The 576,716-nt window shown below is 45.9% G+C and overlaps 6 protein-coding genes, 1 non-coding gene and 1 pseudogene across 11 annotated transcripts; 5 read left to right on the top strand and 3 right to left on the bottom strand.

The window, feature by feature from the left end:
- Nucleotides 1–29,559: 29,559 nt before the first annotated feature.
- Nucleotides 29,560–94,279, bottom strand: UBAP1 (ubiquitin associated protein 1). 3 transcript variants are annotated; one of them, XM_068424444.1, is made up of 9 exons: nucleotides 94,138–94,247; nucleotides 93,553–93,582; nucleotides 52,354–52,394; nucleotides 38,980–39,104; nucleotides 37,200–38,129; nucleotides 34,320–34,355; nucleotides 33,664–33,861; nucleotides 32,083–32,184; nucleotides 29,560–30,675 (listed from the first exon to the last, which is right to left on the bottom strand). In XM_068424444.1, exons 3-9 carry the CDS (start codon nucleotides 52,385–52,387, stop codon nucleotides 30,535–30,537), a joined length of 1,566 nt encoding a protein of 521 aa, XP_068280545.1. In that variant the 5' UTR covers nucleotides 52,388–52,394; nucleotides 93,553–93,582; nucleotides 94,138–94,247; the 3' UTR covers nucleotides 29,560–30,534. The 3 variants fall into 3 exon arrangements, with proteins under 3 accessions (XP_068280545.1, XP_068280546.1, XP_068280544.1); XM_068424445.1 differs by lacking the exons at nucleotides 93,553–93,582; nucleotides 94,138–94,247 and adding an exon at nucleotides 94,257–94,279; XM_068424443.1 differs by lacking the exon at nucleotides 93,553–93,582.
- A 1,918-nt stretch (nucleotides 94,280–96,197) lies between these two features.
- DCAF12 (DDB1 and CUL4 associated factor 12) lies at nucleotides 96,198–131,747 on the top strand. Its single transcript, XM_068424393.1, has 9 exons — nucleotides 96,198–96,437; nucleotides 97,203–97,457; nucleotides 108,415–108,621; nucleotides 109,842–109,902; nucleotides 114,118–114,311; nucleotides 116,230–116,295; nucleotides 117,006–117,168; nucleotides 121,117–121,301; nucleotides 122,088–131,747. The coding sequence occupies exons 1-9, from the start codon at nucleotides 96,354–96,356 to the stop codon at nucleotides 122,244–122,246; spliced, it is 1,374 nt and encodes a 457-aa protein (XP_068280494.1). The 5' UTR covers nucleotides 96,198–96,353; the 3' UTR covers nucleotides 122,247–131,747.
- Nucleotides 131,748–173,775: 42,028 nt separating this feature from the next.
- LOC137677186 (ubiquitin-associated protein 2-like) lies at nucleotides 173,776–302,175 on the top strand. Of its 3 annotated transcripts, none has more exons than XM_068424451.1 (29): nucleotides 173,776–173,793; nucleotides 181,582–181,653; nucleotides 204,666–204,805; nucleotides 214,009–214,086; nucleotides 219,240–219,350; nucleotides 223,954–224,107; nucleotides 225,107–225,184; nucleotides 236,421–236,475; nucleotides 237,686–237,789; nucleotides 248,191–248,243; nucleotides 253,796–253,863; nucleotides 260,458–260,647; nucleotides 261,373–261,586; nucleotides 262,998–263,272; nucleotides 263,994–264,172; nucleotides 265,281–265,491; nucleotides 266,679–266,718; nucleotides 271,290–271,473; nucleotides 273,955–274,021; nucleotides 276,385–276,580; nucleotides 279,038–279,129; nucleotides 280,023–280,070; nucleotides 292,808–292,886; nucleotides 294,353–294,567; nucleotides 297,226–297,325; nucleotides 297,409–297,516; nucleotides 298,986–299,053; nucleotides 299,654–299,845; nucleotides 301,976–302,175. In XM_068424451.1, the coding sequence occupies exons 3-29, from the start codon at nucleotides 204,707–204,709 to the stop codon at nucleotides 302,069–302,071; spliced, it is 3,354 nt and encodes a 1,117-aa protein (XP_068280552.1). In that variant the 5' UTR covers nucleotides 173,776–173,793; nucleotides 181,582–181,653; nucleotides 204,666–204,706; the 3' UTR covers nucleotides 302,072–302,175. The 3 variants fall into 3 exon arrangements, with proteins under 3 accessions (XP_068280552.1, XP_068280551.1, XP_068280553.1); XM_068424450.1 differs by having other exon boundaries at nucleotides 280,020–280,070; XM_068424452.1 differs by lacking the exon at nucleotides 297,409–297,516 and having other exon boundaries at nucleotides 280,020–280,070.
- Nucleotides 263,591–263,675, top strand: LOC137677205 (small nucleolar RNA SNORD121A). The gene has a single exon (XR_011050242.1). It is a non-coding gene; the product is annotated as a small nucleolar RNA SNORD121A (small nucleolar RNA).
- On the bottom strand, nucleotides 282,520–283,080 carry LOC137677188 (interferon-like). Its single transcript, XM_068424454.1, is given in 3 exon segments — nucleotides 282,520–282,588; nucleotides 282,590–283,011; nucleotides 283,014–283,080. Coding segments are annotated over 3 exon segments (558 nt in total).
- A 5,835-nt stretch (nucleotides 302,176–308,010) lies between the features above and the next one.
- LOC137677187 (ubiquitin-conjugating enzyme E2 R2) lies at nucleotides 308,011–412,852 on the bottom strand. Its single transcript, XM_068424453.1, has 5 exons — nucleotides 412,572–412,852; nucleotides 328,725–328,811; nucleotides 319,210–319,307; nucleotides 310,881–311,015; nucleotides 308,011–308,958 (listed from the first exon to the last, which is right to left on the bottom strand). Exons 1-5 carry the CDS (start codon nucleotides 412,746–412,748, stop codon nucleotides 308,739–308,741), a joined length of 717 nt encoding a protein of 238 aa, XP_068280554.1. The 5' UTR covers nucleotides 412,749–412,852; the 3' UTR covers nucleotides 308,011–308,738.
- A 101,091-nt stretch (nucleotides 412,853–513,943) lies between these two features.
- LOC137677140 (nucleolar protein 6-like) lies at nucleotides 513,944–575,152 on the top strand (annotated as a pseudogene).
- On the top strand, nucleotides 530,969–532,213 carry LOC137677195 (uncharacterized). Its single transcript, XM_068424463.1, has 2 exons — nucleotides 530,969–531,841; nucleotides 532,154–532,213. Exons 1-2 carry the CDS (start codon nucleotides 530,969–530,971, stop codon nucleotides 532,211–532,213), a joined length of 933 nt encoding a protein of 310 aa, XP_068280564.1.
- Nucleotides 575,153–576,716: the final 1,564 nt, after the last annotated feature.

Genomic DNA, 576,716 nt, shown 5'->3' with positions numbered 1-576,716 from the left:
TGAAAAGGCACCAGAGTCTCGTGTAACGAAATACAAAGCGCTGGCAGAAAAATGTAGAGAGGAAGCTGCTCGTAAAGGAGATTTTACCATGCTGACGGTGATGCCGGTAATCTATCGCCCAAATCATTCTCCTGAGTATCACTACCTTACTTATGAAATGATTAAGGAAGTACGGGCTGCGGCGAGAGACTATGGTTTGCACAGTAACTATACTTCAAATTTAGTAACAGTCATTGGGGAATCCTATACTATGACTCCACATGATTGGAAGTCACTTTTACGGATGATTTTAACACCTGCACAGTATTCAGTGTGGCTGGCAGAGTACCAGGAGGCTGCTTCTGCAGACACTTTGGAAAATAGACAAGAATATTTGGGAATTAATCAGTATGCGACACCAGAGGTACAGGCACGGCTACCTCAGCAGCGTTTACAACAGATCTCTGCATTGGCTTTAAAGTGCCTGAAACGCGTTCCGAAGGCAGGGAAACGCCAGCCCTCTTTTGCGGCAGTCAGGCAAGGAGCTCAAGAACCCTATGTTACATTTATTGATCGTTTACAAACTGCATTGAGCAGGCAGATTGATGATGAAAATGCAGTAGAAACGCTGTTATTACAATTGGCTTATGAAAATGCAAATGCAGATTGTCAAAAAATTTTGGGCCCTCTAAGAAACTCTTACAGAAGTATAGCAGAATTTGTTAAAGCCTGTCAGAACGTGGGTTCTGAAGAGCATAGGGCTACTTTACTTGCAAGTGCCTTGGCTCAGCAACTCGTTGTGGGACGAGCAGAAATGAAATGTTTTGAGTGTAATCAAATGGGGCATATTAGAAAGAACTGCCCAAAGCTGACAGTAAAGAAAAAAGATGAGCAGAAAGGATCAAAAAGACCCAGAACACCCAGAGGATTATGACCTAAGTGTGAAAAGGGCTATCATTGGAGCAATCAGTGTCGATCAAGGTTTGATAAGGATGGAAACCCCATGCAGGGAAACTGGAGGAGGGGCGCGAGGCCCAGTGCCCCCCAATACAACAGGGTCTGTTGTGCACATGCTCAGCCCGAGAATCCGATAAACGGACAGTCTCAGAACTCGTTGCCAGCACAGCCGGCAGTGCCAGGTTGGATCTGGCCTCAGCCACCGATACAGAATTGAATGATAAAAGGACTAAGATCATAGATACCAATGTATATGGGCCTCTCCCTTCGGGACTGGTAGGATTGATTTTTGGGCGTTCTTCTGTGGGAAAGCAAAATATATTTGTCATACCCGGAGTTATTGATTCAGATTATATGGGCCAAATTAAAATCATGTTGTGGACATCAGAACCACCTTGTTTTATACCTAAAGGTCAGTGTGTGGCGCAGTTGCTATTGATACCATATACTGTGCCGGCGGCGAATCCACATCCATGCAGCACAGGAGGATTTGGCAGTACTAATACACCACAGGTGTTGTGGAATCAAAAGGTAACTAATGATCGGCCTATGCTCACAATAAAAATTGATGGACGGTTATTCACAGGTCTGTTAGATACTGGAGCAGATGTGTCCATCATCAGCAAAAATGACTGGCCGTCAGATTGGCCTCTTAAACAAGTAGCTGCTGCTGTGAATGGAGTAGGAGGGTTGCAAATTCCATTGCAAAGTGCACGTACTCTGTGTGTGGTGGGCCCTGAAGGAAAAACAGCAACCTTAGTTCCTTTTGGTCTTTCTGTTCCTTTTACATTGTGGGGACGTGATCTTTTAGCTCAGTGGGGAATTGTATTGTCAGCTATGATGGCGCATTTAACCCAAGGGTCACTGATCTCTTACCCCGGCTCAAACTGACTTGGCTAACAACAAAACCGGTTTGGGTAAATCAGTGGCCCCTTAACGGGGAGAAACAAAAACGGGCAGAGGAATTAGTAAATGAACAATTAAGGGCTGGACATATCATACCCTCAACTAGTCCTTGGAATACCCCTATATTTGTGATACCAAAGAAATCTGGCAAATGGTGATTATTGCAGGATCTTAGAGCTGTCAATGCAGTAATGCAGCCTGTGGGAGCTTTACAGCCAGGTACACCCAGTCCAGCAATGATCCCTTCTGATTGGCAGTTATATATAATTGATTTGAAGGACTGCTTTTTTTACTATACCTCTCCATCCTGACGATCAGCCACATTTTGCTTTCTCTGTACCTTCCATTAATAATCAGGCACCTATGAAAAGGTACCAATGGACGGTTCTCCCACAGGGCATGATGAACAGTCCCACGATTTGTCAGTTAGTGGTCTCTGCTGCAATAGAGCCGACTCGAAGTATTTTTAAACAGTCTCTTATTTACCATTATATGGATGACATTCTCATTGCAGCTTTGACACAGACAGAACTGACGAAAACTGTAAATCATCTAAAAGACTCTTTACAACAATTTGGGCTTCATATTTCCCCAGAAAAAATACAAACAGAACCGCCCTGGAAGTATTTGGGATGGGTACTGTTTACCAGAACCTTACGGCCACAACAACTTCGTTTGGTAAACAATATATCTACATTAAATGATTTGCAGCAACTACTAGGGACAATTAATTGGATTCATCCTGTGCTGGGTATTTCTACTGAAGAGTTAAGTACCCTGTTTAACACCTTGAAGGGGGATTCAGATTTAACTTCACCTCGAATTCTTTCTGACAAAGCAAAACAGGAATTGGCATTGGTAATTCAAAAACTTACAACTTCCCAAGCAGGACGTATAATCTTACATTTGCCTCTTATTTTTTGTGATTCACACGAAATTCCAGCCTTATGGGCTATTTGCTCAATTGACAGAATCACAGCAATTAGTTACCCTGGAATGGATTTTCTTATCACACACCTTTACAAAAACAATTATGACCCCTTTGGAGATGGTCATTATGGTGATTCAGAAAGGACAGTTCAGGATACAGCAGCTGACAGGTCGAGACCCTGACATTATTTACCTACCCTTTCATAAGGAAACGCACATTACTCTGATGAGGGACAGCCTTGAATTTCAGGCTGCTCTGGCTGATTATTTGAATGATATCCGGTTTACTTTGCCACAGAATAAAATCTTGCAAGCCTTACCTTCCCTCTGTTTACAACCACAGAGAGTGATGGTGCCTCACCCTATACCAAATGCAAAAAAGGCTTTTACAGACGGCTCGGGTAAAACAAAGAAGGCCATAGTGGCCTGGAAAGAAGAGGCACAATGGCAACACACATCAGTTACTGTGGAAGCGTCCACTCAGATTGTTGAATTGTCTGCAATACATTTAGCTCTGACATTGTTTGCAAGCGAACCTATTAATATTGTATCAGATTCACTATATGCTGTTGGCGCAATTAACCACTTAGAAGCTGCATTTATCAAAGAAATTAGCAATCAAGAGCTGTATAAACTTTTCCTTGCTATTGCAACTCTGCTTCAGCAACGACAGCATCCTTGCTTTATTGGTCATATTCGGTCTCACACTTGCTTGCCAGGACCTCTGGTAGAAGGGAATGCAGTAGCTGATAAGTACACTGTTTTGCCCATAACATCATCCTCCCTTACTCAACGATTTCAACATGCACAATTATCATCTCACTCCTTTTTCCATCAAAATGCTCGCAGTTTACAGCAAGAATTTGCTCTGACAAAAACGCAGGCCCGTGATATTATTCGGGCATGTAACAATTGTCAACTATATAATACTGCAACTTATCATGATGGTGTAAATGTCAGGGGACTGAAGGCTAATGAAATTTGGCAAACAGATGTTACACATTATCCACCTTTTGGCAGGCAAAAGTATGTTCACGTTACTGTGGATACCTTTTCTGGTTATGTTGTTGCTTCTGCAGCTACAGGGGAACGGACTCAGGATGTTAAGAAACATTGGACAAGGTGCTTTGCACTTATGGGCCTCTGTCGGGTTCCGAATTTAAGGTCCGCCTCCAAAGCAAATTTAGAAATAAAATGCAGACAGCCTCCGTCCCGTCCCCCCTGCCCCCAGAGAGAGAGAGGGAGAGAGAGAGAGAGACCCGCCTAATTAGTAAAAAGGAGCAAATCTAGAAATAAAATGCAGACAATCTCCCTCCCAAGAGAGAGAGAGATCCGCCTAATTAGTAACTCCAGTGCAGCCCACGTGCGGCGTGCCTGGTTCAATGCAGACAGCTCGCGCGCGCAGCGAGCCCGCCAAAATATAAATAACTCTAGTGCAGCCCACGTGCGGCGTGCCTGGTTCAATGCAGACACCCCCCCGCGGGGTCCGCCAAATTATCATCCGGTATGCTTAACCTGCTTGCAGGTTAAGCACCCCCAAAAAATCCTGACCCGAAATAAAAACAGATTCGTGATCCTTGCCAGGCTGTCACCGGAGACACACATCCGGAGGCGAGTGGAGGGCGGGCGCCTAGCTTATTGCGTCATCGAGCGTTGCCGAGATCGGGCATTCCAGGCAGCCACCACAAGATGTCGCCCGAGCACGTGGTTTACGATTTCTGAGACAATGCTCAAAAGGAAGGGGACAGGTCCCCACAGCCTCCCTAAACAAATAAAAACAGACAATGGACCCGCTTATGTCTCTCAAGCAGCGGCCTTATTCCTACAACAGTGGGGTGTGTCTCACGTTACAGGTATCCTGCACACCCCCACCGGACAAGCCATAATTGAACGGACACATCAAAACTTGAAACACATGTTGCAAAAACAAAAAAGGGGGAGTGTAGCCACAACTCCTCAAGAACAACTAGATATGGCTGTGTTCACTTTAAATTTTCTAAATCGGTCATCTTCTCAATTAGATACCACGGCAGTGGAACGACATTTTTCAGGGTAAAGTTCCCTTTACACAAAATCCTAAGGTTTGGTATAAAGATCTGCCAGGCCCAACTGATTGGCGTGGACCAGTAGAATTGTTGACATGGGGGAGGGGATATGCTTGTGTTTTACTCCCAACAGGTCCTCTTTGGCTACCTGCGAGATGCGTGAAGCCATACCATGAGCTGGAGAAACCACAACCAGAACCCGGTATCAGAAATGCAGACGCTGAAAGTACAGGGACCACGCAAGCGATGTAGAACAGTCAACCCGACACCAGGCATTACTTGGGGAATGCTGAAATGACTGGATGAGCATGCAAGTAGCATGCTGCGAGGGGTCTTGGGTGGTCTCTGGTGGTTGTGGTCCCCCCATAGTTGTGCTGTCTGCTGTGAGACCTCGCTTCCACGCAAGCGTGGTTAAGGCCTTTCTGTTGACACATGCAGGTGGCTCTGAGGAGAAGATACTGTTTTGGTTCTCACAGCAGTTATCTCTTCTAGAGCATGTGAATCAAGTAAATTTGGACACTACAGGGATGTTGTTCACAGTCTTGTTTATCTTTGACCCTTCTTTGTAATTAGTGATGCTACAGCATTATTGTATAGATATCTATGTTTATTCCTTTTTCTATATGTATTTATTGTGTGCCTATGTATATTACTCTGCTCTACACCCCGCAAGCCAAATGTACACGTCCAGCTTTGCACTCCCCAGGAGAAGCGGTCTCTTGAGCGAGGGGGTGGAATATGGGAATATAGCATAAGATTGGTGAGGAGGATTGTAAACACGCTCAAGTGACTTGCACCTGGGGTGTCGAAAAACACATATATCATACTACTAACTGTTGTTTAGTCTTAGGTGCTGGACAAGTAGAGCATCTGCGTTCAGATAACATAGGCCTGTGATAAGACTCAGGGGCACCTAATTGTTTATGCCTGAGATTCCTGCCCTGCTGTGAGAAAGATCAAAGCACAGTGGAAAACTGCCGCCTGCAAGAAACCCCTAATATACAGGCGAAGGCAGCAGGCCCAGAATCTCTCTCACTCTCTCTCTAGCAGGAACTGAGCTTCCCAGTGCCTGCGTCCCTGCTTGTGTGCCTTTGCCCCAAGTGCTGCTTCAGAGATCTCTCGGTTTGCAAGTCCTTCACTTTACCTGGTCTGCAATCAGAGGACTCTGAAAAGCCGAAGCCCACATCATGACCACCCTTGTCATCGAATAAACAAAAAAGGGGGAAATGTGGAAGACCCTCAGCCTGCAAACAGCTGTGCTTTACTTGGGGAGCAGAGGATTTGCTTGGAAACACTGCATTGAGAATAGTTTTTGCTTGCTTCTAAGATAAAGGAGCCGAGACCAGTTCACAGGGCCTTTTGAGGCATGAAAGTGATAAGGGACATAACTCGTTTTCCTTTTTTTACTTACTATTTGATCTGGGTGTGAGCTGTCCTGGGGGTTGAGAAATTCTTTGCCTGTGAGCTGTCCTAGGGGTTGAGAAATTCTTTAATTCTTTATCTTATCAGCCTGATGTGTAAATTAACTGCCTAAGCATATCTCAATAGAACAAGTTGCAGAACATTAAGGTTATACGAAACCCAAGAACTGGTCTTGCGGTTTGAGCCAAGATGTTATCACACCTGTGCAAGAAGAAAAGGTGAGAAGTACACAGCGAGGAAGACATACGGCCTTCATCCCTGAGACCCTGGCCCACGACCACCAGGAGGAACTCATTATAATAAAGACTGCCTTCTCGGGGAAAGTCATGAATACGTATAGGCGTCCTTGAAACGATGAATATGTAATACTTTGGTACATAAATACAAGCTGAATTACCGCGAAGGTGCGCACGATTTTGGTGGGACTACCCCCCGTGCTGCCCAGCGCTGAATAAACATACCTACTTTACAACCCTGCCGGTTGTGGAGTCTGTTTTCCGCACATCAAAAGAAGTAAACATGTGTTGAAGGTCAGTTCTGAACACAGAGCTGAAAACAGGGAATGGTTGTTGATGTTTTGAGCCCAGGACACTGTGGCTCTTCCCAGAATGGGGGATGAGTGCTTAGCGTGTGAATGTTGATGTTATCTTGAACTGCCTAGTCCAGCTCCTGCATTGTAGCAGTTAAATAGGGTAGTAGAGTAACAATAAAAAGCCTTAGGCCTTTCAGCTTGTGGCCCTTGCATCCTCCATCTCAGAGTCTGTGCCTTCCTTGTCGCCCGCAGCATCAAGGAGCACTGGTGTGCACTTTCTGAATGCCAGGGACCACAGGACAGCAAGGCTTCCTCTGGGGTATTCCTCCTTCTTGAAGGTTTATTGAAGCCAACAGTAATTATAGGTAGCGCAGCAGGCTGTGTAACCAGTGGTATATTTTATGTTAATCAGACAGGATGTAATTCAGGCCCTTCGGCAGCACCACAGAAAGCAGCACACCCCTAAAGCATGACACTGGGATGTCGCAGTTGGTGGCGTAGTGCCACATTGCGCCTATCACACTGCAGATGTGCCAACACCTGGCCCCCACTCACTCCAGTGCTAACCACTGTGACTTGCACCCTCACAGGCTCTTGACTTTTGTCACTCAAGTGTTTCTTGGCTTATCCTTGTCTCGGATGACAGCAGTATAGGCTAGACCTAAAGACTGGCACCTGCATGGCCCCACTGCTAGCCAGGCAATCCCAGTTCTCAGTTTCTCCTGCATCCAGATAGATGCATGTCACAGCTGTGTGAGAAGTGTCATCTTTCACACAGATTATTAATATTTCCCAGTGAGAACCTCCTGCTTTCCCAGTTCCCTCATTTTATCAATAAAGCCAAGCTCCATTACTGCATTACATTATCAAACCATTTCAATTCCTCTCACAGTTCAGATCTGAGGTACAGCTACAGGGAATCTTGCCTCAGGGATTTCAGAATGGAGCCACCATGTGGCTTATTTGCTGTGATTTCCAGTTGCATGTGATGTGTTACCAGATAACATATAGTAGTTCACAAAGCAGCACAAGAGCCATAAACTGTATTAGTTTTGTAGCAGAGAATGCAGTGTTACAAAGCAAACTTTTATTTATTTATTTTTAAATCTTTTGAGATTGTTCTACCTAAGTCTGTTGGTCATTGGACACCAGCCCTCCCCCCATTTATTTGCCCCTTGCAGCAAGCAATCATTTTCTGGCTAGCAGAATTATGACAAGCTTGCCAGGCCTCCCAGCAGTGTGTGAATAACTTACATCCTGTAGTGTTATTTCACAGCATGACTTTTCTTTGGGTAATGAAATTCACTTGGACTTCCCATATCACTTTCTCTCCTTCCACTTTCAGATGGTTGCAACTTCTCCAGCCTTGAAACTTTGGCCGCAGAAGCGACTCCTGCCAAGACCGGCCACATACTGAACCAAGCAGTATTTAAAGTGCTTAAGAAAAATACGCCACGACAGCTGGGCTGGTCTTCATTACAGTCCTGATGTCCCTGCAAGACAAAGATACAGTGTGAAATGTATTCACCTGATTCGTGTCAATATAAAGCAATACAAGGGCCGCATGGTGAAATGTAACCTTTTTTGTATATGTAACCGTTCTGTCTCTTCCTTATATAACCGCAGGCCTAGGGGAAGCAGGATGGTATGTGTATAGTTCATGTTTCTTGCAAAAGCCACCTAAACAAACATTCTAGTATACCAGCTTAACTGGTTTTGTTGCTAACCGCATAGTGATAGACAAGAGAAGCCTGTAGGGCTCTTGCGCAAAATCTCGGGTCACCCTAAGGGCAAGCCGAGGAAGACCACTGACTTCATCCCTCGACCACCAGATGGGAGTCAAGAAGACCCTAAGAGGTGAAGAGTGCATGTGCTGAAGAAGATATGCCTATTCCTGGAATTTATTTACAAAGATCAACCTTTTCTTAGAACAGTTATGAATATGTATTAGTATAGGGAGCCAATGGGATATCACATGGCGGGAAAAAAGAGCCAATGGGATATCACATGGCGGGAAAAAGAGCCAATGGGAGAGGGAGGAAACTTTGAGAAAAATGTATAAAAGGAGGGAACTAAATATGGGGGGGTGTGTGTCTTGGTGGAGCAGAGACTCCCAGCGCACCCAGCGCTGTTTGCTTGCCTCTATTCGTTAATAAATTGTAACCTTTAATCCTATTTGGGACTTAGTCATTTATCACATACAGTATATGAGATAGCTGGAGTCCTGCCAAATAAGCTTTTGAATGATTGATTTTCATGCGGTAGCAGTTGAAGTCCCTAGCCCTGAGGATGCTGACACCTCCCAGCTTCTTAGACACTGACCTGTGAACAAAGGCACCAAACTCTGCTCTCAGCTGGAGAGCAGAGCAAGTCTGAGTGCTCCCTTATTAATAAAAGCCCTACTTTAAAATAACTGCCTCCATTTCAGTTTTAATCACAGTTTCATATCACTTTTTATCTGTGTGGCAGGTTGCTATGGAAGGTAGAGTTCCCCTCGGATGAGGCTATATACACTGCTGATATTTCTCACGTGAGATATAGCACACCTGTAGCCATGCAGGAGTTGTACTGGCCCTGTGACCTGATGTGAAATAGTCCCTTCTGTCTCCTAGGAACGGGCTATTATGTCTGATCAATGAGTGGCCCAACTCACCATTTATTTTCATGATTGCTAGATCCAACATGAGAGGTGTCAGGAATAGAGTTCAGTACATTGTAAAACTGAATGTCAGATGACCAGTCCCTATACCAAACCTTTGAAAAACTAACCAGTGCAGAAGGGTGATAACAGGTGCTTTATACACTTTTATTTTTAAACCATTGCATTAGCTGTAATTTCACCAACAGATAAAACTATCGGAGTAACTTAACCTCGGTATTTAGAGGCATTGACCTTTGTCTGTGAGGGTCAGGACATTAATAATGAAACACTGATTTAATCTACTACACTGCAGAATAGAAAACATGCTTTTATGTTCTGATGCAGTGCATAAAATATGCTGATTTTCTCCAATCTGCTGCTATTGTTTTCCCAAAACTTTCCTTTTGCCTTTCTCACCAAGATTTTTCAGAATTTCGTGACCAAGCTGGATGAAAGCTTGGTACTGAAGTCGAAGTGTATCCAAACAATGTGAGCCCAGTTTCAGCTCTATTTAGCCTCTCCTGGCACTGACATGTCCCTGCAAACACCTCCACCAGTTTAAACCTTCTTTACTTGCACATGCACAAGAACAGCTACGGAAACAGCCAGCTAGTGTTTCCCCACACTTGATGCTGCAGAGTGTGGGTGGGTAGGGGATAGCTTTTGGTTTGATGTTTGTGACTAGTGTGTATTTTAGATAAGGATGGAGAAAATTCTGAGTAAATGAGAGGTGACTACTTGGTACCACAAGCTTTGTATTTCATTAATACCAGTAAGTCACATTCTTAAGAATAACAATTCAGCAGCCTTTAAATATCTCACCAAGCAGCAGGCAGTCCTGTCATAGGAGGTTCTCACATGTTAAAGGCAGTTCTGTGTCACCAAGAAAATGAGGGGGAAAGAAAAAACACTTTGAAGCCAGACACAGGTCTGAACAGAAATACTCAAAAGATATCCAGAAAAGTGTTTGCAAACAGAAGCCAGGAAAGAGAGAGGAGCCACTATTTGTTAAGTACACTAATGTAACTAGACCATAAGTAAATGGAAGTCAAGGCAGGACAAGAAGTGCTGTCACTTTGAGAAGGAGGAAGGCTATTGTCGCATTTGTTCTTTGCTTGGGACTAACACTACAGAGCTCCCGAAAGAGGTAGCTTAAGTCATGGGCAATGAGTGGTTTAGTAGGGACTTTGTACCAAATGTTTATCTAGCATGTTAATAAGACTGTGGGTTTCATACTGCTGCCAACAGTGAGAGCTCAACAGCTTACCTGCTACAAACGATGTCTGATCTCTGCACTATGGCACAGCTATATAGTGCTCAATGTCCAGGTTGACAGAACTGATTTTTCACATCAAAAGAGGGTCTGGTTAGAGGCAGTGGGCTGTCAGAAGCTTCTAACAGTGCTGTTATGTGAAGCTGGTATTTGAATCAAGAACTACAGAATGATCAGATGGAGCCCTGCAAAAACTCTGGTGCTGCATGCATCACATCTGAACCACAAAACAAGTCCACTTCCTGAAGCCACAAATAACCTTGAAACATGCTCAGTTGACAACATGCTGTGCGAGTGCTCCCACTCCAAATTAAGGGCTGTTGCAGCACATTTGGCCATCTCAGTATCTCCTCAGTAATCACAGAAGCATAGAATGGTTTGGGTTGGAAGGGACATTAAAGATCATCTAGTTCTACCCTGCCTCCCCCACCGCTCCCCCCTCACCTCGCCCCCCCCCCCTTCCGCCACGGGCAGGGACACCTTTCCACTAGACCAGGTTGCTCAAAGCCCCATCCAATCTGGCCTTAAACACCACCAGGGAGGGGGCATCCACAACTTCTCTGGTGTCACGGTTTAAGGCTGGGCTGGCTATTAAACTGGTGGCAGACGCTCGCTATTAACCCTCCTCCCCCCCACCCAGAAGGGGAAGGGAAAGGGAAAAGGGAAAGAGACTTATGGGTTGGAAAGTTAAAACAGTTTTAATAAACTATAATAATGAAAAAGTGTATAATAATAACGGAAGTAATTAAATATATACAAAACCAAGATGGAGTTCCCCCAATGTTGGTCATGTCACCACTGGCACTGCAGGGCAAGCTCTGGGAAGGCCCAGACCAGGCCCAGCGATGGACAGGAACTGGATTCAGGGATGCCCATCTATATGTTGCATCTCTCCCTTGATGACCTGAAGTGTCATGAGCCCACCGAGCTAAAAATAGTTCACCTTTGTTCCCACTCCAGATCAATTTGGAACACTTTAGCAGCCTGGTCCGCTTGTTGGTTGTTTTGATGTTCCTCGCTGCCCGACTTTTAGGTACGTGGGCATCTATGTCACGTACCTTCACGACTAGTTTCTCTAGCTGAGCAGCAATATCTTGCCACAATTCAGCAGCCCAAACAGGTTTACCTTTGCGCTGCCAGTTGCTTCGCTTCCACTGCTTTAACCACCCCCACAAGGCATTTGCTACCATCCATGAGTCAGTATAAAGATACAGCCTTGGCCACTTTCCTCATTCAGCAATGTCTAAAGCCAGCTGGATGGCTTTTACCTCTGCGAATTGACTCGATTCACCTTGTCCTTCTGTGGCTTCTGTGACTCGTCGTATAGGACTCCATACAGCAGCTTTCCACTTCCGATGCTTTCCTACAAGACGGCAGGATCCATCGGTGAACAGGGCATACTGCTTCTCATCCTCTGGTAGTTCATTATACGGTGGGGCTTCTTCAGCACATGTCACCTCCTCTTCTGGTGGCATTCCGAAGTCTTGGCCTTCTGGCCAGTCCATGATCACTTCTAAGATTCCTGGGCGATTAGGGTTTCCTATTCAAGCCCTCTGTGTAATTAATGCAATCCATTTACTCCATGTAGCATCAGTTGCATGATGGGTAGTGGGAACCTTACCCTTGAACATCCAGCCTAGTACTGGTAATCGGGGTGCCAGGAGAAGTTGTGCTTCAGTACCAATTACTTCTGAAGCAGCTCTAACTCCTTCATATGCTGCCAGTATCTCTTTTTCAGTTGGAGTGTAATTGGCCTCCGAGCCTTTGTATCCTCGACTCCAAAATCCTAGCAGCCAACCTCGAGTCTCCCCTGGCACTTTCTGCCAGAGGCTCCAGGTAGGACCATTGTCCCCAGCTGAGGTGTAGAGCACATTTTTAACATCTTGTCCCGTACGGACTGGTCCAAGGGCTACTGCATGCACAATCTCTTGTTTAATCTGTTCAAAAGCCTGTTTTTGTTCAGGGCCCCACTGAAAATCATTTTTCTTGCTGGTCACTTGATAAAGAGAGCGTACAATCTGGCTGTAATCTGGAATATGCATTCTCCAGAAACCCACAACGCCTAAGAAGGCTTGTGTTTCCTTTTTGTTAGTTGGTGCGGACATAGCTGTTATTTTGTTGATCACCTCTGTCGGGATCTGGCAACACCCATCTTGCCATTTAATCCCTAAAAACTGGATCTCCCGGGCAGGTCCCTTGACCTTGCCTCTTTTTATGGCAAAACCAGCTTTCAGAAGAATTGGGATGATTTTCTCCCCTTTGTCAAAAACTTCTGCTGCTGTATCACCCCATACAATGATGTCATCAATGTATTGCAAGTGTTCTGGAGCTCCACCCTTTTCTAGTGCAGTCTGGATCAGTCCGTGGCAAATAGTAGGACTGTGTTTCTACCCCTGGGGCAGTCGATTCCAGGTGTACTGGACACCCCTCCAGGCAAAAGCAAATTGTGGCCTGCACTTTGGTGCCAAGGGAATAGAGAAAAACGCATTAGCAATGTCTATGGCGGCGTACCACTTGGCTGCCTTTGACTCCAGTTCGTATTGAAGTTCTAGCATGTCTGGCACAGCAGCACTCAGCGGTGGCGTAACTTCATTTAGGCCACGATAGTCCACAGTTAATCTCCATTCTCCATTAGACTTTCGCACTGGCCATACAGGACTATTAAAGGGTGAGCGAGTCTTGCTAATCACTCCTTGATTTTCTAATTGTCTAATCAGTTTGTGAATGGGAATTAGGGAGTCTCGGTTGGTGCGATATTGTCGTCGGTGCACCGTGGTAGTAGCAATTGGCACCTGTTGTTCTTCAACCTTCAGTAGCCCCACAACAGAAGGATCTTCTGAGAGGCCAGGCAAGGCAGACAGCTGTTTAATGTCCTTAGTCTCTACAGCTGCTATACCAAAGGCCCATCTGTACCCTTTCGGGTCCTTGAAATACCCTCTCCCGAGGTAGTCTATGCCAAGGATGCACAGAGCATGTGGGCCAGTCACAATGGGGTGCTTTTTACATTCATTTTTAGTTAGGTTCACTTCAGCCTCCAATACAGATAACTCTTGAGATCCCCGGGTTACTCCAGAAATACTGATAGATTCTGTCCCTGTATGATTCGACAGCATTAGGTCACACTGTGCGCCAGTGTTTACCAGGGCTCGATACCTTTGTGGTTTTAATGTGCCAGGCCATCGAATCCACACAGTCCAGTAAACTCGTTTGTCCCTCTCCAGCACCTGGCTGGAGTCAGGGCCCCTCTAATCAAGGAATGGATTCGCACTGCTGTCCTGGTTTCATTGGGATTTGGTTTCAGTTTGTGGCCAGCCATGGTGATCAAGGCCCTTAGCAGTTAAATCCAGGGCAGCTGACCCTGGCTGGCCCACAGGTGTGTTCTCTATCATATTCTATAAGACTAACTGTGGACTATTGTGGCCTGAATGAAGTCACACCACCACTGAGTGCTGCCATACCGGACATGTTAGAACTCCATTATGAACTGGAGTCAAAGGCAGCCAAGTGGTACGCCATGACTGATATTGCAAATGCATTTTTCTCCATTCCTTTGGCAGTGGAGTGTAGGCAACAGTTTGCCTTCATCTGGAGGGGCATCCAGTACATGTGGAATCGATTGACCCAGGGGCAGAAACATAGCCTCACCATTTGCCATGGACTGGTCCAGACTGCACTGGAGAAGGGTGGAGCTCCAGAACACCTGCAATATATTGATGACATCATTGTATGGGATGATACAGCAGGAGAAGTTTTTGAGAAAGAGGAAAAAGTAATTAGAATCCTTCTAGAAGCTGGTTTTGCCATCAAACATGCTAAGGTCAAGGGACCTGCAAAAGAGATCCAGTTTTTAGGAATCAAGTGGCAAGATGGCCGCTATCAGATCCCAATGGATGTGATCAACAAAATAACAGCCATGTCTCTGCCAACTAACAAAAAGGAGACACAAGCTTTCCTAGGCGTAGTAGGCTTCTGGAGGATGCACGTTCCCCATTACAGTCAGATTGTGAGCCCTCTCTATGAAGTAACTCAGAAGAAGAATGACTTTAAATGGGGCCCTGAGCAACAACAGGCTTTTGAGCAAATTAAACAAGACCTAGTCCATGCAGTGGCCCTTGGACCAGTCCAGATGGGACCAGATGTAAAGAATGTCCTCTATACCGCAGCTGGGGAGAATGGCCCTACCTGGAGCCTCTGGCAAAAGGCACCGGGGGAGACTCGAGGTCGACCCCTGTGGTTTTGGAGCTGGGGATACAGAGGATCAGAGGACCATTATATTCCAACAGAAAAATAGATACTGTCAGTCTATGAAGAAGTTGGAGCAGCCTCAGAATTAATTGGCACTGAGGCACAGCTCCTCCTGGCACCCTGATTGCCAGTGTTGAACTGGATGTTTAAAGGAAAGACCTCCTCTGCACATCATGCAACTGATGCTATGTGGAGTAAGTGGGTTGCATTGATTACTCAGTGGGCTCAAATAGGGAACCTCAATTTCCCAGGAATTCTGGAAGTAATCAGGGACTGGCCTGAAAGCAAAGATTTTGGAATGTTGCCAGAGGAGGTCATGCTCTCTGAAGAGGCCCCGCCATACAATAAACTATCAGAGAATGAGAAGCATCATGCCTTGTTCACTGATGGATCTTGCTGCATTGTAGGCAAGCAGAGAAGGTGGAAAGCTGCTGTGTGGAGTCCTACATGATGAGTGGCAGAAGCAGCTGAGGGAAAAGGTGAGTTGCGTCAGTTTGCAGAAGTAAAAGCCATCCAGCTGGCTCTAGATATTACTGAGTGAGAAAAATGGCCAGTATTTTATCTGTACACTGACTCATGGATGGTAGCAAATGCCCTGTGGGGATGGCTGTAGCAATGGAAGAAAACCAACTGTCAGCACAGAGGCAAACCCATCTGGGCAGCTGAATTGTGGCAGGATATTGCTGCCTGATTAGAGAAGCTGGTTGTGAAGGTACGTCACGTAGATGCTCACGTCCCCAAGAGCAGAGCCACTGAGGAACAACAAAACAACCAGCAGGTGGATCAAGCTGCTAAGATCAAAGTGGCTCAAGTAGATCTGGACTGGCAGCATAAAGGTGAATTATTCTTAGCTCGCTGGGCCCATAATACATCAGGCCATCAAGGCAGAGATGTGACATATAGATGGGCCCATGACTGAGGGGTGGATTTGACCATGGACACCATCGCACAGGTCATCCACGAATGTGAAACATGCACTGCAACTAAAGAAGCCAAACGGCTGAAACTCCTGTGTTATGGAGGACGATGGCTGAAACAGAAGTATGGAGAGGCCTGGCAGATTGATTACATCTCGCTTCCATGAACCTGACAAGACAAGTGCTATGTGCTCACAAGGGTGGAAGCAAGTACTGGCTGGTTGGAAACATACCCCCTGCCTCATGTCACTGCCTGTAACACTATTATGGGCCTTGAAAAGCAGATTTTGTGGTGACATGGCACTCCGGAAAGAACTGAGTCAGACAAGGGGACTCATTTCTGAAATAGCCTCATAGACACCTGGGCTAAAGAGCATGGTATTGAATGGATGTATCACATCCCCTACCATGCACCAGCTGCCGGGAAAGTGGAACAATGTAATGGACTGTTGAAGATGACACTGAAAGCAATGGGTGATAGGACTTTCAAAAACTGGGATGAACACTTAGCAAAGGCCACCTGGTTAGTTAATACCAGGGGATCTATCATCCAGGCTGGCCCTGCTCAATCTGAGCTGTTGTGTACTGTAGAGGGGGATAAAGTCCCTGTGGTTCATGCAAGGAATATGTTGGGGAAACAGTTTGGATTACTCCTGCCTTGAGCAAAGGCAAACCTATGCATGGAATTGCTTTTGCTCAAGGACCTGGGTGCACCTGGTGGATGATGCAGGTGGATGGGGAAGTTAGATGTGTACCCCAAGGAGATTTGATTCTGGGTGAGAATAGCCAATAACTGTATGATGCTAAGTGTCATTTCTTATAGTAAGAATCACTCCAGACCCTGAACATGGGCTGCAGCAGATACATGCACTGCGAGATCAAGATGCAATACACCATCCTGCTGTGCCCAGCTTCAACAGTCCATAACACCGTACTGAGTCCTGGTCCCGAGCTCCTAACTGATTGGACCCCACACCAATGTTTTTTCCTGCCCTGAGAAATATTCTGAGAATTGGAACCCATGAATTCGGACTGAATTGATTCAATGGACTTCTTAGAGAGATGGCCCATGGACTGGAGAGAATATCTGTGTGTGGATGTGTATTTATGTTGAGGGATGGGGAAAATAGTAGTGACTTGATGTAGATGATATAGAATAAGGGGTGGAATCCTGTCCTGGTTTCATTGGGATTTGGTTTCAGTTTGTGGCCAGCCAGGGTGATCAAGGCCCTCAGCAGTTAAATCCAGGGCAGCTGACCCAGGCTGACCCACAGGTGTGTTCTATAGCATTGACATCAAGCTCACTATAAAAGAGAGGTTTTGCTAGAAAAAGGTGGGGCTCTTTCCCTTTCTTCATTATGATTCTTGGAGTAACTTGCTAGTGATCTGTGGATATGTATACTTTTTGTTTGTTTTGGGTTGTCATTTATATTGATTTATTCGTTTCATTACATCTGGTTAACTTCAACTTACAAGTCTCCTTCCTTTTCCTAATTCCCTTCCTCATTTGGGGAAGGGACATTGAGTGAGAGAAAAACTGCTATTGTTTAGCCCTGGGTGCAGGCTAAATGAAGACAGCTGCTCATGTGGATTGGACCTTCATTCCCCTTATTCACATTTGGGAAATAGGGATCTGAGGCCCATCTACCCTGACTGGAGTACTGCTCACTGGTAACTGGAGCAGCCATCCTCCTAGGAAAACTCTTGCTAGTTTTTCTTCTACCTTGCAACTCTCATACTCATGCCTGTAGGGTACTGGTAGGTTGTCCATGCCATCTGCTCATGTCCTCCCCATAATCATGCAGGGCAAACCACAGGATACCTTGTGATGTGTCTGGTTTCCTTTGAGCTGGTCTTGTAGGAGGGTGTTTTCTCCTAATGGCTGTGATGTGGGCCTGTGCAGGTAGAGAGTCAAGTTTATTCTCTATTTTGGACAGTTTGTCCGACAGTATGTCTGACAATTTGTCTGACATTTTGTCCAACAGTTTTTCAAATAAGCTCTCATTTTTCTCAGTCAGTTGTTTAAATGAGTCTTTCTTTTTCTTAGTCAGTTCTTCCACAGCCAAGACTTGGGCCTGCAGTGGGGAAGAAATACTATCTTCATACTGTCGCATAAAGTTAGCTATTTTACCCACAGTAGATGGTGCTATATCGTCTTCTCCCCAGACCAATATTGACAATGTATGGTTATATGCCGGTAGAGCACTCTCCACAACCTTCTGGAACATGGATCAGTTGCATTCCACTTCATCAGGATTTACAGTTTCCTGTGGGTGTCTATAAATGATCTCTCGCACAGCCAGTTCTCTAAGGTAGTTAATACCTTTTTCCGTAGTGGTCCAATTTGCTTAGGTGACTCATAACATCATCTTTATAGGGATACCTGCTCTTTACAGCTGACAAGAGTCGCCTCCAGAGACTGATAGTGTCTGACTTTTTCGCAAGCACCTTATCAATACCACCGTCTCTGGACAGGGATCCCAACTGTCTGGCTTCTCTACCATCCAATTCCATGCTATCCGCCCCATTATCCCAGCATCGGAGCAACCAGGTAATAATTGGCTCACCTTCATAATGGCTGAAGTCTTTCCTTATATTTCACAGGTCCTTCAGGGATAGGGAGTGGTAGGTTACCTCTGTGTTTGAGTCTTCCCCCTGTGATGGTTCTGCTTTAGAAGGACCTTTCTTCTGTGATGGGTCTGCTTTAAGAAGAAAACCAAGGCGGCCCTCATCTGCATTAGGTCCTGGCTCTGCCTGAGAAGGACCCTCACCTGTGTCAGGTGATGGCTCTGCCTGAGAAGGCTCTGCATCATCATCCTTCACTTCAGGAGCTGGTTTCTTCTGGTATTTCTTCCTGATTACAGGGGGGATTGATATTGACACAGATTGGTCCTCGGGTCCTGAAGTAGGCATAGAGCACTTGCATCTGCACTGAGCACCCGTAGCAGATGGGGGTAGAATCACCGTGGCAGATGCCAGAGTTGGTGTAGCTGCAGTGCCCATCATCAAGGTTAAGTAACTACAGTGCCTGTTGTCGGAGTTGGAGTGACTGCAGGATTTGTTGTTGGAATTGGTGTGACTATGGTGCCCATTGTCAGGGGTAGAGTGGATGCAGTGGTTGTCACCGGGGCGGCTGCGGTGCCCGTTGTCAGAATTGGAGTAGCTGCAGTGCCTGTTGTCGGAGTTTGAGTAGATGCAGCTGCTGTCTTGAGGGTTGTGCAGTGGCTACTGTGGGAGTGCTGAGGCTCGCTGGGGTCTGAGTAGATGCAGTGGCCATCTTGGGGGCTGTAGTGGCTGCAGTACACGCTGCTGGGGTCTGAGTGGATGCAGTGGCCTTCTTGGGGGGAAGGTGCAGCAGCAGCAGTGTGTGCTGCCGGGGTTTGAGTAGATGCAGTGGCTGAGATGGCTACATAACACCTATACCTGCACCAATAATTAATTATATACCCCACCTGAAACACACTCAGAAAAAAAAAACAAAAATAGGAACATGCCATTTAGATAACCCCAACCACATCCAAAATTTTCAAAATCTAGTGGCATCAGTGTGGCAGAAAAGGGAAGAGTACCATTTCCCAAAATAAAATTAGAAGTGGTGTTATTAACAGAATCAGCTAAAGGACACCCAAAGTATGCAGATGAAGTCGCTGCTACTGATTCGCGGTTAAAACTGTGGATCATTGTGTCATAGAGATGAGATCAGAATAGTAACGGCCCAGTTTATCATGGCATAAATCAGTATCAAACCCCATAGCAAAATGATGCATTTTGACCAGCACCCACTGCTAAACCGCACATAAATATTAATAAGAAGCAAGCAGTAACACAGTGCATATGGCAGGTAAGGCAGCATTGCAATACTCAACTGTGAAAGAAACTCTATAAAGATAGGAGATAGCACTTTGTTAAAAAACGACATGATGTGAGCTATCTGTTTTAATTTCCAACCCCTCAAAATTCTCAAAGAAAGAAATCTGATACTCTCTCTCAGCTAAGCTCTCTGGGTCTCCTCCTGCTGGAGCTGGGATTCGACTTATCAGAGCAACCTGTCGGAACTTCTATCGTGCCCCACACTAGGCGCCAATAGATCTGTCACAGTTTAAGGCTGGGCTGGCTACTAAACTGGTGGCAGATGCTCGCTATTAACCCTCCTCCCCCCCCACCCAGAAGGGGAAGGGAAAGGGAAAAGGGAGAGAGACTTACGGGTTGGAAAGTTAAAACAGTTTTAATAAACTATAATAATGAAAGAGAACATAATAATAATGGAAATAATTAAATATATACAAACCCAAGATCCAGCTCCCCCGATGTCGGCCACGTCACCACCGGCACTGCAGGGCAGGCTCCGCCAGACCGGGCCCAGCGACGGTCGAGAACTGGATGCAGGGATGCACGGATGGGGATCGGGAGCAGCAGGAAAATAAAGAGAGTCCTCTTTGGACACTGGCCATAGCAGAAGGGGAAGGGACCCACGTGACCACACCCCCCCCCCACCCCCGCTTGATAGTGAGAATGACGTGTATGGGATGGAATACCTTCATTGGTCAATTTTGGGTGACCTGTCCTGTCCACTCCTCCCTGGAGGTGTGACCCTTCTACGGCTCTTCACTCGTAATTAGTGAGGAATTTAGCAGTGACCTTGGTTTCTCTAGGAATAAGTCTAAGGAAGAGCCTTTCTGCATGATATCCCTACCGGTGCCTCAGTGATAACTACAAACTTCGAGCACTATCAGTCCTAGAAGCAGACACTGTCTGCAAAACATGCAGTTAGTTTCAGAAAGTAAGACACATAGCTGAAAGGAAAAATCCCTAAAAGGAAAATTGGTTCTGTTTTAGGCCAAACCAAGACATCTGGGCAACCTGTTCCACTGTCTCACCACCCTCACAGTAAAGAATTTCTTCCTAATATCTAATCTCAATCTCCCCTCTTTCAGTTTAAAACCATTACCCCTCGTCCTGTCACTACACGCCCTTGTAAAAAGTCCCTCTCTAGCTTTCCTGTAGCCCCTTCAGGTACTGGAAGGCTGCTAGAAGGTCTCCCTGGAGCCTTCTCTTCTCCAGGCTGAACAGCCCCAACTCTCTCAGCCTCTCTTCATAGGAGAGGTGCTCCAGCCCTCTCATCATCTTTGTGGCCCTCCTCTGGACTCACTCCAACAGCTCCATGCCCTCCTTATGTTGGGGGCCCCAGAGCTGGACACAGTACTCCAGGTGGGGTCTCACGAGAGCGGAGTAGAGGGGCAGAATCACCTGCATCGACCTGCTGGCCATGCTGCTTTTGATGCAGCCCAGGATACGGTTGGCCTTCTGGGCTGCAAGCGCACATTGCCAGTTCATGTTGAGCTTCTCGTCAACCATCACCCCCAAGTCCTTCTCCTCAGGGCTGCTCTCAATCCATTCTCCGCCCAGCCTGTATTTGTGCTTGGGATTACCCCGACCCAAATGAAGGACCTTGCACTTGGCCTCGTTGAACTTTATGTGTTTGCACAGGCCCAGCTCTCAAGTCTGTCAAGGTCCCTCTCGATGGCATCCCTTCCCTCCAGCGTGTCAACCACACCGCACAGCTTGGTGTTGTCGGCAAACTTGCTGAGGGCGCACTCAATCCCACTGTCCATGTCGCCGACAAAGATGTTAAACAGGACCGGTCCCAATACCGACCCCTGAGGAACACCACTCGTCACTGGTCTCCACTTGGACATTGAGCCATTGACTGCAACTCTTTGAGTGCGACCATCCAGCCAATTCCTTATCCACCGAGTGGTCCATTCAGCAAGTCAACGTCTCTCCAAATTAGAGACAAGGATGTTGTGCCAGACAGTGTCAAATGCTTTGCACAAGTACAGGTAGACGACATCAGTCCCTCTTCCCCTATCCACCAGCACTGTAACCCCGACATAGAAGGCCACCAAATTTGTCAGGCACGACTTGCCCTTAGTGAAGCCATGTTGGCTGTCACCAATCACTTCCTTGATTTCCGTGTGCCTCAGTAGAGTTTCCAGGAGGATCTGCTCCATGATCTTGCCAGGCACAGAGGTGAGACTGGCCTGTAGTTCCCCGGGTCTTCCTTTTTTCCCTTCTTGAAGATGGGGGTTATGTTTCCCCTTTTCCAGTCAGTGGGGACTTCACCAGACTGCCACGACTTCTCAAATATGATGGATAGTGGCTTAGCAACTTCATCTGCCAATTCCCTCAGGACCCGTGGATGCACCTCATCAGGTCCCATGGACCTGTGCACCTTCAGGTTCCTTAGATGGTCTCGAACCTGATCTTCTCCTACAGTGGGTGGTTCTTCATCCTCCTGGTCCCTGCCTCTGCCTTCTGTGACTTGGGTGGTGAGGCTAGAGCACTTGCTGGTGAAGACAGAGGCAAAAAAGTCATTGAGTACCTCAGCCTTCTCCATATCCCGGGTAACCAGGTCTCCTGTTTCCTTCTGGAGAGGGCCCACATTTTCCCTAGTCTTCCTTTTATCACTGACATACCTATAGAAGCATTTCTTGTTGCCCTTGACATCCCTGGCCAGATTTAATTCTATCAGGGCTTTAGCTTTCCGAACGTGCTCCCTGGCTGCTCAGACAATTTCCCTCTATTCCTCCCAGGCTACCTGCCCTTGCTTCCACCCTCTGTAGGCTTCCTTCTTGTGCCTGAGTTTATCCAGGAGCTCCTTGTTCATCCATGCAGGCCTCCTGGCATTTTTGCCTGCCTTCCTCTTTGTTGGGATGCATCTCTCCTGAGCTTGGAGGAGGTGGTCCTTGAATACTAACCAGCTTTCTTGGGCCCCTGTAGTAGCTCAATCAAAGCCTGCTCTGTAGTCAGAAATGCCAGGGGTAAGTGAACACTGCTGTCTGACCAGCCGGGAATTTTACTGCCTGCTTCTACAGCTACCCCGAGGAGCCCAGGTTTGGCTGAGCAGCAACACAGTAATCACAGTGACACTCAGTTATCTGGGTTTCATATTTGGTGCAAACACTCCCAGGAATGTCACACAGCATAGCACTGGGGAACAGAAGTGCAAGGGGAGAACTCAGAAGTAGGAAGTCTTACATCAGTGCCCTGACTTCTTGGTTTGTTTTTTTTTTAGCACTGGTTCGTGTCCATCTTGCAATTGAGACTGGATTACTCTGTGGAGCAGAGTCTCTCCAGGCTCTGAGTTTATGGGTCTCAAGATGGTTCCTGTGTCCAGGTTATAGGCCAGTAGCAAGTCACACCTGAACCCAGCTCTCCCAGCCCCCTTGTCAGAAGCCTTCCTTGCCCAGAGAAATGAGGCTTCCAGAAGCAACTCTTAGCATCAGTGGTATTTTGGTATTTGTGCACAGCGCAGAGCAGTGGTGCTTGACAGCCACCAGAGAGCTATAAAGCAGTGGGACACCCAGTGTCTTGTTAAAACCATGGAGGGAAGAACAGGCATTAAACCGAGCTCCCCTTTAAAACAATCAACTCTTAGAAAGCCTCCCTCCACCTCCTGGGGCCAGGGAGAGCTTTCCTGTGCATAAGGTGAGGAGAACATGTGGCAGTTGGGTAGTCCTTGTACCTTCTGAAAGCATAAATGGATGCTAGCACTTACAGTAGTTTCCCCAGCACTTTCTCAGCAAACATACAGAAAACATGGCTATTGGGGAGCTGCTGAGGAGTTTAGCAACTTAGTTTGTAGCTGAGGAAAAGGTCGGACTGTAGGATGTGTGCACAGGTCACAGGAAAATGAGATGCCCAGCCAGTAACACAGTACTAGGGAGGAAAATTTTCCCTCCATGTACTCTGACATTTGGGAGATGAGTATTGGTTGATTGTACTTTCAGGTTTTTTAAAGAGCAGCTCAGCAAAGTACATTCACAGGCATTTTCAGTCTCTTACCCAAGCTGGCCATTTCTAAAGCAACACACAAGGAAGAACCATTTGTACAACCAATAGTGCCATGTCCTAACCTCAGTATTTTAGAGGTAGTTGTAACAAGACAGATGAATGACCAAAAATTTCCATGAGCAGAGGAGATGGGAGCTACCAAATTTGAGCCACCTGTGATTCCTGTCCAGTCTACTGTGAAAAAGGCAAGTCTGTCTGGCAGATCTGAGCCCCAGTGCAAGTTCCCAGAGCAGGAACTATCCGCCCCCTGGAGGAATGGCCAGGAACACTGAGAAACAAAGAAACCAAACCAAAGAAACAAAAAACCAAAAAAGCAGTTTTCCAAGGTCTGATAATCTTTTTTAAACTGGAGCCATACAGCCAATCCACAAGACTATACCTTGTTAAATGTGAGATTTTATTATCAGTCTGTTCTCAGAATTTTATTTTTCCCTACTGAATGTGAGACTTGACTAAAATAAAAATAAAAAAAAATAAAGCAGCCATGGCTGTGAAAATCCACCCATCCTTGGCAATCACAGAATCACAGAATGTTAGGGATTGGAAGGGACCTCGAAAGATCATCTAGTCCAATCCCCCTGCCGGAGCAGGATTGCCTAGACCATATCACACAGGAACGCGACCAGGCGGGTTTTGAATGTCTCCAGAGAAGGAGACTCCACAACCTCTCTGGGCAGCCTGTTCCAGTGTTCGGTCACCCTCACTGTAAAGAAGTTTTTCCTCATATTTATGTGGAACCTCCTGTGTTCCAGCTTGCACCCATTGCCCCTTGTCCTGTCAAGGGATGTCACTGAGAAGAGCCTGGCTCCATCCTCATGACACTTGCCCTTTACATATTTATAAACATTAATGAGGTCACCCCTCAGTCTCCTCTTCTCCAAGCTAAAGAGACCCAGCTCCCTCAGCCTCTCCTCATAAGGGAGATGTTCCACCCCCTTAATCATCTTCGTGGCTCTGCGCTGGACTCTCTCCAGCAGTTCCCTGTCCTTCTTGAACTGAGGGGCCCAGAACTGGACACAATATTCCAGATGCGGCCTCACCAGGGCAGAGTAGAGGGGGAGGAGAACCTCTCTTGACCTGCTAACCACACCCCTTCTAATACACCCCAGGATGCCATTGGCCTTCTTGGCCACAAGGGCACACTGCTGGCTCATGGTCATCCTGCTGTCCACTAGGACCCCCAGGTCCCTTTCCCCTACGCTGCTCTCCAACAGGTCTGCCCCCAACTTGTACTGGTACATGGGGTTGTTCTTGCCCAGATGCAGGACTCTACACTTGCCCTTGTTATATTTCATTAAATTTCTCCCCGCCCAACTCTCCAGCCTGTCCAGGTCTCTCTGAATGGCTGCGCAGCCTTCCGTTGTGTCAGCCACTCCTCCCAGTTTGGTGTCATCAGCGAACTTGCTGACAGTGCACTCTATTCCCTCATCCAAGTCATTCCCAGTACCGACCCTTGAGGGACTCCACTAGACACAGGCCTCCAACTGGACTCTGTCCCATTGACCACCACTCTCTGGCTTCTTTCCTTCAGCCAGTTCACAATCCACCTCACTACCCGATCATCCAGACCACACTTCCTCAGTTTAGCTGCGAGGATGCTGTGGGAGACCGTGTCAAACGCTTTACTGAAATCAAGATAGACCACATCCACAGCTTCACCATCATCTATCCACCGGGTTATGTCCTCATAAAAGGCTATCAAGTTGGTTAAGCATGACTTCCCCTTGGTGAAGCCATGTTGAGTGCCCCTAATGATCCCCCTATCCTTGATGTGCCTAGAGACAGCACCAAGGACAAGTTGTTCCATCACCTTTCCGGGGATGGAGGTGAGGCTGACCGGTCTATAGTTACCTGGGTCCTCCTTCTTGCCCTTTTTGAAGACTGGAGTGACATTCGCTTTCCTCCAGTCCTCAGGCACCTCTCCCGTTGCCCACGACTTAGTAAAGATGATTGAGAGTGGCCTAGCAATGACTTCCGCCAGCTCCCTCAGCACCCGCGGGTGCATCCCATCAGGGCCCATGGATTTATGGACGTCCAGGTTGCTTAATTGGTCCCTGACCCAGCCCTCATCTACCAAGACAGATTCCTCCTCTATCCTGACTTCCTCTGGGGCCTCAGGGGTCCGGGGCTCCTCAGGACAGCCTCCAGCAGTATAGACAGAGGCAATAAAAGGAGTATGGAAATGCTTGAAGTGCTGCATGCCCAAGAGATACTAAAACTGGGCTCCTAGTATGCAATGGAAACTACCAAAGCTGTTGTCAAAAACAGTAACATTTTTCTCTCCGGTCTTAAGGTTATTACCTAGATGCTGCTTTAATTCTTGTGTGAAAATGTGCTAAATAAGCATTTTAAAAGTGTCATCCCCTTCCTGCTGTTCGATATTGCACTGACACCTGATATGAATGGTTTTCATTTCAACTTGAGGAACGTATGTGAAATTGTCATTAGAGCAGTCTAAGAGATTAAGAGAACCTGGCCATATACAATCAAATAAATACAGAACTAAAATGGGTTCACTTTTGTATTCATGTGCAACAAAGACTATTAACGCTCATGGCAGATGCTTGATATTTTATTTGAATAATTGACTATTTAAAATAAAATTCAATTTACTAGAGAACTCTGGTAAAATTTGTTTTAAAGTAAATATGATCAAAACACCCGTAAAAATGTTTGATTGCAAAAGATTAACTGAGGCTGGGAATCAGTATGAGATCCCCTTCACACCTGGCCTGTTGACATAGCTGGTGTTTCAGAAGCTGTCCTCCAGCCATGCGTGGCTGAACTGAACAGCCTGCAGCAGCAGCAGAACAACCCTTGCACCAGGTTTTGCTACACCACCGGCAGAAGTCAGCAGGCTCCCCAGCACAGAGAGCTGCCCAGCCACATGCCGTGCAGAAAAGCTGCTGACAAAGGCTCTGGGCTCAGCAACCTGTGTTGCCCAGGGGTGCTCCAACAGAGCCAAGTTGCTACAGGAGCCACAAGGCCAGACGAAGAAAGCCTCGGGACATGCTGCAGCCCTGGGGCACAGGGGCATGTGCAGCTCCCACTGCCTGACAGACTGTAGGATCCCAGAAAGAAGTCACCCTCAGAACAAGGCAACAACCGCAGCAGCACCTCTCATCCCACCAGGTCTCCAGCCATCTGCAGGCAGAGCGGGAGGCCTCGGCTGCCATGTGGGTTACTGATGGTTCTTCAGTGTCAGAGTCCTTAGCAGGCTGCTGCTGTCCAGGAACCACCAGGAAGCAGCTCAGGGCGTCTCTGGCTCAAAGCACAACCACCAATTTTGGCTCTGCCTCTACACTTCTCCTCACAAGCCTTTCCACCAAAGCATCCAGACCTCGGTATCTGGCAGCAGCTAGCACAAGGCTGCAGAACAACCTCTGACAAAGTTAAAGCAGTGCCAAGTGCCAGGTACATAAATCAATCTGATCTGATAACCTAAGGAAAAGTCCCAAGGTCTCAAGTGTGACCAGGGATGCAGTCATCATCTCACCAGTTAGTGGCATGGCAGAGCCCAGCCTCGCACCAGCCATCAGCAGGACCTCCCCACATCTAGACTGAGCTTTGTTCGTAACTTGACAGGACAAAACGACATTACCATAGTAACTAGCAATGCATGGCCCTCAAAACATTCAAGACTCATCACATTGTGTCACTTGTTACATGTTTCTTCAGAAGTGCCTCTCCCCTAAGCCACCAGGTTAATCCCCTCCAAACCACTCTATCACTTCCCCTCCTCAACTGGACAGGGGAGAGAAAATACAACAAAAGGCTTGTGGATCGAGATAAGGACAAGGAGATCACTCAGCAGTTACCGTCACAGGCAAAACAGACTTGACTCTGGGAAATTAATTTAATTTATTACCAAACAAATCAGAGTAGGATAATGAGAAATAAAAACAAATCTTAAAACACCTTCCCCCCACCCTTCCCTTCTTCCCAGGCTCAGCTTCACTCCCAAATTCTCTACCTCCTCCCCCCAAGCAGCACAGGGGGATGGGGAATGGGGGTTGTGGTCAGTTCATCACACATTGTCTCTGCTGCTCTTTCCTCCTCACTCTCTTCCCCTGCTCCAGTGTGGGGTCCCACCCACGGGAGACAGTCCTCCATAAACTTCTCCAACATGGATCCTTCCCATGGGCTGCAGTTCTTCACAAACTGCTCCAGTATGGGTCCTTTCCACAAGGCCACAGGTCCTGCCAGGAGCCTGCTCCAGCACAGGCTCTCCACAGGGTCACAGCTTCCTTCAGGGCACATTCACCTGCTCCAACATGAGGTCCTCCACAGGCTGCAGGGTAGATATCTGCTCCACCGTGGACCTCCATGGGCTGCAGAGGGACAACCTGCTTCACCATGGTCTCTACGGGCTGCAGGGGAATCTCTGCTCCGGCGCCTGGAGCACCTCCTCCCCCTCCTTCACTGACCTTGGTGTCTGCAGAGTTGTTTCTCTCACATATTCTCAACTCCTCTCTTCTGGCTGCTGTTCCACAGCAGTTTTTTTACCCTTTCTTAAATATGCTATCACAGAGGTGCTACCACCATCACTGACTGGCTCAGCTTTGGCCAGCAGCGGGTCCGTCTTGGAGCCAGCTGGCACTGGCTCTATCGGACACGGGGGAAGCTTCTGGCATCTTCTCACAGAAGCCACTCCTGTAGCCCCTCTGCTACCAAAACTTGGCCATGCAAACTCAATACAGATGTAAATCCAGAAACCTCACTGATGAAGCAAGAGCAACACCACCAGGGGAGACACAGATGGGTACATCTCTTTGGAAGGAGGAGACTAGATTTACAGGTATCACTTCCCGTCTTCACCTCTCTGCTCTCACCTCTACAAGAGTCTCCATAAGCAGAGTGGTTACTGTAGTGGTGGGGACTGTGAAAAAACTTAAGACACATTAACACAACCAAAGAGCTGATTTTATTCAGAGGTTTGGTCTAAATAATTGTTTCTTTGCTGGCAAGACTTCTTGCCCCTTCAGAACTGTCTAGTACCAGACAGGGACTTGTTTGGATATTAATTCTGAGAAAACTGAAACAAGCAACACAACCGAATGCTCTCAGCAGTGAGAGTAAAGCAGTTTGAGTTTTGTTTTCCAGCTGACTAATCAGGAACCCTATTTCCTTGTTTCAAACTGTCACATTTCTCACATGGGAAGGAAAGCTGGGCAACTGCTTTACCTGCACCCACAGAGGCAGCAGCTGCTGCCCCACCAACTGCTGAATGTCCTTCTTAGATCAGTTTTAATTTCAGCCCCATCACTATAAGCTGGTGAAGCTCAATGCTACAGGATACGATGCAAGGCAATCTGCCCTAGTCCTACTCATCATCTGTCTCCATATCTCCTAGATACTTACCAGCTACATCTCTCCTCAGTATCATTTTGTTTTAAGTAAAGGTATGTAATTAACATAGTTGAGCACCTCACAGAGAATTCCAGGAGTTAACACTAAACCCAAATTAGATGTTTTCGTCATATAAAGTTAACAACATAATGGAGACAAATGCCATCTCCTTTGGGGTCCTGATGAGCTAAAACCTCCTACTGAAAAACCTAGACCGAGGCAATGAGCTGAGCTGTTTTCCCCTCCCGATGTCCAATGGTTCCAGCTCCATGCTCTAACAGGAGTTTGGATCCCTAGGCTTGGTTTTTGCAACAAAACAAAAATAAGCCACAGAAAAAAGCAGCACGGTCCACCACTGCAGCTGTCTGCCTGGAGATCTCTGGTTGTTCTGCCCAACACAGACAGCATTCATGCATGCCTACAGGAACATGCAGCACCTGGGTGGGCAGGATCCAGCAAGTTCATCATCTGCTGAAGCCAAAGAGCATGAGAGATGGGAATCATGACACTGGGAGTTACATTTGAGGGTTTTATTAGTTGTTCTTCTGCAGAATCAAAATATTTAGCAAATTACTTTAAAGATTCCTCAAGACTGCTGATATTTTATGCATTTAGAACTTGAACAATGTACAAAGTAATACTTTGAACTATCAAAAACAACCCAAAACCTGACTTCTAGTACTAGATGTTATTATGTAATTCTATAGCAGTGTGAGAAATGGAACTAATGCAGTGAGTATATTTGTTTTAAAGAAAGTACTTGAAAGAAACCTCCTGCATCACACTGTGTTATTTAAAACAAAAAGATAACTGATTTCATAGCAGGGCATTGTCTTAAATATCCTACAAACATGGGGGATTAAGAATACTGAGCCCCACCTCTCTGCCTTCAGGTTCAAGAACCAACACAAGTTGCAGGTCCAGGTAGAGTTCACAGCTTATCTGTTTCAAGAGAACTTGGACACCACTCAGTATTGGACGCTCATGTCTGGCAGAAGTGTTGGATGCATTGGTAAAAAAAAAAAACCAAACAAACAAACAAAAAAAAACAAACCAAAAACAAACAAACAAAAAACAACCACAAGAGAAACAGCTTCTCACTTTATGCATAGCAACAGTTTCTGAACCAGTGTTTTATTAAGTTACAGACTAACTTTTAACCAAAAACTAAAACTCCATTGCACTAAAGGTCAAATTTAACCAGTTAATCTGGACTGTGACACAGTCAAGTAATTCAGTACAAGCAGACACCATGAAAGCAGCTTCAAAGAACCAAAGCATCCTAGTTTCAGAACCAACTTAGTATTCTTCTGTCCAACTCCAGTGCAACAGTGAGGGGGAGAAAGCACTCCTGTCTCTATGTACAATTCCAGTAGAGGTTAGGCAGTCTAAACTCTGTGGCCAAGCTGAAAAAAGGAAACTTAGGAAAGGACACTTTAAAAGGTGGCGGGGCTGGTCCTGCTCAAGAATCCAGGAATATGTTTTCAGCTGGCTCCTGCACGGGCCATTAGATCTTCCAAAGCGTTGTGTTTGTCGTTGTTATGTAATAATAAGACCTCCTTAATGTCTTTTAGTTCAAAGCCCATTTCTTTAAATTGACTCATTAGTTGGAGAAGTTCTGTGATCTGAAAGACACAGACAGTCCATTATTTGCAAGAGAAAAGAGGATCAGTGCTTGGTGAAGGTTTAGCACAGAGCCAGCAACTGGGCACCCCATGGGGTGGATTCCTACTCCCCAAGTACAGCCTGTTCCAGCTCCGTTTGGAGAAAGTCCACTCACACGAGAGCTGATAGAGCTCCGGGTACAGTAGCCCATGGAGCCTCACTTTCAGTCCCCTGTGTTTGCAGTCCTGCATTTCCAAAATCCTCTTCAGCAAGGGCACCAAAGCTCAGTCTGTGGGGGAGTCTCTCCCAGTAAGAAATTTATCAGCCTGGCCTAATTCAGACTCTGATTAATGTCACCCTGTTCCCCCATCTAGCAGCTACTGCTGCATCTGAATTTTTTTAAAGTTACTTTGGGAACAGTACAGTAGCCCTTGCTATCAAATGGCTCTTCAGATCTAGGGCAAACTTGGGAGATTAGCACAAATTCTATTGGACACACTGTGTACGATACTACCAACATCGACCACGAATCCTCCCTGAGCTTTGAAAAAATAAAGTAACAAGAAGCAAATCAACTGATCAGACTTTTATGAACCCTCTGCCATTTACAGGGCCTCCACTCCACTCCAGGTGGAGGGGGGGGAACCAAAAAACAGGTTGAAGTGTACGATCAGGAGATTAGCCATTTCCAATTTTGGGGTTAAGCCAGTAGCAAATGTGTTTCCTGAACTCAGTCACTTCTCCCATCTTCACAGTATTGTTCCTCTGTTTGCAAGCTCATCACTAAGTCCAAGAAAGGCAGGAAGGCATATATATGTCTGGGGAGGTTGAGTTGCACCTCTAAAGATTTCATATTGGCACACAACAGGCTGGCAAACTTTAAAAGATCCTGCTGTCCTCTGCCCCGGCTACCTGCTCCTGCCTCTGTACTTTCGGTGCTGGTAAAGCAGCCAGACAATGAACCAGACCCCAAAAACCATATTTTCCAGCTTCTTTCAGAGAGAGCACTAACCCAATTTGCTGAGCAGCCAGGCAGATGCGTTTGTACAAGGGAGAAAATTCATGGCCAGGGCAGGCTGGCAGGGTTTGAAAGATAATTTGCTGCTTCTGAAATTAACTCTCTGTACCAAGCACCTCACCCACAAGAGAACTCTGGGTTCAAAACACCACAACCAGAATAAGCAGGGTCTTTAAAAAATCCTGTCCCCATAAAAATGCATGTAAGTGAGAGTGATAAAGCAATGCAGAAGAATTCTAATGCTTTAACACATATTCACTTTATCACCGCGAGGATGTCCTTCAGCAGTCAGTTTTGGAAACAAGGCAGCATTACCACGAAAGTCAGAATTACATCAGCCAGAGAAACTGCTGCTGGAATTCTCCATCACAGCGCATTCTCTCTATTCCTTAGCATGTTGCGCCCTCACCTTCTCCTCTGAACACTGGTGCATTTCCAAAGCTGCTTCAACAAGAAGTGGATCAAAGCCCTTCTCACAAAGCTGTCCACGTGCAAACAGGTAATCCAAAACCTATGGGGAATGAAGAAAAGAAACTAAGTTTGCAGAGGGGTATTTGCAGCGTGTGGTTGAATACCATCTCTGTACATGCGGATGGGCTGAGCACAACTCTACCCCAGGCTTCACCAGGGACTGAGATAAAGTCCTTCCTAGTAGAGTTGAGATGCTCTTTATGCAAGAGCTTGTTCAGAGAAAACAAACGAGCCCTTCTGTCCTCCTGTGCTCTCCCCACCAGCTCTGAACATCATCTTCCACTCTAGTCAAAACAGTCTCAGAAGCTTATCTTTAGCCTTCCGTGCCTGATCATTGAGCAGAAGGCAGAAGTTTAACTGTGCTTGCTACAAGTTTTTAAAATGAAACTGTAGGTCCAGCAGTTAAGAGGTGTCAGCTTTTATCTTCCTCTCAGACAGCTGCAAAAGTTGATGCAATCTGAAAGCAGTCAGCCTTTTAAGATCAACTTAGCATACTGGTAAGTGAGCTGCAAACCCCAGCTCACACGCCCAGAAATCGCTGCCAAATTTCTTATCCGTCCTCAACTTTGAAAGGTATGGGGAAAGGTCAGATAGGTAATGCTAGGAAGGCGAAAGAACGCAGCCTGCAAATACAGCAGGATTTAAAACCACCCTCTTAAGGGACATTTTTTCCATTTGATACTACAGTTCACTCCAGAGCACAGCTTAAACCAGTCTTGATGTGTAGGTAGTTGGCAAGCAGATCAGCTCCACAAGCAGAAGTCACTGGAATGACATTCCTCCTCAGGCGACAGGTGCAGTCTTGCCAGGTGATGCTCTGCGCAGCACACAGCCTGTCTAGGGTCATCACAGAAAGTTTGGCCACGCTCTCCCCGCTTTAAAATGTTTGTTTGAAGCAGATCCAAGACCCAGAATCACGCTTCACCCTGCAGCACTTTATGCTATGGTTTTAGCAAGCACTTGAGGCAACACGAGGCAGGAAGCACCACCAGAGCACACAAAAAGTTGGTCAGCAGTGCCTTGAGAGAGCCTTTCAGGGCTGTCATAAGCCTGCAGGGGCCCATCTCTCTACAAGGAGAGACGTCAGCATCGTAACCTGTGCTCAGAACAAGGGAAGTTGGCTGTTTTTTTGTTACACGGCACTAAATATGGCGTAGAACCACACTAAGCTTCCTTTGGATGGTTTTGTGGCTCCTGGGAAGACTCAGTACTTCTTCCAGCTTCATGTGGAGCTAAGTGCCCATCCCAAGCTCAGCACAGGTCTGACTCAGCACCTACAGGTGTGGCTGACTCAAGCAGTCTCTCATCAGAAACACACACAGACACTCTTTTCTTTGGTTTTTGGAGCCTTTACTGCCAGGTGACAACTTCTCTAGCGGTTAATATCGCAGCAGCTACAGGCTGCAACCCCTTGTTAGAATAAAAGTATTCCCCCCTATCCATTTTGCAAACCCAAGGTTGTTTCTCAGCAGAATCAGCATCCAATCACGGGTTTCTTCCCCATTGCACAAGCTCTTACCTGGTCTATGTTCTGTCCCTTCTTCTTCATGGCTTTCAGGACATTCTCAGGAGAGTACCCCATATTGACGACTGTCTCTACGCACTGCCTCTCACCAGCAGAGAGGACCTGCTGTAGTTCAGGAGCGAGGCCACCCGATCGCTTTGTGCAGCTGATGTTATTGGGCACTTTAGACACTGGGAAATTTTGGTGCGTTACCTAAAGGGGAAAAAACAGAGGCTGAGGCGATGATCATCTTCTGCATCCCCACATCCTGTTTCTGGCTAGTGCAGAACCAGTATATCCCATGTAATTAACCTGAGAGGCTTTCTAGACTGCCCTTGGGAAGTTACTGACTGTTACGATGAAACCAAGCAGTACACATAGTCTGACTCCCACCATACTCTTTTTACCCTCAAAACAACAATCAACAACCCAGATTCTTCACAGTATCCCCTCTCCTACTGGTGGACAAAAACCTTTCAACACCAAACCTTTGCAAGAGTGAAGGTCCTTATAATAGAGCCAAACCCTGTACCTCAGAGAAAGCATGGAGATTGCTTCCTTCACCCCAAGTTTACTCGTCACCTATGATTTTCTGTACTCAAAGGAACACTACTTCTGGAGACTTTCAGAAACACGATACAGTGCAAGCATGCAGGTATTCAGGAACTTACCACAGGGATTTCTGTTTCCTTGTCATTTTGGCATATCTGTTGGACAACACACAAATAAGATTATTATAAACATTATGCACCAGTTAGCAGAATTTGCTACAGCTGGGGGAGAAGGGTTTTATGGGAGAGATCTGGGAATAAGTCTACCATACTAGGGAGACTTGTGGTCTGATCATGCTTCCACATGTGAGATGCAGATGTTATGCAGTTGTGTGTAGTTATAGAATAGCCATCATAAGGATCGTTTCTTCTCTCAGCACTCTACAAAAACAGATTATACTCCAAGAAGGATGTGTCCCCCCTCATAATAATTTAAGCTTGTTTATTCTGTCACTGTGACTGCTACATGTTCATACAGCTCAGTGTAACATGCTGGCTCCTGTTCAGCTCTTGACCCAGTGCTATGCTGCCTGAATGACACTGACAATTTTAAAGTCATTGCCTAGAGACTTCCCTTGATTTTTTTGACCATGAGAAGGGGTAAGAGAAACATATACCCCTTTTCTACTCTCAAAGCACTGCATTTCATACACCATATATGAGCAATGTGGCACACTCGCTAAAAAGAGCATGTGATTTTTCTACCAACAGCCAACACTTGGTCCCATTCCCAGTACACCAACAAGGCTGGGTAACAGCCCTAGATCCAATTCACTGGTAAAGCATAAACTCCAGTGGTAACTCCAAATCCAAAATTACAATTTCCAGTCTTGTGAGAAAAAAATTTATATATAAAATCACAGTGGAATACACTGGGACACACAATTATCCTGAGGCTTTCTAAAAAGGACAGGCTTATTCTTGTGTAACCTTGAAGAAAAGGGACACATGACTCTTCTGCTCCTAGCCACAAGGATGACTGACTTCCTTCTAATATTTTCATACTCTGAGGATTTTTGTTACATTTACTTCAATTTCTTGAAGCTCAGGTGTCATTTTCCAGCCACTGGGACCATATTGTAGAAATATGAAACAAGTATATTCTGAAGTCTTGGAACTGAAACAGAAAGAACTAGTTCTGTCAGCATACCTATTTCTTGGTTTGCTACTTCAAAAGCAGAAATAGTTTCAAATTAAGATCTTTATTACTTCTCCTAGTAAGACTACTTTTTGTTTGTTTATCAGTTTGTATCTTCCCTTACAGCATTCTCAAGACCTTCCCTCTTGGTCTTTGTCCTGGGTTCAGCTGGGATAGAGTTAATTTTCACAAGAAGCTGGGAGGGGACACAGCCAGGATAGCTGACCTGAACTAGCCAAGGGGATATTTGATACCATATGACATCACGCTCAGTATATAAACTGGGGGAGCTGGCCAGGGGAGGAGGGATCACAGCTCAGGAACAGGCTAGGTATTGGGTTCTGGGTGGTGAGCAATTGTATTGTGCATCACTTGCTTCATATATTCTTTTACTAGTAGTATTATTATTCCTTCTCTCCTTGTGTTGTCCTATTAAACTGTCCTTATCTCAACCCACAAGTTTTACCTTTTTCTTCCAATTCTCCTCCCCATCCCATGGGGGGGGGAGTGAGTGAGTGGCTGCGTGGTGCTTAGTTGCTGGCTGGGCCTAAACCACGACAGTCTTTAAGAAGTTTTAATCCAGCATAGAGATATGAATAGAGTGAAAATTTGGCCATCTGAATGCCCATCTATCTAGTTGTAAGTGATCTTTCATGTTAATCCCTAGAGATGTGTCATACTTCAAGGTTTCACCTCTGAGCTCTCAAACCTGTGATCTGTAGCAGTGAGCAGTTGCTCACCACATTGCTGCTTCTGCCAAAGTTTATTGTATTAAATTTGTTCTAGTGATCAATAAACAGCTGTTCTGCTGTGCTCTGACAAATACACTAGTTGCCAGAATACCATATTTCACAATTAATAATGCATTTACCTAAGCCTGAAAAGAGAAGAAAACAGGAGAGAAGCAGTGTCACTTGTTTCAGAGCACATGGTGTCACACGAAAACCTATAGTATGCCAGTAAGGCCACAGAACCACTGAAGCACCGCTTATATTGGACAGAAGCAGCCAGATTATTTTAGAGCCAGCTAGAGGATTTGACTACACAGTTTCCACTAGGCTTCATGAGTATTGGTGTCCAGATCTTAGGTCCTTTGGAAAAAAAAAGTCACAAAGAGACAAAGACAACAGCTGGTGTGAAGTTAAGTGTCCCCAAAGTAATTTTAGAACTTGCTACAAGCTTGAGGAAATGATGTGTCAAACTCCTGTCTCAGAGCTGTACAGAAACCAACTGTAACATTAAGGATCTGAGATGATCCTCAAGACTGCTTTTGGTATCCACAAAGCAATCCTTCCACCCTCCTTTACAAGGAAGAGTGTAAACACCAGATTTCAGACCACCATCATTTTCATCCTTTTAAAGGTTAGATTTTAAAAGGATCTCAGAAAAAAAAGAAAAAAACAAAACCTGCATTTCCCATTATTTCCAGCAAATAAGCAAGCCGTGGAACAAGTCTAGCAGAAATTTAACTCAAAACCTAAGAGCAGTTCAGAATCTGATATATCTCAGTTGGATAAGACAGAATGCAGGACTGTACAAAGAAGATATCTTATACACTTAGCTCAAAGGTGTGCAACTATGAACAAGAGCTGAAAAGCTGAAAGAAAAGTCACTAGAATTGTTCTAAAAATATCAGATTTGGGGGAAACCTGCAGAGTAATAATCTGAGGTTCAGAACCGCCAGCATGAAGACCAGTTTGATTAATCAATTTGCTGCGTATATGAAGAGGAACTACCATATGTGATCTACACACCACTCCCATTAAATGAACCTAAAACCATAGGACATTTTAGAAGCAACATTTGCCTTCACACCTCCACATCTCCCCAGCAACCCCAATTCTAATCCACTCCATGTTTACCGTAGTTGCTGTGCTTTGAGGTGATTCTTCTTCTGTACAAACTGTCGACACAGCCAGGGAAGGCAGTCTGGATGAAGAGGATAATGTTGATGTCTTCATGCCACTGTCCTCATTTAGAGCAGAAAGACCAACCATATGGTGTCCATTCAGTTCACTAGCTTTACTCTGAGTGCAGGTCTGCAAAGAGCTGAGCAAAGTGCCATTGCGGAGACAGGTAGTGCTGTGGAAAGTGCTCGCGAGCTTTGATGATTTTTGATCACTCTCATCAGAGTCAAGCTTAGGAAAGGACAGGGATTTGATATTGCTCACTGAAGTGATAGGGGACAGAGACACTTTGGAAGACAAGGACATCTTTTCGCAGTTTCCCAACTGCGGTAAAGTGATAAAGCCATTGGGTTTGTGAAGGGGCTTGAAGTCCAACGTGGCCCTTTCTATAGATGCCAGAACTTCCTCATCTTGCAACACAGACTCAGACCCTCCTTTTGGCAAAGTACTATCTAACAGCTGGGCAACAATTGGCCCAGTAGTACCAACATGAATTTCAAGAATATTTTTTAATTCCTCCTTATCATCGATAGTTTTTAATTCCAGTTTGTCAAATGGGTCTTCTTCACATTCAAAATCAGCTAGGTTGAAGTCTGCTTTTGGACGGGGTGGACTGAGAACCTTTTGCTTCACAGTGCTGCTGTCAGCTGGCGTGGGAGTAAGAATATTATTGTGCTGCAGACTAGTGAGGATGGGGTTAATAGGAGGAGGCACGGCCTCAGGGCAAGGTTCCTTTGAGAAGCTCATTTTGTTGCTGACCTCTGGAGCTGCTTTTGAGTTCACTATCACTTCTTCTGCCTTGTGTTCAGCTTTTCTCTGGGCAGCTTCAATTTTTTTGATATCTTCAGCCCACTCAATTGTTTTCTTTTCCAGTGAGAAGTCATACTGACTCGGGGTGGAGGAAAAAAGAGAGGAAAAAAAAAAAAAGATAAATTATAAGGATCATAGCCACTAGGTTGGGGGGGGGGGGAGGGGGGGACATCTACAGCAATCTGTCACAGCTGAAGTGAAAACAATCATCAGTTTGGACTGACAAGGAAAATCATGGATCCAAATTAGAAAACACAGTTCAATTAGATTTCCTGTATCACAACTTGCATTTGGAGATTAGATTTTCAACAGTTACGCTAAAGCAACTGATTTAATACTACCAGGAGTTTATGGTAACAGAGACATGCTCCTCAAAGACCTGGAAATCATCTGTACCAACCTGTAACCTGTTTGCCCTACAGCTAGAAAAGAATTCCCACTCAGAACTGCACAGAAAACAAGAACTGGAAATTTATTTCTTCATCCCACTATTGTGAGAAACCATAAAATATGGTCATAGAAAGAGTTGTTACCCTCAAACAAGATTCTGCAAGTTTGCCATAGCATGGGTGTTATCATTTTTCCTCTTAAAAATGCTACTCAAATTTAGTCAGTGTAACATTTAGACCTATAAGTATTACACAAACACTGCGCTTTTTTGAAGTAGATACACTAAAATAAATGGTATTAGGCTTTTTAAAGCAATAATAAGAAGAAACTTTTTGCATGGCCTGTCATATTTAGCTTGCTATACATTCTAACAGATCTTCTGCAACTACTGCCTGGCATACAAAATGACACTACAGGACCGACAAGACTAACATTTGAACACGTGCAAACTCTGACTGCTTGCATTTTACAGCACCACATGTTGGGGGCCAGGAGCGAGGGGGAAGACAGCAGAAAGGCAAAACAAACCACTTACCTGGGCTTCTCTGACAAGTTGAGAAGAATCAGGCAGGCAGAAACCAATGGGTAATCCAACTTTCGCTGGGGTTTTGAATTTGTCTCCTATTTTAAATAGGACATCATCAAGATAACTGAAAGGCCCTAAGATCAAAAGCAGAAATCGTATCAAAAAATCTTAAAAGAGTTTAATGGATTCAATTAAGACTCACATTTCTGTATTTGGGAGCTATTTTATCTCTGCTGCCCCAACTACACCAGGTGACTCAATACAAAGGAAGTTGCTTGATCAGAAACACATTGAATCTGTTTGGACTTCGCTGCCTCAGTTTTGGTTTTGGTGGGTGTTTTTTTTTTTTTTTTAATATTCTAGCTCATAACTATTAAAAAAACAAACCAAACCAAACAACACAGCAATCCAACAATTGAAATTGAACAGATTTTGAAGTCAATATACCAAACATTTTAGCTTCCCTTGTGACAAGACTATGCCTACACAACTGGAAGCTGAAGCTCTCCTGAACACTGTATTCTGTTACATCTCTAGAAAAAAAAAAAAAAACCACCATCGTTTTTGTCATATTCAAAACAGGCTTTAAAATGACCCAGCTTTAGAGCATCTAAGACAAACTAAAATCCAGGTTTTGGCATACAAGTAGGAAGTAACATTTGTACAGAAGTGGTCACAAGGGCAAAGTGATCCAAAGTCTAGAAGCTCCACTTTAACCAAAACACAGTGAAATAGCTCAAGACTATTTAGCATAGCAATATCTGATTTTTGAAAAATGGCAATCTAACTTAATCAGCTGTCTGATTTGTGATCACTCCAATGAGAGGCCTCAGACTTATTTCATGGTCCTCCATCTGTCCTTTGTATCTATCACTTACATGTGGTATTTAAAAAGTGTTTTAGGACAAAACTTTCTTCAGGCATCCTGCAAACTCATGAGGCAGAATCACTTAGCGCTCAACCACCTCCAAGAAGCCAAACTATAGTTTTGTTTTCCTTGAGCTGCTGTGAAGAAGTATTAGAAAACCCATGATATAAATTGCACTCAGTTTCTCGATTAACTGAAAGGGGTTTCTTGGATCACTGGTCTAAGATTTTGCAATTACATGCAAGGTTTCTGGCTGTGTATAAGAGTCTGAAGTGTTTCTCTAGCACTCATTTGTAACTTTGCTTTCAGTGCTGCGGATCCAAAAAGACATTAGTGGCAACATTAAGATGGTGTTCAGTGACTAATCTCTTACTCAGTGAGCTGTGGCTTGCCATTTTTATCTGACCCATTTTCATACTCAGATGACAGTTTAAGTACTGTTTGTGTTCCTTCATAGAATCACAGAATCGTTTTGGTTGGAAAGGACCTTTAAGATCATCGAGTCCAACCATTAACCTAACACTGCCAAGTCAACCACTAAACCATGTCCCTAAGCGCCACATCTACTCGTCTCTTAAATACCTCCAGGGATGGAGACTCCACTTCCCTGGGTAGCCTGTTCCAATGTTTGATAACCCTTTTGGTGAAGAAATTTCTCCCAATATCCAATCTAAACTTCCCCTGCTGCAACTTGAGGCCGTTTCCTCTTGTCCTATCATTTCTTACCTGGGAGAAGAGACTAGCGCCCTCCTCGCTACAACCTCCTTTCAGGTACTTGTATACAGCAAAAAGGTCTCCCCTCAGCCTCCTTTTCTCCAGGCTAAACAACCCCAGGTCCCTCAGCCGCTCCTCATAAGACTTGTGCTCCAGACCCTTCACCAGCTTCGTTGCCCTTCTCTGGACTCGCTCCAGCACCTCCATGTCTTTCTTGTAGTGAGGGGCCCAAAACTGAACACAGGATTCGAGGTGCAACCTCACCAGTGCCAAGTACAGGGGGACAATCACTTCCCTAGTCCTCTGGCCACACTATTTCTGATATAAGCCAGGATGCTGTTGGCCACCTTGGCCACCTGGGCACACTGCTGGCTCATATTCAGCTGGCCATCAATCAACACCCCCAGGTCCTTTTCCACCAGGCAGCTTTCCAGCCACTCTTCCCCCAGCCTGTAGCGTTGCATGGGGTTGTTGTGCCCCAAGTGCAGGACCCGACACTTGGCCTTGTTGAACCTCATACAGTTGGCCTCAGCCCATCAATCCAACCTGTCCAGATCCCTCTGCAGAGCCTTCTTACCCTCAAGCAGATCAACACTCCTGCCCAGCTTGGTGTCATCTGCAAACTTCCTGAGAGTGCACTTTATCAATCATCTGGATGAGGGGATCAAGATATTGAACAGAACTGGCCCAACACTGAGCCCTGGAGAACACCACTTGTGACCGGACACCAACTGGATTTAACTCCATTCACCACAACTCTTTGGGCCCGGCCATCCAGACAGTTCTTTACCCAGAGAAGCGTACACCCGTCCAAGCCATGAGCAGTCAGTTTCTCCAGGAGAATGCTGTGGGAGACTGTGTCAAAGGCTTTACGAAAGTCCAGGTAGACAACACCCACAGCTTTTCTCTCATCCAGTAAGTGGGTCATCTTGTCATAGAAGGAGATCTGTTGACTCATCTACAGCAAGGCAGTTACAGGCTCCAAAAAGATGAGCAGCTTTCAAAACCAGAAACATCCTGTTAATTTAGAGTTAAATGATTATGTGCTGTCAGCACTTGAGCTCTTGTACGATGCATTGTGCTGGCTGGTCCCGGAGTCCTGTTAGGACACAGGTGGTATTCCAGCTTTGAATAACCTACATCCCACCTACACCACCAGGATGAAAAAGTGCTCCAGAGAGAATATAATAGTATTTTCACTGACCCTTACTGAGAAGCACACATTCAAGAGCACACATTCAAGCATTACATAGCACAGCATCCAGATGGCACCTCACTGGCCACTAACACCACTATTTGCAACACAGCATCCAAATAGTATTTGAGCTGGCAATTTGAGAACCTGGATATGCCAAAGTGTTTGCTTATGCAGAAATAACAAGTGTGGCAGCCTTTGCACTGAGAGTGGTAAAAAATGGCCAGGTCAAAGACAACCAGATCTCCTGACTGCTCAGAGGCTGGTATGACTGCTGCTAGTATGCCCTGATTAGTCCCACTGGCACAAGTCCTGCTCTAAGCAGGATGATCCAAGCGAAGCAGGATTACCTCTCTGCACCGATCTCACAGCCCAAATTGCTCAGTGTGCAAATACTTGTCTTATTAGACCTACTGACACAGTAAGTGGTAGACACCTCCCTTTGCACAGCCTTCTTGTTTTCCTGAAATAGATACTAGCCACAGAGGGTACAAGCACACATTGTGGTATTTACATAGCAACACTCTTTGTTTTGGTACAATAAAAAAACCTAAACATATCTAGACTAGATGGGCTGCACTGACAGCTACCAGTTTAGCCTCAACAGTTAGACTAAGGAATAAAAACCTTCTAGTTTCTTCCCAGTATACTGATTTTTTTAATAATAGCCACTGCTATAACCTCATCTCAAATACAACTCTGCTACAAAACCTGCAAGCACACGTTAAGAAACACACCAAGTGTTTTAGGACGTTTGATGGTAAAAAGTCTTACTGAAGCAAAATATTGATGCACATAGTATTCACTTTGTTCCAGCCCAATCAGAACAGTACTAGTCTAGCGAAGTTAAAATCTGATTCAGAAAGTCAAGAATCCTTTTCTTTTTGCAAATGGATGACCCTTCTGCCTGAACACACCGATGGGTAAGGGTGCAAATTGTTTTAAATGGCAAATTCTAAAGCAATAAGCAAAACCTACATATAGAAAGTATTACACAAGCCACTGTTTCAATAGTCACATGTTCGAGTGAAACAAAGGGTTTTTTGAACTGTTATTTAACATGGCTGTTAGCCACTTCATCCTTTTAGCAGTTAAAAGCATATTGAGGAAGTTCTGAGAATAGCCCTGACAAAACTGTACCTGTCAGTCTGATCTCTGATGCCATGCACTATATGATATTCCTGGCCCAAGGATCTACTAGAAGAGTAAGATTTCTCTCTGCTATAGCATAATGCAGAAATCACTGGCCAACTCATAGAAGTGTCCTCCAGTTTGGTAGCAAAATGGAAACATTTCAGATAAAACCAGTTACTGGTTATGAATGGGGAACAGTTTTGAAACCAAGTGGAACTTAGTTTTTGCGATCACACAAACCACACATGTAATTTTCAGAAATTTGAGTTAAAAGCTTTCAAGTTGTACAGTGACAGTGACAATACAACAGCAATATTAATGTACTGCACTTGGTATAAACCACGCCTTTTGCGCAACAGATGAGAGCTGCATTTCTAGATGCCACTAATTACTACAACTTAAGCTTGAACTTCCAATTATTCAAATGACAGGAGAGCACCTGAAGTTACATGCTTAGGCATAGTTATAGGTGTATGCTAAGACTACCCTTCAAGACAGGAAAAAGTTCCTTCCTCTCCATCCATACCTTATGTTCCCATCTCCATCTGAACATGGTCCTGAGCAACCTGCTCTAGGTGGCTCTGCTTGAGCATGGGGTTTGGATATGATGATCTCCAGAGGTCCCTTCCAACCTCAACCATTCTGTGATTCAACAACAGTCTAAGCTCCAATAAGCAGCTCAACAATAAATACAAGAGATACCTCAACTATGTTGACCAATTTCATCAGCCTGCCAGAGACACTGAGCCAAAGGTAGGTGTTGAGCTAGATGCTTTACAGTAAGCCAAAATTCACTTGGTGGGATTAATTCTTAACAACTCTGGAGAAAACTGAAAAAATTGCCCTGCTGATTTCTTAAGACATAATAAGCCAAGAAAGTTGCTCCACTACTCCTCAGAAACAGTACTGTGACAGTGTCACTGGTATCATTAGGAACAGAGAGTACACAAAAGGATAGAAAAGTTAACCAGCCAGCTTACAGCATCATTTGGTTTGATGTTGTTATTTTGAAGTCAGGAGCATGTTCCACCACACCGTACTGTTTTGAGGAATATCTAAGACAGAGTCACAGAATCACAGAATGTTAGGGATTGGAAGGGACCTCGAAAGATCATCTAGTCCAATCCCCCTGCCGGAGCAGGATTGCCTAGACCATATCACACAGGAACGCGTCCAGGCGGGTTTTGAATGTCTCCAGAGAACGACACTCCACAACCTCTCTGGGCAGCCTGTTCCAGTGTTTGGTTACCCTCACCGTAAAGAAGTTTTTCCTCATATTTATGTGGAACCTCCTGTGTTCCAGCTTGCACCCGTTGCCCCTTGTCCTGTCAAGGGATGTCACTGAGAAGAGCCTGGCTCCATCCTCATGACACTTGCCCTTTACATATTTATAAACATTAATGAGGTCACCCCTCAGTCTCCTCTTCTCCAAGCTAAAGAGACCCAGCTCCCTCAGCCTCTCCTCATAAGGGAGATGTTCCACCCCCTTAATCATCTTCGTGGCTCTGCGCTGGACTCTCTCCAGCAGTTCCCTGTCCTTCTTGAACTGAGGGGCCCAGAACTGGACACAATATTCCAGATGCGGCCTCACCAGGGCAGAGTAGAGGGGGAGGAGAACCTCTCTCGACCTGCTAACCACACCCCTTCTAATACACCCCAGGATGCCATTGGCCTTCTTGGCCACAAGGGCACACTGCTGGCTCATGGTCATCCTGCTGTCCACTAGGACCCCCAGGTCCCTTTCCCCTACGCTGGTCTCCAACAGGTCTGCCCCCAACTTGTACTGGTACATGGGGTTGTTCTTGCCCAGATGCAGGACTCTACACTTGCCCTTGTTATATTTCATTAAGTTTCTCCCTGCCCAACTCTCCAGGTTGAATTCTAGCTTCGAGCAGTGTCTTTGATAGTCTGGTTTAGGAAGCAGAAGAGAGAAATAAAAACAGACTCAAAAGACAATTAGTTCAGAGTGTTCACAGATACAAGAGCAATTGCTGAAGAGCTGGCAGCTATCTAATACAGAAATTAATTGTCTTGCAGCAGGATCACTGGGCCACAGCAAAGGAGACCATCTAAAAATAAATTTTTGATACGACATTTTTATTAATCCTTAACCATGTATTTAAGTGAGACATTTCTTATTCTGTACTTCAACTGTACACTTTCAAGACTGAATAAAAAGCTCAAGGAAAATGGAATTCCCCAGGACCCTCTTATCTGAAAGATTAACCAGGAAGATCAAGGCTGAGTTTCTAAAAGCAGAAGTTTCTATAGCATGAGAAATCATGTTAGAAATTTCACATGAACCTCCCAGTACTGCCTTGAATGATTACCGATTTGAAGAATCACAGAATCGTTTTGGTTGGAAAGGACCTTTAAGATCATCAAGTCCAACCATTAACCCAGCACTGCCAAGTCCACCACTAAACCATGTCCCTCAGCACCACATCTACTCGTCTTTTAAATACCTCCAGGGATGGTGACTCCACCACTTCCCTGGGCAGCCTGTTCCAATGTTTGATAACCCTTTTGGTGAAGAAATTTTTCCTCCTATCCAATCTAAACCTCCCCTGGTGCAACTTGAGGCCGTTTCCTCTCGTCCTATCATTTGTTACTTGGGAGAAGAGGCTGACACCCGCCTCGCTACAACCTCCCTTCAGGTAGTTGTAGAGAGCAAAAAGGTCTCCCCTCAGCCTCCTTTTCTCCAGACTAAACAACCCCAGGTCCCTCAGCCGCTCCTCATAAGACTTGTTCTCCAGACCCTTCACCAGCTTCGTTGCCCTCCTCTGGATTCGCTCCAGCACCTCCATGTCTTTCTTGTAGTGAGGGGCCCAAAACTGAACACAGGATTCGAGGTGCGGCCTCACCAGTGCTGAGTACAGGGGGACGATCACTTCCCTGGTCCTGCTGGCCACACTATTTCTGATACAAGCCAGGATGCTGTTGGCCTTCTTGGCCACCTGGGCCCACTGCTGGCTCATATTCAGCCGGCCATCGATCAACACCCCCAGGTCCTTTTCCACCAGGCAGCTTTCCAGCCACTCTTCCCCCAGCCTGTAGCGTTGCATGGGTGTAGAGGTTTGGATAAGTGAGAAGGGGCACGATCTTGTGCCACTGAGCAGTCTGAGCAACCCAGGCTTTGAGCTACGCAAGAGTTAAGTCCAGAGCTCCGAGTATGTAAATCCATAGACCAATCACAAGTGCGATCGGGGCGCGTGATTAGCATGTACTCAGGTTACCGCCTATATATTCGCGGCATGCTTTGCGAATAAACGAGAAGCTTCCATACTCACATTGAGATCGTGTAGTTTACTCCAGACCGTCGCCCAGCACCCGCGAGCGCGCCCCCCCATTTTTCCCCGTACTTCAACTGGTAGCAGAGGATGGTTCCCTTCGGCGTGCTCTCTCCGAGACTGTGGTAAGCAGCAAAAAGGAGGTGTTGGGAAAAAGACGGCTGGGAGAGGTGCTGTTCGGGTTCAATAAAGGGCAGAGCAGACACTGGAAGAGTTGGCCACTCAGCTCCCAGAGTTCAGGTGCCGTTCAGGTCCAAGAAAGGACAGAGCAGACACTGGTTGGTGCTGTTCGGGTCAAATAGGGCAGAGCAGACACTGGAAAAAGGGCAGCCATGGAGACAGAGGCTGCAGCCGCTTTACTTGCAGGTATTCTCTCTAAGAGAGGGAGCGAGACAGCGGAGAAACAGCTAATTAAGCTGATAAAGTTGGGCCAGCGCTGGGGACATTTTAAAGACACAGTGCTTGTATTTTCTGTGGAGGAATGGAGAGAAGTGGGAGACATTATGTGGGAAAAGACTGTTGAGAGGGACCCCGAGGAAAAAGAAATTAAGGAGGTGCGTGAACTCTGGCAAAACGTGATAGAGACTTTAAAAACTATGAGGGCAGCAAGAGAGGTCGCCCGCGCGGCTGCTGAGATGCGGCCGACGCCGCCGGAGCCCACCCCCCCGCTAAAACGGAAAAAACTCGGTTTCTGGCTCGTTTCTTCGGGTTACCGGCAGTTAAGGGCATGTCAGCAAACATAAAGCCATCCATGGCTGAGGTCCGTACGGCGGTAGAAGCGGCGAACTCCCGGGAGAAATGGCGCAGCAAGAATTTAGAGGAGGAGGTTGCGAACAAAGAACCACGTGGTGCTCCTAGGACCGCATGGCAAAGAGAGTGGAAACAGGAGGGGGAGGGGTGGTCAGCTCTTCCGGACGCTGCGCAGCTGGCCGGCGGAGAGGCGGGGGGCCTCATCCCCTCCGCGCCGCCGGAGTACCCGCCCCTTCCGCCCTCGCCCTGTCAATCAAGATCGACGGCATCTACACCACCTGACTGTGGGAACCCGGAGACGGATGTCACAAGTCTCCTGCAACAGGTTTTGTGGGAATTACAGGATTTAAAGGTACAGCGACCCGAATTAAGAGCATCCGCTCCTGGATTACAAAACAGAGACAACTCCAGGGATGCTCCGCTTCCACCTGCACCTAGGGCACCGAGGTGGAGTGGGGTGATTCGTGATGCCATATTAGGAGGACACTGGAGTGCAGCTGCAGATCTAGGAGGAGTAGGAGCTTTTCCAGTGCTACAACAGAATGGAGTAGCTACTTGGGAACCACGTGATTGGAAAATTCTTTAACAAACAAAAGCTGCAGTTACCCAGTATGGAGTAAAATCAGACGCTGTAGCAATACTAAATATACAGGTTTAGTACTTTTTTTTTGCCTGTTAGTGAATGTTTTACATGTGTAAGGTTTTGGTTGAGATGTTAAATGGTGGAGGAGTACTGTGGATGTGAATGTGGGAAGTAATTTTAATCATGTGTAATTGGTCACAGGGCCTAAGTTGCAGTAATTAACTTGTTGCTGATTTATTTAACAATGCCTTGTTGCTTTGTATGCATTAATGTTTGGGTGTAAAGATTGTGTGTATATCCAACAGGGAGCCACAGTATTTAAATTGACCAACCTAATGTTACAACTGCTTTGAGGTGGCCTATGACTGAAGAGTGAATGCAGATTACTAAGGGACTGGTGGAGGAACAGTTAAAAGCAGGACATATCAAACCCTCAGTTAGTCCTTGGAATACACCCATTTTTGTCATCCCTAAGAAAAGTGGAAAGTGGAGATTATTACATGATTTACGGAAAATTAATGAGCAAATGCAAGCAATGGGAGCATTGCAACCAGGTATTCCGTCACCTAACATGTTACCAGCAGGATGGCATATATTGATTGTAGACTTGAAGGACTGTTTTTTCACCATATCTTTACATCCTCAGGACACCATGAGGTTTGCCTTTTCTATTCCTGTTATCAACAAAGCGGAACCAGCTCAGAGGTATGAATGGGTAGTTCTACCGCAGGGCATGAAAAATTCACCTACTTATGTCAGCTTTATGTGGCATGGGCACTGAAACCATTGCGCCAGCTATGGCCACAGACTATCATCTATCATTATATGGACGATATTTTGTTATGTCAGGCCGATCCTTTTTCAGAAGAAAGTCTCCACAAACTAACAACAACGTTGGCGGAGAAAGGTCTCGTGATTGCACCAGAAAAGATTCAACGAACTGATCCCTGGAAATACTTAGGATGGACAATTTCAGATGCTCAAATCCAGCCTCAAAAGGTGGAGCTACATACAGATCTGAAGAACCTGAAGGATGTACAAACACTTCTCGGAGATATTCAGTGGGTCCGTAACTGTGTTGGTATCTCGAACACCGAGATTGCCCCCCTCACCGAACTGCTGCGACGATCACACCCTGCTGACACCATACAGCTGTCTGAGACTCAACAAAGCGCGTTGCGGTCAATCATCGCCAAATTACAAACTGCATGGTCCTTGCGACGCATTCGTGAACTACCTGTGTCTCTGCTTGTAATTAACAGTGAAAATATGGTTTGTGGTGTCATTTGTCAGTGGCAAAACAAAAAGGGGGAACTCCCCCAGGGCTACAACCAATGCCACGATAAAGATGAAGCTTTTTGGGTGTTGGAATGGGTATTCCTTAGTGTACAACCGAAGACAAGCATACAGACTAGACCAGAAGCCATAGGGGAACTAGTGAGAAAGGGTAGATCTCGGATTATAGAATTAACGGGACTGGATCCAGCGGATATTAGTATTCCTGTTAATGCTGTAGACCTAGAATGGTGGTTCCGTAATTCTCGACCCATTCAGGAGGCGTTTTTGGGGTACGAAGGAAGAGTCCATTCACAGCAACCGAAAGGCAAATTATGGCAGATATTACAGAAAAATCAATGGATAGAAAAATCTAAAGTACAGAAAACACCAATAGTGGAAGGGTTAACGGTCTATACAGATGCGGGAAAGAAACAGCACAAAGCGGTGTGTGTGTGGCAGGAAAAAGGGGATTGGGTACACCACATGCTGTATGGTCAGACCGATGATACCTTACAGACTCTGGAACTATCTGCCGTAGGCTGGGCCTTAACAAATTGGCTGGATGGGGCTATAAATATAGTCACAGATTCTATGTACATAGCAGGTGTCATCCCACGATTGGAGGAGGCATTGCTCCGAAACACACAAAATCCCCGCCTTGGGCAGTTATTCTTGCAATTACGGTCTATTATGCGACAACGCAGTGTGCCTTGTTGCATAATACATGTATGGAGTCATCAATGGGATCTTGGTTTGGGGAAGGGCAATCAGGTGGCAGACTCTCTGGTTAGTCCTGCTTGCCATATTCCTCCTTTAGACAAATTTCAACAAGCCAAAGTCATGAGCATTTCCATCAAAATGCAAAAGGAATACAGAGACAATTTGGAATAACAGAAAATGAGGCAAAATCTATTGTTCAAGCATGTCCGAGGTGTGGGGCTCAGGGACCAGGCATTGGTATTGGTGTAAACCCGAAGGGCTTGGCAGCACTTGAGCTATGGCAGATGGATGTAACACATATTCCGGAGTTTGGGAGACAAAGATATGTACATGTCACAGTAGATACTTTCTCGAGGTTAATCTGGGCATCTGCAATGTCCGGAGAAAAGGCGCAACAGGTTTGTAAACATTTGTTGGCATGTTTTGCCATTATGGGGGTGCCAGAACAGATCAAAACAGATAATGGGCCAGCATACACCAGCCAAAAGTTTCATGTATTTTTAACACGCTGGGGAGTGAAACATGTTACTGGTATACCACACTCCCCGACAGGTCAAGGGATCATCGAACGCACCCATAGAACCATAAAGGAATATTTAAGGAGACAGAAGGAGGTAGATACTGATCCAACATCGCGGTTGCATAAAGTGTTGTTTACTTTGAATTTTCTGTGTTTAACAGGGGACCGAGAAGAACCACTGGTTGTTGTACATCACCAGCAGTTGAAATTTAATAACAACACCATTATACCTCAGTTACAGGTGATTTATCGGGAACCTGCTACAGGGGAGTGGAAAGGACCGGTGCCAGTGATCCTTAGTGGCCGGGGATATATGTGCGTGGCCACCGACCAGGGACCACTTTGGGTGCCGAGCCGATCAGTAAAACCACACCTCCACGAGAAATCGGATGGGTGATGGAACTGGTAAAAATGGTTCTTACGAGAGTTTTTGTGATTGCAGTTATCTTGTTAATGTTACCATGTTCATTTTCTTCTTTGCAGAAAGTGTTAATGAAACTTGTAAATCAGGCCTGGCTTGCTCACAAACAAGAAGGGGGAATTGTAGAGGTTTGGATAAGCGAGAAGGGGCACGATCTTGTGCCACTGAGCAGTCTGAGCAACCCAGGCTTTGAGCTACGCAAGAGTTAAGTCCAGAGCTCCGAGTATGTAAATCCATAGACCAATCACAAGTGCGATCGGGGCGCGTGATTAGCATGTACTCAGGTTACCGCCTATATATTCGCGGCATGCTTTGCGAATAAACGAGAAGCTTCCATACTCACATTGAGATCGTGTAGTTTACTCCGGACCGTCGCCCAGCACCCACGAGCACGCCCCCCCGTTTTTCCCCTTACTTCACATGGGGTTGTTGTGCCCCACGTGCAGGACCCGACACTTGGCCTTGTTGAACCTCATACAGTTGGCCTCAGCCCATCAATCCAACCTGTCCAGATCCCTCTGCAGAGCCTTCCTGACCTCCAGGAGATCAACACTCCCACACAACTTGGTGTCATCTGCAAACATCCTGAGGGTGCACTCGATCCCCTCATCCAGATCATTGATAAAGATATTGAAGAGAACTGGCCCCAGCACTGAGCCCTGGGGAACACCACTTGTGACCGGACACCAACTGGATTTAACTCCATTCACCACAACTCTTTGGGCCCGGCCATCCAGCCAGTTCTTTACCCAGTGAAGCGTATGCCTGTCCAAGCCATGAGCAGTCAGTTTCTCCAGGAGAATGCTGTGGGAGACTGTGTCAAAGGCTTTACTAAAGTCCAGGTAAACAACACCCACAGCCTTTCCCTCATCCAGTAAGCGGGTCATCTTGTCATAGAAGGAGATCAGGTTAGTCAAGCAGGACCTGCCTTTCGTAAACCCATGCTGACCGGGCCTGATCGCCTGGTTGTCCTGTACGTGCCGCGTGATGGCACTCAAGATGATCTGCTCCATAACCTCCCCCGGCACCAAGGTCAGACTGACAGGCCTATAGTTTCCCAGATCCTCCTTCCGGCCCTTCTTGTAGATGGGCATCACATTTGCTAACTTCCAGTCCCCTGGGACCTCCCCGGTCAGCCAGGACTGCTAATAAATGATGGAAAGTGGCTTGATGAGCACTTCTGCCAGCTCCCTCAGTACCCTTGGGTGGAACCCATCCAGCCCCATAGACTTATACATGTCTAAGTGGCATAGCAGGTCTCTAACCATTTCCCCATGGAAGCTACATTACATACAACAAACTGAACTTTAATGTTCCACAAAAATATTAATCCTTCAAATTACACCCCATTTTCTAAAAGATAAGCACATATACAGGCAAATAATTTTTATTATACCAATCACCTGTATGATACTACACATCTCAAATGTAGAAGATATTCTCTTCTTCACTTGTCTGCTGAACCAGATTAGTCCAATTTAGGAAAAAAAAATCACTGCTGAGCAAAAGGCAAGCATAGCTCAATGATATATTAAAAGCTTTACTTTCAATCCAACTTCTCATGTGACTTCCATAGAAAGGAGCTACAGATCTAGCATCCACTTCAGCAAACATCATATTAGTATCACAACTGCAGTTCAGCTTTGATTTTGAAGGGGGAAGTGGGAGGTATTATTCTGCCATGAAGGAGTGGGGAACAGTCACAGGCTGAATTTCAGTTTAACCAGAGAACAGGCACAGCATCAGCAAGCAACTATGCAAGAAGTAAGCCAAGGCACTTCATTCCTAAGAAAAAACTACTCAGAGGCTAAACAGATTAGTCTCTATGGACTGTCTAGGCTGGGACATTAGTCAGCAGCAATAGCAGGATTCATCCTATTGAAGAGACAAGGATACCAAATTTCACTTACCATGAGAGTCAGATCCCAACTTCTTAGAAGCCATTTAGAACCTGAAAAACATTTTAAAACAGCTTTAACAACTTTATACATGTAGCACAGCATAAGCCTATGCAGTTCTACAGCATCTTATCTCTAGATTATGGGACATGTTGCAGACACTTATCCTGTTCCCAAGATAGATAAGCAAACTTATTTTATAGCTCTGAGAATTGACTGAGCAGACAAATAACTTAGCCCAGGGTCTGACAATCTAAATGGCAAAATGAAGAAAAAGAAAAATCAGAGCCGAGAACCAGCCAGGTTGATCAGGAAGGCAGAGAATTCCAGATTACAGTGCTCAGAGGCCACTCCGTCCCAGCTGCATGGAGCACACCCTGCCTCCCCTGGCATTAAGAATACCCTTCCTACTGGAAATACCACACTGATTCTCTTCAGTTTAATCCCTGTTGCTCTAAAAAGGGATACTATCATATTGGGTATGCAGTCAGTTAGCCAGCGTGGCACTTGTCTAGACACATTGGGTAACGCACAGATAACAATACAGGTATACAATAAATGGTACCATTAGGAAGATATTTTCGGATACACACAAGAAAACAATGCTAACAATAGTCCTCATCCACTGCCCACAGAATTTTACTAACAGCTTTTAAAATTTGGATACAAATCCTACATGGCCAAGATGTTAAACACAGAAGCGCCTAGCCAGTTTTTAACACAAAGCAGGCCTGTCCTAAGAAAAGAGCTGTCAGCTAAAACCCTGCTCCAGGATGCTTATGGTATGTTCAATAACATAACTGGTTCTTTTGCTAGCTTAGAAGTACATCACAAGATCTTTCTCAAGACACCACAGCATAATTCTTCAAATAACTGAATTTTTAAGTCCTCCTTTGACATTATACATGACAAAGAACCAGAGTTGCCCTTTGTTTCTGAAGTCCTCCAGCTCATAGACTGAAATGCCCAACAGCCATTCTTCAAAAACCTGGTACACCCCCACCAGCAGCAGACAGCGCTCAAAGCACAACTTGGAACAGATCCAACATTCACACCCATCATTCCCCAATCGAGATCTTACTCTTAGCCTCACTGTTTCCATTGCGAATTCGAACTGCAAACGTTACCTTTAAGGAATGGCATCATAAAGTGAAGATTACACAGACAGCTTAGCTATTCCTTCTGGCAGCTGCTGACATGTCTGGGGTCAGGAAGAGCTAGTTTCAAGTACTTTATGAAAGTATCTTTTGCTGTGCAAAGGTCCCTTTCAACATTACATTGAAATCAATAGGTGAACCAACCCTACTGGCTAATGGGAATTCAACACGTGGCTAAAGTCAAAGATGTACGAAGATTACCCGGGTGCAACCAGACTTCATGAAACACAGCAAGCAGACAGTAGGCTATGGGGAAGCAAGTCATACTGGGCAACTCTAGGTGTACCTTGTACATAGAAGTCGTGTGTTATTCTGCTCGATGTTTGTCAGGTTCTTCTCAGCATATGTCACCATCTCTCTCAACATTGGCATTACGTCCAAAACCACTCCACTAAGCTAGAGAACTGGTTTTGTCACTAGCTGGCAACTGCTTCTCAGAAGCGAACAAAACATTGCAGCTTCAAAGATGGAAGAAAAATGAGGTGAAACAGTGCCAAGCCTACCATCTCAGGAAGGCTGTCAAGGGCAAAGCCACAAGACCACCCATTACAGTTGCACGTCAACTACTAGAGCTGAATGAGCTTTATTAGTCCCAGTGCCGCAGAGAAGGAGACCAGACCGCAGGCTATAGCACATGAAATAGGCTGCACCTTTCAGACCCAATCACACTGTCAGACAAGCTGCAATTGATATCAAAAGCTTAAACTGTAATTTAAAATTTAAGAGAGTTAGTTACAATATTAATCATAAACTAAGCTAATCAACTTTTAGAAAGTATGGAGTCATGTAATGTATTGTTTTTTTAAGGCCAAGCAGAACCAATTCTAAGCAACAGAAACAAACACCAGTCATTTGGACAGAGACTAACCAAGCTGGTTGCTTGATTTGTGGGAACCCACCGAGCACCCAGGCTTGCACAAACCTGAAATAAATAAGCAATGTCTCTCCTGAGTGTGTGACAATTGACTCATTGCACACCAGGCCACAAATCCACTTTTCGGACAACAGTTTTCTGGCAACCCAGATGGGACAGCCGTGAAAGCCTTGCCCAGATCAACTTGCTGGCTACCGGTGGCGGAGAAGCTGCTCTTCGGATTCCAGCGCGCACCGACCTGTTTGTTCATGGACTCTGCGAGTACTCTCCCCGTGCAGAGCAGGTAAGCAACTCAAAGATGCAACGTGTGAAATAGAGACATTGCAAGGGGGGTATAATAGGTAGAAAATTGTATAAAGGATAAAAGGTACATTTGTGCATGCTTGACAATAACTGGAGTGCATGAAAGTGTGGGTAAGAACATTCTTTTTGGGTAACAATATGGGAGCAGGACAATGGGCAGGACAGTCCGCTGAATTTCCCCTTTGCGCTCCATTAGGATGCATCCTGAAATATTGGAATAAGTTTGGTACAGATCCACTGACAAAAAGAAAATTAAGGGAATACTACAGTCAATGGTGGCCAAAGTATAAATTGGAAGATGGGTAAAAATAGCCAGAAATGGGAACTTTGAATTATAATACTATTTTACAACTTATGTTATTCTGTAGAAGGCAAGATAAATGGGATGAGATCCCATACATAGATTTGTTCTTTTCCTTAATAAATGATCATGAAATGAGAAGGCAGTGTAAATTGTTGGTATCCGATTCAAATGTTTTAATGATGATGGAAGAGAAAGGGAAATTACCTTCTTGTTGTTCCGCTTGTAGTATTGGGAAATGCTGTATAAAAGTGGATGATGAGGAAGATGATATACAGTTGTGGGTTTCTTTTGGCAATAAACAGGATAACGGTTCTCAAAATGACAGTTCTCGGGGAAGGGGAAATGAAGGATTTAGCCCGATTGCGGGCAGAACTCGTGCTCAGCAAAATCCGGTCCTTCAGGCTCCCTTACAGGAGACAGACAGACCAGATAGAGTACAGCCAAATCCAGTTCTTCAGGCTCCCTTACAGGAGGCAGTGGGACCGGATGGAATGCCAGTACAAATAAAGGTACCATTTTCTACCTCAGACTGAATGAATTGGAAGGAATCTGCTGGGTCATATCGGGACAACTCCAAAAAAGTTTATTGAGCATTACAAATGACAACTGAGAATCATAATCCTGATTGAAAATATGTAGAGGGGTTTCTGGAGGAGAATGGTCATGTAATGAGCCAGAAGTATGAGAGTATGGAGTGAGGGCCTAGCTGCGTGACAAGAGTCATGTAGTTAGTGTCAACAAGCCGACCTTGGAGAGAAGAAATGAGGAAAAACAGCAGTTGAGCAAACAAGAATTGAGGGAGTAGCCAGTGGGAGCCAAACACGGAGGAGAAGAAACAGGAACTGATGGAGCCAATCAAAAAAGGACCAGTGGCAGAGCAGTAACCAATCAACACATCAAAGAAGAGTGTGCTTGAAGCGTGGACAGTAATATTAACCAATAGCAATGCACATGCATGCAGACAGGGAAAGTACAAATGTATAAAAGGGACAGCCTGTGCTTAATAAAGCGTCTTCACTTTGATCCACATTGGATTGTGTGGAGTCCTGTTTCTTCTCCTCAGAAAGATATACAAATGAATATACAAATGAACACCTTATTCATTCCTGAAGAAAAATGAATGGTATTAGAAAAAGCCCAGGAGGAAAATATGACATTAAATACAAGGGATGGGCCAGATCGTTTTATGCCCACGCAAGAACCCAATCGGAATCCGAATACAGAAGCGGGGCAATTAATGATTAAACAATGCCAACAGTTAATTCTACATGGAGTAAAACACGGGGTACCTAGACCTAAAAAAACCTTGCAAAATTATATCAAGTGGTGCTGGGCAAAAATGAGGACCCCTCTACCTTCTATGAAAGATTGTGCGAGACTGCTCAAAAATGGATAGATTTAGACCCAGAGGATGAGGCTAATAAAGTAACATTTCCAACACTCTTTGTAGGACAATCAGCACCAGATATAAGAAGAAAGTTACAGAAGGTAGATGCTATGTCTGGAATGACAATATCACAGCTAATTGAAATTGCTTATAAAGTTTACAATAATAGAGAGGAATGAGAAAAAAAAGGAAAAACAGAAAGAAAAACTGAAAGATCAGAAACAAAAAGCTGCAATTTCAGCAGCAGCATTTACTCAAGCACAAATATCCTCTAGGAGAAGAGGCTTCTCAAGAGGACGGGGATGTGGGAGAGGACAAGGAGCAGGAAGAAATATCGGAGACAGAACCCCTTTGGGGTTTGACCAATGTGCAATTTGTAAAGAAAAGGGACATTGGAAGAATGAGTGTCCAAAAAGAAAACCAACTCAGTCACCTCCCTCTGTTCCTGTTCCTGAGGCAGATACACTGATGATTGGCACAGAAGATTCTGATTGATGGGGACTGAAAAATTTAATTCCCCAGCCGAGCCCTTGATTCCTGTCAAGCTGGGGAATGAAATTGTTAATTTCTTAGTAGGCACAGGGGCAACTTAGTATTAAATAGTTGCAAAGGACCCATGAGTAAATTTTCTATGTCAGTGGTTGGTGCCACAGAAAAACAAGAGACTAAACCCTTTTTCCAGCCCATGATGTGCAAAATTGGAAATAGAATATTGACCCATGAGTTTTTATATATGCCAAAACACCCATTACCTCTAATGGAACAGGATTTACTGAATAAATTGGGAGCACAAATAACTTTTGATACAAATAAAATTCAAGTACATATTCCTCAAAATAATGCCAGGGAAGCACAAGTTTATATGTTACAGGAATCAAGGACATGAAGAACAACACTGAAACCCCCTCTGAAATTATGGATGCAGTAGTCCCCTTTGCGTGGGCAACAGAAAAGCCTGGAATAGCCAAATCTGCCAAACCAGTAAAAGTAGAACTAAAGCAGGGAGCAAAACCAATAAGATGAAAACAACATCCCATGAAGCTAGAAGCTCATATTGGATTAGAGCCTATAATTAATAACTTTTTGAAATATAGACTGTTACAAGAATGCCAATCTGAGTATAAAACTCCCCTTCTGCCTGTTAAAAGGCCACACTCTCAGGAATATTGCTGTCTTTGTTTTAGCCCACACCCAGGGCTAAACAATAAGCAGTTGTTCTATCACCCAATGACCCCTCCACCCCTCCCTAGCTGAGAAAGGGAATTGGGAAAAGGAGGGAGACTCGTGGGTTGAAACTGAAACAGATTTAATAAAATAAGAAAACCAATATCAATGCTAATACAAAAGACACAAAATTATACTTAGCCCACAGAGGGGTGACAAGTCCCTCCAGGAACAACAATCAGGAAAAAAGCCCCATGCCTCCCCAGCAAGCTTTCCCATTTATAGTGAACCTGACATTAATATTACAAGAACACACCTGTGGGCCAGCCTGGGTCAGCTGCCCTGGGTTTAACTGCTGAGGGCCTTGATCACCATACCACAGCTGGCCACAAACTGAAACAAAATGTGACAGAAAACTGATTCTATAAATTTCATCCTCACAAAACCAGGACAATCACCTAGTACAAGATTTAAGGGCTATTAATCAAATAGCGATTGATGTTCACCCTGTGGTGCCAAACCTGTATACTCTACTGACCACCATAGCCGATTCTAATGTTTATTTTACAATTTTGGATTTAAAGGATGCCTTTTTTTGTATTCCCCTGGAGGAACAGAATCAAAAGTTGTTTGCCTTCGAATGGGAAAGTCCTACAACGGGATGCAAAATGCAGCTATGCTGGACAGTGCTTCCCTAAGGATTTAAGAACAGTCCTACCATTTTTGGTAATGCATTAGCAAAAGAACTGAAACTATGGCAAAGAAGGTGCAATATCAAGCAATATTGCTGGAACAAGAGGACATAGTGATGAGAACATCCAGTACCTTAAGTCCAGCATTGTCACTACCCCTGCGGGAAACAGAGGAATTGGCACATGACTGCTTACAGACTATTGAACAAGTATATTCTAGCTGCCCAGATTTAAGAGACACCCCATTACAACATCCCGATTGGGAAATATTCACTGATGGGAGCAGCTTCATGATTAAAGGAGAACGAAAGGCTGGATACACTGTTGTAACCTTGGAAAAAGAAATAGAAGCAAAGCCACTGCCTGTGAATACATCAGCTCAGAAGGCTGAATTAATTGCTTTGACTCAGGCTTTAGAATTATCAGATGGAAAGCGAGCTAATGTATATACTGATCCAAAACACGCTTTTGGGGTAATGCATGCTCATGGTGCAATCTGGAAAGAAAGAGGATTGTTATCCTCACAAGGGAACCCCATAAAATATGGAAAAGAAATCATGAAACTGCTGGAGGCAGTTAATAAGCCTAGGAAGATAGCAGTTATTCATTGCAAAGCACATCAGTCTGGGCACACCAATGTGGTTAAAGGAAATAGAAAAGCCGACAAGACTGCAGAAAGGGTGGCTTTATTAGCGAACATGGCATCATTGATCCCAGAGAAAGCTTTAAAAATTGAAGTTCCTGTATACACTGGAAAAGAGAATAAGCTCACAGAGTTGTTAAAATGTAAGAAGACACTTGAAGGATGGTGGGTGACTCCAACAGGACAGTGTGTGGTGACTCCGCCTATAATGAAGGAATTAATGGAAAGGACACATAACGGTACCCATATGGGAACTGAGGCTTTACTTGAAATGATAAAATGATATGCTATAGGAATGAATATGTTTCTAATGGCTAAAAGCATTGTGCAGAAATGTGAAATTTGTTTGAGAAGCAATCCTAAAATTCAAAAAAGACCCCCTCCTGGAGAGGTAAAAAGAGGCATTACACCCGGACAAAACTGGCAAATTGATTTTTCTGAATTACCTAATTGTAATGGATATGGTAGTCAATGGGACAGAGTCCAGTTGGAGGCCTGTGTCTAGCGGAGTCCCTCAAGGGTCGGTACTGGGACCAGTTCTATTCAATATATTCATTAATGACTTGGATGAGGGAATAGAGTGCACTGTCAGCAAGTTCGCTGATGACACCAAACTGGGAGGAGTGGCTGACACAACGGAAGGCTGCGCAGCCATTCAGAGAGACCTGGACAGGCTGGAGAGTTGGGCGGGGAGAAATTTAATGAAATATAACAAGGGCAAGTGTAGAGTCCTGCATCTGGGCAAGAACAACCCCATGTACCGGTACAAGTTGGGGGCAGACCTGTTGGAGACCAGCGTAGGGGAAAGGGACCTGGGGGTCCTAGTGGACAGCAGGATGACCATGAGCCAGCAGTGTGCCCTTGTGGCCAAGAAGGCCAATGGCATCCTGGGGTGTATTAGAAGGGGTGTGGTTAGCAGGTCGAGAGAGGTTCTCCTCCCCCTCTACTCTGCCCTGGTGAGGCCGCATCTGGAATATTGTGTCCAGTTCTGGGCCCCTCAGTTCAAGAAGGACAGGGAACTGCTAGAGAGAGTCCAGCGCAGAGCCACAAAGATGATTAAGGGAGTGGAACATCTCCCTTATGAGGAGAGGCTGAGGGAGCTGGGTCTCTTTAGCTTGGAGAAGAGGAGACTGAGGGGTGACCTCATTAATGTTTATAAATATGTAAAGGGCAAGTGTCATGAGGATGGAGCCAGGCTCTTCTCAGTGACATCCCTTGACAGGACAAGGGGCAACGGGTGCAAGCTGGAACACAGGAGGTTCCACATAAATATGAGGAAAAACTTCTTTACGGTGAGGGTAACCAAACACTGGAACAGGCTGCCCAGAGAGGTTGTGGAGTCTCCTTCTCTGGAGACATTCAAAACCCGCCTGGACGCGTTCCTGTGTGATATGGTCTAGGCAATCCTGCTCTGGCAGGGGGATTGGACTAGATGATCTTTCGAGGTCCCTTCCAATCCCTAACATTCTGTGATTCTGTGATATAAATATTTGCTGGTAATTGTGGATACCTTTTCAGGATGGCCTGAAGCTATCTCGTGTCGCACCAATAAGGCTAGAGAAGTAATAAAGGTTCTGTTAAAAGAGATTATACTGAGATTTGGGGTACCAGAAGGGTTCTCTTCAGACAGGGGACCTCACTTTGTGGCAGAAATAGTCCAAGGAGTGTCTAAGTTTTTACAAATAAAATGGGACTTATACACTCCATGGAGACCTCGATCAAGTGGAAAGGTAGAGAGAATGAATCAGACTATGAAGAGACAAATTAGTAAATTGTGCCAAGAAATGCATATGAAGTGAATTGAGATTTTACCTTTGGCATTACTGAGAAGTAGAATAACTCCTAGAATTAGAGAAGGTGTTAGTCCTTTTGAAATTCTATATGGAAAACACTATAAACCTGACTGGCAAAGAGAACCAAAAGCATTTGAAAGGTAATCAAATACTTTGTGATTATCTCTTGTCTTTGACAAGAGTGCTCTCCTCTCTCCACAGGTACATCCAAATAAGAAACCCTGTGCCTTTGGATTCACCGCTACATTCATTCAAACCTGGAGAATGGGAGTACTTACAGACTTGGAAGGAAAAACCATTGACTGAAAGGTGGAAAGGACCTTACTTAGTATTATTGACTACTAATGCTGCTGTGAAGTTACAGGGAATTGACTCCTGGACTCATTACACCAGAGTGAAAAAGAATCCTCCTGAACTGTGGACATCTGTGCCAAAAGGACCATTACAGATAACCTTAAAGCGCAATTAATGAATGGTCCTTGGAATGCTGCTGAATCATTTGTACATCTAGATTGTATTCAAGGATTGTCTATTATTTGTATTTTTTATAATTTTACTTGGGATAATAGTTATAATCAAGTTAAATACCAAATTCAACCTTTGCCAAGTTGTTAAAAATGACTCAGATAAGAGAAGCTACTCTTGAAAATAGAGCAGCAATAGATTACCTACTACTTAGACATAATCATGGTTGTGAAGAATTCAGAGGAATGTGTTGTTTTAATCTTACTGACAATTCACAGTTAGTAGAAAAAAAGATTCAACAGTTGAAAGAATTGGCCTCTAAATTCTCAGAACAAGAAGGATTGGACCTCTCTTGGCTGACTTCATGGCTCCCTAATTTAAATTGGTTAAAACAAGTATTTTTGTTTGCTTTATTGTTTATAATTTTAATGACTTAGTGGCATATACTGAATTATACAACATGTAGAATAAGGACATGTAAAGGATTAATGTGAGACTTAAAATGTATATCATTGTAAGTCTCAAAGGGGGGAAATTGATATCAAAGGCTTAAATTGTAATTTAAAATTTGAGTTAGTTACAATATTAATCATAAACTAAGCTAATCAACTTTTAGAAAGTATGGAGTCATGTAATGTATTGGCTTTTTAAGGCCAAGCAGAACCAATTCTAAGCAACAGAAACAAACACCAGTCATTTGGACAGTGCTTACTTTGTTGCATGCTTGGTAACAAACAAATGAAATTGACTTTAAATAAGCTATTGTTAAAAAGAGGAAGGGTCAACATCCCCAAACGACCACCATGGACCCCCAGAGACCCTCCCGCATACGCAGTAAAAACTGACCTGTAATTAACCTAAATAGTTACATAACCTACTGAATAATTATTAGATATACCTACATATGTATTAGGGAGGCAGATATAATATAACATTATGTAATCAGAAGATATAAATATTGAAGAGACTGTAACCAAGCCGGTTGCTTGATTTGTGGGAACCCACCGAGCACCCAGGCTTGCACAAACCTGAAATAAATAAGCAATGTCTCTCCTGAGTGTGTGACAACTGACTCATTGCACACCAGGCCACAAATCCACTTTTCGGACAACACTATGTTGCCAGTTCCACTGTATGAGAGTAGCAATTCAGATGTCAACTTGATTTGTTATTATTGAAAAAGCCAGGCCACACGTTAAATCATACAGCCTTCGCATACCTCACCAGTCCTCTGTATGTCACCAGAGACTGAGGCACCACCTGCAAGCATGTACTATGGCTGCCCATCATCCACTACTATTACAATAGAGCTGAACTAGGGACAAGGCCTCTACATACTTCCTTTAATTTCTCAGAGTTAGTCTTTCTTCTAGTTACTACCTCAGACTGGAAAGTGAGTGCTTCTTTTCAAAAGGATTTCAAAACTTCTGATGAGAGGAAGTAACCTTCTCAGTTTGGCAACTCAACTGACAAGGAAGTTTTTTCAATGCAGTACCAGTTATCTATAGGCAATAGAGTTTATGCTGTCTACCTCATTTACCAGAAGCAGCTCACTCCAGACTGTACCTACATAAAGGACATTGAAAAGAAAATTCAGAGAGATCATTTTTAGAATGATAATTTATATCCCCTCTCCAGCAGGTCATTGCAAGGACATACTAAGTTTACCATCTCACACGCTCATCTTAGGTAACTGAACACTAAGTTACCATGACACTATCAATTTGCTCCAGGGACATTAGTAGCAATGCGTACGAATCCTGCAGAACCAAAGATGTGCACGTCTAGCATTCAGGGAGTTTTGCAGTAGTGTATCAATCTGGAGCTGCATAAAGCCTTGGATGTGTCCCCGGTGTCAAAATACCCTACATAAGCAGTAAGTATCTTGCTTTTGTTGGCAATCCTGTAGTAAAATCCTAGTGCAGACCAGGCACTTGCATTAACTTCAAGGTACAGTGGGAAAAATGATCCCTCTGCCATATGCAACACCTTATTTTAACTACAGAACTAGCTAAGGCAAAACACTAGCAAGCTAATCATGAAATGCACCATTTCCAGAGAGACAGTCACACTTCAGATTCAGGTAGCATTTGAGTTTATAGCACACTAGCTCTTCCTGATGCACTGTGAGCGTGCATTTATTAAGATACCAGCACTGCAGAAGGCACTGTCAGCAAATAGAACTGTTAAGCACTGCACACAGTAATGCTAGAACAGGCTGCCAGCCACATTTCGTCACCTCCTTTCCAAAGAGGGTTTAATTAAAATAGTGTCTTCTGACTAATCAGATTTGATAGGCTATTCAGGGACCACTGTATACAAGTATCTTGCTGTTGCTCTGTCCTGCTAGCTGAAAAAAAAATATTTGCAGCCAGTTAGAAGGTTACTGATGTTGCTACTATACTTCTGGGTCTGAACTGTATTTGCTTAGTCAAAGCCATTACACTGTGCAGTAAAGGCTTGCTTACTTTTGTTACTGCTCTTTTAGAAATTTAAAGGACTTGCTCCCAAAGCCTTACTCCAAACCAGCTAATGGACAGTTGCAACCCTATCACTGTTGCCTTTGATCTCCAGACTCCAGAACAGGATGCTGAAGGGCATCTGTGGGAATGGCGCATAGGGGCACAAATTTTCATCTGATGCTTTACTGCACATTTTAAATTGACAAAGAACATACTCTACTGCATGTAAACTTTTTCAACACCTTTCCTGGGCTAGGGAAACAAGTTAGTTGCATAGTACTACAAGGTTTTCTTATAGCCACCTACAAGCTCTCTTCTATAAATGTAGACCTCCTTAGCCCCATTCCCTCATTCTTGGTTCTGGCTAACCCTCTGAAGAGAAGATCAGGGCTACAAGTGCCTAAAAGTTATAAGCAACTTTAACATCAGCAGCCACTGAAGCAACCTGATGCAAGCTCTTCCCTTCCTGTCTGTATGTTCATTTTTCACTTAATAACACTGGGGCAATAGGGCAACATTCTTAAAACCAGTCAGCCAGAGGAATACAGTATAGCAGAGCCCAGGATGAGGGCAGAGGACCTCAGAGTGATGACAGAAGGGGATGGGGGGACAGGGAAACAACCACAACAACAACAAAAAAAAAAAACAACACAGAGATGCAGAAACAGAAGTGATGAGACAAAACTGATGACAGAAACAACTGGCACAGAGAGAGATAGATGACAAGCTGGAAAGGCTTGAAGGGACAGCATAGAGGTGACAAGACATCACCACTTAAACCTGAATGATTACTTAGCTGTGCTGCCAGACAACAAAGAGAATGCAGAGAAGCGTGACTTGGTGCAGTCAAGCAATACCAAAGGGACAGTCTCATCAACAGATGAGGAAAAAAAAAATTACTACCAAGAATGACTCATGAGGAGCTGCTGAGAAGTTGGGGTGTTTTTAAATTATTATTTTCATGTTCCTTCTATTGTTTTTTTTCCCTGAAGTTTATATCTACATTCCTTTTCTTCTGAAAGAGCTCTGATTGGTCAAGTTGGAATCATCCTATCACTAATGGTACCTGGAACAGCTTTCTCAGTGATTACTCAAACCAATTTAACTATTTGTCAAGAACTGGTCTCTTGTTGCTATATCCCTCATTTTGGGGTGCAAGTATGTCTAGATTCCAGACCACATGAATTCTCTGAAGTAACTCCCGCCTAAGATTCAGATAAATGAGAAATGTACTTATTATGGGTCAGAGGAAACCAAAATGCCTCAAGTTATCAACCATAATCAATTCAGCACATCTATGATTTTCAGAGAAGAGACCTGATCTTGCAACTTCCATTTTGCCTGCTAATATACATTGTGCAGTCTAAGTACATAGAACTGAGGATGCATCCATTCACTCTGAAAACTACAAAAATACAAAAACACTTTAAAAAGAAGAGATTTTATTTTTCTGCCTTTATTACATTAATGAACTACTACTGATTTTACACTGAGAAACAGTGAAAAGCAGTTTGATTCAAGTGATTTATTTCTAATGAGTCACAGGTATTCCAGATTTAGACAGTGGTTTAAGTTTTTACTATAGCTACTTGTTTCAGTGCAAGTGAAAGGCTATAACCAACATCAGGATTCTGTACATAGTCTCATACAACAAAAACAGAAGCAGACAGTGCCTGTTGCTAAGATAAAACAAAAGTTAAGATTCTCATATCAAAGCTTTCCCATCTATGTAAGCATTCAATTATTGCTATGCAATTGAGATCTCTTACATAGACTGACAGTAAAAAGCTGATCACAGAAGTTTACTACAGTACAAAACAGATTCCGTTTTCATTTACTGCAGTCTCTAAATAGATGACCCAGACAGAGCCTTCAAGAGAACATGCAGCTGTCCAGGTGCCGGACTGCAGGGAGTGCCTGAGTGTCAGGTCAGTACCTGACAGCAGCAGCAGTGAGCACACCTGTGGGAGATGTGCCCAGGTAAAAGAGCTGCTCAGCCTGGTGATGGAGCTTCGGGAGGAGGTGTCCAGGCTGAGGAGTATCAGGGAGTCAGAAAGGGAGATTGACTGGTGGAATCAAACTCTACCATCTCTGAGACAGATGCACGAGCCGACCACAGTGCAAGGGACAAAGGACCCCCTACCCCCTTGTCACCAGACAGAGGGAGGACACCCAGCAGACAGGGGAGAATGGAAAAAGGTTACTGCTTGGGGGGGGGGGGGCAGATGAATCCGCTCTCAGCCTGCCTCACCTTCCCAGGTGCCCTTACACAACAGATAGGAGGCCCTGGAATTGGTTGGGCAGATAACTGATGATTTGGATGTAGGTCCTTCTGGGGTGGAGGGGTCATCTAGGCAGCCTACCCCCCCCCATCACAACCACTCATGCTAAGAAAAAAAGAAGGGTACTTGTCATAGGTGACTCCCTTCTGAGGGGAACAGAGGGTCCCATATGCCGACCGGACCCAACCCACAGGGAAGTCTGCTGCCTCCCTGGGGCCTGGGTAAGAGATGTCACTAGAAAACTCCCTAGTCTGGTGAAGTCCTCGGACTATTACCCGCTATTGGTTCTCCATGTCGGCAGTGAGGAGGTAACGAAGAGAAGTCCTAAGGCAATCAAAAGTGACTTCAGAGCTTTGGGGAGGGTGATTAAAGGATCGGGTGCCCAGTGTTTTCCTCGATCCTTCCAGTAGGAGGGAAGAATATTGAACGGTTTAGGCAGACCCAGACGATCAACGCATGGCTCCGAGGTTGGTGTCATTGGTGGAACTTTGGGTTTTTCAATCATGGGATGGTCTATTCATCACCAGGTCTACAGACTTCCAATGGGATGCAACTTTCCCAGAAAGGGAAACGGGTATTTGCTCAGGAGCTAGCAGGGCTGATTGACAGGGCTTTAAACTAGATTGGAAGGGGGAAGGGGGCAACACCAGGCTAGTCAGTGACAAGACATGAGATGGCACGACACAGCTCGAAGAGCTGAGTGCTAGTGAAATTCTTCAAACTGCTCCAAGAGGTGATGGGCACAACGAACCGCATTTGAAGTGTTTCTACACAAATGCGCGCAGTATGAGGAACAAGCAAGAGGAGCTAGAAGCACTGGCCCAGTCCCAGGGATACGATATTATTGGCATAAGCGAAACCTGGTGGGATGAGTCCTGTGACTGGTGTGCCATGATGGATGGTTACAGACTCTTCAGGAGGGATAGGCAGGCAGGCGAGGTGGGGGGGTGGCACTGTATGTAGTGGAGGGGCTGGAATGCATGGAGCTTATAGTCGGCGTTGGCACAGTTGAGAGCCTCTGGGTAAGGATTAAAGGACAGACAAATAAAACGGATGTTGTTGTGGGAGTCTGCTACAGGCCACCCAGCCAGGATGATGATGGAGATGAGTTATTCTTTAAGGAAGTAAGGGAGGCATCTAAGTCATCTGCCCTTGTCCTTATTGTGGGGATCTGTTCCTCAATACGCCTTGCCCCCACCCCCTTTTTTTTTTGGCATTGTCTCAGAAACCGTCCTATCCCACGTGCTCAGACGCCATCTTCTGGGGTAAAGGACTACCTGACCTTGATGACATTTCCTGAGGCGCGAGGAGTTAGCTGCCGGCTAGGGGTGAGTGACGTCCCGGCCCTGCAGCCCTCCACCCCCTCTGGAGAGACCCATCCGGGATATCAGGCGACAGCCTGGCGATGGGCCAATCCTATGGCGCGGGAACTCGGGACTGTGAGTGGTGCGAACTGTGACTGGCAGCTCCGCGTCAGCATGACTCTGCAAAAATTCTCTATAAAAGAGGCCATTTTGCCCCACCATGTGCGTGCCCACCCCCGACTGCCGAGAATCAACAGAGGATCCACGGGACGCCGCGGGATCCAGGGTGGTGACTATCCTTTCCCTCTCAACTGATCTCTTTTCCTCTCTTCCTTTTACTTACCTCTCTGTCTCTCTCTATCCCTTCCTTGCTCACTAAGTTGCCTTGTTGTTGGACTTTATTAAGTCAAGGTTGACTTTATTGATACTGTGCCTCTGTTGTGCTTTGTCCAAACTCAAGGATCATGAATCTATTTTATTTTTGGTCAGGATTTTGGGGGTGCTTTACCTGCAGGCAGGTAAAGTGTAGAGGGGTTTTTGGAGGAGAATGGTCATGTAATGAGACAGAAGTATGAGAGTATGGAGTGAGGGCCTAGCTGCGTGACAAGAGTCATGTAGCTAGTGTCAACAAGCCAAGCTTCGAGAGATGAGGAAAAACAGTAGCTGAGCAAACAAGAATTGAGGGAGTAGCCGATGGGAACCGAACACGGAGGAGAAGAAACAAGAACTGATGGAGCCAATTAAGGAAGGACCAGTGGCAGAGCAGTGACCAATCAACACATCAAAGAAGAGTATGTTTAGTAATATTAACGAATAGCAATGCACGTGCTTACAGCCAGGGAAAGTACAAAATGTATAAAAGGGACAGCTTATGCTTAATAAAGCGTCTTCACTTTGATTCACATTGGATTGTGTGGAGGCGTGTTCCTTCTCCTCAGTAAAGCATACCCTGTGATTTATTAGGCGGGTCCCATGTGGGACTGACTGCATTGAAGTTACTAATAAGGCGGGTCCCTCTCAGGACTGACTGCATTTCATTTCTCGATTTATTGATAAGGCGGGTCCCCTGTGGGACTGACTGCATTTAATTTAGTTGGGGTTGCTGCCAAGGGCTGGGCAACTGCTGATGAGCTTAATCTGGAACCTGACACTTATGGGGGACTTCAATTTGCCAGATGTTAATTGGGAATACCACACAGCTGGTACAAACAGGTCCAGAAGATTTCTAAACCATCTGGACGATAACTTCTTGGTTCAGGTGCTAAGGGAAACGACCAGGAAAGGGGCCTTCCTCGATCTGTTGCTTGTTAACAGAGAGGGTCTTGTGGGTGAAGTGGCAATTGGAGGGCTGCCTTGGCCATAGCGACCACAAAGCCATCAAGTTTAAAATTTATGGAAACAGGAGGAAGGCTGCCAGCAAGACCTCTACTCTGGATATGAGGAGAGCAGACTTCAGGCTGCTCAGGGAACTACTTCATAAGGTTCCCTGGGAAAAAGCTTTTGAAGGAGCCGGGGTCCATCGGTGCTGGTCACTTTTTAAGTACCACCTCCTAAGAGCACAGGATCAAGCAATTCCAAAATGTCGAAAGTCAAGCAGGCGAGGCAGAAGGCCAGCCTGGATGAGCAGGGATCTTCTTGAACTAAGGCAAAAAGAGAAAGTGTACAACTGCTGGAAGCAGGGTCGGGCAACATGGGAGGATTACAGAGATGCTGTTCGCCACTGTAGGGAGGAAATTAGTGTGGCCAAAGCTCAATTAGAGCTGAAGCTGGCCAGTACTGTGAAGGACAATAAAAAGGGCTTTTTTAAATATATTGGTAGCAAAAGGCAGGCTAGAAATAACATTGGCCCATTACTCGACGAGCATGGTCACCTCACATACAGGGACATAGATAAAGCAGAGACATTTAATGCTTTCTTCGCCTTGGTTTTCAACACCAGTGATGGGCACTGGGACCCCCAGAGCCCTGTGCCTGAGATCCACGACTGTGAGAATGATACACTCCCAATCAACCCTGAACTTGTGCGGGATTTGCTGCTCCAGCTGGATCCCTACAAGTCAATGGGGCCCGAAGGGATTCATCCAAGGGTACTTCAAGAACTGTCTGACATCATAGCAAGACCTCTCTCAATGATTTTTCAACGCTCTTGGGAATCTGGAGAGGTCCCAGTTGACTGGAAGTTGGCAAATGTTGTCCCAATCTTCAAGAAGGGCAACAGGGATGACCCCGGTAACTACAGGCCTGTTAGTCTCACCTCGGTGCCTGGCAAAATTATGGAGAAAATTATTCTGGGAGTTATTGAAATACATCTCAAAGACAATGCAGTCATTGGTCCCAGCCAGCACAGGTTCATGAGGGGAAAGTCCTGTTTGACAAATTTGATTTCTTTCTATGACAAGGTTACCCACCTAGTTGACCAAGGGAAGCCAGTCGATGTAATCTTTTTGGATTTCAGTAAAGCTTTCGATACTGTCTCTCACAGTATCCTCCTGGGCAAAATGTCCAGCATACAGCTGGATAAACACATAATGCAATGGGTGAACAATTGGCTGACAGGGAGGGCTCAAAGAGTTATAGTAAACGGGGCTACATCAGGCTGGTGACCGGTCACTAGTGGGGTTCCTCAGGGATCCATCTTGGGGCCAGTGCTCTTCAATATCTTCATTAATGATTTGGACACAGGACTTGAAGGACTACTTTCCAAATTCGCTGATGACACTAAATTGGGAGGAGCTGTTGACACCCCTGAGGGCAGAGAGGCCCTGCAGAGAGACCTAGATAAATTAGAAAGGTGGGCGATCACCAACCGCATGAAGTTTAACAAGGGAAAGTGCCGTATTTTGCACCTGGGACACGGCAACCCTAGATGTACATACAGACCGGGGAACAAGAGGCTGGAGAGCGGCCCTGCAGAAAGGGATCACAGAATCACAGAATGTTAGGGATTGGAAGGGACCTCGAAAGATCATCTAGTCCAATCCCCCTGCCGGAGCAGGATTGCCTAGATCATGTCACACAGGAACGCGTCCAGGCGGGTTTTGAATGTCTCCAGAGAACGACACTCCACAACCTCTCTGGGCAGCCTGTTCCAGTGTTCAGTCACCCTCACCGTAAAGAAGTTTTTCCTCATATTTATGTGGAACCTCCTGTGTTCCAGCTTCCACCCGTTGCCCCTTGTCCTGTCAATGGATGTCACTGAGAAGAGCCTGGCTCCATCCTCATGACACTTGCCCTTTACATATTTATAAACATTAATGAGGTCACCCCTCAGTCTCCTCTTCTCCAAGCTAAAGAGACCCAGCTCCCTCAGCCTCTCCTCATAAGGGAGATGTTCCACTCCCTTAATCATCTTGGGGTTCTGGTCGACAGCAAGTTGAACGTGAGCCAACAGTGTGCCCTGGCAGCCAAGAGGGCCAACCGTGTCCTGGGGTGCATCAAGCATAGTATTGCTAGCCAGTAGAGGGAGGCGATTGTCCCGCTCCACTCTGCACTGGTGTGGCCTCACCTTGAGTACTGTGTATAGTTTTGGGTGCCACAGTATAAAAAGGATATGAAGATATGAGAGAGTGTCCAGAAGAGAGAGTGTCATTGCAGTCTATAGCTTCCTCACAAGGGGAAGTGGAGGAGTAGGCGTTAACCTCTTCACCCTGGCAACCAGTGACAGAACTCAAGGGAATGGCAGGAAGATATGCCAGGGGAGGTTTAGGTTGGATATTAGGAAAAGGTTCTTCACCCAGAGGGTGGTGGAGCACTGGAACCGGCTCCCAGGGAAGCAGTCATGGCACCAAGCCTGACAGCATTCAAGAAGCATTTGGACAATGCCCTCAGACACATGGTGTGAATTCTGGGGTTGTCCTACGCTGGGACAGGAGTTGGACTCGATGATCCTTGTGGGTCCCTTCCAACTCAGGACATTCTATGATTCTATGACATTACTCCAAAATCTGCAGCAACTGCTTCTGCTTTGTACCTCTAACAGTTCTGCAAGCAATGAGCAGTCAGCTGCGTGGAGGTACTCCCCTTTCATAAAGCACAATGATGTTGAGCCACTGATAACAGCTCTTTGGATAAAGTCGTAAAATGAGATTTGACATGTTGCAACTACATCCCCTGCTGGGGGAAAAAAAAAAAAAAAGCATTACTTTTGCTAGTCTTAACAGAAAAAAAAAGTTTTAAGTATATCTACAGTAATTCCTTTCAAGTGCTACTGCAATCCAGGAGATAAGATAAAATAGAACAGAAACCTTAATGTAAGATCAACAAGAACAAACCAGACCCTCCTTGAAGCAAACACTGGTATGGAGTTTCCATTCAATTTTCAATGGCCAATGGTTAAAACAAATCTAATGACATGCCTTCATCTCATGAGATATAAGTACAAGTGGTCACCCTACATTTAACCAAATGCAGAGTAGGGATTACACTGACAACAGGGGGTGGAGAGAGGAAGGGATGAGATATCTCAGCTGTATACACACCCCATGGATCAACAATCCAATCAACTGTGACGAGAAATATAAATTTTGAAGGACAGTCCATAACAAACTAATTCAGTTTGTTATTTCCAGTGCAATGATTGAGGGGCAGAGGGACAGTAACCAATAAAACGGCACTTTTAAAAACATTTACAGAATACGTGAGCAGGAAAGGCAGGTAGAAAAGAGCCCCTGAAGAGTAGGTCTGTGTGCAGATCACATTAACGGATTACAAGACAACACTCTAGCGATGGCAATAACATCCATTATAGGGCTTTACATGCAGATGTTGGATAGCATCTTCCTAACAGTGACAAACATTATGAGAAATTGATTCTTCAAATTGTGCCATTGCTTAACGTGACATAGTGGGCAATTAGACTTTCTGCTTCAGTACGCATCAATCAATGGGAAGTTAAAGTGGAAGACAGCTCTTCCACAGGCTCTCAGAGAAGCACGGCATCTCTTGCTCTGTTCCATATGGATTCATTACATTAGAAACCTGTAGTTACGCAGCTATCCTCATGTCATGTCCCACTTTGTTCATTAAAGACACTGCACTTGTTAAAAGCACGTACTATTTGAGCTGGTTAAGGATTTAAGGCTCTTAACTGATAACAGACAGCTCTATTCCTCCTTTAAGATCCTGACTGTGTATTTGGGACATAAGGTAATTTGCCATACAATTCACCCGGAAATAAGGGAAAAACTTACAAGGCTGAGGAAATGCAGTACACTAATGCACCAGTTCTTCAATCACTGAATCACTTACCAGCCATACAAGTTTCCAATGAAGTTGAGGCTTATACACCACACAAGCCTCTAGAACTACAAGTTTCACAGGCAAGAGCATAATAATCACAGAATCACAGAATGTTAGGGATTGGAAGGGACCTCGAAAGATCATCTAGTCCAATCCCCCTGCCAGAGCAGGATTGCCTAGACCATATCACACAGGAATGCGTCCAGGCGGGTTTTGAATGTCTCCAGAGAACGACACTCCACAACCTCTCTGGGCAGCCTGTTCCAGTGTTCGGTCACCCTCACCATAAAGAAGTTTTTCCTCATATTTATGTGGAACCTCCTGTGTTCCAGCTTGCACCCGTTGCCCCTTGTCCTGTCAAGGGATGTCACTGAGAAGAGCCTGGCTCCATCCTCATGACACTTGCCCTTTACATATTTATAAACATTAATGAGGTCACCCCTCAGTCTCCTCTTCTCCAAGCTAAAGAGACCCAGCTCCCTCAGCCTCTCCTCATAAGGGAGATGTTCCACCCCCTTAATCATCTTCGTGGCTCTGCGCTGGACTCTCTCCAGCAGTTCCCTGTCCTTCTTGAACTGAGGGGCCCAGAACTGGACACAATATTCCAGATGCGGCCTCACCAGGGCAGAGTAGAGGGGGAGGAGAACCTCTCTTGACCTGCTAACCACACCCCTTCTAATACACCCCAGGATGCCATTGGCCTTCTTGGCCACAAGGGCACGCTGCTGGCTCATGGTCATCCTGCTGTCCACTAGGACCCCCAGGTCCCTTTCCCCTCTGCTGCTCTCCAACAGGTCTGCCCCCAACTTGTACTGGTACATGGGGTTGTTCTTGCCCAGATGCAGGACTCTACACTTGCCCTTGTTATATTTCATTAAATTTCTCCCCGCCCAACTCTCCAGCCTGTCCAGGTCCCTCTGAATGGCTGCGCAGCCTTCCGGTGTGTCAGCCACTCCTCCCAGTTTTGTGTCATCAGCGAACTTGCTGACAGTGCACTCTAATCCCTCATCCAAGTCATTAATGAATATATTGAATAGTACTGGTCCCAGTACCGACCCTTGAGGGACTCCGCTAGACACAGGCCTCCAACTGGACTCTGTCCCATTGACCACCACTCTCTGGCTTCTTTCCTTCAGCCAGTTCACAATCTACCTCACTACCCGATCATCCAGACCACACTTCCTCAGTTTAGCTGCGAGGATGCTGTGGGAGACAGTGTCAAACGCTTTACTGAAATCGAGATAGACCACATCCACAGCTTTACCATCATCTATCCACCGGGTTACGTCCTCATAAAAGGCTATCAAGTTGGTTAAGCATGACTTCCCCTTGGTGAAGCCATGCTGAGTGCCCCTAATGATCCCCCTATCCTTGATGTGCCTAGAGACAGCACCAAGGACAAGTTGTTCCATCACCTTTCCGGGGATGGAGGTGAGGCTGACCGGTCTATAGTTACCCGGGTCCTCCTTCTTGCCCTTTTTGAAGAGTGGAGTGACATTCGCTTTCCTCCACTCCTCAGGCACCTCTCCCGTTGCCCACGACTTAGCAAAGATGATGGAGAGTGGCCTAGCAATAATAAAACTGAAAATTACTTATAGACAGCCCTGTGGTCAAGGCAGATCAGTGCAAGCTCTTCCTTTGGCCAGAGACTGGTGTGCCAAACAAGAGTATAGAAGATGCACCTACTCTAAATTCACATTTAACTGTTGCAGCAAATGGATGACCTTTATAAAATGGACTCTGATACGGGAAAACGGGTCAAGAGTTAAAAACATCTTGGGATGAGAAGGCAGGCAGGGAGACATAACAACAGGCCCAAAGTTCTGCTAACAAGCGAAAATGTATAGGTAAGAGGAACTGCTGGTACACAAACGGGTTAGAAATGATCTTGCGGTTTAGAAGCTCAGCCAACTCAGCATTCTAGGGCAAAGGTGGAGAGTACACAGTAAAGAAGACTACGAGCATTCATCCTGAAGACCCCCATAGACGACCACCAGATAACAGTGCGCAAGCGCCAGAAGGAGGAGACTTATGATAATGAGTTCCTGGAAATAATTACCATAGTCACACCTATTCCCAGAACTAATTGTAATAGCCCAGCCCATATTAATGAATATGCATATTTTGTGTAATAAATGGATGCTTACTTTGTGGTCCGGTGTGCAAGTTTGGAGGAGAGATCCCCCTTGCACCCAGCGCTGTAATAAACATACCTGCTTTATAACCCTTTAATGAGTTATAGAGTTTGATTCCGCGTTTCAACTCTTTCCAAAAAGAGAGTCCTGTCACAAGGAAAAAAAAAAAAAGCATCTGCAACTAACATCTAAGGCCAGCTTGACTTCTAAACTCAGCAAACAAGGGAATAGCCCAGGTTCTGCCAACTCCGAGAGCAGATGTGGGTTTTTAGAGTGTAGGTAACAGTCACTAGTAGGAACTAAGTTATTTAAAGGTCATCTAAACAGAAAAGCAAAAAAAAAAAAAAATATGAGTTTACATCTTTTTTTGCTTCTTGAGATCAGCTTCGCTAATCTAGAAGCTACATCACCAAGAAGAGTGGTAAACTTGAAATAGAAGGACCATCTCCCCCTCCTTGAGATACAACAGAAACAAGACAGAAATTTGCATGATAAACCATAGCAGAAAATATAAATATGCTGTGCAACTCCTACATTCTAGGAAAAAAGCGAGAAAAGATGATCCAGCACTCATACTACCAGTGAGGGCTATAATAATCTCACAATGCAGTAATGAAACAAGTCCTAAATTTGATGAGCAGAGCAACTGCTTTTAACTACTATTTTCCTAGATCTAAAGTCTTGGATAGCAAATACCTACCACTTCTGATAGCTTAAAATAGTCAGATGGAAAGCATCTAGTAATTATTAACAAATTTAGCTACTTCAGCTTAATTAGCACAAGACTTCATACTACTATGAATGAGTCAAATCTTTAACAGCAGTCTTAGCACTAGCCAGAGACAGGTATGTGCATTAACTTTTCTAGTTAATCCTAGCACTTTAGAAGAAAGCTAATATTTCAATGTAACCCTTCTCAAATGAGAGAGACTGCTAGCTAGAGAAAGTTGCTAGCTTCAACAACAAAATACCCCACTTATTCTGTTCTTTGGGTAAAGATGTATGAAAAACAGTGGAATATCCTGCACATTTAAAATGTATGTCTGGAACCCAGAGCAGCATAAGCCAACTAAAATGCTGCTCTATTTGTTGCAGTGATACTTCAATATGTAACAAGCTGACTCTGAAGTACTTGAATATTATTAATACTTCAAACTTGTCCCAGTTATGAATAAAGAGAGCTAGACAAACATTCTCAAAATGCTGCCAACATAACAGAGTAAAACAGCTTTTGCCATTAATCAGAACATCCCCTTTTTAATCCAAAAATAATCTGTGCAGTTTTAAGCTTTTTCTTCTTATGCTCTTTGACAGAGAGGTGTACAGGTAGCTGATCTTATATTATCTAGAAACAAGTTCAACTATGACAATACCATGACCTACTCCCAATACTGACACAAGAACTCAAATTATTTTATTGCAGAAAACAATTTGTATTCTTTTGATTAATGTTCATTATCTGGATTTTAATGCACTACAGCAATTAAATGACTCCACTTAAAAAAATCCATTCCAAAGAAAGCTATACAACTGCTACCTTTTCCTTGTTACAGCTCAGAAGAGAAATGGTACTATTTATTGATATTTATGTTTTCGGTTAGAAATTTGGTGAAATACAAATGCTTATGGAATTACTTTAACAAAGCAGACAACATCTAGCAAGAAATCAACTCAGACAAAAGTTTTAAAAAGGAAAAATAAAATCAGCTAGCAGGTCACACATCACTTGCCATTTCACATATTTGAACTCAGCCAAAATACATGTGTACTACACTGTCCAAGAATAATGGGACCAGTGTTAGACTACTATAGATTCATCAATTTGTCCACTTATACTACATTCACATGCGCTACTCACTCTCACCACACATTTAATATTTTCCCAGCAGAACTCAGTATGTTACTAACAGAAAATACAGCCTGTTAAATTAACCATTCCACCTACAAACAACTCTGCCTGCCCTGCAGGAAGCAGGCTAAAACCTTGAACTCAGCATGGGAGCCACTGCTTCAAATCCCGATTGCACCCTCAGTCCAAGCAGTTTAAATACACATAAGGCCACCAACAGCCTTCTCCCACTCCCTACAGTTTCTCTCCCATAATGTGGTTAAAACTGCTGAACTTTTCCAGCCATCTGACATCCCTGTTTTACACTAACATACCTCATTTCTCTCAACTAAAAGAGCCACATTCTGAGAATGCAAGTTCCCTTCAAATTCACTTAATTTAGAAGCCACCAATCATGGAATAGTTTGGGTTGGAAGGGACCTTCAAAGATCATCTAGTCCAACCCCCCCTGTCATGGGCAGGGACATCTTTCACTAGACCAGGTTGCTCAAAGCCCCATGCAACCTGACCTCGAACACTTCCAATGATGGGGCATCCACAACTTCTCTGGGCAACCTGTGCCAGTGTCTCACCACCCTCACTGTAAAAAAGATTTCTTCCTTATGTCCAATCTAAATCTACCCTCTTTCAGTTTCATCTCTCAGTGTTGCCTGTTTTCCAGGAAGCACCCCTATTCACCATAAGTTACTCTTTCACCAAATATACACTTTGAGATACATGAAAGCAGAAGTTCTAAAAACTTCCTACTACTGACGCACCTAAGAGCTGATCACAGCATACCTGGAAAAGTGTGCTCACCAAAACACTTTTCTGCAAAGTGACAACATAAAACTCAAGCCATCTCAAAGCTTCCTGATTTCCAAAACATACCTCATAAGCTTGGTTTACCTTTGTCTTGACAGTGCTAATGCAAGAAACATGAATTCCACCTTAGGTGCTACAGATGTGACATTCTTCACACACTCACTTGCCTTTTTTTGGGTTTTTATGTATCTTCTTCCACCCATCAACATGTCACTGATACAGTTTCAGCTTTCAATGCTAGCTCATTTTGTCCTTAATTCATGTATCACTCCTACTAAGCCAATAGGTATCTGTCTTCATCAAACCCTTCTTATCAAGGCTGAGACAAGAAAATAAGCATATACAGGAATACATGTCTGAAAAGATCCCAGGTTTTGCTGTACTGAAGGACAAAACTTACAGACAAGGAAAAAAACCCAAACAATAAACCAAACAAAAACACTCATCACCTTTCAAGGAGAACACTCACTTCAGCTATTTTCATACATTCACTGAGCTGCTGTCTCAGCATGGACACACTCCTTCCCAGACTAACTCAATAGAACAAAGGAATCAAACTGAAATATATAAAAAGTGAATCAAGCTAATAAAAATATGGTCCCATTGCAGTAATGCCTAAGTAAGAACCAATCTTGTTTCATCTCCAGATATAGTACCAGTTAAGCCTGCTTTCATGTTTTTCCACTCAGTCCAAACAAGACTGAATGACTGCATTAAAAAGATGACCTAGATGGTGTCCTGGTTTGGCCTAAACCAGAACCAATTTTCCTTTCAGTGATTTTTACTTTCAGCTCAGTCTCCTCTAAGTAACTGCACTTTCTGAAACTAACTGCATGTTTTGCAGACAGTGTCTGCTTCCAGGACTGATAACGCTCAAAGTTTGTAGTTATCGCTGAGGCACCGGTAGGGATGTTGTGCAGAAAGGCTCTTGCTGTACTTGTTCTTGAGAGAAACCAAGGTCACTGCTGAATTCCTCACTGCTTACAAGTGAAGAGCCGAAGGGGGGTCGCAGCTGCAGGGGGGAGCGGACAGGGCAGGTGACCCAAAATTGACCAACGAGGGTATTCCATCCCATACACGTCATTCTCAGTATAAAGCGGGGGGATCACGAGGGTCTCGCTCTCTTTCTGCTATGGCCGGTGTCCAAGGAGGACTCCGTCTGTTTTCCTGCTGCCCCCGATCCCGATCCGTGCATCCCTGAATCCAGCTCTCGACCGTCACTAGGCCCAGCCTGGGCCTTCCCGGAGCCTGCCCTGCAGTGCCGGTGGTGACGTGGCTGACTTCAGGGGAGCTCAATCTTGGTTTTGTATGTATTTGTATATATTTGATTATTTCTATTATTATTATTATACTCTTTTCCATTATTATAGTTTATTAAAACTGTTTTAACTTTCCAACCCGGAAGTCTCTCTCCCTTTTCCCTTTCCCTTTCGGGGGAGGGGTGGGGGTGGGGGGATAACAGAGAGCATCTGCCGCAGGTTTAATAGCCGGCCCAGCTTTAAACCGTGACAGATGGGAAATACTGTCAGTAGTCAACACTGAATTAAGTTCCACTACCAGAAGACATATTTTAAATGAGCGAGTTCCACTCATTTTTATTAAATGTGGAACTGGTGCATAACAGAGCATAAAGAGCAGGAAGCAGTTTTAAAGTGAATACTTACACCTTAATTATTTCTTGAAAAGGCTTGTTAACTTTAGAGAAGACCAGAGCTGGTAGCAAAGATTAAGTTCTGCTCTTTATTAACACATAGGAACAGAAGTATCATTACCAGCTATCAAAAAAAAAAAATACTCTTACATATGAAAACAGCAGCAGACACCTGAACAGGCTCAGCAAAGTGGTGGCACCCATACCGAGTACACTTATGGAATTGAATTCATTAGGAACACAGGAAGTTAAGTTGTCTTGAGCGAGCTTGTCTAGTGTAGAAAAGTATAAATTTATCTTTGTGCAGAGAAGTCAAACTGAGGTTGCCCTCAGCTATAGTGGATATATTACAAAAACAGAACGTGATAAGTAAATGAGCTGCTTGCTGTGTTGTATATTAGAAAACTTCAGTAGCCTACACCACCTGAAGGCAGCACACTCCAGTCCTGAGCAGAAACATCTTCCTTGCAATCTCTTGATTTTGGAGTTCTCAAACAGCAAAGGCCCCTCTATTTAGGACTGCTTAAATGGAAATATGGTTCAGCCTATAGTCCAACAATGGGTTGAAAAGTTCAGGAATGGAAGCCACAAGCAACAGAGAAAAAACAAAGAGTCAGTACACCTGTTAAACAAGGTTCATTCTATGTGTGCAACTGCCACAGCTGAGGTTACTAGCCGCAAAGATACACAAACACATAGACAATCCTCACCCTCTGAGAAGGAAAGCAGAGCAACTACCCAATCCCTGGAAAGTAACTGTCAAGGATGCTCCAGTTGCTACTCTCACCTTTACATACTGTTTCAGAAAGCCTTTCCATATCACAGGTGTCATCCCTCCCTTCCTGCTGTGCAGCGGTCACCAGCTACATTCAGACAAGAGACTCCGTAGATCCCTAAGCATCATAAAATAACCTCTACACACACCTACCTTAATTCCAATTGTTTTCATATAAAATGAGTGTCCTGGTTTGGCCTAAACCAGGCCGATTTTCCTTTCAGTGATTTTTACTTTCAGCTAAGTCTCCTCTAACTAACTGCATGTTTTTGCAGACAGTGTCTGCTTCCAGGACTGATAACGCTCGAAGTTTGTAGTTATCACTGAGGCACCGGTAGGGATGTTGTGCAGAAAGGCTCTTGCTGTACTTATTCTTGAGAGAAACCAAGGTCACTGCTGAATTCCTCATTGCTTACGAGTGAAGAGCCGAAGGGGGGTCGCAGCTGCAGTGGGAAGCAGACAGGGCAGGTGACCCAAAATTGACCAACGAGGGTATTCCATCCCATACACGTCATTCTCGGTATAAAGTGGGGGGATCACGAGGGTCTCGCTCTCTTTCTGCTATGGCCGGTGTCCAGGGAGGACTCCGTCTGTTTTCCTGCTGCCCCCGATCCCGATCCGTGCGTTCCTGAATCCAGCTCTCGACCGTCGCTAGGCCCAGGCTGGGCCTTCCCGGAGCCTGCCCTGCAGTGCCGGTGGTGACGTGGCTGACTTCAGGGGAGCTCAATCTTGGTTTTGTATATATATTTGTATATATTTGATTATTTCTATTATTATTATTATACTTTTTTTCATTATTATAGTTTATTAAAACTGTTTTAATTTTCCAACCCAGAAGTCTCTCTCCCTTTTCCCTTTCCCTTTCCCTCTGGGGGGAGGGGGGGGGGATAACAGAGGGCATCTGCCGCAGGTTTAATCGCCAGCCCAGCTTTAAACCGTGACAGATTTATTGGCGCCCAACGTGGGGCTCGAGAGAAGCTCCGACAGGTTGCTCTGATAAGTCGAATCCCAGCTCCCGTGGGAGGAGACCCGGAGAGCTCAGCCAAGAGAGTATCAGATTTCTTCCTTTGAGATTTACGAGGGGTTGGAAATTAAAACAGATAGCTAAGATGATAATGTTATTTGTGAGCCTTATGTTACCTCTTTTCTTTATAAAGCTTGTTTTAGAGTTATGTGTAATGATACCTTACTTGCCGTATGCGCTGTGTGTTAGTGCTTTCATGTGGTTTAACAGGGCGTGCTGGTCGAAATGTGTCTTTTTGGTATGGGTTTTGATACTGATTTATGTCATGATAAACCGGGCAGTTATTATTCCGATCTCTTATCTCTATGATACAATGATGGGCAGCTTTAATCGCGAATCCGTAGCTGCGCACACCGGGCGTCTTTTAACTGATTTTGATAGTATCTGCTCCTTTTTTGCCAAGCTGATTCCTGCAAAATTCGAACAGGGCATGTCGTTATTTTCGTGTGTCCTGAATGCATTACTGGTGTGCTATGTGATTAGATGTCGGTGCAGCAACAGCGGGAGGTATCATGCTGCCCCTGTAACCAGGAGAAAACACCGAAAGAAATCAACTAGTAAAGTGAAGGATGATGATTCAGAGGCTTCTAAGGCAGAGCCAGCACGGGACCCAGGTGAGGGCCCTTCTCAGTCAGAGTCAGGGCCTGACACAGAGGGGGGTTTCCTTGATTGTCTTTTTAAAGAAGGCCCATTACACAAGAAGGACAAGAAAGGTCCTTCTAAAGCAGAACAATCACAGGAGGACTCGGACTCGGAAGTAGAGATAACCTACCACTCCTTATCCCTGAAAGAACTGCGAAATATAAGAAAAGATTTTAGTCGTTATGACGGTGAGCCAATAATTACCTGGTTGCTCCGATGCTGGGATAATGGGGCAGATAGCATAGAATTGGATGGCAGAGAAGCCAGACAGTTGGGATCCCTGTCCAGAGATGGTGGTATTGATAAGATGCTTCCAAGAAGGTCGAACAGTATCAGTCTCTGGAGGCGACTCTTGTCAGCTGTAAAGAGCAGGTATCCCTATAAAGATGATGTTATGAGCCACCTAAGCAAATGGACCACTATAGAAAAAGGTATTAACTACCTTAGAGAACTAGCTGTGCAAGAGATCATTTATAAACACCCTCAGGACATTGTAGATCCTGTAAATCCTGATGAAGTGGAATGCAACCGATCCATGTTCCGGAAGGTTGTGAAGAGTGCTCCACCAACACATGCCCCTACATTGTCAATATTAGTCTGGGGAGAAGATGCTATGGCACGACCTAGTGTGGGCGAAATGGCTAACTATATGCGACAGTATGAAGATAGTATTTCTTCCCCACTGCAGGCCCGTGTCTCGGCTGTGGAAAAACTGACTAAGGAAAACAAAGACACATTGACACAACTGTCAGACAAACTGTCCAGGATCGAGAATAAACTTGACTCTCTACCTACACAGGCCCGCGTTGCAGCCTTTAGGAGGCAACGCCCTCCTACTGGACCGGCTCAAAGGAAACGGAACACGTCACGAGGTATCCTGTGGTTTACCCTGCGTGATTATGGGGAGGACATGAACAGATGGCATGGACAACCTACCAGTACCCTACAGGCACGAGTACGTGAGTTGCAAGCTAACAGAAATACCAGAGAGAATTTTTCTAGGAGGATGGCTGCTCCAGTTACCAATGAGCAGGACTCCAGTCAGGGTAGATGGGCCTCAAATCCTTTTTTTCCAAGAGTGAATAGAGGAAATGAAGGTCCAATCCCCGTGAGCAGCACGAATCCAATCTTTAATTAGAGGGGCCCTGCCTCTAGCCAGGAGGAGGAGAGGGATAACCGGATTTATTGGACTGTGTGGATTCGATGGCCTGGCACATTAAAACCACAAAGGTATCGAGCCCTGGTAGACACTGGTGCACAGTGCACCCTCATGCCATCGAATCATAAAGGGACAGAATCTGTCAGTATCTCGGGAATAACAGGGGGATCTCAAGAGTTATCTGTATTGGAGGCCGAAGTGAGCCTAACTGAAAATGAATGGAAAAAGCACCCCATTGTGACTGGTCCAGATGCTCCATGCATCCTTGGCATAGACTACCTTAAGAAAGGGTATTTTAAGGACCCAAAAGGATATAGATGGGCCTTTGGTGTAGCAGCTGTAGAGACTGAGGACATTAAACAGCTGTCTACCTTGCCTGGCCTCTCAGAGGATCCTTCTGTTGTGGGGTTGCTGAAAGTTGAAGAACAACAGGTGCCAATTGCTACTGCCACGGTGCACCGACGACAATATCGCACCAATCGAGACTCCCTGATCCCCATTCATAAACTGATTAGACAATTAGAAAATCAAGGAGTGATTAGCAAGACTCGCTCACCCTTTAATAGTCCTATATGGCCAGTGCAAAAGTCTAATGGAGAATGGAGATTAACTGTGGACTATCGTGGCCTAAATGAAGTTACACCACCTCTGAGTGCTGCTGTGCCAGACATGCTAGAACTTCAATACGAACTGGAGTCAAAGGCAGCCAAGTGGTACGCCACTATAGACATTGCTAATGCATTTTTCTCTATTCCCTTGGCACCAAAGTGCAGGCCACAGTTTGCTTTTACCTGGAGAGGTATCCAGTACACCTGGAATCGACTGCCCCAGGGGTGGAAACACAGTCCTACTATTTGCCACGGACTGATCCAGACTGCACTAGAAGAGGGTGGAGCTCCAGAACATTTGCAATATATTGATGACATCATTGTATGGGGTGATACAGCAGCAGAAGTTTTTGACAAAGGGGAGAAAATAATTCAAATTCTTCTGCAAGCTGGTTTTGCCATAAAAAGAGGCAAGGTCAAGGGGCCTGCCCGGGAGATCCAGTTTTTAGGGATTAAATGGCAAGATGGGCGTCGCCAGATCCCGATAGAGGTGATCAACAAAATAACAGCCATGTCCCCACCAACTAACAAAAAGGAAACACAAGCCTTCTTAGGCGTTGTGGGTTTCTGGAGAATGCATATTCCAGATTACAGCCAGATTGTACGCCCTCTTTATCAGGTGACCAGAAAGAAAAATGATTTTCAGTGGGGCCCTGAACAACAACAGGCTTTTGAACAGATTAAACAAGAAATTGTGCATGCAGTAGCCCTTGGACCAGTCCGTATGGGACAAGATGTTAAAAATGTGCTCTACACCGCAGCTGGGGACAATGGTCCTACCTGGAGCCTCTGGCAGAAAGTGCCAGGGGAGACTCGAGGTCGACCCCTAGGATTTTGGAGTCGAGGATACAAGGGCTCCGAGGCCAATTACACCCCAACTGAAAAAGAGATACTGGCAGCATATGAAGGAGTTAGAGCTGCCTCAGAGGTAATCGGTACTGAAGCACAGCTTCTCCTGGCACCCCGATTACCAGTACTAGGCTGGATGTTCAAGGGTAAGGTTCCTACTACTCATCATGCAACTGATGCTACATGGAGTAAATGGATTGCATTAATTACACAGAGGGCTCGAATAGGAAACCCTAATCGCCCAGGAATCTTAGAAGTGATCATGGACTGGCCAGAAGGCAAAGACTTCGGAATGCCACCAGAAAAGGAGGTGACACGTGCTGAAGAAGCCCCACCTTATAATGAACTACCAGAGGATGAGAAGCAGTATGCCCTGTTCACCGATGGATCCTGCCGTCTTGTAGGAAAGCATCGGACGTGGAAAGCTGCTGTATGGAGTCCCATACGACGAGTCACAGAAGCCACAGAAGGACAAGGTGAATCAAGTCAATTTGCAGAGGTAAAAGCCATCCAGCTGGCTTTAGACATTGCTGAACGAGAAAAGTGGCCAAGGCTGTATCTTTATACTGACTCATGGATGGTGGCAAATGCCTTGTGGGGGTGGTTAAAGCAGTGGAAGCGAAGCAACTGGCAGCGTAAAGGTAAACCTATTTGGGCTGTTGAACTGTGGCAAGATATTGCTGCTCGGCTAGAGAAACTAGTCGTGAAGGTACGTCATGTAGATGCTCACGTACCTAAAAGTCGGGCAACTGAGGAACATCGAAACAACCAACAAGCAGATCAGGCTGCTAAAGTGTTCCAAATAGATTTGGACTGGGAACATAAAGGTGAACTATTTTTAGCTCGGTGGGCTCATGACACTTCAGGTCATCAAGGGAGAGATGCAACATACAGATGGGCTCGTGACCGAGGGGTGGACTTAACTATGGACTCTATTGCACAGGTTATCCATGATTGTGAAACATGCGCCGCAATTAAGCAAGCCAAACGGTTAAAACCTCTGTGGTATGGGGGACGGTGGTTGAAATATAAATATGGGGAGGCCTGGCAAATTGACTACATCACACTCCCTCAGACCCGCCAGGGTAAACGTTATGTACTTACCATGGTGGAGGCGACCACCGGATGGCTGGAAACATACTCTGTGCCCCATGCCACTGCCCGGAACACTATCCTGGGCCTTGAAAAGCAAATCTTGTGGCGACACGGCACACCAGAGAGAATTGAGTCGGATAACGGTACTCATTTCAAAAACAGTCTCATAGATAACTGGGCCAAAGAGCATGGCATCGAATGGGTATATCACATCCCCTATCATGCACCAGCCTCTGGGAAAGTTGAACGGTATAATGGGCTGTTAAAAACTACCCTAAAAGCAATGGGGGGTGGAACCTTTAAAAACTGGGATAAGCATTTGGCACAAGCTACCTGGCTAGTCAACACCAGAGGATCTATCAACCGAGCTGGCCCTGCTCAGTCAGACCTTTTACATACAATAGAAGGGGATAAAGTCCCTGTGGTGCATGAAAGGAATCTGTTGGGAAAAACTGTCTGGGTTCTTCCTGCTACGGGCAAAGGTAAACCCATTCATGGGATTGCTTTTGCTCAAGGACCTGGATGTACTTGGTGGGTGATGCTGCAGGATGGTGGAGTCCGATGTGTCCCTGAAGGTGATCTGATCTTGGGTGAGAATACTTAATTCTGAACTGCATGATGTTAATTGCTGCATAATACTAACAGTGTTCATAAGTGTCTTTCAGGTTGAAGCAGTGGTGATGAGACCGGAGCTAGCTGCAAGTGGAGTCCAGTAACCTCCTCGAGACTGACATCTTTAACCTGCAACCCGTGGGCACGAACTGTGACAAAGCTCATATCATCTCTCCTACCCTGGGAGACTCCTAGCCAGATGGAAACCCACAATCCTGAACTAAATGAACTTGATGAACTTTTTTTTTTTTTTTTTTTTGTATAGAGATGAATCATAAACTAATGTTATCTGTATATATTTTAAAATGAAGAGTTAGTGGTGATCTGAGTATGACGTGAATGGTATGGAATAAGGGGTGGAATGTCCTGGTTTGGCCTAAACCAGGCCGATTTTCCTTTCAGTGATTTTTACTTTCAGCTAAGTCTCCTCTAACTAACTGCATGTTTTTGCAGACAGTGTCTGCTTCCAGGACTGATAACGCTCGAAGTTTGTAGTTATCACTGAGGCACCGGTAGGGATGTTGTGCAGAAAGGCTCTTGCTGTACTTATTCTTGAGAGAAACCAAGGTCACTGCTGAATTCCTCATTGCTTACGAGTGAAGAGCCGAAGGGGGGGTCGCAGCTGCAGTGGGAAGCAGACAGGGCAGGTGACCCAAAATTGACCAACGAGGGTATTCCATCCCATACACGTCATTCTCGGTATAAAGTGGGGGGATCACGAGGGTCTCGCTCTCTTTCTGCTATGGCCGGTGTCCAGGGAGGACTCCGTCTGTTTTCCTGCTGCCCCCGATCCCGATCCGTGCGTTCCTGAATCCAGCTCTCGACCGTCGCTAGGCCCAGGCTGGGCCTTCCCGGAGCCTGCCCTGCAGTGCCGGTGGTGACGTGGCTGACTTCAGGGGAGCTCAATCTTGGTTTTGTATATATATTTGTATATATTTGATTATTTCTATTATTATTATTATACTTTTTTTCATTATTATAGTTTATTAAAACTGTTTTAATTTTCCAACCCAGAAGTCTCTCTCCCTTTTCCCTTTCCCTTTCCCTCTGGGGGGAGGGGGGGGGGATAACAGAGGGCATCTGCCGCAGGTTTAATCGCCAGCCCAGCTTTAAACCGTGACAATGAGTTTCAAGATTTACATTTCCTCACTTAAAAAAAAAAAGTGAAAAGGTCTGCTTTCTCTCTGTGTAACATAGCAATTCAATGTGCCATCCCAGCACTGCAATCCTACACTTGTAGTTAATGTTTGGAGCAGATGAGTTTAAGGACTAGTGTAGACTGGAAGCCTGCACTTCACTACAAACACAGAATGATCTTTCTATCATGAATGTACAGAGCAAAATCCAGAAACTCGCAAGGTACTGGGAGTGACAGACACACGCACAATTACAAGCCTCCCAATGATAAGAGCGTATGAAGACTGAACTAGAGTTTCATGCTCAAGTGGAATGGAAAATGGAAAAGAAACCATAGCCACAGAAAGACACTTTTCAGACGAAATCTAGAAAGCTACAGGATATTCATACTGCCAGGAACTGAACACCCTTACACACATGCACACACTTTTCATTCATTACCTTTCCCGTGAGCAGAAAGTTTTGCCAAAATTCCCTTATACCCTCGGCTGCCTATTTCTTATGAGACTTCAAAATAGTTTTCAAGGCACTTAACCAGCAGTAAAACTATCCCTCTTTTGCAGATGGGGGGAACAGGGCACAAAGCTGAAGCAGTTTTCCCACAGTCATCCAGTTCAGTTAGGAGTAAAGCCAGAACAGAACTTGTATTTCCTGAATCCCATATCTACAGCTGCCCCAAGAAGCTCACTGCATTCTCTCAAGGTTGGACCAATATCTTTGTCCCCCCCAATTTTCCCTATCAAGTCACTCCTATTCAGCTTTTCATCTATAAAAGCCTTAAGGATGTTCTTCTGGATTGATAATACAAAATTGGATTTAGTCCAAACTTTATTTCTAAGTTATTACTTCAAATTAATTTAAATCTGCAATTTTCTTATACACTATATATCCAGTCTCACTCAGTGGTATAAACTTTTTTCCTGCATATTTCTTCAGCAGCTACAGTAATAAATGCAACCCCTGAAACACACAATGAATAATTAAACAGAAACAGCTCATTTTATGTGCAAAAGCAGCCTTCAGAGATGCATTAGCTTCATTTCCTCAGGACATTTTGACAGATCTGACTCAGCTTCAGCAATCTAGCCTTACTTCTACTTTATAACTAGACCAGACTAGGTTGCTGGATGAGATTCCCCCATGACCATCCAACAGTCATACCCACAGCTTTTACTCTCCAAACATCTAACAGACTGGCAACAACATGGGACTGCTAACAGTACAGAGATCTATCTTAATGGACCACCATTACTATGACAAAGCAGCAAAATTTATTTTTTCTTTTAAAAGGAGGAAAGTGGAAAGACTATGGATTGACCATTCCACAACTGAGATATCAGATTTTTCTCCTGTAACCTGAGAATCAGTCCCAACCTGCCTCTTTTATAACCCATGTGTCTGATTCAATCTAGCTTACTTTAGCAAATACATCCAGTGCTGCCTAATGACAGAACAGAAGCATCACATTTACATTCCTGCAGTAACATCAAATTATAGAACTACGCCTTGAAGAAGGCTTACAATAAAATGGTGTCCTGGTTTCGTGGGGATAAAATTTATACAATCAAGTTTCTGTTAGATTTTGTTTCAGTCTGTGGCCAGCTGTGGTATGGTGATCAAGGCCCTCAGCAGTTAAACCCAGGGCAGCTGACCCAGGCTGGCCCACAGGTGTGTTCTATAGCATTGACATCAAGCTCCCTATAAAAGGGAAAGCTGCTGGGAATGGATAGGGTTCTTCTTGATAATTGCTATCCCTGGAGGGACTTGCCAGCACTCTGTGGGCTAAGTATAATTTTATGTCTTTTGTATTAACATTGATATTGGTTTCCTTATTTTATTAAATCTGTTTCAGTTTCAACCCATCAGTCTCCCTCCTTTTCCCAGTTCCCTTTCTCAGCTAGGGAGGGGCTTTGAGTGATAGAACAACTGGTTATTGTTTAGCCCTGGGTACAGGCTAAACAGAGACAAATGGATACGCAACTTCTCTCCCCACTTGAAGGGAAAGAGAAAAGACCTTTACATTACTTGGTACAATCAATTTATCCAGAGTATAGCTAGATCCCTGCACTAAATACTGGTGTATTTTAAGTGTTCATCTCTTTGAGAGAGAGGAGAGAAGGCAGAACTTCATCAGTCTAATATCATAACACATCCCAAGAGACAGGCAGACCTTCAGAACTGTATACTACTTGCATATGCAATATGGAAGCTCAGGTATGCAAAGGATGACATTGTCACACAAACAGATGTGGTACAGCCATTCTGTCAAGCAAATGTGTATTTCTGGAGTCCATCAGCAGCTCAGACCACCTAGCCCTTCATGCCACATTCAACTTTTTCACCTTCGTCTACCTTTACTTATCTTGCACCTCATAATATGCTTGTGGATTCTTTAAGCTGTATTTATTAAGGCTTTTCCAGTTGAAGATCTTCATGTATATGAGATTGCAGAACATAACAGTATTACATTTATGTCCACACTTGAAGTTGCTAGCTTTCCCTTTGCATACAAATTAAGAAAAATTCAATAGTGTTAGTTAAAAGTAACAAGGTTTTTACTGTCTTTACTTACATTTTCTTTGCAAAGAAATTACATTACTAAGCACAGGTACTCAGTGGTCTAGGAATACATTATGAGCTTTTTACCAGCTAGCAAAAGATTTCCAGGTAAGTCAACAGAAATCATGTATTAAACTCCCTTCTACAGACAAGAAGGAAGCCTGTAACTGCAGATATTTTGGAAACTGCCCTCTGCTAAGACACTAATCAGATTCTAGCAATTGTTCTTCCACAGACAGTTCACTGGCTTCAAGGAATTGCATTTTGCATTTGTGCAAGCATGAGACGACTCCTCAGCTGTGGGAGTCCTGAAATGCATCTTCTCCCCAACTTAAAGTCTGACAGTTCTTCACATTAAAATGGTAACACAAATATCTAGCAGATTAAAACTTGATAAAGAATTTTCTTACCCAAACATTTTTCTTTAAATTATTCCTCAGAATAGTATCTAGATGATGATACTTCAAATAGTTATATGCTTAATTGTAAAAGTAATTGCAGGTAGAGCCCTGCCAGCCAATGACCACTGATAGAATTACAGCTTGATTAACAAATCAAGGTTTATAGGGAGCTCACAAAGCTCAGAGGCATGTAACATAGAAATCTGCCCCCCAAAGTTATTTTATACTACCATAATTTTTCCATCCATTTTTGTTTGCAAAACTCCAACTCACACCTGATTTAGGGGATACATTAACTTCCTCTCTTCCCAATAAAGAGCCTAAAGGTACTTTCTGAAAAGCACAATAAAACCCCTTCTTTTTATACTGTTACAAACACAGCAAGCAAAATGAAACTCAATCTTTCAGCATTTTTTCTACCAAGAAGTCAAATAGACTGGCAACAAACTGCTTGCAGTGACCTAATGCTTAATTAAAAGAACACTTTCTTTTCTTAGAAGGTATACAGCATAAAGTTTTTCTATCCTTTTTTTGCCACACACAATTTTATTCCAGATGATTAATGGTGATTTTATTCATATAAACTCCTTTCCCTACTACATGTACCTCCTATGTTTCTATTTCAAATTATTATACATTACTGTGCAAGGACACCACATGATGGTATTAGTCATTAGGGTGGAACCCGATGTGGCTTTGCTATATCAGAAAAACTTCTTTCCTTTGAGGGTGCCAGAGCACTGGCACAGGCTGCCCAGGGAGGTTGTGGAGTCCCCTTCTCTGGAGGTATCCAAAACCTGCCTGGATGTGACCCTGTGAAACATGCTCTGGGTGAACCTGCTTTGGCAGGGGGTTGGGACTGGATGATCTCCAGAGGTGTCTTCCAACCATTCTGTGATTCTGTGAAATACATATGCTTTAACAATTAATTTGCAGAGTGTTTATAAACTAGGAATCTAGTTTTATTTTAGAGTTCAGAATTGATGAAGCAAATCAAGTTGAACACATAAGCACATCTCTATGTCTAGATTAAGCACAGTCCTAACACTTGACATAGCACAACTGGTAATACGCATACTCTTAGAAATCCAACCTCAGGGAATAAATCTCAACAGTCATTTTAGTCACTGCTTCATCTGCTGCTAGCCTAGAGATGTCAAATGGTGCAAGCACAAACATATACATTAGGAAAGGGCTCAAATCCAATCTTTTCACATAGTTATCATGTAGATAGTTATCATGAATGCTGATCTCCAGCAACATAGACCAGATTAACTAGGACCTCACAATTCTTTACTCTATTACTAGTTTCCATGACACCAACTACCAATAGCTAAGTAGCTTAAGTATATTCACATTCAGACTATCTTCCAGCTGAAGAACTGACTACTACTTGGATAGGTGTGCTGGTTTTGGCTGGGACAGAGTTAATTTTCTTCATAGTAGCTAGCATAGGACTATGTTTTGGATTTGCAACCAAAACAGCGTTGATAAAGCAGGTATGTTTTCATTATTGCTGAGCAGTGCTTACACAAAGGCCTTTCCTGTTTCTCATACTGCCCCACCAGTGAGTAGGCTGGGGGTGCACAAGAAGTTGGGAGGGGACACAGCCAGGACAGCTGACCCCAACTGACCAAAGGGATATTCCATACCATATGGTGTCATGCTTAGCATATAAAGCTGGGGGAAGAAGAAAGAGGGGGGATGTTCAGAGTTATGGCATTTGTCTTCCCAAGTAACCATTACATATGATGAAGTCTTGTTTTCCTGGAGATGGCTGAACACCTGCCTGCCAATGGGAAATAGTGAATGAATTCCTTGTTTTGCTTTGCTTACACACGCAGCTTTTGCTTTACCTATTAAACTGTCTTTATCTCAACCCACAAGTTTTCTCACTTTTACTCTTGTGATTCTCTCCCCCATCCCACCAGGGGGGAGTGAGCGAGCAGCTGCGTGGTGCTTAGATGCCAGTTGGGGTTAAGCCACAACAATAAGACTCATGTTCTTCCGGTTTCCCCATTTAAAATGTTACTCTGGTGTGAGAGTTTCTGACACAAAATACAGCTGAGAAAATACAAGCTCAGAATTCCCATTTGAACTCAGTCAGTTAGCTAGAAACTGTAATACTACTAATGCAACATGGTATTTTGAACCAATCTGCTTTCCCTTCTAGAAAAGATTTGAACCTAAATCAGAGCAATGATATTCTGTTCCCCCTTTGATATATTTCTGTGTTTCAAGTACGTTGCAAGCTTAAAGGATTCTGAAAAGACCTTGTAGCCTTTCAAATAGGAAGAAAAAAAAAAAGAAACAAACCACAACCAAGTCTGGACATACAAGCTGTTCTTTCAAAATTTCCCAATCACAGGAAAGACAGTATTTCATAACATTTAAGAAAATGCCTTCCCCATGCAAGCAAGGATTTGGAATAAATCTGATAATTTAAGAGCAGGAAAAACCCCAATATTCAGTTTCTCTTAGGAGACCTCAATAAAAGACTACATTGACTGCAAAAGGTCATTAGGGACACAGAACATGAGCTTATTCAAACCAAGTCAGAGGGTCAAAGCATTAAGCAATGCACTTGCATACCAGAGAGGATTACCTACCTAGTTAGTTAACACAGAAAAACTGTGAACTCAGGCTTGTATTGATCAACTGCAATCCCAATGATCGATTGTATAGTGATACATGCTGTAAGATCAATAGCATTGCCTTCCTAGTTATCAGGGCAAGCAGACACAGTACAGGGAAGAGAAACCAAGCTTTGACACACCCTAGAAGGCCTAGTTTTTCAAACAAGAAAGCTATTTATAATTTGTAAACAACCCTTCTTTGCCTTTTCTTCAAACAACAGTTTTCAAAAACATTTTCCAGAACTTTTCAATTACAGCTCCACTAGACCTTCTTTACACTGACACTGATCTGAATTGCACTGATCAATTTTAAATAGATAGTAATACCTTTAGGTAGAGATCCTTGTAAAATGACAGCTGAAGCTCTGGAATTTATGACTGAAAAGACTGGGAGTGATTATGTTAGAAACAAAATGCCAGAGAAGGCTGGACAGATGTTCTGTCTAATAAATAAAACTATATTTCTCACAGATCAATTTATCAAAATATTCAACCCAGCACTAACTGTAAAATACAGGAACAGGCTGATATCAAAAACTTATGATATAGAGACTGGACACTGACAACAACATTGAATGTCCTGAATTATCAATCCCTAAAGTTTGTGGAAGCAACATGAAACCATAAGCTTATACAATTAAAAAGGAGGAGGATGAGTAAGGTGATGCCTTCTGTGGCATTATAGCACTTTTGCCACCAGCACCAATCAAAACAGCTCTGGCTGCCATTATCAGGAAGTTAGAAACTACAAAACTGAAGTATTCTTACACCAGTGTATACATCCATGGTATGTCTACATCTCAAATGCAGAGAAAGATAGGATCCTCTTCCCCGTTCAAAAGCAGAACGGCTAACTGGAAAAGATCCATAAGTAGGTAATAGTAATAAGCATAAACAGAGATGTAGAGGGCTATGACCCATGAAGTAAACAAGATTTTGACTCTTCAGCCTACAAGACACAACCAAAGAGTGAATACAGTAGAAATCTAAAGTCACAAGTGGCATAGGGAAGACGAGTACTATGGCTTTCACAACACAAGAGCCAGAAATTAACAAATTACCTGAAGGCAGGCTTGACAAAAACAACACACGCACACCACCACCCCCCCCCCCCCCCCCCCCCAAACAAAAGCAGATGTTTCGATTCTTCACAGAAGATTTAATTACCATGGGGAGGAACTTACTTCCAAATATCATAGACACTAACCCTTTACTCAGAGTTCATCAGCAATCAGCTCTTCGAAGGCAAATTCATCAAGGGTTATTAAGCAGAAAGGTATTCTCTTGACTCAGGCGGCCCCCGAAATTGCCGGGAAGCAGGAGAGGGCACGGGAAGGAGTGTCACCCCACCTGCCTGAGCTCCCTCTGTTCCCCAGGTCCAGCCCAGGACAGAATGCCAGGACTCCGCCCCTCTGAGCTGACCGTGCAGGTTCTCACCTCCATTAAACGGTACCTTCAAAAGCACTATCGAGACGCCATGAAGGCAGAGCAAAGCTACACGCTAACGCAGCGCCCACAGGCGCGCTCCCCTCCATGGCCAGGGTAGCGCCCCCCCCAACCTGCGAGCCCCCCCGGGAGGCCAGTGGCCCCACAGCCACCCCGCCGGCACTTCACATCTGATGAATCATGACGTGGGCGTGGAGGGTCCCTTGCCCCAGACGAGGAGAAGCGGCGACGAAGTTTGGCCCAGCGACGGGGCGGAGGGCCCAGGAAGCAGCCGGCTGCGCCCTCCTGCCCAGGGCCCGCTACAAGGGGAACCAGCACCCCCTACCCCTCCCGGCCCGCTCATTACCTGAGCGGCACCTGGCAGCTCCAGCTATCACCGCAGTCACTGCCCCTCACCCGCCCCTACGAAAACCACGCCGCGCCGCCACCTCCAGCCCCACACCCGGGCGACGCCATCTTGTCTACCTGCCCTCCGCCTCGCCTCTCCGGGGGCACGCTAGCGTCACACCGCGAGGTCACCTGCCCCCGCCGGCCCAATCGGGAGGTGCTTACGGTAAGAGGGGCGGGGCGAGGACAAGGAGAGCTCTGCCTCTTTCCGCGAGGGGCAGGGCAGAGTGGAAGTGGTGGGTGGTAGCGCCCGGGGCCGTCCCCGACTCCGACCCTCCCCGGGGGCTCCTCTAGCACCGCCTGCCCCTTTCCCAGCCGGGCACAGCGACAGGCTCCCCCGGGGGCTGGATAAAGGTGGCGAGCCGGGCCCAGAAGGGGCATTTCGCCCCATACGCCTCAGCCCCTTCCCTCAGCGGCCATGGCTGCCTCGACGCCTGCCTTTGTCCCCTCACAAGGGGCTACGTGCCCACCCAGTACGGCTGAGGGGGCACTCCCACCAGGATGCACCGGAACACAGTGCTTACCCCCAAGAGCAGCTTTGGCACTGGGTTTTCAGCCTTTTGAGAGGGCCTTGATCTGAAATGGAGGGGTTTTGTCCAAAATGCAGGTGGCAGCTGTGCGTTTGTGAGGGAGGATGTGGAGAGGGGGATTCTAGCCAAACTAGAATTATCCCTTGGGCTTTTTATCCTCAGGGGAAGCTAGAAAGCCTGTGAGGTTCTTTTATATTTTTTTTTTCAATTTGGCTTTTCACAGCGCCCTTGTCTTTGAGGTTTGCTAGATGAAAACACAAAAAAATGGCATAAAAGAAATGCCTTCTTTATCAGGAAAATAGTACGTTTACTGATTTCATGTGACTTGAGGCATCAGAGTATTTCAAGTGGTCAGGAGCTGGCTTCTTTTTGTATCTGCCTGCACATCACGTGTTTCTTCTCTTCCTTTTTCTTTTCTCTGCAATGTCACTTGCAAAATGGCGATCATTTGGTTTGAGTTACTCTAATTTTTGCCTCTATAAGCATAGGAAAAAGTGCATATGATCCATGTGGGCATAAGGAAAAGCACACATCCATCCACATCAGTTTTAAAGCAGCATAATTAAATACAAATATTCCGTATGCCTTTTAATTCCCCTGCAATAGGGGAGTTTCCTGGTGGAATAGAGCACCTCAAAGTTTGACTAAGCACCTCATTGTGCACCAAGCAATGCGCACCGGACCCTCGTATTCACTCGGAGAAGCCAGGTGATAAAGCCAAGTTGTCTGCTAGTTAAAAGGATCTCTCTAAGGGAAACCTAGGATGAAGTTTTGCAAAGTGAAGTCAGTGCCAGGCGTTAGCCTGGCTGGGCTGGCAGTGGAATGGGAGGAGATGTTTTATGCTTGTGGTCAGATTATCCCACAGGAGAGATGGAGAACTTCAGTATAAATTGTGTATGTTACAATCAACAGGAATGCTTTCACAGGCTTGCTCTCAGTGGATTATACCAAACCTGTGTGTTCTGCTGCTTCGAGCTGCCGGAGTACCCTTTCCATGACTCCCCAGTGCTGTGGTGTCAGCCCACTCCTCCTCACTCTCGGGACTGTGATATAGCTGCTTTTTGTCTCAAATGAGCAGCACAGGCATGGGGCTGCCAAAATAACGCCCATCCCTGCCCTCCAGGCATTGCCCAGCAAGCTTCGTTTGCTCAAAAATAAATGAAGAACGAAAACAGCTACCCTGTGCCTCTCCTATGCTTAAATTGACGGGGCCCAGGGAGGCCGCCAGCCAGCCCCGCCGATCCGTGCAGGGCAGCGGGCAACGGACACGGGGCGAGGCCGGGAAGCTTCACCTCGAGCCCCCCAGACCCTCCGCCGCCGCCAGGGGGCGCCACCCCGCCCCCGACGGGGCCACACCGCCTGGCAACCGCAAAGGGGGCGGGCCAGCTCGCCGCCCTGCCTCCTCCGGTTGCTAGGAAACGAGGCTCTCGGGCGGGGTGGGGGATCCGCCGCAAAGGCGCGACGAGACTGTCGTAAAAAAATCCCGGGGAAAATGCCGTGAAGCGCGGTCGGTGGGGCCTGTGACGGAGACGGTGACCGGGTCTGGTTTCCCGCGCTTATATGCCCCGTCCCCCAGCAGTTGTCTCCCCCTTCTTCTCCATGTGGGGCTCGGGCTGGGCCCTTGGCCTCTCCTCGTCCTTCTACTATGGCCCGGAAAACAGTTAGCAGGAAACGGAAAGTGGTGGTGGCGGCGGCGGCGGCTGCTGCCGAGGGGCTCCAGGGAGAGCAGGTAGGCCGGGGGGGGAAGCCCTTCTCCCCAGTAGGGGGGGTACGTGCCGGTGCCCGGGGGGAGGGGTGACCCTGAGTGGCGGTTGCCGTGTCCCGGTGCCGGTTGGGGCAGGGAAGGGTTCCGGTGCCTGGGGAAGGTGTCTTGGGGAGGGGGGTGAGGAGGAATAGTCTCGGCCCCGGTGGCGGGGGGTGTCTCAGTGCGATACAGCAGACAGCCCCCACTCCCTGTCCTGGTGGCGCCGGGGGCTCTCCTGGGTTCCTGCCGCTCCGCCCGGCGCTGCCCCCGTTGGGTTCAGCTGTTCAGCCCGTAACTGCCGGGTCCCCGCCGCCCCCAGGCTGAGTGATGCTGCGGGGAAACCCCAGGCCGGGCTGGAGGAGGCCGATGAACGGCGCGGTCGGTATCGGGCAGCACTCGCGGTGCCACCCCAAACCTGCCGAGCTCACGGTGGGGGCCTGTTGGGGCTGCCCTCTTCTCTTTAAAGTGCTTCTCGGTTTCCTCTTATTTCTATAAGCATCTGGTGTCGCAATGGCACCGAAACGGTGTGGACTGTTTTTAATATCATCGCAGTGTTAGTTCTTTAGCATATATTTATGTTTATGTTGCTGAAGGCTGTATCAGCATTTCCGAGTTAATATTCATGTACGGTATTCCATGGGTAGTTGGGAAGACTTCAGTATTTTGCTGAGAATATCTTTGAATTTAGAAGGGTCGTGTCTTAAGTTTGTTCTAGTTGCTTTATCTAATTTTCATGCTGCTTTTCCATAGTATGGGTGCAATCACTCAGTTCACAAAAGGATAAGACTCCCCCTGGTGAAAAGGTCTCTGGTGTACTACCTGAAAGGTAGAGAGGTCAGGATACAGAATGAGTCCAGCTATCACCGCTTGTTGCATGGATATGCAGCTCAGCAGCTTCCCAGCCTCCTGAAGGAGAGAGAATTTCAACTCGGAACCCTTAATAAAGTATTTGCTTCCCAGTGGTTGAACCACCGACAAGTGGTGTGTGGGACAAAATGCAACACAGTAAGTGCCACCTCTCTTTCTCTTCCCTCTGTTAATTATTCCACCCCCACCCCCAAATGATGCTTACCATAATTGAAGTATGTAGACTGCCAAGGAAAATATTAGGAAGTAATTGTGAGCGGAGTCAAAATCACGCACAATTAATTTTGAATGAAGGTAATGCTTAACGATCACCAGTTATCATCTGAAAATATGGCACTGTGCAGATGGCTGGAAACCTGAATGTAAGACCTGTACCTCGATGGAGTATCTGTGTAATCTGCACAGTGATTTACATCTGTTTGCAGGATGGAGAGCAACAATGGGGTTGGATCTTCTTGTCCTGCAAATGCAAAGTTAATGAATGGCGCTAGCTTTGCTAAATGGTAGCTAAGGTGCCTAGCAAAAGTTGCTAGTAAGACTCTTTTTCATTATGCTCAGTCTTATATGATTTGGTTTTATGTATGGTTCTGTGCTGCTGACTTTGAAAAGTTGCTACAAAACTAAAAACTGTGGTTAAACTCCAGATATTAGTCAGAGTAGCTAGAAATGTTACAAGCTTAAAAAATGAATTTCATATCTTAAGGATTATCCTTTGCTTTTTCACTTTGTGATTTTTTTTTTCACTCTAAATCTGTTTTCAGTGTTCAAATAACTTCCCTTGCTTATGTACTATTTATTTATTTATTTATGCTTTAGCAAAAATTGAAACCTCTTCAGACTCTTAACGTTTCAGATCCAAAGCATCACTTTATAGGGGAGTATTAAAATAATGTCCTATGCGATTAATAAATGGAGATCATACTTAGGTAATGTTCTCTCTACTGGAGTTAGTAGCTCAACTTCATTGGCTGAGGTTGCAATTTCATGTATGAAGTTCTGATTGAATTAGTGCAAAATCCCAAATTTGTTCTTTGCAAGTTGGTTAGTGCCACAGAAATGAATTGAGCGTTGTAAGGAATGTATAGATCAAGCAGCTCTTAAACCTCAAAGTATATCATAGAATCACATATCAGTTGGTGTGATTGTTTCTTTGCCTTAAGGTGTTTTTGCGCAGAAGCCATGCTCGGTGATCTGAATTGTAAGAGACAGTGGTATATTTTTTCATTTCAGATGTTCTGTTATTATTCATAGTTACACAGCAGGAGGCTTTCGTGTAGTAGCTCTTAAGAAGCAAGGCCTAGCTGTATAAACACAATGGTCTTTTAACAAGAATAAGCCTGAAATAGAATCTCTCTGCCTTCTTTCTCCACATGTGTTCATTGCCTCGGCTGGTCAGCAGCCAGCACTGTTCATGGAACAGCTTACAGGAGACAAACTCCTGCTGATACACAAGCTCTCAAAAATCTTGCTTACTCTAGCAAGATGACTGTGTGTTTTATAGAGGTGCAACGATTTTGCTATGTTCTGTAACTTCTGTAGTTCCAGCACTGCTACAGCGAAGATAAATGGGCATGTTGTTAATGCAACCTAGCAGAAAAATTGTTTGGGACCAAACAATTGCAGAACTGAAGAGGGATTCAACCATATTGTTGTTTCCACTGCGTGTGCTGCAACGAAGTGTTTGCTTCCACAGCTAGACTTAACGTTACAGATGGACTTTGTCTTTTATTAAGCAAAATATAACGATTACAAAAGAAGTCACTTCAGCATTGTTAAAGATTCTACATGAATTATGAATACTGTAATAGCTTTAGCTTGGTTGCTTTGTGTTCACATTTGAACAAGTAGAGTGTTAAACTCTACACTTTAATTATAAGATTCTTTTTCTCTCTCATCTCCTGAGTAAGTGACCTAATAAAGAAGAATTCCTTTGCCGATTCTCATACACTGAAGTTGTGGCATTTAAGGTGGGAGTAAATCTAAAGCAACTTGGTTGACTTTAATGGGGTTTGCTGCATTGGAGTTGCACGTAATTAAAGTTAATGCAACAAAAAAATATAAACCGTAGCAGTTATTTTAATCAAAGTTTGAATGTGGCACTGAGAGCTTTTAGCATTTAATTTATAAATTGCCCTTGGCTATGCTGTGCCAGAAGGATTCACTATTTTTAATAACAAAACAAAAATACACTCTTGTCATAGAGGAGTAGTTTTGCTTTTAGTCACTTGACAGTACTAGTCGCTATAAACACTGAAGAGAATATGGAGCTCTGTCAGTTGCTCATTTTTAATGAGGTTTATAACTTGTTTAATTATTTGGGGTAACTTTTTATCCTAAAAATATCCCTAGGTATGATTGTGTATATGAAATAACTTTATTGTTCTACAGTGGATCCTGGTGCTCACAGTTGGTCAGCTGTAAATCAAATATTTGGGTTTCTTAAAGGTGCATGCTTTTTTCTGATAGATTTAGAATTATGGAACCTATACAAGCATTCAAGTGTCTAAAAATTCAAACACAATCACCTGGGCTTTTCTGAGGCAGGATTAATGTTTGCAAGAATCTCCTTGATCTTGTATGCAATGGGCTGCTTAATGTTTTTCAAATTCAAATAAATGAGCAAGCAAACTTCTGAGAGGTGCAGACATTAAATTACTAAAGGCTGATACCATGAAGTCTCAGAAGAAGATACTGTCTGTAATCAGCGTCTTCTGTTCAGGCTTCCTAGAGAAACTTTGAGACTTATATAGGAGACAAGCCTATGACAAATGAAAACACTGAACATGAGATTGCTAAAGTTCTGTGGGGTGTGGTTTTTGTTGGTTTGTGTTTGTGTTTTTTTTTTTTGTTTGGGTTTTTTTTGTTTGGGTTTTTTTTGTTTGGGTTTTTTTTGTTTGGGTTTTTTTTGCTATTTCAGGAAAAGAAGAATAAAGCAGCTTCTAAAAAGAAGTTCCAATAATCATTTTGAAGCTTCTTTTGTTTCCTTAGTTCTGTGTATGTGTTCAGGACATAATTCTTTTGCTAATTGTGAAGTTATGGATGAAAAAATACAAGAGCTGTAAATCATTCCCTAAATACAAGCAGCTTATTAGTTTCCAGTTGCTTGGGAATATAATTGCCTGGAATCTAATATTTTTGTTTGCTCCCCCCCCCCCCCCCCCCCCCCACAGGCAGGCCTGACAGGTATATTTGTGTTTAAAATCTTCCTTACTGAATGCTCTCTTCTGGTTTCTCAGGTGGCTTTTCCAAGGCTTGAATGGGTTGCTTTCTAAATGCTAGCTGATACCTTTTCTGTCTTTGGTAGATTCATACGTTGCCTTGGATGCCTTGCTGTAATCACCAGCTCTTGTTTCTTCTTAGAGACTTCTAATTTGTTCAAGAGATCTCATGTCTGTTCTGTGCATCTCAGACAATTATAATCTAGTCTTGTAGTCCTGGGGTTGTAGTGGTGAGAATACAATGCACAGTTACTCTTCTGTCTGTGAATATGGACTCTCTATAGGGAAAATGATTTCCACTTGCTTTGCAAGTTAACATATCTTCTGGTTTTGCACATGTAATGAAGAATCAAGACGACTGCTAGTTTCTGATCCCAGGGAAAAAATGAGAAGTCATGCTCCTGCAGTTTGTAACCCTATTCAAAGTCCACTGAACAGTGACCAAAACTCAGTGTAAATAAACCTGTGATGCCTGTAATTGACACCTCCATTCACTGTTCTTTCAGGGGCTTGTGAGTAAATAGCTAGGTGATGTTTCTTGTGTCAAGAGTATTTGGTTTTCTGTCAACTGCATGTGATAACCATGTCTGTCTTCAGAGTGTGGTAGTTTCTGTGCCAGGTATGGTGTGGGTGGTAGAGATGCACTTTAGCAGGTGAAGTCTCTCACTTCTTCATCCTTTTGACATCTGTTAACTGTCTGCCAGCCTCCTGAAATTAAACACAGAGGGCAGGACACAAATGTGTCAAAAACTGACAAATGTGATTTTTGGTAGTGAACAAGTTCAGTGATGTCAAAGTGTGTGCCCATTAGCTAGTAGTGCTTCAGAGTTTCACAGCAAGGTGGAGTGCCTGATTGCGTGGTCTTGTCTCTGGAAATGTGAGTTCAGAATCAGTCAACTCACTGGCTTCTTTTACTGCTGCTCACTTCTCAGATGTTTCTTTATATCCTGTATTGTTTCTCTTTGGACCCTTTCAAGGAGGACGTGTGAGGCCGTTACCCACTTGTGTCTCCTGTACTGTACAACCTGTGAGTAGGTTTTGTGCTAAGATTAGTGCATGTTCTGATCTCCACTGGAAAGGAGACATACTGGTTTGATAGCTTAGTCTTTAAAGAGCCCATGTTTCTTTGGGGCTTGGCATATATTAGTAAATCTGTATTGCTGTAGAATGGAAGAACCTTATGCCAAGCGTTCTATGAACATAGAAAAGAGAGATGTTTACAATCTGAATAAAAGGCAAGACTGAGAACTGGGAAAAATCAAACAACAGTGCTACTCGGTGTGACCACCAATGGTATTGGTGTAATGACACTGTAAGCATTGTCTTGCTTTGTTGTTGGCAAAAAAACAAATTTGAAGGAGAACAATGATGTCATTTTCCAGCTTGGCTAAGGGTGAAATTTTTCTGACCAGCTTCAGCTGGTCTGGAGTTGTGCTGTTGCAGAAAGGGATGTTCCCACCTGCTCATTCTTGCTGGCACTGATATGAGTGTGGCTGGGGAGTCAGCTGGATCAGCTTGCTGCTTTGCGTTCAGACGAGTTTTCTTGTAGGGTTAGTTTTCACTGAAGGCAGAGATATGATCCAGCTGACCTCACAGCCTACCTGAGCACTAGTTGCTGTCACAAGGGTGGTGAGACTGTTTGGGTGAGGAAGAAGCACATGGATTCTCAAAGATTGGCTTAAGCCAATTGCGAAACTTAATTGCAATTGATTCTCTCTTAGTGGCTGTTTTTAGCAAGGCAATGTGTTTATCTTGGGTTTATTTTAAATGTTAGTATGAATGACAAGATGTGCCTGTGATTTCTGAGAGCAGTATGTGAAGAGCTGGGGTGCAGAGCGTATCATGAATACTTCTTGCATGAAGAATAAGCAGTCTTTCATGCATGTTCTCTGTGCCTTGTAAGTCTATGTCCATCCTGCTTGTGTAATAAAAACGTGCTGTAGCTCAGGGTGGCACACTTTGTTCCGATTGATTTGTATGATCAACTAAAAGATAGGGCTGCCTGTTCATCTGCTGTTCTGTGTGCAAGGTCAGCAGCAAGAGGACACGAGAGAGTCTACCTGCTGCCTTGAAATGGCGTTTCATAGGCTTTTTTTTTTTTTAATCTTGCTGTATAAAGTCAATGCTTTCAGTTAAAGATGCATGGGAAGGGTGCTTATATTTAATGAATTGGTAACTTTGGTTTTGTGTTTTTTGGGGTTTTTTTTGTGTTGTTTTTTTTTTTTCCCTAAACTGTTGTATCCAAAAGGCAGGTCAAAAAAATGGAAGTAGACTTGTTGGAAGAGCCTGGCAAACTGTTCTGCTCTCAGTATTGTATATAAGAGAAGGATGGATTTTGCAGTTCAGACTCTGGTCCTTAGATACTCTATTCCCTGCCAGAGTCTTTACTTTTGGCAAGTTGATTAATGAAGTACCTTAGTCAATGAAGTGGGGCAGTTTCTTGATTAACTTGATCATAAGCAGTTTGAAAAGGGGACAGCTGCATAGTAATTGTATGGGAGCCATTTGCCAAAATGACTTCTCACCACTTTTGCAAACCAAAACAAAAATAAGCATATGGCTGGTAATCTCATGGGGTGTGAAAAGTAGAGCCAGATCATGGCTATGACAACTGTAATACCTAGCCATGCCTGTCTGCCTTGATCCTTGAGTGACAGCACTGTTGCAAGCTGTACATCTGAATTGCTTTTTTTTTTAAAAAAAAAGGGGGGGGGGGATGGGATGGATTTCTCTCTGTCATGTCATCCAGCCCGTTTCCTTGTTAGAACAAGGTTGTCCTGTAGAGAACATGATAGCTGAGTCTGCTCCATTTCTCACAGATGAAGTGTGGTCCTTGGACTTCTGGCAGATGGCCAAAGCAGTCCTGGCTTAGTAAATCTTGGATGTCAAGTTATTTGGCACGCTAATGACTGACATGCATATGTTTTACTAGCTGGAAGAACAGAATTATGTGCAAAGCTTAAAATCAAGGGACAAATATGCACAGCTCACTGTTTGGAGGTCGATGGGGGTTTAATGCATTCAGGAAAAGTTTTTTGTGGATGGTTTTTAGTTTCTATATAATGAGTAGCTGGAAAAAAAATCTTATTCCTGCTTCAGATAAAGAAAAAAAATAAATGTATAGTTCAGCTATCAGGACTTTGTCAAGACTCTTAGAGGCCAGGCTGCTTTGGAGTTATTTGCAGATGGACTTATTTCAAGAGTAGTGAAGGTACCAGTTTGCTTGGAAGTAGTAGGCCAATTTCTGGTTTTTCTTCATATTTATGTCATTGTATGCTGTGGTTTTGGCTGCACTTTTTTAAAAACAGTCAGATATTTTGTACTTTTACTGTAGTGTCTTTAAAACTCTTAAAACAGTATTCAAATTTTCTGCATTCTTAGCTGGGTGCCTATCTTGTTTCTTAACATTTCTCCCTTTTTGGCTCTAGAAGTGTCTAACAACTGTTTGGCTTCGCTTGGCTTCTGTTTGCTGGATTTACAGGGAAGATATTTTGGCAATCAGTGGTGCAGCTTGCAAGTGTGAGCTTCTGGCTTCCTGTCCCACCCTAGGTGATGCAAGAGTCCTAGCATATGCAGACAGTGCTTGCTTATTTTATTCTAGGGTGGTGGTGGTTGTGGTTGTTTTTAAACTAACCACAGTGTCACAGAATGTTAGGGATTGGAAGGGACCTCGAAAGATCATCTAGTCCAATCCCCCTGCCGGAGCAGGATTGCCTAGACCATATCACACAGGAACGCGTCCAGGCGGGTTTTGAATGTCTCCAGAGAAGGAGACTCCACAACCTCTCTGGGCAGCCTGTTCCAGTGTTCGGTCACCCTCACCGTAAAGAAGTTTTTCCTCATATTTATGTGGAACCTCCTGTGTTCCAGCTTGCACCCATTGCCCCTTGTCCTGTCAAGGGATGTCACTGAGAAGAGCCTGGCTCCATCCTCATGACACTTGCCCTTTACATATTTATAAACATTAATGAGGTCACCCCTCAGTCTCCTCTTCTCCAAGCTAAAGAGACCCAGCTCCCTCAGCCTCTCCTCATAAGGGAGATGTTCCACCCCCTTAATCATCTTCGTGGCTCTGCGCTGGACTCTCTCTAGCAGTTCCCTGTCCTTCTTGAACTGAGGGGCCCAGAACTGGACACAATATTCCAGGTGCGGCCTCACCAGGGCAGAGTAGAGGGGGAGGAGAACCTCTCTTGACCTGCTAACCACACCCCTTCTAATACACCCCAGGATGCCATTGGCCTTCTTGGCCACAAGGGCACACTGCTGGCTCATGGTCATCCTGCTGTCCACTAGGACCCCCAGGTCCCTTTCCCCTCTGCTGCTCTCCAACAGGTCTGTCCCCAACTTGTACTGGTACATGGGGTTGTTCTTGCCCAGATGCAGGACTCTCCACTTGCCCTTGTTATATTTCATTAAGTTTCTCCCCGCCCAACTCTCCAGCCTGTCCAGGTCTCTCTGAATGGCTGCGCAGCCTTCCGTTGTGTCAGCCACTCCTCCCAGTTTTGTGTCATCAGCGAACTTGCTGACAGTGCACTCTATTCCCTCATCCAAGTCATTAATGAATATATTGAATAGTACTGGTCCCAGTACCGACCCTTGAGGGACTCTGCTAGACACAGGCCTCCAACTGGACTCTGTCCCATTGACCACCACTCTCTGGCTTCTTTCCTTCAGCCAGTTCACAGTCCACCTCACTACCCGATCATCCAGACCACACTTCCTCAGTTTAGCTGTGAGGATGCTGTGGGAGACCGTGTCAAACGCTTTACTGAAATCAAGATAGACCACATCCACAGCTTTACCATCATCTATCCACCGGGTTACGTCCTCATAAAAGGCTATCAAGTTGGTTAAGCATGACTTTCCCTTGGTGAAGCCATGCTGAGTGCCCCTAATGATCCCCCTATCCTTGATGTGCCTAGAGACAGCACCAAGGACAAGTTGTTCCATCACCTTTCCGGGGATGGAGGTGAGGCTGACTGGTCTATAGTTACCCGGGTCCTCCTTCTCGCCCTTTTTGAAGACTGGAGTGACATTCGCTTTCCTCCACTCCTCAGGCACCTCTCCCGTTGCCCACGACTTAGCAAAGATGATGGAGAGTGGCCTAGCAATGACTTCCGCCAGCTCCCTCAGCACCCGCGGGTGCATCCCATCAGGGCCCATGGATTTATGGACGTCCAGATTGCTTAATTGGTCCCGACCCAGCCCTCATCTACCACGACAGATTCCTCCTCTATCCTGACTTCTTCTGGGGCCTCAGGGGTCCAGGACTCCTCAGGACAGCCTCCAGCAGTATAGACAGAGGCAAAGAAGGCATTCAGTAACTCCGCCTTCTTTTTATCCTCTGTCTCCAGGGCCCCCACCTCATTCATCAGTGGGCCAAGTTCCTTACCAAGCAAGGGGAGAAGTTACTGCTTAAAACTTTACAGCTGAAACTATAAAGCCAGTCCCTTAACTGTGTGAAATTTCTTGCCCTAAGAGCAGTTGCTGTTCTGGTTAGAGTAATACTGTGCAACTGGAGGAGAAAAGTGAGGAAATGACAAAGCAGTTCAAGGGCTGATGATGGATTAGTGGGGTACAAGCAGATGAAAGCACTGCAAGAGATATGTCCTGTTGCTGCTTCTGAGGATATCTTCATTTGAAAACTTGTTATAGGAAAATGATGTTGAGGTTGAAGATCCAGGGCAGAAGTGTGAGGGTCTGATGCTTCAGCATTGTATGTTTCCAAGTTCTTTACCTTTTCAGCCCAATTAGTTTAGAGTTTAGCTAAAAGAATTTTGCATTAGAGTAAGTCTTTATTAACCTCGTATCAAACATGAATGTATGACAGTGGTGTCAGACTGGAGAATGTGAAGGGTTTTTAATTTCAGTCCTCATACCTGTTGAGATGCTCTTGAAAGTGTGAATCTCTTACGCAGTTTTCCTGAGTCCGTGGACATCCTGAGGTGTGGATGTGTTTTCCTAATTAGCACTTCTGGTGCCAGCTTTAGGACCTGCAGATGACACTTGCAAGCCTTAATCTTAGGTACTTAACTGTTGATTTTGTTGTGTGGTGGTTTGTTTTTGTTTTTTTTTTTTTTTTTCAGTAGTTGAAGGAGGATAGGGGAGGAAATTGGGCATTTCTGCTGGAAGGAAATACTGAGGAAGAAAAGAGGATATGCACTCATAGGGGAAGGACAAGGGAGGATGAGAGGAGAGGGAATTACTGGTCCTGATCCTACAGTGCATGTGTTAATTTTCAGGGATGTGGTTAGGGCAGAGGGGCTGCTGTGTGCATCATGTTTTTACCAGCTGTCTGAGGCAGTGAACTGCATTGTAAGACTTGGGAGAAGTGAGGAGTGCCTCCCTCCTACTCAGCTGCACTTCAGCTATTGCCTGACCCCACACCTGCATGCAAAATAAAGAACTAAACATGAAAATTCACTCCCTGTGGGAACAATCATCTGTGTAAGACTACCTACAGAGGAAGATCAGTTGCAGGTTGAAGATTGTGCATAATTCTAGACACAACACACAAATAACAATGAATAGTTTTCAGCTTTCTCTGCAGAATGAGTTTAACATACCATACTTTATCAGATTTTGATTTGACATTAATATTCTGCTAGTTCGGTACATCAAGATAATAAATATGCTGCTAAATTTTCTTAGGTTTTTGATGCTTATTAAAGAACAGATCTACGGTCTGTGAGAGTTCACCAAAAACAACTTGTATGTATAACTCTTCTCTGAGAACCGCTAGATTTCTCTTCTGTCCTTCTAGAAATGTCTGACAAAGGATTTCAGAACAATTTCCTTGAGGTGTGTATTTTTTAAATTGTATTGAGTTTTCTTGGGTTTTTTTGTTGTTGTCTTCTACATCTTCAGTTCATTTCCAGAGGCTTTGAGACAATGTTCTTTGGTTATAGAAGGAACAAACTTAACGAGGGGGGGGAGGATAGAATTTAATTATAATCCTGGGCTGTGATTCTACATCACTTTCCTTAGTGCCAAGTCAGCTTCAGATCCTCTATTTCCTTGCTTCACTTGTGTTCCCTCACAGGGCTTTGTGCCCTCTGTTATACCTATTTGACTGCTAGTGCAGCTGCTCTCTGAACAACATCTGTGAAATGATCCAGCACAAGAGCCTCCCAAATAAAAGTGCACCTTGGCAGGCAATGTAAACCTTTGTTCTGGTTTAGATTGTAACCATATGGTCATATATATTTGAACTGACAACTCTGGATATAATGATGTCTGAAGAGTTGTAAGGCTTTATAACTGAGTTTTCTGCCAAGGGGACGGTGACATAGAGCTCGAACTTCTAGTCTTTTTGCAGGCTGAGATATGTAGCTAGATATCTTTTTTAGATGTTTGCACTGGCAGTACTATATTTAGTTATTATTCTCTGTGTATCACCAGAAAATAAACTCCAATTATATAAATTTATAAAGTGTCAGTTTGTCAAAGCCAAAACTTCATGGTATCTGGGAGGCAGGAGACTTGTGCTAAGCCCCCTGGGGCTTACTGCCTGTTTTGAGGTGGGTCTCTTTCTCACTGCCATACAGGGAAGCTGGAAAATAATATTGTTTTGTCACAGTATTGAACAGGGAAAAGAATTTTAGATTCAAGGGTTTTGTTAAATGGGAAACTTCCCATGACAAATTTCTCTATCTTCCATTGCTGTGAAAACCAAATGGGATGATTAAAATAAAACCCACTGTAATTAAGTTAGTTTAGCTGTTTTAAGAAGGAATTTATGCATTTTTCAGTCATACTTGCAGCATTTGTGGATTCGAACTTTAAAAGAATATCAGTTCAAAATAGGGAGGATATTTGACCATCTTGTTTTTCTTATCTGCTTGATAATGACTTGCATCTCCTGCTTTTTTCCCCAGTTATTTGTAGTAGATGTCCAGACTGGTCAAATTACCAAGATTCCTGTTCTGAAAGATCGTGAACCCAGCATGGTGAACCAGCAGGGATGTGGCATTCATGCCATTGAGCTCAACCCCTTGAGGACCCTTCTGGCCACAGGTGGAGACAACCCCAACAGTCTTGCAATTTATCATCTGCCTACACTGGATCCTGTCTGTGTGGGAGATGTAAGTGGGAGTATTCAGGGAAAGTTTATTCTGTCGCAAGAATTACTACTTTTAAGTGCATAAGGTCAGAGCAAGGTTAAGATTTGGGAGTCTTGTAGTGGAGAGTAAATTTCTGAAAGCTTGAAAACATTCCTGATTACATTGTCAAAAATGACAACTTATCTTAAATATGAGTGAGTACACAAACATGTGAGATGATTCTCAGGCTTCTGAATCAGATTTCTTCTTCCTCACCCTCATTCAGGTCTACTTCAGATTACTTTTAAGCATTGAAAATGTAACAAAATCTTAACTGTTAAAGTCTAATTGTGGTGATGACCTCTGAAACTAGTTTTAGTGAAAAAGCTCTTTTGAGAAATTGAAAAGATGATACAAGTTGTTCAAATTTTCCCCTTCTCCAGTGCAGCTTATGTATGTATTATTCCAGAGGCAGAACTTGGCTTTGAGGATTAGCTCTAACCCAGTGGCTTATGGCAGTTTGATAGACTCTGGTACTGCTTATATTTCTGAAACATCATGAGGCCTTTTTAAAATAGCCAGTCTTAAAAAAAGGGGGGGGCTCAAATGAGTATAGTGGTGTCCTGTAAGCACTTCTCTCCCATTTTTCCTTTTTGATTCAGGACTTCACATAGATGTTAACTACACAAAGGCTTGACTCTGAAGATTTGTATGACTTGTTATTCATTTGTGTGCTGCTGTGACTCTGCAGCTTTTCAAACAGGAGTAGAACCTTATAGTCTTTTTTTTCCCCACAGGTTTCTCACCTGCTAAAGAAAAGATTCTTGAAGTAATAGTCTTGAAAAATTAATCTGTAGGTCATATATTGTGAAGATAATGTTTTGGTTACTTTTTATAGTAGGGATGTGCATTTGAGGAAATAAAAGTATGTAGCTACTTTACAGAAGTAAAGAATGCTGCTTTCAAAATGGAAAATCCAAGTCCTTAGAATTGAGATCAATTTGTCCTTGGTCAGAGACCTGTTTTTCCATCACCTAATTGCTCTCTATTAATTATACACTTCAAAAGCAAACAAAAAAAAAGTTTAAATTACTGTTAAGTACTTAAACAGCTCTAGCTTGATACTGGAATCTTATCTGTATGTTTTTTAATGTAGGCCTGTCCTTCTGAGTTTGTGCTAAAAAAATCAAAGTGAAGAATACTTGTCTGCTTTGAGACCACTCTAGAATATAATGGCACAGAAAATCTGTCTTTTCTTTTAGGATGGACATAAGGACTGGATATTTTCAATTGCATGGATCAGTGATACTATGGCTGTTTCTGGTAAAGTCAATTTTTTTTTTTTTTTTTAACCAGAATTTTATACTGATGTACAGCACTTGATAGATCTTAGGGAAGCACCTTTATCAAGGCATTTGAAACCACTTGGAACTACTTTGCCTATTTAAACCATTCTTGGTATTAGTACAGTGCTTTGCTTTTTTTTGTTTGTTGGGCCCTGGTCTAGATTTTATTTTTTTTTTTCTAGTATTACAGGGAATACTACTGTCTTTACAGTAGGTGTTGCCATGAGAGGATGTCTAAACACAGTGAGTTAAAGGGAAGGATTCCACACAAGAAGAATAATTTCAAGAGGGTATTGGTTATCAGTTAATAACTTGGGAATACAGCAGAGCAGTATTGGTTTCCTGAAATCCCATGAAAGACTGATTAATGAAAACTCAGTTTGTTTTATCAAGCCATCAGTAAAGTCGTGTGTGAGTGTATATATATGCACACATACTATGGCAGTTAATACAGAAGGCTGTAATAAAAAAGGTCAGTTACTGACTTTTTAGTAACTAGTTGGATAATAAGTGTAACTTCATAAAGTATTACTTAACTTGGGTAAAGGCAGCGATACTAATATATGCTGTTGCATTAATGTAGTAGTTTACGGTCTTTCTGTGCTGACAGGGTGTAGTATTCCGTATAGGGAGGTGTCAAACTGCAGGTGACAGAAAATCGTAACAGTCTCATATCAAAATCAAATACTTGAATTGTTAGTTCAGTAATATTTTTTCAAAAAAAAAAAGCTAATCCTGGAGTTTGATTTTGAATTTAATATAAAAATTGATCCTTGCAACTCTCCAACCCAAATATCTCCATTTAAAAAAAAAAAAAAGCCACATTGTATAGGGAAGAAACTGAGGTACATATCAAATCTGTCAGAGCTGACTTAGATGAAAGTGAGTTGCCTAAACACCAGAAGGGATGGGTATAGAACCTTGGATTAAGCCTGTGTTGATCTATAGAATCACAGAATCGTTTTGGTTGGAAAGGACCTTTAAGATCATCAAGTCCAACCGTTAACCCAACACTGCCAAGTTCACCACTGAACCATGTCCCTAAGCACCACATCTACTCATCTTTTAAATACCTCCAGGGTATTTAATACTGTCCAGATCCCTCTGCAGAGCCTTCCTACCCTCAAGCAGATCGACACTCCCACCCAACTTGGTGTCATCTGCAAACTTCCTGAGTGTGCACTCGATCCCCTCGTCCAGATCATTGATAAAGATATTGAAGAGAACTGGCCCCAACACTGAGCCCTGGGGAACACCACTTGTGACCGGACACCAACTGGATTTAACTCCATTCACCACAACTCTTTGGGCCCGGCCATCCAGCCAGTTCTTTACCCAGCGAAGCGTATGCCTGTCCAAGCCACGAGCAGTCAGTTTCTCCAGGAGAATGCTGTGGGAGACTGTGTCAAAGGCTTTACTGAAGTCCAGGTAAACAACACCCACAGCCTTTCCCTCATCCAGTAAGCGGGTCATCTTGTCATAGAAGGAGATCAGGTTAGTCAAGCAGGACCTGCCTTTCGTAAACCCATGCTGACTGGGCCTGATCGCCTGGTTGTCCTGTACGTGCCGTGTGATGGCACTCAAGATGATCTGGCACCAAGGTCAGACTGACAGGCCTGTAGTTCCCCGGATCCTCCTTCCAGCCCTTCTTGTAGATGGGCATCACATTTGCTAACTTCCAGTCCCCTGGGACCTCCCTGGTTAGCCAGGACTGCTGATAGATGATGGAAAGTGGCTTGGTGAGCACTTCTGCCAGCTCCCTCAGTACCCTTGGGTGGATCCCATCTGGTCCCAGAGACTTGTGTGTGTCTAAGTGGTGTAGCAGGTCTCTAACCATTTCCCCTTGGACTGTGGGGGCTTGGTTCTGCTCACTGCCCCTGTCTTCCAGCTCAGGGGGCTGGGTACCCGGAGAACAACTGGTCTTGCTACTAAAGACTGAGGCAAAGGTGGCATTAAGCACCTCAGCCTTTTCCTCAGCCTTTGTCACTATGTTTCCCCTCACATCCAATAAAGGATGGAGCTTCCCCTTGGCCCTCCTCTTGTTGCTAATGTGTTTATAGAAACATTTTTTTTATTGCCTTTTATGGCAGTAGCCAGATTAAGTTCTAGCTGGGCTTGGGCCCTTCTAATTTTCTCCCTGCACAGCCTCACAACATCTTTGTCGTCCTCCTGAGTCACCTGCCCCTTTTTCCGAAGGGCATAAACTCTCCTTTTTTTCCGGAGTTCCAGCCAAAGCTCTCCGTTCAGCCAGGCCGGTTTTCTTCCCCGCTGGCTCGTCTTCCTGCACATGGGGACAGCCTGCTCCTGCGCCTTTAAGATTCCCTTCTTGAAGAGTGTCCAGCCTTCCTGGACCCCTTTGTCCTTCATGACTGTCTGCCAAGGGACTCTGTCAACCAGGCTCCTAAACAGGCCAAAGTCTGCCCTCCGGAAGTCCAAGGTAACAGTTCTGCTGACCCCCCTCCTTACTTCTCCAAGAATCGAAAACTATCATTTCCTGATCACTATGCCCAAGACAGCCTCCAACCATCACATCACCCACAAGTCCTTCCCTGTTCACAAACAACAGGTCCAGCGGGGCACCTTCCCTAGTTGGCTCACTCACCAGCTGTGTCAGGAAGTTATCTATCTCCCACACACTCCAGGAACCTCCTAGACTGTTTCCTCTCTGCTGTACTGTATTTCCAGCAGACATCCTCTAAGTTTAAGTCCCCCACGAGAACAAGGGCTACTGATCGTGAGACTTCTCCCAGCTGCTTATATAATATTTCATCTGCCTCTTCATCCTGGTTGGGTGGTCTATAGCAGACTCCCACCATGACATCTGCCTTGTTGGCCATCCCCCTGATCCTTACCCATAAACACTTGACCCTTTCATCACCATCCTCAAGCTCTAGACAGTCAAAACACTCCCTAACCTACAGGGCCACCCCACCGCCTCTCCTTCCTTGCCTATCCCTTCTGAAGAGTTTATAACCATCCATTGCAGCACTCCAGTTGTGCAAGTCATCCCACCATGTTTCCGTGACAGCAACTATGTCATAGTTTTCCAGCTGCACAATGGCTTCCAGCTCCTCCTGTTTGTTGCCCATGCTGCATGCATTGGTGTAGATGCACTTCAGCTGGGCTATTGATCCCACCACCTTTGTGTGTGGGAGAAGCCCTAATTCCTGCATGACCATTCTCAGGCACTTCTGCAGTTTCTAACCCATCACTAACCCTTGCGTCTCTGCTGCTGCCTGGCTCTCCATCCCCTGCCTCCACTGAGACGGCAGACCAAAGGTCCTCACTTAGCACACCATCCCACAGACATGTGCATGCCCCCCCAGGCTTGTCTCTAGCAAGCCTGGTTTTATCCCCTTCCCGCTTCAATACTAGTTTAAAGCTCTTCTGATGAGCCCTGCTAACTCCTGGGCAAAGATCCTTTTCCCCCTTTGAGACAGGTGTACCCCATGAACCCTATGAACCAAAGTCAATTCAGCTTTCTTCATCCCATATTGTTACTCTTATTGATTCATATTTTGGATTAATATCTTCAAATTCAGTAGAAACATAAAATGAGTTCTTGCTTGTTCGGCCTCAGTTCCTATGTTACATTCTTTAATCAAGAGGTTGCGTGGGTTTAAAAAAATAATTTAAGAAATAGATTTGATACAAATTGTGGCTTGAAATACCTATTTCTGTTCAGTTCACAAATGTGTGTGTACATATCCATAAGCATACTGTCAGAAATTAAATGATCCAAAATTGGTGTAAACCCAACTGAGTTTTCTTTGGAGGTTTTTGTATTGACTTACCAAGGCTGACATTGACAGTCTGATAAGCAAGGCTGAACACGTAGGCTATTCAGTTGTCTCTGAGTTTATTCTGCATGTGAATCTCTAATGGTGATTTTTGTACAGGATTGTATTTTTTGATGCATCCTAATCAGTTTGAAAACAGATGAGATGATCTAGCTGCTTGGAAACCATGTAGACAAACCAGCTGACAATGAGTTAACAATGTTATGAACTTTATAGCTCAGTAAAATCATGTTTTTGTTAATAATATGTAGGCACCAACAGTGTGTTCAGTTAAATTAAATTAATAGTAATAGTATCCTTTCTTTCTTTCAGACCCTATTGTTTATTGCAGTTCTTTTTTTAAAAAGAGGAATTATGTATATGTGAAATGGTGTTATGGACTATTTATTCAGGTTCCCGGGATGGTTCGATGGGTCTCTGGGAAGTCACAGAGGATGTGTTGTCCAAAAGTGCTGCCAGGCATAATCTCTCTCAAGTTCCTGTCTATGCGCACATAACACACAGGGCTCTGAAGGATATCCCCAAGGAGAACGCTAATCCTGACAACTGCAAAGTCCGAGCATTGGCTTTCAACAATAAGAACAAGGTCAGTAAGATAAGCAAGGTAGTTGAGAAGTCCTAAATCTGTCCGTATGTATTAGAAAAAGAAAAAATTAATCTAAATCAAATATACTGGAGAAGCAACCTAATTTTTTTTTCCCTGATCCTTTTGTATCTTTATCGTATGAGATGGTTGTCTTTGCTGTGTCTGCTTTTGCCCCAAGTGCTTGGAGAAGTCCAGTAGGAAATAAAAAACATGTTTTCAGAAGGAATGGTTTTCCTGTGGGTTTGATTTTTAGACTCGCACCCTAAAGGGGGCAGACAGGGAATGTTTACAAGAAGCAGATAAAGCACCAAAACACCTCTTGCAGCTTGAATCCCACTCTTGAGTGCTCTTGCTGCTTTCCTTCACCTTTTGTGAAGATCAGCTAATGTTCAGTCAGTTGCTGTTTTGGTGGCTGAATTGTTACTGGGATGCTCAGCAAGTGAGGTGACTGACACATAGGGCAGGCACCAGTGCTTGCTTTGGTGTTATTTTTTTGGCATTTCACAATGTCCTGGTTTGGCCTAAACCAGAACCAATTTTCCTTTCAGTGATTTTTACTTTCAGCTCAGTCTCCTCTAAGTAACTGCACTTTCTGAAACTAACTGCATGTTTTGCAGACAGTGTCTGCTTCCAGGACTGATAACGCTCGAAGTTTGTAGTTATCGCTGAGGCACCGGTAGGGATGTTATGCAGAAAGGCTCTTGCTGTACCTATTCTTAGAGAAACCAAGGTCACTGCTGAATTCCTCACTGCTTACGAGTGAAGAGCCGAAGGGGGGTCGCAGCTGCAGGGGGGAACAGACAGGGCAGGTGACCCAAAATTGACCAACGAGGGTATTCCATCTCATACACGTCATTCTCGGTATAAAGCGGGGGGATCACGAGGGTCTCGGCCCTTCTGCTATGGCTGGTGTCCGAAGAGGACTCTGTCCATTTTCCTGCTGCCCCCGATCCCAATCCGTGCATTCCTGAATCCAGTTCCCGTCTGTCGCTGGGCCCGGTCTGGGCCTTCCCGGAGCCTGCCCTGCAGTGCCGGGGGTGACGTGACTGTTATTTTGGGAGCTTGATCTTGGTTTTGTATATATTTGTATATATTCAATTATTTCCATTATTATTATTATGTTCTCTTTCATTATTATAGTTCATTAAAACTGTTTTAACTTCCCAACCCATAAGTCTCTCTCCCTTTTCTCTTTCCCTTCCCCTTCTGGGTGGGGGGGAGGAGAGTTAATAGAGAGAGCATGTCTGCCACTGGTTTAATAGCCGTCCCAGCTTTAAACTGTGACAGACAAACAGTAAATGTTAACCTCCCTCATGCTGATCTCTTGTTATTACTAGAGATGAATTGTACTGGGGCAAGTGGGAATAGCAATTCATCCCCCGCTACTTTTCTTTCTGCCCTCAAAGAACGGAGAAGGTCTGAAGCAAAGGCGGGTGTGCTATCAGAAGCACAGTGCTCCTGGGGGGCTTTATTTTTCACTATAGCTGTTAATTACTCCTCTGTGATGGAGACTTCATGTAGCTTTTTCAGTAGAGTAGTGCCTGGAAAGAAATGTTTACTTCAGGGTCGGAATCAGTATGGGAGCTGCTGTAGAGAATTACAAACCCCATCTTGTACTGTCTAATAATTCATTATTTGATTATCTAACAAGTTCTATACTTCTGAAAGTTATTTTTGGTTATTTACTTTTTTTATTAATTCTTATTCTACCTGGCACCCTTGTGCTATATTGCATTCTGTCAAGATCAATATAAAATGAAAATTTATCTTGATAAGCATGTACAGAATTATGGATGAGTTCAATCTGGAGTATGCAGCCTGCCTAGTAGAGAGTGTGAGTTTGTAAGGACACCTATAATACAGAAACTAACTCTCTTACTCTTTTTTTTTTTTTTTTTTTTTTTTTTTTAAAAAATAGGAACTGGGAGCTGTGTCCTTAGACGGGTATTTTCATCTTTGGAAAGCAGAGCACACACTATCAAAGGTGCTTTTCTGTTTGTTGGTGTAAAATTTCAAAAATTGCCTAGCAGTTAAAGCCGTTCACTATGCTTCATCTCCTTTAAATACTTGAAGAAAGAGCAATAGTGTTTGTAAAACACTTAAAAGCTTTATGTGAAATGAAATATTCTAAAAATTAGAACTTGGGGAGAGAAACTCCACACTCCCCTTATTTTGGAGGATGGGAGGTGCTCTTAACTTTCTGCCAGTTCTGGATGAGCTGAAGTAAACAGTTCCATAGAGTATGATGGATACTTGATTACCAGTGTTCATAAAGGAAGTTGTACTTATTTAAGTGTAACTGCAGTTCAAACCCAGATGTATCTCTGCTAGTGTATGAGGTAAGCTTTTTCAGCTGAGAGCTGATGTCTGTGTATACCTGCTGAAGAAATAACAGCACCTTAGAAAGATGTAAAACAATTTACGAAAATGTCCGTTGTTCTTTGCATAATACTTGGCTTCAGCCTTTATAATCTTGGTTTGGTTCAGATAAGGCATCCAATCTCCTTCAGGTTTTTTTTCTCTGGGTCAGGTTGTTGCTTTTCTCTTAAAGTTCTGTTGTTGTGCCAAACTTATTTCTTTAGCTGCATTTTATTTTTTTCACTGCAACTTCCTTGAACATAACTTACAGCATTGTTCTATTAACATTTTGCTCTTTTCTCATAATGTGTTCATTTGTCTTTCCTCTGTTTCCAGTTACTTTCCACGAAGTTGCCATACTGCAGGGAGAATGTGTGTTTGGCTTATGGTCAGGAGTGGTCAGTGTATGCAGTAGGATCACAGGCACATGTCTCCTTCCTGGATCCCAGGCAGCCTTCTCACAATGTTAAATCCGTCTGTTCCAAAGAACGAGGCAGCGGTAAGAAACTTGTCAAAGGGTGCTTCAAATGGTTTGCTTGCAGAAGTAGCTATCAAGACTGCAGTAAAATAAGCTTTTAATAAATAGGAAGGATTTTTCATGTGATAGACTAAATCATTAATAGTATATATAGGTTTTGCTTTTATGACAGTATTCCTTGAGCAACCAACAAACCAAACTTTAAAAGCAACTCTGAAATCTAATGATAGACAACATTAGTGCTTTTATGATCAACTAAATTGTACACCATCCAAATATTACTGAACTTCTAAAAGTATGCATTTTACTTCTACTTATTTTTTACTGTTTCTTATTCTGTTTTACTTCATCTCAAAACAAATCCAGTCTTTGTACCACTATTAATACTGTCTATTCTTGCATTTTTCTCTGGGAATGGAAAAAAAGCATGTTGTCTGCTCTGTGGTCTCATATTGGGAGTCTGTGCTGTGAGTGAATGCTTGCTTAGTAATTTTAAAGCCATGAGTGCGACTCTTAATTTTCAATGTGTATTTATTTACTTTAAATATACAAAAGCTCACTGTCTAAAAAAAAAAAAAATTGCAAATTTGAGTGCTGTTTTCCTTTTCTGATGTGGATGCAGTATGTCCAATTGAACCTTACACCAGGGCCAAGCGTGAGGGCTTGCAGAGTGCATGGTCCCATAAGCTTCTTCCCATACCCTTTATTTTCAAGCATGAGAAGGCACTGTGCTGTGTGATGCCCATTTTAAACCATATTAATCCCAGACTAATAAATTGCAGTCCTTAATTAGCTTGGCTCTAGGCATCCATCTCTTCATTGGGCAAGTTATCAAAAGAGAATGCACGTAGGCAAGAATTAGGAAAGTTTTATTTATGTGGTTACTGGAGTTTGAACAGTGCTGTGTAAATAAATGTCAGGGTCTGCTTCTTTCAGATACGGGAGAAGTTTCTATAATATGAGAAAAGGTTGCTTCACCAGCTCGTGTTGTCACCTGAACATCTTATCAGCAACAGCCCTTGTCCTGTCCCACTGTCAGCGAGGGCTCTGTGGAGGTCCTGACATTGTCACCCTTCAGTATCATAGGGAAGAAATACCGACACACTGGAGTGTGGTGCCCAGTGGTGGCTGAAAGCTTCTGCCTTCAGTGTGTGATCATCCCTGCTGGGGGGATGATCTATGTGTAGGTAGTATCTCTGGGGCACTAGTTCATGTCTGGAGAGAGCCTTTGTTCAATGCTGTTTTCTGTTCTGCATAGTAGGTGGGTCTTTTTCTTTTGCATGGTGGTAGAGGCATATAAGTAATATTAATTTCCAAGATACCAAGTGTTTCAACTTTCTGGTGATCTCACTGGGACTTGGAGCAGTGCAGCACCTCCGGAAAGTAGGCTGTTTATTGATTTACAGACTAAAATCTGGGTTGACTTTTAAGTGCTTTGAAGTGTTACCTGAATGTGCTTTCAGCTTCCAAATGCACCTGCTGAATGTGGTAAGTCCACATTAACTTCAGTTTATTAGTGTTGTATACAAAAGCAGGTCAGAGAAAGGTTGTCACTTAGTAAGACTGGAACTGGGGCTGTTTTTTACCCAGTGTAGCCCTGTCTACTCTACATGAGAAGGTAGCTAATGCTTTTTAGTGCATCTTGTGTTGCTTTTCTTAGCAGCTGTACAGGGAAGTACAGGCTCTAGACTCTAGTTCTTGATCTGCGAGAGAAACTGCTTTCTGCTTGGCTGGCATGCAGTACAATGTCATGTGCCTTTGACTTTATATCCTGAAGGCAGCGATGTTAACGTAGTGGACAGAGCTTGCACAGCATAGACTCTGTGTCTCCTCTTTGTGTAGGACACGCTATTGCGTCTTCATTTCCTTCTGGGATATGTAGAGCCTCCCTGCCTCTCAGGAGTAAGACTCAATTTGCTGACCCAAATAGTCCAGGTCCACAGGTGGTAGAGTGCTGAGAATGTAGGAGAGCTTACTGTGATCAGTTCTAGGCACAGGTTGTGCTTTTAGTTTGATGGGAATGATTAATCTGAGGTACTTCAGCGCCTTAGGAGCCAATTTGAAGTGCTGTTCTTGAAAGCCTGTTCTAAACATCCTCTTAGTAGTGGGTACATCACTGATTCCTTCCATTATTTTTTATTTTTGATTAGAGAAAGATCCACAGTCGTTCTGCATTTTATAGGTTTCTATTAATAAATTGCATTGAAAAGTATATGCCATCTGCTTTCATACTCCATCACCTGTTTCTGTTAAGTAAGTGTTCTGCGGGGTTTCTTGTCAGGAACACTTCTGGAGCAAATATAAGAGGAGGTCCCCTCTTGTCTTTCTCCTCTTATCCAAGCAACTGCTCTTGCTGATTGCAGAGGGCTTAAAGCTTTCTGCATGTATTTGCCAGAGCCAGGCCCTTGTAATGGGGGGGGAGAGGGAAGATGTCTCCAACTTACTCAGATGCATTTGTAGTTCTCTGAATTGGAGATTCTTATACTTCAGCAGGTGTGAGACTTGCACGGTGGTTTCCCATTTATTAAGCCTGCAGCCAAGACTTCACCTCACATCTGGAGCATGACAATGTGGCCTTGCCTGTTCTAAATGTGTGTCACAGATGCTGGTGGCTGTGGATGTAACATCAGGTTGCAGAGGCGGAGGGATGAGGATGTGTTTCTAGTTAGGACTCTGTACAAAGGGGAGGGGGAAACTCCCTGACTGCATCTGCACCTCTCAGATGTCTGCTTTCATATGTACTGCTAGGTGTATTCCAGTATGTTAAAAGTTTTGTGACATTCAGTCCCACTTGGTATGGTGACAGCAGTTGGCATGTGGATGTAGCTGGCATAACTCACTCTTTCCTCTCCTCTTTGAATGCTTGTTTAGGCTGTAGTTCAGTGGTACTTTAAAGAGAGCTTAAAAAGCCCTAGAGTTTATAACCTGGCATCATGTTGTGCAGGAAGGAAAAGCATAGATGTGGCAGGGTTTAATCTGAATAGAAGAGTTGTTTAGGGTAGAGTGCTTACACAGAACAAACCTTTTGCACAATAAATAGAGATGAGATGACGGGACACTCTTCAAATTGCAAATTCCTACATACAGAATCTCCCCAAGACTATTTCTAAGGGATCCTTGTTTAGCTGGGGCTTCAGATTTAGATTTTGTGAAAACAAAATGTACTCCTTTTACTCAATCTAATGACATAACTGAATTGTGCTAGAATGTTTTGTTTGGACTGGAAACTTGTAGCTTCCTGTGTGCTGGTGTAATATGGTGGTGCTTGGGTTGTAGGATTCTTAGTCTGTTTTCATTGCTGGGTGAAGTGCTAAAAGTGCCAGCTACAAAGAATAAGATGTGCTTGTGTGAGAATATTTGAGCAGGGATAGCTTCAAAATTATTTAAGAGCCTGATCTATCTTAGCAGCAAAGTGACTAGTGATTATTATGGTTATACTTGCCTACAGCTAGCCTGTTGATTGGCAAAATGCACTTGGTGGCAGCTGGGACAGTAATTTTTCTCACATAGTCACTTATTGCAGCTTGGCAGATAGCTAGATAGAGTTGTGAGCTCATGGAGGAAACCAATGTGATGTTCTTTCCTCTGTCTGCTGCCATATACTCGCTCATGGTGTGCTCACTTAGAGGCTTGTGGCAGACAGAACAAAGCTGCTCTTGATCCTAAATGGCTTATGATCTTTGCTTATCTGGCAGAGCTGGGGCCTGCTGAGAATGAAGCTTCTTACTATGCACCATCAGTGTAGCTGATGGCCTCAGAGGAGAAGTAGTATATGTAATTGAAGCTGCTGTTTCAGTAGCATCAATGGGATTTATCTGCACTGTTCCATAGCAGTGGGGAAACTTGTGTTGTGGAGAATACTAGTAGGTAGTTACTCTTAAAGAAAATATTAGACATCAAGCAGCAGCACTGCAGAGCCAAAGCATCCATCTTCCTTACTGCATTTTATGTCCGTTCTCTGTTTGACAGGTATTCGATCAGTGAGCTTCTATGAGCACATCATCACAGTGGGAACGGGGCAAGGTTCCTTACTGTTTTACGATATCAGAGCCCAGAAGTTCCTAGATGAAAAGCCCCCATGTGCCTGCTATGGACAGAAGCAGAAGTTAGGAGGAAGTGAAATTTTGAAGTTGACTACTGGGAAAGGCTGGCTGGTGAGTAGCTTGTAGCTGTAGGAGACCCTTTACACAGGAGTGCCATAGGGCTCGAACTGTGGTGTAGGTTTTTTTTGTAGTAATGGGAGCTACTGTATGAAATGTGTTCCAGTAAAACAGTGATCATGTAACCAGTAACTGTAATCATGAAAAGCAAGAAGTGCTGCAGAATTGCTTTCTACAAAAGCTTTATGAAAGGGTACTGAATGGCTGGTTGCTTGAGTGTAAGGCGTACTGACTACTGTTCTTATGCACTGATTCATAGATGGACTAGATTTTATATCTTTATATTTTTGAATGTAATCTAACTTCTAATTTTCAGAACCTGAAACACAAAATACATGTATTCCTTGAACAACATGCTACTCTAACGTGGTACTCAAAGTAAGAGAGATTTAATTTAATTGTGTGCAATTTTAGAAACTGCGGCTTCCTGAGGTAATGCCATGGCAGGCACTTGAGTTCAATTTCCTGTATGTTATCATAAAGCGGTTAATGGCTTTAACTTTTCTCCATTAACTTTTGTATCATTGTGTTGTAACTTTAAAAACTAATGAAACTTTATCTTCCCTACCCTTCACCTTCCCCCCTCCAATGGTTGGCCCAAATGTCCTCAGAAAAAGCTTCAGGACAACTCTGGTATCTTCAAGTTGATCTGTCTGAAGCTTCAGGAAGTATTAACAGAAAAGATCCCTTTTTAGGCTCTGGAAGCTACCTTCTGCTTTTGTGAAACAAGGTTTTGGGTTTGTTCGGTAACAATAACAATCTTAAACTTTCCTTTAACAGCATCATGATGAAACCTGGAGGAATTATTTTTCTGACATAAATTTCTTCCCAAATGCTGTTTACACACACTGCTATGACTCATCTGGAACGAAACTCTTTGTGGCAGGAGGACCCCTTCCATCAGGACTTCATGGGAATTATGCTGGTCTCTGGAGCTAATGATAACTCTTTATAAATGCTGATCTTTACACAGATTGCCACTTTTATTTCCCTTTTTTTTAACAACAAAATTGTGTGATGCCATTGATTTCTGATTTAAATGCAAGTTATTTTTTGGCAGAGTTTTCTGTTGGTCTCCAACAGTCTTGTACATCTTTTTGAACCATTTTTTTTTGCTTTGACCTCCTTGATCCTTTATATGAAGGGTTTTTTAAATCCCTTTTTTTATTGTATTTACTCCAAATTACTATTCCCCCACATTTAGGCTATCTTGGCCATGTGCCCCCTCCCCTACTTTTCTGTGAGGTGGGATTCCTTTCTTATAGAATGGTTGCTCCTGGGCTTTCTGTGAAAGTCTAGGGGCTGCGTGTGTGCAGGTACTTTGTGTCAGTTACATTACCTGGAGTGAGGACTACTTGTAACTAAAAAATATTAAAAATATTTATAAGATATAAGCTACTGCTTTATCTGCAGAGCCTGGCCCTGGCCTGGGTTGATCTTATTTTTAAAAAATACAAGTCTAATGACACTGTGTATATGTAGAGGAATGCGGTAATTTTAAGCTGTACTCATTGGAGCCCAGGGACGGATTCCACAGGGTATTGCCCATCAAGCCCAAACTGCAGAAGTGCAGTTCTCAAAAGTGTGCTTGTATTTGAATTGTAGTTTTCATCAGTGCCAGGAGCAAAAATTGATCTGTTGTTCCTTCTCTGCCTGTCCCGGGTATCAGCTTGCGCAACTAGAGTTTACGTAGGCTGTTCTGCAGCATGGCTATTGCGGGGTGACATTACATTGAGGGCCTGCAGAGGTGCTGAGAGAAAATGGGGGCTAGGGATATGAGTGTTCTTGTCATTCAAAATGAACTAAATTTATCAATTTTCCAGATGAGCCAAGGTTCCTTAGTATGCTGCTGCGGTAGCTCATGGGTTCTTCATAAACTGCTAATGCAAGCTAGAAGCTTTCCATGTAGCAAGATAACTTGCTGTTAGCTCACGTTGTGCTAGCATCTGCTGTCATCCTGCTTGCTATAGGAGATGCTCAATCTTTCCCCAAATCCCCTGTTGCCTTCTGCATTCAAACTCCCTCAAACTTCATGTGGGACTGGGTGGGGAGAATAGGTCTAATGCCCTTCAGGTCCAGCTACAAAGTGTGTGCATTCCAGGGTGATGGTCTTACCTAATACTCAGCTAAAATGCAAGACTCCAGGGTGCTCCTCCTAGCCTTTTGGCAGACACCAAACTCTTGGCTTGTTACTGATGCCTCTGTCCTCTGCTGAGATGAATGCCTTTCCTCTGCCCCTGTTACTGGTGGAGCAGAGTGTGCCTGTACCTCACTGCTTTGGTGCCAAATGGACAGTTGGCTGAAGCTGAGAAGATAAACAAGGCGGGGACATGCTCTGTTCTCCCGTCTCTGCTGGAGATTACAGCCACCACTGTAGAGTAGCTCTAGTCCCTTACACTGTTCCTGCCAGACTGCCTAGAGCTAGTCTGCATGTGTCCTCGCGGTCCCTCTCATATTTGTACTCAGTATCTTTATCAGTAATGCCAAGCAGTGAGACTCAGGCTTAATTTCCAGTTGGTAGTGGAGACTTGGATGGAAATCCTGCAAGGAATGCAGTTCCTTCCCATCCGGGTGGAAATCCTGGCAAGAGAAGAGCTCTCCCAGATGTGCACCTGTCTCAGAAGTATAATTTACTCACACTGAGCACTGACACGGGTGTTTCACAAACAGATCTTCTTGTGGCGTTTCATAATTTTGCTTCCCTTGTGGGTTGGTTGCTTAAACTGAATCAGTTCATGGTGCTGCATGCATGGCTATTTAGGCTTTTCTCTGAAAAGGGGTAAATTATATACCATGGAGTAGCAAAGGAGCTCTCAAATTTTATTTAAAGTTGTTCATTGTTTTTTAAAGATGTTTTAATGGTGCCTGTGTTCTGTGATGGCAACATACTGCTTTGGTTATTTTAGGGGTTTTGAAATGTTGAAGTATATAGAGAAAAACAAATCTTGGTGAAGTATGGCAGGATGTATATTTCTAGGATTACTCCTCCAGCTACTGTGTAAGATCACTCTGTCACAAGGAACATGTTCTGGTTAGGTTTTTTTATTTGGGCTTGGTTTGAGGTATCTTCCCTCCCTTCTAAAGAAACTAGACACTTGAGTCTGAGTGTCCTCCAATTCTGCTGAAACAACAGTTACTAGTTAGGCACTTCGTGTTACCAGTGCCAAAGGAAAACTCCTGGTCTAGAAATCCTAGCCCTGATGTTGATCTATTAATTGAAGCCCCTCTGGGTGAGGGGGCAAAAAGGGTATTTGTATGGACTGAGCTTCAGCCTCTAAACACAGAGGCTGATATCTCTGCAGAGTCTCTAGGTTACTGAAGAGGTCACCTTGGCACCCCTGGAAAGTGTCCCTCTCTGCTGACTCTGATTTCCCTGAGTACCTCAATGTGTGGTCCTAAAGCCTGGTAATGTGAGTGCCCTTTTCCTCCCTTTTTTTTCTGCATAAGAAGCTTTGGACAATTCTCAGAAGAATCTGGACAATGATGTAAAACTCCAAGTCTCACATGTTTCTGTGTATTGTGCTTTCTTGCAAAGATAACTTCTCATGGGGAGGGAGCCACCCTTGTTGCTGTATGAAAAGCCCCCCAAAAAACTGGAAACAAACTAGATAGTGCTGCAAGTACACTGACAAATTGGGCCAGAGAGAACTTAATTCCTAGCCTGTTTCAGTGGTTTTAAATGCTTGTAGCGATACAGATGTTAAGTTTCAGAATATTTTGTGGTTAGTCATATGTCACTTTTGGTCCAGTCAGTGTTAAAAATTGAGGCAGAGAAAGGTGATGATATGTCAACTGTCCAAATATAAGTGATAGGAGAAATAGGAGAAAAAGACAGGTTTTCTTACTTGATTTGATTTTGTTGCCCTACTGGTTTATATATCAGAATTGAAATCCAGGATCATGGTGAGAAAAGCAGGGGTTTCCCATCGAAGTGCAGGAATGGCTGTAGAGCAGGGAATCTCTCAGCTCCGCATGGAAGTGAGGGGTGCACCCTGTTGTTCAAATAGCAGATACACCCCTGCGATGGATGGAATTCAGTCTGGTAACTGTGCTTCAGTAGCTTCTTGAATGACTCACTGTGCTCTGCTGAGACCCAGTGCCATTCGCATTTTTAGGCAGTCTTATCTTTTCCAATGTTTCTTAATTATTTCCCTCCCTTGCTCTTTCCTGCCCTCCTGAGTGGTCTGTTTGGGGTTGTCTCCTCCACCCCAAATCATCCCGGTCTTTACTGTAGCAATATTGCACTTGCAGAGGTGACATCTGTCGAGCAGAAATGGGCTTGCTGGCATTTTGTCAAGCCATGCTGGAGACCTTCAAGTTGCTTTATTTTAAACTGGGTAGACCTTTGAGGCTGGTTCAGACTGGAGAACTGGGCAGTTGCCCAGTACATGTTTCACTGATGGGAGGATTACACAGTAACAGTCTATTTCTGGGGAGGAACAGACTCTGGTTTATCTCACATTAGGCACTTGAAGGAGAGAAAAGAACTCTAATCATAACAGACCTTCAGACTTTTCTTCCTGCTATTGACTTTTCAGTCATGTGGGATCTTTTGTGCTGCTGGTGAGTGTAGGAAGCAGTTAATTTTACCGCTCAGCTCTTTTCAGTAGACTACTATGTTAATTTGGGTATCTTTGGGTATTACATTTTCGGTATTCATAATCACAGGTAATCAAAGTAGTGAATTAATTATGGGTTCGGTAATACCCAGCTTGTAAGTACTGGGTAGCAACCACTCAGTCACAATTAGGTGTTATATGATGGACATTCCTAAGGAAGCAGAATCTACTTTGCAGTGTTGGCTTGAGCATAGCAATGAGGGTGGTGCTCACCCTCTTCACCAAACACCTTATTCCTGGTAATTCCTCCAGCTTTCTTGTACAGTCAAGTCAGCCAGGGAGAACTGCTAGTGCTCTCCTCGGGTGCTTTCTGGGATTGCTGTAAAGAAGTGAGTCCATTTGTTTGGTTCCCTCATCAGTGCTGCTGGTGTTAGTCCAAGGGGAGTAAATTACCAAAGAATAGTTAACAGGTGTTTGTTCCTAGTCTCAGTTGTTCATTTCCACATAGATCCATTTTTAAGATTCATTGCAAGAGTGCCCAGTGATCTTACTGGACTTAGTCTGTCCACAAAGGTTACATTCACATTGTGGGTGACTCTTGAGACTCCCTTAATGAGGGGGACTCCTGAACTTCATTATGGGGATATATTTGCTGCCTCCATTTCAAGTCTTTGGCAGCGTTTTGTATGTTAAGGATTAAGATACTTATGTATCAGTTATTCTTCTCCAGAATTTCATCCTCTTCCTTCACCTGAGCATTTGCTTTGTATATAGCTTGCAGCTGCAGAGTTGACAGATTAAAGTTATGATCCAGCTATGTCAGTGGTGGTTTGGTGTCTTAATTTCTGCCCCTCAGAGAGGTGCTTACTGGCCTTGTGAACTAATGTCCCTCACCTGGTGCAGATGTGAAATAAAGCAGACTTGCCTGGACCCTTCATGGAGGTCATCTATTTTGTTTGTTTGCAAGAAACCAAGAACAGATGGGCTGTTGGTTACTGCATGTTGACAAAGCAGCAGCATCTTTCAGCAGTCAGTCAGGTGGGAGCTCTGAGATCTATTTGTGGTGGTCCAATACCCTTATTTTCCATAAACCTACTTTTCCAAGGTGTTTGAGAGGTTCTTAATTAGCTTCTGTCACAATTGCTGCTATGACTAAATTACTGAACTGTGGTACAGCTCGTTCCTAGGAATACTGTTGCAGAGCTGTGTGTGATACAGGCAGAGCTGATCCTCTGGCCAGCCCATGCTGAGCCCTGGACTCCTATGCTAGCCAGGTACATGCTCTCTAGCTTAAAGCCAAGTGAAAATCCCTGTGTGCACTACTGGCCACTCCACAGCCAGAGCCCATGGTGTGACCTCAACTTAAAATGCATTTCTGAGTGTTGCAGTGCCTTCAGTAACTTATTTTAAAGTCTCTGAAGCACAGACACCAGGAATTTAAGATCAAAAGTCTAGGAGTCAATATGTTGTTTTCTTAAGAACCGCTTTTCTAGATTCCCTTATTAAAAAGGAAAATTCAGGTGCTGAATCTTAAAAATCTCATTAAACTTGTACTTTTTATTTGCCCATTCACCTGGTCTCCTTTTCAAGGCCTCCCACAGTCTCAGGGTATATAAATCACTATGACTCATCCAAATAATACTGAAACAGACCAACCAGAGGTTAATGTGCCTTCCTCTTCTGGTACCTTGGTCTTTGTAAAGTTATCTCACAAACTCGTCACTGTCTTAGGGCTGGGTACATGCATTGTCTTTCAAACATGTACGTGTTGAAGTTGCAACAGGTTTGTACTGTTACTTGTGTCTTGTTCCATTTGTTTTAGGATGTGGTGTAGATACAAATCAATGCACTGGTTTGTCTTGAGATCAGTCTTACCTGTGACATCTCTGTGCTTGCTTGTATGTTAATGCGTACATAAATCCTGGATCTTCCCCATTGCCTATGATGTATGTGATGCACAAACTACAAAAAGTGTTTTAAAATGTGTGGTGATCACAACTTGTTGCCTGAGGGTAGGATGTCTTACAGTGAACTGTTTTTAATGTGGGGGTTTTTTTTTTTTTCCAAGTATATTTAATAAGATCCAAAGCCTTGGAAAAAAAAAAATCAGGACTTGCTGATACTTGCTGGCTCTCATTCTAAATCCAGGGTCTGATGTTTGTTAACAACTCTTGCAATTCCACCCATTTAACAGAGCCTTTGTCAGCTTGCTGTTTGTTTTGAGCTGTGTCAGAAACAGCACTGGATCCCGAACTATCACAGAAGCTGTCAAGTGAAGGAGTAACAGCTCTCTTCAAATGTTACAGTGCACATTTTTAACTGTAAGGTAAAACTGTTCAAAAATTATTAATGCAGCCTGCAAATGGAACAGTGGGAAATTACAGATAGTATGCGAAACCAGCCTGTCTGCATATGGGGCTCAGTGTTCGGAGTTACCTTGTAAATTGTTTCTCCTCTCTGAAAAGTGATTGGGTTTTTTTGGTTGTTTTGTTTTTTGGTTTGTTTTTTTTTTTTTTTAAATACAAAGACATTACATGTTTGGCTTTGTTTTCTGAATTGGCAAAGGATATCTTAAACTCAAACTGACATCTGGAATTTGGGCTGAGTTTCTGTCTCTTATGCAGATAGCAGAGGATGGTGTGATTGATACAAGATGTCCCTTCTTAGCTCTAAGGTTAATTTGATCATAAGAGCATGGAAACAGGAACACTTCTTCACTTGCTGTGGCCTTCAATGGGCATGCATATCTGTAATTAACTGAAGTACAGTACTGCATTCTGTTGATCCATGAGGCTACCTTTGTTTATAGAATCAGCATGATTAGTCATTGGTGTATTGACATTAATACATGGTCAAGGAGCTCTAATGTATGTGTATTTCCTGTGCTAACTGTATCTGTTCTTTCTGTACCCTAGTGCAGACTTAACCTGGAGTTCTCTTTTTAGTTCTTCTTAGTTAACTTCAGAGTTTCTTCAAATTCAGTAAGGTCCTGTTTTTATCACAGTCACTTTTCAGAGTAGAACAGATTGGTTTAACTTTTGTTTTGTAATCTCTAGCACCTTCCTCTTCTCCCATTTCTTCCTAGTTCACCTTTAACAATCAGTTCAAAGCTGCTTGCCTGGTCTGAAAAATATCGAGTCATAATAAAAAGAAAACCTGTAGCCCACTGTAGAAAGATCCCTCTGTGCTTTTACCATAAACTTCAGTGGCTGGCTGCCTCGGAAGTGGAGACTCCATTCCTGCGCAGTCTACAGAAGCTGAAAAACTCTCACATCTGTATTGTACAGTGGATGTCAGCAGATCAGGAAGTGGATGTGCCCTGTATCTGCACCTAGTGTGTTTGTTAAACTGATCAGTGGTGGTTTAGTCAACTGGAGAACTGGCATCTTTGGCTGCTACTCAATGTTATAACTAAAGATTACATTGAGGGAAAAAACAGGGGGGTGCATCAGTGACTTTCTGCTGACTTGATCCCATTTAAAGGCTTTCTCCACAGACTTTTTTTGTCTTTTGCATATTTGTTGGATTATGAAAAAACTGTGCTATAGTAGTGCTCTGAGCTAAACTCTAACCCTGTGCTCAAAAGGCAAAAGTTATTATAATGAGCTTTGGCCAGCAGTAATGCCAAAGGCTGGCTATGCTCAGAGATGAGCTGGTAATGGAGCATTTGAGCAATAGAAACCTTGAGGGTTTGTTCCGTCATGCCTTATGCTTATGCAACTGCAGATTAGTTGCTCTCAGAGCTTGTGAAACTGCTGGTTTCTTCAGATGAGATGTGAAGATGGCATGGGGAAGAACTAGTTTCCTCAGCGGTCACTCACTCTCCCCTTCATCACTCAAGGCTACCAGTGCACTTATCTCTGTTTTCATGATTGACTACAACTAGTGTGCTTTACAGCTGCCACTGGCCACCTCCATGTGCTTCCTGCTGGGATGATGGAGTGAAAGGGCCTTGTCTGCAGCTCCTTCCATCTGGTTGGTTGTTGAATCAGCACGAGCTGTATGTGCAGGGGTGTAACAGGCCAGCTGGGATTTACAGCTTCAGTTGGCTGCTCTGGGCTTCTCTCATAGTGCAGGTGTGATTGTGGGGCCATTACAAAAAGGTCTGGATAAGTAACTTCTAGTGGGCTCTGTCACTCTTGTTCAAAATGCTGTCTCTCCATTCTCATCCTCTTGTCCTGGCCTTGCTCTCATCTTGCCACCCTCTACCCCTCAGGACTCGAGCAAGTTCCCTTGGCCTCTGTTGGCTTACTAGTTCAGGTACCAGTTCTGCAAAGCCTGGGGGCACCTGTTTAAGCCCTACTGTGGTTTACTCAGGCAGTAGCTTGCTGAATTGGGGCCTTGCTCACAGTCTTCCTATTCACTTGACTCAGTCCTGGATATCCCTGGACTGGCATCCCCCTTTCAGTCTGAAAGGCTTTTCTCCAAACTCATTTCTGCTCCATAAAGGAGTTGATTCCTGTACTGCTGGCTATTTCAGTTTGGTGGCTTTTATTTTTCTTGTTGTTTATTCTGGGGTTCACTGCATATGTACAAAATCCTACTGACTTTCTCAACTCTCCTGAACATGGTACAGGGGCCCACCCTGTGAGGCATCAGAATTATTTGTCTACTTCCAAGGTCCACAGAAACAAGGATCTCTTACACAAGTTTTGGGGAGGAAAAGCAGCTGCATACACACAAGTGGAAAGGTATCTGGGTAGAATAGGTGAGGGAGCAGTTTAAGAATTTTAAATAGAAGAACAGTAACTGAGTTTTTTGGTTTCTTTTTTAAAAATTGCTTTAACAGGTTTGTCTGTGTTCTAATCCACAGAAAGTTGCAATGTAAACTGGGGTTTTCTGTTCATCAATGCAAAATGTGCCTCTCAACTATAATGCAAAAGTCAGTCTCTGTCTATCTCTGTTTGCAATGGAAGAAGTTTAACTGAAGACTGATTTAACTTGTTTCTTGCTCTTAAGTGTAATCATCCACACAACAGTCCTTGTATGGTGCTTAGGAAAGACCAGCAGCACTATCCCTATTTAAAAGCAAAATGGGGATTGCATTGAGCAGTGGAACCTGCTGAACTTCCTTGATTTGAGAGAGACATTGGAGAGAAGAGTCCAGGTTTGATGTGTTTTAAATACAACTTTAAACCAATGCAGCTACTCTCAGATCAGCACCACTTCCTACCTTTCCCTCCATTTAGATGGGAATTTAAAAGTAAACCCAGCAATACATGATCCAGTTGATGTGCTTGCAAGTGGAAGATGGGGTTCTTGAAATTTGAGGATTGAGATTTCTCTTGTGGAAGAGCTCCATGTGAGTGCAAGAGTTTGGATCTCGGATTACAGCTCTTCTGCCAGCTTGCTAAATGCAATCAAGTACTCTTCTGAAGATGACTGGTAGAAGAGCTGTGAAGGTGTAGGCTGGAACTGATCATTTTAGGTCATCTGTGTTGCTTGACTACATGGACAATGTAACAGTGATTTTTAGATTGCTTTCCATGTGTCAGTTGCAAATAACTCTTAATTTGCTGTTTGGAGGAAAACTGTTTATATGTTTCCAGATCAAATTAAGAGCCTAATTTTCCATCTTGCATTAACCAGGTTACTGTGTTCACATGCTAGAAAGATGTTGCTCTTTGAAAAAGCATGTTAGTGTATGTGGCAATGACCCATGCACTTTTAAATGCCTAGATCTGTACATTCTCACCTGAGTATCGTTAACCATGCTGTAGTCTGACAAATGGATCTTTTACTACTGCCCTGTTATATAGATAATTGTAATTAACCGCAGTTTGTTTTTTCCACTACTTGAAGTTGTGTAATCTGAAAATTGGTGAACAGTATTTGTGCATCTTACTATGAGTATCTCTAAATAAAATGTATTTGTATAGTGTGTTGGCTTGGCCGATGATTTCCTTTATTTGCTAATCATCCCACTGCAGGTAAATCCAGGGCAGTTTGAGAGCAAGTGGGCTTAGGTTTCTCCCTGTAACAGTCCAGCCTCTGTGGTGACATGACTGATTCAAAGGAAATAGTGAACTGTTTTCCTTCACCAGTGAGTGGATTGAAATCCCATGGGCAGTTTCTCATCTTATTCCTGTTTTTCATAGCTTAAACATTGGTCTTGTTCTCTGTACAGCTGCAGTAACACTCCTTGCTTCCATAGGAAATGTATCTAATGGCAGAGTTGGGACTGTTACACTCTTCAAAGCATCTTCTTCCTGTTCTCTTCTTCTGGTACCTCATTTGTTCTGAGGCAAGAGTTTCCTTTCAACCACTTTATTTTTCTAAGAAGAAAATACCTCTTAGAAGCATTGGACAGCACAATACCTAGAGGTAGACAGTTAGGTATAGGACTAAGGGTTTCAGGAAGACCTTATGTACCAAAACTGCATCTGTAGTGCTAGATCTTCCACCATAGTTTCAGCGCACAGGAGCGTGAGGCCTCTGTCCAGCTGCCTAGAATTGGGAGGGCTATTTTTTGGAGAAGAAGAGTGTCCTTAAGATATCTAAGCTTTATGTTGGAGGTTTAAAAAAAAATCAGCTCCTCCCTCCCCATCTTCACACTTGGCCTTACCCTGAGGTGCTAGTTTCCATGGTCATGGACAAACTGCAGCTTTGTATGCAAGCTAGGGGAGACCATGTCTCCAGCTGCACCATCTCTGCTCCCCCTAGTACTGTGTAGGCATTACTGATGCTTGTGGATGCTGGAAGAGGAGAGTCTAAAAAAGCATATGAATACTATACTGTCATCCTACTGAGCCTTATACCAAAACTGTTGGAGAGCTGAGAGATGCAAAAAAAAAAAAAATCCATGGCCCTGGAGACATGCAGGAGCTGATGGGTTAGATGGGTGGGGGGATGAGGCTAGAAGGCATTGGTAGCAGTACAACCTCTGGCTACCTCATTGCCTCCTGTCACAGCCATGGATTTGGGTGAGCTTGTGCCAACCCCTCACTGTGGAAGCTGGAGCTGAACTGCTCATGAGCTGTGCTCTATTCCTAGATGGTCATGTTTGCTGCTATTCCTCTTTAGAACAGAACAGGTCCCCTGCCAGGCTGATGCTTTTGTTTCTATCCCGAAGCCTCATAAGAAAGTGAGAGGAGGGTGAAGGAACAGTTACTCTAAACTATAGAAAGGGCTCTGGTAATGAGGGTTACTAACTCCCCAGCTGCATCAGATGCTCCATCGAGTACAGCATTCAGATGCTGTGGGACCTGTCAGCTGACTTGCAGGACCAAAAAGGATTGGGGATGGCTGAGGACCTCAGGAAGTACCAAGACAGTTGGTACTCATTGAGCTCCTCCTAGATGTGTGTTAAGCTTAAATCTCAGCAATAGAGTCCAAATCCTCCCCCAGCAGCTAATTCTAGCATTCACCTATTTTGTCCCATCAGCTGTCTTGCAGGTCCCTTTGCTTTCCCATTCACTGTGCAGATGAAGCAGTTTGTTCCCTTCTGTGGGGGCAGCTCATCTGTTTTTGTTGAAAGGGATTTTTAACTGTTCCATGGCCACAGTCTTCACTCCTTATACTGAACAGTCCAGGTTCCCTCAGCACTTTCTCACTGGCTGTGCTTGGCATATGTGCGTGTAGCCATCATCATTTCTGGCTGTGAAACCAAGATGAGATCCATTGCACTCCTTGGCCTGGAGCCTGCAGTAGGTCTATGCTGCTATCAACTGTGCTTTTACTGTATACTATGGTCTTTGTTTAGCCCGCACCCAGGGCTAAACAATAGCACTTTTTCTCTCACCCAATGTCCCTTCCCCAAATGAGGAAGGGAACTGGGAAAAAGAGAGGGAGACTTGTGGAATGAAGTTAACCAGATTTAATGAAATGAAGAAAATATGACAACACAAAACAGACAACAGTATACTTATCCACAGATCACTGGCAGGTTGCTCCAGGGATCACAGCAAGGAAGAGGGAGGAGAGGCAAGGAGAGCAGGGGGAAAAAAAAAAAAACAGCTCTTCCCAGCAAGCCCTCCCTTTTACAGTGAGCTTGATGTCAATGCTATAGAACACACCTGTGGGCCAGCCTGGGTCAGCTGCCCTGGGTTTAACTGCTGAGGGCCTTGATCACCATGGCTGGCCACAAACTGAAACCAAATCCCAATGAAACCAGGACAACTACAAACACCGTGGCAGTGCACATTATCCTTTTCAACATTCAATCTGCTGCCTGCCTCGAACTCCCAGCCCAGCTGCTGCAGGTTTGCTTGGATGTCATCACTTTCCTTCTTGGGTGTGTTTTGTTTCTGTTCTTTGTGACTTGGGATCTCAGCTCTTGCCAGCTGGTGGCACTGCCATTGCAGAACAAGGAAGCCAAACCAAGATAGCACTTTGGGAATAGTTTCATACTGGTTCTGTTAGTTTGTTAAGAAATAGAATCACAGAATCATTTTGGTTGGAAAGGACCTTTAAGATCATCAAGTCCAACCATTAACCTAACACTGCCAAGGCCACCACTAAACCGTATCCCCAAGCACCACATCTACTCGTCTCTTAAATCCCTCCAGGGATGGCGACTCCACCACTTCCCTGGGCAGCCTGTTCCAATGCTTGATAACCCTTTTGGTGAAGAAATTTTTCCTCCTATCCAATCTAAACCTCCCCTGGTGCAACTTGAGGCCGTTTCCTCTCGTCCTATCATTTGTTACTTGGGAGAAGAGGCTGACACCCGCCTCGCTACAACCTCCCTTCAGGTACTTGTAGAGAGCAATAAGGTCTCCCCTGAGCCTCCTTTTCTCCAGACTAAACAACCCCTGTTCCCTCAGCTGCTCCTCATAAGACTTGTGCTCCAGACCCTTCACCAGCTTCGTTGCCCTTCTCTGGACTCTCTCCAGCACCTCCATGTCTTTCTTGTAGTGAGGGGCCCAAAACTGAACACAGGATTTGAGGTGCGGCCTCACCAGTGCTGAGTACAGGGGGACGATCACTTCCCTGGTCCTGCTGGCCACACTATTTCTGATACAAGCCAGGATGCTGTTGGCCACCTTGGCCACCTGGGCCCACTGCTGGCTCATATTCAGCTGGCCATCAATCAACACCCCCAGGTCCTTTTCCACCAGGCAGCTTTCCAGCCACTCTTCCCCCAGCCTGTAGCGTTGCATGGGGTTGTTGTGCCCCAAGTGCAGGACCCGACACTTGGCCTTGTTGAACCTCATACACTTGGCCTCGGCCCATCGATCCAACCTGTCCAGATCCCTCTGCAGAGCCTTACTACCCTCCAGCAGATCGACACTTCCACCCAAATTGTTGTCGTCTGCGAACTTACTGAGGGTGCACTTGATCCCTTCATCCAGATCATTGATAAAGATATTGAAGAGAACTGGCCCCAGCACTGAGCCCTGGAGAACACCACTTGTGACCGGACACCAACTGGATTTAACTCCATTCACCACAGCTCTTTGGGCCCGGCCATCCAGCCAGTTCTTTACCCAGCGAAGCGTATGCCTGTCCAAGCCACGAGCAGTCAGTTTCTCCAGGAGAATGCTGTGGGAGACTGTGTCAAAGGCTTTACTAAGGTCTAGGTAGGTGTCACAGTTTAAAGCTGGGCTGGCTATTAAACCGGTGGCAGACGCTCTCTATTAACCCTCCTCCCCCCTAGAAGGGGAAGGGAAAGAGAAAAGGGAGAGAGACTTACGGGTCGGAAAGTTAAAACAGTTTTAATGAACTATAATAATGAAAAAGTGTATAATAATAATAATATTGGAATAATTAAGTATATACAAATATATACAAAACCAAGATCGAGCTCCCCCGATGTCGGCCACGTCCCCACCGGCACTGCAGGGCAGGCTCCGGGAAGGGCCAGACCAGGCCCAGCGACAGACGGGAACTGGATTCAGGAATGCACGGATCGGGATCAGGGGCAGCAGGAAAACGGACAGAGTCCTCTTCAGACACCGGCCATAGCAGAAGGGCCGAGACCCTCGTGATCCCCCCGCTTTATACTGAGAATGACGTGTATGGGATGGAATACCTTCGCTGGTCAATTTTGGGTCACCTGCCCTGTCCGCTCCTCCCTGCAGGTGCGACCCCCCTTCGGCTCTTCACTCGTAAGCAGTGAGGAATTCAGCAGTGACCTTGGTTTCTCTAAGAATAGGTACAAGCAAGTGAAAGATTGGACTGGGCTGCTGGCAGCCCTGACCGTGAAGGAATGGAGCTATGTCCTTGAAACGGTTAAACCTGAGAGTGAAGAGGAATTTAGCAAGAAAACAGGATGTGAGAATAACAAGATAGGGAGTGACATTCCAGCTGCCAACTATGGACTCATGGCCAGCGCATGATGGCCAATCAGCGGTTGTGGTCGGGCACGTGAACACGGATTGCAACCAACCATAAAGCTAGCCAGCTAGAGGGGGGAAGGTATAAAAAAAGGAGTAAAATAAACGCAGGCGCTCTTTTTGCTTTTGCTCTTGCTTTGCTGCCTGCTTGAAAATATCCTTCTGTCTCCTGTCTTTATTTGACCACCGCGACAAATATAACGACAAGCAAGAGCCTTTCTGCATACCATTCCCACTGTTGCCTCAGTAATAATTATAAACTTTGACCATTATCAGTCCTAGAAACAGAATCACAGAGTCAGTCAGGTTGGAAGAGACCTCAGGGATCATCGAGTCCAACCATTGCCCTGACACCACCCTGTCAACTAGATCATGGCACTAAGTGCCATGTCCAGTCTTTTCTTAAACACCTCCAGGGATGGTGACTCCACCACCTCCCTGGGCAGCCCCTTCCAATGTCTAATAGCCCTTTCTGAGAAGAAATGCTTCCTAATGTCCAACCTGAACCTCCCCTGGCGAAGCTTGAGGCTGTGTCCTCTTGTCCCACTCTGCTACAACCTCCCTTCAGGTAGGTGTAGACTGCAATAAGGTCACCTCTGAGCCTCCTCTTCTCCAGGCTAAACAACCCCAGCTCCCTCAGCCATTCCTCGTAGGTCAGACCCTCCAGACCCTTCACCAGCTTGGTCGCCCTCCTCTGGACTCGCTCCAACACCTCAGCATCTTTCTTGAAGTGCGGGGCCCAGAACTGGACACAGGATTCAAGGTGCGGCCTCACCAGTGCCGAGTACAGAGGGACAATCACTTCCCTAGTCCTGCTGGCCACACTATTCCTGACACAAGCCAGGATGCCATTGGCCTTCTTGGCCACCTGGGCACACTGCTGGCTCATGTTTAGCTGGCTGTCGATCAGCACCCCCAAGTCTCTTTCCGCCGTGCCGCTTTCTAACCACTCCTCCCCCAGCCTGTAGCGCTGCATGGGGTTGTTGTGGCTGAAGTGTAAGACCCGGCACTTGTTCTTGTTGAACCTCATGCCGTTGGTCTTGGCCCATCTATCTAACCTGTCCAGATCCCTCTGTAGGGCCTTCCTACCCTCCAGCAGATCGACACTCCCACCCAGCTTGGTGTCATCTGCAAATTTGCTGAGGGTGCACTCAATCCCTACGTCTAGATCATCTATAAAGATATTGAACAGCACCGGCCCCAGAACTGAGCCCCGGGGAACACCGCTAGTGACCGGCCGCCAGTTGGACTTTGCCCCATTCACCACCACTCTCTGGGCTCGGCCATCCAGCCAGTTTTTAACCCATTGAAGAGTCCACCCATCCAAGCCCCGGGCAGCCCATTTGTCCAGGAGGATGCTGTGGGAGACAGTGTCGAATGCCTTACTGAAGTCTAGATAGACTACATCCACAGCCCTGCCCTCATCTACTAAGCGGGTCACTTGGTCATAGAAGGAGACCAGGTTGGTCGAGCAGGACCTGCCTTTCATGAATCCATGTTGGCTGGCCCCGATGCCCCGATTGTCCTGCATGTGCCATGTCATGGCACTCAAGATGATCTGTTCCATCACCTTGCCTGGCACCGAGGTCAGGCTGACAGGCCTATAGTTCCCCGGATCATCCTTCCAGCCCTTCTTGTAGATGGGCATTACGTTTGCTAATTTCCAGTCAGCTGGAACTTCTCCAGTTAACCAGGACTGCCGGTAGATAATAGAGAGTGGTTTGGCAAGTTCATCTGCCAGTTCCTTCATTACTGTGGGGTGAATCCCATCCGGGCCCATAGACTTGTGGGTGTCCAACTGGCACAGCAGGTCACTAACCGTCTCCTCCTGGATTACGGGAGGTTCACACAGCCCCCCGTCCCTAACTTCAGGCTCTGAGGGCCGAGTCTCCTGAGGACAACCGGTCTTGACAGTAAAGACCGAGGCAAAGAAGGCATTGAGCACCTCTGCCTTTTCCTCATCTGAGGAGAAGAACCAGGACTCCACACAATCCAGTGTGAATCAAAGTGAAGACGCTTTATTAAGCACAGGCTGTCCCTTTTATACATTTGTACTTTCCCTGTCTGCAAGCATGTGCATTGCTATTGGTTAATATTACTGTCCACGCTTCAAGCACACTCTTCTTTGATGTGTTGATTGGTTACTGCTCTGCCACTGGTCCTTTTTTGATTGGCTCCATCAGTTCCTGTTTCTTCTCCTCCGTGTTCGGCTCCCCTCGGCTACTCCCTCAATTCTTGTTTGCTCAACTGCTGTTTTTCCTCATTTCTTCTCTCCAAGGTCGGCTTGTTGACACTAACTACATGACTCTTGTCACGCAGCTAGGCCCTCACTCCATACTCTCATACTTCTGGCTCATTACATGACCATTCTCCTCCAGAAACCCCTCTACACTCATCCCCTGACACTACACTACCCTCCTCATTCAGCAAGTGGTGGAGGCTCTCCTTGACCCTCCTTTTGCTGTTGATGTATTTGTAGAAGCTTTTTTTGTTATCTTTGACTGTAGCAGCCAAATCGAGCTCTAATTGAGCTTTGGCCCTTCTAATCTTCTCCCTACACGACCTGGCCACGTCCCTATAGACCTCCCAAGTTACTCGACCCTTCTTCCAGAGCAAATAGGCTCTCTTTTTTTCCTTAAGTTCTAGCCTAAGTTCTCTGTTTAACCAGGCCGGTCTTTTTCCCCGACGGCTTGTCTTCCTACAGACTGGGACAGCCTGCTCCTGAATATTTAGCAATTCCCTTTTGAAGCATGTCCAGCCTTCCTGGACTCCTTTGTCCTTCAGGACCAACTCCCAAGGGACTCGGTTCACCCACCTCCTAAACAGGCTAAAGTCTGCCCGCTGGAAATCTAAGGCAGAAGTTCTGCTCTTGCCCCTCCTTACTTCCCCCACTATCGAAAACTCTAACATTTCATGGTTGCTACTCCCAAGACGGCCACCGACCCTCACATCTCCCACTAGTCCTTCTCTGTTCACAAACAACAGGTCAAGCAGGGCCCCTCCTCTAGTGGGCTCATTTACCACTTGCATGAGGAAGTTGTCCTCCACACATTCGAGGAACCTCCTAGATTGCTTCCTCTCTGCCATGTTGTATTTCCAGCAGACATCCGGCAAGTTGAAGTCGCCCACGAGTACAAGGGCCGGCGACCGGGCGGCTTCTGACAGCCGCTTGTAAAACACCTCGTCCGCCTGCTCATCCTGGTTGGGTGGTCTACCACAGACTCCCACCGTAATGTCCGCCCTGCCGACCTTCCCCCGATCTTTACCCATAGACATTCAACCTTGTCATCCTCACCATCTTCCTCAATTTCGACACAGTCCAAGCACTCCCTAACATACAACACTACCCTACCGCCTCTCCTGCTTCGCCTGTCCCTCTTAAAGAGCTTATAGCCATCCATAGTTGCACTCCAGTCATGAGAGTCATCCCACCACGCTTCTGTGATGGCAACCACATCATAACATTCCTGCTGTACAGTGACTTCTAGCTCTTCCTGTTTGTTGCCCATACTGCGTGCATTGGTGTAAACGCACTTCAGCTGGGCTAGCGGCCTTGCCCCCAAAGCAGGCCTGTCGCCACTAGGTTCGTTTGCAGTTGCCCTGGTCTTATCCCCCTCCCCCATCGAACCTAGTTTAAAGACCTCTTAACCAGCCCTGCCAACTTCTGGGCCATAACCCTTTTCCCCTTCTGATTCAGCTGTTCCCCAGCCGACATAAGCAGGCCCGGTGCCATGAAAGCCACCCCGTGGTCAACGAACCCAAAATCCCACCTACGGCACCAGTCTCTTAGCCACGTATTAATCTGTTGTACTTTCACAGTCCTTTCCCTATTTTCACCTAACACCGAAGGAATTGCAGAGAATATCACCTGTGCACCTACCCCCTTTACCAAATGCCCCAGGGCCCTGAAGTCCCTTTTGATAGCCCTGGGACTTCTCCCTTCAATCTCATCCCTACCCACCTGGAATACTAATAGTGGGTAGTAGTCAGAGGGCCTCACCAGTTCAGGTGTTGCCTCCTGGCAACATCCCTTACCCGAGCCCCAGGGAGGCAGCAGACTTCCCTGTGAGTCGGGTCTGGCCTGCATATGGGGCCCTCCATTCCCCTTAGCAGGGAGTCACCTATAAAAATTACTTTTCTTTTCTCCTTTTTGGAGCTGGTTGCAACCCTCTTACTTGGTTGCTTCTGTTCACGTAGCCCCGTAGAAGGTCTTTCACCCAGATTCGTGTCTTCCTGATGCTCAGGAAGACGCTCAGGCTCCAGCACCTCATACCTATTCTTCAGGGGGATGTGGGGAGGGGAGGAAGGTCGTGATGGGATTCGCCTGCCACCCCGAGCAGGGACCTGCCTCCATTCCCCCCCATCCCCTAGGTCTCCTCCTGCTCCTTGTGGAGGAGGAAGAGGATCCTCCACTACCCGGGGAGCGTTAGGCCAGTCCATTTTCCCCTGGACAGGCAGGGAACAGCACTGCCCGCCAACCTCTTCCTGGGATGCTCTTGTACTCCTTAACCTTTCCACCTCCTCCTTGAGTTGGGCCACCAAGGAGATCAGGTCGTCGACCTGTTCACACCTCACACAGGTGAGGTCTCCGTTACCCTCGAGCACCAGGGCCAGGCTCTGGCACTCCCTGCAGCCTGCCACCTGCACCTCCACATGCTTCGGCGGCAGGTCCGTTTGGGTTGTCATGTCCTTTCTGGCACCCGCAGAGGACTTAGGGCCCCGCTGAGTGGAAACCATTCCTGGACTGTCCTCTTGCCCCGATGGGAGGGAGACCGCACCTGCCTGCCCGCCTACCCTGCTCGCCCTGCCTGCGCGAACTGCTGCGCAAACTGCCACACCCCTGTTCACCCTGCTCCGGGTCGCTCGCACTCCCCAGGGGCCCTTCAAATCTCCTGCCGTGCTTCCGGCTCTGCTCCCTCCTTGCCTGATTCGTTGCCGGGAACTTCCGGGTCCAGACGGGACTTGGGGCTGCTGCTCGGGTGGCCCTGAGTACGGAACCCGCCCGGTACAGCCCGATCTCACCCTCGCCCCACACTCACCTCAGTCGCTGTCGCCGCTGCCACTGCTGCTGCCTTGCCGACTCGACACTGTCTGCAAAACATGCAGTTAGTTTCAGAAAATGCAGTTACTTAGAAGAAGCTTAGCTGAAAGTAAAAATCACTGAAAGGAAAATTGGCCGGGTTTAGGCCAATCCAGGACAGTAGGCAACACCCACAGCCTTTCCCTCATCCAGTAAGCGGGTCATCTTGTCATAGAAGGAGATCAGGTTAGTCAAGCAGGACCTGCCTTTCGTAAACCCATGCTGACTGGGCCTGATCTCCTGGTTGTCCTGTACGTGCCGTGTGATGGCACTCAAGATGATCTGGCACCAAGGTCAGACTGACAGGCCTGTAGTTCCCCGGATCCTCCTTCCAGCCCTTCTTGTAGATGGGCATCACATTTGCTAACTTCCAGTCCCCTGGGACCTCCCTGGTTAGCCAGGACTGCTGATAGATGATGGAAAGTGGCTTGGTGAGCACTTCTGCCAGCTCCCTCAGTACCCTTGGGTGGATCCCATCTGGTCCCAGAGACTTGTGTGTGTCTAAGTGGTGTAGCAGGTCTCTAACCATTTCCCCTTGGACTGTGGGGGCTTGGTTCTGCTCACTGCCCCTGTCTTCCAGCTCAGGGGGCTGGGTACCCGGAGAACAACTGGTCTTGCTACTAAAGACTGAGGCAAAGGTGGCATTAAGCACCTCAGCCTTTTCCTCAGCCTTTGTCACTATGTTTCCCCTCACATCCAATAAAGGATGGAGCTTCCCCTTGGCCCTCCTCTTGTTGCTAATGTAGTTTTGTTGCTAATACTATTCGTTTAGCTTAAATCAGTAAGTTTTAAATAGAATGAATCACTCAGAGTCAATCATTTAGCATTAGGACGCAGGGGTTACAGCATAATTTTGTGCAATTTGGTATACTGTTTGTTTATTACTTAGCACGAGTAGCTAGATTTCCTGAAGTCTGGCCACAAGCTGTGAACTTTCACCTAGATATGCTTTCGGCTGGGATAGAGTTAATTTTCTTCCTAGTAGCTGGTACAGTGCTGTGTTTTGGATTTAGCATGAGAATAATGTTGATAGCACACTGATGTTTTAGTTGTTGCTAAATAGTGTTTATCTTAAGTCTAGGACTTTTCAGTTTTCCACGCTCTGCCAGCAAGCAAATGCACAAGAAGCGCAAACCAGAAGATAAGGAGGCTACAACCATCAGCAGAAGCTGGAACAAGATAAAAGAACAGTTAACAGCCTGCCTGGAGACACAGAAAGAATCCAATAAGGTGTTAGAAGACCCCAGACCAGAAATCACCATTGGACCAAAGAGGCAGGTGAAGAATGCGTGAAGAGCGCATGAGGGGCGGGTGCATAGATTGTAAAGGTATAATTGTCCAGGGGTTTCTTTGTCTGGGGTCCGTGTCTCTGGAGGCACGCAGCTCGAGCTGTTTTTCCGCTGTGCCATCTGAATACATTGTTTTTTTATATATAAGATTCGATACCTGAGATTCTGCTCCAGGAAACCTAGGGTCGATCCTGAAGGAAGAGGAAGCATCTGAGAGTGAGTGTGTGTGAGTGAGGAGTCGAAAGGGGCACCCCTTCAGCTCACTGGAGTTGCCTACTGTGAGGGAACTCTGGTCCTAGGAGTTAGTCTCGGGTGGTGTGTGTTCAACTCCTTGAATGGTGTGTGAATGCTCACGCAGCAACTTCTCCTTTAACAAGTTCTTCCTAGCCATAGCTGTACTCATCCTGTCTGTCTGCTTCTGAATGGAGGATCAGGATAGTCTTTACCAGTGCAAGGTGCTTTCGAGGTCCAGTATTAAATGAATTAATAAATGAAGAGATGCCAGGAACACAGTGCTTGAACTGTTCTTTAGGCAAGGGCAGCCCATTCTGTCAGAGATTGAAAGTGAGCAAGTTCACAGTGTGTTAGAAAACAGGTGCCTCCATGCTTTGTCTCCCAACTTCCTCAGTCCCCCCAACCCGAGCCTCCTCATCTGGAAGAACAAATGTCAGGATGGCTTCAGCCCCCTGCAAGGCTCAAGGAACCACATGGCCAACATGGCATTTGGAGGCTACTGATCAGCTGCTCCAAAGTACCGCCCTGCACGAAGGGTCTTACCTTTCCCTCTTCATTAAGGTGTACCACGAGCTGGGAGAGGTAAGAGAGAAGCCACAGGCCTTAAGTGCAGAACTGAGGTCAGAAGGTCAGCTTGACAGTTGCTTGGGCTGTTTGTGCCAAAGACATAAACAGAGCGTGGGTCATGTTCCAGGGATGCTGAAGTCTCAGCAGAAAGATTTGCAGCCCCTGTAATTGGTGCCTGTGTTTTTTTTCCTGTGTTGTCAAAAGTTTCCCTGTTCCAGGGATTTCCTCTCTCCACAGACCCACTGCAGTGCTTAGTGCGTGTTGAACATTGGGCACATGGACTCATCTACAATAGAAATTTCAGAGATTCTAGACACTGGAAAGTATGTGACTAGATTTAAGGTTGTCTTTGGGGAGACACAGACTGGCACTGTTGCTTTAAAACTCCTCCCCATATATCTGCTGTATTCTAGGTAAGTATTCACCAAGGGAGCAATGCTGGCTAATTTCTCCATGTATATGACCCCTAAAAGAGGTCTCGGAGCCAAGAGGGTGAGGAACAGTTGATCAGTACTAAGAAAAACACCTGAGAAAGCACGATCCATTTCCTCACTTGCTGTGGTGGCAGCCTGCTTCTCGCGGCTGAGGGCTGCTGGACACCATACAGCAACTGGGCCAGCGAGGATGCCAGTATAGAGCTATTAAGCTACAACGATTTCTGATCTTGCGCTCTGATGAAACCACTTAATAAGAGGCTTTTTTTCTCTTCCAGGAAATAAATTCTAGGAGTAATGATGACTTGCCATGTGTAGTTATAAGAGCATCTCTTTCCTGGTAACTGCAGAAAGCCAACTTTAGCTTTTTTACCTGTAAAAACAGGATTTGACTCCAAAAAAAAATATTTTCCCTGTTATCTTGGTGCATATACAGTAGGCTGCTGCTGTTGTACTTTGAGTACATTTGGTTTTGGGAAAAGCTTTTAGTCCTGCGCTCTGGGCTGCTCCACTTTACTTAGGGGAATGGAAACATCCAGAGCTTCAACGTTCTGCACAGAGCAATAGAAAGTGGCTACAGGGAAAAGTCTGGCTCATATGACATGGATTTCCCTATCATCTTTCTTTCTCAACTTACTAACACACTCTTGGAATAAGAAATAGTCAGAGAAGTCAAGTCATATCCCCGAATGCTGGGTTCCTGTACTCTCCAAATGATAGAATAGTTGAAGTTGAAAGGGACCTTTGGAGATCACCTAGTCCAACCCCCTGCTCAAAGCAGGCTCAACTAGGGCAAAGTGCCTGGGACCATGTCCAGTCAGGTTTTGAATATCTCAAAGGACAGAGACTCCACAACCTCTCTGGGCAACCTGTGCCAGTGTTTGACCACACTCACAGTAAAAAAAGTTTTATGTTCAAATGGAATTTTCTGGTTTTCAATTTGTGGGTCATCACTGGGCACCACTGAGAAGTCTGGCTTCATCTTCTTTAGTCACTGCCATGAGGTAAGGGACTGATAATATCCCCCTGAGCCTTTTCTTCTCCAGGCTAAACAATCTGTCTCCATTTAGCCCACACCCAGGGCTAAACAATAAGCAGTTGTTCTATCACCCAATGTCCCTTCCCTAGCTGAGAAAGGGAATTGGGAAAAGGAGGGAGACTGATGGGTTGAAATTTAAACAGATTTAATAAAATAAGGAAACCAATATTGATGCTAATACAAAACACACAAAATTATACTTAGCCCACAGAGGGGTGGCAAGTCACTCCAGGGATCACAACCATTGAAGAAGAAAAAAAAAAAAAAAAGAGGAGAAGCCAGCACAGGAAAAAGAGCCCCACCCATCCCCACCAAGCTTTCCCTTTTATAGTGAACCTGACAGCTGGCCACAAACTGAAACAAAACATAACAGAACCTTGATTCTATAAATTTTATCCCCACCAAACCAGGACAGCATTCCACTCCTTACTCTATATCTTTTGCATCACATCCAAGTCACTACTATTTTCCCTGTCTCTCGACATGTATATATACATGACGACACACAGATATCATGCTCTTAGTCTATGAGCTATCTCTCTAAGAAGTCCAAAACCATGGGTTCCATTTCTCATAATAGTCTCTCAGGGCAGGAAAAAGTGATGTGGAATTCACTCAGCCAGCAGATCAGGACCAGGCCTCAATATGATGTGATGGACTGGTGAAGTTGGGCACAGCAGGATGATGTGTTGCATGTGGAGCTTGCAGCTGGTGTATCTGCTGCAGCCCATGTTCACGGTCTGGGGTGATTCTTACTGTGATAAATAACTAGAGAAGTGACCAGAAATAACTAGAGCAGGACCAGCCCGATTGACAGATCCCCTGGTATTAACTAACCAGGTGGCCTTTGCTAAGTGTTCATCCCAGCTTTTGTAAGTCCCATCATCCATTGCTTTCAGGGTAGTCTTCAACAGTCCATTACATGGTTCCACTTTCCCAGCAGCTGGTGCATGGTAGGGGATGTGATATATCCCTTCAATACCATGCTCTTTAGCCCAGATGTCTATGAGGCTATTTCGGAAATGAGTCCCCTTGTCTGACTCGATTCTTTCCTGAGTGCCATGTTGCCACAAAAATCTGCTTTTCAAGGCCCACAATAGTGTTACAGGCAGTGGCATGAAGCACAGGATATGTTTCCAACCAGCCGGTACTTGCTTCCACCATTGTGAGCACATGGCGCTTGCCTTGGCGGGTTTGTGGAAGCGAGATGTAATCAATCTGCCAGGACTCTCCGTACTTATATTTCAGCCATCGTCCTCCATACCACAGGGGTTTCAGCCATTTGGCTTGTTTAATTGCAGCACAAGTTTCACATTCGTGGATGACCTGTGCGATGGTGTCCATGATCAAAGCGACCCCTCTTTCACAGGCCCATCTATATGTGGCATCTCTGCCTTGATGGCCTGATGTATTATGGGCCCACCGAGCTAATAATACTTCATTTTTATGCTGCCAGTCCAGGTCTACTTGGGACACTTTAATCTTATCAGCTTGATCCACCTGCTGGTTGTTTTGCTGTTCCTCAGGGGCTCCGCTCTTGGGTACGTGAGCATCTACATGACCTACCTTCACAACCAGCTTCTCTAATCAGGCAGCAATATCCTGCCACAATTCAGCTGCCCAGACAGGTTTGCCTCTGCTCTGCCAGTTGTTTTTCTTGACTCGACTCACCATCTCCCTCAGCTGCTTCTGCCACTCGTCGTGTGGGACTCCACAGAGCAGCTTTCCACCTTCGCTGTTTGCCTACAATACGACAAGATCCATCAGTGAACAAGGCATGATGCTTCTCATTCTCTGATAGTTTATTATATGGTGGGGCCTCTTCAGTACACATCTGTGGGGATCTGTCCCCTTCCTTTTGAGCATTGTCTCAGAAATCGTAAACCACGTGTTCAGGCGACATCTTATGGCGGCTGCCTGGAATGCCTGAGCCTGGCAATGCAAGATGACGCAATGAGCTAGGCGCCCGCCCTCCACCCGCCTCCGGATGTGTGTCTCCGGTGACAGCCTGGCAAGGGGCCAATCCTACGGCGCAGGAACCGGACATGTCCCGCCTTCGGACCTGTGATTGGTGCGAACTGTTGACTGACGGCTCCCAGTCACATGACTCTGCCAAAAAACTCTATAAAAGAGGCTGGATCGCTCGAACACGCGGGACCCCACCGCCATCTTCCAAGTAGGAAGGAAGCATTTCCCGCGGGACGCCGCTGGATCTCAGGGTGGTGAATATTTTTTTTTCTCTTTCAACTGTTTTCTCTGTTTCTTTCTTTCTTTTACCTCTCTCTCTCTCTTTTCCTTGAATATTGAGTTGCCTCATTGTTGGACCTAATAAAGTCAGAGCCAAGTTTGTTGATACCGTGCCTCGGTTGTGCTTTGTCCGAACTCAAGGATCACAAATCTTTAATATTTCGGGTCAGGATCTTTTGGGGGTGCTTTACCTACAGGCAGGTTAAGCATACCGGGTGTTCGCATTGAACCAGGCACGCCGCACGTGGGCTGCACTGGAATTATTTATATTTTTTGCGGGCCCTGCGCGCGGACTGTCTGCATTGAACCAGGCACGCCGCACGTGGGCTGCACTGGAATTACTAATTAGGCGGGTCTCTCTCTTGGAAGAGAGATTGTCTGCATTTTATTTCTAGATTTGCTCCTTTTTTACTAATTAGGCGGGTCTCTCTCTCTCCCTCTCTCTCTCTCGGGGGGGGGCAGGGGGGGCGGACGGGGACTGTCTGCATTTTATTTCTAGATTTACTTTGGAGGCGGACCTTAAATCCGGAACCCGACATTTATAAATTGGCGTAGTCGGCAGGATCCTTGAGTTTTCGGAAGGTATCAATAACTTAGAGAGAATGGGTGCAATTCTGAGTGCATTTGATGTAACGCAAGATCAGGAGTTGGAGGACTCGGCACAGACGCCGCAGACAAAAGAGCTTTTGGTGCGGTTGTTGCAAGATCGGTTGGCAACTTTAGAGGAAAGAAACTGTGAATTGGAGGAAAGGGTTAAAACTCTGCAGGATGAAGTAGAGAATGAGCGGGAGAACGTAAGGTGTTTGCAGGAGGCTTTTGTGGAGAACTTACGTGCTTGTGACTGCAGGGGGCGACGGAGTCGTGCACAGGCAGCTGATGCAGCCCCGTCCCCTGGTGATGATCACAAAGGGGATGGTTTGTACCGCAAGGGGGAACCAGAGGAAGCGAGGACACGATGTGATTTACCGCAGGGTCCTACGCAACCCCTTCGACCGCTGGTCAAGGTCGAATATGCTTATGAGGATAGTGAGGACAATAATCCTAAGATGGTTACTAAGGAGGTGCCGTACACAGCAACTGAATTGGCTAAGTTGAAAAGGGATTTTTCACGCAGTTCAAAGGAGTCTGAGAACGAGTATGTGTGGAGAGTGTCGTTAACTGGTGGTGATCAGATTCTGTTGAGTGAAAGAGAAGCTGAGGGATATTGGGGACCTGGAGTGTTTTTGACTACTGGTGATAATAGAGCCCCTTGGTCTCTCACTCAGCGAGCAGCTTATTGGGCTGGAGGTTTGAATCCCTTGGAGAGGGGAGATCCTCTTGCGCTTACAGGCTCGGTGGATCAGCTTGTGGAGAATGTGCACAAGGCGGCTTGTTTGCAAATGATGTATGATCGGGAATTGAAGCTTAGGCAGGAATCCCCAATGATGATATCGGTAGATCCTGAGAGGATGACTCCCCTGGTTAGAGGTTTGCCTGATTCATTGAAACCCTTAGGAATTCAATTGCAAGGCACTATCAGAAATACCCCTCAGAGTGCACGGGTGACAGCTGCTTTAACCAGAGCTGTAACCCCAGATCGCTATATCCCAGGACAAAAGGTGTGGACGTGGGGGGAAGTAGCTCAAGAATTGATTAACTATGGGCGGAAATATGGTCCAGTGAAATCAGGACCTAAAAATGTGAGGCGTATGGAGGCAAAGTGTCCTCTAGCGAGGCCCTCTCGCCCAAACCTGGTAAATTTAAAGAGAGATAGTACATCTCGAAGGAGAGTGTTGTGGATAATAGAATTATTTGTGGTAAGCTTAGCACTACTAGTGGCTGAGCACACCATTCATCAGCAACAAATCATTCTCAGAGGCCCCTTTAAGGAAATAGCAGGGACCCCTCCCCCTGACGGGGTGGCACAACGAGCTTCTGTGCAGAAATGGTATGCACAAATTGAACATTATTGTAGCATCTTTAACGTATCAGAAGGCACACCTAAAAAACTAGCTATACAGGAGGAATTCTCTCCAGATCATGAGAATAACCTCCCACCTCCTGTCATACAAGTAGTGCTTCCATTTTCCAAGCAATTACCAAATACCGGGTTCACTGATGCCTCAGCCAAACGTGAGGGAAAAGTGTGGAAGTATCGAGCCGCTGCTTTACAAGCCCAGACTGATGAGAAAATCATAACAGAAGGTGAAGGTAATGCACAAGTGGGTGAATTAATTGCTGTTTGGAGTGTTTTCCAACATGAGGCTCAATCTTCTTCTCCTGTCTACATCTACACTGACTCTCTCACTGTCTCCAAGGAGTGCACCGAGTGGCTTCCTTTCTGGGAGAAAAATGGGTGGGAAGTCAACCAGATACCGGTATGGCAAAAGGAAAAGTGGCAGGACATTTTAAGAATTGCCAAACGAGGGAATTTTGCCATAGCCTGGGTGGCCTCTCATCAGGGCGGTGATGGTCTGGCTGGTCGATGGAATGGTGGAGCAGGTGAATTGTCTTGTCCAGCTCCCTTACAAAAGGAACCAGTAATAGAAAATTGGGAGAGATTATTGGAGTGGCTGCATATCAGACGAGGACATATGGGAGCCAAGGATCTTTACTGTAAGGCTCGGGCTCGGGGCTGGCCTGTCACTGGGGAAAGCATAACCCAAGCCTTAAAAGAATGGTTTTGCTCACTCCCAAGACCCCAGCTTATTCCACCAGACAATGGTTAACCAAAACCTCACCCGGTCCTTTCACTAAGAGGACCGAGAAGTTTCTTTTTCTGTTCCTTTGCAGGTCGGAAGATAGAAGTTCAGAAAAGCAGAAGAAGAAAGCAACATTTAATGGAAGTTTTGATTGAATGTATAGTTTTAAATTGTATAGCCTTAATAATTTTTGCAATGTGCCTTTGTCACTATTGACAAATTGTTTTGGGCAGTTGTATGTTGTCTCGCCTATACTGTTCAAAGCCTACCCGGCGAGAACCTTGCTTCCTTGTTCTCAGGTTTAACATGGGAAAATGAGTTCTTGTTGTTGGGAAAATTGGTTACTCAAGCTTTTAAGCTTATTAATTGCTGGGTGTGTGGCAGACCATTTGGTCTGAAAGTTGATTGTGGATCTCCATTTCTCTTGCTCATGAGTGGATTGTGAAAAGAATCACCCTCATCTTGGCCTATGCAACACCCTGCTCCTGGTCACTATTGTATTAGTTACACCCAAAAGGGAGGGTGCTACAATCAGTCCCTGGTGGGAGAAGATTTTCTGGTCCCCCACTGATTACACTCACTTTGGGGAAATATTAGGTACAAATTGTGTTTGGAAACAATGAGCAGGAGCATGGTAATGCAAATGGGGATGGAATTAAATTAATTGCATTAACTGTGGTGTGACAGGGAACCCCTTTGGCCTGGGAACCATCTGAGTCAAAGGACTACCGCCCTGCCAGATCATGGCCAAGTCCTTTGCAAATGGGATGCAAACCCTGAAAGATCGTTATTGGTTTTGCGGGCACCATGCATTCAAAATACTACCAAAAAAATTGGACTGGGGTATGGTATATTGGGATGATATGCTTCATACTTCTCAAAATTGGCAGCTAAGAACTGGGAATCAAATTATATGATCCCCAACGAATTATTGAGTATTATGGACCCGCAACCTGAAACACCAATGAACCAATCAGCAGTGCTCGAGAGCCAATCAAGATTGGCTGGTTCTTGAGTACCTGCTAACAGAAGAAGGAGTTTGTGCCAAAGTTAAATGACTGTAATTGTTTCCTGAAAATTGATGATAATGGAAATGTGTTTACACTGTATAACTTTTTCTCATTTTGTTTACATGTTATAGTTGCACTATAACTTTATCAAAAGCTATTTATCATTATTGATGATATTGTTGTTGTTAGACTTCTGTAAAGAAGAAGAGGTGACTCATTCTGTTTATTAGAATGATACCAATCACAAGTCATTGGACTTATCTTTATTTCCTTGTATGCTTTACTCTTCCCTTGTCTTTCTTCAAAACCTATTATCTTTTTCTATCCTTACCTTTCTACATTTCCTTGTCTCTTCCCTTTTCCTTCTTTTAACCTGTTATCTTTTTCTGCCCTAACTCTTTGTCCTGGTTTGGCCCAAACCAGGCCAATTAGTCTTAGAGAAACCAAGGTCACTGCTAAATTCCTCACTGCTTACGAGTGAAGAGCCGAAGGGGGTTGTACCTGCAGGGAGGAGTGGATGGGGTAGGTGACCCAGGATTGACTGGCAAGGTATTCCATCCCATACATGTCATTCTCACTTTCCTGCTTATCACTAACCCACTGCCTCCTGGAGGTGGGGCCCAGGAGGGAGGGGCCCTCCTGTCTCCCACTGATTGGTACCAGCTTTGCCAATTCTCCAGTTAAAAGCCTGCAGGTGTGATGGCAGGGAAGCTATTGCATTTTCCCCTCTGCCCCTGCTGGGTGGAGCTACTGCATTTTCCCCTCTGCCTGTGCTGGGGGGAGGTACTGCATTTTCTCCTCTGCCTGTGCTGGGGGGAGCAACTCTGCCTGAGGAGGATTTCCAAGCTCTTGATCTTGGTTTTGTACATATTTGTATATATTTGGTTATTTCTATTATTATTGTTATTATACTCTTTTTCATTATTATAGTTTATTAAAACTGTTTTAACTTTCCAACCCATAAGCCTCTCTCCCTTTTCCCTTTCCCTTTCCCTTAGTGGGGGGGGAAGAGGGTTAACAGAGAGCATCTGCCACCTGGTTAATAGCTGGCCCAGCTTTAAACTGTGACAGATTTTATTGGTGCCCAAAGTGGGGCTCGAGAGAAGCTCCAACAGGTTGCTCTGATAAGTTGAATCCTGGCTCTGGTGGGAGGAGACACAGAGAGCTCAGCTGAGAGAGTATCAGATTTCTTCCTTTGAGATTTATGAGGGGTTGGAAATTAAAACAGATAGTGAAGATGGTGATGTCATTTTTGAATGCTGTGTTATCTCATCTTTTTATGGAGTTTCTTTCACAGTTGAGTATTGCAATGATGCCTTACCTGCCGTGGGCACTGTGTTATTGCTTGCTTCTTATGAATGTCTACATGCAGTTTAGTAGTGGGCGCTGGTCGAAATGTATTGTTTTGGTATGGGGTTTGATACTGATTTATGCTGTGATAAACTGGGCAGTTGCTATTCCGATCTCTTATCTCTATGACACAATGATGGGCAGCTTTAATTGCAAATCAGTAGCAGCGACTTCATCTGCACGCTCCAGGCGTCCTTTAGCTGATTCTGTTAATGATTACACTTCCAGTTTTACTTTGGGAAATAGTACCTTCTCCTTTTCTGCCAAGCTGATTCCACTAGATTTTGCGAAATTAGGATGGTGCTGTCTAGGCGGCATGTTTTTATTTTTGGTTGTCCTGAATGTGTTTCTGATGTGGGATAAGATTAAATATCGGTGCAGGGACAGACGTAGGTGTTATGCAGCCACCTCAGATCCTACAATGTGTACTGCCGCTACAGCCACTAAACCCACTGAAACCTCAGCAGCCTGTACCACAGCTGCTACACCCCCCAAGATGGCCACTGCAGCTACTCAGACTCTCAGCACTCCCACGACAGCCACTGCACCTACTCAGACTCCAGCATCTATCGAATCTGTACCAATTGCTCCTGTAACCAGGAAGAAATACCAAAAGAAATCAGCTCATGAAGAGAAGGATGATGACTCAGAGCCTTCTAAGGCAGAGGCATCATATGACCCAGGTGAGGGCCCTTCTCAGGCAGAGTTAGGGCCTGACACAGATGGGGGTTTCCTCGACTGTCCTTTTAAAACAGACCTATCACAGAAGAAAGGTCCTTCTAAAGCAGAACTATCACAAGAGGACTCGGACGTAGAGATCACCTACCACTCCTTATCCCTGAAGGACCTGAGAAACATAAGGAAAGACTTCAGCCGTTATGACAGTGAGCCTATTATTACCTGGCTGCTCCGATGCTGGGATAATGGGGCAGATAGCATGCAATTAGATGGCAGAGAAGCCAGACAGTTGGGATCCCTGTCCAGAGATGGTGGTATTGATAAGGCGCTCGCAAGAAAGTCAAACACTGTCAGTCTCTGGAGGCGACTCTTGTCAGCTGTAAAGAGCAGGTATCCCTATAAAGATGATGTTATGAGCCACCTAAGCAAATGGACCACTATAGAAAAAGGTATTAACTACCTTAGAGAACTAGCTGTGCAAGAGATCATTTATAGAGACCCACGGGACATTGTAGATCCTGTAGATCCTGATGAAGTGGAATGTAACCGATCCATGTTCCGGAAGGTTGTGAAGAATGCTCCACCGACATATACCCATACATTGTCAATACTAGTATGGGGAGAAGATGCTATGGCACGATCTAGTGTGGGCGAAATGGCTAACTGTATGCGACAGTATGAAGATAGTATTTCTTCCCCACTGCAGGCACGCATCTCGGCTGTGGAAAAACTGACTAAGGAGAACAAGGACTCATTTAAACAACTGTCAGACAAACTGTCCATGATCGAGAATAAACTTGACTCTCTACCTACACAGGCGCGTGTTGCAGCTGTTAAGAGAAAACGCTCTCCTACAGGACCAGCTCAAAGGAAACGGACCACATCACGAGGTATCCTGTGGTTTACCCTGCGTGATTATGGGGAGGACATGAGCAGATGGCATGGACAACCTACCAGTACCCTACAGGCACGAGTACGTGAGTTGCAAGCTAAAAGAAATACCAGAGAGAATTTTTCTAGGAGGATGGCTGCTCCAGTTACCAGTGAGCAGGACCCCAGTCAGGGTAGATGGGCCTCAAATCCCTTTTTCCCAAGTGTGAATAGGAGAAATGAAGGTCCAGTCCCTGTGAGCAGCATGAATCCATTTCTTAATTAGGGGGGGCCCTGCCTCCAGCCAGGTGGAGGAGAGGGACAACCGAGTTTATTGGACTGTGTGGATTCGATGGCCTGGCACATCAAAACCACAAAGGTATCGAGCCCTGGTAGACACTGGTGCACAGTGCACCCTAATGCCATCGGATCATAAAGGGGCAGAATCTATCAGTATTTCAGGAGTAACAGGAGGATCTCAAGTGTTATCTGTATTGGAGGCCGAAGTGAGCCTAACTAAAAATGAATGGAAAAAGCACCCCATTGTGACTGGCCCAGATGCTCCGTGCATCCTTGGCATAGACTACCTCAAGAGCGGGTATTTTAAGGACCCAAAAGGGTATAGATGGGCCTTTGGTATAGCAGCTGTAGAGACTGAGGACATTAAACAGCTGTCTACCTTGCCTGGCCTCTCAGAAGATCCTTCTGTTGTGGGGTTGCTGAAGGTTGAAGAACAACAGGTGCCAATTGCTACTACCACAGTGCACCGACGACAATATCGCACCAATCGAGACTCCCTGATCCCCATTCATAAACTGATTAGACAATTAGAAAATCAAGGAGTGATTGGCAAGACTCGCTCACCCTTTAATAGTCCTATATGGCCAGTGCGAAAGTCTGATGGAGAATGGAGATTAACTGTGGACTATCGTGGCCTAAATGAAGTTACACCACCGCTGAGTGCTGCTGTGCCAGACATGCTAGAACTTCAATACGAACTGGAGTCAAAGGCAGCCAAGTGGTACGCCACCATAGACATTGCTAATGCATTTTTCTCTATTCCTTTGGCACCAAAGTGCAGGCCACAGTTTGCTTTTACCTGGAGAGGTATCCAGTATACCTGGAATCGACTGCCCCAGGGGTGGAAACACAGTCCTACTATTTGCCATGGACTGATCCAGACTGCACTAGAAAAGGGTGGAGCTCCAGAACATTTGCAATATATTGATGACATCATTGTGTGGGGTGATACAGCAGCAGAAGTTTTTGACAAAGGGGAGAAAATAATCCAAATTCTTCTGAAAGCTGGTTTTGCCATAAAAAGAAGCAAGGTCAAGGGACCTGCCCGGGAGATCCAGTTTTTAGGGATTAAATGGCAAGATGGGCGTCGCCAGATCCCGATAGAGGTGATCAACAAAATAACAGCTATGTCCGCACCAACTAACAAAAAGGAAACACAAGCCTTCTTAGGCGTTGTGGGTTTCTGGAGAATGCATATTCCAGATTACAGCCAGATTGTACGCCCTCTTTATCAGGTGACCAGAAAGAAGAATGATTTTCAGTGGGGCCCTGAACAAAAACAGGCTTTTGAACAGATTAAACAAGAGATTGTGCATGCAGTAGCCCTTGGACCAGTCCGTACGGGACAAGATGTTAAAAATGTGCTCTACACCGCAGCTGGGGACAATGGTCCTACCTGGAGCCTCTGGCAGAAAGTGCCAGGGGAGACTCGAGGTCGACCCCTAGGATTTTGGAGTCGAGGATACAAGGGCTCCGAGGCCAATTACACCCCAACTGAAAAAGAGATACTGGCAGCATATGAAGGAGTTAGAGCTGCTTCAGAGGTAATTGGTACTGAAGCACAACTTCTCCTAGCACCTCGATTACCAGTACTAGGCTGGATGTTCAAGGGTAAGGTTCCCACTACCCATCATGCAACTGATGCGACGTGGAGTAAATGGATTGCATTAATTACACAGAGGGCTCGAATAGGAAACCCTAATCGCCCAGGAATCTTAGAAGTGATCATGGACTGGCCAGAAGGCAAAGACTTCGGAATGCCACGAGAAAAGGAGGTGACACGTGCTGAAGAAGCCCCACCATATAATGAACTACCAGAGGATGAGAAGCAGTATGCCCTGTTCACCGATGGATCCTGCCGTCTTGTAGGAAAGCATCGGAAGTGGAAAGCTGCTGTATGGAGTCCCATACGACGAGTCACAGAAGCCACAGAAGGACAAGGTGAATCAAGTCAATTTGCAGAGGTAAAAGCCATCCAGCTGGCTCTAGACATTGCTGAACGAGAAAAGTGGCCAAGGCTGTATCTTTATACTGACTCGTGGATGGTAGCAAATGCCTTGTGGGGGTGGTTAAAGCAGTGGAAGCGAAGCAACTGGCAGCACAAAGGGAAACCTATTTGGGCTGCTGAATTGTGGCAAGATATTGCTGCTCGGCTGGAGAAACTAGTCGTGAAGGCACGTCATGTAGATGCTCACGTACCTAAAAGTCGGGCAACTGAGGAACATCGAAACAACCAACAAGCGGATCAGGCTGCTAAAGTGTTCCAAATAGATTTGGACTGGGAACATAAAGGTGAACTATTTTTAGCTCGGTGGGCTCATGACACTTCAGGTCATCAAGGGAGAGATGCAACATACAGATGGGCTCGTGACCGAGGGGTGGACTTAACCATGGACTCTATTGCACAGGTTATCCATGATTGTGAAACATGCGCCGCAATTAAGCAAGCCAAACGGTTAAAACCTTTGTGGTATGGGGGGCGGTGGTTGAAATATAAATATGGGGAGGCCTGGCAAATTGACTATATCACACTCCCTCAAACCCGCCAGGGTAAACGCTATGTGCTTACCATGGTGGAGGCGACCACCGGATGGTTGGAAACATACGCTGTGCCCCATGCCACTGCCCGGAACACTATTCTGGGCCTTGAAAAGCAAATCTTGTGGCGACACGGCACGCCAGAGAGAATTGAGTCGGACAATGGGACTCATTTCAAAAACAGTCTCATAGATAACTGGGCCGAAGAGCATGGCATCGAATGGGTATATCACATCCCCTATCATGCACCAGCCTCTGGGAAAATTGAACGGTATAATGGGCTGTTAAAAACTACCCTGAAAGCAATGGGGGGTGGAACCTTTAAAAACTGGGATAAACATCTGGCACAAGCTACCTGGTTAGTTAACACCAGGGGATCTATCAATCGAGCTGGCCCTGCTCAGTCAGACCTTCTACATACAGTAGAAGGGGATAAAGTCCCGGTGGTGCATGAAAGGAATCTATTGGGAAAAACTGTCTGGATTCTTCCTGCTACGGGCAAAGGTAAACCCATTCGTGGGATTGCTTTTGCTCAGGGACCTGGATGTACTTGGTGGGTGATGTTGCAAGATGGTGAAGTCCGATGTGTCCCTGAAGGTGATCTGATTCTGGGTGAGACTACTTAATTCTGAACTGTATGTTGTTACTGCATAAGTGTCTTTCAGGTTAAGACAGTGGTGATGAGACCGGAGCTAGCTTCATCAAGTGGCGTCCAGTAACCTCCTCGAGTCTGACATCTTTAACCTGCAACCCGTGGGCACGAACCATGACAAAAGAGAGACTGCTAGCCAGAGAGACTGCTGAGAGACTGCTAGCCAGATGGAAACCCACAATCCTGAACCAAATGAACTTGATGGACTTTTTGCATAAAGATGAATCATAAACTAGTGATATGTATATCTATATTTGAAAATGAAAAGGTAGTGGTGATCTGAGTATGACGTGAATGGTATGGAATAAGGGGTGGAATGTCCTGGTTTGGCCCAAACCAGGCCAATTAGTCTTGGAGAAACCAAGGTCACTGCTAAATTTCTCACTGCTTATGAGTGAAGAGCCGAAGGGGGTTGTACCTGCAGGGAGGAGTGGATGGGGCAGGTGACCCAGGATTGACTGGCAAGGTATTCCATCCCATACATGTCATTCTCACTTTCCTGCTTATCACTAACCCACTGCCTCCTGGAGGTGGGGCCCAGGAGGGAGGGGCCCTCCTGTCTCCCACTGATTGGTACCAGCTTTGCCAATTCTCCAGTTAAAAGCCTGCAGGTGTGATGGCAGGGAAGCTATTGCATTTTCCCCTCTGCCCCTGCTGGGTGGAGCTACTGCATTTTCCCCTCTGCCTGTGCTGGGGGGAGGTACTGCATTTTCTCCTCTGCCTGTGCTGGGGGGAGCAACTCTGCCTGAGGAGGATTTCCAAGCTCTTGATCTTGGTTTTGTACATAATTGTATATATTTGGTTATTTCTATTATTATTGTTATTATATTCTTTTTCATTATTATAGTTTATTAAAACTGTTTTAACTTTCCAACCCATAAGCCTCTCTCCCTTTTCCCTTTCCCTTTCCCTTAGTGGGGGGGGGGAGAGGGTTAACAGAGAGCATCTGCCACCTGGTTAATAGCTGGCCCAGCTTTAAACCGTGACACTCTTCTACACCCCCTGGAATCGAACTACTGACTATATGTTGATGATTTCTGAGCCACGGGGTGGTGTGGGAATCTGTCCCCTTCCTTTTGAGCATTGTCTCAGAAATCGTAAACCACGTGTTCGGGCGACATCTTATGGCGGCTGCCTGGAATGCCTGAGCCTGGCAATGCAAGATGATGCAATGAGCTAGGCGCCCGCCCTCCACCCGCCTCCGGATGTGTGTCTCCGGTGACAGCCTGGCAAGGGGCCAATCCTACGGCGCAGGAACCAGACATGTCCCGCCTTCGGACCTGTGATTGGTGCGAACTGTTGACTGACGGCTCCCAGTCACATGACTCTGCCAAAAAACTCTATAAAAGAGGCTGGATCGCTCGAACACGCGGGACCCCACCGCCATCTTCCAAGTAGGAAGGAAGCATTTCCCGCGGGACGCCGCTGGATCTCAGGGTGGTGAATATTTTTTTTTCTCTTTCAACTGTTTTCTCTGTTTCTTTCTTTCTTTTACCTCTCTCTCTCTCTCTCTTTTCCTTGAATATTGAGTTGCCTCATTGTTGGACCTAATAAAGTCAGAGCCAAGTTTGTTGATACCGTGCCTCGGTTGTGCTTTGTCCGAACTCAAGGATCACGAATCTTTAATATTTCGGGTCAGGATCTTTTGGGGGTGCTTTACCTACAGGCAGGTTAAGCATACCAGGTGTTCGCATTGAACCAGGCACGCCGCACGTGGGCTGCACTGGAATTATTTATATTTTTTGCGGGCCCTGCGCGCGGGCTGTCTGCATTGAACCAGGCACGCCGCACGTGGGCTGCACTGGAATTACTAATTAGGCGGGTCTTTCTCTTGGAAGAGAGATTGTCTGCATTTTATTTCTAGATTTGCTCCTTTTTTACTAATTAGGCGGGTCTCTCTCTCTCTCTCTCTCTCGGGGGGGGGCAGGGGGGGCGGACGGGGACTGTCTGCATTTTATTTCTAAATTTGCTTTGGAGGCGGACATTAAATCCGGAACCCGACAACATCACCTTCTCCTCTGGTGAAATTCCAAAATCTTTCCCTTCTGGCCAGTCCCTGATTACTTCCAGAATTCCTGGGAAATTGGGGTGAGGAGAAGGAACACGCCTCCACAAAATCCAATGTGAATCAAAGTGAAGACATTTATTAAGCATAAGCTGTCCCTGTTATACATTTTGTACTTTCCCTGGCTGTAAGCATGTGCATTGCTATTCGTTAATATTACTAAACATACTCTTCTTTGATGTGTTGATTGGTCACTGCTCTGCCACTGGTCCTTTCTTAATTGGCTCCATCAGTTCTTGTTTCTTCTCCTCCGTGTTCGGCTCCCACCAGCTACTCCCTCAATTCTTGTTTGCTCAGCTGCTGTTTTTCCTCATCTCTCGAAGGTCGGCTTGTTGACACTAGCTACATGAATCTTCTCATGCAGCTAGGCCTTCACTCCATACTCTCATACTTCTGGCTCATTACATGACCATTCTCTTCCAAAAACCCCTCTACAATTCCCCCTTTCTTGTCTTGAGCCAGAAAGGCCGTGTTTATCGTCCGCTGCAGGGCCCTTTGCAAGCAGGAGAATAAACACGGTAATACAAGGATGATAATACAAATCACAAACAAACCCATCAATAGCATTTTAATCAATCCGACCAGCCACCCTCCAATTCCCAAATTACCCAACCAGTCATCCAGGAACCCATGCTGTTCCCGTATTTTCTGTGTGGCATCTATGAGCTCTTTGATCTGCTTATGAATTGACCTGGAATGATCGTTCAGATCCATGCAACACATCCCATCAAACTCCTGACATCCGTGACCGTGCACTAATAATAAAAAATCTATAGCAGCTCCATTTTGTAAGGTAGCATGTCGGATACTATCTACATCATTGGCTAATGTTCCTAAAATTCTAGAAGTTTGATCAGCTCTTTTTGCAACCCAGCAAGCTAAATTTCGCAATTGTGTTAGTCCTTGTGCAGCAGCCACACCCGGTGCAAAAATAGAAGAAAGAACTACTTTGGTCCTAGACCATAGTTCTACCTCATCTTTACATTCTTTCCCTAAGGTAGTGACACTTCTTTTAATCTTGTGTAGGTTAGTGTGGTTTAATATGACCTTTCGTGTAGGCATTAGTAAGCTTAATTTACCTATGGTACACGGACCTCCCAGTTTTTTACTGGGCAGCCCTGGCCAAGCCCTATCGCCACAAATTAGGAATAAACCTTCTGGTAATTTTCTAGGCATGGCCAAATCCGGTGCTGGCTCTGTTCGACTGCGCCCTACGTTTGCACACCAGATAGATTCATTTTGCCACAATGGATTACTGGGTGTGACATTTTGTAATCTCTTTATGTCGTTCTGATAAATGTTTGATCCCTCTGTGTAATTGAAAAACACACAGGATTCTGCCTCTAAAGTTCCTAGGATGTCAAGTTCTTGGGGCTCTAAGGGACTGACAGGCAAGCTATCGTCCCATAAATCCCAATGTTCACCACATTTCATTGCATTCTCACAGAGGCTCTGTTTCAGCACATTCAACCCTGCCACTATCTCCTTACTTTCAGATCTGTTTAAGGGGACCCCCACTAGAAATGTATGAAAGGGTTGTTCAGGCTGAGCTAAGGAGGCACAAAACTGCGTCTGGTTCAAGCTCCGCGTCAGAGTCACCCAAACGTTGTGACTCCCCTTCCACGGTGTCGGTGGAAGGACTATCGGTTGATGACCTTTTGTCAGGTCCAGGATCCAAAGCAGGCTTAACACAGAAAAAACAACCCCTTGCTTCATCATGACTGCGCCTTTTGCTCCCTTTTCTATACCTCCCACGCAAACCTTTTTTCACACTTCCCGCAGTCAGGGCACTGGATCTCTCGAGAGGTCAGTGTTCCGAGGCAGATCCTGAGTTGGCTCCTGTAGTTCAGGTTGTTTTTGTAGCCACGGCTTCACCCACTTAGCTGGTACCCATTTGGCTCCTGTATCTGTAACGACACATGCATACCCTCGACCCAACGTTATTAATTTCATTGGACCTTCCCACACACCAGTCACCCCATTTTTTACCATCACTTTGGCTTGTTCCTGTTCTTTCTGAAAAGCCTCCATACCTCCCTTTAACCCTGCACCATGTTTTACCGCTGGGGGTACAGAGTAGTCCTGTGGCAAGCGTAAAAAGTTTAGTACATAAAGCGCTTTACACAACCTGTCAGGAGGAGATAGCCCTGGCTCTCCCCCTTTTTGTTTTTGTAAAAGGTGTTTCAGAGTTTGATTCATGCGCTCCACAATAGCTTGTCCCGTTGGTGAATGTGGGACACCTGTTACATGTGTTATACCCCACAGTTGGAAAAAGTCCTGTGTGGCACGTGCCACATAGCCTGGGCCATTGTCCGTTTTAATCGTCTGTGGAATGCCCAGGGCTGCAATAGCAGAACGCATGTGTCGTTGAACGTGTTTGCTGGATTCGCCTGTTTGTGCTGTAGCCCAGGTAGCAAGGGAGAAACAGTCAACACTCACGTGGACATATTTCAGCCGTCCAAATTCGGGGATGTGTGTTACATCCATTTGCCATATCTCCAACGGTCCAGTACCGCGGGGGTTGACACCAGGTGCTAAACCACCCCCAAGATGTTGACAGTCTGGACAGGACTGGACTATCCCACGTGCATCTGCACTGCGTAGCCCAAACTGACGCCGCAGTACCTTAGCAGATTGATGGAAAAAGGCATGGGATCGTCGTGCTTGAGCGAAGCGATCAATTGAAGGCGCAGCCCAGGCAGGTGCGACAAGTTTGTCTGCCCGAGCATTGCCTTCAGCTAAGCCTTCCAGGAGTCCTGTGTGACTACGGATATGTGTGATGAAATATGGATGCAGTCGCTCTGTCAGCAAAAGCCATAATTCATGAAAAAGTTGGTATAGTTGTTCATTAGCTATCTCTTTGAGCAGAGCACGCTCCATCCTCTGGACAATCCCTACGACATATAAAGAGTCACATACCACATTAACAGGTGCTGTGTTCCATCGCCGGAAGACCTCCACCACAGCTCGCAATTCTAATTGTTGTGTAGACCCTTGAATGTCAGATAAAATTACATCATGCCACTTCCCATTGTCTAACCACGTTAGTGCTGCTTTTTGAGCTTTGCCTCCAGCATCTGTAAAAACGGTGACACCACTGACCGGACGTTCTGACCTTTTTGGTAATTCTTCCCATTGACCCAATTGCAGCACAGAGAAGTATTTATGAGGGGGTAGATGTACCTTCAACTCGCCCCTATAATCCAATAACGCAACTTGTAATGGTATGGAATTTTGTAATGCCCATTGTAGATACTCTGCAACCAGTGGAATAACCAAAAAAGCAGGTTCGACGCCTGCTGTCTCTACAACCCTCTGCCTTCCTTTCATTACAAGTTGTGCTATGGCCTCTACTTTCGTAGTGATGGTACGTTTTGGTTGCATAGGCAAAAAGATCCATTCCAGCACATGCAGAGGATCCTTGTCAGTCACCCACTGCATAATTAATGCCAGGGGGTGGCGATCGTGATTGATAACCAATACTCCAATACTGTAATCTGGGTCCCAACGGTGAGTGTATGCCATAGCTATTTTGGTACTCAGGTGTTTCAATGCCTGCTCAGCTTCCTGTGTCAATGTGCGGGGGGCATCTGCACCGCCTCCTCCCTTTAGCAATTGCATCAAAGGTGCCAATTCAGCATTGGTGAGACCACACAGGGTTCGCACCCAATTGAGGTCTCCCAACAGGTTTTGTACATCATTTAAAGTACTGATATTCACACGAATTTCTAGTTTTTGGGGTCTAACAGTTGTTTTGGTAATTTCCCACCCAAGGTACTTCTAATTTTCCTCCTGTTGTACCTTTTCTGGGGCTATTTGCAATCCACCTTTTGCTAGTTCAGTCTGCAGTGTATTAATCAATTGTTTTTTATCCAATTGTTTCCCTGCTATTAGAATGTCATCCATATAATGGTATATAATCAAATTTGGAAAATTCCTTCGCACAGGAGCAAGTGCCCAGGCCACATACATTTGACACATTGTCGGTGAATTTTTCATTCCCTGTGGTAACACAACCCAATGATAGCGTTTCATAGGTGCAGCTTTGTTCACTGATGGCACCGAAAAAGCAAATTTCTGATAGTCATCAGGGTGCAAAGGGATGGTGAAGAAACAATCTTTTAAGTCAATGATTAAAATGTCCCAGTCTTTAGGGATCATATTGGGGGATGGGAGCCCTGGTTGTAGGGTTCCCATATCATCCATGACCTCATTGATTTTTCGAAGGTCATGTAACAAACGCCATTTGCCACTTTTTTTCGGAATAGTAAATATTGGGGTGTTCCATGGGCTTGTTGTGGGCTCAATATGACCTTTTTCCAGTTGCCCCTGTACCAAGCTTTCAAGGTGGGCGATTTTTTCTGCAGACAGCGGCCATTGATCAACCCAAACTGGGGTTTCTGTTTTCCAGGTTAGTTTTAGGATTGGTCGCCCTTCATCAATGGCCGCCTCTAAAAACCCTCACTGTTAGTTACCAAATGTGCCCCTAATTGACTTAATGCATCTCTCCCCAGTAAACAAATGGGGACAGGCATCACATATGGTCTTACTGTACAGGTACTCCCATCCTGCAATTTGCAACAAATCACATTTGTACTGATTTTAGTTGTCTGTATTCCCCCGACCCCCAAAATGGGCGTGGGGGGATCTCCAATGGCCACGAATGAGGCCACGCTGCTTGACTGATTATTGTAACGTCTGCTCCAGTATCAATCAGCATAATTACCACGCAAGTTTTCCCACCAGGTTCTTTTAGTGTTACCCGTTCTGTTGGTTTTGCCTTGCTGATATCCATTGCCAGATAAATGTCAGCCTGGCCTGTTGATCCAAAACCCCCAACCCCTCTTATCTGATTCCCAGCTGTGGGCACAGCTGATTTAAAGGGGACCAGTTGTCCAATTTTTTCTCCTTTGGGTATATGAATTGGTGGCAGGGGGGTCCATACCATAGTAGATATGACCCCTGTAAAATCGGCATCGATTATACCGGGTAAAACGAAAAGACCTTTTCGGGTCGTAGAGGATCGCCCGATAAGTAAGGCACTCAACCCGTGACCCAGTGGGCCTTTCATATCGGTGGGTATACATTGTACTTGCGGGTCTATCAGAGTCACCTCTACTGCTGTGGCAATGTCCACCCCAGCACTCCCTCTTGTGGCGGCGGCGACGCCATCCAGGCAGCCCGGGTGGAAGACCTGTTTTGTGTCATCGCGCTGGGTCTCCTCGCGCTCGCCCCCCCGTTTCCCAGCCGAGTTCCCTGCTTAGTGAATCTAGATCGGCATTCATCTGCACGGTGACCGTATTTCCGGCAGCGATTGCAGGTCCCTGCAAACTCGTGACTTTTTACTCGGCATTGAGCCTTAAGGTGTCCCGGTTTGCCACAGTTGTAACATTTTGGTCCCTGATCGCCTCTCCCTGATCGTACTAGAGGTTTCACCGCAGCCGCAAAGGCTGACGCCATGTATCCTGCTGTTTCTTCCGTTGTTCCTACGCGCTCACACGCATCCATCATTTCTGCCAGGCTAGAATTTTTGGGTAATGTCTGTAAAATGCGCTTACAAGTAGGATTAGCATTGTCGACTGCCAACGACATTAGCAACGCCTCTCGAGCTACATCGGTCAGCGATGCCCTTTCCAATGCTTCATGCAATCTTTCTAAAAATGTCATATAAGGCTCAGATGGACCTTGCCTTATTTTTGTATAGGCAGGAATTACTTTCCCATCTTCTGGGAGGGTTTTAAAAGCCTCTCGGGCTAAGGTGGCAGTAAGTGCCAAGGCTTCTGGTCTAAGTCGTGCCTGTCGTTGTGGATCACTAAACTGCCCTTCTCCCACCAGTTGGTCAAATGTTATCCCTAAAAGAGGATCATTATCTCCCCTCCCCAGGTTTTCCACCGCTGCAGCCTGTGCTGCGTCATGCCACCTCGTCCGCCACAAGAGTTCCTGCATCGGGGTTAAAATCATCGCCATCAATTGCTTAAAATCAAAAGGTGTTAAAAGCGTAGACATAAAGATACTATTTATAAATGCTTGGGTATAAGGTGCATGCAACCCATTTTGTTGTACCGCTTTCCGTGCCTCCTTAACAATCTCCCACTGTAATCCTACCCAGCGCGGTGGTTCTCTCCAATTTCCCAAAATAACTGGGAAAGCTGTGGGCAGAATCTCCCCCTCCACTAGCGCATTCTGTATAACTCCTCGCCACCGTAATCGCGGATCGTCTCCTCCCCCGTCCCCCATGACAGAGTGCATACCAACATTCCCATCCATGCTTCTCATGCGGCTAGTCCCAGCCGCCTCAGCACCCCCCCCGGCCCCCCTGGCCCCCCCGCATAGGCATTCCCTTTCTTCTTCTCTCCTCTGCTCCTCCTTATGTTGTCGCTCAGTTAAGGTCGTCTGTCTTTCCAGGTCTTGTAATTTTGCTAACAATTTTTCCGCCCAAGCCACCGGATCCTTAAATTTCCCTGGACCGCCGGCAGGCGATGGGGGAGACGACGGGGGCAGAGGGGGATATTCGTATTCGGCGCGATTTGCGAGATTGGCAGCTCGCGGAGGCTTGAAGGGTGGGGGGGTGGGCTCGGGCTGATGCTCATCAACCTCCATTTCCTCCGGTTTAGGGGGCTCCCCTGTTGGTTTAGGGGGTATTTCAATTTTCTCCTGCTCTTCTGGTGGTGCGGAGGGGTTTGAAAAAACCGGTATTGGCGGCTGACCAAAAACACGAAGACCTCTCGCCCCAGGGTTAACCTCTGTTGGACGCAGAGCCGTAAAAGCCCCTGCTGCAACAGCCCTCTCTGCTTTCATTTCTTGAAGAGCAGTAAGAACAGCCCTCCATGCAGTTGCCAGTTCTATTGCCTCCTTTTCCCCACTGCTTATCGCGTCCCATAAACCCTTTCCAATATCTTCCCAAGTGTCCACCTTAAAAGCGCTCTGGGGGTCCGAAGGGAACCCATGCTCTCGACACCAAACTAACAGTCTCCGGAGCAAATGCTCATCATGTTTCACTCCTCTCTTAGAGAGGATATGTAGGAGAAGCCTTACTATCGCACTTTCTTCTTTAGAAATATTTTGGCCCATCTCCTTTTTCCCCCGGCTGCTCACCTCACTAAGTGTCCCGTTGCAACGTTCTTTTCTTTTCTTGCGAGTCGTCCTCCGGCTCGCCCCGGTCTTCAGACCTGCTGAGCCGTACTCCAGCTGGTGTACCTCCTTCTGGGCTATTCCACGAACTTGCCGTCGATCAGCGTCTCATCAGGGTCACCATCTGAGGAGAAGGAACACGCCTCCACAAAATCCAATGTGAATCAAAGTGAAGACATTTATTAAGCATAAGCTGTCCCTTTTATACATTTTGTACTTTCCCTGGCTGTAAGCATGTGCATTGCTATTCGTTAATATTACTAAACATACTCTTCTTTGATGTGTTGATTGGTCACTGCTCTGCCACTGGTCCTTCCTTAATTGGCTCCATCAGTTCTTGTTTCTTCTCCTCCGTGTTCGGCTCCCACCGGCTACTCCCTCAATTCTTGTTTGCTCAGCTGCTGTTTTTCCTCATCTCTCGAAGGTCGGCTTGTTGACACTAGCTACATGAATCTTCTCACGCAGCTAGGCCTTCACTCCATACTCTCATACTTCTGGCTCATTACATGACCATTCTGCTCCAAAAACCCCTCTACATTGGGGGTCCCTTTTCAAGCCCACTGAGTAATCAATGCAACCCACTTACTCCAAATAGCATCAGTTGCATGATGTGTGGGGGGGTCTGTCCTTTAAACATCCAGTCCAACACTGGCAATCTGGGTGCCAGGAGGAGCTGTGCCTCAGTGCCAATTACTTCTGAGGCAGCTCCAACTTCTTCATAGACTGACAGTATCTCTTTTTCTGTTGGAATATAATGGTCCTCTGATCCTCTGTATCCCCAGCTCCAAAACCCCAGGGGTCAACCTCGAGCCTCCCCCAGTGCCTTTTGCCAGAGGCTCCAGGTAGGGCCATTCTCCCCAGCTGCAGTATAGAGGACTACGGTTCAAGTAGCTCACGTAGATTTGATCCCCATTATTCACATCTGGTAAATAGGGATCTGAAGCCCAACTACGCTGTCTGGAGAGCTTCCCATTGGAACCTGGAGCAGCAAATCTCCTGGAAGAAGCCCCATTCGTAATCGGTTCACCTTGCAACTCACGTATGCGTGTCTGTAAAGCCGAGGTAGGTTTTCCATCCCATTTCCTCATGTCTTCTCCATGGCCTCGCAGGAAAAAATCACAGGGTGCCTTGTGATGTATACTGTCTCTCCTGAGCAGGTGTTGCAGGGGAACACTGTCTCCTGATGGCTGAGACATTCATTGTACAGGCGGGGAGTAGGGTTTGTTCTCCATCTGGGACAATTTTTCCAACACCTCAGTGAGCAGTTCTGTGAATTTGTCAGATGGTGTTTCCACATCTGAGACACTGGCCCGTGAGGAGGAAAAGTGATTGTCTGCATATTGCTGCATCCGATTATCTATGTCACCCACCATTGGTGCATCGGCATCTGCCCAGCTAAATAATGCTAATGTGTTGCCATACAACTGTGGCGCACTCAGTACCCACTTGCGCCACATGGGTCTGGTAACTCTGAGTGCATCTGGATCTAGTGGTGTCTGCGGATCATCCAGGTTTTCAAAAATCAGCTCCCGCACAGCTATTTCCCTCAGATTCTTAACCCCTCTCTCAATGGTTGTCCACTTGCCTGGGTGGTATATGACACCATCCCTAAAGGGATACCTGTTCCTTATGCTTTGCAGGAGTCTCCACGAGAGAGTGAGGGGCTCTGCACCTGTCACAAGACCCCTATCAATACCCACTTCTCTAGCCATTGGTCCCAGCTGCTTGGCTTCTTTACCCTCTAACTCAAAACCATCAGCTCCATTATCCCAGCAGCAGAGCAGCCAAGTAACAAGTTGCTCACCTTCATGACAGCTGTAATCTTTACGTATATCTCACAGCTCACTCAGGGATAGGGATCGAGTGGTTATCTCTGGCTCGTCCTCCTTTGATATATTGGTAGCCCATCACGACCTGCTCTTTTCGTGGTTTTCGTCTTCTGAACAGGGGCGACTGATATCAGCACTGGTTGAGTCCCTAGGGTAGCTGCATCACCCATCACTGGGAGCTGATTAGCTGCAGCCCTTGTTGCCAAAGTCTGGGTAATCACAGCAAGTGCTGCCTGGAGTTGAGCAATCGCAGTGCCCAGTGCAGAGATCTGAATAGCTTGGCAGTGCTGGGTTAACGGTTGGACTCGATGATCTTAAAGGTCCTTTCCAACCAAAACAATTCTATGATTCTAATATGTTTGGGAATGTCTTTCAATACTATTTGCTCTATCACCTTTGCAGGGACTGATGGGATGCTGACCAGCCTTTAGTTCCCCAAGGTCTCTCAAGCTCACTGGTTTGTTCCTGCCATTGCCAGTTGCTGCATCTACAAATGGCCCTTTTATAATTTAAAGCAGATGACTGACATTTAACCAGAGCTGGCAAATATCCTTGGATGTGCTATTGAAAACATTCTCCTAAAATATATCACAGGATAAAAAAGCTTGTAATTTATCCTAAGATGAAGTTTGGGGGAAAACAGCGAATGGTGCAACATCCAAACTTCCACTTTACAACACTATTAGTTTATTACCAATCAATTACAGGAACATTTACCTTATCTGGAGTAAGAGAGGGCTGAGATTCCATTAGGCCTGTTAAAATCCAGCTGATAAAGGCAGATGCTCTTTAAGCACTGGAAGAGGCACTGTGCAACATGGTACAAGGATGTTTAAAAGTCTCTAGCAGGGCATGAGGATGTTGATGTGGCCCAGTAACTGAATTAGCTTTGCATTTACGGGACTCTGAAGCTGAGCTAATCAGCCATCCCAGAATGAACTAGGTCTGCATATAAACAACTGGTGTCTCTGGCTGATAAACTTTGAGTTGCCTGTAACTTAAATTAGAAAAGGAACAGATAAAACAAATTCCTCTACATTTATTCTGGTATAAGCTGGTATAAGCTATACCAGCAAAAAGATTTTTTTGCTTCTAAGAACTTTCAACCTCTTAAAGAACAACTCCTAGCAATCGTATTGGCCCACTTGTAGACAGTTTCAAAAGCACTAACAGATGATTATAAAAGTAGAAGTGTTCCAAAAATACCTGCTCTTGTTCCACTAAGAAGCAGGATGCTCTAGTAGTGTCACAGTGGGACAGAAGAAATAGCTAGTTGTTAGCTTATAGACTGACTAGTGTGAAGTAACATTTGAGAGTCAGAAAGTTTTCTATCACCAGCCCTGAGGTGTCTACACCCAAGAGTTCATGGAAGCATAGAATGCTTTGGGGCAGAAGGGACCTGTGGGTTGGAAGGGACCTTTAACAATCATTTAGTCCAACCCCCCCCCAAGTTCTTTAAGAGCTGGCCAGGGAATCATCTGGCTTCATGGAAATAATTTTAATCTTTGGAAATTTTAAGAGGCTGGAAGCATGCCACTGTTTGAGCAGGGCACAGAGGGGTGACCAGATACCTGTGGACTACTTTCCTTGATGTCACAGGCAAAATAATGGAAAACTGATAAGGGACTTGATTAATAGAGAATTCAAGGCTAGATATACAGTTAATTCCAGGCAACAGGGTTTTGTGGAAAATAAGACTGTTTAACAAAAGCCAATTTAATTCTTAGAGATTGTTTGGCTGATAAAGGTAACAGGGAGCACATTACAGAATTAAGTCAGAGAGTATGACAGAACAAACTCAGCACTCACCATTAGCAGAGCACGCACTACACAGATTAACAACTGCCAACATCCTCCCTGAAACAGGTGTTTATAGCAAGGTTCTGCAGGATCAATATCAGGCTCAGATGTGTTGAACTGTCTCAGCAATCTGGAAATAAGTACAAAGTCACCGCAGATAAAATGTTTTGTGAAAAAGGCTGGAGGAATGGAAAATAACAATGGGGTTAAGGTGGTTGTACAGAGCAATTTCAGATTCTGGTTACATGAAAATGCATCACCTTTTTTATACAGCCAAATTGCAAGGTGAGAAAACTTGGACCAAGGGCTGCAGGGGGCACCTACAGAAGAGGGTCTGTCTCCAGGCACGCACCGACTCTAAAGGATGATCAAGCAGTCCAACATGAATTCCCAGGATGATGCTGAGACATGAGAGACTAATGCAACCCGTGGATGTTAGGAATTTTAATGGCTTGGGCTGTATGAAGGCGAGACACAATGATATCATTACCCTTCCTGCCTTCAATACCGTGAATCAATGAATGGCATCTATATCAGAAGGGCTTGCTTCCACAACTGAAATGGCAACCCTTTCAAGTACAAATGTTGCTGAAGCCTTGCTTCTGCATGCATATTAACACAATCTAAGGCATTGGATCCCATTTCAAGACAGTATCTTTACGAGTTTCACCCCAAGTCTAAATGCAGTAGCAATCCCTGGTACGCCCAAGGGTAACATCTCTTGAGACAACCCCACTTTGCATCCAAGATTTTCAATTGTTCAGTTGTTGTCAAGCTTGGTTCTTCGTGCAAAGCCTCTTCCTTACAGAGTCTGAGTACCACTGGATACGTTGTCTCTCTGAGGCTACTGGAGTGTGTTTTGGAGAAAAATAGTGTTGTTGATGCAGGCGTCATGGGTTAAGGCTGTAAGAACAGTTTGCAGAAAAGAGCAGTATTTTTATTAGACCAAGTGATGTAACTAGGGGAAAAAACAGGCACAAAGAAAACACAAACTTCAGACCAAATAGTGAAAAACTGCTCTGAACTTCAGCTCAGTTGGACTAATTGTCCAATGAGTATGAGGGGCAAGGGTTGGTAGTCTGGAAAGTAGAAGAGAGGGTTAGCAAGAGGAGAGGGTTAGCAAGAGGAGGGAAGATATACTGCAGCCCGAGCCTGTGAAGAACAGATGGTTTTCATTTCTTGTCTGTAACACAGAAGTAGAGCAGACTTCTGAACCAGTGTGATATTCTTAACACAAGTGGTTTCTCCCCACTCCCAAATGTGACTGGCAAGTAGAATGCCAAAGCACCAGAATAGTGGTTTCCAGCCTGTGGACTGCAGGCTATTTAAGAAATCTGCAGTAGGTGACTGAGAAAAGCAATCCTGAAGGAAGCTTAAACATACAGTCCGGCAGCATTTGCACCTGCACTGGATTATTCTTTAGTAGTTGGAAAACTGAAAAGGTTGCAAATTCTTGTAACAGCAGATAAAGTCCTGACACAGGGAGTAGGTAGAATTTGCTTGCCAGGCCTAGTCAAACCTTCGCTGTGTTTAGTGCAGGGTCTCCTCTCCAAGCCTGATGCACTGACTATTTGGAGCGAGGGTCTATGTCCCTGAGCCTCCATTAATTTATTCCTTTATCTCTCCTCTGGAAGCTTTGGCAGTGAAATATGCTATTTTCTCATTTATATTTACTCCATGTACAGCAGAGAGGAGTCTACAATGCTTTTGTCCTGGTATCCTTGTTTAATTTTCTCCTATTCCAAATGCTCCTGGGCTGGATTCTGTGTGATATTCGGCGACACACTCCAGCTGGCACCACACCATCTGACTACAGCATCCCAAGAGCTCTCGGCCTTTGTTGTTGCATGCTGCACATCAAATATCCATCTTGATTAGCAAAGGATTGCCAAGTCATGATGAAAGAATGCTAATAATACTGATTAAATCTGTACAGATTATGGAGCCGCAGACATGTTGGTCACAAAGCTTGTGAAACTTTGTTTAGAGCTATAATTAATTCCCTCCCCCTAATAGTAATAAAACAAAATATCAACAGCTGCCTCAAGAAAATCAACACTACCTGTGCACTGTTTGGTCTGAATTTCAATTTAGCTCTAAAGGACCCTCTATATTATTGGGAAAAGATGGGAATAGGGAGGTCTTGCTGCTTCTGAGCAGTAGGAACTGTCATAGCTCCTGCCCATCTATGTAATAAATATCAAGGTCAGTCCAGGATGCAGGCCACTTAAATCTGTCTAATCTATCTAAGCAGAAAAGGCAGAACCATGAACAACACTGATTAATTTTCAGATATTACTTAGGGTAAAATGAGATTTGATGCCCTCTCTACTTATGCAGAGAGTATGGGGTCAAGGGACAGAGGATGAGCAAACAGCAGTAAAGGAAATAAGACCACAGAAAAGGTCAAAACCCATGGGACATATCGCTGGAGGCACTGGGGCTGAACAAACAGTCTGCTATCTGGTTCCCCCATCACCTTCACCAACTCTGCCTGCTCAGCAGAGTGCCAAGCAGAGACCAATTTCCACATAGGCTAAGCAAGCTCTGTCTTAAAATGCCAGGCCTTACAAAGAAGGGATGCCAGAAGGGTACACCCACTACATTTTGGGCAACCAGAGGTGCTGTACAGAATGGGAAAAATGCACAGCAGAAAAAAGCCTAAAGGGAAAAAGTTATTTTTTTTTTCCTGGTTCACAACCTGAAACTCCTCTTCTTGGGGAGTCAAGCAACCTTCCTTTCTTGCCATCTGTCCTGTCACCGTTCAGTTTGGGTTGCCAGAAGCTGCACCAAGTGCTCTGACATACTTCTGCTGTGCCACCCCCTTGCTGTTCTCCATTAGTCCCTAGCATAGTCTCCTTGCCCTTTTCCTCCTATAGTGCAGCTATCCTTTGTCCTGGGATTCCTCCATGTCGATGGGGTGCCTCCCTCCCTGTGTCCAGCCTGGCAAAAGTGTAACACTTAAATTAATGTAAGCACAGAATTGGTTCCAATTTCCTGACCGCTCAGGCATTGGTCTCAGCAACTGTGGAGAAAGAACATGAAGAAGCCTTTTGATTCTCTAGTCATGCAGATTGTTTGGGATATCAAAGAGGTCTGGGATGAAGCCTCCAGGAGAACAATAACTAGAGAAGGAACAAGGGAGCTCTAGAAAGCCCAGAACCCACGTCAGCTCAGCTTGAACGTTGTTTGGGACTGAGGCACCAAATGTAATGAACATAACCTGGCAACCTGAGGCTTTAATCTGTGACATAAACCATTCATAATCAGTCCTGCCAAAACCCTGTTGGGCAGAAAATAAAAGCCACCTTAAAATAAGAAGGAAAACCTAAAAAAAACACAGTTCCTGGTTCAAACCGCTCCTTCGGCCAGTGACAGAGGAACCGAGCCATGATTCTGAACGTTCACCCTGTTCCTAAACCCATCCTGCCAGGGCCCAGGCTGCGCCCGCGGGCTCTGGGCCTCTGTCTCCCTGCGGCCTGACAAAGCGCTGAGGCGGGGCCGCCTATCCTCGCAGATACCCTTCCCGGTCGGGCTCCGCCTGCGCGTCAACCCTCCACGGAGCGACCCCAGGAGTGGCTGCAGCCTTCCCCCGGGGCCTCCCGCGGAGCAGCCAGCGGCAACGAGCCGGCGCTGACGCCCCCTGAGGGGGGGAGGCCCCGCAGCCCCTCACGGAGACGCCCCGCGCGTCACCTGCCCTCAGCACAGCCATAGGCGAGACCAACCGTCCCCTTCAGCTGCGCGCGGGGGGGGGGGAGCGCCCCGGTCATGTGAGGGGGAAGGGGCTGGCTTCCTCCGCTCTGCTCACGTGGTGCTGGGGTAGGTGGAAGAACCAGTGGATGAGCGCGTGCTGGCGGTGTGTGAGGGGCGAGGGGCGAGGCGCGCGGGGGGGGGGGGGCGGTAGGCGAGCACGTCACGCCACGTCACGTCGGAGCGGCCTCTCGCGCGCGTGGAGGAGGGGGGGGAGAAGCGAGCCAGCCAGGCGGTCACGTGACGGTGGTGGGCGCTTTGTGAGCACGTTGGGCAGGTACCACGCGGGAGGGTTGGGGGCGCGGGGCGCGTCCCTCTCCCTCACTGCCTGTGCCCGGCGCGCGCGTGGCGGTGGGGGAGTTGGTCCCGCGCGTGCGTGGCGGTGGGGGAGTTGGTCCCGCGCGTCACGGGGGAGGCCCGGCGCCCCTCCCCCGCCCGGCGGTCTGGGGGCGGCCGTTGCTCCCTCAGCGGCCTGAGGCCCCGGGACGGGCCCGCTTCCTCGTCCCGGTGGGAGTTCTTGTCTGGCGGCGGGTGTCTCCCAGGGTCGCCCCTCCCTGTCGGGCCTGCCGCCCTTTCCTGTCCTCGGAGGCTGGTGGGGGTGGCGGCGTGAGAGGAGGCGGCTCTCCCTTACTTTTCTTGGCGGCCGCCCGGGGGAAGCTTCGCCCTGCCCTAGATTGCCGCCGCCCTTCCCCCTTTCCCCTTAGGGGTGCGGGTAGGGGCTGCTGAGTAGGCCGCGGTTGCGGGCAGCTCCCGCCCTGCTCTAGCCTGGGCTCGTGTGAGGAGGGGGAACCAACTCGATCCCCGGTGGGTAGCAGAAGAGGTGGGTTAGCTTTTGCCCTCTTCCGTTCTGGGGAGGGAGTCCTGCATCCCATCCCCCTTGTTTTTCATCTCGTTACAGCTAGGGGTTTCTCTCCTGATGGGTTTGTGCTTCTCCTGGCTCTGTGGGCTTGGGGGTGTGAAGAAAGGGGGTGCAGCTAGACCCCTCAGAGAAGTGGGGCTGGTGTAAGGGGGCGTGCCTTTGGGCCCCTTTCTACTCTCGAGTCAGGCTAAAGGAGGGCTGGCAGCACGGGAAGGGAATAAATGGGTAGATAACTGTTGATTTGTGCCTTGTGTAGGGCTTCCATGTTGTCTTTCCCCATCTCCTTCCCAGGTGCTCCCTCGCTGGTGGGGTGGGGTAGGGCAGCTGTGTCATGGTCACAGCTATAGAATTCACTGACAATAACATCTCGGCAGCAACAGTAGGTTACTTGAGGACATGGCAACAAATGAACCATTTTCTCTGTTAATCTTCTCTACCTAGTCTTTTCTCACCCCCAATTATGTGTGCTTGCTGAGAATTGGAAGTCAGGGCAGGGCTTTGCTATTCGACTGGCTTATGTTGCATTTAAAAACAAAAAAGAAAGCTTTTCTGTGTTTGCTATTGTTGCTGAAGAAAATTACAGCAGGAAAGCGAACTGGTAGATAACCCTTCTGCAAGAAACTGGATGTAGAAAGGGACCTGGTGCACCTTTGAGCCTGAGGGTAAGGATCTGGACTCTGTGATGTGAAATAGATTTAAAAATATGTGCTGAAATGTCTGCAGTGCTGTTGAATGCCACCTGGGAGTCACTCAGGGTGAACCTGGTTTGAAGCTTCTCTTTTGTAGGTGTGTTAACATGAGGAGCATGGATGTGCAGAGCCCTCTTGGTTGTGTTCAAAGAAACACACAGTCTTGTGGAACAGAAACTTCAGGCTTGGTGTGGAGCTATGTAAGGGGAAGCTCACGAGGGCCAGCTTGCTTCATCTCTAGCTACCAAGCAGCAATTGGTCCCTAGTCATCTCAATTTGAGTAAATGCTGAATGCTTTTCATTTCAGCAGCAGATCAAGGCGATAGCCTCTGGGGTGGTGGTGGCTGGTGAAATGAAGGGGCTGTCCTGGCGTGAGAGCAGCTGTTTTTTTCAAGGAGAGAAATTGGAGCTGGATGTGTGTGAAGGGAGGGGGAGGATGTGCAGGCCTGGAGGAGCAGAGTATGCCATTGAAACGGAGCCCTAAACAACAAACGGTAGCAGCTCAGCCTTCTGAGGCTTTGCTTTTTTAATATTTACCAGGCCCTTTTAGCAATCCCTTTGGTTATCTTGTGTTCTCTAGTGGAATCTGGGTTTGGATTCCTACCTGGCTGACTCAGTATTTATACCTGGGCCTGATCTCTTTGTGGTGGTTTGACCTAACTTGTTTAAAGAATTTATTTTTAACCTTACACTAGGTAACTTGAAAGCAAGCGAGGCTAAATCACTTTGCAGCATTAATGATGTTTGGGACTCCTGGAGGGTTACATGGAGAAACTGAATTAACTGTGTAAACCAATTTTGATGCAGTCTGGAAAATGAGCCATAAACATGAGGTGTTTATAACCTCAACAATCTTGGTAACTTAAAAGAGGGAGGGAGGAGTGGGAATTGGGCAAGCTCTATTCTGCTTTGTTCTAGTTGCAGTTTTTATCAGCATATTGATTAAAAAGAGTGTTTATAGTAATAAGAAAATTTAGAAATTTAGACTGTTTCACTTGCATTGTTTTGGTCAGTCCTCAAAAAAGCTCCTGGTGTCATGAGTTGCAAAAGGTTTTGACCATTCAAGGGGACTTGGTGAGTTACAGGCTCACCACTAAAATGTAAGGAAGCTAAGGGAAAACTCAACAAAAAAATTTTGTCTGTTACTAGAAGCTTTTTTTTTTTTTTAATTCTTCCCATTTTTAAGCTACCCTTTTAGAACTTAGAAGCAGATTTTTGATGTTTTATATTTCTTCCAGGGACTTTTATGTGATGCTTTCCTCATAGAATGCCATTTTTTGGTGTGTTTTATATTTGTTGCTGGTGTCCCCCTTGTGATACTGATCATAGCAGAATAGCATGCTGATTAATAGTGCTTGAGAAATGTATGTATTAGACTATTAATACTCTATTAATCGTTAGTATTGATAGTATTGCTGTTAATAGTAATGCTTACTTGCAATTTCAGTAATGTTTAGTACCTGTATTTGGAATAGATTCTTCATGAAAGAATAGGAATACAAAATTATATCTTTTATTAATCTTTTTATTTATCTTTGTCTCTTATTTGGTTAAAGCACATCAGCAGGACTCTGAAGACCTGTGTTCTGCGCTCAGGTTTGCAACAGTCTCGTATGACCTTGGTAAAAGAGAAGCCAAGTGATTTGTCCCCTTTATACAATGACAGTTTAAAGAAACTCAGTGTTGTACTTGTATACTTCAAAACTATTGAATAGAAGGTGCTAGAGGAAATACAAGTAATATCCACTTCAGTGTTGTTATTCTGCTGGAGCTTTTTGATGACTTTTGTTTTTTTTTTTTTTCTGATACAATCTGCTCGTTTGTAGCCCATTGCATCCTTTTTGCTTTTCAGAGAAGACCTAGTTTGGACTTGTACTGTTTTTCGTATAACTTCCCTAAACAGGTTATGTTCATTAAAGTGAGAGCCAGGATGAAAGGTTGTGAAAGTAGCTTCTTTGCAGTTACTTAAGGTTCATATTTTACAAAAATCGTACAAAGGGTTTCTCCATTTTGCTCTAACATGAAAGTCCACGCTCTTTAATTTTGGCCATCTAAACTGGCAGTTTGTCAGAACCCCCTGCCCACCTGGGACTTCTGCAGTTGGTTTCACAGGTGTGGTACCTTCAGCCCTTTTCCCTCCACTACTTCTCAATGCTGCAGAGAGTAATCTATCTGACTAAAGACAGATAGATTAGAGGTGGTACAGTCTGATGCCTAAGATCTTATGGCTTGCTCAGCTTACTTTGACTACATCACAACTATTTTGCTGAGCATATTGTTTTATTTCTGTTTTCTCTAGATTGTAAAACTTGTAAGATAGGTTATTTGAACAACTTCGCGCAGTTCCTTTGACTGGAGTTGTTTCTACTCTCAGTTCTCTTGAAATTATCTTATGCACTGACTCTAAAGGATGATCAAGCAGTCCAACATGAATTCCCAGGATGATGCTGAGACATGAGACTAATGCAACCCGTGGATGTTAGGAATTTTAATGGCTTGGGCTGTATGAAGGCGAGACACAATGATATCATTACCCTTCCTGCCTTCAATACCGTGAATCAATGAATGGCATCTATATCAGAAGGGCTTGCTTCCACAACTGAAATGGCAACCCTTTCAAGAGAAAGTCTTTTTGCAGTTTTACTGTATGTGGTGTAGGTTTCATCTAGAACATTTCAGTTGTATTTCTTATGACTAAAATACTGTTCTTGGAAGGAGGATGATGCTTTAGAGACCATATTGAGATTGCTTTTGAGCAAAGAAATGAAATTTTTTTTCCTACTGTATTTGTTTTGTTAGTGTTTTGAGGATGGTGGATATAATAATATAGAATGAAGCATATGACTTCTGAAAGCTTTTTTGTTTCCTCTGTTTGGTTTTAAATGTTAACTGAATCATGGCTATTTTATGGGAAGCACTTCACCGATATCTCATATTATCATATTGTCCATGTTTCCCTATATTTGAAGGCTATTGCTGATTTATTTTTTTTCTTTCTGCATTTACAGTCTTCCTTGATTTTCAAACTTGCGTGTTGTCTTAGATACAGTTTCAGCAACATGAATCTGAAAGGAATCCTGGTGCCAAACCCTGCTCTGCTGTCGGGCTGTACATAATATATTGTATTCGAGAAATTCTGGTCTGTGCTTTTGATGGGTTTACCCAAAAGGACAGATGTCTTCTGTTACTGGGCTTTTATTTCAGCTTTCAGTCACATGTTCTTCAGATCACTGACTTGTGATCCATTTTGAGACTGACATAAGAGGGACCTAAGTTACTGATGTTAACTTTGGGAGGCTAAATGTGATGAGGGGGAGCAGTACTGCACTTTCCGGTCTTGTGCTTCACTTCCTCTTATTAGCCACTGAGTGAATTTCTGAGTGTTTTGAACATGGGGTAAGTGCCAAGGGGTAGCTGTCTGAAATTCAGTTTAGAGAAAGATTGAAATAGTGTTATGAGCTTGGTGAAGGCAACTTAATGAGTATGCAAAAGGTTTTTTTCAGTGTTTGAGAAAACCTTGTGACTTCTGATATGCGTCCTCAACCTGTTGGGTTTCTTTACTGCTTCTTGATGTCCAGATAGCAGCCACACCCAGGAACCTTTCTTTGTGTCTTAGGAAAAGACACTTATTACCTTTCTTGAATAGTTCTCTGTTATGACTGCAAGTATAAAACTCCTTGCAATGTTATACCTGTGCTCTGGTTTTCATTGTTTACCATTTTATCTGTTGATGTAGTAGTGTATGTTGCTGGATTTAAAGTCCCAGTGACTTTTGCCCTACCTGATTTAATTGAAGATAGACATTGACTTGATTTTCTTTATGTGACTGTCTGAGCAGAAATGCTAGAGCTTAAGAGTTGTCCCTAATGAAGCTTGTGGGGCATTTTTAATAACAGCTTTTCTGTTATAGGACTTCCTTCCCTTTTTACTTCACTTAAACACAGACTGGCTGAGGTTGGCAGGGACCTCTGGAGGTCATCTTGTCTCCCCCTGCTCAAGCAGAGCCACCTACAGCAGGTTGCCCAGGACAGTGGACAACCTGTGCCAGTGTTCAGTCACCCTCACAGTAAAAAAAAAAAAAGCATTTCCTGATGTTCAGATGGAGCCTCCTGTGTTCCAGTTCGTGCCCGTTACCTCTGCTTCTGTCACTGGGCACTGCTGAAAAGAGCCTGACTCTCTTTGCACCTTCCCTTCAGGTATTTATATGCATTGATGAGACACCCTCCCCAAAGCTTTCTTCTTTAGGTTAAACTACTTGACATAGTCAAATCTGTAGTCCTTAGGCAAACTCAAGGCCATATGTTCTTACATGCCTTTGAGAAGGAGGTGGATTAAGGACTGAATTTAGTGTAGGGATGGTGGTAAAAAGTAATTTATGGATCTTGATAGGTGGAGAGGTGGGTGGGTGCGTTTGGGATATGTGTTTAGATAAAGTGCTGTGAAAATGCAATAAGAGGCATATTTCAAATCCAAATAATTTCTGTGCTTGCAAATAAGGAGTAATTGGCTGTCTTGGCTCTAGCTGAACTGAAGACTAATTGAGCAGTTCTGTGACAGAAGAAACAGGTCAAACATTTATGCACAATGCACCATAATACCATCAAACTATAAAGGGACAGAATCAATTTGTACCTCTGGTGTGACAGGGGCTCCCAAGAGCTGACTGCCTTGGAAGCTGAAGTGAGTCTGACTGGGACTGAGTGGCAGATGCACCCTATTGTGACCGGCCCAGACGCCCCATGCATTATTGGTATAAATTACCTGAGGAGAGGGTATTTCAAGGACCTGAGGGGGTACCAGTGGGCATTTGGTGTAGTGCCTGTGGAGATGGAAGAAATTAGACAGCTGTCTACCCTGCTTGGTGTATCAGAGGACGCTTCAGGTCCTCAGCAGGGCTGCTGAGGGTGGAGGAGCAAAAGGTGCCTATTGCTACTACAATGGTCCACTGGTGACAATATCGTACTAACAGAGACTCCCTGATCCCCATCCATGAGCTGATCCATCAACTGGAGAACCAAGGAGTGATCAGCAAAACACGCTCCCCCTTCAACAGTCCCATATGGCCAGTGTGAAAGTCTAATGGGGAATGGAGACTAACTGTGGACTATTGTGGCCTGAATGAAGTCACACCACCACTGAGTGCTGCCGTACCGGACATGTTAGAACTCCATTATGAACTGGAGTCAAAGCCAGCCAAGTGGTATGCCATGATTGATATTGCAAATGTGTTTTTCTCCATTCCTTTGGCAGTGGAGTGTAGGCAACAGTTTGCTTTCACCTGGAGGGGCATCCAGTACACCTGAAATCGACTGCCCCAGGGGTGGAAACAGCCCCATCATTTGCCATGGACTGGTCCAGACTGCACTGGAGAAGGGTGGAGCTCTGGAACACCTGCAGTACATTGATGACATCATTGTATGGGGTGATACAGCAGGAGAAGTTTTTGAGAAAGGGGAAAAAGTAATTAGAATCCTTCTAGAAGCTGGTTTTGCCATCAAATGTGGAAAGGTCAAGGGACCTGCAAAAAAGATCCAGTTTTTAGGAATGAAGTGGCAAGATGGCCGTTGTCAGATCCCAATGGACGCGATGAACAAAATAACAGCCATGTCTCTGCCAACTAACAAAAAGGAGACACAGGCTTTCCTAGGCGTAGTAGGCTTCTGGAGGATGCACATTCCCCATTCCAGTCAGATTGTGAGCCCTCTCTATGAAGTGACTTGGAAGAAGAATGACTTGAAATGGGGCCCTGAGCAACAACAGGCTTTTGAGCAAATTAAACAAGAGATAGTCCATGCAGTGGCCCCTGGACCAGTCCGGATGGGACCAGATGTAAAGAATGTCCTCTATACCGCAGCTGGGGAGAATGGTCCTACCTGGAGCCTCTGGCAAAAGGCACCGGGGGAGGCTCGAGGTCGACCCCTGGGGTTTTGGAGCCGGGGATACAGAGGATCAGAGGACCGTTATACTCCAACAGAAAAAGAGATACTGGCAGCCTATGAAGGAGTTGGAGCTGCCTCAGAAGTAATTGGCACTGAGGCACAGCTCCTCCTGGCACCCTGATTGCCAGTGTTGAACTGGATGTTTAAAGGGCAGACCCCCTCCACACATCATGCAACTGATGCTATGTGGAGTAAGTGGGTTGCATTGATTACTCAGCGGGCCCAAACAGGGAAGCTTAATTGCCCAGGAATTCTGGAAGTAATCAGGGACTGGCCGGAAGGGAAAGATTTTGGCATGTCACCAGAGGAGGAGGTCATGCGTACTGAAGAGGCCCCGCCATACAATAAACTATCAGAGAATGAGAAGCATCATGCCTTGTTCACTGATGGATCTTCTCATATTATAGGCAAGCAGCGAAGGTGGAAAGCTGCTGTGTGGAGTCCTACATGATGAGTGGCAGAAGCAGCTGAGGGAGAAGGTGAGTCGAGTCAGTTTGCAGAGGTAAAAGCCATCCAGCTGGCTCTAGATATTGCTGACCGAGAAAAATGGCCAGTACTCTACCTGTATACTGACTCGTGGATGGTAGCAAATGCCCTGTGGGGATGGCTGAAGCACTGGAAGAAAAACAACTGGCAGTGCAGAGGCAAACTCATCTGGGCAGCCCAATTATGGCAGGATATTGCTGCCCAATTAGAGAAGCTGGTTGTGAAGGTATGTCACATAGGTGCTCACGTACCCAAGAGCAGAGCCCCTGAGGAACAACAAAACAACCAGCAAGTGGATCAGGCTGCTAAGGTTAAAGTGTCCCAAGTAGACCTGGACTGGCAGCATAAAGGTGAATTATTGTTAGGTTGGTGGGCCCGTAATACATCAGGCCATCAAGGCAGAGATGCCACATATAGATGGGCCTGTGACCGAGGGGTGGATTTGACCATGGACACCATCGCACAGGTCATCCATGAATGTGAAACTTGTGCTGCAATTAAACAAGCCAAATGACTAAAACCCCTGTGGCATGGAGGACGATGGCTGAAATATAAGTATGGAGAGGCCTGGCAAATTGATTACATCTCGCTTCCAGGAACCCGGCAAGGCAAGCGCTATGTGCTCACGATGGTGGAAGCAAGTACTGGCTGGTTGGAAACATACCCTGTGTCTCATGCCACTGCCTGTAACACTATTGTGGGCCTTGAAAAGCAGATTTTGTGGTGACATGGCACTCTGGAAAGAATAGAGTCAGACAAGGGGACTCATTTCCAAAATAGCCTCATAGACACCTGGGCTAAAGAGCATGGTATTGAAGGGATATATCACATCCCCTACCATGCACCAACTGCTGGGAAAGTGGAACCATGTAATGGGCTGTTGAAGACTACCCTGAAAGCAATGGGTGATGGGACTTTCAAAAACTGGGATGAACACTTAGCAAAGGCCACCTGGTTAGTTAATACCAGGGGATCTATCATCCAGGCTGGCCCTGCTCAATCTGAGCTGTTGTGCACTGTAGAGGGGGATAAAGTCCCTGTGGTTCATGCAAGGAATATGTTGGGGAAAACAGTTTGGATTACTCCTGCCTCAAGCAAAGGTAAACCCATGTGTGGGATTGCTTTTGCTCAAGGAACCGGGTGCACCTGGTGGATGATGCAGGTGGATGGGGAAGTTAGATGTGTACCCCAAGGAGATTTGATTCTGGGCGAGAATAGCCAATAACTTGAACTGTATGATGCTAATTGTCATTTATCACAGTAAGAATCATCCCAGACTGTGAACATGGGCTGCAGCAGATACACCAGCTGCAACCTCCAGATGCAACACATCATCCTGCTGTGCCCAACTTCACTAGTCCATGACACCATATTGAGGCCTGGTCCTGATCTGCTGGCTGAGTGAATCCCACAGCAATGTTTTTCCTGCCCTGAGAGACTATGATGAGAAATGGAACCCCGGTTTTGGACTAAATTAGTTCAGTGGACTTCATAGAGAGATGGCCCATAGACTAAAGAGAATGATATCTGTGTGTATGTATGGATATATATATGTTGAGAGACAGGGAAAATAGTAGTGTGTTGATGTAAAAGGTATAGAATAAGTGGTGGAATCCTGTCCTGGTTTCCTGGGGAATAAAATTTATAGAATCAAGTTTCTGTTTCAGTTTGTGGCCAGCCATGGTGATCAAGGCCATTAGCAGTTAAATCCAGGGCAGCTGACCCAGGCTGGCCCATAGGTGTGTTCTATAGCATTGGCATCAAGCTCAGTACAAAAGGCAAAGCTTGCTGGGGAGGAGGGGGGGCTGTTTTTGCTATCCTCTTTTCCTTCTTCCCAATGATTGCTATTCTTGGAGCAACTTGCTGCAACTTTGTAGCTAAGTATAATTTTGTGTGTTCTGTATTATCATCGATATTGGTTTCTTTATTAAATCTGTTTAAATTTCAACCTGTGAGTCTCCCTCCTTTTCCCAGTTCCCTTCCTCGCTTGGGGGACATTGGGTGAGAGAGCAAGTGTTATTGTTTAGCCCTGGGTGCAGGCTAAATGAAGACAAATGTACATACAGCATTTAGGAGAGGTGAGGATGAATTCTTCTTGTACTTCTGCATATTGAGCAGTTCATTTTATGAAGCTATGTGCATGAAAATTATTTTTAAAAGTATTTTTTAGTGAAATTAAAGCCAGAACTTTGCAGAATTATGTGAGTTCTGGTAAATTGCAAGTCAACTAGATCAGCCTATTTTTGCTATTCTTGCAAATCCAGCTCCCTTTCCCCAAATCTCCAGGACTCCCACAACTGTAGACAAAGGTTTAAATAAAGTTAGATGGTTAAAATTACTTCTTAGTTAAGGATATTGAGTCTGAGAGGTGCTGGGATGGCTCTTTTTGTACAGTCCTCTGAAATGAAACATCGGTGAGACAATTTCTGCTAGAAAACCTCCCTCAGATATTTATGACTTGTTTCCCTTGCTGATTCTATTGATGGCTAGGGAGTTCTTTTGAGTACTTCAGTCATGGGAGGGAGGGAAGTGAAAATGTGTAACTTTTATATTTCTTCTCAATAAACAAATTCATTAAAATAACCGATCAACAGAGGGCATCCTAAGTGATTTTCTAGTTATGAAATGACCTACATATTATAAAGTATGATAAAACATAGGGCAAGAAACTGCAGAACCATCCCTTTTCAGTTGTTTTTAATATCTAAGCAAAAATTGAGCACAAAAATGTATTGAGTGACACATCTTACCTTGCAGGCCAGAACAAGCAGGTTTTGAACATTTGAGTCAGACTGTGGTAACTAAAACCTTTTCTATTTAGCAAAAAAACAAGTATCTGTTTAGGATTGGAGCTGAATATACGAGAGAACAAATGAAAGAGTTTAGCAACTAGAGTCTGCATCGTTTTCCTCACCAGGACTTTGTTAAGGAGTGGTGGGTGGCCAGGAACTGGTTTTATGATTGTAGGTCCCCTTTATTGACAGACCCTGATTGAAAAGCTGATATGCAACTCTTCCCCCCCCTTCCAGTTGCTCCATGGTATTGGAGAAAAGTTAGGATCAGTTGTTAGCATATTCTTTTTATGGTACATTCTCTCCTTGACTCAACAGATGGGTCCTAATGCAGTATGTAGAGGGAGAAGGACAGAATGAGTTGCCTGTGGACAAGCAGGAGGAGGAGGATGTGGCTTGGAGGTAGTTACATGACAGGTTTGGGGTGGGGGGAAGAGTTTGGTATTCTTGATCACTGATATGATGGGTTGCTACTTTGATTTGTTTGTTCAAATTATCTGGAGTCTGGCTCATAGCAGCAGAAATCAAGTAATTAATGCTGGGGAGCCTTAGGTGTGTCTTTACAAACTAAATTCCTGCTTTGATGAACTGCACTGAAAGCAAGTGATGAAATAATGCTGGGAACAATGAGCCCTGGTGGAATACTTGAGGAGGAGGAAGGTGTGTCTGTTCTCCACATCCCTTTTGGCTATTAAATCTATGTGGTGAATTATTTGACACTGCGACTGTGTTTCAGTCTTTTGAACCGGTGTTGCTCTGTTAGTGTGTAGGGGCTGGGGCTTCAGTAATGTGAACTGGAAAGTTGCGAGATTGTTTTGCATCTTATTTCTACTGGTATTCCTATAAATGCATTTTTGTTCTGCATTTATGGGTATGTGTAGTGCAGCATTGATGAGTTGCCTTTTCCCCCAGAAGTTTATATATAAACAGACATGCTGTGAAATACTTTCATTTTTTTTTTTTTTTTTTAAGATAATCTCTTTGTTCTTTTTTAAGGGAGAAATGTTGAAGGGGAAGGGGATAAGCTGTCTCTTCTGGAACTCTAATGGTGGGGAAAGCTCTGTTTAGAGATTCACTTAATCCTTCTGTTGAATAAAATGAAACTGTTACCACCTTTCCTGAAAAATCTCAACTTCAGACTTCTCAGTTTCTCTTATGTGACCTCACATAAGCATAACTCAAACACTGTGCTAAACTTTGCTAAAATGTGTATGTAAACTCTACTTATAGTTAAGATCTAAAAGCATTTAGCTGAAGGCAACATGTAAGAGACTGAAAATAGAGCTTTACACTAGAATGGTTTATCCAAATGTGTGTTTGGGTATATTATGATTCTATTGTATTTTATACTAGTATGATATTTATGGCTCTGTGTGGAGCTCTGCTTTCTTGAAATCTTAAAGGCCAGCTTGGAAGAAGAGGTATGCTTAGCTCTTCCAGGACTTGTGAATTGACCTTCCAAGCAGTTCAGCTTCTGGGATGTATCAAAACTTGTTGAAATACTGATCTACAGTATTTAGCCTCCACCCCTCTTTTTCAGAAGTTGTATGTATTTTTAAAATGACCTGAATTTCTAATTACAGAATCACAGAATCACAGAATGTTAGGGATTGGAAGGGACCTCGAAAGATCATCTAGTCCAATCCCCCTGCCAGAGCAGGATTGCCTAGACCATATCACACAGGAACGCGTCCAGGCGGGTTTTGAATGTCTCCAGAGAAGGAGACTCCACAACCTCTCTGGGCAGCCTGTTCCAGTGTTCGGTCACCCTCACCGTAAAGAAGTTTTTCCTCATATTTATGCGGAACCTCCTGTGTTCCAGCTTGCACCCATTGCCCCTTGTCCTGTCAAGGGATGTCACTGAGAAGAGCCTGGCTCCATCCTCATGACACTTGCCCTTTACATATTTATAAACATTAATGAGGTCCCCCCTCAGTCTCCTCTTCTCCAAGCTAAAGAGACCCAGCTCCCTCAGCCTCTCCTCATAAGGGAGATGTTCCACTCCCTTAATCATCTTCGTGGCTCTGCGCTGGACTCTCTCTAGCAGTTCCCTGTCCTTCTTGAACTGAGGGGCCCAGAACTGGACACAATATTCCAGATGCGGCCTCAAAAAAAGCGGAAAGATGCCATCTTCCACTTAAGCATCTTCCATGCTTACTTTTCCAAAAACTGTATAAAATGAAGATTTTTCTTAAGCTTCAGACCAGTTTAAAAAAAAAAAACAAAAACAAAAACAACAAAACAACACCCACAAAAAAAACAAATGTCCCCAAAAACTCATCTTAAAGAAGATGCTGTGAATATTTTCCAATTGTATTTAAATCCAAAACATCACAGCTCCAAGAGTCTGAAGGTTAACCAAAACATTATCATATGTTTCTGGAACTTAGGCTTTCAAGTCTTTTACGGCAACTGGATATCTAACTAAAGCTCTGGAAGAGTTCAGCCAAAGAAATACTTGTTTACAGTGTAAGAATTTTAGATTGACATCAGTCTACTAACTCTTAAACAACAGCTTGCATTTCAGTCATGTTAAAATTTCTGCTGACGAGTTCCAGATAAACATTTATTTATTTTTAGTTGCCTCTGAAGTAAAATTGTAGCCTTTTGTGGATTCACATTAGTGTATAAAGTTGATTTTTTTTTTTTTTTTTTTTTTTTTTTGACTCACCAGGTTTAATCCTAGTTTTTCTTCTCACTTAATGTTATTGCATTCCTTGGGCTCTTTGTTTTATTCCTTTTTAAAATTTGATAGGAATTGTGATAATTCAGTTGAACAAAGGTTTTTGTTCTCAAATGTGCTTGCATATTAGAATATACATTAAAGTCTAACTGATCATCTCTGATATGGAAGGCCTTACTCTTGGTGCTTTGCGTTCTGGGAATTTTCTGGGTTTTATTCATTGTGTATAAAACATTTGAGAACTTAGAATGGTTTTAAGGGAAGCTAAATCTCTGGCTTTGGGAATGAGATAATCTATTTAAACATGCTTTTTCCTTCCCTTTCTTCTGGCAAAAAAAAATTCTGAAAAGAGCACAAAATATTTTTCTTGAATGTATTTGTAACTCTTCAAATGGACTTTCATGAATAAGCAGAAGTAAAAATTCTGCTCCTTAAAGTTGCTGTTCTCAGCAGTTGCATGTATACTTAGTGATGTTTAAATGCAGTATTGAGAACTGTTTCATCCCATTCTATCAGTCTCTTGCATTTGATCCTGCAAAGAAATTCCTGTGATGTGGCTGTGATCTCACAGTAACTTCCATGACAACAAATCTCAAAAACTCAGACTTCATGGCAAGGTTCTCTTGGGATATCAAAACTAAGGTCATGCTAACACCTTCTGCCTTAGAGTTTTAGAGCACAGCAACAGGGTTGATAAGTATTGTTTTTCAAATTTTAGACATGGGAAAATGGAGGGACCAAAAGGGCAGTACTAAATTAGACGAGACTTGTATGCTTTAAAAAAAATACCCCTAAACCCCTGCAGAACTGCAAGTTTCAGTGTCCTGAAGGTGAGACAGTGAGCAGCCTTTCAGCAGTTTACTTTATGCTGATTACAGCTTTGGGTGAATGCTGTTGTCTTAACCATGTATATGTCTTGGACTTTTTGCTCTTATCTGAGGAGGCATGTAGAATGACAAGTTGCTTTTTTCCTTTTATGATTTTTATTTTCACCTTATTCTAGTGAATCAGGTTCTTCTTACTAGTTTTCAAAAAAGCCATGTTTTTGGGCAGTGTACTCATTGAACTTGAAAAACAGTCTTTGTATGTTTAAATTGAGAACACATTGAAATCATCTCATACTGTTCTGTGTTTTAAACTTGCCTACTGTTGCTTTCTCAGTTTATTTACAGTGTCATCTTGACTTTTACAGCAAGTGTGTTTAACAGTCCCCTGTTGTGCTAGAATTTTTACATAACATCCTGTAAATGACTGAAAATTATTATTGTGATTAAAAAGGTGTTACTTAAGTTTGTAATGCAATTTTTAAAAATTGTAATATTTTATCTTAGTTATCCCTTGCTCAATTTCTGTGTAGATACAGCTTTTTGGTTTGCTAGGAGAAAATTGATGCTTACAACACATCTGCTGAAATGGTTTTAAAGATTGTTATTGCTAAAGCATTTGTTCAGTGAAGTTTTTATAGGTGCAGTATGATCTCTAAAGCTGATACCTGTAATATTTTAATACTGTTGCTAGAGTTGAACACCGTAGTTAGCAAAATGTGTATTCTAGACGCAATCTCAGAATTCACATGTGTACTGAGAGTGAGGTACTGCAATTAATATAAATAAACTGTTTCAGAAACTAAGACATGAAGAGTGCAAGTCTCTTTCAAAACTGAGTAACTTGATTTGCAGCAGAGTGCTTGGTCTTTTAGACTGATGGTAAAATAGACAGGTGACTAATATCTTTTTGGGATGTTTTAGAAAACAGGCTTTCTACTTAGGCATTTTAATGTTGCGCTGCACAGTATATAAAACCAGCATACATCTGTGGAATCAGGCTGTTAGTTTAGTACAGTGTAGTAATGAATGACCCTGCAGAATACAAAAATATATTTAAAAGGAAATGTAAGCTTTAAGAAAATGAGTGAATAAATTTCTGTGAAAAGGAATTTCTTAATGGTCTATCAATAGGAAGGAAGTTTTGAAGAAAAACTTCATTTGCTAATTCAGATTTTGCAGACTTTAAAAAATGATTCTTTGCACATTCTTCGATTTTATTATAAGCTAGTCTGGTTTGGAAAGAAATGGAGGAGGAGAGTGAGAACCTCCTACCAGAGACAGAAAATGCATGGCAGCCAAACAACATTTAAGTCAGTCCAGACTTGCAGAAAAAGGTAAAGATGGGGAGCTGGAACAGTGACTGTGGGTCTAGAAGAAGCCTAAGGGTGGTTCCCCCCACTTATGTTGGAGAGAAAATAAATACTGAATTAAGTGCAATAAAATTTGGACAGTTTGACATCATATGTGAGTAAACTTGTCTCTTTGGTATCTTCTTTAAAAAGATTAAGAAACTAACTAGGAAGTGGGAGATAAATTTCGTTTTGCCTTTTTAATGTTAAACACACAAGAACAGCCTGGATGACTTTGTGATGCATTGTGCGGAGAGCACTTTATTTACCCACTCTTTTCTAGTGTGTTTTATGTTTGAAGTTGTAAAGATTGTTAATCCTTCATCTCTTTGGATAGCTTGGTATCATTTTGGTGTAGATCAGATAGACCTGGTCTCATGTAAAATTCTAGATCAACGGAACAAGAATAAGTGAATTTACACCTGACACCAAGTTGAGAAGTTGTGATTGTGAGAAAAATAATGCTCAAAATAAAGTTGGAAAACCTGGGGTAAAATCAAGTTTTCTGACTGAAGCAGGTCAAGATGAGGATTAGTATCAAAGGAAACTAATAAACCCCGCTTTGTTTAAAGCTAGACAAAATGCTAACACTGGTTGTGACCATAGAAGGAGCAATCCAGAGTTGGCAGAGAAATAAAAATGATCTGTTATGGCTTTCAGTTCTCAGTACTGTTTCTGTGGCTGCTCGTCTCTGAGCACCTGACAAAAAGTTTGAAAAAGGACTCAGCTTCTCACAAGGTTTCACTTTGGAAAACTAAACTGAACCAAATGGCTGTGAGTTTTCATCAAGATTTTATGCACAGTGAAAGCATAAGATTGTGAAGGAAGGAAGCCTTTAATACTGCCGTAGAAACTATTGTTTCTTTTTCTCCATCTGGAACTTTATATTCAGTGTCGTATATGTCACTAAAAAAAATAGGTTTTTATTTTGGTAGATTCTCCTTTTGCCTAAGATGAACCTTGAAGAAAGATCATCTGGGGGAAAATTAGAGAACGATGTTCTAGAATATCTTGCTTTATTTAAAAGAGCTTTTTTCAGCAAGACTCCTTGTTTTCTTTGGTTTTCTGAATATGTGAGCATATTGCAAGCAGTGATGTGTACTGGAGGTCTTCCCTCAGGGGGCCTACAGGGAAGCTGGAGACGGGCTTTTTACAAGGGAAAGTAGTGACAGGATAAGGGGGAATGGTTTTAAACTGAAAGGGGATAGATTTAGATTAGATATTAGGAAGAAATTCTATGCTGTGAGGGTGGTGAGACCCTGGCCCAGGTTGCCCAGAGAAGCTGTGGCTGCCCCCTCCCTGGCAGTGTTCAAGGCCAGGTTGGATGGGGCTTGGAGCAACCTGGTCTTGTGGAAAGGTGTCGCTGCCCATGGCAGGGGGTTTGGAACTGGATGATCTTTAAGGTCCCTTCCAACCCAAACCGTTCTATGAAATGAGGTCCTTCCATCAAAGATGACAGGAACATGTATTTAATTTTTCCTTCAGGTCTTAGAATATGAAGACAGGCCAGAGCTTTTCTTAAAATATTCCTCAGCAGAGAAGCATACTTCAAGAATGAACTTGCTGTTGCCCCTTCCTTACAGGATCCCCATGATCACTGCTTCTCAAAGAGAATTCCTGTTTTCTCTATGTTATATTTCTATGTGGACCAGTGCGGCTTTTTTTTAGTTGATGGCAACAACTATGGTCTGCGTTATGGTCTAGTAAGATTCTCAATTTCTGATAGTTCGAAGTGGTCCTTAGACTAACTGCATTTTATTTTCTAACTGGGTCTCTGTTACTTAAAGTTTAATTACAGTCAATGGTAAGTGCTGGTAACTAGTGCATCTTGCAGGTCCTTGCAAACATGGGGCTTAGAATTAGGATAGGGAGTAGAACTTTATTCTTCTTGCATATGGAAGTCCAGCTGGTACTATCTAAAATGGTGCTCTTGCAGAAAGGCAGCAAAAGATGAGAATAATGACTTTGTAGATATTGATGTCTGAAACATAAGATCAAGTCATCTGAATATTCTAGGAGATTCACTGCCTTTTGATTGTTCAGAATCACTCAGGAGTGTTGTCTTCTGACAGCAGCAGAGCTGGGTGGATTTTGCTAACCACATTTTTAGCAGTCTGTAGATTGCCTTGGTTGTGTGAAAGAGAAAGCCTTAGGTGGAAATTGGTTAGGCTTCTCTGATTTTTGTGCGATTGTCTGTGTGGTGTTTTTTTTTTGTGTGTGTTTTTTTGTTTGTGTTTTTTTTTTTTTTAATACCAATGAAAGTTGAATTTGGGGAAATTTAGATTCCTCCTTCAGAAATTTCTGTATGAATAAGGGCACTTGTTGCCTCTGAAGTTTGAATATTTATAAAGAAATGATGAGGGCAAGTCCAATGGATGTTTATTGGGTGTAGCTGGCAGATTTTGATTAAAACTAGGGTAATCACCAGTATACACTGAAATGTGAAACATGTCTGTTAAGCAGAGACACTGGGTTAATAGCAAAGATAGTTATTGTGAGATTAGAAGATTTTTTTAAAATAATGTTAATGATATTACTTTCATGATTGAAACCTGCTCTACTAGTGGAAAACATGCACTGTTCAGTCCCACTTCCACATCATGCTTTTGAGAAGGGCTCTGGATATGTGACCAGCCTTTGCCTAACTCCATTTTTTTTTTTTTTTTTCTTAAGATGAGCACTTCTTTCTCTTCCAAAACAATGCTGTCTTCTCTTTTATTTGTAAGACCTATTTGTGTATTTCTTTGTCTTCCTTTGTATAACATTTTCTTAGGAATACTAATCCTTGAAATTAACTTTTTTTTTTTTGCTGGTAATGAGAAATTATTGATTTCTGTAGATTGGGCTGTGTTCTTAGCTAATTATAGATTGACTTGGCAGAATAATAATTTCAACTAACAACTCAGTGAGTTTTAAGAAAGGTGGGTAAGAGTATTCACTTTTTTTTTTCAGTACGCTTTGCTAACACAACTGGAAGTGTATATGTTAGTTTATATGTTTGTGCTGGTACTCTGGCCACTCCCAGCAATCCTCTTTTCTTGGTAAAACATGAGAGCATACAGATAGTACAATTTCTCTCTCCTGTGGTGTTCTGCCAGTGATGCAGGTCTACTCCTGGCCATCAATATTCTTCCTATTTACTGTAGAAGACCGTAAGAGGAGATGTGAATCCTCCTAGGATCCATAAGTTCAGGTTCAGTATTGTTGGCTTGGGGCAGTACGGACACTGAGTAATCAGCACTGTTCCTGAGGAACATTTGACTCTTGCAAACTCTCTTTCCCCTTTCAAGCAGTAATAAAGGTGGTGAGATTCTTTAGACAACAGCACTTGAGGGAAATGCATTGCATCGATGCTTTGCAGACAAGTTTTTTTTCCTCCACTCTTTATCCTCATACTCATGTCACGCTACTGCCATAGCAGTAAAATCTACACTCATTGTACATGTACAGTAGTCATGCCATCATGAGGCAGTGTCCTGCAGCCTTTTCCCAGCCCTATCATTGTGAGAAATCTTTGAATAGCTTTGAGTATAAAAAAGCAATCACACTTTTAAGGTGTTTACACAGATTTCTGCACAGTGTTCTTTATCACAGCTCCTTTTCCAGAGAGTCAAGAAAATAACTTTCTTGAGACTGCCTCAGGAAAATAATTGAAACTGCAAATGTTTTGTTCAGCTGATGGAAGTGAATATTTAACTTCAGAAGGATTCTTGAAAGTCAGGTGGTATTGCAGTGCGTAGTCTGTCCCTGGAAGTTCAGGAATAGATTTAATGTGTCTTGCGGGGCTTGCCACCCTGTCAAGTCAATTTGTATTCTGTGTATTCTGGACAAGTTCACCATGAGCCAGCAATGTGCCCTTGTGGCCAGGAAGGCCAATGGTATCCTGGGGTGCATTAGGAAGAGTGTGGCCAACAGGTCAAGGGAGGTTATCCTGCCCCTCTACACAGCCCTGGTGAGGCCACACCTGGAGTACTGTGTCCAGTTCTGGGCCCCCCAGTTCAAGAAAGATAAGGAACTACTGGAGAGAGTCCAGCGAAGAGCTACAAAGATGATCAAAGGACTGGAGCATCTCCCTTATGAGGAGAGGCTGAGAGAGCTGGGTCTGTTCAGCTTGAGAAGACTGAGAGGGGATCTTATCAATGCTTACAAATACCTTAGGGGTGGGTGTCAAGAGGATGGGGTCAGTCTCTTCTCAGTGGTGCCCAGCAACAGGACAAGGGGCAATGGGCACAAACTGAAACATGGGAAGTTCCATCTGAATATGAGCAAAAACTTCTTTACTTTGAGGGTGCCAGAGCCTGGGAACAGGCTGCCCAGGGAGGGTGGGGAGTCTCCTTCTCTGGAGATATTCAAAACCTGCCTGGACACGACCCTGTGCAACATGCTCTAGGGGAACCTGCTTTGGCAGGGGGTTGGACTGGATGATCTCCAGAGGTCCCTTCCAACCCTAACCAGTCTGTGATTCTGTATCTCTAGCTTTTCTGACTTCTTTGAGTCTAAAAGGACTAGATTTCTTGCCAAAGGAAAGTTGAACAAAAGATCAAAGAAAGCATTATGATACCTTTAAAAACCTGCTTTTTGTGTTGATATGCATTCAATTACTCTTTGATTCTTTGCCTTCCTCTTTTCCTTCTAAAATCCAAAGCAAAAACCCAAGTAAATGAGTTGAATAAGACTTACAGTATGGAGACTTTGGGAGTGGGTAGGATTTAGTCTCTTCAGGAATGTTGGATGTTGAGATAACAATACTTTGGTGCTGCTTTAGGAAACTAGAATAATTGTTGCCATTCCATCACCAGTCTGGTGACTGCTTATTAATACTTATGACTCAGTCGTGACAGCTCAGTTGCCGAGGTGAGCAGCTCTGGTGCCAGCAAGATCTGCAGCGGAGCGCTCTAGCAAGGTGCACAGGGGGGTTTCTCGAAATGTGAGAACCTCAGAGGGAGCCAAGAAAGCTGCCAGGAGCCCACAGCTCCTGCCACAGTGGCTGATGCGACCTGGGCGGGGCCAGGTGTAACAGCAGCCCAGCCCCCCCACGCTTATATAAAAGAAGCCCTTAGGGAGCGCTAGTGACCAGGGTGGGCAAACAGGGCGTGGCGCATCAGCCAGGGAGTGGTGCGGCAGTTCATGTGGAAGGGTGTGCAGGAAGGGCACTGAAGCTCTGTGAGCTTGACCAGGGAGCAATGGTATCCACCTAGCAGAGAGCCAAGGCCTCTCTAAGGTCTGCACCTGCCACAACTGGTGCAGCTTCCCAGACAGAGCTCCCGGGAGAACATGCTGCCACCCAGCTGTCAGGCAGCGGATGGCAGCAGTGAGCGCATCTGTGCAAGGTGCGCCCAGGCAGAGGAACTCCTCCACTTAGTGACAGAGCTACAGAAGGAGGTGAGCAGGTTGAGGAGTATCAAGGAGTGCGAGAGAAAGAAAGACTATGGGAATCGCACCCTACCTTCCTTGGGACAGGCCCGACAGACAGACAGGGCACATGATAAGGGGGGTTCCCTGCCTCCTCTCCACCTGGCTGAACAGAGGGACTTAAGTGATAAGGGGCAATGGCAACAAGTTCCTGCCTGGTGCAGCAGGTGCATCTCCTCTGTGACTGCCCCACCATCCCAGGTGCCCCTGCATAATAGGTATGAGGCCCTGCAAGGGGGCCTGAAAGGAGGTTTTAGCAGGGTGGGGGTTGGCCTCTTCTCCTGGGCAACTAGCAACAGGACTAGAGGACACAGCCTCAAGCTGCACCAGGGGAGGTTCAGGTTAGACATTAGGAAAAACTTCTTCACAGAAAGGGCTATTAGGCATTGGAATGGGCTGCCCAGGGAGGTGGAGGAGTCACCATCCCTGGAGGTATTTAAGAAAAGAATAGATGTGGCACTTAGTGCCATGGTCTAGTTGACACAGTGGTGTTAGGTCAAAGGTTGGACTCGATGATCCCAGAGGTCTCTTCCAACCTAGTTGATTCTGTGACCAGGACAGTAAGGAGGATGATGGTTCATCTAGCTCAGAGGTGTCACTGAGGCTAAGTCAACCTAATCACTGTGTCAAAACAGCATCCATAAAGAAAAAAAGACGAGTCACTGTCATAGGAGACTCCCTTCTGAAGGGAACAGAAGGCCCGATATGCCGACCAGACCCACTTCACAGGGAAGTCTGCTGCCTCCCTGGGGCCTGGGTTAAAGATGTGAAGAGAAAGCTTCCCACCCTAGTAAGGCCCTCAGATTATTATCCGTTATTGATTTTTCAGGTTGGCAGCAAGGAAATAGCTATGAGAAGTCAGAGGGCAACTAAGGGAGACTTTCAGGGCCTTGGGTCAACTGGTTAAGGGATCAGGAGCACCTGTAATGTTCTTCTGTCCCTCCAGTTGCAGGGAATGATGAAGGAAAAAAACAGGAAGAGCCAGGAGATCAATTCCTGGCTCCGAGACTGCTGTCACCAGCACAATTTTGTGTTTTTCAGTCATGGGTCGATCTACACAGCACCAGGCCTGCTGGCTGCAGATGTACACCTGTCTCAAAGGGGGAAAAGGATCTTTGCCCAGGAGTTAGCAGGGCTCATCAGAAGAGCTTTAAACTAGTATTGAAGCGGGAAGGGGATAAAACCAGGCTTGCTAGAGACAAGCCTGGGGGGGCATGCACATGTCTGTGGGATGGTGTGCTAAGTGAGGACCTTTGGTCTGCCGTCTCAGTGGAGGCAGGGGATGGAGAGCCAGGCAGCAGCAGAGACGCAAGGGTTAGTGATGGGTTAGAAACTGCAGAAGTGCCTGAGAATGGTCATGCAGGAATTAGGGCTTCTCCCACACACAAAGGTGGTGGGATCAATAGCCCAGCTGAAGTGCATCTACACCAATGCATGCAGCATGGGCAACAAACAGGAGGAGCTGGAAGCCATTGTGCAGCTGGAAAACTATGACATAGTTGCTGTCACGGAAACATGGTGGGATGACTTGCACAACTGGAGTGCTGCAATGGATGGTTATAAACTCTTCAGAAGGGATAGGCAAGGAAGGAGAGGCGGTGGGGTGGCCCTGTAGGTTAGGGAGTGTTTTGACTGTCTAGAGCTTGAGGATGGTGATGAAAGGGTCAAGTGTTTATGGGTAAGGATCAGGGGGATGGCCAACAAGGCAGATGTCATGGTGGGAGTCTGCTATAGACCACCCAACCAGGATGAAGAGGCAGATGAAATATTATATAAGCAGCTGGGAGAAGTCTCACGATCAGTAGCCCTTGTTCTCGTGGGGGACTTAAACTTAGAGGATGTCTGCTGGAAATACAGTACAGCAGAGAGGAAACAGTCTAGGAGGTTCCTGGAGTGTGTGGGAGATAGATAACTTCCTGACACAGCTGGTGAGTGAGCCAACTAGGGAAGGTGCCCCGCTGGACCTGTTGTTTGTGAACAGGGAAGGACTTGTGGGTGATGTGATGGTTGGAGGCTGTCTTGGGCATAGTGATCAGGAAATGATAGTTTTCGATTCTTGGAGAAGTAAGGAGGGGGGTCAGCAGAACTGTTACCTTGGACTTCCGGAGGGCAGACTTTGGCCTGTTTAGGAGCCTGGTTGACAGAGTCCCTTGGCAGACAGTCATGAAGGACAAAGGGGTCCAGGAAGGCTGGACACTCTTCAAGAAGGGAATCTTAAAGGCGCAGGAGCAGGCTGTCCCCATGTGCAGGAAGACGAGCCAGCGGGGAAGAAAACCGGCCTGGCTGAACGGAGAGCTTTGGCTGGAACTCCGGAAAAAAAGGAGAGTTTATGCCCTTCGGAAAAAGGGGCAGGTGACTCAGGAGGACGACAAAGATGTTGTGAGGCTGTGCAGGGAGAAAATTAGAAGGGCCCAAGCCCAGCTAGAACTTAATCTGGCTACTGCCATAAAAGGCAATAAAAAAAATGTTTCTATAAACACATTAGCAACAAGAGGAGGGCCAAGGGGAAGCTCCATCCTTTATTGGATGTGAGGGGAAACATAGTGACAAAGGCTGAGGAAAAGGCTGAGGTGCTTAATGCCACCTTTGCCTCAGTCTTTAGTAGCAAGACCAGTTGTTCTCCGGGTACCCAGCCCCCTGAGCTGGAAGACAGGGGCAGTGAGCAGAACCAAGCCCCCACAGTCCAAGGGGAAATGGTTAGAGACCTGCTACACCACTTAGACACACACAAGTCTCTGGGACCAGATGGGATCCACCCAAGGGTACTGAGGGAGCTGGCAGAAGTGCTCACCAAGCCACTTTCCATCATCTATCAGCAGTCCTGGCTAACCAGGGAGGTCCCAGGGGACTGGAAGTTAGCAAATGTGATGCCCATCTACAAGAAGGGCTGGAAGGAGGATCCGGGGAACTACAGGCCTGTCAGTCTGACCTTGGTTTGCAGATGACACCAAGTTGGGTGGGAGTGTCGATCTGCTTGAGGGCAGGAGGCTCTGCAGAGGGATCTGGACAGGTTGGATTGATGGGCTGAGGCCAACTGTATGAGGTTCAACAAGGCCAAGTGTCGGGTCCTGCACTTGGGGCACAACAACCCCATGCAACGCTACAGGCTGGGGAAGAGTGGCTGGAAAGCTGCCTGGTGGAAAAGGACCTGGGGGTGTTGATTGATGGCCAGCTGAATATGAGCCAGCAGTGTGGCCAAGGTGGCCAACAGCATCCTGGCTTGTATCAGAAATAGTGTGGCCAGCAGGACCAGGGAAGTGATCGTCCCCCTGTACTCAGCACTGGTGAGGCCGCACCTCGAATCCTGTGTTCAGTTTTGGGCCCCTCACTACAAGAAAGACATGGAGGTGCTGGAGCGAGTCCAGAGAAGGGCAACAAAGCTGGTGAAGGGTCTGGAGCACAAGTCTTATGAGGAGCAGCTGAGGGACCTGGGGGTTGTTTAGCCTGGAGAAAATGAGGCTGAGGGGAGACCTTATTGCTCTCTACAACTACCTGAAGGGAGGTTGTAGCGAGGCGGGTGTCAGCCTCTTCTCCCAGGCAACAAATGATAGGACGAGAGGAAACGGCCTCAAGTTGTGCCAGGGGAGGTTTAGATTGGATATTGGGAGAAATTTCTTCACCGAAAGGGTTATCAAGCATTGGAACAGGCTGCCCAGGGAAGTGGTGGAGTCACCATCCCTGGAGGGATTTAAGAGATGAGTAGATGTGGTGCTGAGGGACATGGTTTAGTGGTGGACTTGGCAGTGCTGGGTTAATGGTTGGACTTGATGATCTTAAAGGTTCTTTCCAACCAAAATGATTCTGTGATTATACAATCCTATATCTGCTGTTGTAGTGTAGGTCCTTGGGCTAAACTTGCTGTACAGACAGAAACACTAAAGCAAACAAAACTTAGATTTGGGATGATTTTCCTCTTAAATGCCTCTGTTGCTTTCCGTTTCTAAGTGTAGTTATTTGCTTTATGAGGAATTGCTGAAATTTGAATTCTTTAGTGCTGGAGAAGCTAAACGTACTTGAAGTGAACAATTTTCTTAACTACTGATCAAGGGTTTTTTTTGTTTTTAAAGTAGAAAACAGCCTTCCTCTGGAGGTACTAGATTACATCAGTGAAAAAAGTTTTACAGTAATATTGTCCTACTTTTTTTTATTGTCATGAAAGAAAGTATGACCACCATCTTTACACAGTAGTTTTGGGAAGTTCAGTCTCTAATGCTTTCTCCTCCTTTTCTGCTAGTGCTCTGAGGGTCTGTTTTGTTTAACATGTGTCTATTTCTTCAAAATACAGCTGTTTTGTCTGCTTACTAGAGCTGCAATGTGTCTACAAGGTCAAATATTAACTGGTGATGAGGGACTTTGGCACTGAGCCAGACCCTGACATGGAAACTGAAACATCTGCTTGTCTGAATATTTTTTTGATCTTTATTAAACAGATTTTAATTAAGACCTGTTTTCCTCCCAGTCTCAAATCTTCTTTCCTCATTTGATCTGCATTTAAAATTAATTTCATCAGTTTGTTATATCCTACTCACTGCTATGACAGCAGCCTGCCAAACAGACTTTAATATGAGGAATTGGAGAGAATAAGAAGCTGCTTTGCGAGCAAGGAAATGTTCTTGTTCAACCCCATCTTATTAATTAGTAATATCCCTCTTAATACTCAAAATTGCAGTCACTACGGTAATTCGAAGGCAGTGGCTAACTGCCTCCCTTCTGTCTGTTGCTTTGATACTCTAAAGAGTAGGTATGGTAGGGTGTGAAGCCTCAGCCCCGCTTGAAGAAGACATGCCTGCACCAGGGAGGTGCGATGTTTCCCTGGTTAGTGCACTGTTGGCAGTGTAGCGGGGCCCTTCAGCCGCTCCTTGTGCGTGCTGGGGCTGAGCTGGTTGCTGTGTCTGGACACTGCTTGTAGATAGTGGGAGCCAACTAAGGGGAAATAATAGCTTTATTTTTAAAGCTCCCTTTATATTAAGCTGCAAATTGTGCTTTTAAGACTGGATTGTGTCTGAAATGGATTATAACGTGTCCATGTTGGCTTGATAGGGAATGTCAAACTGAGGGTGTGTTTCCACACTTGTCTAAAGCAAGTGCAAGTCCATACTGCTGCCAGGAAGAGGCTCTCACTGCTGGTTTTTTGCTTCGGACCTGTTGCCAAATTGTGCTGCTCATGGGCTGTGCACAGTCAGCAAGATGAGGATCATCTTTAAAAGATCCCGTTATACTATTCAGGTGGTTTGGCTCTGTTCCCACCAGCAGGCTGATCTTGCTGTGCCACTTCATCCCCCAGGAGTGTTTCAAATGCATGTGTGCCAGCCTTTTTCTTTCAAGTATCCTTTCATCCTGAAAAACAAACATGGCTTAAACAGCTACGTCACAGAGCCACTGTAAAATATATGTTAGGAGAGAGAGAGAGAAAAGACACAATCCTCCTCAGGAACCATAGGTTGCCTGGCTATGAGAAGTGTAGGCTATAGTTCGGTGTGTGCTTTACAAACAAATGGAAAAGTCTTTGTTTTAACGTGTGTGTATCGTCGTCGTGTCCAAAACATGGATCACAATATTTTGAGTAGCTTTGGTGAAAATAGATAAAATAGCATTGAAATGTATGTCAGAATTTTTAGGTACCAGAGTCTGTGTAAGCATGACGTTAATTCAGAAATGATGAATAAATTGAGACCCAGTGGAGTTATAATTTCTCATAAATTTCTCATAGAATCATAATCATAAAATCATAGAATGGTTTGGGTTGGAAGGGACCTTAAAGATCATACAGTTCCAACCCCCCTGCCACGGGCAGGGACACCTTTCCACTAGATCAGGTTGCTCCAAGCCCCATCCAACCTGGCCTTGAACACTGCCAGGGAGGGGGGAGCCAGAGCTTCTCTGGGCAACCTGGGCCAGGGTCTCACCACCCTCACAGCATAGAATTTCTTCCTAATATCTAATCTAAATCTCCCCTCTTTCAGTTTAAAACTGTTACCCCTCGTCCTATCACTCCATGCCCTTGTAAAAAGTCCCTCTCCTGCTTTCCTGTAGCCCCTTCAGGTACTGGAAGGCTGCTATAAGGTCTCCCCAGAGCCTTCTCTTCTCCAGGCTGAACAGCCCCAACTCTCTCAGCCTCTCTTCATAGGAGAGGTGCTCCAGCCCTCTCATCATCTTTGTGGCCCTCCTCTGGACCTGCTCTAACAGCTCCATGTCCTTCTTATGTTGGGGGCCCCAGAGCTGGATGCAGTACTCCAGGTGGGGTCTCATGAGAGCAGAGTAGAGGGGCGGAATCACCTTCCTCGCCCTGCTGGCCATGCTGCTTTTGATGCAGCCCACAATGTGGTTGGCCTTCTGGGCTGCAAGTGCACATTGCCGGCTCATGTTGAGCTTCTCGTCAACCATCACCCCCAAGTCCTTCTCCTCAGGACTGCTCTCAATCCATTCTCCGCACAGCCTGTATCAATCCTACTGTCTATGTTGCTGACAAAGATGTTAAACAGTGCCAGTCCCAATACCGATGCTGTAACCCCATTGTAGAAGGCCACCAAATTTGTCAGGCATGATTTGCCCTTAGTGAAGCCATGTTGGCTGTCACCAATCACCTCCTTATTTTCCATGTGCCTTACCATAGTTTCCAGGAGGATCTGCTCCATGATCTTGCCAGGCACAGAGGTGAGACTGGCCTGTAGTTCCCTGGGTCTTCCTTTTTCCCCTTCTTGAAGATGGGGGTTATGTTTCCCCTTTTCCAGTCAGTGGGGACTTCACCAGACCACCAGACTGCCACGACTTCTCAAAAATGATGGATAGTGGCTTAGCAACTTCATCCACCTGTTCCCTCAGGACCTGTGGATGCACCTCATCAGGTCCCATGGACCTGTGCACCTTCAGGTTCCTTAGATGGTCTCGAACCTGATCTTCTCCTACAGTGGGTGGTTCTTCATCCTCCTGGTCCCTGCCTCTGCCTTCTGTGACTTGGGTGGTGAGGCTAGAGCACTTGCTGGTGAAGACAGAGGCAAAAAAGTCGTTGAGTACCTCAGCCTTCTCCATATCCCGGGTAACCAGATCTCCCGTTTCCTTCTGGAGAGGGCCCACATTTTCCCTAGTCTTTTATCACTGACATACCTATAGAAGCATTTCTTGTTGCCCTTGACATCCCTGGCCAGATTTAATTCTATCAGGGCTTTAGCTTTCCGAACGTGCTCCCTGGCTGCTCAGACAATTTCCCTCTATTCCTCCCAGGCTACCTGCCCTTGCTTCCACCCTCTGTAGGCTTCCTTCTTGTGCCTGAGCTTATCCAGGAGCTCCTTGTTCATCCATGCAGGCCTCCTGGCATTTTTGCCTGCCTTCCTCTTTGTCAGGATGCATCTCTCCTGAGCCTGGAGGAGGTGATCCTTGAATACTAACCAGCTTTCTTGGGCCCCTCTTCCCTCCAGGGCTTTGTCCCAAGGGGCTTTCCCAAGCAGGTCCCTGAAGAGGTCAAAGTCTGCTCTCCTGAAGTCCAGGGTGGTGACCTGGCTGCGCGCCCTCCTTGCTGCCCTATGGATCTTGAACTCCACCATTTCATGGTTGCTGCAGCCAAGGCTGCCCTTGAGCTTCACATTCCCCACCAGCCCCTCCTTAATATCTTATATCACAGTGGGCTAATTTCAGACTATCATATTTGAAACTATTAGCTTGTCTTTAAGAGAGGTTAGTGCTCTCTGTCATGTTCTCTGTTCAGGGTTTTTTTTCATTGCTTATTGTTCTAGCTTCAAATCATTATGAACTGACTGATTAAAAAAGAAAACCTAACAAAACAACAACCCAAAGGTCATTATTAGTGTATAGAAACTTAAGTTAGTTTTCAAACGTTGGCAGTCCAGTCAGCAAGGCTTATAATGCAGATTTTAACACAAAGGACAAAAGTAATTTCTACTGCAAACTCAACTGAAGACTGTCCATAACGTCTTTAAAATATCAGTGGACAACCATGACCAGATAGTTAGCGATAAGTGTTGAACTTGCTGTTCAGAGTGTCTCCACATCTACTTAATATTTTGCTTTCCAGAGAACATGTTGTTACGAGCTTGAATAACCTCTGTTCTGACTGTATCTGGCTTTTAGAGTGTCAAGCGCAGTGCGCTGAAGGCCTGGGTGTTCTGGGGCTCAGAAGATGACAAAGACTACTTTAGGAGACTGGCTTTGGTGAATATATTCATAAAGCTGGAGAAACAGAGTGTTCCAGTTCAGCTCATACTACAGTCAGTTCCTGGTAAAGGCAGGCCTTTTCTTGTTAAATATGTAAGAGTTTATGGAAATATACTTTTTCCTCAGACTTAATTGAATGCTTTAACTAGCACATAAAGAAATTCAGCATCAAGCTCGGTGCTAGCCAGCTTGCACCTAAGCTGCTGCCCTGACAAGTTGCATGCTGAGGCGCGTTCGTACATTGGGGCCGCAGTAAAAGCGCTTTGCTTATTTGGACACCTCCTTCTGCCCAGGTGCACCACTTGCAGATTGTCCTTGGTTCCCTAAATGTGCAGTTTCACTTCCCAGTGTCATGGGAACAGAAACCAGGCAGTTGACTGTGACTGTTCTGACCAGTTGAGAGATCTGTTTCCAGTTATTGTAGCTACTATAAACCATACTCATCAATTAACCTTGTGCTAGATACTGTACAAACACAGGGGGAATAATAAATTTCTTGTTTCAAAGTAATTTTAATGGTAGAGGATGAATGAGAATGAAAGCTGACTGCCACAAACGTATGTGTGGGGTTTGAGTTTTCTTTTGGGTTTCTTTGTTGCCATACAACAAAGGTATGTTTAAAGCAAGGTAAGAGGTAGTTTTGTAAATCATTTCTGTAAGTATGAGGGAGAACATAAAACAAAAATACTGGCTACAGAGGTTGTATTTAAAGGCAATGATCATAATTTGTCTTATAAATGAGAGGTGAGAAGTAGAGTGGGCGTTGGCCACAACCTCCATATATGTGCAGGAAAGCAGTTTAATGATAGGGAAGAAAGGAATGGCCTGGTTTGTGAATGTGATGTTAGTGTTCTTAGTCGGTATGAGAGTGGTTAAATTCCAGGCATCAAAACAAGACAGCAGGTATTACAGAAATTTAAGGAGTGATACAGCTGGAGCTGGAATTTCAGCAGAGTAGCAGATAGAAAAGTCTGTATGTTAAATAACTGGAAAAAGCTGTGAGATTTAGATGTTGTCTGGAAGTACAGATCTAGGCAGATTCCAATCAACTGACAAAAATGCTTTTTATCCACTGCATTTCCCCCTTTACTGTAAAGACTGTGATAAATCCAATAATAGTGTATTAAAGCTGCTTTCTAAGGAGTCTCTCTATAGAGTTTGTGGTAAAGGCAGGAAGAGTTCAAGCTCTACTGCATTTGTATATTATCTGGGTATAGAATCAGTACCCTGCTGTCTCTCTTTAGCCCACACCCAGGGCTAAATAATAACCAGTTGTTCTATCACCCAATGTCCCCTCCCCAACTGAGAAAGGGAATTGGGAAAAGGAGGGAGACTGATGGGTTGAAACTGAAACAGATTTAATAAAATAAGAAAACCAATATCAATGTTAATGCTAATACAAAAAAAATATAAGGTTATACTTAGCCCATATAGAGATGGCAAGACCCTCCAGGGATGGCAACCATCGAGAAGAGAGCAAAGAGCCGCAGTCATACCCAGCAAACTTTCCAATTTATAGTGAACATGACATTTATGGTATAGAACACACCTGTGGGCCAGCCTGGCTCAGCTGCCCTGGCTTTCACTCCTCCTAGCTTTAGCACCTGGCTAACTCAAAACTGCTAATGGCCTTGATCACCATGGAAACCTGCATACCATGGCTGGTCATGAACTAAACCAAAATGTAACAGAAAATTGACTGTATGATTCTGTCCCAGTGAAACCAGGACGCTTGCCTTAACTCATGCTCTTTTTTTTATTTTTTCCTTTCAGATTTTCTATTTTGTACATACATTGTTTTGTATATACTGTATATGATGACTTCGGTGGGCAGTGAACGTACCCGGGGCACTCGGGACAAAACGCAAATTTCAACCACACAGCCAACACAACCACAGAAACAAGTAGTACAGGTATGTCCTATTATATAATCTTATTTGGGTTGAAAGTGAGCATGTAATGATATGAATTTCTTCCCGAAGTCAGTTTTTACTGAGAAAAGACAGGGGGGAAATCATCATCTCTTTTGGAAGAGTATGTTTGATATTTTGCTATAATTGCTTATTAATCCAGCACAGCATTAAGTTGTTACTGTATTCTTGTCTCTAAAAGAGCTTTGTGTTCTTGATCAACATTTCCCATCAGTGAGGAATTATGCCTGCATCAGGATTTCTGTCCTGTGACCTGAGTGTCCTCATATATCAGCTTCCATGTGCCAGCCTCATGCTAGAAGATTTCTGGTCGATAGAGGAATTTGGGTGGGTGGGAAAAGCTTTGTTAGATGTATGCTGTGTTCTACAGCATGATTCAGCATATCTACAGGTCACAAAATCCTAAAATTCTTACGCAGTGACTTCACAAAGTGAATTTAGGATGGTCGTCCACCAGCAGACTAAAATTATTTTGAATATCTGCGAGCTTGAAATTAAGATCTTACCCCATTCTCTTGATTCTCAGCAGCAGAGTAGAATCATGGAATCGTTTTGGTTGGAAAGGACCTTTAAGATCACCAAGTCCAACCATTAACCCAGCACTGCCAAGGCCACCGCTAACCCATGTCCCTAAGCACCATGTCTACATGTCTCTTAAACACCTCCAGGGATGGTGACTCCACCACTTCCCTGGGCAGCCTGTTCCAATGCTTGATAACCCTTTTGGTGAAGAAATTTCTCCCAATATCCAATCTAAACCTCCCCTGGCACAACTTGAGGCCGTTTCCTCTCGTCCTATCATTTGTTACTTGGGAGAAGAGACCGACACCTGCCTTGCTACAACCTCCTTTCAGGGAGTTTTAGAGAGCAATAAGGTCTCCCCTCAGCCTCCTCTTCTCCAGGCTAAACAACCCCAGGTCCCTCAGCCGCTCCTCATAAGACTTGTTCTCCAGACCCTTCACCAGCTTCGTTGCCCTCCTCTGGACTCTCTCCAGCACCTCCATGTCTTTCTTGTAGTGAGGGGCCCAAAACTGAACACAGGATTCGAGGTGCGGCCTCACCAGTGCCGAGTACAGGGGGACGATCACTTCCCTGGTCCTGCTGGCCACACTATTTCTGATATAAGCCAGGATGCTGTTGGCCACCTGGGCCCACTGCTGGCTCATATTCAGCTGGCCATCAATCAACACCCCCAGGTCCTTTTCCACCAGGCAGCTTTCCAGCCACTCTTCCCCCAGCCTGTAGCGTTGCATGGGGTTGTTGTGCCCCAAGTGCAGGACCCGACACTTGGCCTTGTTGAACCTCATACAGTTGGCCTTGGCCTATCGATCCAGGACACTGGTTCAGGGAGTCCCATGGGAAATGGTTCTTGATAACAAAGGGGTCCAGGAAAGCTGGACATACTTTAAGAAAGAAATCTTAAAGGGACAGGAGCAGGCCATCCCCATGAGCCCAAAGACGAGCCGTGGGGGAAGAAGTCCGGCCTGGCTGAACAGGGAGCTATCGCAGGAACTTAGGGGAAAAAAAGAAGGTTTATGATCTTTGGAAAAAGGGACAGGCAACTCAGGAAGAGTACAAGGATGTCGTCAGGTCATGTAGAAAGAAAATTAGAAAGGCGAAAGCTCAACTAGAACTCAATCCGGCCACTGCAGTAAAAGGTAATAAAAAGTGTTTTTATAAATACACAAACAACAAAAGGAAATCAAGGGAATATCTCCATTCTTTATTAGATGCGGGGGGGAACATTGTGACCAGGGTTGAGGAAAAGGCTGAGGTGCTTAATACCTTTTTTGCCTCAGTCTTTCACAGTAAGACTGGTTATCCTCAGGGCAACTGCCCCCCTGAGCTGGTAGATAGGGACGGGGAGCAGAATAGACCCCCTATAATTCAGGAGGAAGTAGTTAGCGACCTGCTGTGCCACTTGGACACTCACAAGCCTATGGGACCGGACGTTATCCACCCAAGGGTACTGAGGGAGCTGGCGGAAGAGCTTGCTAAGCCGCTCTCCATTATTTATTATCAGTCCTGGCTAACCGGGGAGGTCCCAGATGGCTGGAGGCTGGCCAATGTAATGCCCATCCACAAGAAGGGCTGGAAGGAGGATCCCGGGAACTACAGGCCTATCAGCCTGACCTTGGTGCCTGGCAAGGTCATGGAACAGGTTATCTTGAGTGCAATTGGGAGCAGGTCATCTGGAGTGACATCACGCGGCACGTACAGGACAACCAGGCAATCAGGCCCAGTCAGCACGGGTTTACGAAAGGCAGGTCCTGCTTGACTGACCTGATCTCCTTCTATGACCAGGTGACCCGCCTAGTGGATGAGGGGAAGGCTGTGGATGTAGTATACTTGGGCTTCAGCAAAGCCTTTGATACTGTCTCCCACGGCATTCTCCTGGATAAGCTGGCAGCCCACGGCTTGGACAGGTGCACTCTTTGCTGGGTTAAGAACTGGCTGGATGTCCGGGCCCAGAGACTGGTGGTGAATGGTACCGCATCCAGTTGGCGTCCGGTCACTAGTGGTGTCCCCCAGGGCTCAGTACTGGGCCCAGTCCTGTTTAATAGCTTAATTGATGATCTGGGTGAGGGTATCGAGTGCACCCTCAGTAAATTCGCGGATGATGCTAAGTTGGGTGGCAGTGTCGATCTTCTGGAGGGTAGGAAGGCCCTACAGAGGGACCTGGACATGTTGGATCGATGGGCTGAGACCAGTGGTATGAAGTTCAACAAGGCCAAGTGCCGGGTCCTGTACTTTGGCCATAACAACCCCACATGGCGCTACAGGCTGTGGGAAGAGGGATTGGAAAGCGGCCTGGTGGAAAAGGACATGGGGGTATTGGTGGACAACCAGCTGAATATAAGCCAGCAGTGTGCCCAGGTGGCCAAGAAGGCCAACAGCATCCTGGCTTCTATCTGAAATAGTGTGACCAGCAGGACTAGGGAAGTGATCGTCCCCCTGTACTCAGCACTGGTGAGGCCGCACCTTGAATACTGTGTCCAGTTCTGGGCCCCTCACTTCAAGAAAGACATGGAGGTGCTGGAGCGAGTCCAGAGGAGGGTAACAAAGCTGGTGAAGGGTCTGGAGGGTCTGTCCTATGAGGAGCGGCTGAGGGACCTGGGGTTGTTTAGCCTGGAGAAGAGGAGGCTGAGGGGAGACCTTATTGTTCTACAACTAACTGAAAGGAGGTTGTAGTGAGGTGGGGGTTGGCCTCTTCTCCCAGGCAACTAGCAACAGGACTAGAGGACACAGCCTCAAGCTGCACCAGGGGAGGTTCAGGTTAGACATTAGGAAAAATTTCTTCACAGAAAGGGCTATTAGGCATTGGAATGGGCTGCCCAGGGAGGTGGTGGAGTCACCATCTCTGGAGGTGTTTAAGAAAAGACCGGACATGGCACTTAGTGCCATGGTCTAGTCGACACAGTGGTGTTAGGTCAAAAGTTGGACTTGATGATCCCTGAGGTCTCTTCCAGCCTAGTTGTTTCTGTGATTCTGTGATCCAACCTGTCCAGATCCCTCTGCAGAGCCTTCCTGACCTCCAGGAGATAACACTCCCGCCCAACTTGGTGTCGTCTGCGAACCTCTTGAGGGTGCACTTGATCCCATTGTCCAGATTATTGATAAAGATATTGAAGAGAACTGGCCCCAACACTGAGCCCTGGGGAACACCACTTGTGACCGGACACCAACTGGATTTAACTCCATTCACCACAACTCTTTGGGCCCGGCCATCCAGCCAGTTCTTTACCCAGTGAAGTGTATGCCTGTCCAAGCCATGAGCAGTCAGTTTCTCCAGGAGAATGCTGTGGGAGACTGTGTCAAAGGCTTTACTAAAGTCCAGGTAAACAACACCCACAGCCTTTCCCTCATCCAGTAAGCGGGTCATCTTGTCATAGAAGGAGATCAGGTTAGTCAAGCAGGACCTGCCTTTCGTAAACCCATGCTGACTGGGCCTGATCGCCTGGTTGTCTTTTACGTGCCGCGTGATGACACTCAAGATGATCTGCTCCATAACCTCCCCTGGCACTGAGGTCAGACTGACAGGCCTGTAGTTCCCTGGATCCTCCTTCCTGTAGATTCTTCCTTCTTGTAGATGGGCATCACATTTGCTAACTTCCAGTCCCCTGGGACCTCCCCGGTCAGCCAGGACTGCTGATAGATGATGGAAAGTGGCTTGGTGAGCACTTCTGCCAGCTCCCTCAGTACCCTTGGGTGGATCCCATCCACCCCAATAGACTTGTGTGTGTCTAAGTGGTGTAGCAGGTCACTAACCATTTCTCCTTGGATTGTGGGGGCTTCATTCTGCTCCCCATCCCTGTCTTCCAGCTCGGGGGGGGGGGGGGGCTGGGTACCCAGAGAACAACTGGTCTTAAAGTAGTTAAGTTGTGTGCTTGTCTGGGTTACAGAGAGTGCAAGATGTCTCTGCTCCTGGCAACTCATTATTTTCTTGTCAGGTAATTCTCAAAATTGGACTCAATTCAAGAATTGCCTCTGTTCTCTGCTGGTAGAGAGTGCATCAGTCTAGAGCTCCTCCCCAGGGAAATTGTGTCTTATTGTTTTGTTGACTGATCTTTAACATGGAGTGGCTTCTGTTCTGTACAGAATTAATTATGTGATCTCAAGGCCTTATCTTGCATTGCAGTGCTTTGCATAGTGGTGATTCATGCTAATGTGGATTTAGAAAGCAACTTTCAACAGAATTTTGAATTTTATTTTTATTATATAACAAGTAAGGCTGCAGGAATATAGTGAGCAGCTTGACGGAAGCTGTTTCCCCTTTTTTGACATTTGCAAGACAGCAGTGGAGTATTCTGCCCAGTTTAGGGTTCCCTGGCATAAGACAGACAATGGCAGATGGGAGCAAGTCCAGCAAAGAGCTGCCAAGATGGTTGAGAGGCTGGAACACAGGACAAATGAGTGGTGGCTGAGGGAACTGGATTTGTTCAGCCCTAAGAAGGCAAGGCAAGGGTTGTATCTTCTATTCAGATACATTATCAAAGGGTATAGAAAAGGTGAAGCCAGACTCTTCTCAGAAAGACAATGACACAAGTTGGAACACTGGAAATTCACAGAATCATAGAATGGTTTGGGTTGGAAGGGACCTTAAAGATCATCTAGTTCCAACCCCCTGCCACGGGCAGGGACACCTTCCACTAGACCAGGTTGCTCCAAGCCCCATCCAGCCTGGCCTTGAACACTGCCAGGGAGGGGGCAGCCAGAGCTTCTCTGGGCAACCTGGGCCAGTGTCTCACCACCCTCACAGCAAAGAATTTCTTCCTAAGATCTAATCTAAATCTCCCCTCTTTCAGTTTAAAACCGTTCCCCCTCGTCCTATCACTCCATGCCCTTGTAAAAATCCCCTCTCCAACTTTCCTGTAGGCCCCCTTCAGGTACTGGAAGGCTGTTAGAAGGTCTCCCTGGAGCCTTCTCTTCTCCAGGCTGAACAGCCCCAACTCTCTCAGCCTCTCTTCATAGGAGAGGTGCTCTAGCCCTCTCATCATCTTGGTGGCACTCCTCTGGACTCGCTCCAACAGCTCCATGTCCTTCTTATGTTGGGGGCCCCAGAGCTGGACGCAGCACTGCAGGTGGGGTCTCACGAGAGCAGAGTAGAGGGGCAGAATCACCTCCCTCGACCTGCTGGCCACGCTGCTTTTGATGCAGCCCAGGATATGGTTGGCCTTCTGGGCTGCAAGCGCACGTTGCTGGCTCATGTTGAGCTTCTTGTCACCCATCACCCCAAGTCCTTCTCCTCAGGGCTGCTCTCAATCCATTCTCCGCCCAGCCTGTATTTGTGCTTGGGATTGCCCCGACCCACATGCAGGACCTTGCACTTGGCCTTGTTGAACTCCACGCGGTTCGCACCAGCCCACTTTTCAAGCCTGTCGAGGTCCCTCTGGATGGCATCCCTTCCCTCCAGTGCGTTGACCGCACCTCACAGCTGTTAAAATTCTAGCTGTTAAAAGGAAAAAAATTGTTTGCCATTGTGTGAGCCGACACAGGCAGGACGCAGGAACAGCCACAAGACCACGGATAAAATGCAAAGAGCAAATTTATTCCCGTTACCTCGCAAAGCGGGGGACCTCCGAAGCAGCACCCGGGGCAAAGGCACGCAAGCGGGGACGCAGGCACCGCGGAGCTCGGTTCCTGCTAGAGAGAGAGCGCGAGATTCCGGGCCTGCTGCTTTCGCCTCTATATTAGGGGTTTCTTGCAGGCGGCAGTTTTCCACTGCGCTTTGATCTTTCTCACAGCAGGGCAGGAATCTCAGGCATGAACTATTAGGTGCCCCTGAGTCTTATCACAGGCCTGTGTTATCTGAATGCAGATGCTCTACTTGTCCAGCACACAAGACTAAACAACAGTTACTAGCATGATATATGTGGGTTTTTTTGACTCCCCAGGTGCAAGTCAGTTGAGCATGTTTACAATCCTCCTCGCCAATCTTCTGTTATATTCCCACAACCATGAACATGGTTATGGATTAGAGAGGTTGTAGGATCTCTGGCCCCAAGCAGCTCCTCTGATGGGACATGCTCTCAGTGGGAGGTTGCACTGAGTATCACTGGAGGACATTTCCAACCTATGTGGTTCATTGATTTTTAAGCATTAGGTCTTACTGACCTTTTTCTGCATTTTGTCCACTTATTCTGCTTCTTGCATAATAGATACTGGTTTGGTCAATTCAGTGGAAAAGATGGTTAGTTAATATACAGCAATTATGTTTTAGTGCACCATTTTTTTTTATTTTTTAGATATTAGATGAACCTTCCTCCTTAGTCAGGCTTTACAGATCAACAGAAACGTGTGGGATTTTACTGTTCAGTTACCACCAATTCATTTTTCTGAATGTAGAATAATGTTGCTTTCCCAAATGGATTGTTATTTAAGAAATTACATTGCAGTTCTTTTGCATTGCTTCTGGATAATAAATATACCATTTTATTATAATATCTGGGCCTGTTACTATCACTTAATTTTGTGTTTTGCACACTTCTGTTTTCTGGTAGTTCAAAGTTGTTAGTTAAAGATTTCATTCACTCTTATGCTGCAAATAGAATATATCTTGTAAGGTTGAGTAAAGTAGTTAGTATCTTAAGACAGCTAAAATTTTCTTAGTCGCAATTAAAACTTAATTATACTCTTTTATAGGATACTACAATGTTACTTGTAACAATAGTTCCTTAAAAATAAAGAAGAACCAGTTGTTGGGGAAAAAAAAACAAAACTTTTTGTGACAATGATTTGGTGTTTGTATAGTAAACACATCTTGTGGGTTTTTGTTGTTGTTGTTTTCTTCTGAATCTTTAGTTCCATCTGGGTGTAATCCACTGGTATAAATATTAGTGATATTGCACCTACTTGTGTTTCTAAGCTCTCTCCTTACACAGGAAAACTGAAGATACTGTCACACATTTGATATTGTTATAAAATCAGCATATTTTTGTCTTCTAACGTGGACTTGAAAAAAAGTTGGTGTACGGAAAAAATGAATCTTAATGGTTTCCTGTTTCTGGTCAAATATGCCATCATGTCTCTACAGAAATTACATTGTCTGAATGTTTTTACTCTGGATATCTTTAAAGGAAATCTCTTCACTAGCTTAAAAGTTGCAGTGTGCCTGAGGAGGCTGAAGTCAGAGCGAGAAGATGGATCAACAAGGCTTAATTCCTGAAACCAGCAGACCTTTTGTTTTTGCTCTCTGCTGAGCTCTCAGCAGATACCGAAATCGAGCTCTTTCGCACAGAGCACGCACTGACCGGGAGGCTTTTGTGGAGGGTGGCACCAGGGCTGGCATGGGGAATTCCAGAGCAGGCTCTCCTCTGTGTTACCGACTGATGTATGAAGCTGTCAGCATGACACTGAAAATGTGAAGTAGCACAGAGCACTTAACTCTGTTACAAACACTAATTGTCTTGGAACGTCATCTCTGAGCACAGCAAATGTCGCTTCCCTCAAGGAACTGGGACAGCTGCAGTAACTTCTCAGCAAATAAGCAGCTGGTGGTGTATGGTGGAGTAATTTTTAGTCTCTTCTCAGCATTTACACTTGGCAACCTCCTCTAGAGCTTGTATTTGTGGTAAACTCCAAAAGCGAAGGAGTTTGAGTCTGATTAAGTCTGAACTCATGAGGCACAGAATTTCATGTGAGTATCCTGTGAAGTGAGACTTCGAAAGGTGAGATTCAACCAGCTGCCCAGGATGAATCCTTTATGTCAAGAATTTCAGTGGATGAGGTGGTCCCCTTCTCAATGAAGTCTTCTGCAGCACATCAACTCGCATTTCAGCTCCTGGCTCTCTTCAGTATCAGCCTTCTCTAGCATGAGATGGAAGCCTCTTCTGTTTGAGCAGAAATCAAATTAGGTCCAGGATCACGTAGCATAAGAGTTATCCTTGGTATTTTCATGGGAGTGCAGCTCAAGTAGACTGCAAATGCCAGACTATGAAGAGCAGCCTGTATGTATGCGACATTAGTGTTCTTGAGTTGCTCTCTCTTTGGGGCAGCCATAGGCTATTTGGATTTATGGCACTTTACTGCATCCATTCATTTTAGTCTTTTAGCTTTTGGAGAAGTTGCCAGCATGGATTTGTGGTCCAGAAACATTACAGAAGCACCAAATATTTCATCAATAGCAAGATCCTTTAGCAGTTTTCAGAGGCCAGTATTTGCTCATAAAGAAAATAAGTGCAGCTGTTCACGGGCAAAATCTTGAGGCATGACTCAGTCTCTTTTTAAGTGTTCATAAAACTACAGAGTCAGGTTGTTGTTGGGAGAGTCATGGAAGGTCATGTGAGAAGAAATCATCAGAGATGTGGTTAATTTAGAAATACCGTTGCCAGTTTGTTACAATAAAACTCTAACTCTGGAGTGGTAGATACTAAATAAAAGTAATAATATCAAAGCGTAGGCTTCTGTGGTAAATTCTATTTTATTATATTGTTGTCTTGTCTATGTGGTGACCTTTAACTGTGGTTCAAACACATTAGAATGTGTTGAAATTGCTTCTGTCCCAGATAACTTTTTAACTATAAAATGGGCATAGAGATGTTAATCCCTTCCCCATAGGACCAGTGTGCTTGTTGTGTATGTTCTTTTTGAGAAACTGGAGAAAAAAATATATTGACACCAAGAGATACTTTCAAAAAATATATTGTTACCTTTTGTGTACTTTATTGGATGTTTGCGTTTTTCAGGCAACAGCAGAACAGATTCGCCTTGCTCAGATGATCTACGATAAGAACGACACAGATTTTGAAGATAAAGTCAAACAAGTATGTTTCTTATGGTACAGACTTTTTATGCCTTGCAATAAGGTGCTCCAAAGCTGGCTTACATTTTGGAGCTAGAGCATCTGTTTCTGATTTAGATAACACCTTTTCAGAAGGATGTAAGTTTAACTAGGAAAAGGTGCTCTTATTGCACTGTAAAGTCTGTTTACAAGAAACTGTGGTAATATAGCTCTGGCTGTATAGTTACACCGGTGTATTTTCCTTTGTAGACAAGACTTTAAGCCAAAATTCATCTGTGTTGATGTCTCTTCCAGACTGTATCTCTAGTATGGTCCTGATGCTTAATGATTGTCAGAATAAAGAGTGCATTCAGCTTATCCCCATGTACATGCACATGGGAAAAATGTCACCTGTGTAAACTGAGTTAGCTAATATCTTGGCTGTTTTTCAGGAAAAGTAAAAATCTAATCATAGCTTAAAGGTGAATTGAAGTGTTATTTGAAAAAAAAAAAAATCTGACTTCCCATATCCGTGTATGTATTGAAATGATAGAATTACACTGTGAAAATGAAATCTCACACCATTTCCTCTATCATGCTGAGTTTTGGGTGTAGATGATCAAGCTTCCATTACCGAATTATAGCTGAGACCATTAATTCAAGCAGTACTGAGAATCCGGGTCCCTGTTCTGCTGTGGGTATCAAGCTACCTCCTCCACAAGGAAGAAGAGAAGAGTTTTAGTGGTTGGAGACTCCTTCCTAAAGGGATCTGAGGGCCCAATATGCAGAGCTGACCCCCATCACAGGGAGGTCTGCAGCCTGCCTGGAGCCCGAATCAGGGATATCACCAGGAAACTCCCCAACCTGGTGAAGGCCACAGACTACTACCCCCTGCTGATCTTCCAGACAGGTGGGGAAGAAGCTGCATCCCGTAGTCTGAGGGGGATGAAGAAAGACTACAAGGCCCTAGGACGGTTGGTGAAAGAGTCTGAGGCACAAGTTGTTTTCTCCTCCCTCCTTCCATTTTCAGGTGATGATGTGGGATGGAATAGTAGGATTCTCTCTATAAATGCCTGGCTACGAGACTGGTGCTACAGGCAGGGCTTTGGGTTCTTTGATAATGGCTGGTTTTATAAGACACCAGGTGTGACGGTAATACATGGGAAAGGTTTATGTCGTAGGGGCAAAAGGGTTCTAGGACAGGAATTAGCAGGGCTCATTCGGAGAGCTTTAAACTAGATTCGAAGGGGGATGGGGTAGTAGCTGGGCTTGCACCACTGGGGCAACGCTCTAGTGTTGAGGTAGACCAGGAGGCCTCCCATCCCCCTGGGGTGAAATCGGTGTGCTCAGCTCGCTCCCTGAAATGCCTGTACACCAATGCACGCAGCATGGGGAATAAACAGGAGGAGTTAGAAATCCGTGTTCGGTCGGGGGGCTATGATCTAGTGGCAATTACAGAGACTTGGTGGGACGCCTCGCATGACTGGAATGTGGTCATGGATGGCTATGTCCTCTTCAGGAAAGACAGGCCACTAAGGAGAGGTGGTGGAGTTGCTCTTTATGTGAGTGAGCAGCTAGAATGTATTGAGTTCTATCCAGGGGCGGATCAGGAGCAAGTTGAGAGTTAGTGGGTGTGAATTAAGGGGCAGGCTGGCAGGGGTGATACTGTTGTGGGTGTCTATTACAGGCCACTGGCTCAGGATGAGGAGGGTGATGAGGCCTTCTACAGGCAGCTGAGAGCAGTCTCGCAATTACAGGGCCTGGTTGTCATAGGGGATTTCAACTACCCTGATATTTACTGGGAGGCCTACTCAGCCAGCCATCCTCAGTCCAGGAGGTTCTTCCAGTGCATTGATGATAACTTTCTGATGCAAATGGTGGATGAGCCAACTAGGAGAGGAGCGCTGCTGGATCTTATCCTCACTAACAAGGAGGGTCTGGTTGAAGCGGTGAAGGTTGAGGGCAGCCTTGGTTGTAGTGACCATGAGATGGTAGAGTTCAGGATCTCATGTGGCAGGAACAGAATAGCTAGCAGAATCACAACCCTGGACTTCAGGAGGGCCAACTTTGGCCTTTTCAAGCAATTGCTAGGGGAAATCCCATGGGACAGGGTACTAGAAGGTAAGGGGGCCCAAGATAGTTGGTTAGCATTCAAGGACTGCTTCTTCCGAGCTCAAGATCAGAGCATCCCAGCAGGCAGGAAGTCAAGGAAGGGTACCAGGAGACCTGCATGGTTAAACAGGGAACTGCTGGGCAAACTCAAGTGGAAGAAGAGAGTGTACAGATCATGGAAGGAGGGGCTGGCCACTTGGGAGGAATATAAGTCTGTTGTCAGAGGATGTGAGGGAGCTGGCGGAAGTCGTTGCTAGGCCACTCTCCATCATCTTTGCTAAGTCGTGGGCAACGGGAGAGGTGCCTGAGGACTGGAGGAAAGCGAATGTCACTCCAGTCTTCAAAAAGGGCAAGAAGGAGGACTCGGGTAACTATAGACCGGTCAGCCTCACCTCCATCCCCGGAAAGGTGATGGAACAACTTGTCCTTGGTGCTGTCTCTAGGTACATCAAGGATAGGGGGATCATTAGGGGCACTCAGCATGGCTTCACCAAGGGGAAGTCATGCTCAACCAACTTGATAGCCTTTTATGAGGACGTAACCCGGTGGATAGATGATGGTAAAGCTGTGGATGTGGTTTATCTCGATTTCAGTAAAGCGTTTGACACGGTCTCCCACAGCATCCTCGCAGCTAAACTGAGGAAGTGTGGTCTGGATGATCGGGTAGTGAGGTGGATTGTGAACTGGCTGAAGGAAAGAAGCCAGAGAGTGGTGTTCAATGGGACTGAGTCCAGTTGGAGGCCTGTGTCTAGCAGAGTCCCTCAAGGGTCGGTACTGGGACCAGTTCTATTCAATATATTCATTAATGAATTGGATGAGGGAATAGAGTGCACTGTCAGCAAGTTCGCTGATGACACAAAACTGGGAGGAGTGGCTGACACAACGGAAGGCTGCGCAGCCATTCAGAGAGTCCTGGACAGGCTGGAGAGTTGGGCGGGGAGAAACTTAATGAAATATAACAAGGGCAAGTGTAGAGTCCTGCATCTGGGCAAGAACAACCCCAGGTATGAGTACAAGTTGGGGGCAGACCTGTTGGAGACCAGTGTAGGGGAAAGGGACCTGGGGGTCCTAGTGGACAGCAGGATGACCATGAGCCAGCAGTGTGCCCTTGTGGCCAAGAAGGCCAATGGCATCCTGGGGTGTATTAGAAGGGGTGTGGTTAGCAGGTCAAGAGAGGTTCTCCTCCCCCTCTACTCTGCCCTGGTGAGGCCGCATCTGGAATATTGTGTCCAGTTCTGGGCCCCTCAGTTCAAGAAGGACAGGGAACTGCTAGAGAGAGTCCAGCGCAGAGCCACGAAGATGATTAAGGGGGTGGAACATCTCCCTTATGAGGAGAGGCTGAGGGAGCTGGGTCTCTTTAGCTTGGAGAAGAGGAGACTGAGGGGTGACCTCATTAATGTTTATAAATATGTAAAGGGCAAGTGTCATGAGGATGGAGCCAGGCTCTTCTCAGTGACATCCCTTGACAGGACAAGGGGCAATGGGTGCAAGCTGGAACACAGGAGGTTCCACATAAATATGAGGAAAAACTTCTTTACGGTGAGGGTGACCGTACACTGGAACAGGCTGCCCAGAGAGGTTGTGGAGTCTCCTTCTCTGGAGACATTCAAAACCCGCCTGGACGCGTTCCTGTGTGATATGGTCTAGGCAATCCTGCTCCGGCAGGGGGATTGGACTAGATGATCTTTTGAGGTCCCTTCCAATCCCTAACATTCTGTGATTCTGTGATCTGTGATTTTGTCCTAGTGAGCACATCACAACTCACAAAGAACCTAGGAGGACACCCAGAAGGAGAGAAGAATTAGCGTGAATGCATTAATGTAGCAGAGGAGCAGATTTCTTGATTTCTTTTCCTTTGTAAAACCTCCTCTGAAGCATTAAGTGCTTTTTCTTGTTATTGTTATAAATTTGTTCTGTTGCTGTGCTAGAAGTGAAGTTTTGTACTTTCTGAAGCCAAAGGACCCTCATCAATAGTGCCTGTAGCTCTACTGGTGAGAAGGATAAGTTCTGCATAGGAAATCTCCGATGTTTTACATTGTGTAAACATATATTTATAGCTCATGGAGTTTTTTTTCTTTGTGTGAAGTTCATAGAATCATAGAACGGTTTGGGTTGGAAGGGACCTTAAAGATCATCTAGTTCCAACCCCCCTGCCACAGGCAGGGACACCTTTCCACTAGACCAGGTGGCTCAAAGCCCCATCCAACCTGGCCTTGAACACTGCCAGGGAGGGGGCAGCCACAGCTTCTCTGGGCAACCTATTCCAGTGTCTCACCACCCTCACAGCATAGAATTTCTTCCTAATATCTAATCTAAATCTCCCCTCTTTCAGTTTAAAACCATTCCCCCTCGTCCGATCACTACATGCCCTTGTAAAAAGTCCCTCTCCAGCTTTCCTGTAGGCCCCCTTCAGGTACTGGAAGGCTGCTAGAAGGTCTCCCCGGAGCCTTCTCTTCTCCAGGCTGAACAACCCCAAGTTGCTGGATGTCCCATGACAAACTGTGATTATTTCCATCCCACATTCCTCAGGATGTGCACCACAGGTCCACAGAGCATAATTCAGTACTAGGTCTCCTCGTTGCTTATGCCTTTTGTGTGGCCTTATGCTGAAATGGATTGAGGGAGCTGATCTGGCTGAAAAATAACCTTTTTCTTAGTCTGGATGTTTTTTAAGATGGGTCTATTCTCTGCCATGGCTTACCTTATGTCTGTTCTCACACAGTGGGATAAAGAGGGGGATGTTTGGTGGGGAGGGAGAGAGGACGATACTGGAGCTATTTTGGTCTTTTACATCTTTACCCTCATATACTGTTGTTTCTAGGGTGACAGCATTTGCTGCTAGCATAAAGTTAAAGAATAAAAAAGTGCAAAAGAGTGCTTTCTTGATTACCATTTAATTTGTGTTTTATCCTGTCTCTTATTTGAATCCCAAGCAGATCTGTAAAATGCAGATACCTTTATTTAGGATTTTAGTTTGCTCTGATACAGTAACTATGTACTTTATTGGAATCTGTGGTGGTACTAACTCTTATTTTCTTATTATGATAATTTGGATATTTTAACACATTTGACTCTTACTGCCAGCTTATGGAAGTGACGGGGAAAACCCAGGATGAGTGCATAGTGGCACTACATGATTGTAATGGGGATGTGAACAGAGCAATCAACATACTGCTGGAAGGAAGTTCAGACACGGTAAGGTTTTACTTTCATATTAAACTGCTCTTTCTGTTTGCGCCTTTCTACTTCTAAGAAGTGATTGGGAAAGTCATATTTCAGAAGCTTTTGGTTTCCATGTCACCATTCAAATTCTTTTGAAGGAAGTGGAGACCAGGGCAGCTTCTCTACTGCATGCATACCTTAGAGTAGACTGAGCCTTGAAAATGTTGTGGGTGTTCAGCTGGTCTCTTGCAGAGTCCTCCAGCTTTCATTTACTTGCAGCAATTTTAACTCTGCAGCAGAACTCAGTGCTCTGTCAGACACGGGCCTGTTTTTTTCTGCAGTGTTTGTAGTTACTCTGTAACACCTCCACAACCCTGAGACCTGAGTGTGTTTGCTACAAAAGGCAATCTTTATAAACCTAAAGGGCAGGCAGATATTTTAAGTCATGCAACTTCAGTAGGTGTGCATTGCCAGTATTGAAGTTGGAGGAGGTTTCCACATCTGAAAGTTGCATTGACAATGCTACTAATGGCAGAAGAGGATACAGCAAGTAGTTGCTCCTTTCACTGTGTTGCTCATTTGCATGACTTTATTGAAAAACAGAAAGAGGAGACTAAACAATGTGTATATATCAACAAATAATGTTGCTTATAATGTTGCACAGAGCAATTTTTTTATCCCAAGAGATATCAGGAAAATATCTTGCTGTGGTTGAAGTTTTTGCCAGGGGGATTTCTTACAGTTTATGTGAGGCAGTAAACTAGATTCCATCTCATCTAAATTGGGAAAGAAACCTGGACTTCCTTTCTTAATGCTGAACATTCAGTATTTCCTGTGATTTGTCAGGATGTGTAGTCTGGCTTATTGTTAATGAAGAAACTCACCCCCCACACACCCTAAATCTAGGACACATACCGTTCTGACTGAGGGGACTTTCTTTTCTATCCCCTTTTCATTTATAAGAGTTGATGTAATCTAAAACACAGAAGTATATAATATTGAGCGAGCTGGTAAGTTGTGAGCAGGAGAGCATCTCACCTTGATTAAATCTGTCTTGGTAATGTGCTGGGTTTGTGTTTTCTTGTACTTCTCGTATTTGCCATTTTCTAGTTGAAAATAGTTTTCTGGTTGATAGAGAATGTTAAATGCTTTCTTACTTTAGCAGATTGTTATAAGTGATCATGACATGAAAGAAACTTTCTGAACTCATTTATCAATTAGAAGCAACATATCCATATGTTCTGCTCTTTTGACAAGTCCCTCTGAACCCACTGCTCTCTGTAGACAGAATGCAACTCAGAAACAAATACAGAGAACTTAAAGGGCTCAAGGAGGAAGGAGTATTAATTAGAATGGGTCCTCCTCAGAGCATGAAGAAATTTTTTATTCTTTATGGAAGCTTATGGGCCTCCAACTTGAAGGGTTTATTTTAAGGCCATTGTACTCCAGAACAGTTTAACCATGGATTTGATGTAAAGTTGGAAGCAGAGGTACTACTAGTTCTGAATGCAGATTCCCAAATCTCTTTTTCTACTTTCACTCTGCTTTGCACTAGAAGGTTTTTTTACCTCATTTGGAAGAAGATGTGTCTATCCAATTTGAGGAATTAAAAGAGCAAGGAGTGATAGCTAGAATGTCTATTTATAATTTCTTTGGTACTCTGCCAGTTTTGTCTTTTTTTTTTTTTTTTGAATGCTGTGATCTTTAAGGCTTTATGTTGTGTGACTGTTAGTCTTTATGAAGACTTTTCACTTGCAACAGTTGTGACAGTCTGGCTTTGGATAGACAGAGGCTTGTGGATGAGAGTAGATAAGGGCATGTTTCTTTGCCCAAGGCTTCTATTCATTTAACTTCCTATAGGTATAAGATCCATTTTATGCCTGACCATGTTTTACTTCCTAAACCTTTGAAGATAGAACAAAGGGGACCTTTCAGATTATTCTTCTTTCTATCTAAAATCAGGCCAGCAAGAAGGCTTCTGTTACATATTTTCAAAGGTCAGGCTCATAGCTGTCATTTGGGCTGCCTCAGGCATCCTCAGCTGAAATTGTAATCAGTTAGCTCCCTTACAAAAACAGGCAGCTTTGATAGTCTGTGATGGATTCCCATGCCCAGTTGTAGCACTATCCTCTGTCTTAAAGGACATGCCCAACTTCTCAAGGCTTTCCTCAAAATTATATTGTGGGAAAGCATGGATCTGATGCTTTCATAGTTGTCCTTTTACTGATCCTTCCCAAGTCATGTAAAAACCTTACTAAGGGAGAGGCTGCTTCCTCTTAAGCTTTGCAGGATCATCCAGATTTGGGTATTTCTTAAAATGGTCTAAGATCTTTTGGCACCATGCCCATCAGTGAAATAGCAGTGCATTCTGAACTATATAGACTTGGTACTTCAGTTGTCAGTGCAGTTATTTTTTTCTCCTGGGAAGTGTCTCTAGAGCTCTAGGAGTGTTTTAGTGTGTAATGCAGTTACACAGGCTACGGCAGGTGAAGCCATGTGATAGTTACTGGAGGAAACAGTTTTCTGTCACACAAATAACATGGTGTTGCTCAAACATGTAGTTTTGTACTTCTAATCCACGCTGTCTGTGCTTTCACCTAAGTTGGCTTATGGCGATGTAGTCTTCTGTACTGGAGATGAAATTGAAAAGTGATTTCAGCCTTCTTTCTCACCTATACCATGTCAAAAACTGAGAGAGTAACCATTCTTTTAGAACTTATTCTCTCAAAGGAGACACTGAAACATTGAGTTTATACTTGTAAACTTCTTTGTTACCTGCTTTCTCAATAGCATTAGTTTTCTCAATTCCAGGCAGCTTGGACTAGCTGGTCATTGCCTACCTCGTGAGGGCTTCTGAGTTGCTGTTGTCTGAATTGAGAAGAGATCACAGAATCAACTAGGTTGGAAGAGACCTCTGGGATCATCGAGTCCAACCTTTGACCTAACACCACTGTGTCAACTAGACCATGGCACTAAGTGCCATGTCCGGTCTTTTCTTAAACACCTCCAGGGATGGTGACTCCACCACCTCCCTGGGCAGCCCATTCCAATGCCTAATAGCCCTTTCTGTGAAGAAATTTTTCCTAATGTCCAACCTGAACCTCCCCTGGCACAGCTTGAGGCTATGTCCTCTTGTCCTATCGCTAGTTGCCTGGGAGAAGAGGCCAACCCCCACCCCGCTACAACCTCCCTTCAGGTAGTTGTAGAGAGTAATAAGGTCTCCCCTCAGCCTCCTTTTCTCCAGGCTAAACAATCCCAGTTTCCCCAGCCACTCCTCATAGGTCAGACCCTCCAGACCCTTCACCAGCTTTGTTGCCCTCCTCTGGACTCGCTCCAACACCTCAATGTCTTTCTTGAAGTGAGGGGCCCAGAACTGGACACAGTACTCGAGGTGTGGCCTCAACAGTGCTGAGTACAGGGGGATGATCACTTCTTTAGTTCTGCTTACCACACTATTTCTGATAGAAGCCAGGATGCTGTTGGCTGCCTTGGCCACCTGGGCACACTGCTGGCTCATGTTTAGCCGGCTGTTGATCAGCACCCCCAGGTCTCTTTCCACCGGGCCGCTCTCTAACCACTCTTCCCCCAGCCTGTAGAGCTGCATGGGGTTGTTGTGGCCGAAGTGTAAGACCCGGCACTTGTTCTTGTTGAACCTCATGCCGTTGGTCTCGGCCCATCTATCTAACCTGTCCAAATCCCTCTGTAGGGCCTTCCTACCCTCCAGCAGATCGACACTGCCACCCAACTTAGCATCATCCGCGAATTTACTGAGGGTGCACTCGATACCCTCACCCAGATCATCAATTAAGCTATTAAACAGGACTGGGCCCAGTACTGAGCCCTGGGGGACACCACTAGTGACCGGATGCCAACTGGATGCGGTACCGTTCACCACCACTCTCTGGGCTCGGCCATCCAGCCAGTTCTTAACCCAGCAAAGAGTGCACCTGGAGTTTAATATTACAGCTGAAGCCTGATGTTTGGACCTTGGTCCATTGTCTTGTTTAGACATAGTTTTTCCTGTATTTTGCTGTATGTGATGAGATATAGCTGTTAAGAGTGGATGGTCTGGCTTATCATGGCCTCAGTTTTCCAAAGTTGTTTTTCTGCCATTCTGTCTCTTGGTGCTTGAATTCTAGTACGTCTGGTTAATGGTTTTTCTTTTTTTTCCCCTTAGGCCACATACTTATTCTCAGCAGTCTCTTGTTCAATGATGCTTATAAGCATTTTTTCATTTCCTGGGGAGAAAAAGATAGCTCTCTGCATGCTTCCTTGCTAGATTTATGGGAGGTAGTTGAGAGGGAAACTGTTGCTTGCTTTGCAGATTTTCTGCGTTGTGGTCATATCTAGGTTTTCTTGAACTGGTAAAAGTCCATTATAGCCAGAAATATTTGGGATTTTCACATTCCATAAGAAAGTCCAACTTCTAAAACTTGTTTCTTTCTTATTTCTTCCCCCCAAAAAATACAGCCTGTGTTTCCATTTGTATCAGTGTAGTTTGCAAGGTATTACATATGTGATGTTATGCAAATACCTGTTTTTTTCCATGAACTGGAGGGGTATGAGGTGGAAGTATGCATTGAGAGCTGTCTCTTCCTTTGTGACTTTTGTATCTAATTCTGTTCTACCCAAATAGACTTCTTGGGAGACTGTAGGGGGAAAGAAGAAAAGCCTTGGAAAGGAAAGTTCAGAAAACAAAGAGAACAGAGAAAAACGAGGGGACAGAGAAGTGAGTCGTGGACGGGGAAGTTCCAACAGACGGGGAAGAGGAGGCAGCCGTGGCCGAGAGTGTATGTAGAGGGGTTCATTTTTAAAGATTCAGACACTTTTCTTACAACTGAAACTGGCTGAGTTGAGAGCAAATGCTTAATGGAGTAAAGTCTGTCCAAGCTATAGCTCAGCGCTGAAGGGATCATAACTTGTTTGTGTGACAGGTATACTTGATCTGTCTATGTGACTTGGTTTTGGGATGGTCTGTGCTTGTTCAGAGACACTTCATTTAATTTAAATTCCTGTCCCTTTTTTGATTAATTGATCTTGTACAAATTGCTGTTCTTTATGTAAGTTTTAGAATTGAGTCTTTGTAAGACTGCTGGAGAGCAAGTATGTCGCTGCACAGCTGATACACTTTTTTGTTTCTTTTAATGAAAAAATTATCCAGCTTTGACTCCATCTCCTTTTATGAGTGGGAGAAACTGAAGATGTTCTCATCTTCTCATAAGGGGAATGAAAAGACTGGAATCATTATTAATCTCTAGCATATATTACTCCCATAAGCCAACCAAAGGTGAGTTTCTACAATAGAGAAAATTCATTGTGAGTTGAAACATTTTAAAAAGTTTCCCTGGTTGTACAGGGATGTGGTATGGGCAGACAGGAGAAGAGTTAGTGTTCTTGGTTATCCCTTATTCTTTCACTGTTGCCACCCAGTGCATTATCAAGGAAGCATAGTATGAGGCAACTTTATTTCCTACCTTGTTAAAGAGGTGAGGCCGTAATTAATTTAATAGTGTAGGCTGCAAAACACTGCTGTTTTTTTGGAGGAAAAAAAAAGTGTATCTGCTGAGGGACACTTCCCTCTTATTAGATATTTTGCTTCCTAATTGTTCAGTGCAAAGTAAACATAACTTCCTTGTAGCTAGGCCCCCAAAGAAGAGGGGTGACTGAGATCTGTTGACCAGCCCACTTTAAAATCTTGCCTTTTCTTTTGGGGTTCAGGTTAAGCAGATGGCTGTATTGTCTCATGTATGAGTCTCTAAAGCTTCTTTTAAGCTGTCCTCTCTCCACAGTTAGAGCTGAAGAGAATGGAGTGGACAACAATCAAAGAGACAGGCCTTCCGACTGTGGGAAACGTGGCTGTGGGAGAGGTGAGATGGTGGCATTGGTGTGGGACTGGCACTGATTTCATGTCCTGAAATGGAACTCCCCCATTTATTTCTTTAAACACTTCTTTTTAAGCATTTGTTGGTTATCCTTTGATTCCATAAGCACTTCAGCCACCTTTAATTTAGGTACATCCCCCTCCCTTACCCTTTGTCATGCCTTGGTCTCAGAACAACTTAAAAGAATTGACGCAAATCACCTTTATGGTAATTTCCTGTGTAGCAGGCTGGTGTGCTCTGGCTGTGGAGAGCTGTTTTCCCAGATTGACTCATGCCAGCCTCCTGTGAGTGGGAGTGCACTGGGCTCCTCAGATGTACCTTGGCAGCAGGAGAGTACAAGATTCCATCTGTAGGGCTCTTGGGGAGGGATTTGATGTGTACTTGTGCCATTTCTTTGGGGTGGATCTGGTTGTCAGGCTTGCCTTCTGTTTTCAGTACCCAATCAGAGAAAGTACAAGACACCTTAAAGGCTTTTTGGTAAGAGAAGGAATTTGGTATGGAAGAGTTGATGAGGAGAACTGTGGAAAAAGAATACTGCAGAGTCTTAGGTACAATTCTGATCCTGTCGAAGAGATAAGAAAGATGTTGATAACGGATTTGATGTGGAATCAAGGGATGTGTAGTTGGTTTGGATTTTCATGGGTTGGAGTGGAAAGAAGCTTGTTTTTTCTTACAGCAGGAGGAAAGAAAATGAGTAACCCAGGTACAGTGCAGATTGCGTGGGGGAGTGGGTATTAAATGAGTTAAATTGATAAAGTGCATAGTAGTGATAATGTACTTAATAAGTAATGTCTGACTCGTGAAAAATTCTGCCTTCAGAGGACTCTCTTCTCTTTGGAATATCCAATATAGGTACAATTTATGTTTTAATCAGCCAGTATAGTAATGAGGCATTCAAAGACAGGCACATCCAACTTCATCGTCTCCAGATCTGCATCTTGAAGGAGTGGAAAGATGCAAAGACATGTAGCTTCCAGAGGGTTGCGAGAATGACCTGAGTTGTGCCTGTGAATCAGCAAATACCAAATGGTGCGTGCAGAGAGGTAGCTTTGCAGAGAAGGGTGTGGTACAGTTCACAGCTACAGTTTTTGGCATGTTAGCACTGTTAATAGATGGAATGTCAGTCTTTTGGTTATTTGTTTTATAAAATAATCCTTTATACTCAAATTATAAATATAAAGGTAGGATTTTTTTTAAATGTTGGGGGAAACTTAGAGGTTAATTTCAAATGCAGTCTATTTTTGCTTTGTAACCTTATGAACAATACACTGCTTTTGTTGTCAACACTGTAGCTCTCTAGATGAATATTGTATGTCTCAAGCCTTAATCATCAGATCAAACTGACATATCTGAAGAAATAGGAGCAACTTCAACCAATTTCTGTTCACTGGCTTAGTGTACATAGTATTACTGTCTCTAACAAATATTTTAGACTGTACATTCATGTGAGCAAAGTATCTTAATGAAGTGTTCTTGACTGTGATAAACCCGTTGAACGACTTCAGGGTCATTATATTACAAGTGTGTGTATTCTGTGGCAGGAAATACCTAATTTAATTTTATAATGCAAGCCCTTGAAATCTGCAGGGAGTTGTATAAATCTGTGTAATTCACTTCTCAGTATTTCAGGGATGCATGACCTTCTTTCTTTGGATATTAGTAGAAATAAAAAAAAATCTTCCTGCCATTTCATTCAGTAGTCTGTCTTTTCTGTTACACAGAATAGTCAAATATGGGATAAAGTACTTCAGTTGAAAGTAAATAGATGGCTGGTAATCACCACAGAACCCTTTTTTAGAAATGTTTCATGCAGAGTGTGTCTGTGTAACAGTCTAGGCATTGGATACAAAATTAGGGGTCAGCTAATATCTGAGCAACGCACTGTGTCTCTATTTTAAGCTACCTTCTCAGGCTGGAGTTATCTTACTGGCTGCTTTCTAGGGGAAGATTTGCTGGGCCATCGTATTACTGCTTCACTGTAGAACAACCTAATTTTAAGAAATGATATGCACTGAAAATAGCAGAAATGAGATTGACACTGTGGTGATAATGTGCTGTTTACTGAGGCGGAAAAACCCTGATATTGAGTATTTCAGCCTTGGTGCTGTAGGCACTAGCTTCATTGTGCAGTAGATCTTCCGTTAATGACTGCGTGACGTTCCTTGCAACTTTATAGGGTAGTAGATATACAGTGTACAAACACCACTGGTTGCTGGTATGCAGGAGATCAGGGATTTGAAGTAGATACCTGTTATTGACTGATTAATAGAAAGCAAAAATGCATCACAGGATGTGTTTCAGAACACATCCCAGCTGAAATTGCTCTGCCCTTAATCTTTGCTTGCTAAACTGAGGGTCTAAACTTTGTCTTGGAAAGGAGTCAAGGAATTTATTTTAAGATGGTCTTCACATCTGTCTTTTCAGAACTAAATTTCTTGAATGAGCTTAATTTAGATGTAAAAAGTACTATAATGGTGATGGATAGTAATTGCATCAAAGTGATTATGTGTCGCTATTGCAAGGATTTGTAACTGTCTGGAATGGAATCTCGTGAAGGAATTATGGAGGAAGATGTTTATGTCTTTAGGATTGTCAGCTCTAGAAATGTTTCCCCATGTTTTAATCAGCTGCAGTGTTATATACAAATTGACAAACTTTACAGGCACAATTTTTTTTATGCTGTTGTTTTGTACTGTTCTCAGATCTTCAGTTTTAAGTGCAGGTCTGGTTCTCCCACTGTCCTCCACCCCATGTTGAAAAGGATGCGGTAGAGCTAGAAAAGGCTTTTGAAGGTACTGGTAAGACTGCATTTATGGGGTGTGAGGAACAAGCAGATTAGGACTTCTCCACCTGCAAAAGAGAGGGCTGAGTTGGGTGTATGGTAGAGATCTGTAAAATTTCTGCAGAGAAGATTCTGTGAGGAAATCAATTGATCACCCCAAGTATGCAAATGAGGGAATATTAAATGAAATCAGTAGGTTACAGGTTCAAAATGCACTTACAGAGGTGGTTCTTCATACATGTAGTTAACCTGAGGAACTCCTTTCAATAAGATGTTGTGGTTGCTGAAAATTTACACACAGAGAGACTTGACAATTTCATCCTAAAAAAGAACCACAGCAAGAAAAGGAAAAAACACTGAGGGTTTTGATGTATGTAAATTATCTTTGGCTGAGGAAGTCTGAGCCACAAATGGTTGAAGACCAGGAGAGTGTCCAGAGAAACTGCACTGTGGTTTCAGTTCATGTACTCTTCCCTAGATATCTAATTGACCATAGCTGATAATGGGTTAACGGGTAGATGAACTTTTGGACTTAATTCAGCATAGAAATTGTTACAGATTCATGTGTAGCAATTCTCCTGGTTTGCAGAGTGAAAATGGATTTGTTGCTTTTACTTCTGTTCCGCGATTCCCTTCCTCTTCATTTTTCCAGAGCAATGTGAGCATGCCATAAATGTGGATGCTGACAGGGATTTTTTTTCTAGCAAAACAGAAATAAAAATTAAAAGGAAAAACATGTTTTAATTTTGAACTTAATCAGCATGACAAGGAGCCTTTCAAACTTTTGGGTTTTCTGCTGGCTGTATAAGAAAGCAAAGCAACTTACCCTTTTTGTAAATATCTGACTGTAGTCCAGCTTGTATTCTTGATTTTTTTTTTAAATGTTTTTTAGATAAGAAGTATGCTATCCTTGACAAAAATGAGCTTCTGTAACCGGAATTGCATGTCTAAACATTTTCTTGTTTTAAAAGCCTAGCACCGTTGGCACAGGATATATTTTAGATTTCCTTTGCCAGAACTAGTAAGGATTTTGGTTTTTCTAAAACATGAATGTAGAGCAGGCCTTCTGGAGGTCACAATCTGAAGTCCATTTAGTTTTGCTGTAGTTGGTTCTGCATTGGTTAGGAAGCTGTGTGTGTCATGTAAATTTTTTTTTTGAGATTAACCAAAATTTAGCTTTAACATAAGTTATTTATTTTCTTTTAAACATAACTTTAGAGTTGAAAGTTTTCTGCATGTGCTTCTAAAAATGGTTACTAGAGTACATGCAGTATATAAAACTAATCCAATGCTTCTGGCTTTTTATGATGACTGATAAGATAAGTGATTTGAATTATTAAATATAACTTCAGTGTTTGTTTTGGTAGTATAGAATACCTAGAATACAAACTTTCTATCCATAGCCTCCTTATCTCTTCATAAGGCTTAAGCCTCTGTCATCTCGGCATCTGCTGAGAAAGATGGCTGGCTCTGCATTTCCAGAGCAGAGACCATGGCTGTTCAGTTACTGTGTAGTTGGAGATAAGCACAAATATAGGGTGTTGCCTGCCCTTCCAGTCTGCATTTCCTTTTCCTTTCAGCTGTTCTTAGGCCTCTTTCTTAACCTTAAAGTGTCTTCATCTAATTTAAACCTGTGTCCTGGTTTCATTGGGATTTGGTTTCAGTTTGTGGCCAGCCATGGTGATCAAGGCCCTCAGCAGTTAAACCCAGGGCAGCTGACCCAGGCTGGCCCACAGGTGTGTTCTATAGCATTGACATCAAGCTCCCTGTAAAAGAGAGGGTTTGCTGGGAATAGGGGGGGGGCTTTTCCTGCTCTCTTCCCTTCTCCCTCTTTTCCAATGATTGTTATTCCTGGAGCAACTTGCCGGTGCTCTGTAGATAAGTATAGTTTTGTCTTTTTTGTGTTGTCATTTATATTGATTTCTTCATTTCATTAAATCTGGTTAACTTCAACCTACAAGTCTCCCTCTCTTTTTCCCAATTCCCTTCCTCATTTGGGGAAGGGACCTTGGGTGAGAGAAAAACTGTTTATTGTTTAGCCCCGGGTGCAGGCTAAATGAGGCCAACCTGTCAGTGTGAAAATCTGAGTTTTGAAATAAAGCACCTGTGTTGCAGTGGAAGGATTTAGGTCTGCAAGCTCAGCTAACTGGATTCTCTACAAAATAGGCTATTAAGTTAATGGGATCTGAGTTGTGGTACTACACACTTTTCTTATGCTCCCACATAATGTGTGTTTGTTTTGGGGGAAGAAACGTTGTGAATGACATGAATGATTCTTTCCATGCATGGACAGTACCAGAGTGAAGACTTGATTGTGTGATTATGAGTGTTTTGAACTCCCAATGGATTTTAGTGGAAACAGAAAATCTCGCTGCTTACCTGGGTATAAGTGTTGACTTATCTAGAATTCATTCCAGAAAAGAAAATGTAAATTGAATAAGTGATGGCTAATGTGAACCTAGTCAACTGAGGGAGATGTTCTGGAGAGCAGGGGAAAAAAGCCCCAATACACAGTTGAACAGAGTTACAATGTTAAAGGAAACAAAAACGTGTTTTAAATAGTTCATCATTTAAAATGATGTTGGATAAGGAGTAGTAGCAGGAATGTTGATCAGAATCAACTTTAAACATAGTTCCTCAGTCCTGGTTTCCTGGAACAGAAATGAGTAAGCAATGCTGCCTTGAAACTTTAGACTGTTGTTTGTAGATACAAACGTAAAGGAATGTGAAGAAATGTTATGAGGGTTTATATGAGGCAGGGCAGTAATTTTGTTCTTTGCCTGATGTATGTCATTTGCTTTTGTGCTCAATATGCTGATAACCATATATACACATCTTTTTAGAGTAGTGTTAAAGCTATATTTTTAACGTTACAAGCATAAACTGGCATTACTGCTGGGAGAAATTGGTCCTGTCTGTCTCCTGGTGCATTTGAACTTTATCAGAGGATTGATCTAAGTTTAAAACTAACCAAGCCAAAAAAAGAAAAAAGGGGTAGGCAGCATGGTAGCTGGGGACAACAGGTTTTTTTGGTGGCTTATCCTGGTGTAAAGGTGACTGGTTTTCTGGCATTTAGCAAGCAGGGAACTGGTTCGGAGAGCTGATCCAAATATGAACTAATAATTTTGTTTTCTGATGGTGGTTTTGTGTTCACTCACTGGTACGTGCAAAACTGTCAGTGCAGGAAAGAGAGCAGAGCTTGTGATCACTGGTGAGAAAGACCTCATTTGTAGTAGTTCTGGTTGATTTAAATGGGTTTAAGCTACTGTGGGATTGCATGCTCAGAGTTTGAGTCCCTGCTCTGAACTGTGGTGTGAAGCTGCATTTGCTCGCTGACCTTTTAGTCACTGTTAAAAAGCATCAAAAGTTTGCAAATACCTGATGAGCATTCATAGTTGCTTCATGATTAACTTCTCTGTGTTAGAAGACTGTACATTCTAATTGTTTTAAGGCCATTTTTTAATTTTGGCAGCTGAGAGAAGTAACTTTCTTAGCATGAGAATTTAAGAATATATTAGTGATCTGGTTGTGTCAAAAGAGAATATCAGCCCTTCCCACTGGCATCTTGCATTAATTACCATGATGTATGAGATTCCGTGTCCCAGTTAGAGTGGTCTTTCAGTGGTGAGTACTCATTGTCGCATATTTTGAATTAGTTCACAGAATCATGGAATCACAGACTGGTCAGGGTTGGAAGACACCTCTGGAGATCATCTAGTCCAACCCCCTGCCAAAGCAGGTTCCCCTAGAGCACATTGCACAGGGTCATGTCCAGGCAGGTTTTGAATATCTCCAGAGAAGGAGACTTCGCAACCTTCCTGGCAGCCTAGTTCTTTGTGTCTTTTCTAGCTTTGAATTTAATGCTTTCTGTAACACCACTGGTTTGGTACTTCCCTTTTGTCTTCATTAGAATGCTTTCTGTTGCATTTGTTGATTAAACTTAATTTAATTTCAGTTTTGACAGAAAGCATAGACACAGCTTTATGAAGTTAAGGGAATCCACTTGAAATTCAAGTTCAGGATTAACTTTCAAAGTGATCTGGTATAAAAACAGTCTTGCTGGCTAGTAGTCTAAGACTGTGCATGGAACTTCAGAAACAACATGATTCCTTTCTAGCAATTTCTAAAATTGTTAGAGGTTCTTATTGCTGTTTTTAGCCAGCAGTTTATTGTGCCTGTGCTGGTACAACATCTTACATATGCCTCGCTTGCTAAAACTTCACCTTCTGTTTAATATGCTATGTTTATTCTTTCAGACTTTTGCACTTGGGAGGTTGGGGAGACTTACCTCCTCTTCTAAAATCTATTTGTACTTTCATGCTAGCTATTCCAGCTAATTTCTCTGTACTTAATGTCCACCTCACTCAAAAATATTTCTGCCTGTTTCTGTGATTCACAACTCCCAATTGGTCTTGTAGCTGAGCTTATAAAAAAAAATGTTGATCTGTCTTCTGTGCATCATTAGTAAATGGTGTTTAATGCTGTATTGATAGCTGTAGGAAGTAAATTTATTACATAGATGGCCCCTACAGTGTCCCCAAGTAAACTTGTTTAGCTGGTTCTACTCTTAAAAAAAAAATTATTTACTGGGCAGAAAGATAATCTGGAGTGCACTGACTTCTGTGCATCTGAGAGCCATATCACAGAATCACAGAATCAACCAGGTTGGAAGAGACCTCAGGGATCATCGAGTCCAACCGTTGCCCTGACACCACCCTGTCAACTAGACCATGGCACTAAGTGCCATGTCCAGTCTTTTCTTAAACACATCCAGAGATGGTGACTCCACCACCTCCCTGGGCAGCCCATTCCAATGCCTAATAGCCCTTTCTGTGAAGAAATGCTTCCTAATGTCCAACCTGAACCTTCCCTGGCGAAGCTTGAGGCTGTGTCCTCTTGTCCTATCGCTAGTTGCCCGGGAGAAGAGGCCAACTCCCACTTCACTACAACCTCCCTTCAGGTAGGTGTAGACTGCAATAAGGACACCTCTGAGCCTCCTCTTCTCCAGGCTAAACAACCCCAGCTCCCTCAGCCGTTCCTCGTAGGTCAGACCCTCCAGACCCTTCACCAGCTTGGTCGCCCTCCTCTGGACTCGCTCCAACACCTTCAACGCCATGACCCCGTTATGCCATGGATCAACTTCCCAGATTGGGAATTTTAGGTGGGCAGAGAGAAGAGCAGTAGAATAGGTAGGATGAGCAAGGAGGTCCAGAGGTCGAGTTACAGTCAGTTGGGTACAGAGGGGCCTGGGGCGCTGTTGTTTATGGCAGAGCAAAGAGCACAGCTCCACACGTGGGCTCGGTGAAGAGGAACGGCGATTGCCAGGTTGCAGCTGTTGTGACCTCTTTCCTAACCTCTGTCTGTCTTCTCTCCAACCAATTGTGAAAAGAGCAAAGAGGGGAAAATGTAGAGATAGCAGGCCTGGTCTAGTGTCAGACTTCAGTTCTTCTGTGTTCTTGTTCTTCTGTTTTGCTGGATGGGAATCCTTTCTCTGCAGGTTTCTATGGTTCCTCTGTAGCTAGCAGTTGTTAAAGAAATTTCTTCGCCCTAGGTTTCCTGCAGCAGAGTCTCAGATACCAATTACCAGGAAAATAAATAATTTAATTGAATAATGTGGCCGTAAGGACAGCTCGAGCTGGGTGCCTCCGGGGAGGAAAATCCCTGGGCATTTATACCCCTACAACCTATGCACATGCTGTTCACGTGCCCTGCATGCCCTTCTTGGTCCAATGGTAATTAGCGGTCCAGGGTCCTTTTGTTTCTTATTGGGTTCTTGGTCTTCCAAGCGAGCTGTGAAACATCTTATCTGCAAGAGTTACAGCTTCTGCTGAGTTACAGCTTCTTTTGACAGCTGTAGCCTCCTTATCTTCCAGTTCACACTGGTCCCAGGGCCTTCCTTCACGTATTCAAGAAACAGTTCAAGATAGGTTCAAGAGTTCGCAACAGTTGGGGCCCGGGGCTTCAGCAACTTTAACTACCAATGCTAAACAAGACTATTCAGACAACAGAATACAGTTAAAAGATGCAGTTAAAAGAATTCAATTAACTAAAATTATTCTACAACAGCAGTCGTCATCTTGTATAGGATATGGGTAAACTCTTTCATCAAAACGTGGGTAAAGCTGTCCTGCTATTTTGATGCTTCTAAGAAGTCCTTGAAAATGTAGGTAGTAGACATTTTAGAGGTCCAGAAATGTCTTTTAAAGCTTGGACAGTGAATGGGGGCAAGGGGAAGAACCAGTGGTGAGGGGAGGGAAAGTAAAGTCATTAAAATAGGAACTTCCTAAGCTGGTTTTACCATGTCCTGGAGCTACTGCTCTTATTCAGTTTAGGTGGTCCCCTGAAAATAAGGGGTAATTTTGATCTGAATTCAGACAGCCTATCATGGGTAATTCTGATGTTTGGACAACCAGTGTATTGGTGACTTAGGATTATAACTTTTGTGGTCTGGTAAGCTTGTAGTTGATTGGTGACTTATAATTACCACATAATTTTTTTGTTAAAATAAACATCGCTTTGTTCTCAGTCTGCAGCTCTTGACCTCCTACTGTTCTTGTATTATTTTGTATAAATAATATTCATAGTCTTTGTCAAAAAAAAAAAACAAAACAAAACACCAAACTGGAAAAGCCTCAGATACTGAGGTCCTAAAAAAGGGGAAAAAAATAACAATCTATGTAGAAATATGCCGCATGTAAGAAATAGTTTCTAACAGCTTACGTAGATGTGTACTTTATGGATGGTTAAGTAATACAAAAATTTTCATGCCTTGTTGGCACTATGCAACATGAAAAAATAAAGCCATTCACTGTATCAGGAAGCTTGTAAACTGAGGCTGGTAACCAAAATTGGAGGCAACAAATATTTGTTGTTAAAATAGGAATGAATATTCTTGTGGGTGATAACACAGAAGTTGTTTGAGTAATTTGAATTGGGTAATTTTCACATCAGTAACTATGATTAATCATAGAATCATAGAATTGTTTTGGTTGGAAAGGACCTTTAAGATCACCAAGTCCAACCGTTAACCCAGCACTGCCAAGTCCACCACTAAACCATGTCCCTCAGCACCACATCTACTCGTCTCTCAAATACCTCCAGGGATGGTGACTCCACCACTTCCCTGGGCAGCCTGTTCCAATGTTTGATAACCCTTTTGGTGAAGAAATTTTTCCTGCTATCCAGTCTAAGCCTCCCCTGGTGCAACTTGAGGCCGTTTCCTCTCGTCCTATCGTTTATTACTTGGGAGAAGAGGCTGACACCCGCCTTGCTACAACCTCCCTTCAGGTAGTTGTATACAGCAATAAGGTCTCCCCTCAGCCTCATTTTCTCCAGGCTAAACAACCCCAGTTCCCTCAGCCGCTCCTCATAAGACTTGTGCTCCAGACCCTTCACCAGCTTCGTTGCCCTCCTCTGGACTCTCTCCAGCACCTCCATGTCTTTCTTGTAGTGAGGGGCCCAAAACTGAACACAGGATTCGAGGTGCGGCCTCACCAGTGCTGAGTACAGGGGGACGATCACTTCCCTGGTCCTGCTGGCCACGCTATTTCTGATACAAGCCAGGATGCTGTTGGCTGCCTTGGCCACCTGGGCACACTGCTGGCTCATATTCAGCTGGCCATCAATCAACACCCCCAGGTCCTTTTCCACCAGGCAGCTTTCCAGCCACTCTTCCCCCAGCCTGTAGCGTTGCATGGGGTTGTTGTGCCCCAAGTGCAGGACCCGACACTTGGCCTTGTTGAACCTCATACACTTGGCCTCGGCCCATCAATCCAACCTGTCCAGATCCCTCTGCAGAGCCTTCCTACCTTCAAGGAGACCAACACTCCCGCTCAACTTGGTGTTGTCTGCGAACTTCCTGAGTGTGCACTCGATCCCCTCATCCAGATCATTGATTAAGGGGGAAGCAGAAGGAATGTGTGGTCGCAGGTTGGTGAAAGCACAGGAGGGTAGGGGTGGACAGGTGGGCTGAATCAGAGAAGGAAACAAATGGAGTATTTAAACTTTCTCCTCACAGACCAGGAATGACAGGGAATTTCTTGTGATCAGGCTACATAGGGAGGCTGGGATTCCAAAGCATCTTAGGCAAGAGTGAGAAATTAGAGACAAAATTTTGAACAGTGTCTAATGATTTGGCAATAGCATCTCTGGGATGGGTCTTTTAGGTCAGTCCTTTTCTTGGCATTTGGAGCTACTTCACTAGATACAGAAAAGATAGCAAAGAATTGCAAGTCCTACTGAAACACAGTCTTACATGAACTCTGGCTTACTTGCATGTGTTAGGGAAACAAATTCTCCTGTGAGGAAATTTGGGAAGTAAATGATATTTAACTTTAACTATGGTAGTTTTCTTCTTCAACCATAGTATTTTCTAATGTGACAGACTAGTGATTTGGCAGCTCCTCTGCTGTTACTGTTAAATGATGTTTTCTCTTCTAGGGTTTGGACGTGGCAGAGGGAGAGGAGCAGGGAGGTTTTCAGCCCAAGGCATGGGGTAAGAAACATGCAGAGCACAGATTTTTGGCAGGGATCAAACTCGCTGGCAATATTAATTGACAATATTAGTATTTCCACTGTATGTATTAATATTGCTGTATGTTTGATAAACCAATATGGATGCAAAAATTCACAGATCTGTTAGATGATTAATGGTTTATTTTTGTCTTAAACCAGTATTTCTAACTAGACACACCTATAAAAACCTAATGTAAGTTCATTCAATGTTAATATCTCAAACTTGGAGAACCCCTTTGTACCTATCAGTAGCAGCCACGTAGTGCCTAGGAGGCTGAAAGTTCTGTGTGGTGCGTATAGTCCTAGGTCAATTTTAAAAAAAAAAAGATTTGTTTCAGTGTAATGTAGGATGTGCAAGTTCTATATAAAACCAGAAAGACTAGTGATGATAAACTTTCTCCTGTTTTTGAGTTTTCAAGCTTTAGCTGTTTGGACATACATTGACCCTAAAACAGAATCAAAAGAAGTTACTCAGCAGCTTTGAAGTTTGTTCTCAGTTTTGTTGGAATAACTTGCTTCAGAGAAGTGTAGTCTTCACTACTTTCACTCGGTGTTTGCCTTTAATGACATTACATGTAATATCAGTGATGTCATGATGAACAGAGGGCTCATTCTACTTCTCTAATAATCCTTCTTGTTCATACTTCTAGATGATAAACTGAAAAGAGGTTTTTCTTCAATAATCCTTTTTCACCTTTTAGCTGCATCTGTGTGTTTTGGCATTGGTGTCAGAAGTGCATTCTGAAATAATTTTACTGATATTCCGACTCCTGTCCTGTGCGGGTCTGGTGCTCTAAAATGATATGATACTGGTTTCTCATCAGTCAGCCACCTGCTGAGAAACTATCAGCTGAGAGGGACTTATTGTTGTGCATATAAACTAATGCTTTACAAGACTGGGAGGAGTAGGTATGCTGTTAACTGCTTTTTCAGGAATAGTTGTTTTGGTTCAGTTTCTCTACAGTAATTTTTTTTCAGTCTCCTCACTTTTTTCTCCTTTTCTCTTTTCTCCCTTTTTTATCTGTGTCTGCTTATAGAGGAAAAATTTCTTTTGAAACCAAAACTATCAAGATAAATTATGTGGAAATTGAGATGTTAAATCTAATACAACTTCATCTAAAAATGATGACACTTGTGTTCATTGAATGACCCATGTGTTCTCTTCCATTTCTTAACTTTTAAAACTCTAGGACATTTAACCCTGCAGACTATACGGAGTCTTCTGCCACTGATGGCTTTAGGACAAAATCAGAGATTTGGGAGACTGGTCAGAATGATGCAGATGATGGAACTGGTAAGATGCTTCAAGAAGTGGAAGGATTGGAATGAAGACCTGTAGCAAATTGCAGTTAAAATAACCATTCTGTTAGTGTTCAGTTAACTTCTGAAAATGTGAATACATCTCACACGACACAGATATTAGTTCATTTTTATAGCTTAACTGCTACTGATGTGCAGAGCACATGCTGTAACCTGGGTGACACTCTGGTTAGAATGAAGGGAAGGAAATTTGCAATTTTTTTGTTTTAGTACTAACAATCCCTTGAGAGACAAAGGGATTTGAAGAGTTATTGGAAGAACCTTGTATGTGAAGAACTGTTTAGATATCTTAAGTACTGCTTAAGAGCTCACCTAATGTAGTTAAGGAGTGTAAATCCTACTAAAAGCGATTGGTCCACAGGCATTGGACAGTAAGGTGTGAATATCTAAGTAGAAGAAAAAGAAAAGAAAAATCGTTTACAAATATGAATCCACTCAGTGACACTGGGATGGCTTTGGCAGTCCCACCTGTACAATGCAAGAATGTAAGGATGTGAGTCTCTGGGATGGAGGAGAGTTCCAAGATCTGCCGTCTCTGAAGAGAAGAATTATTAAATAAAGCACGAGTACACACTTGAACGGAAGCCAAAAGAGCATCTGCCTGTCTGAAGATAGAGATAGCTGTGTGTTTCTGTATGAAGTTTAAAGTGTGAAGTACTCACTCCCAGCTTAAAGGCAAGAGACATAGTTTGGAAAGGAACTGCTTAACAGTGGTCTCGTGGTGATTCAGAAATGAAGACTGTGACCTGCTTGTCTGTGACTGGGAAAACAGGATACCTTGCTGCTTCCCATATACTGTGACAGGAGATGAAGACAAAGGAAACCCTGTGTCAGGATTGGAGAAATTCATGTACGTTATTGTCCATACTTGGGAACCACCGAGTGATAGGAGAGATATTTTTTTTAACCCCAGAAAAGGGTAACTTTTCTGATCTCTTCATTGCTGAAGCCTACTCAGATGATTTTTCATCAACCCCTGTGTTAAGGGTGGAAGGAAAAGACTGATACTGGAGGCCAGAATGTGCTCTGTTGAGCTCTGCTGTGAGCCTCTTGAGATACAGCTTTCTAAACTTCATACAAGCCATTTTCCACTTAACCAGAGAAGACAATAACAGGCTCAGAGTTTAGAAGGGCTTATTAAGCAGCTGTCTTGTCATTCTGAGTGTCTTCTAGTCCAGTGTGGGAGAGTGGCCCTGAGTATATCGATGGTTATTGAAAGGGAGCTCTTTTGCCAAATACGGCATCTTTCCAAGGAATTACTTTTGAAATGACTTGGTGCTATAGCACAAACAGAAATGCACCTTTTACTTTCACTCATGTTAGTTTTTCAAATAAGTTCATCAGATAATGAGTTAGAAGGACACCTAATGACTTGAAAATTCCCCAGGAATACTGATACTGTTGTTTGCTATATGGTAGCAGAGGACAGGGTATGTTGTCACAAGTATTGCAGAAGCAATAAGGTTAACTAACTAAAGAAAGAAGACATACAAGAAAGGTATGAGGAGACTACACCAGAGGTAGAAAATTCACTGGTTAGTTATTAACGAATGCAACTGTAAGGCTGTGGCTTACAAATGACTTTGACTTGTGCTCCACTTGCCAAGTGAGCTCAAATGTTTTGTGACCCTCCCTGCTAACTCTGGGTAGCCTTCATGTGCCTCCCCCATGGCAACCTCTGTTCCTTCTTGTAGGCATCTCCAGTCTTCAGTAATGGAAGAATACTGCCTAGGAATAAGAGTAGCTTGGTGTGGCTAAACAGATCCCTGTAAGAGTATGAATGTGTCTACATGAGGGGTTTGCTGCTGAGCAAACAAATTGGTGGAAATTCAAAGTGTGCTAGTTGATGTATGGAACTTCTTTTTTGGATGCCAAGTGCATTTTTGCTGTTAGGCTGTGCACGTCACCAAGAACTGCACTGAACTTCAGTAATGCAACTTAAAGCATGTATGGAAAGTTGGGGAGCGTGGTATGGAAAAGAAGGTGTGAGAAGGTATTTGTGAATTTTCCCTGGCCTCATCAGATTAATGGTTCTTAGGGGTATGAATGAGTGAGTCTCAGTTTGGGGAGTTTCTGCAAAATCATTTGGTTGGTGGAAATTTAAAGTAAACTAGTTAAGTGTAAATGTTCTTTTTGGGTGCTAAGTACCTTTTTGCTGCTAATCTTAATTTACTTTCAGTGCAAATGGAAAAGGCACCATAACTGACAGAAATGTCTCTCTATATATGACTATAGGAAGAGTGTTTTATTTTACAGCATTTCTTCTTTAGACAAGCTGTAGGCATGTCAGAAATAAGTCCCTGAGCCAAAAAGATCTCTAAAAAGAGTAGGCTTTAAAATTGAATCATTTAGTTTTGTCCAAGTGGGAAGCACTTTCAACCTTGTGATGGAAAGCATCTTGAGGGTTATTAGAGGAGGCTGCAGCTGGGATAGTAGTTTTAAAGTAGAAGAGAGTGTGCTGGGAAGGAAGATGGAAGCGGGGGTAGGAGTGGCAGACAAAGTGTGGGGCTGGAAGCAGGTTGTACAAAGTTGAGCTGTTGATTTGGCTTGTTAATCACAAATATTAGCTTTCAATTTTTTTTTTCTCCTTAATTTACAGTGCTGTTATGTTAGTTACAAATCAACAGTCCCAGTAATAAATAAGTTACCAATGTAGAGTTACTAAAGATGTGAATGAGGGGGATGTATATGTATGGAAATCCATAAAGCCTGCAGTGGACTAGTGAAGGATGTCAGATAAGAGTATATAGAAGGGCAGGATGGAAATCCCTCTCTTTATTCCTCGTTACCCAGTGCCATTTCTTCTTTCATCTAAAAAAAAAAGAAAACAAAATTAGCTCATGCTAGCTACTTGGAAAATTAGTGTCTTTCATCTGTAGTTACATTAAAAAGGAGGTAACTGGGCAAGTACCTAGAGAAACAAAACCAGTTTTGCTTATCAAAATGTTTTCTGAAGATGTCATGCAAATATAAACTTTCTGTGGAGTTCTGAGTATTTACTAAGTATTTCCTCTTTAAGTCAGTGCTGGGAAAGGATCAACATTTTAAATTAAAAAGGAATACACTATTTGTTTTCAAAATGTAGTTGCCCCCATACGTGCTCTGAAAGCTCTCTAGAACCTCTTGTCCTGAATTGTTGCAGATGCCAGAGGAATCACAGTAGCCTGAATGAAAGGTGTTTCTAGATGCGCCATTGTGTAATCCTATAGGAAAGCCTAGCTGGTTCTGTGGAGGTAAAATTTAGTGGTGTTGGTTGAAATAAAAAAGAGAGTAAAGGGTGAATCTTTAATGGTTCATAACATTTAAGTGTAATTGTATTCCAAATAATTCAGCATCGGTTTTCCTGCATCCTAATTTTTATAGAAGTAATGTACAACTGAAAGGCAAAGAGAAGGGACAGGTGGGAGGAAACAAAATGACCAATCTTCATCCAAAAGGGAATAAACTTGAACAGCGTGATTGATATTTTCTTACAGGCATGCTGAGTGTTCAGTCTCTTACCTTTTTTGTAATGTACAAGTCTGTGGGAGATCCTGAACATCAAATCACAGCAGTTCTTATAAATAAATTATCTTGGAGATGGTCACTTCTCAAAGTAGGTTATAAAAATGGTATTATATTCTGGTAATTTACTGATACCTCTACTTTGATAGAGTTTCATAAATTTCACAGAAAAACTTCATTTGTTATTATCTTGGTGTCCTGGTTTCATTGGGATTTGGTTTCAGTTTGTGGCCAGCCATGGTGATCAGGGCCATTAGCAGTTAAACCCAGGGCAGCTGACCCAGGCTGGCCCACAGGTGTGTTCTATAGCATTGACATCAAGTTCACTATAAAAGGGAGGGCTTGCTAGGAAGAGGGGGGGCTGGTTTTGCTCTCTTCTCTTCTGGCCTCCTTTTTTCTCATTGCTAACGATTGGTATTCCTGGAACAACCTGCTGCAACTCTGTATACTTTTGTGTGTTTTGTGTTATTGTTGATATTGGTTTATTTCTTTTATTAAATCTGTTCAATTTTAACCCACAAGTCTCCCTCTTTTCCCCAATTTCCTTCCTTGGTTGGGGAAGGGACATTGGGTGAGAGAAAAACTGTTATTGTTTAGCCCCGGGTGTGGGCTGAACGGAGACACTTGGTTATGAGCAGCCTTAAATGACTCTGAAACTGAAGAACAATGAGACAGAAAAAATAAGTTATAGTGTAAGTGTCAAGGGGGAAGAAGGGAATTGTGTAGCTTGGAAGTTACAAGGAAGTTGTGTTTTTTGTGGGGTGTTTTTTTGTTTGTTTTTTTTTTGTGGTTTTTTTTTTTTAGAACTGCTGTATAAGTCAGAAGGAACATTTTAAAGAAACCTTCAGGTCATTCTAGAATGTGAATGTAATCCAGAAGGAAAGGATTAGTACATAAGTTTAGGATAGACCAAAATAAAATTATTTTGGGCCTAATATCTATCGCTGATTATTCAAAAAAGGAAAAAAATCAAAGAGTGTGACAGGAAGTGAGGAACTAGAGGAAAACAGCTGAAGACTTACCAAAAACATATAGTATACTTTTTATTGACTTTATAACTTTCTAAAACTGAACTTATTACAAAGGGAAACAGGAAAGAGTCACAGGTAGCCATCTAGGTTGAAGTTGCTATGACAAGGATCCTTGAAAACACAAAGCATAATTTCTGTGGAAAACAGAGAACTCTTAATTTGCAAGGCTTGGGGGTAAAAGTTGAGGAGAGGATATATGGAGTTGCAATAATGCCAAGGTGGATTTTGGACTAAAAGAAAATTGATACACTTGTGGCAAGATCAGACTTAGAATCCCATGAATAGGAGGAAGGCGTTAGCAAACTGGATTTAATGCAGAGAAGAGCAGTGAAATAACTGAGGCTAGAAGGATTGAGTTGGGAAGGTAGTGTTAATAAGCAACAATAATAAGCTTAGCTCGGGTAAACTAATAAAATGGTGAAGGGTTGTGTTCAGTATTTAAAAAGAGTAAATGCACAGAACCATGGTCATAAGTAGGAGCAACAGGTAAACGTTTAAATTGAATGTCAGGAAAATGTTCCAAGTATTATTCTAAATAGGTTCGGTCTCCCAAAGGTGATGGGGGATACTCAAGAGTTGGGCTTGATTTGTCTGAGCTCTTTTTGTGTTTGTATTAGCAGACTCTGAGCTCCGTTGTTAGAGTTCTGACACCAACACGAGATTTGTCTTCTACAGAGGCAGGCCTTGCTCTGACTGATGGGAGATAAATATAAGCAGGGCAAATACCAGGATGTATTTCTTTAAAGAAGAAATATCAGAGGAAGGGATTCTGTGCTGGTCAGGAGAAGGGAAAGAAAATCAACTGTTTGTCTAAAAGCTGCTGCTCATTGGGCTTTTCCTCCTTTCCAAAATTTCTGTGGAAATGTGTGGATTAGTCTAGAAATTTGAGGCATTGTAGTTATTTCTCAAGTGCCTTGATATTTTGCAGCATGTAGAAACCCCCTGGTTAAGGGCTGTTTGGTAAAATGTGAACACGAGATGTTTCAGGCAACTATATATTGCTCCACAGAGCAGATATTACCTTGCTCAGGACCTGCCAAAATTTTGGATTCCAAGGTATAAACCCCCTCTCTTTTCCCCACCTGTAGCTGGTGGGGTTCCCCAGGGGTCAGTACTGGGCCCGGTCCTGTTTAACTTATTTATCAATGACCTGGACGAAGGAACAGAGTGTACCCTCAGCAAGTTTGCTGATGACACAAAACTGGGAGGAGTGGCCGATACACCAGAAGGCTGTGCTGCCATTCAGTGAGACCTGGACAGGCTGGAGAGCTGGGCGGAGAGGAACCTCATGAAACTCAACAAAGGCAAGTGTAGGGTCCTGCAACTAGGGAGGAATAACCCCATGCACCAGTACAGGTTGGGGGTTGGCCTGCTGGAAAGCAGCTCTGCAGAGAAGGACCTGGGAGTTCTGGTGGACAAGAAGTTCACCATGAGCCAGCAATGTGCCCTTGTGGCCAGGAAGGCCAATGGTATCCTGGGGTGCATTAGGAAGAGTGTGGCCAGCAGGTCGAAGGAGGTTCTTCTCCCCTTCTACACAGCCCTGGTGAGGCCACACCTGGAGTACTGTGTCCAGTTCTGGGCGCCCCAGTTCAAGAAAGTCAAGGAACTACTGGAGAGAGTCCAGCGAAGAGCTACAAAGATGATTAGAGGACTGGAGTATATCTCTTACGAGGAAAGGCTGAGGGAGCTGGAGCCTGGAGAAGACTCAAAGGGGGATCTTATCAATGCTTACAAATACCTTAGGGGCAGGTGTCAAGAGGAGGGGACCAGACTCCTTCTCAGTGGTGCCCAGCGACAGGACAAGGGGCAATGGGCACAAGCTGAAACCTGGGAAGTTTCATTTGAATATGAGCAAAAACTTCTTTCCTTTGAGGGTGCCAGAGCCCTGGCACAGGCTGCCCAGGGAGGGTGGGGAGTCTCCTTCTCTGGAGATATTCAAAACCTGCCTGGACACAACCCTGCACAACCTGCTCTAGCTGAACCTGTTTTAGCAGAGGGGTTGGACTGGATGATCTCCAGAGGTCCCTTCCAACCCTAACCATTCTGTGATTCTGTGTGTATATCTTTGTGGTAGGCCTGTTCACCTCACTGAATTAATGCTATTCAACCGTCCTCTGCTTGACACACTGCTTTGTAAAGGTGTACAAAAGAATGCACTAATATAGTGATGGCATTACAGAATCACAGAATCAACCAGGTTGGAAGAGACCTCAGGGATCATCGAGTCCAACCATTGCCCTGACACCACCATGTCAACTAGACCATGGCACTAAGTGCCATGTCCAGTCTTTTCTTAAACACATCCAGAGATGGTGACTCCACCACCTCCCTGGGCAGCCCATTCCAATGTCTAATAACCCTTTCTGAAAAGAAATTCTTCCTAATGTCCAACCTGAACCTCCCCTGGCGAAGCTTGAGGCTATGTCCTCTTGTCCTATCGCTAGTTGCCCGGGAGAAGAGGCTGACTCCCACTCCACTACAACCTCCCTTCAGGTAGTTGTAGACTGCAATAAGGTCACCTCTGAGCCTCCTCTTCTCCAGGCTAAACAACCCCAGCTCCCTCAGCCGTTCCTCGTAGGTCAGACCCTCCAGACCCTTCACCAGCTTGGTCGCCCTCCTCTGGACTCGCTCCAACACCTCAACATCTTTCTTGAAGTGCGGGGCCCAGAACTGGACACGGTACTCAAGGTGCGGCCTCACCAGTGCCGAGTACAGAGGGACGATCACTTCCCTAGACCGGCTGGCTACACTATTCCTAATAGAGGCCAGGATGCCCTTGGCCTTCTTGGCCACCTGGGCACACTGCTGGCTCATGTTTAGCCGGCTGTCGATCAGCACCCCCAGGTCTCTTTCCGCCGGGCCGCTTTCTAACCACTCTCCCCCCAGCCTGTAGCGCTGCATGGGGTTGTTGTGGCCGAAGTGTAAGACCTGGCACTTGTTCTTGTTGAACCTCATGCCGTTGGTCTCAGCCCATCTATCTAACCTGTCCAGATCCCTCTGTAGGGCCTTTCTACCCTCCAGCAGATTGACACTGCCACCCAGCTTGGTGTCATCTGCAAATTTGCTGAGGGTGCACTCAATCCCTACGTCTAGATCATCTATAAAGATATTGAACAGCACCGGCCCCAGAACTGAGCCCTGGGGAACACCGCTAGTGACCGGCCGCCAGTTGGACTTTGCCCCATTCACCACCACTCTCTGGGCTCGGCCATCCCGCCAGTTTTTAACCCATTTAAGAGTCCACCCATCCAAGCCCCGGGCAGCCAGTTTGTCTAGGAGGATGCTGTGGGAGACAGTGTCGAATGCCTTACTGAAGTCTAGATAGACTACATCCACAGCCCTGCCCTCATCTACTAAGCAGGTCACTTGGTCATAGAAGGAGACCAGGTTGGTCAAGCAGGACCTGCCTTTCCTGAATCCATGTTGGCTGGCCCCGATGCCCCGATTGTCCTGCATGTGCCATGTAATGGCACTCAGGATGATCTGTTCCATCACCTTGCCTGGCACCGAGGTCAGGCTGACAGGCCTATAGTTCCCTGGATCATCCTTCCGGCCCTTCTTGTAGATGGGCGTTACGTTTGCTAATTTCCAGTCAGCTGGAACTTCTCCAGTTAACCAGGACTGCCGGTAGATAATAGAGAGTGGTTTGGCAAGTTCATCTGCCAGTTCCTTCATTACTCTGGGGTGAATCCCATCCGGGCCCATAGCCTTGTGGGTGTCCAACTGGCACAGCAGGTCACTAACCGTCTCCTCCTGGATTACGGGGGGTTCACACAGCCCCCCGTCCCTAACTTCAGGCTCTGGGGGCCGAGTCTCCTGAGGACAACCGGTCTTGACAGTAAAGACTGAGGCAAAGAAGGCTTTGAGCAACCTCTGCCTTTTCCTCATCCCCTGACACTACAGTACCCTCCTCATTCAGCAAGTGGTGGAGGCTCTCCTTGACCCTCCTTTTGCTGTTGATGTATTTGTAGAAGCTTTTTTTGTTATCTTTGACTGTAGCAGCCAAATCGAGCTCTAATTGAGCTTTGGCCCTTCTAATCTTCTCCCTACACAACCTGGCCACGTCCCTATAGACCTCCCAAGTTACTCGACCCTTCTTCCAGAGCAAATAGGCTCTCTTTTTTTCCTTAAGTTCTAGTCTAAGTTCTCTGTTTAACCAGGCCGGTCTTTTTCCCCGACGGCTTGTCTTCCTACAGACTGGGACAGCCTGCTCCTGAATATTTAGCAATTCCCTTTTGAAGCATGTCCAGCCTTCCTGGACTCCTTTGCCCTTCAGGATTGACTCCCAAGGGACTCGGTCCACCCACCTCCTAAACAGGCTAAAGTCTGCCTGACGGAAATCTAAGGCAGAAGTTCTGCTCTTGCCCCTCCTTACTTCCCCCACTATCGAAAACTCTAACATTTCATGGTTGCTACTCCCAAGACGGCCACCGACCCTCACATCTCCCACTAGTCCTTCTCTGTTCACAAACAACAGGTCAAGCAGGGCCCCTCCTCTAGTGGGCTCATTTACCACTTGCATGAGGAAGTTGTCCTCCACACATTCGAGGAATCTCCTGGATTGCTTCCTCTCTGCCATGTTGTATTTCCAGCAGACATCCGGCAAGTTGAAGTCGCCCACGAGTACAAGGGCCGGCGACCGGGCGGCTTCTGACAGCCGCTTGTAAAACGCCTCGTCCGCCTGCTCATCCTGGTTGGGTGGTCTACCACAGACTCCCACCGTAATGTCCGCCCTGCCGACCTTCCCCCTGATCTTTACCCATAGACATTCAACCTTGTCATCCTCACCATCTTCCTCAATTTTGACACAGTACAAACTGGATTTGATGCTTTCTTTAGGGGGCTTGTTTCTGGATGAATGTGTCTCAGAGGTTTCCTGGTTAAGTAAAAGGAGATGATTAAAGCAGTAGTTCTTTTGCTTTTGTACTTGATCAAAGGTGATGGTAGCAGAAACTTTGCTGCTGGTATTTTCTTTGCTTGTGGTTATGTAATGAAAGCTCTGGTTGTTGCTGGGATAACCTTCCCTATGCTTATGCTGGTGGGCAAGGCCTTCAGTCCATTTATTGCTCTTGCATGTCTGTGCCTGCTGTTTCCTGTGGAATGGATCAGGTTTTTGCATCCATAGGATCATTTCCTGTAGTTTTCCCATTGCTTCATGCTGTTGACTGCACGCTGTGCTCCAGTGTTCACTGAATAAACTCTGCTACAATTTACGGGAAGAAGTGTTTTGCAGCTACAGTGGAAAGCTTATTGACTCTTCTGCTGCCATTATATGAATTATATATGTTTTAAAATAAAATTGCTCTCTCAGAGGAAGGGATTGGGGTTGTTCTGCCCTGAGGAGAGAGTTAACAGGTTGGAAAGGAGCCTCCAGAGGCATAGCTTAGGTCTTGAATTTTGAGTATGTTGAAAGTAGGATTATGGATGTTGGAGCAGGTGTTGTGGTTGTGTTTTGTTCAGGCTCTGTATGAATTTGTGCATGAAACTGGGAAATCCCATGGGAGGGTTGAGTAACTCTTACTGTCATTGGGGACATAGGAGGAAGTTCTTCCAATCTTTGTGATTAATCACTGGTTGCAGACATGCATTCATGCAAATTACGTCTGGTACCGTAGTGGCTAAGAAATTCCTGAAATCAGAAATTGAAGAGGAAAAAAAACCCTCTCAACATTTTAAATCTGCAGACTAATTTTCTAGAGCTTCACAAGTTTCCAACCACCATCTCCTCGCTTTGTGTTCCACTAATAATGAAAACAGAGTTGCTTATAAAGCAGAAGGGTTGAAATACAACATTGTGCTTTTAGCTTGTAACTTTTCTTTCCTTCCCCAAATTACAATAGGAGCATGGAAAAACTCAATAGAAGAATGGACAGCAGAAGAATGGAATGAAGATGTAAGTTTACCTTGTTGGATAGACCAATTGATTATTTACCCTTTGCAGAGTTTCTGTGTTGTCTTCAAAAACTAAATGTTCAAAGTAATACTTTGCTGTATGCATGCAGTGATATTTCTTACTGTGTTTCTTGCTGTAATTCCTGTTTAAAATATATATATTTAGATAAGCTTATTTTTTAAATAAGATTGAGTCAATAAATATTAATTTATTTTGCTGGGTGGACAATACATAAGTAATAAAATTTTAAGTTTTATCCCAAATTAAGTTTTGTGAATTAGAGTTCTCTGCTGCTCAATGCTGATGGGTGTTAACCGCATACTTCCCCCTACTATTTTGTAGGGTTTTAAAGCCATATTATCACAAGACTTTTATGTAATTTAGTGCTGAAGCTTGCTATCAACTTTAGACTCCTCATTTGATGTTTTTTGTTTGAAATCTGCATAATTGTTCCATTTAGCCCACTTCCTGTTCATAATATTAAAAAAGGGGCTAGTAGTATGCTTAAGTTAGCACTTAATTGCTTCATTCCTGTTGTTTCATCGTGATGTGTTGTCTAAATTACTAAAACAATTTTGGTTCTCATTTTTTATCAGGCAAGAGATGTCTTCAAGTCTGCAAAATATTTGGCATTTATGATCATCACCTGTGTGAAAATTGCATTTGTGATTTTAAGTTTTTAGTTATTGTATTAAAGCTTAAGCAGTTCAGAAAACAAACTAGGTAGCAAGAAATATGGAAAGGAAAACTTAGCTCTTAAGAAGTTTTTCATCTTTTATAGGAACATCCATTATTTTATTTTCAGAAGAGTAAGAGATTGTCTCTGAAGTCATCCCTTTTGCCTCCTCCTGTAGGGTGGCATGTCAGTGTTATCCCTAGAAATGTGTGAATGTTTCATATAACAGATATGAAAGCTCTGTCCTTGCCTAATGAGACGGCTGTGTCTTTCAAGAAAATTAAAAGAAACTCTAAAATTCCTAGGTTTTCTGTATCAGTTACTGCCATCAAAAGCTGGCGTCTTTTTAAAAACTGTCCTCAATTTCTGCAGTATATGCTAGAGGTGGACTAAGGGCTAAGAATAGTGAAAATTTAGGGCCTTGTTCTCACACCTGTTTGATGTTGGTACAATACAGCATTTGTAACATGAGAGGGGTGTGGAGCAATGCTGACTAGGGATAGAATTTTTTTTTAATTAATTATTAAATCTGAGTAATTTGCACATGAATCTTGAAAGAGCAGCAGATGAAATCTCTAGCCTGTTGTTAATTTTTATTAATTTTAGAGTGCTGGAAAAATCCCTGTAACCCAGGAGAAAGTTGTTCATGTGCTGATGTTCAGAAAGAGTGAATGATATGGTGAGCTGCAGACAAATTAGCCCAAAACATCCCTGGCAAAAAAATAAAGGAAAAATTGATTAATCTGATTTAAAAAAAAAAAAAAAAAAAAAGTGTAAGAATACGGCTTGTGCCATTCAATGTAGTTTTATAGAAAATAGGTCCACTTCAAATAAACCTATATAATTCTGTGATTCTGTGTAAAACCTGGTCTTTAGTAAATTGCAAGTTAACTGTGAAGATAGAGTATGTCTTTGTAAGAGATTTGATCTACATATTTTGTTCTAAAAATAATTACGTGCTATCAAAAAACACATTAAGTGGATTAAAATCTGCCTTGCAAATTTCGGCCAATAAATCTTTTGCAGAAGGACCATTACTGAACGTGGGCATTTCCAGGAGGGCTATAAAGGAATCCAGTCCCAGGCCAGATGCCATCTAGTGTCTTTATCAATGATTTGGAAGTAAAAATAAAATCACTGCTGAATAAAATGTATGGGAAATCCAAAAATTATTGGAATGGCAATTAAAAGTAAGCCAGTCATGGAGAGAAATCTGGACCTCTGCTAGACTTAACCTGTTCAAATGAAAAATGCTTTAATGTAGACAAATGCCCATTTGTTTTATAGGAATAAAGGCACACCTTCAGAACAAGGGGCTGTTTTCTGGAAAGCAGCAACTGAAAAATTTTCAGGATTGTAGTGGATGATGAAAAAACAACAGCTCAGCATGATCCTCCTAAAGGGCTGATGCTGTGGCAAAAAAAAAAAAAGCTATTGTAGTCTTTTTGCCTGTAGGCACTCTTCCTTATCTCTTAATCATTCTTGATTTATATTTCTGTATGTGGACTCTCCTGAACTTGATTCTGAATTACTGTATCAAATTATTCATTGCTTTTACAAAACAAAAGTTGTGGAAAATAGCTGAAAATTATTTACTGATAGAATTGGTGCTTCAGAGAGAGAGATTTTTTTAGTTTACTGAATCTGAAAAGGTTTACTTTATTAGCATACAATGGGCTCTGGTTTTAGTCCAGCAGAAAAAGGCATAATATGAACCTGTGGCTGGAAAACAGAGCTGCGCATTTAAATGTATAATAAACAATTCTAGCAGCGTGATTAACGACTAAAGCAAGGAAGCTGATGTAGCTGTCAAGGAAGGTGTCTGCAGATAAAGAACAGGTGTTTCTCTGAAGAATATTTTTGTTTAAATGTGGTGTTCTCTAGTCAGATACAAGTTACAAGCAGATGAGTGAAATTTAATGTTGTTTGACCTGAGAAAGATTAGATTTTTGTGATCTAATAGTCCTGTCTGGTATTTATCTTTGGTAGTGAGTATTGAGCAAGTATAGTAGGTTGTCAGCATGCTCTTAAATAGAGTGGAAACTACTTGCAGTGAAAATAGGAGGTTGTATTTTGTTAAAGGGATATTCAGGGTGTGGACAATGAAGAACCAGGCAAATGTTGAGGTACTGTAGATGGCTCTGGGTTTTCCTGTTAAAATTGTGATCATATTCTCCTGGCTAAAGAAAATAAAGTTTAACTACAGAAACTGTCAGAAGGGGAGAAATAGAATATATACAAATTGCTGAAAAGTGGATGAAGGCAAACATTTTCTGTACAGTATTGGTAGTCTTAGTTTTTATTTGAAACAGCAGCAACACTTCAAAAAAAAAGTGTATTTTAGTGGAAACGTTTCATTTACCAGGAAGCAGTATGAGAACTTGTTTTAATTTCTTTAACTTCAGTACATCATATCAAAATAGTAATAAGGTTTTGTTACTTCCATTTTGTTGATATTGAGTTTTTATGAGGATGCTGGTGTATATTTTCCTGTTCTCCTCACCTGTCAACTGGCCATAGGAGCTGGTAGCTAGTTGTTAAATATATTGTCTGTTTGGTGATAGGAGAATGATTTTTATCATAGGAACAGGAGCTGAAAAGCACAGGCATTTCACTGCAGATGGAGGAAATACCCTTGTGAGGCTGATGCTTACAAATGGTTCACGACCGTTTATTCTGTTCTGGGAAAATGCCAGAGCCCTAGTAACATTTGCAAGTGTAGTGTTTACGGTGAGTGTAAATAACTTTGTTAGGAGCCGATAATACTACTTCAAAGAAATACTAAATACATCTGCGTAATAAAACTTTTCAGCTGCTGCTGCACGAAGTGTGCTTTGACAAATGCCATAATCCCAGCAGACTTCTGAATTAGGTGCTTGATTGGAACTTGTGGCAGTGAGTTTGCCACAGGGTGTAGTGTAAACTTAAAAGTAGCTGAGCTGGCAGATGGAGACTTTTGTTTTGCGTGCTGGTTCACTTGAAGAGAATGTTTCCTCTCATACATCAAGCATGCTTTTGCATTGTCACAAACATCCTCAGGCTCCTCGATTTGCTTAGTTTTCAGGATTCATCAGTGTTTTGGCCACAGTTAGTCTTATCCTGGGTTATGTGAGCATAAGAAACTGTTGACATTACGAAGAATTTAATATTTAACCAAGGGATTGCGGACCATAGGCTGCTGCTCGTGCCATTAGCTGACCTCCTTGTGCTATGTAATGCAGGAGTTAAAATAACATGTACAGTGGGGAAAGGGCCAAACAATAGAGAAACAGCCTTTTTAATTGCAAATATGCTTGAGCTGAATCTTCTTTCTTCGTTTTGGTCTGTACATAGAGTTGCGGACTGGCAGCATTATGCACAGGACAGAGTTGTGTTCAAGAAAGATGGGATTAAAATATGTTGTATTGGCAGCAAGGGAAGGGAAGGAAACGGAGGGAGGAACTGTGGTGGTATTCATTTTTTCATGACACACTGTGTTGCACATAAGTGGGTGCTAGGAGAGTACATGAAACATTTGAACTTTGCCTCTGAGTGGTAAGTGATTTGTTCCCGGTCAGCCCTTCTGTGTCCTGCTTAAATCAAGTGTTTCATAGGAGAATCCCGATCGGATGACCGCGTTCAGGGATATACGCGCTTTCAGTAAAGCTGCCTGTGGGATGGCAGGTGAAATTGGCTCATGTCCATGATGTCCTTTAAACTGGGCTGCTAGCAATGTATGCAATTAAAAATGCATAATTTCCTGGAAGAGCTGCATTCAAATGTCACGTTCTAAAGGGATTCTTTGTGAGTGTTTGAATTAGGTCAGTTATTCTTTAGTCTAAATACAAAGCTACACCAAAGTAGTTAAGGGTGATTTTGTGCAAATTTAATTTAAAATATAACCATTATATGTGCATATTTCTATCTTGTTAAGCCTAACCTGTACTGGCTTAAGACCTATTCTGGTTTGTAAGTATTCCTGTCAATATAAATGAATTAGCACTAGGAAGTTGTAGTTGTAGTTGTTTAACTACTATTTTTAAAAAATAAAAGCTATTTAAAAAAAAAAAAAAACACAAAAAACCACAAACAAACAACCCCCCTGCAAACCAAAATCACCCCTTTTCCCCAAAAAACCCCAACCAACCAGCTCCACTGCCCCAGTTACCTGTGCAAGTATCTATATTGTAACAGCATGGTGAAAGCAGTATACTTTTCTGCTGTGGATGTTCTGACTGGTTATACTAGTATAAGCAATTACATGATTCTCCCTTTATTATTATTTTCAAACTCATGCTTGCAGAGCAATCAGTTTAAGATGTTATTGCAGCCCCTAGCAGAAATGTCAAGAAGGAACCACGAATGCTAGTTCACTGTATGTACCTGAGTGCAAACCTGCCTCCGCTGCTGATGTGAGCTGAAATGTAAAACACCAGGGATACATGAAATGAGCGAGTGGGAATGGTGCAGTGTGTTAAAATTTTGCAACAAGGTTTATCAGAGCTGTTCTATGGAGTCCTAAATTATGTCTGCACAAGGTATATTTACACTGATGATATACCAGCTGTCATGTTAATTACTTTCTATTGGTATATTTTTCAGTTAAACTGTTGCCCAAACTGATGTAGTTACATTGGTATACCATTGTGTGTGTTCAGTAGATCAAATTTCCTAACACTTTAATTAAATTGGTACTTGATTCTGTGGAGAAGACTTTGCTGAAGTTTAACTACGTGTTTTTGTCTTTTTAAGCAGAGCTGCAGCATAACTGGTTGTAATAGTAGTTTGACTTGACTTTTATCTGAAAGTACATGACCGAGATGGAATTTCTGCAGATGTTGCAGCACTGAAGTGTGAGCATGTGTATGATTAAAATACCCCCCTGTCTCTTTTTCAGCTTTCTGAAACAAAAGTCTTCACTGCTTCCTCTGTTCCAGCTGAGAATCATGTAACTCCTGGGCAAAGGTAAGCTCTTCTTCCACAGTTTCCCTGTACATTAAAAACCTGCTTGGTGAAGCAATTTTAGCTTGCACATATAAAATGTTGAATAAAACACAGGGCAGCCCTGGTCAGAGATTGGTCAAGCTAATTTCAAAATTGCGAAAGCCTTGCTTGCAAATTTGTTGGTTTAACTGCCTGCCCCTGTAGATGCAGAAAGTGTTCAGAATGTAGTGCTTTGACAAATGTCAAAGATTAATATGTGGCTAAGAGACTGGTGCCGTAGGTGGGATTTTGGGTTCGTTGACCACGGGGCGGCTTTCATGGCACCGGGCCTGCTTATGCCGGATGGGGAACAGCTGAATCAGAAGGGGAAAAGGGTTATGGCCCAGAAGTTGGCAGGGCTGGTTAAGAGGTCTTTAAACTAGGTTCGATGGGGGAGGGGGATAAGACCAGGGCAGCCACAAATGAACCTAGAGGGGACAGGCCTGTGTCAGGGGCAAGGCCGCTAGCCCAGCTGAAGTGCGTTTACACCAATGCACGCAGTATGGGCAACAAACAGGAAGAGCTAGAAGCCACTGTACAGCAGGAAGGTTATGATGTGGTTGCCATCACAGAAGCGTGGTGGGATGACTCTCATGACTGGAGTGCAACTATGGACGGCTATAAGCTCTTTAAGAGGGACAGGCGAAGCAGGAGAGGCGGTGGGCTAGCGTTGTATGTTAGGGAGTGCTTGGACTGTGTCGAAATTGAGGAAGATGGTGAGGATGACAAGGTTGAATGTCTATGGGTGAAGATCAGGGGGAAGGGGTCGGCAGGGCGGACATTACGGTGGGAGTCTGTGGTAGACCACCCAACCAGGATGAGCAGGCGGACGAGGCGTTTTACAAGTGGCTGTCAGAAGCCGCCCGGTCGCCGGCCCTTGTACTCGTGGGCGACTTCAACTTGCCGGATGTCTGCTGGAAATTCAACATGGCAGAGAGGAAGCAATCTAGGAGGTTCCTCGAATGTGTGGAGGACAACTTCCTCATGCAAGTGGTAAATGAGCCCACTAGAGGAGGGGCCCTGCTTGACCTGTTGTTCGTGAACAGAGAAGGACTAGTGGGAGATGTGAGGGTCGGTGGCCATCTTGGGAGTAGCAACCATGAAATCTTAGAGTTTTCGATAGTGGGGGAAGTAAGGAGGGGCAAGAGCAGAACTTCTGCCTTAGATTTCCGTCAGGCAGACTTTAGCCTGTTTAGGAGGTGGGTGGACCGAGTCCCTTGGGAGTCAATCCTGAAGGGCAAAGGAGTCCAGGAAGGCTGGACATGCTTCAAAAGGGAATTGCTAAATATTCAGGAGCAGGCTGTCCCAGTCTGTAGGAAGACAAGCCGTCGGGGAAAAAGACCGGCCTGGTTAAACAGAGAACTTAGGCTAGAACTTAAGGAAAAAAAGAGAGCCTATTTGCTCTGGAAGAAGGGTCGGGTAACTTGGGAGGTCTATAGGGACGTGGCCAGGTTGTGTAGGGAGAAGATTAGAAGGGCCAAAGCTCAATTAGAGCTTGATTTGGCTGCTACAGTCAAAGATAACAAAAAAAGCTTCTACAAATACATCAACAGCAAAAGGAGGGTCAAGGAGAGCCTCCACCACTTGCTGAATGAGGAGGGTACTGTAGTGTCAGGGGATGAGGAAAAGGCAGAGGTGCTCAATACCTTCTTTGCCTCGGTCTTTACTGTCAAGATTGGTTGTCCTCAGGAGACTCGGCCCCCAGAGCCTGAAGTTAGGGACGGGGGGCTGTGTGAACCCCCCGTAATCCAGGAGGAGACGGTTAGTGACCTGCTGTGCCAGTTGGACACCCACAAGGCTATGGGCCCGGATGGGATTCACCCCAGAGTAATGAAGGAACTGGCAGATGAACTTGCCAAACCACTCTCTATTATCTACCGGCAGTCCTGGTTAACTGGAGAAGTTCCAGCTGACTGGAAATTAGCAAACGTAACGCCCATCTACAAGAAGGGCCGGAAGGATGATCCAGGGAACTATAGGCCTGTCAGCCTGACCTCGGTGCCAGGCAAGGTGATGGAACAGATCATCCTGAGTGCCATTACACGGCACATGCAGGACAATCGGGGCATCGGGGCCAGCCAACATGGATTCAGGAAAGGCAGGTCCTGCTTGACCAACCTGGTCTCCTTCTATGACCAAGTGACCTGCTTAGTAGATGAGGGCAGGGCTGTGGATGTAGTCTATCTAGACTTCAGTAAGGCATTCGACACTGTCTCCCACAGCATCCTCCTAGACAAACTGGCTGCCTGGGGCTTGGATGGGTGGACTCTTAAATGGGTTAAAAACTGGCGGGATGGCCGAGCCCAGAGAGTGGTGGTGAATGGGGCAAAGTCCAACTGGCGGCCGGTCACTAGCGGTGTTCCCCAGGGCTCAGTTCTGGGGCCGGTGCTGTTCAATATCTTTATAGATGATCTAGACGTAGGGATTGAGTGCACCCTCAGCAAATTTGCAGATGACACCAAGCTGGGTGGCAGTGTCAATCTGCTGGAGGGTAGAAAGGCCCTACAGAGGGATCTGGACAGGTTAGATAGATGGGCCGAGACCAACGGCATGAGGTTCAACAAGAACAAGTGCCGGGTCTTACACTTCGGCCACAACAACCCCATGCAGCGCTACAGGCTGGGGGAAGAGTGGTTAGAAAGCAGCCCGGTGGAAAGAGACCTGGGGGTGCTGATCGACAGCCGGCTAAACATGAGCCAGCAGTGTGCCCAGGTGGCCAAGAAGGCCAATGGCATCCTGGCCTCTATTAGGAATAGTGCAGCCAGCCGGTCTAGGGAAGTGATCGTCCCTCTCTACTCGGCACTGGTGAGGCCGCACCTTGAGTACTGTGTCCAGTTCTGGGCCCCGCACTTCAAGAAAGATGTTGAGGTGTTGGAGCGAGTCCAGAGGAGGGCGACCAAGCTGGTGAAGGCTCTGGAGGGTCTGACCTACGAGGAACGGCTGAGGGAGCTGGGGTTGTTTAGCCTGGAGAAGAGGAGGCTCAGAGGTGTCCTTATTGCAGTCTACAACTACCTGAAGGGAGGTTGTAGTGAAGTGGGAGTCAGCCTCTTCTCCCGGGCAACTAGCGATAGGACAAGAGGACATAGCCTCAAGCTTCGCCAGGGGAGGTTCAGGTTGGACATTAGGAAGAATTTCTTTTCAGAAAGTGTTATTAGACATTGGAATGGGCTGCCCAGGGAGGTGGTGGAGTCACCATCTCTGGATGTGTTTAAGAAAAGACTGGACATGGCACTTAGTGCCATGGTCTAGTTGACAGGGTGGTGTCAGGGCAACGGTTGGACTCGATGATCCCGGAGGTCTCTTCCAACCTGATTGATTCTGTGATTCTATGTATTAACAGAAAAGCTTGCGTTGGCAAGAAGGTGAATTTCCTGGTAAGCATCATAATTACTTGCCTTAACTGATGATACGGAGTTCAGATAGAGAACCAAAAATATGGCAGCTGCTGCCTTCCTTTGCTTTCCTTTGTCTTCACCAAATGCCTGGCTGATGATGATGTGGAATCAGTTGCCTGCATTAGCCTCAGGTCCCAGGAGAGCAGGTTAAAGTTGTGATATGAAGACTTTGGCAGCTGGATAGCATGAGATCTGAAAACTAGATGGCCTAATGGTCCCAAACATCCTCATACAGCTGTACTGCTATACTCTAGAGTGCAGCAAAATTTTCCTTATAATGTGGATGTGACCTGGAGGAGGCATGGTGTCAGTTGATCTACAGTTTATATTCCTTTCCTTCTTAAAGGTGATATACTCACATGTTCATTGTTCTAATGCAAATATTCTTCCAGGGGATGTCCCTCAAATTATATTAGAAAATATTTTAGTTAATCAACTCAAATTCTGGTGTTTTGGTTTTTTTTGTTTGTTTTTTTTTTTACTTGCCATAAGACAGGTTTAGGCATTAAGAAATCTATGTTAATGAAAGTGCTGGAAGCAGCTCTTCAGCCCAAGCCTGTGGTATATTTAGGATACACTTACATCAGAATTTTTGGAGTAGATTTCTTTTATTCATAGAATCATAGAATGGTTTGGGTTGGAAGGGACCTTAAAGATCATCCAGTTCCAACCCCCCTGCCACAGGCAGGGACACCTTCCACTAGGCCTGGTTGCTCAAAGCCCCATCCAACCTGGCCTTGAACACTGCCAGGGAGGGGGCAGCCACAGCTTCTCTGGGCAACCTGGGCCAGGGTCTCACCACCCTCACAGCAAAGAATTTCTTCCTAATATCTCATCTCAATCTCCCCTCTTTCAGTTTAAAACTGTTACTTCTCATTTATCACTCCATGCCCTTATAAAAAGACCCTCTCCCACTTTCCTGTAGGCCCCCTTCAGGTACTGGAAGGCTGCTAGAAGATCTCCCTGGAGCCTTCTCTTTTCCAGGCTGAACAGCCCCAACTCTCTCAGCCTCTCTTCATAGGAGAGGTGCTCCAGCCCTCTGATCATCTTCATGGCCCTTCTCTGGACTCTGTCCAACAGCTCCATGTCCTTCTTATGTTGGGGGCCCCAGAGCTGGATGCAGTACTCCAGGTGGGGTCTCCCGAGAGCAGAGCAGAGGGGCAGAATCACCTCCCTGGACCTGCTGGCCACTCTGCTTTTGATGCAGCCCACGATGCGGTTGGCCTTCTGGGCTGCAAGCACGCACATTGCTGGCTCATGTTGAGCTTCTCACCAACCGTCACCCCCAAGTCCTTCTCCTCAGGGCTGCTCTCAATCCATTCTCCACCCAGCCTGTATTTGTGCTTGGGATTGCCCTGACCCACATGCAGGACCTTGCACTTGGCCTTGCTGAACTTCATGTGGTTTGCACAGGCCCACCTCTCAAGCCTGTCAAGGTCCCTCTGGATGGCATCCCTTCCCTCCAGCGTGTCAACCGCACCACACAGCATGGTGTTGTCGGCAAACTTGCTGAGGGTGCACTCAATCCCACTGTCCCTGTCACCAACAAAGATGTTAAACAGGACCGGTCCCAATACCGACCCCTGAGGAACACCACTCGTCACTGGTCTCCACTTGGACATCGAGCCATTGACTGCAACTCTTTGAGTGTGACCATCCAGCCAATTCCTTATCCAGTGAGTGGTCCATCCATCAATCCATGTCTCTCCATTATTGTCTGAATGCTTTACTTTTCCTTGGATAAACCTGTGTTAAACATGTGGTAGGGGTTAGTAAGCCATGCTAAATATAAGAAAATTCATGTTTCTCATCCTGTTCTGGTATATGTGGTAGAGTAATTTTGGATATGTGCCTACTACCTGAGAAACTTAGCTTTTTTTTCTGCTGCGCTTGTGACTTCCATGTCATCACACATTCACTCAATTGTTGCATGTGTGACTTTATTCTTTACTGTTCTCATACCCACCCTATACAGAGGTAGGACTTTGATCTCTTGCTATTTTTAAAGGGATAGTGTGATATACAGAGAATGTGGATTATCAATATATATAATGGGCTTGAAGGCAGGATCCACTCAAACATAATGTGTCTTTTATGGCAAGTGTAGAGTCCTGCATCTGGGCAAGAACAACCCCATGTACCAGTACAAGTTGGGGACAGACCTGTTGGAGAGCAGCAGAGGGGAAAGGGACCTGGGGGTCCTAGTGGACAGCAGGATGACCATGAGCCAGCAGTGTGCCCTTGTGGCCAAGAAGGCCAATGGCATCCTGGGGTGTATTAGAAGGGGTGTGGTTAGCAGGTCAAGAGAGGTTCTCCTCCCCCTCTACTCTGCCCTGGTGAGGCCGCATCTGGAATATTGTGTCCAGTTCTGGGCCCCTCAGTTCAAGGAGGACAGGGAACTGCTGGAGAGAGTCCAGCGCAGAGCCACGAAGATGATTAAGGGGGTGGAACATCTCCCTTATGAGGAGAGGCTGAGGGAGCTGGGTCTCTTTAGCTTGGAGAAGAGGAGACTGAGGGGTGACCTCATTAATGTTTATAAATATGTAAAGGGCAAGTGTCATGAGGATGGAGCCAGGCTCTTCTCAGTGACATCCCTTGACAGGACAAGGGGCAATGGGTGCAAGCTGGAACACAGGAGGTTCCACTTAAATATGAGGAAAAACTTCTTTACGGTGAGGGTGACCGAACACTGGAACAGGCTGCCCAGAGAGGTTGTGGAGTCTCCTTCTCTGGAGACATTCAAAACCCGCCTGGACGCGTTCCTGTGTGATATGGTCTAGGCAATCCTGCTCCGGCAGGGGGATTGGACTAGATGATCTTTCGAGGTCCCTTCCAATCCCGAACATTCTGTGATTCTGTGACTTGTCTCCAGTTAATTGGTTATATTAATCATATAGGTTATTTATGTGATGCATGATATTATAAATTTGATAATATTTGAAAAGAGTGCAAAGATAATTTATATTCTAACTGTAGTGGAAGGTTTCAGCTAGCAGAATTTTACTTTCTGGCAAAAAACTTCTACCTCTTTTTGTACAGCAGACAAGCAATATTTGAAAAGACTTAATCAGTAATAATTCTGTTGCTGGTATAACAACTTTAGTATTGTTAGTGCTTTCTTCAGTTTCAATGCAGCCTAATCATCATGTTTATTCCAGCCAAACTTTGCTTTTTCTTACAGCATTGATTTGGTAACACTGCTTCAAAAGCCTGTGATTTCCACCCAGGAGACAAAAGGTAACTCATTTGAGGCTCCTCAGCAGCAGACCTTTGGCCAAGCCCTAGTCTTCACAAATTCTCAGCACAGCACCCAGATGGCATCAGGAACTGGCAGCTCCAGTGGTGTAAACTCTTATTCTCCTCAAATTCTGGTAAAATTATCTTATACTTTCTAAATATTCTTCATGAATAAATATTTCAGGTTAAACAACTTTTCCAGTACTGGTCATTTCATGAGATGTTTCAGTATTTGTAAAATTCAGGTTGCAAATGTTGAAGGAATGGAATTAAGAATTCATTCCTTCCATTCACACACACAAAATAAAAGGATTACTCTCTTCTGGTTTTGATAAGTAGTTGTTTCTCGGTTTACATGAAGTACTTCTATTAATTTTTGAGTAGAGAGCAGATGTGTTTACTGTATGCTGATTTAGGATGAAATAATTTGATTATAGTGAAGAGTTCTATGCAAGAAAACTACGATGTGTTATTTCCAAGCACATATTTGACTGCTTTTTGTGAAAACCTGATTATTTCCAAGTCAATTGTGAGGGCTTGCAATTGGGCACTTGTATTTATTCTCTGAAAATCAGTTTAACTATTAGTAAATACATGCTATTTTGAGATGCATAGATTCAAGTAAATCAGTATTGTTGCAATCAGTGGTGGAAGTTGTATCAGTGATAACCAGAGAGGATCTGGCCATATGCTACAACTGCTGAATTTTTTATTGATCATTTATTAGTAATCTAGGACTGAAGAAGTTTTGGTTGCTGCCAAATAGCAGCTGTAGGCATTGACCCTATGGTTATGTTCAAGTTATTTATTAAATACTTAACTCCACTCCTTCCCCTCTTCTTTTTTTGTCTTTTGGTAGTCTGCAGTTCTTTGTTCTGGCTTTGGAGAACTTGGATCCTCTAAATTGGCAAATTCTACTGGATCCCAAATCTTGGACCAATTGAAATCTCCAGGTTTGGGTCAGTTTACTTCTCAACAAAACAATACTAGCTCTACCACCACTACCACAACTACCACACCATCCTGGGATCTAAAACCGCACATTAATCAGTCCTCAGTCCTTAGTCAGTTTGGTAAGTGCTTTGACATAGTTTTTTCTCTCTTTTAGCCTGTAAGATTTCTTAATGCCAATGGCAGTTTAAAATGGCCTTAAACAAAAAGCTTTTTTTAAAAAATGTAATCCTAATAATACAATTGGTTATAACATTGTAAGAGTTACACTTACTAGCTGGTAATAGACATTACGAGTATATCACAAACTAAGTTTTGATAGGCTTAAGCCTATCTATAAATGCCATTGCATCTTTAGAAGTTGTTGAGCCTTCATGTAATGACGTCTTTGATTTAATGTGCTTGAATATCTAAGTGGAACTTTGATGTGACTTTGTTTCTCAACAAATCCTGGAAAATACTTATTTTCATTGTGCCTGTGCTGCTTCTAGCAGAGTTTAAGGTTGTACCATATTTTGTATTTTTTTCCCCAATTTTTTTCTCTTCTAACCATTACATGAATTTTGAATGAGTACTATATAATTTCTTCATAATGTGTATCACATCTCAGTGTTCTTTCCCTAGTGTGAAGTCTACGTGTGCTGAGAATGATGCGGGTTACCCATTTTGTCTATTCATAATTGTATGTTTTTTTTCATTTAATTGAGTAAAATTAGTAGAAACAGTGAAAATGACACAAACTTGTTTTTTGCAGTGTAGTTCCTAGTAGTATTCTCACTGTGAAGAGTGATAGCTCTTGTATCACTCTCGTGTGTATGTGTATATGTTTCCAGGTAGATAAGCAGCCAAATTGGTAGCACACAGCAATTCTGAAAAAATGTTTACGTACATTTTAAGTTGCTTTCTAATGTACTTTACCAACTGAATTAAAAACACCTTCACATTGCAAATGCTGTGGATCTCTTACGGTTGTTGATCAGTGCTCTGATCCACTGCCTGGCTTTCAGCATCTGAAAAATATGAAAGGGGAAGACTTGGGAAAAAACTGTTAGTGTTCAGTGTCTCTTGACTTTCAGCCAGATTGAGATGGTAGATGACTTCCTATTTGTGTTGAAAATCTCCTAAATTGCAACTCCAGACCCCTTGGAAGTAACCACAATTTATCGGCACGGTTAATTACAGTGAAACTTGCAGTGTTTGATTAAAATAATCTGTAACAGTTTTTGAGGCCTAATGTGTGATAATATTACGTGACTGTATAGATACATTTGTTTTCATATTTTTGAAGAAAGCTAATTAGTGCTTGCCTACAGCTGTTTGTTTAAAGCAGAGAATATCAAATGTTGGCCTTATTATTGCAGTGGTAATGTTCAATGTGAGACTTGTGTGATGTCTGAGAGAGACTTGCACACTCTATAAAATCATAGCTATCGAGTGTGTCAGGTTACTCAGATTCTTTCATAAAGAGTAGAAGCATGAAGAGCAGAGTTTAATGCTTTAATTTTTATATTTCTTTTTCCCAATGCTGACCAGACTTTAAATCCCAGCCTGGGCCATCCCTAGTTCTGAGCCAGCTGACTCAACGACAGCAACAACAAACACAGGCAGTCCCTGTTCCTCCTCCTGGGCTGGAGTCCTCCTCCTCCCAGGTAAAACTCTGCGAGCCATCGCCAGTAGACACCTCTACAGCTGTTAGAAAAATATTACAGCTCCCCACTATATCTACGGATAACCAGGCAGTCACTGCCCATCAAACCCAGCAGAAACAGATAAAACCACCAAAACGGAGGATAACTCCAGCATCCAAGGTGGGTAATTGAGTGGTGGCTTGTCTTTAGTAAACATATAAATATATAAAAGCTTGTATCAGAAATAGTGTGGCCAGCAGGACTAAGAGTCCCTGGAGGGATTTAAAAGACAAGTAGATGTGGTGCTTAGGGACATGGTTTAGTGGTGGACCTGGCAGTGTTAGGTTTATGGTTGGACTTGATGATCTTAAGGGTCTTTTCCAACCTAAATGGTTCTATGATTCTATTCTATGTATTAGTTGCTAGGGAGAAGGAGAGCAAAGCCATGGTCTATTTCTTGTTTATAAAGCAGGAAATTCTAAGCTGGATAGTTTTTAGGTCCAAAATACAGTGATGATGTCTTTTCCAATCATGTATCCGATTGCTCTATTTGGAAAATGACTGTTGCTGAGTGATTTTGAATTGACTTGGTAGCCTCAAGATAAATGTTGACTGAAGGGTGATGGACACGGATGACACGCTGATATTGCAGAATAGTATAGCTTACTCTTTCAGCTCCAGATCAGGGCACAGAATCAATGAATTAATTTCAGGTTACAAGAATGTAGTTAATTTATGTGTTGTAAACTGGGGATTTGTTGCAGATCTAGTTAGCAGCGAAGGCTGAGGGCAGTAACTGAAGAAGCCTGTAGTTAAGGGAGGAGAAGGGTGCCAATTACTGATATCTTTAATACAGATAGTGCATGCAAAGGAATTATGACTTTTTTTTCCCTCCCTTAAGATTCCTGCCTCTGCAGTGGAGATGCCTGGATCAACGGATGTGACAGGGTTAAATGTTCAGTTTGGAGCTCTGGAGTTTGGATCAGAGCCTGCACTCCCAGAGTTTGGATCAACTTCAAGCAGTGAGAATACCAGCCAGGCAACCAACAGTAGCTTGTACTCAAAATCTGTAAAGTACATGTGAGTTCTCCTTGTGCATTCTTACATGTCTTCTTTAAGGGGTCAAGTTTGTGCCAAAAACATCAAGGCACAGTTACCATGTAATGGGAGGGGGAAATATGATGACTTGTAAGGCTAAGTGTTTTCTGTGGATGGCATCTTAAAGGAGAAATTTATTTTCCGATGACAATCAAAATCTCCCTGGATGGGTCGATGTGAAGCTGGAGATGACATGAATGTAAATAACCTTATAATAAGCTACCCTTTATAGAATTGCTTTCTCATGTTTAATTGTCCTGATTTTCAAATTTGTTTGAGGGTTTGTTCCTCGCAACCCAAATTTTTCTGCTTTTGATCCAGGAGAGATGACCCTTGTACCATATATGTGTGTCAGTAGATTGGCACCAGATTACAGTTCTGATGCTCCTATGGGATGAGAAAAGAAACCAGGCTTTCAGTATGCAGAAGCTCTTAATGAAATGCTAAAATAGCCAGTGATAAATGCCAACGTACCAGTAACCCATTTTTTTCTTCCTTATTCATTCAAAAATTGACTTCAGTAAAAAGCTTCCTGAAGTTAATTCAGAAATACTAGTAAAAATGAACTTTCACATTCATTTCTAGTTCTATAAATTATTTAAGCTGTTTAGAAGTAAAACGCTCCTGCATGTTTTAAAGTAGTATTTCCTCTTTGCATAGTTCATTCTGTTAGACTACTACTGTAATGTTAGAATTCTATTGTAAAAAGAGACTGGGTGTTTCTCATCATATACCAGACTTTATGGATCTAGTTGTTTAAAAAAGAGAGATTATGATCATTAATTTATCCTTTGAGAAGGTGGAAATAACATGACTGAAAAGTACTTGCATGTAAACTCTTGTTTTGGTTGGGCTGGCAGGAGGAAGGTGAATGGTGCTTAGTGCAGCTGATGGTTTTGAAGCAGTGATTACTGGGGACTGAAGCAAATTATATATATTTTTTTTTAATGTTTAGATTTTCTAGTATAAATAATGTAGATTTGACTGCATGTTTAAGGTAGTTCTAGATAACTGTATAGGAGCTGATATTTTCATGAAGGTGTTTGAGATGTAATTTATCAAGATAATAAATAATTTTTAATTTTTCCAGTGATCCTTTGAATACCTCTTTGCAAATATCCAATACAGTACAGGAGTCCACCTACACAACCTCTGCCATCACCTCTTCCAGTCTGACCTGCTCATCCCAAAGCACTAGCGCAGTAACAACTACTTCCTCCTATGCCCAGACTTCTGTGCATAGTAGGATAGCGTACCAAAGCTCCATGGCTCCATCTGAATCAACCCCTGTTGCAGTTATGGTGAGTGAATTTCGGAAATAAGATCTTGAAAAAGGTGAAATATTCTTATCCGTGTTAGACTTGTATTACCCTGCTATGTTAATATTTTAACCAAGCCAGGTGGTATTTTTGATTCTCAAGTCCACCTTTTTGTTTGTTTTTTCATTTCCTATTGTGTAGCCATTTTTTGTACTTGGGATATGAGAGCCTCTGATTTTATGGGTTTTGACATCTTAAATTACTGTTTGACCTTTTTTCTTAGTAACACTTAACATTCTAGTTGAGTTTCCTTCCCCGAAACTTAGCTTTTAGAAAAGGAACTATCTCTGTGTGTAAATATTAGTCATGGTATTTTGCCATAACTTGACAGTTTCTATCCAAAGGTATATTATTTATTAAATTTATATGGCACCTAGCAAATGGATCCCAAACTGTTTGTGGCCCCTCCAACATTACTCTTTTGTTGGATTTAAACAGCAGTGAGAATTAGTTTCATATTTTATTTTAAAAAGCATAGGGAGAGGTCTAATCTAGGATAGAGAGGATCTCTCTCAGGAGATATTCAAAAGCACCTACTCTCTTTGTATATGGAATTTAGGTTTGCTTTAAGAGAACTTAATTTATTAAATGTTTAAGGAACTTGTGAGTTTGTAAGTTTATTTACTTCTGGCCTTTGTTATGTAATGGCTCAGTCACACTTGTCTTCTGCACTAGCTCGTATGTAATGGTGAGGATCAAGCATAGACTATCCACTTCTGTACTCCAGCGTTATCCAAAAAACAACTGGTGATTCTCAAGTCTTATCTTTCAATGGAAAAAAATTGACGCCTCTGTGTAACTTGGATAGTTAAAATTGTGAGTTGCATTAGAACAAAAGCACAACCATTTCCTATATGTTAATGCAATTCTTTCTTTTATATCGGTGTGAACCTGAAGTTTGTTATATACAATACATGGGAAGGTCTCCTGCTGATGGGTGTAGTATGAGCAGTGTATGGGATTCTGTATGTTCAGGACACTTTGCACTTGAGACAACTTTATTATGTGGTTTTGTTAAAGGCAGTAAAAAGTTAATTTTCTGCCTTTTTTGTCTTTCAATTGAGAATGAATATAGAATTTTGCATGAAGCATGTTCAATGTGTGATTCAGTCTGAAAATGTAATATACCTCCAAGATGATTTATTCATTCATTTCTCCTTTGTTTACAGAACGGGCACAGCGATGTTAGAACACAGGCAACTCTTAACAGTAAGTTTACAAAGCTTGGTTGTGCACAAGACTTTCTGATCTTTCCTTATTCCTTGCTGTCACGGTTTAAAGCTGGGCCGGCTATTAAACCTGCGGCAGATGCTCTCTGTTATCCCCCCCCTCCCCCCAGAGGGAAAGGGAAAGGGAAAAGGGAGAGAGACTTCTGGGTTGGAAAATTAAAACAGTTTTAATAAACTATAATAATGAGAAAGAGTATAATAACAATAATAGAAATAATCAAATATATACAAATATATATACAAAACCAAGACTGAGCTCCCCTGAAGTCAGCCACGTCACCACCGGCACTGCAGGGCAGGCTCCGGGAAGGCCCAGGCTGGGCCTAGCGACGGTCGAGAGCTGGATTCAGGGATGCACGGATCGGGATCGGGGGCAGCAGGAAAACAGACGGAGTCCTCCTTGGACACCGGCCATAGCAGAAAGAGAGCGAGACCCTCGTGATCCCCCCGCTTTATACTGAGAATGACGTGTATGGGATGGAATACCTTCGTTGGTCAATTTTGGGTCACCTGCCCTGTCCGCTCCCCCCTGCAGCTGCGACCCCCCTTCGGCTCTTCACTCGTAAGCAGTGAGGAATTCAGCAGTGACCTTGGTTTCTCTCAAGAATAAGTACAGCAAGAGCCTTTCTGCACAACATCCCTACCGGTGCCTCAGTGATAACTACAAACTTCGAGCGTTATCAGTCCTGGAAGCAGACACTGTCTGCAAAAACATGCAGTTAGTTTCAGAAAGTGCAGTTACTTAGAGGAGACTTAGCTGAAAGGAAAAATCACTGAAAGGAAAATCGGCCTGGTTTAGGCCAAACCAGGACACTTGCTGTGTGCGCAACCGTAGCAGTGACATCTGGTTTAAGGTTTTATATTGTTCTCACTGGCTAACTTTTGGCTGACCCATTTGAGTTTATTTTGTACTTGCATAGGATACACTGCTTGCTTCTTAACTAAAACTGAAGTATGAAAGCAGCTCTATTAAATCTACAAACCTAAGCAGTTTTAGAATTAGAGAAGCTGCTTTGCTGCTGCTTTTTCTTTTGAATTTATCTGCCAAAAATTAATATAAAATTAAAATAAAATATAAAATGAAAATTTAATATAAAATTTCTTAGCAATTCTTTCAATTCTCAGTTGGGAAGCTGCGAATAGCTTTAAGCTGTAATGAAATAAAGTCACATTGAATTCACCTCTCACTGAGTATAGTGCTACTTATGCCCTGTTACAAGCCTGTGGGGAATAAGGATGACTAACATGCTCCCTCTGCCAGGTAGCTTGCTACCTTGCAGTGGAGTAACAATAACACTACAGCTCTGTGTCAGGTATTACTGTTATCTTCATATTGGCCTGTTTCTAATGTGGTCTATCCTCCTCTTAAACATCTTTTCAGGTAGGTCATTAGTGAGGCAGCCTTTTTTTTAATACTTCTGAGTAGAAAGAAGTTGAGTATTCAGACCTGTAAACAGTGTTTTGTTAGTGCCAAGTTCAATTTAAATGAGCAGGAGTATATATGCCCAAAGAGTTATCACTTAAAAGATTGTTATATATCACAGAATCAATCAGGTTGGAAGAGCCCTCTGGGATCATCGACTCCAACCATTGCCCTGACACCACCATGTCAACTAGACCATGGCACTAAGTGCCATGTCCAGTCTTTTCTTAAACACATCCAGAGACGGTGATATAAAAGCAACTTTTCAAGTGGAAAACTTTCTTACTCTCGTGTACAGAATTAATAAACAATTTATGAAATTCACTACAGGACTTGCCTTTTTGCTATGGAAAACAAAGACCTGAGAATTGCTAATATTTTTGTAATTATTCTATAACGGCTTTATTAGTCCCTTTTTCTATGCCAGTTCTCTTTTGAGAACACTTTTGTTTTTCTCTGTATCTCCAGCACATACATGGAAGAAGACCGATTCCAGTTTATGTCATGCATCCAAACTATTTTGAAATTCTCTCTTAACATTTGAAAGTACTGACCTTTTCCTTTCTGTATGTGCTGATAATATTCTTAGTTGTTCATCTCTCATCTTTGCTGCTGTTGTCCTTTAATATCCAGATCTCATGCTTCCTAAACACTTAGTTCAAAGCATGGCTGGTGTGTTATAATTCTGACCATCCTCCTGGTTTTCTTTGTCTTGCACATTGTGTTCAGGCATCTTGTAAGGGATCTTAATGAAGATGGTGATTCTGTCCCTTGTATTGAGGACATCTACTTTTACTTCAAGAAGGGAACCCTACTCTAAATGTATTGAGAGTTGTAAATGTTATTTACTTATTTTTATATGTATCTTGCCAGGAGGTATCAGGTGATATAGTTGCCTTCTTCATAACTATATTTCTGTTTGTCACTTGAATTTCCTTCTCTGTTATCAGTTACCCTCATACTTATTGCTAAAGCCAAGACCTCTTGATTTCTGTTTGCATAGCACCCAATCCAGCAACCTGACTTGGGTCATTTAGTGAGGAAACCAAACCAATAACGTGAACAAACTGTGATGTGTAACTTCCAAGCGTATATCTGACTTTTGTTTGGTGACCATTCTGAGACTGTCTTCACATGCATTGCAAGTTAGTGGTAGTGGTCTCTGGTGTGGTATGGAAGCATGGCCCAGCAGAAGGCAGGGCTCGACTCTCTTTCTGAGTTTTATTGGTGGGTGAGTGCCTCTAATTCTGTGTATTATCTTTGGAGGACAAGAGATAAGTGTAGAAACAACTGGGAATTATGTTGGGCAGTAGAGTTGTTCAGTGTCTTATTACAGTATAGTAATCCTTTGTAAAGGCACATCTGTGGTAAACAAGTTCTACTCTGTATAGCCTAAAAGGTAATATTAATGCTAAATGCTTTTTGTTATGTAGGTCAAATAAAGACAATATTTGACAACTCTTTAGCCATTAAAAGTGCTTAATGCTGTGCTCAATTGTGGCCTTTTATTGTAGCTTTTTTTATTCTACTGCATTACACATTTGACTCAGTTCTACAAACTGGTAAGTTGTATGTGCCCTTGTACTCCAGTGATCTAAGTCTCAAACATCAAAGGTACCATGTAGGTTCACAGAATCACAGAATGTTCGGGATTGGAAGGGACCTCGAAAGATCATCTAGTCCAATCCCCCTGCCGGAGCAGGATTGCCTAGACCATATCACACAGGAACGCGTCCAGGCGGGTTTTGAATGTCTCCAGAGAAGGAGACTCCACAACCTCTCTGGGCAGCCTGTTCCAGTGTTCGGTCACCCTCACCGTAAAGAAGTTTTTCCTCATATTTAAGTGGAACCTCCTGTGTTCCAGCTTGCACCCATTGCCCCTTGTCCTGTCAAGGGATGTCACTGAGAAGAGCCTGGCTCCATCCTCATGACACTTGCCCTTTACATATTTATAAACATTAATGAGGTCACCCCTCAGTCTCCTCTTCTCTAAGCTAAAGAGACCCAGCTCCCTCAGCCTCTCCTCATAAGGGAGATGTTCCACCCCCTTAATCATCTTCGTGGCTCTGCGCTGGACTCTCTCGAGCAGTTCCCTGTCCTTCTTGAACTGAGGGGCCCAGAACTGGACACAATATTCCAGATGCGGCCTCACCAGGGCAGAGTAGAGGGGGAGGAGAACCTCTCTTGACCTGCTAACCACACCCCTTCTAATACACCCCAGGATGCCATTGGCCTTCTTGGCCACAAGGGCACGCTGCTGGCTCATGGTCATCCTGCTGTCCACTAGGACCCCCAGGTCCCTTTCCCCTACGCTGCTCTCCAACAGGTCTGCCCCCAACTTGTACTGGTACATGGGGTTGTTCTTGCCCAGATGCAGGACTCTACACTTGCCCTTGTTATATTTCATTAAGTTTCTCCCTGCCCAACTCTCCAGCCTGTCCAGGTCTCTCTGAATGGCTGCGCAGCCTTCCGTTGTGTCAGCCACTCCTCCCAGTTTTGTGTCATCAGCGAACTTGCTGACAGTGCACTCTATTCCCTCATCCAAGTCATTAATGAATATATTGAATAGTACTGGTCCCAGTACCGACCCTTGAGGGACTCCGCTAGACAGAGGCCTCCAACTGGACTCTGTCCCATTGACCACCACTCTCTGGCTTCTTTCCTTCAGCCAGTTCACAATCCACCTCACTACCCGATCATCCAGACCACACTTCCTCAGGTTAAAGGTTGGAAGAACTGTAGATAAAAGTGGATTTGTACACCTTGAAAAGCACAAATGACTTTTGTTTGAGGAACCAAATGCAAGGAATTTTAAAATGAGGATTGACTTGCAAGCAAAAGTTAGTCCCCAGATAGCAGGAGGTAAAGTGCAGAAGACTGTAGTTTACTACGTGTGTAGCAGTAAAAATTATAAATCTATTGTAGGTGAAAAGCTTAAAGGGAAAAAATGATAGTTCTGTTGCTGTTTGAATTTTCATTAATAGCCAGATTGCTTGATACTGTTACTGGTTCTTAATGGTCAGGTTTTTGTAAACCAAGGGGAGAGTACTGTTGTGTTCCTGGATCCAGGCTGGGATGTCAGGTATGCTGGAATTTGCCTTTGAATGACTCTTTTTAACTCATTGCAGCTACTTCATCAGTTCCAGCACCTAAGACAGAGCCTTCTCCTTTGCTACCTTCTGCTGGTTCTCTGCCTAGCGTGGTATCCACCACTGCTTCACTTCTGCCTTCAGCATCACAACACGTGGCAATGTTGCCCAGCTTGCCTCAGTCCAGTGATTTGGCCAGCAGCTCGCTTTCCCAGTTAAGCAGGTACAGTAGGAGTTGTGATAAACTGAAAGGGGTTCAATTTTGGGGAAAGGGCAAACGTAAGGGTGATTGTGTATGGGGCTGTCAAACACCAGGATCCCCTTTTCTGACATTAACTAGAATTAGGAGAGAGATTCAGAAGAGTTCAGGATGTTTCTGATTGCAAAGTATGAGCTCTGGGCTGCCTCTTAATGATAGAGCAGCTGCTGCCTTCAAGTTTTCATGGATATAAACAACTTTGTGTTTCAAGGGGCTCTTGCTTCAGTCATGCCAGCTAAATTGATTCCCCCACTTTGTTTTTCCTACTTTGTCCACAGTGCCTGATGTTTATTTAGTGTCATATGTTTGAAATCTTTCTTTAACAGTTTGCTTCCTGGCTAATTTTAAAATATTGTAGTTTCATTTATATTTGTGTTTCTTAAAATTAAAAAACAGAAATAATTCCACAGCGACAGTGTGTTTTTTCTTTTTCTAAGACATTTCCTTAAGACACTTTGAAATATCAGATTGGTGATCCTGGAAGTGCATTTAGCACAGCTTAGCTCATTTGCACTATGTCTGTTTTTTCAGTGCCTGTTACTTGAGCTTTGTCCTCAGGCAGGTGACATCTGAGGCTATACTGGTTGAGTTATATTTTAATACTCACCTTTGTGTACTGTATTTGTTAATATAAGAAACTAATTTGATAGGCTATCACAGGGTTTTTTCTGTTTCACAGCTAGGACATGGTTGATTCTCTTTAATACACTAGTGTTTTCTGTTGAATAAAATGGTAAATGTGTCAAATAACAAGAATTACTCCATTCACATTAGAAATATCTTCTCCCCACATTTGTTTGTTGAAAAGCTGTGTACGTTGGTAGAAAATTTAGTTGGAGGATTGATGCTGTCGTACAGATATAAAGTACCATGAAAAGATGATTCCTGAATTCCAAGCATGTCTGACTTGGTTGTGCTGGCAGCTATTGTCTGCGTCTCTACCGTAGGTCAGATGGTCAATTAAGGCTTATTAGAAGAGCCAGGGAGAGTGGGCAAGGGAGTGGTTTAAAACTGTATGTTGGACTGAACCATTTCTTTCCTTGCTGCCTGAAGTACTGTCATTGTAATTCCTGCAGACAGGGAACAGTTTTAAAGAGTCGAAGTAAAATTAATCTGTGAAACTGCCAAGATTTATTCTGGTCCCACACCTCCAAGAGCTGCCAGAAGTGTTTGCCCTTAAATTAGGGCTGTGCTTTCTTGTGGCTATTTCCATAGAGAATACTAAAATATTTGTTATGGTTAGGATCTCTCTTGCTTCTGATTTCACAGGAGGAGGGGCTTTTTGAGCACCAAACTATACATATTTTTTATGGCTTTGTTTTGTTTGCCTTTGTTCAGTGTTCATTTTGTTTATTCCATACTGTACTGTAAGTTATGTTCTTGACCTTGAATGTAAGGTATAACTTTTGTCAGCGCAAGTGTTTAAGAACCAGTTTCAGTCACCTTTCAGGGAGACATTTAAAAAGATCTTTGGGTTACAGATGAATGTCGGTGCTGCTGTTACTGCCAAAAGTTCACAGGCCTGGTCAGCTAGGGAAAAAATATGATGCTAAAGCAGAGTTGCTTCCTGAAGTGAAGTTATCTGCAGATGTTTTTCATCAGGGGATTCTTTATTTTCGTATTTTACAGTGTATGTATAAAACTGAACTGATAGTTCTGATTCATCTTTTCAAAGAGGAAATGGCTATTGGTGGGGTGTAGCGGTATGAACCAGCCTTGATTAAATTGCTGGATTCTGTAGTAGTATGGCTAATTTTGGGGCTTTCACAGATGCTCTTCATTTGCTATTTTTTTTTAGAGCCCTGCCTTTTGAGAGCGTGTTGGGGCTTTTGGCAGAGTTATGGGGCAAATACCCTGCAGTTCTAATTGGTTGAACTAATGTTATGCAGGTTATGTGAGAAATACCATAGTGAGTCAAACCAAAGCACTGTCTCACCTAATTAATACCTGTGCCCCGTGGCAGGCAGCAGCAGTTGCTCAGGGAAAGAATGTGAAACAAGCTGTGTGTTGTGTGAACCTTCTTCTGGGTTTGGACTTTACATGTCTTGGAGTCATTGCTACATAATTCATGAAGCAGCTATTGTTTTTCTAAAAATATAGTAAATTGATAAATACAAATGAATGGTGTTTTAGATGTTTCTTGTTAGTAATAGTTGTCTCTGTACTTCAATTTTTTTTCATTAAACGGTAGTAGGATATTAGTTAAAGGGAAAAAATGTCTGTAGGAGTGTGTGTTATATATACACACACTCCTACAGACAATTTTTTCTTTAATATCGTGCTGTGTGTGTATGTGTATACACATACCTACAATCTTTATTCTTTAACTAATATCCTACTACCTACTCTGTGTTTGTATAGATATGTGTGTATATATACATACATATATATTAAAAATGTTCTAGGAAAAATTAATTTTATTAATTCTTTGCAATTTCTTTCTAGCTCCCTTTCCAGTCATCAGAGCAGCCTCTCCCCTGCCTCAGTGTTGTCTTCAAGCACATCCAATGCAGTAAGTCCTATTTGCATTTCAACAGATGTTCGGCATATAGTCAGTTTATCTGATTAAGACCCTCTTTAAAAGTTCATTGTGTCCCAGTACACTAAGAACCGAAACAAGAGCCTTATCTCAGGGAAGAAGGACTGCCAACCCTCTAGTGGTAAAAAAGTCTTTACCACTTGTGATTTGTACTAGATCAGGAATAGCTATTACAGAGACTTGCCAGTCACACAACTATAGAGGAAATTTTCGTGCCAGCTTGGGGGATGGAATAAAGAAAGAATTTCTTGTAACAGTCTCCACTGGAGAGGTTAGCTGGCAAAATGCAGGTGATGGAATGATACATGTCATGACAAATGCCTCATGACAGATGATTTTAGAGTTTACCAGGTGGTATTGTTGTCACCTGTGTATTTAATGCATTTGAGATAACAAGGCAAATGGTATTGAACAGAGTGATCTAGATGAGGTTGCATAAAAGAAAGTCAGAGAGACACTGCCTGGTTCTGTGATGGGGTACTTCTTTACAGTCTCAGTTGGGGTGTGCAGATAGGTTGCTGCTTTTCTTTATGCCTGTATTTTGGTTTGTAATGCTCCATCCCTACTGAATATGTAACTTAAATTCACACTTATCCAAATGTCCTTCTTTTCTGTTGTCAGAGTTGTTTTGGCTTCTGTGTGTTGATGACACTGTTTTGCAAGTGTGATCAGCTTTACAGCTAAGGCACTATATTATACTGGATTCAAACCAGGAGCTCCTTTATCCTCACGTGTTCCTGTAATACATCTGGTCTGCATTTCAGTTTACCATATTGACTCTGTTGTGAGGCACTGCAGTTTTAATCTTTTAAATTCCACAAGTGCATTGAGGAAATCCTCGCAGCTAAACTGAGGAAGTGTGGTCTGGATGATCGGGTAGTGAGGTGGATTGTGAACTGGCTGAAGGAAAGAAGCCAGAGAGTGGTGGTCAATGGGACAGAGTCCAGTTGGAGGCCTGTGTCTAGCGGAGTCCCTCAAGGGTCGGTACTGGGACCAGTACTATTCAATATATTCATTAATGACTTGGATGAGGGATTAGAGTGCACTGTCAGCAAGTTCGCTGATGACACAAAACTGGGAGGAGTGGCTGACACAACGGAAGGCTGCGCAGCCATTCAGAGAGACCTGGACAGGCTGGAGAGTTGGGCAGGGAGAAACTTAATGAAATATAACAAGGGCAAGTGTAGAGTCCTGCATCTGGGCAAGAACAACCCCATGTACCAGTACAAGTTGGGGGCAGACCTGTTGGAGAGCAGCGTAGGGGAAAGGGGCCTGGGGGTCCTAGTGGACAGCAGGATGACCATGAGCCAGCAGCATGCCCTTGTGGCCAAGAAGGCCAATGGCATCCTGGGGTGTATTAGAAGGGGTGTGGTTAGCAGGTCAAGAGAGGTTCTCCTCCCCCTCTACTCTGCCCTGGTGAGGCCGCATCTGGAATATTGTGTCCAGTTCTGGGCCCCTCAGTTCAAGAAGGACAGGGAACTGCTAGAGAGAGTCCAGCGCAGAGCCACGAAGATGATTAAGGGAGTGGAACATCTCCCTTATGAGGAGAGGCTGAGGGAGCTGGGTCTCTTTAGCTTGGAGAAGAGGAGACTGAGGGGTGACCTCATTTAATGTTTATAAATATGTAAAGGGCAAGTGTCATGAGGATGGAGCCAGGCTCTTCTCAGTGACATCCCTTGACAGGACAAGGGGCAATGGGTGGAAGCTGGAACACAGGAGGTTCCACATAAATATGAGGAAAAACTTCTTTACAGTGAGGGTGACCGTACACTGGAACAGGCTGCCCAGAGAGGTTGTGGAGTCTCCTTCTCTGGAGACATTCAAAACCCGCCTGGACGCGTTCCTGTGTGATATGGTCTAGGCAATCCTGCTCCGGCAGGGGGATTGGACTAGATGATCTTTCGAGGTCCCTTCCAATCCCTAACATTCTGTGATTCTGTGAAATCATGATAGCAGTGTCCTGTATTTTGAAATCAAATACTGTCTTTTGGAAGAATATAAGAGTTTATTTAACATAACAAATACTAGCTTAAAGGAGTATACAAGCAAAGGGCAAGAAATAATGCAATGGAGTGACATTTGAGTTACTGTGGTGTAATTTTATGATGATATAGTGGTTTGAATTTAACTCTTGTAATAATTTTCTTTGAATACTTAAAAATCACAAGCATGCAACTTAGTTGCTTGCTTGGTACATAGATAATGCATATCTTTTTCTTTTGCATGTGCTGCTGTTACTTAAAAGATTGTTGGTTTTGGTTTGGTTCCCCCCTCCCAGCATCTTCCACTGTGGTTTATTTGCTCTGTGATCCTCATTCTTTTTGTCTTCTTTCTAGCACACTAGTGTTGAGAACACAACTTCGCTCCAGTCCTCAGCAACCTTTTCAACTGTTTCAACCTCAGCCACTAGCACCACCTCTTCGGTTGTCAGCATGGCAAGCAGTATGAACACTACAAACAGCCTTGGCCTGAGTGTTACCAGTGTGTCTATACCAGCTGCTACCACGCGGGCAGCTCCCTTAGTGTCTTCAGGTTCGCAATATTAACAGATCACATGGATAGACAGAGGACTTCAGTCAGCAGGGCTGTCAGTTGAGTAATAAGTCAGTAATAATTAACTGAATCCCACTTTGGGTGACGTATTCTTTGTGTTCCATCTCTCCACTTACCCAAAATCAGTATGCCACTCTAGACCTAAGCCAGCTACAACCTGAGTGAAAATAGAAGTTTGATTGAGTGGACATCATATTTTGTCTTCTTTCCCAGCCTGATAACTTCAAATCTAATTTTTGAGTGATTTATTTTAGAGCATCCAAAAATATTTTAACATGTTTAAAATATTTTAACAGGATGTTCCTCCATCCCTGGAAAAATGATGGAGCGGCTCATTCTGGAGGTCATCTCTAAGCACATGGAAGAGAAGAAGGTTATCAGGAGTAGTCAGCATGGATTTACCAAGGGGAAATCATGCTTGACTAACCTGATAGCATTCTATGATGTCGTGACTGAATGGGTAGATGCAGGGAGACCAGTGGATGTAGTCTACCTTGACCTTAGCAAGGCGTTTGACGCAGTTTCCCATAACATCCTCGTGAGCAAGCTCAGGAAGTGTGAGGTAGAAGAACAGACAGTGAGATGGATTAAGAACTGGCTACACAATAGAGCCCAAAGAGTGGTAATCAATGGTGCCAAGTCCAGCTGGAGACCTGTAACTAGTGGAGTCCCCCAAAGATCAGTGCTGGGTCCAGTCCTGTTCAACATCTTCATCAACGACCTTGATGAAGGGACAGAGTGTCTTCTCAGCAAGTTTGCTGATGATACGAAGCTGGGAGGTTTGGCTGATACACCTGAAGGCTGTGCAGCCATTCATCATGATTTGGACAGACTGGAGAGCTGGGCAAAGAGGAACCTAATGAGGTTCAACAAGAATAAGTGCAGAGTCCTGCGCCTGGGAAGGAGTAATAAAATGCACCAGTCCAGGTTAGGAGGCGATCTGCTAGAGAGCAGCTCCGTGGAGAAGGACCTTGGAGTCCTGGTGGACAACAAGCTATCCATGGGACAGCAATGTGCCCTTGTGGCCAAGAAGGCCAATGGTATCCTGGGGTGCATTAAGAAGAGTGTGTCCAGCAGATCGAGGGAGGTCCTCCTCCCCCTCTACTCTACCCTGGTGAGACCTCACCTGGAGTATTGCGTTCAGTTCTGGGCTCCCCAGTTCAAGAGGGACAGAGATCTACTGGAGAGAGTCCAACGGAGGGCTACGAGGATGATGAAGGGACTGGAACACCTGCCTTACGAGGAAAGGTTGAGAGACCTGGGGCTTTTTAGTCTGGAGAGGAGAAGACTGAGAGGGGATCTGATTAATGGGTATAAATATATGAGGGCTGGGTGTCAAGAGGAAAGGGGCAAACTCTTTTTACTTGTGCCCTGCGATAGGACAAGGGGCAATGGATGCAAGCTAGAGCACAGGAAGTTCAACCTCAACCTGAGGAAGAACTTCTTTACTGTAAGGGTTACAGAGCACTGGAACAGGCTCTCCAGAGAGGTTGTGGAGTCTCCTTCTCTGGAGACTCTCAAGACCTGTCTGTATGTGTTCCTGTGTAGCCTGCCCTAGATTGGTCCTGCTCTGGCAGGGGGGTTGGACTCAATGATCTCCAGAGGTCCCTTCCAACCCCTAACGTTCTATGATTCTATGATTGAGCATCTCGCCAGCCATAACTACGCTAAGAAATCCATACTAGCATTTTCAGCATTCTTTATTTGCTGGCTTATAAAATAAAGTTGTCTGGTTTTGTGTATTTGAAATATTTATTAGGGTGTTATGTGGCATTTATATAGCACATTCCATCCCGAAGAGCTTTATAAATAGACACCAGAGCAGTTCTGACTCTGGAAGTTTTGGGCTAGGAGATTTGCCCAGTTTGTATTCCAGGTTGTGATCAGCTCTTTGGCTGTGAATTAACATTAGCTTTAATTTCGGTCTTCTCTGTGACTTGAATTCATTTAGCAAGTGCATTTTTTTATTTTTTTTTTTTTACTCTTCTTCTTCCTAGCACTGCTTCATGGAGGCAACTGAAGTTGTTTCAATCTTCTTCTCTTTGCTATTCCCAGCTGCAATAAGTCACCCACAAAAAGTATGCTTGTAACACTTAGTGCTTTCCAGTCTATTGCTGGTGATAAGGGGGAATGTGTTTGACAGAGCAGAAAATGAGAGAATTTGCTCTCTTAGATTGAGAACAATGCCTAAATTTTGCCTTCAGGAGAGGACTGAGGAGAGAAGTTCCTATAATTCTTGTAATCCTCTTGGACAGAGTAAATGACAAATCAGACTGTTCTCTGATGGGACTTTTCAGTCTTAAGTAGCCTGTGCTTTCCCTTCATTGAGACATGGTTAAACTCTTCAGGCTATTTTGAGCATTTTCATCAACCAGCACAAAATTCTTCTGCATAGTTCTAAGGGCTTGTTAAAGTGTCTATATTTTGATTCTACAGGTAAAGCTCCCCCAAACCTGCCCCAAGGTGTACCACCCTTGTTGCATAACCAGTATATTGTGGGACCTGGAGGACTTCTGCCTGCCTATCCAGTAAGCAATTTAATTGTTCCTGTCCTTGATTGCTTAACCCTTGGTGCAAGTGGGCCCTCCAGACCTGCTGCTGTCTATATCAAGGCATTTCTGTTGGCACATGTTGCACCTGGAATTCTTGTTCCAAATCCTAAAGAATATGTGAAATGTATTCAGTGAGGGTTTACTGTTGATAGTAAACTGCAGAACTGTAGGTACAGACCTGATTTGGCTGCTGTTGAAGCTAAACATACATTGTTGCTATGGTTTTCAGTGGTATCGGGTTTCAAGCCCTTTGAGTAAAATTAGACTTGTTCAGGTTTGTGTTACTGGAATAGATTTACTTATAGTAATGGTTGAAATGTGCTATGTGTCTTGTCTGTCATACTTTGAAAGATTGCACATAGCTTTTTGATGTCTGACCAGGATCAATGTATTTTTGGTTGTTTGTTTTTTGAATCAGAAACTTTATTCTAATCATTTTTCTGTATCACACTGAATGCGAGGGGATACCATAGGTTACTTTGTGATCTAGTCATTAAATCTTAAACCCTGCTATTCTCAGAAGTAATGATTGAAGCAAAGGCGGCTGTTGATCTTACTCCCAAATCTGAATGCCCTGTAGATTTTTCACAAGTTGATGAATGATGCATCTGTGAAAACAGTATTGAAGATGGAACAGTCATACTCAGAGGACTTCTGTCACCAAGAAACATCATCAAAGTGACAAGCCGTTTTAAGCTTAGCTCTACTAGCCTTAAAATGCTAGTGTGCTATGATAGCACAATGCAACATATAGCTGTACACCTTTAAAATAGACTGGGCCTAGGTCAAACTCTGTTTAAAGCCCCAAATTGGTCAGTGTCAGAGAAAAGTGTTATAATGATGTTTTATTTTTATCTGTCTTTAAGCAGATTTATGGTTATGATGATCTCCAGATGCTTCAATCCAGGCTGCCAATGGTAAGTAAATGGCTTGGTTTATTTAATTTTAAACAAGTTATCTTCAGTTTTGATCATTTATGCAACACAAATTGGTTCATTTGATAGTGATTAAGAGCTTATCCTTATGTTCTATATTCTGTTTTTTTAAATATCTGCAAACAGTTTCTCTAGGTGGTGTAAATTAAAATAGAGCAACTGTTGCATCACAGAATCACAGAATGGTTTGGGTTGGAAGGGACCTTAAAGATCATCTAGTTCCAACCCCCCTGCCACGGGCAGGGACACCTTCCACTAGGCCTGGTTGCTCAAAGCCCCATCCAACCCGGCCTTGAACACTGCCAGGGAGGGGGCAGCCACAGCTTCTCTGGGCAACCTGGGCCAGTGTCTCACCACCCTCACAGTAAAGAATTTCTTCCTAATATCTAATCTAAATCTACCCCCTTTCAGTTTAAAACCATTCCCCCTCGTCCTATCACTCCATGCCCTTGTAAAAAGTCCCTCTCCCGCTTTCCTGTAGCCCCTTCAGGTACTGGAAGGCTGCTAGAAGGTCTCCCCAGAGCCTTCTCTTCTCCAGGCTGAACAGCCCCAACTCTCTCAGCCTGTCTTCATAGGAGAGTGCATGCATTCATCCATCTGCAAATTCTGTAAATAGAAGCAAGTGTGCTTTGTGCTTTTGAGTGGAGAAATTTTTAATTGTTGTAGCAACAGTATGACATCTTGTCAAGTCTAGTTGAAATCTGAGCGTGAATGTTTTCTTTTACCAAGAGGTAGGGTTGAACAGCAAGTACACAAATTAACAGCCAGTAGGTGCATCTGACAGGTTTTGGAGGTGCTCATAGGTGGAGATCTTTGCGTATGCATCATGGCAACAAATGCAGGTGAGCTGCAGGAGGGAGAGTATACGAAGTTTTCTTCTTTACCTGGATCCAGAATGTAAATGGCATGTGAGAAAAGATGAGAGTTAGATTCACAAAGAGCCTCAGCCTAGATTGCAGAAAGATAAAGAATTTTGTTTTCAGAAAACTAGGATAAGGAACTTGGAGAGAAAGTTTGGTAGTATGTAACTGAGAAAAGTCACAGGATTAACTGATGCAGTGTATCCGTAGAAGCAGAAATGGACCATTAAGCAGTGATCTGGAAAAGAAGTATCACTGGATGAATGCCATAGTTAAAGGTCCAAGTCAGTACCAGGTCTTCCATGTGGAGTCTGGGGACAGCCAGAGTCAGATAGTTAAAGGTGAGTACAGGGATGTCCCAGACAAAACCCTGTCCAACTGCACATCCTGAATTAAAAAATAAAGTTGAGCGCATTAATGAAGATTTTAACTACCCAAGGAAGGCATGATCCTTGGAAGAATTGTCGACTGAAATTAATGGGATTATTTTTGGAGCAGCAAAATGACAAAATATTTGCAGTTCTGGGGCCAGGAGAGACATGGTTACATTGGTAGGAGACAGAATGTTTTCTAGGAGTGCTGTTCAACTTTTATCAGCCTGCGCTTCCCATCTGTTCACTCAATTTTTTTGTTGCTCTCTGGGCAGGAGTGCTTTTTCCATGTAGTCGTACCACAGGGCCATGCAGGGGCTGGAGCAGAGCATGCGTCTTGGTGGGGAGGTTTGGTTCTGAGGGGCCAGGAGCTGAGAATTATTGATGTCATTTACATGTAGTGACAGCAAATGGAGAGAAAAAATGAATGGGTAATAATTAATCTAAAAAAAAATACAGTAAAGCACATGGAGAAAAAAATTTATTAACTTTGTCCATTCAGTCCAAGAATAAGGCTCAAGAAGAGAAAATGTAAGGATTCATACCTTGTCTGTGTTGCCCTTGAATAGTTCATGCTGCAAGGTGTTTTCTAGCAGCGCAACAAGAGAGTTGTCATGAAAAATGCCTGAAGTGGCGAGAGTAGCCGAACTCAACCTAATCAAAGTGATCTCTGCCGTGCCTCTCCTTCATCAGTCAGTCTAAACCAGGATGGAAGGTGGAAAATGTTGAGGAGATACAGGCCAAAGAGATGATTCCGATGATGGTGGCTAAACCCTGGCAGAGGTTTTCCAGAGAGATTGAGGAAAGTGCATCCTTAGGGAGGTGCCAAAGAGAAGAGTGGACATGGGATCTGCAGAGCCCTATTTAGAGCAGGGCTTAGAGTAAGTGTTCAGTGGAGGTCGCTTCCCCCACCCCAAAGGCTCTTTCCTGTGCTTCTAAGACAAGAGGCACTGGCAAGCTTTTTGCAATGGCTCTTTATTTTCTGGTGAATAAATAGGTAAAACCCCTTGTCAAAATAAATAGAATGAGTTAAGTAAATAGACAAGCAGTGAGTAGAGGCTCGGGGTCCAGGGCCATTCTTGCAGTGGCTCTTGCCATCGGTCAGGGAAGGTGGGAGGACAAAGGTGGGGATGGGGCAGTGGTCCAGAAGTGGTGGTGGTGGCATAGGTAGGGCTGTGCAGGTTGGTTGGGGTCGTTAGTCTAATTGCACATTGTGTGGGTGAGGTTGTGGAGGCGTTGGAAGCAGATGTGAGCTTCGAGGCAGACGTTGGTCCCAGGCACAGGGGCTGTGGTGGTTGGTGCGGAGGAAGTCCTGGATGCGCCTGAAGTGCTTGTTGATGCTGAGCAGCAAGTTGCAGGGCCCTTGGCCTTCGAAGAGCATGCCGTTGGCTGGCAGGCATTGCTCCAGGTGGTGGATGTAATGCTGGAGGTTGTTGAGGAGGTGGTGCTATGCCTGGGCGTCCCAGTGGTGGGGGGTGCTTGGGCTGCTGAGGGTGGCGAAAAGGTGCTGGAGGATGCGGAGGGCGGTGGCAGCGGCTTGCTGTGGGTGGGTGGTGTGTAGGAGGGTGTTGGGGAAGGAGAAGGGTGCGTGCTGGTGGTGGCAGGGCTGTGGTTGGCTGGGAGCCATGGCCTGGAGGAGCTGGAGGCTGTCCCAGGGGAAGGTGGCATTGTGGGGACGCAGGTCAGGGCAGTGGCGAGAGCCAGCAGGAGCACCGGGGCGCCGTGCTGCAGGTGGGGCTGTGGGGTTGTGGGTGCAGCCATGGTGGGTCTGTGGGTGCTGCGTGGGCGGTGCTGGGAAGGAGCCTGGTCAGGCATGGTGGTGGTGCTGGTGGGTGCTGTGCCTGAGGTGCTGCAGGGTGGTCAGCTTTATGTGCTGTCGCAGCTTTTCTTTCATCATCTAGACAAAATTTCCATTTTCAGTTTTGCTTTCCATTTGCTTTCTCCCGAGGGCTTTTGTTGTGCTTGTCAAAGTGTGAGCAGGAGGTGGCCATAGGGAAGGGGAGCTGGTTCTTTCCTAGGACTGCTGTCTGAGTGGAGGTAGAGCCCAGCTCCTATGCTGTTATGGTTCAGTGGGGGATGAAAGTGTGGCGGCAGAGGCTTTTGGAGCAGCTGTGCTGGGGATGCGTTTCAGGGTTTCCTTTTTGTCTCTTTTGTGAGTTGTCTTGCTTGGTTTTTATTTTCAAGTTTCTCTGCCTACCAACGTCTATTTTTCTTATTTCATGCTCTGATATGCATTAACTCATATATACAAATAATGTTTTCCTTTATTTATTATTGACAAATATTTTTAGTTTGTCAGTATTTTTTTTTTCTGCTTCCTATATAGCATCTGCAGCTTTGCTGGTAGAAGAGTTTTTCTTCTCTCTGCAAATATCTTGCAGAATATTTTTGGGGTCATCTGTCATTCCACCTGCCCCCTGAGTTATTTGTCCTCAGTGTGTTGATATTTATAAATAAATGCATAAATGTCACAAAGGATTTCTCATCAACTATTCATGCAATGATTGTGATTTCTAGATTTTGGTGTTTTTATTGTGTTTTGAATTTGTTGTAGAAATTAGGCAACATTAGGTGTATGGGAGGCAGGAGCTGGTGGGAATATTTGTCTTTGACGTGCTGGTTCGTTTACATCTAGAAAGTGCAAGTGGGCAGAGTCCCAAGTGCAAGTTGTCACTGCTTCCTGGGAAGCTTCCAGCAGTGAGAGGTACCGGTGTGTCACGGTTTAAAGCTGGGCCGGCTATTAAACCTGCGGCAGATGCTCTCTGTTATCCCCCCCCCTCCCCCCAGAGGGAAAGGGAAAAGGGAGAGAGACTTCTGGGTTGGAAAGTTAAAACAGTTTTAATAAACTATAATAATGAAAAAAAAAGTATAATAATAATAATAGAAATAATCAAATATATACAAATATATATACAAAACCAAGATTGAGCTCCCCTGAAGTCAGCCACGTCACCACCGGCACTGCAGGGCAGGCTCCGGGAAGGCCCAGGCTGGGCCTAGCGACGGTCGAGAGCTGGATTCAGGGATGCACGGATCGGGATCGGGGGCAGCAGGAAAACAGACGGAGTCCTCCTTGGACACCGGCCATAGCAGAAAGAGAGCGAGACCCTCGTGATCCCCCCGCTTTATACTGAGAATGACGTGTATGGGATGGAATACCTTCGTTGGTCAATTTTGGGTCACCTGCCCTGTCCGCTCCCCCCTGCAGCTGCGACCCCCCCTTCGGCTCTTCACTCGTAAGCAGTGAGGAATTCAGCAGTGACCTTGGTTTCTCTCAAGAACAAGTACAGCAAGAGCCTTTCTGCACAACATCCCTACCGGTGCCTCAGTGATAACTACAAACTTCGAGCGTTATCAGTCCTGGAAGCAGACACTGTCTGCAAAAACATGCAGTTAGTTTCAGAAAGTGCAGTTACTTAGAGGAGACTTAGCTGAAAGGAAAAATCACTGAAAGGAAAATCGGCCTGGTTTAGGCCAAACCAGGACACGGTGGCTGCTGATACAGTGAGAATGGGGATTTCCCCTGACATTTGGGGGGTGTGTCTTTTTAAATTTAACTCAATTTCTTAATGTCTATGTTGATGCTGTAAATTCTCACTGTGGTGTTTGCGTTTTTTTTTAATTTTTTGTGTGTATTACATTGGGATATGCTATCTTTTCTATTAGTCTGTTGCAGGCTGCCTGCATAGTAGAGATCTTACAAATGTCTTAGCTGGTGTGCATGGTACCCTAGCGAACTGCTTGGTGGAGCTTAAATCTGTTAGATCACTTATTTTTCATTCTTTTGAGTCTATTCCTGATATTTCATTTCTGACTTTAGGAACCTTCTACTGCGTGCCTTCTGTAGGTCAGGAAATACCTGTGTTGTTTGAAGAGCAGAGTATCTCTTCTGATGTTTTCTATGGGTGGGCATGAAGTGCACAGATAACTGTCTTGCACTCGTATTTTCTAATGTTTTTTGTTTTGAATGTGTGTATGTACAGATGTGTGGTTTTCCTCCACCTGAGGGGCAGTGGGAATAATTCCAATCCTTAGACCCTGTTCTCATGTGGATTTGGTTATATTTTGTCTGGTTTATATAGGGGAAAATGCTAGTATATCAGTTCCAGTTGATATCCACCGAGTCCTGTTCAGATCTCTTCTCCAAATCTGCTTTTTGTGTCATTTTCCTCAGAAGGAGACAGGAGCGCTGCTTTTGAGTAACCTGCAAAGACTTTTAATGTGAATTTGGTTGTGTTTTGTTAAGTGATTTATGCCAGAGTTGATGAGGTGGAATTACCTGGGAAGGAAAGGGTGATGAAATATGGCACTGTTTCAAGTTACAGAAAGCACCTTCGATACTAAATCTTTGCCAGATTACTTCATGTTCAGTGATGGAGGATTGGGTGTAAGAGATGGGGGTGAGGCACAGAAATGCAGCAAGGTGGAAGGTGCTGTCATGTTGCCGCTTGTCTGCGGCAAGCTCCGTTCAGTTGCTGGCTGGCCTGAGGCTATCCGCACCCCAGGGCCATTGAGCACTGACACCAATGTGAGGATGCAACAAATGGCGTTTATTGAACTGCGCAACAGCCTTATATAGTCATCTTGTCCCGTACGAACTCGCACGATACTTGCACTTCCTGCTCCTTTCGCCACGCCTACCTTCCGTTACAGCCCGAGATTTTCCGGTCGCCGTACCCTAATCTACCTACATTTCCCCCTCCCCATGCTTCAAGTCATGCGAAGTAAAGCGTATCGCTGATTCTGGAGCCTTGCGTCAAAGAGTAAGCGTAGCTGGCGGATACAACATCCCGAGCCCAGGTTCTCCAGTAAGATTCCCCTGCAACTCCTGAGATGCAAAGCAAAAGCAAGCTAATCATGAGCGCATTGTTCAAAGCTTTTGTTTCACTCAGCAACGGTCGCCATTCCTCATCGTTCTTGGCGCCCCGCCGCTTTACCAGACTCTCTGTACTGTCATGACTCCTCACGTCTGAAGGTCGAGGCTGGTGCTGTTTCGGCTTCCCCCACAGGTACTCCTGCAAAACAAAGCTCGGACAGTGTACATATTACTTCGGGTTAGGATTTTGTTTTAAATCAGGGCGCAAACAGCGTGTAGGGACCCACTGTATAACATCATCCCGTTTGATGGCGGCATACCCCCTCCCGTGATGTAGCAGCTCCCAACCTGTTTCCCACTCCGCTGTCCCAGGGAACCGAACCTTGACTGGGGGGCCCACTTCTGGCACCCCTGGACCCCAATGTCGCTCAATTGGGGCACGCTCTTGGTCTCCCCGGGCAAAATGATTTAAAGAATAAAGAGCGCGATGTAAAATGTGAGATTGGTAGTTGACAGGAATTACGTCTGGGAATCCTTCCCCCTCCCCAAGAATCTTAATTCTGTGTTTTAGCGTCTGATTAGCGCGCTCTACAATGGCCTGCCCGGTAGAATTATACGGAATGCCGTGTTTGAGCGTGATACCCCACCGCTGGCACCACTGACGTGTGGTATGAGCAATAAAACAGGGGCCATTATCAGTTTTGATCTCGACAGGTAGGCCTAGCCAAGCGATTGCAAGATTCCAATGTAGCTGAATGGAGCGTGCTGTTTGTTTCCGATGCGGGGTGGCCACAATCATCATACTGTAAGTGTCCACGTGCCTCTATATTAGTTCTGATTGGCTTATGCTAAAAAGCTATATCTTGCAGGTGCAGCATTCTTTCTTATTTTTCAACTTCCCCCATATCTTGTTGGTCTCATAGCCAAGGCCCTTGTTCTGTATTATGATTGGCTAGTTCATCACCACCCCATTACCACCCCCTGGACATGCCTGGACATAGCTCGTTCAGTAGCTCATTCCCACCATTGTCCCGTGGGAACCCCACAGTTTCCCCTTTTTGTTTTTGAACGAGCTATGTCCTATCTCGTCCTTTTTGTTTTGTTTCTTACTCAAACCCGGTTCCCTGTGTCTCGCAGAGCCCAGTCAGAGAATCCCAGCCTTGGTTACCCATAAATCCTGCTCTCTGTTGTTGTGCCACAAAGGTTGTATTGACCATTCGTTGCACAGTTTTCTGCAAACATGCAAACAAACAGGGTAACACAAGTAGGATAATGCCTATTATAAACATTCCCATAAGCAGACTCTATCTACAAAACATGCAGTTTACTTCAGAACATACTGTTATTCTCTGTTATTCTAGCTGAAAGGAAAATTACTGACAGGAAAGCTGATTCTGTTTAAAGGTAACACAGAGCAGGCCTTTTAGAGCCTACTCTGAGGCCTACCCTTGCTAAACCGTTGCTAAACCATCCGGTATCAATTTCCCCCTTTGGAAGTAGTTAGATTTATTATCTCACTACTTCCATATACTCTTCTCAATGATTGTCTTAACACAACCCACGCAGATCCCTATGATAACTATAATCACAACTACATAAACTATTCCCTCTAACAATGTGGCTAACCATCCTTTTAGAGACAATCCACCGTACTCCTGCACCTGTAGAGACAGAAGCATAAACCTCGACCCATTAGTAATAGTTCCCCTGGTCCCAACCATTCGTTAGTACCTGGTTCCCTATACCACACTTTGCCTTTGTTTTTCACATAGCTTGCTCCCTGTCAAACTGCCTCCCAATGTATTACAATTGGGGGTCTCTCCTTATCTCCTGCTAAAGTTAAATGGTTAAGTACATAAACAGCTTTTGCAAGTCTCTCAGAAGGTTCAGTCACCTCTCCCCCTTTTTGTTTTTGCAGAAGCTGTTTCAATGTATTATGAGCACGTTCCACAATCGCCTGACCCGTAGGCGAATGAGGAATCCCGGTGACATGTGTAATACCCCATAGCTGACAAAATTGACGAAAAATCTATGAACAGTATGCTGGTCCATTATCAGTCTTAAGTTGTTGTTTTAGGATGAAAAGGTGGAAAAACCCATTCTATGATTTGCTGTTTAATGTCCGGCACTTGCACAGTCATTGCAGTAGAATTTGTGGGGTCAGAAACCAAAGAGTCCACTCGAGCATTGCCTTCTGCAATAAACCCAGGCAAATTAGTATGCTTTCTTACATATAAAACATAAAACAATGCAGTTCGGATTTGAATTTCTTGCCACAGAGCTCGCAGCAATTCAAAAACACACTGATTACGTGTATGCTTTATAACAGATCTATCCAATTGCTTTATAATGCCAGCTACATATGCTGAATCAGTAACCAAATTAAAGGGAATGGGAAAATTCTGAAATACTTCTAATACAGCTCGTAATTCTACCACCTGAGGTGAACCCTTTTGTTGTACTACCATAGATTCCCACTTGCCATCAGAATACCAGACAAGGCCTGCCTTGCCTGTGTTCCCAGATCCATCCGTAAAAATGGTAATTCCATCCACAGGAGTGTCTGCGCACCACACTCCTGTGGCAATTGGAAGTTCCACACTCAATTTTATAACAGGATGGGAGGGCAAGTGGTAAACAACCTGTCCCGAGAAATTCTCCATAGCTGTTTGCAAAGCAAAGCTATTAGCCATACACCACTCAAAATATTGAGCTGCAAAATAGGAACGGTTAGTGATGCAGGGATCTCTGGCCACGAGCTCCCGACATCGCATCCGTCCTTTGATGAATAATCTGTGCCAATAGCTCTGTAACAAATCTGATCATTCTGAATTCCATTGACCAATTATTGCATACGGAATTTGCCTATCAAACAAAGTGATAATTTGTATTTCCTGATTCAAATCAATACGATGTACAAATTTGGAATGTAGCCTGCTTTCTATTTCTGTAATCAGTTGCTGTACCTCTGAAGTAGTGTGTCGGGGTGCTGTTAAAGTTGTGTCCCCTGCTAACAATTGGAATAGAGACTGCAATTGTGACGACGTAAGCCCCAAGTACGGCCGCAGCCATAACTTGAGCCTTATGTTCCACAGTACCCACTTTTGCACATGCCTTTGTTTTCCAGGTAAAGCTTCAATGATCTTTTGACAATCAGCATTAGCATTATCCCTGTTTGCCACAGGTCCAAGGCTTGGCAGCCGCGCAGGTTAACCCTGCGTGGAAACACCAGTCCTGCGCTCCCTGCGGTTCGGGCTGCGAGTTAACTGCTTAGGCCTGGAACTGGTTGGGAAGATTCATTTGTGTGAGCACACGGTTCCCCCCCCGTGTTCTTTCTCCAGTTTCCCTGCACTCTGCAGCTGGTTGTTATCAGCTGACCTTGAGCATTATACTGAGACCCGCACAGCTTCATAAAATGCCCCAGCTTCCCACAGCAATGACACATCAAAACAGAGTTATCTCTCCCACTCAGCTTCAACTTCTTAAGGCAGTTTTTCTTAAAGTGACCTTCCTGTTCGCATGTATAACAACGATGAACTACCTTAACTGCCGCCGCAAAAGTTTTTGCTAAATGCTCCATCTGAAATGTGGTGGTTCCTACTTTCTCACAAGCATCCATCAGCTCAGTTAAGGTGGGGTTACGATTTGCCATCTCTGCAACAACTCTCCTGCAGTCCTCACCTGTGTTGTCCTTTGCTAACTGTAGTGGCAATGCTGCTTTTACAATTTTCCAATCTAACAGTTGCCAAATATTTCTCCCCTCAGGACCCGCACCCACAATCACCGGATATGCTTGTGGAATTATAACTCCTTCTAATAACGCATCTCGAATGATCCCTTTCCATTTCACTCCTCCCTCACCTCCCCCCCTTCCCCTGTATACACGGGCGGACGCTGACTCTCTCCCTCACCTCCCACATTACCAGATGGACGCAAACCTCCCCCCCCGCCCTGATCTAAAGGTGGAGTAGGGAATTGCAAAGGAGGTTGAGGTAGCCCTAATACTTGTCCGGAACACAGAGGGGGGTTTTGGGGGAGACATAGTCACGTGTCCCGAGGCGTTGGCTGAACGATGCTGCTGCAATTCCGTCTTTAATTCTTCCAGCCGTCTACCAAGCTCTGTCATGTCAAGTTCGTGTCCATTTCGTGATGGTAACAGTCCTTTAAGTCCTTGTGACTCTGGTACTGCTGACTCCGTAAATGGCGAATCCGGTAAAGGTGGATACGAAGCATGTTTACCCTCCTTCTTGTCCTCCTGCTCAGCCTCATCCGTAGAGAGATCAATGAGAGGAGGAGGGGGTTCCGGAGGGGGTTTTGGCCAAGTGTCCTGTTCAGCGTCTGAATCAATTAGTCCAAATCGAGTTCGTGTTTTAGGGCGCACTACCGGTTCTGATGGATCTGTATCTATTTTTCTCGCTCCCCGCTCCTCGGCTTTTTTCGGAGCCGTCTGTACCGACGGCGATAAAGGAGCTGCCACCGGTACAGCCACCGGGGCCGTGGGAGGTGTTGGTCCCGCAAACAGTGAGGGGGTAGTAGACGTCTGCGGTCCTAAAGCCATAAAAGCTGTATGTGTGACTTCTCTCTCTGCTTTTCTTCCTTTTAACGCTTCGCTAACCAGCCTCCATGTAGCAGACAATTTAAAGGCTTCCTTATCACCACTTGACACCGCATTCCAGAGAGAGTCACCAATCTTCTCCCATAAAGGCACTTCAAAGACATCATTAAAGGTTGTAAAATGTCCTTTATCTTTTGCCCAGAACAGTAACTGCTTTAACGCAGCTTCATCGTATTTAATTCCTCTCTCAGAGAGTATATGTTGGAGAAGTTTCACCACTGCCACTTCTGTCTTGGTCAGGGTAGACCCCATGTAAACACGTCCGAGCCGCATCCCATGTCGCCCAGTCCTCCCGCACAGCCCGTAGCAGCCACAAGATAACTCCCCATGTTTTTAATTCTTTGGCAGAACCCGCTGCCATAGCTCGCTCAGCGAGCTTCATCGAGCACCGCTCCCAGGTATTCGGCTGTAAACAATCAGCCGGTCCTGCCACTGCCCCCCCTTTAACGAGACGGTCCACACACTGGGCTACGTCTTTCGATTTCACAGAAATCTTAAATTCCCCGCCCAGTAACGAAATCACCTTTATCAAGGTTTCCATGGTTCGCGAACCCACTCCGACCGCCTGCGGTCTGCCAGCCCAGCAATCACGTTGGGGTCACCATATGTTGCCGCTTGTCTGCGGCAAGCTCCGTTCGGTTGCTGGCTGGCCTGAGGCTATCCGCACCCCAGGGCCATTGAGCACTGACACCAATGTGAGGATGCAACAAATGGCGTTTATTTAACTGCGCAACAGCCTTATATAGTCGTCTTGTCCCATACGAACTCGCGCGATACTTGCACTTCCTGCTCCTTTCGCCACGCCTACCTTCCGTTACAGCCCGAGATTTTCCGGTCGCCGTACCCTAATCTACCTACACTGTCAACTCTGAGAAAGCATTTGAGATGCTGGGGAATTTGCAGAGGCAGGCGTGAAGAAAGAAGGATGCTTTTCCAGTGTTGAAGACTGTGTGGAAATGGATACATTAGTGGTTAAAGTATTAACTCTTGATGGGTTGGAGGTGGTGAGGAATAAACCATGAGAATTAGGAGAAAAAATGCTTAGTAGAGTACCAGCCCCACATGTGGAGTTCACCCAGAGAGGGAAGGGCAAACTTTTCTCTTTTTCTTCCAAACTGAAGACAAAATACTGCTTTGGTTTTGCTGGCATGTCCTGTCGTCTCGAAGTGTGAGCTTTCTAGGGTGAGGGCTGTCTTAAATTCCTGTAGAGGACCTAGAAGAATGATCTAAGGCAGTGGTCTCCACCTTTTTTAATCACACACCCCATCAATAAAAAATTTGTGAGCATTTGCTCCCAATATGTTTTATTTATAAATTATATATATACACTACTGTACTAATATGTATGTTATAAAACATACACAAAAATAAAAAATAAAAAAGGATGAGAGAAAGGTTAAACAAACACTGTTTTAATTTTTTAAAAATTTTATTTATTAATGGTACCAAAAACATTTTCTTCATGCACCCCAATGGATTGTCTTGCGTATCCCGCTTTGGAGACTACTGATCTGAGGTCTCCTGTAACATAGTTTAAATAAATTTTCCAGTCATCAGGTGGTAACTCTTTTTCTCCGTATTTTTTTTTAATGCTTGTGCTGTTTTCCTAGCTGACGTTTTTACTTTTAGAAAACAGGGCACAGTACAAGGGTAAAACCTTTAGACTACATCCATGTTGTGATTATGGTCCTGGCCTGACCCCAGGTCTTTGGCACCTGATGGTCTGCTGCTCTTCCAGGCGCAGTCTCACTAGAATATGACAGCTCAGAACTGAGGGTTTGGAGGGGAAAGCGTTTAGTCGTTGCCTTTAACTTACCATTAAGAGATTAAGTATTTGTATATGATATTAAAAATGTCTATTAAATAGGTTTATTTTGAAGTTGAGGATCCAGGTAAATCTTCAGCTCTGCTGTAAGCAATAAGGTCAGCTCCTGCCCAAGCTTCCTTTAGTTCTTGCTTTTTAAATATTCTTATGCGTTATAATACGGGGTTCATAAGAGCTGTCCAGCTCTGTTATGGTTTCAACTATTGAAAAAATGATGTTGTCTCTTTCTAAGGATTACTATGGAATTACATTCCCTGCTCCTGCAACCTTAACAGGCAGAGATGGGAGCCTTGCTAACAACCTGTACTCAGGTGAGTTCTATTTAAAGACGAGGATGGTAAGTGAGATGTGCTGGTTTCTAAATGCAGGTCATCCTGCCATTGCTGAAAGAGCAGTCGTTTTTCCCTTCTGTAAGCAGTTAAACCCATCAGTCCAAACTAGTCAAACAAAAGTGAGCATCTCCCTGTAAACCCTGACATTGATTTTTTTTTTTTTGTCTTCATGATTTTGGATAGTAATTCTTCTGGGAGTAAGTTGGATAGCCTTTGAGGATAAGTGCAAAATTGTTACGAATGTAAACAGCAGTGTCACCTAGTGCCCTTCCCAAGCACATACAGGTGCTTGAAAAATATTCCGTAGCTTAATCATTCTTCTCAAAATTCAACTGGCTTGCTTTCCTTTTTTGTCACTGGAATAGACCCCCCTCAGCAACTCCCCATAATTTGTTATTGCTATTTTAGCATTTGTATGTTCCCAGAAGGAGCTGCATCTAGCAGGCTCTCCCTCACCCTCCCCAAATCTAATGGACTTCATTCCCACAAGCATGTGGTCTAAGAAGCCCTTCCTTATTCCTGCTCTTGCTCTTCAGTTATCAGCGTGCAAAGATTACATTAATGCCATCCAGGATTTTCAGCCAGTGGTTTTCTTTCACTGCCATCTGATTACAGCTTAAAACTGTAGCCATAGGTGTTTATAATTCCCCTAATGCTGGTATTAAGTGTTATCATGCTTTTTGGTAACCAACATAAAGGAATACTAGTTGAGAATGAGATAGATGTGATTGATATATGTCACCTTCCTGAAAACACGTGAACATGATGCTCTGTAGGCTGCCAGAAAACGCAAGTGTTCAGGAGTTTTCTGCTTTGTAATCACTTCTCTCGGGAGGCTGCTTTTGGGTTAATAACCAAATTTCCCTTCCTACTTCTTCAATAAGGTGGCCTGCAATGTAAGCCTTGCTTTCCTGGCCTTCAGCTACTGTCTTCAGAACTTTGGTGGTGTGAGGAACTGGACATCTAGCTAGTCATGCTTGACAAATAAACAGACATTGACAAAAATATGCCCATCACTGCCTGTAAATCCTAACTTGTTTTCAGCCCATGAAGCTTAGCTAATCAGTTTAACCTCCAGGAGAGTCACACTTTAACCCAACAACCATTTGCTCTTTGGCTATTTACCATAGTTCTGCTTTTAGCATGTTTTATTGCAATGATCTGATAGTAATGAATCTGCTCAGACTGTGTGAGATAGGTAAGTATTGGTATCTCCATTTTATCAATGGATTTGCCATGGCATGGACTTCTGTGCCATGAACAGGCAATGTCCTTGTGGCCGTCAGGAACAGAGACCGGGAGAGTTCTTCCCATGAGCAACTGCAGCCTTTCAAGTGTGCTCTCTTCTATAGTTGTCTACTTGTATTCAGAGGGTTTGAATCCTTTGAATCTTCCACTTTTGGAGTGGCTTTGATAGCTTTTCTGATCAGTTCTTTCTTTTGCAGGTGATGTAACAAAATTTGGCCGTGGGGATTCTGCCTCCCCTGCTCCTGCTACCACGCTCGCCCAGCCGCAGCAGAACCAGACGCAGACTCACCATACAACTCAGCAGCCCTTCCTCAATCCGACCCTGCCTCCGGGGTACAGCTACACTGGGTTACCTTATTACGCTGGTGTGCCTGGCATACCCAGTGCATTCCAGTATGGGCCAACAATGTTTGTAAGTGCGACAGCCTAAACTGTAACCCTTCCTTCATGCTGCTCTGGTTTTGCTCTCTCCAGCCCAAACCTTCTACATCTTGGAATCACAGAATGGTTTGGGTTGGAAGGGATCTTTAAAGATCATCTAGTCCAACCCCCCTGTCATGGGCAGGGACATCTTTCACTAGACCAGGTTGCTCAAAGCCCCATGCAACCTGACCTCGAACACTTCCAATGATGGGGCATCCACAACTTCTCTGGGCAACCTGTGCCAGCGTCTCACCACCCTCACTGTAAAGAGTTTCTTCCTTATGTCCAATCTAAACCTACCCTCTTTCAGTTTAAAACCGTTGTCCCTTGTCCTGTCACTACAGGGTGTTGCATTTAGGAGGGCTAATTTGGCAGAAGCTAAACCCCCTTGCATTACAGTCTGTCCTCAGATATTAGAGGGGCTGGGGGCAGCTAAGCTTAGCCTCTGAGTGATGCCCGATTTGACACCTTGGATTCTGGCTGAAATAGGCCAAAATCGGCACTATCAGTCCGGCTGCGTTCAACAGCTAATATGCTGAACTAACATGGGTCCAGATGCACTCATAGTGCAGGGCCCAGTCACGGTCAATGAACTAACACGGTTCCAGATTATGCCATAAATCTGGGTGCGCCCACCGAAATAAAAGCCTCGCGACCAGTTTCCCAGTTAAGGTAATTTGTTTGAGCAATAGATACAGATTCTTTTAGAATGCTGGTGATGAATACACTGTCTGCAAAGCACACTTAGGTACCTATGAACATATATATGTTGCAGGATGACTATATAGTGCTACTAATATGATTACAAATACAAGCTTGATTTCTAAGTTTCCCTTGAAAGCACCTGGTATAGCCAAGTGTACGAATCTTACCCAAAGGTGTCCCTATGGGTGGGGAAGAGAGGTTCAGCCCATCGACTGCTCCCAGAAGTCTGTAGTGATGTCTCCCTGACTTCTCAGTGATGGTATCTCCCCCCACTTGCCTCTTTCTTAAGGGTTTTTTTATACTGTTTTCCTATGTTTTAGGTGGAGCTTGAGTGACTCTAGTCATACATACCTTTATTATTGATTGGTGCAAAATTCTCTCGCTTTGATTTTAAAGGCACAGGCTAAGAAAAATTCAGAGAGCATGCTCAGGGGTAGAGGGAGGCAGGTAGCTTTTGGGATGGAGGTGTGTTTTGGTATTATAATGAGCAAAGTTCATCCACAGGACACGATTTCACCACAATCGCTGGCTCAGTGACCAACATTCTGGGTGGAACGGGGTATTATCTCTCATTTGACAGTAGCTATGTGATTTATCTGCTACGAGGTACCATCGAGTTCCCATACCTGCCTCGTTAGCACAGAGCCTGGCCACTGTTATCTCCACACCGTTCCACCCTCCGTTCCCTCAGAGTTAGCACACCAAGCTCCTGTGGCGCTGAACATCTGAGAATGCAGGTCAGGTTGCCTGGGGTAACCATCACAGAGCAGATTCCTTACATGCCAACCACGTTCCATCCTAGATGCTTTCTTAGTTCTATAGGATGTGGATATAACTTTACTTACTTACTCTCAGTAAGTATGCCTCCAATAATTGGTTTCAATAAGTTGCCCCCAGTAGTCACTCCACACAGGGCCTGGTAAAAAGTTTGTCTCTGTCTTCCTTATAAGCCCCCTTCAGGTACTGGAAGGCTGCTATAAGGTCTCCCTGGAGCCTTCTCTTCTCCAGGCTGAACAGCCCCAACTCTCTCAGCCTGTCTTCATAGGAGAGGTGCTCCAGCCCTCTGATCATCTTCATGGCCCTCCTCTGGACCTGCTCTAACAGGTCCATGTCCTTCTTATGTTGGGGCCCCAGAACTGGATATGGTACTCCAGGTGGGGTCTCGTGACAGTGGAGTAGTCATCTTCCCCAGTCTGCAAGGGATCTCCAAAAATGTGCAAACATGAGAAAATAGCTGCAGTCTCTTCCCCAAGAAAACAGGAAATTTAAAAGGCCAGAACTCATGGACTCCTGCGCAGGTTACTGTAAATAGCAGACAGCTACAGTTCATGGACTCAGTGTTCCTGAAAGCCTGTAACAGCATCTGGAGAGTCAAAGGGAGTCCCAAAGCTGAGTCAGCGAGCCAAGAGTGCCTAGGAAATCCTTTCAAGGATGGAGGAGACCCCATTAAGTCAGAGAGCAGTGCTGGTAGTCTCAGGAGGGAGAATGTTATTTGGGAAGAGATGATGCTCCAGGCAGAAGGGTAGATGAGTCTATTTTAGGGCCCTGTAGGACTGTTTTATGAAACAGCCTCAGGCAGGAGTTGGTGTTTCATTTGATTCTGGAGGGAGAGCACTGTGGTTGCTCTTTCTTGAGTTTGTGGGTAAGAATTTGCTGTTTACAATCAGTGTATGAAAGAAATACACAGCCTGTTCTGAGACAGGGTTGCACTGCAATCAGAGGGGCAGCTCTAGCTGAAAACTTGGAGCTTGCACAAAGCCACTACAGCAAGTTACTTCTGGAAGCGAGAGTGCCATGTCCCATGCTATCCCAGTGCTCCCAACTCCAAATTAAATTTCCCATGTGAGGTGGAGGTGCCTTCCCCACTAGATGGCAGAGGGAGCTCATGTTTTGCGTGCCATTCCCCAGTTAACAGCGCCTTTTGTTCCCTTCCTTTGTCCAGGTACCTCCAGCATCTGCTAAACAGCATGGAGTCAACCTGAACACCGGGTCAACTCCTTTCCAGCAAGCGAGCAGCTATGGGCAGCATGGCTATGGAGCAGGTATGCTCACCACCGCGCTTTTCACATGAGCGTCTGCAGAGCTGCTTGCACACTGTAACACCTTGTCCTGTACACACCGGCAGGCTATGATGACTTAACGCAGGGAACGGCAGCTGGAGATTACAGCAAAGGAGGCTACAGTGGGTCATCTCAAGCACAAAACAAATCTGCTGGCACTGGACCTGGGAAAGGTAACACATGAGACTTGAGGTTGCTCTTGAGTGGGATTTAGTAGGGCAAACTCCCAGTGCTGTGCAGTCAACACAGCAGCCAGCTCTAAACAGGGTCACGATCCACGCTGTTTCTCCATCTCCAGTATACAAAATACTTTTGTAATGGCCCAAGTGTTCCTTCTAAACCTCATGGCTGAACTTTGCAGAAGGATTTGTGTGGCTGATGCGCAGCTTTGTCCACAGTTATACATGGGAGAAATGGTGAGCTGTTTCCTTTGCCAAAGTTTTCTTTGCTGAAGAATAGTGGTCCTGCAGCAGTGCCGTGTTTTTGAAGCCTAAGCGGTTGGATGCTGCTGCTGAAATGGTCCTCTGCCAAATGAAGACTAGATTTTGAGTTTCTTGGTAGGCACCTGAGATAGCCATGTGTTAGGAGTGAGCAGGGCAGCTCACACATCTCTGGGCTGTTGTTTCAGCTTCTGTCTGTACACCCTGTAACTCATCGCATTGTTTCGTGCCTGGAAATGTTTCCTTTGTGACTGTAAAGGCTGAAGAATTTATACAGCTTATATGAAAGCTTTATTCTGCACATGCTGCTTAAACCTGAGAAATGTATATTGAATTGCTTAGCACTAACTAGTTCATCCTTGGGCTTAAGCAAATACCAAGCATTTACTGTGCATTTAAAACACCAACTGGACTGTCTTCAGCCAAGAGCTGATCATGCTCTCTGTGGAGGAGCAATCCAAAAAAGAGCAATGTCCTAGGAAGGGTACAACCTTAGAGCAGTGCACACCCTCTGAGTCCAGTCCTCTGATTCACTGGCCAAAGGAACTGCTGGTTTTATCCAAGTGAAATGATTAGAGCCAGTCTTTATAAGACTGAATAAGTGGTTGGTTTGAGAGTCACCTTGCTGGTGAGTGTTTCTGAGCCTGTTGTGGCACCAGACAGTCCAGGTGGAAGCCAACCTGAATCAGTGATATTAATTCTCTCAGGGCAGAGGAGCATTTGCAGACCTCACCCTTCTGCAGGATGTAAAAGGACAAGGGCTCAAATGTGTAGCAGATGCTGAGTCTCATCGCTCAGTGCACTACTGGAAAGCTCTTGAATGCTGCAATACAGCCAAATGCATCCCTAATCCTAGGGGAAAGCTGGCTTTTCGTGAGCTTAAATGAGTGTTTGGTGCAGCCAGCTGCTGCCTGGTGAAGTGCATTTGAATTCAAGTGGTAACTGCTGGGTCATGGATGTGGGCTGGTTTGCTGCTTTGCAGTGGGAGTGAGGAACCAGGCCCTTTCATCTGTTCCCATGTGGGGTGCTGCGGGTCTGACAGCATGGAGAGCCCCACTGGGCTGGCTGGCAGAAGCAGCAGGGCATGTGGTGCAGTGGCTGTGGACAAGTGTGCATCCACTGAGGCTGATGGAGGTGCTGGGAGCAAAGCATGCTGGGTGGTGGTTGACTTTCTCATTGTCGGTGGCTTTTTTGTTTTCCAGGTGTTTCTGTGACCTCAAGTAACACAGGTGTACCTGATATCAGTGGCTCAGTCTATAACAAGACTCAGGTGAGCAATGCTGGACTCTCCTCCCCTGTGGCCTGAGGCCAGGCCAATGGCTGCCCCTGTGGAGTGCTGGTGGCTGGGGCTGTTCCCAGGCTGATTGGTCTCAGGGTCAGCAGGCTGTGGTATTTCTTATGCTGGCTGTTTGCTGTTGGAGAGGAGTCTTGCCCTCTGTCCCCCCGCTTCTGCCATGTCAGCTCCTGATGGCAGCTGCTGGCATAGGTGCAGCACTGCACGCTGCCCCGTGCGTGCTGTGTCCTGGGTGCAAATCAAGTGTGATGGCACTAATGTTTTTAGTCAAAATAGCCCCCAAAGCAGGTGAGTCAAGAGGCTGTTTGCTTTTCACCAGAGAGACCAGTCAGTAGTGCCCACTCCTAACACCCGAAGGTCCCTGTCCCACACTCTCCTGTGGCTGTTGCTCAGCCTACAGCTTCCCAGGGAAGAACAGGAGCTGAAACTCATCTGCTGAAGTGCTTGCAGGTGTGACTTGGCTTGCTCATGGGGTTGGTTCAGGTGATATGTGTTTGGGCCACTCTTGTTCTTGTCTGGTCACTGTGGTGCTCCTCACACCAGTCTCTGACACTGTCCCCCTCACCTCCTGTGCAGACGTTTGACAAGCAGGGATTCCATGCTGGCACGCCGCCTCCTTTCAGCCTGCCCTCTGCTCTAGGATCAACTGGGCCCCTGAACCCTGGTGCTGCCCCAGGTTATGCTCCAGCCCCGTTTCTCCATATCCTGCCTGCGCATCAGCAGCCTCATTCCCAGATGCTGCATCACCATCTCCAGCAAGATGGGCAGGTGAGTTGGCCCCTTACACATCTACAGTGTGCCTGAGGGGAGATTGCTCCCACCCACATCCCAGCAGGCTCTTGGGGGTTTTTGCTTCCTTCTGGTTTTTGCTTTGCTCATTGGGAAAGGGCCTTGACAATGATTGCAGACTGACAGACTCGATGCTGTTGACCAGCTTGGGGAGGGAACCTCATGAAGTTCAACAAGGGGAAGTGTGAAGTCCTGCCCCTGGGGAGAAACAACCCTATGCACCAGTATATGCTGGGGGCCAAAGCAGCTTGGCAGAAAAGGCCCTGGGCATCCTGGTGGACACCGTGTTGAACATGAGTCAACAATGTGCCCTTGCTGCACAGAAAGCCAACGGTATAGAATCATAGAATCATTTTGGTTGGAAAGGACCTTTAAGATCATTGAGTCCAACTGTTAACACTACCAAGTCCACCACTAAACCATGTCCCTAAGCACCACATCTACTAGTCTTTTAAATACCTTCAGGGATGGTGACTCCACCACTTCCCTGGGCAGCCTGTTCCAATGCTTGATAACCCTTTCAGTGAAGAAATTTTTCCTCCTATCCAATCTAAACCTCCCCTGGCACAACTTGAGGCTGTTTCCTCTCGTCCTATCAATTGTTACCTGGGAGAAGAGACTCAATCCCCTCATCCAGATCATTGATAAAGATATTGAAGAGAACTGGCCCCAACACTGAGCCCTGGGGAACACCACTTGTGACCGGCCGCCAACTGGATTTAACTCCATTCACCACAGCTCTTTGGGCCCGGCCATCCAGCCAGTTCTTTACCCAGCGAAGCGTATGCCTGTCCAAGCCACGAGCAGTCAGTTTCTCCAGGAGAATGCTGTGGGAGACTGTGTCAAAGGCTTTACTGAAGTCCAGGTAAACAACACCCACAGCCTTTCCCTCATCCAGTAAGCGGGTCATCTTGTCATAGAAGGAGATCAGGTTAGTCAAGCATCCTGGGCTGCATTGGGCAGAGTGTTGCCAGCAGGTCAAGGGAGGTGATCCTTCCCCTCTGCTCAGCACTGGTGAGGCCACACCTGGAGTCCTGTGTCCAGTTCTGGGCTCCCCAGTACAAGAGAGACAGATGTACTGGATAGTCCAATAAAGGGCCACAAGGATGATGAAGGGACTGGATCATCTCTCCTATGAGGAAAGGCTGAGAGAACTGTTGACTGTTCAGCCTGGAGAAGAGAAGGCTCAGGGGAGATCTTATCAATCTATAGAAATACCTGAAGGGAGAGTGTAAAGGGGATGGAGCCAGACTCTTGTCAGTGGTGCCCAGTGACAGGACCAGAGGCAATGGGCACAAACTGAAACACAGGAGGTTCCCTCTGAACATCAGGAAACACTTCTTTTTTTACTGAGATGATGACCAAGCACAGGTTGCCCAGGGAGATTGTGAACTCTCTATCCTTGGAGCTGTCTGGACATGGTCCTGGGCAACTACCTCTAGGTGACCCTGTTTGAGCAGAGGGATTGGACAAGGTACCTCTGGAGGTCCCTGCCAGCCTCTGATTCTGTGAAGAGGCCGTCCTGATGCGGGGTGTGGAGAGAGGGGCTGTGAGGTATGAAGCCAAGGCAGGCACTGCTGTCCCCTGGCTGTGGCAGGAGAGCAGGACATGAGTGCTTGTACTGTAGGGGAAAAATCAAGCATCCCCTTGCAGGTTGCATGTCAGCTCCGATTTATGATTTGGTTTCACCAGCCTGTGCATTTCCTTTCCTCACTATAAATGTTCCTTGAAAAAACAGTGTTCTGCCTTAGAATCCAGAAATAGGAAATGACTTCTTTCTCCGAATGTGTGACATCCTTGGCTGGTGCACCACTGCCGTTCACCTTGAGGGCTCCTTTGCTGTCCCCAGTCCTGCTCCTTTCCTTGTGCTTGAACCTGTTTTGGGTGAGGGGTGGTGGGATGGTGCGTTCCTGCGCTCCTGCTTGGTGTCTCTGTGGCTGTTAGTCCTGGATTGCCAGATGTGGAGATATTGCATCACTGCGTTGGCAGGTGTCAGGGCTGTCCCTGGGGGTGGCAGCTCTTCTCCTGATGTATGGACAGGCTTGTCTTCCTGGGAGTGCTGGTGCTATGGCAGGTGATGACCATGTCTCCTTCCTTTCCAATTTCTAGGGTGGATCTGGCCAACGCAACCAACCCAGCACCATGCAGCAAAAGTCTCAGGCTACCAAAACCGCCTATGGCACTTCTCCATACTGGACAAACTAAATCTGAAACCAGGGAGTGGGGAGAGAATGAAAGTAGGAGAAGAAAACAAAAGAAAAGAGAAAAAGAAAAAAAGTGAAGCCCATTCCTGGAATTAATAGGAGAAGTAGTAATTGCTCAGCCAAACGTCTGTGCAGGGAGAGCTGCAGCCAGCCATCCTCTGTGTGACTTGCCCGCTTCCTCTTTGAGTTGCTATTGTATGTAATATATTTATGTATGTATTTGTAAATGTAATAGAGCCTAAATGTGGTTTTCTGCATCTTGCAGCCTGTTTTATTTTCTTTGTAGGAAAACTAATTATTCTTTTTCCCATCTGCACCAGGGCATCCTTCCTTGTTTTTTTAAGCTTTATGACTCTGTCAAAGACAAACTGTGCCATTTTTTTTTGAGCTGGAGCCAATTTATTTAATGCAGTTCTAAATTCAGGCAAATAAGGAGGCCCCCTCCCCCCAAAATCAGGATGTCCCCTGTTGGTTTGATTTCTGCCCCCAATATAGCTGTTACTTTAAAGAGGGGAAAAAAAAAAAAAAAAAAAGGAAAGAAAAAATGTTTTGTGAGCCTTCCCCTTTTTTTTTTGTCTCTTCCTTCCCTCCTGCTGTGGAAGATGAACTCTCATGGGCAGTTTGGTCACTGTGGCACTGAGCCGCAGCCTCACCTTTTTATTTTTCAATTTTTGAATAATTAAAAAAAAAGGGATTTCTTTTGTTTGTTTGTGGGGTGTTGTTTTTTTTTTGTGTGTGTTTCTCTAGCAAGAGACTTCGGATGGCTCAGTGTGTCCTGGAACCTCCTTTGCATCATTAGAGGCAACAACTATGTAGTGATTTCTTAAATAAAAGTATAAGTTGTGTCTTGTACCTCTTCTTGCCCTGAGCCACCCTGCCCAGGAAAGCCAGAGCTATTGGATGGAAACTTCACCTGTCCCTCCCTACTATTTTAAAACAAAGACCCTGGAGGCAACTCCTGGGCCCTCTTTTCCTGCACCAGTGTGGTAAATGTTTTAGGAGTTTCATTTCTTTTTAGCCCTTCCTTCACCTAATAAAGATCTGAGCATATCACTGGTGTTTGTCTGCATTTTCAAAGGCTCGAGGAGTGGTTTTGCTTTTACAGCTTGTCCCTTTCCACCTGCTCTTGCAACAAAAGCTGAGCGGGGAGGGTAAGAGCAGCAGATGGGTCTGCAGGGGAAGCTGAATACAATGACAAAGGTGAGTGCTGAGAGCTCACAGGCACCTGCAGCAGGGATGGGATCGTGGGGAGCACCCTGACTCCTGCCATAAGCATCATGTCTCTGCCTTTGGTGTTCTCTGGCATCATGCTCTGAGTCCCTGTGGGGCAGCTGGGATAGGTAAGGAGGGAGCAAAGCTGCAGCACTGTCCTCCGTTGCTTTGCCCATGAGGGCCATGGCCTCCACCAGGAGGAAAGTCAGTGGTAAAGGCTCCTGAAGGATGGCTCCTGCCCCAGGCTCATCCTCCTGAGCACCTTGGCCCTCACAGCAGAGGAGTTAGGTAAATGTGAAGCAGGTGAGGGGCTTTTTTGCACTTCCTCCTTCTCTGTTAAGACCCACCAAAAAAAAAAAAAATCTGTTTCTACCATAAGAACCACTTTTCTTTGAGTCACACTTTCACCTGGGTCCTGGGGGAAGAAGTCAGTGTGTCACCCAGCCCTCCGCCTACCTCTGAGCAGCACAACATTAACTGTACTAGCATTCCTCAGCTCAAGTTTTGATGCTGGTCAAACATTCAGCAACTGCTGCAAGCCCTTGGCAGCTACTGTCCCACTGCCACCAGCTTTGGGGTCTGAATGTCAAGGAGGGCAAAAAATGTTTCTGCCAGCTTTTACAAGGGCTGCACCAGCAGCTGAGCCTGCAGGGCTTACAGCAGTGGCACCTCATTTACATGTGGTCAGAGCTGCTGTCTCACAGGAGTTACTCTCTGAAAAACAAACTTCCCCAAAGCCATCTTCACACAGTTTCTTGTTTATAGAAATCCACTGCTGCCCCTTGCTTGTGTATCAGGGTCCAGAGCAGGTGGAAGTGGCAAAAAGCAACACATAAGAGTTGGTGCCAGTGCACAGCAGCCCCCTGAGCCTTAGGTTTGTTGCAGAGCAGCTGTAAGGGAGACTCCCTTGCAAGGACTTTAGCCACTGCTTCTCTGCTGTCCCTAGCTGCACAACTTCCATCTTCAGCAGTGGCTATGGGCACATAAGGGCAGCACTTCCATGCCTAGCAGTGATGGGCCTGTGTTGCCCTCCAGCAACCTCCTCTTCCCCAGCACAAGGCAGCAAAGGCAACTCCAGCATCTTCCCATGTGCTCTGGGGTCCTGCTTGCAGGCAGCACTGTGCAGTCAGCTGCACACAGTCTCCCCTCCTCTCCAGGCAAGACTAAGAGATGTTTTTCCAATTTCCCTATGCTGTTGGTTCCAGCAGGGCTCTTTTGCAGCAATTTCCTCTCTAGTGCCTTGTTTCACAGCGTGATGATGGTAGAGCCAAGGTTGCTCAGCTGCACTTGGCTATCAAGGAGGAAAAAAAAAAAAAAAAAAAACACCACAACAACACAAACAACCCACCAAAAAAAACCAAACCACCACCACCAACCAAAAAAAAAAAAAAAACAAAACACACCACCAACAAAAAAACCCACTGCACAAGTGCAGAGCAGGCTGGAGAGTTTGTCCTGCCTTTGGTACCACACCTTCTGCTGGATGAAGAAGCTACTAGCAGCTCTGGGCAGCCCAGTGCTGTAGGAGCCAGGCAGGGAATACAAGCAAGCCTGATCCAAGTCAGAAGGCCCAGTATCAGGACTCCTCTGGGAATGTAGGTCTGAAATGCCATCACCATTCCTCCAGCACAGCTGTGAAGCCAAAGCACTCAGACCACAACCAAATTTGACACAGCAGTTACTGCACTGCAAATGCCACATGCAGCAACTGCAACTCTTGTACACTTGTCATGCTAATTTTAGCTTGACTTACAAGCCTTCTGCATGAGATCAACCTCCTCCCCCCCCTCCCCCACCTCCCAGCAAGCAAGCTCCCCCCACTGCCTTGTCTGACCATTTCAGGAGTGCTCTGCTCCTGTCCTGTCAGCAAACCAGCCATCAGGAGCATCCCAGACCCATGGCAGCAGCAGCTTTACCCCAAGTCCTGCATGCCTGCTGCAGTCATGAGAGCAAAACTCATCTTCCCACTGCTTTGCCCTTTGCTGACTTAGGAAGACTATAACAGCAAAGCCCATGGTCTTTTGCCAAAGTACTTCTCTAAAGCAGTTCATTCTTTAGTCCTGGGTTTAGGCAGGCAGCTGTTAACTAGCACCTTTATTATTTTCTTTTTTGGCCAATAACCAAAAAGATATTTATGGATAGGCATTGATACTGGAGCAGCACTGACCCTGTGCATAGCTGCTGTTAGGCAACGTTTTTAAATAAGCAAATAAACCAGCTCAATTAACAGTGTGAGAAGTGAAATGACTCGTGTCAGAATAAAGAGGAAAAAGTAGAGACTTCTTGGCAATGTATAAGTAAGTGGCCGCAAAATACTAAGCCACTGTGATGAGAAGAAACTAACACTTAAGGGTTAATAACAGGACCATCAGGACCATTGTTTAGCTTAAGCTATATATAATCTTAGCCCCTAGATAGGAACTAACTACTAACCACAGGAAAAACATAAGATAGAGTAGAATGTATAGGAGGAAGGGACTCATCAAGGAAATCACATAACTGCTGCCAAAAGAAAGCTGGTCTCAGCAGGTTGGGGTAAAAAGTGCACAGCGAGGAAGACATACGGCCTTCATCCCTGAGACCCCGGCCCACGACCACCAGAAGAAACTGCGCGTGCGCAACCAGGAGGAATTAAAGGTGGAGACTATGGAAATGATTTCTCGGGGCTCATTATAATAAAGACCACCTTTTTGGGGACAGTCATGAATATGTATAGGCGTCCTTGAAATTATGATGAATATGTAACACTTTACCACATAAATACAAAATGAATTACTGTGAAAGGCACGCACGATTTTGGTGGGATTACCCCCCGTGCTGCCCAGTGCTGTTTTGCCTTTGCTTTGCAATAAACCAAAATTATGATTGGCGTTTCAGACTGAGGCTCGTTTCTCACAACAGGGAAGTAACATACAGGGCTATTTTGATTTCACGGTTTTATTAGTAGACAGCTGTGCGGAAAAGACAAAATATAACTACTGAAGAGGAAGACAATACAAAAAAAGAAATGTATGCATCAGAATTCTTTCTGGTAAATTATACTGAAGAAAAAAAAAACACACATCTGGGATTTCAGCTAAGAAAACTACTAAGAAAGCTAGTGTACCCTGCTGATTTCAGAATGGTTGAAAACTTGCAGTTGAAGGAGCATGTAGTTGCAAATGTAAATGCTAATATTGGCTGAGCCAGGCGAAAAAGGTTTTAAACAACAACAACAAAAAAAAAAAAAAAAAAACACAAAAAAAACCAAACACCACCACAACACAAAAAAAAACAAAACAAACAAACAAAACCCCCCCACACCAGAATACACAGATAAGGTTTCAAGAAAACCCTCTCATATTTCAGTTTGTATCTTTAAAAAAAAAAAAGGAAGTCAGCAAGTCAACAAGCAATGACACTGCACAGGACAGTGGGGAAGAGAAATTAGTATGGTTAATGTAGAAGCTCTCAAAATAGGGTACTTTTTTGGTCTTTAAAAAAAAAAAAAAGGTAACAAAAGAGTCATGATAATGCATCTTACACCACCAAGCTTGAAAATACAAGTCACTGGAAAGTATACAGTGAAGACAGTCAAAATACAAGGGCAATCCTGAAAGATGCAGTATAATTTCAAAGTCATCAGCATAGCCAGTCCCCCCTCCAAGGTCTGCCATCCCCTCCTCTCCCTCCAGGCAGCACACTTTGAGCTTGCTCACTCTCATCCTGCTCCTCAACCCAGGACACAGCTCTGGAGCTGAGCTGATCACAGAATAGCATTTACTCCCCCCAAAGCACCCCTCGAGGGACCACAGCTGGTGACATACCATTGAAAACCCTGAGATACACAAAAGAGAGCCATAAACAAATGCCCAAGCCCACAGCTATTAGGGTAATCGCTTCTGTACCTGTGGGACCAGAGGGTCTTGCCCAAGCAGGCCCAGCACCTCCAATCTGCTCCTGGAGGTGCCAGGGCTCAGCGCAGGAGGGCAGGGCTGACTGCTGATCAAGGGATCATGCAAAAGGTGAACTCAGGCCACTGCACCACAGCCAAACAAAAAGAGCACACTGCAATGGGATGAGGGTGCTGAGGGACCAAGGAAGAGGGTTCTTCAGAGACAGGCATGCAGGAGTCTCCTGCGCACAAGGGCAGGCCCTAAGCTCCGCCAAAATCATGCAGGAGACAGAGCTCAGTGCACTGTCTGAAGCATGCTGCTAAATAGCCCATCAAACCCTGCTGCTGGCCTTCTCTTCCAGCCTGAAAGCACTGCAGCAACTGCTGTGCTGCACATGCTCACCCATGCCCCAACCAGACAGGCAGGGGCGAGCCCAGCATGCATCCCTCTGCCCCAGCCACAGCAGCCACTGCAGGGACAGCCTGGCCACCCCAGGCAGGCACCAAAGGCAGCTTTGACTTCTGCCAATCCCGCAGAGCTGCAGCAGGGCTGCATTTACCAATGTGTGACCTACACAAGCAACAGAAAGAAGGCTCAGACCAGCACTAGACTTGGGCTGCAGGAAGCAAGGGCTGCTAGCAAGCACTGGGGCAGGAGGCTCTTGGTCTCTCCCACTGCCAAAAACAACTTTGGGATGAACGCTGTCCCACTGAGTAGTGGGATGCACATCTGTTTTCCTCCCTCTGGAGAGAGGCAGCTGGCAGCAGGTCTCAGCAGCACAGCTAAACTGAACATTTTTTCAACCCCAACCTAGTCTGAAAAAAAAAAAGAAAAATAGCAACCCAGGGCTCAGTTGTACAGATGTGAAGTGTTAAGTGTTTATTTTAGGGTTCATATCACAAGCCTTTTTCAGAGACAAAGCTGACTGTGCCCTCTGGGGCTCCAGGGGCCAGCTATTTCCTAACTTGAGCAGGCTGAAAAGGAATACTCTACCTTTCAGTAACATCCCATCAAGCTCAACACACAATAGCTTTACACTCTCTGCCCCACACCTTATAAAGGAAAAGCCACCACCCACAAGGCTAAACAAATGTACACATGCTATTATTGTAAATAGAGCAGCTAAACGTCGGCAATTTGCTTTGTGTGGAATTTTTTTTCTTCCCAGTAAACACAGCATTTGAGCTCCTGAAAAACCTAGCTTCCAATGGGTTTCTTCCAGCTTTAAATACATTAAACATCTCACTGCAAGACTGTATTTAATTCAAGAATCTAAACGTGAGTAAACCTGTTTCACTGTGAGCATTTTGTAGAGAAGTGAAAAGGGGAGTTTCTTTTTTAAAAAGAAATCATAATACAGTGATGAAAGGGTTAAGAATGCAAGAATTCAGACATTCCATGGAGGGTCTCTAAGAGGTCCATAAAAAAGGAGCAAACAGATCCATACAACAGGAGACAGCAGGAGACAAAGTTTTTTTTTTTGATCCCCCCCTCACTTTTTTTGCTGGACTGCTGCTAGGTTATCGCTGCTCCCTTCTGGCCTGAGTTGGCAGGGCAGTACAGGGGCATAGAGGGAGCAGGTCACGACTCCTCGTTGCCAGAATCATCGTCATCATAACAGTCGGCATCCTCCTCCTCCTCATCTTCATCATCAATGTCATCATCATACAAGTCGTCATAAAGCAAATCTGAACTGTTGTCATTGGAAGGCACTTTAGTTTTGATGCAGTACTCTGCCAGCGTAGTGGGGACCTTCACGCCATCCTTCTCTGCCTCGGCTTTGGTAGCCAAAACCTGTTTCCTGCAGGGAGGACACAGCAACATGAGCAGGGCCGTATGCCAGCAGCAGCATGGCTCAACTCTTCACCTCCTAGCCAGCCCCAGCCCAGCCCTCCTGGCAGCTTGGAGTCAGGAGAGATGATGTTTGGCTGAAGCACCATAAGCAGCACTAGAAACAGATTTAGTTCCTGCAGCCCCAGGCTTAGGAGCACTCCAAGGGTGTTTGCAGCACACTCTCAGCAATATATGAAATCAGTTACTCTACAGGACTCCACATTAAAGACCTGCCCGAGCTCAGAGTAAATTTCATTAAATTTTTTACAGAAGGGATGTTCAGGGATTTCCTAAGATGACTTATTGAGGTTCAGAGATGCCATCCACAGTCACTCTCCACCACTGATGACTCTACCCCAGCATGCTCAAAACTGCAATTCCCACAAACATTTGGCAGCTCTGCGCTCCCACTGGAGAGTAAGAGCAGTCTGAGCACGTGGCTGCACCCTGAGATGCAGCAGCCATAATCCTGGCGCTGCCTGGGGATGTCAGAAAACAAGTGTTTCATTTCCCATTGCCCCAGGACAGGCTCTGGCTGCTGCCTCCCAGCAACACTCAGGCTGTGAACCATTGCTGGCCTGAGTTGCCTCCCAGCAGGGAGAGGAGCAGATGGCAGTCTGTCCCTTCGCTCCCACCAGCCTCCTCATCAGTCTGCCATACTCTGTTTATGGAGTACAACCAGCTCCACTGAAGCCAATGGAGCTGGAGGGGACCAAGATAATCTCCTGGCAAGGCCCTTTGCACTGCTGTCTTTGTTTAGCCCACACCCAGGGCTAAACAATAGCAGTTTTTCTCTCACACAAGGTCCCTTCCCCAAATGAGGAAGGGAATTGGGAAAAGGAGGGAGACTTGGAGGTTGAAGTTAACCAGATTTTAATGAAAAAATCAATATAAATGACAACACAAAACAGACAACAGTATACTTATCTACAGAGCACTGGCAAGTTGCTCCAGGAATCACAATAAGGAAGAAGGGAGAAAAAATGCAACGAAAGCAGAAAGAAACCCCACCTCTTTCCCCCATGCCCTCCCTTTTACAGTGAGCTTGATGTCAATGCTATAGAACACACCTGTGGGCCAGCCAGGGTCAGCTGCCCTGGGTTTAACTGCTGAGGGCCTTGATCACCATGGCTGGCCACAAACTGAAACCAAATCCCAATAAAACCAGGACAACTGCTCAGGCCAGCGACTGACTGCCCTGCGTAGCTCCAACCAGGAGTATATCCTGCACACCCAGCTAGCAGAGTCAATGCAGATGTGGTCTTGCCCCAGGCAAGCATGACAGTGGTCCCACTGTAGTATGGACTGCCCATCTGCCACTCCACAGCAATCCTGGCTGAAGTTTACATCATCTCCCTACAGCACCTGATGAACCATGAACTTCTCAGCAACGGACAGTCAAGAGTGAATAGTGCTTCCAGCTAATCAAACCCAGCTTTGCAAGCACTTGCCAAATCCTGCTGATATTCCTTTGAATTGGAGGGAGAAGATTATGATTCATGAGTGCATTAAGCATAGAATTAGTAGGATGCAGTCAGTTTGAATCACATCCCAAGCAATGCAAGCAGCACTCAAAGGCAAGCAGGGATTTTGACCGGTATTTACTAGCAGCCAATAGGTTTTGCAGAGCATCATGTCAGATTAGTCTAAAAAAGAACATTTCAAAGACAGATCAGCCTAGTCCTCCTGCTCCAGAATTTTGCACCACTTCTGTGTGCTGAAAATCCTAGAGGGACCAGAAGCATGGACTTGGAATAAAACTGTAAAAAATTCTTTTCCAAGGAAGCAACCACAGTAAGAAGCTGGTTTCAGCAAATTCTGCAAGCAACCTGTTTCATAGGATTCAAAGCAGGAGGCTGTTAGCACAGCATCACATATGGCAAAGCTTACCTTATGATTTCAGCATATTCCTTGTCTTTTCCTTTACTGTCCCTCCATTTCCTGAACATGACTGATGCATCCACATTGGCAGGAGAGAATGTGTTGGGCTCATTAAGCAAAGAGATTACACTCAGTAAGATAGTCCTGAAAAAGGTAACCACAACAGCAGAGTCAGAGCTAACACGTTCATGGATTCTGGATGCCGACGACTTCTTTAGGTGATGCATCAGAAACTTGTTTAAAGTCAAAACTTAAGTTAAGGATAATTAGATAGCTAAGGATAATCACAGAATGTTAGGGATTGGAAGGGACCTCGAAAGATCATCTAGTCCAATCCCCCTGCCAGAGCAGGATTACCTAGACCATATCACACAGGAACGCGTCCAGGCGGGTTTTGAATGTCTCCAGAGAAGGAGAATCCACAACCTCTCTGGGCAGCCTGTTCCAGTGTTCGGTTACCCTCACCGTAAAGAAGTTTTTCCTCATATTTATGCGGAACCTCCTGTGTTCCAGCTTGCACCCATTGCCCCTTGTCCTGTCAAGGGATGTCACTGAGAAGAGCCTGGCTCCATCCTCATGACACTTGCCCTTTACATATTTATAAACATTAATGAGGTCACCCCTCAGTCTCCTCTTCTCTAAGCTAAAGAGACCCAGCTCCCTCAGCCTCTCCTCATAAGGGAGATGTTCCACTCCCTTAATCATCTTCGTGGCTCTGCGCTGGACTCTCTCTAGCAGTTCCCTGTCCTTCTTGAACTGAGGGGCCCAGAACTGGACACAATATTCCAGATGCGGCCTCACCAGGGCAGAGTAGAGGGGGAGGAGAACCTCTCTTGACCTGCTGACCACACCCCTTCTAATACACCCCAGGATGCCATTGGCCTTCTTGGCCACAAGGGCACACTGCTGGCTCATGGTCATCCTGTTGTCCACTAGGATCCCCAGGTCCCTTTCCCCTACGCTGCTCTCCAACAGGTCTGTCCCCAACTTGTACTGGTACATGGGGTTGTTCTTGCCCAGATGCAGGACTCTACACTTGCCCTTGTTATATTTCATTAAATTTCTCCCCGCCCAACTCTCCAGCCTGTCCAGGTCTCTCTGAATGGCTGCGCAGCCTTCCGTTGTGTCAGCCACTCCTCCCAGTTTTGTGTCATCAGCGAACTTGCTGACAGTGCACTCTATTCCCTCATCCAAGTCATTAATGAATATATTGAATAGAACTGGTCCCAGTACTGACCCTTGAGGGACTCTGCTAGACACAGGCCTCCAACTGGACTCTGTCCCATTGACCACCACTCTCTGGCTTCTTTCCTTCAGCTAGTTCACAATCCACCTCACTACCCGATCATCCAGACCACACTTCCTCAGTTTAGCTACGAGGATGCTGTGGGAGACAGTGTCAAACGCTTTACTGAAATCAAGATAGACCACATCCACAGCTTTACCATCATCTATCCACCGGGTTATGTCCTCATAAAAGGCTATCAAGTTGGTTAAGCATGACTTCCCCTTGGTGAAGCCATGCTGAGTGCCCCTAATGATCCCCCTATCCTTGATGTGCCTAGAGACAGCACCAAGAACAAGTTGTTCCATCACCTTTCCGGGGATGGGGGTGAGGCTGACCGGTCTATAGTTACCCGGGTCCTCCTTCTTGCCCTTTTTGAAAACTGGAGTGACATTCTCTTTCCTCCACTCCTCAGGCACCTCTCCCGTTGCCCACGACTTAGCAAAGATGATGGAGAGTGGCCTAGCAATGACTTCCGCCAGCTCCCTCAGCACCCGCGGGTGCATCCCATCAGGGCCCATGGATTTATGGACGTCCAGATTGCTTAATTGGTCCCTGACCCAGCCCTCATCTACCAAGACAGACTCCTCCTCTATCCTGACTTCTTCTGGGGCCTCAGGGGTCCGGGGCTCCTCAGGACAGCCTCCAGCAGTATAGACAGAGGCAAAGAAGGCATTCAGTAACTCCGCCTTCTTTGTATCCTCTGTCTCCAGGGCCCCCACCTCATTCATCAGTGGGCCTACATTGCCTCTAGTGTTGGCTTTACCTGCAATGTATTTGAAGAAGCCCTTTCTGTTGTCCTTGACCTCTCTCGCAAGGTTTAATTCCAAGGAGGCCTTAGCTTTCCTAGTTGCCTCCCTACATCCTCTGACAACAGACTTATATTCCTCCCAAGTGGCCAGCCCCTCCTTCCATGATCTGTACACCCTCTTCTTCCACTTGAGTTTGCCCAGCAGATCCCTGTTTAACCATGCAGGTCTCCTGGTACCCTTCCTTGACTTCCTACCTGCTGGGATGCTCTGATCTTGAGCTTGGAAGAAGCAGTCCTTGAATGCTAACCAACTATCTTGGGCCCCCTTACCTTCTAGTACCCTGTCCCATGGGATTTCCCCTAGCAATTGCTTGAAAAGGCCAAAGTTGGCCCTCCTGAAGTCCAGGGTTGTGATTCTGCTAGCTATTCTGTTCCTGCCACATGAGATCCTGAACTCTACCATCTCATGGTCACTACAACCAAGGCTGCCCTCAACCTTCACCGCTTCAACCAGACCCTCCTTGTTAGTGAGGATAAGATCCAGCAGCGCTCCTCTCCTAGTTGGCTCATCCACCATTTGCATCAGAAAGTTATCATCAATGCACTGGAGGAACCTCCTGGACTGAGGATGGCTGGCTGAGTAGGCCTCCCAGCAAATATCAGGGTAGTTGAAATCCCCCACAACAACCAGGCCCTGTAATTGCGAGACTGCTCTCAGCTGCCTGTAGAAGGCCTCATCACCCTCCTCATCCTGAGCCAGTGGCCTGTAATAGACACCCACAACAGTATCACCCCTGCCAGCCTGCCCCTTAATTCGCACCCACAAACTCTCAACTCGCTCCTGATCCGCCCCTGGATAGAACTCAATACATTCTAGCTGCTCACTCACATAAAGAGCAACTCCACCACCTCTCCTTAGTGGCCTGTCTTTCCTGAACAGGACATAGCCATCCATGACCACATTCCAGTCATGCGAGGCATCCCACCAAGTCTCTGTGATTGCCACTAGATCATAGCCCCCCGACCGAACACGGATTTCCAACTCCTCCTGTTTATTCCCCATGCTGCGTGCATTGGTGTACAGGCATTTCAGGGAGCGAGCTGAGCACACCGATTTCACCCCAGGGGGATGGGAGGCCTCCTGGTCTACCTCAACACTAGAGCGTTGCCTCAGTGGTGCAAGCCCAGCTACTACCCCATCCCCCTTCGAATCTAGTTTAAAGCTCTCCGAATGAGCCCTGCTAATTCCTGATAATAGTTGAAATGAGAGCAGATATTTATGAACTTCAGACCCTGGCCATTGGCATAGGGAAGGTGACACAACACCTCAAGGACCTAATCTGACAACAGACTATCACATCTGTGCACATGCTTGTGATGGGGCAGCAGACAAAGCTTGCATTAGACCAGAATTCAGCTTATCCACACCACCCATGGATGGTGCAGGGTTGGAAACCTGCTTGGTGAGCCTGTTCCTCATGACGTTCGGCCTCCCAGCAGAAAGCCAGGCTCTTTGTCTACCCTGTGTAGGGAGGACCAGTATGACTCAAGGCCATAAGATGAAGCTTGCACTGCCTTCTCTGTCCCACAGCATGTTAAGAGGTTGGAGCTGTGGCCAGGTCTCTCCTCTCCTCAGCCCGTGCGCCACTAAGGCTGCTGTAGCAGCACTTGAGCACAGCAAGGGGAAGACAGTGCAGATGTTTTTCAATACCCAGGCAAGCCGCCAAGGGCCCAGCAGGATTCGGCTGCTGGTACTCAGCAAAGCCAGCATAAGCCAGTCATGTAACCCCTGGCAGACAGACAGCCTTCCTGGATTTCTAGCAGCAGCACAGAGCTGCTAGCTGCCCTGCTCTGCTGGCATTTACCAGGGGCAAACACCACCTCCCTCACCCAGACCCTTCTCCTGCATTTCCTACAACCCTTTGCACTTCAGAGATTCAGCCCTTCACTGCTCACACAGTGCCACAACCAGCACAAAACTCAACAGCAAGTCCCATCAGGCAGCTCTACACACCCGGCCACCTGGCTGTAGCTACCACCACAATAGCTTCATGTATCTGAGTTGGTCCTGCTGGCAACAGCTTTCGATTTAAATGGAAGGGAAGAACAAGAGACAAGGAATAAGTCTTGAAATACAGCAGTACATAGCAACTGCTTTGCAGAACTTGATTAAAGGAGACTACAGCGCCAGCTGTACTTGCATTGATTTAAGGGCATGTTCAGGGCAGCATGTGCTGAGCGCATCTACCAGATCATATATCTGGGATACAATTCCAGGAAATGCTTGGTCGTTTGGATGCCGAGTTTCTTGAAAGGTTTTGAAACTAAACACTTGTGTCTAGCCAGACTGTTCAGCACAGCTATCAGGAGAGTCTTATACAATTTACTTTCCAAATTATATAATTCAGCAGGAAAAAGAACAGCAGTTCTGGAAAAAACTGTCTGGTCAGACTGGAATGATGGGCAGAAGAGAGATCATCTTCTACTTCATCTCAAGAATTCCTTTAAAAGCCTTTGATTCTCAGCAAACAGGCTGTAAAGCCAGCATGTCTGTTCCAGCATCACTGCAGCAGCTTTACTGTAGAGCAAGCAAAGTCTAGGGAAGGCCAAGGATGGGAATTCATGTCTGGATTTAGCATCTGCTCTACCACACTTCCATCAACAAAGTGAGAAGCCAGTTTCCACTGTGGTGCCCCAGACTCCAAAGTCAGTGCAAAGCTACTTAAATACACCAAGGCAACTGTCTATCAGAGGCAAGGCTCTTTGCACTCTTCATTCCCGACCAGCACATTAGATCAGCTCCATCACTGCTAATACCTTAAGAGCTGGACAGTCTCCTCTGACTCAAACCCTGCTGCTGTGGGTAAGCAAGGTGAACACGGTACAGTAACAGGAAGGGATCCCAACACATGGGATCTGACAGGACCAAAACTGCAAAAAAAGTTCAGTCACATGTGACTGAAAACATCCTTGGCATCAAATATGAACTGCACCGGACTGGATACAGACTGACCCTCTCCAGTATTGTCATGGATCTGTTTCTCCCTCAAGCAAGGTTGTTCTAGCATGTTGTTTCATGCAAGTTGTTTGCATGAAGAGTGGGGATTTCAAGCCTGCCTTCTCCTTTCTTACATCCCACCACCCCATTCTGGGGAACAGCGTGCTCGTCAACTTCATTACGGTGCTGTTATCTTCAGAGTGAATCCCTCTACATGCCTTTATCAGCAGAGAGAAGGCAGTAGAGGCTCAAGGAATCAGACCTGTTAAGTGCCTTTTTCTCTCCACGTATCAACAGAAGGCTGACATGTATGAATTTAATCTAAATCAAAACAGACATCACGTAGAGTGCCTGGGGCTCCCAACCAGCACATCCTGTTATATATATGTTGAAAATTATTTTTTTTTGTTCCAGCTACTATCTACACTGTAGCTTCTCAGAGCCACTTTTAGAGGTACATATAGATTTGTCCTAGCACATTTTTACTCTCCAGTATAAAGTAAGAGGTTTTGGCTTAGGCTGTACTGACAGTAATGTTAGATCTGGACAGTTTCTGCAACCAGCTCAATGCATTAAAGCAGCCAAAAAAGCCAACAAAAGTTGGCATCCTCAAGGAAACAAAGCAATAGTAAGACAGGGCATCACCTATCTTCACAAGATACAGATGTACCAACATCTTGAATACCATGCTGAGTTCTGGTCTGTGCACCTTTGTCCTGGTTTCGTCGGGATAAAATTTATAGAATCAAGTTTCTGTTAGATTTTGTTTCAGTCTGTGGCCAGCTGTGGTATGGTGATCAAAGCCCTCAGCAGTTAAACCCAGGGCAGCTGACCCAGGCTGGCCCACAGGTGTGTTCTATAGCATTGACATCAAGCTCCCTATAAAAGGGAAAGCTGCTGGGAAGGAGTGGGGCTCTTTTTGCTCTGCCTTTTCCCTTCTTCTTTCTTTTTCTTTTTACCAATTGCTATCCCTGGAGGGACTTGCCACCCCTCTGTGGGCTAAGTATAATTTTGTGTGTTTTGTATCAGCATTGATATGGGTTTTCTTATTTTATTAAATCTGTTTAAATTTCAACCCATGAGTCTCCCTCCTTTTCCCAATTCCCTTTCTCAGTTGGGGAGGGGACATTGGGTGATAGAACAACTGCTTATTGTTTAGCCCTGGGTGTGGGCTAAATGAAGACAACCTCAAAGGACAGAGCGAGGCCAGGGGAAATATGGAGAAGGGCAACTGAAGTGATCAAAGAGCCTCAACCTGTAAGCCCTGCCACCACTTCCTCAGCTTTATGGGACACAAGAAGAAAAGCAGTATTCTCTGCCACACAGATCACAGCTGCATTCCTTCACATCTTGCTGAATGTTTGCCATATTTACTTATGCCTGCTTCATCTACCTCTGAGCTATGGGAAAGTCCATATTGACTGTGTTTAAAAAAATTAATGAGCATGCTTGACATTGTTAGAGATGGAAGCACAGGTGCTCTCAAAGTTGAAGAATGACATTCCCCCCTCCAGACATTCAACCAGTCATCTGTAGTAAATGGTCAATACTCAGCAGGATTTACAAAATTCAGCGGCTGAAGAGAAGCCCTAGGTTATGCATGCAGCTCATTACAACAAGCATGCTTCCCTCCCGCACCTTCAGCCCTGCTGCCTTGTCTGACACTCTGGAGCCTTGCAAAGCCAGGTGGGACCCCAGAAGGACACATTTCTATCAGCACTTAGCTCAACAGGTGATGGTGGCAGCAGGCTAAGAGTTAAGGACAAGTTTTATTTCCACTTGCTGATATAGCTGAGGAATGTTTTCTCCCCAAATGTCACCCTTAAGCCCAACATGTTCCAAGAGAGTAAGCACCAAAAACTGCACCATGTTAAAGAAGAGCAGAAATCAGAGAACTAGCACCATGAGAAGTTTCATGTCATTCTTTTGGGTTGTATATAATGAAATACTCAAAATGTGTGTGCGACATAAGTAATTAATGCCCAAAGCTGTTTCCTAACTATGAGTTGAAGCTTGTCACCTAGTCCTAACCATATCAGATGTATGAAGAAAACAGTTTAATAGCCATGTGAGTAGAGAGACAGGTGAACATAACTTAGCAATATACAGCTTAAAATAGTATTTAAGCTTTTTTTCCATTTTTTTAAAAATCTGAACTAGAACTTTATGAGAGGTTGCTTCATACTCACTTGTACTTGGTACAGATGGATTGGATAACATTTACCTCAAGCTCTGAAGGTCAGATTCACAACCCTTCATGGCTTTATGCAGCTAAGACACACCATTTCTCTTGAGCCTTTTTAACCTTGAAGTAGCGTGCTCCAGGAGGAACGTCAGTTGCTATAATTTGCTTACTGCTACAATTCCTAGTCTCCTGCCACATTAGCTCTAGTTCAGCACTTTGCAGAATGTGTGTGTGTTACAATCCTATTTGAAGGGTCAAGAATCCAATAAATCCCCCTTGCTAGATCTTTGCTTTGACAAAGGCTCTTTTCAAATGAATTTCATGAAGCGAACCAACATTTAATAAATCATTCTGAAAGCAAGCATAATTCTCATATGATATGCTAAAAATCTAGAAGCAATTATTTTAACCTTATTTGGATAATAAATCAGATTTAAAAGGTAGAACAAGTAGTATCTTACTTCAAGGTTTTTCTACTACATCACTTACTACTCCAGCTGCACAGGTCAGAGAGCTGCTACTGCTACTTGATATGAGTTTTATCAGTTCTTTATTGGCAGTGTCTTGTAATAGAACGAAATTCAGCTGGTGTTTCAAAAAAACAGACAGGTTAGCCTTGAATGCCTCTGGTATTTAGTGATCCTTCGTTTTTTTGGCAGGAAGAAAACTACCTGGCTAACTGCTCAAGATACCACGCTGCAGGACAGTAGACAGAGACAAAATACTGGAAGGCAAACAGTAGGTAGGATTATGCACAAAGTTACTCCTACTGGGCCCAAATACTCAAAAGTGTTCTTTTCCACTCGTGGTATCTTGGAGGAGTTTGAAAAACCTAAGTGTAGGATAACATGGACTGGGAAAGGCTAGAACATTTGAGATAATTTGCTTTAAGAGCATGAAACCCTATGAACAGGACAGAAGTCTCCACATTGTTAGCCCAGCATCAGGACACACAGCACTTCAGACAGCTTGATAAGTCTGGTTCCCACCCAATTCAAGACCTAAAGCCCCCAAAGTCTTAAATTCCCTTCCAAACCTTTCCCAACACAGGCCTTAGTCTTGGAGAGAGACAACAGGCCTTTGAGGTCACTGCTGTACATCATGGATTCACACTGTTACCTGACGTTTTGGGTAGGGTTCCACCTCTCGGATGGCAGCTCTCCACTTTGTGGGTCATCTACGGGTGGGTGAAGAATTGAAATACATACATCTCCATTCTGCAAGACAGAAATGAAAGCTGAGAATAGCCTGGCTTGAGGCAGAGGTCTGATAACTCCAACACTCTGAGCAGTTTAACCTTGTTGATATGGACACCCCAAGTACCAGTAAAAATACATGCAAGAACTGGAAACATTTCTCATTTCTTTCTGGGTCTACTGTATTTATAGGATCAAAAGTCTCCTTTGCTAAACAGGATTAGTCTGCAAATTGGTACAAAACGATCTCAAGCCAAGAGGTTTAAAGAATGTAGCAAAGCAAGCAAAAATAGAAATAAAGTCACATAAAACTAAATTGGTCTCCAGATAGCAAGTACTGTCAGAGTGATAGAAATAAGCTTTAGTCACAGGAGACCCAAAGTAAGGTTAAAAAAAAAATGCTGTTCCCAGTGGTAGTTGAGTTAGCTACAGGAATTTTTGAATTGAAGGGTTTAGCACTCTCTACCAGTTCAGGTATCAAAACAATGCTAGAAGCTTCCCCGGCTCCAAGTCAGACCCGCCTCTGGCCAAGGCTGAGCCAATCAGCGACCATGGTAGCACCTCTGTGATAACATTTAAGAAAGGAAAAAAGAAATGGCTAGACCTGCAGCAGAGAGAGGAGTGGGATGTGAGAGAAACACCTATGCAGACACCAAGGTCAGTGAAAAAGGAGGGGGAGGAGGTGCACTGGAGCAGAGATTCCCCTGCAGCCCATGAAGTGCCCCACGCCGGAGCAGATGGTTGCACCCAAAGAAGGCCATGACTCCGTGGGAAGCCCATACTAGAGCAGTCTGTCCCTGAAGGACTGCACCCCACAGGAGGGACCCAGGCTGGAGCAGTTCGTGAAGAACTGCAGCCTGTGGGAGGGACTCACGTTGGAGAAGTTTGTGGAGGACTGCCTCCTGTGGGAGGGACTCCACGCTGGAGCAGGGGAAGAATGGGAGGAGTCCTCCCCCTGAGGAGGAAGGAGCAGCAGAGAAAACGTGTGATGAACTGACCGCAACCCCCATTCCCCATCCCCCTGTGCTGCTTGGGGGGAGGAGGTAGAGAAATCGGCAGCAAAGTAATTTGAGCCCGGGAAGAAGGGAGGGGTAGGGGAAGGTGTTTTTACTAATGCTAGCACAATTAAATACGTGGGTTTCCCACTGGGAGCAAGGGGGAAATGGCACGAAGGCAATTATGAATTACTTGAAAACCTTGGGCTTTCGAGATCCCGACAAGACAAGGTCGCGCGGCGACTGTCAAACAGGGCTCTGTTCACCTCAGTGGACATTGTCCACATGTTTGCAGGAAAGGCGTGTGTTTTAATGTAAGTTATCTTGCACTTTTTATGTATTGCACCATTATTTATGTATTTATTGCATGCTTCACTGTTGCACTTTTGTTGTACATGTTCTAACTTATTAAATAGGACAAATTGGGAACTCGTGACGATTACAAATATCATGACGCTGTCACATTTACCTATTATGACGATGGGTGGACGGGCCACCTGTACTTAACCCGGAATAGGTGCATGTACCCTGTACACGTTCGATAAAAAGATCTGTTGTGTTTTTTTTTTTTTTCATTATCCTACTCTGATTTGATTGGTAACAAATTAAATTTATTTTTTCCCCAAGTAGAGTCTGTTTTGCCCGTGACCGTAATTGGTGAGTGATCCCTCCCTGTCCTTGTCTCAACCCATGAGCTTTTTGTTATATTTTCTCCTCCCCATCCCACGGGGAGAGGGAGGAGTAAGCGAGCAAGCAGCCGTGTGCTTAGTTGCCAGCTGGGCCTAAACCAGGACAGAGGTTGAACAGATGGTGCAGGACAGTCTTACACTGCTCCCCTAGGACACAGCTGTTTGAAATATCAGGTGGAAAAGCAGGAGATGCTTTCTGAAGGTTTCACTGAAAATCCCCTCCAGCATGCAAGAGAGGAAGAATATTTTGGCAGCATATGGAAACCATACAGCCACGTAATCCTCAATCTGTGTTCTACTCACCAGTGTTATAGCCTAAATATAGATTTAAAGCTCCATAATGCCTACCACTTATAAACACTTTAAGAAGCCTGTAAAACCAATACTCCATCAGCAACAGCACTTTGACATGATTACTTTGTAGGAGTGCTGTAGCAGTATTTACCACAGCTGATATTCTCCACTGAAGCCGACTCCAGGGACTCGTGGGGTCCCAATGCCTTACTGCAGGATGGGGTAAAGGTGCAGATGGGGCCTGAAGGCTCGCCAGCAGATGTTGGCCTCTCCAGGCCCTGCTGGCTTGCTGCCTCTTGCAGCCAGCTGCCGGGATGACTTACAAGTTGCCAGAGGCAGCCCCACACTTTCAGGTGGCACAGCCTCAGCTGATGGGCAGCACTCACACTGTCCCCTGTCACCCTGATCCAAGGTACATGTTGATGACAGAAACAAGAGAGAAGCTGCAGATCAGTTCTGTTCAAGACCACAGGCTGCCAGTTCCCCACGCACCTGGTCTCAGCTATGTCCTGAGGACCCTCCAACACTGCTCAATGCACAGGAGCCAGAGCACAAAGTAGCACTGCTCACAGCAATAGCATGATGCCTTTGAGCCTGAGCCAGTGATCACAGCTACAGATAGCAACAGCTCACCTGAAGGGCCTCACAAACATTTGAACTCTCCTTGACTAACAATGACGTTTTATAGCCAAACAAGATCCTGCTTCAACATTGGAGGCCTGTGATCAGTATCTAGATTTCAGCAGCTCACATACCTGACAGGTATGCTAATTTAGCAAGCCCTTCTCATTTTGAAGCATTTTTTTTGTCAAGAACACAACAGAAAACAGAAACGTAGTACCTGGAGCTGCTGAATACCCAAGCATGCACTTATGTTGCTGGAATAGTTTGCCATAACAAGGCAGTTTCCTTTTTAGGACTCCAACAGGCTTGTGCAATCTAGAAAATATTTTTTAATATAATTTTAAGGTGAAGTTAAACTTACTAATGTTAGATTATGTTCACAGCCTATTCTGGTTTTATTCATAATTTCCATGAGTTTACCCAGTTTCTCCTTCAACCACCTCCTGGGAGAATGCAGTGCTGGTGGCCAGGAGAAGCCATCGCTGCACTCAAGGGAAGTTCCTTATGTGATCAAGTAAGCAGCATGTGGACATGTAGATATTTGGCAATATGAAAATATAGAGGGAAGCAAGAATGTGAGAAGTTTCCCTCTTGCAACAATCAATGTTACATGTTTGGGAATTCAAGCAAGGCAGCACTGCATTACAGAGTTTGGAAGGGTAAAGGTGTCATGGGGCCTGATGAGCAGGCTCTCTGCAGTCTGAGGAGGAAAGACCCGCCGCATCAGGAGAGATGCTGGAGCCCAGTAAGGCAGCCCAGTGTGTTCCCCATATAACGACCAGTGCTACCAAGAAAAAGTGACGGGTGATAGTGGTAGGTGACTCTTCTGAGAGGCACAGAGGCACCCATCTGCTGACCTGATGCGCTCTCTAGAGAGGTGTGCTGCCTACTGGGGGCTCACATCAGGGATGTCACAGAGAGACTGCCGAGCCTAGTACAGCCCTCAGACTATTACCCACTGCTGCTGTTTCACGTGGGCACCAGTGATACAGCCAAGAGCAGTCCGAGATGTATCAAGGAGGACTACAGAGCCCTGGGAGCAGTGGCAAAGGACTCTGGGGCCCAGGTAATTTTCTCATCAATCCTTCTGGTCAAAGGGAAGGGGACTAAAAGGGACAGTCGAATTAGGCAAATCAACACATGGCTACAGGACTGGTGCCACAGCCAGGGGTTTGGCTACTTAGACCACGGGACTTGTTTTGAGAAGCCTGGTCTTCTGGCAGCCGACGGGGTCCATCTGTCAGAGAAGGGGAAGACCATCTTGGGTCATAGGCTTGCCAAGCTGGTAAAGAGGGCTTTAAACGAGATTTGCCGGGGGAGGGGAACCTCAGTCCATCCCAATTCAGCCAGTCCAATGCCAGGGCCAGCAATAGGTGCCCAGAGACTGGAGAAGGATGGCAGGTCAGCAGGAGAGCACCGGAAGAGCCACAGAAAGGAATTTCAGGCAGCAACGCAGCTTCGTTGGGGCCCAACTGAAATGCCTCTGTGCAAACTCTGGGAAGACAACACAGCTAGGCACCCACAGTCCAGGAGGTTCCTACAGAGCGTTGACGATAACTTTTTGACACAGGTGGTGGAGGAGCCAGCGCGGAGAAGTGCTCTGCTAGACCTTGTGTTAACAAATAACGAAGGTCTGGTTGGAGATGTGAAAGTTGGGGGTAGCCTGGGTTGCAGCGACCACGAGATGGTGGAGTTCAGGATCCTGCGTGGAGGAAGCAAGGCAATAAGTAGGACCACAACCCTGGACTTCAGGAGAGCTGTCTTTGGCCTCTTCAAGGACCTCCTTGGGGGTATCCCATGGGTTAGGGCTCTAGAGGGCAGGGGGGTCCATGAGAGCTGGTCAATATTCAAACATCACTTCCTCCAAGCTCAAGATCAGTGCATCCCTATGAGTAAGAAATCAAGCAAAGGGGGCAGGAGACCTGCATGGATGAACAAAGAGCTGCTGACAAAACTGAAATGGAAGAAGGAAGTCTATACAATGTAGAAAAAGGGACAGGCCACTTGGGAGGAATACAGGAAGGTTGTCAGAGTATGCAGGGAGGTGACAAGGAAGGCCAAGGCCCACTTGGAATTAAATCTGGCAAGGGACATCAAAGACAACAAGAAGGGCTTCTTCAAGTATAACAGCAGCAAAAGGAAGACTAGGGAAAACATGGGCCTGCTGCTGAATGAGGAGGGTGCCCTGGTGACGGAGGATGCAGAGAAGGCAGAGTTACTGAATGCTGCCTTTGCCACAGTCTTTACTGCTAAGGCCAGCCCTCAGGCATCCCAGACCCTGGAGGTTCAAGAGAAAGTCTGGAGAAAGGAAGACTTTCCCTTGGTTGAGGAGGATCAAGTTAGAAATCACTTAGACAAACTGGACACCCACAAATCTATGGGCCCCGATGGGATGCACCCATGAGTGTTGAGGGAACTGGCAGATGTTATTGCCCAGCCACTCTCTATCATCTTTGAAAGGTCATGGAGAACAGGAGAGGTTCCTGAGGACTGGAGGAAGGCCAATGTCACTCCAGTCTTTAAAAAGGGTAAGAAGGAGGACCCAGGCAACTACAGGCCAGGCAGCCTCACCTCCATCCCTGGAAAGGTGATGGAGCAGCTCATTCTGGATGCCATCTCTAAGCATGTGGAGAAGGTCATCAGAAGTAGTCAACATGGATTCACCAAGGGGAAATCATGCTTGACCAATCTGATAGCCTTCTATGATGACATGACTGGCTGGGTTGATGAGGGGAGAGCAGGGGATGTTGTCTACCTTGACTTCAGCAAGGCTTTTGACACTGTCTCCCATAACATTCTCATAGGAAAGCTCAGGAAGTGTGGGTTAGATGAGTGGACAGTGAGGTGGATTGAGAACTGGCTGAATGGCAGAGCTTAGAGGGCTGTGGTCAGCCGTGCTGAGTTTAGTTGGAGGCATGTAGCTAGTGGTGTTCCTCAGGGGTCAGTACTGGGTCCAGTCCTGTTCAACTTATTCATCAATGACCTGGATGAAGGAACAGAGTGTACACTCAGCAAATTTGCTGATGACACAAAACTGGGAGGGGTGGCCGATACACCAGAATGCTGTGCTGCCATTCAGTGAGACCTGGACAGGCTGGAGAGCTGGGCGGAGAGGAACCTCATGAAGTTCAACAAAAGCAAGTGTAGAGTCCTGCACCTTGGGAGGAATAACCCCATGCACCGGTACAGGTTGGGGGCTGATCTACTGGAGAGCAGCTCTGCAGAGAAGGACCTGGGTGTTCTGGTGGACAATAAGTTCACCATGAGCCAGCAATGTGCCCTTCTGGCCAGGAAGGCCAATGGTATCCTGGGGTGCATTAGGAAGAGTGTGGCCAACAGGTCAAGGGAGGTTATCCTGCCCCTCTACACAGCCCTGGTGAGGCCACATCTGGAGTACTGTGTGCAGTTCTGGGCCCCCCAGTTCAAGAAAGATAAGGAATTACTGGAGAGAGTCCAGCGAAGAGCTACAAAGATGGTCAAAGGACTGGAGCACCTTTCTTATGAGGAGAGGCTGAGAGAGCTGGGTCTGTTCAGCTTGAGAAGAGAAGACTGAGAGGGGATCTTATCAACACTTACAAATACCTTAGGGGTGGGTGTCAAGAGGATGGGGTCAGTCTCTTCACAGTGGTGCCTAGTGAGAGGACAAGGGGCAATGGGCACAAGCTGAAACATGGGAAGTTCCATCTGAGTATGAGGAGGAACTTCTTTACTTGGAGGGTGGCAGAGCACTGGAACAGGCTGCCCAGGGAGGTTGTGGAGTCTCCTTCTCTGGAGATATTCAAAACCCACCTGGACGCGACCCTGTGCAACATGCTCTAGGGGAACCTGCTTTGGCAGGGGGTTGGACTCTCCAGAGGTCCCTTCCAACCCTAACCAGTCTGTGATTCTGTGATTCTGTGAAACGCACGGAGCATGGGGAACAAACAAGAGGAGCTAGAGACGTGCACATACCTGCAAGGCTACGACCTTATTGGCATCGTGGAGATGTGGTGGGATGACTCTGATGACTGGAGTGTTGGAATGGAGGGATACAGGCTTTTTAGGAAGGACAGGCAGGGGAGATGAGGAGGGAGTGTTGCGCTCTATGTCAATGACCAGTTTGAGTGCATGGAGCTCTGCCTGGGGATGGAGGAGGAGCTGAGCGAGAGCTTATGGGTCAGGATTAAAGGGCAGGCAGGGACAGGAGACATTATAGTGGGGGTTTGCTACAGGCCACCTGACCAGGAAGACCGAGTGAGTGAGGCCCTCTACAGACAGATAGGTGTAGCCTCATGTTCACAGGCCCTGGTCCTCATGGGGGACTTCAACCACCCCGATATCTGTTGGAAGGACACCATAGCAGGGCACAAGCAATCCAGGAGGTTCCTGGAATGTGTGGATGACAACTTCCTTCTCCAAGTGATAGAGGAGCCAACTAGGAGAGGTGCCATGCTGGATCTTGTTCTCACCAACAAGGAGGGGCTGATGGGGGATGTGAAGCTCAAGGGCAGCCTTGGCTGCAGCGACCATGAAATGGTGGAGTTCAAGATCCATAGGGCAGCAAGGAGGGCGCGCAGCCAGGTCACCACCCTGGACTTCAGGAGAGCAGACTTTGACCTCTTCAGGGACCTGCTTGGGAAAGCCCCTTGGGACAAAGCCCTGGAGGGAAGAGGGGCCCAAGAAAGCTGGTTAGTATTCAAGGACCACCTCCTCCAGGCTCAGGAGAGATGCATCCCAACAAAGAGGAAGGCAGGCAAAAATGCCAGGAGGCCTGCATGGATGAACAAGGAGCTCCTGGACAAACTCAGGCACAAGAAGGAAGCCTACAGAGGGTGGAAGCAAGGACAGGTAGCCTGGGAAGAATAGAGGGAAATTGTCTGAGCATCCAGGGACCAGGTTAGGAAAGCTAAAGCCCTGATAGAATTAAATCTGGCCAGGAATGTCAAGGGCAACAAGAAAAGCTTCTATAGGTATGTCAGTGATAAAAGGAAGACTAGGGAAAATGTGGCCCTCTCCAGAAGGAAACGGGAGACCTGGTTACCCGGGATATGGAGAAGGCTGAGGTACTCAATGACTTTTTTGCCTCTGTCTTCACCGGCAAGAGCTCTAGCCTCACCACCCAAGTCACAGAAGGCAGAGTCAGGGACTGGAAGGATGAAAAACCGCCCACTGTAGGAGAAGATCAGGTTCGAGACCACCTAAGGAACCTGAAGGTGCACAAGTCCATGGGACCTGATGAGGTGCATCCACGGGTCCTGGTGGATGAAGTTGCTAAGCCACTATCCATCATATTTGAGAAGTCGTGGCAGTCTGGTGAAGTCCCCACTGACTGGAAAAGGGGAAACATAACCCCCATCTTCAAGAAGGGAAAAAAGGAAGACCCGGGGAACTACAGGCCAGTCTCACCTCTGTGCCTGGCAAGATCATGGAGCAGATCCTCCTGGAAACTCTACTGAGGCACACAGAAATCAAGGAGGTGATTTTTGACAGGCAACATGGCTTCACTAAGGGCAAATCATGCCTGACAAATTTGGTGGCCTTCTACGACGGTGTTACAGCACTGGTGGATAAGGGAAGAGCAACCGATATCATCTACCTGGACTTGTGCAAAGCGTTTGACACTGTCCCGCATGACATCCTTGTCTCTAAATTGGAGAGACATGGACTTGACGGATGGACCACTCAGTGGATAAAGAACTGGATGGATGGTTGCAGTCTAAGAGTTACGGTCAATGGCTCAATGTCCAAGTGGACACCAGTGACGAGTGGTGTTCCTCAGGGGTCTGTATTGGGACCGGTCCTGTTTAACATCTTTGTCGGCGACATGGACAGTGGGATTGAGTGCGCCCTTAGCAAGTTTGCCGACGACACCAAGCTGTGCGGTGTGGTCGACACGCTGGAGGGAAGGGATGCCATCCAGAGGGACCTTGACAGGCTTGAGAGCTGGGCCTGTGCAAACCGCATGAAATTCAACAAGGTCAAGTGCAAGGTCCTGCACGTGGGTCGGGGCAATCCCAAGCACAAATACAGGCTGTGCGGAGAATGGATTGAGAGCAGCCCTGAGGAGAAGGACTTGGGGGTGATGGTTGACGAGAAGCTCACCATGAGCTGGCAATGTGCACTTGCAGCCCAGAAGGCCAACCATGTCCTGGGTTGCATCAAAAGCAGCATGGCCAGCAGGTCCAGGGAGGTGATTCTGCCCCTTTACTCCACTCTCGTAAGATCCCACCTGGAGTACTGCATCCAGCTCTGGGGCCCCCAACATAAGAAGGACATGGAGCTGTTGGAACGAGTCCAGAGGAGGGCCACCAAGATGATCAGAGGGCTGGAGCACCTCTCCTATGAAGACAGGCTGAGAGAGTTGGGGCTGTTCAGCCTGGAGAAGAGAAGGCTCTGGGGAGACGTCATAGGAGCCTTCCAGTACCTAAAGGGTACAGGAAAGCGGGAGAGGGACTTTTTACAAGGGCATGTAGTGATAGGACGAGGGGGAATGGTTTTAAACTGAAAGAGGGGAGATTGAGATTAGATATTAGGAAGAAATTCTTTACTGTGAGGGTGGCGAGACACTGGCCCAGGTTGCCCAGAGAAGTTGTGGCTGCCCCCTCCCTGGCAGTGTTCAAGGCCAGGTTGGATGGGGCTGTGAGCAACCTGGTCTAGTGGAAAGGTGTCCCTGCCTGTGGCACGGGGTTGGAACTAGATGATCTTTAAGGTCCCTTCCAACCCAAATCATTCTATGATTCTGTGATTCTATGAGATCAGCACAAGGTTTTAGGGATCACTGTAGTCAATGGGATAGCCCTTCCCTACGTACATTTTTGCCTGAGAAAAAAAAAAAGTTAGTGTAAAAAACACCGTACCTCATAAATGTTGGGGTGCCACATTTTGGTCAGGAATCTGAAGGTAGGTGGTGAATATGGATAGTCGATAGGAAATTTAATGTGAGCCTGGAAAAAGCAAAATATTTTAGTCATTAAACAGATCGAAGAGAGATCAACAAGCAACCATTACAGTGAAAACTTGGAAAAAACCCATTTCCATTAAGTCCATTAAATAGTTCATTTTATATATCAGTGCCCATGTGGACCCACAGTATAACTCTACACAATTTCTTATGAGCAAAACACTAACTGGGCAAGAAAAATCTAAACACCAGGCCTTACCTGGGCTGGTAATGCTCAGAAAACAAGCCAAAAGGCATTTACCAAGTCCTAATTCAAGCAGCACTATCCAACAACTCTTGTTCAACAGGGTAAAATAGATTTGAAAAGCTAAAACTCAAGATATCATTGCTGTCTTGCTAGGTCAGATGCAGGCTAAAAACATTTGCTAGTGAAAAGACCTGTTTTACATTTGCCAGTGCAAAGATTTTTAATTATTCTTTCTGTGCAGAAAAAAAAAATTGTTAAATACTTGCTCTACTGAGATCCAAAGGTTTTTTTTTGTCTTTCTTGTGTGAGAATTAAACTGCTCCATCTACCTATGTTCCTAATACTACATTTCTTGTCACCACAAGCATTTCCCAAGTCTGAATACCATCTGTGTCTGTTTAATAAATCAGTGCAACTTGATGAACCAAATATTGATGGGCGATGACAGCAAACATTATCTTCCAGTGCCTCTAAGGTCAGCAGTCAGCTGTGGGGCAAGACTCTCAGAGCTGAGTCAGTTATGGGAAGACTGCAGAGATCCCAGCACTGAATATTAACTTCTCTATGCTGTCCTGCCATTCCCAGCAGTCAGAAAAGCCAGCCAGTAGGAAAGAGGGCTGAATCTGGACTGATTAAGTGCCAAACACTCCCCTCTGAAAGGAGGACTTGCATACCACTTTCTGCGCTGTAGAGCACAAAACAGAATCACAGAATCACAGAATCACAGAATGTTAGGGATTGGAAGGGACCTCGAAAGATCATCTAGTCCAATCCCCCTGCCAGAGCAGGATTGCCTAGACCATATCACACAGGAACGCGACCAGGCGGGTTTTGAATGTCTCCAGAGAAGGAGACTCCACAACCTCTCTGGGCAGCCTGTTCCAGTGTTCGGTCACCCTCACCGTAAAGAAGTTTTTCCTCATATTTATGCGGAACCTCCTGTGTTCCAGCTTGCACCCATTGCCCCTTGTCCTGTCAAGGGATGTCACTGAGAAGAGCCTGGCTCCATCCTCATGACACTTGCCCTTTACATATTTATAAACATTAGTGAGGTCACCCCTCAGTCTCCTCTTCTCCAAGCTAAAGAGACCCAGCTCCCTCAGCCTCTCCTCATAAGGGAGATGTTCCACCCCCTTAATCATCTTCGTGGCTCTGCGCTGGACTCTCTCCAGCAGTTCCCTGTCCTTCTTGAACTGAGGGGCCCAGAACTGGACACAATATTCCAGATGCGGCCTCACCAGGGCAGAGTAGAGGGGGAGGAGAACCTCTCTTGACCTGCTAACCACACCCCTTCTAATACACCCCAGGATGCCATTGGCCTTCTTGGCCACAAGGGCACACTGCTGGCTCATGGTCATCCTGCTGTCCACTAGGACCCCTAGGTCCCTTTCCCCTACGCTGGTCTCCAACAGGTCTGTCCCCAACTTGTACTGGTACATGGGGTTGTTCTTGCCCAGATGCAGGACTCTACACTTGCCCTTGTTATATTTCATTAAATTTCTCCCCGCCCAACTCTCCAGCCTGTCCAGGTCTCTCTGAATGGCTGCGCAGCCTTCCGTTGTGTCAGCCACTCCTCCCAGTTTTGTGTCATCAGCGAACTTGCTGACAGTGCACTCTATTCCCTCATCCAAGTCATTAATGAATATATTGAATAGTACTGGTCCTAGTACCGACCCTTGAGGGACTCCGCTAGACACAGGCCTCCAACTGGACTCTGTCCCATTGACCACCACTCTCTGGCTTCTTTCCTTCAGCCAGTTCACAATCCACCTCACTACCTGATCATCCAGACCACACTTCCTCAGTTTAGCTGCGAGGATGCTGTGGGAGACCGTGTCAAACGCTTTACTGAAATCGAGATAGACCACATCCACAGCTTTACCATCATCTATCCACCGGGTTACGTCCTCATAAAAGGCTATCAAGTTGGTTAAGCATGACTTCCCCTTGGTGAAGCCATGCTGAGTGCCCCTAATGATCCCCCTATCCTTGATGTGCCTAGAGACAGCACCAAGAACAAGTTGTTCCATCACCTTTCCGGGGATGGAGGTGAGGCTGACCGGTCTATAGTTACCCGGGTCCTCCTTCTCGCCCTTTTTGAAGACTGGAGTGACATTCTCTTTCCTCCAGTCCTCAGGCACCTCTCCCGTTGCCCACGACTTAGCAAAGATGATGGAGAGTGGCCTAGCAATGACTTCCGCCAGCTCCCTCAGCACCCGCGGGTGCATCCCATCAGGGCCCATGGATTTATGGACGTCCAGATTGCTTAATTGGTCCCTGACCCAGCCCTCATCTACCAAGACAGATTCCTCCTCTATCCTGACTTCTTCTGGGCCTCAGGGGTCCGGGGCTCCTCAGGACAGCCTCCAGCAGTATAGACAGAGGCAAAGAAGGCATTCAGTAACTCCGCCGCCTTTGTATCCTCTGTCTCCAGGGCCCCCACCTCATTCATCAGTGGGCCTACATTGCCTCTAGTGTTGGCTTTACCTGCAATGTATTTGAAGAAGCCCTTTCTGTTGTCCTTGACCTCTCTTGCAAGGTTTAATTCCAAGGAGGCCTTAGCTTTCCTAGTTGCCTCCCTACATCCTCTGACAACAGACTTATATTCCTCCCAAGTGGCCAGCCCCTCCTTCCATGATCTGTACACCCTCTTCTTCCACTTGAGTTTGCCCAGCAGATCCCTGTTTAACCATGCAGGTCTCCTGGTACCCTTCCTTGACTTCCTACCTGCTGGGATGCTCTGATCTTGAGCTCGGAAGAAGCAGTCCTTGAATGCTAACCAACTATCTTGGGCCCCCTTACCTTCTAGTACCCTGTCCCATGGGATTTCCCCTAGCAATTGCTTGAAAAGGCCAAAGTTGGCCCTCCTGAAGTCCAGGGTTGTGATTCTGCTAGCTATTCTGTTCCTGTCACATGAAATCCTGAACTCTACCATCTCATGGTCGCTACAACCAAGGCTGCCCTCAACCTTCACCTCTTCAACCAGACCCTCCTTGTTAGTAAGGATAAGATCCAGCAGCGCTCCTCTCCTAGTTGGCTCATCCACCATTTGCATCAGAAAGTTATCATCAATGCACTGGAGGAACCTCCTGGACTGAGGATGGCTGGCTGAGTAGGCCTCCCAGCAAATATCAGGGTAGTTGAAATCCCCCACAACAACCAGGCCCTGTAATTGCGAGACTGCTCTCAGCTGCCTGTAGAAGGCCTCATCACCCTCCTCATCCTGAGCCAGTGGCCTGTAATAGACACCCACAACAGTATCACCCCTGCCAGCCTGCCCCTTAATTCGCACCCACAAACTCTCAACTCGCTCCTGATCCGCCCCTGGATAGAACTCAATACATTCTAGCTGCTCACTCACATAAAGAGCAACTCCACCACCTCTCCTTAGTGGCCTGTCTTTCCTGAACAGGACATAGCCATCCATGACCACATTCCAGTCATGCGAGGCATCCCACCAAGTCTCTGTGATTGCCACTAGATCATAGCCCCCCGACCGAACACGGATTTCCAACTCCTCCTGTTTATTCCCCATGCTGCGTGCATTGGTGTACAGGCATTTCAGGGAGCGAGCTGAGCACACCGATTTCACCCCAGGGGGATGGGAGGCCTCCTGGTCTACCTCAACACTAGAGCGTTGCCTCAGTGGTGCAAGCCCAGCTACTACCCCATCCCCCTTCGAATCTAGTTTAAAGCTCTCCGAATGAGCCCTGCTAATTCCTGTCCCAGAACCCTTTTGCCCCTACGACATAAACCTTTCCCATGTATTACCGTCACGCCTGGTGTCTTATAAAACCAGCCATTATCAAAGAACCCAAAGCCCTGCCTGTAGCACCAGTCTCGTAGCCAGGCATTTATGGAGTGAATCCTACTATTCCATCCCACGTCATCACCTGAAAATGGAAGGAGGGAGGAGAAAACAACTTGTGCCCCTGACTCTTTCACCAACCGTCCTAGGGCCTTGTAGTCTTTCTTCATCCCCCTCAGACTACGGGATGCAGCTTCTTCCCCACCTGTCTGGAAGATCAGCAGGGGGTAGTAGTCTGTGGCCTTCACCAGGTTGGGGAGTTGCCTGGTGATATCCCTGATTCGGGCTCCAGGCAGGCTGCAGACCTCCCTGTGATGGGGGTCAGCTCTGCATATTGGGCCCTCAGATCCCTTTAGGAAGGAGTCTCCAACCACTAAAGCTCTTCTCTTCTTCCTTGTGGAGGAGGTAGCTATACGCCTGTGTCCTGGTTTGGCCTAAACCAGGCCGATTTTCCTTTCAGTGATTTTTACTTTCAGCTAAGTCTCCTCTAACTAACTGCATTTTCTGAAACTAACTGCATGTTTTTGCAGACAGTGTCTGCTTCCAGGACTGATAACGCTCGAAGTTTGTAGTTATCACTGAGGCACCGGTAGGGATGTTGTGCAGAAAGGCTCTTGCTGTACTTATTCTTGAGAGAAACCAAGGTCACTGCTAAATTCCTCATTGCTTACGAGTGAAGAGCCGAAGGGGGGTCGCAGCTGCAGTGGGGAGCAGACAGGGCAGGTGACCCAAAATTGACCAACGAGGGTATTCCATCCCATACACGTCATTCTCGGTATAAAGTGGGGGGATCACGAGGGTCTCGCTCTCTTTCTGCTATGGCCGGTGTCCAGGGAGGACTCCGTCTGTTTTCCTGCTGCCCCCGATCCCGATCCGTGCATTCCTGAATCCAGCTCTCGACCATCGCTAGGCCCAGGCTGGGCCTTCCCGGAGCCTGCCCTGCAGTGCCGGTGGTGACGTGGCTGACTTCAGGGGAGCTCAATCTTGGTTTTGTATATATATTTTTGTATATATTTGATTATTTTTATTATTATTATTATACTTTTTTTTTTTTTCATTATTATAGTTTATTAAAACTGTTTTAATTTTCCAACCCAGAAGTCTCTCTCCCTTTTCCCTTTCCCTTTCCCTCTGGGGGGAGGGGGGGGGATAACAGAGGGCATCTGCCGCAGGTTTAATCGCCAGCCCAGCTTTAAACCGTGACAGCCTGTCAGGTTTTTCTGACTGTGGTGGGACCTCTGATATAGGTTGCCTCTCCACCACATCCCCATTGGACCGGCTGTATTCCACTAGGGCTTCATATCTATTGCTCAGAGGCACCTGTGGAGGCAAAGTAGGCAAGGAGGGCACTTGCCTTTTGCCACGGCCATAGACTTGCCTCCACTCACTCCTCTCCTCTAAGTTATCGTTTTCCACCTGAGAGGGGCAGAGTACAGGGGTCCCTCGATCCTGGGAGCTCTCCGGCAGGTGCTCCCATTTTTGTTGCAGGGAGGGCAGAGCCTGGCTCCACCAGTCTATCTCCATTTCAGCCTCCCGAATGCTCCTAAGCCTTTCTACTTCAGCTTGAAGCCTTTCAACCTGGCTTTGCAGCTGTGCCGCTCGGCCGAGCAGATCATCTACCTGCTCACATCTACCTGCAACAACCTAGTGTGGCATCTCCAGAGAAGCATCTCCTGGCACCTGCACCACAGCCAGGCTCACATGCAACTGAGAATGCAAGAAAAGACCCCAAAAGCAGGTCACATACGGCAAGAGCAGAATCCTGGGTCACCCTCTTCTGCTTAAGCATCTAACCATGCCATTTGGATGCGGGGCACTGACCTTGTTCAACAGGACAAGATAGGGGAACTTTTATTCCCAGAAACATAAGCAGGCAACCAAATTGGATTACCAAGCCATTAAGTACCTGGCTATAGTTTTACTTAGACTGGCATATGCTTTTGCTTTGTAACCCAAATTTTATGAGGCCAGAGTGCCAGGTAGCCAGGAAAAGAAGGTTTTCTGTTCACCTTTATGAAACAAATTCAGCAGCTCACATGGCTTTACGTTCTGCACATGTCCTCTCATAACACTGACTGTATGTGGGGGATGTTACAGCAGCACCGAGTCCTCACCTCACGGTCATTTGCCACAGCACGCTCACAACCAAAAGACTTATGATCCGCTTAAACAATCCTAGCCCACAGTTTAAGGTCAGTTACATGAATGGCATTGCTCCAAGAAGAGCAAGCGAATGCCTCTTGTCACTACACCACCGCAGAAGAGAGTGGCTGCCGCAGCAAGGAAATGCCTGGTTCTACAACATGCCACCTTGCACTGGGAGCAGAGCAGAGATTTACCCAGGGCAGAGCAGATTCACTTCAGCTCAAGTGCTTGCATCATGTAGCTGCAGACTCCTCTGGAGCACTGGGGTTTTCCCAAAAAAGCCCATTCCTGTGCTTACATGGAGTTTTGTGAGATCTAAAACATAAAACACTCCAAGGACTGAGACTAAAAATGCAAGAGACAACAAAACTCAGGGTTGAGCTAGCAACAAGATTTCTTGGCAGAATCTATATGTCTTCTACACAGGTATAGTTTCTAGTTGACCAAAAAAAAAAAAAGCATACTACCAATAGCATACCAGCATTACCATGTTTATATCCCACATACATGACCAAGGAGCTGAGGGAGCAGGTCTCATTCCTCTCAGTAAAATCCCTCTGCTCTCAAATCGTCTAACCCTGAGGGTTTTGTCTCAAGACCACTGCAAAGGCTGAGCCTGCAGCACCAGATATGGTCTCTGTATGTGGTACAGACTCATGCAGAAGCTGGAAGACTCTTTCAAACTTCTAAATCCTGTTTTGCAGCTACAACTCTAACAGAAAAGGGCTATCTGCCTGCCTGCAATAACAATCATTACAGAATTAAATAAAGCTGGTGTTTTGCCATATGAAGGATGCCTCTTGAGCTCTGGTGCCAGAAAATGCAGCTGGAGAGAAATTAGAGAAACCTTTTCTTCTCATGTGGAGGCAGCTGAGACCCAAGCTTGCCTGTAACCAGTTGCATGTTTAGAGAAATCAGAGTCACATTACTTCTTGATTAGCCATTTCTAACTAGCCTGTAAGTATTTAGCACATTGAGATGCTGTAGTGGAGCATAAAGCAAGGGAAGCCTCTCTACAAACCTGATTTCAGAGCCAAAAGCCACCGAACTAGGAAACCCCATAATACAAGCAGGGATTTTTTTTCCAAACAAAAAAAAACCCAAAAAACAAAAGCAGCAAGCATCGCTTTCAGGTCCCTATGTTGAGATCATTTAGAATTTGAAAAGTGAAACCAAATGCTTTTCCAGGGCATTACAAACAGGTCCCAGAGAATTATTCTGCATCTCTTCTATAAAAGAAATCATGGGAAATCATGTAAACCCACTCGGCTCTCACTGAATGCTATTTGAGTTTGAGTGGGTTAAGCAAGCCAAGAATTTCCAAGACAAGCTGCAAGACTGCTTGCAAAGATGCAGCAGCCGCCATGATTACAGGTCAGTTTTTTCACTAAAAGCCCAATTCTAAACATGTTGAGACAAAAAGACCAAATTAGGCAATCAACTTATTTTTTAAATAAAGCAGTAGCTCACAGAAAGGTTTCCCCCCTACAATTTCACTAATGTAAGGCAAATCAGCTATCAGAGCTTATTTCTGGTAAGTTCAGCCAGGCACTGCTAGGTACTAGTGTGTGACAGAGTTTTAGGGCAGCTTGTTAGCTCAGTTACAGCCAAACTAATTTAGAAGAACTAAAGATGCAACTCAGTCCTTTACCTACAAGTACCCAACCGTTACTGCATTCACCATGTGTTTGACTCCTCTAGCTGAGCTTAAACTGAACAGAAATAATCCTATTTCAGTGTCCTGATTTTAGCCGCCTGCTCGCCATGGCTCTTTGACATCACTGAACATACTCAATAGCCAGGAAGGTAGAGACGACAGTCATCAACCCATTACCCCCTTCCCCAATTTATAACTAGTCATGCTTATAGTCCCTAGAAAAAGAATAAACTCCCCTGATGTTACACTCAATAGACCAGCCTAGCAGAAGATTCAGCCCTTTATAGGCATTTACAGCTACTGCACAAGAACTTCGATCTCTAAATTACACCACAACACATATTTTAAGAATATTGCTACCAGCATGGTCACTTTGTTTCCTATTTTACTGCCTTGCTCCCTGGCATCCTCATAAGTGACTGCACTTCAGGTTTGTTATTTTTCTTCTATTTGGATAGGGCAAAGCCGCAGTGAAATCTATGTATGCCAGAAAAATAGTGTCTTACTAGATACCATGTTATTTGACTGAAAATACAAACCTAATGTTTCTACCAACCGCTGAATTAAGTCCCCGATTCAGTTGCTACGAATAACTACTACAGTGACTTTGTTTCTGTAGATCTTACCATGCGCTTCACTTGACACTTACATATTAATATCATCTCCCTCTCAGTGGGGAGCACTAATGCAGGCAGGACTCCCTTCTAGCTTCAGCTGTCTAGAAATTCAGTATTTATTCCAGCCTAGTTGTATATGACACTTCTATAGTCTGACACTGATTTCTTCTACTCTTCTCAAGCTGACAAAACCTAGATCCCTGACTTTTAGGCAGCAAGGGTAGGAATGGTGAATCCATCCTATCTGCCCACTACAGAGAGGCTGTGGGGGGAAGAGCACACATTTCCTGGAAAGCCACCAGCATCACAACTGACCTGATTTGGGGAAATCAGGAGCACCAGCAGCTTTTACAGTGGCCAACAGAAGCTGCAGCTGCTCAGTGTTTCTGGAAGTGCCAGTTAAAGATAATTTTTATTTTAAAACATCACAAGCTTAATGCAAGCTCTATGAAAATGCAGCACCAGTGAAACTGAGCATCCTTTGAAAACTATATTTAAGTTCAGATATGAAGGAAGTGTTTGAGTTTTTAAACTATTTTGTGCTTTTTTGTAATTATCTGCTACAGCCAGCTCACAGACAAGCTCCTACTGACTCAGTGTGCAGGTACCACCAAGGTCTCCTACAGATCACCCACCCTGCCCTGGTTAAGAGTTACAGCACTTGCAGACAGCACAAGGCCTCCTCATTTTCCTTTGTAACAGGCATAACCAGGCTCATCGCTGTGCACATCATCACTTCCCATAGCTGCACACTTAATGAATGGCTCCTGCCAGCGTGCTGCTAACTATGCTGTACATTTAACATACAAGAAAGCCAACAAGAACAGGAACTACAGACCACTACTAGGTTAAGTATTAATATCTAATCACACAAAATGCCCTTTACTGCTTCTAGCGCATCAAGCATTTATACAATTCATCTAATGGATTCTCTTCTTCCACATTAAGTCTGGATTAGTACATGCAATATTAAATACTATGTGCCAGAAAACACGTTCAGTAGAGGTCAGCAGTAAGTACCAGCAGCCTGTTTTGCACATCAATGAGGTTTAAAGCACCTTGATATCGTCCAGCTTCAGAACCTGTAAAGCAGCATTAAAGCTAGCCACACTGCATTGTCAAATATTTGACAAGGTAAAAATGAATGTAGGACCAACATTGCTATTTCAGCTCCAGATGTCATGACTTAGGACCAAAGTCATTTCTTGTGACAGAGCTGGGCACTAGCCTGGTAATTTAGTCCCAGTTCTGGCTTCATTTCCCAGCAGCATCATAACAATATGTATTGACATTCATTGTGCTTTTAGAGAATTAGGACCACATAGAATCATAGAATCATTTTGGTTGAAAAGGACCTTTAAGATCATCTCTGACCCAAGTTAGAAGATGAGTGACCAGGTGAATTAAATCTTGAGAGTCCTGAAAACTCCCTTGCTGCTGCAGTGGCCATATGAACACTAACAGCAACAAACCCCTTATATTCTGTATTACCTGCACTGTTTCATAAGGAATTTAAATCACAAAGACCTGAATGTGAAGAGTGAACTAGATCTCATAAAAAGGATATGAAGCTTCTAAACAAGAAAGAAAATAGAGACACAAGTCAGTATGGCAAAGATGAGTCAAGAAGCGAAGTTAACTTACAAAATCAGAGACTAGTTTGACAAGCAGGAGTCCATTCTTGTTTCACAGTAAATCATATCTTGTATACACTTCCTAATTTAGTTATCTGGGGCATTACTAAAAGCTGGCATTTCCAGTGGAAGACTCCTCTGGTATAAACTAGGTTTCCTTTTACCAAAACTTCTTTTAACAGTAAATTGTTATTAAATATTTCTCTGTCCATATAGCTATGTTCATAAAACTGGGACTATTGTTAAGTCACCCAACCTGGACCAAAGCAGCAAGCCTGCGATTTGAAAGTCAAAGTTACAATTACACCTTTAAAGAAAGGGCTTTCACCCACATATTAGTCTTTTGCTCCTTAGATCTGAAATCATGACTAACAATAGACATGAAACCAGGTGTCTGGTTTGGACTAGGACAGACTTTTCAGTTAAGTCTCTTTTAAGTGACTGCACTTTCTGAAGTTGACTACATGCGCTTGTGGCCATGGAAACTAGGGTCCCTGTTGGGTCTCTTTGTTCCCTGAGTGAAAGGCCCTAAAAGTGTCGCACCTGCAGGGAGGAGCGGACAGGACAGGTGACCCAAAACTGACCAACCAGGTATTCCATTCCACCTACGTGATACTCAGTTTAAAGCTGAGAGACCATGAGGGTCACACTGTCTTCTTCCATGGCCGGCATCTGGGGAAGACTCTGACCACGCTTCTGCCTTCGCTCCTGAATCTGGTTCCCGCCTGCTGCCGTGTCTGGTTTGTGACTCCCCAGCACCTGCCCTGCAGCATCAGTGGTGACGTGATCCTCATCGGGGGGAGCTCAGTAGTGGTTTTCTATATAGTTCATTTTTTAATATACTTTTTTTCCCCCATTGTTATTGTTTATTAAAACTGTTTTAACTCTCCAACCCATAAGTCTCTCTCCCTTTTCTCTTTTCCTTTTCCCCTCTGGGGAAGGAAAGGGTTAATAGAGAGCGTCTCTCATCCGCTTAACAGCTGGCCCTTAAACAGTGACACCGGGGTTGAGCTGAATGATAAGGGGGGGATTCACTACAGCCCTGTTAAGCTGGTTTGCATCCAAGCTCCTGCCATCTCTTATATTCACATTCCTGTTGCCTGGGCCATCTCTCAAGGGATCAGAGTAAATAAAACTTCTCTGAACAATGACGTTAGAACAAACAGTGCTTGGAAATCAAACCTTTTTCTTCTAACATTACTCAAAAGAAACAAAAGGATTTATTTTTTTTTTTAGTATTGTCTCCCTTTGATAACCTAGAAGTTCAGTCTGGAGGTTCTAGCCTTCATGACAATAACTGCTCATAGCAGCTGCTACTCATCTAGAGACTGAGTTAGCCTGCACAAGTCAGATGTGTTTAGGATCTCAAGCAGTTCAGCAGTTAATGATATTTCTTTCTTGCAGTGGGCTTTACTGCAGGGACAGCCCATGGTATTGCCCAGTTAATTGGGCCATTCAGTCTGAACCATGCAACAACCACTTTGGCTCTGGCTAGAAACACTCATTGTCAGTGCTCTTGAGCCAGGGAGCATCCAGTTTCAGACAGGGCAACTGTTAACCCAGAATCACAGAATCACAGAATCACAGAATGTTAGGGATTGGAAGGGACCTCGAAAGATCATCTAGTCCAATCCCCCTGCCAGAGCAGGATTGCCTAGACCATATCACACAGGAACGCGACCAGGCGGGTTTTGAATGTCTCCAGAGAAGGAGACTCCACAACCTCTCTGGGCAGCCTGTTCCAGTGTTCGGTCACCCTCATCGTAAAGAAGTTTTTCCTCATATTTATGCGGAACCTCCTGTGTTCCAGCTTGCACCCATTGCCCCTTGTCCTGTCAAGGGATGTCACTGAGAAGAGCCTGGCTCCATCCTCATGACACTTGCCCTTTACATATTTATAAACATTAGTGAGGTCCCCCCTCAGTCTCCTCTTCTCTAAGCTAAAGAGACCCAGCTCCCTCAGCCTCTCCTCATAAGGGAGATGTTCCACCCCCTTAATCATCTTCGTGGCTCTGCGCTGGACTCTCTCGAGCAGTTCCCTGTCCTTCTTGAACTGAGGGGCCCAGAACTGGACACAATATTCCAGATGCGGCCTCACCAGGGCAGAGTAGAGGGGGAGGAGAACCTCTCTTGACCTGCTAACCACACCCCTTCTAATACACCCCAGGATGCCATTGGCCTTCTTGGCCACAAGGGCACGCTGCTGGCTCATGGTCATCCTGCTGTCCACTAGGACTCCCAGGTCCCTTTCCCCTACGCTGGTCTCCAACAGGTCTGTCCCCAACTTGTACTCATACCTGGGGTTGTTCTTGCCCAGATGCAGGACTCTACACTTGCCCTTGTTATATTTCATTAAGTTTCTCCCCGCCCAACTCTCCGGCCTGTCCAGGTCCCTCTGAATGGCTGCGCAGCCTTCCTGTGTGTCAGCCACTCCTCCCAGTTTTGTGTCATCAGCGAACTTGCTGACAGTGCACTCTATTCCCTCATCCAAGTCATTAATGAATATATTGAATAGAACTGGTCCCAGTACTGACCCTTGAGGGACTCCGCTAGACACAGGCCTCCAACTGGACTCTGTCCCATTGACCACCACTCTCTGGCTTCTTTCCTTCAGCCAGTTCACAATCCACCTCACTACCTGATCATCCAGACCACACTTCCTCAGTTTAGCTGCGAGGATGCTGTGGGAGACCGTGTCAAACGCTTTACTGAAATCGAGATAGACCACATCCACAGCTTTACCATCATCTATCCACCGGGTTACGTCCTCATAAAAGGCTATCAAGTTGGTTAAGCATGACTTCCCCTTGGTGAAGCCATGCTGAGTGCCCCTAATGATCCCCCTATCCTTGATGTGCCTAGAGACAGCACCAAGAACAAGTTGTTCCATCACCTTTCCGGGGATGGAGGTGAGGCTGACCGGTCTATAGTTACCCGGGTCCTCCTTCTCGCCCTTTTTGAAGACTGGAGTGACATTCTCTTTCCTCCAGTCCTCAGGCACCTCTCCCGTTGCCCACGACTTAGCAAAGATGATGGAGAGTGGCCTAGCAATGACTTCCGCCAGCTCCCTCAGCACCCGCGGGTGCATCCCATCAGGGCCCATGGATTTATGGACGTCCAGATTGCTTAATTGGTCCCTGACCCAGCCCTCATCTACCAAGACAGATTCCTCCTCTATCCTGACTTCTTCTGGGCCTCAGGGGTCCGGGGCTCCTCAGGACAGCCTCCAGCAGTATAGACAGAGGCAAAGAAGGCATTCAGTAACTCCGCCGCCTTTGTATCCTCTGTCTCCAGGGCCCCCACCTCATTCATCAGTGGGCCTACATTGCCTCTAGTGTTGGCTTTACCTGCAATGTATTTGAAGAAGCCCTTTCTGTTGTCCTTGACCTCTCTTGCAAGGTTTAATTCCAAGGAGGCCTTAGCTTTCCTAGTTGCCTCCCTACATCCTCTGACAACAGACTTATATTCCTCCCAAGTGGCCAGCCCCTCCTTCCATGATCTGTACACCCTCTTCTTCCACTTGAGTTTGCCCAGCAGATCCCTGTTTAACCATGCAGGTCTCCTGGTACCCTTCCTTGACTTCCTACCTGCTGGGATGCTCTGATCTTGAGCTCGGAAGAAGCAGTCCTTGAATGCTAACCAACTATCTTGGGCCCCCTTACCTTCTAGTACCCTGTCCCATGGGATTTCCCCTAGCAATTGCTTGAAAAGGCCAAAGTTGGCCCTCCTGAAGTCCAGGGTTGTGATTCTGCTAGCTATTCTGTTCCTGTCACATGAAATCCTGAACTCTACCATCTCATGGTCGCTACAACCAAGGCTGCCCTCAACCTTCACCTCTTCAACCAGACCCTCCTTGTTAGTAAGGATAAGATCCAGCAGCGCTCCTCTCCTAGTTGGCTCATCCACCATTTGCATCAGAAAGTTATCATCAATGCACTGGAGGAACCTCCTGGACTGAGGATGGCTGGCTGAGTAGGCCTCCCAGCAAATATCAGGGTAGTTGAAATCCCCCACAACAACCAGGCCCTGTAATTGAGAGACTGCTCTCAGCTGCCTGTAGAAGGCCTCATCACCCTCCTCATCCTGAGCCAGTGGCCTGTAATAGACACCCACAACAGTATCACCCCTGCCAGCCTGCCCCTTAATTCGCACCCACAAACTCTCAACTCGCTCCTGATCCGCCCCTGGATAGAACTCAATACATTCTAGCTGCTCACTCACATAAAGAGCAACTCCACCACCTCTCCTTAGTGGCCTGTCTTTCCTGAACAGGACATAGCCATCCATGACCACATTCCAGTCATGCGAGGCATCCCACCAAGTCTCTGTGATTGCCACTAGATCATAGCCCCCCGACCGAACACGGATTTCCAACTCCTCCTGTTTATTCCCCATGCTGCGTGCATTGGTGTACAGGCATTTCAGGGAGCGAGCTGAGCACACCGATTTCACCCCAGGGGGATGGGAGGCCTCCTGGTCTACCTCAACACTAGAGCGTTGCCTCAGTGGTGCAAGCCCAGCTACTACCCCATCCCCCTTCGAATCTAGTTTAAAGCTCTCCGAATGAGCCCTGCTAATTCCTGTCCCAGAACCCTTTTGCCCCTACGACATAAACCTTTCCCATGTATTACCGTCACGCCTGGTGTCTTATAAAACCAGCCATTATCAAAGAACCCAAAGCCCTGCCTGTAGCACCAGTCTCGTAGCCAGGCATTTATGGAGTGAATCCTACTATTCCATCCCACGTCATCACCTGAAAATGGAAGGAGGGAGGAGAAAACAACTTGTGCCCCTGACTCTTTCACCAACCGTCCTAGGGCCTTGTAGTCTTTCTTCATCCCCCTCAGACTACGGGATGCAGCTTCTTCCCCACCTGTCTGGAAGATCAGCAGGGGGTAGTAGTCTGTGGCCTTCACCAGGTTGGGGAGTTGCCTGGTGATATCCCTGATTCGGGCTCCAGGCAGGCTGCAGACCTCCCTGTGATGGGGGTCAGCTCTGCATATTGGGCCCTCAGATCCCTTTAGGAAGGAGTCTCCAACCACTAAAGCTCTTCTCTTCTTCCTTGTGGAGGAGGTAGCTATACGCCTGTGTCCTGGTTTGGCCTAAACCAGGCCGATTTTCCTTTCAGTGATTTTTACTTTCAGCTAAGTCTCCTCTAACTAACTGCATTTTCTGAAACTAACTGCATGTTTTTGCAGACAGTGTCTGCTTCCAGGACTGATAACGCTCGAAGTTTGTAGTTATCACTGAGGCACCGGTAGGGATGTTGTGCAGAAAGGCTCTTGCTGTACTTATTCTTGAGAGAAACCAAGGTCACTGCTAAATTCCTCATTGCTTACGAGTGAAGAGCCGAAGGGGGGTCGCAGCTGCAGTGGGGAGCAGACAGGGCAGGTGACCCAAAATTGACCAACGAGGGTATTCCATCCCATACACGTCATTCTCGGTATAAAGTGGGGGGATCACGAGGGTCTCGCTCTCTTTCTGCTATGGCCGGTGTCCAGGGAGGACTCCGTCTGTTTTCCTGCTGCCCCCGATCCCGATCCGTGCATTCCTGAATCCAGCTCTCGACCATCGCTAGGCCCAGGCTGGGCCTTCCCGGAGCCTGCCCTGCAGTGCCGGTGGTGACGTGGCTGACTTCAGGGGAGCTCAATCTTGGTTTTGTATATATATTTTTGTATATATTTGATTATTTTTATTATTATTATTATACTTTTTTTTTTTTTCATTATTATAGTTTATTAAAACTGTTTTAATTTTCCAACCCAGAAGTCTCTCTCCCTTTTCCCTTTCCCTTTCCCTCTGGGGGGAGGGGGGGGGATAACAGAGGGCATCTGCCGCAGGTTTAATCGCCAGCCCAGCTTTAAACCGTGACAGCCTGTCAGGTTTTTCTGACTGTGGTGGGACCTCTGATATAGGTTGCCTCTCCACCACATCCCCATTGGACCGGCTGTATTCCACTAGGGCTTCATATCTATTGCTCAGAGGCACCTGTGGAGGCAAAGTAGGCAAGGAGGGCACTTGCCTTTTGCCACGGCCATAGACTTGCCTCCACTCACTCCTCTCCTCTAAGTTATCGTTTTCCACCTGAGAGGGGCAGAGTACAGGGGTCCCTCGATCCTGGGAGCTCTCCGGCAGGTGCTCCCATTTTTGTTGCAGGGAGGGCAGAGCCTGGCTCCACCAGTCTATCTCCATTTCAGCCTCCCGAATGCTCCTAAGCCTTTCTACTTCAGCTTGAAGCCTTTCAACCTGGCTTTGCAGCTGTGCCGCTCGGCCGAGCAGATCATCTACCTGCTCACATCTACCTGCAACAACCTAGTGTGGCATCTCCAGAGAAGCATCTCCTGGCACCTGCACCACAGCCAGGCTCACATGCAACTGAGAATGCAAGAAAAGACCCCAAAAGCAGGTCACATACGGCAAGAGCAGAATCCTGGGTCACCCTCTTCTGCTTAAGCATCTAACCATGCCATTTGGATGCGGGGCACTGACCTTGTTCAACAGGACAAGATAGGGGAACTTTTATTCCCAGAAACATAAGCAGGCAACCAAATTGGATTACCAAGCCATTAAGTACCTGGCTATAGTTTTACTTAGACTGGCATATGCTTTTGCTTTGTAACCCAAATTTTATGAGGCCAGAGTGCCAGGTAGCCAGGAAAAGAAGGTTTTCTGTTCACCTTTATGAAACAAATTCAGCAGCTCACATGGCTTTACGTTCTGCACATGTCCTCTCATAACACTGACTGTATGTGGGGGATGTTACAGCAGCACCGAGTCCTCACCTCACGGTCATTTGCCACAGCACGCTCACAACCAAAAGACTTATGATCCGCTTAAACAATCCTAGCCCACAGTTTAAGGTCAGTTACATGAATGGCATTGCTCCAAGAAGAGCAAGCGAATGCCTCTTGTCACTACACCACCGCAGAAGAGAGTGGCTGCCGCAGCAAGGAAATGCCTGGTTCTACAACATGCCACCTTGCACTGGGAGCAGAGCAGAGATTTACCCAGGGCAGAGCAGATTCACTTCAGCTCAAGTGCTTGCATCATGTAGCTGCAGACTCCTCTGGAGCACTGGGGTTTTCCCAAAAAAGCCCATTCCTGTGCTTACATGGAGTTTTGTGAGATCTAAAACATAAAACACTCCAAGGACTGAGACTAAAAATGCAAGAGACAACAAAACTCAGGGTTGAGCTAGCAACAAGATTTCTTGGCAGAATCTATATGTCTTCTACACAGGTATAGTTTCTAGTTGACCAAAAAAAAAAAAAAGCATACTACCAATAGCATACCAGCATTACCATGTTTATATCCCACATACATGACCAAGGAGCTGAGGGAGCAGGTCTCATTCCTCTCAGTAAAATCCCTCTGCTCTCAAATCGTCTAACCCTGAGGGTTTTGTCTCAAGACCACTGCAAAGGCTGAGCCTGCAGCACCAGATATGGTCTCTGTATGTGGTACAGACTCATGCAGAAGCTGGAAGACTCTTTCAAACTTCTAAATCCTGTTTTGCAGCTACAACTCTAACAGAAAAGGGCTATCTGCCTGCCTGCAATAACAATCATTACAGAATTAAATAAAGCTGGTGTTTTGCCATATGAAGGATGCCTCTTGAGCTCTGGTGCCAGAAAATGCAGCTGGAGAGAAATTAGAGAAACCTTTTCTTCTCATGTGGAGGCAGCTGAGACCCAAGCTTGCCTGTAACCAGTTGCATGTTTAGAGAAATCAGAGTCACATTACTTCTTGATTAGCCATTTCTAACTAGCCTGTAAGTATTTAGCACATTGAGATGCTGTAGTGGAGCATAAAGCAAGGGAAGCCTCTCTACAAACCTGATTTCAGAGCCAAAAGCCACCGAACTAGGAAACCCCATAATACAAGCAGGGATTTTTTTTCCAAACAAAAAAAAACCCAAAAAACAAAAGCAGCAAGCATCGCTTTCAGGTCCCTATGTTGAGATCATTTAGAATTTGAAAAGTGAAACCAAATGCTTTTCCAGGGCATTACAAACAGGTCCCAGAGAATTATTCTGCATCTCTTCTATAAAAGAAATCATGGGAAATCATGTAAACCCACTCGGCTCTCACTGAATGCTATTTGAGTTTGAGTGGGTTAAGCAAGCCAAGAATTTCCAAGACAAGCTGCAAGACTGCTTGCAAAGATGCAGCAGCCGCCATGATTACAGGTCAGTTTTTTCACTAAAAGCCCAATTCTAAACATGTTGAGACAAAAAGACCAAATTAGGCAATCAACTTATTTTTTAAATAAAGCAGTAGCTCACAGAAAGGTTTCCCCCCTACAATTTCACTAATGTAAGGCAAATCAGCTATCAGAGCTTATTTCTGGTAAGTTCAGCCAGGCACTGCTAGGTACTAGTGTGTGACAGAGTTTTAGGGCAGCTTGTTAGCTCAGTTACAGCCAAACTAATTTAGAAGAACTAAAGATGCAACTCAGTCCTTTACCTACAAGTACCCAACCGTTACTGCATTCACCATGTGTTTGACTCCTCTAGCTGAGCTTAAACTGAACAGAAATAATCCTATTTCAGTGTCCTGATTTTAGCCGCCTGCTCGCCATGGCTCTTTGACATCACTGAACATACTCAATAGCCAGGAAGGTAGAGACGACAGTCATCAACCCATTACCCCCTTCCCCAATTTATAACTAGTCATGCTTATAGTCCCTAGAAAAAGAATAAACTCCCCTGATGTTACACTCAATAGACCAGCCTAGCAGAAGATTCAGCCCTTTATAGGCATTTACAGCTACTGCACAAGAACTTCGATCTCTAAATTACACCACAACACATATTTTAAGAATATTGCTACCAGCATGGTCACTTTGTTTCCTATTTTACTGCCTTGCTCCCTGGCATCCTCATAAGTGACTGCACTTCAGGTTTGTTATTTTTCTTCTATTTGGATAGGGCAAAGCCGCAGTGAAATCTATGTATGCCAGAAAAATAGTGTCTTACTAGATACCATGTTATTTGACTGAAAATACAAACCTAATGTTTCTACCAACCGCTGAATTAAGTCCCCGATTCAGTTGCTACGAATAACTACTACAGTGACTTTGTTTCTGTAGATCTTACCATGCGCTTCACTTGACACTTACATATTAATATCATCTCCCTCTCAGTGGGGAGCACTAATGCAGGCAGGACTCCCTTCTAGCTTCAGCTGTCTAGAAATTCAGTATTTATTCCAGCCTAGTTGTATATGACACTTCTATAGTCTGACACTGATTTCTTCTACTCTTCTCAAGCTGACAAAACCTAGATCCCTGACTTTTAGGCAGCAAGGGTAGGAATGGTGAATCCATCCTATCTGCCCACTACAGAGAGGCTGTGGGGGGAAGAGCACACATTTCCTGGAAAGCCACCAGCATCACAACTGACCTGATTTGGGGAAATCAGGAGCACCAGCAGCTTTTACAGTGGCCAACAGAAGCTGCAGCTGCTCAGTGTTTCTGGAAGTGCCAGTTAAAGATAATTTTTATTTTAAAACATCACAAGCTTAATGCAAGCTCTATGAAAATGCAGCACCAGTGAAACTGAGCATCCTTTGAAAACTATATTTAAGTTCAGATATGAAGGAAGTGTTTGAGTTTTTAAACTATTTTGTGCTTTTTTGTAATTATCTGCTACAGCCAGCTCACAGACAAGCTCCTACTGACTCAGTGTGCAGGTACCACCAAGGTCTCCTACAGATCACCCACCCTGCCCTGGTTAAGAGTTACAGCACTTGCAGACAGCACAAGGCCTCCTCATTTTCCTTTGTAACAGGCATAACCAGGCTCATCGCTGTGCACATCATCACTTCCCATAGCTGCACACTTAATGAATGGCTCCTGCCAGCGTGCTGCTAACTATGCTGTACATTTAACATACAAGAAAGCCAACAAGAACAGGAACTACAGACCACTACTAGGTTAAGTATTAATATCTAATCACACAAAATGCCCTTTACTGCTTCTAGCGCATCAAGCATTTATACAATTCATCTAATGGATTCTCTTCTTCCACATTAAGTCTGGATTAGTACATGCAATATTAAATACTATGTGCCAGAAAACACGTTCAGTAGAGGTCAGCAGTAAGTACCAGCAGCCTGTTTTGCACATCAATGAGGTTTAAAGCACCTTGATATCGTCCAGCTTCAGAACCTGTAAAGCAGCATTAAAGCTAGCCACACTGCATTGTCAAATATTTGACAAGGTAAAAATGAATGTAGGACCAACATTGCTATTTCAGCTCCAGATGTCATGACTTAGGACCAAAGTCATTTCTTGTGACAGAGCTGGGCACTAGCCTGGTAATTTAGTCCCAGTTCTGGCTTCATTTCCCAGCAGCATCATAACAATATGTATTGACATTCATTGTGCTTTTAGAGAATTAGGACCACATAGAATCATAGAATCATTTTGGTTGAAAAGGACCTTTAAGATCATCTCTGACCCAAGTTAGAAGATGAGTGACCAGGTGAATTAAATCTTGAGAGTCCTGAAAACTCCCTTGCTGCTGCAGTGGCCATATGAACACTAACAGCAACAAACCCCTTATATTCTGTATTACCTGCACTGTTTCATAAGGAATTTAAATCACAAAGACCTGAATGTGAAGAGTGAACTAGATCTCATAAAAAGGATATGAAGCTTCTAAACAAGAAAGAAAATAGAGACACAAGTCAGTATGGCAAAGATGAGTCAAGAAGCGAAGTTAACTTACAAAATCAGAGACTAGTTTGACAAGCAGGAGTCCATTCTTGTTTCACAGTAAATCATATCTTGTATACACTTCCTAATTTAGTTATCTGGGGCATTACTAAAAGCTGGCATTTCCAGTGGAAGACTCCTCTGGTATAAACTAGGTTTCCTTTTACCAAAACTTCTTTTAACAGTAAATTGTTATTAAATATTTCTCTGTCCATATAGCTATGTTCATAAAACTGGGACTATTGTTAAGTCACCCAACCTGGACCAAAGCAGCAAGCCTGCGATTTGAAAGTCAAAGTTACAATTACACCTTTAAAGAAAGGGCTTTCACCCACATATTAGTCTTTTGCTCCTTAGATCTGAAATCATGACTAACAATAGACATGAAACCAGGTGTCTGGTTTGGACTAGGACAGACTTTTCAGTTAAGTCTCTTTTAAGTGACTGCACTTTCTGAAGTTGACTACATGCGCTTGTGGCCATGGAAACTAGGGTCCCTGTTGGGTCTCTTTGTTCCCTGAGTGAAAGGCCCTAAAAGTGTCGCACCTGCAGGGAGGAGCGGACAGGACAGGTGACCCAAAACTGACCAACCAGGTATTCCATTCCACCTACGTGATACTCAGTTTAAAGCTGAGAGACCATGAGGGTCACACTGTCTTCTTCCATGGCCGGCATCTGGGGAAGACTCTGACCACGCTTCTGCCTTCGCTCCTGAATCTGGTTCCCGCCTGCTGCCGTGTCTGGTTTGTGACTCCCCAGCACCTGCCCTGCAGCATCAGTGGTGACGTGATCCTCATCGGGGGGAGCTCAGTAGTGGTTTTCTATATAGTTCATTTTTTAATATACTTTTTTTCCCCCATTGTTATTGTTTATTAAAACTGTTTTAACTCTCCAACCCATAAGTCTCTCTCCCTTTTCTCTTTTCCTTTTCCCCTCTGGGGAAGGAAAGGGTTAATAGAGAGCGTCTCTCATCCGCTTAACAGCTGGCCCTTAAACAGTGACACCGGGGTTGAGCTGAATGATAAGGGGGGGATTCACTACAGCCCTGTTAAGCTGGTTTGCATCCAAGCTCCTGCCATCTCTTATATTCACATTCCTGTTGCCTGGGCCATCTCTCAAGGGATCAGAGTAAATAAAACTTCTCTGAACAATGACGTTAGAACAAACAGTGCTTGGAAATCAAACCTTTTTCTTCTAACATTACTCAAAAGAAACAAAAGGATTTATTTTTTTTTTTTAGTATTGTCTCCCTTTGATAACCTAGAAGTTCAGTCTGGAGGTTCTAGCCTTCATGACAATAACTGCTCATAGCAGCTGCTACTCATCTAGAGACTGAGTTAGCCTGCACAAGTCAGATGTGTTTAGGATCTCAAGCAGTTCAGCAGTTAATGATATTTCTTTCTTGCAGTGGGCTTTACTGCAGGGACAGCCCATGGTATTGCCCAGTTAATTGGGCCATTCAGTCTGAACCATGCAACAACCACTTTGGCTCTGGCTAGAAACACTCATTGTCAGTGCTCTTGAGCCAGGGAGCATCCAGTTTCAGACAGGGCAACTGTTAACCCAGAATCACAGAATCACAGAATCACAGAATGTTAGGGATTGGAAGGGACCTCGAAAGATCATCTAGTCCAATCCCCCTGCCAGAGCAGGATTGCCTAGACCATATCACACAGGAACGCGACCAGGCGGGTTTTGAATGTCTCCAGAGAAGGAGACTCCACAACCTCTCTGGGCAGCCTGTTCCAGTGTTCGGTCACCCTCATCGTAAAGAAGTTTTTCCTCATATTTATGCGGAACCTCCTGTGTTCCAGCTTGCACCCATTGCCCCTTGTCCTGTCAAGGGATGTCACTGAGAAGAGCCTGGCTCCATCCTCATGACACTTGCCCTTTACATATTTATAAACATTAGTGAGGTCCCCCCTCAGTCTCCTCTTCTCTAAGCTAAAGAGACCCAGCTCCCTCAGCCTCTCCTCATAAGGGAGATGTTCCACCCCCTTAATCATCTTCGTGGCTCTGCGCTGGACTCTCTCGAGCAGTTCCCTGTCCTTCTTGAACTGAGGGGCCCAGAACTGGACACAATATTCCAGATGCGGCCTCACCAGGGCAGAGTAGAGGGGGAGGAGAACCTCTCTTGACCTGCTAACCACACCCCTTCTAATACACCCCAGGATGCCATTGGCCTTCTTGGCCACAAGGGCACGCTGCTGGCTCATGGTCATCCTGCTGTCCACTAGGACTCCCAGGTCCCTTTCCCCTACGCTGGTCTCCAACAGGTCTGTCCCCAACTTGTACTCATACCTGGGGTTGTTCTTGCCCAGATGCAGGACTCTACACTTGCCCTTGTTATATTTCATTAAGTTTCTCCCCGCCCAACTCTCCGGCCTGTCCAGGTCCCTCTGAATGGCTGCGCAGCCTTCCTGTGTGTCAGCCACTCCTCCCAGTTTTGTGTCATCAGCGAACTTGCTGACAGTGCACTCTATTCCCTCATCCAAGTCATTAATGAATATATTGAATAGAACTGGTCCCAGTACTGACCCTTGAGGGACTCCGCTAGACACAGGCCTCCAACTGGACTCTGTCCCATTGACCACCACTCTCTGGCTTCTTTCCTTCAGCCAGTTCACAATCCACCTCACTACCTGATCATCCAGACCACACTTCCTCAGTTTAGCTGCGAGGATGCTGTGGGAGACCGTGTCAAACGCTTTACTGAAATCAAGATAGACCACATCCACAGCTTTACCATCATCTATCCACCGGGTTATGTCCTCATAAAAGGCTATCAAGTTGGTTAAGCATGACTTCCCCTTGGTGAAGCCATGTTGAGTGCCCCTAATGATCCCCCTATCCTTGATGTGCCTAGAGACAGCACCAAGGACAAGTTGTTCCATCACCTTTCCGGGGATGGAGGTGAGGCTGACCGGTCTATAGTTACCCGGGTCCTCCTTCTTGCCCTTTTTGAAGACTAGAGTGACATTCGCTTTCCTCCAGTCCTCAGGCACCTCTCCCGTTGCCCACGACTTAGCAAAGATGATGGAGAGTGGCCTAGCAATGACTTCCGCCAGCTCCCTCAGCACCCGCAGGTGCATCCCATCAGGGCCCATGGATTTATGGACGTCCACGTTGCTTAATTGGTCCCTGACCCAGCCCTCATCAACCAAGACAGACTCCTCCTCTATCCTGACTTCTTCTGGGGCCTCAGGGGTCCGGGGCTCCTCAGGACAGCCTCCAGCAGTATAGACAGAGGCAAAGAAGGCATTCAGTAACTCCGCCTTCTTTGTATCCTCTGTCTCCAGGGCCCCCACCTCATTCATCAGTGGGCCTACATTGCCTCTAGTGTTGGCTTTACCTGCAATGTATTTGAAGAAGCCCTTTCTGTTGTCCTTGACCTCTCTTGCAAGGTTTAATTCCAAGGAGGCCTTAGCTTTCCTAGTTGCCTCCCTACATCCTCTGACAACAGACTTATATTCCTCCCAAGTGGCCAGCCCCTCCTTCCATGATCTGTACACCCTCTTCTTCCACTTGAGTTTGCCCAGCAGTTCCCTGTTTAACCATGCAGGTCTCCTGGTACCCTTCCTTGACTTCCTACCTGCTGGGATGCTCTGATCTTGAGCTCGGAAGAAGCAGTCCTTGAATGCTAACCAACTATCTTGGGCCCCCTTACCTTCTAGTACCCTGTCCCATGGGATTTCCCCTAGCAATTGCTTGAAAAGGCCAAAGTTGGCCCTCCTGAAGTCCAGGGTTGTGATTCTGCTAGCTATTCTGTTCCTGTCACATGAAATCCTGAACTCTACCATCTCATGGTCGCTACAACCAAGGCTGCCCTCAACCTTCACCGCTTCAACCAGACCCTCCTTGTTAGTGAGGATAAGATCCAGCAGCGCTCCTCTCCTAGTTGGCTCATCCACCATTTGCATCAGAAAGTTATCATCAATGCACTGGAGGAACCTCCTGGACTGAGGATGGCTGGCTGAGTAGGCCTCCCAGCAAATATCAGGGTAGTTGAAATCCCCCATGACAACCAGGCCCTGTAATTGAGAGACTGCTCTCAGCTGCCTGTAGAAGGCCTCATCACCCTCCTCATCCTGAGCCAGTGGCCTGTAATAGACACCCACAACAGTATCACCCCTGCCAGCCTGCCCCTTAATTCGCACCCACTAACTCTCAACTCGCTCCTGATCCGCCCCTGGACAGAACTCAATACATTCTAGCTGCTCACTCACATAAAGAGCAACTCCACCACCTCTCCTTAGTGGCCTGTCTTTCCTGAACAGGACATAGCCATCCATGACCACATTCCAGTCATGCGAGGCATCCCACCAAGTCTCTGTAATTGCCACTAGATCATAGCCCCCTGACCGAACACGGATTTCTAACTCCTCCTGTTTATTCCCCATGCTGCGTGCATTGGTGTACAGGCATTTCAGGGAGCGAGCTGAGCACACCGATTTCACCCCAGGGGGATGGGAGGCCTCCTGGTCTACCTCAACACTAGAGCGTTGCCTCAGTGGTGCAAGCCCAGCTACTACCCCATCCCCCTTCGAATCTAGTTTAAAGCTCTCCGAATGAGCCCTGCTAATTCCTGTCCCAGAACCCTTTTGCCCCTACGACATAAACCTTTCCCATGTATTACCGTCACGCCTGGTGTCTTATAAAACCAGCCATTATCAAAGAACCCAAAGCCCTGCCTGTAGCACCAGTCTTGTAGCCAGGCATTAATAGAGAGAATCCTACTATTCCATCCCACGTCATCACCTGAAAATGGAAGGAGGGAGGAGAAAACAACTTGTGCCCCAGACTCTTTCACCAACCGTCCTCGGGCCTTGTAGTCTTTCTTCATCCCCCTCAGACTACGGGATGCAGCTTCTTCCCCACCTGTCTGGAAGATCAGCAGGGGGTAGTAGTCTGTGGCCTTCACCAGGTTGGGGAGTTGCCTGGTGATATCCCTGATTCGGGCTCCAGGCAGGCTGCAGACCTCCCTGTGATGGGGGTCAGCTCTGCATATTGGGCCCTCAGATCCCTTTAGGAAGGAGTCTCCAACCACTAAAACTCTTCTCTTCTTCCTTGTGGAGGAGGTAGCTATACGCCTGTCAGGTTTTTCTGACTGTGGTGGGACCTCTGATATAGGTTGCCTCTCCACCACATCCCCATTGGACTGGCTGTATTCCACTAGGGCTTCATATCTATTTCTCAGAGGCACCTGTGGAGGCGAGGTAGGCAAGGAGGGCACTCGCCTTTTGCCACGGCCATAGACTTGCCTTCACTCATGTGTAGAGCTTGCTGGGGACAGGCTGGAAGCCAAATAATAAGTTTCCCTTGGCCAGAGGCTACCTGCACACTCTTGATGCTGTTCCCTTCCCCAGTTGGGCAACCGAGCACAGCCCCACCAGCACAGGGCCAGCAGGTGCCCATCTCCAGCTGTGCACAGGTCAGTACTGCAGCACACATGGTTTGACAGAGAGGTTTTTCCTGCCTCAGCTCTATGTTCCAGGCTGATAATGGCAAAGCAAGAGCATTTCCAGATAGGGCCAGACTTCTGAACTCCTTAGTATAAACCCCTAAGACACAGCTGTATTACTTTGACAATTTTTTCCCAAAACTGCAGGTCAGTGCCCTCAGAGATCAGGTGAATAAGCAGATTACAGGAGTACTCACCTACATTAGGCTAACAACTGCCAGGTTCACTTCCATTACTTTTACTGTCAGTTTGACTTCGCACAATGCTACAGAAAACACCTTCATTGCAGCAGCTGCAGGAGACATAGCATCCAGCAAGAGATATTGAGTTAGAAACAGTGACATCCTGAGACATCCAAGTACTACTTCTATAACCTGTCCATTTTCACTCAGGTTTTGCATTTCTCTGCCACCTCATCTCAGAAAAGGCAACTACCAGCAGCTATATAAGACCTAATACCAAACAGAACTACTTGGTCCTCTTCCATAGGGCAAGCTGCCGGCCCAACAGCTTTGCTGAGCTTTGACCACAGGAGCCAAGCACTAAAGCAATTTCAGATTCCCACGCAAGAAAGCTGACATCATATTGAGGTTTCTGTATTTTTCTGGGAATTCCCATGCTGAAATATTACTAGATTCTGCCCCCCATTCAACCTTCACTCTAGGATAAGGCTTGATTTTAAGAGAAAAAAATTACCTGAGTAAGCAATTTACTTTCTTGAAGCAGATTTATGTACAGGCACGTCTATGGAATAGTTGAGCATGAGACAGTATGATATACTTCTGACTTATCCTGGTCATTTCTCTACTTTAGTTTGCTCAAATTCAAGTAATCACAACCAAAGCATATCCCAGTTTCGCAGCATTTTGCATCAGGCTTGACAGAGTGAACTTACCTATTCATTCCTCCATTTGCATACTCACCAAAACACAGCAGATTGCTTTATTGTTCAGTAAAGCAAGCCATACTGTTTGCATCTGCTGAGTGGAAGAGATGTCCAAGCTAGCTCCATATATGAACACCCTTTCCTTCAGCCTGTTTTAACTATTTTTAGACAATTATTTAAACAAGCACCATTCATGAGTCAGTGAATGACTAATTGCCTTGTTTCTCTTCATATGCAAGCCAGGATGGATGCCAAGAGAAAAGCTCTCCTCAAGGGACAGCCAGTCACATGTTCTGCTAAAAACACAGGGCAGGTCTTGATACAATCACCTCTTTCATAAGCAGCAAGGGGAAAGGAGTATTTATAGCATCGTAAGTGTAAACCATAGCACTGTGCTGCAGTGTTACACAACTTTGCCTTTCTCAGCACGGCAGGCAGCAGTTCTTCTAACAAGACTTCTCAAGCTGGCATACTAGCCTTCATTTAAACAAGGGATATAGGTTTCTAGAAACTGAATAGCAACACCTAGGAACTGAAGTTGAAAACTTATCTATGCTGTCTGTGCTACACAAGCTAACTAAGCACTTATGCAGCCATGCTACTTATTTTTCAGCCACTGCATTACCGATCATGAACCCTCCTGTTTGGAGCTGGTCACAGGCAGTAAATCTAGGGAGACACAGGTAACGCTTACTGATACAACTGTATTATGCATAGCCCCAGTGTGCAACCCATCTGCAAAGTGTCTGTAATCCTGTATGAGCCAGTGAGGTCTGATACACCTATGCAAGCTGCTTCCCTACCCAGCATCCTCTAGTTCACTGCAGGAACCAGCACTATGTCAGAAGGTATTCACTAGTGAGAAGTCTACATTTGAGACACAAAAGCATATTTTCACATTATTGCATAATGATGCGCCTGTCAGCTCCATTATCATAGGCTGCTTCAAACAGATCAAGTTTAAGCTAAATAAGTGCATTAGCTGATACATACCCGTCTGTCCTGGTTTTGCTGGGACAGAATCATAGAATCAATTTTCTGTTCAGGAAAGCTGCACTATTGAGAAGACTACAGCACCCGATATGGTGGGAACAAAGTTGGTAAGACACTTTGTTTTAGTTCATGGCCAGCCATGGTATGCAGGTTTCCATAGTGATCAAGGCCATTAGCAGTTTTGAGTTAGCCAGGTACTTAAGCTAGGAGGAGCGAAAGCCAGGGCAGCTGACCCAGGCTGGCCAATGGCAGTATTCTATACCATAAACATCACGTTCACTATAAATTGGAAAGTTTGCCCTCTCTTCTCAATGGTTGCCATCCCTGGAGGGTCTTGCCCGTCATTCTGCTCCTGGGGCCTACTCTCCCGTTCGTTGTGACCCTCACACTTACTTTCACTGGAGCCGTGGTGCTCGCAGTGCTCGACATCTAGCATTCACTGCTGGGAGTGCACAGCTCGTGTCCACTATATGGGCTGTGTATAACTCTGTGTATTTTATATTAGCATTAGTATTGATATTGGTTTTCTTATTTTATTAAATCTGTTTCCATTTCAACCCACAAGTCTCCTTTCCTTTTCACAATTCCCTTTCTTGGCTGGGGAGGGATCATTGGGTGATAGAACAGCTGGTTATTGTTTAGCCCTGGGTGTGGGCTAAACAGAGACACCATCCTTGCTCCTCAGGCTATGGGGTTTGGGTGTTTTTTTTGCTAGTGAGGAGCCAAATTCAAGAGGCATTCAGCATTCTGTCATTCTCTACATCTTTTCACCCCTGCCTTGTGCTTTAAATTATTTGGAGCTCACAGCATTACAGTCAGTGTAGCTTTACTCATTAGCAGCAATGACTTGGTTGCCAGCAAACTGCACTGCAAGGGATGAGAATTAAAGAAAGATGAATCCTAGCTCAGATCTCAGATTTATTTTTTCTAAACAAGACAAAAACCCAAATTGCACAATATTATCGAACTGTTAGAGTCTCAATTAGAGCTTTGGCCTGCTAAGGAAAGGGAACCCAGTTCAAATGATATGTTTAATTCATTTAATGACTTCAAAACACAGACCCTCACCTTAAGTCAAAAATCAACACACACAGGCAGATCACTGAGGCCTGAAGAGTATTAAGCTGCTACTTCTCACACTACAAAGTACTCTTGCCTGGGCTGGAGAGCAAAAGTAGCAGCCACCAGCCCAAATCTGCCACAGTACCAGCTCCTGCAAATATATGTTTAACAGCTGCATTACACCAGGCAGGAGACTAGCTCTTACACTAAACATCTGCTTAAAAAAAAAAGTAGATCAGACAGTACTGCTGCTGTAGCCACAAGGACAAGATATTCAACTGCTTTGGCCTTCAGTGGCTCCAAAGTACTACTGTTGTTTGAACCACATCTCGGGTTGCCTTGTGTTAGGTACCATATAGACCTTATGCTCCCAATGTGGACCTAAGGAAACAGCTACCGAAGAACACATCCCTTCACATAGAGTCCTCATCTCTTGCGCATCACCAGGAAGTCACCTCCCTGCTATAACAACCATGCTCCATTTAAAAAGCTAATTACACATGGCTAGACAAGAACCATCTACAAAATGGTTGTTCTTGATCATCATTAATACGGATGCTTAAAAAGACATCTTTCAGACCAGATGGATGTACAAAAGAAAGTACAACACTGAAGTGAAAACTAGCATTGATATTTCTACCTATGTTCCAACTAGTTGCCATGTCAATGACTAATATGAAATCTAGATAAAGCCAGAATCCTGTTTGCTGAAATATCTTCTGAGAGAGCCAGCAAAAGGGTGCAAAGCAGGTTGATTCATCTGCAGTGCAGCACAGATGTTTAAGGTACCCTTTATACTTCTGATAAAAGCAGAACCAGTGCAATCAAGCTAAGCTCAGTACATGAACGAATATCCTTGAAATTCAAGCTTGTATCTAATTAATTGTAACTATTGACATTAAGTTTGAAGGCATACAGGGTAAGAGTAGCAGTCAGGAAGAACCATTTCAGACTACTGCAAGTCAAGATGATTTCAAGGTCAAGACAAATTTAATGAGACAGATGTAAGATTAGAATACAAGCAAGGGATCTGATCATTTGGACAGAGAAAGCTGGATCTTGTAGGAAAGTCAGAAGAAACTTGTACAATTGTGAGACTAAAAGCAACCCTTAAATAGCTCTAACACTATGCGGTATTGCCTACCAGTACCAAGAAAGGAACTGGGGGGGAATTAAAACTAATTTAAATTTTCTTCCTGTATTTTAAGCACGTCATAGACATTATTCTTGATTTGAAGTGGCAGATCTGACTTAACTTTAGAAGAAATTTGTGTGACAGATAAGCAACCACCCATAAGTGGCATATCAGGGAAGAGAAGACAAGATCTATGGTAGATCGGCAGTCTGCTTGATACCAGACGGTTTAGTAAAAGTAGGCCTCAGATCAGGCCCTAAAAGGCCTACTCTGTGTAACCTTTAGACAGAATCAACTTTCCTTTCAGTAATTTTCCTTTCAGCTAAAATAACTGCACTTTCTGAAGCTAACTGCATCTTTTGCAGACAGTGTCTGCTTCTAGGACTGATAACGCTTAAAGTTATATCTATCACTGACTCTTGCTTGCACTTATTCTTAGAGAATCCAAGGTCTCTGTTAAATTCCTCACTAATTACAAAGAAGGGCCAAAGATAAACAAGACTGTGAACAACATCTTTGTAGTGTCTAAAATGACTTGATTCATAGCTCTGATGCCAGGAGTAGAGATAAATCCTGTAAGAACCAGAACAGGATCTTCTACTCAGAGCCAACTGCACGTGTCAACAAAAAGGCCTCAACCACGCTTGCGCGGAAGCGGGGTCATACAGCAGACAGCATCACTATGGGGAGATTACGACCACCAGAGACCACCCAAGACCCCTTCCCCCATTTACTGTGCATGCACGAAGACATTACATAATGTATTAGCATATGCATAAGGTTTCTTGGAATAGGCGGGCTTTTCTTGGGAATTATATGAATATTCATTTTTCTATAATGTATATAACGAGTGTCCTTTTGTGCCTCGGTGGACATGTTAGGTGGAGCGATGCCCCATGTCCCTTGGCCGAGTAAAGTAACGCCTGCTCGTTAATGCTAAAACCCCACGTTAAGGAGTTTTATTCCCGATTTCAGTGACATGCTTTTAGTGAGAACTGGAATGTGGATGAAGATACCTCAAGAAAAAAAAAAGTAGAGAACTTCAAGACAGAGCAATTTTTCTACTGTGAGACATCACTTTCTACTTAGGCCCTTCTGGTATCTACCTTCTGGTGATTTTTGGATAACTTATTTTTCAGCTCCACCCTTCCTTTTTAAGGTCTTGAAGTTTAAGAACACTAACTGAATGCTAGAGAAACAGATAAAAAATAGGTCCAATAGGACCTCATGAGTATGCCAGTAGCCACACAGCACCTTCTTATTTTGAAGCCTCCACAGAAACAAGTCATGTTGCTTTCCTGCAAAGACTCATCTAAAAGCCCTCCACTTTCTAAATAATAGGATCATCACATGTAAGTATCTGTGACTACAGAGATCACTGATGCTTAATCTACAAAAATGGACACTGTATCTCTAATGGCTCCAGTACAGTGCTCCAGCATGCCGCCATGCTCAAAAACTGTAGTATCCACATGGTCAATTTGGGAACTGGATTATCTCTTAACTCCATTCAGAGAAAAATGACACCCACTGTCCTGGTTTGGCCTAAAACAGAACCAATTTTCCTTTCAGCTAAGCTTCTTCTAAGTAACTGCACTTTCTGAAACTAACTGCATGTTTTGCACAGTGTCTGTTTCTAGGAGTGATAATGCTCAAAGTTTATAGTTATTACTGAGGTACCGATAAGAACGGTATGCAGAAAGGCTCTTGCTTAGACTTATTCCTAGAGAAACCAAGGTCACTGCTAAAATTCCTCACTAACTACAAGTGAAGGGTCCCACCTCCAGGGAGGAGCAGACAGGACAGGTGACCCAAAATTGACCAACGAAGGTATCCCATCCCATACACGTCATTCTCAGTATAAAGCGGGGGGATCACGAGGGTTGCGCCCTCTTCTGCTATGGCCGGTGTCCCAAGAGGACTCTGTCCATTTTTCTCCTGCCCCCGATCCCAATCCATGCATTCCTGAATCCAGTTCCTATCTGTCGCTGAGTCCAGTCCGGGACCTCCCGGAGCCTGTGGTGAGGTGATCATCATCGGGGGAACTCGATCTTGGTTTTGTATATATTTGTATATATTTAATTATTTCTATTATCATTATTATACTCTTTTTCATTGTTATTGTTTATTAAAACTGTTTTAACTTTCCAACCCATAAGTCTCTCCCTTTTCTCTTTTCCTTCCCCTTCTGGGGGGAGGAAAGGGTTAATAGAGAGCATCTGCTATCCGTTTAATGGTTTAAAGCTGGGCTGGCTATGACACCCATACATCTGCAAAAACTTAAGACCTGAGCACAGGACTTGCTTGCTTATCTACGGAATAAGCTGAGGCTACCAAAACCCAGGAATGGCAGAGAACAGAAAATTCATCCTTATTTGTATGCTAGCCATGATCCCATGATGATATTCTTTCCTGTCTTATAAGATTAATTCTTGAAAACTTAATGTTGTTAGGCTGTTTGATCAGAGCCTGTACTCAGACACACTGCACCTGATGTAAGATGCCTACACCCTATCAAATTACAATGCAGTAATAATCAGTTTGCAGCAAAAGTTGACAGTGTTTTGAGAATACAAGCGTTAAGTACAGCCCTGTCATGGGAAACCTACCCCAGACATACATGGAAGTGTCTGAACCCTAAAATAATATGTGTTGGTAATTATAGCCTTATCTATGCTGGGATAAAATATGTTGATGTTAAAAGAAAATTATTTACCCACACATTACAAATATTTTCATGCTTGCTTTTTTCAGTTACTAGCAAGCAACACTACAAGCTTCTACTCAACATCACTTTAAAGTTCTTCAGTAGTTAATGATCAGTAACTATTTCAAATTGATGATTCAGGTTCAGTCATACCATCAAGAGGATGGCATTATTTTGATTAAAAAAATTAATTCATTGCTTGTTAAGACGTGTTATACTGACAAATTCAGACATCTGCATGCTACTTAAAGCATGAGCTGCTTCCTGACACAAACATATCCAAAGCATGACTTGGAGGAGCCTCTAGTGGTGATAAAGTAGATGTGATTGTGAATTAACAGATGCTCAAGTGTAAGCTAACAGTCTTGCTGGTATTCACACTAGCCTACCAGATGCATTACTTCCAGTCAGGTTACCAGCGATCAGCATCTGAAAGCCCCCCACACACACACACTTGGTACCAAGTAGTATGATTTAAATAGTGCTCTACCTACAAGTTTTACCTTGCCTTGATTCAAATAAGGGAACAAACCAGCTTGCTTCTTGTCCTCTTCAGCTTGTAGATAACATTTAGTACATAAACCAAAAAAAGAGTTCTGAAAGCTTCCTAGAACAGTGAGCAGTTTTTGTACCTGATTTATGCACCAAGTTACATGACACAAGTAGACCACTACTTTTAAATAAATTGTGTCTATGCACACAATTTTGCTGCTGGAAAAGGACTTTTCCAGAGCATGAACTTTGTTTGACAATATCAACTGGAAGCAGTTCTGTTTGCACTCCATTTGGCAAGCCTGAGAGCAGGTATCATTAACTATGCAGTTTCTCCAATCTTGCAACCTGTATATGAAGCAGCCACACTGATGTGGCACGTAAAAACTGGAAAGCTAGTTTCACTCTTTCAGGAAGCCCTGAAACATTATACTTTTTGATAAGCATTAATACTGATGTAACGCTTTCTTTAGCCTAGCACAAAAGAAAAGCAAAAATACCACATTTGGTGTTTTGCTTGCATCCACTCACATACCATTTAAGTTCCAGTTAGAGCCCTTAAAGAACTGGAGGACTTAAAGGCTCATCTGGCATCAGGTACTGAACAAAACAGCCAACTTTTGTTGGTAGTTAAAAGGTTCAGGCACTGAAAAAGTTAATGCCCTTTCAGCGCTTTGCAACTATAATTGCAGACTAGACACTGTCAAAGTACTTCAGAGGTTTGGTTTTTAGCAGCTGAAAGATTTGTCTGACAACTATAGGTCTCTATCTTCCTTATGACTCCATCTGATATGCAGAGTAAAATTTCCCCAAAATCAAATAATTAACAGAATTGATGTTGAATTTTTTTCAAATAATACCAAAAATTATACAGCTGTTCACAGACTAACTTAACAGCCATCTACACATGATCAGTACATTTATAATAATTGCCACTTGTCAGGGTTTGCTTTAGGAGACCTGGATATAATAAAATATGAAGTATAGCCCTCAAGGCATTCTCTGCCTAATAAATAATATATAAAAAGCTAAGCATCATCATATATTATTTAAATTATAAATATAATAAACCACGCTGCTGTAGTAGATCTCTGGATGAAAACTAACACTGCAAATTGACTGGAAGTCAAATACAATTTCTTCCCTCCCTATGTAGCCTACAAAGCTATAGTTTTACCTGGTTACTATTATGTTCCTGCATGAAATTCATTTCCTAAAAAAAAAAAAAAAAAAACAAACAAAAAACAACCACAACCCACACAGAGTTATCTAGAAGCTATTGTGGAACAAGCATGCAACAACATGTATTTAAGAGCTCTGTATGTCTTGGCAGATTTTGGGGGAAGATCAGCACACTATTGACCAGGATGGGAGAACACTGCAAGGTGACCAACAGGAGTCAACTGCTTTCCTCCAGCTGCTTTATTCTGCGCTTCTCTCAGTTGCGTTTCTGTACAGAAGCAGCTACATGCTGGAAAAGTTAGTCTAAGAAAAGCCTTATGCTATACATATGTTTTCAGTTTTAAAAGCATCTAGCCATACGAGGGGCAATAACAGAACATAACAACTCACAAAAAACATCTCAGGTTATGCACCCTATCATATTGCAAAGAGTTTCAAGTAACACATGGAGGAAGTACCTGCACTACAAGTGTGGTGGCATGGGGGACAACAGCAGGAACTGATTCCAAGCACTTTCCCAGAAAAAAAAAAGAAAACAACCACAAAATTCCCTTTGTTCCCATTCTTGGACATTCAGTATTATTCACTAGAACCACTGCTCAGTCCCTCCTACCCCACCTTGTCCCAGTTTTCATAGCCTCTAAGGAAAAGCATTTTCAGCCAAGCAAAATAATCTCCATCAGAGACTGCAACAGCAGTAACCTTCACTAGCACTGGAGGCAGTCTGGGAAGTTGAGTATCAGATCCACAAGCCTCCCATGTTGTACCAGAAGGGTTATGCATTTCCCAGATCACTACAATTTGTCTCCATATCCCTCCAACCCTAAACTGGCCCTGTGAAACAAAGATTATGCACCTCTTAGGAACAGCCCCATTAATGCCTATAAAGTACACCAAGGCAGGATTTTGGGTGATCAGTGCAAAATACACTTATATGCCCATTGCGAAGAAGGATCAACAGCCAGTGACCTTGGCCATGCCACCATGCTCATTTTCTGCATTAGGCACATGAACAGTTTAACCAAGCAGCACAACTGCCTCTAAAGACCTCTGCATATCTGACCCTTAAAATTACTCATGCTTGCTCAGCATTATACTGATTTATATTGAAAGGGTTAGGGCCCCAAGAACAAGGAGGGCATTGTAAATACCTTAATCACTCGACTATCCTGGGTGCTCAACTAAACAAAGGAAAGCCTTTAAATAGCTGTAAATGGCTGTAAGATAAGGAGGCTCCGGGACATTCTTACTTCAGACAACTGGGCCTTGGGAAAACAGATGCATGGGAACATAAAGATAAGGGAGTTGCAACAGCTGCCTCGAAGGACATGGCCTACATGATCCCAGGACTGAGTTTGTGCAGAAGCAAAGGACACAGTGAGGACGACTACAAGCCTTCATCTGAAGACCCCCGACGACCACCAGGGAAGATGACTGCGCATGCGGAGCAGATATTTGCATGTATTAATGAGTTCTCGGAAATCCCATGAATATGTATAACTTTATGGTATATAGTCTCTGAAAGTTTGCCGAATCGGCGGAGCATTTATGGAGGAGAATCCCCAATGCTACCCCGGTGCCACTAATAAAGAATACCTGCTTAATTATCACCTTTGGCATCAATTAGGTCTGCAGAAGTTGGTGCTTTCTGAAATCTGCTGGAGAGCAAGACAGCTTACCTACCACTGTCATGTGAATTTAGGAAGGGAAAAACAAAGCCATTACTATCCCAGGAAATAGCAGAATACACTTATAGTATCTACAACATCAGTTATATATGCTTTTGTTTCAAGTCAAATTTAGAATCAGAGGAAGTGAAAAAACATTGCTCAACAAGGATTTCCCCCTCCCAAACACGGTACCCTACAGATTTCTTGATGCTCAGTCTCCTCATCTCTTGGCCACACTGCTGCTGAAGGACTTTAAAGTGTATTAACTTTTAGTTCATTATTATCATCATAAACATTAAATATATACATTCAAACCAAACTAGGTTTTAGCAGTAGGGTGAGGATCTGTCTCCTAAACAGTCTGCAATTCAAGACACTCAATACAGCTTCAATTTAGCATGCTATGCTTCAAGTTTGGAAAACTTGTCCGTCCCCGCCCCCCCCCCAATTATCACCACAAATGGCAAGAGATTTCCTATAAATTCCTGTTACAGAAAGTATGCAAGTATTGTTCTGAAGGTTACTTTTCAGTATTCACTATGTGAAAAGAGAAGCTCTAAAAAAAGATCACTTTTCTTCAAAGGACCTTTTGATATTCCCAACATTTGAAGTGCTCAAGTCAAAGCTTGCTAAATTTCAGCATCAGTATTAAAGTAACAACAGCATACAACTCATTTGGGTATCAAACAAAAATCAGAGTGCTTGACAAGTTGTCCTCTGTGTCTCATTTTAAGACAGACAACATTTACACTAATATACAGCTTTATGAGGAATCCTTAACCTTCCTAACAGGATACTTGGGAGTTACTCAAGTATATGTCCTGCATCTACAATAGAAACCAGAGCAACTGATGATGTCTGCCTTTGACTGCATCACCAGTTTTCAACTTCATGTGCTACAAAATAAGTTATATCATATTGATTTTGCTAATCCTTTCCAAATATTGTACACTTCAAACAAACCTGTGATATATGTTGATTAGACAACACTGACAACCTAGTCAATGAGTCCAAGAGCAAAAGGGGAACAACATCTAATCTGTTCATGGCTTCTGCTCTGGTATCCCAGGAAACCAGCTGCAGCTTTTTGGTTCAACTTGTATACTACAGCAAAAATGTCTGCAATCCAGCTCTAATAAGCAGCATTTCTACAACTGCTAAGTAGTGTTTACAAAACATAGCAGCAGCTCCTCTATAGAATCTGGAGCATGAATCACAGAATCACAGAATCACAGAATCAACCAGGTTGGAAGAGACCTCAGGGATCATCGAGTCCAACCGCTGCCCCTACACCACCCTGTCAACTAGACCATGGCACTAAGTGCCATGTCCAGTCTTGTCTTAAACACATCCAGAGATGGTGACTCCACCACCTCCCTGGGCAGCCCATTCCAATGTCTAATAACCCTTTCTGTAAAGAAATTCTTCCTAATGTCCAACCTGAACCTCCCCTGGCGAAGCTTGAGGCTGTGCCCTCTTGTCCTATCGCTAGTTGCCTGGGAGAAGAGGCCAACTCCCACTTCACTACAACCTCCCTTCAGGTAGTTGTAGACTGCAATAAGGTCACCTCGGAGCCTCCTCTTCTCCAGGCTAAACAACCCCAGCTCCCTCAGCCGTTCCTCGTAGGTCAGACCCTCCAGACCCTTCACCAGCTTGGTCGCCCTCCTCTGGACTCGCTCCAACACCTCAACATCTTTCTTGAAGTGCGGGGCCCAGAACTGGACACAGGATTCAAGGTGCGGCCTCACCAGTGCCGAGTACAGAGGGACGATCACTTCCCTAGACCAGCTGGCTACACTATTCCTAATAGAGACCAGGATGTCATTGGCCTTCTTGGCCACCTGGGCACACTGCTGGCTCATGTTTAGCCCGCTGTCGATCAGCACCCCCAGGTCTCTTTCCGCCGGGCCGCTTTCTAACCACTCTTCCCCCAGCCTGTAGAGCTGCATGGGGTTGTTGTGGCTGAAGTGTAAGACCCGGCACTTGTTCTTGTTGAACCTCATGCCGTTGGTCTCGGCCCATCTATCTAACCTGTCCAAATCCCTCTGAAGGGCCTTCCTACCCTCCAGCAGATCAACACTCCCACCCAGCTTGGTGTCATCTGCAAATTTACTGAGGGTGCACTCAGTCCCTACGTCTAGATCATCTATAAAGATATTGAACAGCACCGGCCCCAGAACTGAGCCCTGGGGAACACCGCTAGTGACCGGCCGCCAGCTGGACTTTGCCCCATTCACCACCACTCTCTGGGCTCGGCCATCCAGCCAGTTTTTAACCCATTTAAGAGTCCACCCATCCAAGCCCCGAGCAGCCAGTTTGTCTAGGAGGAAGCTGGAACTTCTCCAGTTAACCAGGACTGCTGGTAGATAATAGAGAGTGGTTTGGCAAGTTCATTTGCCAGTTCCTTCATTACTCTAGGGTGAATCCCATCCGGGCCCATAGCCTTGTGGGTGTCCAACTGGCACAGCAGGTCACTAACCGTCTCCTCCTGGATTACGGGGGGTTCACACAGCCCCCCGTCCCTAAATTCAGGCTCTGGGGGCCGAGTCTCCTGAGGACAACCGGTCTTGACATTAAAGACCGAGGCAAAGAAGGCATTGAGCACCTCTGCCTTTTCCTCATCCCCTGACACTACACTACCCTCCTCATTCAGCAAGTGGTGGAGGCTCTCCTTGACCCTCCTTTTGCTGTTGATGTATTTGTAAAAGCTTTTTTTGTTGTCTTTGACTGTAGCAGCCAAATCAAGCTCTAATTGAGCTTTGGCCCTTCTAATCTTCTCCCTACACAACCTGGCCACGTCCCTATAGACCTCCCAAGTTACCCGACCCTTCTTCCAGAGCAAATAGGCTCTCTTTTTTTCCTTAAGTTCTAGTCTAAGTTCCCTGTTTAACAAGGCCGGTCTTTTTCCCCGACGGCTTGTCTTCCTACACACCGGGACAGCCTGCTCCTGAATATTTAGCAATTCCCTTTTGAAGCATGTCCAGCCTTCCTGGACTCCTTTGCCCTTCAGGACCGACTCCCAAGGGACTCGGTCCACCCACCTCCTAAACAGGCTAAAGTCAGCCCGCCGGAAATCTAAGGCAGGAGTTCTACTCTTGCCCCTCCTTACTTCCCCCACTATTGAAAACTCTAACATTTCATGGTCGCTATTCCCAAGACGGCCACCGACCCTCACATCTCCTGCTAGTCCTTCTCTGTTCACGAACAACAGGTCAAGCAGGGCCCCTCCTCTAGTGGGCTCATTTACCACTTGCATGAGGAAGTTGTCCTCCACACATTCGAGGAACCTCCTAGATTGCTTCCTCTCTGCCATGTTGAATTTCCAGCAGACATCCAGCAAGTTGAAGTCGCCCACGAGTACAAGGGCCGGCGACCGGGCGGCTTCTGACAGCCGCTTGTAAAACGCCTCATCTGCCTGCTCATCCTGGTTGGGTGGTCTGTAACAGACTCCCACCGTAATGTCCGCCCTGCCGACCTTCCCCCTGATCTTCACCCATAAACATTCAACCTTGTCATCCTCACCATCTTCCTCAATTTCGACACAGTCCAAGCACTCCCTAACATACAACGCTACCCCACCGCCTCTCCTGCTTCGCCTGTCCCTCTTAAAGAGCCTATAGCCATCCATAGCAGCACTCCAGTCATGAGAGTCATCCCACCACGCTTCTGTGATGGCAACCACATCATAACCTTCCTGCTGTACAGTGGCTTCTAGCTCTTCCTGTTTGTTGCCCATACTGTGTGCATTGGTGTAAACGCACTTCAGCTGGGCTAGCGGCCTTGCCCCCGACACAGGCCTGTCACCCCTAAGTTCATTTGTGGCTGCCCTGGTCTTATCCCCCTCTCCCATCGAACCTAGTTTAAAGAAGTGCACATGCAAAAGCATGGTATGTCTGGGGAGTCAGGGCACTCCCATCCCAGGAGTGTTTGGGCTAGGTCATCAGACAGTTACTACATGAGATCTACAGAGACATCAGTATAAAACCTAGCTCACTTGTACAGAGTAGCATAATGAAGTAAGGGAGTATATGATGCCAGGATATCCCAAGCTAGATGGTCACTTGGTTCCCTTCCTTGGAGCTGACCCCAGTGACCCCTTGGTCATCTAACTCAAGAAAACTTCCTTAACTTCGTTAAACACATTTAGCCCTTCCCCAAAAAGTAAGCAAATAGTGGAATGTTTTCTACCTGGTAATATTTAGTTTGTAATTTCAATGTCCTAACAGCCCTGGTCTCCTCTAACTGAACTATTAGGTCATTAGCTTCTAGAATAGTCTAAAATCCAAATTTCAAGTACTGTGTGTGCCATTTTAGTCTGCCACTTTGTAGCCTTGAAGCGTTTATCTGTCTGTACAGGAAAGATGCAGAGAAGACACCAAGCTGACTCTCCACACTCCAGAAGTCAGCATTTAGACTCCTGGATTCTTCTCAGAGGATGCTTTCAGAAAGCTGTATTTAGTCCAATATTTTTCAATATGCTACACAGTTCAAATGGTACTTACCAAACTGTTATAATGCAAAATAAAAAAGGCTGTGGGGGAAATTAAGATTTACAAGGTTAACTTGGAATTTAAGTGAATTATTTTCCTGCTAACATGAAAGATTGAGAGTACTAAGTTGCACTGTGCCATTCTCAATCGAAACACTCTGCAGAGACTCCAGGTGAGCCTCTGGTGTCCATCTCTTGGGGACAGGCTGCCACATTAGCAGCACACGCAGATAAGATGCTGAAAGTAATTGTTCACACAAATGCCTATAAGTCATTTACAAGGGGTGACCAAATCATATTTAAAGCCTTTATTTTGTTGCTTTGTTTCTCCCCACCAAAATAAGACAGCTGAACTTGCACTGTGTAAGTTTTTTATTAAAACATACCAGGCAGTATCAGGGACAAAACAGTGGACTGAGCAGATATAAGAAATCGTGATTTAGTGCATAAATCAGTATTGGGAAGGACAACAAATGAAAATACAACAGCTTGATTCAAATATCAACTGTTTGGAAGTAACTGCATATTACTGCCAAAACTAGATTTGGAGATTCTTTCAAGCTGATTTTACATGCAGTCACCTTCACTGTGCTGTAGCATGAAGAGCCTGTCAACAGCAAGGAGGCATTTTAAAGAAAATGTTACAGTGAACTTGATACCAGACGGTTCAATTTAGCAACAGTTTAGCAAGAGTAGGCCTCAGAGTAGGCTCTAAAGGCCTGCTCTGTGTTACCTTTGTACAGAACAAACTTTCCTGTCAATAATCTTCCTTTTAGCTAAGAATAATATAGAATAATAATAATAGGTTCTGAAGTATCTACATGTTTTGTAGATAAAGTTTGTTTATGGGATTGATAACAAGGTTCTAGTAAACAAAGATTCATGCTGTTTACGCTTACTCTTAGATAAACAAAGGTCTCTGCTAATTATATAAGGCCAAAAGACAAAACAAAACTGTAAAGAACAACTTTGTGATGTCTAAATTAATTTGATTCATAAACTCTTGTGTCAGAGGAGAGATAAGTCCAAAACGATATCTTCTTCTTGGGAACACATGTACTTGTAAACAAGAAGGCCTCGACCACGCTTGCGCACAAGCACGATTTAAGGGGGATTGGGACCACCAGTGACCCCCAAAGACCACCCAAGACCCCTTCCCCAATTTAGTACGCATGCGTAAAGACATTACGTAATGCATTACATAATGTGTTATGTATAAGTTGTTTTTTTAATTGGATGGGTTTTTCCCTTGGAATTGTATATAAGGGGCAAGCTTTTGTTCTTAGGTGTGCATGCTAGGAGGAGAGATCCCCCATGCACCCAGCGCTGCAATAAACCAATGTCGGCTTTCTAAACTATCATTTGGTTTGGAGAGTTTTCTTGGTTACTATTTTCCGGTAACAAACTCATTGAAGCACTAAAGAAGCTCAAGGGGTACTGGATGGTGAACACAGATGGAAACTAGTTTTAAAAGTAGATTAAAGATGTGGCTTGGACTTCTCAGTTGAGGAGAGAGATTTCAATTCCAAGAAAGTATTGCAAAGAGAAAGCAGCACCCTTGCAAACTTTGTTATAGTTGTCCAGGAGAAATGATGGTAGAAAGTCTCTACACTACCATCTGATAAATTTCTACTGAACTAAGTTCAAAATATCTCTAGAAACCTGAACTTGTGTCTATTTTTCTCATTAATGAAGATGCCCTCCTTCCCCAGCTATCTTTGAAGAACATCACGTATCTCTTCAGTATCAGGCTTGCTCACTACTGACATGCCTTCTCTCCACTGCTATGAATGTTTGAAGTAACAGCTATTACGATGCTCATGTGTACAGTTGTGCATAAACAGCTGCAGTGTACCAACTACTAAGGGAAACAGAAAAGCACTGGAAGCTCAATGCCAAAACGGTCCCAGAGCTTGTTTAGATTTATAGCCTTTAAAAAAATAGAGGACTAGCAGGCACTGTAAGAGCAGCTAACCAGGTGGACACTAAGCGGGACAGCTCAGGGTCCCAATCCAGCAACTGAGCACCACAGTGAATGCGTTGTCACATTAGGACACATGCGGCAATCAGAATTACTATGTCAAATAGATTATTAAGAACTAGATGAATGACAGTGTGTGCAGCATTAATTGTCACTGGCATTTGAACCCCTCTGTGGGAACATAACGGAAGATTGGCGAGGAGGATTGTAAACATGCTCAACTGACTTGCACCTGGGGAGTCAAAAAACACATATATCATGCTAGTAACTGTTGTTTAGTCTTGTGTGCTGGACAAGTAGAACATCTGCATTCAGATAACCACATAGGCCTGTAATAAGACTCAGGGGCACCTAATTGTTCATGCCTGAGATTCCTGCCCTGCTGTGAGAAAGATCAAAGCGCAGTGGCAAACTGCCACCTGCAAGAAACCCCTAATATACAGGCGAAAGCAGCAGGCCCGGAATCTCGCGCTCTCTCTCTAGCAGGAACCGAGCTCCGCGGTGCCTGCGTCCCCGCTTGCGTGCCTTTGCCCCGGGTGCTGCTTCGGAGGTCCCCCGCTTTGCGAGGTAACGGGAATAAATTTGCTCTTTGCATTTTATCCGTGGTTTTGTGGCTGTTCCTGAGTCCTGCCTGTGTCAGCTCACACACCCTCCAAAACTAAAAGCGCATAAACTGTTGTTTCCTACTTCTTACACTCAACTATAGGTCTGATAAATCCTCAGTATTATAGCTTAAGAAATATCTTAGCATCAAAACACTATAAGCCCTAAGCAAGAAGTAAAGAACAAACCAGCACAAGTCACAACAGAGGTTCCTCCTCCTACTCCTCCTGGCACCACAGCTGGCACCACTGTTTGTGCAGCTGATACCAGACGGTTCAGAGTTAGCAACGGTTTAGCAAGAGTAGGCCTCAGAGTAGGCTCTAAAAGGCCTGCTCTGTGTTACCTTTACACAGAACAAGCTTTCCTGTCAATAATTTTCCTTTTAGCTAGAATAATAGAGAATAACAATATATTCTGAAGCAAACTGCATGTTTTCTAGATAGAGTTTGTTTATGGGATTGATAACAAGGTTCTAGTAAACAAAGCTTCATGCTGTTTACGCTTAGTCCTAGAAAAACAAAGGTCTCTGCTAATTATATAAGGCCAAAAGACAAAACAAAACTGTAAAGAACAACTTTGTGATGTCTAAATTAACTTGATTCATAAACTCTTGTGTCAGAGGAGAGATAAGTCCAAAACGATATCTTCTTCTTGAGAACACATGTACCTGTAAACAAGAAGGCCTCGACCACGCTTGCGCAGAAGCACGATTAAAGGGGGATTGCGACCACCAGTGATCCCCAGAGACCACCCAAGACCCCTTCCCCAATTTAGTACGCATGCGTACAGACATTACGTAATGCATTACATAACATGTTATGCATAAGTTGGTTGTTTTTTTTTTTTTTTTCTGGAATGCGTGGGCTTTTCTCAGGATTATGTATACAAGGAGCAAGCTTTTGTTCCTAGGCGTGCATGCTAGGAGGAGAGATCCCCCATGCACCCAGCGCTGCAATAAACCAATGTCGGCTTTCTAAACTATCATTTGGTTTGGAGAGTTTTCTTGGTTACTATTTTCTGGTAACACAGCCAGGTAACAAACTAGCCAGAAAGTCCCTCATTTTTAACTTAAATGGTTTATTTTGGAAGAAGTGACCACTTAGACCACCCCACTGGACCTGTTTTTTGCTAACAGAGAAGGACTTGTGAGTGATGTTATGGTTGGAGACTGTCTTGGGCATAGTGATCAGGAAATGATAGTTTTCAGTTCTTGGAGAAGTAAGGAGGGGGGTCAGCAGAACTGTTACCTTGGACTTCCAGAGGGCAGACTTTGGCCTGTTTAGGAGCCTGGTTGACAGAGTCCCTTGGCAGACAGTCATGAAGGACAAAGGGGTCCAGGAAGGCTGGACGCTCTTCAAGAAGGAAATCTTAAAGGCGCAGGAGCAGGCTGTCCCCATGTGCAGGAAGACGAGCCAGCGGGGAAGAAAACCGGCCTGGCTGAACGGAGAGCTTTGGCTGGAACTCGGGGGGGGAGTTTATGACCTTTGGAAGAACAGGCAAGCCACCCAGGAGGACTACAAAGATGTTGTGAAGCTATGCAGGGAGAAAATTAGAAGGGCCAAAGCCCAGCTAGAACTTAATCTGGCTACTGCTGTAAAAAAAAACAAGAAAAAAATGTTTCTATAAATACATTAGCCACAAGAGGAGGGCCAAGGGGAAGCTCCATCCTCTACTGGATGCAGGGGGAAACATAGTGACAAAGGCTGAGGAAAAGTTTGAGGTGCTTAATGCCTTCTTCGCCTCAGTCCTCAATAGTAAGACCAGTTGTTCTCTGGGTACCCAGCCCCCTGAGCTGGAAGACAGGGACGGGGAGCAGAATGAAGCCCCCATAATCCAAGGGGAAATGGTTAGAGACCTGCTACACCACTTAGACATGCACAAGTCTATGGGGCCAGATGGGATCCACCCAAGGGTATTGAGGGAGCTGGCGGAAGTGCTCACCAAGCCACTTTCCATCGTCTGTCATCAGTCCTGGCTAACCAGGGAGGTCCCAGGGGACTGGAGGTTGGCAAATGTGACACCCATCTACAAAAAGGGCCGGAAGGAAGATCTGGGGGACTACAGGCCTATCAGTCTGACCTCAGTGCCAGGGGAGGTTATGGAGCAGATCATCTGGAGTGCCATCACATGGCACGTACAGGACAACCAGGTGATCAGGCCCAGTCAGCATGGGTTTATGAAAGGCAGGTCCTGCTTGACTAACCTGATCTCCTTCTATGACAAGATGACCTGCTTACTGGATGAGGGAAAGGCTGTGGGTGTTGTTTACCTGGACTTTAGTAAAGCCTTTGACACCATTTCCCACAGCATTCTCCTGGAGAAACTGACTGCTCGTGGCTTGAACGAGCATACATTTTGCTGGGTAAAAACCTGGCTGGATGACCAGGCCCAAAGAGCTGTGGTGAATAGAGTTCAATCCAGTTGGCAGCCAGTCACAAGTGGTGCTCCCCAGGGCTCAGTATTGGGGCCAGTTCTCTTTAATACCTTTATCAATGATCTAGATGAGGGGATTGAGTGAACCCTCAGGAAGTTCACAGATGACACCAAGTTGGGCAGGAGTGTTATCTGCTTGAGGGTAGGAAGGCTCTGCAGAGGGATCGACAGGCCAAGCCCAACTGTATGAGGTTCAACAAGGCTGAGTGTCAGGTCCTGGACTTGGGTCACAAGAACCCTGTTGGGGGATGTTGTTGCAGCTAACGGAAAGAATCAAGAGCTGAAGTCAACAAGCTCTCCAAGCAAGGCCACAGGCCTATCTTCTGTGTGCTTCCCACAGAGCCTCTGCCAGACTTAGCACCTGCAAGGCCACAGGCCAATCTCCTGTGTGCTTCCCACGGAGCCTCTGCATACTTGACAGTAAACATCACTGTGAACAGTGCTGGACTTGGCACCTGCAGGATCATGTTACAGCACAGGGGGATGGTGAAAGGACTGACCAATGGGAGGTTGCAGGGGGGCGCATGGACAGTGTGGGGCAGAAGCGGGGCGACCAATCGGGTTTTGCATGGACAGTGCCTAGCTGCATGTACGGAAGCAGATATGTTATAAAAGGGTTTTTTTTTTTTTGTAATAAATGACTTCGGCTTAGGCTTATGCTTGATTCACATTGGATCGTGTGCTGAGTCCTTTTCTCCGCAGAACCCCATACAACGCTACAGGCTGGGGGAAGAGTGGCTGGAAAGCTGCCTGGTGGAAAAGGACCTGGGGGTGTTGATCAGTAGCTGGCTGAATATGAGCCAGCAGTGTGCCCAGGTGGCCAAGAAGGCCAACAGCATCCTAGCTTGTATCAGGAATAGTGTGGCCAGCAGGACCAGGGAAGTGATCGTCCCCCTGTACTCAGCACTGGTGAGGCCGCACCTCGAATCCTGTGTTCAGTTCTGGGCCACTCACTACAAGAAAGACATGGAGGTGCTGGAGAGAGTCCAGAGAAGGGCAACGAAGCTGGTGAAGGGTCTGGAGCACAAGTCTTATGAGAAGCGGCTGAGGGAACTGGGGTTGTTAAGCCTGGAGAAAAGGAGGCTGAGGTAAGACCTTATTGCTCTCTACAACTACCTGAAAGGAGGTTGTAGTGAGGCAGGTATCAGTCTCTTCTCCCAAGTAAGAAGGGATAAGATGAGAAGAAATGGCCTCAAGTTGCACCAGGGGAGGCTTAGATTGGATATCAGGAAAAATTTCTTCACCAAAAGGGTTATCAAACATTGGAACAGGCTGCCCAGGGAAGTGGTGGAGTCACCATCTCTGGAGGTATTTAAAAGACAAGTAGATGTGGTGCTTATGGACATGGTTTAGCGGTGGACTTGGCAGTGCTAGGTTAACAGTTGAACTTGATGATCTTAAAGGTCTTGAAAGGGTTGGTGCCCCAAAAATAAGGAGGGCATTGTAAATAGCTCATTTACTCAACTATCCTGGGTGCTCAACTAAACAAAGGAAAGCCTCTGCAATTTGAAGAGCATTAATGGCTGTAAGACAAGGAGGCTCTGGGATGTTCTCACTTCAGATGGCTGGGCCTTGGGATGGGCAGATGCAGTGGAACATAGACATAAGGGAGTTGCAACAGCTGCCTCGAAGGACATGGCCTAAGTGATTCCAGGACTGAGTTTGCGCAAGACACAGTGAGGAAGACTGCAAGCCGTTATCTGAAACCTCCCCTCGTGGGCGTCGGGGGGGGGGGGGGGGGGGGGGGGGGGGGGGGGGGGGGGGGGGGGGGGGGGCGGGGGGGATGACTGCGCATGTGGACATTTGCATATCTCATAGTTATGTAAACGAGTTCTCTGAAATCCTATGACTATGGTATATAGTCTCTGAAAATCTGCCAAATCAGCAGAACACTCATGGTGGATAATCCCCAGCGCTGCAATAAAGAATGCCTGCTTAATAACACACTCTGGTGTTATCGACTTTTCTTTCGGACTCCTTACCCAGCCGCACCTAGCTTCCCACTTTGGTGAGGAAAGTTAGAAAGCAAGGGGGGTTGGAGATTTCCGATTTTTGTATCAGTCTTTTATACCCAAAACGATTCTATGATTCTAACAGTTTAGGCAGGACACACTTGGACCAAGCAGCCACTTGGTTCTTTCAAGAAGCATGGGATTGCATACACAGGAAAAGAATCCCAACCAGTAGCCTTTGGCTACTAAGGAAATCCTGCACAAATGCCTGTTACCTTCCCTAGGAGTGATACCAAAGACTTAAACGATTTAGTAAAGAACAGGTCTCCTTTGTGTAACTTAAACAAGTGCTAAGGATGGGATGGGCAGGCCTGAGTGTCAAAGAACAATACAGGCCATTCGGGATGATTCTCAATATCAGTATTGTGCATCCTGTTTCTGCTGAGTTACTCTTGTGCAGAGGCAGTTTCGCAATGTATTAGCATAAGCATTGTATTCTCTGGAAGTAAGCAGGCACTTCTCAGAAGTTAAATGAATATTCATTTTTTGATGTATATAATGAGTGTGCTTTTGTCCCTGGGTGTGCATGCTAGGAGGAGAGATCCCCCATGCACCCAGCGCTGCAATAAACCAATGTTTGCTTTCTAAACTATCATTTGGTCTGGAGAGTTTTCTTGGGTACTGTTTTCGGTAACAGTAGAACACCCAGGAAAATTTTGTATACTGTCAATTGTGGTTTTAAGTGTTAATAATCTGTTGATAACCTGAAAGCTGAATGCATGTATATACTCTCAGTACTTTTCTACTCTAGAAAGAAGAAAATCATAGCCAGGGTTTTCCTTCCTTTTTCATCCTAATACCAGAGCAATATCTTGGCAGCTGTAGTGCAAGGGGATAGAAGCAGGGAAAAATAATCTAAGCAAGTTAAATTAGCGACCTACTTGCTTGTTGAGTGATAAAGATAGCCAAGCCAAGCAATTTTTGACCAGACTTGGTAATCACCTGATTTACAATGTAGATTTTAAAATTACAGCTTCAGCAGCACATGTACCTCTACAAATCATGTTATTAACATCCTGTGTTTAACTTTTTGGGAGAGGGGAAGAAGCAAGCACTCACCAGAAATCAGCTCTTACATAGCCTAGTTACAGCAGAAAAATCACCAGCCTTCAGAGTATGCTGGGCTTTCAAGAGAACTCTAGTTTACTTATATTTGCATACCACAAGATGTACAGTAACCATCATTTTTGCAGCTCAATAGTAGCCACAAATCCCTTATTTCATTTGTGGGCTGGGTTAACTTTGCAAGTTTGTGATCAGTGCAAGTCATAGCCTTGATACCAGACGGTTCAATTTAGCAACGGTTTAGCAAGAGTAGGCCTCAGAGTTAGCAACAGTTTAGCAAGAGTAGGCCTCAGAGTAGGCTCTAAAGGCCTGCTCTGTGTTACCTTTACACAGAACAAACTTTCCTGTCAATAATTTTCCTTTTAGCTAGAATAATAGAAGAATAATAATAGATTCTGAAGTAAACTACATGCTTTGTAGATAGAGTTTGTTTATGGGATTGATAACAAGGTTCTAGTAAACAAAGATTCATGCTGTTTACGCTTAGTCCTAGAAAAACAAAGGTCTCTGCTAATTATATAAGGCCAAAAGACAAAACAAAACTGTAAAGAACAACTTTGTGATGTCTAAATTAACTTGATTCATAAACTCTTGTGTCAGAGGAGAGATAAGTCCAAAACGATATCTTCTTCTTGAGAACACATGTACCTGTAAACAAGAAGGCCTCGACCACGCTTGCGCACAAGCACGATTAAAGGGGGATTGCGACCACCAGTGATCCCCAGAGACCACCCAAGACCCCTTCCCCAATTTAGTACGCATGCGTAAAGACATTGCGTAATGCATTACATAACGTGTTATGCATAATTTTTTTTTTTTTGAATGTGTGGGCTTTTCTCGGGATTATGTACATAAGGAGCAAGCTTTTGTTCCTAGGCGTGCATGCTAGAAGGAGAGATCCCCCATGCACCCAGCGCTGCAATAAACCAATGTCAGCTTTCTAAACTATCATTTGGTTTGGAGAGTTTTCTTGGTTACTATTTTCTGGTAACAGAATTTCCATCAGTACTGTCCGAATCACTCTGTTCATTATCCCTTCTAGGTCCAACTAACATCTGAACATCCTCCTCGTTCTCCTCCTCCTCCTCTCTTTTCTCCTTATACTTGTTGCACCGCCTGCCAATGCTGCATGCTGAACAACAACGCTTAGGCACTTTCTTTTTCCTTGCCTCTAACGCCAATACCTCACCTTCACTTACAATCAAACCACAATTCCTTACGCACATCATAATCATCCCGTAATGCAAAGAACAAATTCACATACGGCATCTCATCCCACTTTCCCTCTCGTCTACAGAACAACATTAATTGCAGTATTGTGTTGTAGCTTATATTCCCGTTCTTTGGATATTTCTCCTTATCATCTAGGATATACAAAGGCCACCATTGATTACAATATTCTATAAGCTGCCTCTGGGTGAGAGAGTCTCCCCCCCACCACCTTTTTCCAATGTTTCAATATACATCCTAGAGGAGATTTTTCAGAATCCCCCTTCCACCAAGGGTTTGTTACCCATTGCAAAATAATATCAGAACACAAAAGCAGTGTTAAAACACACAGAGACACAAAAGCAACGCCTTAACACAGACACAAAACCAACAACTTAACACAAAATAACAAGATGCTGGGGACTCAAACCCCTTATACCATTTTCAGGTGACTCGAATCCCTTATACCACTTTCAGTGAGACTCTAATCCACCCCTTCAGTAGACTGTTTGTTTCCCATTTTACAAAGTTTCAAAATTAACACGAATACCCGAACAAAGTTATACGAGTACCACAATTACAAATAAATCTATCACAGTTCAAAGCCAGACTGGCTGTTAAACCGATAACAAACAGTAAACGGCAAACGCCGCTCACCCCCCTTTTCTCCTTTCCCTCCCCCGAAAGGGAAGGAACAGAGAACACAGAGAGAAACTTGCAAGCCGAAAGTCAAAAGTAGTTTCGCTAAGCGGCAATGAATACACAAATATATACAAATATATACAAAACCAATATTCAACCCAAAATCCGGACTCCAGGCGTCCCCGTAGTAGCGTACGGATTATTACAATTGTGCACACCAATACCAATAGCTTAACAACGCGCACTTAATTCAGGCACGACTTATTTGTAAGCAACCAAACAACCAAGCAACCAAATTAAAATACCGGTACCAATACTCACAACCAATGTCGTTAATATCCCAGATAGCTGTTAGCTGTCTCGGAAACCTCACCCGACCAGGGAATCGGAGGCTTCCCCGAAAATACTCCGGTGCACGCTGGAGTCCTCACGATTCCTCTGGTCTGTGGAGGTTCCAGAGAGCTTGTCCCATCTGGGTCGCCAAATTCTGTTACCAGAAAATAGTAACCAAAAAAAAAAAAAACTCTCCAAACCAAATGATAGTTTAGAAAGCTGACATTGGTTTATTGCAGCGCTGGGTGCATGGGGGATCTCTCCTTCTAGCATGCACGCCTAGGAACAAAAGCTTGCTCCTTATATACATAATTCCAAGAAAAGCCCACCCATTCCAGAAAAAAAAACTTATGCATAATATGTTATGTAATGCATTACGTAATGTCTTTACGCATGCGTACTAAATTGGGGAAGGGGTCTTGGGTGGTCTCTGGGGGTCACTGGTGGTCCCAATCCCCCTTAAATCGTGCTTGTGCGCAAGCGTGGTCGAGGCCTTCTTGTTTACAGGTACATGTGTTCTCAAGAAGAAGATATCGTTTTGGACTTATCTCTCCTCTGACACAAGAGTTTATGAATCAAGTTAATTTAGACATCACAAAGTTGTTCTTTACAGTTTTGTTTTGTCTTTTGGCCTTATATAATTAGCAGAGACCTTTGTTTTTCTAGGACTAAGCGTAAACAGCATGAATCTTTGTTTACTAGAACCTTGTTATCAATCCCATAAACAAACTCTATCTACAAAACATGTAGATACTTCAGAACCTATTATTATTCTTCTATTATTCTAGCTAAAAGGAAAATTATTGACAGGAAAGTTTGTTCTGTGTAAAGGTAACACAGAGCAGGCCTTTAGAGCCTACTCTGAGGCCTACTCTTGCTAAACTGTTGCTAACTCTGAGGCCTACTCTTGCTAAACTGTTGCTAAATTGAACCGTCTGGTATCAGCCTCACGTACGGAACATTACACAAGCAGTAACGCATATATTGCCCTTAAACACCAACAGCACCGACTGCCTCCTGCAAGAGGAGGCAAGTTACAAAATATGCTCCTTTACTCTTGTTATGCATAGATTAGCCTCATTTGAGTACCAGATTGTTTGCTGCTCAAAGTTACTTTGCAATATTTTCAGTTGGCCTCTTCCCTATAGGGCATAATTCAAATTAAGTATAAATGTGCAATTGCAGAAAAATAATCAGATGCTGAAACTAACACAGGAGCACTAGTTAAAGTCAGTTCCAGGTGCTTTAAAAAAATAAAAAGCACAACAAAAACATCAAAAACAACCAACCAAAAACCTTTTGAGTCAATTTGGGTTTTGTAGGAAAAAGTTTTACCTGCTGGCAAGACAGCTCTTCTGCTAAAAGCAAATACACTGGCAGCTTTGCTGCAGATCCAGTATAGTTTATGGCTTCAAAGTGTTTATCTCAAAACAAATATCTGGAAGACATCTACATAGTTAACTACTGTTTAGTGTTGCTCAAAGTCATGTAATCTTTTCAAGATAATAAGCCTGCAGAGATACAAAGTTTAAACACAGTGTCTGTTTACAGACCATATTAACAGCAAGTGAAACAACATTTCAGGCTTAACAGTCCTGATCTTGCTCAGAGGCTGTCCACTTTTAGCCCGCACCCGGGGCTAAATAATAAGCAGTTTTTCTATCACCCAAGGTCCTGCGGCGGGCGGCAAGGAAGGCACAGACTCTGAGATCGAGGATGCAAGGGCCTAAAGCCTTAGGCCTTTCGGCTTCAGGCCCTTGCATCCTCGATCTCAGAGTCTGTGCCTTCCTTGCCGCCCACCGCGAGGTCCCTTCCCCAAATGAGGAAGGGAATTGGGAAAAGGAGGGAGACTTGGAGGTTGAAGTTAACCAGGTTTTAATGAAGAAATCAATATAAATGACAACACAAAACAGACAAAAATATACTTATCTACAGAGCACCAGCAAGTTGCTCTAGGAATCACAACAAGGAAGAGGGAAAAGAGAGGAGAGACAAGGAAAGCAGAAAGAGCCCCACCTCTTTCCAGCAAACCCTCTCTTTTATAGGGAGCTTGATGTCAATGCTATAGAACACACCTGTGGGCCAGCCTGGGTCAGCTGCCCTGGATTTAACTGCTGAGGGCCTTGATCACCATGGCTGGCCACAAACTGAAACCAAATCCCAATGAAACCAGGACAGGATTCCACCCCTTATTCTATATCATTTACATCAAGTCACTACTATTTTCCCCATCCCTCAACATACATACACATCCAGATATACACCCAGATATTATCTCCAGTCCATGGGCCATCTTTCCAAGAAATCCATGGAATCAATTAAATCCAAATCAGTGGGTTCCATTTCTCAGGGCAGGAAAAAAAAACATTGGTGTGGGATCCACTCAGTTAGGAGCTTGGGATCAGGCCTTAGTACGGTGTTATGGACCGCTGAAGTTGGGCACAGCAGGATGATGTGTTGCATCTTGATCTTGCAGCTGGTGTATCTGCTGCAGCCCATGTTCACGGTCTGGGGTGATTCTTACTATAATAAATGACACTTAGCATCATACAGTTATTGGCTATTCTTGCCCAGAGTCAAATCTCCTTGGGGTACACATTTTACTTCCCCATCCTCCTGCATCTTCCACCAGGTGCACCCAGGTCCTTGAGCAAAAGCAATTCCACCAGTGGGTTTACATTTGCTTGAGGCAGGAGCAATCCAAACTGTTTTCCCCAACATATTCCTTGCATGAACCACAGGGACTTTATCCCCCTCTACAGTGCACAACAGCTCGGATTGAGCAGGACCAGCCCAGTTGACAGATCCCCTGGTATTAAGTAACCAGGTGGCCTTTGCTAAGTGTTCATCCCAGTTTTTGAATGTCCCATCACCCATTGCTTTCAGTGTCATCTTCAACAGCCCATTACCTCATTCCACTTTCCCAGCAGCTGGTGCATGGTAGGGGATGTGATACATCCATTCAATACCATGCTCTTTAGCCCAGGTGTCTATGAGGCTACTTCAGACATGAGTCCCCTTGTCTGACTCTATTCTTTCTGGGGTGCCATGTTGCCACAAAATCTGCTTTTCAAGGCCCACAATAGCGTTACAGGCAGTGACATGAGGCACAGGGTATGTTTCCAACCAGCCGGTACTTGCTTCCACCATCACGAGCACATGGTGCTTCCCTTGACGGGTTCGTGGAAGCGAGATGCAATCAATCTGCCAGGCCTCTCCGTACTTATATTTCGGCCATCATCCTCCATACCACAGGGGTTTCAGCCATTTGGCTTGTGTAATTGCAGCACAAGTTTCACATTCGTGGATGACCTGTGTGATGGTGTCCATGGTCAAATCCACCCCTTGGTCATGGTCCCATCTATATGCTGCATGTCTGCCTCGATGGCCTGATGTATTATGGGCCCACCAAGCTAAAAATAGTTCACATTTATGCTGCCAGTCCAGGTCTACTTGAAGCACTTTGATCTTAGCAGCTTGATCCACCTGCTGGTTGTTTTGTTGTTCCTCAGTGGCTCTGCTCTTGGGTACGTGAGCATCTATGTGACATACCTTCACAACCAGCTTCTCTAATCAGGCAGCAATATCCTGCCACAATTCAGCTGCCCAGATGAGTTTGCCTCTGCGCTGCCAGTTGTTTTTCTTCCAGTGCTTCAGCCATCCCCACAGGGCATTTGCTACCATCCACGAGTCAGTATACAGGTAGAGTACTGGCCATTTTTCTCGGTCAGCAATGTCTAGAGCCAGCTGGATGGCTTTTATTTCCGCACACTGACTCAACTCACCTTCTCCCTCAGCTGCTTCTACCACTCATCGCATAGAACTCCACACAGCAGCTTTTGACCTTTGATGCTTGCCTACAACGCAACAAGATCCATCAGTGAACAAGGCATGATGCTTCTCATTCTCTGATAGTTTATTGTATGGCGGGGCCTCTTCAGCACGCATGACCTCCTCCTCTGGTGACATTCCAAAATCTTTGCCTTCTGGCCAGTCCATGATTGCTTCCAGAATTGCTGGGTGATTGAGGTTCCCTATTTGAGCCTGCTGAGTAATCAATGCAACCCACTTACTCCACATAGCATCAGTTGCATGATGTGTGGAGGGGGTCTTCCCATTAAACATCCAGTTCAACACTGGCAATCAGGGTGCCAGGAGGAGCTGTGCCTCAGTACCAATTACTTCTGAGGCAGCTCAAACGCCTTCATAGGCTGCCAGTATCTCTTTTTCTGTTGGAATATAATGGTCCTCTGATCCTCTGTATCCCCAGATCCAAAACCCAAGGGGTCGACTTCAAGTCTCCCCTGGTACCCTTTGCCAGAGGCTCCAGGTAGGACCTTCCTCCCCAGCTGCAGTATAGAGGACATTCTTTACTTCTGGTCCCATCCTGACTGGTCCAAGGGCCACCGCATGGACTGTCTCTTGTTTAATTTACTCAAAAGCCTGTTGTTCCTCAGGGCCCCATTTAAAGTCGTTCTTCTTCCGAGTCACTTCATAGAGAGGGCTCACAATCTGACTGGAATGGGTAACGTGCATCCTCCAGAAGCCTACTACACCTAGGAAAGCCTGTGTCTCCTTTTTGTTAGTTGGCAGAGAGATGACTTATTTTGTTGATCACATCCATTGGGATCTGACAGCGGCCATCTTGCCACTTCATTCCTAAAAACTGGATCTCTTTTGTAGGTCTCTTGACCTTAGCATGTTTGATAGCAAAAGCAGCTTCTAGAAGGATTCAAATGACTTCTTCCCCTTTCTCAAAAACTCCTCCTGCTGTATCACCCCATACAATGATGTCATCAATGTACTGCAGGTGTTCTGGAGGTCCACCCTTCTCCAGTGCAGTCTGGACCAGTCCATGGCAAATGGTGGGGCTATGTTTCCACCCCTGGGACAGTCGATTCCACATGCATTGGATGCCCCTCCAGGTAAAAGCAAACTGTTGCCTACAACCCACTGCCAAAGGAGTGGAGAAAAACACATTTGCGATGTCAGTCGTGGCGTACCACTTGTCTGCCTTTGACTCCAGTTCATAATGGAGTTCTAACATGTTTGGTACAGCAGCACTCAACAGTGGTGTGACTTCATTCAGGTCATGATAGTCCACAGTTAGTCTCCATTCCCCACTGGAACATCACACTGGCCCTATGGGACTGTTGAAGGGTGAGGTTGTTTTGCTGATCACTCCTTGGTTCTCCAGTTGACAGATCAGCTCATGGATGGGAATCAGGGAGTCTCTGTTAGTCTGATATTGCCATTGGTGGACCATTGTAGTAGCAATAGGCACCTTTTGCTCCTCCACCCTCAGCAGCTCCACAATAGAAGGGTCCTCTGATAGACCAGGCAGGGTAGACAGCTGTCTAATTTCTTCCATCTCCACAGCCGCTACACCAAATGCCCACTGGTACCCCCTCGGGTCCCTGAAATACCCTCACCTCAGGTAATCTATACCAATAATGCATGGGGCATCTGGGCCAGTCACAATAGGGTGCATCTGCCACTCAGTGCCAGTCAGACTCACTTCAGCTTCCAATACAGTCAGCCCTTGGGACCCCCTGTCACACCAGATACACATCGATTCTGTCCCTTTACAGTTTGACCACATTATGGTGCGTTGTGCACCAGTGTCCACTAGACCCTTATACTGTTGTGGTGCTGATGTGCCAGGCCATTGAACCCACAGTCCAAACAACACAGTTGTCCCCATCTTCCACCTGGCTGGAGGCAGGGCCCCTCTAATCCTGAACATAGGGTTCATTATAGACATCTCAGTTCGAGCAGCTCACGTAGATTTGTACCCCATTATTCACATCTGGTAAATAGGGATCCGAAGCCCATCTACGCTGTCTGGAGAGCTTCCCATTGGAAACTGGAGCAACAAATCTCCTGGAAGAAGCCCCATTCCTAATCGGTTCACCTTGCAACTCATGTACACGTGTCCGTAAAGCCAAGGTAGGTTTTCCATCCCGTTTCTTCACGTCTTCTCCATGGCCTCGCAGGAAAAACCACAGGGTGCCTCATGATGTATACTGTCTCTCCTGAGCAGGTCTTGCAGGGAAATGCTGTCTCCCGACGGCTGAGACATTCTTCGGTGCAGGTGGGGAGCGGGGTCTGTCCTTCATCTGGGACAATTTTTCCAACACCTCACCAAGCAGTTCTGTGGATTTGTCAGATGTTTTTTCCCTAGTGGAGACGGTGGCCAGTGGGGAGGAAACGAGATTATCTGCATATTGCTGCATCCGATTATCTATGTTGCCCACCGCTGCTGCATCGGCATCTGCCCAGCTAAATAACGCTAATGAGTTGCCATAAGACAGTGGTGCAGTCTGTACCCACTTGTGCCACGTGGATCCGGTAACTTTGAGTGCATCTGGATCTAGTGGTGTCTAGGGTTCATCAAGGTCAGCAAAAGCAGCTCCCGCACAGCTATTTCCCTCAGATTCTTAACCCCTCTCTCAATGGTTGTCCACTTGCCTGGGGGGTATATGACATCATCCCTAAAGGGATACCTGTTCTTTATGCTTCACAGGAGTCACCACCAGAGAGTGAGGGGCTCTAAACCAGTTGCAAGACCCCTATCAATACCCACTTCTCTAGCCATTGGTCCCAGCTGCTTGGCTTCTTTACCCTCTAACTTGAGATCATCGGCTCCGTTATCCCAGCAGCAAAGCAACCAAGTAACAAGTTGCTCGCCTTCATGACAGCTGTAATCTCTACGTATATCTCACAGCTCACTCAGGAATAGGGATCAAGTGGTTACCTCTGGCTTGTCCTCCTTTGATGTCCCTGGTAGGCCATCATGACTTGCCCTTTTTGTGGTTTTCGTCTTCTGTACAGGGGCGACTGATACTGGCACTGGTTGAATCCCTAGGGTAGCTGCATCACCCATCCCTGGGGGCTGATTAGCTGCAGCCCTTGTTGCCAAGGTCTGGGTCATCACAGCAAGTGCTTCCTGGAGCTGGGTAATCACAGTGCCCAGTGCAGATATCTGAATAGCCTCTGGGGTAGCCAGGGTGCCTGCTGTAGGGTCTGGCAGGGTCTGAGTATCTGCAATTCCAGTTGTGGGTGCTGGGGCAGCTGCAGTGTCTGTTACAGGGGTTGCAGCAGCTGTGCTGTATCCACCCTTATACCAATGTTGCAGTGAGAGCAAGAACTGAAAGACATTCAAAAGGCCTGACAATATGAGCATGGTGGTTGAAACATCCCACAGGTATTCAAAATTCTTAAACGCTGTTGAGATCAGCTTCAAGGAAAAATACGTGTCACCCATTTCCATTCTACAGAAATCAGAAATGGACACAGTCACAAAAGAATTTATAATACCATAAACCAGTGCCAAATCACATAGCAGAGTGATACCTTTAAGTCCATACCTAGAAGTGATAAACCACACAAAACCAGTAACAAGCAGCAGCAAAGCCACACATTGGATTAGCCATCTCAAAAGCAACTGTAAAACCCAACCCCAGAGAATTCCACCCAGTGACCCTGCTACTGACACCAACATAATGAATGCTCTTAACAAAAACAGTCAAATCTGTGAAAACTTCAACCCTCCAAGACTCTTAGAGCAAAAGTCTACAGTTCTCTGAGGTGATCTATTGGGCACTAAATAAACTGTCTTCATTTAGCCCACAGCCAGGATTAAACAATAGCAGTTTTTCTCTCACCCAATCTCCCTTCCCCAACTGAGGAAGGAAATTAGGAAAAAGAGGGAGACTCATAGGTTAAAGTTGAACAGATTTAATAAAATAAAGAACCCAATATCAGCAATAACAAAACACACAAAAGTATACTTAGTTACAGAGTTGCAGCAGGTTGTTCCAAGGAATGTCAATCATTGGTAATGAGAAAAAGGGAGGCTAGAAGAGAGGCAAGCAAAACCAGTCCCACCTTTCCCCGCCAAGCCCTCCCTTTTGTACTGAGCTTGATGTCAATGCTATAGAACACACCTGTGGGCCAGCCTGGGTCAGCTGCCCTGGATTTAACTGCTAATGGCCCTGATCACCATGGCTGGCCACAAACTGAAACCAAATCCCAATGAAACCAGGACACCTAGTTAAAGTATTTAAAACATATGTTTTAATGTTCATTGTAGCAAAATATTTGGAGGGGGTTAAGATGCAAAACCCTTTGCCAGAGTATTGGAACAGTGTAAGGACCAATGTTTAGCCAGTTGTGCCATAGACACTTGTCCATTGTGCAAAAGTTCTTGTTTTTAAATTAATCCTTAGACTTCTTTGTAGCTAGAAACCTTTCACTGTCAGACCTAGGCAAAGGCTGAAATAATCTTCTCTCTTGCAGGAAAACCAGGACAGAGGAAAAATGGAGGAGTCAGATGCTGGGGAAGTGACCTCAGGAATATCCAAGCAGTGACATATGCAGCATAAGCTCCTTCGTGTTTGCTGCAATGCTGTCCAACCTTTCAGGGTATTATGTCTGTGGACACCAGATTTCATATTTCACATAGGGCCATTTTACCAGCTGTAGCCATCAGGATTAAAATGCTGTCATTCTATCAGCAGGGAAAAAAAAATAAATTTTCCTCAGGAAATCCAAAGCAGGGTAACCCATACTGTGCACTAAGTTGTATGTGCTGCAGAGCTTGCATCCATTGTACAATCACTTCTGCACTGGGCTTTGCAGCCTATATCGTAGGGTTTTTTTTAAATGCTTCTGCTCTAATCTCCAAAATAAACATACAAGGCAGCATATCTAATTATATCTAAGGTAACACATAACTCATTTGCTTTTTGCTGAGAAAATTTCACCAGAAAAACCCAAGAATATGCAAAAAAGTCAGCCAATGACAGTGTTTATCAGGATGGATTTTAAGTCATCATCCTTTTACACTGAAAGATTTCCTCCCATATTTCCCCCATAAACACACAGCATAGAACAGGAACTTGTTGAGACTACCTCCTTATCACATATGTAACAGAAGTGTCCTCCATAAAGATAAGCACAGCAGTTTTAACCAGGTAAAAAGGATCCTGCACTCTACAGAAGAAAATTAATAGCTATCTACAAATAGCTCATCCTTTGATTTTCTGGACACTGCTAGAACAGGAGTGACATAAGCATTGCATGGGTGAACATTACAAGTCTGGTGCTTGTCAAGTGCATCTCAGGAGCCAGTGCTGACCTAGGGACCCACCCCGGGAAACTCCAGGTCTAAACCCAGGATTCTCCATATATCCCTTCTCAGTAATGCTTGGTGAGCTGCCCAAAAGAAGTGACAAGGAAGGAAATGCCTTAACAGGTCCTGAACACTGAACTCTGAATTTAATACTGAACTCAAGGTTACAAGCAGGTATCTGTATGAGGCTGACCCAGAGCCTGAAATCCTGTACACTACCACCTTTACCACACATTTGGTTCAGATGATTGTCCTATTTTCCTCAGAAAAAAAAAAAGCTAAATTGGGACACCTTATTTAGTCAGCTGGCACTGGGGCATTTGGCTCAAAGGCACTTTAACTTGCATCCTCCACCTTCTGGGTGGATGCCCTACCCCCTAAAGGGCATTAAGCACAGCTCTCTTCAGCTTTCCCCTTGGCTGTCAGGCCACTGCCCAGACAGGAATGCAAAAGCCCAAGCCAGAAGACAAAAGGAACTTGACTGCTCAGAACACAGAGCTTGGAAAAAGCTGTCAGGATTATAAGTATTTCACACTGGAAAGTGAGCTGATAAACAGAAGCAATCCCTCCCTTCCAGCTGAGCACCTTAGGCTACCAGAGGCACGCTCCCTCACTGCTGGCTGGGTTTTGGCCCCACCCCACTATGCAGTCAAGAGCCCAGGAGACAAAAGTTTCAACGAGGGGAAGGAAGGATTCCCCAGTATAAACTCACAGCCTGATAACTGTTACCCTCAAAAAACAGAAGGCTTAGTCTCTTCAAGATAAAGAGGGAACTGAACCCATCTCCAAGCAATAAACCAAGGCAATGTGTAAGAAGAGCATGGTTAAACTGAAAGTAGCAGAATGGGATCCAGCAATGCAGCTCACAAATTTGCATAAAAAGGGACACAGATGCTTTGTTTTCTTTGTGAATGCAAAGCTTCCTACAAAATACTCCATACTTTGGGAAGGAGGCTATCAAGCACTCTTAAAAGCCTGCCATGTCAAGTGGGAACACAACACAAGAGCTTTGAATACAAGCTTAAGAAAGGATCTGAGCTCAGGGCTGGCAATCAGGCTGATGCAAGCATCAGTCTGAACAGGTTCCCATTCACCGTTCAGCAGCAAAAGTATTACCAACATAAAAGCATAATAGGTCAGCACAAAGTTTCAAAGGTTTGATCAAGACTTAAAAATACACAAGCCACCTGTATTTTGCTAGTTATTGCTAAGCAACATTAAGGCCAACAGTTTAGCAGAATTCAAAAGAGATTAGGCATTATATGGGTAATAAGAACATCCACAATTACATTAGTTAGGATAAAACAGTTGAAGGAATACCAAGCCTTGTGGCATGAATCAGCCACTATATCATAAATTGTTCTGATTGTTTTGCTTAACATAGAGCAATAGAAACCATGCCCGTTGTTCTAGCAACTGTTAGCTAAATTGCACCAAGGATCAGCCTATAAAAAACAAAATCAAACTAGATTTCACTTGCTCAGGTTCAAAGCTTCTCTAATGAGTTTATTCAACTGTATATTACATTTATCTTGGAATAAAAGCAACTCAGGCCAAACTTTAGCTGATTTATGTTCACAAATGCTTGCAATACATTAAAATATAATTGAGACATTTAAGTCACAGAAGTTTATGTGACTCACCCTCAAAGCCAGATCATCACAATGAAACACCTAAGTAAGCAATTCTCTGATGATTTCAGTAACCAGCTACTACCTAGAGCTAGAGAAAAAAAACAAAGGTCTCTAACAACGGGTTTAGCCTTGTCTTATCCTAAAACAGATCAACCAGAGAATCGAGATCCTTCTCCATTCAGAAGGTTTGTCACCAGTGGTAGGACTACTCACTCATTTTAGAAGAGTTTAACCACTTTGACCTCATACCTTGGACTGCAAGCTTTCGGCCCAGTGCAAGTCTGATAGAATAATTGAAGATGTGAAGAAACCAAGTATTTTTAGCAGCCTGCCTTCCCTGCATCTACAAAGAGCAGCTTAATTTGCCATTAGCCCCATGAAAATGCAGAGGGATTCAGACAAAAGGGCTATAATTACCAAGTCATCTCCAGCTGAAGTGTCAGAAAAACTTCAGAAAACCAAGACTACTCATGTGCCTAGTTTATAAAGCTCCCTATATATCAAGCTTTGTTTTGACAAAAGGGTGGTTTTGATTGTACCAGGCCTTTTTGGAACTTTTAGCTGTTAAAATAGTGAAAATAGACAGTTAAAAAAAAAAAAAAAAAAAAAAAGAATAGCAGATCCAAACAGCAGAGCAGCCCACTATTAGTACATAATTCAAAGAGTTCACATCAGGTGATCCAGGTTTCATCCCATACTCCCTCACTTTTTTTATTAAATATTCTTTGCCCATGATAGGAAGTATTTGGAAAATGTACCACTATTTTCAGAGGTGATTTGTGAACCTTAATCTGTTGATCATAGTGTTAGGTGAAGTTTCAGAAGCCTTAAGAAGTCTGAAGTCCTGTATCTGAGATTAGCACTTTTAGTGTAAGAACACCTTGAAGGGTCAGAGGGAAATGCGAGACGGGGTAAAAGCTTAGAAACCAGAAAGGGGGGAAAACCTAATGATAAGGGATATAATTCCTTTTTCTTTTTTTCTTGCTATTTGATCTGGGTGTGAGCTGTCCTAGGGGTTGAGAAATTCTTTGCCTGTGAGCTGTCCTAGGGGTCGAGAAATTCTTTATCTTATCAGCCTGATGTGTAAATTAACTGCCTAAGCATATCTCAATAGAACAAGTTGCAGGACGTTAAGGTTATACAAAACCCATCGAGAACTGGTCTTGCGGTTTGAGCCAAGATGTTACCACGCCTGTGCAAGAAGAAAAGGTGAGAAGTGCACAGCGAGGAAGACATACGGCCTTTCCCTGAGACCCCGGCCCAGGACCACCAGGAGGAACTGCATTATAATAAAGACCGCCTTCTCGGGGAAATTCATGAATATGTATAGGCGTCCTTGAAATTATGATGAATATGCAACACACTGCCACATAAATGCAAGCTGAATTACCGCGAAGGCGCGCACGACTTTGGTGGGACTACCCCCCGTGCTGCCCAGCGCTGAATAAACATACCTACTTTACAACCCTGCCAGTTGTGGAGTCTGTTTTCCGCATGTCACTAAATAGGTATTTTTGCCATTGCTCCTTCAGCAAAAGCTACTCATGAATAAAAAAACCTACCATCGGTATCTGCACTAAGGACTACAGTTTTTTACTTTAACATTTCAGTACTGCAGAAGCTGATGTCACTTGCCAAGGAAAACTTCGCTCTAATTTGGCAAGGCTTCAGAAGTCCAATCAACTATTAATTGTAACACTGGCTTACATTGCTAGTAGAGAAAGTTAGAAGAGATTTAGCCAGATTTTTTTAGCACAGGCAAAGTAGAAATAGCTAGTCAAACGATGGAAGCTTTGAATGAATTAACCACAGCGCCAACTGGATCTGCATCACAGGAACATCAAACCTGCCTAGTATCTTGACTGCGAGCAGTAGAGCCAGGTAGCTTTTAAACATGCAGGCAAAAAATATAAATATAGGTACTGTTCCTATTTCTAGATTTTTTTCCTAGAAAAAGAAGTGATAGGAAATTGATCCTACCACCAGTTTTGTCCACTTCCGCCCTTTGCAGCAAGTAGTAGCTTATGAGTTTTCCACTTCCATTTGAATGAAGCCTTCGACCATGACTTTTCACAAGTCACTACATAAAGAGAAGCTCAGAAACCAGCTATTAGATGAGAGGCAGAAAGTATACACTTAGTCTTCTGTAACTTCTCCAAGCACCTGGTGTTCTGCTTAAGATTCAGTGCCTGTAGAAATACCTGTCATAGTTGGCAGTTACAAATATGCTTGTGGCAGCAGGAAACAATTGGCTCAAACTCTTCTTGTTTTATTCAGTCAGGCTTTCTCTGGGGTTTGCTTTTTGTGCCAACGTGAAAGAATTAGGTGCTCTATAAGAAAAGGAAAAGATTAAAACTTACCAGTTTTACCTACAGAACCACAAAACAGCATGTGCAATCATGATTAGCAAAACACACATGGTCTCAATTTTTCACCACAATAAGCACTACAAGGACCTAAAACAATCCCTGACAGTTGCAGCTTCTGCAGTTTAGCTCTAACATGGAATACAATTCTCATACATGTGTCTGCTTGCATGCAGGGTTTATTTTGCACTGGGGTTTGCTGCAATATTTGTGTGACTACATCGAACAGTGGGACTGCAAAATGAAGCACTCCAGTAGTACCAGAATTCACACCATATTCATCTGCCACTTTTTTGGGAATGAATATACCCTGTGAGGTCAGCATTCCTCCCCAAGGATCTTGCTTCGTGCAAGAGGGCAGCCAGACACACTATCATTATAAGAGGAGAACCATCAAGGTTGCATCACTCAAGGATCCCACCACTGAAAACAGCAACTTCCTATTGTAGTCAAATCAATTCCTTCTATAAACCTCAAGCTGCTCATTGCTGAGTTCTTCTGTCAACCCATCACCATCTCTCAACCTTAACATTTGCTAGTTATTTTCCTAGAGATATTTAAGTGACTGCAGTTGCCAAGACAACTGCTCCATCAACACCAGCACCTCAGTTTGTCTATCTTGGGCTTCCCTTCAGTTCACCATGATTTCTAGGAAATTAGCTGCCAAAAAACAGTCATTTTGAAATCTGGCTTTTTCTTTTTTTAAACTTTTAGTAGCCTTTGAGATCTTCTGTCCTAAGAATCTCAAGTTCCTTTCATAGGAACAGATTTGTTTTAATTATACCCTCAGAAGTGAGGTTTCCTGTAAAGCTGGAAGAAGTCTGATAGCTTAAATTCCAGGGCACTGAGGCAACAAAGGGGAAGATGTGATCACAGAGGTATACATCCAAACCAGGTTTATGCACACCTATGCTGTCACTTTCAATAACTCACTGAAGTCTCCTATTTTGTTTTTTGTTACCAAGAGCAGCAGAGAGTGATTCAATATTTGTTATAATACTTCTCAAACTCAGCTAGGCCTTGAAATGCATGCCCATATAGGTGTCTTTTTTTTTTAAGAAATGTCACAGAACTTCCACAAAGAAATTAATAAGTGGATAATCCCCATAGCTATATGCATGTTTTAACTAAGTGAGGCTTAAGCTGTCAGACTCTCCTGCCATGGCAGCCACAAAACCTGGTGGCCAATTCAGCTGAATTCTGCAAGCAGCTAAGTCCTCAGAAGATACAATACAGTTTCTAGGAGTTTCACAACAGTAAAAGTAGGGAAACAAGACCCTGCATAGCACTCCCTTTCCCCCAATCCATCTATGTTAGACCCAAAAAAGAAGGCATCACAACTTCAATCACAGTAAGAGCTTTGATCAGAATTTACATCTTGTAAAATATGAGATAAACCAACAGAAACAGTTAAGCCAGATTTGGTTAAGTTCCATCACCAACAAAGCTACCAGAGTCTTTGTACCATCAGCATTTGAAGCCATTTGAGAGCAGCTTCCCAAGTTTATGTCTACATGGCCCTTGCTGCTGTGACTTCACACAGATTTACAGCTGCAACTGTATAGCTTTGCATCCATTAGCGTGGATACTGGTAGCAGTCTAACTATAGCAACATGGGATTAAGCATGGGCTGCAAAACCAACTCATAAACTGGGTCAATTAACAACTGGAGTTAAATACCGTGCTGTCGCTACCAGACCACTACTGTGCTCAAGACAGGTCAAATGTGCCATTGCTGCAATGCAGACGTAAACACTATAAAATTATCTCAACAGTTTAGTACTGTGAACCTCGGTGGTTTGCCATGGTTGACACAGTGTCGTTGGAGAAAGATCCAAGTAGTCCTATCACCGTACCTATTAACAGAAGGTTAACAAAACTAGAGCAGGAAAAGACTTTACATTCTGCCTGAAACTCAAACTCTCCATGGCAATCACATTAAGCTGTGACCAAACATTATTTTAGTGAATAAGTATTATACAACAGCATTTATCGACGCATTTATAATTAAAGCAAAGAAGCCTCTGGCAGTTAGAAACACCAGCTTTCCTTATAAAGACTACAGTTGTGCTGTAGTTTTCTATTTAAAGTGCTTGCTAAGCGTAGAATTTGGCTTTCTGCCCTCATGTTTTAAGTTCAGTGCAATTACCCAGGCTACGCCACAACACTTCGGGTGATAAGCACAACCGGAAACATGTCAATAATATACTTTAAACCTCATCTTAACGTACTAGAACCAAATCTTGCTCTGTGAAGGCACCAGCTCCACAAAGCACCACGCCAGGCTGTTTCCCTGGCTGTGCTACAGAGCTGCGAGCCATTTCACACTTCCACACTTGACATCAAATCCCACATGCTGGTTTTGCTATGCTGAGAGGCTTTGTTTTGAACCTAATCTTCAAAGCACAGGAGAGAAGACCTGGGGTAGCTGCAGAAGAAGAGCACGGGAGATGGAGCAATTAAGACAGTACAAGAAAGAAAACCCAGAGTTGGGAGGTAAAAAAGCTGGGTAGCTCCGTGTCAGGGTTTAAAGCTGGGCTGGCTATTAAACCAGTGGCAGACGCTCTCTATTAACCCTCCCCCCCCCCCCAGAATGGGAAGGAAAAGAGAAAAGGGAGAGAGACTTATGGGTTGGGAAGTTAAAACAGTTTTAATAAACTATAATAATGAAAAAGAGTATAATAATAATGGAAGTAATTAAATATATACAAAACCAAGATCAAGCTCCCCCAATAACAGTCACGTCACCCCCGGCACTGCAGGGCAGGCTCTGGGAAGGCCCAGACCAGGCCCAGTGACAGACGGGAACTGGATTCAGGAATGCACAGATCGGGATTGGGGGCAGCAGGAAAACGGACAGAGTCCTCTTCGGACACCAGCCATAGCAGAAGGGCCGAGACCCTCGTGATCCCCCCACTTTATACCGAGAATGACGTGTATGGGATGGAATACCTTCGTTGGTCAATTTTGGGTCACCTGCCCTGTCCGCTCCTCCCTGCAGGTGCGACCCCCCTTCGGCTCTTCACTTGTAAGCAGTGAGGAATTCAGCAGTGACCTTGGTTTCTCTAAGAATAGGTACAGCAAGAGCCTTTCTGCATAACATCCCTACCGGTGCCTCAGCGATAACTACAAACTTCAAGCGTTATCAGTCCTGGAAGCAGACACTGTCTGCAAAACATGCAGTTAGTTTCAGAAAGTGCAGTTACTTAGAAGAGACTGAGCTGAAAGTAAAAATCTCTGAAAGGAAAATTGGTCTGTTTTAGGCCAAACCAGGACACTCCGAAATCAGTGCAGATCCCTGTGACATTTCAAACAGCAAGGCAGTCAAGGCATAGCTTTGCTTCCTCCAATGAGAAGTTTACCCAGATTCTCCCCGATACTCTTTCTGAGAAGTATTTGTGAAGCACGCATAGCATACGTCTCCCCCAGCAAGCCTACATAGCCAGGCCTTGACTTGATGGCTCTCTCTTCAACACCAGGAATGTCCCCCTCCTCCCCCAGGTTAAGTTACACAATCCCAACTTTATTTTTTGCTCTTAGAGAATTGCTGCAGCTGCCTCGCAGACAAAGTCTGTGCAGAGGAGTGTGACTTGTCAGTACATTAGGATTGTGCTGGGGTGCTTCAGGAAACTGCTCATGTTTTTATTTTTAAAAAACAGGAATAAGCAGAAGTTCTTATTCCAAAAATCTCTGCTTTTGTGCTTAAGCAGCCTGAAAGCTATTCACTTGACAATTTCTTCAGCCATTTCAAATTTAAATACTGCACTTGTAAACATACAAGTTGCATTTGTTTTGGAAGAAAGCTTTCCTGTGTGCTATTTATAAAAAAGCAAACTACTTTCTACCTACAGATTTAATCAACTATGCTATTATAAGATATACCCATTTTACATTAAAATGTTAATTTATCCAGGGTCATGCATATGAATCCATTACAGATAGAAGACTTTTAGTCCCTATTCTGTTTATTAAGTTATACTGCCTCTTATACTATTGTCAAAGAATATTTTGGCCCTACCTTACATTCAAAGCTGTACAAAGCCCCCATACTTCTACGTGACTCTTCCAATCCTAGTCTTGTGTCCTTCAGATGAGCACCTCTTACAGTCACCAACAGATCTAGAACAATGCATTGCATCAGCTCTTTCATCCTTTTTGTGTAGCATCCACAGACTATTCTCGACAAGTGCCACGCTTCACCCACACAAAGGGCCTAACAGATGATGAATTCTGGACTGTGCATCCCTTTCACCCAGTGTAACATCAGATCGTAGCAATTCACATTCAGAGTAAATGTGACACAGCAATATTTAATAGCTTTACCAAACAAAGCTCAACTAAACATGTACCGAAGAAAGCTTGTTGGCTGCTACCTAGCAGAAGACAATATTTGGTTGACCATATGAGCATCTAGCAACAGACACAAACTTTTATTGAAAGGAAGAAGCTGATTTCCCATAATCCTCTTATTTCATGTTGACAACATCTAGCTATTAAGCTGCAAGCTAACATCCAAATTCAACACACCAACCAAGCATTAATAGTAGGCTTAGCCTAAATTTTTTCATACTCAGTTTTTCTGCATTACTACAGTTGCACAAGTTATGTATCACATAAAAGTAATCTAACAAAACACAAGTCCCTTCCGAGCATAGGGACTCTCCTTCCCAGTGTCATCATGTTCTTCTGCCATAACACACCTCCTTCATAATATATTTTTTTTATGAAGAGATTTAGAATAGAGTTTAGATTACAATAATGCAAAAAAAATGCTATTCATACAGTATGTTTCCTGGAACAAACTCTGTATCTATTCTTTCTAGAGTACAGAAATCACTGCTCTATACTTAACAAGAGAAAGGAAGAAAAGCCCCAAAACTTAAACAGTTAAATTTCACAGAAAGCATATTAGTCAAATTTTGAAGCACGTAAGTCTTCAGGTTTCTGGCAGACACTGGAAAATGGAAATCATTCCATATGTTGGTCTCAAAACTTTCATTTTTTATATGCTCCAATGGAGATCGTACAGCAACATAAAATTCCTAGTTTTGTTTAGAAGTTCACTGGTCTTTCAAAAAAAGAAGAGGCAACAGGTCCTCTATAGAGAATTGTTTAAACGTGACTGTGGTTGTCTCAAGAAACAGCCACTTGACACTTAAAGAATTATACAAGAGAAGAAACGTTACCATCGTCCACTGAATTTGAACACTAAGTTTTCAACAAGAGTTGAGCCTCAATACCTTTTTTCCTTAGCATTTTGAATAACTTATGGTCACAACAAAAAAAAAATACGAGGTTAGGCTCACTGAAGATGAGATCTCACTGAAGTGGCAATATTAAGAACAGACAAGACCTTCCCTTTCCACCTTAACCAAAAAGTGCCACGCACCTTCATCGAAACATTTGGGTATGGGCATTTTTTTACCACATGAATGACAAATTAGAAGGGATTTAAACAATAGCTACAAGACACTTAAAAGGTACAAAAGAGACCTTAACCTCTCAAGTTATACTGCTTAATGCACCACTGAAAGGCATTCAGCTACTAAGTGTGGGTACAGTTACTATTCTGCAAGAGAAGTAACCATGAGCACCGAGATGAAATTCAGTTTTCTTCAATATATTATAAGCAGCCCATTCTTTTAATAAAGGTGTTTTTAGAGACAGTTATTCTAGCCAAGATACGCAAACATTTGCACACCACTGTAGTTTACATCCATGAATTAGAGGCTTATACAAGACGACTTTATGCAAGAACAGATGCATCTTCATTTGTAAGTCAAAGCTACTCCATTGCATGGCTTTTGTTTTGACAAGGCCAAAGAGGGTGCTGCAAGAGAGAATATTATTTCAGCCTTTGCCTAGGTCTGACAGTGAAAGGTTTCTAGCTACAAAGAAGTCTAAGGATTAATTTAAAAACAAGAACTTTTGCACAATGGACAAGTGTCTATAGCACAACAATTGACCCAAGCAGCACAACTGGCTAAACATTGGTCCTTACACTGTTCCAATACTCTGGCAAAGGGTTTTGCATCTTAACCCCCTCCAAATATTTTGCTACAATGAACATTAAAACATATGTTTTAAATACTTTAACTAGGTGTCCTGGTTTCATTGGGATTTGGTTTCAGTTTGTGGCCAGCCATGGTGATCAGGGCCATTAGCAGTTAAATCCAGGGCAGCTGACCCAGGCTGGCCCACAGGTGTGTTCTATAGCATTAACAATCGAGTTCACTATAAAAGGGAGGGCTTGCTGGGGAGAGGTGGGGCTGTTTTTGTGCTCTTCCCTTTTCCTCATTGCCAATGATTGGTATTCCTGGAACAACCTGCTGCAAATCTGTAGCTAAGTATACTTTTGGGTGTTTTGTGTTAGCATTTATATTGGTTTCTTTATTTTATCTGTTCAATTTTAACCCACAAGTCTCCCTCTTTTTTTCCCCCAGTTCCCTTCCTTGGTTGGGGAAGGGACACTGGGCAAGAGAAAAAACTGTTATTGCTTAGCCCCAGTGTGGGCTAAATGAAGACACTAGGATACATATTTTAACTTGGGGAAGAGTCACATAGCTATTGCAAACATGTCCCTACTGCTATGAACTTAAGTTTCATCTCCCAAGCAGAAGCCCTTTACCTGAATTTTTAAGTTACTTGTATAATTCTAAGAGACCAAAACAGACCAATGGGAACACATCATGTCATGCTTTTAGTACTAAAACCTTAAGGAGTAAAACACAGCCTGCCTGCCAGGCAGCCTTCTCTTTGTTAATCACAAATAGTATGTTATCTGAAAGTGTCACCCACTTAAGACAGCCCCTTTACATTCCCCTTGTTCTCCACATGACAGCCTCAATTTAAAAAAACAAACATCCAGGAAGTCTTAAGGTCACATTTCTTCAAGTCAAGCAAGATTCCAAAATATCCTACATGCACGCCAATTCAGTAGCTTTATCATTTTTTTCTCCTGTTTGTAGGCCAACTTTGGGCAAATACTTGTGCATTTTAAGTATTTCAGAAAATATGGAGATAAGCAATCAATGTGGCTCATCTTGGCTACCAGTACTTCAGGGGAGGGTACACAATGTCAAAGTTATTACTATTAAACTGGTCTGGTGAGATGAGACATTGTCACTAAGTTGCTACTGCAAAAGCTTAGTAAGATTAACTGCAATTCTTCTAACTCAAAATGCTGGATAAAACACCAAGGTTTTAAAAATGAAGTAGCACTCTGGAAATAGCAAGCTAATTTTGTGTATGTGCATATGTGTATGCACACATCTGGTCATGCTCAGACCAAATTATAAGTGAACCTGCTATATTATGAGTCACATAACCTCTAGTTCATCCACACTGCAGTCCATCTGTAACTCTGCTACATTTCCAACTTAAGTGTAACTGATTTAAAGTTCAACATAAAATATCCACTGTTTAGTCTATACAATTCATTACTATGAATACCTTATGGCCATAAACTACACAGCTGAACTGCATGTCAAAGAGTTAAGGTTCTGCAAGCATTTTTCTTGCATTCCCTACCCTCTAGATACAAAATGAGCATCATGCAGTAGACCTAAAGTGCTATTAAAAACAAGATACTCAGTGTGAATATATCAGTATGTAAAATAGCAGGCAGTGTAAGCATGACTTCAGAAACAGCGAGGTAAAAACATTTTTGAGCTTTTGAGAAGTTACAGATGTGGTCCCACGCTCAGACACTGACATAACATCACTGCAATACTGGAGATCTTAAAGATTTACCAGGTGAAACAAAAAACAAATAAAAAACCACACCCTTCTAACACTACAGAATCAAAAACTTCCACTAATTCCCATAATATGAACCAGACATAAAGCTATTTATATGCATTTAGTTACTCTCTCTTGAACAGACTGGCAAGAAATTTCAAGAGGCACAGTTCTTTGCATTGTTATCCAAGAAAAAAATTCATATTGTATTTTACCTTATCCAAGGATCATTCTGTGATCTATCCAAAAAACTATATGCAACAGTAGAGTGAGGGTCAATCAGGCATTCCCCAAGCCTGAAAGTTACAGAATCACAGAATCAACCAGGTTGGAAGAGACCTCAGGGATCATCGAGTCCAACCATTGCCCTGGCACCACCCTGTCAACTAGATCATGGCACTAAGTGCCATGTTAGAGATCATATCTGTACCTATGATCAGTGAACCAACATCAGAAGTTTCTTGCCTCCCTGCCTGCAGACAGTTTAGCAGCTCTTTTGCTTTGGAGATAGCCTGCTCTGAACAGGAGCTCTTCAGACCTGGAACAAGCAACTCCAGTTACTATTCATCTGCAGTTCCATATCCCTTCGCTGCATCAAACCTCTGCTTATTAGCATCAATGATACCCAAAGGGAACAAAAAAATAGAAGATTAAGTACACCGAGATAGCAGCTCTGTAGCACCTTGTAACACAGAGGCCTGCAGAAGGCAGCTTTTGTGCTGGGAATACCACACATTTTTCCTTGGCACCAAGGACTTAAATGTTCTACCAGTTACATAATTTTAAATGCTTAAGAAACTTTTATTTGTTTAATTTTAAACTTTCTGGGAAGTAGTCTACAATACCAAACTTTTAAACATGGTGCTCATACTTACAGATAACTGATGGCAAGTAAGTTCCATATAAATTGGCTGCTCTGAAAAAAAAACCAAAAACTATTTCCACATATTGCAAATTGCTTCAAAATCAAATCACTTGGAAGAAGCTGAGATCCAACAATACAGAACTCTAAACAGCACAGGGTTAATAAGTTACAAAAAGCAAGGAAAACAATGCCTTGACAAGTATTTAGCCCCCAAATTACTTGATAAAACTAAGCACAACACATGGGTTTCCCACCCCACCCTCCAACTTATGTGTCAAGACTTGCTCCTTCTATAAGCAAAAATACCTTATGAAATAAATTGCCTTAAGAACTATCAAATAGCAACTCTAACAGTGCAGTTAATTTTTCTTGTTTCCTTTCATGTTAGGTGTATTCATTTTAATCTACCCAGCCTAAATCAAAGAAGCTTTTAATATTGACTCTTGCTCTACATTAAACACGCTTCTTGACACAGCATACTTGGTCAAACTGTGCTTCTGTGCAGCACTGTGTTTAATAATCACACAGAATCAACTAGGTTGGAAGAGACCTCTGGGATCATCGAGTCCAAACTCTGACCTAATCCAGAATCACAGAATCACAGAATGTTAGGGATTGGAAGGGACCTCAAAAGATCATCTAGTCCAATCCCCCTGCCGGAGCAGGATTACCTAGACCATATCACACAGGAACGCGTCCAGGCGGGTTTTGAATGTCTCCAGAGAAGGAGACTCCACAACCTCTCTGGGCAGCCTGTTCCAGTGTTCGGTCACCCTCATCGTAAAGAAGTTTTTCCTCATATTTATGCGGAACCTCCTGTGTTCCAGCTTGCACCCATTGCCCCTTGTCCTGTCAAGGGATGTCACTGAGAAGAGCCTGGCTCCATCCTCATGACACTTGCCCTTTACATATTTATAAACATTAATGAGGTCACCCCTCAGTCTCCTCTTCTCCAAGCTAAAGAGACACAGCTCCCTCAGCCTCTCCTCATAAGGGAGATGTTCCACCCCCTTAATCATCTTTGTGGCTCTGCGCTGGACTCTCTCGAGCAGTTCCCTGTCCTTCTTGAACTGAGGGGCCCAGAACTGGACACAATATTCCAGATGCGGCCTCACCAGGGCAGAGTAGAGGGGGAGGAGAACCTCTCTTGACCTGCTAACCACACCCCTTCTAATACACCCCAGGATGCCATTGGCCTTCTTGGCCACAAGGGCACACTGCTGGCTCATGGTCATCCTGCTGTCCACTAGGACCCCCAGGTCCCTTTCCCCTACACTGGTCTCCACCAGGTCTGTCCCCAACTTGTACTCATACATGGGGTTGTTCTTGCCCAGATGCAGGACTCTACACTTGCCCTTGTTATATTTCATTAAGTTTCTCCCTGCCCAACTCTCCAGCCTGTCCAGGTCTCTCTGAATGGCTGCGCAGCCTTCCGGCGCATCAGCCACTCCTCCCAGTTTTGTGTCATCAGCGAACTTGCTGACAGTGCACTCTATTCCCTCATCCAAGTCATTAATGAATATATTGAATAGAACTGGTCCCAGTACTGACCCTTGAGGGACTCCGCTAGACACAGGCCTCCAACTGGACTCTGTCCCATTGACCACCACTCTCTGGCTTCTTTCCTTCAGCCAGTTCACAATCCACCTCACTACCCGATCATCCAGACCACACTTCCTCAGTTTAGCTGCGAGGATGCTGTGGGAGACCGTGTCAAACGCTTTACTGAAATCGAGATAGACCACATCCACAGCTTTACCATCATCTATCCACCGGGTTACGTCCTCATAAAAGGCTATCAAGTTGGTTAAGCATGACTTCCCCTTGGTGAAGCCATGCTGAGTGCCCCTAATGATCCCCCTATCCTTGATGTGCCTAGAGACAGCACCAAGGACAAGTTGTTCCATCACCTTTCCGGGAATGGAGGTGAGGCTGACCGGTCTATAGTTACCCGGGTCCTCCTTCTTGCCCTTTTTGAAGACTGGAGTGACATTCGCTTTCCTCCACTCCTCAGGCACCTCTCCCGTTGCCCAAGACTTAGCAAAGATGATGGAGAGTGGCCTAGCAATGACTTCTGCCAGCTCCCTCAGCACCCGCGGGTGCATCCCATCAGGGCCCATGGATTTATGGATATCCAGGTTGCTTAATTGGTCCCTGACCCAGCCCTCATCTACCAAGACAGACTCCTCCTCTATCCTGACTTCTTCTGGGCCTCAGGGGTCCGGGGCTCCTCAGGACAGCCTCCAGCAGTATAGACAGAGGCAAAGAAGGCATTCAGTAACTCCGCCTTCTTTTTATCCTCTGTCTCCAGGGCCCCCACCTCATTCATCAGTGGGCCTACATTGCCTCTAGTGTTGGCTTTACCTGCAATGTATTTGAAGAAGCCCTTTCTGTTGTCCTTGACCTCTCTTGCAAGGTTTAATTCCAAGGAGGCCTTAGCTTTCCTAGTTGCCTCCCTACATCCTCTGACAACAGACTTATATTCCTCCCAAGTGGCCAGCCCCTCCTTCCATGATCTGTACACCCTCTTCTTCCACTTGAGTTTGCCCAGCAGTTCCCTGCTTAACCATGCAGGTCTCCTGGTACCCTTCCTTGACTTCCTACCTGCTGGGATGCTCTGATCTTGAGCTCGGAAGAAGCAGTCCTTGAATGCTAACCAACTATCTTGGGCCCCCTTACCTTCTAGTACCCTGTCCCATGGGATTTCCCCTAGCAATTGCTTGAAAAGGCCAAAGTTGGCCCTCCTGAAGTCCAGGGTTGTGATTCTGCTAGCTATTCTGTTCCTGCCACATGAGATCCTGAACTCTACCATCTCATGGTCACTACAACCAAGGCTGCCCTCAACCTTCACCGCTTCAACCAGACCCTCCTTGTTAGTGAGGATAAGATCCAGCAGCGCTCCTCTCCTAGTTGGCTCATCCACCATTTGCATCAGAAAGTTATCATCAATGCACTGGAGGAACCTCCTGGACTGAGGATGGCTGGCTGAGTAGGCCTCCCAGCAAATATCAGGGTAGTTGAAATCCCCCATGACAACCAGGCCCTGTAATTGCGAGACTGCTCTCAGCTGCCTGTAGAAGGCCTCATCACCCTCCTCATCCTGATCCGGTGAACCACTGTGTCAACTAGACCATGGCACTAAGTGCCACATCCAGTCTTCTCTTAAACACCTCCAGGGATAGTGACTCCACCACCTCCCTGGGCAGCCCATTCCAATGCCTAATAGCCCCTTCTGTGAAGAAGTTTTTCCTAATGTCTAACCTGAACCTCCCCTGGCACAGCTTGAGGCTATGTCCTCTAGTCCTGTTGCTAGTTGCCTGGGAGAAGTTCCTGTTTGTATGATTTCTCACTTGCACCTTCCCCGAAAGATTGGCTCCCAGCACAAGAATACCATTCAACTATAAAAAAAAAGGAAATTATTCTCATTTTTAAAAACAATCAAAAGCTGTGACCCTAAGGTGCAATTGCACCAAACACGCAGAGCTTTGAGTAAGCCATCAGGAAACACCTTCTAATAGTACTGCAAGTATCCTGAAAACATCACTTGATCAAAGCATTGGGCATAGGTTTATCAGCCTCCAGGCTCTGAAGGCCCAAGCATCAAAGACAGACACTGAATTTCAAGGCAGAGAGACCAATCAACTGAGACAGTGAAAGTTTCACCATGCACAACCCTCAGCCATTGAAATCTATCCCAACTAGCACCTATCATCACCAGATTACAGCTTAATAACCTTTGTTGTGGTGGTCCCCATTTAAGTATCAGCTGCCAAAATTAAAGGTGAAGAAGTTCTCCTGCTATATAGCAAAGAACCCTCTCAGCTGAACAGAAGATCCAGAGGGACCTTGACAGGCTTCAGAGCTGGGCCCATGAGAACCGCATGAAGTTCAACAAGGCCACGTGCAAGGTCCTGCACGTGGGTCGGGGCAATCCCAAGCACAAACACAGGCTGGGCAGAGAATGGATTGAGAGCAGTCCTGAGGAGAAGGACTTGAGGGTGATGGTTGATGAGAAGCTCAACATGAGCCAGCAATGGGTGCTTGCAGCCCAGAAGGCCAACTGTATCCTGGGCTGCATCAAAAGCAGCGTGGCCAGCAGGTCAAGGGAGGCGATGATGCCCATCTACTCCAGTCTCATGAGACCCCACCTGGAGTACTGTGTCCAGCTCTGGGGCCCCCAACATAAGGAGGGCATGGACCTGTTGGACAGAGTCCAGAGGAGGGCCATGAAGATGATCAGAGGGCTGGAGCACCTCTCCTATGAAGAGAGGCTGAGAGAGTTGGGGCTGTTCAGCCTAGAGAAGAGAAGGCTCCAGGGAGACCTTCTAACAGCCTTCTAGTACCTGAAGGGGGCCTACAGGAAAGCTGGAGACAGGCTTTTTACAAGGGCATGGAGTGATAGGATAAGGGGGAATGGTTTTAAACTGAAAGAGGGGAGATTGAGATTAGATATGAGGAAGAAATTCTTTGCTGTGAGTGTGGCGAGACACTGGCCCAGATTGCCCAGAGAAGCTGTGGCTGCCCCCTCCCTGGCAGTGTTCAAGGCCAGGTTGGATGGGGCTTTGAGCAACCAGGCCTAGTGGAAGGTGTCCCTGCCTGTGGCAGGGGGTTGGAACTAGATGATCTTTAAGGTCCCTTCCAACCCAAACCATTCTATGATTCTAAGATGCCTATAGCATAAAGGTGTCATCGATGAACTGCTCACACATAGTTCTGCAGATTATAGCACAATCTGGTTCTCTACTGCTCAGGCACTGCCTGCAAAACCAGAAAAACACATGCCCATTGTTTCCAGAGCAATTCAAAACTACCACATAGCCCAGTGGAATCTGATCTAAAGACCTGTCTTATCATACCATGTCCTTCCCAGCGGACCTAAGAAAGAAGCAACTGGTACTATCTACGACCTTGTCCTGGTTTGGCCTAAACCAGGCCAATTTTTCTTTCAGTGATTTTTACTTTCAGCTCAGTCTCTTCTAAGTAACTGCACTTTCTGAAACTAACTGCATGTTTTGCAGACAGTGTCTGCTTCCAGGACTCATAACGCTCGAAGTTTGTAGTTATCGCTGAGGCACCGGTAGGGATGTTATGCAGAAAGGCTCTTGCTGTACCTATTCTTAGAGAAACCAAGGTCACTGCTGAATTCCTCACTGCTTACGAGTGAAGAGCCGAAGGGGGGTCGCAGCTGCAGGGGGGAGCGGACAGGACAGGTGACCCAAAATTGACCAACGAGGGTATTCCATCCCATACACGTCATTCTCAGTATAAAGCGGGGGGATCACGAGGGTCTCTGCCCCTTCCTCTCCTGCTGTTTTTGGGGGGGCCTTGGCCTGCTTCTGCTGCTTCGGGCTGCTTCTGCGGCTTGAGCCTTTGGCCAGTGTCCGAAGAGGACTCTGTCTGTTTTCCTGCTGCCCCCGATCCCGATCCGTGCATCCCTGAATCCAGCTCTCGACCATCGCTAGGCCCAGCCTGAGCCTTCCTGGAGCCTGCCCTGCAGTGCTGGTGGTGACGTGACCGACATCAGGGGAGCTCGATCTTGGTTTTGTATATATTTGTATATACTTAATTATTCCAATATTATTATTATACTCTCTTTCATTATTATAGTTTATTAAAACTGTTTCAACTTTCCAACCCATAAGTCTCTCTCCCTTTTCCCTTTCCCTTCTGGGGAGTGGGGGGGAGGGTTAACAGAGAGCATCTGCCACAGGTTTAATAGCCGGCCCAGCTTTAAACCGTGACAGATTTAATTGGCGCCCAAGGTGGGGCTCTAGAGAAGCTCCGACAGGTTGTTCTGATAAGTCGAATCCCAGCTCCAGTGGGAGGAGACCCGGAGAGCTCAGCTGGGGGAGTGTCAGATTTCTTCCTTTGAGATTTACGAGGGGTTGGAAATTAAAACAGATAGCGAAGATGATAATGTCATTTTTGAACGCTGTGTTATCTCGTCTCTTTATAGAGCTTTTTACAAAGTTAAGTGTAATAATACCTTACTTGCCATATGCGCTGTTTGTTAGTGTTTATGTGCAGTTTATCACTGCTGGGCACTGGTCAAAATGCATTGCTTTGTTATGGTGTTTCATACCGATTTATGTCGTGATAAACTGGGCTGTTACTATTCTGACCTCAGTAGCAGCGATTTCATCTGCGCACTCCGGGTGTCCTTTAGCTGATTCTGTTAATGATTACACTTCCAATTTTACTTCGGGAAATAGTACCTTCTCCTTTTCTGCCAAGCTGATTCCACTAGATTTTGTGAAATTAGGATGGTGCTGTCTAGGTGGCATGTTTTTATTTTCGGTTGTCCTGAATGTGTTTCTGATGTGGGATAAGATTAAATATTGGTGCAGGGACAGTTGTAGGTGTTATGCAGCCACCTCAGATCCTACAGCGTGTGCTGCCGCTACAGCCACTAAATCCACTCAAACCCCGGCAGCCTGCACCGCAGCTGCTACACCCGCCAAGATGGCCACTGCAGCTACTCAGACTCTAGCGAGTCTCAGCACTCCCATGACAGCCACTGCATCTACTCAGACCCCAGCATCTACCCAATCTGTGCCAACTGCCCCTATAACCAGGAAGAAATACCAAAAGAAATCAGCTTGTGAAGAGAAGGATGATGACTCAGAGCCTTCTAAGGCAGAGCCATCACGTGAACCAGGTGAGGGCCCTTCTCAGTCAGAGTCAGGGCCTGACACAGATGAGGGTATCCTTGATCATCTTTTTAAAGCAGACCCATCACAGAAGAAAGGTCCTTCTAAAGCAGAACTACCACAGCAGGAGGACTCGGACATAGAGGTAACCTACCACCCCTTATCCCTGAAGGACCTGAGAACTATAAGGAAAGACTTCAGCCGTTATGATGGTGAGCCAATTATTACCTGGTTGCTCCGATGCTGGGATAATGGGGCGGATAGCATGGAATTGGATGGTAGAGAAGCCAGACAGTTGGGATCCCTGTCCAGAGACGGTGGTATTGATAAGGCGCTTGCAAGAAGGTCAAACGCTATCAGTCTCTGGAGGCGACTCTTGTCAGCTGTAAAGAGCAGGTATCCCTATAAAGATGATGTTATGAGCCACCTGAGCAAATTGGACCACTATGGAAAAAGGTGTTAACTACCTTAGAGAACTGGCTGTGCGAGAGATCATTTATAGAGACCCACGGGACATTGTAGATCCTGTAAATCCTGATGAAGTGGAATGCAACCGATCCATGTTCCGGAAGGTTGTGAAGAGTGCTCCACCGACACATACCCATACATTGTCAATATTAGTCTGGGGAGAAGATGCTATGGCACGACCTAGTGTGGGCGAAATGGCTAACTGTATGCGACAGTATGAAGATAGTATTTCTTCCCCACTGCAGGCCCGCGTCTCAGCTGTGGGAAAACTGACTAAGGAAAACAAGGACTCATTTAAACAACTGACACGAAGCATTTCATTCTGAGAAAAATCTTCCCTTTGTCACTCAAAAAACCTCAATAACTGAATCAGCTTTGAGCAAATCAACATTTTAGACACACAAGGTCTACCCACCTTTCACCCTTAAACTCTGAATGAGCCAGAGACCAAAAATCAAGTTCACCTATTGCAATCAAATACCTGTAGCCCAACACAACTGATTATGCCAGAAACTTTAGTCAAACTGGCAATTTCTTGCTGACAGCAGCTGAGGGACAGACATTTGCTCTTATCACTAGACCTCTTCGGAGGACTTAACATCACTGACCCTGAGCTACTTTTGCTAACAAGGAATGAGAGGTAATTAGTGCATGAAATAGCTCAACTCCTTCCTTGGAGGTGGTAAGCTGGAACTTAAGCAAAGGGTTGCCCAAAACATTATTCCCAGTCATACTGAATAGCTATGTAAAGTCACTAGAGAAGGCAAAGATTGACAGGGATAAGGACAGCCATGCAGAAACACCTGGACCTGTGATAACCTCCACTGCAGATGTGCACCTTTAGATGATTGCATAGAGTGGGCTTGTGGTTCAGGACTGCTCCTATCCCTTGCTGATACAAGCTGCTCTTCACAAAGTGGTTGCTTCTGAAGACTGCTGCCCTTCCCATGGGAAGTTCTAAACTATGAAGTACTGCAGCAGACCTGAGCATGCTATATTAGTTGATAAAATAATGCTTAGATGCTGTGCTTGAATTTTTAACAAGTCCCTGACTTTATTATAGCTAGCACTAAGGAATTGATAACCTACCATTTAAACAAACATTCAGGGGGACATGTTTTCTGCTTCAATTTATCAAATGCTAGTTACAGGATTAGCAACTAAAACTAGAATCTATTGAAACGTGGAATCAGCTTTTAACAGCAGTAGCTCCTGTCAAGGAGGTGCAAAGAGAGCACTTTCCTCATTTCAGTTTATTCAGCTAGTTCAACAACCCAAAGAGAAAGGACATATTTCTCCAAGAATAAACAAGGTGCCAAAAGCTGATGTTACCAGCTCCAAGAGCTCCATGAGCACAAATCAAGCGTTTGTATTCCCAATCAATCGCTAACAATTTATTAAGGTCACATTAAACACAGGTTTTCCTCAGAATATTTGTACTTGAGCTTAACTAGAAGCCTTTGTACTTTCCCTCCAGTTCCTACCCTCAAACCACACCTCAAGTGGAAAAAAATTCCCAAATGCTCATCGCCAAAGTTTAAAAAAGTTACATCCTGTAATTGTGTATTTCTAATCCTGCTTACCTAATATCAGGAAACTAAAAAGACAAAACAAGATGAAGCTAGATGATCTGAACTAGTGCTCACCTTACATATCCTATGAATATATCATAGAAGTCACTCCACCAAATAAAATTTAGGGTATTAATCTTATCTCTAAACAGTTCAGTAAGCCAAGTCTAACATCTAGAGGTTTGCCTGAAGGCCCAATACAAAGAAAGCCAAGAACGTCACTTCTCAGGACAACAGGACTCCTTCTCCCTAGGGACAGAATGAGGGTCTAAGACCACTTTTTCAGTGGCTCAGAACTTAGCATGCATAACCAAAGATCAAATGCTACCAAAACAAAAACACACCATGCATGGCTCCTCATGGAGGAAAGATGAGGCAGAAACAACATATGACACATTCCAGCCATGCCACTTGAAGGGAATCCCTCTGCTGTGGAAGGGTGAAGGCATCATGAGACCTCAGTCTCCCACTCTCAAAATAAGTATCACATGATCAGTCAGAAGAATTTAGAAGAAAGGCACGATAGTTCAAGGACATAAAATACCAAAAAAGATATCACACTCATAATACTGAGGTAAGGCAACTGGCAACCTTGCCTAAATCTACACTTGTTAATGCACATCCCTGGATTATTTCACAGGCTGCTTCAGCTTCTTTCTAGGAACAATTACAAACATACAGTCCAGAGAGCTCCCCAACCAAACAGAAATATTTTAACCCATTGTGATTTCTTTGAAAAAATGGATGAGTAATGTAAGTGCAGAAAAAGGTTGCCAAACCATTCAGATGTAAAAATGACCCAGTTACCAACCCAAGACTAGATCGACTTCCTGAATAGGTAATAACAGAGGTAATTCTAAGAATATGCCTATCACACCTACATGAGTAAGCTGGCCAGCTCATTACAAAAGGCAAGCCTTATGCCAAATCCTTCCCTTCCTTCAAAACAATGAGGCCAAACTGAACACAACTCAAATACATTATTCCCCAAGCTACAGGTTACTTTGGTTTTGTGGAACAAAGCTCTTAAACCTTGACCCAGAGAGGCCAAGAGGCACCAAAGATGCACGTTAACCAAGCAAAGAGATCATCCAAAAGTTTTTTCAGTTTGACAGAAGTCAAATTGCATGAAATTGGAGATGCAGGAGCCACTACTAGAACAATAACTCCTGGGAGAAGCAAGCTGAAGGGTACAATATTTTGCTAGAGACCAAGCAGACATCAAGTGCAAAGGGGTATGCCCAACGCAACATATCTTCTGCAGGCACCGAGGTTTTTTTATTGCTTCTTTTAAAAGCATGCAATTCCTCCTCCAGTTGTTTTGAGAATTTAAGTCTGCTCCCTTTCTGGGACAGCAGTGCCAGATTTCTTGCTTACTGTATTTACAAGAGGGGAAATAACAACCACAATAGTGTGGGTTTTTTTTATTAACAGGAAGATTGAGAGAGGAATTGAAAGCATTTATCTACCTTCACCAATTATGTGTTGCCATAGCCCTTTGAAGGCTGCCCTCTAAAAGTTTGGAGAGGAAGAAAAGGAAAACAGGGGGGAGGGGAAATAACAATGAAAAACAGCTCTGAAGCCCACGAAGTTTTGAGGAAAACACAGCCTTTATACTGAGTTAGTCATCCTACACAGGATGCTCCTGCATCACAAACTAAGTGATCGAGGGAAGGTTGGGAAGCCCCTTTGAAATAAATATACACAGACCAGAGCCAAGAGGACAACTTGGGGGCAGAAGGGAAGAATTTGCACCCTGCCATGAGGTACCTACCTTTCTTTGGGGTTAAAATAGGAAAATAACAGAATAGAGACAGCTGTGACACGGTCCCCTCTCCCCAGAGGGCATTCCGAGGGAGAGGGGAGGTCCTGCAGGGCTCAGCCAGCCTGCCCTGCAGACCAGCCCCGTCCCCCCACCGCCAGGCGGCGGGAGGGGAAGGGCAGCTCGCGGTGCACCACCCACGGGCGCCAGACCTCCCTGCCCTCCCTCCTCCCGCAGGCCCTGGCCCCCTCCCGCGGGGGGCGGAAGGGTTGATAGCGGCCGCAAGCTCGCTGCCCCACCGGAGCCCCAACCCTCCCACCGAGCCCGACAGGCAGCGAGGGGGGTGGTGTAGGCCTCGGAGACGGCTACCCGGAACCACCGCGGCGGCAGGAGGCCTGGCCCGTTGGCGGGGTGGTGGGAAGGCCGTACCTTAAAGTAACCGCCCTCGTAGAGGGTGTTGGGGGGCCCAAAGATCGCCACCTCCCAGTTGTAGAGGTCGGACTCGTCGACCAGAGTGATGCGGAAGCCCTCCACCGGCTCCTCCTGCAGCGACTTCAGCTCCAGCATCAGCGCCTTCTGCGAGCTGCTCATCTGCTGTTGAGCCATTGCTGCTGCTGCGTTGTCGTCGTCGTCGTGCCGGTGGTGGTGCCGCTGCCGCGGCCCGGCCTTCCCCTCCCCACACTAACGGCCGCTGCCGCCACTTCCTTTTGTGACGGCGCCCGCTCGCCGCTGACCTCAGCGCGCCGCGTCCCGCCACTACCGGCGCGCTTAAAGGGGCAGCGCTCCCCACCACCGCGCCTGTGAAGCGTGTAGGCGAGTGGTCCCTGGCGCTGCATCAGACCCCACAGAACAGACTCACATTTACCCCCCGGCGAGACCCGGCCCCACTGCATCAGACCCCACAGAACAGACTCACATTTACCCCCCGGCGAGACCCGGCCCCACGGTGCCTAGCAAGGGGGAAGAAGATACGTGCTGGGCTACGAGTGGGACAGAGGGGGTGGTGCTGTGCAGAGATCACGGGTGGGTACAGCAGGACATGGCCGGCCCACACTGCTGCACTGACAGACACGGTCAAAAAAAGAGCCGTTTTTGTACAAAGGATGGTTTTTGAGGAGCGACGTGGCATGACCCAGCATCCCCCAAGCAGCAGTAGGAGAGGATCAGGCAGTTACTCATCTCCCATGAGTGTTATTTTCACGTGGCTCAACGGATGTGCAAAGTGCTACAAGCAGAAAATGCAGTTTTGATCCTTACTCCCCTTCCCTGACCCAGTTAAGGAAGAAAAATGTTTCCAGAGGGGGCAAAGTACATCAACCTACAAACACGAGCAAGAGCTTCAGACAGTGGCTGTGAGCTCCTATTCCTTAGCAGGCCTTTAACAAACAATATAAACATTATTCATTATAAAAATAAATAAATGAAAATTACAAAGAGGTTATCCAGCAGCAGAAAAAAAGAGTGTAGCACAACTATCTTCATTTAGCCCACACCCAGGGCTAAACAATAAGCAGTTGTTCTATCACCCAATGTCCCTTCCCTAGCTGAGAAAGGGAATTGGGAAAAGGAGCAAGACTGGTGGGTTGAAATTTAAACATATTTAATAAAATAAGAAAATCCATATCAATGCTGATACAAAACACACAAAATTATACTTAGCCCACAGAAGGGTGGCAAGTCCCTCCAGGGATAGCAATTGGTGAGAAAAAAGAAAGGGAAAAGCAGAGCAAAAAGAGCCCCATTCCTTCCCAGCAGCTTTCCCTTTTATAGTGAGCTTGATGTCAATGCTATAGAACACACCTGTGGGCCAGCCAGGGTCAGCTGCCCTGGATTTAACTGCTAATGGCCCTGATCACCATGGCTGGCCACAAACTGAAACCAAATCTAACAGAAAAGTGATTCTATAAATTTTATCCCCATGAAACCAGGACAGGATTCCACCACTTATTCTATATCATTTACATCAAGTCACTACTATTTTCCCTGTCTCTCAACATATATCTCTCTCTCCATATATAGACACAGATATCATTCGCTTTAGGCCATCTCTCTATGAAGTCCATTGAATTATTTTAGTCCAAAACCGGGGTTCCATTTCTCATAATAGTCTCTCAGGGCAGGAAAAACATTGCTGTGGGATTCACTCAGTTGGCAGATTGGTACCAGGCCTCAATACAGTGTCATGGACTGGTGAAGTTGGGCACAGCAGGATGATGTGTTGCATCTTGATCTTGCAGCTGGTGTATCTGCTGCAGCCCATGTTCACAGTCTGGGGTGATTCTTACTGTAATAAATGACACTTAGCATCATAAAGTTCAAGTTATTGGCTATTCTCGCCCAGAATCAAATCTCCTTGGGGTACACATTTTACTTCCCCATCCTCCTGCATCATCTACCAGGTGCACCCAGGTCCTTGAGCAAAAGCAATTCCACTCATAGGTTTGCCATTGCTCCAGGCAGGAGTAATCCAAACTGTTTTCCCCAACATATTCCTTGCATGAACCACAGGGACTTTATCCCCCTCTACAGTGCACAACAGCTCGGATTGAGCAGGACCAGCCCGATTGACAGATCCCCTGGTATTAACTAACCAGGTGGCCTTTGCTAAGTGTTCATCCCAGTTTTTGAAAGTCCCATTACCCATTGCTTTCAGGGTAGTCCTCAACAGTCCATTACATCATTCAACTTTCCCGGCAGCTGGTGCATGGTAGGGGATGTGATATATCCATTCAATACCATGCTCTTTAGCCCAGGTGTCTATGAGGCTACTTCAGACATGAGTCCCCTTGTCTGACTCTATTCTTTCCAGAGTGCCATGTCACCACAAAATTTGCTTTTCAAGGCCCACAATAGTGTTACAGGCGGTGGCATGAGGCACAGGGTATGTTTCCAACCAGCCGGTACTTGCTTCCACCATCACGAGCACATGGTGCTTCCCTTGACGGGTTTGTGGAAGCGAGATGCAATCAATATGCCAGGCCTCTCCGTACTTATATTTCAGCCATCGTCCTCCATACCACAGGGGTTTTAGTCTTTTGGCTTGTTTAATTGCAGCACAAGTTTCACATTCGTGGATGACCTGTGTGATAGTGTCCGTGGTCAAAGCCACCCCTCGGTCACGGTCCCATCTATATTTTGCATCTCTGCCCTGATGGCCTGATGTATTATCATAGAATTATAGAATGGTTTCGTTTGGAAGGGACCTTAAAGATCATCAAGTTCCAAACCCCTACCACAGGCAGGGACACCTTCCACTAGATCAGGTTGCTCAAAGCCCCATCCAACCTGGCCTTGAACACTGCCAGGGAGGGGGAATCCACAACTTCTCTGGGCATCCTGTTCCAGTGTCTCACCACCCTCACAGCATAGAATTTCTTCCTCATATCTAATCTAAATCTATCCTCTTTCAGTTTAAAACCATTCCCCCTTATCCTGTCGCTACTTTCCCTTGTAAAAAGCCTGTCTCCAGCTTCCCTGTAGGCCCCCTTCAGGTACTGGAAGGCTGCTATAAGGTCTCCCTGGAGCCTTCTCTTCTCCAGGCTGAACAGCCCCAACTCTATCAGCCTGTCTTCATAGGAGAGGTGCTCCAGCCCTCTGATCATCTTCATGGCTCTCCTCTGGACTCACTCCTAAAAGTCCATGTCCTTCTTATGCTGGGGGCCCCAGAGCTGAACGCAATACTCCAGGTGGGGTCCCATAATTCTCCAGGTGGGCATTATGTGCCCACCGAGCTAAAAATAGTTCACCTTTATGCTGCTAGTCCAGATCTACTTGAGCCACTTTGATCTTAGCAGCCTGATCCACCTGCTGGTTGTTTTGTTGTTCCTCAGTGGCTCTGCTCTTGGGTACGTGAGCATCTATGTGACATACCTTCACAACCAGCATCTCTAATGGGGCAGCAATACCTGCCATAATTCAGCTGCCCAGATGGGTGTGCCTCTGCACTGCCAGTTGTTTTTCTTCCATTGCTTCAGCCATCCCCACAGGGCCTTTGCTACCATCCATGAGTCAGTGTACAGATAAAATACTGGCCATTTTTCTTGGTCAGTAATATCTAGAGCCAGCTGGATGGCTTTTACTTCTGCAAACTGACTTGACTCACCTTCTCCCTCAGCCGCTTCTGCCACTCGTCATGTAGGACTCCACACAGCAGCTTTCCACTTTCGCTGCTTGCCTACAATACGACAAGATCCATCAGTGAACAAGGCATGATGCTTCTCATTCTCTGATAGTTGGATAGACTCAAATGGTGACCCCGACGTGATTGCTGGGGTGGCAGACCGCAGGCGGTCAGAGTGGGTTCGCGAACCATGGAAGCCTTGATAAAGGTGATTTCGTTACTGGGCAGGGAATTTAAGATTTCTGTGAAATCGAAAGACGTAGCCCAGTGTGTGGACCGTCTCGTTAAAGAGGGGGCGGTGGCAGGACCGGCTGATTGTTTACAGCCGAGTGCCTGGGAGCGGTGCTCGATGAAGCTCGCTGAGCGAGCTATGGCAGCGGGTTCTGCCAAAGAATTAAAAACATGGGGAGTTATCTTGTGGCTGCTACGGGCTGCGCGGGAGGACCGGGCGACATGGGATGCAGCTCGGGCGTGTTTACATGGGGTCTACCCTGACCAAGACAGAAGTGGCAGTGGTGAAACTCCTCCAACATATACTCTCTGAGAGAGGAATTAAATATGACGAAGCTGTGTTAAAGCAGTTACTGTTCTGGGCAAAAGATAAAGGACATTTTACAACCTTTAATGATGTCTTTGAAGTGCCTTTATGGGAGAAGATTGGTGACTCTCTCTGGGATGCGGTGTCAAGTGGTGATAAGGAAGCCTTTAAATTGTCTGCTACATGGAGGCTGGTTAGCGAAGCGTTAAAAGGAATAAAAGCAGAGAGAGAAGTCACACATACAGCTTTTATGGCTTTAGGACCACAAGCGCCTACTACCCCCTCACTATTTGCGGGACCAACACCTCCCACGGCCCTGGTGGCTGTACCGGTGGCAGCTCCTTTATCACCGTGGGTACGGACGGCTCCGAAAAAAGCTGAGGAGCGGGGAGCGAGAAAAATAGATACAGATCCATCAGAACCGGTAGCGCGCCCTAAAACACGAGCTCGATTTGGACTAATTGATTCAGACGCTGAAGAGGAGACTTGGCCGAAACCCCCGCCGAAACCCCCTCCTCCTCTCATTGATCTCTCTACGGATGAGGCTGAGCAGGAGGACAAGAAGGAGGGTAAACCTGCTTCGTATCCACCTTTACCGGATTCGCCGTTTCCTGAGTCTGTTGAACAAAGTTTACATTCCGGCGCTCAACGACCACCGTTAAAGTCGCCATTTACGGAGTCAGCAGTACCAGAATCACAAGGACTTAAAGGACCGTTACCATCACGAAATGGACACGAACTTGACATGACAGAGCTTGGTAGACGACTGGAAGAATTAAAGACGGAATTGCAGCAGCATCGTTCAGCCAACGCCTCGGGACACGTGACTATGTCTCCCCCAAACCCCCCTCTGTGTTTGGGACAAGTATTAGGGCCACCTCAACCTCCTTTGCAATTCCCTACTCCACCTTTAGATCAGGGCGGGGGGGGAGGTTTGCGTCCATCTGGTAATGTGGGAGGTGAGGGAGAGGATCAGCGTCCGCCCGCATATACGGGGGAAGGGGGGGAGGAGTAAAATGGAAAGGGATCATTCGAGATGCGTTATTAGAAGGAGTTATAATTCCACAAGCATATCCGGTGATTGTGGGTGCGGGTCCTGAGGGAAGAAATATTTGGCAACCGTTAGATTGGAAAATTGTAAAAGAAGCATTGTTACTACAGTTAGCGAGGGACAACACAGATGAGGACTGCAGGAGAGTTGTTGCAGGGATGGCGAATCGTGGCCCCACCTTAACTGAGCTAATGGATGCTTCCGCGAAGGTAGGAACCACCACATTTCAGATGGAGCATTTAGCAAAAACTTTTGCAGGGGCAGTTAAGGTAGTTCATCATTGTTATACATGCGGGCAAGAAGGTCACTTTAAGAAAAACTGCCTTAAGAAGTCGAAGCTGAGTGGGAGAGATGTTGCCGCTTGTCTGCGGCAAGCTCCGTTCGGTTGCTGGCTGGCCTGAGGCTATCCTCACCCCAGGGCCATTGAGCACTGACACCAATGTGAGGATGCAACAAATGGCGTTTATTGAACTGCGCAACAGCCTTATATAGTCGTCTTGTCCCGTACGAACTCACACGATACTTGCACATCCTGCTCCTTTCGCCACGCCTACCTTCCGTTACAGCCCGAGATTTTCCGGTCGCCGTACCCTAATCTACCTACAGAGAGATAACTCTGTTTTGATGTGTCATTGCTGTGGGAAGCTAGGGCATCTTGTGAAGCTGTGCAGGTCTAAGTATAATGCTCAAGGTCAGCTGATAACAACCAGCTGCAGAGTGCAGGGAAACTGGAGAAAGAACGTGGGGAGAAACTGTGTGCTGACACAAATGAATCTTCCCAACCAGTTCCAGGCCTAAGCAGTCAACTCGCAGCCCGAACCGCAGGGAGCGCAGGACTGGTGTTTCCACGCGGGGTTAACCTGCGCGGCTGCCAAGCCTTGGACCTGTGGCAAACAGCCATTGTGGAACGAGTGCAAGTGTGGGACATAAGGCTCAAGTTATGGCTGCGGCCGTACTTGGGGCTTGCGTCGTCACAATTGCAGCCTCTATTCCAATCGTTAGCAGGGGACACAAATTTAACAGCACCACGACAGACTTCTGCAGAGGTACAGCAACTGATTACAGAAATAGAAAGCAGGCTACATTCCAAATTTGTACATCGTATTGATTTGAATTAGGAAATACAAATTATCACTTTGTTTGATAGGCAAATTCCGTATGCAATAATTGGTCAATGGAATTCAGAATAATCAAATTCATTACATATATTGGAATGGCATGATTGCAGAGCTATTGGCACAGATTATTCATCAAAGGACGGATGCGATGTCGGGAGCTTGTGGCCAGAGATCCCTGCATCACTGACCGTTCCTATTGCAGCTCAATATTTTGAGTGGTGTATGGCTAATAGCTTTGCTTTGCAAACAGCCATGGAGAATTTCTCGGGACAGGTTGTTTACCACTTGCCCTCCCATCCTGTTATAAAATTGAGTGTGGAACTTCCAATTGCCACAGGAGTGTGGTGCGCAGACACTCCTGTGGATGGAATTACCATTTTTACGGATGGATCTGGGAACACAGGCAAGGCGGGCCTTGTCTGGTATTCTGACAGCAAGTGGGAATCTATGGTAGTACAAAAAAAAAAAAAAAAGGTTCACCTCAGATGGTAGAATTACGAGCTGTATTAGAAGTATTTCAAAATTTTCCCATTCCCTTTAATTTGGTTACTGATTCAGCATATGTAGCTGGCATTGTAAAGCAATTGGATAGATCTGTTACAGAGCATACAGGTAATCAGTGTGTTTTTGCATTGTTGCGAGCTTTGTGACAAGAAATTCAAATCTGAACTGCATTGTTTTATGTTTTATATGTAAGAAATCATACTAATTTGCCTGAGTTTATTACGGAAGGCAATGCGATGGCGGACAAAGCAGCGAATAAGATATGGACACTATCTGAAGCCAAAGATCTCCACAGCTTTCTGCATATCGGAGCACGAGCGCTCGCAAAACGCTGTGGCATCCCTCTCACGCAGGCTCGAGAGGTTGTTGTGACTTGCCCGTACTGTCAGCATTCACCGTTATGGAGTGCTGGGGTCAACCCCCGTGGACTGAAGCCTAACGGCATATGGCGATCAGACTTCACCCTATGTCCTCAGCTCAGACCTCAACCATGGCTGGCAGTCACAGTGGACACTTACAGTATGATGATTGTGGCCACCCCGCATCGGAAACAAACAGCACGCTCCATTCAGCTACATTGGAATCTTGCAATCGCTTGGCTAGGCCTACCTGTCGAGATCAAAACTGATAATGGCCCCTGTTTTATTGCTCATACCACACGTCAGTGGTGTCAGCGGTGGGGTATCACGCTCAAACACGGCATTCCGTATAATTCTACCGGGCAGGCCATTGTAGAGCGCGCTAATCAGACGCTAAAACACAGAATTAAGATTCTTGGGGAGGGGGAAGGATTCCCAGACGTAATTCCTGTCAACTACCAATCTCACATTTTACATCGCGCTCTTTATTCTTTAAATCATTTTGCCCGGGGAGACCAAGAGCATGTCCCAATTGAGCGACATTGGGGTCCAGGGGTGCCAGAAGTGGGCCCCCCAGTCAAGGTTCGGTTCCCTGGGACAGCGGAGTGGGAAACAGGTTGGGAGCTGCTACATCACGGGAGGGGGTATGCCGCCATCAAACGGGATGATGTTATACAGTGGGTCCCTACACGCTGTTTGCGCCCTGATTTAAAACAAAACCTCAACCCGAAGTAATATGTACGCTGTCTGAGCTTTATGTTTTGCAGGAGTACCTGTGGGGGAAGCCGAAACAGCACCAGCCTCGACCTTCAGACGTGAGGAGTCATGACAGTACAGAGAGTCTGGTAAAGCGGCGGGGCGCCAAGAACGATGAGGAACGGCGACCATTGCTGAGTGAAACAAAAGCTTTGAACAATGCGCTCATGATTAGCTTGCTTTTGCTTTGCGTCACAGGAACTGCAGGGGAATCCTACTGGAGAACCTGGGCTTGGGTACATAACCAGACATGGTACTGTCTCCCCCTATCTATAGATACACCATCACAACCTTGTTATATGTTTGTTGCCTTAACTGCGAATAACACAAGTCCTCGGTGTCCGTTGATACCGAAAACCTTCCGTTTTGCGGGATGTTGTATCCGCCAGTTACGCTTGCGCTTTGACGCCGGGCACCAGAATTAGCGATACGCTTTACTTTGCATGACTTGAAGCATGGGGAGGGGGAAATGTAGGTAGATTAGGGTACGGCGACAGGAAAATCTCGGGCTGTAACGGAAAGGTAGGCGTGGCGAAAGGAGCAGGAAGTGCAAGTATCGCGCGAGTTCGTACGGGACAAGACGACTATATAAGGCTGTTGCGCAGTTAAATAAACGCCATTTGTTGCATCCTCACATTGGTGTCAGTGCTCAATGGCCCTGGGGTGCGGATAGCCTCAGGCCAGCCAGCAACCGAATGGAGCTTGCCGCAGACAAGCGGCAACACCCATGCAGTGCTACAGGCTGGGGGAAGAGTGGTTAGAGAGTGGCCCGGCGGAAAGAGACCTGGGGGTGCTGATTGACAGCCAGCTAAACATGAGCCAGCAGTGTGCCCAGGTGGCCAAGAAGGCCAATGGCATCCTGGCCTCTATTAGGAATAGTGTAGCCAGCCAGTCTAGGGAAGTGATCGTCCCTCTGTACTCGGCACTGGTGAGGCCGCACCTTGAACATTGTGTCCAGTTCTGGGCCCCGCACTTCAAGAAAGATGTTGAGGTGTTGGAGCGAGTCCAGAGGAGGGCGACCAAGCTGGTGAAGGGTCTGGAGGGTCTGACCTACGAGGAATGGCTGAGGGAGCTGGGGTTGTTTAGTCTGGAGAAGAGGAGGCTCCGAGGTGACCTTATTGCAGTCTACAACTACCTGAAGGGAGGTTGTAGCAGAGTGGGAGTCGGCCTCTTCTCCCAGGCAACTAGCGATAGGACAAGAAGACATAGCCTCAAGCTTCGCCAGGGGAGGTTCAGGTTGGACATTAGGAAGAATTTCTTCTCAGAAAGGGTTATTAGACATTGGAATGGGCTGCCCAGGGAGGTGGTGGAGTCACCATCCCTGGATGTGTTTAAGAAAAGACTGGACACGGCACTTAGTGCCATGGTCTAGTTGACAGGGTGGTGTCGGGGCAATGGTTGGACTCGATGATCCCAGAGGGCTCTTCCAACCTGGTTGATTCTGTGATTCTGTGAATAGAAGGGTCCTCTGATAGACCGGGCAGGGTAAACAGGTGTTTCATTTCTTCTGTCTCTACAGCCACTACACCAAATGCCCACCAGTTCCCCCTTGGGTCCTTGAAATACCCTCACATCAGGTAATCTATACCAATAATGCATGGGGCATCTGGGCCAGTCACAATAGGGTGCATCTGCCACTCAGTGCCAGTCAGACTCACTTCAGCTTCCAATACAGTCAGCCCTTGGGAGCCCCCTGTCACACCAGATACACATCGATTCTGTCCCTTTACAGTTTGACCGCATTATGGTTCATCATGCACCAGTGTCCGCTAGAGCCTTATACTGCTGTGGTGCTGATGTGCCAGGCCATTGAATCCACGGTCCAAACAACACAGTTGTCCCTCTCCTCCACCTGGCTGGAGGCAGGGCCCCTCTAATCCTGAACATAGTGTTTATCATCAACATCTTGGTTCAAGCATCTCACGTAGATTTGTACCTCATTATTCACGTCTGGTAAATAGAGATCCGAAGCCCATCTACGCTGTCTGGAGAGCTTCCCATTGGAAACTGGAGCAACAAATCTCTTGGAAGAAGCCCCCTTCGTAATTGATTCACCTTGCAACTTACATATGTGTGTTCGTAAAGCCGAGGTAGGTTTTCCATCCCATTTTCTCATGTCTTCTCCGTGGTCATGCAGGAAAAACGACAGGGCGCCTCATGATGTATACTGTCTCTCCTGAGCAGGTCTTGCAGGAGAACACTGTCTCCTGATGGCTGACACATTCATCAGTGCAAGCAGAGAACGAGGTCTGTTCTCCATCTGGGACAATTTTTCCAACACCTCACCAAGCAGTTCTGTGGATTTGTCAGATGTTTTTTTTCACACCTGAGACGCTGGCCCATGGGGAGGAAAAGAGATTATCTGCATATTGCTGCATCTGATTATCTATGTCGCCCACCATTGGTGCATCGGCATCTGCCCAGCTAAATAATGCTAATGTGTTGCCATACAACTGTGGCATTCTCAGTACCCACTTATGCCACATGGGTTGGGTAACTGAGTGTATCTGGATCTAGTGGTGTCTAGGGTTCATCAAGGTCAGCAAAAGCAGCTCTCACACAGCTATTTCCCTCAGATTCTTAACCCCTCTCTCAATGGTTGTCCACTTGCCTGGGGGGTATATGACATCATCCCTAAAGGGATACCTGTTCCTTATGCTTCACAGGAGCCACCGCCAGAGAGTGAGGGGTTGTGCACCAGTTGCAAGACCCCTATCAATACCCACTTCTCTAGCCGTTGGTCCCGGCTGCTTGGCTTCTTTACCCTCTTACTTGAGATCATCGGCTCCGTTATCCCAGCAGCGAAGCAACCAAGTAACAAGTTGCTCGCCTTCATGACAGCTGTAATCTCTACATATATCTCACAGCTCACTCAGGGATAAGGATCAAGTGGTTACCTCTGGCTTGTCCTCCTTTGATGTCCCTGGTTGGCCATCACGACCTGGTCTTTTTGTGGTTTTCATCTTCTGTACAGGGGCAACTGATACCGGCACTGGTTGAGTCCCTAGGGTAGCTGCATCACCCATCACTGGGGGCTGTTTAGATGCAGCCCTTGTTGACAAAGTCTGGGTCATCACAGCAAGTGCTGCCTGGAGTTGAGTAATTGCAGTGCCCAGTGCAGAGATCTGAATAGCCTCTGGGGTAGCCAGGGTGCCTGCTGTAGGGACTGGCAGGGTCTGAGTATCTGCAATTCCAGTTGTGGGTGCTGGGGCAGCTGCAGTGTCTGTCATAGGGGCTGGAGCTGCTGTGGTGCCTGGTCTGCTGCTGGGCCTGTGACAGTAGTTGCAGCAGCTGTGCTGTATCCACCGCTATACCAATGTTTAAGCAAGACCAAGAACTGAAAGACATTCAAAAGGCCTGACAATATGAGCATGGTGGTTGAAACATAGAATGGTTTGGGTTGGAAGGGACCTTAAAGATCATCTAGTTCCAACCCCCCTGCCATGGGCAGGGACACCTTCCACGAGACCAGGTGGCTCAAAGCCTCATCCAACCTGGCCTTGAACACTGCCAGGGAGGGGGCAGCCACAACTTCTCTGGGCAACCTGTTCCAGTGTCTCACCACCCTCACAGTAAGGAATTTCTTCCTAATATCTAATCTAAATCTACCCTTTTCAGTTTAAAACCAATCCCCCTCGTCCTGTCACTACATGCCCCTTGTAAAAAGTCCCTCTCCAGCTTTCCTGTAGGCCCCCTTCAGGTACTGGAAGGCTGCTATAAGGTCTCCCCGGAGCCTTCTCTTCTCCAGGCTGAACAGCCCCAACTCTCTCAGCCTGTCTTCATAGGAGAGGTGCTCCAGCCCTCTGATCATCTTCATGGCCCTCCTCTGGACTCTGTCCAACAGGTCCATGTCCTTCTTATGTTGGGGGCCCCAGAGCTGGACACAGTACTCCAGGTGGGGTCTCATGAGACTGGAGTAGATGGGCAGAATCACCTCCCTTGACCTGCTGGTCATGCTGCTTTTGATGCAGCCCAGGATACGGTTGGCCTTCTGGGCTGCAAGTGCACATTGCCAGCTCATGGTGAGCTTCTCGTCAACCATCACCCCCAAGTCCTTCTCCTCAGGGCTGCTCTCAATCCATTCTCTGCCCAGTCTGTATTTGTGCTTGGGATTGCTCCGGCCCACATGCAGGACCTTGCACTTGTCCTTGTTGAACTTCATGAGGTTCACATGGGCCCACCTCTCAAGCCTGTCAAGGTCCCTCTGGATGGCATCCCTTCCCTCCAGCGTGTTGACCGCACCACACAGCTTGGTGTTGTCAGCAAACTTGCTGAGGGCGCACTCAATCCCACTGTCCATGTCGCCGACAAAGATGTTAAACAGGACCAGCCCCAATACCAACCCCTGAGGAATGCCACTCGTCACTGGTCTCCACTTGGACATCGAGCCATTGACCACAACTCTTCGAGTGAGACCAATTGTTGTAGAAATTTTCACATAAATTGTCATAGAAGTTCTCATGAATTAAGAATAGAATAATAAATATAAGTCAATCTGATAAACACAGGTGGGCTTTCACAATCCATGAATATTGTTCTCAAAGCTCCTTTGTATAATCCTGACCTATGACTGAACCAATCATCAATCAAAGCTTAATGAGTAGCTAAGCAGGAGTAGGCCTAGAAGTATTACTTTCTGATGATTTTAGTAAAGGGGATGTATGGTTAACCTTTTCTTTACCTTAAAAGAAATATAGGATACTTAGAAATAAACATTAATGGAAATAAAGTTCTAAATAGACTTTAGCTATTTTAGGTTAATACTTAGGAGATGCTGGCAGTGGAAACCAGACTCTGGTCAACCCGGATCAAGACGGGACGCTGATCACAGCAAGAACATTAAGGACGGGGTGTCGACCGGAGTCGAAGCGGAACAAGAACATAAAGATCAGCTAAGCAATGGAAAAGAATGGACTTTTGTGGACTCCTGACGAAGGAAGAAAGAGGAATTGAAATAGTTAGTGGATTTTTAACAGAAGCTCGTGAGAAGTTTATGATGTAATTGCTTATTAGTTTCTATATAAACTGATAGTGAATATGAGTCCGGTACCATTCACTGCGGTGGTGGTCCAACTCTGAGTTGTTTTAATAAAATCAGCAAACTTAGAGACCCGGACTCTGCCAATTTTCTTTAACATCCAATTGGACATCGAGCCATTGACCGCAACTCTTTGAGTGAGACCATCCAGCCAATTCCTTATCCACTGAGTGGCCCATCCATCAAGTCCATGTCTCTCCAATTCAGAGACAAGGATGTCATGCGGGACAGTATCAAGTGCTTTGCACAAGTCCAGGTAGATGACATCAGTCCCTTTTCCCCTATCCATCAGCGTTGTAACCCTGTCGTAGAAGGCCACCAAATTTGTCAGGCACGATTTGCCCTTAGTGAAGCCATGTTGGCTGTCACTAATCAACTCCTTGATTTCCATGTGCCTTAGTAGAGTTTCCAGGAGCATCTGCTCCATGATCTTGCCAGGCACAGAGGTGAGACTGACTGGCCTGTAGTTCCCCAGGTCTTCTTTTTTTCCCTTCTTGAAGATGGGGGTTATGTTTCCCCTTTTCCAGTCAGTGGGGACTCACCAGACTGCCACGACTTCTCAAATATGATGGATAGCGGCTCAGGAACTTCATCCACCTGTTCCCTCAGGACCTGCGGATGCACCTCATCAGGTCCCATGGACCTGTGCACCTTCAGGTTCCTTAGATGGTCTCGAACCCGATCTTCTCCTACAGCAGGCAGTTCTTCATCCTCCCAGTCCCTGCCTCTGCCTTCTGTGACTTGGGCGGTGAGGCTAGAGCTCTTGCCAGTGAAGACAGAGGCAAAAAAGTCATTGAGTACCTCAGCCTTCTCCATATCCCGGGTAACCAGGTCTCCCACTTCCTTCCAGAGAGGGCCCACATTTTCCCTAGTCTTCCTTTTATCACTGATATACCTATAGAAGCATTTCTTGTTGCCCTTGACATCCCTGGCCAGATTTAATTCTATCAATCAGGGCTTTAGCTTTCCGAACGTGCTCCCTGGCTGCTCAGACAATTTCTCTGTATTCCTCCCAGGGTGCCTGCCCTTGCTTCCACCCTCTGTAGTCTTCCTTCTTGTGCCTGAGTTTGTCCAGGAGCTCCTTGTTCATCCATGCAGGCCTCCTGGCATTTTTGCCTGCCTTCCTCTTTGTTGGGATGCATCTCTCCTGAGCTTGGAGGAGGTGATCCTTGAATACTAACCAGCTTGCTTGGGCCCCTCTTCCCTCCAGGGCTTTGTCCAAGGGGCTTTCCCAAGCAGGTCCCTGAAGAGGTCAAAGTCTGCTCTCCTGAAGTCCAGGGTGGTGACCTGGCTGCGCGCCCTCCTTGCTGCCCTATGGATCTTGAACTCCACCATTTCATGGTCGCTGCAGCCAAGGCTGCCCTTGAGCTTCACATCCCCCATCAGCCCCTCCTTGTTGGTGAGAACAAGATCCAGCATGGCACCTCTCCTAGTTGGCTCCTCTATCACTTGGAGAAGGAAGTTGTCATCCACACATTCCAGGAACCTCCTGGATTGCTTGTGCCCTGCTATGGTGTCCTTCCAACAGATATTGGGGTGGTTGAAGTCCCCCATGAGGACCAGGGCCTGTGAACATGAGGCTACACCTATCTGTCTGTAGAGGGCCTCACTCACTCGGTCTTCCTGGTCAGGTGGCCTGTAGCAAACCCCCACTATAATGTCTCCTGTCCCTGCCTCCCTTTAATCCTGACCCATAAGCTCTCGCTCAGCTCCTCCTCCATCCCCAGGCAGAGCTCCATGCACTCCAGCTGGTCATTGACATAGAGCGCAACACTCCCTCCTCATCTCCCCTGCCTATCCTTCCTAAAAAGCCTGTATCCCTCCATTCCAACACTCCAGTCATCAGAGTCATCCCACCACATCTCCACGATGCCAATAAGATCATAGCCTTGCAGGTATGTGCACGTCTCTAGCTCCTCTTGTTTGTTCCCTATGCTCCGTGCGTTTGCATAGAGGCATTTCAGTTGGGCCCCCGACAAAGCTGACTTACTGCCTGAAATTCCTTTCTGTGGCTCTTCCGGTGCTCTCCTGCTGACCTGCCATCCTTCTCCAGTCTCTGGGTACCTATTGCTGGCCCTGGTATCAGGCTGGCTGAATTGGCATGGACTGAGGTTCCCCTCCCCCAGCAAATCTAGTTTAAAGCCCTCTTTACCAGCTTGGCAAGCCTATGACCCAAGATGCTCTTGCCCTTCTCTGACAGATGGACCCTGTTGGCTGCCAGAAGACCAGGCTTCTCAAAACAAGTCCCATAGTTTAAGTAGCCAAACCCCTGGCTGTGGCACCAGTCCTGTAGCCATGTGTTGATTTGCCTAATTCGACTGTCCCTTTTAATCCCCTTCCATTTGACCAGGAGGATTGATGAGAAAATTACCTGGGCCCCAGAGTCCTTTACCACTGCTCCCAGGGCTCTGTAGTCCTCCTTGATACATCTCGGACTGCTCTTGGCTGTATCACTGGTGCCCACGTGAAACAGCAGCAGTGGGTAATAGTCTGAGGGCTGTACTAGGCTCGGCAGTCTCTCTGTGACATCCCTGATGTGAGCCCCCAGTAGGCAGCACACCTCTCTAGAGAGCGCATCAGGTCAGCAGATGGGTGCCTCTGTGCCTCTCAGAAGAGTCACCTACCACTATCACCCCTCACTTTTTCTTTCGTCGCTACATACCAAGGGTATTCAAAATTCTCAAGAGCCATTGAGATCAGCGTTGAGGGAAAAGGAAAGTACATGTCACCCACTCCCCTTCCATAGAAATCAGAAATGGGCACAGTTACAAAACAATTTATAATACCATAAACTAATGCCAAACAACATAGCAGAGCGATACCTCTAAGTCCATGCCCAGAAGTGATAAACCACACAAAACCAGTAACCAACAGCAGCAAAGCCACACATCTGATTAGCCACCCCAAAAGCAACTGTAAAACCAAACACCAGAGAATTCCACCCAGCAACCATGCTGCTGACAACAACAGAGAGAGAGAGATAAATGAAACCAGGACAACAACCCCAGATGGTGCAAATCTGGGTTTCGCTTCTGGAAACATTCATGCATGCACCTGCCCGTCAGCACACGGGACCACCCAGCTGTGTGAGAAATATCTGGCATGGAGATGTAGTTGCAAGCTGGACATCTTATCTCAGCCAGGACAGGATAAGTAATAAGGACATAACAGCCCTGATAGAGAAAAGCTGATGCTTATTTCTTCATAAAGAATTAATGTGGTTCTAGCATGAATAATTTAGATAACTGATAGGCTGTGATGAGTTCTAAATTAATTGTGATGTCCCCCAAAATGTCAGAGTTATTTGAAGGAAATCTCTGTTGTCAGTGGACTTGTGGTCAAATAAAAATTGGGGATGAATAAAAGTGAAAATCACATAATGCCTTAATATAAATCTGTGGCATTGGATTACATGGAGTCCAGAGATGAAATTGTAAAAGACCCTGAGATGCTGCTGTATAGAGAGGGATTGAGGAGTGTTTACTTTAGAGATTAATTACATGAACAGTTAAAGACAACAAGAACAAGGGGAGTGTCAACAGGGACTGTCCAGAAAGTAGGAACGGGAAATACTTATTTCATTAGTGTCCTGGTTTTTCTGGGACAGAATCATAGAATCAATTTTCTGTTCAGGAAAGCTGCACTATTGAGAAGACTACAGCACCCGATATGGTGGGAACAAAGTTGGTAAGACACTTTGTTTTAGTTCATGGCCAGCCATGGTATGCAGGTTTCCATAGTGATCAAGGCCATTAGCAGTTTTGAGTTAGCCAGGTACTTAAGCTAGGAGGAGCGAAAGCCAGGGCAGCTGACCCAGGCTGGCCAATGGCAGTATTCTATACCATAAACATCACGTTCACTATAAATTGGAAAGTTTGCCCTCTCTTCTCAATGGTTGCCATCCCTGGAGGGTCTTGCCCGTCATTCTGCTCCTGGGGCCTACTCTCCCGTTCGTTGTGACCGTCATACTTTCACTGGAGCCGTGGTGCTCGCAGTGATTGACATCTGGCATTCACTGCTGGGAGTCAGTCGGCAGGGTGGCAGCGGCGGCGGCGGCAGCAGCAGCAGCAATGACGACGACAACTGAGGTGAGTCGGGGGGTGAGTGTTAGATTGGGCTGTACAGGGGGTTCCCGAGCGCAGGGACACCTGAGCAGCAGCCCCGAGCCCCGTCAGCACCCGGAAGCCCTCGCCAGACAATCAGGCGTGGAGGGGGCATTGCCAGGAGCAACCGCAGGAGATTTAAACGCGGAAAGACCAAAACAGTCAGTTGGCGGGGCGACGATGACTGAGGGAGCACAGTGACCAGGACAGGCAAACAGGATGGGTGTGGCAGTTAGCGCAGGCAGGGCACAGCCACCCTCCTGACTCCTGGGGTGAGCACACTTGGTGGCTTTGTCTGTCCAATTTGGAACAGACCCAGTGATGGTCTTCACAAGGTTGAAAGCTGTGGCTAGCAGGAGTGTGGTGACCCAGATGGAGCTCCCTAAACAGCATACAGCTGTGTCACGGTTTAAAGCTGGGCTGGCTATTAAACCTGTGGCAGATGCCCTCTGTTATCCCCCCCTCCCCCCAGAGGGAAAGGGAAAGGGAAAAGGGAGAGAGACTTCGGGGTTGGAAAGTTAAAACAGTTTTAATAAACTATAATAATGAAAAAAAAAGTATAATAATAATAATAGAAATAATCAAATATATACAAATATATATACAAAACCAAGATTGAGCTCCCCTGAAGTCAGCCACGTCACCACCGGCACTGCAGGGCAGGCTCCGGGAAGGCCCAGCCTGGGCCTAGCGATGGTCGAGAGCTGGATTCAGGAACGCACGGATCGGGATCGGGGGCAGCAGGAAAACAGACGGAGTCCTCCCTGGACACCGGCCATAGCAGAAAGGGCCCGAGACCCTCGTGATCCCCCCGCTTTATACTGAGAATGACGTGTATGGGATGGAATACCTTCGTTGGTCAATTTTGGGTCACCTGCCCTGTCCGCTCCCCCCTGCAGCTGCGACCCCCCTTCGGCTCTTCACTCGTAAGCAGGGAGGAATTCAGCAGTGACCTTGGTTTCTCTCAAGAACAAGTACAGCAAGAGCCTTTCTGCACAACATCCCTACCGGTGCCTCAGTGATAACTACAAACTTCGAGCGTTATCAGTCCTGGAAGCAGACACTGTCTGCAAAAACATGCAGTTAGTTTCAGAAAGTGCAGTTACTTAGAGGAGACTTAGCTGAAAGCAAAAATCACCGAAAGGAAAATCGGCCTGGTTTAGGCCAAACCAGGACATTCCACCCCTTATTCCATACCATTCACGTCATACTCAGATCACCACTACCTTTTCATTTTAAAATATATACAGATAACATTAGTTTATGATTCATCTCTATACAGAAAAAAAAAGTTCATCAAGTTCATTTAGTTCAGGATTGTGGGTTTCCATCTGGCTAGGAGTCTCCCAGGGTAGGAAAGATGGTATGAGCTTTGTCACAGTTCGTGCCCACGGGTTGCAGATTAAAGATGTCAGTCTCGAGGAGGTTACTGGACGCCACTTGCAGCTAGCTCCGGTCTCATCACCACTGCTTCAACCTGAAAGACACTTATGAACACTGTTAGTATTATGCAGCAATTAACATCATGCAGTTCAGAATTAAGTATTCTCACCCAAGATCAGATCACCTTCAGGGACACATCGGACTCCACCATCCTGCAGCATCACCCACCAAGTACATCCAGGTCCTTGAGCAAAAGCAATCCCATGAATGGGTTTACCTTTGCCCGTAGCAGGAAGAACCCAGACAGTTTTTCCCAATAGATTCCTTTCATGCACCACAGGGACTTTATCCCCTTCTACTGTATGTAAAAGGTCTGACTGAGCAGGGCCAGCTCGGTTGATAGATCCTCTGGTGTTGACTAGCCAGGTAGCTTGTGCCAAATGCTTATCCCAGTTTTTAAAGGTTCCACCTCCCATTGCTTTCAGGGTAGTTTTTAACAGCCCATTATACCGTTCAACTTTCCCAGATGCTGGTGCATGATAGGGGATGTGATATACCCATTCGATGCCATGCTCTTTGGCCCAGTTATCTATGAGACTGTTTTTGAAATGAGTCCCATTGTCCGACTCAATTCTCTCTGGTGTGCCATGTCGCCACAAGATTTGCTTTTCGAGGCCCAGGATAGTGTTCTGGGCAGTGGCATGGGGCACAGGATATGTTTCCAGCCATCCGGTGGTCGCCTCCACCATGGTAAGCACATAACGTTTACCCTGGCGGGTTTGAGGGAGTGTGATGTAGTCAATTTGCCAGGCCTCCCCATATTTATATTTCAACCACTGCCCCCCATACCACAAAGGTTTTAACCGTTTGGCTTGCTTAATTGCGGCGCATGTTTCACAATCATGGATAACCTGTGCAATAGAGTCCATAGTTAAGTCCACCCCTCGGTCACGAGCCCATCTGTATGTTGCATCTCTCCCTTGATGACCTGAAGTGTCATGAGCCCACCGAGCTAAAAATAGTTCACCTTTATGTTCCCAGTCCAAATCTATTTGGAACACTTTAGCAGCCTGATCTGCTTGTTGGTTGTTTCGATGTTCCTCAGTTGCCCGACTTTTAGGTACGTGAGCATCTACATGACGTACCTTCACGACTAGTTTCTCTAGCCGAGCAGCAATATCTTGCCACAGTTCAACAGCCCAAATAGGTTTACCTTTACGCTGCCAGTTGCTTCGCTTCCACTGCTTTAACCACCCCCACAAGGCATTTGACACCATCCGTGAGTCAGTATAAAGATACAGCCTTGGCCACTTTTCTCGTTCAGCAATGTCTAAAGCCAGCTGGATGGCTTTTACCTCTGCGAATTGACTTGATTCACCTTGTCCTTCTGTGACTCGTCGTATAGGACTCCATACAGCAGCTTTCCACTTCCGATGCTTTCCTACAAGACGGCAGGATCCATCGGTGAACAGGGCATACTGCTTCTCATCCTCTGGTAGTTCATTATATGGTGGGGCTTCTTCAGCATGTGTCACCTCCTTTTCTGGTGGCATTCCGAAGTCTTTGCCTTCTGGCCAGTCCATGATCACTTCTAAGATTCCTGGGCGATTAGGGTTTCCTATTCGAGCCCTCTGTGTAATTAATGCAATCCATTTACTCCATGTAGCATCAGTTGCATGATGAGTAGTAGGAACCTTACCCTTGAACATCCAGCCTAGTACTGGTAATCGGGGTGCCAGGAGAAGCTGTGCTTCAGTACCAATTACCTCTGAGGCAGCTCTAACTCCTTCATATGCTGCCAGTATCTCTTTTTCAGTTGGGGTGTAATTGGCCTCGGAGCCCTTGTATCCTCGACTCCAAAATCCTAGGGGTCGACCTCGAGTCTCCCCTGGCACTTTCTGCCAGAGGCTCCAGGTAGGACCATTGTCCCCAGCTGCGCTGTAGAGCACATTTTTAACATGTTGTCCCATACGGACTGGTCCAAGGGCTACTGCATGCACAATCTCTTGTTTAATCTGTTCAAAAGCCTGTTGTTGTTCAGGGCCCCACTGAAAATCATTTTTCTTTCTGGTCACCTGATAAAGAGGGCGTACAATCTGGCTGTAATCTGGAATATGCATTCTCCAGAAACCCACAACGCCTAAGAAGGCTTGTGTTTCCTTTTTGTTAGTTGGTGGGGACATAGCTGTTATTTTGTTGATCACCTCTATCGGGATCTGGCGACGCCCATCTTGCCATTTAATCCCTAAAAACTGGATCTCCCGGGCAGGCCCCTTGACCTTGCCTCTTTTTATGGCAAAACCAGCTTGCAGAAGAATTTGAATTATTTTCTCCCCTTTGTCAAAAACTTCTGCTGCTGTATCACCCCATACAATGATGTCATCAATATATTGCAAATGTTCTGGAGCTCCACCCTCTTCTAGTGCAGTCTGGATCAGTCCATGGCAAATAGTAGGACTGTGTTTCCACCCCTGGGGCAGTCGATTCCAGGTGTACTGGATACCTCTCCAGGTAAAAGCAAACTGTGGCCTGCACTTTGGTGCCAAGGGAATAGAGAAAAATGCATTAGCAATGTCTATAGTGGCATACCACTTGGCTGCCTTTGACTCCAGTTCGTATTGAAGTTCTAGCATGTCTGGCACAGCAGCACTCAGAGGTGGTGTAACTTCATTTAGGCCACGATAGTCCACAGTTAATCTCCATTCTCCATTAGACTTTTGCACTGGCCATATAGGACTATTAAAGGGTGAGCGAGTCTTGCCAATCACTCCTTGATTTTCTAATTGTCTAATCAGTTTATGAATGGGGATCAGGGAGTCTCGATTGGTGCGATATTGTCATCGGTGCACCGTGGCAGTAGCAATTGGCACCTGTTGTTCTTCAACTTTCAGCAACCCCACAACAGAAGGATCCTCTGAGAGGCCAGGCAAGGTAGACAGCTGTTTAATGTCCTCAGTCTCTACAGCTGCTACACCAAAGGCCCATCTATATCCTTTTGGGTCCTTAAAATACCCTTTCTTAAGGTAGTCTATGCCAAGGATGCACGGAGCATCTGGACCAGTCACAATGGGGTGCTTTTTCCATTCATTTTCAGTTAGGCTCACTTTGGCCTCCAATACAGATAACTCTTGAGATCCCCCTGTTATTCCCGAAATACTGACAGATTCTGTCCCTTTATGATTCGATGGCATGAGGGTGCACTGTGCACCAGTGTCTATCAGGGCTCGATACTTTTGTGGTTCTAATGTGCCAGGCCATCGAATCCACACAGTCCAATAAATCCGGTTATCCCTCTCCTCCTCCTGGCTAGAGGCAGGGCCCCTCTAATTAAAGATTGGATTCGTGCAGCTCATGGGGATTGGACCTTCATTTCCCCTATTCACTCTTGGAAAAAAGGGATTTGAGGCCCATCTACCCTGACTGGGGTCCTGCTCATTGGTAACTGGAGCAGCCATCCTCCTAGGAAAATTCTCACTGGTATTTCTGTTAGCTTGCAACTCACGTACTCGTGCCTGTAGGGTACTGGTAGGTTGTCCATGCCATCTGTTCATGTCCTCCCCATAATCACGCAGGATAAACCACAGGATACCTCGTGACGTGTCCCGTTTCCTTTGAGCCGGTCCAGTAGGAGGGCGTTTCCTCCTAAAGGCTGCAACGCGGGCCTGTGTAGGTAGAGAGTCAAGTTTATTCTCGATCCTGGACAGTTTGTCTGACAGTTGTTTCAATGAGTCCTTGTTTTCCTTAGTCAGTTTTTCCACAGCCGAGACACGGGCCTGCAGTGGGGAAGAAATACTATCTTCATACTGTCGCATATAGTTAGCCATTTCGCCCGCACTAGGTCGTGCCATATCATCTTCTCCCCAGACTAATATTGACAATGTATGGGCATGTGTTGGTGGAGCACTCTTCACAACCTTCCGGAACATGGATCGGTTGCATTCCACTTCATCAGGATTTACAGGATCTACAATGTCCCATGGGTCTCTATAAATGATCTCTTGCACAGCTAGTTCTCTAAGGTAGTTAATACCTTTTTCTATAGTGGTCCATTTGCTTAGGTGGCTCATAACATCATCTTTATAGGGATACCTGCTCTTTACAGCTGACAAGAGTCGCCTCCAGAGACTGATAGTGTTCGACCTTCTTGGAAGCATCTTATCAATACCACCATCTCTGGACAGGGATCCCAACTGTCTGGCTTCTCTACCATCCAATTCTATGCTATCTGCCCCATTATCCCAGCATTGGAGCAACCAGGTAATTATTGGCTCACCGTCATAACGACTAAAATCTTTTCTTATATTTCGCAGTTCTTTCAGGGATAAGGAGTGGTAGGTTATCTCTACTTCTGAGTCCGAGTCCTCCTGTGATTGTTCTGCTTTAGAAGGACCTTTCTTGTCCTTCTTGTGTAATGGGCCTTCTTTAAAAAGACAATCAAGGAAACCCCCCTCTGTGTCAGGCCCTGACTCTGACTGAGAAGGGCCCTCACCTGGGTCCTGTGCTGGCTCTGCCTTAGAAGCCTCTGAGTCATCATCCTTCACTTTACTAGCTGATTTCTTTCGGTGTTTTCTCCTGGTTACAGGGGCAGCATGATACCTCCCGCTGTTGCTGCACTGACATCTAATCACATAGCACACCAGTAACACATTCAGGACACACGAAAATAACGACATGCCCTGTTCGAATTTTGCAGGAATCAGCTTGGCAAAAAAGGAGCAGATACTATCAAAATCAGTTAAAAGACGCCCGGTGTGCGCAGCTATGGATTCGCGATTAAAGCTGCCCATCATTGTATCATAGAGATAAGAGATCGGAATAATAACTGCCCAGTTTATCACGACATAAATCAGTATCAAAACCCATACCAAAATGACACATTTCGACCAGCACGCCCTGTTAAACCACACGTAAGCACTAACACACAGCGCATACGGCAAGTAAGGTATCATTACACATAACTGTAAAACAAGCTTTATAAAGAAAAGAGGTAACACAAGGCTCACAAATAACATTATCATCTTAGCTATCTGTTTTAATTTCCAACCCCTCGTAAATCTCAAAGGAAGAAATCCGATACTCTCTTGGCTGAGCTCTCCGGATCTCCTCCCACTGGAGCTGGGATTCGACTTATCAGAGCAACCTGTCGGAGCTTCTCTCGAGCCCCACGTTGGGTGCCAATAAATCTGTCACGGTTTAAAGCTGGGCTGGCTATTAAACCTGTGGCAGATGCCCTCTGTTATCCCCCCCTCCCCCCAGAGGGAAAGGGAAAGGGAAAAGGGAGAGAGACTTCGGGGTTGGAAAGTTAAAACAGTTTTAATAAACTATAATAATGAAAAAAAAAGTATAATAATAATAATAGAAATAATCAAATATATACAAATATATATACAAAACCAAGATTGAGCTCCCCTGAAGTCAGCCACGTCACCACCGGCACTGCAGGGCAGGCTCCGGGAAGGCCCAGCCTGGGCCTAGCGATGGTCGAGAGCTGGATTCAGGAACGCACGGATCGGGATCGGGGGCAGCAGGAAAACAGACGGAGTCCTCCCTGGACACCGGCCATAGCAGAAAGGGCCCGAGACCCTCGTGATCCCCCCACTTTATACTGAGAATGACGTGTATGGGATGGAATACCTTCGTTGGTCAATTTTGGGTCACCTGCCCTGTCCGCTCCCCCCTGCAGCTGCGACCCCCCCTTCGGCTCTTCACTCGTAAGCAGTGAGGAATTCAGCAGTGACCTTGGTTTCTCTCAAGAATAAGTACAGCAAGAGCCTTTCTGCACAACATCCCTACCGGTGCCTCAGTGATAACTACAAACTTCGAGCGTTATCAGTCCTGGAAGCAGACACTGTCTGCAAAAACATGCAGTTAGTTTCAGAAAGTGCAGTTACTTAGAGGAGACTTAGCTGAAAGGAAAAATCACTGAAAGGAAAATCGGCCTGGTTTAGGCCAAACCAGGACAAGCTGTCCAGGTCTCTGGCTGCAGGGAGTGTTTGAACCTGGCATTAGTATCAAGAGACAGCAGAGATGACACCTGTGTGCGGTGTGAACAGGTGGATGATCTGCTCAGCCTAGTGGCAGAGCTTAAAGAAGTAGAGAGGCTGAGGAGTATCAGGGAGTACGAAAGAGAAATTGACTGGTGGAGTCACACCCTTCCATCCCTGAGAGAAATGCAGCAGATGGAAACTCAGCAGGAGACAGAGGAGCCCAGACCCTCTCACCATCAGGAAGGAGGGGACCCAAAGTGTTGCCGCTTGTCTGCGGCAAGCTCCGTTCAGTTGCTGGCTGGCCTGAGGCTATCTGCACCCCAGGGCCATAGAGCACTGACACCAATGTGAGGATGCAACAAATGGCGTTTATTGAACTGCGCAACAGCCTTATATAGTCGTCTTGTCCCGTACGAACTCGCACGATACTTGCACATCCTGGTCCTTTCGCCACGCCTACCTTCCGTTACAGCCCGAGATTTTCCGGTCGCCGTACCCTAATCTACCTACATTTCCCCCTCCCCATGCTTCAAGTCATGCGAAGTAAAGCGTATCGCTGATTCTGGAGCCTTGCGTCAAAGCGTAAGCGTAGCTGGCGGATACAACATCCCGAGCCCAGGTTCTCCAGTAAGATTCCCCTGCAACTCCTGAGATGCAAAGCAAAAGCAAGCTAATCATGAGTGCATTGTTCAAAGCTTTTGTTTCACTCAGCAACGGTCACCGTTCCTCATCGTTCTTGGCGCCCCGCCGCTTTACCAGACTCTCTGTACTGTCATGACTCCTCACGTCTGAAGGTCGAGGCTGGTGCTGTTTCGGCTTCCCCCACAGGTACTCCTGCAAAACATAAAGCTCGGACAGCGTACATATTACTTCGGGTTAGGATTTTGTTTTAAATCAGGGCGCAAACAGCGTGTAGGGACCCACTGTATAACATCATCCCGTTTGATGGCGGCATACCCCCTCCCGTGATGTAGCAGCTCCCAACCTGTTTCCCACTCCGCTGTCCCAGGGAACCGAACCTTGACTGGGGGGCCCACTTCTGGCACCCCTGGACCCCAATGTCGCTCAATTGGGGCACGCTCTTGGTCTCCCCGGGCAAAATGATTTAAAGAATAAAGAGCGCGATGTAAAATGTGAGATTGGTAGTTGACAGGAATTACGTCTGGGAATCCTTCCCCCTCCCCAAGAATCTTAATTCTGTGTTTTAGCGTCTGATTAGCGCGCTCTACAATGGCCTGCCCGGTAGAATTATACGGAATGCCGTGTTTGAGCGTGATACCCCACCGCTGACACCACTGATGTGTGGTATGAGCAATAAAACAGGGGGCCATTATCAGTTTTGATCTCGACAGGTAGGCCTAGCCAAGCGATTGCAAGATTCCAATGTAGCTGAATGGAGCGTGCTGTTTGTTTCCGATGCGGGGTGGCCACAATCATCATACTGTAAGTGTCCACGCGCCTCTATATTAGTTCTGATTGGCTTATGCTAAAAAGCTATATCTTGCAGGTGCAGCATTCTTTCTTATTTTTCAACTTCCCCCATATCTTGTTGGTCTCATAGCCAAGGCCCTTGTTCTGTATTATGATTGGCTAGTTCATCACCACCCCATTACCACCCCCTGGACATGCCTGGACATAGCTCATTCAGTAGCTCGTTCCCACCATTGTCCTGTGGGAACCCCACAATTTCCCCTTTTTGTTTTTGAACGAGCTATGTCCTATCTCATCCTTTTTGTTTTTGTTTCTTACTCAAACCCGGTTCCCTGTGTCTCGCAGAGCCCAGTCAGAGAATCCCAGCCTTGGTTACCCATAAATCCTGCTCTCTGTTGTTGTGCCAAAAAGGCTGTATTGACCATTCGTTGCACAGTTTTCTGCAAACATGCAAACAAACAGGGTAACACAAGTAGGATAATGCCTATTATAAACATTCCCATAAGCAGACTCTATCTACAAAACATGCAGTTTACTTCAGAACATACTGTTATTCTCTATTATTCTAGCTGAAAGGAAAATTACTGACAGGAAAGCTGATTCTGTTTAAAGGTAACACAGAGCAGGCCTTTTAGAGCCTACTCTGAGGCCTACTCTTGCTAAACCGTTGCTAAACCATCCGGTATCAATTTCCCCCTTTGGAAGTAGTTAGATTTATTATCTCACTACTTCCATATACTCTTCTCAATGATTGTCTTAACACAACCCACGCAGATCCCTATGATAACTATAATCACAACTACATAAACTATTCCCTCTAATAATGTGGCTAACCATCCTTTTAGAGACAATCCACCGTACTCCTGCGCCTGTAGAGACAGAAGCATAAACCTCGACCCATTAGTAATAGTTCCCCTGGTCCCAACCATTCGTTAGTACCTGGTTCCCTATACCACACTTCGCCTTTGTTTTTCACATAGTTGCTCCCTGTCAAACTGCCTCCCAATGTATTACAATTGGGGGTCTCTCCTTATCTCCTGCTAAAGTTAAATGGTTAAGTACATAAACAGCTTTTGCAAGTCTCTCAGAAGGTTCAGTCACCTCTCCCCCTTTTTGTTTTTGCAGAAGCTGTTTCAATGTACTATGAACACGTTCCACAATCGCCTGACCCGTAGGCGAATGAGGAATCCCGGTGACATGTGTAATACCCCATAGCTGACAAAATTGACGAAAAATCTATGAACAGTATGCTGGTCCATTATCAGTCTTAAGTTGTTGTGGAACCCCAAGACTTGCAAAGCAAGCAAGTAAATGTCGTTTGACATGACGACTTGTTTCCCCAGTTTGTGCTGTTGCCCATATTACATGTGAAAACGTATCAACAGATACATGAACATATTTGAGCCTTCCAAATTCTGCAATGTGAGTAACATCCATTTGCCACAGTTGCAACGCACTCAACCCTCGAGGATTTACCCCTATTCCAATTCCCATGCCAATTTTCTGACAACTAGGACAAGCACTAACTAATTCACGTGCTTGTGCCATGGTGAGGTGAAATTGTTTCGTTAACATTTTCGCTGATTGATGAAAGAATTGATGGGATAGGTGTACTTGTTCAAATAAAAATACATAAAACATAAAACAATGCAGTTCGGATTTGAATTTCTTGCCACAGAGCTCGCAGCAATTCAAAAACACACTGATTACATATATGCTCTATAACAGATCTATCCAATTGCTTTATAATGCCAGCTACATATGCTGAATCAGTAATCAAATTAAAGGGAATGGGAAAATTCTGAAATATTTTTAATACAGCTCGTAATTCTACCACCTGAGGTGAACCCTTTTGTTGTACTACCATAGATTCCCACTTGCCATCAGAATACCAGACAAGGCCTGCCTTGCCTGTGTTCCCAGATCCATCCGTAAAAATGGTAATTCCATCCACAGGAGTGTCTGCGCACCATACTCCTGTTGGATATTGGAAGTTCCACACTCAATTTTATAACAGGATGGGAGGGCAAGTGGTAAACAACCTGTCCCGAGAAATTCTCCATGGCTGTTTGCAAAGCAAAGCTATTAGCCATACACCACTCAAAATATTGAGCTGCAATAGGAACGGTTAGTGATGCAGGGATCTCTGGCCACAAGCTCCCGACATCGCATCCGTCCTTTGATGAATAATCTGTGCCAATAGCTCTGTAACAAATCTGATCATTCTGAATTCCATTGACCAATTATTGCATACGGAATTTGCCTATCAAACAAAGTGATAATTTGTATTTCCTGATTCAAATCAATACGATGTACAAATTTGGAATGTAGCCTGCTTTCTACTTCTGTAATCAGTTGCTGTACCTCTGAAGCAGTGTGTCGGGGTGCTGTTAAAGTTGTGTCCCCTGCTAACAATTGGAATAGAGACTGCAATTGTGACGACGTAAGCCCCAAGTACGGCCGCAGCCATAACTTGAGCCTTATGTTCCACAGTACCCACTTTTGCACATGCCTTTATCATAGCATTCAAATCTGTTTTTCCAGGTAAAGCTTCAATGATCTTTTGACAATCAGCATTAGCATTATCCCTGTTTGCCACAGGTCCAAGGCTTGGCAGCCGCGCAGGTTAACCCTGCGTGGAAACACCAGTCCTGCGCTCCCTGCGGTTCGGGCTGCGAGTTAACTGCATAGGCCTGGAACTGGTTGGGAAGATTCATTTGTGTCAGCACACGGTTCCCCCACCGCTTTCTTTCTCCAGTTTCCCTGCACTCTGCAGCTGGTTGTTATCAGCTGACCTTGAGCATTATACTGAGACCTGCACAGCTTCACAAAATGCCCTAGCTTCCCACAGCAATGACACATCAAAACAGAGTTATCTCTCCCACTCAGCTTCAACTTCTTAAGGCAGTTTTTCTTAAAGTGACCTTCCTGTTCGCATGTATAACAACGATGAACTACCTTAACTGCCGCCGCAAAAGTTTTTGCTAAATGCTCCATCTGAAATGTGGTGGTTCCTACTTTCTCACAAGCATCCATTAGCTCGGTTAAGGTGGGGTTACGATTTGCCATCCCTGCAACAACTCTCCTGCAGTCCTCACCTGTGTTGTCCTTTGCTAACTGTAGTGGCAATGCTTCTTTTACAATTTTCCAATCTAACAGTTGCCAAATATTTCTTCCCTCAGGACCCGCACCCACAATCACCGGATATGCTTGTGGAATTATAACTCCTTCTAATAACGCATCTCGAATGACCCCTTTCCATTTCACTCCTCCCTCACCTCCCCCCCCTTCCCCTGTATACACGGGCGGACGCTGACTCTCTCCCCCCGCCCTGATCTAAAGGTGGAGTAGGGAGTTGGAAAGGAGGTTGAGGTGGCCCTAATACTTGTCTCGAACACAGAGGGGGGTTTTGGGGGAGACATAGTCACGTGTCCCGAGGCGTTGGCTGAACGATGCTGCTGCAATTCCGTCTTTAATTCTTCCAGTCGTCTACCAAGCTCTGTCATGTCAAGTTCGTGTCCATTTCGTGATGGTAACAGTCCTTTAAGTCCTTGTGATTCTGGTACTGCTGACTCCGTAAATGGTGAATCCGGTAAAGGTGGGTACAAAGCAGGTTTACCCTCCTTCTTGTCCTCCTGCTCAGCCTCATCCGTAGAGAGATCAATGAGAGGAGGAGGGGGTTTCGGCGGGGGTTTCGGCCAAGTCTCCTATTCAGCGTCTGAATCTATTAGTCCAAATCGAGTTTGTGTTTTAGGGCGCACTACCGGTTCTGATGGATCTGTAGCTATTTTACTCGCTCCCCGCTCCTCAGCTTTTCTCGGAGCCGTCCGTACCCACGGTGATAAAGGAGCTGCCACCGGTACAGCCACCGGGGCCATGGGAGGTGTTGGTCCCGCAAACAGTGAGGGGGTAGTAGGCGCTTGTGGTCCTAAAGCCATAAAAGCTGTATGTGTGACTTCTCTCTCTGCTTTTATTCCTTTTAACGCTTCGCTAACCAGCCTCCATGTAGTAGACAATTTAAAGGCTTCCTTATCACCACTTGACACCGCATCCCAGAGAGAGTCACCAATCTTCTCCCATAAAGGCACTTCAAAGACATCATTAAAGGTTGTAAAATGTCCTTTATCTTTTGCCCAAAACAGTAACTGCTTTAACGCAGCTTCATTGTATTTAATTCCTCTCTCAGAGAGTATATGTTGGAGGAGTTTCACCACTGCCACTTCTGTCTTGGTCAGGGTAGACCCCATGTAAACACGCCCGAGCTGCATCCCATGTCGCCCAGTCCTCCCGCGCAGCCCGTAGCAGCCACAAGATAACTCCCCATGTTTTTAATTCTTTGGCAGAACCCGCTGCCATAGCTCGCTCAGCGAGCTGCATCGAGCACCGCTCCCAGGTATTCGGCTGTAAACAATCAGCCGGTCCTGCCACTGCCCCCCCTTTAACGAGACGGTCCACACACTGGGCTACGTCTTTCGATTTCACAGAAATCTTAAATTCCCCTCCCAGTAACGAAATCACCTTTATCAAGGTTTCCATGGTTCGCGAACCCACTCCGACCGCCTGCGGTCTGCCAGCCCAGCAATCACGTCGGGGTCACCATTTGTTGCTGCTTGTCTGCGGCAAGCTCCGTTCGGTTGCTGGCTGGCCTGAGGCTATCCACACCCCAGGGCCATTGAGCACTGACACCAATGTGAGGATGCAACAAATGGCGTTTATTTAACTGTGCAACAGCCTTATATAGTCGTCTTGTCCCGTACGAACTCGCACGATACTTGCACTTCCTGCTCCTTTCGCCACGCCTACCTTCCGTTACAGCCCGAGATTTTCCGGTCGCCGTACCCTAATCTACCTACACCCTGCCATTTAACAGGGATGTTGTGACTCCAGAGGGACCATACTTCTTTAGAAGGACTCTACTCTGGGATAGCAAACCCAGCCTGGAGCATCATCTCCACGCCAGGTCCAAATTCTTCTCCCTGAACCCCAGCTACACTCAGTTCAGGGTTTTTTCCTGCGATCTCTTCAAGAGGAAGTGTGTAGGCATGTGAAGACAGAGGGTAGAAGATCACATATCCATCCCAAAGGTAAATGTAGGTGTTCAAAGAACTCCCCAGTGAATTGGGCTGAGTTCTGTCCCCAACACAGGACCCCTAAGCCAAATCAACCCACTCTGCTCGTGGGCTGTGCTTGCAGGAAACATGAGCAGGTTTGAGGAAAAACAAGCAGGTTTAGGCAAAAATAAGTAGATTGGGTGTTGGAGGGAAAAAAAACAAGCTGAGTGTTCAGAGGATGTTTGCAGCTGATTTTCTGTCTGCCCTGCAGGTCTTTGCTGCATCTGGCTTACAGAGTGGGGCAGGCTCTCACCCTTACCTCTGCTAGGGAAAGAAGAGCAACACCGTGTCTGCTGGTGCCCACAGCTGCCCAGCTTTCACCCGGCAGAGCTTGTTTCCACATGCTGCCGCTGCACAGCATCTCTGCCTGGGAAATCCTGGTGCCGAGCTCCTGCTTGGGGACAGGCATTGTTTTCATTCCCAAAAAAGGCTGGCATCACCCTGTGTGTCACCTGTCCTGCTGCCTAGCTAGGCACGGTCACCAGCGTCATCGCCAAGAGCCCCTGCAAGCCTCACGTCCCCAATATTTAGCAACTTCCATGCAAGAAAACCTGCTGAAAGATGGGTCTCAGCCTTGTGTCAACCAGGAGACTGGGATTCCTGCAGGGGGGCGTTTGGCTCCTGCTTTCCAAGGAAAGTCTCCCGAGAGCCAAGCTGACCCATTGTTGTATTTGGGGACCACCTCCTGCACGCAAACGCTTGCGGTGGGGATGCAGGTGACAGCTGTAGATATGAGATGAGGCTTCTGGTCCCTGTTACTGCTTGTTCCAGCTCCTACACAGTCACTACATCACAGCCTCTCTCAATCACAGCCACCAGCAGCAACATCCCCAACCCTTTCCAGAGCATCCCAGGAGACGACTTTTGCCCATTGTAACCTCCAAAACACTTCTTCCTCCATCTCAGTGGCCTGGGTCGAGTCCCACAGGCTTACTCCTGCCCTCTGAGCTGGGGAGATGAACCCCGTTCATCCATCTGTGCCTGTGCACATGCTCCCCTACACTCCCTGCATCCCGAGGTCACCTCCAAAATTGACTTCCAGTTAGTGTAGATCATAGAATGGTTTGGGTTGGAAGGGACCTTAAAGATCATCTAGTTCCAACCCCCCCGCCACAGGCAGGGACACCTTCCACTAGACCAGGTTGCTCAAAGCCCCATCCAACCTGGCCTTGAACACTTCCATGGAGGGGTGTCAGGTTCCGGATTAAGATCTGCTTTATTAGTAAATCTAGAAATTAAATGCAGTCAGTCCCGAGAGGGACCCGCCTTATTGGTAAATCTAGAAATTAAATGCAGTCAGTCCTGAGAGGGACCCGCCCATTCAATGCAGTCAGTCCACGTGGGACCCACCTGATTAATCACCCGGTATAAATCACCCCCAAAATCCTGACCAAAGATAAAATAGATTCGTGATCCCTGAGACAAAGCACAACCGAGGCACAGTATCAATAAACTTAACTTTGACTTTATTAAGTCCAACAATGAGGCAACTTAGTGAGCAAGGAAGGGGAAGAAAGAGAGAGAGAGAAGTAAGTAAAAAGAAGAGGGGAAAAGAGATCAGTTGAGAGGGAAAGGATAGTCACCACCCTGGATCCCGCGGCGTCCCGTGGGTCCTCTGTTGATTCTCAGCAGTCGGGGGTGGGCGCGCGTGGTGGGGCAAAACGACCTCTCTAATAGAGAATTTTTGCAGAGTCATGCTGACGCGGAGCCGCCAGTTACAGTTCGCACCACTCACAGGCCCGAGGGCGTGCCAGGTCCAGTTCCCATGCTGTAGGATTGGCCCATTGCCAGGCTGTCACCAGATATCCCGGATGGGTCTCTCCGGAGGGGGTAGAGGGCGGGGAGACATCACTCACCCCTAGTCCGCGACTAACTTCTTGCCTCAGACAATGTCGTCAAGGTCAGGTAGTCCTGTACCCCAGAAGATGGCATCTGAGCATGTGGGATAGGACGGTTTCTGAGACAATGCAGAAAAAAAAAAAAGGGGGACAAGGAACAGATCCCCACAAGGGGGCATCCACAACATCTCTGGGCAACCTGTTCCAGTGTCTCACCACCCTCACAGTAAGGAATTTCTTCCTGATATCTAATCTAAATCTCCCCTCTTTCAGTTTAAAACCATTCCCCCTCGTCCTGTCACTACATGCCCTTGTAAAAAGTCCCTCTCCCGCTTTCCTGTAGGCCCCCTTCAGGTACTGGAAGGCTGTTAGAAGGTCTCCCTGGAGCCTTCTCTTCTCCAGGCTGAACAGCCCCAAATCTCTCAGCCTGTCTTCATAGGAGAGGTGCTCCAGCCCTCTGATCATCTTCGTGGCCCTCCTCTGGACTCGTTCCAACAGCTCCATGTCCTTCTTATGTTGAGGGCCCCAGAGCTGGATGCAGTACTCCAGGTGGGGTCTCACGAGAGCAGAGTAGAGGGGCGGAATCACCTCCCTCGACCTGCTGGCCATGCTGCTTTTGATGCAGCCCAGGATACGGTTGGCCTTCTGGGCTGCAAGTGCACATTGCTGGCTCATGTTGAGCTTCTCATCAACCATCACCCCCAAGTCCTTCTCCTCAGGGCTGCTCTCAATCCATTCTCCACCCAGTCTGTGTTTGTGCTTGGGATTGCCCCGACCCACATACAGGACCTTGCACTTGGCCTTGTTGAACTTCATGCAGTTCACACAGGCCCAGCTCTCAAGCCTGTCAAGGTCCCTCTGGATGGCATCCCTGCCCTCCAGCATGTCAACCGCACCACACAGCTTGGTGTCGTTGGCAAACTTGCTGAGGGCGCACTCAATCCCACTGTCCATGTCGCTGACAAAGATGTTAAACAGGACCGGTCCTGATACCGACCCCTGAGGAATGCCACTCGTCACTGGTCTCCACTTGGACATCGAGCTGTTGACCGCAACTCTTTGCAATGTTTAACTCCTGTCCAGTTTCGCAAGTAATTCTTATGCACAGCCCCAATGACTCCGCTGAGTACGAATTACAGCATCAGCTCCTAACTTGGGAGGAATTTATCCTCTGTGTTCCCCAAAGAAACAGCTCCTTGGCCGGAGGAGCTCCTGTTCTTCCCCCTTCACTCCTGCCCCCGACAGGACCAGGACCCCCATGCTCCAGCTCTGCTCCTCTCTTCCATTCCCAGTTCGTCGTGCCCCATCCTCACTGTGCCGCACCACTCCCTGAGATGTGATTCACTGCCCGACACCTCTGGCTGCTGTGGGCGTACCCACCGTGTCAGGCTCCCCTCTGATTTAAGGCGAGGGTAATTACAGCCTTGCATAAGATTTTGAGGAAGGCTGGGAAAAACAGTTTGGTCATCTCTGGCCCCAAGGTCACGTCCTGGAGGGGTTGCTAGGGTGCCCATTGTGCAAACCCTTTGGTTTCCCCCCTTAGCCCCTGCCCTCCCTGGGACAGGGTGTAATGCCTAGCTGGGGTGGCAGAAGGGACTCAGGGTCTGGCCCCAGGGGGGCTAGACAATGGGGCAGCACCTGGAGCCTCCCCAGCCTCCTGCCACCCCCCTGCATCCCCTTGCTTCCAGGCAAAAGCCCTCACCCCATAGCCTCCAGTATGGGGCACAGGCACAGGCACACGCATACACACAGATACATACACATATGCACATGTATGCACATGCAAACACTTAACACATAAACAAATTGTCTTCATTTAGCCCAGGGCTAAACAATAACAGTTTTTCTCTCACCTAATGTCCCTTCCCCAACCAAGGAAGGGAATTGGGAAAAGGAGAGAGTCTCGTGGGTTAAAGTTAAACAGATTTAATAAAACAAAGAAACCAATATCAATGATAATACAAAACACACAACATTATACTTCGCTACAGAGCACTAGCAAGGTGCTCGAGGAATAGCAATCATTAAGAATGCAGAAGAGAGAGAAGAGAGGAGAGCAAAAAGAACGTACTCCTTAGCAAGCTTTCCCTTTTGTAGTAAACTTGATGTCAATGCTATAGAACACACCTGTGGGCCAGCCAGGGTCAGCTGCCCTGGATTTAACTGCTGAGGGCCTTGATCACCATGGCTGGCCACAAACTGAAACCAAATCTAACAGAAACTTGATTCTATAAATTTTATCCCATGAAACCAGGACAAAATACAACTGCACAAACCCATGCACACACAAAGACATATATATATACACACACCCCTACTCACACATATACCTCAACACACATGCATGCACACAGATGTGCACACATAAACACACATAGATGCACACATAAACACACATAGATACACACATATACATACATATATATACAAACACATGCACACATCCCCTACACATACATATGCACACACACACATATGCACACATACACACATATGCACACACAAATACACCACATGCATGCACATACATGTGGGATTGGACTGGGCTGCTGGCAGCCCTGACCTTGAAGGAATTTAGCAAGAAAACAGGATGTGAGAAAAACAAGATATGGAGTGATATTCCAGCTGCCAACTATGGACTCGTGGCCAGTGTGTGATGGCCAATCAGCGGTTGTGGTCGGGCGCGTGAACAGTGAGTGCAACCAACCATAAAGCTAGCCAGCTAGAGGGGGGAAGATATAAAAAATGGAGCAAAATAAACGCAGGCACTCTTTTTGCTTTTGCTCTTGCTTTGCTGCCTGCTTGAAACTATCATTCTGTCTCCTGTTTTTATTTGACCGCCGTGACAAATATAACGACACATACACACAAACCTGTCCGTGTTCATGAGAGGGCTCGGAGTAAATGCACGCAGACCAATATGATCGTTAAGCAGATCTCCTTTATTTTCGTATCTGAGGGTACATTTATACTATTCTATTGAGGGTACATTTATACTATTCTATTTTTGTGCACGCTCCGTGTATGTGTCATTTCTATTATGATTGGTTAGTATGCTTTGTTCACACGCCTCTATATTAGTTCTGATTGGCTTATGCTAAAAAGCTATATCTTGCAGGTGCAGCATTCTTTCTTATTTTTCAACTTCCCCATATCTTGTTTGTCTCATAGCCAAGGTCCTTGTTCTGTATTATGATTGGCTAGTTCATTACCACCCCATTACCACCCCCTGGACATGCCTGGACATAGCTCGTTCAGTAGCTTGTTCCCACCATTGTCCCGTGGGAACCCCACACAAACCTACATGCACCCCCACATGCACTCATGCACACAGAGCCACAGCAAGAAGCTGCCAGCTCTGCTGGAGCCAGGGGGTCCTGGAGACCTGGGGGTGCTGAAGGGGGAAGGGTTAGGGGAGCCAGGGAGACCAGGGCAGGTCAGCTCCTGGACATGCCACCTCGGGGCAGCCAGGCAGCCCGGCCAGCCCTGCAGTGGGAAGAAGGGCCAGTGATGCCTTTCCTAGAACAGGTTATTTAATAAAGTATTTCAGCACCTAGTGAGTCATTAATTATGCCCCATCCTACAATGCTAATCCTACTAATAATAATTTAAAAATATTTTACAGCATTCCACACCCCGCACCCACCCTTGCAGGTGTCACGCACCTCCCACCATTCCATGTTGCCCAAAGAGCTGCAGCGTGGCCCCAGCCACCCACCTGCTGCCGGGCTCCCACTTTCAGACGCACTTCATCCTAACCGCCTGGAAACCCCTGGGGAATCAGAGGAATCCTTCCCCTGACTCCATCCCCAGGAATCTGTGGTTTCCCAGTCCAGGTGAAGCCATTCCCGGGTGGTTTCTCACCAAGGGTGAGCATCTCCAAGCTCTGTGTGCCAGCATCTTCTCGGCATGGCATCCCAGAGCTCCTGCTTTCCTGAGAGGTGCAGATGGATGGCAAGCCGGCATCAATGCACCCCTGGGGAAATCCCACATCAACACCAGCTATACAGATATCACCATCAAAATACAACAGTGGCATCTTACAAATGGCAAAACTCTCCAAAATAACATGCATACTTCCTTTAAAACACCTACATCGCACTACAGAAGCCATGACACAGCCCCTGGCTGCCGTCACATAGATGGCCAAGCCACCCAAATACCTGATGCTGTATCCTACACAGTCAACCTCAAACCCCTGAAGATCTGTGGCCACCAACCCCAGGGCAACAGCCACAAATCATCCCTTCACTCCACACCAAGGGAAACCGTGCGGGGGCACACAGCCTGCCACCTCACACCAGGACAAGCTGGTGTAGAATCATAGAATCATAGAATGGTTTGGGTTGGGAGCGACCTTTAAAGGCCATCTAGTCCAACCCCCCAGCAATGAGCAGGGACATCTTCAACTAGATCAGGTTGCTCAAAGCCCCATCCAACATGACCTTGAATGTTTCCAGGGATGGGGCATCTACAGCCTCTCTGGGCAACCTGTTCCAGTGTTTCACCACCCTCCCTTTGGGAGCATGGGGAGGCACATGGCTGCTTGGCGCTGCCTTTCCTGGGAGCATCTCTCAAAAACCTGAGCACCTCCAAACCTCAGCCCACTGTGGTGCTGATGCCCTCGACCACACAGCTCAAACCACTGTGCAGGAGTGCACGCCTGCATGCTCATCCATGTGCACACATCCTTGCTCCCTCTGCTCCCACCCCAGGAATGCTGCTGGCATTGTGCGCAGCTGGTGGAAAGGGGCTGTGGTCAGATGGGGCTGCAGAGCAGGTTTAGCCATCACATTGACCCTGGCTCATGCTGTGTCTGCCCTCCCTCCACACTGCCTCATCCCACTCCGGGGACTTTCTGCAAACACTGCTGCTGCGGAAATGCTCCAGTCCCACAGCGGCTGTGGGGAGCTAAACCTCGAGCTAAAACCTCGGCATGTCCCTGGGCTCAGCATCACCTGTGGATGTCTCATGCTTCCCTATGGGCAAAGCCAGCTCCTGCCTGGGGCTCTCCCCATGGGACCTTTGCATCCATCTCTAACCCCCCTTGGCCGCTCCGTGGCCACAGCTGTTTTTTTTCCAAGCCCCCCAAAACCTGATCTCAGCAATAGTGCCTGGAGCGATGCAGAAAGCCACGGTCCAGCCCACAGGGATGTGGCACTTCTCATTGCCCGGCCAATCCCTCCCAGCAGCTTTACCCAGATTTGATGGGGTTTCTTGCTTCTCCTGGGGAGAGGGGGTTCTGTCCCACCCCAGCAGAATCTGCATTTCATTGTAGGATTAAATAGTTCCTCCCTTTGGTTTCAAAAGTACTTTCAAGTGCTTCAAATTCTCAAGTATTAACATATGATAGAGCTATTTATAACTCCCAGACAAAAATAATCTGGTACACAGGGTAATGACACAAGAAAGTACTCCTGTAATGTTTGACTGTCCATCCCAAGTATGGCCATATCACAGAAAAACGTAGCTAACGAGCAATCTTCATGATGGCCAAGAAGTGGGGGACTTCATCAGGGCAAAGAAATAGGGTAAAGGAGATGTTTGTAGCCATTGAACCTTTAAACAAAACCCCAAGGGCTTCACCCCCAGATTCAGGCAGGCACCCAGCACATTCCTGGCAGTCACTGAAAGAAGAAAGGTCCCAGGAGAGCTGGAGCCCAGCTCCTGGCTCAGACACTGCCAGCTCCTCACCCATGGGATGGGGTCAGAGGGATGCCAAGGTCCCTTCCGGTGCTTGGGGACCACCCAGGCAACACAGCACCACATTGATTAAAATGAGCCTCAATCATCACTCATTGCTTGGATGGATGATGGTTTGTTAAGTCTCACCTGGTTCATTAAGCCTCAACTGTCTGCATGGGGATGGAGCAGCCACTTTGCATCCCCCTGCCAGCGGCAGCAGCGGCTCTGGGGCTTTATGAGGGTAAAGCCAGGGTTCATGGGATGGTACAACAGCTGGAGCCCTCCTCAGTGGGTTGTACGCTGGGAGGGTGTGTTATACACTCCTCCTTAGGCAAAAAAAAAAAAGCCTAAAAGGTCAAAAATTCAAAGAGGACTAAACCAATCCATACATATAGGTCAGGGGCAGAGAGGGAGACACTGTTTTTGACTGGCCAAAGTCAGTGGCTCTGGCAGCTTTATCTCAAAACTGTGGTGACCTGAATTACACAAAGAGAACTAATGGGAAGCTGATATGTTTCGTAACATGCTAGCAATATTTTGCCTCCTTTTAAATCACCAATTTGCTTTTTGCATAGATTGTTTTGTGTACCTTGTTTTTATTTTCCAGTTGCTTTTGTTTGCTTTCTGTGACAGGCTAGAGAGCGAATTTATCCGATTTCCTGGATGCTGCTGTGGACTTTACACATAGCAACAAGGAAGAGAAACCCTTTTCTTTTTTTTCTGATAGAAAGAAACAACCTGCAGCCTCCAAAAATCACATTGGAGACACTGAGGGAGGGGAAAAGCTCTGACCCCTTTCCTCTTGCAGTCATGCCATGTTTTATCAGCAATGGTTGGTTTGCCTTGTCCGTCCCACCAAAACAGCCCTCAGCAATCTCCCTGCAGCAGAATAGTGCTCTGTTTTCCCCCCCAAAAATAAAAATTCAATCTCCAGGGCAGCTCCTGAGACTAGATGGAGTGGAAAGAGCCAGGAACATGCAAATGAGGCATTTATTTATTCATAGCTTAAACCTCCGAGTGCCAAACCACCTGGCAGTGTGAGCACCCTGTTTCAGTCAAACTCAACCCGTGGGGCACTGGGCAAACGTCAGCAGAGGTGATGATGATGACGACTTGATTAATTGAAATCTTCAAGCACACCTGGCTCAGATTTAACAACTCTGGCCCTTTTTTTCTTTGTCCCAGCCCCCTCATCCCAATGACTCTTCAAGACAGGTATGGTCCATCCTCATTCACCTGATGGGGAAACTGAGGCAGGGCAGTGGCAGGGTTTGCTGAGGTGCAGGAAAACCGAGTCAGAGCTGACACGGGCATTCAGGAAACTCCCTCACATTTCTCCTCTTTGCTCTCACTTCCCATAGAAACAGAGATTATGTAACTGTGTTGTCTGTCTCTCTGCCAGATCCCTCCTCATTCACAGTTTTGAACCCAGGGGGGCAGCTTCACCCCCAGATGTGGGTGTTTCAGAGATGTTTTGTGAAATTAGGCAGCTCAGCTGGGAGGAGGAGAAAGACCAAAGCCTTCCTCCACTGGGAGGAAGATAGCGGGGCACGCTGAATTGCATTACTAGCCACCCAAGACTCCACACGAGAAGGTGCTACCAGAAACCAGCTTCAAAGCTCTACCACTCCAGGAACATCTTGCAAAAGTCTGATCCTGTGGGTGTTGAGGCTGTTCTCCTGGGCTTCCTTCTCTGCAGGGATGAGTCCCAAGCATGTGGCCTCACCCCACAGGGTGCTTTGGGGCTAGAAGGAGCACCCCAGCTTTGGGCTGGGATGAATCCCTCTTCCCCAGCCCCTACAAGGCTGCTCTGTAAGCCAGAGCTGTCGTCTGCTGAGGTCAGGGATGGCTTCCCCATCAGGGAAGACCCCTTTGACTTCTACATGAGGGTCCTTCCACCAAAACAAAAACTGGGCCCCAGCTTTGGGGAATCTGAGCAAATCTGCTTTGCTGCCCTTCAGCCTGGTTTGAGCTCAAAGGGTAGGAGTTACCTGCCCTTACTTAGACATCCAGGAGAGACATGCCCTGAGGTGAGTCAGGGGAACACAGGGTGAAGCCAGCTGCTTCCCAAAGGCTGCAGAGTGAGCTGAGGGCTTTGTGCTAACCTCCAGGTGGATCTGAAAATCCCAAATGCCTAGACCCAGGGGTGACAGGCACACTTGAAACTCCCAGCTGGATGCTCTCACTCAGATACTCCATCCCACCCTGCTGTGAGCAAAAGGCTTCATTGCCCCCCCCCCCCCAGGGATGAGCCTGTGTCCTGAAACAGGCTGATTACTGCACCCAAGTTTTATGCTGGACACGAATGACTCTGCTGTCATTTGGGGTTTCTTTTGCTTCCCCTGTGCCTGGTGTAGGAGGAAACACAAAGAGACAGATCCCCCAGGCAGCAGGTCTTGCAGTCTGAGTGAGGACAGCAGCAGCACCCAGGGGAGAAAACACAGGCACAGGACAATTTGTAGTCACCTGGGAGATGGTGGACATCTCACTTGGGGCATTTTCCTTTGATTTGTCTTTTAAATAATCTGGAGGGGTGTACCCAAGACTCATGGTACTTATTATGAAAGGGATGGGGACAAAAGGGAAACTATCTTCAGGTGATCATAACACCATAAGGTCTCTGTATCCATAGGAAGAACAGCTGTGCAGGCTGGGACTCTTCTGTTCCCAAAAGACATCCATGGGAAAAGTTATGGCAGAGCCTGTAAAATTACAAGGGGCAGAGTGTGGTTGGATAGAAAAGGACCACTCATTGTCTTCTCCACTGTGAGAATGAGGGCATCAAAAAAACAAGCAGGTGGCAGGATCAAAACAAACCAAAGGAAATGATTCTGCACCCAAACAAGTCATTAGACTGGACAGCTGTTTGCCACAGTGTAGAGGGGTTTCTGGAGGAGAATGGTCATGTAATGAGCCAGAAGTATGAGAGTATGGAGTGAGGGCCTAGCTGCGTGACAAGAGTCATGTAGTTAGTGTCAATGAACTGACCTTGGAGAGAAGAAATGAGGAAAAACAGCAGTTGAGCAAACAAGAATTGAGGGAGTAGCCGAGGGGAGCCAAACACGGAGGAGAAGAAACAGGAACTGATGGAGCCAATCAAAAAAGGACCAGTGGCAGAGCAGTAACCAATCAACACATCAAAGAAGAGTGTGCTTGAAGCGTGGACAGTAATATTAACCAATAGCAATGCACATGGCACATGCTTGCAGACAGGGAAAGTACAAATGTATAAAAGGGACAGCTTATGCTTAATAAAGCATCTTCACTTTGATTCACATTGGATTGTGTGGAGTCCTGTTTCTTCTCCTCACCACAGGATGTTGCAAATGCTTAAAATTTACCCAGCTTCAAAAATAACTAAACAAATTCATGGGAGAAAAATCTACCAAAGACTATCAAATACAAGGACACCTCTGACTCATGGAGTCAGAGTCACAAAAAAATGTTGGAGGTTAAGGAAATATTCTGGTGAAGTATCACTTGTCCTTACGCCCTTCCAAGGGTGGACTTCCATGAAGAGAGATGCTGGGCTAGATAGGTGTCTCCATTTAGCCCACACCCAGGGCTAAACAATAAGCAGTTGTTCTATCACCCAATGTCCCCTCCCCAACTGAGAAAGGGAATTGGGAAAAGGAGGGAGACTCGTGGGTTGAATTTTAAACAGATTTAATAAAATAAGGAAACCAATATCAATGCTGATACACAAAGTTATACTTAGCCCACAGAGGGGTGGCAAGTCCCTCCAAGGATAACAACCATTAAGAAGAAATAAAGAGAACAGAGCAAATAGCCCCCACATCCCCACCATGCTTTCCAATTTATAGTGAACCTGACGTTAATGTTATAGAATACACCTGTGGGCCAGCCTGGGTCAGCTGCCCTGGATTTAACTGCTAATGGCTTTGATCACCATACCACAGCTGGCCACAAACTGAAACAAAATGTAACAGAAAATTGATTCTATAATTTTATCCCCACAAAACCAGGACAACAGGCCATTGGAGGCCATTTCTCTATTTATAGAATCATAGAATCATTTTGGTTGGAAAAGACCTGGTTGGAAAAGTGGCTGTCAGAAGCCGCCCAGTCGCCGGCCCTTGTACTCGTGGGCGACTTCAACTTGCCAGATGTCTGCTGGAAATACAACATGGCAGAGAGGAAGCAATCTAGGAGGTTCCTCGAATGTGTGGAGGACAACTTCCTCATGCAAGTGGTAAATGAGCCCACCAGAGGAGGGGCCCTGCTTGACCTGTTGTTTGTGAACAGAGAAGGACTAGTGGGAGATGTGAGGGTCGGTGGCCGTCTTGGGAATAGCGACTATGAAATGTTAGAGTTTTCGATAGTGGGGGAAGTAAGGAGGGGCAAGAGCAGAACTTCTGCCTTAGATTTCCGGCGGGCAGACTTTAGCCTGTTTAAGAGGCTGGTGGACCGAGTCCCTTGGGAGTCGGTCCTGAAGGGCAAAGGAGTCCAGGAAGGCTGGACATGCTTCAAAAGGGAATTGCTAAATATTCAGGAGCAGGCTGTCCCAGTCTGTAGGAAGACAAGCCATCGGGGAAAAAGACCGGCCTGGTTAAACAGAGAACTTAGACTAGAACTTAAGGAAAAAAAGAGAGCCTATTTGCTCTGGAAGAAGGGTCGGGTAACTTGGGAGGTCTATAGGGACGTGGCCAGGTCGTGTAGGGAGAAGATTAGAAGGGCCAAAGCTCAATTAGAGCTCGATTTGGCTGCTACTGTCAAAGATAACAAAAAAAGCTTTTACAAATACATCAACAGCAAAAGGAGGGTCAAGGAGAGCCTCCACCACTTGCTGAATGAGGAGGGTAGTGTAGTGTCAGGGGATGAGGAAAAGGCAGAGGTGCTCAATGCCTTCTTTGCCTCGGTCTTTACTGTCAAGACCGGTTGTCCTCAGGAGACTCAGCCCCCAGAGCCTGAAGTTAGGGACGGGGGGCTGTGTGAACCTCCCGTAATCCAGGAGGAGACGGTTAGTGACCTGCTGTGCCAGTTGGACACCCACAAGGCTATGGGCCCGGATGGGATTCACCCCAGAGTAATGAAGGAACTGGTAGATAAGCTTGCCAAACCACTCTCTATTATCTACCGGCAGTCCTGGTTAACTGGAGAAGTTCCAGCTGACTGGAAATTAGCAAATGTAACGCCCATCTACAAGAAGGGCCGGAAGGATGATCCAGGGAACTATAGGCCTGTCAGCCTGACCTCGGTGCCAGGCAAGGTGATGGAATAGATCATCCTGAGTGCCATTACACGGCACATGCAGGACAATCGGGGCATCGGGGCCAGCCAACATGGATTCATGAAAGGCAGGTCCTGCTCGACCAACCTGGTCTCCTTCTATGACCAAGTGACCCGCTTAGTAGATGAGGGCAGGGCTGTGGATGTAGTCTATCTAGACTTCAGTAAGGCATTCGACACTGTCTCCCACAGCATCCTCCTAGACAAATGGGCTGCCTGGGGCTTGGATGGGTGGACTCTTAAATGGGTTAAAAACTGGCTGGATGGACGAGCCCAGAGAGTGGTGGTGAATGGGGCAAAGTCCAACTGGCGGCCGGTCACTAGCGGTGTTCCCCAGGGCTCAGTTCTGGGGCCGGTGCTGTTCAATATCTTTATAGATGATCTAGACATAGGGATTGAGTGCACCCTCAGCAAATTTGCAGATGACACCAAGCTGGGTGGGAGTGTCAATCTGCTGGAGGGTAGGAAGGCCCTACAGAGGGATCTGGACAGGTTAGATAGATGGGCCGAGACCAACGGCATGAGGTTCAACAAGAACAAGTGCCGGGTCTTACACTTCGGCCACAACAACCCCATGCAGCTCTACAGGCTGGGGGAAGAGTGGTTAGAAAGCGGCCTGGCGGAAAGAGACTTGGGGGTACTGATCGACAGCCGGCTAAACATGAGCCAGCAGTGTGCCCAGGTGGCCAAGAAGGCCAATGGCATCCTGGCCTCTATTAGGAATAGTGTAGCCAGCCGGTCTAGGGAAGAGATCGTCCCTCTGTACTCGGCACTGGTGAGGCCGCACCTTGAATCCTGTGTCCAGTTCTGGGCCCCGCACTTCAAGAAAGATGTTGAGGTGTTGGAGCAAGTCCAGAGGAGGGCGACCAAGCTGGTGAAGGCTCTGGAGGGTCTGACCTACGAGGAACGGCTGAGGGAGCTGGGGTTGTTTAGCCTGGAGAAGAGGAGGCTCAGAGGTGACCTTATTGCAGTCTATAACTACCTGAAGGGAGGTTGTAGTGGAGTGGGAGTCGGCCTCTTCTCCCAGGCAACTAGTGATAGGACAAGAGGACATAGCCTCAAGCTTCGCCAGGGGAGGTTCAGGTTGGACATTAGGAAGAATTTCTTCTCAGAAAGGGTTATTAGACATTGGAATGGGCTGCCCAGGGAGGTGGTGGAGTCACCATCTCTGGATGTGTTTAAGAAAAGACTGGACATGGCACTTAGTGCCATGGTCTAGTTGACATGGTGGTGTCAGGGCAACGGTTGGACTCGATGATCCCAGAGGTCTCTTCCAACCTGATTGATTCTGTGATTCTGTGATTCTGTGACCTTTAAGATCATCAGGTCCAACTGTTAACCTAGCACTGCTAAGTCCACCACTAAACCATGTCCCTAAGCACCACATCTACTCATCTTTTAAATACCTCCAGGGATGGTGACTCAACCACTTCCCTGGGCAGCCTGTTCCAATGCTTGACAACCCTTTCAGTGAAGAATTTTTTCCTGATATCCAATCTAAACCTCCCCTGGCACAACTTGAGGCCATTTCCTCTTATCCTATTGTTTGTTACTTGGGAGAAGAGACCGACACCTGCCTTGCTACAACCTCCTTTCAGGTAGTTGTAGAGAGCAATAAGGTCTCCCCTGAGCCTCCTTTTCTCCAGACTAAACAACCCCAGTTCCCTCAGCTGCTCCTCATAAGACTTGTGCTCTAGACTGTTCCTTGGACGTGCTCCAGCACCTCAATGCCTTTCTTGTAGTGAGGGGCCCAAAACTAAACACAGTATTCGAGGTGCGTCCTCACCAGTGCCGAGTACAGGGGGCAGAGTGCCCAGCCCTGGCACATTCTTATTCTATATAAGAATATAGAAGTGCCCAGCACTGAAACACGGCATTTGTCATGATAAGTTTCTTATCCACCTGCATGAATTTGCCCCAAGATCTCGCTGCCATGCTGTGCAAAGCATCTCCTGGAGGCATGAGGTCTGGGGGGGGACACGTGGCACCTGGCAGGTGGGGAAAGGAGATAGCGCCCAGCAGGACCCATGCAGGCAGGTCCCTGGAGATAGGGCAATGGCGGGGGAAATCACTTGGTGCAGTGATTTGATAGAGCACCAGCTGCTGACTCTTGAGCCAAGAAACTGAGCCTGAAGGCCATGAGATAAGGCAAGGGAAGAAGGAAACCAGCCCGTGACCTGGTGGTGAGAATTTCCAAATCTTCTTTTTCATTCCTGTGACACAGGAAAACAAGATCAAAAAGGAGAATGTTCAGAGCAATTAATACATACCTGAGCAGGCACAGCCCAGCCTAGCTGCCCCAGACCCAGCTGCAGGGTCGGGATCCGAAGGGGTGAGCAGGGTGCGGCCTGTACAATATCTTCATGGTCTTCATATCCAAGATGCCTTGAGAGTTGGATGGTGAAAGCACCGGTAGGAGCTGGATTCAGAGTCATCCCAGCAGATGGTAGCACCTTTCCATCTTTTGGGCTGCTCTCATGTCTGTGTCTATAAAAGAGACAAGTCCATCGCCCCCAAAACAGCCTCCAAGTCTTCAAGCCCTGCATTACTCCCATATTAGTGTACAACCACCTAATGGAAAGAATACCATCTTCACACCAAGGGCTTTGCAAAGCGTTACCATCCCTCTGTGTGCAAAGTATCTCTTGTGAAGCTAGTGTCAGTGCTGGCAGAGAGCCTCGAAGTCTCGGGGTCTCGCTCTGCAGCCACATCCAATGTCAATAAAATGCTGCCAGACACATTGCCAATCTGATGCCCAAGAAACACAGTCAGGGACAGGATGCCATTCAGAGGGACCTGGACAAGCTCGAGAAGTGGGCTCATGGGAACCTCATGAGGTTCAATAAGGCCAAGCGCAAGGTCCTGCACCTGGGTCAGGGCAACCCCTGGTATCAATACAGGCTGGGAGATGCAGGGATTGAGAGCAGCCCTGCAGAGAAGGACTTGGGGGTACTGGTGGATGAAAAACTGGACATGAGCCGGCAATGTGTGCTCGCAGCCCAGAAAGCCAACCGTATCCTGGGGTGCATCAAAACAAGCGTGGCCAGCAGGTTGAGGGAGGTGATTCTGCCCCTCTATGCTCTGGTGAGACCCCGCCTGGAGTACTGCATTCAGCTCTGGAGTCCTCAGTACAAGAAAGACCTGTTGGAGTGAGTCCACAGGAGGGCCACAAAAATGACCAGAGGACTGGAACACCTCTCCTATGAGAAAAGGCTGAGAGAGTTGGGGTTCTTTAGCCTGGGGAAGACTCCCGGGGAGACCTCATTGTGGCCTTTCAATACTTAAAGGGGGCTTATAAGAAAGATGGGGACAGACATTTTAGTAGGGCCTGTAGCAATAGGATAAGGGGTAATGTTTTTAAACTAAAAGAGGGTATGTGGAAGACCCTCAGCCTGCAAACAGCTGTGCTTTACTTGGGGAGCATAAGATTTGCTTGGGAACACTGCACTGAGAATAGTTTTTGCTTGCTTCTAAGATAAAGGAGCCGAGACCAGTTCACAGGGCTTTTTGAGGCATGAAAGAAGTAAACATGTGTTGAAGGTCAGTTCTGAACACAGAGCTGAAAACAGGGAATGGTTGTTGATGTTTTGAGCCCAGGACACTGTGGCTCTTCCCAGAATGGGTGATGAGTGCTTAGCGTGTGAATGTTGATGTTATCTTGAACTGCCTAGTCTGGCTCCTGCATTGTAGCAGTTAAATAGGGTAGTAGCATAACAATAAAAAGCCTTAGGCCTTTCGGCTTCAGGCCCTTGCATCCTCAATCTCAGAGTCTGTGCCTTCCTTGCCGCCCGCCGCAAGGGTAGATTCAGGTTAGATATAAGGAAGAAACTTTTTACGATGAGGGTGATGAAACACTGGAGCAGGTTGCCCAGAGCGGTTGTAGATGCCCCATCCCTGGAAACATTCAAGGTCAGGTTGGACTGGGCTCTGAGCAACCTGCTCTAGTTGAAGATGTCCCTGCTCATTGCTGGGGGGTTGGACTAGATGGCCTTTAAAGGTCTCTTCCAACCTGAACCTTTCTATGATTCTGATTCAATAAGTTAGAAGCCTCTTGTTTTCTCCTGCTTTGCCAAGCCTTTGGAAATACCTCTAAGGATGAGAACAGCCAGGAGCCTCACAGGTTATATATATTCCCATGTCCTGTGTTCTGAGACCCCCAGATAAAATATTATTTGAATTTTTTTTATTATTTATTAAACATCAGAATATTAAGAGTAACATCAGGGTATTTTCATTGTGCTCTTTTATCAGATCCTTTGACAGCTTTTGCAAATTTTTAGACAGCAAGTAGGTGTGAAAGAAGCATATATGTATATATATTATATATATGTAAAAGATGTGATGTTGAGTGTGAACAGAAAAGAGGGTAGGACAGCAGAATTAATGGGACAATATTTTCACATATATGAAAACAAAACCAGAAAAATGCCCTATGATCAAGTCAAGCTGAACTGGAGATGGCTCTGGAAGGAACAGCTTTATACTGTTAGAGGACAAGCTAGGCATGATGTTACTAAACCCTCCCTTCTAATTTCTTTTGCTCATAAGTGATCAGGTAAATGAAAATATGTCTCACTCTAGGCAAAAACTGCATTTCTGAAGCTAAGCATGTGTTCTGCTGCTGAGAGAAGGATCTGAGTGCCCTGGGAATGCTCACCAGCGCTGCACATAAAGAAAAAAAAAAAGAGAGAGATATATTAAAAATGGATGCTAAGAGAAGAGCACACTAGAGATGGAGAAAAGCTTTTATCCAAGTTGTGTGGCCTTTGCGGTATTTTGACTTCTTTGCAAAGGGAAGGATTTGCTCCCTGTAAGGTGCTCACTGGTTCCCATTTTGCAGCCCCTGCTCCATAAGTTTTCCCTGTGGAGGGAGATGCTTTCAGGCCTCCACCACATGGGGCTTCGCTGCTTTGCCCCACTCACCCCCCCCTCATACCAGAGGGGCAGCAGGAAGAGGGAAATAGCTAAAATTTTCCCTTTTTGGTCCTTCCCACCAGCCAGCAAGTATATTCAGCTTTTTTTTCCTTCCCCAGGGCGAGACCAAGGAAAGGTCCTTTGATTATCTTGGAGATAAGAAGAGTGAAGACCAGACAGCACTGGACTGCAGCCAGCTCACCCAGCTATATGCCTCCCCTGCAGTGCCAGTGAATGCATCACCCTCTCCCACCCATTTCCCACCACATATACCACATACCACATACCACAGACAAGAACAAGAGCATTTTAATTTAAAGCACTGTGCAAATGAGGGTCCGGTCTGGATGCAAAGGCTTGGGTTGGCTCTTAAACTCCCTCCCTCCTACTCTTCTAGACCCTTGGGACATCCATGCAAAGAAAAAACAAACCCATTTAGATAAAATCCACAGCTGATAGTTTGGGCAGCATCAGCGCCTTCTCCACCTTTAAAATTGGGATGCTCCTGCAGAGGGGACTGGCCCTGATACACCCAGATGCAAGCGTGAAGCCAGGTGCTGGCTCCCTTTGCACTCTGCCAGCCCTTGAATCAACAGTCAAGGTTCAGAGAAGAGGAATAACCCATCCTATAGGCCAGGCAGAGGATGCTGAGATGTGCTAGATGGCACAAGCACATGGGATGTGCCAAACCCACCAAGCATTGAGAGCTTCAAGTTGCTGTAGCCAAGGGGTTTCCTGCAGGATGGAGAAGCATGGGGGTAATTAATGGAGATCTCCCAGAAGGTAAAAAAGTCTGGAGGAGATTTACCTGGCCCTGTAGGCAGCTGTAGATGGGGATTGAGATGGTGGCATAGCAAAGCATTGAGGCACAGCACCTACAGGACACAGCCACCCTCTGCCCTGTCCACAGCTCCCCCAGGGACCCTCTCGCAGGGCTGAGCCCTCCAGCTACAGCCACAAAAAACAGGGCAGGGACATAACTGGGCTTGCCCCAAGGTCTGCAACAGGGTGCCAATGGAACAAGGGGGACCAGCAAGGGGTGGCTGGAGGGGACATGGGTGTGTCACCGAAATCGGGAATAAAACCTCTTAACACCAATGTAGGATTAAGAAGCAGGCACACCTTTATTGCAGCGCTGGGGACACGGGGGATAGCTCCACCTTACATGTCCACCTTAGCATCAAAATTTAAGGATTTTTATATACTTTTTCAGTCAAGTCATTGTTACATAACCTCTACATTGATTGGTTTCACCCATCATACAATCACATCAATATTCCAATCTTACTATAATCATTGGTTAGTTCTCCATCACACGATCACATCAATATTTTAATTTTATTATAATCATTGGTTAGCTCTACTGGCTGATATCCTTAATATTTAAATCAAGATGGGAAGGGTAAGGGGATTTCCAAGTAGCATTACTGGTGTTCATTGTATTTAACTAGCATCCATGAAGGTCTCCTAACAAAACAAAAAGTCCAGTACCTTACCTAGTGGGGTGTCTATGGTTACCTGTTTAAAGTTTAACAATCCTATAGCTAACTCTATAGATTCTAAAGCAGAACACAGCACTTCTTCTATTATTATTCCTATTCTATTAAACTTATCTTCTTATGATTTTAAATTAAATTTCATTTCTTTTCAAATATTTATAACATTTCCCCCCTTTGAAAGTTTTGAAAATCATTTCAAGACTTTCACCTTTATCTCTAGAGTTTATCTATTAATACATTTTCATTCAATTTTGTTGGTGGAAGCCTTAAAATCATTTATCTTTCATCTTGTGGTCTGGTCACTGCTTGGATAATTGTCTGATTAAAGGCAGTCTTGTTGCTTATTTGTTTCTTTAGGCAATAATAGATCAGAAAAATCATCATAAAGACTATTAGCAAAACTAATGTAGTGCTAATCAATGATTTAGCCCATGAACTCAATTTCCATCCCAATCCACTGAAAATTTTGTCTATCCAATTTTCTTGCATGTCCTGTTGAAGTTTTTGGCTATCAGTTTTTATTTTCTTCAATAAATCTAAATCATATTCCACATCTTGAGTCACATTTGGGATATGTATGCAGCAGTGGTCTACTCTATCTTTCAGATATCCACAAACCCCATGTTCTTTAAGTAAGAGCATATCCAATGCCATTCTATTTTGTAAAGTCATTCTAGATGTTGCCTGTAATTGTAAATTTAAGTCTTCAAATCCTTTTCTGGTCACATTTGCCAATTTCTCTACCTGTCCTGTTAACTGATATATCCATTCTCTATTCCTGTATGTTGATAAAGAAGTTAATAGGGATTTCAAAAACCAGCTCACTTTTACTCCAGTTGATGGTTCATTCCATTTATCTTCTTCTTCTGACCTTTTTACACTTTTTAATTTCAAATTCTCAAGTGCTCCCTTAAAGGGAGACGTTTTCCAAATTGGACATAATGTTGGCATGCCTAATGTTATTTGTTTTACTTTCCCATCCAAAGGTAAGTGGGTTGTCCAAGTTCCATCACTCATTGCCCAAACTAAATGTCCTGGGCTCTGAATTGTATCTTTTCTACAACTAAATCTCTTGCCTCTTATTGGAGTATATGCATCAGTCAATAGGAGGTCATTCTTAAGGCCTCGACATAGACACCCATATTTTAAAGCTGCTGCTAAAGGGGGAATTCCCTGTATCGCCCAGTTTATTGTGCTACAGTTGTAAACCTTTTTGTAATTCCACCAGGGTACAATACTTTTCTTTTCTCGAATTGAACTTCTTTTATCATCTACTGATGGCCATACTGTAAAAATCGATCTGTCCTAAACAAAGCACCAGGAAGCATTTGCCATATATTGGAATTGGGATAGTATGGTCATAGACCAGACTGAATCCCAAGCTATTCCTTTTCTTTGTTGAGTTTGATTATTCTTTTCACATTTTGTTTCTGATATCCATACACTGGTGTTTCTTGTATCCATTTTAGGGTAATAACACCATCCCTTATTTGCTAAATCTCCATATAATCCGGGTTTTGCTCCAAATCATCCTTCACATTCCCAAATGGTTGAATATACTGGTGCTTCTTCCCCAATTTTAACCTTTTGTAATTCCCAAGTCTCCCTAGGTTTCTGTCTACACGTCATTGTCCCATTTTTATATTCTAAGTTAGGCAAATTCATAGTTAAAATTCCCCATGGAATTGGTTCACCCACTGCCCTTGGTATTGGTAAACAAACTGTAATCTGTGACACTTTTTGTAAGTTGGCAAACTCCTTGATTAATCCTAACATCAAATTTTCTTCCTGAGTTTTCCTTGGGAGATATATCAACTGATCTGTTCCTGTTTGAAGGTCTGTGTCCATACCCTTTTGTTACACCATGTTGTCCAATTTTTGTCTCAAACCAGGCTCCCACTAACAATAATTCCCGAATCAATATTAATTTCACAAGTATTACAAACTGATATACAAAGTTAGACATATTTCAGAGTCAATTTTGAAGTTCCAGCATCCCTTTTAACAATCCTCCACGCTGGCGGAGCTTTCTTCACTCTGGTATAATGTATCCACGCATTTGATTCAGAGATGTTTATGGTGGTGAATGTAGTCAGCAACACCTGGAAAGGTCCTTTCCAACGTTCCTGAAGAGGTTCAGAAGTCCAGGTCTTTATATAAACGTAATCTCCCGGTTGAAAATCATGTACAGGATTTTCTAAAGACAGAGGTCTGTTCCACACAATCACACTCCGAAGTGCAGTTAGAGTTTTTCCTAAAGAAAGCAGATAGTTATATACATCTGTCCTGGTTTGGCCCAAACCAGGCCAATTTTCCTTTCAGTGATTTTTACTTTCAGCTAAGTCTCCTCTAAGTAACTGCACTTTCTGAAACTAACTGCATGTTTTGCAGACAGTGTCTGCTTCCAGGACTGATAACGCTCAAAGTTTATAGTTATCACTGAGGCACCGGTAGGGATGTTATGCAGAAAGGCTCTTGCTGTACTTATTCTTAGAGAAACCAAGGTCACTGCTAAATTCCTCACTGCTTACCAGTGAAGAGCCGAAGGGGGGGTCGCAGCTGCAGGGAGGAGCGGACAGGGCAGGTGACCCAAAATTGACCAACGAGGGTATTCCATCCCATACACGTCATTCTCAGTATAAAGCGGGGGGATCACGAGGGTCTCGCTCTCTTTCTGCTATGGCTGGTGTCCGAAGAGGACTCTGTCTGTTTTCCTGCTGCCCTCGATCCCGATCCGTGCATTCCTGAATCCAGCTCTCGACCATCGCTAGGCCCAGCCTGGGCCTTCCCGGAGCCTGCCCTGCAGTGCCGGTGGTGATGTGGCTGACTTCAGGGGAGCTCGATCTTGGTTTTGTATATATATTTGTATATATTTGTATATATTTGATTATTTCTATTATTATTATTATACTCTTTTTCATTATTATAATTTATTGAAACTGTTTTAACTTTCCAACCCAGAAGTCTCTCTCCCTTTTCCCTTTCCCTTCGGGTGGGGGGGGAGGGTTAACAGAGAACATATGCCACAGGTTTAATAGCCGGCCCAGCTTTAAACCGTGACAACATCTCGTTTCCCTTTTAGATACATATTTACATTTGGTTCAGGAGATTCATAAGGTTTTCCATACAATAGTTCATAAGGACTAATTGATGTCTCACTTTTTGGTTGAACCCGTATCCATAAAAGGGCTAATGGAAGGACCTGAGGCCATTTCAAATTGGTTTCTTGACATATTTTACTGATTTTTCTCTTTATTGTTTGATTCATTCTTTCTACCTTTCCACTAGATTGTGGCCTCCAAGGTGTATGTAAATCCCAAGTAATTCCCAACACCTTACTGATATTTTGCACTACCTCTGCAATAAAATGTGGACCTCTATCTGAGGAAATTCCAATAGGTACTCAAAATCTCAGAATGATTTCTTGTAACAACCATTTAATAACTTCTTTTCCTTGATTTGTCCGACAGGGAAAGGTTTCTGGCCATCCTGAAAAAGTATCAACCCCTACCAGAATGTATCGATACCCATTTTGTCTAGGTAATTCCGAAAAATCTATTTGCCAATAATCTCCTGGTTCCATTCCTGATTTTAACACTCCCATTGGAAGTTTCTTTTTCACTAATGGATTGTTCTTTAAACAAATCTCACATTTAGCAATCGTCATCTTTGCCATTTCTAGCATCTTTACTGATACAATTTGTCTCTTTAGGGAAGTCAGTAATGCTTCTGCTCCCCAATGACATTCCCTATGTTTTGTCTGTATTATTTCCCTCATCAAAAGTGGTGGAATCACCACTTGACCTGTTGCTGTCATCCACCATCCAGCTAGATTTTTCCTTGCATTCAATAAATTTGCTAACTTCTCATCTTCTTGTGAATATTTAGGTCCTTCTCTAGGTAGGGTAATAGTCTTAGTAGGAATTAATGCCATTTGAAAGGCATCTTTCTTTGTTACTCTTTTAGCTATCCTGTCAGCTAGTTTATTTCCTATTATTTCTTTTGAATTTCCTGTCTGGTGGGCTTTACAGTGCATGATTGCTACATTAGCTGGCTTCTGAACTGCTTGTATTAATTTCAAAATTTCTTCTTTGTATTTTATACTTGTTCCCTGGGAAGATAGTAATCCTCTTTCTTTCCACAGAATTCCATGGACATGTACTACACCAAAGGCATATTTTGAATCAGTCCAGATACTTACTCTTTTTTCTTTGCTCAATTCTAACGCCCTTGTCAAGGCTATCAATTCTGCCTTTTGAGCTGAGGTTGTGCAAGGTAAAGAATTTGCTTCTATGACAGAGTTTTCAGTTGTCACCGCATATCCTGCGTATCGAATTCCATCTTCCACAAAGCTGCTGCCATCTGTATACAGCTCCCAGTCAGGATCCTCCAACGGTGTATCCTTTAGATCCTCCTGACTGGAGTACGCATGTTCTATAGTTGCTAGGCAGTCGTGTTTTAGTTGCCCTTCTTCCTGTACAGAACTCAAAAAGACTGCAGGATTGACAAGGTTAGTAGTTTTCAGAATCACATCATCCTGTTCTGTTAAAATCACTTGGTATTTCATCATTCTGCTAGGGGACAGCCAGTGACCCCCCCTTTTGTTCTAAAATGGTGATTACCATATGTGGTACATATACTGTTATCATTCTCCCCAAAGTCAATTTTCGCACCTCTTGTGTTAGCATTACCGTGGCTGCAACTGCTCGAAGGCAACTTGGCCATCCTTTATTTACAGTGTCCAGTTGTTTGGAGAAGTATCTTCCAGCTTCCCATCCTCTGAGTTAACACTCCAAGTGCAAGATGTCTCTCATGAACAAACAGTTGTAAGTCCTTAGTCAAGTCTGGAAGTCCTAGTGCTGGTGCAGTCATCAGGGCCCATTTTAAATCCCGAAAGGCTCTTCGTTGTTCCGGGCCCCACACAAATGGTATAATTTTCTGAGCTTCATATAACGGTTTTGCTAACAGACCATAATTCATTATCCAAAGTTGACACCACCCTGTCATTCCTAGAAAAGCTCTCAGTTCATGCACATTTCTAGGTTCAGGGATACCACAAATTGCCTCTTTACAGTCCGTTCCCAATTGCCTCTGTCCTTGAGTGATCTCAAATGCTAAACAGATTACAGTCTGGCTCGCTATTTGAGCCTTATTTCTAGATATTTTGTACCCACTTAGTCCAAGGAAGTTTAAAAGGTCTATTGTTACCTTTACACAAGTGGATCTTGTTTCTGTAGCAATCAGGATGTCATCCACATATTGTAGAAGTAAATGTCCAGGTTTTAGTTCTGAATCATTTTGTTTCCACTGTTCAAGCTCCTTTGCTAACTGGTTACCAAAGATCGTCGGACTGTTTTTAAATCTTTGGGGTAACCTTGTCCGTGTCAGTTGCATCTTCCATCCTGTCTGTGGATTTTCCCATTCAAAAGCAAACAGTTTTCGACGTTCCTTCTCCAAGGGTATGCAAAAGAAAGCATCTTTCAAATCAAGCACTGTAAACCACTGATAATTTTCTCTTAATGTAGTTAAGAGTGTGTACGGGTTTGCAACAACAGGATGTATGTCTTTAACTAACTGGTTTATAGCTCTCAAATCCTGAACTAACCTGTATTCACCTGAAGGTTTCTTTACTGGTCAGATTGGAGTGTTATATTCTGATTCACATTCTTCTAGAATCCCATATTTTAAAAACTTGTCAATTATTCTTTTAACTCCCTGTCTCACCTCTGGTTTAATTGGATATTGTTTAATCCTTATTGGTTTTGCTTGATCCTTTAATTCTATTTTTACAGGCTGTGCTACCTTAGACTTCCCAGGTATGTCTGTATTCCAGACTGTCGGTATAACAGCCTCATCTATTTCCTGGGGTATTTCTGATTCTTTTACCCTTTCTTGTATCATCAATATTTCTCCTGTCTTTGATTCTGGAATTTTCAGAAAGACTTCACCTTCCTCAAAAACTATTTGTGCATTTAATTTAGATAACAAATCTTGTCCTAGCAAAGGTATCGGACAATCTGGTATATACAAGAATTCATGTGTGATTATTTTACTTCCAAATTTTAAGTCTAGGGGTTGTAGGAATGGCCTATTTTCTTCTTTCCCTGTGGCTCCAATTATTTTAGCAGATTTATTTCCCAACTTTCCTTTACAAACATTTAGAACAGAATATGTTGCCCCAGTGTCAACCAGAAATTTGACTCCTTCATTTCCCAGCTTAATTGTAACCAGAGGTTCAGCTGGGTTCCCCTCCTGTCCTCCTCATTCATCTAAAGTCATCATTCTCCTTGCCTCTCTTTGATTTGCTCCTTGATCTTGTCTGGGACATTCTCTTTTCCAGTGCCCCTCCTCTTTGCAATATGCACACTGATTAATCCCGAGGGTATTTGACCCTCGTTCTCCAAAGTTTCTAAAGCCTCCTCTTCCCCTAGCTTGATCTCTGCCTCTTGTAACATTTCCTGTTAATGCAGCTATCAGTCTGCTCTCTTTAATCCTTTCTTTCTTTTCCTTTCTCTGTTCTTCCTCCTTTTCTCGGTTATTATATACCTTCCAAGCTGTTTCAAGCATTTTATTTAAATTCCTTGAATCCTCTCCCTCTAATTTTTGCAGTTTCCTCTTTATATCTGGTGCTGATTGTCCCATGAATATTAAAGCCAATTGTTGTTGTTCTGCTTCTGTCTCTAATTTCAAATCAGTAAACTTCCTGGCCGTTTCTTTCAGTCTCTCTAAAAACACTGAGGGTGATTCATTTTTGTCTTGTTTCATCTCATATAATTTAGACCAATTTAAAGCTCTCGGCATTGCATGTTTTACCCCATACAGCACCCACTTTTGGTACTGACTTAGCTTCCTCCTGTTCTCTGTTACATTCGGATTTCATTGACGATCTCCTGTAGGAAAATTTTGCTCCAGTGTTCCGGTAAGTAAACCATTTGTGTGTGCAGCTTCTGCCTGTGCCTTTCCAGTTTTTAACACCATCTGTTTTTCTGTACTATCCAATAAATTATCCAATATCACTTGTATATCATTCCAATCAGGATCCGGTGTCTTTAATAATTGTTTCTACGACCCTTCCTACCCTTTCTGGATCCTCCCTATATATTCCTGCTGCCTGTTTCCATGCCATCAAATCCACAACAGAAAATGGCACTTTCACATACACTGGCCCCTGCTGCCCTACTCCCTGTCTTAAAGGAGCTATTAATTGGGATTGTTCCCTGTTGCCGCTTGTCTGCGGCAAGCTCCGTTCGGTTGCTGGCTGGCCTGAGGCTATCCGCACCCCAGGGCCATTGAGCACTGACACCAATGTGAGGATGCAACAAATGGCGTTTATTTAACTGCGCAACAGCCTTATATAGTCGTCTTGTCCCGTATGAACTCGCACGATACTTGCACATCCTGCTCCTTTCGCCACGCCTACCTTCCGTTACAGCCCGAGATTTTCCAGTCGCCGTACCCTAATCTACCTACATTTCCCCCTCCCCATGCTTCAAGTCATGCGAAGTAAAGCGTATCGCTGATTCTGGAGTCTTGCGTCAAAGAGTAAGCGTAGCTGGCGGATACAACATCCCGAGCCCAGGTTCTCCAGTAAGATTCCCCTGCAACTCCTGAGATGCAAAGCAAAAGCAAGCTAATCATGAGCGCATTGTTCAAAGCTTTTGTTTCACTCAGCAACGGTCACCGTTCCTCATCGTTCTTGGCGCCCCGCCGCTTTACCAGACTCTCTGTACTGTCATGACTCCTCACGTCTGAAGGTCGAGGCTGGTGCTGTTTCGGCTTCCCCCACAGGTACTCCTGCAAAACATAAAGCTCGGACAGCGTACATATTACTTCGGGTTAGGATTTTGTTTTAAATCAGGGCGCAAACAGCGTGTAGGGACCCACTGTATAACATCATCCCGTTTGATGGCGGCATACCCCCTCCCGTGATGTAGCAGCTCCCAACCTGTTTCCCACTCCGCTGTTCCAGGGAACCGAACCTTGACTGGGGGGCCCACTTCTGGCACCCCTGGACCCCAATGTCGCTCAATTGGGGCACGCTCTTGGTCTCCCCGGGCAAAATGATTTAAAGAATAAAGAGCGCGATGTAAAATGTGAGATTGGTAGTTGACAGGAATTACGTCTGGGAATCCTTCCCCCTCCCCAAGAATCTTAATTCTGTGTTTTAGCGTCTGATTAGCACGCTCTACAATGGCCTGCCCAGTAGAATTATACGGAATGCCGTGTTTGAGCGTGATACCCCACCGCTGGCACCACTGACGTGTGGTATGAGCAATAAAACAGGGGCCATTATCAGTTTTGATCTCGACAGGTAGGCCTAGCCAAGCGATTGCAAGATTCCAATGTAGCTGAATGGAGCGTGCTGTTTGTTTCCGATGCGGGGTGGCCACAATCATCATACTGTAAGTGTCCACGCGCCTCTATATTAGTTCTGATTGGCTTATGCTAAAAAGCTATATCTTGCAGGTGCAGCATTCTTTCTTATTTTTCAACTTCCCCCATATCTTGTTGGTCTCATAGCCAAGGCCCTTGTTCTGTATTATGATTGGCTAGTTCATCACCACCCCATTACCACCCCCTGGACATGCCTGGACATAGCTCATTCAGTAGCTCGTTCCCACCATTGTCCTGTGGGAACCCCACAATTTCCCCTTTTTGTTTTTGAACGAGCTATGTCCTATCTCGTCCTTTTTGTTTTTGTTTCTTACTCAAACCCGGTTCCCTGTGTCTCGCAGAGCCCAGTCAGAGAATCCCAGCCTTGGTTACCCATAAATCCTGCTCTCTGTTGTTGTGCCACAAAGGTTGTATTGACCATTCGTTGCACAGTTTTCTGCAAACATGCAAACAAACAGGGTAACACAAGTAGGATAATGCCTATTATAAACATTCCCATAAGCAGACTCTATCTACAAAACATGCAGTTTACTTCAGAACATACTGTTATTCTCTATTATTCTAGCTGAAAGGAAAATTACTGACAGGAAAGCTGATTCTGTTTAAAGGTAACACAGAGCAGGCCTTTTAGAGCCTACTCTGAGGCCTACTCTTGCTAAACCGTTGCTAAACCATCCGGTATCAATTTCCCCCTTTGGAAGTAGTTAGATTTATTATCTCACTACTTCCATATACTCTTCTCAATGATTGTCTTAACACAACCCACGCAGATCCCTATGATAACTATAATCACAACTACATAAACTATTCCCTCTAATAATGTGGCTAACCATCCTTTTAGAGACAATCCACCGTACTCCTGCGCCTGTAGAGACAGAAGCATAAACCTCGACCCATTAGTAATAGTTCCCCTGGTCCCAACCATTCGTTAGTACCTGGTTCCCTATACCACACTTCGCCTTTGTTTTTCACATAGCTTGTTCCCTGTCAAACTGCCTCCCAATGTATTACAATTGGGGGTCTCTCCTTATCTCCTGCTAAAGTTAAATGGTTAAGTACATAAACAGCTTTTGCAAGTCTCTCAGAAGGTTCAGTCACCTCTCCCCCTTTTTGTTTTTGCAGAAGCTGTTTCAATGTACTATGAACACGTTCCACAATCGCCTGACCCGTAGGCGAATGAGGAATCCCGGTGACATGTGTAATACCCCATAGTTGACAAAATTGACGAAAAATCTATGAACAGTATGCTGGTCCATTATCAGTCTTAAGTTGTTGTGGAACCCCAAGACTTGCAAAGCAAGCAAGTAAATGTCGTTTGACATGACGACCTGTTTCCCCAGTTTGTGCTGTTGCCCATATTACATGTGAAAACGTATCAACAGATACATGAACATATTTGAGCCTGCCAAATTCTGCAATGTGAGTAACATCCATTTGCCACAGTTGCAACGCACTCAATCCTCGAGGATTTACCCCTATTCCAATTCCCATGCCAATTTTCTGACAACTAGGACAAGCACTAACTAATTCACGTGCTTGTGCCATGGTGAGGTGAAATAGTTTCGCTAACATTTTCGCTGATTGATGAAAGAATTGATGGGATAGGTGTACTTGTTCAAATAAATTTGGTGATATTTGCGTATAGGACACAAGTGTGTCTGCTTTATTATTTCCAATGCTCCAACCTTGATCAAATTGATGACTACGAATGTGGGTGACAAAATAAGGTATCTCTCTGAGGTTTATTGCTTGATGCAACTGTAGCAAAATGGTGTAAAGTCGCATATTTCTTATTGGTCGTATAAAAGCTTTTTCAATTCGATTTACAATGCCTGCTGCATAAAGAGAGTCTGTTACAATATTTACAGGTAAGTCCTTCCATTTTATAAAGACCTGGTATATCACAAAAAATTCAAGTGTCTGCAATGAGTCCTCAGTTTGTCCTGAGAATTTACAATGTTTCCATTGTCCATCCTCTTGCCAGGTAATAACTGCTGAATGTGATCGCTTCCCTGCATCAGTAAAAACAGTTAGTCCAGTCACAGGTATCTCTGATCGGATAGGTTGTTCTTCCCAATCCTGTTTGCAAATAAACTGTAGCTTTTTATCTTTTGGCAAATGTGTTAACAATTGTCCAGTAAAGTCCTGTAAGGCCATTTGAAAAAGAGTTGACTGATTTGTTAACCACTGTAGATATTCCTTTCTGATAGGTAAATAGATAGCATCTGAGTCTAGTCCGGTAATGTCTGTAATCCTTTTATGTACTTTGATAAGCAATTGTGCTATTGCTTCCACTCTGGTACAAAGTGTTGTTTTAGGATGAAAAACCAAAGAGTCCACTCGAGCATTGCCTTCTGCAATAAACCCAGGCAAATTAGTATGATTTCTTACATGTAAAACATAAAACAATGCAGTTCGGATTTGAATTTCTTGCCACAGAGCTCGCAGCAATTCAAAAACACACTGATTACATATATGCTCTATAACAGATCTATCCAATTGCTTTATAATGCCAGCTACATATGCTGAATCAGTAATCAAATTAAAGGGAATGGGAAAATTCTGAAATATTTTTAATACAGCTTGTAATTCTACCACCTGAGGTGAACCCTTTTGTTGTACTACCATAGATTCCCACTTGCCATCAGAATACCAGACAAGGCCCGCCTTGCCTGTGTTCCCAGATCCATCCGTAAAAATGGTAATTCCATCCACAGGAGTGTCTGCGCACCACACTCCTGTGGCAATTGGAAGTTCCACACTCAATTTTATAACAGGATGGGAGGGCAAGTGGTAAACAACCTGTCCCGAGAAATTCTCCATAGCTGTTTGCAAAGCAAAGCTATTAGCCATACACCACTCAAAATATTGAGCTGCAATAGGAACGGTTAGTGATGCAGGGATCTCTGGCCACAAGCTCCCGACATCGCATCCGTCCTTTGATGAATAATCTGTGCCAATAGCTCTGTAACAAATCTGATCATTCTGAATTCCATTGACCAATTATTGCATACGGAATTTGCCTATCAAACAAAGTGATAATTTGTATTTCCTGATTCAAATCAATACGATGTACAGATTTGGAATGTAGCCTGCTTTCTACTTCTGTAATCAGTTGCTGTACCTCTGAAGTAGTGTGTCGGGGTGCTGTTAAAGTTGTGTCCCCTGCTAACAATTGGAATAGAGACTGCAATTGTGACGACGTAAGCCCCAAGTACGGCCGCAGCCATAACTTGAGCCTTATGTTCCACAGTACCCACTTTTGCACATGCCTTTATCATAGCATTCAAATCTGTTTTTCCAGGTAAAGCTTCAATGATCTTTTGACAATCAGCATTAGCATTATCCCTGTTTGCCACAGGTCCAAGGCTTGGCAGCCGCGCAGGTTAACCCTGCGTGGAAACACCAGTCCTGCGCTCCCTGCTGTTTGGGCTGCGAGTTAACTGCATAGGCCTGGAACTGGTTGGGAAGATTCATTTGTGTCAGCATACAGTTCCCCCCCGCGTTCTTTCTCCAGTTTCCCTGTACTCTGCAGCTGGTTGTTATCAGCTGACCTTGAGCATTATACTGAGACCTGCACAGCTTCACAAGATGCCCTAGCTTCCCACAGCAATGACACATCAAAACAGAGTTATCTCTCCCACTCAGCTTCAACTTCTTAAGGCAGTTTTTCTTAAAGTGACCTTCCTGTTCGCATGTATAACAACGATGAACTACCTTAACTGCCGCCGCAAAAGTTTTTGCTAAATGCTCCATCTGAAATGTGGTGGTTCCTACTTTCTCACAAGCATCCATCAGCTCAGTTAAGGTGGGGTTACGATTTGCCATCCCTGCAACAACTCTCCTGCAGTCCTCACCTGTGTTGTCATTCGCTAACTATAGTGGCAATGCTTCTTTTACAATTTTCCAATCTAACAGTTGCCAAATATTTCTCCCCTCAGGACCCGCACCCACAATCACCGGATATGCTTGTGGAATTATAACTTCTTCTAATAACGCATCTCGAATGACCCCTTTCCATTTCACTCCTCCCTCACCTCCCCCCTCTTCCCCTGTATACACGGGCGGACGCTGACTCTCTCCCTCACCTCCCACATTACCAGATGGACGCAAACCTCCCCCCCCGCCCTGATCTAAAGGTGGAGTAGGGAGTTGTAAAGGAGGTTGAGGTGGCTCTAATACTTGTCCCGAACACAGAGGGGGTTTTTGGGGGAGACATAGTCACGTGTCCCGAGGCGTTGGCTGAACGATGCTGCTGCAATTCCGTCTTTAATTCTTCCAGTCGTCTACCAAGCTCTGTCACGTCAAGTTCGTGTCCATTTCGTGATGGTAACAGTCCTTTAAGTCCTTGTGATTCTGGTACTGCTGACTCCGTAAATGGCGAATCCGGTAAAGGTGGGTACAAAGCATGTTTACCCTCCTTCTTGTCCTCCTGCTCAGCCTCATCCGTAGAGAGATCAATGAGAGGGAGGGGGTTTCGGAGGGGGTTTCTGCCAAGTCTCCTGTTCAGCGTCTGAATCAATTAGTTCAAATCGAGTTCGTGTTTTAGGGTGCACTATCGGTTCTGATGGATCTGTATCTATTTTTCTTGCTCCCCGCTCCTCGGCTTTTTTCGGAGCCGTCCGTACCCACGGCGATAAAGTTGCTGCCACTGGTACAGCCACCGGGGCCATGGGAGGTGTTGGTCCTGCAAACAGTGAGGGGGTAGTAGACGTCTGCGGTCCTAAAGCCATAAAAGCTGTATGTATGACTTCTCTCTCTGCTTTTCTTCCTTTTAACGCTTCGCTAACCAGCCTCCATGTAGCAGACAATTTAAAGGCTTCCTTATCACCACTTGACACCACATTCCAGAGAGAGTCACCAATCTTCTCCCATAAAGGCACTTCAAAGACATCATTAAAGGTTGTAAAATGTCCTTTATCTTTTGCCCAGAACAGTAACTGCTTTAACGCAGCTTCATCGTATTTAATTCCTCTCTCAGAGAGTATATGTTGGAGGAGTTTCACCACTGCCACTTCTGTCTTGGTCAGGGTAGACCCCATGTAAACACGCCCGAGCTGCATCCCATGTCGCCCAGTCCTCCCGCGCAGCCCGTAGCAGCCACAAGATAACTCCCCATGTTTTTAATTCTTTGGCAGAACCCGCTGCCATAGCTCGCTCAGTGAGCTTCATCGAGCACCGCTCCCAGGTATTCGGCTGTAAACAATCAGCCGGTCCTGCCACTGCCCCCCCTTTAACGAGACGGTCCACACACTGGGCTACGTCTTTCGATTTCACAGAAATCTTAAATTCCCCGCCCAGTAACGAAATCACCTTTATCAAGGTTTCCATGGTTCGCGAACCCACTCCGACCGCCTGCGGTCTGCCAGCCCAGCAATCACGTCGGGGTCACCACTTGTTGCCGCTTGTCCGCGGCAAGCTCCGTTCGGTTGCTGGCTGGCCTGAGGCTATCCGCACCCCAGGGCCATTGAGCACTGACACCAATGTGAGGATGCAACAAATGGCGTTTATTTAACTGCGCAACAGCCTTATATAGTCGTCTTGTCCCGTACGAACTCGCACGATACTTGCACATCCTGCTCCTTTTGCCACGCCTACCTTCCGTTACAGCCCGAGATTTTCCGGTCGCCGTACCCTAATCTACCTACAGTTCCCTAGTTCTTTGGGCTATTGGTGAATAAATTCCTGATGAACCTTCTCCAGGATCTTCCTCCTCTCTCCCTGTGCTATCGGGTTCAACTACCCTTTGTTCTAGTCCGTCTGCATTCCTCCCTGTGGGTGCTATTTCTAATTCTAATTCCACTTCATCTTCTCTCGGTACAGTACACCTAACACATCTCTTGCCAATATCACAAGCAGAACAACAACTTTTAATTTTCCTTTTTTCTGAGTCCACTGTCATTACTAGATTATCCCGACTAATTAATTTACATTCATTTTGCCAATCAGTTCGTTGTCTCAAATAAAAGAACAAATCTACATATGGTACTTCATTCCACTTTCCTTTCCTCCTGCAAAACAGCATTAATTGTAGTATAGTGTTATATTTCGATGTTCCATTCCTTGGCCACTTTTCCTGATCTTCCAAGACATACAATGGCCACCAATTATTACAATATTCTATCATTTGGCTTTTACGCAAGTCTTGATGTAACTCTCCCCAGTGTGATAGCAAACATCCCAGCGGCGAGGTTTTTGGTATCTTTTCATCCAATGTTAAATTCCCTGCACTTTTACTCTTAAACGATTTTACAAATCCTGATGCCATGTTACCATTTTTTTTCTTTTTTCTTTTTTTTTTTTTGTACATACCCAAATCAAATGCTTTGTCCTTCTCCAACCAAGCCCCTCGCGGGACGTTGGAACTGCGGATTGGGACTCCGCACTCACTTCGTGCTTATATGCACCTCTCAGTCACACACTCACCCACTCAATAAAATTCACAGTTACACAATCACCCGACAGAAAAAACAGAACTCGAGTTTCCCAAATTCCAAATGCCTAGGCAACCAAAATCAAATGTCCAACCCTGCAATAGCTTTCGCTTATGACTGACGGGCAGACTACCAACGTCTAATTCAGCAACAGCTGATTAGACCCAAAGCGGGCGCCCTGAGCCCCAACCCTGCGAAGCTTTCACCGCGCCTTACGGGCAGGCTATCCAAAACCAAACCAGAGTTTATAAAGATGTGCCTTACCTTTCCAGGTGACGTTGCGAGGAGCTATCGTGAGTCGAGGGCGATGCTTCTCCTCCAAGAATTCCTCGGTGCCGGCTGGAGCTGGATCAGCACTCGATCTCCTTCAGTCTCACTCGCAAGGTCCCATCTGGGTTGCCAAAACTGTCACCAAAATCAGGAATAAAACCTCTTAACACCAATTTAGTATTAAGAAGCAGGCACACCTTTATTGCAGCGCTGGGGACACGGGGGATAGCTCCACCTTACATGTCCACCTTAGCATCAAAATTTAAGGATTTTTATACACTTTTTCAATCAAGTCATTGTTACATAACCTCTACATTGATTGGTTTCACCCATCATACAATCACATCAATATTCCAGTCTTACTATAATCATTGGTTAGTTCTCCATCACACGATCACATCAATATTTTAATTTTATTATAATCATTGGTTAGCTCTACTGGCTGATATCCTTAATATTTAAATCAAGATGGGAAGGGTAAGGGGATTTCCAAGTAGCATTACTGGTGTTCATTGTATTTAACTAGCATCCATGACGGTCTCCTAACAAAACAAAAAGTCCAGTAACTTACCTAGTGGGGTTTCTATGGTTACCTGTTTAAAATTTAACAATCCTATAGCTAACTTTATAGATTCTAAAGCAGAACACAGCACTTCTTCTATTATTATACCTATTCTATTAAACTTATCTTCTTATGATTTTAAATTAAATTTCATTTAATTTCAAATATTTATAACAGGTGCAGGGGAGCTGGTGGGGCCAAGGGGCAGATGGTCAACCTCCAACTATTGCCCCCTGAGCCCTCGTCCCTGCAAGTTGGTGTTGAGGCTCCCATCCCTCCATGGGCCTCCCTTCTCCAGGAGGATGCACGAGCACCGCTCTCCCACACGGACAATGCTGGAGGGTTTCAGCCTTGTGAGACCAGACCAGTGGTTTCCTGGTTGTTTTTTCCCAGATCCCTTAGAAGCTCTTCCCAAATTTCCACGGGACGGCAAGCCCCAGGGTGGAGATTTCTGCGCCGCTCAGTGCGTTCAGGCCAGGCAGCATGGCTTCTCCAGACTTGTTCACCTGTCTGGGAAATTTGCATTAATTACCCTCCTGGTGATTCAGGCTCCAGCAGGAAAGTTCAGCCTCCTCCTCGCCACACACAGGCACACAGAGCAGTTTTCAGGGCCAGTGCAATGGTCTTCCCCTTCCCAACGCTGCTGAGCAGGGCTTCACACCCACCACAGTGTGGTTTCAAGAGCTCATAGCCTACCTGTGCATATAGAGGAGTGAGACATTGCATCTGTCACATGAGCCCTGCAAGCATTTTTGCAGAGGAACATCTAATTTTTATAGGAAGCTGGAGGCTCTAAGAGAACATCTCCTGCCCCAAGCCCTCTCTGGACCTTCTTGCTCAAGGGAGTTCAGCCACCCAAGCCTGTGCCTGGGGCTTGGCGCTTACACTTCAGTTTGGTTTCCTTCCTCTGAATCTGTTCATATTTGTTGTGGGAAGGGTCATGAAAAGGCCAAATTCAGCCTCGGCAAAACAAGATCCAGCTCAACTCACTTGGCCCTCCCTTTATTTCCTAATGGAAACTCTTCTTTGTGGTCAGTTTTCAAGGCCCTGGGCAGGACCTGAGCTGTGCACCTTCAGCTAAACCCATTTGGCCATGCATTTTAATGGAGCTACTAGCAGAAGATGACTGCATTGCTGCTGGAGAGCAGCCCACGGAGACCACTGGAGATATGGCAGCGAGTGAGAGCACTCATAAGCTCAGCTGATAGTGGCCGATAATGTGCTGGAAGTGAAAGGTCTCAGCCTAGCATGGATCATGGTGTTGATGTGCACCCAGCCTCTGAACCAGGAGTGATGTGAGACCCAGAAGAGCTTCCTCCTCCCCCTTACTCGCCTTCTGCAAAATGCTGTCCCTTTGCACCATGGCTTCTGCCCAAATACAAGGAGCTGGCTGCTCTGAAGGTAAAACCGGGGTCTGATGGACCCACTCAGGAGTCCACCAAGCAGCTACTCCACGGGCTATGGCTTCTTCACCTCGCTGCCAGTGCCTGCCTAACCCAGATGGCTCATCCCTAGGAATGGGGACAGACGGGAGTCCCTGCTTGATGGTCACCCACTCTCAAGGGAAGGACAGTCCTGCAGAGCTGACACTGCAGCAGAGGTGAAGGTGAAGCACTGGGGATGTCAGCTTAGGCTGGTGCTGTCACCAAAATCGGGAATAAAACTCCTTAATGCGGGGTTTTAGCATTAATGAGCAGGCGTTATTTTATTCAGCTGAGGGACATGGGGGATTGCTCCACCTAACATGTCCACCGAGGCACAAAAGGACACTCGTTATATACATTATAGAAAAATGAATATTCATATAATTCCCGAGAAAAGCCCGCCTATTCCAAGAAACCTTATGCATATGCTAATACATTATGTAATGTCTTTGCACATGCACAGTAAACGGGGGAAGGGGTCTTGGGTGGTCTCTGGTGGTCGTAATCTCCCCATAGTGATGCTGTCTGCTGTATGACCCCGCTTCCGCGCAAGCGTGGTTGAGGCCTTTCTGTTGACACGTGGAGTTGGCTCTGAGTAGAAGATCCTGTTCTGGTTCTTACAGGATTTATCTCTACTCCTGGCATCAGAGCTATGAATCAAGTCATTTTAGACACTACAAAGATGTTGTTCACAGTCTTGTTTATCTTTGGCCCTTCTTTGTAATTAGTGAGGAATTTAACAGAGACCTTGGATTCTCTAAGAATAAGTGCAAGCAAGAGTCAGTGATAGATATAACTTTAAGCGTTATCAGTCCTAGAAGCAGACACTGTCTGCAAAAGATGCAGTTAGCTTCAGAAAGTGCAGTTATTTTAGCTGAAAGGAAAATTACTGAAAGGAAAGTTGATTCTGTCTAAAGGTTACACAGAGTAGGCCTTTTAGGGCCTGATCTGAGGCCTACTTTTACTAAACCGTCTGGTATCAGTGCCGCTCCCAGAGTGCACCCAGGGTCCTACGCCAGCTTGTGCCAGTGATGCTGATGGCCATGCCATCTCAACCCCACCATAATGCTTGAGACAGGGATGTCTTGTGCAGCAAGAATAACCTAAAACACCAGTCCCCAACACAGAAACTGTTGCTGGGACAGAACCATATGGATATCTCAGTTACATCCCCATCAATAAAGCGAGATGTCCCCCAGATTGCTGCTTTGGAGGGTGACAATGGTTACTTCAGGCTTCAACAGAAATCAGATCAGAAGCCTCTGAGGACCACAGCATGTACCACCACCACTGTGTGCAGCTGGAGGACTGTCCCCGTAGCTGGCAGGTTGAACAGGCTCAGATATTTCTGCACACTGAGCCCGGGATGGGAAGTGTAAGATGACCTGAACAGTCAGTTACACAAACTCTTTGGAAATGCAAACCACTGTCTGACAGGCATAAGGTCCCAGCCTCCCCAGGCCCTGGAATCACAGCTGAAATAGCATTGTAATGCATTTGTAATTTATTCATCAGCTGAATGAGAGCAGCAGCAGACATTTTGATGGCACTCTTTTATCAAACCCCTGTGATGGACTTCATCCATTTCAAAGCAAACTGAGGGATTGGACTGGGCTGCTGGCAGCCCTGACCTTGAAGGAATTTAGCAAGAAAACAGGATGTGAGAAAAACAAGATATGGAGTGATATTCCAGCTGCCAACTATGGACTCGTGGCCAGCGCATGATGGCCAATCAGCGGTTGTGGTCGGGCACGTGAACAGCGAGTGCAACCAACCATAAAGCTAGCCAGCTAGAGGGGGGAAGATATAAAAAATGGAGCAAAATAAACGCAGGCGCTCTTTTTGCTTTTGCTCTCTGTTAACCCTCCCCCCCCACCCGAAGGGAAAGGGAAAAGGGAGAGAGACTTACGGGTTGGAAAGTTAAAACAGTTTTAATAAACCTATAATAATGAAAAAGAGTATAATAATAATATTGGAATAATCAAATATATACAAATATATATACAAAACCAAGATCGAGCTCCCCCGATGTCGGCAACGTCACCACCGGCACTGCAGGGCAGGCTCCGGGAAGGCCCAGGCTGGGCCTAGCGACGGTCGAGAGCTGGATTCAGGGATGCACAGATCGGGATCGGGGGCAGCAGGAAAACAGTCGGAGTCCTCCTTGGACACCGGCCATAGCAGAAAAAAGCAAGAGCGAGCAAGAGGAGCGAGACCCTCGTGATCCCCCCGCTTTATACCGAGAATGACGTGTATGGGATGGAATACCCTCGTTGGTCAATTTTGGGTCACCTGCCCTGTCTGCTCCCCCCTGCAGCTGCGACCCCCCCCTTCGGCTTTTCACTTGTAAGCAGTGAGGAATTCAGCGGTGACCTTGGTTTCTCTAAGAAAAAAGTACAGCAAGAGCCTTACTGCACAACATCCCTACCGGTGCCTCAGCGATAACTACAAACTTCGAGCGTTATCAGTCCTGGAAGCAGACACTGTCTGCAAAAACATGCAGTTAGTTTCAGAAAGTGCAGTTATTTAGAGGAGACTTAGCTGAAAGTAAAAATCACTGAAAGGAAAATCGGCCTGGTTTAGGCCAAACCAGGACATTCCACCCCTTATTCCATACCATTCACGTCATACTCAGATCACCTCTAACTTTTAATTTTAAAATATATACAGATAACATTAGTTTATGATTCATCTCTATACAGAAAAAAAAGTTCATCAAGTTCATTTAGTTCAGGATTGTGGGTTTCCATCTGGCTAGGAGTCTCCCAGGGCAGGAGAGATGGTATGAGCTTTGTCACAGTTTGTGCCCACGGGTTGCAGGTTAAAGATGTCAGTCTCGAGGAGGTTACTGGACGCCACTTGCAGCTAGCTCTGGTCTCGTCACCACTATCTTAACCTGAAAAACACTTATGAACACTGTTAGTATTATGCAGCAATTAACATCATGCAGTTCAGAATTAAGTATTCTCACCCAAGATCAGATCACCTTCAGGGACACATCGGACTCCACCATCCTGCAGCATCACCCACCAAGTACATCCAGGTCCTTGAGCAAAAGCAATCCCATGAATGGGTTTACCTTTGCCCATAGCAGGAAGAACCCAGACAGTTTTTCCCAACAGATTCCTTTCATGCACCACAGGGACTTTATCCCCTTCTACTGTATGTAAAAGGTCTGACTGAGCAGGGCCAGCTCGGTTGATAGATCCCCTGGTGTTAACTAGCCAGGTAGCTTGTGCCAAATGCTTATCCCAGTTTTTAAAGGTTCCACCCCCCATTGCTTTCAGGGTAGTTTTTAACAGCCCATTGTATCGTTCAATTTTCCCAGATGCTGGTGCATGATAGGGGATGTGGTATACCCATTCGATGCCATGCTCTTTGGCCCAGTTATCTATGAGACTGTTTTTGAAATGAGTCCCATTGTCCGACTCAATTCTCTCTGGTGTGCCATGTCGCCACAAGATTTGCTTTTCAAGGCCCAGAATAGCGTTCCGGGCAGTGGCATGGGGCACAGAGTATGTTTCCAGCCATCCGGTGGTTGCCTCCACCATGGTAAGCACATAGCGTTTACCCTGGCGGGTTTGAGGGAGTGTGATGTAGTCAATTTGCCAGGCCTCCCCATATTTATATTTCAACCACCGTCCCCCATACCACAAAGGTTTTAACCGTTTGGCTTGCTTAATTGCGGCGCATGTTTCACAATCATGGATAACCTGTGCAATAGAGTCCATGGTTAAATCCACCCCTCGGTCACGAGCCCATCTGTATGTTGCATCTCTCCCTTGATGACCTGAAGTGTCATGAGCCCACCGAGCTAAAAATAGTTCACCTTTATGTTCCCAGTCCAAATCTATTTGGAACACTTTAGCAGCCTGATCTGCTTGTTGGTTGTTTCGATGTTCCTCAGTTGCCCGACTTTTAGGTACGTGAGCATCTACATGACGTACCTTCACGACTAGTTTCTCTAGCCGAGTAGCAATATCTTGCCACAGTTCAACAGCCCAAATAGGTTTACCTTTACGCTGCCAGTTGCTTCGCTTCCACTGCTTTAACCACCCCCACAAGGCATTTGCCACCATCCATGAGTCAGTATAAAGATACAGCCTTGGCCACTTTTCTCGTTCAGCAATGTCTAAAGCCAGCTGGATGGCTTTTACCTCTGCAAATTGACTTGATTCACCTTGTCCTTCTGTGGCTTCCGTGACTCGTCGTATGGGACTCCATACAGCAGCTTTCCACTTCCGATGCTTTCCTACAAGATGGCAGGATCCATCGGTGAACAGGGCATACTGCTTCTCATCCTCTGGTAGTTCATTATATGGTGGGGCTTCTTCAGCACGTGTCACCTCCTTTTCTGGTGGCATTCCGAAGTCTTTGCCTTCTGGCCAGTCCATGATCACTTCTAAGATTCCTGGGCGATTAGGGTTTCCTATTCGAGCCCTCTGTGTAATTAATGCAATCCATTTACTCCATGTAGCATCAGTTGCATGATGGGTAGTGGGAACCTTACCCTTGAACATCCAGCCTAGTACTGGTAATCGAGGTGCCAGGAGAAGTTGTGCCTCAGTACCAATTACCTCTGAGGCAGCTCTAACTCCTTCATATGCTGCCAGTATCTCTTTTTCAGTTGGGGTGTAATTGGCCTCGGAACCCTTGTATCCTCGACTCCAAAATCCTAGGGGTCGACCTCGAGTCTCCCCTGGTACTTTCTGCCAGAGGCTCCAGGTAGGACCATTGTCCCCAGCTGCGGTGTAGAGCACATTTTTAACATCTTGTCCCATACGGACTGGTCCAAGGGCTACTGCATGCACAATCTCTTGTTTAATCTGTTCAAAAGCCTGTCGTTGTTCAGGGCCCCACTGAAAATCATTCTTCTTTCTGGTCACTTGATAAAGAGGGCGTACAATCTGGCTGTAATCTGGAATATGCATTCTCCAGAAACCCACAACGCCTAAGAAGGCTCGTGTTTCCTTTTTGTTAGTTGGTGGGGACATAGCTGTTATTTTGTTGATCACCTCTATCGGGATCTGGCGACGCCCATCTTGCCATTTAATCCCTAAAAACTGGATCTCCCGGGCAGGTCCCTTGACCTTGCCTCTTTTTATGGCAAAACCAGCTTTCAGAAGAATCTGGATTATTTTCTCCCCTTTGTCAAAAACTGCTGCTGCTGTATCACCCCACACAATGATGTCATCAATGTATTGCAAATGTTCTGGAGCTCCACCCTTTTCTAGTGCAGTCTGGATCAGTCCATGGCAAATAGTAGGACTGTGTTTCCACCCCTGGGGCAGTCGATTCCAGCTGTACTGGATACCTCTCCAGGTGAAAGCAAACTGTGGCCTGCACTTTGGTGCCAAAGGAATAGAGAAAAATGCATTAGCAATGTCTATGGTGGCGTACCACTTGGCTGCCTTTGACTCCAGTTCGTATTGAAGTTCTAGCATGTCTGGCACGGCAGCACTCAGCGGTGGCGTAACTTCATTTAGGCCACGATAGTCCACAGTTAATCTCCATTCTCCATCAGACTTTCGCACTGGCCATATAGGACTATTAAAGGGTGAGCGAGTCTTGCTAATCACTCCTTGATTTTCTAATTGTCTAATCAGTTTATGAATGGGGATCAGGGAGTCTCGATTGGTGCGATATTGTCGTCGATGCACCGTGGTAGTAGCAATTGGCACCTGTTGTTCTTCAACCTTCAGCAACCCCACAACAGAAGGATCCTCTGAGAGGCCAGGCAAGATAGACAGCTGTTTAATGTCCTCAGTCTCTACAGCTGCTACACCAAAGGCCCATCTATACCCTTTTGGGTCCTTAAAATACCCTCTCTTGAGGTAGTCTATGCCAAGGATGCACGGAGCATCTGGGCCAGTCACAATGGGGTGCTTTTTCCATTCATTTTTAGTTAGGCTCACTTCGGCCTCCAATACAGATAACACTTGAGATCCTCCTGTTACTCCTGAAATACTGATAGGTTCTGCCCCTTTATGATCCGATGGCATTAGGGTGCACTGTGCACCAGTGTCTACCAAGGCTCGATACCTTTGTGGTTTTGATGTGCCAGGCCATCGAATCCACACAGTCCAATAAACTCGGTTGTCCCTTTCCTCCACCTGGCTGGAGGCAGGGCCCCCCTAATCAAGAAATGGATTTGTGCTGCTCACAGGGACTGGACCTTCATTTCTCCTATTCACACTTTGGAAAAAGGAATTTGAGGCCCATCTACCCTGACTGGGGTCCTGCTCACTGGTAACTGGAGCAGCCATCCTCCTAGAAAAATTCTCTCTGGTATTTCTTTTAGCTTGCAACTCACGTACTCGTGCCTGTAGGGTACTGGTAGGTTGTCCATGCCATCTGTTCATGTCTTCCCCATAACCACGCAGGGCAAACCACAGGATGCCTCGTGATGTGTTCCGTTTCCTTTGAGCTGGTCCTGTAGGAGGGCGTTTTCTCTTAACAGCTGCAACGCGTGCCTGTGTAGGTAGAGAGTCAAGTTTATTCTCTATCCTGGACAGTTTGTCTGACAGTTGTTTAAATGAGTCCTTGTTTTCCTTTGTCAGTTTTTCCACAGCCGAGACACGGGCCTGCAGTGGGGAAGAAATACTATCTTCATACTGTCGCATACAGTTAGCCATTTCATCCACACTAGGTCGTGCCATAGCATTTTCTCCCCAGACTAATATTGACAATGTATGGGTATATGTTGGTGGAGCATTCTTCACAACCTTCCGGAACATGGATCGGTTGCATTCCACTTCATCAGGATCTACAGGATCTACAATTTCCCGTGGGTGTCTATAAATGATCTCTTGCACAGCTAGTTGTCTAAGGTAGTTAATACCTTTTTCTATAGTGGTCCATTTGCTCAGGTGGCTCATAACATCATCTTTATAGGGATACCTGCTCTTTACAGCTGACAAGAGTCGCCTCCAGAGACTGATAGTGTTTGACTTTCTTGCAAGCGCCTTATCAATACCACCATCTCTGGACAGGGATCCCAACTGTCTGGCTTCTCTACCGTCTAATTGCATGCTGTCTGCCCCATTATCCCAGCATCGGAGCAGCCAGGTAATAATTGGCTCACCATCATAACGGCTGAAATCTTTCCTTATATTTCTCAGGTCCTTCAGGGATAAGGAGTGGTAGGTTATCTCTACATCCGAGTCCTCCTCCTGTGATAGTTCTGCTTTAGAACGACCTTTCTTCTGTGATGGGTCTGCTTTAAAATGACGATCAAGGGAACCCCCATCTGTGTCGGGCCCTGACTCTGCCTGAGAAGGGCCCTCACCTGGGTCATGTGATGGCTCTGCCTTAGAAGGCTCTGAGTCATCATCTTCCTCTTCACGAGCTGATTTCTTTCGGTATTTCTTCCTGGTTACAGGAGCAATTGGTACAGATTCGTTAGATGCTGGGGTCTGAGTAGATGCAGTGGCTGTCGTGGGAGTGCTGAGACTCGTTAGAGTCTGAGTAACTGCAGTGGCCATCTTGGGGGGTGTAGCAGCTGCGGTGCGAGCTGTAGCGGCAGCACACGCTGTAGGATCTGAGGTGGCTGCATAACACCTACACCTGTCCCTGCACCGATACTTAATCTTATCCCACATCAGAAACACATTCAGGACAACCGAAAATAAAAACATGCCACCTAGACAGCACCATCCGAATTTCACAAAATCTAGAGGAATCAGCTTGGCAGAAAAGGAGAAGGTACTATTTCCCAAAGTAAAATTGGAAGTGTAATCATTAACACAATCAGCTAAAGGACGCCCGGAGCCCGCAGATAAAATCGCTGCTACCACGGTCAGAATAGTAACAGCCCAGTTTATCACGACATAAATCAGTATGAAACGCCATAACAAAACAATGCACATTGACCAGTGCCCAGCAGTGATAAACTGCACATAAACAGTAACAAACAGCGCATACGGCAAGTAAGGTATCATTACACTTAACTCTGTAAAAGGCTTTATAAAGAGATGAGATAACACAGCATTCAAAAATGACATCAGCATCTTCGCTATCTGTTTTAATTTCCAACCCCTCGTAAATCTCAAAGGAAGAAATCTGATACTCTCTCAGCTGAGCTCTCTGGGTCTCCTCCCACTGGAGCCGGGATTCGACTTATCAGAGGAACCTGTTGGAGCTTCTCTCGAGCCCCACGTTGGGCGCCAATAAATCTGTCACGGTTTAAAGCTGGGCTGGCGATTAAACCTGCAGCAGACGCTCTCTGTTAACCCTCCCCCCCCACCCGAAGGGAAAGGGAAAGGGAAAAGGGAGAGAGACTTACGGGTTGGAAAGTTAAAACAGTTTTAATAAACCTATAATAATGAAAAAGAGTATAATAATAATATTGGAATAATCAAATATATACAAATATATATACAAAACCAAGATCGAGCTCCCCCGATGTCGGCAACGTCACCACCGGCACTGCAGGGCAGGCTCCGGGAAGGCCCAGGCTGGGCCTAGCGACGGTCGAGAGCTGGATTCAGGGATGCACAGATCGGGATCGGGGGCAGCAGGAAAACAGTCGGAGTCCTCCTTGGACACCGGCCATAGCAGAAAAAAGCAAGAGCGAGCAAGAGGAGCGAGACCCTCGTGATCCCCCCGCTTTATACCGAGAATGACGTGTATGGGATGGAATACCCTCGTTGGTCAATTTTGGGTCACCTGCCCTGTCTGCTCCCCCCTGCAGCTGCGACCCCCCCCTTCGGCTTTTCACTTGTAAGCAGTGAGGAATTCAGCGGTGACCTTGGTTTCTCTAAGAAAAAAGTACAGCAAGAGCCTTACTGCACAACATCCCTACCGGTGCCTCAGCGATAACTACAAACTTCGAGCGTTATCAGTCCTGGAAGCAGACACTGTCTGCAAAAACATGCAGTTAGTTTCAGAAAGTGCAGTTATTTAGAGGAGACTTAGCTGAAAGTAAAAATCACTGAAAGGAAAATCGGCCTGGTTTAGGCCAAACCAGGACAGGTCCCAGCCTCCCCAGGCCCTGGAATCACAGCTGAAATAGCATTGTAATGCATTTGTAATTTATTCATCAGCTGAATGAGAGCAGCAGCAGACATTTTGATGGCACTCTTTTATCAAACCCCTGTGATGGACTTCATCCATTTCAAAGCAAACTGAGGGATTGGACTGGGCTGCTGGCAGCCCTGACCTTGAAGGAATTTAGCAAGAAAACAGGATGTGAGAAAAACAAGATATGGAGTGATATTCCAGCTGCCAACTATGGACTCGTGGCCAGCGCATGATGGCCAATCAGCGGTTGTGGTCGGGCACGTGAACAGCGAGTGCAACCAACCATAAAGCTAGCCAGCTAGAGGGGGGAAGATATAAAAAATGGAGCAAAATAAACGCAGGCGCTCTTTTTGCTTTTGCTCTTGCTTTGCTGCCTGCTTGAAACTATCCTTCTGTCTCCTGTATTTATTTGACCACCGTGACAAATATAACGACAGCAAACTAGAGTAGAAAGGCAAAAAAAAAAAGACAACTTTATTCCATTCAAATTTAAACAAGCAGGGAAAAGGGCAAATCAAGATAAGGTTAAAAAAACCCACTGAAGATCTTTATTTTTCTCTTCATTTTTCTTCTGTTTTGTTCTGAATCTTCCAAACTTTGCATTTCTCTGCTGTTGGCTACTTTGATGTAGGAGGCTCCCGTTAACCCAGATGCTGCTGACTGATGCTCAAAAGCATCTTTTCATCCCTGTGATGAGTTCTGCCTGAGGATTGCCTTGCCCCATTTTTAGGTTAAAGAGAGCCAAAAGGTGAATTTCAGACAGACCTTTATCCTCAAAGATTCACAGTTGCTTCCCTTGAGTACTTGGATGCTCTGCTCCTCAAATATAGGTGCCAATGTGAAGGCGAAGACTCTTGTATGCCCTTTCTCTTTTCCAGGAGGTGAGGATCGGCCCGTGCAGTAATGCTGCGTTGCTCACTTGGGCAGCAGAGCAGAGAATTGCACTTTGATTTCCCTCATTAAATGCTCAGGGAGTTTTTGGGGGGAAATCTTTCCTTGGCAACAGGGCATTAGTGCCTGGGCTTGTCTGCCCTCCAGTCCAGGACTGAGGTATCTAATGTAAATAAAAGAAGCAACCCCAGATTCCTTTGTCACCAGTTCCTCCAGGGCTAAGAAACCAGCCTGCAAAGCCTCAAGTGGTGTTTCCCCTCAGCCCACAGGCAGTGTGTGCTGCTGTGGTGGGAACGATGCACTGCCAACACCTGTATGGCCTTGGCTGGAGATTTGCATCCAGTCTGGGCAATGGCACTCCAGGAAGGAGATGAAGGAAATAATCCTGGCCCCTCTCTCTATATTCCATATCCCCATAGTGGTCTGAAAAAGAAGAAATGGGATGAGACTCGGGGCGGGGGGACCTCACAGCTCTCTAACAGGGAGGTGAGCTGAGCCCAGAGCAAGCGAATCTCCACTTTGGGCAGTTTGAAGGACAAATATTAAAGAACTGGTTGGGCAAATATGTCTTGGGCTGCTGATACTGCCTTGGGGCAGAAGGGTGATGAGGTGGACCTCCAGATGTCCTGCTCTGCTTCCAGTACAGCCCAAGGAATAGCTGTCAGTGATTTGAGTTACAAGGGTCTCTGGGGGACCTGTAAGCAGTTCGTAGGGGAGATGAGCAGAGCTCCTATCCCCTGCCTGATCTTTTCCATCACAGGAGCATCCATCTGATGTGCCGGGGGTAAGACAGTGTTAAAGTCCAGCCCAGAGTCACTGAGATCCCTGCTGATTCCTCAACAGAGCAGAAGAGCAGGGAGGGAGCAGCAGGAAAGGAGATGGTGGTGTCTTTTAGCCCAGGCAAGTCCAGTTTCCTAGAGGAAGGAGCAGATATCTCATCCTTTGAGCCACTCAGGAAAGAAATTGAATAAAGCACTGAAGAGTATCACATGAGGTGATCCTGCCCCAAGAACGGAGTTACATAGGCGGGACCTGCCCCATCTTCCCACCTCTTGTCCCCTCTCTCTGCCAGCTCCCAGGGCAGTAAACCTCTCATGTGACACTGAGACAGCATTTGCATTTTTCAAAGCTTCTGCTGTTGCTAAGCAGAGGAGTTAACTCTCAGTTTGTCATCCTTCATGAACACGGCTTGCAGGAAGGAGGAAAGAGAAGAGGAAGAGAGATATTAAAAATAGATTATGAGAACAAAGCAGAAAGGACTTGAAGAGAAGTTTTCATCTCAGATTTACATAAGGTGCCGGTGGCATCTTGTGGTCCAGTTTACAGCAAAAAGTTCTGCTGCCAGGGGCTGGATTAATGGCATGTGTAGCCTTCTCCTCTCCTAGTGAGACTCCTTCCTAGAGCCACATGTTCCTACACCAGACCCTATTTCTTTTTCTCTGAGCCCAAAGAACAAACTGATTCCTTCAGGTGAAAAAAAAAATGGAGATTAAGAGAGAACAACTCTACGGTTTGTGACAGAGCACACCCCATGGAGAGCCCTGCTTGCAGGCGGGCAGTGACCATCTGCAGGAGAGCAGCTAAAGGAGGAGGAGGAGAAGGCTTCATCCTTTCATTAAGATATATCGGAGTTGATTAGGAGGGAGAAATGCCATATGGTAAGTCAAAAAGTTATGTCAGCCTCAGGGCAGCCTGGGCTAGGGGAAGGGCAGAGCAGCTGAGCCTCCCCGGAAGCACAGGCAGAAATGCAGGCAGGATCCTCGGAGGGGGCTGCCCAGACTTCAAAGTGCTCTGTTGTTTCAACAGTTTCTATTTTCTGTGAGCAGTGGATGTTTTTGTAGGAGAGGGGAAAAAAAAGTTGGGGGGAAAAAAGACCAATATTCTCTCTAAAAGCAGGCCTGATGGAAATTTTTCAGCCAGCCCTATTGAATACACCAGGGCTTTCTTTACTTTCTGCCTTGCATGATTACCTCTTTCATTAACTTTCGAGACAGGCAGCAGGCAGAGATAAGTCCTGAATAGCTCCAAACTTTGCTTCTCTCATCTCTCCCTGCCTTATGCTGGTTCAGACAAAGCCTGCGCTAGAGGCTGGCTGCAAGGAAAGGTGTTTAGATTACCATAGAAATAGGTGCAGATGTAGGAGACCAACTGGACTTACAGTCTAAACACCAAGGCTAACTTGTAACCCCCTGGAACAAAGAACTGTTTGCTCAGAAGGGTATGGACAACCAGAGGAGGCGAAACTCCATAAGGGAACAGGGGGTGGAGATCCCCTGAGCCTGTCTGAGGAATGTCTCAAACACTCACAAGTGACACAAGATAAGAGGAGCAGCCTGCAAACAGCTGGATGACTCGGCAAAAATCTGCAGTAACTGGGGGAAAAGTAATTCCGGCAGGGGGAGATCACGACCACTGACCCATTGACCACTGACTCAATACACCCACCGAGACAAAAGAAGGATAGACTGAGCATGCGTGCTAATTTGCATAGCAAGCAAGGCTCTAATTTGAATAAGAGGTGGTCCACATTGAAGGATAATAATAAAAAGGAGAAGGCAGGTGCTACAGGTGGGGAAACTTCTGGACGAGCACTCCTACAGACCCAAGACTCCCCGTTGGCTGGACCAACACTGGAACCCAGACCGGTGATCTCTTTATCTCTCTCCATTCCTTCCTCTCTACTTCTTCCCCTCTTTTTAGTTTCTCTAACTGCTAGGTAATGCAAAGCCTACTCCAAGTTGGTGTTAAATCATATAGCTTGAGTGGATACATGCCAATACATATAACGTGCTTCGCTTTGTAGTAACTGTTTATTAAAGTTGTGATTTGCAGATGGACCTTGAGTGTTGTTTCACCTTAATCCACACCTGGGGATCTGCGAATCTGAGTCACTCCCCCAACATTTGACTTCCCTATTAAGAGATTAGCCCAGCTGCCCCTAGCCCCTCTAATCTCTGAGGATCAGCTAGAAAGCAAGGGGGCTCATCTCTTACCAAATTTATCCCTCTCCCCCAGGTGGGACGTGACAGCAGCACAATCCCAAAAGGGCTCAGCTCCTGCCTGTTGAATCAACCCAACATTTTCCTCTGAGCCTGAGCAAAGCCATGTTTGACCGGTGAGCTGGGATGCTGCGTTAACGGAGCAGGTCCTTGCTGGCTGGCATCAATTGAGGAAGGTCACAGTGTGGCCTTCTAGGTTGGATGCATTATTAGACTCATTAGCAATGGAAATGGGGCATGTGGAGGGGCAGCTGGAAGTGGGTGCTGGGGTTGGGGCATTTGGGAATGATGGTAGCCATGATGTTAAACTTGGGCATTTGGGGGGTGGAGATGAAGGTGTGAATGGGGCTGATAGGGTTTGGGGAGCAGGGAGCAGTAATGAAGCATGGGCAGCTGGGACCAAACTGTTGGGATTGGGAAGAAAGGAGATGAAGCCAAAAAACTCATTGCTGACCCCCATCGTGGGGCTGGGTGGGACGTGGCGGGCAGAGGTGAAGCGCTTTTTCTCTCCTGGAGAGAGCACTGCTGAGAGCACCGTGTCTGCAGCCCTCCCAGATGTGGCCCAGATGAGATGGTTGGGCAAACCCAACGGTGATGGAAGTACCTGCTACCCAGGAAGCCTGGCACCAAAGCGAGAGCACAGCTCCCAGCCCATGTGTCCTGCCAGTCAACCTGATCCCGTATTGACAAAACATTATGTCCATCAACCCAAGACAATTTAAGAAAGATGTTAAGGTACTTGAATGCATCCAGAGGAGGGCAACAAAGCTGGTGAAAGGGCTGGAAGGAATGTCCTATGAGGAGCAGCTGAGGACTCTCTGGGTTTGTCTAGTTTGAAGAAAAGGAGGCTGAGGGGTGACCTCATTGCTCTCTACAGCTTCCTGAGGAGGGGAAGTGGAGAGGGAGGTGCTGATCTCTTCTCCCTGGTACCCAGCAATAGGATGCATGGGAATGGTTCAAAGCTGCATCAGGGGAGGTTCAGACTTGACATTAGGAAGCATTTCTTTGCAGAGAAGGTGGACAGACATTGGAACAGGCTTCCTAGAGAGGTGGTCGATGCCCCATGCCTGTCAGTGTTTAAGAGGCATTTGGACAATGCCCCTAATAATATGCTTGAACTTTTGGTCAGCCCTGAAGTGATCATGCAGTTGGACTAGATGATCATTGTAGGTCCCTTCCAACTAAAATATTCTATTCTATTCTAAGACATAAATAAGAAGAACATGGGTCTGAACTCCTACCAGAAAACACACCCAGCATGGTACAGCCCGGCTGCTGAGGAGCTCCTCCAACAAACAGCATTTCAGTCATACAAGCGTTTGTGATCCAGCCCTCCAGCCCCCAGGCTGAGGATGTGAGAGCAGAATTAAGCAGCTTTCTGTAAATCTGAGCTCACTCCAGAGTGGTAAGGAGTGAGTGATGGTGGCTGACCTGTGCCTACGGGGAGGCACACATACAGGAACATGTGCTTTTTCGCAGTGTAGCCAGGCATGGACGAGGGATTTTCCTCCAGATTACACCCACGACAGTGAATGAGAGATCATCCCTGCTCATGAGAAAACCTGTGCCAGTCCCCACAGGGACATTTTCCAGGGTGAGGTGGGATTTTGCAAGGGCCTGTGCCCCTGACACGTCAAGCTGGAGTATTTTACAGCCTGGAGGCAGTCGCAAGCCCTAGACTGGGTACCAGTGCCAGTTCTGGAGCATCTTTGGAGGAGGTGATGGGGGTCTCCTTGGGGAGAGCCCAAGAGGCAGAAGGAGGGCAAGCGGAGCAGTCACAGGGATGAGCATGAGGCTGCCATGCTCGCCATGGGGCCGACAGCAAATTTGTCCTGATAACATGGGGAAAACAGTCTGCCTCCTGCTCTCCTCCCTGGGCAAAGGTCTGGAGAAGGAGCCATGGCTGCCAAGTGCCAGGTAGAGACTTCAAGGTCCATCTGCAGCGCAGGCTGCCCCAGCCACACGGTCCCCCACCAGTGCAAGGAGTCATTGCTGTTGGTCCTGTGACTTAAGGAAAGTCTGTGGCTCTGGAATAGGCAGAAGGTGGGTCTAATGGTCACCCATTCCCATGGGGCTGTTCTTGGGATGGGAAAGCAGTGAGAGGTGATGGAGGCAAGGGAGAGGGTTAAAGCTACATAAGGATGTAGGGATGATGGGACACATCATCCAACTCATTTGTCCAAGGAGTAGGGGCCTCTACAAGGTGGAATAAGCCCTGCCACATGCAGAAGGATGAAAGAAATGCCAATCAGAAATGGGTTAAGATATGTCAAACACCATGTGTCCGATGGATCCCATTCCTTTCTATGCTTTCTATGTGGTAACTGTGGTACTCTACTGTCTAAATAAATGTCCTTCCCCTCTGACTGTCGCTGAGTTGTTGGATGGAGTAAAATCCTGCAGCAGTGAGTCCCACAATCTAATTGTTTAGCCCGCATCCAGAGCTAAACAATAACCAGCTGTTCTATCACCCAGTGACCCCTCCACAGCTGAGAAAGGGAATTGGGAAAATTTCCACCTTGGCAGGTTCATGGAAGGGAGAGAGAGTCAATCTGCCAGATCTCCCCATACTTATATTTCAGCCATCATCCTCCATACCACAGGGGTTTTAACTGTTTGGCTTGTTTAATTGCAGTGCATGTTTCACATTCATAGATGACTGGTGCGATAGTGTCCATGGTCAAATCCACCCCTCAGTCACAAGCCCATCTATAAGTTGCATCTCTGCCTTGATGGCCTGAAGTGTCATGGACCCACCGAGCTAAAAATAATTCACCTTTATGCTGCCAGTCCAGACCTACTTGAGACACTTTAACCTTAGCAGCCTGATCCACCTGCTGGTTGTTCTGATGTTCCTCAGTGGCCCGACTCTTGGGTACATGAGCATCTACGCGACGTACCTTCACAACCAGCTTCTCTAATCAGGCAGCAATATCTTGCCACAATTCGGCTGCCCAGATGGGTTTGCCTCTGCACTGTCAGTTGCTTTCCTTCCATTGCTTTAACCACCCCCACAAGGCATTTGCCACCATCCACGAGTCAGTATACAGGTAGAGTACTGGCCATTTTTCTCGTTCAGCAATATCTAGAGCCAGCTGGATGGCTTTTACTTCTGCAAACTGACTCGACTCACCTTCTCCCTCAGCCGCTTCTGCCACTCGTCATGTAGGACTCCACACAGCAGCTTTCCACCTTCTCTGTTTGCCTACAATACTACAAGATCCATCAGTGAACAAGGCATGATGCTTCTCATTTTCTGATAGTTTATTATATGGTGGGGCCTCCTCAGCACACATCACCTCCTCCTCTGGTGACATTCCAAAATCTTTCCCTTCTGGCCAGTCCATGATTACTTCCAGAATTCCTGGGCAATTGGGGTTCCCTATTTGGGCCCGCTGAGTAATCAATGCAACCCACTTACTCCACGTAGCATCAGTTGCATGATGTGCAGACGGGGTCTGTCCTTTAAACATCCAGTTCAACACTGGCAATCAGGGTGCCAGGAGGAGCTGTGCCTCAGTACCAATTACTTCTGAGGCAGCTCCAACTCCTTCATAGGCTGCCAGTATCTCTTTTTCAGTTGGAGTATAGCGGCCCTCTGATCCTCTGTATCCCCGGCTCCAAAACCCCAGGGGTCTCCACTGGTGCCTTTTGCCAGAGGCTCCAGGTAGGACACTTGCGTCCTGGTATATATGTCCTCTATACCCCAGCTGCGGTATAGAGGACATTCTTTACTTCTGGTCCCATTCGGACTGGTCCAAGGGCCACTGCATGGACTATCTCTTGTTTAATTTGTTCAAAAGCCTGTTGTTGCTCAGGGCCCCATTTCAAGTCATTCTTCTTCCGAGTTACTTCATAGAGAGGGCTCACAATCTGACTGTAATGGGGAACGTGCATCCTCCATAAACCCACAACACCTAAGAAAACTTGTGCCTCCTTTTTGTTAGTTGGCAGAGACATGGCTGTTATTTTGTTAATCACATCCATTGGGATCTGGCAGCAGCCATCTTGCCACTTGATTCCTAAAAACTGGATCTCTTTTGTAGGTCCCTTGACCTTAGCATGTTTGATGGCAAAACCAGCTTCTAGAAGAATTTAAGTTACTTTCTCCCCTTTCTCAAAAACAACTTCTGCTGTGTTACCCCATATGATGATGTCATCAATGTATTTCAGGTGTTCCAGAGCTCCACCCTTCTCCAATGCAGTCTGGATCAGTCCATGGCAAATGGTAGGGCTGTGTTTCTACCCCTGGGGCAGTCGATTCCAGGTGTACTGGATGCCCCTCCAGGTGAAAGCAAACTGTGGCCTGCAATCTGCTGCCAAAGGAATGGAGAAAAATGCATTTGTGATATCAGTTGTGGCATACCACTTGGCTGCCTTTGACTGCAGTTCGTAATGAACTTCTAACATGTCTGGCATGGCCGTGCTCAGCGGTGGTGCATCAGCCATTGCCGGGGCTGAATAGCTGCAGTGCTCATTGACAAAGTCTGGGTAATCGCAGTAAGTATCGCCTGGGTTTGAGTAATCGCAGTACCCATTGCAGAACCAGTGTCCTAAATAGGCCAAAGTCTGCCTTCTGGCAGTCCAAGGTAGAGGTTTTGTTGACCCCCTTCCTTCCCCAAAAATCAAAAGCTCTATCATTTCGTGGTCGCTGTGCCCAAGATGGCCTCCAAACACCACATCTCCCACCAGACCTTCTCTGTTTGTAAACAGCAGGTCTAGCGGGGCATCTACCCTGCTGGGCTCACTCATCAGTTGTGTCAGGAAGTTATCTTCCACATACTCCAGGAACCTCCTAGACTGCCTCCTTTCCGCTGAGTTGAGTTTCCAGCAGACATCTGGCAAATTAAAGTCTCCTACTAGAACAAGGGCTAGCGATCGTGAGACATCAGCCAGCTGCTTGTAGAATAGTTCATCTGCCACTTCATCCTGGTTGGGTGGTCTATAACAGACTCCCACCAGGATATCTGCCTTGCTGGCCTTCCCCCTGATTCTTACCCATAGGCACTCAACCTTATCATCACTATCCTTAAGCTCTATACAATCAAAACACTCCCGAATGTACAGAGCCACCCCATCGCCTCTCTTTCCTCTCCCGTCCCTTCTGAAAAGCTTGTAGCCATCCATTGCAGCACTCTAGTCATGCGAGTCATCCCACCACATTTCCATGATGGCAACTACGTCATATCTTTCCTGCTGCACAATGACCTCCAGCTCCTCCTGTTTGTTACCCATGCTGCATGCACTGGTGTAGATACACTTCAGCTGGGCTATTGGTTTCTCCCCCAACTCTGGCATTCCACCTCTAGGCTCATTTCCAGCAAGCCAGGTCTTATCCCCCTCCCCCTTCAAGCCTAGTTTAAAGCCCTCTCAATCAGCCTTGCCAACTTACAAGCTAGAATCCTTTTCCCCCTATTAGACAGGTGACCCCCATCTGTCTCAAGCAGGCCTGGTGCCACATAAACTACCCCATGATCTAAGAAGCCAAAATTCCACTGATGGCACCAGTCTTTAAGCCACGTGTTGATCAGGTGGGTTCTCCTGTTCCTTTTGGCATTCTTGCCTGCTACAAGAGGAATCGAGGAAAACACCACCTGTGCTCCTGTCCCTTCAACCAGTCACCCCAGTGCTTTGAAATCCTTTTTGATTGCCCTAGGACTTCTCTCATCAACCTTGTCACTGCCACCTGGACAACCAGCAATGGGTAATAATCAGAGGGTTGAATTAGTCTAGGGAGCTTCCTGGTAATATCCCTTACCCAGGCCCCAGGGAGGCAGCAGACCTCCCTGTGGGATGGGTCCGGTCGGCATACGGGGCCTTCAGATCCCCTCAGAATGGAGTCCCCCACTACAATCACCTTCTTTCTTTTTTAAGACCTGTAGTTCTGATCCATCTGGTTGACTGACTTATTCTAGGCAGGCCCCCAGATGGACCTTCTTCTCCATTATCATCTGCCTGTCCCTCAAGTTCCAGAGCCTCATATCTATTCTGTAAGGCACTTGGGAAGGTGAGGGGGCCTGGGGGGATTCTCCTATCCCCCTGAGCAGGGACCTCTTTCCACTCCCCCTCATCCTTTGGTGTAGGTAGATTAGGGTACAGCGACCGGAAAATCTCGGGCTGTAACGGAAGGTAGGCGTGGCGAAAGGAGCAGGAAGTGCAAGTATCGCGCGAGTTTGTACGGGACAAGACGACTATATAAGGCTGTTGCGCAGTTAAATAAACGCCATTTGTTGCATCCTCACATTGGTGTCAGTGCTCAATGGCCCTGGGGTGCGGATAGCCTCAGGCCAGCCAGCAACCGAACGGAGCTTGCCGCGGACAAGCGGCAACAAGTGGTGACCCCGACGTGATTGCTGGGCTGGCAGACCGCAGGCGGTCAGAGTGGGTTCGCGAACCATGGAAACCTTGATAAAGGTGATTTCGTTACTGGGAGGGGAATTTAAGATTTCTGTGAAATCGAAAGACGTAGCCCAGTGTGTGGACCGTCTCGTTAAAGGGGGGGCAGTGGCAGGACTGGCTGATTGTTTACAGCCGAATACCTGGGAGCGGTGCTCGATGAAGCTCACTGAGCGAGCTATGGCAGCGGGTTCTGCCAAAGAATTAAAAACATGGGGAGTTATCTTGTGGCTGCTACGGGCTGCGCGGGAGGACTGGGCGACATGGGATGCAGCTCGGGCGTGTTTACATGGGGTCTACCCTGACCAAGACAGAAGTGGCAGTGGTGAAACTCCTCCAACATATACTCTCTGAGAGAGGAATTAAATATGACGAAGCTGCGTTAAAGCAGTTACTGTTCTGGGCAAAAGATAAAGGACATTTTACAACCTTTAATGATGTCTTTGAAGTGCCTTTATGGGAGAAGATTGGTGACTCTCTCTGGAATGCAGTGTCAAGTGGTGATAAGGAAGCCTTTAAATTGTCTGCTACATGGAGGCTGGTTAGCGAAGCGTTAAAAGGAAGAAAAGCAGAGAGAGAAGTCACACATACAGCTTTTATGGCTTTAGGACCGCAGGCGTCTACTACCCCCTCACTGTTTGCGGGATCAAAACCTCCCACGGCCCCGGTGGCTGTACCGGTGGCAGCAACTTTATCGTCGTCAGTACGGACGGCTCCGAAAAAAGCCAAGGAGCGGGGAGCGAGAAAAATAGATACAGATCCATCAGAACCGATAGTGCACCCTAAAACACGAACTCGATTTGAACTAATTGATTCAGACGCTGAACAGGAGACTTGGCAGAAACCCCCTCCCTCTCATTGATCTCTCTACGGATGAGGCTGAGCAGGAGGACAAGAAGGAGGGTAAACATGCTTTGTACCCACCTTTACCGGATTCGCCATTTACGGAGTCAGCAGTACCAGAGTCACAAGGACTTAAAGGACTGTTACCATCACGAAATGGACACGAACTTGACATGACAGAGCTTGGTAGACGACTGGAAGAATTAAAGACGGAATTGCAGCAGCATTGTTCAGCCAACTGTTGCCGCTTGTCTGCGGCAAGCTCCGTTCGGTTGCTGGCTGGCCTGAGGCTATCCGCACCCTAGGGCCATTGAGCACTGACACCAATGTGAGGATGCAACAAATGGCGTTTATTTAACTGCGCAACAGCCTTATATAGTCGTCTTGTCCCGTACGAACTCGCGCGATACTTGCACATCCTGCTCCTTTCGCCACGCCTACCTTCCGCTACAGCCCGAGATTTTCCGGTCGCCGTACCCTAATCTACCTACATTTCCCCCTCCCCATGCTTCAAGTCATGCAAAGTAAAGTGTATCGCTGATTCTGGAGTCTTGCGTCAAAGAGTAAGCGTAGCTGGTGGATACAACATCCCGAGCCCAGGTTCTCCAGTAAGATTCCCCTGCAACTCCTGGGATGCAAAGCAAAAGCAAGCTAATCACGAGCACATTGTTCAAAGCTTTTGTTTCACTCAGCAACGGTCGCCGTTCCTCATCTTTCTTGGCGCCCCGCCGCTTTACCAGACTCTCTGTACTGTCATGACTCCTCACGTCTGAAGGTCGAGGCTGGTGCTGTTTCGGCTTCCCCCACAGGTACTCTCAAACCTGGTTCCCTGTGTCTCGCAGAGCCCAGTCAGAGAATCCCAGCCTTGGTTACCCATAAATCCTGCTCTCTGTTGTTGAGCCACAAAGGTTGTATTGACCATACCGTTGCTAAACCATCCGGTATCAATTTCCCCCTTTGGAAGTAGTTAGATTTATTATCTCACTACTTCCATATACTCTTCTCAATGATTGTCTTAACACAACCCACGCAGATCCCTATGATAACTATAATCACAACTACATAAACTATTCCCTCTAATAATGTGGCTAACCATCCTTTTAGAGACAATCCACCGTACTCCTGCGCCTGTAGAGACAGAAGCATAAACCTCGACCCATTAGTAATAGTTCCCCTGGTCCCAACCATTCGTTAGTACCTGGTTCCCTATACCACACTTCGCCTTTGTTTTTCACATAGCTTGTTCCCTGTCAAACTGCCTCCCAATGTATTACAATTGGGGGTCTCTCCTTATCTCCTGCTAAAGTTAAATGGTTAAGTACATAAACAGCTTTTGCAAGTCTCTCAGAAGGTTCAGTCACCTCTCCCCCTTTTTGTTTTTGCAGAAGCTGTTTCAATGTACTATGAACACGTTCCACAATCGCCTGACCCGTAGGCGAATGAGGAATCCCGGTGACATGTGTAATACCCCATAGTTGACAAAATTGACGAAAAATCTATGAACAGTATGCTAGTCTTAAGTTGTTGTGGAACCCCAAGACTTGCAAAGCAAGCAAGTAAATGTCATTTGACATGATGACCTGTTTCCCCAGTTTGTGCTGTTGCCCATATTACATGTGAAAACGTATCAACAGATACATGAACATATTTGAGCCTTCCAAATTCTGCAATGTGAGTAACATCCATTTGCCACAGTTGCAACGCACTCAACCCTCGAGGATTTACCCCTATTCCAATTCCCATGCCAATTTTCTGACAACTAGGACAAGCACTAACTAATTCACGTGCTTGTGCCATGGTGAGGTGAAATTGTTTCGCTAACATTTTCGCTGATTGATGAAAGAATTGATGGGATAGGTGTACTTGTTCAAATAAATTTGGTGATATTTGCGTATAGGACACAAGTGTGTCTGCTTTATTATTTCCAATGCTCCAACCTTGATCAAATTGATGACTACGAATGTGGGTGACAAAATAAGGTACCTCTCTGAGGTTTATTGCTTGATGCAACTGTAGCAAAATGGTGTAAAGTCGCATATTTCTTATTGGTCATATAAAAGCTTTTTCAATTCGATTTACAATGCCTGCTGCATAAAGAGAGTCTGTTACAATATTGACAGGTAAATCCTTCCATTTTACAAAAACCTGATATATCGCAAAAAGTTCAAGTGTCTGCAATGAGTCCTCAGTTTGTCCTGAGAATTTACAATGTTTCCATTGTCCATCCTTTTGTCAGGTAATAACTGCTGAATGTGATCACTTTCCTGCATCAGTAAAAACAGTTAGTCCAGTCACAGGTATCTCTGATCTGATAGGTTGTTCTTCCCAATCCTGTTTGTAAATAAACTGTAGCTTTTTATCTTTTGGCAAATGTGTTAACAATTGTCCAGTAAAGTCCTGTAAGGCCATTTGAAAAAGAGTTGACTGATTTGTTAACCACTGTAGATATTCCTTTCTGATAGGTAAATAGATAGCATCTGAGTCTAGTCCGGTAATGTCTGTAATCCTTTTATGTACTTTGATAAGCAATTGTGCTATTGCTTCCACTCTGGTACAAAGTGTTGTTTTAGGATGAAAAACCAAAGAGTCCACTCGAGCATTGCCTTCTGCAATAAACCCAGGCAAATTAGTATGATTTCTTACATGTAAAACATAAAACAATGCAGTTCGGATTTGAATTTCTTGCCACAGAGCTCGCAGCAATTCAAAAACACACTGATTACATATATGCTCTATAACAGATCTATCCAATTGCTTTATAATGCCAGCTACATATGCTGAATCAGTAATCAAATTAAAGGGAATGGGAAAATTCTGAAATATTTTTAATACAGCTTGTAATTCTACCACCTGAGGTGAACCCTTTTGTTGTACTACCATAGATTCCCACTTGCCATCAGAATACCAGACAAGGCCCGCCTTGCCTGTGTTCCCAGATCCATCCGTAAAAATGGTAATTCCATCCACAGGAGTGTCTGCACACCACACTCCTGTGGCAATTGGAAGTTCCACACTCAATTTTATAACAGGATGGGAGGGCAAGTGGTAAACAACCTGTCCCGAGAAATTCTCCATAGCTGTTTGCAAAGCAAAGCTATTAGCCATACACCACTCAAAATATTGAGCTGCAATAGGAACGGTTAGTGATGCAGGGATCTTTGGCCACAATCTCCCGACATCGCATCCGTCCTTTGATGAATAATCTGTGCCAATAGCTCTGTAACAAATCTGATCATTCTGAATTCCATGGACCAATTATTGCATACGGAATTTGCCTATCAAAGTGATAATTTGTATTTCCTGATTCAAATCAATACGATGTACAAATTTGGAATGTAGCCTGCTTTCTATTTTTGTAATCAGTTGCTGTACCTCTGAAGTAGTGTGTCGTGGTGCTGTTAAAGTTGTGTCCCCTGCTAACAATTGGAATAGAGACTGCAATTGTGACGACGTAAGCCCCAAGTACGGCCGCAGCCATAACTTGAGCCTTATGTTCCACAGTACCCACTTTTGCACATGCCTTTATCATAGCATTCAAATCTGTTTTTCCAGGTAAAGCTTCAATGATCTTTTGACAATCAGCATTAGCATTATCCCTGTTTGCCACAGGTCCAAGGCTTGGCAGCCGCGCAGGTTACCCCTGCGTGGAAACACCAGTCCTGCGCTCCCTGCTGTTTGGGCTGCGAGTTAACTGCATAGGCCTGGAACTGGTTGGGAAGATTCATTTGTGTCAGCATACAGTTCCCCCCCGCGTTCTTTCTCCAGTTTCCCTGTATTCTGCAGCTGGTTGTTATCAGCTGACCTTGAGCATTATACTGAGACCTTGTGGGAATCTGGCCCTTCCTTTTGAGCATTGTCTCAGAAATCGTAAACCACGTGCTCGGGCGACATCTTATGGCGGCTGCCTGGAATGCCTGAGCCTGGCAACGTAAGATGGCGCAATAAGCTAGGCGCCCGCCCTCCACCCGCCTCCGGATGTGTGTCTCCGGTGACAGCCTGGCAAGGGGCCAATCCTACGGCGCAGGAACCGGACATGTCCCGCCTTCGGACCTGTGATTGGTGCGAACTGTTGACTGACGGCTCCCAGTCACATGACTCTGCCGAAAAACTCTATAAAAGAGGCTGGATCACTTCAACACGTGGGACCCTCACCGCCATCTTCCAAGTAGGAAGCAGGACGCCGCTGGATCTCAGGGTGGTGAATATTTTCTTTTTCTTTCTCTTTCAACTGTTTTCTCTGTTTCTTTCTTTCTTTTATCTCTCTCTCTTTCTTTTCCTTGAATATTGAGTTGCCTCAGTGTTGGACCTAATAAAGTCAGAGCCAAGTTTGTTGATACCGTGCCTCGATTGTGCTTTGTCTGAGCTCAAGGATCACGAATCTTTAATATTTCGGGTCAGGATTTTTTGGGGGTGCTTTACCTGCAGGCAGGTTAAGCATACCGGGTGTTCGCATTGAACCAGGCACGCCGCACGTGGGCTGCACTGGAATTATTTATATTTTTTGGCGGGCCCTGCGCGCGGGCTGTCTGCATTGAACCAGGCACGCCGCACGTGGGCTGCACTGGAATTACTAATTAGGCGGGTCTCTCTCTCTCTCTCTCTCTCGGGGAGCAGGGGACGGGGATTGTCTGCATTTTATTTCTAGATTTGCTCCTTTTTTGACTAATTAGGCGGGTCTCTCTCTCTCTCCCTCTCTCTCTCTCGGGGGGGGCGGACGGGGGGCGGCTGTCTGCATTTTATTTCTAGATTTGCTTTAGAGGCGGACCTTAAATCCGGAACCCAACAGACCTGCACAGCTTCACAAAATGCCCTAGCTTCCCACAGCAATGACACATCAAAACAGAGTTATCTCTCCCACTCAGCTTCAACTTCTTAAGGCAGTTTTTCTTAAAGTGACCTTCCTGTTCGCATGTATAACAACGATGAACTACCTTAACTGCCACCGCAAAAGTTTTTGCTAAATGCTCCATCTGAAATGTGGTGGTTCCTACTTTCTCACAAGCATCCATCAGCTCAGTTAAGGTGGGGTTACGATTTGCCATCCCTGCAACAACTCTCCTGCAGTCCTCACCTGTGTTGTCATTCGCTAACTATAGTGGCAATGCTTCTTTTACAATTTTCCAATCTAACAGTTGCCAAATATTTCTCCCCTCAGGACCCGCACCCACAATCACCGGATATGCTTGTGGAATTATAACTTCTTCTAATAACGCATCTCGAATGACCCCTTTCCATTTCACTCCTCCCTCACCTCCCCCCTCTTCCCCTGTATATGCGGGCGGACGCTGACTCTCTCCCTCACCTCCCACATTACCAGATGGACGCAAACCTCCCCCCCCGCCCTGATCTAAAGGTGGAGTAGGGAGTTGTAAAGGAGGTTGAGGTGGCTCTAATACTTGTCCCGAACACAGAGGGGGTTTTTGGGGGAGACATAGTCACGTGTCCCGAGGCGTTGGCTGAACGATGCTGCTGCAATTCCGTCTTTAATTCTTCCAGTTGTCTACCAAGCTCTGTCATGTCAAGTTCGTGTCCATTTCGTGATGGTAACAGTCCTTTAAGTCCTTGTGATTCTGGTACTGCTGACTCCGTAAATGGCGAATCCGGTAAAGGTGGGTACAAAGCATGTTTACCCTCCTTCTTGTCCTCCTGCTCAGCCTCATCCGTAGAGAGATCAATGAGAGGGAGGGGGTTTCGGAGGGGGTTTCTGCCAAGTCTCCTGTTCAGCGTCTGAATCAATTAGTTCAAATCGAGTTCGTGTTTTAGGGTGCACTATCGGTTCTGATGGATCTGTATCTATTTTTCTCGCTCCCCGCTCCTCGGCTTTTTTCGGAGCCGTCCGTACCCACGGCGATAAAGTTGCTGCCACTGGTACAGCCACCGGGGCCATGGGAGGTGTTGGTCCTGCAAACAGTGAGGGGGTAGTAGACGTCTGCGGTCCTAAAGCCATAAAAGCTGTATGTATGACTTCTCTCTCTGCTTTTCTTCCTTTTAACGCTTCGCTAACCAGCCTCCATGTAGCAGACAATTTAAAGGCTTCCTTATCACCACTTGACACCACATTCCAGAGAGAGTCACCAATCTTCTCCCATAAAGGCACTTCAAAGACATCATTAAAGGTTGTAAAATGTCCTTTATCTTTTGCCCAGAACAGTAACTGCTTTAACGCAGCTTCATCGTATTTAATTCCTCTCTCAGAGAGTATATGTTGGAGGAGTTTCACCACTGCCACTTCTGTCTTGGTCAGGGTAGACCCCATGTAAACACGCCTGAGCTGCATCCCATGTCGCCCAGTCCTCCCGCGCAGCCCGTAGCAGCCACAAGATAACTCCCCATGTTTTTAATTCTTTGGCAGAACCCGCTGCCATAGCTCGCTCAGTGAGCTTCATCGAGCACCGCTCCCAGGTATTCGGCTGTAAACAATCAGCTGGTCCTGCCACTGCCCCCCCTTTAACGAGACGGTCCACACACTGGGCTACGTCTTTCGATTTCACAGAAATCTTAAATTCCCCTCCCAGTAACGAAATCACCTTTATCAAGGTTTCCATGGTTCGCGAACCCACTCCGACCGCCTGCGGTCTGCCAGCCCAGCAATCACGTCGGGGTCACCACTTGTTGCCGCTTGTCCGCGGCAAGCTCCGTTCGGTTGCTGGCTGGCCTGAGGCTATCCGCACCCCAGGGCCATTGAGCACTGACACCAATGTGAGGATGCAACAAATGGCGTTTATTTAACTGCGCAACAGCCTTATATAGTCGTCTTGTCCTGTACGAACTCGCACGATACTTGCACATCCTGCTCCTTTTGCCACGCCTACCTTCCGTTACAGCCCAAGATCTTCCGGTCGCCGCACCCTAATCTACCTACACCAACGCCTCGGGACACGTGACTATGTCTCCCCCAAAACCCCCCTCTGTGTTCGGGACAAGTATTAGGGCTACCTCAACCTCCTTTACAACTCCCTACTCCACCTTTAGATCAGGGCCGGGGGGGAGGTTTGCGTCCATCTGGTAATGTGGGAGGTGAGGGAGAGAGTCAGCGTCCGCCCGTGTATACAGGGGAAGAGGGGGGAGGTGAGGGAGGAGTGAAATGGAAAGGGGTCATTCGAGATGCGTTATTAGAAGGAGTTATAATTCCACAAGCATATCCGGTGATTGTGGGTGCGGGTCCTGAGGGAAGAAATATTTGGCAACTGTTAGATTGGAAAATTGTAAAAGAAGCATTACCACTATAGTTAGCGAAAGACAACACAGGTGAGGACTGCAGAAAAGTTGTTGCAGGGATGGCAAATCGTAACCCCACCTTAACTGAGCTGATGGATGCTTGTGAGAAAGTAGGAACCACCACATTTCAGATGGAGCATTTAGCAAAAACTTTTGCGGCGGCAGTTAAGGTAGTTCATCGTTGTTATACATGCGAACAGGAAGGTCACTTTAAGAAAAACTGCCTTAAGAAGTTGAAGCTGAGTGGGAGAGATAACTCTGTTTTGATGTGTCATTGCTGTGGGAAGCTAGGGCATCTTGTGAAGCTGTGCAGGTCTCAGTATAATGCTCAAGGTCAGCTGATAACAACCAGCTGCAGAGTGCAGGGAAACTGGAGAAAGAACGCGGGGGGGAACCGTGTGCTCACACAAATGAATCTTCCCAACCAGTTCCAGGCCTAAGCAGTTAACTCGCAGCCCAAACCGCAGGGAGCGCAGGGCTGGTGTTTCCACGCAGGGTTAACCTGCGCGGCTGCCAAGCCTTGGACCTGTGGCAAACAGGGATAATGCTAATGCTGATTGTCAAAAGATCATTGAAGCTTTACCTGGAAAAACAGATTTGAATGCTATGATAAAGGCATGTGCAAAAGTGGGTACTGTGGAACATAAGGCTCAAGTTATGGCTGCGGCCGTACTTGGGGCTTACGTCGTCACAATTGCAGTCTCTATTCCAATTGTTAGCAGGGGACACAACTTTAACAGCACCACGACACACTACTTCAGAGGTACAGCAACTGATTACAAAAATAGAAAGCAGGCTACATTCCAAATTTGTACATCGTATTGATTTGAATCAGGAAATACAAATTATCACTTTGTTTGATAGGCAAATTCCGTATGCAATAATTGGTCCATGGAATTCAGAATGATCAGATTCGTTACAGAGCTATTGGCACAGATTATTCATCAAAGGACGGATGCGATGTCGGGAGCTTGTGGCCAAAGATCCCTGCATCACTAACCGTTCCTATTGCAGCTCAGTATTTTGAGTGGTGTATGGCTAATAGCTTTGCTTTGCAAACAGCTATGGAGAATTTCTCGGGACAGGTTGTTTACCACTTGCCCTCCCATCCTGTTATAAAATTGAGTGTGGAACTTCCAATTGCCACAGGAGTGTGGTGTGCAGACACTCCTGTGGATGGAATTACCATTTTTACGGATGGATCTGGGAACACAGGCAAGGCGGGCCTTGTCTGGTATTCTGATGGCAAGTGGGAATCTATGGTAGTACAACAAAAGGGTTCACCTCAGGTGGTAGAATTACAAGCTGTATTAAAAATATTTCAGAATTTTCCCATTCCCTTTAATTTGATTACTGATTCAGCATATGTAGCTGGCATTATAAAGCAATTGGATAGATCTGTTATAGAGCATATATGTAATCAGTGTGTTTTTGAATTGCTGCGAGCTCTGTGGCAAGAAATTCAAATCCGAACTGCATTGTTTTATGTTTTACATGTAAGAAATCATACTAATTTGCCTGGGTTTATTGCAGAAGGCAATGCTCGAGTGGACTCTTTGGTTTTTCATCCTAAAACAACACTTTGTACCAGAGTGGAAGCAATAGCACAATTGCTTATCAAAGTACATAAAAGGATTACAGACATTACCGGACTAGACTCAGATGCTATCTATTTACCTATCAGAAAGGAATATCTACAGTGGTTAACAAATCAGTCAACTCTTTTTCAAATGGCCTTACAGGACTTTACTGGACAATTGTTAACACATTTGCCAAAAGATAAAAAGCTACAGTTTATTTGCAAACAGGATTGGGAAGAACAACCTATCAGATCAGAGATACCTGTGACTGGACTAACTGTTTTTACTGATGCAGGAAAGCGATCACATTCAGCAGTTATTACTTGACAAGAGGATGGACAATGGAAACATTGTAAATTCTCAGGACAAACTGAGGACTCATTGCAGACACTTGAACTTTTTGCGATATATCAGGTTTTTGTAAAATGGAAGGACTTACCTCTAAATATTGTAACAGACTCTCTTTATGCAGCAGGCATTGTAAATCGAATTGAAAGAGCTTTTATACGACCAGTGAAAAATATGCGACTTTGCACCATTTTGCTACAGTTGCATCAAGCAATAAACCTCAAAGAGGTACCTTATTTTGTCACCCACATTCGTAGTCATCAATTTGATCAAGGTTGGAGCATTGGAAATAATAAAGCAGACACACTTGTGTCCTATACGCAAATATCACCAAATTTATTTGAACAAGTACACCTATCCCATCAATTCTTTCATCAATCAGCGAAAATGTTAACGAAACAATTTCACCTCACCATGGCACAAGCACGTGAATTAGTTAGTGCTTGTCCTAGTTGTCAGAAAATTGGCATGGGAATTGGAATAGGGGTAAATCCTCGAGGGTTGAGTGCGTTGCAACTGTGGCAAATGGATGTTACTCACATTGCAGAATTTGGAAGGCTCAAATATGTTCATGTATCTGTTGATACGTTTTCACATGTAATATGGGCAACAGCACAAACTGGGGAAACAAGTCGTCATGTCAAACGACATTTACTTGCTTGCTTTGCAAGTCTTGGGGTTCCACAACAACTTAAGACTGATAATGGACCAGCATACTGTTCATAGATTTTTCGTCAATTTTGTCAACTATGGGGTATTACACATGTCACCGGGATTCCTCATTCGCCTACGGGTCAGGCGATTGTGGAACGTGTTCATAGTACATTGAAACAGCTTCTGCAAAAACAAAAAGGGGGAGAGGTGACTGAACCTTCTGAGAGACTTGCAAAAGCTGTTTATGTACTTAACCATTTAACTTTAGCAGGAGATAAGGAGAGACCCCCAATTGTAATACATTGGGAGGCAGTTTGACAGGGAACAAGCTATGTGAAAAACAAAGGCGAAGTGTGGTATAGGGAACCAGGTACTAACGAATGGTTGGGACCAGGGGAACTATTACTAATGGGTCGAGGTTTATGCTTCTGTCTCTACAGGCGCAGGAGTACGGTGGATTGTCTCTAAAAGGATGGTTAGCCACATTATTAGAGGGAATAGTTTATGTAGTTGTGATTATAGTTATCATAGGGATCTGCGTGGGTTGTGTTAAGACAATCATTGAGAATAGTATATGGAAGTAGTGAGATAATAAATCTAACTACTTCCAAAGGGGGAAATTGATACCGGATGGTTTAGCAACGGTTTAGCAAGAGTAGGCCTCAGAGTAGGCTCTAAAAGGCCTGCTCTGTGTTACCTTTAAACAGAATCAGCTTTCCTGTCAGTAATTTTCCTTTCAGCTAGAATAGTAGAGAATAACAGTATGTTCTGAAGTAAACTGCATGTTTTGTAGATAGAGTCTGCTTATGGGAATGTTTATAATAGGCATTATCCTACTTGTGTTACCCTGTTTGTTTGCATGTTTGCAGAAAACTGTGCAACGAATGGTCAATACAACCTTTGTGGCACAACAACAGAGAGCAGGATTTATGGGTAACCAAGGCTGGGATTCTCTGACTGGGCTCTGCGAGACACAGGGAACCGGGTTTGAGTAAGAAACAAAAACAAAAAGGACGAGATAGGACATAGCTCGTTGAAAAACAAAAAGGGGAAATTGTGGGGTTCCCACGGGACAATGGTGGGAACGAGCTACTGAATGAGCTACGTCCAGGCATGTCCAGGGGGGTGGTAATGGGGTGGTGATGAACTAGCCAATCATAATACAGAACAAGGGCCTTGGCTATGAGACCAACAAGATATGGGGGAAGTTGAAAAATAAGAAAGAATGCTGCACCTGCAAGATATAGCTTTTTAGCATAAGCCAATCAGAACTAATATAGAGGCACGTGGACACTTACAGTATGATGATTGTGGCCACCCCGCATCGGAAACAAACAGCACGCTCCATTCAGCTATATTGGAATCTTGCAATCGCTTGGCTAGGCCTACCTGTCGAGATCAAAACTGATAATGGCCCCTGTTTTATTGCTCATACCATACGTCAGTGGTGCCAGCGGTGGGGTATCACGCTCAAACACGGCATTCCGTATAATTCTACCGGGCAGGCCATTGTAGAGCGTGCTAATCAGACGCTAAAACACAGAATTAAGATTCTTGGGGAGGGGGAAGGATTCCCAGACGTAATTCCTGTCAACTACCAATCTCACATTTTACATCGCGCTCTTTATTCTTTAAATCATTTTGCCCAGGGAGACCAAGAGCATGTCGCAACTGAGCGACATTGGGGTCCAGGGGTGCCAGAAGTGGGCCCCCCAGTCAAGGTTCGGTTCCCTGGAACAGCGGAGTGGGAAACAGGTTGGGGCTGCTACATCACGGGAGGGGGTATGCCGCCATCAAACGGGATGATGTTATACAGTGGGTCCCTACACGCTGTTTGCGCCCTGATTTAAAACAAAATCCTAACCCGAAGTAATATGTACGCTGTCCGAGCTTTATGTTTTGCAGGAGTACCTGTGGGGGAAGCCGAAACAGCACCAGCCTCGACCTTCAGACGTGAGGAGTCATGACAGTACAGAGAGTCTGGTAAAGCGGCAGGGCGCCAAGAACGATGAGGAACGGCGACCGTTGCTGAGTGAAACAAAAGCTTTGAACAATGTGCTCGTGATTAGCTTGCTTTTGCTTTGCATCTCAGGAGTTGCAGGGGAATCTTACTGGAGAACCTGGGCTCGGGATGTTGTATCCGCCAGCTACGCTTACGCTTTGACGCAAGGCTCCAGAATCAGCGATACGCTTTACTTCGCGTGACTTGAAGCATGGGGAGGGGGAAATGTAGGTAGATTAGGGTACGGCGACTGGAAAATCTCAGGCTGTAACGGAAGGTAGGCGTGGCGAAAGGAGCAGGATGTGCAAGTATCGTGCGAGTTCGTACGGGACAAGACGACTATATAAGGCTGTTGCGCAGTTAAATAAATGCCATTTGTTGCATCCTCACATTGGTGTCAGTGCTCAATGGCCCTGGGGTGCGGATAGCCTCAGGCCAGCCAGCAACTGAACGGAGCTTGCCGCAGACAAGCGGCAACAGCAGGGTGCGGAGAAGTGAATTAAACTGTCTACAGTTATGCAAAACCCAGTCAAAGAGCTGGAAAGAGTACTAAAATTATCTGAGTCCCAAATCTGTGACATCCTGTTCAGGAGCACACATGGGGTGGGCTTTTAAATACCCTGACAACTCAAATCCAGTCGGACCTGGGGTTTGGAGTTGCTTCTGTAAAGGCATATATATGTAAAGGCATATATAAAGGGGATATTTCTCCCACTCTGGTAATCTGCATGCAGGCTGCTGCTCGCCCAGCCCCACTCCTGGTGCCTGTTCCAGCCCCTGTGGGAGCTGGCCAAGCCAGGTCAGGCTTCTGCGGCTTTGCCTTGTGCTCTCTGCAGGTCATGTAGGCAATGTCTACCCCGATTAATCACAAAGTACCAGAGCCTGGCTCCGCGGCGTACAGGCAGCTCTGTGCTCGCCTTACCCAGGATCAACCCAGCCGTGCTGCCTGCAGCCTGGCTGCTTTGGAAAATAAAGCTGTTTTATGGGTGCAGGAAACAGTTCTCTGTCTTCTCTATGTCTCGAAAATGTTGAGTAACTCAAGGTTGTTTGAAAATCCTCACGCCCGAAGGCACATGCAGCTCTACTGGTGAGCCACCCGAGGCTCAAAACCAGAGAGGGATGATTTTCCAGACCCGGTTCAGCTTTTTGCCAGAATCACATGTATTGTGCAAAATGCAGCTTATTTTACTATGTGTTTATTTACTGCTGGCAGCTCATGACTTTGGCATCAGCTGCTCTAAGCCCAGCTGATGCCCTGGTTACCCACCTAACCCCAAACAGCCCCAAATTTTCCCCATATCTAGAGTATGAAGTCACACCAGACTGAAAACTGGAGTCCGGTATGTTTATTAAAGCCTGATATACTTAATCTCCCCCTCCCCAATTATTTTAAGGTCCTTTTTGAACACAATGTGAAAAATGTGGCACTGCTTAAATTAGAGTCCCCAAGAGGCACCGCAGGTAGGCCCTGGCCAGTGGGGTAATGCCAGTCCAGGGCTGGATTCATCCCATGGGGTGAGCTGGCTTGTGGTACCCATGCACGGCCAGCCTGAACATGAAACCACTCCGGGCTGCCCCGAGAACTGCATTTTGGGGGTTAAAGGTTGTGAATTTGGGTTACAGCCCGTTTGGCCCTGGACAGCCAGGGAGGCAGCTCTGGGCTCCAGCCCAGCCAAGGGAGGGGGTCGGGGGAGGGCCCAGCCTAGGGTCTGCAGGGCCTGGGGCACGCGGGGGCACCTCAGCGGGGTGACCCTGGGGCCGTGTCCCGTGACGGGCCAGAGGGGCAGCGACCCCCACCCCGAGGAGACCCCCTCCCCACAGCCGTGCGGGGCGGGAGCACCTGCAACCGCCGCGAAACACCCCACTCCCAGCACGACCTGCCGCAAAACAAGGAAACACTCCTCCCCCTCCTGCTCAAGTGGGCTCGGCTCCGTGGGCGGGAAGGCGGGCGTAGCCGGTGTGGCCAATAGGAGCCTTGCGCTGGTACGCGCGGCCAATGTGGAGCGGCACTCCGCGGCCAGCAGGGTGCGTGGCGCTGCACGTGGTGACACGGCCCACGCGCGCGTGGGCGGTGGCGGCCATGGCGGTGTAGGCGGTGTAGGCGGCGGCGGGGGGGGGGGCTCCGGGGAGGGGAGCGGGATCGGCGCCCTGAAGGCCCGTGGGACTGTGGGGCGAGCCGTGCTGTGTTCTCGCAGGGTTCTCCGGAGGCAGCGGTGCACGGTCGGGAGCCCCCCGCTGGGAGTGCGGCGCGGCGCGGGAAGAGGGCGGCCCAGGCCGGGGCCGGAGCCCTGCAGCCGGCGAAGCTGAGCCGGGCCGAACTCTACAAGCCGCCGACCAGCGAGGAGCTGAGCCAGCTGAAGGAGATGGAGGATCTCTTCCACTCCAGCTTGCTCCGCCTGCAGGTCGGCCGGGAGGCCCGGGGGGCCGCGCTCAGCCCCTCTGGGGGCTCAGCTGGAGGTGGGGGGAAGCCGGGGAGCAGCGGGATCCCAGACCCGGGGGAGAGACCCCGGGCCGCTGGCAGGCCCCTGAGCCCTCCGGACCCGGTAAATGCGGGCAGCGGCCGCTCCTCTGCGGGAGCTGGGCACGGGGCAGGGACAGAAGGCACAGCCTTTACAAGGTGTGAAGAGTAAAGTATGACTCATGTCAGAATAAAGGGGAGAAAGTAGAGGCTTCTTGGCAATATATAAGCAAGTAACCGCAAAATGCTGAGCCGCTGACAAAAAGACATATAAGGTAATCTATAAGGGGGATTAAGCCTTTTAGAACAGAAGACAGGATGCGACGAGTAACGGTCAGGAAATCCAGATGTACACAAGACTGTTGAAGACACCTATGGAAAGATTGACCAACAATGAGGTAACGGACTGCACATGGGTAAAGCCAAGGGGTAAAAGTTCATACCGAGGAAGACTCCTGACTTCATCCCAAACGACCACCAGGGGCTACAAAAGACCCTCCAAGCATGAACTGACGCAGGCGCAGTAATAAAAGCTGTGTACCCCCCCAATATTGGGAAAACATTTGTAAAAACACGCCTATTCTAGGAAATGTAATGAATACGTATATCATGACCATTGCATATGTATAACCTGTTAAGATAAAAGACCGGGCGCTTCCTCTATTTGGTGTGTGAGTTTATGGTGAGGTGACTCCCCTTGCACCCAGCACTGTTTTGCCTTTGCTTTGCAATAAACCAAAATTATGATTGGCATTTCAGACTGAGGCTTGTTTCTCACAAAGGCACCCAGCATATTACTGATATTTCCACCGAAATTCCTATTACCATCCCATGCCGGGCTATTTGCTTCTTTTATACCACTGAAATTGAACCCATCCAGCACATAACTGCAGTATGGTGGAAGCGCAACCATTGCATCCCTTGCTGCCGTGATTTATTGCTTATCGCGGTGAGGAAATAACATCACGTGCACCCGGCTCCTGTCTGACCAGCTTCTGGATGGGACAGGAGGGTTGGTTTATGTCCTGGGAAAGCAAACCACCTGTGTTAGGGGGAGGTCAGGCTGGTGACTCGATAGTTCCTGGTGATTGTAACATTGGTGATTTTTATGAGGAGCAGCTTTGATCTGGTTACCTGCTGATGTTGGTTGCAGGATCTCTAGGGCTGGGTTCATGGTATGAACCTGCACAGTCATTTCCTGCAGCTGATACTCTGTCATACAAAAACCTTTCTGAGAGCTATGCCTATGTGAATCACGCCATTTTTTTTTGTGGCTGGACCTCACACACAAGCCAGTGGGATGGAGTTGATTGCCATCCAGCACTTCACAGGAGATGGCAGGAGCTGCATTATCCTTCTGCCCATGGGCTGACCAGACTCCCAGCTCCAGGCAGGGTTTGTGGAGAGGCTCAGGTATGTTCCCCAGCTCATCTGCTGCCCTCTTCACCAGGCTCATGGTTGGTGCTGGAGGAGAAGGTAAAGGGCAGGAGCAATTCCAGTGTTGCAGCTGCCTTTCATGGTCCCCTTTCCCCCTACAGATCGAAGAGCTTCTGAAGGAGGTGACATGGAAGGAGAAAAAGAAGAAATGATTGATGCCTTCCTCCATGAAATTAGCAGCCTGCTGAGTGCCATCCCAGAGACCCCGGAAACTAAAGTACGTTCTAGAGGGATGGAGGAGGCGTCAAGACCTCTGTATGGAGCAAGCTCTGCTGTTGCTGTACAGGCAGAGGTCCCGGTGGAGTACCTTCCTTAGGGACTGAAAAAATATTACCTTACTTTATGTTGGAGGGGAGAGAGGGATGCTCCATCTTTAGGCCCTGGGTGCAGGTGCCTGCAGTTGTGTGGGGAGAGGGGTCCTGGTCTCTGCACATCTGCTGTTGGTGATGTTTAGAGCATTTTGTGTCTCCTGTCTGTTCCCAGCTCACCGACCAGGCCTGGCTCCCCAAGGGCATGAAGGTCCCATTCCTGCAGGTGCCATTCAGCATGAAGGGGAGGTTCTGCTTCCTGCCCCTGGCTGAGCTGAAGGTGGTGGGCAGCTACCTGCTGGGCACCTGCATTAAGCCAGAGATCAACGTGGATGTGGCAGTGACCATGCTGTGGGTGAGTCTGGCCATGCCTGCTCCCAAGTGGCCTGGGGCCTGGCTGAGCTCCGTCCCCTCCTGTTGTCCCCCATGGCCCCTGCCCTGTCCTCTCCATTCCTGAGTGAGGTTACAGCATCTGGACGTGCAGTGTGGTGACTCCCACAAGGAGCTGGGGAGTGCAATCTCACTGCTCACTCAATCAGAGCTTGCAGCTACTTTGATTTTAGTTCCTCATGAGGATCTTCCTTCTCTCTGCCTGGGCTGAACCTATTCCACATTGCCGGGGAGACAGATGCTGTCCAGCTTTGTACCCGATTGCACTTCTGCCCCAGCTCCCAAGACTGTGTTACAGGGAGGGTGATATTTTCAGGCTGTTAGCCCTCTAGAGCTCCCTCCCCTTGATGCCCAGACTTGCTCTAATGGGGTTTGAAATGAAGTGACGCCCTGTTTGGCTGTATGGCTCTGCTCTGTCTCCTGTGATCCTAAAGCCTGGTGAGCCAGCAGCAAGGTAGTGCTCCTGACTGAATTGGAACTCCTTGGGGCTGTAGCCACTTGTCTGAGATAGGGCTGCCTGTGGGGCTGGGTGGAAGGGTGGGTGGTGTAATGCCTTGGGCTGAACTGGGCTCTGCAGGCAGGTGAGGGGGGATTGCCCTGTCCCTCTCTTCCCAGGAAATCTTCCAGGACAAAGATAACCTGAACCAGTGCTACCACCGGAAGAGAGCTCTGTACCTGGCCCACATCGCCCAGCACTTCTCCAAGGAGAAGCTCTTTGGCAGCGTGAAGTTTGCCTACATGAACAGCAACCATCTCAAGCCCATCCTGCTCCTGAGGCTGCAAGGTAGCACTTGAGCCTTTCTCTGGCAGGGAGTGAGTGGGTACTGGCATTAGCTGGAGGGTGGTGGTGATCTCACAACAGACCCTTTGGAGAGGGGTCAGTTTAGGGCTGTTGTCACAATTGGTGATAAATTTTGGAGCTTTGATGTTCCCAGTTCTCTTCTTCCTTCACACATCCTAGTCCTCAAGGTCTCTTCCCCTCCTATGGTTCCTGACCTGCCTCTGCAGCTTGGCTGGGCTCCCCAGCCTTGGCCTTGCTGGCTGGCCCACCCTGTGGGTACTTCAGGGAGTAAAGCAGACCCTACAAAAACATGTTTGTGTCTAGCACTGTCCTTCCTCCCTGCTCTCCCCACCCCTGCTCCCCACCATCCTCTTGCCTTCCCAAGGCAGCTGTGAGCAGCCTAGCTCTTCTCTGAGATGACGTGGGATGCATGGGCTGCAGGGTGCTGCTTGTTTCCACAGACCTAAGGCGATAGTGAGTTTGGGTCTGGGACAGGCAGCAGCATGGCAAGGCCAGGGCAGGCAGGAGGGTGCTGAGGGAACAAATGGGTAACCGACTGGCCAGCAAGGATGGAGGAAGATGGTCATGAACAACGTGACTTCAGAGTTATCGTTGGCTCTGGGATGTAGTCACTCTGCTCTGAGATGATGTCCACTGCTGCTGAGCTTTGCTGGGAAGGAGCTTTTTCCTTTCCTCAAGCTGGGGATACTCCCTGTTTTCTCAAGTTAGTCTCTGGGTCTCTGACATCTCTTCCTCCTGCACATCTATCCCCTGGTGCTTACAGGCAAGGATGAGAAGATGGTCACTGTCTGACTCCATGCCTGTCCTGCCCCGGGTTTCTTCAAACCCAGCCACTTCTATCCCAGCAAGAATAATATCTGGACAGCCTGGTTCATGGATCAGAGCACCCCCAAAGAAGGTAGGGCCTGGGGGAACACGAGGCTGCTCAGTTCAGCCAGAGACTGCACCCAGCACCGGGAGTTGAGTTCACTGCAGCCCTTTTCTGTGAACAGGAGGTTTGTGGTTGGGTCCAGCATGCTGTCATCTCCCCATACAGGAGTCACCAAGCCCCCGACCCCGCACTACAACAACTCCATCCTCTGCGACACGCTGCTGCTGTCCCACCTACACTTCTTGTCTAGTGCAGCCACCGACTTCCTGGGCATGAAGGATGGCCTGGCCCTTCTCAAAGTTTGGCTGAACCAGTGGCAGCTCAGCAAGGTATGTCCTATGCCAGGGGACAGGGCAGGCTCTGCTCACCTGGCTAACCTGCCTTTGTCCTGCTCTCCCTTCCTAGGGGTGGAAAGGTGGAGGTTTGGTCCTGGTGGGTGGTGTGGTGGGCTTGTAGCTCTGATTTGAGCTGTGTTAGGTTTCAAGGAGCTCCATCCTACCCTGTGGGTTGCAATGAGTCTGTGTGTACTGGATAATCATGCTTCTTTGAGATCCCTGATGTAGTGGGTTTTTGGGTGGTTGTTTTTTTTTGGGGGGGAATTCATCCCATTTCCCAAAGAACTTTGATGTGTTGCCTTCCTGCAAGGGGATTCATATCTCTGCTTGTACAGGGCTTTGCCTCAATGTCTTCCTGGCAGGGCTGGGGCTTGGGGGCTGCCCTGCTGTTGATGACAGAGGCCAGAAGCAGTCATGTGGGGTGGGCTCTGGGGCTTGTGATGCCTCGTTGAGCTCTTGTTGACTCAGCCCTCTGTTTTCACAGGGCTTGGGGTGCTTCAGCGGCTTCTTGGTCCCCATGCTGGTTGCCTACCTGCTGATGAAATGCAAGATCGTCAAGATGATGAGTGGGTACCAGGTGCTGAGGAGCACCCTGCAGTTCCTGGGTGAGTTTCCAGGGAAAGGCTAGTGTCAGCAGAGTCTCTGTACAAAGCCTGAACACGATGGGGAGAAGGGGGAATTGTGGCTTTTCTCGCTCTGATGCTGAGACCCTGTGAGTGAGATGGACAGATGGGGATGGACAGTCGTCGTCGGACGCAACGAGGTGGTGGTGCCCTGGTGTCTGTGCTGTGCCGTGGCACTAAGGACTGTGTTTGCTCTTTCAGCCTGTCCTGGACGACTTCCACCAGGCATTTGAAGTGGTCTTTGTCGATCGCTCTGGGCTGGTGAACCTCTGCACTGATATGACTGCCAGCAAATACCACCAGGTACTGGGCAGGTTGTGATGGCATCCTGAGATGCTGTTTTAGGAGCAAGCTGAGGCAGGCAGAAGATGTTTAGATGTCTTGGAGGAGGACGTTGGACATGGGGAGGAGTTTCAGTGTTGCTTTTTAAGCTTTTAACGTTCATCTCCAGCTCTGAAGCTTAGAAGTGAATTTTAAGACTTGGATGTAGTGCTGGCGTACCTGTCTTGCTTGAATGATGGAGGAAAGTTGTTTTCTTCTTTGTGGGCACCTATGGGTGAAGCCAAGCAGCTGTTTAACAGAAATAACTCTTTTGGAGCAGAAAAAAATCCACCTTGATGGCAGGGATATCAAGGGGGTACTGTCTGGCCAGCAGCGACAGGTGTTGATGACTTGGCTTCATGCTGAGGACAGAGGCTGTCTGGGATCAGGGTCTGGTGGTGACCATGGAGCTGGTGTGGCCGTGGTTGATGGGGGAGCATTGGTGACCGCTGCTGGAGTGATTTGCTTTCCTTCTTCCCTCATTCATGCTCTGTTACGACCTGGTCGCAACTAGTTCATAAATCCCTTGGAGTAAATTAAGGTGAAACGACACCAAATAACTGGTATGAAATTAAGAACAATTTATTAATACAGGGAAAGTTGCATGGTTGTAAGTGTCTTGGGTTTCTAAAGGCATTGAGAAAAGAGAGAAAAGGAAAAAGAAAAAGAGAAAGAGGATAGAGACTATGAGAGAGAGGAAAATAGAGATCACCACCCTTGGATCCAGTGATGTAAGTTGCCTGTAGAGTTGGTAAGTTGCTTGCAGAGTTGCTCCTCTGGTAAATTGCTTGCAGGATCGGTCCTCAGGTGGCAGGCGGGAGCGCGCACCAGCATCCCAAGTGAGAAGGTCTAAATACTTTAGGTCATTTGCATGTCAGATAGGAGAGGGTGGTAACATCCCTCTTGTCTCCCCCCCTCTGCTCGCTTCCCATGCTAATTGGGACGCCTGCGCTTTGCAGTCTTAGATTGTTCTCGAAATGAGTCGGTGGTCCCCCAAGGGGTGTCTGGTGGTCGTGATCCCCTAGTTGTGGTGTCCGCTGTATGACCCCGCTTCTGCACAGCGTGGTTGAGGCCTTGCAAAGTTGTTGCACATGTAGGCTGGTCCCAAGGAAAAGATACCATCCGGCCTCCGCAGGACTTATCTCTTCCTCCAGCCAGAGTTGTAAATCACAACAATTAAGGCACAGCAGGGGTATTGTTCTGTTCCCAAGGCCCTTATCTCTTGCCAGACTTGCAGGCTGTTGCCGCTTGTCTGCGGCAAGCTCCGTTCGGTTGCTGGCTGGCCTGAGGCTATCCACACCCCAGGGCCATTGAGCACTGACACCAATGTGAGGATGCAACAAATGGCGTTTATTTAACTGCGCAACAGCCTTATATAGTCGTCTTGTCTCGTACGAACTCGCACGATACTTGCACATCCTGCTCCTTTTGCCACGCCTACCTTCCGTTACAGCCCGAGATTTTCCGGTTGCCGTACCCTAATCTACCTACAGCAGGCCTCTGTAGTACACATACCCTCCTCCAGCCAGAGTTGTCAAACAAGTTGTTTAAGGCATACAAACTCTGTCCGTCACATGCTCTTGCTCTGTCTTGTCTCCTTGCTCAGGTCCAGTTCGAAGCCAAACGCTCCATGGAAATTTTGGATGATCGGATCACAGAATCACAGAATGTTAGGGATTGGAAGGGACCTCGAAAGATCATCTAGTCCAATCCCCCTGCCGGGGCAGGATTGCCTAGACCATATCACACAGGAACGCGTCCAGGCGGGTTTTGAATGTCTCCAGAGAAGGAGACTCCACAACCTCTCTGGGCAGCCTGTTCCAGTGTTCAGTCACCCTCACCGTAAAGAAGTTTTTCCTCATATTTAAGTGGAACCTCCTGTGTTCCAGCTTGCACCCATTGCCCCTTGTCCTGTCAAGGGATGTCACTGAGAAGAGCCTGGCTCCATCCTCATGACACTTGCCCTTTACATATTTATAAACATTAATGAGGTCACCCCTCAGTCTCCTCTTCTCCAAGCTAAAGAGACCCAGCTCCCTCAGCCTCTCCTCATAAGGGAGATGTTCCACCCCCTTAATCATCTTCGTGGCTCTGCGCTGGACTCTCTCTAGCAGTTCCCTGTCCTTCTTGAACTGAGGGGCCCAGAACTGGACACAATATTCCAGATGCGGCCTCACCAGGGCAGAGTAGAGGGGGAGGAGAACCTCTCTCGACCTGCTGACCACACCCCTTCTAATACACCCCAGGATGCCATTGGCCTTCTTGGCCACAAGGGCACACTGCTGGCTCATGGTCATCCTGTTGTCCACTAGGACCCCCAGGTCCCTTTCCCCTACGCTGCTCTCCAACAGGTCTGCCCCCAACTTGTACTGGTACATGGGGTTGTTCTTGCCCAGATGCAGGACTCTACACTTGCCCTTGTTATATTTCATTAAATTTCTCCCCGCCCAACTCTCCAGCCTGTCCAGGTCCCTCTGAATGGCTGCGCAGCCTTCCGGCGCGTCAGCCACTCCTCCCAGTTTTGTGTCATCAGCGAACTTGCTGACAGTGCACTCTAATCCCTCATCCAAGTCATTAATGAATATATTGAATAGAACTGGTCCCAGTACCGACCCTTGCGGGACTCCGCTAGACACAGACCTCCAACTGGACTCTGTCCCATTGACCACCACTCTCTGGCTTCTTTCCTTCAGCCAGTTCACAATCCACCTCACTACCCGATCATCCAGACCACACTTCCTCAGTTTAGCTGCAAGGATGCTGTGGGAGACCGTGTCAAACGCTTTACTGAAATCGAGATAGACCACATCCACAGCTTTACCATCATCTATCCACCGGGTTATGTTCTCATAAAAGGCTATCAAGTTGGTTGAGCATGACTTTCCCTTGGTGAAGCCATGCTGAGTGCCCCTAATGATCCCCCTATCCTTGATGTGCCTAGAGACAGCACCAAGGACAAGTTGTTCCATCACCTTTCCGGGGATGGAGGTGAGGCTGACCGGTCTATAGTTACCCGAGTCCTCCTTCTTGCCCTTTTTGAAGACTGGAGTGACATTCTCTTTCCTCCACTCCTCAGGCACCTCTCCCGTTGCCCACGACTTAGCAAAGATGATGGAGAGTGGCCTAGCAATGACTTCCGCCAGCTCTCTCAGCACCCGCGGGTGCATCCCATCAGGGCCCATGGATTTATGGACGTCCAGGTTGCTTAATTGGTCCCTGACCCAGCCCTCATCAACCAAGACAGATTCCTCCTCTATCCTGACTTCTTCTGGGGCCTCAGGGGTCCAGGGCTCCTCAGGACAGCCTCCAGCAGTATAGACAGAGGCAAAGAAGGCATTCAGTAACTCCGCCTTCTTTTTATCCTCTGTCTCCAGGGCCCCCACCTCATTCATCAGTGGGCCTACATTGCCTCTAGTGTTGGCTTTACCTGCAATGTATTTGAAGAAGCCCTTTCTGTTGTCCTTGACCTCTCTTGCAAGGTTTAATTCCAAGGAGGCCTTAGCTTTCCTAGTTGCCTCCCTACATCCTCTGACAGCAGACTTATATTCCTCCCAAGTGGCCAGCCCCTCCTTCCATGATCTGTACACCCTCTTCTTCCACTTGAGTTTGCCCAGCAGTTCCCTGTTCAACCATGCAGGTCTCCTGGTACCCTTCCTTGACTTCCTACCTGTTGGGATGCTCTGATCTTGAGCTCGGAAGAAGCAGTCCTTGAATGCTAACCAACTATCTTGGGCCCCCTTACCTTCTAGTACCCTGTCCCATGGGATTTCCCCTAGCAATTGCTTGAAAAGGCCAAAGTTGGCCCTCCTGAAGTTCAGGGTTGCGATTCTGCTAGCTATTCTGTTCCTGCCACATGAGATCCTGAACTCTACCATCTCATGGTCACTACAACCAAGGCTACCCTCAACCTTCACCTCTTCAACCAGACCCTCCTTGTTAGTGAGGATAAGATGCAGCAGCGCTCCTCTCCTAGTTGGCTCATCCACCATTTGCATCAGAAAGTTATCATCAATGCACTGGAGGAACCTCCTGGACTGAGGATGGCTGGCTGAGTAGGCCTCCCAGCAAATATCAGGGTAGTTGAAATCCCCCATGACAACCAGGCCCTGTAATTGAGATACTGCTCTCAGCTGCCTGTAGAAGGCCTCATCTCCGTCCTCATCCTGAGCCAGTGGCCTGTAATAGACACCCACAACAGTATCACCCCTGCCAGCCTGCCCCTTAATTCGCACCCACTAACTCTCAACTCGCTCCTGATCCGCCCCTGGACAGAACTCAATACATTCTAGCTGCTCACTCACATAAAGAGCAACTCCACCACCTCTCCTTAGCGGCCTGTCTTTCCTGAACAGGACATAGCCATCCATGACCACATTCCAGTCATGCGAGGCATCCCACCAAGTCTCTGTAATTGCCACTAGATCATAGCCCCCCGACCGAACACGGATTTCTAACTCCTCCTGTTTATTCCCCATGCTGCGTGCATTGGTGTACAGGCATTTCAGGGAGCGAGCTGAGCACACCGATTTCACCCCAGGGGGATGGGAGGCCTCCTGGTCTACCTCAACACTAGAGCGTTGCCCCAGTGGTGCAAGCCCAGCTACTACCCCATCCCCCTTCGAATCTAGTTTAAAGCTCTCCGAATGAGCCCTGCTAATTCCTGTCCCAGAACCCTTTTGCCCCTACGACATAAACCTTCCCCATGTATCACTGTCACGCCTGGTATCTTATAAAACCAGCCATTATCAAAGAACCCAAAGCCCTGCCTGTAGCACCAGTCTCGTAGCCAGGCGTTAATAGAGAGAATCCTACTATTCCATCCCACGTCATCACCTGAAAATGGAAGGAGGGAGGAGAAAACGACTTGTGCCCCAGACTCTTTCACCAACCGTCCTAGGGCCTTGTAGTCTGTCTTCATCCCCTTCAGACTACGGGATGCAGCTTCTTCCCCACCTGTCTGGAAGATCAGCAGGGGGTAGTAGTCTGTGGCCTTCACCAGGTTGGGGAGTTTCCTGGTGATATCCCTGATTCGGGCTCCAGGCAGGCTGCAGACCTCCCTGTGATGGGGGTCAGCTCTGCATATTGGGCCCTCAGATCCCTTTAGGAAGGAGTCTCCAACCACTAAAACTCTTCTCTTCTTCCTTGTGGAGGAGGTAGCTATACGCCTGTCAGGATGGTGGATGGCTTTCAGGTGCTGCTCATGACCGCAAAGCCCATGCTCAGAGCCTTTGACCATGTCTTCCATTGAGTCTCGCTGTGCTGGTGGGGTAATGCTGAGGAGCCTGTTCAGAGAGGAGTGGGCTGCTTCTGGTTTTGGACTGGGGTGGATTCAGACCTGCCTCGTGGGAGGTGGCCCTGCTAGCTCTGAGATAGACACTGGTGCCTCTTGCATTTGGCCATTCTGCTTTTACTGTCTGTATAGCCTCCCAGGAGGAGGGCAATGCTTTGGCTTTTGGGAATGATGACTGTCCCAAGGACCAGCATCTCCTGTGGTGCATCCTGAGATGCCAAAGTGCAGTGCTTCTTCTTGTAGCCCCTGTCCTCGGCTAGGACCCTTAGCTCCCCACTTTATCCATCCTCTAGCATATCTCTCTCAAAAAGGATTTGGTGGCAGAGGTGGGTGACCAGCTTCTCTCATTCTGTTGCCTGAAATATGTCTCCAAGCTGCAGGGTGCCTGCAAGAAGATGCAGCTGCTGAACAAGCTGATGGATCAGGGTGGGAACTATATTGTCTTTCGTTGTCTTGCTGCTAGCCTGTGGGCTGGCCAGGAGAGCACTGCTTGTGACTTGCTCTTTGTCCCAGATCCCCAAGGTAAGGCAGCTCAGCAATGACACTGCATCCTTTGCACTGCTGAGCATGGGGAAGGGATCTTTTCTTGCTGGGGGAGGAGACAGGCCTGTCCCCTTTGTGAGGAATATAGGACCTGAGGCCCTGCATTGTGATATGGGGGGCAACTGGGAGGCTTGGTCTGGGCAGAATTCATGGCCCAGCAATGGGGTGGGCTCAAGACAAGTGATTTTCTCATCAGGGAGATGTATTAAATGAGGCTTTCCCTGTGTCTTTGTGTAGCTCACACCCAGGGCTAAAAAATAGGCAGTTGTTCTATCACCTAATGTTCCTTCCCCAACTGAGAAAGGGAATTGGGAAAAGGAGGGAGACTCATGGCTTTAAATTTAAACAGATTTAATAAAATAACCAATATCAATGCTAGTACAAAACACACAACATTATACATAGCTCACAGCATTGCAGCAAGTCACTCCAAGGATAGCAACTGTTAAGAAGAAGAAAATTTAAAGGGGAAAAAAAAGAAATGAGAGCAAAAAGAACTCCCACCCCTCCCCCACAAGCTTTCCCTTTTATAGTGAACCTGACATTAATGTTATAGAACACACCTGTGGGCCAGCCAGGGTCAGCTGCCCTGTATTTAACTGCTGAGGGCCTTGATCACCACAGCTGGCCACAGACTGAAACAAAATCTAACAGAAACTTGATTCTATAAATTTTATCCCCATTAAACCAGGACACCCTGTCTGTGCTTGTCTGGGTACCCAAGAGCATGTAGCAGGAGGTTCATCTAGCAGCCCGATATCCCAGCAGCCGCTGCTCCAGCAACCTCATTTCTCCTTGTGCTTCATGTTCCCCATTTTCCCGCAGTGGCTGATTGACGCTGAGCCCCTGAAACACAAGGATGTTGGGCCCCTGATGTTTGGGCTCCTGTTTGTCCCCTAGTTTGCTGCCAGCATGCTGGAGAAGGGACCGCAGGCCGATTGCCCTGAGGTGAAGGGAGCCCTGCTTGTGCCCAGGGGGGCAGAGCAGAGCTGGTGTTGTGCTGTGGTTGCAGATGGCTGCGGGGCTGGCTGGCAATCGTGGGAATGGTTTGACTGGCCCCAGTGGTGACCTGTGTCCCTGGCCTGGCTTGGCCAAGGTCCCCCCACAGGCCTTGGACTTCTGGACTTCCTGGGGGGAGAAATCAAAGCTGTGGCAGTTCCAGAATGGCAGCATCTGCGAGGAGGTGGTGTGGGAGGCCGACACCGTCTGCCAGAAATGTCTCATTCCTGAGCAGATTGTCAGGCACCTGCTGAAGCTGTAAGTTGTACCGAGCAGCAGCCGAGGCTGAGAGACCTGCAGCTGTGTGGGGTCACTGCCACTCTCCTGGCTTGTGTCATGTCCCTGGTAACCCCATTGTCAGCTTCACGCTTTGGGGGACATTGTGGGTCGTTTTGGCTTTGAAATCTGGAAGTCATTTCAGTTGTGGTCCTGATGCTGCGAGCTGCTTCCCAAGAGAAGGTGGGGAGGGCAAGCACATGGTGCTGTAGCTTCTGCTGATGGCGATGCTAAGGGCAAGGAGGCAGCATGGTCCTGCCCTTACATGAAGATGGGATGTTGGGACACTCGTTGGCAGAGCTGGAAGAGAAGCCGTCTGGACCTTGCAGGATGTTTCATGAAATCCTCTGAGACCCTGTAGTTGTTCACAAGGTTGTATTTCCCTACAGCATTGGAAAGCCTCCCTCTAGCAGTTTAGACCTTCTGCCAAAACCAGGACCCTCTTGCACAGAACAAAGGGGTTGCCTGGGCCTCTTTATCCTGACCCAAGGAGTGGTCTTGTGAGGAAAGGTTGTGTGTTGGCAGCTTCGGCTTTCAATCCCATGAAGCTGAACGAGTTGTGCCGCTTTGGGTGGATAACTTGGGCATGGGAGGAATGCACAGAGATTGGTCTCCTCACCATGACCTCCCTGTATGGAGGGATTCCTTGGTCTTGGACTGACCCTTGCCTGTGGGTACAGCATGCAGTGTCAGGATGGATGGGTTGATGTGATGTGTCATAGCTCTGATACTTTGTTGTCTTCTTCCACATAGCCACACGGACATTCCTGAATCTTCCATCTGCTACACCGAAGCCCTGCTGGAGTCTGTAATCAGGACTGGGCAAGAGGTACAGTGTTCCCCCAGTGGGGCTGTGGGTTTCTCAGGGAAGGGAGGTATGGGAAGGGCTAAGGGGAGGTCATTTTAGCTTTGTGGCCCCAAGGCAGCTGGGTGGTTCCCAAGAGAAGGAAGTGAGAGTAAGGAAAAGATGAGTGCACAGTGAGGTGGATCAAGAACTGGCTGAACGACAGAGCCCAGAGGGTTGTGATCAGCGGTGCTCAGTCTAGTTGGAGGCCTGTGGCTAGTGGTGTTCCCCAGGGGTCAGTACTGGGCCCGGTCCTGTTCAACTTATTCATCAATGACCTGGATGAAGGAACAGAGTGTACACTCAACAAATTTGCTGATGACACAAAACTGTGAGGGGTGGCCGATACACCAGAAGGCTGTGCTGCCATTCAGCAAGACCTGGACAGGCTGGAGAGCTGGGCGGAGAGGAACCTCATGAAATTCAACAAAGGCAAGTGTAGGGTCCTGCAACTAGGGAGGAATAACTCCATGCACCGGTACAGGTTGGGGGCTGATCTACTGGAGAGCAGCTCTGCAGAGAAGGACCTGGGTGTTCTGGTGGACAATAAGTTCACCATGAGCCAGCAATGTGCCCTTCTGGCCAGGAAGGCCAATGGTATCCTGGGGTGCATTAGGAAGAGTGTGGCCAACAGGTCAAGGGAGGTTATCCTGCCCCTCTACACAGCCCTGGTGAGGCCACATCTGGAGTACTGTGTGCAGTTCTGGGCCCCCCAGTTCAAGAAAGATAAGGAATTACTGGAGAGAGTCCAGCGAAGAGCTACAAAGATGGTCAAAGGACTGGAGCACCTTTCTTATGAGGAGAGGCTGAGAGAGCTGGGTCTGTTCAGCTTGAGAAGAGAAGACTGAGAGGGGATCTTATCAATGCTTACAAATACCTTAGGGGTGGGTGTCAAGAGGAGGGGACCAGACTCTTCTCAGTGGTGCCCAGTGACAGGACAAGGGACAATGGGCACAAGCTGAAACATGGGAAGTTCCATCTGAGTATGAGGAGGAACTTCTTTACTTGGAGGGTGGCAGAGCACTGGAACAGGCTGCCCAGGGAGGTTGTGGAGTCTCCTTCTCTGGAGATATTCAAAACCCACCTGGACGCGACCCTGTGCAACATGCTCTAGGGGAACCTGCTTTAGGAGGGGGTTGATCTCCAGAGGTCCCTTCCAACCCTTAACCATTCTGTGATTCTGTGAAAATGCCTGCCTGTGGGTGCTTGGATGGGCAGCATGGTGTTCTCCTTGGATCTGCTGAGCCTTTTGTGCCAACCAAGGCATAGCTGCTGAAGTCCTCTTGCTCTGGTAGCCCCCACACCCCATTTTCTCCTGCAAGCATCCCACTGGCCTCCTCCTTCTGCTTGTGTCCACTATGTCCACACTGTCCCACTGTGCTCCTCCAGCTGCACCTTTCAACTCCTGCATCCTTCAGGACGCGGGCCAGACACTCCTGTGCCTTCATCTCGTAGGCCCACCTGGGAAACCCAGAAGGATCTTTCCTGTCATGCTGCAAAGTGCTAGATCATGCCCACCAAGCCCTCCCTAGTGTTGCAGCTGAATGTGCAACTGAAACAAAGAAAAAGGTGCATCTTGGAGGCTGGGAGATGTCCCCCTCCCTACTTCTGCTCTCCAGCTTGTGAAGCTAAAGCCTGGAGATGACCCATGAGCACTTTGGCACCATTTTGCTGGTCTTTGGTAAAACCAGCTTTTTACCTGGTTGTTGGATGGAAGAGGAAATTGTTTCCTTTCCCCTTTTTAAGAGCAAAGGGGACCAAATCTGACTGAAAGTCTCCTGTGCTAGGACCAGCTGTGGTCTGGGCAGAGCTGCATGTCAGATTTGGGATGAGATGCTAGTTTGTACAGCCTGCTGTGTGGTGAGGCAGCAAAATCTGTGTGCACCATGTCCCTGCAAGATAGCCTGGGGTGAGCAGGGTGGATAAACCCCACGCTGGGAGGATATGGATGCACTTTCCCAGAGCCGGAGGGGCATTTAGGAGTCCAATTGTTGACAGTCCTCGATGAATGAAGAAGAAACTTGCTCTTGTGCACGGGGCAGTGAGTAGGGGTGTCTCCTTCTCCAGCTGCTTGTTTGCAGGCAGCCTGGGGAGTCTGTGGTGGTCGAGGGACATGGGGGACGAGGGAAGATGGATGGTGCAGCCAGCTCTAGAGACAGGCAGGATGGGGATTTGTCGTTCGTGTCTGTGGGAATCTGTCACCTTCCTTTTGAGCATTGTCTCAGAAATCGTAAACCACGTGCTCGGGCGACATCTTATGGCGGCTGCCTGGAATGCCTGAGCCTGGCAACGTAAGATGGCGCAATAAGCTAGGCGCCCGCCCTCCACCCGCCTCCGGATGTGTGTCTCCGGTGACAGCCTGGCAAGGGGCCAATCCTACGGCGCAGGAACCGGACATGTCCCGCCTTCGGATCTGTGATTGGTGCGAACTGTTGACTGACGGCTCCCAGTCACATGACTCTGCCGAAAAACTCTATAAAAGAGGCTGGATCGCTCGGACACGCGGGACCCTCACCGCCATCTTCCAAGTAGGAAGGAAGTATTTCCCGCGGGACGCCGCTGGATCTCAGGGTGGTGAATATTTTCTTTTTCTTTCTCTTTCAACTGTTTTCTCTGTTTCTTTCTTTCTTTTACCTCTCTCTCTCTCTTTTCCTTGAATATTGAGTTGCCTCAGTGTTGGACCTAATAAAGTCAGAGCCAAGTTTGTTGATACCGTGCCTCGGTTGTGCTTTGTCCGAACTCAAGGATCACGAATCTTTAATATTTCGGGTCAGGATTTTTTGGGGGTGCTTTACCTACAGGCAGGTTAAGCATACCGGGTGTTCGCATTGAACCAGGCACGCCGCACGTGGGCTGCACTGGAATTATTTATATTTTTCGCGGGCCCTGCGCGCGGGCTGTCTGCATTGAACCAGGCACGCCGCACGTGGGCTGCACTGGAATTACTAATTAGGCGGGTCTCTCTCTCTCTCCCTCTCTCTCTCGGGGAGCAGGGGAGGCGGACGGGGACTGTCTGCATTTTATTTCTAGATTTGCTCCTTTTTGACTAATTAGGCGGGTCTCTCTCTCTCCCTCTCTCTCTCTCGGGGGGGGGGGACGGGGGGGGGGGCTGTCTGCATTTTATTTCTAAATTTGCTTTGGAGGCGGACCTTAAATCCGGAACCCGACATTTATAAATTGGCGTAGTCGGCAGGATCCTTGAGTTTTCGGAAGGTATCAATAACTTAGAGAGAATGGGTGCAATTCTGAGTGCATTTGATGTAACGCAAGATCAGGAGTTGGAGGACTCGGCACAGACGCCGCAGGCAAAACAGCTTTTGGTGCGGTTGTTGCAAGATCGGTTGGTAACTTTAGAGGAAAGAAACTGTGAATTGGAGGAAAGGGTTAAAACTCTGCAGGATGAAGTAGAGAATGAGCGGGAGAACGTAAGGTGTTTGCAGGAGGCTTTTGTGGAGAACTTATGTACTTGTGACTGCAGAGGGCGACGGAGTCGTGCACAGGCAGCTGATGCAGCCCCGTCCCCTGGTGATGATCACAAAGGGGATGGTTTGTACCGCAAGGGGGAACCAGAGGAAGCGGGGACACGATGTGATTTACCGCAGGGTCCTATGCAACCCCTTCGACCGCTGGTTAAGGTCGAATATGCTTATGAGGATAGTGAGGACTATAATCCTAAGATGGTTACTAAGGAGGTGCCGTACACAGCAACTGAATTGGCTAAGTTGAAAAGAGAATTTTCACGCAGTTCAAAGGAGTCTGAGAACGAGTATGTGTGGAGAGTGTCGTTAACTGGTGGTGATCAGATTCTGTTGAGTGAAAGAGAAGCTGAGGGATATTGGGGACCTGGAGTGTTTTTGACTACTGGTGATAATAGAGCCCCTTGGTCTCTCACTCAGCGAGCAGCTTATTGGGCTGGAGGTTTGAATCCCTTGGAGAGGGGAGATCCTCTTGCGCTTACAGGCTCGGTGGATCAGCTTGTGGAGAATGTGCACAAGGCGGCTTGTTTGCAGATGATGTATGATCGGGAATTGAAGCTTAGGCAGGAATCCCCAATGATGATACCGGTAGATCCTGAGAGGATGACTCCCCTGGTTAGAGGTTTGCCTGATTCATTGAAACCCTTAGGAATTCAATTGCAAGGTACTATCAGAAATACCCCTCAGAGTGCACGGGTGGCAGCTGCTTTAACTGGAGTTTTAACCCCGGATCGCCGTACCCCAGGACAAAAGGTGTGGACGTGGGGGGAAGTAGCTCAAGAATTGATTAACTATGGGCGAAAATATGGTCCCGTGAAATCGGAATCTAAAACTGTGAGGCGTGCGGAGGCGAAGTTTCCTCCAGCGAGGCCCTCTCCCTCGAACCCGGTGAATTCAAAGAAAGATACTATATCTCACAGGAAAGCATTGTGGTTGATAGGAAAACATAAGGGAATACCCCTGAAGTGTATGAATGGGCTTAATACAGAACAGTTGGAGAAAATGGTACTAGGGTGGTCAGAGAGAGGCACAAAAGTAATTACCACTGATGAGGGATGGGTGATTAAACCACCAGAAAAACCACCAGCTAGTGTCCCTGGGGGAAGGTGCGAGATTCCCTCTGCCCCACCTTGGGTGGAGCAGGAGGTAGTTTCTAAATCTTCCCCCAGAAGGGAGGAAAACTAGTTCCTTCGCCCGTCTCTCGTGAGCGGATGGGCGAAGGGTGGATGCACATTAGACAGCTCACCCTCACCCCTCGAGGTGATTTGATTTCATATTGTGTGGTGGGACCTAAACAAATACCTATTCCTTTTGTAGTGGACACTGGTGCTCAAATCTCTGCTATACAGGAGGATGATGCCCATCGATGTGGACTAAAACCTTCAAAAAAATCCCTGATGGTGTCGGATGCATTCGGGAATGTTAAGGCACAGACGTTAGTGCGAACCTCTCTCAGACTCCCTGGGGAAGACACACCGATTACTGTAGAAATGGTAATGGGAGAATTCCCTTCAAATCTATTGGGAATGGATGTCTTAAAGGGCCGTAAGTGGACAGACAATAAGGGAGGTAACTGGATATTTGGAGTTGCCAAACTAAATTTGAGACTCCTGATTCCAGCCCCTCCCCTTCCCCCATCTACAGTGACTAATGTGAAACCATATTCTCTACCCCTGGGAGCCAGAGAGGGCATAGCCCCTGTTTTGACAGAATTGCGGGAACAAGGAATTATAGTTCCCACGCACCCGCCTTACAACTCTCCGGTATGGCCAGTGTGAAAAACAAATGGGAAATGGCGACTGACGATTGATTATCGTCGATTGAATGCCAACACAGGACCCCTAACTGCTGCTGTGCCTAACATTGCTGAACTCATTAGTACCATTCAGGAGCAAGCCCACCCTATTTTGGCAACTATTGATGTTAAAGATATGTTTTTCATGGTTCCTCTCCAACCAGAGGATCAGGCTCGCTTTGCCTTCACTTGGGAAGGACAGCAATATACATTTACAAGGTTACCCCAAGGGTTTAAACACTCCCCAACTCTGGCACATCATGCCCTGGCCAGGGAGTTGGAACAAATCCCTCTGGAAGAGAATGTCAAAACTTATCAATACATTGATGATGTGCTAATAGGGGGAGACCAAATTGAATCTGTGGGCAGGATGCAATCAGCAATTATCACACACCTGGAAGGGTTGGGATTGCAAGTCCCACCTGAGAAGGTTCAATTGCCTGCAAATGAAGTTAAATTTCTGGGAATCTGGTGGAAAGGAGGAACCATGTGCATTCCAGATGATACTCTGCTAGCCTTAGACCAGGTAAAATTACCTACCTCGAAACGAGAACTGCAGCAAGCACTAGGAACTTTGGTATTTTGGCGAAAACATATCCCTGATTTTTCCATAATAGCTAGGCCGTTGCATAATTTGTTACGAAAAGGTGTCTCTTGGGAGTGGACCCCTGTCCATGAGGAAGCTTTACAACTACTGATATTTGAGGCTTCTAGTCACCAAGCCTTAGGTCCAATTCATCCTACCGATCCCATCCAAGTTGAATGGGGGTTTGCTGAATCTGGACTATCACTTCACTTCTGGCAAAAGGGACCAGAGGGACCCCCGAGACCTGTCGGCTTTTATTCTCGTAGTTTTAAAGACGCAGAGAAACGTTACACAGTATGGGAAAAGGGATTATTTGTGATAAGCTTAGCGCTACGAGAGGCCGAGCGCACCATTCGCCAGCAACCAATCATTCTCAGAGGCCCCTTTAAGGTAATAAAACCAATTTTAGCAGGGACCCCACCCCCTGACGGGGTGGCACAACGAGCATCTGTGCGGAAATGGTATGCACAAATTGAACATTATTGTGGCATCTTTAATGTATCAGAAGGCACACCTAAAAAATTAGCTATACAGGAGGAATTCTCTCCAAGTCGTGAGAATAACCTCCCACCTCCTGTCATACAAGTAGCGCCTCCTTTTTCCAAACAATTACTGAATGCCTGGTTTACTGATGCCTCAGCCAAACGTGAGGGAAAAGTGTGGAAGTATCGGGCCGCTGCCTTACAAGCCCAGACTGATGAGAAAATCATAACAGAAGGTGAAGGTAGTGCACAAGTGGGTGAATTAATTGCGGTTTGGAGTGTTTTCCAACATGAGGCTCAATCTTCCTCTCCTGTCTATATCTATACTGATTCTTTTGCTGTCTTCAAGGGATGCACCGAGTGGCTTCCTTTCTTTGAGAAAAATGGGTGGGAAGTCAACTGGATACCGGTATAGCAAAAGGAAAAGTGGCAGGACATTTTAAGAATTGCCACACAAGGGAATTTTGCCATAGCCTGGGTGGCCTCTCACCAAAACAGTGACGATCTAACTAGCCAATTGAACAATAAAGTGGACGAATTGTCTCGTCTGGCTCCCTTACAAAATGAATCAGTAACAGAAAATTGGGAGAGACTATTGGAGTGGCTACATGTCAAACGAGGACACACAGGAGCCAAAGACCTTTACTGCGAAGCACAGGCTCGAGGCTGGCCTGTCACAAGGGAGAACTGTCGAACATGTATTTCCGGGTGCAGCTTATGCCGCCACCGACTCGACAGACATCCCCTAGACAGCCCTCCCCTACACATTAAAAGCGGAAAAGGACTGTGGGAAACCTGGCAAGTAGATTATATCGGACCTTTCCGCAAATCAGAAGGAAAGCAATATGTGTTAGTGGGAGTGGAAGTGGTATCAGGACTGGTACAGGCAGAAGCGTTTGCCCGAACCACCGGGGCAAACACCATCCAAGCCTTAAAAGGATGGTTTAGTTCTTTCCCAAAACCTCAATCAATTCAATCGGATAATGGCTCACATTTTTCAGCAAAGATGGTTCAGGACTGGGCAACTGAAGAGGGAATCAAATGGACTTTCCACACTCCCTACTACCCCCAAGCAAATGGGATAGTGGAAAGGACCAATGGCTTACTAAAGCGATTCCTAAAACCGCATGACCCAGGATGGGCAAACCGGTTATGGGATGCTCTCACTTTGGTGAACAACCGGTGGGGAAAATTTGGCAGCCCGAAAATTACAGCTTTTTATCCGGAGCCCCCGACAATCATACCTGCCCCCAAGGGTCCAGATCACCCCAAAAATTCAGCTTATCATCCAGGACAACCAGTACTGGTAAAACTCCCTACTGTGGGAGAAGTTCCACTGGTACTTGTTGCTCCGTTCAATGAATATGCATGGAAAGCAAAAGATGCCCTGGGAAAGGAGCATAAAATTAATACACGATGGATTGTTCCATCATTTTAACTAAAACCTCATCCGGTCCTTTCACTAATAGGACCGAGAAGTTTCTTTTTCTGTTCCTTTGCAGGTCGGAAGATAGAAGTTCAGAAAAGCAGAAGAAGAAAGCAACTTTTAATGGAAGTTTTGATTGAATGTATAGTTTTAAATTGTATAGCCTTAATAATTTTTGCAATGTGCCTTTGTCACTATTGACAAATTGTTTTGGGCAGTTGTATGTTGTCTCGCCTATACTGTTCAAAGCCTACCTGGCGAGAACCTTGCTTCCTTGTTCTCAGGTTTAACATGGGGAAAATGAGTTCTTGTTGTTGGGAAAATTGGTTACTCAAGCTTTTAAGCTTATTAATTGCTGGGTGTGTGGCGGACCATTTGGTCTGAAAAGTTGATTGTGGATCTCCATTTCTCTTGCTCATGAGTGGATTGTGAAAAGAATCACCCTCATCTTGGCCTATGCAACACCCTGCTCCTGGTCACTATTGTATTAGTTACACCCAAAAGGGAGGGTGCTACAATCAGTCCCTGGTGGGAGAAGATTTTCTGGTCCCCCACTGATTACACTCACTTTGGGGAAATATTAGGTACAAATTGTGTTTGGAAACAATGAGCAGGAGCATGGTAATGCAAATGGGGATGGAATTAAATTAATTGCATTAACTGTGGTGTGACAGGGAACCCCTTTGGCCTGGGAACCATCTGAGTCAAAGGACTACCGCCCTGCCAGATCATGGCCAAGTCCTTTGCAAATGGGATGCGAACCCTGAAAGATCGTTATTGGTTTTGCGGGCACCATGCATTCAAAATACTACCAAAAAATTGGACTGGGGTATGGTATATTGGGATGATATGCTTCATACTTCTAAAAATTGGCAGCTAAGAACTGGGAATCAAATTATATGATCCCCAACGAATTATTGAGTATTATGGACCCGCAACCTGAAACACCAATGAACCAATCAGCGGTGCTCGAGAGCCAATCAAGATTGGCTGGTTCTCGATTACCTGCTAACAGAAGAAGGAGTTTGTGCCAAAGTTAAATGACTGTAATTGTTTCCTGAAAATTGATGATAATGGAAATGTGTTTACACTGTATAACTTTTTCTCATTTTGTTTACATGTTATAGTTGCACTATAACTTTATCAAAAGCTATTTATCATTATTGATGATATTGTTGTTGTTAGACTTCTGTAAAGAAGAAGAGGTGACTCATTCTGTTTATTAGAATGATACCAATCACAAGTCATTGGACTTATCTTTATTTCCTTGTATGCTTTACTCTTCCCTTGTTTTTCTTCAAAACCTATTATCTTTTTCTATCCTTACCTTTCTACATTTCCTTGTCTCTTCCCTTTTCCTTCTTTTAACCTGTTATCTTTTTCTGTCCTAACTTTTCTACACCCCCTGGAATCGAACTTTTCTACACCCCCTGGAATCGAACTACTGACTATATGTTGATGATTTCTGAGCCACGGGGTGGTGTGGGGATCTGTCCCCTTCCTTTTGAGCATTGTCTCAGAAATCGTAAACCACGTGCTCGGGCGACATCTTATGGCGGCTGCCTGGAATGCCTGAGCCTGGCAACGTAAGATGGCGCAATAAGCTAGGCGCCCGCCCTCCACCCGCCTCCGGATGTGTGTCTCCGGTGACAGCCTGGCAAGGGGCCAATCCTACGGCGCAGGAACCGGACATGTCCCGCCTTCGGATCTGTGATTGGTGCGAACTGTTGACTGACGGCTCCCAGTCACATGACTCTGCCGAAAAACTCTATAAAAGAGGCTGGATCGCTCGGACACGCGGGACCCTCACCGCCATCTTCCAAGTAGGAAGGAAGTATTTCCCGCGGGATGCCGCTGGATCTCAGGGTGGTGAATATTTTCTTTTTTTTTCTCTTTCAACTGTTTTCTCTGTTTCTTTCTTTCTTTTACCTCTCTCTCTCTCTTTTCCTTGAATATTGAGTTGCCTCAGTGTTGGACCTAATAAAGTCAGAGCCAAGTTTGTTGATACCGTGCCTCGGTTGTGCTTTGTCCGAACTCAAGGATCACGAATCTTTAATATTTCGGGTCAGGATTTTTTGGGGGTGCTTTACCTACAGGCAGGTTAAGCATACCGGGTGTTCGCATTGAACCAGGCACGCCGCACGTGGGCTGCACTGGAATTATTTATATTTTTCGCGGGCCCTGCGCGCGGGCTGTCTGCATTGAACCAGGCACGCCGCACGTGGGCTGCACTGGAATTACTAATTAGGCGGGTCTCTCTCTCTCTCCCTCTCTCTCTCGGGGAGCAGGGGAGGCGGACGGGGATTGTCTGCATTTTATTTCTAGATTTGCTCCTTTTTGACTAATTAGGCGGGTCTCTCTCTCTCCCTCTCTCTCTCTCGGGGGGGGCGGACGGGGGGGGGGGGCTGTCTGCATTTTATTTCTAAATTTGCTTTGGAGGCGGACCTTAAATCCGGAACCTGACAGTGTCGCACCCCGCAGAGGGTGCTGCTGCTCTGCCGGAAAGCCCAGGCTGGCCAAACGCATGCGGCTTGACTCAGCCGCGTCTGAGCTGCGCGGTTTGGTGTTGGTGATGTCTCCTCCTCCTTATTCAGGCTCCTCTGCTATGCTTTGGGGAGGTGGAAGCAGCAAGGGCAGCAGCAATTCTCCTTTCAGTGCTTCTCATCTGCCCTACCCAGGGCTCCTGCGATGCTCTGGATATTTTCTGTCTTTGCTTTTGCCATGCTTCACAGCTCTGCCTTGGCTAAGGATGTAGTTGGAGCAGTTTTCTGTTAACTGCCGCCTCTGTTGGCATCGTGGTAACCGGCAGGGAGGCAGTAGCAGAGCTCTCACCTTGCCAGTGTGTGGTCTCTTTACCCCCAAATCACTCTTAGCTTCTTCCTTCCTAGGGAGAATGCTGGCAGTACAGCTCTTCTTGGTGCTGCTTTAATATCTTGCACAGGAAATAATTTCACTTGCCGCTTGAAATGCAGCCTCTAGGATTTCTGTGGCTTCTGGGGAGCCACAGGCAGTCTTGCTCTTAGCTTCCCTCTCTCTTACCTCCCCATTTTGCTGAGTGCTTGTGGAATTAACTATCGGGGGGCAACTTACTGAAATGATTGGAGGCACACTTATTGAGAGTAAAGTTATATCCACATATTACAGAACTAAGAAAGCATCTAGGGTGGGACGTGGTAACGGTTCCCCAGGCAACCTGACCTGCATTCTCAGATGTTCAGCGCCACAGGAGCTTGGTGTGCTAACTCTGAGGGAACGGAGGGTGGAACGGTGTGGAGATAACAGTGGCCAGGCTCTGTGCTAACGAGGCAGGTATGGGAACTCGATGGTACCTCGTAGCAGATAAATCACATAGCTACTGTCAAATGAGAGATAATACCCCGTTCCACCCAGAATGTTGGTCACTGAGCCAGCGATTGTGGTGAAATCGTGTCCTGTGGATGAACTTTGCTCATTATAATACCAAAACACACCTCCATCCCAAAAGCTACCTGCCTCCCTCTACCCCTGAGCATGCTCTCTGAATTTTTCTTAGCCTGTGCCTTTAAAATCAAAGCGAGAGAATTTTGCACCAATCAATAATAAAGGTATGTATGACTAGAGTCACTCAAGCTCCACCTAAAACATAGGAAAACAGTATAAAAAAACCCTTAAGAAAGAGGCAAGTGGGGGGAGATACCATCACTGAGAAGTCAGGGAGACATCACTACAGACTTCTGGGAGCAGTCGATGGGCTGAACCTCTCTTCCCCACCCATAGGGACACCTTTGGGTAAGATTCGTACACTTGGCTATACCAGGTGCTTTCAAGGGAAACTTAGAAATCAAGCTTGTATTTGTAATCATATTAGTAGCACTATATAGTCATCCTGCAACATATATATGTTCATAGGTACCTAAGTGTGCTTTGCAGACAGTGTATTCATCACCAGCATTCTAAAAGAATCTGTATCTATTGCTCAAACAAATTACCTTAACTGGGAAACTGGTCGCGAGGCTTTTATTTCGGTGGGCGCACCCAGATTTATGGCATAATCTGGAACCGTGTTAGTTCATTGACCGCGACTGGGCCCTGCACTATGAGTGCATCTGGACCCATGTTAGTTCAGCATATTAGCTGTTGAACGCAGCCGGACTGATAGTGCCGATTTTGGCCTATTTCAGCCAGAATCCAAGGTGTCAAATCGGGCATCACTCAGAGGCTAAGCTTAGCTGCCCCCAGCCCCTCTAATATCTGAGGACAGACTGTAATGCAAGGGGGTTTAGCTTCTGCCAAATTAGCCCTCCTAAATGCAACAGTGCTCTTGCCAGAAGCTGCTCCCTGGGGTGGCAGTCCTGGCTCCTTGGAGCTTGGCTGTGATGCCAGCCTGAGAAGGAGGCGAGGTGAGTGTCCGTGCAGGAGTGGGAGAGGCGAACAGAGAGGCTCCCTGTGTCCACAAGCATTGGGGATGGGCGAGGACGCCATGGTCAGTGTCGTCTGCTCCTACAATGACCTGAGCCGCAAGCTGTGCAACCTGAAGGGCCCATCACTGACAGTGACGGCTGTGCAGGGCATCCATCCAGCCCTCCTGTACACGGATGTGAGTGTCCCCAGGCACAGCCCATGTGTGGGGATCTGTGAGGAGCTGGGGGGAGGCCCTGGGCTGAGGGGGGACAGAGAGAATTAGTCACTCTGCTTTTGTGGCTCCTGAGAGCTCTTGGGGTGATGTCATGCCTCTTCTTTGCTGTCCCATCCCTGGGGCTGGCTGTGCACAAGTTGGCCAAGCTCTCCATGCTGGGGGGGTTGCTGGAGAGGGGGGTTTGGGGTGAGGGGGTGTGTGGTGCCCCAGGGTTTCTGCTCCCTGTTCTCAGTCCCTGTGCGGCTGTTCTCTCCCAGGTCTTCCCTCCCATTTCCATGAAGCCGACTTATTCCTTCTATACCCGAATCAGGACCAAGCACTTGCTGCTTCCCTTGGAGGAGAAGCCCTGCCTGGCCTACATAGCCCCTTTGAAGAGTAAGCGGGGAGAGATGTGAGCGGGAGATGATTTGGTGGGGGAAGCAGAGGCACATGGTGGTGCTGGCTCTGTTACTGCTGCATTGGTGTGCTACAGGCAGGAGCAGAGCCCCAGCTCCTCCTGCTCTCCTGCCGTAACCTCTAGTCCCAGACACCCCCATCCAACACCTCATTTCTGCGTGAGGCTCACTGGCCTCCTGCTGACCCTTTGTCCCCAGTCATCAGCCACATGGAAGGCAGTGGCCAGTGGCCTCAGGACAAAGAAGCCATCAAGTGCATCAAGGCAGCTTTCCACCTCCAGTTGGGTGAGCTCCTCCAGCAGCAGCACCAGCTAGTTTGCAGACCTGCAGTCACCCACACCAATGTGTACAAGGTGGGGGGGGTGACGGGGACCTTCAGACCTGACTTGTTACCAAGGAGGCAGGCAGGGGGCTTTGGCAGTGGTCCCACTGGACAAAACCAGGATTTGGATGGTGGGCCTAGGAGAGAGCATAATGAGACTGTGCTGATGCCAGGATGCTGCTGTTGTGTCCCTGAGGTGCAGCATAGCACACCAGCCTGCTTATGTTACCACCAAGCCTGACTTAACCTCCTGCTCCCATCTCAGGACAGCTAGCTTTTCCATCTCCAAGTAGCCTACTACCAGGATCTTGAAGAAAGTGGTCATCCCGGAAGGGATGCTGAAGTATCAGGACACAGAGGAGTCTCGGCAGCTGGAGCTGGAGACGTTGCATCTGCCCTATCTAACCAGCTCCCTGCACAGGTAGGCCAGGTAGGGGACATTGCTGGAAGCCAGTGTGGAAGTGCCCTTGGATGATGGAGGGTGATGGTGGGGAGAGAAGCTCACTGTGGGAAGTGGCCCTTCAGCTCACCTTGTGAGAGGCTCTGTGGGAGGATGGAGGGACGAATGTGGGTGGGGGCAGCACTGGTTGTCCCTGTCTTCACATCTGAGGTCACTGGTATGGGGAGACAAGTACCAAAGAGCAGCATGGTTAGAGAGGAGCATGTGGCAGCATTTCCCCTTTGTTCCCCCAAAATCTCAACACCCACAGACAGTGCCCTGTGCTCATGATGCTGCACACATATTCCTGGCAGATTTTTGCACCTCTCTTCTCTCCTGCTTAATGCCAAAAGGGCGTTTTGGGTCCTGGGATGTGTGGGTTGAGCAGTGGCTTGTCTCCCTCCTCGCAGGCTCCAGCAGCACCCTGTCTTTGGCAGCACTTGCTGGCTGGCCAAGTGCTGGGTCAGCACCCAGCTCCTGAGCGACAACCTCTCTGAGGAGTGTGTGGACCTCCTTGTGGCATTTCTCTTCCTTCACCTGGCCCCTGTGATGGACAGAGTATGTATGCCTTAAACAACTTGTTTTACAACTCTGGCTGGAGGAGGGGAGGGGTGCTGCAGAGGCAGAGCAGTACCTTTGTTATGCCTTGAAGGACTTGTCTTGCAACTGGCTGGAGGAAGAGATAAGGGCTTGGGGGCAGGGGGGGGGGGGGTGTGCAGAAAAATACCTTTGCTGTGCCTTAAACAACTTGTTTTACAACTCTGGCCGGAGGAAGAGATAAGTCCTGTGGAGGCAGGACGGTATCTTTTCCTTAGGGGCCAGCCTACACGTGCAACATCTTTGCAACATGAAGGCATCAACCACGCTTATGCAGAAGCGGGGTCATACAGTGGACACAACAACTGTGGGGGATTATGATCACCAGAGACCCCTGGGGGGACCACCGACTGATTTCCAGAATGCTCTGACTACAAATGCGCAGACGTTCCAATTAGCATGAGAAGCCAGTGGAGGGGGGAGACAAGAGGGATGGCACCACCCTCTCCTATCTTGCATGCAAATGACCTAAAGTATTTAGAACATCCCACTTGGGGCACCAGCATGTGCTCGCATGCCACCTGAAGACCAACCGACTCTACAAACAACTTATGTCACAGGATCCGAGGGTGGTGATAACTCTCTCTCTCATGTCTTCTATCCTCTTTCTCTTTTTCTCTCTTTTCTCCGTTGCTTAAGAAACCTAAGACACTTACGGCCATGCTGCTTTCCCTGTACTAACAAATTGTTCTTAATTGCATACCAATTATTTGGTGTCATTTCACCTTGATTTACTCCAAGGGATCCACGAACCAGTTGCAACCAGGTTGTAACACCCCCTTCATGCTGCCCAGGTGAGGATGAGGATGCCCAGGCTGGCCTGATGGGGCTTTAGTGCCTTTTTCCTGGGATGGAGGAGGGATGGGATGCTGCTAGGGCAGGAGGTGCTGGGAGGGTGCACAGCAGTGAGTGTGAGGCCCCTGTGCTGCCAAAACGCTGTCCCAAGCCCTGTTGGGAGCAGCTTGCCAGAGGAGATGGAGATGCTCGGTGTTGCAGGGCTGTGGCTTCCCCTGACCAGTGCGCTGTAGAGCCAGGTGGGAAGCAGGTATGGATGGAAGAAAGCATCATCGTGGCCTGTGGGTGCTGGTGGCACAACCGCAGGGTGTCCTGTGCCTTCTTGAGGACTGGTGGGGCCCCTTGTCCTGGGGGTGACGGCTGGAAGAAGCAGGGGCGAGGGCTGCGTAGTGGCTACCAGCGTGCTGGGGCTCCTGGGTTCCCCGGGAGGGATGTTATGGTGGTGCTGGCGGCTGCAGCCTCCCTTCCTCCTGGAGAGGACTCCCAAGGGAAGGGTGAGAAGTTGGATCTCGGTGATGATGCTTTGCTGCTTCTGGTCTTGCTGAAATCTGTGACGAGCCTGGGCGGTGTTGGATATGGTGGTGTCTTTGAAGCCCTCTGCTCCTTTGTAGCTGGCATTTTTGCTTGAGGCTTTTCCCTGGCTCTTGGGGGCCAAACTTTCATTTGTGCTGGGAGAGCAGTCAGGCTCTTGAACAGGAAGCAACAAAGCCTCCTGCGCCGTGTCTGCTTTGAGAGTCCCACTGAGCCACTCAGAACATGGGGATGATCTGTTAGTCCCTGATTTCAAAATCTGCAAGGGAAAAGGGCTGCAGTTCTACAGGTTTTGTTACCTCCTGAGCATTGAGGATTTCCTGGTAAAGGTCTCTGGTTTCCAAAGGAGCACGTTGGTGCATCCAAGCAGACCTGCAGTCCTCCCCTCTTCCTTGTGTTTTGTCTGTTGATAGTCTTTCGGATACTTGCCATCTTTCTCCAGGAGCCAGAAGAGACCACGGAATTGTCTTGGCTTTGGGTGGTTGTAGAGGGGTTTCTGGAGGAGAATGGTCATGTAATGAGCCAGAAGTATGAGAGTATGGAGTGAGGGCCTAGCTGCGTGACAAGAGTCATGTAGTTAGTGTCATTGAACTGACCTTGGAGAGAAGAGATGAGGAAAAACAGCAGTTGAGCAAACAAGAATTGAGGGAGTAGCCGAGGGGAGCCAAACACGGAGGAGAAGAAACAAGAACTGATGGAGCCAATCAAGAAAGGACCAGTGGCAGAGCAGTAACCAATCAACACATCAAAGAAGAGTGTGCTTGAAGTGTGGACAGTAATATTAACCAATAGCAATGCACATGCTTACAGCCAGGGAAAGTACAAATGTATAAAAGGGACAGCCTGTGCTTAATAAAGCGTCTTCACTTTGATTCACATTGGATTGTGTGGAGTCCTGTTTCTTCTCCTCAGATGGTGACCCCGACGTGATACTGATTTAGTAAATCGATGGCAAGTTTGGGGAATAGCCCAGAAGGAGGTGCACCGGCTGGAGTACGGCTCAGCGGGACTGAAGACCGGGGCGGGCCGGAGGACGACTTGCAAGAAAAGAAAAGTATGTTGCAATGGGACACCCAGTGAGGTGAGCAGCCGGGGGAAAAAGGAGATGGGCCAAAATATTTCTAAAGAAGGAAGTGCGATAGTAAGGCTTCTCCTACATATCCTCTCGAAGAGAGGGGTGAAATACGATGAGCATTTGCTCCGGAGACTATTGATGTAAATAATTGGTGAAAATAATTGTAAATAATGGTGTAAAAAGAATAATTTGCCAGCTATGACGCAGACTGCTTTCGAAGTTAGTACGTGCCAAAGCGCTGGAACTTCTCTGTTTGTGGCTGCCTCAAGGAGGGACAAGATCGCCACTGTGTCGTTGATGACATGGAGATTAGTTATAGACTCACTGGAGCAATTGAAGGAGGACAGAGAGGCAAAGGCGGCGGCTGAGGCGGCTACAGCTCCTTTCACAGTGACTTTGCCCTCCGTGCCGCCAGAGCTCCCCCCCACCGCCCAGAGAACAGCAGCAGAACATTGATCCTTCTACTGTCCCGTTACCCGAATCTGAGACTGAGCCACCCTTAATAGACCTTTCTGAAGAGGTGGAAGCGGGACATAGTTGCTGCAGAGCCCGAGGGTCGGGAAAGTCAGGCGGTAGCATGGAGGAGTTATTCACGCTGCAGCCAGTCCAGGTTACTGTGTCTGGCCCGGACCTGGCCAGGTTCTGGAGAAAATGAAGAGAGCACGCACTTGCGGACGGTGATTTCGGGGCCGCGGCTGCTATGGGTGGCGGGCTATTGGCTTGCCCAGTATATCGAGGGGACGGAAGCAGCCCACCAGAATGGGAGCCATTCAACTGGGGAGTGATTTGCCTTAGACAAACAAATAAAAAACGGGGCTGCTAAAGAAGCGTTGTTGTTACAGTTAGCGAAGGACAACGCAAACGAGGACTGCAGGAAAATTATTGCAGGGATGGCAAATCGTAACCCCACCTTAACCGAGCTCATGGATGCTTGCGGGAAAGTAGGAACCACCACATTTCAGATGGAGCATTTAGCAAAAACATTTGCGGCAGCAGTTAAGGTAGTTCATCATTGTTATACATGCGGGCAAGAAGGTCACTTTAAGAAAAACTGCCTTAAGAAGTCGAAGCTGAGTGGGAGAGGTAACTCTGTTTTGATGTGTCATCGCTGTGGGAAGCTGGGGCATTTTGTGAAGCAGTGCAGGTCTAAGTATAATGCTCAAGGTCAGCTGATAACAACCAGCTGCAGAGTGCAGGGAAACTGGAGAAAGAACGCGGGAAGGAACAGTGTGCTGACACAAATGAATCTTCCCAACCAGTTCCAGGCCTAAGCAGTCAACTCGCAGCCCGAACCGCAGGGAGCGCAGGACTGGATGTTACCACAGCAACTGCAATCACAATAGAGAATAGCAGAGTGCATAAGGTTCCACTGAATGCCGTGGGACCCATTGGAAATGGGCTAAGTGCACTATTACTCAGACATCCTAGTGTAACCTTGCAAGGTCTATTTGTTTTACCAGGAGTTATTGATGCAGACTATACATTTTGGTTATTGATCTGAAAGATTGTTTTTTCACCATCCCTTTACATGAAACTGACAAATGCTAATTTGCTTTTTCAATACCTAGTAGGAACAACATGGCGCCTTGTCAACGATATCAGTGGACGGTATTACTGCAAGGCATGAAAAACAATCCCACAATATGTCAATGGTATGCAACAGAAAAAGGTACATCGTGTGGATTTAGAGACACCAGTAAGTTTATATGTAGCCATTGCCTACGATCATCCCATGGGATTACTGGGCCAGTGGAATGAGTGCTGGCAGGATCCGCTACACGTTCTAGAGTGGCTGTTTTTATCCGTTCAACCACGAAAACCAGTGAGCACTGTTGGGTTCCGGATTTAAGGTCCGCCTCCAAAGCAAATTTAGAAATAAAATGCAGACAGCCCCCCCCCCCCCCCGTCCGCCCCCCCCCCCGAGAGAGAGGGAAAGACAGAGACCCGCCTAATTAGTCAAAAAGGAGCAAATCTAGAAATAAAATGCAGACAATCCCCGTCCGCCTCCCCTGCTCCCCGAGAGAGAGAGGGAGAGAGAGAGGTAAAAGAAAGAAAGAAACAGAGAAAACAGTTGAAAGAGAAAAAAAAAGAAAATATTCACCACCCTGAGATCCAGCGGCGTCCCGCGGGAAATACCCCCTTCCTACTTGGAAGATGGCGGTGAGGGTCCCGCGTGTTGAAGTGATCCAGCCTCTTTTATAGAGTTTTTCGGCAGAGTCATGTGACTGGGAGCCGTCAGTCAACAGTTCGCACCAATCACAGGTCTGAAGGCGGGACATGTCCGGTTCCTGCGCCGTAGGATTGGCCCCTTGCCAGGCTGTCACCGGAGACACACATCCGGAGGCGGGTGGAGGGCGGGCGCCTAGCTTATTGCGCCATCTTACGTTGCCAGGCTCAGGCATTCCAGGCAGCCGCCATAAGATGTTGCCCGAGGACGTGGTTTACGATTTCTGAGACAATGCTCAAAAGGAAGGGCCAGATTCCCACACCACCCCGTGGCTCAGAAATCATCAACATATAGTCAGTAGTTCGATTCCAGGGGGTGTAGAAAAGTTCGATTCCAGGGGGTGTAGAAAAGTTAGGACAGAAAAAGATAACAGGTTAAAAGAAGGAAAAGGGAAGAGACAAGGAAATGTAGAAAGGTAAGGATAGAAAAAGATAATAGGTTTTGAAGAAAAACAAGGGAAGAGTAAAGCATACAAGGAAATAAAGATAAGTCCAATGACTTGTGATTGGTATCATTCTAATAAACAGAATGAGTCACCTCTTCTTCTTTACAGAAGTCTAACAACAACAATATCATCAATAATGATAAATAGCTTTTGATAAAGTTATAGTGCAACTATAACATGTAAACAAAATGAGAAAAAGTTATACAGTGTAAACACATTTCCATTATCATCAATTTTCAGGAAACAATTACAGTCATTTAACTTTGGCACAAACTCCTTCTTCTGTTAGCAGGTACTCGAGAACCAGCCAATCTTGATTGGCTCTCGAGCATCGCTGATTGGTTCATTGGTGTTTCAGGTTGCGGGTCCATAATACTCAATAATTCGTTGGGGATCATATAATTTGATTCCCAGTTCTTAGCTGCCAATTTTGAGAAGTATGAAGCATATCATCCCAATATACCATACCCCAGTCCAATTTTTTGGTAGTATTTTGAATGCATGGTGCCCGCAAAACCAATAACGATCTTTCAGGGTTCGCATCCCATTTGCAAAGGACTTGGCCATGATCTGGCAGGGCGGTAGTCCTTTGACTCAGATGGTTCCCAGGCCAAAGGGGTTCCCTGTCACACCACAGTTAATGCAATTAATTTAATTCCATCCCCATTTGCATTACCATGCTCCTGCTCATTGTTTCCAAACACAATTTGTACCTAATATTTCCCCAAAGTGAGTGTAATCAGTGGGGGACCAGAAAATCTTCTCCCACCAGGGACTGATTGTAGCACCCTCCCTTTTGGGTGTAACTAATACAATAGTGACCAGGAGCAGGGTGTTGCATAGGCCAAGATGAGGGTGATTCTTTTCACAATCCACTCATGAGCAAGAGAAATGGAGATCCACAATCAACTTTTCAGACCAAATGGTCCGCCACACACCCAGCAATTAATAAGCTTAAAAGCTTGAGTAACCAATTTTCCCAACAACAAGAACTCATTTTCCCCATGTTAAACCTGAGAACAAGGAAGCAAGGTTCTCGCTGGGTAGGCTTTGAACAGTATAGGCGAGACAACATACAACTGCCCAAAACAATTTGTCAATGGTGATAAAGGCATATTACAAAGATTATTAAGGCTATACAATTTAAAACTATACATTCAATCAAAACTTCCATTAAATGTTGCTTTCTTCTTCTGCTTCTCTGAACTTCTATCTTCCGACCTGCAAAGGAACAGAAAAAGAAACTTCTCGGTCCTCTTAGTGAAAGGACCGGGTGAGGTTTTGGTTAACCATTGTCTGGTGGAATAAGCTGGGGTCTTGGGAGTGAGCAAAACCATTCTTTTAAGGCTTGGGTTATGCTTTCCCCAGCGACAGGCCAGCCCCGAGCCCGAGCCTTACAGTAAAGATCCTTGGCTCCCATATGTCCTCGTCTGATATGCAGCCACTCCAATAATCTCTCCCAATTTTCTATTACTGGTTCATTTTGTAAGGGAGCTGGACGAGACAATTCACCTGCTCCACCATTCCATCGACCAGCCAGACCATCACCGCCCTGATGAGAGGCCACCCAGGCTATGGCAAAATTCCCTCGTTTGGCAATTCTTAAAATGTCCTGCCACTTTTCCTTTTGCCATACCGGTATCTGGTTGACTTCCCACCCATTTTTCTCCCAGAAAGGAAGCCACTCGGTGCACTCCTTGGAGACAGTGAGAGAGTCAGTGTAGATGTAGACAGGAGAAGAAGATTGAGCCTCATGTTGGAAAACACTCCAAACAGCAATTAATTCACCCACTTGTGCACTACCTTCACTTTCTGTTATGATTTTCTCATCAGTCTGAGCTTGTAAAGCAGCGGCTCGATACTTCCACACTTTTCCCTCACGTTTGGCTGAGGCATCAGTGAGCCCGGTATTTGGTAATTGCTTGGAAAATGGAAGCACTACTTGTATGACAGGAGGTGGGAGGTTATTCTCATGATCTGGAGAGAATTCCTCCTGTATAGCTAGTTTTTTAGGTGTGCCTTCTGATACGTTAAAGATGCTACAATAATGTTCAATTTGTGCATGCCATTTCTGTACAGAAGCTCGTTGTGCCACCCCGTCAGGGGGAGGGGTCCCTGCTATTTCCTTAAAGGGGCCTCTGAGAATGATTTGTTGCTGACGAATGGTGTGCTCAGCCACTAGTAGTGCTAAGCTTACCACAAATAATTCTATTATCCACAACACTCTCCTTCGAGATGTACTATCTCTCTTTAAATTTACCAGGTTTGGGCGAGAGGGCCTCGCTAGAGGACACTTTGCCTCCATACGCCTCACATTTTTAGGTCCTGATTTCACTGGACCATATTTTCGCCCATAGTTAATCAATTCCTGAGCTACTTCCCCCCACGTCCACACCTTTTGTCCTGGGGTACGGCGATCTGGGGTTAAAACTCCAGTTAAAGCAGCTGCCACCCGTGCACTCTGAGGGGTATTTCTGATAGTACCTTGCAATTGAATTCCTAAGGGTTTCAATGAATCAGGCAAACCTCTAATCAGGGGAGTCATCCTCTCAGGATCTACCGGTATCATCATTGGGGATTCCTGCCTAAGCTTCAATTCCCGATCATACATCATTTGCAAACAAGCCGCCTTGTGCACATTCTCCACAAGCTGATCCACCGAGCCTGTAAGCGCAAGAGGATCTCCCCTCTCCAAGGGATTCAAACCTCCAGCCCAATAAGCTGCTCGCTGAGTGAGAGACCAAGGGGCTCTATTATCACCAGTAGTCAAAAACACTCCAGGTCCCCAATATCCCTCAGCTTCTCTTTCACTCAACAGAATCTGATCACCACCAGTTAACGACACTCTCCACACATACTCGTTCTCAGACTCCTTTGAACTGCGTGAAAATTCCCTTTTCAACTTAGCCAATTCAGTTGCTGTGTACGGCACCTCCTTAGTAACCATCTTAGGATTATGGTCCTCACTATCCTCATAAGCATATTCGACCTTAACCAGCGGTCGAAGGGGTTGCGTAGGACCCTGCGGTAAATCGCATCGTGTCCTCGCTTCCTCTGGTTCCCCCTTGCGGTACAAACCATCCCCTTTGTGATCATCACCAGGGGACGGGGCTGCATCAGCTGCCTGTGCACGACTCTGTCGCCCCCTGCAGTCACAAGTACGTAAGTTCTCCACAAAAGCCTCCTGCAAACACCTTATGTTCTCCCGCTCATTCTCTACTTCATCCTGCAGAGTTTTAACCCTTTCCTCCAATTCACAGTTTCTTTCCTCTAAAGTTACCAACCGATCTTGCAACAACCGCACCAAAAGCTCTTTTGCCTGCGGCGTCTGTGCCGAGTCCTCCAACTCCTGCTCTTGCGTTACATCAAATGCACTCATAATTGCACCCATTCTCTCTAAGTTATTGATACCTTCCGAAAACTCAAGGATCCTGCCGACTACGCCAATTTATAAATGTCGGGTTCCGGATTTAAGGTCCGCCTCCAAAGCAAATTTAGAAATAAAATGCAGACAGCCCCCACCCCGTCTGCCCCCCCCCCCGAGAGAGAGAGAGGGAAAGAGAGAGACCCGCCTAATTAGTCAAAAAGGAGCAAATCTAGAAATAAAATGCAGACAATCCCCGTCCGCCTCCCCTGCTCCCCGAGAGAGAGAGGGAGAGAGAGAGGTAAAAGAAAGAAAGAAACAGAGAAAACAGTTGAAAGAGAAAGAAAAAGAAAATATTCACCACCCTGAGATCCAGCGGCGTCCCGCGGGAAATACCCCCTTCCTACTTGGAAGATGGCGGTGAGGGTCCCGCGTGTTGAAGTGATCCAGCCTCTTTTATAGAGTTTTTCGGCAGAGTCATGTGACTGGGAGCCGTCAGTCAACAGTTCGCACCAATCACAGGTCTGAAGGCGGGACATGTCCGGTTCCTGCGCCGTAGGATTGGCCCCTTGCCAGGCTGTCACCGGAGACACGCATCCGGAGGCGGGTGGAGGGCGGGCGCCTAGCTTATTGCGCCATCTTACATTGCCAGGCTCAGGCATTCCAGGCAGCCGCCATAAGATGTTGCCCGAGGACGTGGTTTACGATTTCTGAGACAATGCTCAAAAGGAAGGGCCAGATTCCCACAAGCACTCAGATTGAGCTGATATCGAAAACAATCACGAAAGAACGCACAGGATGCGTTCAACTCATGGGCCGAGACCCCAGTCAACTGATAATTCCCAGTGAACGCGATTATGTAAGCTGGTGTATGGCAAACAGTTTACCATTTCAATTGGCCCTGGAAGGATTTGAAGGGCAGGTATCTTATCATCTTCCCAGTCACAGATTATTACAAATTCATTCAGAGTTACCAGTGATTCAAAAGCCGCTGGCAGCAGATAACCCAGTACAAGGCCCCACGGTCTTTACTGACGGCTCTGGAAAATCGGGAAAAGCAGTAGTTGCCTGGTATGACGGAAGGCAATGGCAGGAATTGGTGCATTTAGTACAGGGATCACCTCAATTGGTTGAACTTAGTGCTGCCATTGTTGCTTTTAAAACATTTTCGCATTGTGCTGTAAACATTGTTATGGACTCTGCTTATGTAGCAGACATTGCGCAGCGTGTTGATTGTGCGCTGCTCAAAGAGGTAAACTCAGAACAATTATTTTCGTTGCTAAAAATGCTATGGACTGTAGTGCACCGACGTATGCATAGGTATTATATCTTGCATATTTGCAGCCACACTGGTCTGCCAGGATTCATATGTGAAGGGAACGCGCGTGCCAACACCCTCGCAGCCCCCGCTTGGACCCCTCCAGTGCCAGACCTAGTTCGTCAAGCGTTTCTGTCTCACCAGTTTTTTCACCAAGGGGCTCGGGCGTTAGTCCGTCAATTCAAGATCTCTTTTGCAGACGCGAAATCTATCACCGCCGCTTGTCCGGAGTGTCAACGCCTAGGACCCGGATGGGTGTTTCCACACGGGGTTAGCCCGCGCGGCTGCCAAGCCTTGGACCTGAGGCCAACGGACATAACACACATACTACAGGCCAGGCCATTGTGGAACGAGTGCACCACACTCTCATTTTTTGTCTTTGCAGGGAGGCGATCCTCTTGTCAGGGCAAAGGTTTTAGCACGAGACCTGCAAAGGGGAAAGTGGACAGGCCCATGGGATTTAATTACCTGGGGACGTGGGTATGCTTGTGTCTCCACAGACGCAGGGCCATGGTGGTTTCCCACCAGGTGTGTTAAGCCTGCTTTGGATCCTGGAGCTGACAAGAGGACACCAGCCGATAGTCCTTCCGCTGACACCGTGGAAGGGGAGTCATGTTGGAGTTGGGAGACGGTCCCGGAGTAACGACACAGTCTCAATATGAGTATGGAGGTTCTCCTTTATTCCTTGATCACACAGAGTTTATATAAGCAATGAGTAGAGCACATGCTGATCACGCACTACTGTTAGCGTTCTGATTGGCTTATGCTAAAAAGCTATATCTTGCAGGTGCAGCATTCTTTCTTATTTTTCAACTTCCCCCATATCTTGTTGGTCTCATAGCCAAGGCCCTTGTTCTGTATTATGATTGGCTAGTTCATCACCACCCCATTACCACCCCCTGGACATGCCTGGACATAGCTCGTTCAGTAGCTCGTTCCCACCATTGTCCTGTGGGAACCCCACAGAGTCACAACGTTTGGGTGACTCTGATGCGGAGCCTGAACCAGACTCAGTTTCGTGCCTCCTTAGCTCAGCCTGAATAACCCTTTCATACATGTCTAGTGGGGGTCCCCTTAAATGGATCTGAAAGCAAAAATTACCAAAGGGTTTATTCCTAATTTGTGGGGATAGGGCTTGGCCAAGGTTGCCCAGTAAGAAGGTGGGAGGTCCGTGTACCATAAGCAAATTAAGTCTACTAATGCCTACGCAAAAAGTCATACTAACCATACTAACCTACATAAGGCCAGGCAAAATTTAGCTTGCTGGGTTGCAAAAAGAGCTAACCAAACTTCTAGAGTTTTAGAAGCATTAGCCAACGATGTAGATAGTATTCTACATGCTACCTTACAAAATAGAGCTGCTATAGACTTTTTATTACTAGCGCACGGTCATGGATGTCAGGATTTTGATGGGATGTGTTGCATGGATCTGAACGCTCCCTCCAAGTCAATTCTTAAGCAGATCAAAGAGCTCATGGATGCCACACAGAAAATACGGGAACAGCATGGGTTCCTGGATGACTGGTTGGCTAATCTGGGAATTGGAGGGTGGCTGGTCGGATTGATTAAAATGCTATTAATGGGATTGTTCGTGATTTGTATTATCATGCTTGTATTACCGTGTTTATTCTCCTGCTTGCAAAGGGCCCTGCAGCGGATGATAAACACGGCCTTTCTGGCTCAAGAAAAGAAAGGGGGAATTGTAGAGGGGTTTCTGGAGGAGAATGGTCATGTAATGAGACAGAAGTATGAGAGTATGGAGTGAGGGCCTAGCTGCGTGACAAGAGTCATGTAGTTAGTGTCAACAAGCCGACCTTGGAGAGAAGAGATGAAGAAAAACAGCAGTTGAGCAAACAAGAATTGAGGGAGTAGCCGAGGGGAGCTGAACACGGAGGAGAAGAAACAAGAACTGATGGAGCCAATTAAGAAAGGACCAGTGGCAGAGCAGTAACCAATCAACACATCAAAGAAGAGTGTGCTTGAAGTGTGGACACTAATATTAACCAATAGCAATGCACATGCTTACAGCCAGGGAAAGTACAAATGTATAAAAGGGACAGCTTATGCTTAATAAAGCATCTTCACTTTGATTCACATTGGATTGTGTGGAGTCCTGTTTCTTCTCCTCAGGTGGCGATGGGGTGGGGGAGATAGCAACACAGCTTTTAAAGCTGATTTGTAAGAAAAGGTAAAGCTGCTTGGGAGTGGTGTGGGCAATGCCAGAGGGAGCAGCTGTTTCTGTGGGTTTCAGCACTCCCTCAACTTTTTCTTCTTTGAGAGAGAGAATTGGGTTTTGCAAACTGATATTTTTCTACCCTCCAGCTTTTTTTAATGAACATAATCAGAAGTGGTTTTTGGCCAAAGAGCTATTTTTTTTCCCTCTCACGTGACAGGAAAAAACTCCAAAAAGTAGAAAACTCTTTGGGTACAAACTCTGTCATTAGCTTATAATGTGAGTTCCCAGCCCATATCAGTCCCAGTGCCTGCCATGTCTTGAGCCATGTCTGGGCTCACCTAGGTGGGTTTAGAGCAAAGGTCCATCTAGCCCTGCATCCTGTCTCCAAAACTTCGCACAGGCGAATGTTGAGGGAAGCATGAGAGCAGAGCAAGCCCGTGGCAATGGAGCTCTGGTTGCACGTGGATGTGCGATCAGAGGGGGGGAGCGGATAAAATCCTGTAGTACTGTTCTTTTCTGGGCTGCAATACATGGATGGGCAAGGAGACTGGAGGGCTGCAGATGGGGCAGAGCATCTCACTCGTCTGCCTTCTCCAGATGCTGACTGCACAGAGATCAAGAACAAGTTTGTGGCTGCTCGCTCTTGCCTTCCTGTCGTGTTCATTGCCACCCCCAAAGACCAGTGGAGCTCCATGTGGACCGAAGAGCGACCTTCAGCGCAGGTGAGCTGGGCACTCTGTCCTTGCCCTGCAGTGGCTGCAGGCTTGGGGCAGTTCCCTGCTCCCAGTGCTGGAGCCAGCTCCAATGGCCCTGTGGGTGAGTGGGGTCCCTACTACATCCAGGAATGCTGAGTTTCACCTTCTGGCTTTATTCCCTCCCCAGATCCTGCAGTGCCTTCTCATGCTGGCCTCAGAGTCTCTCCAGGCCCTGGAGGAGCAGCTCATGGACCCGTTCAACAGCCAGGATGTGAAGGTAACCCCTTCACAAGGGTTTTCAGGCTCTGGCAAAGCATACTGGTCTTCAGTGATGATCGCTGAAATGCGTTAGTAGGATTCAGACTGTGGCCACATGTGGTTGCCCCAGGATAAAGAGCAGCAAGGATGGGAGCTGGGAGGCTGGTGCCCTGCTGTGCTAACCCACTTCTGGGGGACCCAGCTCTGGATAGCAACTTGGGGTGAAATATCATTGACTGAGGAAAATTTATTTTGTATTTTCTGGTTTTCTTGGGGCACAAGCAATCCTTCAGTGTTCCCGTGTGGAATTGGTTGCATGTCTGTCTGGAGCAAATGGTGCCTCTGGGAGACTCTGTCTTGGTGTAATTGTGCAAATCTGGCTTGTGTGCTCAAGTCTTACCAAGCCCAGGGTGCCAGAGGTTTTGGTAGGATGCTAACAGGTACTTTAGGAAGATGTTATTTTGCTTTGAGCAGAGGAGCAAGGCCATATGTAGTTTAACCCTCTTCATTTTTTCTTTTAAGTTAAAACATCCATTACTCAAATGGACCTGGGAGATGCAGACACAGTTATTTGCCCTTTGAAAAGAGATAGATACGTGTGCTTTGGAGGGGAGCTTGTTGGTGTACCAAGTAGTGACTTAGCCAATTGAAGCTGAGAGGACTCAAAGCCAAACAGTGGTTAGATATGACAGACTCGCATTAGAAAAAAAACAACATAGAGTGATTTGTTTTTTTTTTCCTGCCTAGGCAATATACAAAGGAGTTACTGACATTGCTTTCAGTTCTGCTGCATTTTGTGCTGGAAGTATGACAGGGGTGAGATCTACTTGAGGCGGGAGCAGTGTGTGTTACTGGGCTGTGAAGGGGTGAGATGCTGTATACATGAGATGTGGCCAGTGTGCTGCAGTTGCAGTGCAGACCCAAGACTGAAACCCAAGAGGTGCAGTGGGAGCTGGGGGTGGTTAGCTCCCGAAACAAGCTGTTGCCTGTCCATAGCATCCTCCCAACCCCTTGACTCAGCCTCCTTGGTCCTCCTTCCCCCTCCCCTCCTCTTGGCCATTGCAGCGGGTTCCTTTCTCATCCCTAGGGTGTCCCTCTGGTCCATACCAGCATCCTTCCAGGCCTGCGACATTCCTTAGGGATAAACATGGGATGCTGTTTCTAGGGCTGCTAATCTGTTTGTAAGCAAAGCGTGGGGATGGGAGGAGGGAAAAGCCTTTCCAGTGCAACTTGGAGCTGCCTCCTCTTCCCATGTTTTTTTTGTCTGCATTTGGGTCGTTTGGGGACATGCTTGCTCTCATGCGGATGCAGACATGGGCTTGTGAGGTCTGTTTCTTTGCTCCCAGAGGGGTACAATAAGCCATGGACTTGGTCATCTGGGTGGGAAAGGGGGTCTGTGTGGACCAGATCTGGGACTTGGTGCTGGTCACTGATGTTCTTCATGTGTGTTCTCCCCAGCCTGGCTATAAACCATCTCCAAGCAGTGGGTTTTCTGCCAGCACCAAGTTGGGCGGTGTCCCACGCCTCTGTTCATGTCTCCACATCATTTATTCCACAAAAATGTACACATAGTTTTAGGGTTTTTTTTTCCATTTTAATACAGCTGCATCCACAGTGCCAGATCCTGCCTGTCCAAATATTTATATGTCTGGGATTGCTCCCCTCCATTAATGGGGCTTGCTCTCACTCTCTGTCTGCTTGATGGAAGATGCTGCTGCCCTCTGGGGCAACTCCTGTTGGACAGACAGGACCATATTGTTATTACACAGCTCCTCGTGTCTCCTGGGTGTTGTTCGGCTCCTCTTAGCTTCTTGACTCCCCTCTTCATTCTGGGACTCTGCCACATGTGGCACAGTTACCTGTCTCAGCTCACCGACTGTCCCTCTCTCGACTGCCCACCCCACTGTCGTGCACTCAGGTGGGCTTCCTGGGGTCCGTGGTCAGGGCTGGAGAGGACAATGTTGGCCCTGTGGAAAGCTCTGTCCTGGGGACAGTGGTTAGATTTTTCTGCGGACCTGGGAAACCAATAGGGTAGAGAATGTAGTCCTTCTGGCTGGATGTCTGATGTGGGTAGGGAGCATCTCACTTCTTTAAGGGTTGAGCTTGCTGTACAGTTGGGCTGTGGTAATTGAGTGTGTTCTTCCTGGTACACTTTGGTGGTCCAGAGAACATTTAGCTTATCCACCAGGGTCATGGGGGACCACCTTGCTCTCGACAGAGTCCTTGTTACAGCACTTGCATGGGGTATAGGGGAGTGAGGGTCACATCCTTCTGATGTGAGCAGAGCCCATGCTGGATCGGGGATGTGTCTCAACCCAGAGGGAATGGGGTGGCCAATATGGGCTGGAGCTCTCCGTGGCTCCACTACAGTCATGTTTTTCCTGTGGATGTTTTTGCAAACTTCTGACATTAATCTCACAAAAATTTTGCTTTCATAGAATCATAGAATCATAGAATGGTTTGGGTTGGAAGGGACCTTAAAGATCTTCTAGTTCCAACCCCCCTGCCACAGGCAGGGACACCTTCCACTAGACCAGGTTGCTCAAAGCCCCATCCAACCTGGCCTTGAACACTGCCAGGGAGGGGGCATCCACAACTTCTCTGGGCAATCTGTTCCAGTGTCTCACCACCCTCACAATAAAGAATTTCTTCCTAATATCTAATCTAAATCTCCCCTCTTTCAGTTTAAAACCATTACCCCTCGTCCTATCACTACATGCCCTTGTAAAAAGTCCCTCTCCAGCTTTCCTGTAGGCCCCCTTCAGGTACTGGAAGGCTTCTATAAGGTCTCCCTGGAGCCTTCTCCAGGCTGAACAACCCCAACTCTCTCAGCCTGTCTTTGCAGGAGAGGTGCTCCAGCCCTCTGATCATCTTCATGGCCCTCCTCTGGACTCTGTCCAACAGGTCCATGTCCTTCTTATGCTGGGGGCCCCAGAGCTGGACACAGTACTCCAGGTGGGGTCTCATGAGACCGGAGTAGAGGAGGGGCAGAATCACCTCCCTTGACCTGCTAGTCACGCTTCTTGTGATGTAACCCAGGATACGGTTGGCTTTCTGGGCTGCAAGCGCACATTGCCGGCTCATGTTGAGCTTCTCGTCAACCATCACCCCAAGTCCTTCTCCTCAGGGCTGCTCTCAATCCATTCTCCACCCAGCCTGTATTTGTGCTTGGGATTGCCCTGACCCACATGCGGGACCTTGTACTTGGCCTTGTTGAACTTCATGTGGTTCTCACTGCAGTTTGGTTTACTGCTTTCTAAGGAGAAGGGAATAAAATGCAAGCGAGGTTTTGGGAAACCTCTCTCATCTCTCCTGCTCACCTGTGTCCTATATTGAGTAGCACTGGTCTTTTCTCCCTGCAGATGGTCTTCCGCCCCCCTTTGGACTTCTACGATGTCCTAATCCACCTGAATCCAAACCAGGTTCCTCGGCACCTGGAGAGTGTGGACCAGCCACTAAAGTAGTTTTCCCGGGGCGTGGTGAAGAACAGCACTGCTGTGAAGTTCCTCTTTCCTGTGGTGGATTATGACCCTCCAGGAACTGAGAGTAAGCATGGCCCATTGGGGAGGCACAGGGGGCTACATGCCTAAGGGGGGAGCTGCCTTTTGGCATTCAGGTCATTAGTTGCCTGCCACTGCAGGACCTAGTTGGCGACATCTTTATGTATTTTGCATGTGATGGTCATTCTTTGTGTGCATCTGAAATCACTTCTTCAGCAGACGACCTGGTGAATGTGCCACCCATTCCATGGACATGGGAGTGCTGCTGATGTGAGAATGACCTCAGATACAAAGCATCTGGAGCTTTTGCTGAAGAATATGATATTTCAATGCAAAAGTATCTTTAAGCCATTTGTCTCTAGTCAGTTAATTGACTTTTCATGGCTTCTTGCACCAACTGGGGTGCATGATGGACAGTAGCTACCCATATTTTCTGGGGGTATGTACAGGAATCCATGACATGGTACCAGTAGGGCTCCTGCTGTTGGACCAATGGTTGCATGAGCCATAGAGGCTGAATATTGGTCACAGGATGGTTTCTCTGTGGCTGGTTACATGCATGATAGCAGAGGAAGTTGGTAATGTGGGTATATGGAGACCATCAGTATCCAAAGTCATCAACTCAGTGCTTTTCCACCGTGTGGCCATGCCAAAGCTTCAGCAAGCTGGGGAGATACACAAGATGCTGTGTGGCAGCGGTGATCAACACCGGATCTGGACAGCCAGTACTTTGCAGATGTGCAGCCTCTGCCTCTTTGTCCCTTCCCAGCTTCACATGCTGTAGCTGAGTAAATGTTAGTGTACAGAGAGGTGGGGCTGTGATGCCCTTTTTTCAAAACCTGGCTTGACTTTCAAGTGCCATCATCCCTTACCCACAGAAGTGCTGTGAGCAGTGTCAGAACTGTTGTAGGAATTGTAGGCTGGCTTTGGCAGGAAGGGTGTTGCAGAGGTCTCCGGCCCCATTCCCCACTCAGAGCAGAGCCAGCTTTGACATTAGAGCAGGCTGCGCAGAGCCCAGTCCTGTTGAATGCCAACTATCTCCAGGGATGGAGATTTCCCACCTCCCTGTCCCAATGTTCGGCCACCATTGTGAAAATTTGTTTCCCAATATCTGACTGGGATTTCCCTTGTTGCAGTGTGTGTTGGCTCCTCAGGTCCCTGTGGAAGTTGGGCTGTGCTAGTGGCAGTTTGATGGAAGGCAGAGCTGGAGCTGGGGGGGGCCTTAGCTGTGCTCTGGCAGCTCCTAGCTGACCCTGCCAGCCCTCCTGGGCAGCACAGCATGTCAGAGGGCTTTCTTCTTACCCTTCTCCTGACTGACACACTGGGGGGGTTTTGTCCACCTTCCCGTATGCTTCTCTTGCCTGCAGATTTGGTATCAGCTTCTCTTCAAGCTTCTATTGGGGAGGGAGGTGTGCCTGCAAAAGAAAAATAGTTTTCGGGTAGCATCTCTTCTCCTCCTGGGCTGCCTCCTGCAGGCTCTGCAGCATTTAGCATTTGCTGGCCCCCAAGTTGGCTAATCCTGCACAACCACCAAGCATTTTTTCTGTTGCTGCTGCCAGCAGGGATGGTGGCAGCTGCAAGGAGGGATGGCAGAAAGGGCCAGATCTTGCCTCCAGGTCCATAGAAGGAATTGCAAAGGTGCCTGAATTAAAATTCCAGTTCAGGCGGGAAGATGCTAGGCCCCTTTAGGTTCAAGCTCCCCTTTCACCTTAACCCAGGTACCTTAGAAGGTGGCTAAAGAAAACTTGCAAGGGTTTCTTTGAAGGTTTCCTCAACCCTAGGCCCAGCCCCATTACCTCCCAAGCCACCTGCCAGCTGCATTTCATGCTAATCTCTGCCCAGTCTATGGGAATCTGCTGTGGCTTCAGTAGAGCTGCCAGATCTAGCAAGATTTGAGCTTAGCCCTTCTGTCACCCTGTCGGGTTCCGGATTTAAGGTCCGCCTCCAAAGCAAATTTAGAAATAAAATGCAGACAGTCCCCGTCCGCCCCCCCTGCTCCCCGAGAGAGAGAGGGAGAGAGAGAGACCCGCCTAATTAGTAAAAAAAAAGAGCAAATCTAGAAATAAAATGCAGACAATCTCTCTTCCAAGAGAGAGACCCGCCTAATTAGTAATTCCAGTGCAGCCCACGTGCGGTGTGCCTGGTTCAATGCAGACAGTCCGCACGCAGGGCCCGCAAAAAATATAAATAATTCCAGTGCAGCCCACGTGCGGCGTGCCTGGTTCAATGCGAACACCCGGTATGCTTAACCTGCCTGTAGGTAAAGCACCCCGAAAAAATCCTGACCCAAAATATTAAAGATTCGTGATCCTTGAGTTTGGACAAAGCACAACCGAGGCACGGTATCAACAAACTTGGCTCTGACTTTATTAGGTCCAACAATGAGGCAACTCAATATTCAAGGAGAAGAGAGAGAGAGAGAGAGAGAGAGAGGTAAAAGAAAGAAAGAAACAGAGAAAACAGTTGAAAGAGAAAAAAAAAATATTCACCACCCTGAGATCCAGCGGTGTCCCGCGGGAAATGCTTCCTTCCTACTTGGAAGATGGCGGTGGGGTCCCGCGTGGCCGAGCGATCCAGCCTCTTTTATAGAGTTTTTCGGCAGAGTCATGTGACTGGGAGCCGTCAGTCAACAGTTCGCACCAATCACAGGTCCGAAGGCGGGACATGTCCGGTTCCTGCGCCGTAGGATTGGCCCCTTGCCAGGCTGTCACTGGAGACACACATCCGGAGGCGGGTGGAGGGCGGGCACCTAGCTTATTGCGTCATCTTGCATTGCCAGGCTCAGGCATTCCAGGCAGCCACCATAAGATGTCGCCCGAGCACGTGGTTTACGATTTCTGAGACAATGCTCAAAAGGAAGGGGACAGATCCCCACACACCCACAGCAGGTTGGGATGGTCTGGGGCATGGGCAAGGAAGTGAGAGACAGGGCTGCATGCAAGGCTTCTTTAAATTGAGAAAGACCTCAAAATTGTCCCACCATTTCCCTGCAAGTAGTGCTGCTTGTTTAGCTGGAAAGTCATGGAGGAGAAGAGAGGGGAAAGAAGGTGCTCAGTGCTCTCCTGCCTTTGAGAAGGAAGGTGGTTTTGAAGCCAGAGGTCCTGCAGGACACATTGCATAGAATCATAGAATGTCCTGAGTTAGAAGGGACCCACAAGGATCATCGAATCCAACTCCTGTCCCAGCATAGGACAACCCCAGAATTCACACCACGTGTCTGAGGGCATTGTCCAAATGCTTCTTGAATGCTGTCAGGCTTGGCGCCATGAATGCTTCCCTGGGAGCCAGTTCCAGTGCTCCACCACCCTCTGGGTGAAGAACCTTTTCCTAATATCCAACCTAAACCTCCCCTGGCATATCTTCTTGCCATTCCCTCGAGTTCTGTCACTGGTCATCAGGGTGAAGAGGTCAGCGCCTACTCCACTTCTCCTTGTGAGGAAGTTGTAGACCACAATGAGGTCTCCTCTCAGTCTTCTCCAAGCTGAACAGACCTAGTGACTTCAGCTGCTCCTCGTATGGCTTCCCGTCTGTCTTTGCTTAGCCCACACCCAGGGCTAAACAATAGCAGTTTTTCTCTCACCCAATGTCCCTTCCCCAAATGAGGAAGTGAATTGGGAAAAGGAGAGGGAGACTTGTAGGATGAAGTTAAACAGATTTAATGAAATAAAGAAATCAATATAAATGACAACACAAACTAGACAAATGTATATTTATCCATAAATCACTATCAAGTTGCTCCAAGAATCACAACAAGGAAGAGAGAGAAGAGGCAAGGAGAGCAGAAAAAGCCCACCTCTTCCTAGCAAACCCTCTCTTTTATAGTGAGCTTGATGTCAATGCTATAGAACACACCTGTGGGCCAGCCAGGGTCAGCTGCCCTGGATTTAACTGCTAAGGGCCTTAATCACCCTGGCTGGCCACAAACTGAAACCAAATCCTAATGAAACCAGGACACCCTCTAAACCCTTCACCATCTTTGTGGCTCTCTTCTGGACACTCTCTCGTATCTTCATATCCTTTTTATACTGTGGCACACAAAACTGCACACAGTACTCAAGGTGAGGCCACACCAGTGCAGAGTAGAGTGGGACAATACCTCCCTCTACTGGCTAGCAATACTGTGCTTGATGCACCCCAGGACACGGTTGGCCCTCTTGGCTGCCAGGGCACACTGTTGGCTCATGTTCAACTTGCCATCAACCAGAACCCCCAGATCCCTTTCTGCAGGGCCGCTCTCCAGCCTCTCGTTCCCCGGTCTGTATGTACATCTAGGGTTGCCGTGTCCCAGGTGCAAAATACGGCACTTTCCCTTGTTAAACTTCATGCGGTTGGTGATCGCCCACCTTTCTAATTTATCTAGGTCTCTCTGCAGGGCCTCTCTGCCCTCAGGGGTGTCAACAGCTCCTCCCAATTTAGTGTCATCAGCGAATTTGGAAAGTAGTCCTTCAAGTCCTGTGTCCAAATCATTAATGAAGATATTGAAGAGCACTGGCCCCAAGATGGATCCCTGAGGAACCCCACTAGTGACCGGTCACCAGCCTGATGTAGCCCCATTTACTATAACTCTTTGAGCCCTCCCTGTCAGCCAATTGTTCACCCATTGCATTATGTGTTTATCCAGCTGTATGCTGGACATTTTGCCCAGGAGGATACTGTGAGAGACAGTATCGAAAGCTTTACTGAAATCCAAAAAGATTACATCGACTGGCTTCCCTTGGTCAACTAGGTGGGTAACCTTGTCATAGAAAGAAATCAAATTTGTCAAACAGGACTTTCCCCTCATGAACCTGTGCTGGCTGGGACCAATGACTGCATTGTCTTTGAGATGTATTTCAATAACTCCCAGAATAATTTTCTCCATAATTTTGCCAGGCACCGAGGTGAGACTAACAGGCCTGTAGTTACCGGGGTCATCCCTGTTGCCCTTCTTGAAGATTGGGACAACATTTGCCAACTTCCAGTCAACTGGGACCTCTCCAGATTCCCAAGAGCGTTGAAAAATCATTGAGAGAGGTCTTGCTATGATGTCAGACAGTTCTTGAAGTACCCTTGGATGAATCCCTTCGGGCCCCATTGACTTGTAGGGATCCAGCTGGAGCAGCAAATCCCGCACAAGTTCAGGGTTGATTGGGAGTGTATCATTCTCACAGTCGTGGATCTCAGGCACAGGGCTCTGGGGGTCCCAGTGCCCATCACTGGTGTTGAAAACCAAGGCGAAGAAAGCATTAAATGTCTCTGCTTTATCTATGTCCCTGTATGTGAGGTGACCATGCTCGTCGAGTAATGGGCCAATGTTATTTCTAGCCTGCCTTTTGCTACCAATATATTTAAAAAAGCCCTTTTTATTGTCCTTCACAGTACTGGCCAGCTTCAGCTCTAATTGAGCTTTGGCCACACGAATTTCCTCCCTACAGTGGCGAACAGCATCTCTGTAATCCTCCCATGTTGCCCGACCCTGCTTCCAGCAGTTGTACACTTTCTCTTTTTGCCTTAGTTCAAGAAGATCCCTGCTCATCCAGGCTGGCCTTCTGCCTCGCCTGCTTGACTTTCGACATTTTGGAATTGCTTGATCCTGTGCTCTTAGGAGGTGGTACTTAAAAAGTGACCAGCACCGATGGACCCCGGCTCCTTCAAAAGCTTTTTCCCAGGGAACCTTATGAAGTAGTTCCCTGAGCAGCCTGAAGTCTGCTCTCCTCATATCCAGAGTAGAGGTCTTGCTGGCAGCCTTCCTCCTGTTTCCATAAATTTTAAACTTGATGGCTTTGTGGTCGCTATGGCCAAGGCAGCCCTCCAATTGCCACTTCACCCACAAGACCCTCTCTGTTAACAAGCAACAGATCGAGGAAGGCCCCTTTCCTGGTCGTTTCCCTTAGCACCTGAACCAAGAAGTTATCGTCCAGATGGTTTAGAAATCTTCTGGACCTGTTTGTACCAGCTGTGTGGTATTCCCAATTAACATCTGGCAAATTGAAGTCCCCCATAAGTGTCAGGTTCCAGATTAAGCTCATCAGCAGTTGCCCAGCCCTTGGCAGCAACCCCAACTAAATTAAATGCAGTCAGTCCCACAGGGGACCCGCCTTATCAATAAATCGAGAAATGAAATGCAGTCAGTCCTGAGAGGGACCCGCCTTATTAGTAACTTCAATGCAGTCAGTCCCACATGGGACCCGCCTAATAAATCACAGGGTATGCTTTACTGAGGAGAAGGAACACGCCTCCACACAATCCAATGTGAATCAAAGTGAAGACGCTTTATTAAGCATAAGCTGTCCCTTTTATACATTTTGTACTTTCCCTGGCTGTAAGCACGTGCATTGCTATTCGTTAATATTACTAAACATACTCTTCTTTGATGTGTTGATTGGTCACTGCTCTGCCACTGGTCCTTCCTTAATTGGCTCCATCAGTTCTTGTTTCTTCTCCTCCGTGTTCGGTTCCCATCGGCTACTCCCTCAATTCTTGTTTGCTCAGCTACTGTTTTTCCTCATCTCTCGAAGCTTGGCTTGTTGACACTAGCTACATGACTCTTGTCACGCAGCTAGGCCCTCACTCCATACTCTCATACTTCTGTCTCATTACATGACCATTCTCCTCCAAAAACCCCTCTACACTTTACCTGCCTGCAGGTAAAGCACCCCCAAAATCCTGACCAAAAATAAAATAGATTCATGATCCTTGAGTTTGGACAAAGCACAACAGAGGCACAGTATCAATAAAGTCAACCTTGACTTAATAAAGTCCAACAACAAGGCAACTTAGTGAGCAAGGAAGGGATAGAGAGAGACAGAGAGGTAAGTAAAAGGAAGAGAGGAAAAGAGATCAGTTGAGAGGGAAAGGATAGTCACCACCCTGGATCCCGCGGCGTCCCGTGGATCCTCTGTTGATTCTCGGCAGTCGGGGGTGGGCACGCACATGGTGGGGCAAAATGGCCTCTTTTATAGAGAATTTTTGCAGAGTCATGCTGACGCGGAGCTGCCAGTCACAGTTCGCACCACTCACAGTCCCGAGTTCCCGCGCCATAGGATTGGCCCATCGCCAGGCTGTCGCCTGATATCCCGGATGGGTCTCTCCAGAGGGGGTGGAGGGCTGCAGGGCCGGGACGTCACTCACCCCTAGCCGGCAGCTAACTCCTCGCGCCTCAGGAAATGTCATCAAGGTCAGGTAGTCCTTTACCCCAGAAGATGGCGTCTGAGCACGTGGGATAGGACGGTTTCTGAGACAATGCCAAAAAAAAAAGGGGGTGGGGGCAAGGCGTATTGAGGAACAGATCCCCACAATAAGGACAAGGGCAGATGACTTAGATGCCTCCCTTACTTCCTTAAAGAATAACTCATCTCCATCATCATCCTGGCTGGGTGGCCTGTAGCAGACTCCCACAACAACATCCGTTTTATTTGTCTGTCCTTTAATCCTTACCCAGAGGCTCTCAACTGTGCCAACGCCGACTATAAGCTCCATGCATTCCAGCCCCTCCACTACATACAGTGCCACCCCCCCACCTCGCCTGCCTGCCTATCCCTCCTGAAGAGTCTGTAACCATCCATCATGGCACACCAGTCACAGGACTCATCCCACCAGGTTTCGCTTATGCCAATAATATCGTATCCCTGGGACTGGGCCAGTGCTTCTAGCTCCTCTTGCTTGTTCCTCATACTGCGCGCATTTGTGTAGAAACACTTCAAATGCGGTTCGTTGTGCCCATCACCTCTTGGAGCAGTTTGAAGAATTTCACTAGCACTCAGCTCTTCGAGCTGTGTCGTGCCATCTCATGTCTTGTCACTGACTAGCCTGGTGTTGCCCCCTTCCCCCTTCCAATCTAGTTTAAAGCCCTGTCAATCAGCCCTGCTATCTCCTGAGCAAATACCCGTTTCCCTTTCTGGGAAAGTTGCATCCCATTGGAAGTCTGTAGACCTGGTGATGAATAGACCATCCCATGATTGAAAAACCCAAAGTTCCACCAATGACACCAACCTCGGAGCCATGCGTTGATCGTCTGGGTCTGCCTAAACCGTTCAATATTCTTCCCTCCTACTGGAAGGATCGAGGAAAACACTGGGCACCCGATCCTTTAATCACCCTCCCCAAAGCTCTGAAGTCACTTTTGATTGCCTTAGGACTTCTCTTCGTTACCTCCTCACTGCCGACATGGAGAACCAATAGCGGGTAATAGTCCGAGGACTTCACCAGACTAGGGAGTTTTTCTAGTGACATCTCTTACCCAGGCCCCAGGGAGGCAGCAGACTTCCCTGTGGGTTGGGTCCGGTCGGCATATGGGACCCTCTGTTCCCCTCAGAAGGGAGTCACCTATGACAAGTACCCTTCTTTTTTTCTTAGCATGAGTGGTTGTGATGGGGGGGGGTAGGCTGCCTAGATGACCCCTCCACCCCAGAAGGACCTACATCCAAATCATCAGTTATCTGCCCAACCAATTCCAGGGCCTCCTATCTGTTGTGTAAGGGCACCTGGGAAGGTAAGGCAGGCTGAGAGCGGATTCATCTGCCCCCCCCCCCCCAAGCAGTAACCTTTTTCCATTCTCCCCTGTCTGCTGGGTGTCCTCCCTCTGTCTGGTGACAAGGGGGTAGGGGGTCCTTTGTCCCTTGCACTGTGGTCGGCTCGTGCATCTGTCTCAGAGATGGTAGAGTTTGATTCCACCAGTCAATCTCCCTTTCTGACTCCCTGATACTCCTCAGCCTGGACACCTCCTCCCGAAGCTCCATCACCAGGCTGAGCAGCTCTTTTACCTGGGCACATCTCCCACAGGTGTGCTCACTGCAGTCCGGCACCTGGACAGCTGCATGTTCTCTTGAAGGCTCTGTCTGGGTGGCCGCATCAAGTCTTGCGGCTCGAGGGACCGTGAGGGGGCAGCTTTTGCTGGGTGGATACCATAACTCCTGCTTTTCTCAGCTCCTCGCCAGTGGGTTGTAGCCCCCGTTTGAAGTGGCAGGGCCCTCCCTGCACGAACTGCCGCGCCTAACCTGTTTGCCCGTCCTGTTCGCCGCGCTCCCCAGGGGGTGTTTAAATCTCCCGCGGCTGCTCCTCACAGAATCACAGAATGTTAGGGATTGGAAGGGACCTCGAAAGATCATCTAGTCCAATCCCCCTGCCGGAGCAGGATTGCCTAGACCATATCACACAGGAACGCGTCCAGGCGGGTTTTGAATGTCTCCAGAGAAGGAGACTCCACAACCTCTCTGGGCAGCCTGTTCCAGTGTTCGGTCACCCTCACCGTAAAGAAGTTTTTCCTCATATTTATGCGGAACCTCCTGTGTTCCAGCTTGCACCCATTGCCCCTTGTCCTGTCAAGGGATGTCACTGAGAAGAGCCTGGCTCCATCCTCATGACACTTGCCCTTTACATATTTATAAACATTAATGAGGTCACCCCTCAGTCTCCTCTTCTCCAAGCTAAAGAGACCCAGCTCCCTCAGCCTCTCCTCATAAGGGAGATGTTCCACTCCCTTAATCATCTTCGTGGCTCTGCGCTGGACTCTCTCTAGCAGTTCCCTGTCCTTCTTGAACTGAGGGGCCCAGAACTGGACACAATATTCCAGATGCGGCTTCACCAGGGCAGAGTAGAGGGGGAGGAGAACCTCTCTCGACCTGCTAACCACACCCCTTCTAATACACCCCAGGATGCCATTGGCCTTCTTGGCCACAAGGGCACACTGCTGGCTCATGGTCATCCTGCTGTCCACTAGGACCCCCAGGTCCCTTTCCCCTACGCTGGTCTCCAACAGGTCTGTCCCCAACTTGTACTGGTACATGGGGTTGTTCTTGCCCAGATGCAGGACTCTACACTTGCCCTTGTTCTATTTCATTAAGTTTCTCCCTGCCCAACTCTCCAGCCTGTCTAGGTCCCTCTGAATGGCTGCGCAGCCTTCCGGTGCGTCGGCCACTCCTCCCAGTTTTGTGTCATCAGCGAACTTGCTGACAGTGCACTTTATTCCCTCATCCAAGTCATTAATGAATATATTGAATAGAACTGGTCCCAGTACCGACCCTTGAGGGACTCCGCTAGACACAGGCCTCCAACTGGACTCTGTCCCATTGACCACCACTCTCTGGCTTCTTTCCTTCAGCCAGTTCACAATCCACCTCACTACCCGATCATCCAGACCACACTTCCTCAGTTTAGCTGCGAGGATGCTGTGGGAGACAGTGTCAAACGCTTTACTGAAATCGAGATAGACCACATCCACAGCTTTATCTATCCACCGGGTTACGTCCTCATAAAAGGCTATCAAGTTGGTTAAGCATGACTTCGCCTTGGTGAAACCATGTTGACTGCCCCTAATGATCCCCCTATCCTTGATGTGCCTAGAGACAGCACCAAGAACAAGTTGTTCCATCACCTTTCCGGGGATGGAGGTGAGGCTGACCGGTCTATAGTTACCCGAGTCCTCCTTCTTGCCCTTTTTGAAGACTGGAGTGACATTCTCTTTCCTCCACTCCTCAGGCACCTCTCCCGTTGCCCACGACTTAGCAAAGATGATGGAGAGTGGCCTAGCAATGACTTCCGCCAGCTCTCTCAGCACCCGCGGGTGCATCCCATCAGGGCCCATGGATTTATGGACGTCCAGGTTGCTTAATTGGTCCCTGACCCAGCCCTCATCAACCAAGACAGATTCCTCCTCTATCCTGACTTCTTCTGGGGCCTCAGGGGTCCAGGGCTCCTCAGGACAGCCTCCAGCAGTATAGACAGAGGCAAAGAAGGCATTCAGTAACTCCGCCTTCTTTTTATCCTCTGTCTCCAGGGCCCCCACCTCATTCATCAGCGGGCCTACATTGCCTCTAGTGTTGGCTTTACCTGCAATGTATTTGAAGAAGCCCTTTCTGTTGTCCTTGACCTCTCTTGCAAGGCTTAATTCCAAGGAGGCCTTCGCTTTCCTAGTTGCCTCCCTACACCCTCTGACAACAGACTTATATTCCTCCCAAGTGGCCAGCCCCTCCTTCCATGATCTGTACACTCTCTTCTTCCACTTGAGTTTGCCCAGCAGTTCCCTGTTTAACCATGCAGGTCTCCTGGTACTCTTCCTTGACTTCCTACCTGCTGGGATGCTCTGATCTTGAGCTCGGAAGAAGCAGTCCTTGAATGCTAACCAACTATCGTGAGCCCCCTTACCTTCTAGTACCCTGTCCCATGGGATTTCCCCTAGCAATTGCTTGAAAAGGCCAAAGTTGGCCCTACTGAAGTCCAGGGTTGTGATTCTGCTAGCTATTCTGTTCCTGCCACATGAGATCCTGAACTCTACCATCTCATGGTCACTACAACCAAGGCTGCCCTCAACCTTCACCTCTTCAACCAGACCCTCCTTGTTAGTGAGGATAAGATGCAGCAGCGCTCCTCTCCTAGTTGGCTCATCCACCATTTGCATCAGAAAGTTATCATCAATGCACTGGAGGAACCTCCTGGACTGAGGATGGCTGGCTGAGTAGGCCTCCCAGCAAATATCAGGGTAGTTGAAATCCCCCATGACAACCAGGCCCTGTAATTGAGAGACTGCTCTCAGCTGCCTGTAGAAGGCCTCATCACCCTCCTCATCCTGAGCCAGTGGCCTGTAATAGACACCCACAACAGTATCACCCCTGCCAGCCTGCCCCTTAATTCGCACCCACAAACTGTCAACTCGCTCCTGATCCGCCCCTGGACAGAACTCAATACATTCTAGCTGCTCACTCACATAAAGAGCAACTCCACCACCTCTCCTTAGTGGCCTGTCTTTCCTGAACAGGACATAGCCATCCATGACCACATTCCAGTCATGCGAGGTGTCCCACCAAGTCTCTGTGATTGCCACTAGATCATAGCCCCCCGACCGAACACGGATTTCCAACTCCTCCTGTTTATTCCCCATGCTGCGTGCATTGGTGTACAGGCATTTCAGGGAGCGAGCTGAGCACACCGATTTCACCCCAGGGGGATGGGAGGCCTCCTGGTCTGCCTCAACACTAGAGCGTTGCCCCAGTGGTGCAAGCCCAGCTACTACCCCATCCCCCTTCGAATCTAATTTAAAGCTCTCCGAATGAGCCCTGCTAATTCCTGTCCCAGAACCCTTTTGCCCCTACGACATAAACCTTTCCCATGTATTACCGTCACGCCTGATGTCTTATAAAACCAGCCATTATCAAAGAACCCAAAGCCCTGCCTGTAGCACCAGTCTCGTAGCCAGTCATTAATAGAGAGAATCCTACTATTCCATCCCACGTCATCACCTGAAAATGGAAGGAGGGAGGAGAAAACAACTTGTGCCCCAGTGTCACGGTTTAAAGCTGGGCCGGCTATTAAACCTGTGGCAGACACTCTCTGTTAACCCTCCCCCCCCCACCCAAAGGGAAAGGGAAAAGGGAGAGAGACTTACGGGTTGGAAAGTTAAAACAGTTTTAATAAACTATAGTAATGAAAAAGAGTATAATAATAATAGAAATAATCAAATATATACAAATATATACAAAACCAAGATCAAGAGCTTGGAAATCCTCCTCAGGCAGAGTTGCTCCCCCCCAGAACAGGCAGAGGGGAAAATGCAGTAGCTCTCCCTGCCATCACACCTGCAGGCTTTTAACTGGAGAATTGGCAAAGCTGGTACCAATCAGTGGGAGACAGGAGGGCCCCTCCCTCCTGGGCCCCACCTCCAGGAGGCAGTGGGTTAGTGATAAATAGGAAAGTGAGAATGACTTGTATGGGATGGAATACCTTGTTGGTCAATCTTGGGTCACTTGCCCTGTCTGCTCCTCCCTGCAGGTGCAAGCCCCCTTCAGCTCTTCACTCATAAGCAGTGAGGAATTTAGCAGTGACCTTGGTTTCTCTAAGACTAATTGGCCTGGTTTGGGCCAAACCAGGACATTCCACCCCTTATTCCATACCATTCACGTCATACTCAGATCACCACTACCTTTTCATTTTCAAATATATATACACATATCACTATTTTATGATTTATCTTTATGCAAAAAGTTCATCAAGTTCATTTAGTTCAGGATTGTGGGTTTCCATCTGGCTAGCAGTCTCTCAGGGCAGGAGAGATGGTATGAGTTTTGTCACAGTTCATGCCCACGGGTTGCAGGTTCAAAATGTCAGTCTCGAGGAGGTTACTGGACGCCACTTGCAGCTAGCTCCGGTCTCATCACCACTGTCTTAACCTGAAAGACTCTTATGCAGCAACAACATACAGTTCAGAATTAAGTAGTCTCACCCAGAATCAGATCACCTTCAGGGACACATCGGACTTCACCATCTTGCAACATCACCCACCAAGTACATCCAGGTCCCTGAGCAAAAGCAATCCCATGAATGGGTTTACCTTTGCCCGTTGCAGGAAGAATCCAGACAGTTTTTCCCAATAGATTCCTTTCATGCACCACAGGGACTTTATCTCATTCTACTGTATGTAGAAGGTCTGACTGAGCAGGGCCAGCTCGATTGATAGATCCCCTGGTGTTAACTAACCAGGTAGCTTGTGCCAGATGCTTATCCCAGTTTTTAAAGGTTCCACCCCCCATTGCTTTCAGGGTAGTTTTTAACAGCCCATTATACCGTCCAATTTTCCCAGATGCTGGTGCATGATAGGGGATGTGATATACCCATTCGATGCCATGCTCTTTGGCCCAGTTGTCTATGAGACTGTTTTTGAAATGAGTCCCATTGTCCGACTCAATTCTCTCTGGTGTGCCGTGTCGCCACAAGATTTGCTTTTCAAGGCCCAGAATAGTGTTCCAGGCAGTGGCATGGGGCACAGAGTATGTTTCCAGCCATCCGGTGGTCGCCTCCACCATGGTAAGCACATAGCGTTTACCCTGGCGGGTTTGAGGGAGTGTGATATAGTCAATTTGCCAGGCCTCCCCATATTTATATTTCAACCACTGTCCCCCATACCACAAAGGTTTTAACCGTTTGGCTTGCTTAATTGCGGCGCATGTTTCACAATCATGGATAACCTGTGCAATAGAGTCCATGGTTAAGTCCACCCCTCGGTCACGAGCCCATCTGTATGTTGCATCTCTCCCTAAACCTGAAGTCTCATGAGCCCACCGAGCTAAAAATAGTTCACCTTTATGTTCCCAGTCCAAATCTATTTGGAACACTTTAGCAGCCTGATCCGCTTGTTGGTTGTTTCGATGTTCCTCAGTTGCCCGACTTTTAGGTACGTGAGCATCTACATGACGTACCTTCACGACTAGTTTCTCTAGCCGAGCAGCAATATCTTGCCACAATTCAGCAGCCCAAATAGGTTTACCTTTACGCTGCCAGTTGCTTCGCTTCCACTGCTTTAACCACCCCCACAAGGCATTTGCCACCATCCGTGAGTCAGTATAAAGATACAGCCTTGGCCACTTTTCTCGTTCAGCAATGTCTAAAGCCAGCTGGATGGCTTTTACCTCTGCAAATTGACTTGATTCACCTTGTCCTTCTGTGACTCGTCGTATGGGACTCCATACAGCAGCTTTCCACTTCCGATGCTTTCCTACAAGACGGCAGGATCCATCGGTGAACAGGGCATACTGCTTCTCATCCTCTGGTAGTTCATTATATGGTGGGGCTTCTTCAGCATGTGTCACCTCCTTTTCTGGTGGCATTCCGAAGTCTTTGCCTTCTGGCCAGTCCATGATCACTTCTAAGATTCCTGGGCGATTAGGGTTTCCTATTCGAGCCCTCTGTGTAATTAATGCAATCCATTTACTCCATGTAGCATCAGTTGCATGATGAGTAGTAGGAACCTTACCCTTGAACATCCAGTGCGGAACTAGTTATCGAGGTGCCAGGAGAGGTTGTGCTTCAGTACCAATTACCTCTGAAGCAGCTCTAACTCCTTCATATGCTGCCAGTATCTCTTTTTCAGTTGGGGTGTAATTGGCCTCGGAGCCCTTGTATCCTCGACTCCAAAATCCTAGGGGTCGACCTCGAGTCTCCCCTGGCACTTTCTGCCAGAGGCTCCAGGTAGGACCATTGTCCCCAGCTGAGGTGTAGAGCACATTTTTAACATCTTGTCCCATACGGACTGGTCCAAGGGCTACTGCATGCACAATCTCTTGTTTAATCTGTTCAAAAGCCTGTTGTTGTTCAGGGCCCCACTGAAAATCATTCTTCTTTCTGGTCACTTGATGAAGAGGGCGTACAATCTGGCTGTAGTCTGGAATATGCATTCTCCAGAAACCCACAACGCCTAAGGCGGCTTGTGTTTCCTTTTTGTTAGTTGGTGGGGACATAGCTGTTATTTTGTTGATCACCTCTATCGGGATCTGGCGACGCCCATCTTGCCATTTAATCCCTAAAAACTGGATCTCCCGGGCAGGTCCCTTGACCTTGCCTCTTTTTATGGCAAAACCAGCTTTCAGAAGAATTTGGATTATTTTCTCCCCTTTGTCAAAAACTTCTGCTGCTGTATCACCCCACACAATGATGTCATCAATGTATTGCAAATGTTCTGGAGCTCCACCCTTTTCTAGTGCAGTCTGGATCAGTCCGTGGCAAATAGTAGGACTGTGTTTCCACCCCTGGGGCAGTCGATTCCAGGTATACTGGATACCTCTCCAGGTAAAAGCAAACTGTGGCCTGCACTTTGGTGCCAAAGGAATAGAGAAAAATGCATTAGCTATGTCTATGGTGGCATACCACTTGGCTGCCTTTGACTCTAGTTCATATTGAAGTTCTAGCATGTCTGGCACAGCAGCACTCAGCGGTGGCGTAACTTCATTTAGGCCACAATAGTCCACAGTTAATCTCCATTCTCCATCAGACTTTCGCACTGGCCATATAGGACTATTAAAGGGTGAGCGAGTCTTGCCAATCACTCCTTGATTTTCTAATTGTCTAATCAGTTTATGAATGGGGATCAGGGAGTCTCGATTGGTGCGATATTGTCGTCGGTGCACTGTGGCAGTAGCAATTGGCACCTGTTGTTCTTCAACCTTCAGCAACCCCACAACAGAAGGATCCTCTGAGAGGCCAGGCAAGGTAGACAGCTGTTTAATGTCCTCAGTCTCTACAGCTGCTACACCAAAGGCCCATCTATATCCTTTTGGGTCCTTAAAATACCCTCTCTTGAGGTAGTCTATGCGAAGGATGTACGGAGCATCTGGGCCAGTCACAATGGGGTGCTTTTTCCATTCATTTTTAGTTAGGCTCACTTCGGCCTCCAATACAGATAACACTTGACATCCTCCTGTTACTCCTGAAATACTGACAGATTCTGTCCCTTTATGATTCGATGGCATTAGGGTGCACTGTGCACCAGTGTCTACCAAGGCTCGATACCTTTGTGGTTTTAATGTGCCAGGCCATCAAATCCACACAGTCCAATAAACTCGGTTGTCCCTCTCCTCCACCTGGCTGGAGGCAGGGCCCCCCTAATTAAGAAATGGATTCATGCTGCTCACAGGGACTGGACCTTCATTTCTCCTATTCACACTTGGGAAAAAGGGATTTGAGGCCCATCTACCCTGACTGGGGTCCTGCTCACTGGTAACTGGAGCAGCCATCCTTCTAGAAAAATTCTCTCTGGTATTTCTTTTAGCTTGCAACTCACGTACTCGTGCCTGTAGGGTACTGGTAGGTTGTCCATGCCATCTGCTCATGTCCTCCCCATAACCACGCAGGGCAAACCACAGGATGCCTCGTGATGTGTTCCGTTTCCTTTGAGCTGGTTCTGTAGGAGAGCGTTTTCTCTTAACAGCTGCAACGCGCGCCTGTGTAGGTAGAGAGTCAAGTTTATTCTTGATCCTGGACAGTTTGTCTGACAGTTGTTTAAACGAGTCCTTGTTTTCCTTAGTCAGTTTTTCCACAGCCGAGACACAGGCCTGCAGTGGGGAAGAAATACTATCTTCATACTGTCGCATACAGTTAGCCATTTTACCCACAGTAGAACGTGCCATATCATCTTCTCCCCAGACTAATATTGACAACGTAAGGGTATATGTCGGTGGAGCATTCTTCACAACCTTCCGGAACATGGATCGGTTGCATTCCACTTCATCAGGACCTCCAATGTCCCGTGGGTGTCTATAAATGATCTCTTGCACAGCTAGTTCTCTAAGGTAGTTAATACCTTTTTCTATAGTGGTCCATTTGCTTAGGTGACTGTCGGGTTCCAGATTTAAGGTCCGCCTCCAAAGCAAATCTAGAAATAAAATGCAGTCAATCTCCCTCCCAAGAGGGAGGGATCCGCCTAATTAGTAACTCCAGTGCAGCCCACGTGCGGCGTGCCTGGTTCAATGCAGACATCCCCCACGTGGGGTCCGCCAAATTATCATCCGGTATGCTTAACCTGCTTGCAGGTTAAGCGCCCCCAAAAATCCTGACCCGAAATATTAAAGATTCGTGATCCTTGAGTTCGGACAAAGCACAACCGAGGCACGGTATCAACAAACTTGGCTCTGACTTTATTAAGCCCAACAATGAGGCAACCCAATGAACAAGGAAGAGAGAGAGAGAGAGAGATAAAAGAAAGAGAGAAACAGAGAAAACAGTTGAAAGGAAAAGAATATTCACCACCCTGAGATCCAGCGGCATCCCGCGGGAAATCCTTTGTTGCTAGTTGGAAGATGGCGGTGAGGGTCCCGCGTGGTCGAGTGATCCAGCCTCTTTTATAGAGTTTTTCGGCAGAGTCATGTGACTGGGAGCCGTCAGTCAACAGTTCGCACCAATCACAGGTCTGAAGGCGGGACATGTCCGGTTCCTGCGCCGTAGGATTGGCCCCTTGCCAGGCTGTCACCGGAGACACGCATCCGGAGGCAGGTGGAGGGCGGGCGCCTAGCTTATTGCATCATCGAGCGTTGCCGAGATCGGGCATTCCAGGCAGCCGCCACAAGATGTCGCCCGAGCACGTGGTTTACGATTTCTGAGACAATGCTCAAAAGGAAGGGGACAGATCCCCACACCACCCCGTGGCTCAGAAATTGTCGACGTATAGTCAGTAGTTCGATTCCAGGGGGTGTAGAAAGGTTCGATTCCAGGGGGTGTAGAAGAGTTAGGACAGAAAAAGATAACAGGTTAAAAGAAGGAAAAGGGAAGAGACAAGGAAATGTAGAAAGGTAAGGATAGAAAAAGATAATAGGTTTTGAAGAAAGACAAGGGAAGAGTAAAGCATACAAGGAAATAAAGATAAGTCCAATGATTTGTGATTGGTATCATTCTAATAAACAGAATGAGTCACCTCTTCTTCTTTACAGAAGTCTAACAACAACAATATCATCAATAATGATAAATAGCTTTTGATAAAGTTATAGTGCAACTATAACATGTAAACAAAATGAGAAAAAGTTATACAGTGTAAACACATTTCCATTATCATCAATTTTCAGGAAACAATTACAGTCATTTAACTTTGGCACAAACTCCTTCTGTTAGCAGGTAATCGAGAACCAGCCAATCTTGATTGGCTCTCGAGCACCGCTGATTGGTTCATTGGTGTTTCAGGTTGCGGGTCCATAATACTCAATAATTCGTTGGGGATCATATAATTTGATTCCCAGTTCTTAGCTGCCAATTTTGAGAAGTATGAAGCATATCATCCCAATATACCATACCCCAGTCCAATTTTTTGGTAGTATTTTGAATGCATGGTGCCCGCAAAACCAATAACGATCTTTCAGGGTTCGCATCCCATTTGCAAAGGACTTGGCCATGATCTGGCAGGGCGGTAGTCCTTTGACTCAGATGGTTCCCAGGCCAAAGGGGTTCCCTGTCACACCACAGTTAATGCAATTAATTTAATTCCATCTCCATTTGCATTACCATGCTCCTGCTCATTGTTTCCAAACACAATTTGTACCTAATATTTCCCCAAAGTGAGTGTAATCAGTGGGGGACCAGAAAATCTTCTCCCACCAGGGACTGATTGTAGC

This window comes from Nyctibius grandis (genome assembly GCF_013368605.1).
Source record: "Nyctibius grandis isolate bNycGra1 chromosome W unlocalized genomic scaffold, bNycGra1.pri SUPER_W_unloc_2, whole genome shotgun sequence".
NCBI classification, from domain to species: Eukaryota; Metazoa; Chordata; class Aves; order Nyctibiiformes; family Nyctibiidae; genus Nyctibius; species Nyctibius grandis.
Note: the sequence above shows the minus strand (reverse complement) of the source record. Positions and strands in the feature narration are given on the sequence as shown.

Bases quoted from the DNA above. Each gene is read 5' to 3' on its own strand.
- UBAP1 (XM_068424445.1), bottom strand. From the start codon at position 52,387: ATGGCTTCTAAGAAGTTGGGATCTGACTCTCATG. The intron at 39,105-52,353 runs GTAAGTGAAATT...TTTTGATCTTAG, and splicing joins GTTGGGATCTGACTCTCATG to GGCCTTTCAGTTATCTTGAT. The intron at 32,185-33,663 runs GTAAGAGCTTGT...CATTCCCCATAG, and splicing joins AGGGACAGAACATAGACCAG to GTTTTGGATTACCTGTTTGC.
- DCAF12 (XM_068424393.1), top strand. From the start codon at position 96,354: ATGGCCCGGAAAACAGTTAGCAGGAAACGGAAAGTGGTGGTGGCGGCG. The intron at 116,296-117,005 runs GTGCTTTTCTGT...CTCTGTTTCCAG, and splicing joins CAGAGCACACACTATCAAAG to TTACTTTCCACGAAGTTGCC. The intron at 121,302-122,087 runs GTGAGTAGCTTG...TTCCTTTAACAG, and splicing joins CTACTGGGAAAGGCTGGCTG to CATCATGATGAAACCTGGAG.
- LOC137677186 (XM_068424450.1), top strand. From the start codon at position 204,707: ATGATGACTTCGGTGGGCAGTGAACGTACCCGGGGCACTCGGGACAAA. The intron at 204,806-214,008 runs GTATGTCCTATT...TGCGTTTTTCAG, and splicing joins CACAGAAACAAGTAGTACAG to GCAACAGCAGAACAGATTCG. The intron at 225,185-236,420 runs GTGAGATGGTGG...TTTCTCTTCTAG, and splicing joins GAAACGTGGCTGTGGGAGAG to GGTTTGGACGTGGCAGAGGG.
- LOC137677187 (XM_068424453.1), bottom strand. From the start codon at position 412,748: ATGGCTCAACAGCAGATGAGCAGCTCGCAGAAGGCGCTGATGCTGGAG. The intron at 328,812-412,571 runs GTACGGCCTTCC...TGCTTTTTCCAG, and splicing joins ACGAGGGCGGTTACTTTAAG to GCTCACATTAAATTTCCTAT. The intron at 319,308-328,724 runs GTACGGTGTTTT...TCTGTCTTGCAG, and splicing joins GGCACCCCAACATTTATGAG to AATGGAGATGTATGTATTTC.
- LOC137677195 (XM_068424463.1), top strand. From the start codon at position 530,969: ATGCAACCCCTTCGACCGCTGGTTAAGGTCGAATATGCTTATGAGGAT. The intron at 531,842-532,153 runs GTACTAGGGTGG...TTCCTTTTGTAG, and splicing joins CAGAACAGTTGGAGAAAATG to TGGACACTGGTGCTCAAATC.